The sequence below is a fragment of the Balaenoptera acutorostrata genome, chromosome 7, assembly GCF_949987535.1.
Source record: "Balaenoptera acutorostrata chromosome 7, mBalAcu1.1, whole genome shotgun sequence".
Lineage (NCBI taxonomy): Eukaryota > Metazoa > Chordata > Mammalia > Artiodactyla > Balaenopteridae > Balaenoptera > Balaenoptera acutorostrata.
This window is the reverse complement of record NC_080070.1, coordinates 49,600,124-50,110,333: the sequence shown is the minus strand read 5'-3', so window position 1 is coordinate 50,110,333 and position 510,210 is coordinate 49,600,124. Positions and strand designations below refer to the sequence as shown.

General features: G+C 40.8%; 4 protein-coding genes, 2 non-coding genes and 1 pseudogene across 13 annotated transcripts; 3 read left to right on the top strand and 4 right to left on the bottom strand.

The window, feature by feature from the left end:
• Window positions 1–49,313: 49,313 nt before the first annotated feature.
• Window positions 49,314–49,747, top strand: LOC103015257 (AP-2 complex subunit sigma-like). Its single transcript, XM_057549651.1, has 2 exons — window positions 49,314–49,458; window positions 49,560–49,747. The coding sequence occupies exons 1-2, from the start codon at window positions 49,314–49,316 to the stop codon at window positions 49,745–49,747; spliced, it is 333 nt and encodes a 110-aa protein (XP_057405634.1).
• Window positions 49,748–60,963: 11,216 nt separating this feature from the next.
• Window positions 60,964–154,456, top strand: TAX1BP1 (Tax1 binding protein 1). 4 transcript variants are annotated; one of them, XM_057549709.1, is made up of 20 exons: window positions 60,964–61,120; window positions 68,480–68,648; window positions 80,674–80,776; window positions 86,585–86,772; window positions 90,064–90,222; window positions 105,095–105,243; window positions 105,353–105,443; window positions 112,630–112,815; window positions 119,524–119,748; window positions 120,326–120,472; window positions 120,836–120,959; window positions 122,201–122,298; window positions 125,445–125,570; window positions 128,191–128,262; window positions 140,801–140,984; window positions 141,342–141,490; window positions 151,846–151,928; window positions 152,552–152,707; window positions 153,968–154,136; window positions 154,232–154,456. In XM_057549709.1, exons 2-19 carry the CDS (start codon window positions 68,487–68,489, stop codon window positions 154,095–154,097), a joined length of 2,532 nt encoding a protein of 843 aa, XP_057405692.1. In that variant the 5' UTR covers window positions 60,964–61,120; window positions 68,480–68,486; the 3' UTR covers window positions 154,098–154,136; window positions 154,232–154,456. The 4 variants fall into 4 exon arrangements, with proteins under 4 accessions (XP_057405692.1, XP_057405691.1, XP_057405690.1 ...); XM_057549708.1 differs by having other exon boundaries at window positions 154,213–154,456; XM_057549707.1 differs by having other exon boundaries at window positions 153,968–154,456.
• LOC103008323 (endoribonuclease YbeY-like) lies at window positions 94,380–94,892 on the bottom strand. 3 transcript variants are annotated; one of them, XM_028161685.2, is made up of 2 exons: window positions 94,683–94,892; window positions 94,380–94,553 (listed from the first exon to the last, which is right to left on the bottom strand). In XM_028161685.2, the coding sequence occupies exons 1-2, from the start codon at window positions 94,890–94,892 to the stop codon at window positions 94,398–94,400; spliced, it is 366 nt and encodes a 121-aa protein (XP_028017486.2). In that variant the 3' UTR covers window positions 94,380–94,397. The 3 variants fall into 3 exon arrangements, with proteins under 3 accessions (XP_028017486.2, XP_028017488.2, XP_028017487.2); XM_028161687.2 differs by having other exon boundaries at window positions 94,380–94,554; window positions 94,819–94,892; XM_028161686.2 differs by having other exon boundaries at window positions 94,380–94,685; window positions 94,821–94,892.
• On the bottom strand, window positions 154,455–497,633 carry JAZF1 (JAZF zinc finger 1). Of its 3 annotated transcripts, XM_057549713.1 has the most exons (7): window positions 497,384–497,633; window positions 310,815–310,887; window positions 206,702–206,898; window positions 162,630–162,799; window positions 156,772–156,853; window positions 155,116–155,193; window positions 154,455–154,592 (listed from the first exon to the last, which is right to left on the bottom strand). In XM_057549713.1, exons 1-6 carry the CDS (start codon window positions 497,496–497,498, stop codon window positions 155,144–155,146), a joined length of 687 nt encoding a protein of 228 aa, XP_057405696.1. In that variant the 5' UTR covers window positions 497,499–497,633; the 3' UTR covers window positions 154,455–154,592; window positions 155,116–155,143. The 3 variants fall into 3 exon arrangements, with proteins under 3 accessions (XP_057405696.1, XP_057405694.1, XP_057405693.1); XM_057549711.1 differs by having other exon boundaries at window positions 154,455–155,193; XM_057549710.1 differs by having other exon boundaries at window positions 154,455–156,853; window positions 497,384–497,631.
• Window positions 199,525–200,382, bottom strand: LOC103017151 (heterogeneous nuclear ribonucleoprotein A1-like; annotated as a pseudogene).
• Window positions 234,350–234,421, top strand: TRNAD-AUC (transfer RNA aspartic acid (anticodon AUC)). The gene has a single exon. It is a non-coding gene; the product is annotated as a tRNA-Asp (tRNA).
• Window positions 433,991–434,092, bottom strand: LOC114235467 (U6 spliceosomal RNA). Its single transcript, XR_003621633.1, has one exon. It is a non-coding gene; the product is annotated as a U6 spliceosomal RNA (small nuclear RNA).
• Window positions 497,634–510,210: the final 12,577 nt, after the last annotated feature.

The following is a 510,210-nucleotide window of genomic DNA, read 5'->3' as shown; positions in this document are numbered from 1 at the left end:
CTTTCTCCGTCTGACTTAGCATAATGCCCTCCAAAGCCATCCATGTTGCTGCAAATGACAAACTTTCGTTCTTTTATATGGCTGTGTTTTTGGTTTAATTTTAAAGAGAAAAGAGATTTGAGTATATTTAAATGCTAAGGAGGAAGTCTATAGTGAGGCTGAGTTGAAGGAGGGGAGCTGAAGCAAGACAGCTTTGGGGGTTATTACTGAATAATCCCCAGGATTCTTCCTCCTTAATTCATTTAACTTAAAAGAAAAATACTTCTCCATTTAGTTTGTACACGTAAGACCTATAGTCAGAGAGAAAGCACATAGAGAGCCTCAGTTAATAAAGCTGTGGGTTTTCTTTCCAGCAACCACACAAATTTGGAGTGATACCAAAATATAAGCATAGTTACATATAATAATTTTTAAAGTACAGATCAAGGCAGGAACACACAAACATCCAAGGTGACTATTTGGCAGCAAGAATTTTAGAGAAAGAAAGTTGCTGTAACCTTTTCTCTTATTATTGAGTCAGACTTCCTCTGTATATGGGTTAACAGTTCACTTATAGTTCGAATCAGAGGGAGAAACTAGTTAATAGGTCTTGTTATCTCATGGTTCCCCTTTTCTAGTACCAGATGATATGGAAATAACCAGTAAGTGCAACTGAAGCCCTGGATTAATTAATGACCTTCTGCTCCAAGTACTCATCCCTTAGAGAAATGAATCTTGACGTGCAGTAGCATTCTGTGTGCTCTTAAGCATGTTTCTTCTTCAGATCTCTGTATAACTTTGATCAAAGCACATATTGAGAATATATTTATCCATTGCTCCAATTTTTTTGAAAAGCACTTTGAAAAACTTTTTAAAAAACCACACCCTTTGACCCAAAGGATACAACCCTAAAAATCGATCAAAAAGAAATAATGGTAGATATAGAGAGAGGTGTTCACAGAAGTGCTATGCATAAAAGAGGAGAACAATTCAAATGTACAAAAGGAAGGACTAGATTAATGCATTCTGTTACCTATACACTGCAGAACACTGGCCCCCAATGTCTCTTCTTCCCTTCTTCCAGAATAATAGAATTTCTAGCTAAAAATATGGTTAGTCAGCATAAAAACTAAATTGCCCAGCTTCTTTTGCAGTTAAGTGTGGCAATACAACTAAGTTCTGGACATTGGGACATAAGCAGAATAGAAGCCACCTTTAGTAGGCACTTGGTATACACTTTGTCCCTTCTTCCTTCATCCCGCTAATTGAAACTTTGATGTGACGGCTGGCATGCTATCCTAGACTATGAGCACAGGCCTATGACAAGGAGTAGCAGAGCAAAGAGATAAAAGGAGTGCCCAAGTATACCCAAGTACTGCATGGAGAAGAGCTCGCATACCAGCCTGAGTTGCCCACATCCAGATTTATACAGGAGAGAGAAATGAACTACTATCTTTTTTTAAATAGAACTATAGTTTATTTATAATATTCTGTTAGTTTCACGTGTACAGCATAGTGATTCAATTTTTTTTCAGATTATATTCCATTATAGGTTATTACAAGATATTGAAAATAATTCCCTGTGCTATGCAGTATATCCTCGTTGCTTATCTATTTTATCTATAGTAGTTTGTATCTGTTAATCCCACACTCCTAATTTGTCCCTCTTTCTCTTCCTCTCCCCTTCGGTAACCATAAGTTTGTTTTCTACATCTGTGAGTCTGTTTCTATTTTGTATATAGAATCATTTGTATTATTTTTTAGATTCCACATATAAGTGATAACACAAAGCGTTTGACTAGTTTCACTAAGCATAATATTCTCTAGGTCCATCCATGTTGCTGCAACTTCTGTCTTTTTCAAAGTCACTGTTATTTTGAGATTTGGGTCGCTCACAAACAAACCTAATTCTAGCTAGAATAACATCTAGTGATAACTAGAATACATATATGAATGTTTATGAAAACATTTAAAATATTGTTTCCTAAGAATTTTTAGTAGTATAGTATAAGAAAAGTCTCATAATATAATGTTAAGTGAAAAAATCAGGACACAAAACTGTTATTGCAATATTTTATAATTTTGTATTTTATTAAATGTATACATATATGCATAGGGGAAAAAAAGTAGGATTATAGATATTTTTTCTTCTCTCTGCTTTTCTTCACCTTCTCTACCTCATTGTACACAAAACTCAATTCCAGAAAAACCAAAGGCTTATATATGGAAGGCAAAACTTTAAAGTTATTAGAAGAAAATATGAAGGAGTTCCCTGGTTGTCTAGTGGTTAGGGCTCTGTGCTTTCAGCACAGCCATAAAGAAAAAACAAGAAAATATGGAAGGATATCTTTATGACTTTGGGATAAGGAAGAATTTTTAAACAAGTCACAGAAGCACAAACAATAAAGAAAAGTATTAATATACTCAACAGCATTATAATTAAGAACATCTGTTCATCAAAAGATACCAGAAAGAAAATGAAAAAACAAGCCACTGGGAAAAGATATTTGCAACATGTAAAACCATCAAAATACATTTTTAGAAATCCCACAAGGCAACATGAAACATAAGCAACCAATAGAACAGAAAAAGGTGAAAATTATAAACAGGCATTTTATTAATAATCATGGAATGCATGTTAAATCATAATGAAGAGAGGAACAACAGGAACTTTCTTACACAGCTAGAAGGAGTGTAAATTAGTCAGTGACATTGGAAAATTATTTGATATTACTTAGTAAAGTTGCACAAACTCGGTACTTCCACTCTTAAATATTTAGTTTAGAGAAAAGCATTTATATGTTCATTAGGAGCCCTCCTAAGACCACAGCACCATTGTTCCAAATGGCAAAAAACTGGAAACAACCCAACAGAACAGGTAAATATACTGTGGTCTGGGCATAAAATGGAAAGTCATTACAGCGGTGAGATAGCTGTTCTTGTCAACATGCGTGACCCTCAAAAGCAATGTTGAGAGAGTCACAAAAGAATAAATAACTTTATAAAGAGCTCAAAACAGGCAGAACAAAAAGTGTTTCTTTTTATGAATATACACACAGGTAGTAAAACTATATGAAAGCAAAAGAATGATTAACACAGATTTCAGGGTAGAGGTTACCTCTGATTGGGAGGAAGGGGAGGCAGAGGTGACTGGGAGGAGGTACACATGGACTGGCCAAACTATTAGCAAAGTTCTATTTATTAAGATTCATGATAGGGCTTCCCTGGTGGCGCAGTGGTTGAGAATCTGCCTGCCAATGCAGGGGACACGGGTTCGAGCCCTGGTCTGGGAAGATCCCACATGCCGCGGAGCAACTAGGCCCGTGAGCCACAATTACTGAGCCTGCGCGTCTGGAGCCTGTGCTGCGCAACAAGAGAGGCCGCGATAATGAGAGTCCCGCGCACCGCGATGAAGAGTAGCCCCTGCTTGCCGCAACTAGAGAAAGCCCTCGCACAGAAACGAAGACCCAACACAGCCGTAAATTAATTAATTAATTAATTTAAAAAAAAAAAGATAAAGGCATTCTCATATTCTCTTGGTGGAATACAAACTAGTACAATCTTAAAAAAAAAAAAAAAAGGAACAACTTGAAGTTAATTTTTAAAAACTAAGCCACAAGCCCAGAGTGTGTCCCAGCAATGTAAATTTTTAACAAATTAACAGGTAGGACACATTTCACAGGGATCATTTACAGATTCTGACAAATTATTCAAAGAAATCAAAGTGTTTTGTATGTTTTTGGTCACAGGGCATAAAACTGAGCAGAACATTCTCAGTCCCGTTTGCAGCCATTTATGGCTGTGTAACTAAATTGGGGCCAACAGGATACGAGTGCAAGTGACATGTGCATTTCTAGGGGCTTTCCTTAAAGTTGTAGCCCTTTGCCCTGGACGTTTTCTTTCTCATTTCCTCAGACATGGAGGGGGCTGGTTTCCACCGTGCGGATAAAGACAAACTGCCAAGGGGATGGTGAAACGGTAAGATGGAATGAACCTGGGTCTCTACATGAAACCTGGGCCTCTGCTCTCGTGGAGCAGGACCACGAGGCCAGCCCTGGACTTCTTACCCTAGACTATTGAAGTGACTATATTCTGGAATGTCTTTATTGCAGCAGCTTAGTTTGTACCTTGACTCATAAATCCACTGTCATTCTTTACGTGTTCCTTGTAAACATCAGTAGAGAGACATGACTCTGAAAATGGAACAGTAATATATGGTATTATCTACAAGAAAACCAGATGCCTCCACAGCCTAGAAATTTCCTTTTCTCAGTGTCTAGCAGTGATCAGGCCCCGAGACACTGGGACAAGTCTAAAATGCACAAGAGACCAAAGTAGACACCTGAATGCAAATTTATTAATTTACTGGGAGAAATAAAACAGCAATAGCCCTGTAAGCATAATTAACACATTCTCTCCCCTGTGATGAAACTTCATAGAAATCCAAGTTATCAGAAGCCATTTCAGTGACTTGCCAGAAATGTTTAAAGTTCATGGAATCAACTCATTCTCTCTCTGTAGGCAGACCTATATGGAACTTAGAAGGTTGCTTCATGAGCATGAAATCAAAACAAGGAGAAACCAACAAATCAAATGTCTAGTGAATGTCCTTTCAACTTTGTGACCATAGTGACAGGGAGTACTCAAAATCAGATGCCTAAGTCTCCTATATTTACCTTCGCATTAGAAATGGTGTTGTGGACTTCCCTGGTGGCGCAGTGGTTAAGAATCCGCCTGCCAATGCAGGTGACACGGGTTCGAGCCCTGGTCTGGGAAGATCCCACATGCCACAGAGCAACTAAGCCCGTGCGCCACAACTACTGAGCCCGTGTGCCACAACTACTGATTCCCGCGCGCCTGGAGCCCATGCTCTGCAACAAGAGAAGCCACCACAATGAGAAGCCCACACACCACAACGAAGAGTAGCCCCTGCTCGCCACAACTAGAGAAAGCCCACACGCAGCAACAAAGACCCAACGCAGCCAAAAATTAATTAATTAATTAATTAATTAATTAATTAAAAAAAAAAGAAATGGTGTTGCAACTGGGACAAGGAAAAGGTCAGAGACTGTCAGTAAGGCTTCCTTTTCCCTGGAGAACAGGCACTACCAATGTTTCCCTCTGTGATCCTTCTTTTCTTATCCCAAGGGCTGGTCCAAGAGAGTGTTGCTTGTCTTTAATGAGATTTTCACCTGTTTTGGTAGAAGAGAAAAAAATATCTCCCTGGATTAGTGGACTTTCTGGGAACAATTGTGTTTGTTCTGAGAATATGGTATTTATTAATTTTTGGTGATAAACTTCTTTTCTTTTATGCCATGATGGTGGCAGCAGACTGGTGGATCTTTTTCATGCCTGTCTTTCGTAAATTGAAAAGTTGGCAGCACTTCATCAGATCCTCCTTTTTTTTTTAAACTGAGTCATAAAGCCTAAAGGCCTGGAACTACTGTTCTATCCTCCCACAGATGAACAAACACTTTTTTTGACTGACACATTCTTAAGATATGGTAATGACTTCAAACTGGTTATACTGAAATTTTCTGAGCCTTCAAGCTATCCTTCGGGTGATTCATTTTTTATTCATTTTATGGCTCTAAATTCTTAGAGGTTTTATTTTATCTCATTTACAAGTTAGCAGGGCGTATCTTTATAGCCCTCAAGTATTTAGAACATCCTATAAACTCACTTTCTAAGAGCACAAGAAGTATGTCTTATTACAATAATAACATCTACCATTTCTTGAGCATATACTATATGCCAGGCCCTGTGAATTCTTTTCTTTATATGGATTAATTTAAGTAGCCCTTTCACAACACTATGAAGTAATTATAATTATTACTTGCATTTTAAGATGAGATGATAGGGCGTAAAGAGTTTATTAATCTGTCCAACATCACATAGCTAGCAGCAAGACCTAGAACTAAAAATAGGCTTCTGATTCCAAAGTCCATTTTCATATTATGTCTCTCAAAAAATCAGGGTCCACCTTCTCATTAGGAAATTAAACCTTGGTTTCCTGTGAGATAGTAAAACTAATGAGGCCTAGTATATTTTTGAATATTTGATAATTTAAAAATATTCAGTGCTAAACCTAATTCACCCTATCCATAGAAATACATAAACAACTTGCATTTTCTAGGGAAAAAAATGAAAATACTTCTTAATAACTCCCTCTATCCTTTTTTAATCTTCTATTTGTGAACATTTTGTCCCTAAAATAACTTCTGACTACAGCTTTATCAAGAACAGTATTTCTTTTTTCTTTTTTATAAATTTATTTATTTATTTATTTATTTATTTATGGCTGCATTTGGGTCTTCATTGCTGCTCATGGGCTACTCTTTGTTGCGGTGTGTGGGCTTCTTATTGCGGTGGCTTCTCTTGTTGTGGAGCATGGGCGCTAGGCACGTGGGCTTCAGTAGTTGTGGCACACGGGCTTAGTAGCTGTGGCTCGCAGGCTCTAGAGCGCAGGCTCAATAGTTGTGGTGCATGGGCTTAGTTGCTCTGCGGCATGTGGGATCTTCCTGGACGAGGGCTCGAACCCGTGTGCCCTGTATTGGCAGGCGGATTCTTAACCACTGCGCCACCAGGAAAGTCCCAAGAACAGTATTTCTTAAGAAAGAAGTTTTTCCTTGTGCTGATACTAGTTTTTTGTTTTGTTTTGTTTCAACAGAATTCCTGGTTTTAACCTACTCTGTCATTGTGACTGGGACAAGACCAGCCCTTGTCCCTCTATTTCCTTTTCTAGGACATGGCCTTGGATTCTGTTCACGGAGGGTCCTGCCTCTGATTTGTGTGTCTTTCTGCCATGCTGAATCCTCCAAAACTTCCTTGGCCTTCCTCCACTGACCTCTCTTGAGTGTACCTTTCCTAGCAGGTGTATTTTGAGAAGTTTACATCATCTGCCAGTTTTCCACATACTGTTAGTCTCAGCTTTAGTGCTTTGGGTCTCCCAACCACATTCTGAAATGTTAGGTGTATCTAAGAGTTCCAACTTCTAACTCTTTCTTTTTTTTTTTTTTTATAATCTTCTTTTTCTTTTTTTTGAATTTTATTTTATTTATTTTTTTATACAGCAGGTTCTTATTAGTTATCTATTTTATACACATTAGTGTATATATGCCAATCCCAATCTCCCAATTCATCACACCACCACCCTCCCTCCCTGCCACTTTCCCCCCTTGGTGTCCATACGTTTGTTCTCTACATCTGTGTCTCTACCAACTTCTAACTCTTTAAGAGAGAAAATCAAACCAAAAATCATTTACATTCAAGTCTTCCTCTAGTGGGTTCAGTATATTACCTCATGTGTCAAGGGATCTCCAAAACCACCTCTAGGTTTAGGGATTCGCTAGAAGGACAGGACTAAACATACAGTCATACTCATGGCTATGATTCATTTCCGCAAAAAAGATACAAAGCAAAATAGCAAGAGTAAAAGGCACATGGGACAAAGTCCAGAGGAAACCAAGAACAAGCTTCTAAGAATCCTCTGCTGGTAGAGTCGCATAGGCCATGCTTAATTCCCCAGCATTTAACACATGTAGAATGTTATCTACCAGGGACGCTCATTAGAGACTCTGTGCCCAGAGTTTTCATTGGGAGCTGGTCACAAAGGTGCTCTCTGCCTAACATAAAATTCCAGACTCTAGAAGGTGTTCAACATAAACTACATTGTTGGGCTTCCTTGGTGGTGCAGTGGTTAAGAATCCGCCTGCCAATGCAGGGGACACGGGTTCAAGCCCTGGTCCCAGAAGATCCCACACGCCATGGAGCAACTTAGTCTGTGTGCCACAACTACTGAGCCCACATGCCACAAATACTGAAGCCCACGTGCCTAAAGCCCGTGCTCCGCAACAAAAGAAGCCACCACAATGAGAAGCCCGCGCACCGCAACAAAGAGTAGCCCCTGCTCGCCGCAACTAGAGAAAGCCTGTGCACAGCAACGAAGACCCAACGCTGCCAAAAATAAATAAATAAATAGATAAATAAATAAAAATTTTAAAAATAAACAAATAAATAACTGATGACATACAAATAAAGGAGACCTGGTAGAACAGGTCTAAGGCAAAGTCCTTGAGGGAGAGCCAAGAGCCTGAAGCTGGAGCTTCCAGACATAATTGTCAAGTCCAAAGGTCTACGCTGGACAGTGAATGAGAAGGAAAACCAGAAATGGGAAACCAAGCTGGAACCTGATTGAAGTAAAGTCCACTGAGGGTTTTGATCCGAGGTGATTGATCCCAAATGCTGCCGGTCGCCCAAGGGTACCCCTCCTGGTCCATAGCTGAATTAAATGCTTGAAGATACAGAGCCAAGGCTGGCAAGTGCTCTCCAGATACCCCCACAGCATGGCAAGGATACTTCAGGGAAGAAAGGCTGAGACTGGTCATTGAGGTGTGTGCTTGTCTTGGAAAGCCAGTGCCATGACAATTTTCTGGGCCTCACTTTAGCCATTACCCCAGCTTCTTTGGTGCCAGCCAAAGTCTAATGTCTCCTAAGTGACTGACACAGACCCAAGCAACCTTTCAGAAGTGCATCTGTGGCTGAGGCTGGCTTCTGTGGATGGGGTTCCCACGACACACAGCCAGCTGTTCTTGAAGAAAGGCCCCCTCCTCAATTCAAATCAGACTGCCGGTGTCCCATGCTCCTTGGGAAGAATGAGACTGTATTTCAGGAATTCTGTGACTGCACACAGTGACCATAGGGCACCTTTATCCACTAACCTCCTTCTCAGCCAGTATTAATGGGCCCCGAAAGGCTCATCAGAGAGTTGGATCTCCAAGGAGGATAGAGCCTTGGGAATGTCTCTCATGCCCAAATAAAAACATTTTTCCAAACCCAATTCAAGCTGTTTGAGTACTGGTTACAAATATTACTACTGTTTTCTTGCATTAATTAAGAATATGTTTACGACTCTCTGGATTAATAAACTTCTTTGCTCCCTGGATCTTGCCTCGCATGAGCTGTGGTGCTGAAATTCCTGGAATAAAATGGAGGCAGAATATTCATCTCTGGGCCATTCCTGAGAAATTCACTTGTAGATGCCTTGAATGCCGAGGGAACGTCCTCAGACATGAGAAAGAGTCATAGATTTCAGATTTTCTAGGCTCTGGACACACTTTCAATAGTCTAACCATCTCCCTGACTTTCTTCAAGAGCAGTACCATGCAAAAGAAATATGATGTGAGCCACATGCCATTGTAAATTTTCTAGGAGCCACATTTTAAAAGAGTAAAAGAAACAAGTGAAATTAATTTTAATAATAAATGTTATATAACCAATATTAAAAATCATTTCCTCATAGAATCAATATTAAAAAATATTAATGAGATATTTCCATTCTTTTTTCATGCAAAATCATTGAAATTTGGGGTCTATTTTATACTTACAGCACATCTCAATTTGTATCAGTCTCATTTTAAGTGCTCAATAGCCACACATGACAAGGACCTACTGGATAGCACAGGGATCTATACTCAATATCTTGTAATAACCTATAATGGAAAAGAATCTAAAAAAAAAAAAAGAATCACTTTACTGCATACCTGAAACTAACACAACATTGTAAATCAATGATATTTCAATAAAAATTTTTTAAAAATTAGCCACGTGTGGCCAGTGGCTACCGTATTGGACAGTGCAACTCAAGAGAAAGGCCAAGAGGTCACTCAGAATCTAGCTACTGCCAGAACAGTCAGGAGGCTGGAGATACTGTAATGTACTCTACCCCTTGGTAGGGGTAATAGAGACTGATGCTTCCAATGCCGCTGTCCCAGGAAAATGCCTGGGCAGGTGCCCGGATATATGTTCAGTACTTTCACACAGTCTAATGCCACGTGAACTTAATTACTAGGATAGAAAAGTAGCTCCTCACCTTGAAGTTCACCTTTAACCCCTAAAGACATACTTCATGTTAGTATGTTAGAATGACATACTTAGTAAGTTCAGAATGAAACCCTGAACAGCTATTGCCCTTAGAAATTAAGGGCAAGGCTTAATTCTTCCAATGGTTAATTTTAGGTTTGAATGTGCTTTGAGACCAAGAAGTCAGAAAGTTATCCCATCCCAGATCAGCCATTCAAAAACCTCTGTAGTCCTGAGAACTCAAAAGGATTGGCAAACCTCATCCAGTGCCACCAAAAAAAAATTCCTCTATCTGTCCATGCTCGGCAGAACTCTGGGAACACCCTGACAGTTAGCACTGTGAACTGGGGATAAGGAAGGCCTCCTGTGCGACTACAGCCAGTTACATGTCCCAGCAGACAAGCTTGGTTCCAGGCCTTTCTTCTCTGCCAGGATGCAAACTGATAGGGCCACTGGGGACTTTTCAAGAGAACTAATTTGACTCATTAGGGACTCTAATAGTCCCATATGCAACATAACTTCTTTCATTAATCAGACAAATGCAAAGGATACTCTCAGCCAAAAGATAAGTCAGTGATCCCCAAGGAGCTATTTTGTTTCTTTTCCTGCCCCCTAAGTCTGTTAGTCATGCAATTTAATCGTAAACCTTCCTTTTTCTCTGTGCCCATCTCAGGGTGATGGGGCTATTGGTGAAGAGAGTTTATGTACCACCTGTGTCTGTTCACACAGCACTGGACACTCAACCATGTGCCTGCAAGATGCCCCTGCATCACGCACCTGCAAAATGTGGTGGAACAGTACAGACTACCAAATACACTCCTTTTCTACAGAACCCTTGGGGGGCACCAGACTTGTAACCCCTCCATAGGCATTTCAAATACAGGTCCAAGTCTACTTCTCATCACCTCTAAACTCATGGCCAAGAATCCATGAACCAAATACCAGACTATTTCAGATTTAGGCCATCTTATTAATAGGGCAGTTATCCCTAATAGAGCAGCCTTCACACTATGGAATTTTTCTATGACTCTGTTTAACCAGTATTTAAATATCCACTACAGTTATGGGTTTCACTCATTATTCACTTCGATTACCTCTCCAGCAACCTACCTATAAGAATTCCGTGCAGTCCTGGAGAAACTTCAGGCTTTTTGAGACCTACACAATTGGACTCTGAAGTCTGAAATATGGCGAAACAATAACTGTTTTGTAGATGGTGCCCATGAAATTTTCAGCTTTACTTGCACTCTGCAGTCATTCAGGAATATCATCTTTTGCTAGGCATACTATGAGAAACAGATAAGCCAGAATGTTCAGGATTGCTGTTCCTTCCCTTGAGAATACCAATATTTACTCTAAATTGGTTTAGATCTGGAAGAAACAGAATGTCCATAGTATTTTAACTTGATTCTATTATTAGCAAGGAAATATTCTGTTGCTTATTTGTCAGGCTTTTTGTGGGTTTCTTACTGTAACTTTTACATTGTTTCTTTTCAGCCAATCATTAGTGAGGGAAAGTTAAGTCTAATGAATTCCACTTTGGAGTTTATAAATATTGTACATACATCATGATGAGCATTATTCTATATTCTCTCCAAGCCTGACATTCTTGAAGGATATAGTCCTATTCTCCCGAGGATTGTATTCTAAGTAATAGGATAATCTAACAAATGACCTATTCTATATCAAATGGGAGAGCTTCCTATAAATTACATCTTTTTTTTTTTTTTTTTTTTGGCCATGCAGCATGTGGAACTTCCCCAACCAGGGATTGAACCCATGCCCGCTGCTTGGAAGCATGGAGTCTTAACCACTGGACCAGCAGGGAAGTCCTAAATTATATCTTTTCAAAGGATATATCATGATCATTATGGCCAGGCTTTACTGCATTGCTGTAGAAGACTAATTTATTTTCCTCGACAATAATTTTATGAGTTAGAATAATTTTGGGAAGGCAATAGTAAAAAGGCTTTTGTGATAGCACTGAGGAAGATTAGGGTGGGAGTAATGGTCATTGTTGTTTTCCTGCAAGACACCCATTTCCATTTCCTTCTCTCCCCTTCCTAACAGCATCCTAATTTGGGTACCAGTACAACAATTTTCATGTACGTCAGGGGAAACCGTCACACCCAACTCCAGAGAAAAACTGTTTTGAATTAAGCATAATACTATGTCCCTTGTTATAGTTACTAGTACTGGAACCCAGGCCTAAGCTGATCTGCACATGGCATACCTCTGGCCCCAGGGACTGGTTCAGGAAGAACATAGTAAACCTGTTTGTGCTGATAAGAAATGAGAAGAGACATGCAGAAACTTCTGAGAAAGAGTTTTACTTGTTCTTGCAAGAGAATCACAGGAAAAAATACTCTTTCTTTGGACATTGAGGAGAGCATATGTGAAGGCAGCATTTTGCCATAAGAAAAGCCAGTGTGGGGCTTCCCTGGTGGCGCAGTGGTTGAGAGTCTGTCTGCCGATGCAGGGGACACGGGTTCGAGCGCTGGTCTCAGAGGATCCCACATGCCGCGGAGCAACTAGGCCCGTGAGCCACAATTACTGAGCCTGCGCGTCTGGAGCCTGTGCTCCGCAACAAGGGAGGCCGCGATAGTGAGAGGCCCGCGCACCGCGATGAAGAGTGGCCCCCACTTGCCGCAACTAGAGAAAGCCCTAGCACATAAACGAAGACCCAACACAGCCATAAATAAATAAATAAATAAATAAATAAATAAATAAAATAAATAAATAAATGAATGAAAGAAAGAAAGAAAGAAAGAAAAGCCAGTGTGAAGATGAATCCGACAAACAGTCCTAACAGGCTGAGCTAGGCTGAACATGAAGCCCACCCTTCTCCAGACTTCCATTATGTGAACCAATGAATTCCCAGTTACATGAGCCAATAAAAACTAAGTGGAGTCTGGTTTTCTGTTACTTTTGGGCAAAAGTATCCTAAGTGAAAAGGTGAGTTAGTTTTAATTTTGTTTCACTTTCCAAATGTTTTAAAGCTTAAAAACAATTTTTACAAGCAAGCATATGGTAAAATTCAAGCAGTGTAAAAAGACAAAGAAAATGTCCATCTCATTTCAGACATCATTCAACCTCTCCAGAGTCAACCACAGAATAAGTTTCACGGATGTAAATGTGTGTGTGTTCTTGTTTCTACTCAAGCAGAAGCACAATGTACACATTTTTCTAACATCTTGTTTTTTGTACTTTCTATATCTTGGAGATTATTTCAAATCATACTTATAGATTTACCTCATTCTTTGAAAAGCCTGTGTGGTATTCTATTGTATAGATGTACCACAATTCCTTTAACCAATTCTAATTTTTTGCCACTATAAATAATGATGAAATGAACATCCATAAATTTAACTATTTGAACAAAGATATGAATATAAATCTGAGGATAAATTCCTAGAGTGGAATACCTGGGTCAAAAAGTGCATACATTTTATATCTTAATAGTTATTGCCAAAATTGATAGAACCTCTTTAGAAGGGATTTTGGTAATAGCTATTAAAATATAAAGTGCATACACATTTGTATAGTCAAATATATTTTTTTCCCTTGTACTCTACCAATTGCTCAAAATTATAGTGCATTTTAGATTGATTACTATTTGGACCACAACTATTTGTTTTCTCTATTTTTCTGGAGTTTTTAATTGCCTTTATTTTCTCTTGGGAAAAGGAACATGCCTTCTTCACCATATCCAAATAACTTCCAACACCTTATTTATTCTATCTATAGCATGGAATTTATTCTTTTCGTATTACAGACATTCTTTTTGGTCCCCACTGAGTTCTTGTTCTAATTTGGAAAGACATTTCTAGGCCTTCAGTGCTAGCAGTCATTTGGGATTTCTGTTCATTGAACCCTGGGTTAGGTCTGTGTTTTCTGTACTCCAGGTCATTTTCTTTCTAATTTCCCTCGCTCCTGTTTTTTCTCAAGTACATCAAGTAACTTCCTAAGAAAAGTTTCTGAGTCCTTCAATTTCTTTACAGTGGGCCCTCCCTATCCGTGGTTTTGGCATCCACCATTATGGGGGGCCAACTGTAAGGGACTTGAGCATCTGTGGATTTGGTATCCATGGGGGTCCTGGAATGAATTCTCTGAAAACCGAGGGATGACTGTATCTTGTTCTGTTGCTTACTTGACAGTTTGACTCCAAGTTTCCAACCTCAGAAAATCTCTGAGGTTTTACTGGACAGATTCACTCCTACTGCCACTGCAGCCCCTCCTGATTGTATCTGGGTTGTGGCTTCTTTCTCTCTGTTTAATCCATCACATGATTCCATCTCTTTTCTGACTTCCATAAAATTTTAAAAATCTTTCATCTCTTGGTGATTCTCTTCCTATTCTCTTCATTCATGTAATTTTATTTCCTTTTTTTGATTTTTGTTCCTCTACTATCATTTTAATTGCATCCAGACCAAATACATGTGTACAATTTGCCATTCAAGTGGGAAACCTCTCCCTAGTCCTTCTTATTTTTCAGAGTCTCAAAATAATTTTGTTGGTTGTCATCATACATAAGAATTTACCTGTCTACTTTTTCCATGAAAAAGGAAAAAGTAGCTCATGACGAGATCTAATCTCTTATATAATTGTATAAATTTGAACTTCCAGAAATATTAGTCACTTAGCACTTCAGGATGGTTTTAAAGTAGCACCATAGATGTCATAGGAATTCACTTGTCTCTTTACCAACAAAGTAATTAAGGAAACAACTGAATGGGTATTCCTATTAAGTATTGGTAACAGCCTGAACTTTTTTGTAGCATTGATGGAGTATGACTCAGGATGGAATCGTATTGCTCTGGAACTAAGTGGGTGTGAGTGGAATGACGTGATGCATTATTTATATTTTGTAATTATTAGCAATTCATTATAAACACATAACCTATAAGCAGTAGTGTGCTAGTAAATAATAATCAACTCTTCAGGGGAAAAAAGTGTGCATATATATATGTGTTTATTGTAAATTTTTATAAAATAAAGAATATGTGGCATAAATTTACAAATAATAATAAAAGATACAATACTTTTATTGTAACTGCCACATAGCCAATGGATTCTTACACACTGCTTTTGCCAAACTTTTGTATCTGTGGCCAAAATACCATTGCAATTGAATTACGATTTGACAAATGGAGTTGCATCCCAGTCTGCTAACTCTTTTCCTGATAAATCTATTGTCATTAAATCTGACATATGTAGTCAATTTTTCACGACATTTTCGCTTAACAACGAGCTTGCAAAATTCCTAAAAATTTAATAATCAGCTCTGGCAAACTGGCACAAGCAAACTCCAGGACATCTCTAAACTCCCCTTCGGGGGATCAAAATGAGGACCCACCTATTTTTGTTATCCAAACAATACTTCTCTGATATCGTGAAAACATCCTTCTTCTCAGTAATCCCCACTCTCTAACCATTCCTCATCTCCCACCATATGAAATCCATACACCTCAGTGACTGAGAGGTTAGCCCTACTGAGGTCACCTACAGAAGAGAAAACTAGAAATTCAGCTGTTCAACCAAGGTGGCATATTAGGCTGGGGCTAGGCTGTTGCTGGTGTCACAGCCACATGGTGGCACTATTGAAACACAGGTATTGCAGCTGCCTCAGTACCCCTCCACACACCACCCCCACCTCAGCTTGCTCCCAGTTATGCAAAGCTTTACAGCGCACCAGCCTACACCTCCTCTGAAAACCTAGCATCCCTCTCCCCTTTCACACACAGCTCCTTTCATGCAGGAAATTCCATCAATGCAAACAAGCTGATGCACATTCTGCTTGTTAAAAGTTATATAACAGGATCTTCTGGTGGCATCTGTCCCAGCAAGTTCTACTTGTTGACCTCTGGTTTTTAGACCCTGTCATCCATATGTCACTGGGAGCCGCCCTGTCTCAGATTTACCCGTGATGCAGGTAAATGTTTGAATACCAGTTCAGGGCCTGGGGAAGCCCAAGCCCTTTTTATAATGTATCTGTCCTTAACTTATATTTGTGTCTTTCTGTCTTTTGCTGTCCACTGTATCTACATGGCCTGCTAGGTTTCATTCCACATTAAACCCCAATGGAAAAGCTCCATTATTTATCATCTTCCATAAGAAATTCAACAAAACTCAGCATTTTTGTGTTTGGGCGAATTGCCCCCAATTTCATGTAAATATCCCAAGGAGGGACTCTAATTGGCCCAGCTTGAGTCATGTGCCTACCACTGGGCCAGTGTATGGTCAGGAGGTTGGGATAGTATGACCGACCAGACCTGTATCACATGCCAGCTTCTATGATGGGGCCAGTATGAGTGGCAGCCCAGAACTGCATGGAATGAGGAAAGGAGAACACTCCAAAGGAAATGGAGAAATCTTACCTGAAGATGAAAGACAGAAATGCTGAAAGAACAAAAGCAACAAACATCCACTCCTGGTAGAGGTTCGGCCCTTCCTCGTGGCTAGTTTTTCCTTTTCGGGGTGTTTTAACAATTCCTAGAGAACAACAGGGAAAGGTATTCTTTGTAGGAAACAATTGTAAAATGAAAACATATTTAACACAAAGCAATGCTGAAGGATGTCCTTTGAAGCATTCCTTTGAAATATTAGCTTATCTATTATGAAGTTTAGATTTTTATATTATTGGTGTTCTCACAGTGGGGCACAAGTTTGCATGCTTTCCAACTCTCTGATGTGTGGAATTACTTTAAATTTTCACTTAATGTGACACAATAATTTGGAACCTTCAGTGGTAACATTAAGTCAGAAGATGCCTTATGCTACTTAGGCAGAGGCAAAAAAGGCAAATAATCTCACTGCTATTTACTCACCATGATTCTAGCTTTATGATTTTGTATCTTATAGGCTTTTTCATCTCTTAAATGTTCTGTATTAAAATATGATTGTATTCTGTATCAAAATATGATTGGAATGTGAGCTGTTCTGATGATAGGAAGCATTAACAAAGTAGTTCCCTTTGTCCTACTGAGTTTCTGGTATGCCTGCTGCCGTCGGAGTGTCTCACCATTGGAAGGCTATCGTGTATCTTGAATCTTTGTACCACATGTGCTCTTCCAAACAGGGTTTAGAGCAGCCAACTTCAAACTGGGTACTCATGCTCCTAGGGTATGAGAAGACTTTCCCAAAACACATGGTGATTGGATAGTTTTAATGCAACCAATTTCCTAGTTCTCAATTTCCACAGGTCCCTTTCCTGAGAGCCCCCTCCCTAGGCCTGCCAATGTCTCCTTTTACACATTCACCCTTCACCCCCCTCAGAGAAGACGGACACATCTCTCTCCCTACCTGAATCTTACCTTGCTGCATTGGTGCATTGCTCCAGGCTATAAAAATTTCGAAGGCAACTCAAAAGGGGAAAATTAGGCATGCACTGCACTTGAGGGGGCATCCTCCCATTCTCTACCTTCCCCCCCAAAAAAGCAAAGAAAGCCTCAATAAAAAGTACTAAAGTCTTATTTTATCTAGGTAACAACTCTTGGCAAGTCTCCATGCCTTCTCTATCTCCTGTCTCTGTTACGTGGAATTAGGCTTCAGAAGGATATCATCTCAACTGTTTAAATTTTAAAATGATAGACAGTAAGTCTGATTTAACTGATTGGTTTGACAATGAAGACTGGCTTCAAAAGTGTTATATTCATATATTGGACTTATTCTATAACCTGAATGAGCTAAACCTACAACTCCAAGGATTTGATAAAAAAAAAAAGTTAAAATATATGTTCAAATTACAATACACCTGAAAGTACGTTCTTTGCAATGATTTAAACTTAAGATATTATAAAACATTTCTAGATGTCAATGTAAAATGTTCAAGGGGCCTTATGTTTTTCAAAATTCTTTCAGGATTATATATGCAAAGAATTTTGAAGATCCCCATGTAAGAACCGACAAACCACCTCAAGCAAATTAAACTCTTCATTAGGGAAACACAACTATACATACAACTTACAGCTATAATTAACTATGAAAAACATCCCATTTAAAAGAAGGTTGTAAAAGAACATAACATCTTAGTAAAAATTCATACTTAACTGAACTAACATTTTTCTTCTGTTGATTTAATTACTCTTGAGTCTAATCAACTGTGGGTTTCTCCCTGTTAAATATAGAATTTGGCCTGAGGGCATACTAAAGCTTTCCATCCCGGTCTTTCAGCCTGTTTGTTTATGCTGAAGGTGGGAAGAGGTTGGTGTTTAAACTCCATTTTCCCCATATTTAAGCCAATGAAGTCTATATTTGCATCCCCACAAGACCAAAACTTTCTGATTACATTTCTTCTGGTGGTGGTTTTTCCCTCCTCCACTAAATATCAAAGAAGAAAGTAGCCATTTTTCCAGACTCTGGTGGATCCCATGACTGTTTCAACTCTACGAAAAACAAAATTACAAAAGCACTACTAACTCTTACCTTCCACCTCTGCTGCTTAGATATCTTTAGGGTCTTTTACCACGATAAGATGCAAAATTCATTACTAAGGTTTGATTCTATTAAATTACCAGACAGGTTTACTGACCCAGAGCCAAACTGGTTTTTCTGCTACCAAAATTTTCCTCCCTGTTTCTAATAACTGAAAAATCTCTAAACATATAAAGAAGTTGTAAATACTTAGAAGCACAGTTTTCTCCACAGACGTACCCTCTTACCCATTAATTAGCTGCCAACTGAGAGCAAAATTTAGCCAGGGACTGAGAGACCCCTGAGAGCAAGAGGGAAAGAGAAGAGGTGGCCACCAAGGGCAAAGGGAGCTGTTTGGAGAGTGTACCAGTGACAAACTTCCTATTGCACAAGCTTGCCTCTGGCCAGCCCAGTCCTTGAGGACAAGGTCCTCTTTAGTCACCACATTTAGCCTGGCATAACCTTGGCTTGGAGAGAAATAGTAATTTCTTGATATGCATTTGGAGAGAAATAGTAATTTCTTGATATGCATGTGGAATAGAGGGTTCATTTTAATTTCATTTTTCTGTGCTGAATTTTTATTTTCTATCTGCATTGTGGGCACAGCCCTTAAAATAACAAAGTGGCCCAACTATATCTTTGGGTAAAAAAAAAAAATCTAGCTTTCAAAAAAATACTATAGCTATAGATTTTGAGGGGTTTCTCTTACTTTCTCTTGTTTTCACAGTATTTTCAATGTTACGGTTGTTTCATCTATATTTTGCATTTATATCCTGTAAAGATTTTTTCTATCCAATGTTTGGGGAGTAAAAACTCCACCAATTTTATTTTTCAGAAAATAATCCCCAAAGGGTGATTATGTGTTCCCTGTGGTGATAGGAACATTTTCTAGTCTCATCAGCAGGCACTGCAGAGCAAGTCAGAGAACTGTGAATAATTGTTAATGATGAGAAAGCCATAAATAAGCAAAATCAAGAAGCTGTGAATTTATTATCAATAGATGATTGCAGTTGTGAACTTGTTACCAAGAAGAAAAGACTTAATTATTTATGTAATATATTTAAAAATTTTTAACAAACCATTGGTTTATAGAGTAACTCTTGGCCAGCTCAGATTAAATGAAGATTTAAGTGCAGGTAAGCACATGCACATGCACTTGAGAACAGACAGAATCTTCTTTGAACTCTCTCATACTAATAAGCACACTGAGGTCACTGAGAATTCACCAAGACTTTGTCTACCCAAAGTCCCAAACTGGTCAGTTTTGAGACAATGCCTTGCAAGTCTGTTTTGTAGGAATGACCTTAAATATTAATATCAACACAGTCTATTTTGTAATTCTTTTCCAGCCCTAAAAAAATTCCCTCAATTCCTCAGTGGGTACTGCTAGATTGAAAACTTCTGGTTTGCCTAGGCTTCTAAGGTTAAACTAATAAATATTAAATTATAAATTGTCTTACATCTTCAAGGCACAAAATCTAGTTTCCCTCTAAAGAGTAAGAAGAGGATGCATCAAAAAGCAAATTGCGGGCTTCCCTGGTGGCGCAGTGGTTGAGAATCTGCCTGCTAATGCAGGGGACACGGGTTCGAGCCCTGGTCTGGGAAGATCCCACATGCCACGGAGCAGCTGGGCCCGTGAGCCACAATTGCTGAGCCTGCGCGTCTGGAGCCTGTGCCCTGCGACGGGAGGGGCCGCGATAGAGAAAGGCCCGCGCACCGCGATGAAGAGCGGTCCCCGCACCGCGATGAAGAGTGGCCCCCGCTTGCCGCAACTGGAGAAAGCCCTCGCACGAACCGAAGACCCAACACAGCCAAAAATAAATAAATAAATAAATAAATAAATAAATAAGAAAATCCTTTAAAAAAAAAAAAAAAAAAAAAGCAAATTGCAAACCAGGGAACTGACTGAACATTGTAGTATGATACAAGATGAAATATGGAATGCGAAAGTAGAGGCAAGGAGATAACATATCGAAATACGATAATATAACGTAATACAATAACATATCGGATTTCAATAACATGTTGAAATACCATAATATAACATATTTCGTTTGGAAACACAAATTTATTTCATGAACTTCTGATCAAGACTGGCAGAGGGAATTCACTGAGAAGCAATATCCCACCCACCCAACCACCTCCTGCCTCCACAGCATTATAGACAGAATGTTGAAGAAATTACATTTAAAAGACACCTCCATGCTCCAAAATGAAATGGGTAAAATGTGTCTCCATGTATGCACGGAGAAATAAGAAAAATGATAAAGTTAAATTTATATCTTTTGATTTGTAGAGAAGTTTATGACACAGTAAGTGAAAATAGTAAGTTGTGGAGTAAGGCGTATAATAGGATTCTATTTCACGGAAAACAAGCAAACCCCAAAATTAATCACACTCTCTCTCTCTCTCTTTTTTTTTTTTTCTGTCTATGTGTGTGTGTCTGTGTGATGAACAAATCACATAGGCTTGATTCCACTATATAATTTGTGAAAAGATACATGTCAATCTTTTAACACGTTTACCTTAGATAGATGGCAGGGATAGAATGGAGATATGAAATCAGTTTTTCTTTATGTAACTTTGTTTTGTTTCAGTTGTTACAACCAGTCTGGATCACTTTTATAATTTGAAAAGTCCCAAATTAAGGACACTGTAAAAACTACATGAGGCTGAGTTCTACAAAGTTTCTAGATTTAATGGTAAATTTTATACTGGTTCAGGATTCATTTGTAAATTTTCTAAATTTTATCTACCTGTAAAAGTAATCAATATTTATTTTAGGAAGGTTGAAAAATGCAGAAAACCACACACACAATAAGAGAATAAATATCATCAACAATCGCAATTCCTAAAGAGAAACACTATGAACATTTCAGTGTAATTATTTTTGGTCTTTTATTTCTATGTGTGTTTATGTGTTTGTGCATTTTTTTTTAAGTTGCATACTGTGCATATCCCATTTTTAAAAACCTATCAAAGGTAAGTTTTCCCAATAATCAAATATTCTTCTTTAGCAGTGAGTTAGTAGCTACCCTGTATACTATAAGTGTCATTTAGGATTAGATTTGGCTATAAAAAAATAACAGTGATTTAAACACAAAAGTAGACAGATGGTATGTTGGCTCCAAGAAGTCAAGGCTGGCTACATAATTGTGGAGTCCAGTGCAAAATGAGAATGTGGGTCTTCTTGTTTAAAAAGTAGAGAGTTCTGAAACCATGCCCCACAGGGTTAACAGAAACTGGTGACTAACAGAAATTCTTGAGCTTGTCCTACAGAACAGCAGGCACGGGAACAGCTTGTTAAAAATCCCTCTGCTTGTAATCTGCTTCTCTGAACTGTTTTAATTATTTTTGACTCCTTAACTACCCTATAGATAACACTTCGCTATTGTAACGGGGGGGGGGGGGACTTAAGTTGTTTTTCAGAAACTTGGAGTCAGCTCTTATCCAGTTCAAGCCAGCTAAGACTGGTTGGCACCATCGACCCTAAAACTGGACCTGCGCAGGTGTCTGATGAATGACCTTTTGATGTCAGAGGGCCCAAAACCCCACCCTCGAATCATGCTAAATACCTCTATTTTCGAACATGTATCCCATGAAGAAGCATGTAACTTGGTTGCTTCGGATTTGAGATTTGTTCTGTTGTCTTCTGACTTGTCTGCCTTGTGAATAAACTCTTTCTCTGCTGCAAATCTTGGTGTCTCAGCATGAACTTGTTGCTCTTTGGGCAAACGTTAAAAGTACTAAAATACAGGGGGGACTTCCCTGGCAGTCCGGTGGTTAAGGCACTGCATTTCCATTGCATGGGTTTGATCCCTGGTTGGGGAACTAAGATCCTGCAAGCTGCGGGGCATGGCCAAAAAAAAAGAAGATTCTTTCCTTCTGAGATCTCTTTCTTGATTTGTTATGGTGTTTTTTATTTTCTATTTAATGTCATTCTGGGTAACAAAAAGAAAAAATTTTAAGTTATTAGTATGTGTTGTACCCTTCATGTTTATATTGAGTAATGCCAATTTAAATGCAAATATAAGGGACTTTCCTGGTGGTCCAGTGGTTAGGGCTTGGTGCTTTCACTGCCGTGGGCCCAGGTTCCATCCCTGGTCCGGGAACTAAGATCCCACAAGCTGCATGGTGTGGCCAAAAAAAAAAAAAAAACAGTAAATAGAGGAACATTTAAATTTTATGTGGAATCACTAAAATCACATTCATTCATAATTCATAGCGTGTACAAACATTTGTACCTTGTTCTTACCAGAACAACGTTGCACAAAAGGAAATCAACTGTTTTTATTTCAGTTCTTCACACACACACCTTCTACCAACACTCTACCTTCAGCTTACTGTTGAGTAAAAAAGACTGAAAGGAGAAGGATCTTTGGGTTATCTTCTCTTTTCCTTCTATGTCATCCTTTGCATGATAAGTTGTTGACTATTACAGGGAAGTAACATAACATGAGTAAGGAGTGGTATAACAGGGTTCCTTGGTTGTCGTATTTCTAGGAACGCCATTGCCTTCTCACCGAGTAGCAAGTTCTGGTTCAAACAAAAAGTGTGTCCTCTCAGGGCTGTCAGGGCCCCGGCTTAATCAGCTGTAGATGTAACGCACTTTCCTTGGACTCACTTTGAGTCTTGCTGAACTCTGGCTCATTGTGGGACCATGGGAATTCTGAGCTCATGGGGCTCATGCAAATGGGGCAACAAGGTACAGCAACCAAGCATATTGCATGTAACCCTCTTCTTACACACATGCTCCGTCATTCTATCAGTCTTCATTTACAAAGCACAAGTTCAAAGACAAAATTATTAAGAATTTCAAGATAGCCACAGTAGAAGCCACCAATGCAGAGCCCTTCTGAGCAGGGTCCTCGTGCGATAGCATAGCTTGCATGCCCATGGAGCTGCCATGCTCCACCAAGTCTGCAAGACTTCTTTTCTCTTTTTGCTCCTTCATCTTCTTTGTGGGGACTTCCATCCTCAAGGTCACTTCATGATCCAAGTTGGCTGCTGGAGTTCAACATCAGCAGAAAGGAGAAAGGGCGAAGTGCAAAAGAACCAACTCTTCCAGGCTCAATCAGTGCTTTGATGGAGCCTTTCAGAAGCCCAGCTCTGCTTCCATCTCACTAATCAAGACTTAGTCATGAGTCTACATTTAACTCTCAGGTCCAGCGGCTGGAAATGTAATCTTTTTGCTGGATGCATTGCCACCCTGAATACCTGGAATGAAATCAGGCTGTTATTAAAAAATAAAGGTTAATTGACATGGATGGGCAACTAATTGTTCCTGCCATGCCAAAAGATAACATATTTAATCAAACCTCAATTTTTATTTATGTGGGTTGTTTCTGATTTTTCACTATTACCAACATCATTTAAAAACTTTTAAATTACAATTTAAGTTTAAATTTTAAACTTACTCTAATTTTTAAAAAAGTATTCCTATGGGACTTCCCTGGCAGTTCAGTGGTTAAGACTCAGCGCTCCCAGTGCAGGCGGCCTGGGTTCGAACACTGGTCAAGGAACTAAGATCCCGCATGCCACATGGCGTGGCCAAAAAGAAAAAAAAGTATTCCTAAACAACTAACACATTTCTTTGGAAGAATTTTTCCATTTATGAAGTCAAAATAAACAATAGGTACTTAATGAAACATGTAATGATAACAACAGTAGAGTTTTTTGGTTTTTGTTTTTTACAAAAACGGGTGGGGGGCAATTAAACGTTTATACTGATATGTAGTCCTGACATAAACACTGTGTGGGTCAAGGAATAGATAGCTAAAGATAAAGATGTGTTAAATTATGTGGCTTTTATGACCCTCTGATCCTGTACAGTATTGCTAATTTGTGAGTGACTAGATGACAAAAAGCAAAAATAATATAAGTAACATCTGAAGGTTGTTGATTTTGTGAAGATCACCTACTTCTACTGGAATCAATCTACTGTCAATATCTGGATACATTGTATCATCTTGTGTTAATATTATCTGTTTCTAATATTGACTATCAAGATGCCTTCCATAATCTTGTTTTAATGTTATCAAATCTCTGATATTGAGTATCTGGATGCATTGCATCATCTTGTGTTAATATTATCTGTTTCTAATATTGAATATCAAGATGGCTTCTATAATCTTGTTTTAATGTTATCACATCTCTGATATTGAGGATCTGAATGCATTGTGTCATCTAGAATTAATATTATCTACTTGAAGCTTGCCAGAATACAACACCTAGGTGAGAACTAGCTATTGTTCATTTTCCCATTAGCATTTGCATAGCATATAATCAAGCTGTTCTTTAATTGGTGAAAACTAGTTCTTTGTTCAGTGCTAGTAACTCAAGACTAAAATAACTTGAATGTTCTTAGCTCATTTGTTTGTCACATCCTTGCCAAGCTTATCAAATTATTTCCATATGAAATGAAAAAAGGTTTTATAAGCCTCCAAAACACTTTTATTTGAAGTAAACAACTGTGAAAGAATTTACTTATTCTGTTTTTTAACCAGTTCTTAAATGACAAGAACTTGTAATTTATTAAACAGAACAATACCTGCATATTCAGATTCTAATGTGAAGTTTTTCCTGAATGAATTTGGGTACAATTAGATTTCAGAAATGGAACCATTAAAATCTGAGCAAACCATTATTTACAGAGTATAGTTCTACAAACTCTAATATTTTGTCCTTCACGTATAAATATCTCGGTACATGCACAATCTGAGTGTATAAAATTAAACTACCTGAACACCTTTAAAAAATTAGAGTAAAATGTAAAACTGTCTATAAAAAGAAATTCATTAGAGATTTCAAAATATCCGTAAGTGCTAAATAAGGTTTCCAGAAATCAGTGATTATGCCGAAACGTGTCACAAGGGGAACTGTTAACAAGTGTTACTTTGCCGATGGTAGGAGGATTGCCAACCTTTAATTGGCTTTAAAGTTGGTGTTCTATCAATGGTGTATTGTAAAAAGCAATAATGCCCACATTTATGATTTAAGCTTGAAATGGGAACTCTAGATTTGACTAAATGTGGCACTATGTACTAGTCCTTCTAATTAAAAATATTCAAATGCTTGCCTTTTAAATTTGATTAGGATGTTTATTATCATGCTCTTATTAACAGCAACAACAAAAGATGTTTGTCTACAATTTATAATGTACAATGACCAGTCAACCCCCTCTTGCATTGCTGTGCATTAAGTGTTCTGGTTTAAAGGAAATACTGAGAATAGCTCTTTTGAGGCTGCTGGGAAGATGGAATTCTACTGAATTAAACACAAATCTGGCATGGCATCATTCTTTGGATTCTGTAAGGAAAGGTGTCCTCATTAATAAAAGCAAATGAGAAATCATATTATCTTTAATAACAGAGTAAACCATGCTCTGTCCATTGGCTTCTGGATTTCTAACTGAATTCCTAAGTACCTACTGACCCTGATCCTCCAGCATTGCATGAGAACTCATGAATAAAAATATGTGAAAAAACAAATACAGAGTAAACTTCCAGGCAAACCATTAAGAGGGGAAATCTCAACAGAAAGATCACTTTCAATATGAGTGAGGCTTCAGAGAGTGGGGAAAAGATCCAGTAAGGTCTTCCTGGGGAACACTCAGTGCTTAGTATTCAGTATTTAGTATTCAGCTGATTACCCTGGCTGATTTGTCCTACTGACTTGAGTAGCTTTGTGGATTAGGGAGAGTTTACAACTTTTCTGACTCTTGCAGTCTAACAGTTCATCAGACTGCCTTTCTATACCAGCCAGATGTTTTCCACTCTCCTCTTCCTACTACTCTTTGTGACATGCCACACTCTGTATTTTTGCTCATTGGCCATTAGAAACCGGCAAGGCACATGCAGCGACCATAGCTACAAAGCCCCCGGGCAGACACTGTTGGCTGCCTTCCCAAGGTCAACCTCCTCTCCCTTGTCTTCCTGGCTGGCAGAAATATCTCCCACAGCAGAGGCAGAAAATACCAAGTACTTGCATTCTCAGCCTCTCTTGTGACCTCAATTCTGGCCTGTGATGTAAGGGGAAGTCTGCTGGGAATTTCTGGGAAAGAAGAAAAGAAAGAAAAGTTTCTTCTCTCCACCTCCCATCCCCAACTTTTTTGTTTTTAATGTGATTGTGTGAAAGTGTGATGCTTGGAGTGCAGGAGACCATCTTGTGACAATGAGGAAAAAGATCAAGAAATGGCAGAAAAGTCATCTTCGAGCTTTCTGGACTTTTGTTGTGTGACAAAAATAAGTTATTTTTAAAGCCACTTTTAACTTTTATTCATTTTTTTACTTCCATCCCAAAGCATCTTAGCTAATATTTACTCAAAATCACATATAGTTTTCCAACATAAAGAGACTGACTCTGAGAAGATTCAAGTTGCGTTTCAGACAGTATATAGCATCTACTTGGTTATTTCTCAGCCCAGTTCCTTTGATGGTACAGAAAAGCAGTCTTCAGCCAAAGGTGTTTGTGCCATTTGTCAAGATTTAGGTAAAATCTAAGTAGAAAAGTGCAATTTTTGTCCTTGATACATTTGTGAACATAAAGCAGAATGTCTGTGGACATAAAAATGTGTTTCTCAGGAAAGATATATGTATATTTTTTATCGTTGTGGATAAGGTAGTTTGTGGAATGCAAAATATGAAAAGATGAGATTCATAGTTATTAAGAACCAAAAGTAGTGATAAGAATTCAAAAAGAAAAACAAAATTGACTTCCGTATTTTGTTCATGCAATTCATTCTCATATAATCACAAAATACAAGAAATAAAAATATAAGTATTTAAACCTGGGGTTTTGAGTTCATCTCAGGAACATTAGCAAAAGGAATCTTGTGCATCTATTCTCAGCTAGAAAAACTGGCAAAAAGCCTACTGTTTCTCAAAAGCATCACAAATATTTGTTTAGGCAGGAGGATAAAATGTAGAAAGGATGTTACACATGTTTGGGGATTGACTTCAGAGTCAGATCTGTCTATCCTGAGGCCATCAGTGAATTAATTTGGAGTGACTTGACTAAATCACCTTGTCTTATAGTCTCTCTGTTCACAGCCTGTTCTTGAATATGGAGAACACTATCGACAGTACTGAATCTCTCTGTGAGCTTGGAAAATTTGAGTTAACCCCAAGCAATCTATAATCTTATATCAGTTAGACTTAGGCTCAGCTGTGGGTAACAGAGACTCAAGTATAGAGGCTTAAACATATTCATTGTTTATTATCTCTCATAAAATAAGGTACAAAATAAGGTACTAAGTGAACACATTTGCAACTAGAAGATGAGTAAGTTCTGGAGATTTAATGCACAGCATAGTGATTATAGTCAACAATACTATATGATATACTTCAAAATTGCTAAGAGCCTAGGTCTTAAATGTTCTCACCGCAAAAAAGAAATGATAATTATGTAAAGGGATAGAGGTGTTAGCTAAAGCTATGGTAGTAATTATATTGCAATACATAAATGATCAAATCAACATCCTTGTACACCTTAAACTTAACACAATGCTATGTTAGTTGTATATTAATTATTTTTTAATTTAACTTAATTTAATTTATTTATTTTAAAAAATTTATTGTTTTTTTTAAAATTTATTTTTGGCTGCGTTGGGTCTCCGTTGCTGCGCATGGGGTTTCTCTAGCTGTGGTGAGCGGGGGCTACTCTTCATTGAGGTATGTAGTCTTCTCATTGCGGTGGCTTCTCTTGTTGCAGAGCATGGGCTCTAGGCGTGCGGGCTTCAGTAGTTGTGGCACGCAGGCTCAGTAGTTGAGGCTCGTGGGCTCTAGAGCACAGGCTCAGTAGTTGTGGCACACATGCTTAGTTGCTCTGCGGCATGTGGGGTCTTCCTGGACCAGGACTTGAACCTGTGTTCCCTGCACTGGCTGGCAGATTCTTAAACGCTGTGCCAGCAGGGAAGTCCCTGTATATTAATTATCTTAAAAAGTGTAGACATGGCAGTTTAGGGCTGGTGTAATGACTTCACAAAGTCATCAGGGACTCAAGCACTGCCGTCTGCTGAAAAGTAATTTTAAAAGAGGAGATCTAGAGGTGAGGTCTACTTAGAAGGGCTTCTCAGAACCAGCAGACTTCACGCTGAAAGCAAAAGCTAATTGGTTCTCGTGGATCTCGGAATGATCTCCAATGGCCTGCTCACTAACCAGGATGGTTAAGTGGGGAAAGAATGAACTCTTAGCTGGGTATAAATGTGCCTTGCCTATTCTAGCCATGTTTAGGGCAGAGGATGCCTTCACACATAAGGTAGGGGCTATATAAATAAAGTGTTACATTGACTATGTATTTTATTCATATCACTTTTCAATATTGCGCTGGTGATTTCCTGGAATGCTTATTCATGTGCATATTAATTGCATTTCTAAAAACTTTGCAGATTTTAAAACAGTTTATTAGCAAATACAGTCCACAACCACAATTAATACTTTCCAGCTGTGAACATATCAATTCATCGTTCCTTGATACTTTTTCATCATACATCTCAGAAGTGCATTCTCAGTGTTTGGCTGGAAAAACTTGAAGAAGCTGCTAAAATAAAATTATTGAGCATGAATGTGATCTTCCTATCATAAAACATAAAATTCTATGTGAAATGATGGCCCATTTACATAGGTAAACTAAAGTTTTATGTAGGTGACTGAGAAAGAAGTGATATCTCCACATATTATTTCTCTAGTACTGAATAAGTACTTTGTGATTATATGCAGGCCTTCTGGTTATTAAGTAATAATCAATTTTCCACTAAAGACAATATACGGCTTTTATGCATTTAAGGTGTTTTTGATCACTTAAAGCTTGCTGCTTTACTTTTAGCGTTAGCATTCTAAATAGCTGAAGTAGTTTTATGAATTATCTCATAAATCTTCACAACACTCCCCCAAACTATATTGGAAATCAGTCATAATCTTTGGGGAATGTAAGGTTAATGTAACATATTTATATTTATTAATATAAGTATTCAAATGTTATGTGTAAAATAGACACATACTCTGAGTATGCTAAATTCTTAACATTTTTTCTTAGATGTATGCTAAGTAACAGAGCCAAGTAAATGAGGATAATTTAAGCAATTTTTGCCATTAGTGTCTCATGTGTGAAACTTCATGTTTATGAAGGTCTAAAGACACTGATGATTAAATTTATATTAAAAACATACACAAAACAGTACTATATTTTTCCTGTGTATATATATAAATGAATAGAAATAATCTGGAAGGATGCATGCTTAATTAATAACAATGAATACCTCTGGAGAAGTAGGGCCGGGATGGGGATGGAGATGGTTTTCTAAGAGGACTTAAGCTTTATCTGTGGTATTGAATACTTATAGCATTTATAATTTTAATAATTAAAATAGTTTTTTTAATGAAAATGTTTAATGCAATTGATTTTCCTCTTTGCCAAAGAGGACTGTTAACAGTATTTGCCAGGAGCATCACCTGGGTCCCTGTAATCCTACATCAGTGCTTGTGACCCTTGCCACCAGTACATGATTTATATAGACTATTCCCACCACAAAGGAATGGGCATTATAGAGATTTGTTCTACATTAGGCTCCCTCACACACAGATAATGACCAAGAAAAAATAACTAACACAGGTATCCCTTAAAGCTCTGTTTGCAAGTTTTGTTATGAACAATAATCTGGGTTTAAGAGTTATTTATTCAGTGCCTATTCTGTGCCCGGGATCAGAGTAGACACTGACATACAGAGATGCATGAAAGTGATCTTGACCTTAAGGAAAGGTGGAGAGAGTGGGCACACACAAATAAGAGAATGAAAATATAGTGAGAGAAAAGTGAATGGAAGTCTGAGTCTAGTGCATGGGGAACACACAGGATGGGGTAACAAATGGTGCTGAGGACTACGGTAAAGAAGGAATCAGGGAAGACTTGTAGTGATATTTAAATGGATTCTTGGAGCACGAGTAGGTGTGTGCTAGGGAAACAAGAAGAACTGGCATGACCAGGCAAAAGAACTGTTAAACTTCTGCGTCAAAAAGCACTAGTGGTCCCTGTTGATCATCCAAAACTGGGTTTGTACATACTGAGCAAGGCAGAGCACAATCATTGCAGTGTCTCAAAAGGGAGGTGATAGGTAAGGTTACGTTTTAAAAATGGAAGTATAGTTGATTTACAGTGTTTTGTTAGTTTCAGGTGTATAGAAAAGTGATTCAGTTATATATACACACTTTTTTTTTTCAGGTTCTTTTCCATTACAGTTTATTACAAGACACTGAATATAGTTTCCTGTGCTATACAGTAAATCCTTGTTGCTTATCTGTTTTATATATAGGAGTTTGTATCTGTTAACCCCATACTCCTAATTTTTCCCTCACCCCCTCCCGTTCCCCTATGGTAACCATAAGTTTGTTTGCTATGTCTGTGGAGTCTGTTTCTGTCCTGTATATAGATTCATTTGTATTATTTTTTAGATTCCACATATAAATGATATTATATAATATTTGTCTTTCTCTGACTTCACTTAGTATGATATTCTCTAGGTCCATCCATGTTGCTGTAAATGGCAATATTTCATTCTTTTTTATGGCTGAGTAGAATTCCATCATATATATTATATATACCACATCTTCTTAAACCAATTTTCTGTTGATGGGCACTTAGGTTGTTTCCATATCTTGGTTATTGTAAATTGTGCTGCTATGAACATTGGGGTGCATGTATCTTTTTTTTTATTCTTTTTTGTTGGGGTATAGTTGTTTTACAATGTTGTGTTAGCTTCTACTGTACAGCGAAGTGAAGTAGAGTTCCCTGTGCTATACAGCAGTTCATATTAGTTACCTATTTTATAGATATGTATATTAGTGTATACATGTCAATCCCAATCTCCCAATTCATCCCACTCCCCAACCCCACTCCCCGCTTTCCCCCTTGGGTGTCCATACGTTTTTTCTCTACAACTGTGTCTCTATTTCTGCCTTGCAAACCAGTTCACCTGTACCATTTTTCTAGATTCCACATATATGCGTTAATATACGATACTTTTCTCTTTCTGCCTTACTTCACTCTATATGACAGTCTCTAGGTCCATCCACGTCTCTACAAATGACTCAATTTCGTTCCTTTTCATGGCTGAGTAATATTGCATTGTATATATGTGTCACATCTTCTTTATCCATTCATCTGTCAATGGGCATTTAGGTTGCTTCCATGTCCTGACTATTGTAAATAGTGCTGCAATGAACACTGTGGTACATGGATCTTTTTGAATTAGAGATTTTGTCTTTTCTGGGTATATATCCAGGAGTGGGATTGCTGAATCATATGGTAACTTTATTTTTAGTTTTTTAAGGAACCTCCATACTGTTCTCCATAGTGGCTGCACCAATTTACATTTCCGCCAACAGTGTAGGAGGGTTCCTTTTTCTCCTTACCCTCTCCAGCATTTATTATTTGCATACTGTTTGATGATGGCCATTCTGACTGGTGTGAGGTGATATCTCATTTGTAGTTTTGATTTGGATTTCTGTAATAGTGATGTTGAGCATTTTTTCATGTGCCTGTTGGCCATCTGTATATCTTCTTTGGAGAGATGTCTATTTAGGTCTTCTCTCCATTTTTTGATTGGGAGGGAAATTTACTTAGCTAGAGGCTGCAGTTAATCGTCAGATGGTCTTAGGTGGCAGTTAAAGTGTGGTCTGGGCAGAATCTGTAAATGAGATGAGTTGTTGGAAGAGCCAGGGGTCCTATCTATAGAACACATGAGTCAGCAAAGTTAGTTGTTAGTTTATCTACGGTTTTACTTGGAATATGTGAATCAGGAGGAATTAGGGTTCAGCCAGTTTGAGCTTAGATAGTGTGTGTGATACATTATGGTTCAGTGCAGTTGATCTGTTTTGTGAGTCATGATGCATTTTTCAACTTGCATTTCTGTTTTATTTCTCAGGATCCATTTGTGCAAATGTACAAGGACATGAAAGGCCATGGCCCGATTATAAGTGTTGCATGAAGTAATTACTGAGATTGGATGTCAGCCCTAGGGCCAGGCAGTGATAAATGTTTTTCTTTTCCTCATTGCCTAGTAGGTCCCTGGGACGTTACTGGCAGCAGGACCAGCCGTGGCTTCAGTGTGTGGCGGGAGGCAGGAACAAAACTGTGAGCCTTCTGATGTCAGAGGCGGAGAAATGTGTCCAAAAAGGTTGTCAAAGCAGGGAAAGCCTGAGATGAGGATCTTGAACCAGTGTAACAAAGAACAAAGAATAAGGCTTAAGCTGAACAAGTGGGAGTCTTCGCGATGTGTTTGCATATAATACCAGAGGCCAAGAAGTTTGTTGAAAATGCACACACCAGATAAGAACTAGATGGTCCCCAAAGTCCTTTCCAAATCTGAAACTTAATGTACCAAAAAGATAAAGGTAGAAAAGGGCCAGGGAGAACATAAAGAAATGTATGGATATAAGGAAAAGGAAGCGGTCATAAAATACAGAAAATGTTTTCAAGGACAGCTTCTTACCCACTCATTGCAGCAGCCACTTGATGGGTGTTCATCAACCATCTCCATGAACACCTTTCAAAGAGGTCATATACTACTTCAGAATGTGTCCATTTGTGTGTGTGTGTGTGTGTGTGTGTGTGTGTGTGTGTGTGGACAGTTTTAATCATTGCCTGAGGTAAAACTGGATCATCTGTAGTTTCCACTTATTTTTTCTGCCTTGGGTACTAGACAGTCTGTATCTTATCTTCCACACAAAAGAGACCTGCAAATTTTTGAAGAAAAGTGATCAATTTTATCCTCTCATCAAAGTGTTCCTTATTCCTGGTTAAAATCTATTTTAAATTTTTCTTTTCATTTTTATTCTGACATGTTCTTACTATATACCTATAGGAGTAAATTATAAACATGTATATAATTTTTTACTTTTTACCATTTTGATATTGTTAGATTTTTTAACAGTTATAAACCTTTTAGTTTTGAATAGTATTATATCCATAGGAAAGTTGCAATCTCACTTACTCCACACCTAGTTTCTCCTATTGTTAATATTATTATGATACATTTCTCATAGCTAATGATCCAATATTATTAACTAAAGTCCACACTTTACTCATATTTCCTTAGTTTTTACCTAATGGACTTTGAAGGTCCATTTTTCACATGCCAGTTTTCTGGGCTTTATAATCCTGGTCAAAGTCCTTTTTAAATGCCCAGAAATAAGCATGATTCTCCACATATGATCTAGTCAGAGCAGATCTCTGGTGAAAAACTAGATAGTGAACGAAAATAAGAAAAGGAGGGTGGGGCAACCCCAAGGACAGATGTAGGGTCAACAGCCAGAAGGTTGTCTTTTTTTTTTTTGAATTTTATTTTATTTATTTTTTATACAGCAGGTTCTTATTAGTTATCTATTTTATACATATTAGTGTATATATATCAATCACAATCTCCCAATTCATCCCACCACCACAGAAGATTGTCTTTGAAAAGCTCTACACTTCCCTGGTGGTCCAGTGGTTAAAACTCCATGCTCCCAATGCAGGGGGCCTGGGTTCAGTCCCTGGTCAGGGAACTAGATCCCACATACCGCAACTAAAAGAGCCCACATGCCAAAACTAAAGATCCCGCTGGCTGCAACTAAGACCCAGCACAGCCAAATAAATAAATATTAAAAAAAAAAAATCTCTACACTTCTCATTGATTAACTCATTTAAACCTCCCAACCGCCAAGCAGGTACAGAGGCTCAGAGAGATTAACTGACCTTCCCAGGGTCACACAGAGCTAAATCTCGAATCCAGGTGTGTCAGACTCAGAAGCTCAATGCACTGCCTCCCTCTGGTATATTTTAAACAAAGTCTGCCATGTCTGCTATTCACGAACCACTCATTGTTCAGACAAGATGGCAGCATGAGGGGCATTTAACCATCCTCTGCCGGTGGATTCACTTATTTAACAAACATTTTAGTTCCTACTATGGAGGAGAAATGGCTTTATTTTGCAATAGGGACTTTGGATAGAAACGAAAGGCAGCCTGGAGCATGGGCTCCAGCTCTGATATGTGAGTGTGAAATGTAAATCTATTAGTAGTCATTCGAATTCTTTACCCTTAACTGACAGGCTTCCAAGAACACTAAATGCAATAAACTCTGCTTAATCATGTGATTGGAGTTGGCAATAAAGATGGACCATGATTAGGAAACCGATAGTACCCAGGTCCATAAATGTGTCATTTGGACTTCTGTCTAAAATGAGTAGGACATTTATCAGGGTTCAGAGGTAAACGGGTGACTCTAAACGAATCACAAGGTTGAGAACCACTGGTTTACAGACTAGGTTCTATGTGGATGAAAGACGATGTAAAAGAAAGTCCTTTTTGATCTTTTGATGTAAATTGTCCACTTCATTGTTCATGTAAGGTAACTGTGACATTATAGACATGTAGTGATGCTGTCAGCCACCATTTATTACACCCATGGTACTGTGAGCCGGCCTCTACCTTGAGTGCTTTACATACATTTCCTTATTTAACATTCAAAGACTGTTAGGGTGATGTCCTAATTACTATTCCACAAAGAGTGAACTGAAGCTTGGAAAGATTAAGCACTTGCTGTTAGCCATTTAGTACTGAGCCAAGGTTTGAGCCTGGGTCTGCCTGGATGGGGATGAGAAGGGTGCAGTTTACTTGCTCAAGCATGAGCCAGATGAGTCGGGGAAAGTGTGCTGAGTGGCTGACCTTGATCAGGTCCACCACCAGGGTTTTGGAAATGAAGATGTCCTTCAGAGAAGAGACGGATGGAAATATTCGTCTAGTCCTGGGATGTAATAATGTGTTGTGGTACTAAGGTCTTATGGTCTAGATGCCAGGCTAGAACTTTAAGAAGCCAAGCTTCACCTAAGAGTGGATTGATGAGTTTGATATGGTGTGTTCAGATTAGTAGGGCAAACTGTTAGATGCATTCAGGTATGAGGAAATAAACTTTACCTCTCTGTGAGAGTAGGAGGAATGTGAGAAAGAAAGGGGAGCAGGAAACATAAATAGAGGAGAAGAAGGAAGACAATGACGTGTGGTTTTTTGTGTGTTTTTTTTTTAGGGAAGGATTTTTATTTATTTTTGGCTGTGTTGGGTCTTCGTTTCGTGTGAGGGCTTTCTCTAGTTGTGGCAAGCGGGGGCCACTCTTCATCACGGTGCGCGGGCCTCTCACTATCGCGGCCTCTCTTGTTGTGGGGCACAGGATCCAGACGCGCAGGCTCAGTAGTTGTGGCTCACGGGCCTAGTTGCTCCGCGGCATGTGGGATCTTCCCAGACCAGGGCTCGAACCCGTGTCCCCTGCATTGGCAGGCAGATTCTCAACCACTGCACCACCAGGGAAGCCCGACATGTGGTTTTGAAACTGCCCAGCATTGTCTTCCTACACTGAATATTGGTAAAATAGCAAACATTTTCTGAGTACTTACCATACACAAGCATTTGTGTGAGCACTTCACAGCTCTACAAAATAGGTGCAATATAGATGAAAAAAGTAAATCTCAGAGAGGTGAAGTAACTCTCATGAAGTCACTCAGGTCTGTCTGATTCAAAAGCTAAGGAAGTGTACCATTTCTTAATCCATGTATGCATCACCCATGGTTCAGCCAGGATGTCTTTCGAACCCTCCTCTAAGAAGGTATGGAGACAAAGAAAGGTCTGCAGGGAAGGTTTGTGGATGATCTGAAGCGAGTTTCTCTGGCCAGGATTCTCGGAGAGCGGGGGTATGCACAACACTTGAGAGCCTGTCACTGTTTAGCTATCATGGGGTTGGAAATCTGTACTTTGTTAGCCTGACTGTACTTACGGACTTTGTGTTCTCTTTGCTTATGTCTCTTTGTCTTCAGCCAGGTTCCTTTGGAAAGTTCCAGCCTGCTTTGCTGTGCTGAGAGAGACAATGTTCTTTTGTTCGTGCTTGAGCCACAAAGCAGGAAAAAACACTTCTCTGTCAGGGGTGGAGGAAAGGATGGAATGGGATGGAGGGAAGCATGGGGATAACAGTGAACATCAAGATGAGAGAAGCCTGAAAGTGAGCCCCACGTACACACACACTCCTGGGTCCTTTGCTCCAGGACAAAAGGGAGAGCAGGGAAAGGGGGCAAATGCCTTTTTACTTACTTAGGCTGTTGTCCTCTCTTGACTGTAGCTGCTCTCTGTGAAACAGGTGTCCAGTGGAACATATATAGGGGTTCTTTGGGGGGGGGGGTTGTCTCTATCGTTGACCTCTCCACTGTTTGTTCCTTTGATCTGGGATAAACTAGCCTGATGTATGTTGAAGTCCATCAACTCCTTCTTTTCTCCCATATGACCCTACTTGATGCTGGGGTCCTCTTGCCCCAAAGGCAGCCTTCTCGAGTAGCGTACCCACAAGATAGCTCAAGCCTGCCTATCTTTTTCACTGTGCACTTGGTCAGAGAAAAATCCCACGTCCTTGCCATGCCTGTTGGGAATCTGACTAATTAAAAAAACGACTGCAGTTTAATTGATGTTGTACTGGCTAAGCCTAAAACAGTGCCTTGTCTGAGTACATTGGCTGTGCTACTTTAGCAAAGAAGCAGGTTGCTCCTCTACTGTCCCTTCGGTTCTCCTTGTCATCACTCCCCAGTGCCTTTTCCCTCTGCCCAAATGGTACAGAGGGCAGATCAGCAATTCCAGGGCATAATCATAACTTCAGCTGGAAAATGTCTCTCTTCTTCTTGCAGGCACTTCTCAAATGTATGAATCTACCTGTGGTTCTCTTAGTGTCCTCCTCACTTGTTTTGGGTGGGGGATGGGAAAGGAGGAAGCAGAAGGAAAACATGGTAGAGAGAAGGAACTCACAAACCTGATATTTCTTTTAGACTTTTTGGTTTTTGTATGCAAGCTGCTGGTGATGGGGTGATAGCTAGAGAAGCAAATCTAACTTTGTTTTTAGCAAGTTCAAGGGCAGACATCTTTTTTCAGAATTGAAGGTGGAAAGTACAAGCACCTCTTTTCCTCAGTTTTAGCACCTAATGTTGTCAGTGTTGGGGTTTTCCCAGAAATCAGAGGCAGCAGGAAAAATCTTATTGAACATTCGATTATGTGCTTTAATGCAACAACAAGGGTGCAGAACTATGCTTATTGCAATCATAGGTCAATGTGGGACTAAAATGAAATAGTGAAAGGGCTGACAGCCCAGCCCATAGTGGCTGTTAAATCAGTGACAGCCACTATAATTCTGCAACCCCAAATTTGAAACCTGTAGGGCCAATTATGTTCCAGAATTCATAAGATTTAGGGTTTTAAAATGGTAATTCTAAAATAAAATAACATAAAATGGTAATTCTATGTATTATATAGTACCCCCAGGGGGTCTGGAGCAAAACCCTCTAATCAAGTACATTAATATTTCTGCAGTAAAACATATAAATAGTCACAGTAACTGGTTTACATAAAGACTTTAAATAAATTAATGTCAGTGCAGGTGATGATTCGCCACTAAATGAGTCCAGATCAGTATAAGGTTTTGGCATCAAATGAGTTGTGAACAAATTGCCAGCTTTCAGAGTTCCTTAGATTTCAGTTTCTGACGAAAACGTTGTGGACTTGAATTAAGAATACAAGGTCTTTGCCCTGGGAACTGAAAACCAACAAACCAAGTCACTAGACTGTAGCTATCCTCACTGCTGAATCCCAACAATGCATCATTGATCCGACCCTTTACAAAATAAACTGTGCTTCATTTGACCCATTCATGTTTTACTGAGCTAGCTGAAAACAATGCCCTTTCTAAGTGCATCAATTGTTCTACCACTCTGGCAAAAGTACTTGGTGTCTAGCAGACAGGCCTCTTGGATGACTATAACAGTGCAGAGATTTATTAAACGGTGCCCCGCTAGTTAACAAGCATTCATACAACTCTGAAACATGCCTAATTATAACCAGGGAGTGTCAGGCATAAGGCTGAGTTCATTGGAAATTTTATCCGCCTTAAAGAGTATAGAGTACACCCCTTAGTTATTAGTTCCTTTAAAGTATTACATTCTGGCTACTGTCAATCGATTATACATGTCATGGACTTTGGCCAAGCTCCTTCTACTATTCAATGGCTGATTTTTTTTTTAAGTTTAAATAAAGGTAGAATAAAAACTATAAATTTAATCTAGAGTCCTCAGTTTTCTTACATTTATTCTTGGGCTTGAGATATTTACTATCAATTAATTGACTTATTTAAAATAATACACTGTAGAAAGCTTCATGTTATGCTAAAAATATTTTTAGTATTAACTTATTAGAGCAATAAGAGATATTTTTAGCACAATGTCAAAAGTGCCCTAGAGCTTTAGAATTGAGAGTATGTTCATAACTTCCACAGGTTAGCATGAAATGCAATTTTCAAGAAATACACGGGATGTTAAACGTTCAATTCAGAACAGTAGTTATCCTTGTAAGAAAGGGAATGCAATCTTTGAAGGGGTACATAGGAGCTTACACCTGTAATGATAAAATTTTATTCTTTGAACTGGATTAAGAGCAAATGGGTGTTTATTATTCTTTATACATTTAATGCCTGAAATATTTCGTGATACATTAGATATACCTGTACAGTTTGCGTTAATTCACCTAAGCTAGGGACAGAGAAGCACAAAATATACTTGTATGTCAAATATCTTGAGAATGATGAACTGTTTACTCTTCAGCCATTCTTCTGTGGATTAGCTTCTTGTGTCCTTTGATGTTTCTTGATCATTGAATGCCCTTCATGCTCAGAATTCTTTGTAGGAATTAGTTGACAGATAAAGAGGAAGGCTTGCAGACAAAGTGCCTGTGGAAAATGATTCCTTTTTTTTTTTTTTTGGCCGCGCCGTGCAACATGCAGTATCCCAGTTCCCAGACCAGGGAAGGAACCTGCACCTCCTACGTTGGAAGCACGGAGTCTTAACCACTGGACCACCAGGGAAGTCCCCCGTGATTCCATTTTGAATGTGAAGTGTGACATTTTAGTCTTAGAGGGAGATTGAAAGCACTGGAGGAACTCCTGGCCTCCTCCAAGGTCTCTGCGATCACATTCCTGCCCCCTCAGTCGTCTCTTGCATGTCTCCTCCTAGACTTACCTTTGCATGACGCAGAAGTTGGTCATTTGTCATGCTCTCTGCATTTTTGGTTCTGTGCTTCCTTTCTCATGGAAACTATTGAAAATAAGGCATCATTATTACATGGGAGAGGCCTTTCCCAGAATCCTAGTCTTTTTCCCATAAAAGTTGACATGTAAAAAAAGCCAGAGTCCACATTAGTCAGTCTTAACAAGATGTGGGAACCTAATCATGGATCTATTTGGTAGGCAGAAAAATCTTCTTGAAAGCAAATGCTAAACAAGCATTATGAAAGTGCTTATTTAGCACTATTTACACAAACTTTACTATATTTAACAATTTCTCCTATTAAAATTTTGTTCTCCTTTTAGATATCATCCCAACAGTTATATAACATTCCATTATGAATGTAGTTTGGATAAGAAAGGTCTTTGATATCAGGTACATATGTGTTATGTATAATGCTTGCAATAAGATTGTTCTTAGAATCTTGGAGAAATATGTTTATTTTCCTGAAGTAAAATATGCTAAATTTGAAATCCTCAAATAAACTCATGCTTTTCAAAATTTCTTGCTTCATAAAGAGGACATCTAGGTTTTGCTGGTGACGTTTACCTTCTGCCTGTGGGCTGGTCTTTGTGGAATGGGCAGCTTTAAGGCCTGCTGGCTCAGTAGGTGGCTCTGCTATTAACCTCCCAAAAGAGGTGTGGGGAACACCAGGAGGGGAACCAAGGAAGAGCAAGAAGTCAAAGGCTGCTAAGAGTGTCCATTAAATAGGGTAAAGGAAAGAGAACTAGGGGCATGGATCCTGTAAGTCTCTGTGATTTGGGGAATGAAGCCAGGACCCTGGTTTTCTCAGTTCCATGGACAGTGGCCAGGGTCAGTTTCACGTGAATGTGCACACCTGGCCCTGAGAAGGACCAATCTACAGCTGTAAGGAGCCCAGAGTAAATTCACTGCTATTAGAAAAGCAATCCAAAATTATGCTCTTCAAAGCATGGAGTGATTACATATCTTCCGCAAAAGGAGACTCCAGTGTTCAATTGCAGAATACCCTAATGGTCTGTTTCTAAGGGTTAAATTAGCCAGAATACGTTTGCTTGTAGGCAGTTACCTTGTTAAGAGCTGATTTCTACAGCAGAAGATTTTCTAAGATATTGCAGACCTGGTGACTTCAGCATAGTGATCTAATAATTCCTTTTTAGTGCCTCCAAACTGTATTGGGAATGATGATAACAAACCTATATAGCACCTTAGTGTTTACCAAGTGCTTTCTCCCACCCTTAAATGCAGGAGTAGAGCTCTGGACAGAGAATCAATTGGTAGAGTATAAAGGAACTCTGCACAGCAAGAATTCTGATCCGGCTTTGATGGGGACTGTAAGCTGTGTAACATGCACATTCATTCATTGGTTATCTTTGGTGTTTCTCTTACATGCCAGGTGCTGTTCAAGGCATGGAGACATTGCAATAAATGAAACAGAGTCCCTGCCCTAATGGAGCCTACATTTTTACAGAAGAAAATATGGCAGGGACTTCCCTGGTGGTCCACCAGTTAAGACTGCACGCTCCCAATGCAGGGGGCCCGGGTTCGATCCCTGGTTGGAGAACTTGATCCCACATGTCGCAGCTAAGAGCCCGCATGCCGCGACGAAGATCCTGCATGCTGCAACTAAGACCCAGTACAGCCAAATTATAAAAAGTATATATATGGCAAATACCAGTTAGTGAGAAGTACTCTGAAGAAAAACATAGGAGGATAAAGGGCTAGAAAAGTAAAGCAGGAGAAGAGGGATGCTATCTTGTGTAAAGTAGTCAGAGAAGGCACTTCCAAGGAGATGACATTTGAGCAGAGACCAGCATAAATCAAGGAAGTATGCTATGTGGCTATCTGGAAGAACAACATTCCTGGCAGAGGTAACAGCACGTGCAAAGCATATTCTGAGGCAGAAGTACATTTATCTCATTTTTTACTTTTTATTATGGAAACATTTAAACATATACAAAAGTAGATAGAATTGTATAATGAACCCCCTGTATCCATCACTCTGCTTCCATACTCCCAGCCAATTCACCAGCCTCCCTCCGCATACTGGATTATTTGAAAGCAAATCCAAGACATCAGATAAATATTCAGTATGTATTTACAAAGGTACAAATACTTTTCTTTGACTTGACACTCTATCATTATCACATAAAAATTATCAACAATTCCTTGATATCATCCGATATTCATTAGTGTTCAACTTCCCCATATTGGCTCATATATATTTTTACTAAGTGGTTTGTTAAAATCAATTTTTAAATGCGGTTATCTGGAGGGTCTGAAAAATAGCAAGGAGTATAGTGTGGCTGGAAAGAATAGAACTGAATACCATGTCTCACAGCCAGTTAAAGTAAGTGAAAGAAGGTGAGCAGAGGTTATCAGGAGAAAATGAACAGGCTGGTACTGGCCGGCAGAGATGCACAAGCTTCTGTTTGCATTTGTGGGGAGTATTGTTCTGTTTGCCCAGCCTCCAGAAGGAGCCATCTAGGAGATGAGATTGCCCCACTCCTGAGGTCCTTGAATTTTTTGCTCTCAGACACTCCTCAAAGTGGCCAGGCAGGAGAGAATACCAACATTTCTGCTCAGCACTAAACTGGGAATCTTTATACACCAGCTCTTCATTCTCACAATAACCCGGCAAGATACTAATTCTTATTTATAAAACATGAAACTGAGGCTCAGAGAGGTCAGGTGTCTGGGACGGTGTAGAGAACAGAACTGAGCACTGGCCTATGTGGCCCCAAAGCTGGTCTTCACTTCCTGATACGATGTATTATATATGCATTTGTTTATTGTTTGTTGCCCCCCCCGACCAGAATATAAGCTCCCCGGGGGCAGGGATCTTGTCTGTTTCATTCAGGCCTAGAAAAGTACCTGGCACATAGGAGAAATTAAAAATATTAATTCAATAGGTAAATGTACATGTTATATACTTGAGTCTCACAGGAAATGCTTTTGCAAGGATCATCTCTACAAATTTCAGGGTCTTCATGGCTCAGTATGAGACTTTCCACCTTCTCTCTACCTTCTTCAATTCCTTCTAGATCCACAGCTCTGGGATGGCTTGGAATGCCATCAGCGTTGGGCAAGGTGAAGAAGGCTCAGGACTGATCCCAAATGCCATACTATTTTACACTTACTAGATTGGTAAAAAGCAAGGTCTGAAAATATCAAGTGTTAGTGAGGATATGGATTAACAGGAATTCTTACATGCCACTGGTGGGAGTGTGAATTGATACAATCACTTTGAAAAAGCTTGGTACTAGCTTCTAAACTTGAACTTGCTCATACTCTGAGACTCAGCAATTCCGACCTCCACCCCTGCACTCTTAGACATTATTCGTAGAGAACTTGTAACTGTTCACCAGGTGACACATTTGCAGCAGCATTGTTCATAATGGCAAAAAAGTTAAAATAAAAACCCACTAAGCAACCCAAACATCCAAGGACTCTAGAGTGAATTCATAAGATTTGCTATCATCAAGCAACAACACAGATAAATCTTAGAAACATAGCTTTGGGTTAAAAAAAACAAATGAAGTGGCAGAAGACTAATTCAATATGATATTTTAATAAAGCACAAAACAAGGAAAATGAAACAGTACAAAGTTTAAAGATATATACATATGTGCCACAACTACCTTTTAAGCATTGGAAAAATAAACACAAAAATTGAAGATTGTGGCTACCACTGAAAAAGAGGCAGGGGAAAGAGGTAGGAGAAGAACGTATAAGTAGATGCAAAAAAACCCCAATAATGTTTAGTTCTTAAGTTTGGGTGGTGTGTTCATGGCTGCTTATTAAAATGCCTCAAATCTTAGATATAAAACTACGTGACTTCTTTTATATGTATCGGCTATCAAATAAGTGCGTAAATCAAGCCAGCCAGCCCAGGATGGAGCTGTATGTGAAGGCACTATGTCTGTCATCCACACAGACATCTGCTGGCTGCTGTCAGGAGTATACTTCGGGCATCTGGAAGCTGTTGTTTACTGCATCATTGGTGCCAAGAGGTGAGCTGAATCCCATAAGTGAGAAATGAAACACTCAAACTTGGAACTCCCAAGTACACATCTAGTAATTATGCACCAGAGAGGAGACTTCATTCAGGGAAAGAATAATTTATTTGTATCTAAACATTCCTTTACTGTTTGACAATGTGGTGATCCCACTGAGAGGTACCAGGGATTCAAATGTGTTCTTTTATAAACATTTTTCTTCATGCCCATCGTGTTGTATAAAGCTGCCAAAGATCATGCCTTAGATTCACTTGGGCTCTTCTCCACATACAGGGAGGCACACAAACTCTCAACTACATATGTGGAATTAATGTGTCTGATAACACTTGCCTCATGTGAGAAAAGTCACTGAAATCATCACTCTTTATAGCAGTTTCAGGAGTCCTGGCAGCTCTTGCAATCTATAAATGGAGTAACTTCATTAATTCTAATTAAGTGTCAGAAATGAAAATCAAAAACACACATTAAGACTTTTCCCTTGATAAGGAATGTTAACAACATGTGACCTTAGCTGTGTGACAAAGACAATACTTGTACTGTAGTCTATGGTGTCAGACTCTTGTGGAGAGTATTAAAAGTGCTCTGAAAAGGAAATTTCTTCATTATTTTTAATGATAAGTTTTAGACAAGAAAAATCTATAACTAGGCTTACTTTCTTCATAATGAAGATGAAGATTTATAAATCACCCAGAAGATATGATCAATGTAAATAAGCTGGTCATTTAGATACATTTATTTTTTGGTTTATATTGTCAATGAAAGTGTCTTTATCACATGAACCAGGTAATTGCTAAATCTTTACCTTACTTTCTTCAGACAAGACACAGTGTCAATCATTGATCTAGGCTACAAGGCAATTTTCTTACAAAATTAAAAATAGCTTTTTAGTGGGAAGCAGCAGCATAGCACAGAGAGATCAGCTCAGTGCTTTTTGATGACCTAGAGGGGTGGGATAGGGAGGATGGGAGGGAGGCTCAAGAGGGAGAGGATATGGGGACATATGTATGCATATGGCTGATTCACTTTGGTGTGCAACAGAAACTAACACTGTATTGTGAAGCAATTATACTCCAATAAAGATCTATTTAAAAAATAGTTTTTAATAAACCAATTAAAGAAAGCTGTGTGTGTATGCATAATATATACATATATATATATACACCACATATATAATATACACATACATATATATGAAAAATGTATTTTTAAACTGCCCACTATTCTTAGAATAAGTAGCAACAGGTTTATAAAAATAGCAAACTGATTTTCTAGTAAATTAATTCACATGTAATTTTTAAAAATTATGGTCATCCAAAAATGGCACATTGCATAGAACATGATATACAGGTGTTATTTTGTTGCTTAAGGATCTGGTCACTTTCCTGGGACTATTTCTTACATTGTTATTAGTATTGTCCTTTATTAACTTTTGATTTTTAGGCATCATGATAATACAATATCTGTCCATTCATTCATTCAACAAATATTTATAAAATGCCAGGCACTTTGCTATGATAATGATTAAAGAGGATCCTTTACCTCACAGAACTTTCTACTTAGTGATGGCGAAAGATGTTAATATCACAAAAAAAAAACTTACAAAATGTGGATAAAGAAAAGGTATATGGTGCTTAAAGATTATAATAGGGTAAACATACCTTATTTAGAAAGGATCTCAGAAGGCTTCCCCCAGGACGTGATGTTTGATGTGAGGAAGCCCAGATATATAAAATCAATGATTTGCATCTTATTTTCACTAGAATTCCTTTTAATGCCTGGTGTTTTGATAGAATCACTCTCAAAGATATATGATTAATTTTAATCAAATCCACAAAACTTGATTACTTTGCGACAGGTAGTATGGAAAAGAACTAAAATAATGAAAGTTCTTGCCTTCAGTGAGTTTACTGAGTAGGGAGAAAAGCACACTACAACAATATAAAACAAAACTTGATAAGCAAAATAAGTGATATACAAGCAAAACCACAGAAGAAAAACTTTCTTCTAGCTAGTAGACTCTAAAATATTTTCACTGACTGTTCGGCATATACTTTGGGCCTTGCGTTATAGGTGGGAATTTGAAGATAGACATGGGAGAGAAAGCATTTCAGTTAAATGTACAAATGGGAAAACATGAAACGTATTTTAGAAATTTTGGGTCCAGTTTGAGTTCTGTAAGAAGAAGTAGTGAGAGTTGAGGCCGGAAAGTTAGATTCGAATCAGGCTGTGACAGCTCTTGATTGCTATGCTGAGGTTTGTACAAGACTCAGAAAGTAGCAGAAGATAAATTATTGGACGAATGCAACCAGCCCTGCTCAGCTCTCCCACTTCATAATGTAGCTCTGAGCCTAGGAAATGATAAACTCTGACATCCCCTGTCTCTATCTGTTCCTTCATCTGATTAAAACAGAGACCAGCTACTTGTGTGCATTTGGAGAAACCCAAAGGACCTGCGTCTTTGAGATCAGGAACCTAGTCCTATTTATACTGTTATGTCTAGTACATCACATAAGCTTGACCTGAGATTAGTGCTTAATCACTGTTAGTTCCTGTATTTATCGTCTCAATCATTAGGTAGAAACCAATAAAAGAAAGACAAGAGCCGATATATTCCCTTATATTTTTAAAATTACATTAAAAAAATCTGAACAGACATAAATACAATGTACTGTATTGGGCATTGGATTGAAAAAAAAAACAGGTGAAAAAGGCATTCTTGGGACATTTGGGGAAATTTGGCAGTGGCCAGATACATGAGGATACTGTGGGATTATTATTCATTTTCCTAGGTGCTTGCAACTAACTTTCAAATATTCAGCAAAAAAATACATATATACACACACATACACAGATAAAGCAAATATACCAAAACATTACTAATTGTTGGATCTGGGTGAATGATATGCAAGTGTTCATTTTAGTATTCTTTTAACTTTACTATATGTTTGGAATTGTTCATAATAAAAAGTTGGGAAGGATTTAAATTACAAAGATATATTCCAGCAACACCTGAAATTAATAAAATCTTATATCAACTATATCTCAATTAAAAAAATCACACACGGGCTTCCCTGGTGGCGCAGTGGTTGAGAATCCACCTGCCAATGCAGGGAACATGGGTTCTATCCCTGGCCTGGGAAGATCCCACATGCCGCGGAGCAACTAAGCCCGCGCGCCACAACTACTGAAGCTCACGCGCCTAGAGCCCATGCTCCGCAACAAGAGAAGCCACCGCAGTGAGAAGCCCAAGCAGCACCACGAAGAGTAGCCCCCGCTGGCCGCAACTAGAGAAAGCCAGTGCACAGCAACGAAGACCCAACACAGCCAAAAATAAATAAATAAGTAAATATATTTAAAAAAAAAATCACACACACAAATACACTTCATCAGTCAGCGTTCCTAGTTTCTAGTAAAGAAACCAACTCTGGCTAATTTAGGAAAAAGGTTTTTATTAAAAAGGTAATAGGTAGCTCACAGATTTTGGGACGGCTTGAAAATCATACTACACGTCCTGTGAACTCCTCACTCTGTCCCCATCGACCTCACAGCTTGTTCTGTCACTGATGCTGCAGTGGCTGCCTTGTTTTCCTCTGGAGACAGAATATAGCTGCCATTGAACTGCTGCCTCTCCTGGGCCAGAATGGATTTTGTAAGCATCTGACTGGGGTAGTCCATGCCCTGACCACAAGGGAGTCTGAGAAAGCACGAATCTTGCATTTCAGTTTCTATAGTGGAATGCTTGGCCTGCTTCATTAGGTGGGGGATTCTCCAGAAATAGCAAGGTGGTTCAGATATTGATTGGTGAAGAACAGTAACAAAAGCCAACTGCTTCTGCAACTGATATAGAAGTCAATGTTATTAAAGGTGAAAGTTACACTCCTTCCCAGAGGAAGTCACAATTTAATATGTATGTATGTATCTGTCTATCTATCTATCTACCTATCTCTCCAGCTATCTAAAGTATTGATAACATACACAGACTTTTTTACATAAACAATAATAACATTTACTGACAATTGCCGTGTACCAGATACCACTTTTATATATGTTTATATGAATTAACTAATTTAATGCCCACAGCGACCCCAACGACCCTATGATATAGAGACTAACATTATTATTTTTATTTCCCTTTGAGGAAACTAAAGTTCCAAGGTTAAGTATATTTAAACTATCCAAGTTCCCAGACGTAGTAAGTGGTGGAGCCAGGATTATGAATCCAGATAGTTCCTACGCTCATTAAACACAGCCTCTCTGGTATCATTGTTTTATTACTTTCTTCATTCACTTATCAGTATATGATTGCCCACTTCATTCTGTTAATGGTTGAGTAATAAGGGCAATTGCAATTAATCTAATCATTCCCCTATTGATAGACATTCAGGTTGTCTGATTTTTCCCTAATTAAAACAATATTTCAATAAATGTCCTCTTAGATATTTTCTTTGTGCATATGTATCAGTATTTCCAAGAGTCCTAGAAGTGCAATTGCTGGGTCAAATTGTACAAACATCTTAAAATTTATAGATATTGCCAAATTGCCTTCTAAAAACTTTTGTACCAATTTACATCCCACCTCTCTAACAGAGTATGAGTATCTCTCTCTCTTAACTGTTTTCTACATTTGTGACAATTTAATAGTGAAAAATATTTCATTGTGATTTTAGTTTATATTTCCTTGATCATAGTAAACCTCAGCACCTTTTGTGTGTTCATTGGCTCTTTATATTTTACCCTCTATGAATTGCCCATTTACATCTTTTACCTTGTTTTCTCCATTGGATAATCTTTTTCTTGATTTGAGGGTGTGCTTATATAAAAATCCTTTGTCATATATGTTATCAATTGTTAAACTTTAAACTGAAAACTGAAGAATTTAAAAGCAATGGAAGTGTGTTACGTGTGTGTGTGAGCATGCACACATGCACACTTCTCTATGATTAAAAATCAATCTCAGGGGAATTCCCTGGCGGTCCAGTGGTTAGGATTCTGTGCTTTCACTGCTATGGGCACGGGTTCAATCCCTGGTTGGGGAACTAAGATCCCGCAAGCCGCGAGGTTCGACCAAAAAAAAAAAAATAATAATCTGGGGTGAAATCTGAATGAGGCCTGTAGTCTAGTTAAACAGTATTGTGCTAATGTCAGTTTCCTTGCTTTGATATTGTTAAATTAAATATTACCATTGGGGGAAGCGGAATGTTGAGTTTCCTAGAGCTGCTGTAATAAATCACTACAAACTAAGTGACTTAGAACAACAGACATTTACTCTCTTACCTTTCTGGAGGCTAGAATTCCAAAATCAGGATGTTACCAAGGCCATGCTCTCTCTGAATGCTCTAGAAAGGATTGCTTCCTTGCCTCTTCTGTAGCTTTTAGTGGTTTGCCAGCAATTCCTGGCATTCTTGGGCTTGTAGATACATCACTCCCATGTCTGCCTCCATTGGCACATGGTGTTCTTGTTGTGTCTGTGTCTGTGTACAACTTTCCCTCTTCTTATAAGGACATCAGTCATTGGATTAAGGCCCACCCTAATCCAGGATGCCCTCATTTTAACTTGATGTGAAAGGATGGTTTGAAGCTAGAAGCTGAGAGACTCAATGGAGATGTGTGCATTTATCAAGGTAAGAAGAGACCTGAGCTGGCACACAGGTAGGGAACGGCAAGGAAGGTATTAATGTGAGAAACATTCAGAAAGTAACATGTACAGGATTTAGTGACTGGTTGGATATCACAGAGTAAGTAAGAGAGAAAAGTTGAGAAAAACTCCCAGGTTTCTGGCTAGAGAGCCTGGATGGTTGCAATGCCATTCACTGACGCAATGTGCTGGTGATTCTCCAAGTGCCCCACCAAGCTATTCTCCACCCTTTAGCCATTGCTTTGTGCCCCGGAAAGCTGACCTTTGTGGACTGAATCACCTGGGAACTTTGACCTCTGGTGTCATGGGGTCTCTATGATCTGCTTCATCCTCTTCCAGAACCTGGTGGGCAAGACACATCTAGTCAAGTGGTACGTGCAGTTTGATGACAGTGAGAAACCAAAGTTGATAGAGGAGGTGCACGCCACCAGAGTCACTGTTGGAGATGCCAAAACACCAACTTTGTGGAGTTCTGGAACTTTAACATCATTTACTGAAACTATGCCAGTCTCTACTTCTGGATCTGGGTAGATGTCCATGACAACAACCCGGCTATCTACCACTTTGTGGAGATCTTAAACAAATATTGCGACAATGTTTGCGAATTGTCTGCTTTTACATCCAAGGTTTATTCGGTGACAGACTTGACGTTGGTGACTAGCAAGATCTGTGAGACCAGCCAGATGAAGGTGCTGAAACAGCGGCTGAGGCTGCAGCCCCTGGAGTCCATGCCTGGGGACCACCTCTGACAGCCCCTCCCTCAAGTGCCCAGGAGGAAGGCACCCAGCTGGGTCTGGGTCTCAAGAGAGGAGACCGCACCCTATTGCCTCCGGGCCCCAGATGCCCTTAGAGGCCACCTTTGTGTGTACTGAGTAACTGTGCTATCACTGTGTGATACTGTCAGTGTGTGTGTACAGACCCCCAATAAACTTGTGGTCCCTGCCTGAAAAAACAAACCCAACCTGAAATCAAATCAGGTTGGATTTGGCCACAGCTTCTATTAGGCAGCCCTTCCTCCACAGGCAGGTAACATCTCTCTCCTCTGGCCCCTTGAGGGCATAGCAGGGATAACAGCTTCTCCTGTTGCTAGAGAACCCTTATTGAATAATCTCTTAAGCCCTTCACTAAACTCTCTTCAGTGACTTCTTGAGCGTATTATCTGTTTCCTGCCAGGACCTTGATTGGTATGGAAGGTGAATAAAGGGGAAGGTGGGGTGAAGTGAGGAAAGGATGACAAATTCACTTTAAGAAACACTGAGGGGCTTCCCTGGTGGCGCAGTGGTTGAGAATCTGCCTGCCAATGCAGGGGACACGGGTTCGAGCCTTGGTCTGGGAAGATCCCACATGCCGCGGAGCAACTGGGCCCGTGAGCCACAACTACTGAGCCTGCGCGTCTGGAGCCTGTTCTCCACAACAAGAGAGGCCGCGACAGTGAGAGGCCCGCGCACCGCGATGAAGAGTGGCCCCCACTTGCCACAACTTGAGAAAGCCCACGCACAGAAACGAAGACCCAACACAGCCAAAAATTAAAAAAAAAAAAAAAAAAAGAAAGAAACACTGAGTTTAAGGGAATTCCTTTCCCTGGCGGTCCAGTGTTTAGGACTCTGTGCTTCCACTGCAGGGGGCACAGGGTCAATCCCTGGTCTGGGAACTAAGATCCTGCGTGCCACATGGCATGGCCAAAAAAATTTTTTTAATTAAAAAAATTTTTTTAAATAAATAAAAAAATAAGAACATTGAGTTTAAGGTGTTTGTGTGACATCCGAGTGTCAATGTTTATATGGAACTAATGCCAGGAGGAAAGCCTGGACTGGGGTATAGATCTGGTAGCCATTAATAAAAGTATTAGTATACTTGGCAGTTGAAAATAAGTACTAATAATAGGAAATAATTTAAAGCTCAAGGGACAGAAGGTTAGACTCAGGGAAAGATCAGTATTTAAGGAAGCAACTGCAAAATGAGAAGCCTGCAAATGCAATTGAGAAGGAGCATTCAGAGAAGGAAAAGAAAGATGAGGATGCAATCCTGTCATAGAGGAGAGGTAGGAAAAAGTTTTAAGAAGGAAGGAGTGAACAGTAATATCAAGAATATCAACCTCTTGATTGAAAAGTTCTGAGAATTGAAAATTAGGCTGGGAAATCTTAGGGTTATGGATGAGCTTACCATGGGACTGGTAGGGTTTGAGCATACTCCATGGTGTGAAGAATGAATGGTCAGTGAAGAAGCTGGGCATGCGAGGTTAATGAACACATAGAGTATAAATATTAGCTCAAAACTCAAGTCTGTAAAAAAACGTGTTTGAAACTGTGCACCTCAGATGGGGACTTGAACCCTAACTCAGATTGGGACTCAAATCCATGCAGTCAGGACTCGAACCCAGCCAAAACCCATGGTCTTCCAATTGAGATCACACACCCGGTTTTGGGACTTAGTGAAGCTCAGGTTCTTGATGTCTCATCGCAGAAAGAATTCAGTGAGAGACAAAGTGACGGGTAAGAAGTGGATTTATTTAGAGAGAAACACACTCCACAGACAGAGTGTGGGCCATCTCAGAAGGTGAGAGTGGCACCATGGTATGGAGTTGTCAGTTTTTATAAGGGTGGGTAATTTCATAGGCTAATGAGTGGGAGGAGTATTCCAGCTATTTTGGGAAGGGGCAGGGATTTCCAGGAACTGGATCACTTTTTTGATCATAAGAATCACTCTTTGAACGTTATGGTCAGACTTGGAACGGTCATGGTGCCTGTGAGTGTGTCATTTAGCTTGCTGATGTGTTACAATGGGCGTATACTGAGGCTCAAGGTCTAGTGGAAGCTGACTTGTCCGCTATCTTGGACCCATTTGGTTCTAATCAGTTTATGTCATGTCCTCTGGCTATGTCATTCTTTCAAAGGTTGTGCCCTGACTCCTTCCCTCTGTTTTCATATTGATACATTCCACCAATTCAATTTCTGTTTTGAATCCCCCAATTTCAGTTTTGTCAGGATTTTGGAAGATTACTCAGTACAAAGATAGGGGAGGGGATATTTGGAGACTCAGGAATGTTAGACAGGCTGGGTGGTTTTGTACACCTAGATATACCCTTTCACCTTTCTCCAGCCCAGAGAAACCTATTTCTAGAGTTGGGGAGGAAGATGCCCCCTGTTCTCCCTCCATCTTTATCTCCCTGCCCCTTGCTCCTCTTCAAGCCATTTTCTCTGTGGCCTAAGTTCTCTCCCCATCTGAAGGCTTGAAATTTTGAAAACAAATGGCAGAAAGATTTTCCTTCCCTATCCCTCCCCAAGGCAACGAACTTATAGATTTGATAGGAAGCAAGATCTGGGAAAGTGGCAAGCTATAGAAGGAGAAAATACCAAGAAAAAAATGGGTTAATATCTCAAATATACTATCTTGTCATATAGATTGGTCTTTAAAGAAGCTAAGTTGGGAAGGGAAGAAAAAAATAGGGTGAGAGTTGAAAGAAGATATGGGGTAAAAGAAGGTTCTCCTGGAATGACTGCAATTGTGATTTTAAAAGCACAAGGAGGGTCCCTTATCTAAAGAAATCTTCCCCATGGATGCAAGAAAATCTACCATAACATGCTCATTGCTTCATGCTCACAAGTTTTATTTTGAGAATCTCATACTTAGATTAAGTCCCTCATAGTCACAGAGATTAATTTATTAACAATCAATTTTTTTGTTTTCCCTGGACTAGACTGTTTGTTGCCTGAGGGGTGGGGGTTATTGAGCCTGGTAAGGGTACCTGAAAGGGAGGGGAAAGTATTAAAAAGGAAGGATTTAGGAAGGGGAATTTTGTCTACTATCAGCTTCTTAGAACTTGTTATATCACACAAACCAATCACAAAAGTAAATTTTCACAATTTACTAATAAAATATATTATAAATCACTTTCTAAAGATGCTCAACATTCAGTACTTCGTAATAATTTCATTTTTTCCTTTTGTCCTCATGGCAGGATCAGCATGGCCATGATCTCTTCCGGGAATAAAGTCATTTCTTTTATCCAGGAAACCCAATGCTAAATAGCAATAAATCATCATTCATTGGACTTCCCTGGTGATGCACTGGTTAAGAATCCACCTGCCAATGTAGGGGACACTGGTTCAAGCCCTGGTCTGGGAAGATCCCACATGCCTGCTGCAGAGCAACTAAGCCCGCGAGCCACAACTACTGAGCCTGCGTGCTGCAACTACTGAAGCCCGTGCACCTAGAGCCTGTGCTCTGCACCAAGAGAAGCCACTGCAATAAGAAACCTGTGCACCGCAACGAAGAGTAGCCTCCATTCGCCACAACTAGAGAAAGCCCTCACACAGCAACAAAGACCCAACACAGTCAAAAATAAATAAATAAAATAAATTTTAAAAAAATCATCATTCATTGAATTCTACAACCTAATATGTTACAGAAGAAATTCTAACCCCTGTGCATCATAATTAACATCAAGTAGCAGTCGAAAATTGCAGTATAACAAAGAGATACATGGCAATAGCCCTAGCTGGTCAGAACTAAATTAACTCACCAAGGAATTACTTAAGGAGAAGGAAAAATAATCTAGGCTGATGAAACTAAAGGAAAGGTTATAATGGTTGCATTAGTCTGGGTCCAATCAGTAGAGAGAAACCACACAGTGATTTGTGTTTTTTTGGTTTTTTGTAAAATTAATTAATTAATTAATTAATTTTTGGCTGTGTTGGGTCTTCGCCGTGGTGCGTGAGCTTCTCACTGCGGTGGCTTCCCTTGTTGCAGAGCACAGGCTCTAGGCGTGCTGGCTTCAGCAGTTGTGGCACGTGAGCTCAGTAGTTGTGGCTCGTGGGCTCAGCAGTTGTGGCTCATGGGCTCTAGAGTGCAGGGTCAGTAGTTGTGGCACACGGGCTTACTTGCTCCGGGGCATGTGGGATCTTCCTGGACCAGGGCCCGAACCTGCGTCCCCTGCATTGGCAGGCGGATTCTTAACCACTGCGTCACCAGGGATGCCTCCCACACAGTGATTTGAATAGAGAAAGTTTATTGTAAAGAATTATTATCTATAACAGGGGATTGGAGTAACTAAGCTAGTAAGGAGTGAAAAGAACTGTAAAGACTAAGAATAGCAGATATAAGGAACAGACACTACCCCCATGACTGAGATACATGCCCAATAAGAGCACCTTCAGGGCTGAAATCCAGACCTTGGAGAGGGCATGGCTATGGGTCACTGAATGAGGAAGTCCCACAGACAATCTTACAGAGAAGTCCCTGTGTTGCTGAGGTGGTGAAACCCTCTGGAACTTGCCAGAAATTTACCTTGAAATTTACCTTCTGGACATATATGTGGAACTTGCTGAAAATCTGCATTCTGCATCTTCCTGGAAATCTGGCTTTCGGAACTTGTCAGAAATCTGCCCTCTAGGGTCTGGGGAAAGTTGTTCATGAAGAAGTATTTCACTGCAGGCACTCCACCACTAAATTGCCCAGAGGGGAACGCTGAGTGCTGGCTGCTGCCAGCTTCCATGCACTGCAGGAATCAGCAAGAGAAAAAAAACCCTGCACCGCAGGAGCTGGGCACTGGGAAAGCTGAGTGGGCTGCAGTAGCAGGACACTGAGGTCGTATGCTCTGCAAGAGTCTGTTGAGTGGGTACATAGGAATGAGGAAGCAGAATCCTCTCCTCTTTTCTTCTTTTTTTGGCTGTGCCACACGGCATGTGGGATCTTAGTTCCCTGACCAGGGATTGAACCCGTGCCCCCTGCATTGGGAGCACGGAGTCTTAACCACTGGACTGCCAGGGAAGTCCCAGAATCCTTTCCTCATGTCCCTCTAGCACTTCCTACTGACAAAGCTTAAATCATTCCAGCTGGCAATGGAAAAATATTGAAAGGACTTAGTGCATGTTCACAGAGCAGGTAAAAAGGGTGAATTTAGAACTGAGAGGCAATGCATTGATAATTTACACAACAATAATCTCCAAATTCCATCCTCCCCCCTGAATTTCTAGGCCTCTCAAAAATGTTTTAATGTCATATGAAGCAGGCTGGGTATCAATCAGGTGAACAGCTGAACTCTCCAATCACGGGCAAAATTCAAATTCCTTTTCATGGATCTCTTGAGATGTAGCCAAATCATGGGATGTGACCAGATACCAGGTTAGCATTGGTGGGATGTGCATGAATATTAAGATGGATTTGCCTGTCTAGAGCACAATATGCACATTATGATATTAATGCAACTACTTTTGGTGTGATGGGGGCAGCATCCAGAATAAGTTGGGTAGGGGAAGGGTGGGAAATGATGGAGTGAAATATAAACAATTCTTTTTAGTGAGAAGTTTGGTTGTGAAGATGAAGACAAAAAGGCAGTAGTAGCTGGAGGGCAACATGAAGCTGGGGAATTAAAAACAAAATAAATGATAGAGCCTTGAGCATGTGGAAAAGACAATGGGAAAGATCCAGTGGAGATAGAGGGGTTGACTATAAGAGAGATAATGTAGACTTCCTGAGAAGGTGGGAGGGGACAGGATCTATGGAAATAAAAACACGTTTTAGACTAAAACTCTGATTCAAAGCTTATTAAAATTAAAACTTTAGAAGATTATTTTAGTAACATTTTCTTAAAATAACTTTTATTAATTTTAAGTATCATTGTTATGCAAGTGACTCAACAAATAAAGGTATGTGATGAGAAACGCAGAGGAATGGACCTTGTTGACATAAGTACTTTAAGAATTCAAAGTACTGTGCTGGCTATTCCTCTTCTCAGTAAGATAAGGAAGAAAGGTTAGAGAATATTTACATACCAGTGACCTCATTGCACAAGGAACAAAGAATACTGTTAGGAGCCAGGTGGGGCAAAGGTCTTCCTAAAGTATAAACCACTGCAGGCTCTGTTTCTTAATATCATAAATTATATAGTTTCTCTCTTTGATAGTGATAGCCGCTGTGGGGCTCCTGGGCACAAAAGCCTTTTTGTGTCCCCCATTTCTTTGATTACAGGGAATAGGCTTCATTCAGCCTCCATGACTTTCCCAGAGTTCTAACGGGCAGATTCAGGCAGTTGTTCATCAGGGGAGGGAGGGAGGGGATGCGAGACAAGGGAGAAACAGTCAAGAGAAACAATAGTGCAGCCTTGGGACAAGGTCCTGGTTCCTCATCAAGGGATACACACAACATCTTTGAGCTCTTTTGCAGAGACGGAAAACCCCACCAGGTGGGAGAAGTTAACGGTTAACGATGGTGTGCTGCCCACAAGTATGTAGACCCCAGACCAGTTGGAATCAGAAGGTTGACGACGCTGACTCCCACTTAGCTCACCACCAACCAATCAGGAGAATGTCCACAAACTGATCATGCCCTCTTTGAACCATTACTATAAAACTTCTCACTACACTCTCCAAGGTGGGACACAGTTTTGAGGGCATTAGCCAGCTGTGGCCCCCTTTGCTTGGCAAAGCAATAAAGCTATTCTTTTCTACTTCACCCAAACCTCTGTCTCTGAGATTCAATTCGGTGTCGGGGTACAGAGGCCAGATTCAGCTTCAATAGTGCAGAAAACTTCCCCAAACACTCGATTTTAACTTCAAAGTTTTTGCTTAGTATTCCCAGACAAAACCTTTAGTGATAAAGCATATGATGACCAGAGTCTGTAGACGTGTTTGTTATGGGAAATTGTACTTAATCTGCAAGATGAAAAATCAAGGGAGTTTGGGGTATTCGAAATAAGGTTAATAAAATGATGGTCCATAGACTCTGAGTTGGATAATGAAGGAAGTATTAAAAGGGAAAGCTTAATGGATTAGAGATCCTGATGAGTTTGAAAAATAGTTACAGTGGCCATATTTGTATAAGCAAGTTAGAGGAACAAGAGGTTGTCACCAGAGCAGGATACTTGATTTTGAAGGTGAAACAATTATGGGTGATGCTAAGGTCCAAGGTATGAACATGGAAATATATGGACTAGAGTGGAGGAGATTACTGGAGATGAGGGATTCAAGAAATTAAAAGGCCAGGATGTTAGCCTTTTAATTTTAATCTCATCCAAGTAGACTCTGAGGGGCTTGGAATGGAGAGGAAGACTATGTACTTGGTAATAGTCTTCAATGAATGAGGAAGAGTGACCTGGAGATCAACAGATGACAGCAACAAGAAGGGAAAAGGGGGTTTAACTGGTTGGCATGCAACTCAAAGGAGCAAAGTTTTATTCAAACATTTGGGAGAGTAATGGTAGGCAAGCTATAAGGAGCAAAGAGTACATCAACTATCTTCTAACATAGGGTAAGAGGAAATAAACCACCCTACTTTAGAGTGTTCTGAATCTTCTCTTTCTCTGTTTATCCAAAACATACCATTATTCAAATCTTGTCTTTAAAAGCACTCTTTTTTAAACAAATGTTTACATATCTATTATTTTTTAAGGAAAGAATCATTTCTAGCAATAGGAACCTTTAATACAAACTCTAAAGAAAGCCACTGTTTCAAAAGATGAGGACAACTCATTTTATATGCTTTCAAAACCTGTAATGATACTTCTATAACGTGCCTATGTGAACTTATTTTTTTCTGATTTTCAGCCCATGTTGTATCACCTAATTGTCCCATTTGTGCCCTTTTAATTATTCTCTCTACATAAGCCCTTTCTATACCTTTTCAGATCCTGTTACTCTTTCAAAGCTTAGAGTCCAGTTTCTTTAGCAAATAATAATAATTCTGTATCAAGCCTTCTTTCCACTTTACTTCTCAGAGTCCATTTCCTACAAAATCTAACACTTCACTGTCCCATCTTGTAATATCTCAACTAGATTTAAAGCAGCTTTAGGGAAGAAACTGTGGTTTATTCTTTGTTTTCCCCAGAGTACCTAGTATAAACCTAGTATAACCCAGAGCACATAGTAAATGACCAAAAAGCACTTATCAAGAAGCAGCATGGCTTGGTGGAAAATGCAGGAACTTTGGTAGTGATAAATTTGAGTTCAAGTCTGGTTTGCCCTTTTTGGGATTATGGGCAAGTTATTTAACTTTTCTGAACCCACATTCCCCTGCAAAACGAGGATAAAACCTTACAGGGTTTTGCTGTGAGGAGTGGAGACAACCTTAAGTATCTACACAGTGACTGGAAAGCACTGTGTACTCCACAGATGGGAATTATTATTGTTTGTTAACAATCCTCTCCCTACATGACTCCTTTGCCCAAGCTCTTATATCCTGACTTGAAGTCTTCTTCCATGTCTTCATCAAAACCCTACTTAACGGTCTAGGCTTACCTCCACCAAGAGAAGTGTATTGTTCACACAAGCCTATAGTGAGTTCTCCCATCTCTGAATATCTTATTTTATACTTTATTTATTTATTTATTTTAAATTTTATTTATTTATTTATTTATTTATGGCTGTGTTGGGTCTTCGTTTCTGTGTGAGGGCTTTCTCTAGTTGCGGCAAGTGGGGGCCATTCTTCATCGCGGTGCGCGGGCCTCTCACTATCGCGGCCTCTCTTGTTGCGGAGCACAGGCTCCAGACGCGCAGGCTCAGTAGTTGTGGCTCACGGGCCTAGTCGCTCCGCGGCATGTGGGGTCTTCCCAGACCAGGGCTCGAACCCATGTCCCGTGCATTGGCAGGCAGATTCTCAACCACTGCGCCACCAGGGAAGCCCTGTACTTTATTTTTATACTATATTTTATACTTTTGCCACCCACATTTTTCATGGATTTATTTATTTTCTTCCCTTTGCTGTCATAAGTTCTTCTAATAGAGGGTGTCTTTTAGATATTTTCCCAGTCAAAACATAGGTGAGGTGGTTTGTGCTAGGTTAGGACAACTGCTTCAAAACTGCTTGAAATTGTGATTGCTCCAGAAATAGCACGGGATGCTGAGGGAGTTTCTTTCCAATAGTTCTTTGATCAGGTCTACAATCCCTCATTCACTATTTCATAATCCAAAAAACTTTGAAAATCAAATGTTTTCTTAACATTTGGTGGCAAAACTTATCCTGACCTGAACTCAGTTGTCAATAAAACTTGATCTGAACCCATAAGGGCAAAGTGGCAAAACCTGATCTGAAAAACCTGCTCTGAGCTGAAGATCATACGCTCTATTTATCCTAATTAGTGGTGTCATATTCATAATTTGTCCTGAAAAAAATATCAACTTGATTATGGAGTGCTGCCCCAGACTTGTGGGATATTATGTAACATAAGTACACTTCTCTAAAATCTGAAAAATTCTGAATTCTGAAATCCTATCTGGCCCAGATCTTTCATATAAGGAATTGTGGATCCATATCCCTTATACTCCTAGTACACTGTTGTACATATAATGGGCTAATTAAAAAAATTCAATTAAATACTTAAGGGATATATATTTACCTTGCTGGGAGAAACACTGTCTAAAATTCATGGGATCATTATTAAAGGGATTAAAGCAAGTTAAAGTTCCTGAACTAATACCTTCATGGGGAAAATAAGGTCTAAAAATTCAAGAAATTACTAAAAATAACAAAATAAAAATACCTGCACAAAAAATATTTTCAAACTAATGCTTTTATTAAGCATACTGTTCTCCTGATTTCATAAACTGAAAATTGGTGGTAATTAGAAATTTATTACATGCAAATTAGTCATGTGATTAAAAAATACAAAGAGTGACACTTCTGAAAAACTGTGCTTATAAAGTTCACTGCTGTGTTTACATTTCTTTAAAAAAAAATAATTAATTAATTTTTGGCTGCATTGGGTCTTTGTTGCTTACTCAGACCAGGGCTTAAACCCGTAGCTCCTGCACTGGCAAGCAGATTTTTAACCACTGCACCATCAGGGAAGCCCTGTATTTACTTTTCCTAAGAGACAGACTACTACTAGAAGGTTGCTACCAGTAACACCAGTGATTACTGATATTATCACACCATTTTCTTCATCGGTAAAATATGGAGATTGGTACTAAATGATCTGTAAAGAGTCTTCTGAAATCTGTGATCAAATATGATATACAGAACAATACCAAGTTCAAAGATTTCAATATATAGGGAACAAATCAGTCAGCAGTTATTAAGAACCTATATTATCAAAGGCATTGTAATCTTAAAATATGTGGAACTAAATTATATTGAAGAGGATTTTGTATGTTCTGAATTTAGAAGATGCTTCAACGTTTAACTTGATCTAATTTATTATCCTTCCTTCACTGGTGATGTTGCAAATTTTATCAGGGCTTTACGGCAACACAGGAACATAGTGAATTACAACAGAACACAGTTGCTTCCGAGGAGTTAGAATTTAAACTGAATGCCTACTCTAGGAGGGTAAGATGTATAAAAAAGTGACTTTAGAAAGTATCATTGAACAGAGAATACAGGGCTAAATTCATGCACACAAAATAACAGATAACAAAAGCAGTTAACAACTCATAGAACGAGGTCAGTGCTGGAGCAAGCGGAAATAGAATCATAGAGCATTAGAACTGAAAATCTCCTAGGAGACACCGAGGTTTTACAGAGAACAAAACCTCGTAGTTAAGTAAGCACCGGACTGGACCAGGACTTGGGAAAGAGCCCAGGAGTGAGCGGTCGCCGCCCCAGCCGCGTGATCCTCCTTTGCTTCTATGGTTCTCTACTTTCTGATCCACAAAATAAATGGATTCGCTTAGATTTTTAAAGATCCAGGCAATGACATGGTACTAATGCATACACCCCAGGGCTACTCTTTCCACTTAACTGGTAAGTTACTTAACTTTCGCTCAAAGTAATAATTAAAAAGTCAAAAATGCATTATCTAAACGGACCCTGTTTGGTTGCCACAAGGTCTCTGAGCGAAAACGGCGAAGAGGAAGAAAGAGGAGGAATAGCCGAGCCGAGGGAAAAGGCCGGTTCGGATCTGTTCGGGTCCAATGGCAGGGCGTCAGGAGCTAGGGTGGTTAAAGGACCGTACGACCAACTTGGCGTTTCAGCGATTGGCCCAGACTGACGCAGCTCGGCGGCGGCGGCGGCGGCGGAAGGGGCCGGGCCGTGGACGGAAGTGACATAACGCCGGCTTTTGGCCTTGTGGGGAGGTGTAGCAGGTCGGTAGAGGGAGACGGTGTTGGCGGAAGAGGCTCGGCGGCTGATGGCGGCTCAGGCTCGGAAACCTCTCTAACATTCCCCTCTGCTCGGGAGTTCCTCACTCGGTAAGCTCCTTGCGCGGGGCGGACGCCCGCTGGAGCTCTTTGGGGGCTCGTGATACGTCTCTCTGCTCTAGCGTCTAGGGGCCTGGTCGGTCTCGGGAACGGTCTCCGTGGTGACGGTGCTGCCGAATGACGATGCTTTCCTTCCCGACGACAAACCTTTCCTCCCGGACTGAGATTGTGACGGTGGTGTGGGCAACTTCGGTTAGCAGTGGAGTTGGAAAAAGCGATGGGTGGCCGCCCCACACGGCGGGGAGGCCCTGGATAGGCTTTCGCTATTTGGGGGAGCCGTGTGGGACGTGGGCCCTTTGACGGGGGTGGGGGCGAGTGACGCGGGGGACCCCCGGAGAAGAAAGTGCTTTGCCCGAGGCTCAGCTCTAGGGTGAGTGTTTGGAGGGCGGCGTGTGTGCTGCCGGGGCAGGTAAGCTTGTGAAAACATCTAGGTCGTGTCGGTATCGGACGCTCGGGTTTGCCCGTGCGGAGTGAAGCCCAAGTGTTTTGGTTTGAGTCGCCAGTGGATTAGGAGGCGGAGACTGACTGCGAGCCGTGGGCGGAGTTAGCGGTTTGGGCCGGCTCTCCGACTTCACCTGGGCTGCAGAATTAGTGAACGCTTTCTTGTCTGTTTATAAATGGCCTTACGCCTAGTGCTCGAAGGGATCTTAAATATTCCGAGGAGAGTCACGTTTGTCTTTGCTTAGGCAATTTTTCTTGATTTCACAACCCTCCCTCCCAGCACCCCCGGAGGTCCGCAGGTTGTGGACAAGTCCCGACAGGCGCTCGTCGTTTCGGGGAATCTTTGTTAAGAGATTAGTGTGCGTATGTGTGTACTGATAAACATATATTACCTTATTGGTAATAATTTCGTTTGAGAACGCCGTGACATTTGACTTTCTACATATATATATTTTTTTGATTTGTATTTTTTATTTTTTTAACATCTTTATTGGAGTATAATGGCTTTACAATGGTGTTAGTTTCTGCTTTATAACAAAGTGAATCAGTTATACATATACATATGTCCCCATATCTCTTCCCTCTTGCGTCTCTACATATATTTTTAGGTTTCACGAGGTAGTTATGAATTGCTATTGTGTCAGGGATGGGAAAATAAATCTTGTTTTCAACTCTGCATTCCGCTAATCGTAGAATTTCTACAAGCTGCATGCAACAATTACTAATTATAGTTTTGGAGCTCAATTCCCAAAGTGTTTAAAGAGATCATTTGAGTAACATGTTAATCTAAAAAAATGGGCTGATTACCCTCAGAGTGCCATTTGGGTATGGAAAAGGGGCTGAGGCCAGGCCTTCCTTTCGTTCTTATCAAGGATAAACTTGATTTCTTGAAGGATTACTTGATTACGTTTTCTAGTCATCGCATTGTTAAATTGCACACCCCTGTTTACCATTATGGCTGCAGACATTTGTGTAGAATTAACCAGTAAATACCTTTTCCTTAACAAAATAACAGGTATTTTGGAATTAAAATTTCAACCTTTTTAATGATGTTAAATATTTATGAAGGATCGTAACTATGCTCCTTTTTTACTGTTTTGGGGGAATTGCCTCACATGTGAAGTTTATTGGATTGCATTCTTTTGGAATTTGTATGTTACTAAGTAAAATTTTGGCTATATCCACTTCTAGCCTTTTAAAGTTTATTTTGCCCCAAATAAACTCTTACAAGAAGGTAAAGATACCCTCCCCTCTAATATAATAAAAAGCCAAGATCATAGCTTTTTAGAAACCAACTTTTAAAACAATCTAAAAATTAAAGTGGTGTGAGTGACACCTGGGCAGTGTAGTGGTACTCAGCTGTAAAGCATTCTGGAGATTGGGAGGACTGTAAGAGTGAAAATTGACAGATTGGTGGATTTGCTTCTGCCTCCCGGAAAGATTGCTGATAATATTTTTCTGGTCTGTAAACCAGCTGATAGTCTTTGTTTGAGCTGAAGTATAAATAATTGGAAGCTATTAGAATATCAGACGTATTTTTTCCCTTCAGATGTTCAGTTTTCTCCAGGACTGAAGTTCGGAGATTAATTTAAAAGTTCAAATAGTTTTAACTGAATATTTTAAAAAACTTTCACTAAGTTTGTCAACCACTATGTGTAATGTGTTTCTATTGCAGAAGGTCATATATGAGTTTTTATTACTAATTTTTGTCTACTTTGGTTTTACTAACTTTTATTATGGAAATTTTCAAAATACCCAGAAGGAGAACAAACAGTTAAAGGAACCACTATTTTGCTAATCTTGGTTTATTACACTGTCAGCACATTTATTTTTTCCCCTGGAGTTTTAAAAGCAAATCATGGACAACAGGATATTTCACCTATAATTAGTTTACCGTCCGTCTTTAACTGGTAAGGACTTTGAAAAAAATACAGTCACCATGATAATATTATCACATAGAACAAAATTACTTTATTTCTTTTTGAATTCGAAGTGTTAGAATTGGCAAATTATATACAATATTTATCTAAATTTAAAAGCTTAATTTGATTCTGGACATTTAATGCACAGAAATTCTTAATATGGTCAGTTTCCCACTTTATTTGATTAAGGCTTACACGTTTTGGGCTAGTTAAATAAAATGTGTATCAGGAGCCACTGGAAAAATACTCCCACAAAAGCCAGATCTGGTTTGGGCTTGAAAAAGTTCCAAGAGGAAGAAGTAAAGATAACATTGAAATCCTCCCCCTTCACCCCCCAAATTTATTCTAGCTACTTAGTGACCACTGCATATTAGTTATTTTTTCCTTAGGTATTGATGAATCCTCAAAAATAACAAAATTGGATTGTAGACCAAAGTATACAGCATACCACATAAAAGGAACTCTAGAGATGTTAGAACTTTGGGGAATAAAGTAGGAAACATGGGAGAGGGCACTGCAGGCAGCATGTATATATATTTCAGACTTTGTTTCCCAGCCAAATCTGTCTGGTCTCTTTTTTTTTTTTTTTTACTGTTCTCATGTATTTTTGTTTTTTATTTATTAATATTTTTAATTGCTGTAACATTGGTTTATAATATTATATTAGTTTCATGTGTATAACATTATATTTCTACTTCTGTATACACTACAGCATATTTACCACCTAAATTTTAGTTTCCATCCTCCATCAAAGAGTTGGTACCCTTTACTTATATCCCCCCCTGCCCCGCCACTACTCTTGTTCTTCGTGTGTCCAGGTTTGGATTCATTCATTTATTTTGGGTTTTTTTGTCTGTTTTCTTAACTAGAAAACTTTTACTTATTCTTTGCTTGCATCTTAATGTATGCATGTTTCTAGAGGTGTACTTTAGAGAATGGGAAACAAAATTTGATATGGTAAAGCTGCTTGCACTTCCTTTTGTGGTAGGAGCTATATTTCCTCCCTCCAACTGAGGCACAGTTTGTTTTACTCAGGATGTTAGTGAAGCTACACTTCCCAAGCATTACCACAAGGTGATGCAGTGACTTTGTATATTACTTCTCCACTGGGTGGTGTGTGGGTCTGTGTGTGTGTGCGGGTCTTTGTGTGTGCCTGTGAGCATGTGTGTAGTGTATAAATCTGCCTGTGAATCATCTTGATACATTAGCATTCTCAGCTAATTTCAACATTTTTATAAGCTTGCCCATCTTTTCACTCCATTTCTTATCTGTGTGAAGAGTGAAACAGGAACTGTATGGGAATTAGATATTTTACTGTTTAAAATAGGTTGATTCATGTTGTAATTACATTCAGATTACATTTATCCATGTTAACTTTTTTATGACTAGAAGCTATATTGGAAAATTAATTAAAAGTAATAATGAGAATGGAATGACTTTTGTAAAATATTTCTATAGTTATAGTCGCATTGAAATGTTTAAAAAGGTTGGAGTGTTGGTGAGAGATTAATGAAGGTTATTAATGGGATAATTATAGATTATCATGCTATAAAGATTTATAAGCATCATGAATATATTTAAAGTCTGATGTTAGGGTTTTATATTAAAAACTTGAATTTTGGGGAGAGGGTTTAAAAATGAAATTTCATGTTAATGTGTTTATTTAAAATAATGAAAATAATACATTAAATATACTGGTAAAAATTCAGTCAGTTGAGTTAAAAGTTAAGGTCCTCTTAAGTTCTCTTTTCACACATAGCCCTCATGAGTAAAGATTGTATGATGTGTGCTTTTTGAGTCCTTTTGATGCATTTATAAGCATGTATACACATGTACATATATAAATACATATGTGTACACCTTCAAGCTATTTTATACCTTAAAAACTTTTCAGTGAAGTAAACGTCTAAGGTTGGATTATCGATTTTTAAACACTGTTGTAATTGAGGTTAAACAAAAGTTTAAACTCCACTACCTTGTTTTATAACAAATAATTACTACTTTGTTGATTTAGTTTACTTTAGGAAACAAGTTTTATGAAAAAAGTTTCATTTTTAAATGGCTTTTAATTAAAAACGTGGGAAACTCATCCTAAGCTAGCCTTGTTTTCTCCTTACTGAATATCTACCTCAGAGAAACTTACATATTCACTCTCTTCATAGAAAAACATTACTGATTCACTTGCCTCAGTTTTGGTAGTTGTATCTAAAAGAGTTTGGTTCAGTTAACTATAAGTCTGTCTCTTGGGTATTTTATAACCAATTGTGAACATTTTTTTCAAAACCAGAATCAAGGGTTTTTTTTGTTTTTTTTTGTTTTTTTAAGGAAGCCACTGACTTGAGATTATCATTAGTGACTTCATTAACATCATGACATCCCCTTGAGCCCATATTTGCTCAGACTATTCAAAGAAACAAAGTAGTAGAACTCTTCACTTATTTTAGGCAGTTTCTAGTGTTTGTGCTACCTTTTCACTTTCCTGAAGGCTTTGCGTTCCCAGCTGGAGAGTATTGACTGTTAAGTCCTTCTGTGAAGTAGGGTCGCTGGTAATAAAGCCTTTTTGTTAGTGCGGAGGTACAGGCGGTTTATTACTGAATGCATTCTCTTTACCCTTGGAATCCTGGCAAACCTCAGGTGGGGGGAGGCTGACAGACATCCAGCCTGGAATTCTACCACAGTGGCTTCCAGGTTGATGATTGACCATCTCTTTATGGGATGTCCAGTATATTGTCCAGTATATTGTGTAATACTGTAAGTACAAAGCAGTATTTTGACCATAACAGAAGCAGAGAACGCATAAGAGGAAAAGTAGACATTTTTAAAAGTGTTTATTTCAGAACTTTAAAAATTTGCCTTATTAGTATTTCAAACAGTTCAGTGAAAGAAACATTTGTAAAAGCATATTGTCTTAGATTTTCCTAGCAATAAAGACTTCTTAGTAATTGTTAAAATGTGAGTAGTTTTGGGAATTCCCTGGTGGTCCAGTGGTTAGGACTCGGCGCTTTCAATGCTGTGGCCCAGGTTCAGTCCCTGGTTGGGGAACTAAGATCCCATAAGCCATGCAGCGTGGCAAAAAAAAAAAAAAAAAAGTGAGTAGTGTTACTTCTGTGCTTGTCCTGTAGAAAATTCATAGATTTGTGAAGTAAGTTAGAATAATTTGGTTAGCAAATTCTTGTCCCAGTTTTTCCCATTGTTACAGAGATTCCTGTTTTGATGACTCAGAAGTAAGTGCCATAGTGTCAGTGTCACTGTTTCTGATGTGGTACTGTAGGATCAATGACTGTACTGAGTCTGTGACACACTGTATAGAGAGAGATTTTTTGAGTAAATCCTCAGTTGTATCCTTTTTCTCAAAAGTAGAGCACAAGATACGGAAAACATTTGGGTCTTGCAGATTTTTATAGGCCACTTTCACCATTCATCTGCTAGCTGGTGCTTGGTGTTCACTAAACCAGTGAGCATTCACTGAATCTGTAATAGATTCTCAACAGTATGTGTTTCATTTACACTATACATTTAAAAATACATACATTTATTTTTAATCAGTGAATGTATGGAAACGGTACAATAATACTGGAAGTCAAGGGAGGATGAAAGGGTAGAATTGGTATAGGTAGAGAGGAACAAATAGGCTCTGAACTATTTCAAGTAGACCAACTGAGATTTTACATCATTTGAGAGATTTGAACAAGTATGAACCAGAAGCCCAAGAAGACAGCCTAGGTCTGGGAATCTGTGAGAGTTGCTAATGGAGACTTAAATTGTTGGGTTGGGTCAAAGTCTAAGTAGTAGTTCTCTATCCTGGCTGTATACAGGATTGAGATTACTTGGGGAGGCTTGAAAAAAAATGCGTGTATATACACACACATGCATGTGTGCGCCCAGGTCCCATTTCCGGAAAGTCATTGTCTTTTCTTTTTCTTTTTTAAGACCCCTAATGATTCTGATATCTAGCCAGGGTTGAGAAAAAGCTGATCCAGGGGATCATGAATGTGGGTCAGGAATGCAGGCACAGAGAGGTTAGCATCAGTTACAGGAGCCTAGGGGAGGGATGGGATGGATCAGATTAGGGAGGAAAATGATGAAGTTCAAGGGTTCAACATAGAAACACCGCTGGCTCATTTGCTTTTGGTTGCAAACGAAACAGAGGGCTAGGCTTTGCAGGAGAGTTGAGAGTTTGTTTTTGATTTTGGTTTTTAAAATTTTTTAACTCGGGACTTCCCTGGTTGTGCAGTGGTTAAGAATTCGTCTGCCAACGCATGGGACACGGGTTCGAGCCCTGGTCCAGGCAGATCTCACATGCCGCGGAGCAACTAAGCCCGTGCACCACAACTACTGAGCCTGCGCTCTGGAGCCCGCGAGCCACAACTACTGAGCCCGCGTGCCACAACTACCGAAGCCTGCACATATAGAGCCTGTGCTCTGCAACAAGAGAAGCCACCGCAATGAGAAGCCCGCTCACTGCAGCGAAGAGTAGCCCCCACTCAACGCAACTAGAGAAGCCCGTGCGCAGCAACAAAAGACCCAACGCAGCCATAAATAAATAAATAAATAATTTTTTTAAACTCATGTAACTTTCTGAGCCATATTGTAAGTTAATTACTTCTCAGTTTGTGTTTTTATATTTAATCACATTTAAAAAAAATTATTTATTTATTTGGCTGTTCCAGGTCTTAGTTGTGGCATGTGAACTCTTAGTTGTGGCATGTGGGATCTAGTTCCCTGACCAGGGATCAAACCCAGGCCCCCTGCATTGGGAGCGTGGAGTCTTAGCCACAGGACCACCAGCATTCCCTTTCATCACATTTTTAAGAAGGAGTTCCAATATTAAATATATTATATTTACAATATAATATAAAAGTATGTCTTTTCAATAATTATGGTATGAAAATATTCATGTAATTTGCATTAAATGTTATGTATTTTCTGAAGGTATGATTTTTTTCTTAGTTGGTATCATTAAATTTGTATGATTTACTTGTTTCAGATTCACAATGACATCCTTTCAAGAAGTTCCACTGCAGACTTCCAACTTTGCCCATGTCATCTTTCAAAATGTGGCCAAGAGCTATCTTCCTAATGCACACCTAGAATGTCATTATACCTTAACTCCGTATATCCATCCCCATCCAAAAGATTGGGTTGGTATATTCAAGGTAAGAGGACTTTCTCCATATTTCTTCCATGTAGGTACTCTTTATTTTCTTCTTAAGAGGTTGACAAGTAGTTTATACTAGTCTTGTCTTAACTCTACTTTAAGGGTCATTTTTGTAAACATCAAATGTGAAACATTGTGTAAACATGAAATATTTAATAGTGCAGGGTAGTGTACAACAAATGTTATGACTTTCAGTTCAGCACACTTTCTATGATTAAAAGGTTCAACTTCACTTAAGTTCTTACAGAAATTTTTTCAAATCTTTTTTTTTTCTTCTTCCATTTTCTCCATTCCTTACCTTAAAAAAATGATCTTTTCCTTTGGGTTACTATATCATTTACTATCTTGTCATTTGTAATTAATTTTGTATAGCTCTACAACTATGTTATTATCTCTTGTATTGTCCTGCATTGTTTAAATATTCCTTATATTGTCTTATGCTTTTATAAGAGTATTCTGTTTTACACGACTAAATAGTAAATTCTTTGATGGCAAGAGTCACAGTTCTAATATTTTGCCAATCATTTTGTGTAATATATGCTTGAAAATTACATTGAATGATCATTACAGTGGTGGAAGTTTTTTGGCAATTTCAATTCCTGAGAATGTAATGGAGAACCAAAACATAAGAATGTCCTTTGAATAGTCAAAATAGTGTCATAAATGTCTAAACAGTAAAACTTACTTTTCTCCTTGGTTACTTTAGATTCTCCCTAAGAATCAATTTATTTTATTTTAGATGTGATTTATTAAAATCAAGACCATTAGGTCTCGAAATTTTGATTGTGTGGTCTGTATAAGTTAAATAGCAAAGTAGAAAGAAATAAGAGTAGCCGCTAGAATTAGGCACATTGAGAGCATTTAGAAGTGAAAGTCTGGCCTAATAGAGTGAGGAGGGCAGAAAAACTATTGGACAAAACAAAGTTTTGGCATTTAATGATATTTCAGTTCCTTTTTGAATCCCTTATCCCTTGGTGTTGCTGGATAGATGAGTCATTTACTCTTTATTTATGTAATTTTTTTTTAGGCCTGTCAGATTCCAATATGGATTCCAGTATGGATTCCAAAAGCTTCATTGTAAGCTTTTTATGAAATCAGTATCAGTTTAAATTTTATGTAAGAGATGAATAACAAGTTAAATATACTAAGAATTGGCATTTTCTGCAAGAATGAGTCAGAGAGGAAGAATAGAGCAGGGTAAGGAGATTGAGGGAAGGGAAGGACATTCCTGGCAGGAAAATGGCATAAGCAAAGGCACAGGGGTGAGAATGTTCATGAGAATGAATTAGTTTAACTAGAACATAAATGTAATCTAGGGAGGTGGAGGGAGATGAAGTTAAGCGTCAGTCTTTCCATGGAGGACCTTCAGTGTTAGGCTAAACAATTTGCAAACTTTTCCATATGGGCAGTGGGAAGTCTGCATGTGTAGGTATGGAGGCTGATGTGTGATAAATTGTATTTCAAGAAGATGAATCTTCATGGTTTTCTTTCAGACTACTTATTTATGTCTTAGGTTTTTTTTCCTCCCCATTTTTAGTTAATGGCCTATTTAAACCAAAAGCTTATGAATTTCTCTTCAAATCCAGCCAAACACCAATTCTGTCTATTTTCCTGCCTACCTACTAATGCATTTTTAATATCATAGCCCTAGTTCATGCCCTCCTTATTGATTTCTAAGATGATTGCAATAGGTCACCTGTTTTCCCTGCTTTCATTCTTCTATTCGTTCTTCAAACTGCTCTATATAAACTATAATAGAAAATGAAAATCTGAACATATCTTCCTCTTGTTTAAGTGGTTCTTCATCCTCTATGGGATAATGGCAAGACCAAATAACTTAGTGTGCCAAATAGGGCTCCTTTATACGACTTGATTTATAGCTTCCTTTTTTGTCATTGCCTGCTTATTTTTTGGCTTTGATAACGTTAAACTATTATCTCTTGTGTACTCCAAGGACCGTAACTTTTCTCTTAGCAATAATACTTACATAAATACATACATGATAAATAAGTTTGTATAGAATACCCTTTCCATCTTTTTTGCCTGGATAATACTTAAAACTTAGTGGGAAGTGTAAGCATGTACTAAAAATTTTGAAATATACAGGAAGACTCAAGGAAGAAAATAAATCATGTTTTAATACTATTTTAATGCTTACCTAGAATAAGCATTGTTAACATATTGGCATATATCTATAATTAATAATTATACACATACTTTGTGTGTAATAAAGTATACATACATGCTATTGATGCGTTGTGGAATTCATGGAAATGTTTCCAAATGTTTATCACTAAACAATGCTTAATACAGATCTCTGTATCTGTTTTTATTTTGTCATTGTATTTCATAGGATAAGTTCTTGGAAGTGGAATTGCCATGTTTATGGCATTGAATGTTTTTAAACACTTGATGTGTACTGCAAATTGATTGCTGTCCAGAATGATTTTGATAGATATGATATTGACAAGGTAGGCAGGGAGAGAGTGCCCAGGTAGTAATTTTTTTTTTTTTAAAGATTTATTTTTTTTATTGATTAATTGATTGATTGATTGCTATGTTGGGTCTTCGTTTCTGTGCTAGGGCTTTCTCCAGTTGTGGCAAGCGGGGGCCACTCTTCATCACGGTGCGCGGGCCTCTCACTGTCACGGCCTCTCTTGTTGCGGAGCACAGGCTCCAGACGCGCAGGCTCAGTAATTGTGGCTCACGGGCCCAGCCGCTCTGCGGCATGTGGGATCTTCCCAGACCAGGGCTCGAACCCGTGTCCCCTGCATTAGCAGGCAGATTCTCAACCACTGCGCCACCAGGGAAGCCCCCCAGGTAGTAATTTTAAGGGGAAGGAATGAAGGGAAAGTGTGTTGTGTGCTTGAGAAAGTGTTAAGGAATTTAATTTTCCTGGGACAGGTACCAGTTTTAGAAGATGAATGGGAAAAGTTAGTTTGGATCACGTAGATTGCTTTAGTATTTAGCTGAGGAATAATTTTTAAGCAGAGAGTAATAGAGTTTAGAGGTGAACTTTAATCTTCTAGTGCTGAATAAGATAAATTGGAATTAGAAAAGAATGGAGGCAGAGAGGATGTTTATTTATTTTTTATAAATTTATTATTTAATTTTGGCTGCGTTGGGTCTTCGTTCCTGCGCGCAGGCTTTCTCTAGTTGCGGCGAGCGGGGGCTACTCTTCGTTGCGGTGCGTGGGCTTCTCATTGTGGTGGCTTCTCGTGTTGCGGAGCACGGGCTCTAGGCGCACGGGCTTCAGTAGTTGTGGCACTTGGGCTCAGTAGTTGTGGTTCGTGGGCTCTAGAGCACAGGCTCAGTAGTTGTGGTGCACGGGCTTAGTTGTTCCGTGGCGTATGGGATCTTCCCGGACCAGGCCTCGAACCCGTGTCCCCTGCATTGGCAGGTGGATTCTTAACCACTGCGCCACCAGGGAAGTCCCAGAGAGAATGTTTAGACCATCTTCATTTTCTAGGTGAGATTAAGCCTTAGAGAAGGGAATCAGTTGTGGGTAATAATCTGTAAGAGGCATCTATAGGGTTTGTCAGCTGTTAATTTAATGAATTGGAACTGGAACTCATTTATTGAGTATACTCAGTAATGAGGAGCAAGGTGATGTGCTGAGTTGGGGAGGGCTTGAGTATGGAGAAGATATGGTCTTGCTACTGTGGAAGAATGTCACAGGGAATCAGAGTAGGTTAACCAGGAGATTTCTGAGCAGCCATTTTGTGAGTTTGTCTAGAGAGATTGAGCACCTAGAATTGAGTGAAGAATTCAAAAAGTGGGTATCATTCGGACTGGGAATTTGGGAAGAGAAGTCAGGAGGACAAAGGATACTAGGGTGGTTTTGGATGCATTATTATTGAAATGATTAATTGACCATGAAGTCCAGGTTGGGTAGGGGAATGAGTGAAGCCAGGCAAGGGATGTAGACTGTGTTGGAGATTTTCTTTTTTTAATTTTTTTAAAAATTATTTATTTATTTATTTATGGCTGTGTTGGGTCTTCGTTTCTATGCGAGGGCTTTCTCTAGTTGCAGCAAGCGAGGGCCACTCTTCATCACGGTGCGCGGGCCTCTCACTGTTGCGGCCTCTCTTGTTGCGGAGCACAGGCTCAGCAATTGTGGCTCACGGGCCTAGTCGCTCCGTGGCATGTGGGATCTTCCCAGACCAGGGCTCGAACCCGTGTCCCCTGCATTGGCAGGCAGATTCTCAACCACTGCGCCACCAGGGAAGCCCCTCTTTTTTTTTTTTTTAACATCTTTATTGGAGTATAATTGCTTTACAATGTTGTGTTAATTTCTGCTGTATAACAAAGTGAATCATCTATATGTATACATACATCCCCATATCCTCTCCCTCTTGTACCTCCCTCCCACCCTCCCTATCCCACTCCTCTAGGTGGTCACAAAGCACCGAGCTGATCTCCCTGTGCTATGCAGCTGCTTCCCACTAGCTATCTATTTTACATTTGGTAGTATATATATGTCAGTGCTACTCTCTCACTTCATCCCAGCTTACCCTTCCCCCTCCCCGTGTCCTCAAGTCCATTCTCTACGTCTGCATCTTTATTCCTGTCCTGCCCCTAGGTTCATCAGAACCACTTTTTTTTAGATTCCATATATATGTGTTAGCATACAGTATTTGTTTTTCTCTTTCTGACTTACTTCACTCTGTATGATAGACTCTAGGTCCATCCACCTCACTACAAATAACTCAATTTCATTTCTTTTTATGGCTGAGTAATATTCCATTGTATATATGTGCCACATCTTCTTTATCCATTCATCATGGAGATTTTCATTTTTTCCTTTTAGTTTTTGTCCCTCTTCTCTAGTGTTGACTAGTTTAAATTATAACTAAAACACGTAGCGTGTTTATTACTTTATACTTTACACAGGTCTTTCATGAGAGCATTATAGTTGCCATTTTACAGATGAGGAAACTAAGGTCTAGAGAGAAGTGTCTTGCTCACTCCAAATTAAACTTTGGAGCTGAGGTTTGAACCTCATGTAAATTGGCATTCAAGAATTGTTCTCTGGCAGTTTGGTTAAGTGAGAGATCTGGTTATCCAAAATTAATAACAGAGTTCCTAATAAGTTCAATATGCATTTTATGAGTGATAGAATTGAAGTAAAAAAATACAGGAAAAGATTGAGAACTATACCTGATGCCATATCTATTATTAAACCCAACATTAGTTGCAATAAAATATGTCACATTACATTTGAGTTTTATTGTTATCAATTTGATTTGGTCTTAGTTATATAAGTATTTATTTTTAATAATTTATTTACATTTATATTTATACTTAGTACAAATTGAATTACCTTATAATTAAAATAACTTAAACTAAAGGTCCATGAGTTTTTTTTTTTTCCTGAGATTTTTTTTTAACTATAAAGGAGTTTTAACAGTTCTCATGTTTCAGAGATACTTTTCTAGTGGAGGAAGTTGGGAGTGCAAAGTGATTATGTCATGTGTCCAGGGTCACATAGGCAAACCAAGCTTCCCAGTACGGTACTGTTCTCACTGAATCATTATTGACAACCAGATAAAAAACTTTAATTTCCTGGTGTGGAAAGTGAAACTGAGCAGTGATTTTGTGCTTGACTATCTTGTTTCAAGCTTTTGTTTCCCTCTTCCTTGTTTCTCCTTACCTTTTCATATTTCTCTTCATTCTGCTTGTTCTGTCTTCCTGCCCTGGTCTCCATTCCAGTCCTTTCTTATTTTCTGTTTTAAAAAAAAATTCTCCTGTTGTAAAAATAATCATAATTTTATAATACTTGGAACAAAACAGGAAATGTAAAAGATACAATTCAGATGACCAGCAGTCCCATTGCCCACTATCTAATAACAGTGGTTAGCATTGTTGATGTTTTCACTGTTTCCTTCCATCCTTCCAGTCTTTTTTTTTTTTTTAACTAAAGGAAGAACACTTTCAGTCTTTTTTTTTTTTTTAAATTTATTTATTTTTGGCTGTGTTGGGTCTTCGTTTCTGTGCGAGGGCTTTCTCTAGTTGTGGCGAGCGGGGGCCACTCTTCATCGCGGTGCGCGGGCCTCTCACTGTTGCGGCCTCTCTTGTTGCGGGGCACAGGCTCCAGACGCGCAGGCTCAGTAGTCGTGGCTCACGGGCCCAGCCGCTCCGTGGCATGTGGGATCCTCCCAGACCAGGGCTCGAACCCGTGTCCCCTGCATTGGCAGGCAGACTCTCAACCACTGCGCCACCAGGGAAGCCCCCTTTCAGTCTTTTTTAATGCTTATATTTTGAAAGTAGTTGGAATAGTAGTACATGACCTTTTTTATGTCCTGAAATTTTCACTTACGATTGTAACTGCTTTTTTTTTTTTTTAATTTGGTTGCAGTGGGTCTTAGTTGCTGCAGGCGTGCTCCTTAGTTGCGGTTCAAGGGCTTCTTAGTTGTGGCTCACCGGCTCCTTAGTTGTGGCATGCGAACTCTTAGTTGTGGCATGCGTGTGGGGTCTAGTTCCTGGACCGGGAATCGAACCCAGACCCCCTGCATTGGGAGCACAGAGTCTTAACCACTGTGCCACCAGGGAAGTCCCGTAACTGCTTTCTTACTAACATTTTATCTCATGCTGGGACATTTATACTGTTTGTGATATTTCTATCTTAGAAGCAGCATTGCATCCTCCCTGTGTATATCTAGGCATTTTTGCAGTTTTTTTCCTTTTAAAAAAGAAGGACCGGGGCTTCCCTGGTGGCGCAGTGGTTGAGAATCTGCCTGCTAATGCAGGGGACACGGGTTCGAGCCCTGGTCTGGGAAGATCCCACATGCCACGGAGCAGCTGGGCCCGTGAGCCACAATTGCTGAGCCTGCGCGTCTGGAGCCTGTGCCCCGCAACGGGAGGGGCCGCGATAGAGAAAGGCCCGCGCACCGCGATGAAGAGCGGTCCCCGCACCGTGATGAAGAGTGGCCCCCGCTTGCCGCAACTGGAGAAAGCCCTCGCACGAACCGAAGACCCAACACAGCCAAAAATAAATAAATAAATAAATAAATAAATAAATAAAAAGAAAAATCCTTTAAAAAAAAATAAAAAATAAAAAAAAGGACCTTTATTCTTTTTTTTTAAAATTAATTAATTAATTAATTAGGCTGCCTCGGGTCTTAGTTGCGGCATGTGGGATCTTCGTTGGGGCATGCGTGATCTTTCGTAGCGGCGTGTGGGCTTCTCTAGTTGTGGTGCACGGGCTTCAGAGCAAGCGGGCTCCATAGATGCGGCGCTCTGGCTTAGTTGCCCCATAGCCTGTGGCATCTTAGTTCCCTGACTAGGGACTGAACCTGCATCCCCTGCATTGGAAGACGATTCTTAACCACTGGACCATCAGGGAAGTCCCAAGGATCTTTACTCTTGTAATGATTTTTGAAAACTCAGTATATATGAAAGAAAGAAAATATAATACCCTTACCCTATCCTCACCTTCCCCAGAAATATCTGTTGTAAAGTGTGGTGTATATTCTTCTAGAATTTAAAAATTCATAGGCTCATTTTGTACTATTTTGTAGGTTTTGTATTTACCTTACAAAATCAGAAAATTTACTTTAAGTGCCTTTCCTGCTCCACGTCCTGTGTCTATCTTCCCTTTACCCCTCCCCCAAAACCACTCCCCTGCTCTCTTTTTTTTTTTTTAATTTTACTTATTTATTTATTTTTGGCTGTGTTGGGTCTTTGTTGCTGTGCACGGGCTTTCTCCATTTGCGTTGAGCGGGGGCTATTCTTCTTTGCTGTGCGTGGGCTTCTCATTGCGGTGGCTTCTCTTGTTGCAGAGCGCGGGCTCTAGGCACGTGGGCTCAGTAGTTGGAGCTCGCGGGCCACGGCATGTGGGATCTTCCCGGGCAAGGGATTGACCCCATGTCCCCTGTGTTGGCGGGCGGATTCTTAACCATCTCTCTCCCTCTCTCTCCCTCTCTCTCTCTCTCTCTCTCTCTCTCTCTGTCTGTCTGTCTCTCTCTCTCTCTCCCCCCTCTTTGTGTGTTCTCTCCACCCTGAGGTTTCTGTCTTTCTCTTGAGGTTTCTCCAGAATTTAGTAACACCTATATTTTTACTTGGTAACCTTGTTGTCCTTCTGATCTTTACATTTCCTCTCAGAATTTCCTTAATGATCAATACCAACATGTTTTTCTAAAATATTAATTCTATTGAAAGGGAACACATTTGTGTGTTTTTTTTTATGACACTACTGTTTAATTTCCTTTTTTCCTCTTACTTTGCTAATTGCATTAATAGCAAAAGAATGATGTCCAGTACTATTGTAATTCCCCAAACTAAACTATGTGAAATATCTGTTGCTTTGGTTCCTTCCTAAACATAGATACGCCCTCTTAACTGGATCCAAGTGTAGCTCCTAAAAGCAATATGTTTTGACAGTGATAGGTAACTTTAACTGACTGTCCTATTGTTCTAAGTGTTGTCATGTTCTCTCTGCCATTTTTCAATGTTTTAAAATTGCTATTACCAACTCTAAATGTAATAATTTTCTTTATACTTGCTACTAATGGCTACTAATGGCTATACTTGCTACTAAATCTGCAGTCCAGAAATCCAATCAAGTTCTAGCCAGGTAACCAGGAAAATACAGAGAAAAATTGTGTGCCTTGGACACTTTGTGGTTTGATTCTTCTAATAAAATTTGTTTACTATTCTTACCATGAGCGCCCACATAATTTCCAGATGTCCAAATTCTGTTTCTTCCACTGTGGGTCCACTCTACTGTGTGGGAGTTTAGATGTTAGACATACCCATCCTAAAGGAATCTGTACTCTCTATCTTTCCAGATTGAGAGACTTTTACATTTATTTTTTATATTTGCCTGACATGCTGCTCACAGAGTGACCTAAGAACTATTGTTCAGTTTTTCCTTCCTCAAAAGGAATTTGAAGCATAGTTCTATATTGCTGATTTTTATGCTCAGATTCGGTTGCATCTTGCCCCAATTCCTTGGATGGCTCAGTATGGGTTACCTGTGACATTTTAGAGCGTGGTCAACCACTCTCTTGAGAAGAGTTGCCCAGATTTTTGCAGTAAAGGAAAGCAAAGTATAAGTTACCATTATAGTCAACCAGTAAGGAACAGCCTGACTTACTGTGATTCAGTTAGAGAAAACACAGCAAGGACCAAACCACTCAACATATCTCTTTTCTTAAACATATTTTTCTTTTTTTAAAAAAATTTATTTATTTATTTATTTATTTATTTATTTTTGGCTGCGTTGGGTTTTTGTTGCTGCTCGCGGGCTTTCTCTGATTGTGGTGAGCGGGGGATACTCTTCGTTGAGGCGCGCAGGCTTCTCATTACAGTGGCTTGTTGCGGAGCACGGGCTCTAGGCGCATGGGCTTCAGTAGTTGTGGCATGCAGGCTTAGTAGTTGTGGCTCGTGGGCTCTAGAGCACAGGCTCAGTAGTTGTGGTGCGTGGGCTTAGTTGCTCCGCAGCACGTGAGATCTTCCTGGACCAGGGATTGAACCTGTGCCCCCTGCATTGGCAGGCGGATTCTTAACCACTGCGCCACCAGGGAAGCCCAGCATATTTTTCTTATATGGTAAAAGATCTCACTTCCCCCATTTTGTTTTTCTTCTCATGAGAGAAAGCTAGAAACAGTGCTTTCCCCCTTTACCTTACTGTTTCTGTCTTTTGTCACCTGCAGTTCTTTTAAGAATTGTATAGTCATTGACTCAGTTTTGGAAGGAAGGAAGTGGAATTTCAGAAAGTATGAGAGTATTTTATATCCTGCTAGGAGGAGAGTGAGTAGTGTCCAGGTGGTTAAGAGCTTGAACTTCAGGTTCAGATTCTGACTCTGCCATTTACTAGTTTCTTAATTTGTAAGATGAGGGTAATATTTATTCCAAAACGAACAGTGAACTGTATCTGTTACTGCTATTCCCAGTGCCACTTGAATTAGGTATCTATAATTCTGACATTAGCAGTTTTGCATGTCAGCCATCACAAATAAATGGTACACTTAGCATGTCTGTTGACCACCTGGTCCAGGTAGAGCCTGTTAACTTAGGGAGATTTTTTTTCAAGAAAGATATAGCTCTAGATAGTATTGATATTTCTTTCAAGACCACCATATGGACAGGGACAAAGAATGCAAGGTGTGACTTGTACCAGGTGTATCTTTTGGGAAAAACTTCAAATAGGGTCTTTTTCAGGAGATGATAGAAGCACTGGGGGATATGGAATGAGGGACAGAACATTTTAGAGTCAAGATCACTGTCCCTAATACGTTGTGTCCCCTTGGGTATTAATGAATGGTAACGTTTAATGAACACTAATGTGCTAGGCACTGTGCCAGGTGCCGCTAACGTGCCGTATCTCATTTAATACACATAGAAGCCTTTATCTCCATTTTAAAGAGGAGGGAACAGAAATAACTTGTCTGAAGTCATTTAGCTAGTAAGTGATCTTTTTTGGCAGTCTGACCTTACTTCCTATGCTCTTAATCACTGCAGTATACTGTGCTTGCAAAAACTACCATTTATGGAGTGCCCATCATGGGTCAGACCCTCTGCCAAGTGCTGCTTTTATGTTCATCATCTAATGTAATGCTTCTAACAATCCTGAGAGAAAAAAACTGAGCCTTAGGTCAGGGAAATCACTTACATCATGGTTTCCTCAAGCTTCTCATCTGTAAAGAGATGAATAGTGTCTTTCAAATGTTTTTGGTCATGACACACAGAAAGAAATAAAAATAATATGATTCTGTGATTTGATCCAGCAAAGTTGCATGTAGATACACAAATTTTCATGAAGCAGTACTTAGCCTTCACGCCCTCTGATGCTTTCTAATTAAAAAAATAAATGTGGGGGCTTCCCTGGTGGTGCAGTGGTTGAGAATCTGCCTGCCAATGCAGGGGACACGGGTTCGAGCCCTGGTCTGGGAAGATCCCACATGCCGCGGAGCAACTAGGCCCGTGAGCCACAACTACTGAGCCTGCGCATCTGGAGCCTGTGCTCCCAACAAGAGAGGCCGCGATGGTGAGAGGGCCGCGATGGTGAGAGGCCCGCACACCGCGATGAAGAGTGGCCCCCGCTTGCCGCAACTAGAGAAAGCCCTTGCACAGAAACGAAGACCCAACACAGCCAAAAATAAATAAAAATAAAATTAATAAAAAAAATAAATAAGTAAAATAAAAAATAAATGTGGTTATGAACCACTAAATTGATATAATGTTACCACATACTACTGGGTTGTGACTGACAGTTTGAAAACACTCCTTTAGAGACTAAAGATTACTAAGATTCTTCCAGTTTCAATATTCTGGACTCTCTAATCCTAAGTCGATCAGAATTATAGACTATATGTATAATCAAACCTTGTGGATTATGCATAATTTCTTGTAATATACTGGCAAATGGATATCTAGTACCTGTTTTAAACGTATCTAATATTCAGTATTTACCACAGTACAGTTCATCTGGAAAATAAAGACTGAGATATGTAATGTATATATTCATGTTGTAAGGTGGAAATGTTTTAGAGATTGGTGGGACATAGGTGGTCTTTTTGTATATATAAACACCTTAGGAATAAAGGTAAAAATAAATTTTTACAGAATTTACCATTGCCTGTAGGCAAGACTTAACTAAAGATGACAGACTATTGAAGTTTAATTAGTGGATTTAAGGAGGAGGGGGAAATCTAACTAAAATAAAAACACTTAAATTCGAGGCATAAAATAAATTTTAAAAACTTACGTTTAGTGAAATCAAATTTTAAGTGAAACATGTTTTTATATTTGATCATATGTGTACTAAGGTTTTCCTTGAGAAATTGGATATCAAATTGCATTTTAATACATAGTAGAAACTCTGCTGTTATAGATTTTTATAGCATTAGGTTATAGCTTAATAAAAAATTATAATAAAAATTTGACGTGATTGTTAAAATGCTCATGATTAAACATTAACGCACACTTTAACTTTAGGATGCAGTGAAAAGCAATATGCTATAAGATATCATTCATATTAAACCACTTATAATATCCATGTTTTTGTTGTTTTCCTTTAGGTTGGATGGAGTACTGCTCGTGATTATTACACGTTTTTATGGTCCCCTGTGCCTGAACATTATGTAGAAGGATCAACAGTCAATTGTGTGTTAGCATTTCAAGGTGAGAACTGAAAAGCAGAACTCGATGAAATTAGATGTTTTATTGCCATTAAAAATGTTGTACCCCATTGTAATTATCTACTTAAGCATGTCTAGTGACTAAAGTTGAATTAATTAGTATCTTTCTTTATCAAAAATCATAAGAATGTAAATATCTAGTGTAGGTCACATGATATTTTATGTAGACGAAGGTTTTTTCCTTATTGTCTTTCATTTAAGAGAAGTCTTTTGATGATCTTTTTTTTCAAATGAGAAAATAATGCTGTTACTAATACTAGATAATATAACAAATTAGAGGTGAGACAGATATTCCGTATGAAAATCACAAAAATGATTAACAGGATTTATAGAGTAGAAATTCTATAGGGAAAGTTGCCTATAAAATGGATGTGAGTAATATAAAATTCATTTTTGTCTTAGCTTAGCATTATATACAGATTTTTAAAAATTCTGTTATTTAAAGGAGGAGATATACCTGGTATTGCCCCTCCCCCCACATTCTGCCTTCACAAAGGTGATGGCTAGAGCTTCAGCATCCCTCCTGTGGCCATGAGGGGAAGGCCGAGACAAGCACATATATGTCTGTCCTGACATGTCTGAGCCACTGAATCAAGGCCAGCAGGCAACTGCCTCCAGATTGCTTGTTATATGAAAAAAATACACCCTGTTACTTTAAAACAAAGCACAAAAATTTTATTTAGAAATCTATAACAGAATTTGCTGTAGAGTGATTTTTGTAGTAAAATTGTACTGACTGTGGATTGTATTAAAGCAAATTCTTAGTCTTGTTTATACCATGGACTGTTTTTGGTCTGGGGAAGCTAATGGACTCTGTCTCAGTATAATATTTTAATATACATGAAATGCCCAGAATTGCAAAGGAAACCAATTATACTCCATTGTATGGATTAACACAGCTTATTCATCCATTCGTCTGTTAAAGAATATTTTGGTTGCTTCCAAGTTTTGGCAGTTGTGAATAAAGCTGTAAAGCTGGTATAAACATTCATGCACAGGTTTTTGTGTGGATGTAAGTTTTCAACTCATTTGGGTAAATATCAAGGAGTATGATTGCTGTATCATATGGTAGGAATATGTTTAATTTCATAAGAAACCACCAAACTCTCTTTTCCAAAGTGGCAAAGCCATTTTGCATTCCCACCAGCAATGAATGAGAGTTCTTGTTGGTCTGCATCTTTACCAGCATTTGGTGGTGTTAGTGTTTTGGATTTTGGTGGGTATGTCTTTAAAAAAACTTTTTATTATGAGGTTTGTATATGTTTGGTGTGAACATCAGTTGGGAATGTAATCACATGGAGTTTGCATATATAAAAAAAGTTTCCTTATGTACTGTGACAAGAAACACATATTCAGAGAATAAAATTTGTACTGTAATATAGACAAAGATTTAGGTCTTCATAGATGTTTTATAGATTAAGAGAGTTATATATGTAGTTTATCTTTTAATTCATAGCCTTTTTTTAGATAATCAAATTCAAGTGTGTATAGTGGAACTGATTTTATTATTAAGAAATTTGTTCTTAAAAGCTGTGGGTTTATTTCCAGTCTTTTTTTTTTTTTTTTTTTTTAAGGATTTTCTTTTTAATTAATTTATTTATTTTTGTCTGTATTGGGTCTTCGGTTCGTGCGAGGGCTTTCTCCAGTTGCGGCAAGCGGGGGCCACTCTTCATCGCGGTGCGGGGACCGCTCTTCATCGCGGTGCGCGGGCCTTTCTCCATCGCGGCCCCTCCCGTTGCGGGGCACAGGCTCCAGACGCGCAGGCTCAGCAATTGTGGCTCACGGGCCCAGCTGCTCCGTGGCATGTGGGATCTTCCCAGACCAGGGCTCGAACCCGTGTCCCCTGCATTAGCAGGCAGATTCTCAACCACTGCGCCACCAGGGAAGCCCAGTCATTTTTTTTTTAATCTACTTTTTAAATTTTTAAAATTTATTTATTTATTTTTGGCTGCGTTGGGTCTTTGTTGCTGCGTGGGCTTTCTCTAGTTGCGGGGAGTGGGGGCTACTAATCGTTGCAGTGTGCGGGCTTCTCATTGCGGTGGCTTCTCTTGTTGCGGAGCATGGGCTCTAGGTGTGCAGGCTTCAGTAGTTGCAGCATGCAGGCTCAGTAGTTGTGGCTTGCAGGCTCTAGCGCGCAGGCTCAGTAGTGGTGGCGCACGGGCTTAGTTGCTTCGTGGCATGTAGCATCTTCCCGGACCAGGGATCGAACCCGTGTCCCCTGCATTGGCAGGTGGATTCTTAACCACTGCACCACCAGGGAAGCCCTCCAGTCATTTTTTTTTTTTTTTTATAAATTTATTTATTTATTTATTTATTTATGGCTGTGTTGGGTCTTCGTTTCTGTGCGAGGGCTTTCTCCAGTTGCGGCGAGCGGGGGCCACTCTTCATCGCGGTGCGCGGGCCTCTCACTATCGTGGGCTCTCTTGTTGCGGGGCACAGGCTCCAGACGCGTAGGCTCAGTAGTTGTGGCTCACGGGCCTAGTTGCTCCGCGGCATGTGGGATCTTCCCAGACCAGGGCTCGAACCCGTGTCCCCTGCATTGGCAGGCAGATTCTTAACCACTGCGCCACTAGGGAAGCCCCCTCCAGTCATTTTTAATGTAATTAGTTTTCTTATAATAAATAAGAAACTTAACAGAATTTGTTATAGTGACTAATGAATTTGCTTATTTATGACAGCAGAAAGTTTAAAAGCAGTTAGAAAAAAAAGGAGAAAAGCATCCAGTTTATTTCTGTTCATATTGTAAAAGCATTTTCATGGGAGCTAAGTTTTACATGTTTTTGAAAAGTCATCATAATTTTTACTTTGAAATTCAGAAGTAAAATCTTCTGCCTGCCTAGAATTTGTTATATAATGAACTCAGGATAGAGTCATGAAAAACTTAGTCATAGAGAATTAGAGCCAGAAGGAATTTTAATTTAAGCATGATCCAAACAATTTTGCTCATTTTGTAGAGTAGTCATGAGAATCCTGAAATGCAGAACTCAGAACAACTAATAAAGTGTGCATAAATGTACTGTTTTCCTAAATGGACCCTTATTTGTTTACTATAATTTGATTGCTAATGTTACAGGCTATAAAATTTGACTTGGAGTTTGGTTTTTACTTTTTCATATTTTATTTTCAGTTTTACTGATCTGAGGAGAGCTATTTCTAGGTAGCTTTAAATTGCAGTTCTGAATAACTATATCTTGTATCTCAAATGGTATTTGAACCATAATTTTTAGTGAATTATTTTTGTGAGATTTAAAAAAAAAAATCAGACCTCGAATATCTAGTTTGTAGAATTTCTAATGCCATGATACCAGAGCTGATTAGTCAAACTATATTTTTCTTTTCTATTTAAACTTTAAAAGTAAGTGTAGTGGCCTTTGCAAAGTTACTCAGCCACGGATTAATAAATTTAGTAGTAGATAGTAGGAGGATGGGGTTTTTAAAAACTTCAAAAATTTATTGCTAGATGTACCTTTAATTCCTTTTTTTTTTTTTTTGGCTGTGCCTCGAGGCTTGCAGGATCTTAGTTCCTCAACCAGGGGTCGAACCTCTGCCCCCCTGCAGTGGACGCACAGAGTCCTAACCACTGGAAAGGACCGACAGGGAATTCCCTCTATTACTTTTTTAAAAAACTTTCTATTTTGAAATAATTTTAGATGTAAAGTTGCAAAAATAGTATACAGAATTATCATCTACCCTTCACCCAGCTTCCCTTAATGTTAACATGTGGCATAACCACAGTACATTTGTTTAAAAAACCAGGAATTTAACATTGGTACAACACTGTTGACTAAAGTACAAACTTTATTCAGATTTCACTAGTGTTTCCTGTAGTGTTCTTTTTTCTGTTCCTGGATCCAGTCCATAATCCCACATTGCATTTAGTTGTCATAGCATCATAGTCTTCTCCAGTCTGTGATAGCTCCTCATTCTGTCCTTGTCTTTCATAACCTTTACATTTATGAAGAGTACTGTTCAGTTTTGTTTTGTTCTGGTAGCATGTTCCTCATTTTGAGTTTTTCAGACAGTTTCTCATGGTTAGATTGAGGCTATACATTTTCAGGAAGAATACCATAGAAGTGATGATGTATTCTTTTCAGTGCGTTGTATCAGAGAGTACTTGATGTCTGATTGTCTTCTTACTAGTAATATTAGTCTTGATCACTTGGTTAAGGTGGTGTCTGCTGGGCTTCTCCACTGTAAAGTTAGTATTTTTCCCTTTGTAATTTAACAGTATTATGGGGAGCAATTTTGAGATACCTTGTTTCTCCTCAAACTTTCACCCACTAATTTTAGTATCCATCAGTGGATCTCGCCTACAATAATTATTGTTATTTTTGCCTGATGATGCTTTTCTATTCTCATTTCTTGGACATCATTAGTTGCAATTATTATGTTAGGAAGAGTCATCCTTTTCTCATTCATGCATATATATTTTCTTCTGTGGAATAAAGTCTAATGCTATCATTTTTTTGTTGCTCAAATTGTTTTAGCTTTCTTTGGCTATTGGGAGGTCTGTCAAGGGGGCTCCTGTGTTTTTTGACTCCCCCACCCCCTTCTTTTTTGACAACTTCTTTCTTATTTTTAAGCCCCACAGGATGTTTCAGGCTTATATTTTCTCTGCCCCCTCCCCTCTGTGGACAAAGTTCAGCTATTTTTTAAAGAATGAAGTCAAGTGAAGTCAATATCATGATAATGAGGCTAAAAATTTCAAGATACGAAGGAATAATAGGCATAGTGAATGCACATTTCTGGGTAGATATTAATATCCAAGATAAGGGGAATATATTCACCTTTGTATGTTCGTTTCACAATCATTGAATGCTTCATTTTTTCAGGTCATTCTGGGGGAATTCAAGAATTTTTATATTTATTAATAATCTGCCCTCAGTTTTTCTGAGGTCTGGATGTAGCCTGTAAAGCATGTGTATAATGGTAATGCAAAGTACACAGTGGAGGATTTTTTTTTTTTAATGTAAAAAATACCATGGGAGCTTTGGAGAGGATTAATTTTGAGCTAGGACTTAGAGAGGATTAATTTTGAGCTAGGATAATCCAGCAGAATTTAAAAGAGGGTAACAGTTGAGCTGAAGAGAGAAGGAACAAATATTGAACACATATTATTTGTCAGATAGTGGGCTAGATGATATAACTACATAATCCATGGTACTTCGGAACTTTGAGATAGATGGCTTCAAATTTCTTTTACAGATAAGAAATTTGGGCTCGGGAAGGTTAAGTAAATAATAATTAGTGGTAGAGCTGGAATTCCAGAATAAATCTGTGTGGTTCCAAAGCTTTTTTTTGTTCTGCATCAGTAGACCTCATCCTCTTTCTGCCCTTACACACTGCACATGTGCAGCGTATTCCTTTTGTTAATATCTCTCTTTTGCATTTAATTAATGTCATATTTGAGGGAACGTTTCTTTAAATGATGTATTCCAACCCCTGGTCCTCCTAGGCTTTTATGCTGGTTCTTCCATTGCTCTGCCTTCAGCCTCTTTCTCATTGAAAACTGCATACTTGACTCTCCCAGATGAATTGGTTTTACCCTAGTGAAGATACAGGGAAAGAATACTCTGAGAGTATAAGCTTAGACCTAAGATAAGAAAAATATGGGCATATTTAGGGAAGAAAGAGTCTAGTTTTGATAGATAATTTGTGAAAGATAGGAAAGACATATCCTGAGTGCTTAGAAACAGGGTCAGAAATGAGAGGATATGGCAAGATTTGTTAAATTCAAATAATTTTATAACAGAAAATTTAATACTTTTTTTGTTTGTTAACTTCCACTTAGGATATTACCTTCCAAATGATGATGGAGAATTTTATCAGTTCTGTTATGTTACCCATAAGGGTGAAATTCGTGGAGCAAGTACACCTTTTCAGTTTCGAGCTTCTTCTCCAGTTGAAGAGTTGCTTACTATGGAAGATGAAGGAAATTCTGACATGTTGGTGGTGACCACAAAAGCTGGCCTTCTTGAGGTTGGTACCAACAGTGAGCTGGTGATTCATAAGTTTACATTATGAACTGGATTGTTTTGTTACGAACTGTGACTTAAAAATAGTGAATGTTTTCAAAAAGACAAATCAATCATAGATAAATTACAAACAGAGCTCATGTTGGTTGGCATTTTAAGAATTTTTAGGTTATGTAGGAGTATAACCTGAAAATCAAATGCTTTTTAACTAAAATAATAAACTTAGAGTGTTGTTTTTGAAATACTTAAAAAAAATTTTCTGTCACAGTTATGTTACTGGTTTCACTGTGGCAGGGACTGTCCCTAGGCTTATCAGTATTTTGTGCATAGTGTATATGCAATAAGTAATTATTGGGAGAATTTGGACCTAAAACTTCCTGTTCCCTCACCCTAACCTTTCTTCTTTAGGGATGGCCTAATCTGTTGATTGTAGAATAGTACAGATTTGGGGGTGAAGCTGATGGGAAAGCGGTATAAAGCAGTAAGTCTAACTGTAATTGGATGTGAACTTCATTTCACTATACCACAAGCATGCCCTATCTCACGTGTGGCAGTGAATCAGTGAAGCATCCCAGTCTCGTAATTAGGTTCAGCATTTTTAGAATGATTTCTTTTCCTGTTTATCTGATCAAATGAATAAGCTGGATTAACCATAATTAAGAAACAAAAAGGTGAAAAAGCTTCTCACTGTTTTTCACTGAATATTTTCGAGTCATTGCACTTGCATCAAAAGAAATTTTCTATGTAGATGGTCTAATAATGCCATATGTCTTAATTTTTAGTACTTATTGAAGGAAAAAAATAGAACAGCATTCCTATTTCAAGATATTTCTCAATGTCTTTACCCTAAACCTAAAAAACTAGAATGTTTTATTTGAGTTTCTGTGAAAAAGATCTTCTTTAATTGGTTCAGTATACATTTTTGGTTATTTGACATTCCTATTTAGTCTATGGCAAGTCATTGCTTATTCTTTATACTCCGATGGATGTTTTTTATATGTAAATATTTTATGCCTTTGATTTTATTTATCTTCAAAAACAGACTACAGAAGAAAGACAAGAGGTTATAGATATTAGACAGTCGAACTAAGAAGGTTAGAAGGAACCAGTAACTTACTGTGAATTTTTCTGTATCTTTCCTTCCCCCTTCCAGAAATTCCTCTCTTATCTTAAATAAAGAAATGTAACTTTTATAGGGTGACTAAAACATTTTGTGGTGACAACCGCCTGATGATCAAGGTTTTTAGCCTGGTATTTGAATGTTAGTCAAAGATGCTGAAACAAGCCTAGATCTTACGAAGAATGCAGTGACTGTTTATATTGCAGTTTTTTGAATACTTGTTAGACCACCCTGATTTCAGGACCTCCAACAGAAAAACAACAGGCATTTTGGCGTCTACCTATCTTTTGTGCTCCAAGTAAATTGGGACATTGCACAATTTAGTTCTCTTCTTCCTACTCATAAAATGTATGCTGTCTCTTAGGTAAATGTCTCTGAGATAAGGTATTTATATTCTGATCAGTTTTTTGACAAGTCTTTTAAATTTCCACATTTATCAAAATCTTTAATGATTTTACTAAAAATGCACCAAATTATCACATATTATATATGTGTGAGACATTATCTAGGGCACTGTTGTCATTAAGAATAATTGAGCCACAATCCTTCAGTTTGTGAACCTTGGTTGGATCCTAGATTTTTAAAAAGTAGATATTTTGGGGGTAGTGTAGGATATTTTAACTGTGGACTACCCATTGGGTGTTACAAAATTATTGTTAATTTTCTTAGCTATGATCATGGTAGTGGTTAAATACAAGACTGTACTTATTAGGAGATGCTTGGCCTGTGCACTTAGGGGGAAGTGTCTGCAATTATGTTTCAAATGCTTTAGCAAAAAAAAAAAAAAGAAAAAGAAATAAAACTTAGGTATATAGAGGGAGATTAAATATGGCAAAATATTAATAATTATTGAATTTAGGTGATGGGTGGATGGGTGTTCATGGTAAAATTTTAACCTTTTTGTGTGCTCGAAAGATACCAGAATACAAAACTGGGGGCAGGAATTAGACTTGTGTACACTTTTATATAATTTTAATTCCTTTTAAAAATTTTTACTTAAGATTCAGTGAACTCTAAAGTATGTGTCAGTTAAATGAATCACTGGGAAAAAATGGTTCTTTTATAATGTTTCTGTTGTACTGTGTCAAGGTGTATCTTTATTTTTAAGCGGCCAGAAAGTTTAGAGCCAAAAATCATTTTTTAAAAAATAGGTAAGGTAAAAAGAAATTCAGTGAATAAGTAAACTTTTCTCTTTTGAGGGCATTTACTCCTGTCATTTTCATTTAGTCTGATGGAAGAGATAGATGGGTCATTTAAAAATTTTACAGTTCTTTAACTTTCATAAGAGCCATTTTAGAGTTTAATTAGAGTTTGATTCCGTGACCCTGGAAAAGTGACTTGGGGTGTACTGGGGGAAAACATTTTATTTTAGCTAAATGTATGATGCCTCCTTTGTGAAGTTTTCCCTCTGAGTCTCCATGCTTCTTCCCTTGTTAGAATCAGACTTCTTGCTGTAAGAGAAATATTAACCATTTTATTTACTATTTTAGGTCCCTTAATTTGGTAATTTTTAGAATACTGGAGTTTAGATTTTCCTGAACTAAGTAACTATTAGTGTTCATGTAAGAGTCAGTTATATTGTTAATATGTTACAGTCTGCATTTTTGTCCTAAAATTTGCATTTACTTATAAAGTTTCTTTTAATTTAGCTAAATAGAGGCCATTTTATACATATAGAAACTTATTCCATAGTACCTTATTTAAAGAACCAAAACTTTTCACAGTAATCCCATAGATGAAGGCCTTATGTAACACACAAGGAAGTTCTTAATAGATTCAAAAATTTCCCATAGATTTGCATTCAAGGAGAGGTACACATTTTTCTCCTTGATTATTACCCAAAATAAGAACAGCCCAGAATTAAGTCACTTATGAAACTTAATATGCCTTATTTTTAGTACTGATTTGAAAAGTGATTAGCAGGCAACTTTATAATAAAATTCATTACTTTTATACCTTCTTGTAATGTTTTTTTCTTTGCCCAACCAAAAAATGGTTTAAATTTATGATTCATGAATTTTTCTAACTGAAGACTAAAAGAGTCTGATTGATATGAAGCAGATAGTATGTAAAAGTTCTTTCTGCAAACTTCTTCACTATTTTTTTGAAATGGAAAACTGAATTAGTAATGTATTGTAGGATTATAAAAAACAATTTGAGTTTTCTCTTTTATAGTTGAAAATTGAGAAAACCATGAAAGAAAAAGAAGAACTGTTAAAGTTAATTGCTGTTCTGGAAAAAGAAACAACACAACTTCGAGAACAAGTTGGAAGAATGGAAAGAGAACTTAACCATGAGAAAGAAAGATGTGACCAACTGCAAGCAGAGCAAAAGGTTAGTTGTGTCTTATGTAACTGATTGGAGTTATAGTATATTGTCTGAAACCCACTTTTTTCAGGAACTGAACCAGTTAAAATGAGTGAAGACCACATGTTGAAAAAAGTAGCATTTAGATAGATGTTTGTATGAGAATAGGTCAGAGCCTATCACCCTTCTGTCATAGCCTCTTTTATGTTGTAAATGGTTAAAATACCTGTAGATTTTTGGTATCAGGCTTGTGACATAGTCCCCGACAACTGTTTCTAGATGCTTTACATCTAATTGTAGAATACTTGCTTGATCTTGGGGAGAGGGGTTAGAAATACAATTAGGAATGATAAACACTGAATAAAGGGAAGAATAGAATAAAGTAGTTAAAATTACTTTTCTAAAAAGTAGAATTTAGTGAAATAAGATGTAATATTAGAATTTTGAAATCCTTGATGTGAGAAATGCAATAAATTATACTAAAAACCACCTAACTAAAAATTGGCACAATTTCTTAATCTAAGAAAAAAAGAAGTATAAGTGTAAAACAGTGTGGCTTGATTAGAGATACAAATGGATTTAAGTCAGTAGCCAAAAACAATGGAAAAAAACAATCACCTGATTTATTTAATATTTTCATAAGAAAATTTGTTAGTTTTGACAAACTTGCACAGATTATGATTATACATATCACAGTCTCATATATGTTGTAACTAGTTGGATATGCTAATGTCCATTGACAGGATTGATCTATTGTTCCCTAAGGATGGGGTCTGTTCCATTTTTCTTTTGTGCAGCAAGACCTAGAACAGTTGCTTAATAATTGTTAATTGAACCATTAGTACAGTGATTCTCAGTAGGTTTTATACTCCAGTGAAGTGGTTGTATATTGCACACCTGAGCAGAGATGATATACAGATAGGGCTCAAACTGAAAAGATTTCTTTAGCCTTATTCTGTTTGTTTGAGGATTGCTTATTTGAGTTAGAGGGTAAACGTAACGTATAGCAATGTATACAGTTGTGAATCTCCTTATAAACATCTGTAAAGTCTTCTGTCCTTATTACCGTTAGCCTTTTTAGTTTAAAATACAGTTATTCCCCCAATTTTACTCTTGGGGAATACTTGCAGTCCTGCAGTAGGAGTATCCTACAGTAGGAGTAAGATACTCTATTTGGGTAAGGAACCACTTTTTTTTTTTTTTTTTTTTTTGTGACCGTGGGGCACGTGGGATCTTAGTTCCCCAACCAGGGATTGAATCAGTGCCCCCTGCAGTGGAAGCACAGAGTCTTAACCACTGGACCACCAGGGAAGTCCAAGGAACCACTTTTTAAGTTTGAACTTTTTAAGCAGGTGTACCAAATATTATATTACAAATGTTATGATAAAACCTCATTGTATGTGCCTAGCTTGACTGTTAGGACATTCAGCTAAATTTTTAATTCAATTGTTATAACTCCTTTGCTATCCTTTGTATAATTCTTACCCTTCTCTTTCTATTCTTCACGCATTTCTCTCGATGTTTGTACCTGGATTTGATAGTTTTCCAAAGTGGCCCATTACAGCATGAACTTAGCCCATGAGATCAAGAATACCCTGAAATATGGCCGTTAAGGTTAGACTCTGATCGCCTTGAAATCCAAGGGAAGAAAGGATGATTTGCGAGAGTAGGAATGGCAGAATGAGAGGCCTTCAATTGCGTGAAATACTGATGTACATTAGGCCATTTCTCTGGTTCAGTTGAGTATTAGCTGAGATTTAAACAGTCTCAGGTTCTCTGCTGTCCAGGTGACAAGGGGTTAAGCACTACAGACAAGACTAAAGATTATTCTGACAGACTTTGGTTGAGAAAGTGGTAGATTGAGGTCAAGGGATTAATGAAGCAAAATCTGTAGGAGATTGTGGCTGTGGTACCCAGAAGAGATCTTTGGAAGTTTTTATGGCAACTCATAAATCTTGATGACAGTCACTAATCTTGAAAGGCACTTCTTCCTTGCTGCTATCCTTCCATTGGAATATACTCTCTGGGAAGATGAAGTATGTGGAAGTGATTTTTAAAAATATGTTGTACTGTAGAAAATGGTGATAAAAGGACCTAGAATGGTATTGGTTACGTAATAGATGCTCACTAACTTTAAGTAGCTATTATTGTTGTATTAATTTTCATAGTGATAGACCAGAGAATCATCAAGGAAGAACTAAAATATGAAGAGTGTCATCCAAGAGGAATAGAAATTGACAGCATTTTCCCCAGATTTTAAAAGTATTGATAATATTTGTATAATGTTATATACAAACAATTATGAGTTATATTTTGGCAACTGCTTATTTCTGGGGATAAAATAACATGCTTGCCAGGAGAGATAGTTCTTCTTTGTTACTAGTCGTGGGGCTTGTAGTTTTTTATGAATTTGCTTTTTACTTCCAAAATTATAGTCTCCATCTTAATCACGGAGGCCTGCTGGGCAGTTAGAACAGCTCAGGAACTTTCAAACCTGGGTTAGTTGCGTGGCTTCTAAAATCTGTGACATTTCTTGGCATCTGTTTAAAATCTATTCCATGGTATGAATTCTAAAAAACAATCTTCATATAATAGTTCTAAAGGGCTTCTCTTTGAGGTATGAGTATATACCCTCTGAATATCTGAAGGACTATTAAGATATTTACAATTCATTTAAAATTTTATAATAGTATACTAGGAATGATCTGTAGAGAACTTCAGTTTCTTCATGGTAGAAGAAATATATTGCATTTTCATTGTTTTATAAAATATGATTAACTCATTACCCATTCAATACTTGACAAATACTAAAACAGTTAAATGTTTATAATAATTAAATGTTTATAAATAAAATCTTCCATCTTTTGTAAACATTGACTTTTCTCATTGTAAAATGCCACTAGAGGGAACACTCATTTTGTAAATTAAAAGAATTGGACAAGTTAAGATTATCAAAACCAATTGGTATAAGTGATGCGTTTAATTATATTTAACGTTGGCTCCTTGAAGGTATAAGGTAGGATTACAAAGTAGATTAAAACTGAAACCAAATAATATTTATAAATTGAGAGCTATAAATTATATATTGTATTTCCCCTAGATTATTTTAATGTGATATATATGTTCCATTATCCATGTATACTCTAAATTTAAAAAGTAACAATTTTCATTAAGGATAATTTTTACATTCATTTTTAGTTCAACTTCAAAGAAGTGTGGATTTTTCTCTCCTGTAAAAGGCTGATTAATAAGAGTAACTCATATAATACTTGATGTAAGCCAGGTGCTATTCTGAGTGTTTTTACGTCTGTTAACTCTCTTTATACTAGAAGTGTAGATTACTTAACCTGCCTACAATTGAACAGTTTATATAAGTGGTGCAGGCAGGCAGTCTGGCTCCAGCCAGTGCTCTTAATCACACTGTATACTATACCAGTGTTCTTAACGGCACACTATACCTACTGCTGCGGGCTTATCTAATTGATCTTTTTTAAAAACAGCTTTGTTGAGATGTAATTTACATACCCCCAAAGTTCATCACTTTAAAGTATAAAATTCAGTGGTTTTTATTATATTTATAGAATTGTGCAACCATTACCATAACCTAGTTTTAGAACCCCCAAAAGAAATCTTTTTTTTTTTTTCTGAGCACTTAGAACTATTTTATTTACAACATTGAAAATAACACACCTACCTGTGTCCTGAACAAAGAAATGAGTGGAAATTTCTCTAGTGTTTTTTTTTTTTTTTAATTTATTTATTTATTTTCAGCTGTGTTGGGTCTTCGTTTCTGTGTGAGGGCTTTCTCTAGTTGCGGCAAGCGGGGGCCACTCTTCATCGCGGTGCGCGGGCCTCTCACTGTCGCGGCCTCTCCCGTTGTGGAGCACAGGCTCCAGACGCGCAGGCTCAGTAGTTGTGGCTCACGGGCTTAGTTGCTCCGCGGCATGTGGGATCTTCCCAGACCAGGGCTCGAACCCGTGTCCCCTGCATTGGCAGGCAGATTCTTAACCACTGCGCCACCAGGGAAGCCCTCTAGTGTTTTAAGAGGCAGGTTCCACTCATAGAATTCAGCACCTGCTAGGGCTGGCACTTCCGCAGTCCCACAGGACAGCAGTGGCCAGCAGGGACCTCAGCGTGGGGGACCCCTGATCCTTGGGGCCCGAGGGGGTGGTCCACCTTCCATTCACACTGTGGCTCTTCGGTCAGAAGAGGCCCCTGCTCAGGGGCTGAAACCTGGTCCCTTTGTGCCTGCTCAGCTCCTCGAGAACCTGCTTCTCCTTCTGGTACCTCTTCTGCCACTCGGCCTCCGTGCTGTGTGTGAAGCCCAGCAGGTGACGGAGCCCGTGGGTGGCAGTCACAGTCAGGATGTCATAGTAATCTTCATTTTCTTTGCAGTGCTGGAAGATATACTCCACTCCCAGGAAAATGTCTCCTAAATTATAGTCATCTGGAAAATCAGGCTGGGGAATTTTGCCTGCTTTCAGGTCCTCCTGAAATGGAAAGGAAAGCACATCTGTTGGGGTATTTTTGTCTCTGTAGATTCTGTTAATCGGCTGAATCTTTCTGTTGTCGACACAGACGACCCCCAGGTCAAACCTCTGCACCCACAGAGCTCTCCGCATTACCTGCACCTTCTCGTGGAGCCGCGCCCGCCTCAGGGGCACCGCCCGCTGCAGGTTCCTCAGCACCAAGCTCATCACGGCCGGAGCCCCACCCCAAAAGAAATCTTGTACCTATTTGTCGTCACTCTTTATTTCCCACAAGTCCCAGGCAACCACTAATCTAAGTTTTCTGTCTCTATGGATTTGCATATTTTGGACATTGCATACAAATGGAATAATATGTGGCCTTTTGTGACTAGCTTCTTTCACTTATAATGTTTTCAAGCTTCATCCATTTTAGAGTATGTGTCAGCAGTTTGTTCTTTTTAATGTCACATAATATCCCATTGTATTAGTCTTTTTTTAACCCCCAACTTTACGTTTATTAGACTTACGTAAAAATTAGCAGGTTGGGGGCTTCCCTGGTGGCGCAGTGGTTGAGAATCTGCCTGCTAATGCGGAGGACACGGGTTCGAGCCCTGGTCTGGGAGGATCCCACATGCCGCGGAGCGGCTGGGCCCGTGGGCCACAATTGCTGAGCATGCGCGTCTGGAGCCTGTGCTCCGCAACAAGAGAGGCCGCGATAGTGAGAGGTCCGCGCACCGCGATGAAGAGTGGCCCCCACTTGCCGCAGCTGGAGAGAGCCCTCGCGCAGAAACGAAGACCCAACTCACCCATAAATAATAAATAAATAAATTAATTAATTAATTAAAATAAACACGTGTGTGCAAAAAAAAATTAGCAGGTTGTATGTATATTCCATGTGTTCTTGTTTTTGTTTTGGAGTGCTAGATATATATTTGAAATTAGAAGATTGAAAATTGAATGGTATTGAATCTTGTTTTCCAAGTAGAACTAAAATGCGCTGTGATCCTGTTAAGTTTTCTAGTTAGTTTAGTTTATGATTTTTTGGTGCCTAAACTATGAATTGAGTTTTTTTCATAACATAAATTATATTCTTAACTTGAATATTGGTAACTTAAGATGTACTTCAAGATATTTTAAAACCAATTTCTTTTGTGGGTACTAAGTCAATATTGCTTAAACAATATGAGGCGCGTGTTATGAACTATTGTATATATTCATATTGTTCTGGTTCTTAAGTTTCACAAACTAGGTAGGGTACCTTGAGACATCACCAGGCATTTGGGAGTTATCATAGGTCTAGGAGTGAGAGAACATGAAAGATCTCTCATTATGATGGTGGCTCTGGCTAGTGTGGACCTCTTCAACTATCTTTATATTTTTGGCTTTATTTATCCTTGCGTTGGATACCTGGTTTTGGACAGAGGTAGTTTAAGGCATTTAAACTGCTTAATGTATGGATTGCCCCGATTGCTTATATATATATATATATCTAATGTGTAGAATTGCTAAAAACCAATTTTGAAGTTAGGATACCATTGAATTTCTAATTCTTTTTTACCGGATTATTATTGAGAAGACACAAAGGCTTAATTTTAATGCATAATTTAATGTATTTAGCAATACGTTTCTTTAAAGCCAATTACTTTCATTTTGCACCTGATTTGCTAAGTAATAGTTTCAGAAATTCATAATCTTTTGTTTCTAAAATATATTTATATACTTTGAACTAGCTCATAATCTTGTATAGACTAATACAGAGGTGTAACATGAAGCATTTTTTTTAACATCTTTATTGGAGTATAATTGCTTTACAATGTTGTGTTAGTTTCTGCTGTATAACAAAGTGAATCAGCTATACGTATACATATATCCCCATATCCCCTCCCTCTTGCGTCTCCCTCCCACCCTCTCTACCCCACCCCTCTAGGTGGTCACAAAGCACTGAGCTGATCTCCCTGTGCTATGCGGCTGCTTCCCACTAGCTATCTATTTTATATTTGGTAGTGTATATATGTCAGTGCTACTCTCTCACTTCGTCCCAGCTTACCCTTCCCCCTCCCCGTGTCCTCAAGTCCATTCTCTATGTCTGCATCTTTATTCCTATCCTGCCCCTAGGTACATGAAGTATTTTTTATAGTTTGTTTCACAAGACTTGTAGCATTGAGTATTTTTCATTCAGTTTCAGGTATAATTGACAAAATTGTAGGATATTTAAAGTGTACATAATGATGATTTGAATATGTATAAAGGAAAGGATTGTGAAAGGAATCCTTGTGAAAGGATTCCTCCCATCTAATTAATTAACACATCTTCAACTACATATTTATCCTTTTTTTTTTTTTTGGTTGCACTGCGTGGCCTATGGGATGTTAGTTCCCAGACCAGGGATCGAACCCGTGGCCCCTGCAGTGGAAGCACGGAGTCCTAACCACTGGGCCGCCAGGGAATTCCCCTATTTATCCTTTGTGTGTGTGTGTGTGTGTGTGTGTGTGTGTGTGAGAGAGAGAGAGAGAGAGAGAGAAAGAAAGAACATTTAAGTTCTCTTAGCAAATTTCAATTATACAGTATAGTGTTGTTAACTGTAGTCACAATGTTATACATTAGATCCTCAGACTTTATTCATCTTATAGCTAAAACTTTGTCCCCTATTATCAACCTCCCTGCCCCCCACCCCTCAGCCCCTGGCACCCGCTTTTCTTTTTCTATGAGTTTGACTTTTTATTTAGATTCTGCATATAAGTAGATACCATGCAGTATTTGTCTGGCATATTTCACTTAGCATAATGCTCTCAAGGTCCATCCATGTTGTTGCAAATGGCAGGATTTTCTTCTTTCTCGTGACTGAATAGTATTCCATTGTATTTATATACCACAGTTTCTGTATCCATTCACTCACTGATACACATTTAGGTTGTTTCTTTATCTTGATTGTTGTGCATATGCTGCAGTGAACATGAGAGTGCAGATAAATCTCTTCCATATCCTGTTTTCATTTCCTTTGGGTACATACCCAGGAGTGGGATTGCTGAATCACATGGTATAGTTTTAGTTCCGTGTTGTTTTCTATGGTGCCTGCACCAGTTTACATTTCCACCAACAGTGCACAAGGGTTCCCTTTTCTCCACATCTTCACCAGTATTTTGTTATCCCTTGTATGTATGTATGTATGTATGTATGTATGTATGTATTTATTTATTTATTTATTTATTTATTTATTTAGGGCTGCACTGGGTCTTTGTTGCTGCTCATGGGCTTTTTCTAGTTGCAGCGAGCGGGAGCTACTCTTCTTTGCGGTGCACATGCTTCTCATTGCGGTGGCTTCTCTTGTTGAGGAGCACGGGCTTCAGTAGTCGTGGCACGCAGGCTTAGTTGCTCCATGGCACGTGGGATCTTCCCGGAGCAGGGCTCGAACCCGTGTCCCCTGCATTGGCAGGCAGATTCTTAACCACTGTGCTGCCAGGAAAGTCCTATCCCTTGTCTTTTTGATGACAGCCATTCTGATAGGTGTTAGCTGATATGCATTGTGGCTTTGATTTGCATTTCCCAGATTTTGAGCACCTTTTCATGTACCTTGAGCACCTTTTCATGTGCCTGTTGGCCATTCGTATGTTGTATTTGGAAGAAAATGTCTTTTCAGTTCCTCTGCCAATTTTTAAATTGGATTGTGGGGTTTTTATTGGGGGGGGGCAGCTGTTGAGGTTTGTGAATTCTTTAAATATAATTTTGGATATTAACCTCTTATCAGACATTTGATTTGCAAACATTTTCTCCAATTTCAGAGGTTGCTTTTTCATTTTGTTGGTGGTTTCCTTTGCTGTGCGGAACCTTTTTTAGTTTGATGTAGTCCTGCTTGTTTATTTTTGCTTTTGGTATCAAATCCAAAAATTCATTGCCAAGACCAAGGTCAAGGAGCTTATTACCCCCCTGTGTTCTCTCCTAGGAGTTGTATGGTTTCAAGTCTTAAATTTAAGTCTTTTATTCATTTGAGTTGATTTTTGTGTATGGTTTAAGATGGTGGTCCAGTTTCATTCTTTTGCATGTGGCTGTCCAGCTTTCCCAGGACGATTTGTTGAAGAGAGTACCCTTTTCCTATTGTATATTCTTGGTTCCTTTGTTGTATTGATAGATTGATTGAACACATATGCATGGGTTTATTGCTGGGTCTCTTTTCTGTTGCATTGATCTGGTATAACGTAAATCATTCAATTTTAATTAAAAAAGCAACTTAATATAAGTAAAATTATACCATCCTAAATTTTTTCTTCTTATTTAAAAACGTATGTGAAACCCAACATTAAAAATTACTTGTCTGTGGAATGTGTACATGTTCAGGAAATAATTTAGACATTTGTAGATATAATTGTAGCCTTTCTTCCCTCTCCTTTTTCTACTCCAACCAAAAAAATTTAATCCTTTGGATCTGGAATTTTCTTGTAAAGCTAGAAATTTTTTTAACCATTTATTTATATTTAATTTTTATTTTATATTGGAGTATAGTTGATTTACAGTGTTGTGTTAGTTTCAGGTGTACAGAAAAGTGATTCAGTTGTACATATATACACACACACACACACACACACACACACACACACACATTCTTTTTCAGATTCTTATCCCATATAGGTTATTACAGAATATTGAGTAGAGTTCCCTGTGGTCTTCAGTAGGTTGTTGTTGATTATCTATTTTATATATAGTAGTGTGTATATGTTAATCCTGTATATGTTAATCCCAAACTCCTAATTTATCCTTCCAACATTTCCCCTTTGGTAACCATAAGTTGTTTTTTTTTTTTTTTTAATTTTATTTATTTATTTATTTTTGACTGTGTTGGGTCTTCTTTGCTGCACGCGGGCTTTTTCTAGTTGCGGCAAGCGGGGGCTATTCTTTGTTGCGGTGCGTGGGCTTCTCCTTGCGGTGGCTTCTCTTGTTGTGGAGCACAGGTTCTAGGCGCGTGGGCTTCAGTAGTTGTGGTGCGCGGGCTCGGTAGTTGTGGCTCGCAGGCTCTAGAGCACAGGCTCAGTAGCTGTGGTGCGCGGGCTCAGTAGTTGTGGCTTGCAGGCTCTAGAGCGCAGGCTCAGTAGTTGTGGCGCACGGGCTTAGTTGCTCCACGGCATGTGGGATCTTCCCGGACCAGGGCTCGAACCCGTGTCCCCTGCATTGGCAGGCGGATTCTTAACCACTGCGCCACCTGGGATGTCTCCATACGTTTGTTTCTGAAATCTGTGAGTCTATTTCTGTTTTGTAAATAAGTTCATTTGTGTCATTTTTTTAGATTCCATATATAAGTGATATTATATAATATTTTTCTTTTTCTGACTTCACTTAGTATGATAATCTCTTAAGTCTGTCTGTGTTGCTGCAAATGTCATTATTTCATTCTTTTTTGTGGCTGAGTAATATTCCATTGTATGTATGTATGTGTGTGTATATATATATATACCACATCTTCTTTATCCATTCCTCCATTAGTGGACATTTAGGTTGCTTCCATGTCTTGGCTATTGTAAATAGTGCTGCATTGAACATTGGGGTGCATGTATCTTTTCGAATTATGGTTTTCTCTAGATATATGCCCCGGAATGGGATTGCTGGATCATATGGTAGTTCTATTTTCAGTTTTTTAAGGAACCCCCATACTGTTCTTCATAGTGGCTGTACGAGTTTACATTCCCACCAGCAGTGTAGGAGGGTTCCCTTTTCTCCACACCCTCTCCAGCATTTGTTATTTGTAGACTTTTTGATGATGGCCATTCTGACTGATGTGAGGTGATACCTCACTGTACTTTTGATTTGCATTTCTCTAATAATTAGTGATGTTGAGCATCTTTTCATGTGCTTTTTGGCCATCTGTATGTCTTCTTTGGAGAAATGTCTGTTTAGGTCTTCTGTCTTTTTTTTGGCTGTGCAGCTTGGCTTGTAGGATCTTAGTTCCCTGAACAGGGATCAAACCTGGGCCCTTGGCAGTGAAAGGATGGAATCCTAACCACTGGACCACCAGGGAATTCCCTGCCCAGTTTTTGATTTGGTTGTTTTTTTTGATACTGAGCTGCATGAGCTGTTTGTATATTTTGGAGATTAATCCCTTGTTGGTTGCATCGTTTGCAAATATTTTTTCCCATTCTATGGGTTGCCTTTTCGTGTTTTGTTTTTGTGTGTGTGTGTGTGTGTGCGTGTGCTGGGTCTTCATTGAGGTGTGCAGGCTCTTCATTGCGGTGTGCGGGCTTCTCTAGTTGTGGCGCATGGGTTTCTCTAGTCACGGTGTGCAGGCTTCTCTAGTCTCTAGTTATGGCATGCGGACTTAGTGGCCCCATGGCGTGTGGGATTTTAGTTCCCCGACCAGGGGTCGAACCCACGTCCCCTGAATTGGAAGGTGGATTCTTAACCACTGGACCACCCGGGAAGTCCTGTCTTTTCGTTTTGTTTATGGTTTCACAAAGGTAGAATTTAAGTGTATTTGCTCATAGCAAACTTTTGATAGTAGGAGTGGCTCTTATTACATTTTATTGTATTTAAACTTTGCTCTCTTGGAATATGGACAATATTCTCCATGGAAATTTTCTTTTTTTTCTTTTTTAAAAATTTATTTATTTTGGCTGAGCCGGGTCTTAGTTGTGGCATGCATCCTCTTAGTTGCAACATGCATGCGGGATCTAGTTCCCCAACCAGGGATCGAACCCAGGCCCCCTGCATTGGGAATGCGGAGTTTTACCCACTGGGCCATGAGGGAAGTCCCTTCATGGAAATGTTCTTAGTGCAATTTTTTGCCATTGTTGTTTGAATAAAAGTATAAGGTTTTCTTAAGATAAATTTGAAGTTTATTACCGAAGAGGTTATATGAATATTTGTTTAAATTCAGAGACCTAAAGTACTGCAAATTGAAATATGCTAAAAAAGTAAGTTATGGTTTCTATCAGGTTAGTTTACAAATAAAAAGTTTACAAATAAAAAACAAACAAAAACTGTAACTGAGGGACTTCCCAGGTGGCGCAGTGGTTTAGACTCGGTGCTCCCAACACAGGGGGCCTGGGTTCGATCCCTTTTCCGGGAACTAGGTCTCACATGCATGCTGCAAGTAAGAGTTCGCATGCCACAACTAAGGAGCTGGCGAGCTGCAACAAAGGAGCCCACCTGCTGCAACTAAGACCCGATGCAACCAAATAAATAAATAAATATTAAAAAAAAAAAACTAACTGAAACTTAAACAGGTTGTTTTTATGGGAGCAATGTTAATGAAACAGTTAATTCCCTAGTTATTATTGTTATTTATTTTGCCTTTTAGCACATTATTTTAATGCCATGAAGATAGTTTATTATAGTACATTGTTGTCAGTTATATTTTTGTTTGGTGTATTTCTAGGAACCAGAGAAGATATATTTATATTTTCTATAACTATCTACATAGCTTGGTATTATAGTTGATTTCAAGAAGCACAGTGTTTGAGAAAAGCCAGATTACCTCAAATGAGTAAGATTTATTTTAAAATCTATTAGCAATTTCCATAAATGACATAATCCTTTTGCCAATGATTTGCCATTTAGAGTATTCAGGTACTAATTTACTAAATTTTATTGCTGTATATGTTTGAATCCAGAATATCATCATACTTTTTTCTAGATAATTGTCTGGTTTCTTTACATATGTTCATTTGCAGTCAAAGTTAATTTTGTGTTTATTTAACATAGGAATAAATGTGTTGTTAAGATATTTTTAGTGCATGTTTAGTCACATAGATGATTCACAGTCTTTTTATCTGGTTGTTCATATTTGAGGGTTATGACTTGGGGGAGTTGGTAATAGTGGGTCATGGTGACGTGATCCTTCTATTTAGGAGGAGGGGGCGAAGTCTGCTGCATGAATCTGAAATGCCCAAATCTCTTAATCTCCTTTTGCCCCCACTTTTGTTACTGTTCTTATCTTGGTGCACAGTGTAGCTGACTTACTCATCCCTTTAAGTTTTTCTCTGTTTTAATATTAGAATTATGGTGCCCTTTTGGCATAGCTTGCAAATACTGACCAAATGAATATTTATTCCAAATTTCAAGTGTTTTTCAAAGACTGTGTTGTAGATTTTACTGTTTTAAAAATGTTATTATTATTTTTTTAAAGAAAACATGGCTCTTAGTTATTTGTATGTACACTAAGGGCTTTGATGTCATTTTCATGCTAAGGAAAACTTAGACACATTGAAGATGGTTATCCTTCACTCAGACATGAGTGCTACAGGCCTGAAGAATAATCCCCACTTTAGAATTTTCATGCCTTTTGCAGTGGGCTTGGATGCTGAGAAGCTATTGGTTGCTTTTACAGGTACCAAGAAAAGATTCCGAGACTGTCAAGTATAGTTAGAATTAATTTGTGACTCACTGTAGGGTTAACTGACTCATAGATAAAGCAGTTAGTTTATGTTTTGTGTTTAGTTGCTTATGAATCTTTTCTAGTTATTCTCCTATACCTTTTCTTTAGAATGCTATTTACCCACTATAGAACTTCATTAATTGCAGAATCAGAAACTAGTTTTTGCCTCTAGGCAATCTAATCTTTTTCCTAGGAAGAAATACCTGGATTAAATCTGTAGCCTACTCACAGTACCAAGAGAGCATTTGGTAAAAATAAAAATTAAAAAAAAAAAGTAAAAAACTATTTAGAAACCTCTCTGACCTTATAAATCAGCAAGACAAATACTGAAAATGTGTCAAATATTAAAGGATCATTGGATAGTGACAACAATTATGGCAGAGGGAGTAAATAAATATCACCTGCTTTCTCTGGTGTTGTGTAGAATTAAAATCAGAAAAGCATTTAGTTTTGCATAACAGTCTTTGGTTTATGTTGCAAATTCAGTAAGGCAAACAGTTGTTTTGAGCAAAAATAAAACCAATAGAGTGTATCTGACCTCTATTGTGGTAAGCTTCTTAATGAATTATGTTGTTCTTAGATGCAGTTTAGTAATTTTCATATTCTAGCAAGATATTTAAAGTGATATTCTACCTATAAGTAAAAAATTTGGCTGTTACTTTATGAAAATCAAAGTGGCTTAAAAATACTTTGTAACATTTGATACATTTAAATTGGCAGAATGGTGATTTTCTTTAGTTTTCATTGCTGGGTTGATGGGTGGTACTTTTTTTTTTTTTTTTGGCTGTGCCACAGGGCATGCGGGATCCTAGTTCCCTGACCAGGGATCGAACCCGTGCTCCCTGCAGTGAAAGCGCGGAGTCTTTATTTATTTATTTGTTTATTTATTTATGGCCACGTTGGGTCTTCGTTGCTGTGCTCTGGCTTTCTCTAGTTGCAGCGAGCGGGGGCTAGTCTTCATCGCAGTGTGCGGACTTCTCATTGTGGTGGCTTCTCTTCTTGCGGAGTACGGGCTCTAGAGCGCAGGCTCAGTAGTTGAGGCAGATGGGCTTAGTTGCTCCATGGCATGTGGGATCTTCCCAGACCAGGGCTCGAACCCGTGTCCTCTGCATTGGCAGGGGAATTCTTAACCACTGCGCCACAAGGGAAGGCAGAAGTGCGGAGTCTTAACCACTGGACCGCCGGGGAAGTCCCAGGTGGTACTTTCATTAGTACCATCCGGGACTTTTAAAATTTTTAAATTTTAAAATTATTTTTTTAACAAACGCAATTTGTCTTAATTTATCAGTTCTTTTGATGTATAGTTTCCCATAAGTATGTGGAAACCTCCAAATGCGGTGTTATATTTGGTTCTCATAATTTTATAAACGAGGCAGAAAAGGGCTTATTATCTCCATTTTACAAATTATAAAACAGGCTTAGGGAGAGGCTTGATCAGATTCTCATAAGTTACTTAATTGTCTTAATTGATGTGATAAAAATTTTTTAATTATCTGTTTAAAGTAGACTATTCTATTTTAAAATGAAATTCATCACATTTACTACCTCTTTCATATTCATTTCAGTGTCTTTAAATATTTTTTCTGCCCTCTTGAATCATAGTGACAGGAGCTTTAGGAACATGGCTTTAGGCATATATCTTAACTTAGTGCTTTGGTATAATTATCAGTGGCACTTAGTGATTTATGCTAGAAGAAGTTGGTGTTAACTTTGTTTAGTATCATGAAACCTGTTTTGTCATTGGGGTAACATTGGAAAGCGAGATGTAAAAAGCAAAGTGACTAATTTTTAAATTTTTTCCTCACTTCAGTTGCCTGCCCTCTGGTGGAGAAGTTAGTGAAATCAGCAGTGTGTGAAAAGTCCCGGAAAAAAGTTAATAATTGTTTAATTTAGTATTTGAAAAGTTTAATGTATGTTACCATTTCAGGTTTCATTTTTAATCTTATAAACTTTGGAGGGGACAAATGTGGGATTAAACTTTTAAGCATAAATAGATTTCTTAGAGATACACAAATTTGTATTTCTAATTATGTTTCTGTGTTTCTCAAAATATTTTGTTATTGTTTGTAAGGTTCTTTTTGAAGTCTCACAAAGTTTAAAAATGGAAAATGAAGAATTTAAGAAGAGATACAATGATGCTACATCCAAAGCCCTCCAGCTTGAGGAAGATATTGTGTCAGTCACACATAAAGCGATTGAAAAAGAAACTGAATTAGACAGGTATTCCCGATGCTTTAAAAAAGTATCTTCGTGTTTTAAAACTGTTTTTAGAAAGTTGTTTTTGACTTATGTTAAAAGTTATTGTTAACGTTATTTGACTTTAACTCAGTTTAAAGGACAAACTCAGAAAGGCACAATATGAGAGAGAACAGCTTGAATGTCAATTGAAGACAGAAAAGGATGAGAAGGAACTTTATAAGGTAATTTATTCTTTACATTTTTATTAGTTATCTTTTGCTGTGTAACATGTTACCCTAAAACTTAGTGGTCAGGAATTTGGGAGCAGCTTAGCTGAGTGGTTCTTGCTTAGGGTCTCTTGTGTAGTTGCAGTCAGGATGTTGGCAAGGGCTGCAGTCAGCTAAAGGCTCAATTAGAACTAGAGAATCTGCTGTCAAAGCGGCTCACTCACATGACTTTTGGCAGGAGGTCCTTCAGTTTCTTGGAATGTTGCCTCTTCAGTGGCTGCTTGGATGTTCTCACAATATGGCAGCCAGCTTCCCTCAGAGTGAGCTATACAAGAGAGAGCAAGGAGGAAGTCAGTGCATTTTATGACCTGGTCTCCAAGTTGTGCGCTGATGCTTCTTCTTTATCTTGTTAATTAGAAGCAAGTCACTCCAGCTGTTACACAGGAGAAGGGAATTAGGCTCCACTTCTTTAAGAGAGGAGAATCAAAGGTTTTGGGAGTATATTTTAAAGCTACCTCATTGTGTATAGTCCCTAAAAGTTAGTTTTCAGGGAATTAAATTGCTGGTGTTTTAGATACTTAGCAGGTAATGTATAATAAGTCAAAGAGTTGTAATGGTAACAAGATACCTGTTTATCAGAATTTGTGCAACTAATTATTTTCCCCTTTTAAGAATATATAAACCTTAAGGAGAGCATTAATTTACTTCAGTGATGATCATGTTTTGGAGTTTGCCTTTTGGAATAATATTTGGAGACTGTCATTTTAAAAAAGATCCTGTTGACAAATCTTCACCTTTTGAAGTTTTTCCTCCTTTCCTTTTTAAGTGACTCTGAAGTAGGGTAGTGAGCTTTAGTTGTCAATAATGTTGTGGATGCGTATTGGGACTTACTTATTTTAAGTGGCTCATAGCAGTTCCTGAAGGAAGTTCCAGATGAGGAATTTCAAGAACAGTCTGAGCTAAGTCAGTATTATTTGGATAGATTCAATCTCTTAATTAGATTAGAAAAGGACAGTACTCATTTATATATTGATAATATGGTATATATTAAAGGTAAAACATAAAACTCTGCATATATTCAGTATTTGAGAGTCTCAATTTGCACTAAGAAACTAAAATATGATTTATTGTATTACCAGTGGGTTTTTTCCTCCTTCTCTTTAAAAAATAACTATTCATTTATTTATATACATTGATAAGCTAGATACCAACATTGGGTACCCAAGTATGAAATTCCAAATCTGTTCTGAGGATCACCTCTTTTTTCTTCCATTTTTATTGAGATATAATTGACATGTAGCACTGTGTAAGTTTCTAGTGTACAGCATAATGATTTGACTTGTATACGTCATGGAATGATGACCACAGTAAGTTTAGTGAACATTCATCATCTCATATAGATATAAACTGAAAGATTTTTTTTCCTTGTAATGAGAACTCTAAGGATTTACTCTCTTAATAACTTTCATATCAATATATAACATACAGCAGTGTTAATTTTAGTTATCATGCTGTACATTACATCCCTAGTACTTACTTACCTTAGAACTGGAAGTTTTTACCTTTTGATTACTTTCATAATTCCCCCCTCCCACCCACCCTCTGCCTCACTCAGGTAACCACAAATCTGATCTCTTTTTTCACGAGTTTGTTTGTGAAGTTTAATTGACCTACACACAACTGAATTTAGTTTCTGGTGCACAGCAGAGTGATTTGATATTTCTGTACATTTCAAAATGATCACCACAGTAAGCCTAGTTACCACCTGTCACTATACAAAGGTATTACATAATTATTGACTATATTCCCCATGCTGTACACTTCATACCTGTGACTGATTTTATTTTGTAACTGGAAATTTGTACCTCTTAATCTTCCTCACCTGTTTCTCTCATCCTCCCCCCGCAATCCAGCAACCACTTGTTTGTTCTCTTCATCTATGACTCTGTTTCTTTTTTATGTTTGTTCATTTGTTTTGTTTTTTAGATTCCACATGTAAGTGAAATAATATATTTATCTTTGACTTATTTCACTTAGCATAATACCATCTAGGTCTGTCCATGTTGTTGCAGATGGCAAGGTTTTTCTTTTTTATGGCTGAGTAATAGTCCAGTGTGTGTGTGTGTGTGTGTGTGTGTGTGTGTGTGTTTATGTGTATGTATGTACACACCACGTCTCCTTTTATCCATTCATCTATTGATGGGCACGAGGCGGGATGAATTGGGAGATTGGGATTGACATATATACACTATTGACACTATGTATAAAATAGATAACTAATGAGAACCTACTGTATAGCACAGGGAACTCAGTGCTCTGTGGTGACCTAAATGAGAAGGAAATCCAAAAAAGAGGGGATAATTGTATACGTATAGCTGATTCACTTTGCTGTACAATATAAACTAACACAATATTGTAAAGCAACTATACTCTAATTTAAAAAAAAATTGATGGGCACTTAGGTTGCTTCCATATCTTGGCTATTGTAGGTAATGCTGCAACATAGGGGTGCTTATAGCTTCTCAAATTAGTGTTTTGTTTTCTTCAGAGAAATACCCAGGAATGGAATTGCTGGATCATATGGTTCTATTTTTAACTTTTTTTTTTTTTTTTAAGGTCGCACTGTGTGTCATCTTAGTTCCCCAACCAGGGATCGACCCTGTGCCCCCTGCATTGGGAGCACAGAGTCTTAACCACTGGACCATCAGGGAAGTCCCTATTTTTAAATTTTTGAGGAACCTCCATACTGTTTTCCATAGTGACTGCATCAATTTACATTCCCACTAACAGTGCAGGGGGATTCCCTTTTCTCCACATTCTTGCCAACACTTGTTATTTGTTGTCTTTTTGATAGTAGCCGTTCTGACAGGTGTGAGGTGATATCTCATTGAGGTGGTATTTGATTTCTATTTTCCTGATGATTAGTGATGTTGAACACCTTTTCTTTTGCCTGTTGATCATCTGTATGTCTTCTTTGGAGAAATGTCTGTTCAGGTTCTCTGCCCATTTTTTAATTGGGTTTGTGTTTTTGATGTTGAGTCATATGAGTTCTTTGTATATTTTAGATATTAACTCCATGTTGGTTGGATATATCACTTGCAAATATCTTCTCCCATGCAGTAGGTGCCCTTTTCATTTTGTTGACGGTTTCTTTTGCTGGGCAAAAGCTTTTTAGATTGATGTAGTCCCATTTGTTTTATTTTTGCTTTTGATTCCCTTGCCTGAGGAGACACATCCAAAAAAATATTGCTAAGACTGATGTCAAAAAGCATACTGCTTATGTTTTCTTCTAGAAGTTTTATGGTTTCAGGTTTTACATTTAAGTCTTTAATCCATTTTGAGTTTATATATGGTGTGATAAAGTAGTTCAGTTTGATGATTTTGCATGTAGCTGTCCAGTTTTCCCAATACCATTTATTATTGAAGAGGTTGTCTTTTTCCTGTTGTAATATTCTTGCCTCCTTTGTCATAGATAAATTGCTTATATAAGTGTGGGTTCATTTCTGGGCTTTCTGTTCTGTTCCATTGATCTATGTGTCTGTCTTTTTTTTTTTTTTTTTTAATTTTTGGCTGCTTTGGGTCTTCGTTGCGGTGTGCGGGCTTCTCATTGCGGTGGCTTCTCTTGTTGCGGAGCACAGGCTCTAGGTGCGTGGGCTTCAGTAGTTGTGGCACACAGGCTCTAGACCACAGGCTCAGTAGTTGTGGTGCACGGGCTCAGTTGCTTCGCAGCATGTGGGATCTTCCTGGACCAGGGATCGAACCCGTGTCCCCTGCATTGGCAGGTGGATTCTTAACCACTGTACCACCAGGGAAGTCCCGAAGTTTTTTTTTTGGGGGGGTGGGGCGGTGTGCCTTGAGGCATGCGGGATCTTATTTCCCTGACCAGGAATCAAACCCATGCTCCCTGCAGTGGAAGCTGGAGTCTTAACTACTGGACCACGAGGGAAGTCCTATGTGTCTGTTTTTGTGCAGTACCATACTGTTTTGATTACTGTAGCTTTGTAATATACAAAGTATAGTTAATGTGATATACTGCATTAAAAAATTGAAGGATAAAGATCATATGATCATCTCAGTAGATGCAGAAAAAGCTTTTGACAAAATTCAGCATTCATTTGTGATAAAACCTCAAGTGGGTATAGAGAGAACATACCTCAACATAATAAAAGCCATATATGACAAGCCCACAGCTAACATCGTAACATACTCAATGGAGAAAAGCTTGAAAGCACTTCCTCTAAGATCAGAAACAAGACAAGGATGCGCACTCTGACTACGTTTATTCCACATAGTATTGGAAGTCCTAGTCACAGCAGTCAGACAAGAAAAAGAAAGAAAAGGGATCCAAATTGGAAAGGAAGTAGTAGAACTGTCACTGTTTGCAGATGACATGATACTATATACAGAAAATCCTAAAGATGCCACCAAAAAACTACTATTCCTCAATGAGTTTGGTTAAGTTGCAAGGTACAAAATTAATATACGGAAATCTGTTGCATTTCTATATACTAACAGCAAACTCTCGGAAAGAGAAATTAAGAAAACAATCCCATTTACGATCAAAAAGAATAAAATAGGAAAAAATCTAAGGAGTTAAAAGCCCTGTAGTGGGAAAACTATGAGACATTGATGAAAGAAATTAAAGATGACACAAACAAATGGAAAGATATGCTGTGCTTATGGATTGGAAGAATATACGTTGTTAAAATGACCATACTACCCAAGGCAATCTACAGATTCAGTGCATCCCTATTAAAATATCTATGGTGTTTTTCACAGAACTAGAACAAATGATTCTAAAATCTGTATGGAAACACAACAGACCCTGAATAGCCAAAACAATCTTGAGAAGAACAAAGCTGGAGGTGTCATGCTCCCTTATTTCAAACTGTACCACAAAGCTACAGTAATTTCCTTCTTATTTTGGGGGATGGTTAATGTTTTTTTAGTCTTTAAAATTTTTTGCCTTTAAAATAAAAAAATTTGAGTCCACTGTGCACCTCATTGCAGAGCATAGATAGGAACATTTTGCATGTCATGGGTTATACCCATTCTGTTTCTTGGAACAACCATCCCCAGAGCGTGAGTGTATGTATGTGTGTGTGTCTCCCCCAGAATAGGAAGGAAAATAGTGAAGACTCACTGGTGGATGATTTTATGGTTTGATTCTAAGGAAAAGTGCCCAGGTATAATGTTTGGTTTTTGAACAAGATTTTGTGAAAAAAGGAAGTAATACAGATATCTAGAGAAAGAATTGATACAGTTGGATACAGTGTCTTTGTTTTGTTTTTGTTTGTTTTGCAAACTACTTCCAAATGCAGTTTTTTAAAGTTATAAAGGATTTTTTAACTAAATGAAGATTTTGCATCTGTAATAATTTTTTATTTAATGTTACTATGAATTTCAGTGATAATGTTTCAGTTTTGTGCCAGGAAAAGGCCTGGGCATTATTTCTCTGTGGATAATTAAGTACTTTCCATGTTGTTTCTCTGTTAGAACAGTGAGAGATAATTAGGTAAATAGAATGTCTATGTTTTCAGTCATTTTAATTCAATAATAAATAAAATGAATTCTGAAGGTATACTAGTTAGTATCGGGAAGGGTTTAAGAAGGTCCTAAGTAAACCAGGACCTCATTTACTTACTTTACTTACCTGGTTTGATGCTTGAGAGGTGTAATGATAATTAGAATGACTTATTTTGGAAAGAGGAAAACGTTTTCCTTGAAGCTGTCACCTTTCCATCCTGCCTTTCTTTTCTCTCTTCTATCCTGAGAAACAGTACTTCCAGTGTTTTGTAGAGGGTTGACAAGTACATTTTAGGGTAAATCCAGAATTTATTTTTCTTTTACTGCTCTAAATTATTTATTCCTTATATTCCTTTTTTCTTACTTTCTGCAAAGATTTTGTGTGTCTCTGTTGTACACCTGAATGACGAGTCCTTTGCATAAGACTTGGGAGGGAGGAAGGGAAAGAACGAGGTGTCTTGGGGGTTTATTCTTTTACAGTGTGCTAATATCGCCTGTTTTCTGTAAGAATTAGCAGTTGGGATCAAAGTGACTCTGAAATTTCCATTTGAATACACTCTCTCCCAACCTCCCACTGTCCTGAACAGTATTTCATTTATATGCATGTATCCCGAAAATTGGAAGTAAAACTTCCCTAGGGATATTTGTTGCGTGTTTTTTTGGCAAGGAGATTCCACTTACCAAGTGTGATAAGATCTACTATACTGTTAATCTCAGAAACACTTTCCCTTTCAAATTGTTCTCATGAGTAACCAAATAGTTTCCTTTGCCTCTCTCCTGTAACCCCTGTTGGATCATGTGACCCATCCCTGGCCTAACAGAATTTAGAGGGGTTGGTAAAAAATGCTTTCATGAGCTGATGATTATGAAAATTGGGTAGTGTTTTTAAAGTGATGCTGCAAAGGTCTTGGCTGCTGATGCCTTTAGATTATCTGGAGTTATATTCTATCCTTGTGAACAGGAATTAGTCTTCAGCATTCCATACATTTAAAGAGTAAAGTGCAAGAAGTATGTTAATTCATTTCTCCTTGATGCTCTTAACCAAAGCAAGATACTCTTTATAGTGGAAACCAGATACTTGTACTCTTTATAATTTCAGTTATGGAATTTGATTTGTATATATGCTATGAACAACAGCAGCCAAAGTTCCTGGAAAAATCAATATAGTTGGGTTAATTAATCAACAAATATATTTTTAGGCACACAGGAAGTAAATGACATAGTATTTTTTCATAAGCAAAAAATTGAATTGCTTAAGATGTTCTTGAATGTATTCCTTTAGTTTTCCAGAATCTGGTCATGCCTTTATATATGAATATGCCTGTAACATAATGTTTCCGCAAAAGAACAACTAAGTTCATTTGTAATTTTAAAGAGAACTAACTTAAAATCATCAAAGGAAAAGACTTCAGAGATCAGGTAGTGTTAGACCTTAGAATTAATCTCTTTGGAAAACTAACACAACAACAACAAAACTCAGAAAAGCTGTGTTCTGCTCCCACGTACTTGGCTAGTCATTTGGCAGAATTTGGGTCTCCTGACTTCTCGTCTAGTGAGTCTTCCCTTCTCTTGGATCATATTTGGGTTAGAGATAAATAGTAATATTTTAAATTTTGAGTAACTTAGGTTATAGAGTTAGAAAGAATATTCTTGACATTTTCAAGCACTGTTTCAGGTACATTTGAAGAATACAGAAATAGAAAATACCAAGCTTGTGTCAGAGGTCCAGACTTTAAAGAATTTAGATGGGAACAAAGAAAACATGATTACTCATTTCAAAGAAGAGATTAGCAGACTGCAGTTCTGTTTGGCTGAAAAGGAGAATCTACAAAGGGCTTTCTTGCTTACAACCTCAACTAAGGTAAGTAGTTTTGCAATAATGTATTTGAAGATTGTAAAATATTATCTCTATTAAACGTATACAGTATGGTCGTTTTTATTTTTAATCTTTCCTCCCCCAGCTTCTTTTTTGGAAAAAGTTCAAACTTATAGAAGAGTTGAAAGAACAGAAAAATGAATACATATATATCCTTAAATATTTTGCTATCTTTATCTCCCCCATTTATATGCCTTCTCCTCCCCACCCCAGCCATTTGAAAGTCAGTTGCAGGCATTATGACATTTCACTCTACATACTTTAGCATGTCTCTCTTATTAACAAGTACATTCTTCTGTATAACCGTAATACCATTATGACATCTAAGGAATTTTATATTGATATGATAATATTCATGCTCGTATATAGTTTTAGTCCACATTCAAATTGTCCCACATGTATTTTTGCTTTTGCTTTCTTTTTTTTTTTTATAAATTTATTTATTTTATTTATTTATTTTTGGCTGTATTGGGTCTCCGTTGCTGCGTGTGGGCTTTCTCTAGTTGCAGCGAGAGGGGGCTACTCTTCGTTGTGGTGCGCAGGCTTATTGCGGTGGCTTCTCTCGTTGTGGAGCACGGGCTCTAGGCACACGAGCTTCAGTAGTTGTGGCACGCGGGCTCAGTAGTTGTGGCTTGTGGGCTCTAGAGCGCAGTCTCAGTAGTTGTGGCGCACGGGCTTAGTTGCTCTGCGGCATGTGGGATCTTCCCAGACCAGGGCTTGAACCCGTGTCCCCTGCATTGGCAGGCGGATTCTTAACCACTGCGCCACCAGGGAAGCCCTGTATAACCTTTAAAATTGCTTGATCCCTGGTAGTCAGAGATCACACATTAATGATTATTGTTGTGTTCTTGGTCTGCTTTGATCTAGAACAGTGTCCCTATACCATTTGTCTTTTATGACATTGATATTTTTTAAGAATTCAGGCTTGTCTGAGAGTATATTCCATAATCTAGATTTGTCTGTTTCCTCATGACTAGATTCAGGTCAAAGATTTTTGGCAAGAAAAGGTGTAGAGGATGTTTTGTATATTCTGGTGCAATCACATCAAAAGTCATGTAATATCAATTCCATTCTTGCTGATATTATTAGGTTTAATCATGTGTTTAAAGTTATGTCTGGTTGTCTCTCCATATATTGGTGCCTTTCTCTCTTTGTGATTATTGAGTAATCTGTGGGGTAATACTTCGAGATCATGTGAACATCCTACTCCCCAATACTCTTTGACCCAGTGTTTTTTATCCCTTGATGATCCTTACCTGCCTCAGTTATTAAATTAATGATTGCAAAATGGTGATTTTAAAAATTCTGTCATACCTTTTATGTTTATTAGTAGGTATTCTTTTATTATAATGAGGTGGTTCCCTGTTGCCTTCTCCCCTTTTTTTATATCACTATAGACTCTGATTCTTTTTTGTTCAGTATATTGTACATCAGCGGTCCCCAACCTTTTTGGCACCAGGGACCGGTTTCATGGAAGACAGTTTTTCCTCCGCGGGGTGGGGGTGGGATGGTTTTGGGCTGATTCAAGCACATTACATTTTTTTTTTTTTTTTTTTTTTTTATAAATTTATTTATTTTATTTATTTATTTTTGGCTGTGTTGGGTCTTCGTTGCTGTGTGCGGGCTTTCTCTAGTTGCGGCGAGCGGGGGCTACTCTTCATTGCGGTGCGCAGGCTTCTCATTGCGGTGGCTTCTCTTATTGTGGAGCACGGGCTCTAGGCGCATGGGCTTCAGTAGTTGTGGCACTTGGGCTCAGTAGTTGTGGCTCACAGGCTCTAGAGCGCAGGCTCAGTAGTTGTGGCGCACGAGCTTAGTTGCTCTGCGGCATGTGGGATCTTCCCGGACCAGGGCTCAAACCCGTGTCCCCTGCATTGGCAGGCGGATTCTTAACCACTGCGCCACCAGGGAAGCCCAAGCACATTACATTTGTTGTGCACTTTATTTCTATTATTATTACACTGTAATATATAATGAAATAATTATACAGCTCACCATAATGCAGAATCAGTGGGAGCCCTGAGCTTGTTTTCTTGCAGCTAGATGGTCCCATCTGGGGGTGATGGGAGACAGTGACACCTGAAGTGTGTTGCTTATGTCCAGTCTACTCTGTAAGATGCAGCTTCATTGTCACTTGCCATGCACTGATAGGGTTTTGATATGAGTCTGCAAGCAGTTGATTTATTGTGGTGTCTGTGCAGTCAAACCTCTCTGCTAATGATAATCTGTATTTGCAGCCACTCCCCAGAGCTACCATCAGCGCCTCAGCTCCACCTCAGATCATCAGGCATTAGATTCTCATAAGGAGCACGCAACCTAGATCCCTCACATGCGCAGTTCACAGTAGGGTTTGCACTCCTATGAGAAGCTAATGCTGCTGCTGATCTGACAGGCGGCAGAGCTCAGGTGGTAATGCGAGCGATGGGGAGTGACTGTAAATACAGATGAAGCTTCGCTCGCTTGCCTGCCGCTCACCTCCTGCTGTGTGGCCCGGTTCCTGACAGGCCTTGGACTGCTAATGGTCTGTGGCCGGGAGTTGGGGACCCCTGTTATACATCATCATTATTCTTTTTCATACTCAAATTGTCCTATATTTAGCTAGGGGGGAACCTTCTCAAACCTGCTCTTGTGTCTTTCTGATATGTCCCCCTAATGCTTTGAATACTTCCTTGTTTTGTGGTAGAACTGTGTATTACAGTTTTAGGTTCTGCCCCAGATCTGGTATTACCCATTTCTCCAAAGAGTCTGATTTTTTTTTATTAGAGAAGGGTATTTTGAAGCCAAGAACTGGATCCTTTTGCTACTTTGCACTTTCAATAGACAGACATTTTAAGTCTTAAATTTATGTTGATATCTCCAGTTCAAATTCAGTATCTCCTAGGGTTCTTCCTTATCTTCCTCCATTACATATTTATGTATCTCTTCTCCCAGTGTGAGAACCCTTGTCTCCAAAACATTATATCTATTCATGTTTTCTAATCAGCTATACATACCAGTAGTTTCAGAATTATTATATCAATGCCACTTCCAACAGTATGTCTACTAAATAAGATCTTTTCCAGCTCTTTTATCTTAGAATATATTTCACTAAGGATGTACAGAGTACCATGTTCAAAGGTTACTTGAATTAATTTTTTTAACATTTATGTTATGAATTTGTAATACAGTTCAGTTTTTTTTGTTTTCTCCTAACATTTTCCTTTAATTTTATTTTTTGAATATGTAAAATAGTTGTATCATTCACAAGTCAAAATGAAACAAAAAAATATACTCTTCGCTAAAAAACTCCTTTCTTACCTGTACCCATAGGTAAACATTTTCATTAGTTTTCAGTTTTTTCTTCTTATGTTTGTTTTTGCAAAAATAAGCTTGGTGTATGTGTGTGCACGCACACACCCTTCTCTATCCCCTTCTTTCTTAAAAGTGCCATGCTATTTATACTCCTTTTCACTTTGCTTTTTTTCCGTTGAACAATATAGACTGAAAATCATTCCCTAGCAGTTCATAGAGATCTTCCTAATTTTTAAGAAAATGGCTGTGTAATACTACATTGTTTAGATTTACCTTGATTTATTCATTAACTTTTATGGATGGAGTATTATTTGGTTTTTAGTAGTTTGCTAATAAATACACTCAGGTACAGTTAATGTAACACTTAAAACATCAGATGTGCATGATATTTAGAATTAATGATTAAGACCCAAGTTACTTTTCAGGGTATTGAATATAGCAGATGCAAATGGGAAGGTGAAAAGCGTGTTTGATTATTTATTTGTTATTTAATAAGATGCTACTTATTAAGCAAGACTTCTGTGAGGAAAGCATAGGTATAGAAATACCTGGAGAAAGTGACACCTGGTTGTTAAAACTTTTTAAAAAATTATAAAAGCAATACAAAAATCATGGTTATAAAAAAATTCGAGTAGTATGTGAGGGTACAAGGTAAAAGTGACCCATATCATTTCCCAGATATATTATTATAGAATTTTAAATTTTACTAGACATCTGTGAATGTACATACAATATTTATATTTTAACAAATATGAGAATATAGTGTTACAAAAACTTTTAAAAAATTTATGGAACGTCTAGACATCTTGCAGTATGAGTACACATACAGGTCTTCCTCATTCATTAGAACAGCTTTGTAGGGAGTTCCCTGGTGATCCAGTAGTTAAGACTCCACGCTTCCACTGCTGGGGTCCTGGGTTCGATCCCTGGAACTAAGATCCTGCAAGCCGTGAGGCCAAAAAAAAAACAACAGCTGTGTAGTATCTCTCCTTTTATTTAACAGCTGTGTAGTGTGCAATTGTTTTTAGTTTTAGTGTACAACCCTTAGGTATTATAAGCATGATGGCAGTAAACATTCTTGTACAGATATCTAAGCATGTGTATAAATCTGTAGAATAAATTCCTCAAAGTGCAATTGCCAGGTTGAATGTTTAAATTTTCAGTTATTTTCAAATTGCCTTTCAAAAAAATTAATGTATCAACAGGGTATGACATATTACTGCTGCTAGTAATGGTTGCATAGACTTTCATTGTGTGGAGGATATATCATAGTTTATTTATAATAAATTCCCATTTAGACATTTGATTTTTAATAATTTTTCATAATCTTAATATTTTACTGGATCCCTGCAAAACTAACCCTGCAAAACTAAACTCATGTCCGTACTCTTTAATCAGAAACTCATGAAAATAAAATTGATAGATCAAAAGCCATGTGCTTTTAAAAGGTGTTGATGATTGTTTCAAAAATCTGATAAGAATGGTTACCACTTATAGATTATATGAGCCCACATGTTTGTAAATGTGCCAGTTTTCCTAAACCATCCAAATATTAGAGCATTACTTTTTTTCAGTCTTTGTTAGCTTGAAAGAGGATGAATGGTATTTGTTTTACCTTCTTTATTTGAATATCTTAGTTGAATATTTTTTCTATGTATAATAGCCGTTCGTTTTAAAGAAATTTCATGTTCATGCCTTTCTCCATATTTTTCCTTTTTCGGGTTTTTTTTTCTTTTTTGGTTTAAAATTATTCCATTTATTATTGATTAGAACATCTATTTATATGAGAGTATTACACATTTTTGGAATATATTACAAATAATTTTCTTCTAGTTCTCTTTTTTGCTTTTTTCCCTTCTGACATATAGAAGCTGATAACATTTATATATTAGCTCTATTAATGTTATACTTAGAAAGATTTTCTTCACCCCAGCATTACATAAATAATCATTTACATTTCTTTCTAAGGAGCTAACAATTTAAAAACCGCGAATGGGTTGCACTTTTTGAGTTTACACTATTTCTAATACAGAGATAAAAATCCGAATGTTGAATAAACTAGATTTATTGAGCTCATAATGTCTGTTTAATATTAGGAAATAATTTTATCATGGCAATTTTTATTTTATTTTATTTTTTATAAATTTATTTATTTATTTATTTGGCTTTGTTGGGTCTTTGTTGCTGTGCGTGGGCTTTCTCTAGTTGCAGCGAGCGAGGGCTACTCTTCGTTGCGGTGTGCAGGCTTCTTCTTGGGGTGGCTTCTCTTGTTGCGGAGCACGGGCTCCAGGCACGCAGGCTCAGTAGTTGTGGCGCACGGGCTTAGTTGCTCTGCGGCATGTGGGATCTTCCCAGATCAGGGCTTGAACCCGTGTCCCCTGCGATGGCAGGCAGATTCTTAACCACTGCGCCACCAGGGAAGCCCTATCATGGCCATTTTAACTTTTTAAAGATACTTCTAGGTTTGGTAAGAGGTGCTAATTATTTTTCATTTTCCCAGGGCCTCATCTTTGCTATTTGCATATCAATATTTTTCTTTTAGAACTAAAAAGTGTGCTATGTTTTCATAGTAATATGTAATGGTATATTAATATTATATTGGATATGTTTTAGGTTAGATCATAGGAAACATTTTTTTTTTTTTTTTTTAATTTTTTTAAATTTTTTTTTTTATAGCTACTTTATTTATTTATTTCTTTATTTTTGGCTGTGTTGGGTCTTCGGTTCGTGCGAGGGCTTTCTCCAGTTACGGCAAGTGGGGGCCACTCTTCATCGCGGTGCAGGGACCGCTCTTCATCGCGGTGCGCGGGCCTCTCACCATCGCGGCCCCTCCCGTTGCGGGGCACAGGCTCCAGACGCGCAGGCTCAGTAGTTGTGGCTCACGGGCCCAGCCGCTCCGCGGCATGTGGGATCTTCCCAGACCAGGGCTCGAACCCGTGTTCCCTGCATTAGCAGGCAGATTCTCAACCACTGCGCCACCAGGGAAGCCCAGGAAACATTTTTTTAACCAACATTTTTGGAGTTACAAAGAAGTTTTTGTAATTATTTTTATTGCTTATCATAAAAAATGAGGGTCAGTAGTTCTAGCTGGAGAGATTCTGGGGGACAGAAGCTTCCATTCGAGTCCCTATTTAGCTAAGCATTGGTTATGTTGCCTGACTTCCTGTACTTCAGTTTTGTCACGTATAAAGTGATAGTAGTGACGCATAGGGTTGTTATATGGGGGTCTCTAAAACAAAGTCACATCTTAAATTTTTTATAGACATACATACTTTAAGTCATGAATAGAAAAGCAATATTTAATTTAAAATTTTAGATCTGTTGAAATAGGAATAAATATTGTTTCTGCTTCTGTTTTTTACTTGAATGGTTTAATTACAAATATATTTATCTGCCTTTCTTCAGGAAGATACAGTTTTCTTCAAGGAGCAACTTCGTAAAGCAGAGGAACAGGTTCAGGCAACTCGGCAAGAAGTTGTCTTTCTGGCTAAAGAACTTAGCGATGCTGTAAATGTGCGGGATAAGACGATGGCAGATCTGCACACTGCACGCTTGGAAAATGAGAGAGTGAAAAAGCAGTTAGCTGATGCAGTGGCAGAGCTCAAACTAAGTGCTGTGAGAAAAGACCAGGTAAAGCGGGTTAATTTTGAATTTCCATTTTAGTCAAAAACTGACGATAAGCTTATGAAAGAGAATGAGTTATGTTAAAATAATTGAGGTCACATTCCTGGTCACAGAACTTTAAATTGCCATTCATTTTGTTTAGTCATTGTAACTTCTTGGGTTGAACTTAATGCAGGCTTTAAGAAAAACTTCTGTAAGCAAATTCCTAATCGTTAGTAAAAACTGCTCTATTATTGTTAATTAAACTTTCTGGTATGAGGTATATATTGCTTTGTTTAGAATTTCTTATTTACTAGCTGCATAAAATGGTACTATGGTTATTTAACAGGGTATGCTTGCTTCTCAGGAGATAGAATATTCTTTTCAAGTGTTTTGTTTGTTTGTTTTTTAATGAACCTTAGTCCTAGGAATATAAAGCTGGATTTGTTAGGAGACCTAATGTGACTCTGTAGCCAAAACTGCAAAACAAATAAAAATTAAGGGCCAGAAAGAAAAAAGTGAAAAGAAAGTTGGATTTGCTACTACATTATGAGATATGAGATTTTTATGTTTCTCTTAGAGGAAGAGTTTATTTCTCTCTTAGGAAAAGACTGATACACTGGAACAGGAACTGAGAAGAGAAGTTGAAGATCTGAAACTTCGTCTTCAGATGGCAGCAGATCATTATAAAGAAAAATTCAAGGAATGCCAGAGGCTCCAAAAACAAATAAACAAACTTTCAGACCAATCAGTAAGAATAATTGAATTCATCACAGTAAAATAATTCCTTTATCAATATTTTTGTTTACAAATCAAATTTATAATGTTATACCCTTTGAATATAATTTCTCTGTGCTTCATTTCACATTACTGGCCTAATATTGTAGTGATAATTTTTTTTTAAATCTGGAATTTTTATTTGTTGGAGAAATAAAATGTTCTGTTTTGTAACATTTAGGTCAGTTAGTAAAGTGATGTGTGTAACTTTAGTCTTTGTTGGCCTTTAAGACAGCAGCAGCTTTGTGGACTTTTCAGGATTTATTTATATGATACATGGTTGCTGAAGGAGGGAAATGTAACTCATTTAACCATTGATTGTTAACATTTTGAATAGGCTAATAACAATAGTGTCTTCACAAAGAAAATTGGGAGTCAGCAGAAAGTGAATGATGCCTCAGTAAACACAGACCCAGCTACTACTGCCTCTACTCTTGATGTAAAGCCACCACCTTCTACAGGTAAAAATCTTTTAGACTTTTTGTATGAAGTGTCCTGCCTTGAAAAGTATTTATACTTATTTATACTGCCTGTTCCATGTGTCAGAATTTTAGGGAGGTTTTAAAAAAATCCTTCTAAGTGAGGGATTGAGGCAAAGGGAAAGTAAAGGTCTAAAAGTCAGTCATGCATGTGGTGAATATACAGAATGTGAGTGTGAACTAGTATTTATCTTCGTGAGCATGGTTAATCAAATGAGCTGGTGTTTGTAAGTGCAAATGCTTATAGTATTTGATCTATAGGAAGAGAGCCAAGAATTGAATTTTTAATTAATATTCTACTAACACTGTGGAATTCTGAACCATTTATGGCACTAATTGTACAATTCTGTGGGGAAAAACTTAAAAATCCCTTTAATTCTATTCATATTTCTCTCTTTCTTGCCTTTTTTTTGTTTTTGTTTTGTTTTGGCTGCTTTGGATCATTAGGGTACTTTCCTCATTAATGTACCTGTTGATGGATAAGTTAAATATTTTATGAGTTTATTAACTTACAGAACAGATTAGAGAGACATAGTGAATACATGAACAACATGAAAATTTAAAGTAACTCTAGGTTTTCACTTGTCCTAATGTCTTTTTTTCACCATTTGTTAAAGATTTGACAATAACAAAAATAAATACTAGAGCATGAAAGTATATTTAATTGTGTAGTGTCTGGGGCAATTGGTGTTTTAGACTTTTTAAATGTATTGTAAGTTTCCTATACTATTAAATATTTAGATTCAACTGCTGTAGAACAGGATCCTGCCTTCCATTTCTATATATCCTGTGTAGTACCAAGAAAGGTGTTATATTGACTTAATAAAGACTTATTGAATAGTAGTGAAGGACTAGAAAAATGATTTAATATGTTTTCTCAAAGAGTATGGCTTTCCTATATATCTTATCTATTAAGTATGTAGAGAACAATTTCTGTGCCATTTTAGAACTATTTTTAGCTAGTTAAAAAAATTATGATTTTTTAAATTTGAATGAAAAAATTAAAATTAAAAAATATTAAAAAAATTCTCATCTAATGTTTATATTGTCCTTCTCTGTTTATTTAGTATATGAATAGATGTTTTCAAATAGATGTTTCTCTCCTTTAGTATTCCATTTATTATATTTCACAGTATAGTGACCCTCAAGTTATTCTGACCAGGAAGATAATACAAGGATCAAAATAATTTTTAATAATCTTTTAATTTTCTGCCTTGTTATAGCTGAGGTAGATTTTGACAATCTAACTAAGGGACAAGTCTCTGAAATGACCAAAGAAATTGCTGCAGAAAAGTATAATAAATGTAAACAACTCTTGCAGGTAAGCTAGCTCTCTTGTAAGAGAAAGATTTATCAAATGTAGTGGCTTAGCTTATCCTTATTGTTTTGATTGATGGGTATCCCAGGGTTTCTTTTTTATACCCATATACTGATATTTAGTTTCACTTTTGAGATGATAAGTGGGGGTTGTTCTGTGTACCTGTTCATGTAGGCATGTGTGTAAAATCACGATCCTTGGGAATTCCCTGGTGGTCCACTGTTAGGATTCGGCACTTTCACTGCCGTGGGCCAGGGTTCGATCCCTGGTCGGGGAACTAAGATCCCACAAGCTGCACAGCATGGGCAAAAAAAAAAAAAAACAAAAAACCATGATCCTAAAACTATTGTTTTCTGTTCCCCTGATGTCCTTCTCTTGATAATGGGCAAGTGATTAATTGAGGTTGGGGTTGGATATTGTCTGTCTTCTTCTGATAAGGATACATGAAAAATGTTTGAACTGCATAAAAAAGAAGTATTCTTTTTTACACTTACTGTAATAATAGCAAAGACTTTCACCACATCCTAAAGTGACTATATATGTAAAGTGGAAAAAAAGGAATGGTACCCAAATGAGTGGTTGCCTTTACGGTATTATTTTGATTATATTAAACTATTATTCAGACATATAAGTTTTGCAACTTCCTAGTAGTATTCACTCCTGGGGTAGTTAAAGGACAAAGGGAAAATGCTTCTCATTTGTACCTGATTTGGGGAAGAGAGGAAAAGATGTTTTGTGTATGTTTTTCATTCGTTCAATTAAATATTTTTTGTGTGTTTGTTTCTCTGTTCATGTGGAGAGGAGAGGGATAATTTTTAGAGCCATGTAAGGAAATTCATATATTATTATAGTAATTAACTTAAAATATTTTATGTTACTGTCTTTTTTAAAAATATAATATCTTTATTGGTGTCAGTGTTTTTTCTTTCTTTTTTTTGATAAATTTATTCATTTATTTATCTTGGCTGCATTGGGTCTTCATTGCTGTGTGCAGGCTTTCTCTAGTTGTGGCGAGCAGGGGCTACTCTTCGTTGTAGGTTGCGGAGCATGGGCTCTAGGCGCGCACCCTAGAGCACAGGCTTAGTAGTTGTGGCTCACGGGCTTAGTTGCTCCGCGGCATGTGGGATCTTCCCGGCCCAGGGCTCGAACCCGTGTCCCCTGCATTGGCAGGTGGATTCTTAACCACTGCACCATTTCTATAAATGGAATCATATGGTATGTTCTTCTTTTCCTGTCCCCTTTCAGCACAGTTATTTTGAGATTTGTTTATATTGTTGCTTATTATTGGTAGTTTATTCCTTTTTTTGTTTGTTTTTTTTAATAAATTTTATTTATTAAAAAAAATTTTAACATCTTTATTGGAGTATAATTGCTTTACAATGGTGTGTTAGTTTCTGCTTTATAACAAAGTGAATCAGTTATACGTATATCCCCATATCTCTTCCCTCTTGCGTCTCCCTCCCTCCCACCCTCCATATCCCACCCCTCTAGGTGGTCACAAAGCACCGAGCTGATCTCCCTGTGCTATGCGGCTGCTTCCCACTAGCTATCTGTTTTACATTTGGTAGTGTATATATGTCCATGCCACTCTCTCACTTCGTCCCAGCTTACCCTTCCCCCTCCCCATGTCCTCAAGTCCATTCTCTAGTAGGTCTGCGTCTTTATTCCTGTCTTGCCCCTAGGTTCTTCATGACTTTTTTTTTTTAGATTCCATGTATATGTGTTAGCATACGGTATTTGTTTTTCTCTTTCTGACTTCTCATAGTTTATTCCTTTTTATTGTGAGTTCATCTTCTGCCATTTTAAAAATTGGTTCATCTTATTATTGAGTTGTAAGTGTTCTTTATTCCAGATACAAGTCCTTTGTCAGATATGTGGGGTAAATATTTTCTCCCAGTCTGTGGCTTGCCTTTTTATTTCCTTAATGGTGTTTTTAGAAAAAGTTTTAGTTTTGCTGAAGTACAGATTATCAATTTATTGTTTATGTGTTCTTTGTATGTTCTAAGAAAATATTTACTACTCCAACTTGTAATGATTTTCTCTTGTTTTCCAGAAGTTTTGTAGTCTTAGGTTCTTTTAGGCCTGTTAACCATTTTTAAGTTTATTTTTGTGTATGGTGTGAGGTGTGGTGTGTATAGTAAGGATATTTAATTGATCCAGCATTATTTGTTGAAAGGACTTTTCTCCATTGAATTGCTCAAAGCATATAGCATATATATTTTCTTTTCTTTCTTTTTTTTAATTAAAAAAAATTTTTTTATTGGTCTTGTTGCATGGCTTGTGGGATCTTACTTCCCTGACCAGGGATCAAACCTGTGCCCCCTGCAGTGGAAGCGCGGAGCCCTAACCACTGGACCGCTGGGGAAGTTCCTCGTCATGCTTTAAAACTCCATTCTTTTAACATTCTGGGTTGTAGAGAAGAGCAATGTATAAGAAATCCATCTAAAGATTGTCTTGATCAGGAAATCCCAGAGTTTTAATTATTAATATATGGAAACAACAGCATTATAAATATGTGATTTTTATTATGTCCTTTGCAAAAGTAATGTGTGCTTATTGTGAAATCTTATGATGTTACAGAAATAAAGAATAAAGGTGGTAAAAAGTACCATTATGATCCTGATCCCCAGATATAAGGGCTATTAATATTTTGGTTTATGGAATTCCCTGGTAGTTCAGTGGTTAGGACTTCGAGCTTTCACTGCCGAGGGCCTGGGTTCATTCCCTGGTCAGGGAACTAAGATCCCACTAGCTGTGTGATGTGGCCAAAAAAAATAAATAAATTTGGTTTATTTTTTCTACATATACTACATAGACATCATATAAAATTGTGTTAAACAACTTTTAAAGCAGAAATGGGATTATACTATATATTCTGTTTTTGCAACTTGATATTTTCAATTAATGTATCTTGCCATTTTTCCTTGTCAATTTTTAGATCACTTTGTTCTTTTTCAATAAATATATTCTGTTCCATTGTATGGATATAAAATGATTTGTCCAATCTTCCACTGACAGACATTTTGGTTATTTCAATTTTTATACCTTTACAACAGTGTTATAATAAACATTCAGCACAAGTATGTTTGTATAGGTATTAGCTGTATATGGATTTAAAATCTTTTGGTAATTATACTAATTTCATTTAGGATGAGAAAACAAAATGCAATAAATATGCTGATGAACTTGCAAAAATGGAGCTGAAATGGAAAGAACAAGTGAAAATTGCTGAAAATGTGAAACTAGAACTAGCTGAAGTAGAAGAGAATTACAAAGTAAGTTTACTATTCGTATAACTTGAGGCATAGTACCTGATACTTTTGAAAATGTGCTATCTATAATTTGGTCAATCTAACGTAAAGTTTCAACATGGGTAATTGGGATAGTATTTTCGTGTATAGATAAAAATGTACTATGTATTTAGTTATGTTGAATACAGTTCATTAACTATGAACTGAGAAAATAGATACCCATATGCATTGCCATTGTGGCTTTCATTTTGCGGATTCAGATGGCTATTGAAATTATATCTTTAAATCATGCTTAGTTTTTAAGATGAAAGTGATCATTTAATATTCCTTTTTCACTTAATTGTGAATGTGTTTGTAAAATTATTCTAGGGCCTTGGTGTTTTTTTTGGGGAGTGTAATAAGATAGGATCAGTAATTTAAAAAATTTATGTAAAGGTTTTAAAATTTATCACCAAAATGTGTTACTTGTGATCCTAAATGAGATACTGCAGAGTAAGCAATACAGTCTTAATTAATGAAGATTATTTTTGCCAGTTTAACACTAGGCAACAAACAAGCCTGAATGGTAAATGATATTTGTAAAAATGTTGGAGAAAAAAATTAGTAGGCTATCTAGCTAATTAATAAGTGGAAAGACATTTTCCCTCTAAGTAATAAAATGTAATCTTAAGTATTTTAAGGTATGTGCATGTGTGTGTAATTGGCATTTTTGTGTGTGTGTGACTAAAGGCCTGGAAGTTCTAAATGATTTAAATTTGCTCTGTCATAGCTAATTGTACCTATAATCTAATTTTAAAATATAACATTCTTAAAGGCACCAAGAATTACTTTGTTTGGGTTGGTACAGGCTAAGGTAATATAACTGCTTGATCCTTTTTTACTTTCATCTGCTGTCAGAATGAAATTTTGAAACTTATTTCATGAGGTTGTTGTTCCTGGGATCACTGTGAATATTGTTTTTATTGCCTGGGAACTTCTGTTATTATTAAAAAGTATGAATACTGAATTTATATGAAAGTTTATTTTTGCAGATTGATTAGGAAAAATGATTTAGTACATATTTATTGAAGCCTATTAAATATAAAGCACTATGTTAGCTATTATGTGGGTGATCATATAAGTAAGGCACAATGCTATGCTTAAGGAGTTTATAATCTAGTAAGGAGTGCTAGAAGTGTAATCTTGATATTCAAAACTCTTTCACATTCACAACCTAGGTAATCATCTTTCAAACCCATGGGAAGCTAAATAGTATTTTTATTTCATTAATGATAAAAATTAACATCGAGATTAAACAACATATTTAAGGTTGTACAACTGGTAACGGTGCTTGGCTTTTTGTTTAGTGCCTTTCCCCTTATTTTGTGCTGCTTAGACACAAACACCATGAGACAAGGCAAAATGTGATGAAGTTCTACATAAGCTGTAAGTCTAAGTACTTTAGGGCTGTTTCCAATGGAATATTTAGGAGTTAGATATTACAGAGAAACTAGACCTGTGAAAAGACCAAACAGGAGGGGAGGATAAACAGAGCTGGGAAAAAAAGAAACATCTTTCTAAACAGATGGAAAAGCATTACAGGTTTGGAGGTCAGAAGTAGAGAGCATAATATGGGAGCTGTGACAGTCTTGAGTAATAGGACTTTTAATATCTGTGATGGAGTAGATAGATGTGAAAGATAGGTTGAAACCAGATTTGGGGGGAGTTAAACTGGAATGTGGGTGCTATTTGCTGTTAAGAATTTTCTAGGAGAAAAGGGACCCAACCAGAGTGGGTCTTTATGAAAATAATTTGGTAGCACTGAGAGGATTTACAGGTGGGAAGGGTTTTTGAAGGTAAGAAAATTAGGTACAAATATTCTTAGAATGAATTGATAAAGGCCATCTCCTTGGATACCTTCCCCAATCACCTACCATTGAATCTATCAAGGAAAGCCTTAGGGAAAAACCATTGAAGAATAGTTTTATTTGTATACATACTGCTTATGCTGTAATAGGCAAATAATGGATAGTTGTTGAATAAATGAAAGACTTGGAGACTGAAAATATTGAGGAGTAGAGGAAGAGGAGAAGGAGTGTTTAATATAGTTTCCTAGCTTCAATCACAGTGGGCTCTGAGATTAATAATATCAGTTAACAAAAGTAGAAAAGTAGGTTTGGGACATTTTACCCTTACAGTGCAGAAGGACAACAGTGAAAACATGTTTACCCATCAATTAAAAAGGCAGATTTGGATCTTGGGAAAGAGAGTGTGGCACATGAGTTAATATTTGTGATTTATTCATATGAGCATGATTGTTGAAGGCATAGAAGAAAGGGAGTTTACAGAGAATGTAGAGAGAAGAAGCCAAAGAAGAAACCTTGGAGAATACCTATGTTTGTAATGGTGAAGAAGCAGACTTTTAAAAAAGAGCATGAGAGGATGACAGTGTTGGTGCAGTTTCACATAAACCAGGGGAGAAGCTTTAAGAGTGAGGGAAGTTAGTCAATAATGACAAGTAATTCAGAGATGTCAAAGAATAAGAACAAGGAAAATACATGGATATGGTAATAGGAATTATTTGATAGAATGGTATAAACTAACTGTTGAAGGGTAAGGAGAGAGTAGATGATGAAAAATAATGATAATTTCTTTCTCTCTTCAGCTTCAATTGGCAGAGAAGGACAAAGAGATAAATGGTCTAACTTCATATTTGGAAAACCTCTCCAGGGAGAAGGTATTGAACAGTGTACTTAAAAAAAAGTTTCATGTGACACTGAATGATAATACAGCTTTATGAAGGGACACACATTTTACAGTTATGTGAGGGTGATTTTTTTAAAAAAGTTAAATGACTAAATAAAAGACAAACAGGTGTTAAGACACTTAGGTGGAAAATGTTTTTAGTTAAATAATATTTAAAAATATTTTGTTAGAAAAATGCTCAAGTGTTGAAAGTTAGTTTGATTTTTGTTACATAGTTTGTATTTAACAAACAATTTTACAGTGTTCAAATTTAAGAGAACAGTAAACAAATTTAAAATTATACCTAATGTATTTATCTGGTTTTCTTTTGTAATAGGAAACATTTTAGAAGTTGTTTAATGATTTGTAGCGTAACCTAACATTCAGAGCATACATTTATAATATAAAATATGCTGTAGTGCAACATTTCTCACAGTATGGTCTGTGGTCCTTTGGGGGTCCCCATCCCCTTTCAGAGGTCTACAAAGATAAAACAGTTTTCGTAATATTACAGTATTTGCTTTTTTCCCTACTCTGTTACATTTGCACTGTTGGTATAAAAGCAGTGGTGGGAAAACTGCTGGTGTATTAATACTGAATCAAGGCAGTGGCACCAAACTGCACTAGTAGTTACTGTATTCATCCTAACCATGTGTTCACAGTTTAAAAAAAAAAAAAAGAAAACAGTTTCACTTAAGATGACGAAACAGTAAAATATTAATTTTATTGAAGCTTGACCCTGAGGGGTGTTTTTAATATTCTGTGTGATGAAATGGGAAGTACTCGGAAAACACTTTTGCCTAATGAAGTAAAGTGGCATTAAATACCTTTAAAGGTAAAGCACTGTTTGATTGAGTTCTAAGCTGAACTAGCCTCTTTTTATATGGCATATCATTTCTATTTTTAAGAATGACTAATAGACAAAATTTGGTTATTCAGACTGGGGTATTTGGCAGATATTTTCTTGAAAAGAAGGGAAGTGAGCCTGTTACTTTAAGGAAAACCAGTTGATAGTATTTGTTGCCAATGATAAAATTCAAGCTTTTAAGAAAAAATTGGAATTTTGTAAACCTAGGAGTCACCTTGTTAGCCATAAATTCAGGTAGGGTCTAAAGCGGCTTGTTATGAATGACAAAAGACCCTCCTATCATTCAGGAAATTCCAGAAGTTTTAGGAGATCTGTGCCAGGAACTGGGGACAAGACCAAAAATGTTTTTTATGTCACAGTGTGTATTTATGTATGTATGTACAGTCATCCCTTGGTATCCTCAGGGTTGGTTCCAGGACCCGTCCAAGGATGCCAAAATGGGAGGATGCGAAAGTCCCTTATATAAAATGGTGTAGTACCATCGGCCCTGAGTGTCCCTGGGTTCTGCGTTGGCTGGCTCTGCATTGGCGGATATGGAGGGCCAACTGTATTTTTAATTTACATTTGGGTGTCTGTGTTCATCTGTGTGTCTATCTAATCTAATCTTAATACATATCATCTTATCTTCCTACTTGGTAGTCATCAATATGAGCTCTTTTTAGTCAATGGATTAAGAATTTTTTTGATGTTCACATAGTCTGAGATTTGGTCAGTGGGAATACCTTCAAGCTGGTTCCTGATCTGCCTCAATATCAAAAGGATATTGGTCTTTTGAGCACTTAATTTTTTTTCTAGCACTGCAAGGTATTCTCATACCTTTATTCCCTCATCTTTGTAATTGGCCATTTTTTTACAATGAAGAAGCTCTGGTCCTTATTTCTCCAAGGAGTTCTGGTTGCTTATTAGTGGGAAATGGTATTTAGAACCCAAAATACAGGCCCTAGGTGTGCTCATTGCTTGTAGATCCTTTCAGTGTCTGAGCTGGGAAAGGTGTGTATTTTAGATATCATGAGTTCTAGTCCAATTCCGCACTGGTTCTTCCTTGCTTTCCTTTCCTTTTTTTTTTTTTTTTTAAGAGGCATTTTTTAATAGACGTTATTACAGTAATTTTATCTAACTACAGAAAGAGATTATCAGGATAAGGATGTTGGTGTGTGTGTGTTTGTTTTTGGTCGTGCCACGTGGCTTGCAGGATCTTAGTTCCCTGACCAGGGATCAAACCCCAGCAGTGGAAGCGTGGAGCCCTAACCACTGGACCACCAGGGAATTTCCCCTTGCCTTCATTAATTCCTATTTGTACACTTTTTCCACAGTGAGAATCCTGTGCCCAATAGTGTCAATACATTGAATCTACTTGCTAATTCCAATATCCCACACCTTCAGAACTGCTAGAGCCATATCACTAAAAGAAGGAAACCTATTAAGAATAGAATTGAATTCAAGATTGTTTGCAAGTCCTTCCCCCCCACCCCCCACCCCAGGTTGTCAGTATATCGCATTCAAATGTTACTTGTGTTTGTTCTGTCTCCCTCGCCCCCTTCAGTGTATGGTAACACAAAATGACAAGTGGGTTAAAAAGATCCCTGCAAATAAACAGTTAAATTAAAGCTAATTAAAACAATAGGAGCACAAATGAAGAGTAAGAAAATGATTTTTTATTTCCAGTATGAGTTTTCCTCAAGTGTATTTCAAAGTTAAAACAATGATGACCTAATCAGATTTGACAAGAAGTTGACAAAATATATATTCCAAATGCTTAAGACAACTTTTTGAAATATGGATGTACCTTAACCATTTTTGGTAAGAAACCTGGCTCTAAGTGTATTTTGTGCTTGGAGTTAATAGCTAATGCTAGAGAGAAGCAATCAAGATACTTTATTTTTATATATTTTACATTTATAAAAAATATATATTTCATATATAAAATTTATATATAATTTATATGTAAAATTATATATATAGAATGTTTTATATAGTTATTTTGAAGTTTCATATATAACAGTGAAAGATAGTGCTAAATGATTATAACCATTTGTACATTTTGTTGTGTTACAAATGGCTGAAATCACAAACAGAAAACAATATGGTGACTGTATTAATTATGCTGCACAGCAAATTACCTGAAAATGTAGTGGCTTAAAACAGTATTTGTTATCTCACAGTTTCTATGAGTCAGGAATCCAGGTGTGGCTTAGCTGGGTCCTCTTTAGACATCTTGCAAGACTGCAGTCAGTGTGTCAGATGGGGCTCAGTCATCTCACGGGTATAGATCTACTTCTGAGCTCACTACTTGTTGTCAGGATTCAGTTCCATGCAGATAGTTGGGTGAGGGCCATAATTTCTTCTCTGCCATCTTCCATGAGGTCACTCTCCTCCTCTATGTTTTTTTTTTTTTAATATTTATTTGGCTGCATCAGGTCTTAGTTGCGGCGTGTGGGATCTTCGTCACAGCATGCGGAATCTTTTGTTGAGGCATGCGGGCTTAGTTGCCCTGTGGCATGTGGGATCTTAGTTCCCTGACCGGGGATCGAACCCACGTCCCCTGCATTGGAAGGTGGATTCTTAACCACTGGACCACCAGGGAAGTCCGTCCTCCTCTATGTTTGACTGAAGTAAAAGGTTATTCAAACCACAGGCAGGGTAACCTTTAAAAATGTAAAGCTGATCCTTTCTTGCTTGAAGCTCCTTAACGGGCCTCCCATGCATTAGTGCATTTAGGATAAATGCCAAAATTCTTTTTTGGCTGCACCGTGTGGCTTGTGGGATCTTCGTGCCCCAACCAGAGATTGAACCTGTGCCCTTGGCAGTGAAAGCAACAGTGAAAGCGCGGAGTCCTAACCACTGGACCACCAAGGAATTCCTGCCAAAATTCAACGTAGCATGTAATATTTTATATGACTGGCCTCTCTCTCTAGTCCCATTTTAAGCCACAGTTTCTTGTTTGACTCTCCTCTATTGTAGAATTTCTCTCAGTAGTGTTCTCAATCTTGACCTTGAATCAGAACCACCTGTATTATTTGTTTGTTTTTTAGGTAATTATCAAATTTATTTAAATATTTTGCCTTTTTGTAATATTAAAGATTAAATGGCGATATACAACATGTATTTGGGGAAATATGACCAAATACAACATTATAAGTAATGATAAGAGTACAGTCATGACTTATTACAAGCTAAACAAAAGTTAGCAGAGCTTGTGCCTTTGCAGGGAAAGGTCAACATACAATCATATATATAGAATGCCACAGACTAGATTATCTTGAAAATTGCCCTTTTTCACATTACATTCATATAATTTCATTTAATATAGTTTGTTAGGGTACCACATTTTTTTTTTAAATTAATTTTTATTGGAGTATGGTTGCTTTACAATGTATTTGTTAAAATACAGATTTCTGGCTTCCATTCCCAGAGTTTCTGATTTGTAGGTCTGGGGTGGGGCTTGAGATTTGCACATTTGACAAGTTCCTGACGCTACTGGTCTGGGGACCACACTTTGAGAACTGTTGTAGTCACTCGGGCCTTACAACTCATGAATTGCTTTCTTGTTTCAGGGCCCTTGTTCATGTACTTTGCTAGGAATATTCTTGCCTACAATTCTTTGTTAACTTTTTTTTTTTTTAAAGAAGAATTTTTTTTGGCTGCGCCACGCGGCATGCAAAATCTTAGTTCCCCAACCAGGGATCAGACCTGTGCCCCCTGCAGTGGAAGCACGGCGTCTTAACCACTGGACCTCCAGGGTAGTCCCAGAATAATTTAAACATATGTAAGAAGAGAATAATGTAACGAACTCAGTTGTACTTCTCATCGAGCAATCAACAGATGTTACTTTGTGGCATCTTATTTTAATTTTCTTTTAAGTATTTTTTTTTTTGAATTTGTTACAGTATTGCTTCTGTTTTTATGTTTTGGTTTTTTTTTTTTTTTTGGCCATGAGGCATGTGGGAATTTAGCTCCCTGACCAGGGATCGAACCCACACCCCATGCATTGGAAGGCAAAGTCTTAATCCCTGGACCGCCAGGGAAGTCCCAGTGCCATCTTATTTTGTCTGTTCAACCGTAATTCCCTTCTCTCTTCCCCCAGTGGTATTTTTTCAAGTATATCCCATAATTCCTATTATTTTCCTCTGAATATTTAACTATTCCTACCACTCTTGACTTATTCTTTAAGTCTCAGATTAAATCTCTCTTTTTCAGAGAGGACTTCTTTGACCTCTCAGTCTAAATTAGGTACCTTTATTAAACTTAAACCTGGGAGCTGTAGTTTTATTTTATAGCACTTACCATAATTTGTAGTTAATATTTCTGTGCTTATTTCTGTAACAACTCCCTTTGCTTAATTATAAGTTCCATGAAGAACAGAGATCATGTTTATTTTATTCACCACTGTATTTGCAGCCTCTAGTACAGTGCCTGATATTTGAAGTTAAATATTTGTTGAATGACTAAACAAGTTAATGGGGCAAACATAATTTATAGCATTTGCTTATAAAAATATTTGGTAAAAGAAATGTAGTGGGATCAGCAGTTTTGTTGTCACTTAATACCCTGCCCGGCAGGAATACAATAGAAGTAGGCCAGTTTGCTTTCTACTTCCTGTCTTCTTGAGTTACTCTTGATTTCCCTGCTACTGACACTATAGTTTTATATTACTTCTAAAGACTGTATTTATAAGAATTTCTGTTTGCTATTTCAGCAGCTTGCTTCATGTTTGTCTTCTCCCCCAGTGTTTCTCAGTACCCTCACTCCTGCCACAATCCTCTGCAGAGTTAGGATTACGTCCTTTTTGTTCAGCACCGAAACCTAGATCCAGACAGTGCCTGGAATGAACCAAGTGATCATTAAGCATTAGTTGAGTGAGCAAATGACAAAATGGATGTATCACCATCTAACAGAATGTGTGTTTTACTTATTTTGTTTCTTGTCCATCTGCCCTGCTCTAGATACAGACTTCATGTGGGCAGGAATTGTTGTGTGTTTTGGTTATTCCTAAATCTCTAGTGCCTGGAGAGCAGTGCCTGCTGCATATTAGATACTCAATAAGTATTGAACATATATGTGGATAAAAACTCATTATAGTGTTTTTAAGTAACTAACTCCCTAGTATTATAAAAAAATATATTTTAAAAATAACTTTTAATAGTATGAAGTAATTTAGGATTAAAAACCCTACCAATTTAAATTTATTTAGAAACTTAATATACCTTAAAGTATCTTATTTTTTCATGTCATTCCAAATCCACTATTTAGAATTATTTATCATTTTCATACTATTTCAGATATTCTGTATAAGCCCCTTACTAGAAATATGAAAAGGGAAGAGTAAAGAAAATAATAAAGCAAAAGCACAATGGCAAATAATGATAAAAATGATGGTGGGAAGTACTTTATTAACTATTACCAGAGAAAAAATTAAAATAAAAAATTTTTTAAAGTAAAACTTTCAAAATGTTGTTTAACATCAGGTACCTGACTAGCGATTTTTCTGAATCATCATTTCATATTTCCAGATGATGTGCTTCCTTTTTAAGAATAGAAGAGTAATATTTGTATATATTTATAAATGATTAATGGAAGGTATCTTGAATATATCTGTGATTTTTGTGGGTGACAAAATTAAAGGTACTGCAACTGTTGCTATGTTTTTTTTTGCCTACATCCATAATTGAAGAAAATGCTAAATTTCAGTTAGAAGTTAGTGAAAAGATATAAATTTTTTTTTTTTTTTTCATCTGAGTTCATGGATCTCCTGAATTCTAAACATGGATCCTTTTGTGGGGTGCGGGGGGAAGCATGCATTGTGAATACAAATTTAAGAATCTTCTCTGAGTCAAGAGTTCAGTCTTCTAATTTGCCAAACAACCTAATCATAACTATTTTGTCCATGTTCCTGTGTTCTGTTTACCCTGCCTCAGTTTCCCCCATGAGGAATCAAAGCTGCTTATTCCTCCTTTTCTTACCCTTATACTATTTGCAGAGGATTTATTTTATCTTTGATGGTAGAGGAGTGGAGTATGAACCTAGAGGAAACTATTTATTAGGTTGGAATTCTCGATGAAGTTCCTTGGCTCTGTCAGCGCATGCATAAATGTTTTGATGAAACCCTTGACTCCATTTAAGTAGTTTATTGTTTGCTTACAGAAGAACTTAACCATACTCCTTTAAATTGATTTGCTTACACTTTTGTAGAAGTATTTTATCATCTCTTAACTCTTTTGCTGCTTGCATGCCCTTTTTTCGCTTTTCTTGAATCATCTTTGAAATATTTTAAAAATTTACTCTCTCCCTTTTTCTCTCTTCACATTTCCACTTAAACATCTTGAATTACTATAGTGGTATGTCAGGGGTTTTTGAGTCTTGGAGGTGAGGGGACATCCATTGAGGGCCTGCTGTGTTCTAAACACTCCCCTCATTTCTCAGTAGTCCTCTGAGGCCTGAAGAAGATAAGTTCCTCAGGGTTATTTGTGCTGGAGCTGATGAGCAAATTCTGGTCTGACTCCAATCCACCATGTCATGCTGCGCCCCTGATTATTTGTTTCTACTTTCAGCTGTGCCCAGTATAGTTTTGCTAGATTAACCTTGCTAAGGACCATTTCACTGTGTTATTATTGTTCAAGAACTGTTAGGCCCATTGTAGTAAACTGTATGACGCATCTGGCACATTTGCCCTTCAACCTGTTGTTTTTAGCTGCATTTCTTCTACTCTTAACATGCATCCTGTGTTCTAAGTAAATCATTCACTTACCAATCCTGCAATATGTTATATTTCATATGCCTTCTGTACTCTTTTCACGTGCTTAGGAAGAACTTTTAATTCCCATTTCTCTTTTCAAACCTAAATTTACTTGCATTTTTCATGTTTACCAGTTTTGCTCTCAGTGATAATGACTTATTCCATTTGAAGGCCACTTACTCTATTTTAAGGTCATTTTATAGGTAAAAATTTGTTAACATAGAGTCTCATCTCTACTCCCAAGGGATGACAATCAGCAAAACCAGCTGAATTTTACTTTACAGATGAAAATTTTCATTCTTATATCCTTTGTTAATATGTTTGGTTGAATTTTTTAATTTTTAATTTTTATTTTTAAAGTTTTTTGTTTTTTTGTTTTTTGGATGTGGACCATTTTTAAAGTATTTATCGAATTTGTTACAGTATTGCTCTGTTTTATGTTTTGTTTTTTTGGCTGTGGGGCATGTGGGATCTTAGCTCCCCGACCAGGGAGATTGAACCTGGACCCCACCGGCATTGGAAGGCGAAGTCTTAAGCACTGGACTGCCAGGGAAGTCCCTGGTGCAATTTACATATGATAAAATTCTCTCATTTTAAGTGCAATTTGATGAATTTTGTCAAATACATATAGTTCTCTACCATTACATTCAAACTATAGAATGTTTCATTGCTGCACATAATTCCCTCACGCTCATATGTAGTCTGTTCCTCCAGCTACCCCCAGCCCCAGACAACCACTGTTCTACTTTCTGTTACTCTATAGTTTTACTTTTTCTAGCATTTCACATAAATGTGGTCATACAGAATTTATTCACTAGTTGATAGACGTTAATCCTTTTACCAGCTGATGGGCATTCAAATTATTTCTCATGTTTTGCTGTTATGAGTAATGCTGCTATGAACATTCTCTTACAAATTTTTTTGTGGACATGTGTTTTCATTTTTCTTGAGTAGATACCTAGGAAGGGAATTGCTGGCTTATATGGTATGTAAGTGTATGTTTTTAAGAAACACCCAGATTGTTTTCCAAAGAGGCTGTACACTTTGCATTCCCACCAGCAGTGTATGAGCATTCCAGTCACTGGCCCTTGGTATTGTCAGTTTTTAATTCTAGTCATTCTAGTGAGTGTGTAGGGTTACCTCATTGTGGTTTTAGTTTTAATTTCTCTGACGACTAGTGTTTTTTTAATTATTATTATTATTATTATTATTTTTTTTTTAGTCGTAGGGCATGGTTATTTATTTATTTATTTTTGGCTGTGTTGGGTCTTCGTCTCTATGTGAGGGCTTTCTTTAACTGCGGCAAGCGGGCGCCACTCTTCATCGCGGTGCACAGGCCTCTCACTATGGCGGCCTCTCTTGCTGCGGAGCACAGGCTCCAGACGCGCAGGCTCAGTAGTTGTGGCGCACGGGCTTCGTTGCTCCGTGGCATGTGGGATATTCCCAGACCAGGGCTCGAACCCGTGTCCCCTGCATTGGCAGGCAGATTCTCAACCACTGCACCACCAGGGAAGCCCTTTAATTATTATTTTTTAATGTTAAACTTTAAAAAAAATTTTTTTAATTGAAGTATAGTTGATTTACAATATTGTGTTAGTTTCAGGTGTACAGCATAGTGATTTAGTATTTATGCAGATTATATTCCATTATAGGTTATTACAAGATAATGGGTATAATTCCCTATGCTACACAGTAAATCCTTGTTGCTTATCTATTTTATATATAGTAGTTTTTATCTGTAATCTCATACCCCTAATTTGTCCCTCCCCCCTCCCCCCTCCCCTTTGGTAACCACAAGTTTGTTTTCTATATTTGTGAGTCTGTTTCTTTTTTGTATATACAGCCATTCATATTATTTCTTAGATTCCGCATATTAGTGATACGATACATACAGTATTTGTCTTTGACTTATTGAATCAAGTGCACACGCGCATGCACACACACACACATACACACACACACCCATACCCATCTTCTTAATCCAGTTGTCTGTTGATGGGCACTTGGGTTACTTCCATGCATATCTTTGCTATTTTAAATAGTGCTGCTATGAACATTAGGGTGTATGTATCTTTTAAGATTAGTGTTTTTGTTTTTTTCCGGATAGTCCCCGATGACTGACTGGTGATGCTCAACATCTTTTCATGTGCCTACAGGCCATTCATATATATTCTTCTGTGAAGTGTCTGTTCAGATCTTTTACCTGATTTTTTATTGGGTTATCTTTTTTGGATTTAAGAGTTTAAACAAATATATTCCAAATACAATTGCTATGTTATGTATTTTGGAAATATTTTCTCCCAATTTGTGGTTCACCTTTTCATTTTTAAAAATACTGTCTTTTGAAGAGCAAAAGCTTCTAATTCTGAAGTAGTCCAGTTTAGCAATGTTTTTCTTAATGGTTCATGCTATATGTGTCCTATCTGAAATTTTTGCCTAACCCAGGGTTACAGAGATTTTCTCCTATTTTTTAATCCGGTATATTTTATAGTTTCAGCCTTATGTTTAGATTTATGATCTACTTAAAATTAATTTTTGTGTAAGGAATGATATGTAGTCAAAATTTGTTTATTTGTATGCAGATATCCAGTTTTTTAGCATCATATATTTAAAAGAACATTTTTCCTCCATTGTATTACTTCTGCATCTTTGTTGAAAATTAATTGACAAGAGTATGGGTATATTTTTGGAATCTCTTTTCTGTTTTATTGATTTATATTAGGGGTCAGCATACTAAGGCCTACATCCAAATTTGGCTTCTGGCCTGTTTTTGTAAATAAGGATTTATTAAAGCGCATTGCCATGCCCATTCATTTTTAGGTATTGTCTATGGCTGCAATAGCAGAGAGAGATTTGAGTAGTTGTGACAGAGACTGTGTCTTACAAAGCTGAAAATATCTACCATCAGGCCCTTTATGGAAAAGTTTGCCTACCCCCAATCTGTTTATCCTTAGGCTAAAACTGTACTCAGTTGATTATTATAGCTTTATAATAAGTCTGGAAATCAGATTGTGTAAGTCTTGAAGTTTGTTCTGCTTTTTAAAAATGGGCTAGTCCAGGACCTTTGTGTTTCCATGTACATTTTAGAATCAGTTTGTCAGTTTATACAAAAGCCTGCTGGAATTTTGATTGGGATCACATTGAATCTGTAGATCAATTTGGGGGGAATTAATAGCATAAAAATAAGTTTTCCAGTCCATGAATGTGGTATATTTCTCCATTTGCTGAGGCTCTCTTTAATTTCTCTCAGTAATGTTTGTGGCTTTTAGTTCATAGGCCTTGCACATCTTTTGCTAAATTTATTCCTCAGTATTTAATTTTTAATCTATGAATGTTACTATAAATAGAATTTTAAAAAATTTCATTTTTCAGTTGTGTGTTGCTGATATATAGCAGTACAGTTGGTTTTATATATTGACCTTATATACTGCAGCCTTGCTAAATTAACTCATTCTCCTAGTTCTAGTGTATTCATTAGGATTTTCCACTTCTATGATCATATCATCTGTGAGTAAAGATGGTTTTACTTCTTCCCTTCCAGTCTGTCTGCCTTAATCTTAATCTTGCCTTAATCTTAACACTGTTTAGAACCTCCAGTATAGGGACTTCCCTGATGGTCCAGACTCTGCGCTCCCCAATGCACAGGGCCTGGCTTTGATCCCTGGTCAGGAAACTAAATCCTGCATGCAGCAACTAAAAGATCCTGCACACCGCATTGAAGATCCCGAGTGCTGCAACTAAGACCCGGTGCAGCCAAATAAATAAATAAATATTAAAAAAAAAAAGAAACTCCAGTATAATGTTGAATAGAAGTGGTTAGAACAGACATTTTTGCCTTAATATTTGATCTTAGGTAGAACCATTTAATTTTTCACCATTAAGATTCACTGTAGGTTTTTGTAGATGTCTTTTTTTTTTTTTTAAATCATGGATGCCTGTTGAATTTTATAAAATGTTTCTTCTTGCAGTTGTTGAAATGATTGTATGCTTTTTTCCTTTAGTCTATGAACATGTGATGAATTACATTGATTTTTGGATGTTAAACTAAATTTGCATTCTTGTGATAAAACCCACTTGGTCATGATTTTTTTTTTAAATAAATTTATTTATTTTTGGCTGTGTTGGGTTTTCGTTGCTGCGTGTGGGCTTTCTCTAGTTGCAGCGAGCGGGGGCTACTCTTTGTTGTGGTGCGAGGGCTTCTCATTGTGGTGGCCTCTCTTGTTGTGGAGCACGGGCTCTAGAGCTCAGCCTCAGTAGTTGTGGCGCACGGGCTTAGTTGCTTCGCCGCATGTGGGATCTTCCCAGACCAGGGATCGAACTCATGTCCCCTGCATTGGCAGGCAGATTCTTAACCACTGCTCCACCAGGGAAGTCCCAATGTATTCTTTTCTAATACTGAATTTGATCTCTTAATTAAGGATTTTTACATCAGTATTCGTGAGGGTCTGCAGTTGAGGTCTGCCGTTTTCCTGTGATGTCACTGGTTTGGGTATCAGGATAATACTGGTCTTGTAAAGTAAGCTGAGACAGTGTTTTTTCCTCTAGTTTTTGAAAGAGTTTATACAAGATTAGTATTTTTTTTAATGTTCAATAGAGTTTACTAGGGAAGCAGTCTGAGTTGTTTTTTGTCTTGTGATTTTTACTAATAGCTAAATTGTAAGAGATTCGTAATTTCCTCTCAATTAGCAATAAAAAGGGTACTTTATTGGCACAAATAAATTTGAAAATATATTGGGCTTTATCCTGCTTTCTGATTTTGTTAGATGTGGAAGGGACATTTATGAGAAGTTGAGAACCAGCCTTTCCAACTGTATACTTTAAATATAATAGGGAAATCATTTTATTGTTATATTTTGGCTAAATATTTAATGCTCTTCTTGTTAAAAAAATATTTGGTTGCTTATTCACCTTTGTTTTTGTTAATTTTAGGAACTTAAAAGGAGTATAGAAAATCAAGCAGAAAGGAAATTGGAGGGTCAGAATTCCCAGAGTCCTCAGCAGATCTCACAGTGTTTCAACACCAGCTCAGAGCAAAATGGTCATGTTCCTGCAGTGCCAAATACACAACCAGTTCTGCAGTTTGGTAATCCTTATGCAACACAGGAAACAAGAGGTTATTACAATATTTTTGGTTGGGGTTAGCTGAATGTGGAGTTTTTTTTGTTTGTTTGTATCTTCCTGGGATTAGAGAACTGTTGGTATGATCAACTCTAACAGAAATCTTGTTTTATAATAAGCAGTTTTAATGTTTAACACTAACTGGCTTCATCTAGAAGCAGTACACCATGAATGAGGAGTCTATTTGCTTATTGCACATAGTTCTTATTTTTAAAGATCATTTGGGTTAAAAAAAAGACATTTTTTTGGATACACTAAAGTGGTTCTTTATATTCTGTTCATCATAGCTATACACAGAGATTCTAATTTTAGTACCAGCTTTTACCCTACCCTTCCAAAATTTTTATTTCAGATGGAGCAGATGGTGCTTTTTACCCAGATGAAATCCAAAGGCCACCTGTGAGAGTACCCTCTTGGGGACTGGAAGATAATGTTGTCTGCAGCCAGCCTGCTCGAAACCTAAGTCGACCTGATGGTTTAGAAGACCCTGAGGATAGTAAAGTAAATTGAATTTCTATTTTCTGAGCCTGTCCCTTTTATTTTTTGTCCTGTGTAGAGAGTTATGTGTGTGTGGAAAGAGAGAATGTATATGCTTGTGTGTACACATGATTGCTTACTTGATTTTTTGAAAAATCTGCTTGTATTTAAATTTGAAAAATCAACCATTAATATGCTTCAGACTTAACTTTAGGATTTATGGAGAGAATGACCTTAGAATATTGTAGTTATAAGATAGTTTAATCTTAAACATTTTTTTTAGATTGAGCTATAATTGACATATAACATATGTTTCAGGTGTGGAACATAATGATTCGGTATTTGTGTATATTGTGAAATGATCATCATAACAAGTCTAGTTAACATCCATCATCATACAGCTATAATTTTTTTTTCTTGTGATGAGAACTTTTAAGATCTACTCTGTTAGCAACTTTCAAATATACAATACAGTATTAACTGTAGTCACAGATAGTTTAATCTTAATTATCACAGTTATTTACTATATTCTTTTGATTGTAGATGTACTAGGTTGCAAGAAGCAAAGTGTTAATGACAGTGTTATGCTTTGGTGTGCATCTTTTCAGTTTTGCATTTATATCCCACTTTACAAAGTGGACTCTTCGTTATCTTTAGCAAGAAAAAGAAGTGTGTGTATCAGTTTTCTTTTTCAGAGAAATACTCTTGTAGACATCATTAGTATTTAATCTCTCAGCAGTACAGTACTGTTGATAATTGAATCAGTTTATGTGGCATGGCATTCTTTTTATTTCATTTAAGAGATTTCTTCACCATTTAATAGATCCTTTTCCTCATAGCAGCTCTTTTCGGATTTTCTGTGCATTAAGATATGTTTAAAAGAAATGCTTTATCGTGCTCTTTGCAAGTACAGCGGTATCATGACCTGTCTCTCATTTAATCTAGTTTGCTGCATTTAATTGCTATTAACCTTTGCAGAAACTGATCAGTGTTCAGACAGGCATGATTTTAGCCCTAGTGCTCAACACCCATAATGGAGAAAAATGTATTTCTCTCTTCTGCCTTTTGGCCTCCTATATCCATTACTGGGAATAATTAGGAAAACTGTCAGAACTTTGGTAGCCTATATGAAGTCTAGAGTATCATCTTACTGCTTTTTCACACCTTTACTTCACATTTTGCATATTTAATCTGATCATTCTTGGCACAGATGTTACATGTGACAAGCTCTTCTCTTCTGTAGTCATCTGCTTCAGTTTAATTAGCAGAATGTTCTTTCTGATCTGTGTGCTTTGCCCTCCTGCAAACCCATGAGAAGCAGTGTTAGAGTCTTGTGCTCATTTGCTGACATGCTTAGATTTGGTAATGAGATGGAAGGGGTCTTAATAGGCACACCTTGGGTAATTGTATTTTGCTATCAGAAGATTTTTCACATTAGACAGAAACTAATTTTTATGTACATTCAGACCATATTTTTTAAAAAAAATTCTTGTCATTACAGCAACAAAAATCACTTGCAAATGAAGTGTTTTAGTTAAAGTATGAAAAGCAGCTCTGAGTTGACCTGTCCCTTTTCTCTGGTTCTTTGCCCTGGAAGTATTTAACAGCCCGGGACCCAGTGCCTTTCAGTTGGGGTTGAAGCGGCTGCACTTCCAGCCCCCTCCAGTCATACCTGCCATATCTCCTCCCTTCTGCACCAAAAACTTTCTGTCAGATCAAAAAAGGCTTTTATGACTCACTCCCCTTCACCTCATAGTTTTAATTATGATGATAGTGATGGCAATAGACATTTCTGTAGTTTTATTGGACAGCTAATGCTTAACACTTTAAATATATTAACTCTTCATAGCTGTCCTATGAGGTAGAAACTGTTACTATATTGGAGGAAACAGAGACAGACTACCTGGCTTGCTTCAAGTCATACAGCTGGTAAGCGTACAGCCTCATCAGTTTGGCTATGGAAGTTGTGGTTTTACCACCTATCAACCTACCAAACGACTAAACCAGAGGTTCCCAGACTTTCTCAGTTAATGGCACCTTTAGCATCTCAGTAGCCTCCTGCACAGTTTTGGGAACCATGGTCTAAACTCTTGCTACACAAAAATATCATTTTTGGACTAACACTATTGGTATCTCCTGGGAGCTTGTTAGAAATAAGGAATCTCTGGCTCCACTCCAGACCTACAGAGAATCAGACTGCATTTAACAAAGTCTTTCGGTGATCATGTGCTTAATAAAGTTTGAGTTGCACTGGTCTAAACTTCCTAAAGCCCATCAGGCAAGGTTGGATTACTTTCTCTTCCTTTAACACATATCCCACTTTCCAGTTGTTTTTATGCCTTTGTATAGTGTTTCCCTTCCACCTGACTAGCTTTACTTCTTTCCTTTCTCCTCTATCTCTGAAAGACTGAGGTTCACACATTCTGTTAATGTGTAGTTTGCAGCTTTCCACATGAATCCTTCACTATGAACCCCCCAATTGAAGACTGACAATTTTTGTATTTACATTTTTTTCTGATGAGTTTTTTAGTTTTTATTCTCAGAAGGATCTGTGGTTTTCAAAGGGGCTATGATTCCAAAATTGTTGGGAATCACTGCTTGAAAGAATCAAGTCCTGTTTCCCATTGTCATGACACATGGAATTTTTGCCTTTCTTAAATTTTGCCATTTTTCATATGTTGTCTTATTTTTAAAATTTTACTTTGAATATAACCAATATGTTTTCTGTTTACAAAAGTAGTATATAATTACAGTCAATTCACTTTTATCAAGACTGCCAAGACTTTTTTTTTAAAATTTATTTTTGGCTGTGTTGGGTCTTTGTTGCTGCGCGTGGGCTTTCTCTGGTTGCGGTGAGCGGGGGCTACTCTTCGTTGCAGTGCGCGGGCTTCTCATTGCGGTGGCTTCTCTAGTTGCAGAGCACGGGCTCTAGGCGCACGGGCTTCAGTAGTTGTGGCATGCGGGCTCTAGAGCGCAGGCTCAGTAGTTGTGGCGCAAGGGCTTAGTTGCTCCGCGGCATGTGGGATCTTCCTGGACCAGGGATCAAATCCGTGTCCCCTGCATTGGCAGGCCAATTCATTCATTCATTCATTCATTCATTCATTTATGGCTGGCTGGCTGGCTGGCTGGCTGGCTGGCTGGCTGGCTGGCTGTGTTGGGTCTTCGTTTCTGTGCTAGGGCTTTCTCTAGTTGTGGCAAGTGGGGGCCACTCTTAATCGCGGTGCGCGGGCCTCTCACTATCGTGGCCTCTCTTGTTGCGGAGCACAGGCTCCAGACGCGCAGGCTCAGCAATTGTGGCTTACGGGCCTAGTTGCTCCGCGGCATGTGGGATCTTCCCAGACCAGGGCTCGAACCCGTGTCCCCTGCATTGGCAGGCAGATTCTCAATCACTGCGCCACCAGGGAAGCCCCTGGCAGGCCAATTCTTAACCACTGCACCACCAGGGAAGTCCCCCAAGACATTTCAAAGGGGAAAGAATAATCATTTCAACAAATGATGCTGGGACATTTGGATATCCATATGCAAAAAAAATGTAATTGGACTTCTACCTCATACCATATACAAAAATTAACTCAAATTGAACCTAAATATAAGAGCTAAAGTATAAAATTCAAAAGAAAACATAGAGGTAGGTCTTTGTGATGTTAGACAATGGTTTCTTAGATATGACACCAAAAGCACAAGCAACAAAGGAAAAAATAGATAAATTAGACTTCATCAAAAGGATTACATGAGGGGCTTCCCTGGTGGCGCAGTGGTTTAGAATACTCCTGCCAACGCAGGGGACGTGGGTTCAAGCCCTAGTCCTGGAAGATCCTGCATGCCACAGAGCAACTAAGCCTGTGCACCACAACTACTGAGCCTGTGCTCTAGAGCCCGCAAGCCACAACTACTGAAGCCTGCGGGCCTAGAGCCCGTGCTCCGCAACAAGAGAAGCCACCGCAGTGAGAAGCCCACGCACTGCAATGAGGAGTAGCCCCCGCTCACCGCAACTAGAGAAAGCCTGCGCACAGCAACGAAGACCCAGCGCAGCCAAAAATAAATAAAATAAATTAAAAAAAAAGATTACATGAATTCTATATGTTCTATTTTTAGTTTTTTTAATACACACTTATTTCCAGCTGATTATGTATCTCTGGTTGGCATCTCTTTTTTTTTTTCTTTCTTTTTTAAATATTTATTTATTTAGGCTGCGCCTGGTCTTCGTCGCGGCACGCGGGATCTTTGTTGCGACATGCGGACTCTTAGTTGCGGCATGCATGTGGGAACTAGCTCCCTGACCAGAGACCGAACCCAGGCCCCCTGCATTGGGAGTGTGGAGTCTTACCCACTGGACCACCAGGGAAGTCCCTGGTTGGCATCTCTTAATGCTGAATTTTACCTTCTCTATACCATATAGTACAATGCCTTTCATATACAGTAGGGTCTATTTAAATATTTGTGACTAACGATTTTAGCTAAAGAAATGCTTTTAATTATTTTTATTTTCTGCCTACTAATGTTCAGATCATCTTAGAAAAGTAATTTTTGGTAACAGCTTTATTGAGATATAATTCACATACCATACAATTACCATTTAAAGTATACAATTCAGTGGTTTTTAGTATATTCAGAGAATTGTGCAGCTATCACCACATTCAATTTTAGGACATTTTCCTCACCACAAAAAGAAGCCCTGTACCCTTTAGCAGTTACTTTGTCTCTGTAGAGCTGCTTATTCTGGACATTTATGTGAGTCAAATCTTCTAACATGAGGTCTTTTGTGACTGGCTTCTTTCACTTAGCATAATGTTTTCAAGATCCATCCATGTTTTAGCATGCATACATATTTAGCATGAAAAATGTACTGCATTCCTTTGTATTAAATGCTGAATAGTGTGTTGTATGGATATACCACATTTTGTTTATCAATTCCTCTGTTGATTAACAGTTGGCTCTTGTGAATAGTGCTGCTGTGAACTTATGTACAAGTTTTTGTTTGAATACCTTTTTCAGTTTGGTTATATACCTAGGAGTTGAATTGCTGGGTCATAGGGTAACTCTGTGTTTAACCTTTTGAAGAATTGCCTGATTCCTTTTCCATTGGCAGTGTGTAAGTGTAAGAGTTCCAGTTTATCTACATCATCTTTACCCACACTTGTTGTCTGTTGTTTTGATGATAGCCCATCCTAGTAGATGAGAAGTGGCATATCATCATGATTTTGATTTGCATTTCCCTGATGGCTAATAATATTGAGCATCTTTAATGTGCTGGTTGACCATTTGTATATGTTCTTTAGGAAAATGTCTATTCAAGTCCTTTGGCCATTTTTATATAGGATTATTTGTCCCTTGCCAGATAAATGATTTGCAAATATTTCTCCCATCTGTGGATTGTCTTTATATTCTTTTGGTGGTATCCTTTGCAGCACAAAAGTTTTAAATTTTGATGAAGTCAAATTTACGTATCCTTTTTTTGCTTGTACTCTTGTTGTCGTATCTCAGAAACCATTGCTTTATCTAAGGTAGCTCTAGCTTCTAATTTAGGTCTTTGGTTTGTTTTAAGTTTTGGATATGGAGAAAAGTAACTTTTTTTGGTATTCTTTTCCATTATGGTTTATTACAGGACATTGAATATAGTTCCCTGTGCTGTACAATAGGTCCTTGTTGTTTATCCATTCTATATGTAATAGTTTGCATCTGCTAATCCCAAACTCCCAATCCACCCCCCTCCCCCCAGCCCCCCTCAGCAACGACAAGTCTGCTCTCTGTGAGTTTGTTTCTGTTTCGTAGATAAGTTCATTTGTGTCATTATTTTAGATTCCACATGTAAGTGATATCATATGGTATTTGTCTTTCTCTTTCTGACTTACTTCGCTTAGTGTGATAATCTCTAGGTCCATGTAGCTGCAAATGGCATTATTTCACTCTTTTTATGGCTGAGTAATATTCCATTGTATACATATATACCACATCTTCTTTATCCATTCATCTGTCGATGGACATTTAGGTTGTTTCCATGTCTTGGCTCTTGTAAATAGTGCTGCATGAACATAGGGCTGCATGTATCTGAGAAAAGTGACATTTGAAAATAGAGATCTTACAAAATTATTTGCTTTCCTATTTTTAAAATACCTTTAAATTTTATGGAGTTATAATTCAGTGATATTCCTTCATTGACATATTACTAGAAATGGATGTTTGGCTGAGCTTAAACAGTAACATCTCATAAAAAGAGAATGTTGACTAATATTACTTAATAATACAGTTATAAGGATAAACGTTAATTCTTTAGTTGTATATAAAAGTTACCCAGAGTCATTGGTACTCTGTTCTTAATGTGTTGATTTTGGCCTTAGCAAATGTTTCTTATAGGATGTTCTTAAACTAAAGTAGTAATTATTAACTTAGTAAAAGTTCTATTAAGTGGTGGATCTTTCTTCATTGATATTCATTACTAGCTCCTTAATGATACCTAAATATTTCAATTAATAATTCCTGGCAAAGGTGGAACCATAACACAGTTTCAGAAATTCTGATTGTCTGAATCCTAATGATTTAGATGGTGTAACTCAATCATTAGCTCCTGAGTGTGTATTGCTAGTTTGATCACAATTGCATATTTTATTGTGGTTGAATACACATAAAATTTACCATCTTAACTATTTTTTAGTACATGCTTCTATAGCAGTAAGTACAGATGACCCTAAATGCGAGGGTTAGGGGTGCCAACTCTCCATGCAGTTGAAAATCTGAGTATAACTTACAGTTGGTCCTCTACATCTGTGGTTTCTCCCATTTCCACAGATCTGCATTCGAGGATCCAACCAACCTCATTTCATGTAGTATTGTAGTATATACTATTGAAAAAAATCCCACATAAAAGCAGATCTATGCAGTTCAAATCCTCATTGTTCAGTGGTCAACTGTATATTCACGTTGTTGTGCAGCAAGTCTTCAGAACTCTTTTCATCTTGCAAAACAGAAACTCTATACCCGTTAAACAACAACTCCATTCCTCCCTCCCTCTGGCCCCTGGCAACTGCCATTCTACTTTGTCTCTCTGAATTTGACTATTCTGGATACCTCATATAAGTACAATAGAATCATATAGTATTCATCTTTTTGTGATGGGCTTATTTCACTTAATATATGTCTGTCCTCAAGATTCATTCATGTTGTAAGATGTCAGAATTTTCTTCCTTTTTAAGGCTAAGTAATATTTCATTGTATGTGTATACCACATTTTGTTTTTCCATGCATCCATTGATAGACATTTGAGTTGTTTCCACCTTTTGGCTATTGTGAATAATGCTGCTATGACCATAGGTGTACCAGTATATCTGTTTGAGTTCCTGCTTTCAGTTCTTTTGGATATATACCCAGAAATGGAATTGTTGTATCGTATGGTAATTGTATTTTTATGATCATGATTGCATTTTGAATTTACTATGATTAAACGTATTTTGTTGTCTGAGAGATTAACCAATTTTAATACTATTTCAGATGTTCAAACTGGTTATATACTTTGATTAAAAACAAGAATATTTTTTAGAGACTAGATTTTGGGTTGAGCATCTCATGAGAAGTTTTGGGTTTCAAATAGAGCTTCAGTTTACCGTAGCATGTCTCCTTTGCTTAAAAACCAGTTTGCAAATAGAAAGAGTATTGTGCTCATGGGTCTAAAGGTACATGAACAATGTAGAGTGTTTAGACCTTTGTAGAGATTAAAATGCTATTGAAAATGTTTTCTTAAGAAAAATTTAATTATTTGGAATTGTTCATAAATACATTTCAGTGTGGTATTCCCAGTAATATTTGCTTACAAGATTATTTCAGCAGTTTAGCTAAAATACTAGGTACTTATACTTTAAAACTTGCTATTCAAAATTCTTTTGAGTTGACAACTTTCAGTGCTAAAACTTGATTATTTTAGTAGTTTGGGGTGGAAATCTTGCTAAAATAGAATACTAATAACCTTGATGACTGAAGTTTATTAATTAAAAACTCAATATTGAATGATATCCTCACATTCTTTTAAGGTGTATAGTAAAGCTGTATGATCCAGTGTTGAAATCCTATTTGATGTTTTGGGTTCTTGTCTGCTTTCCTCTCTTTTTTCACCAGTAGCCATTTTTTGTTGCTGGCCGTGAGCCTGCCTTAACAGCCTCACTTCCCGGGCTAATTTGTTATATGTAAACTAGTATGGTTTGGAAACTAATTAGCCGAGCTTGATGAGTAAAATGGAATAACTGTATTTGTGAGTGAAAATTTGGTCATTTTGCATGACAAGATCACCAAAGACTTTATTATATGAATTGGTTACTCAGATTTTATTACATACTTCCTGGTTTTAAACTATTCTCCCAGTAGGTGATTTCTTATTTCATGAGGACTTATGTCTCACTATTACATCTAGAATTCTACTCTTCAGTCCCTCTCCCCTTTTATTCTGGTAGAAGATACAGAATAATAGTTACCCTTACCAAATTATATATGGCTTAGAAAGTATAAATTGCTTTTTTTGCCCCCTCATCCACATATTTTATAAGCAGGGTTAACATGTCTGATAGGTGGTCTGAACCTAGCACCTTAGCTAGTTCCAAACTCTATTGTTAGCTGCTTCACGGAAGCAGTGAATTGGTGTGAGCCGCAGCTGTTGTAAAACACAGGGAAAGGTGGTTGTGAGAGTTTTGGTTCCATTATATTTTTCACCCCTAGAAAGTTGTACAATATTATAAATATGTCTCATCAAGAATTTTGAAAAGTAGAATATGAAGACCTTTCGTTTTATTATTCTCATTTTCTTCAATAGCATTTCAAAAATTTTTAAAACATTTATATATTTTTATGTCATTTAGATATGAGAAAATTTTGTTCATTATTTTATATGTAGTTGTTTAAGCAGATTCATTTTCAGATATTGTTGCTGGAAGGCCTAAGTATGGCAGCCGGAGTAACGTGGCACAGAATCATAATTTGCCTGTTATACATATGTAAGCTTAGCAGATTCAGCTACTAAATCATCTTCCCTCTTTGTACCTGCAGATTTAAAAACTGTCTGGATTTTAGTTACTTAAAGACTTTTAATTTTTGAAGTATATGAAGTACTTGCCCAATATTCCCCAACTTCTCAATGCCCTATTAGGTTATTGATCCTGTTTTTCTTTTGCCCAGTTATATCCTAAGGGAATCATATGTAAACAAAAGTGTTTTCTCATGTGATGCACATGGGAAAAATAAAAGTCTCTCACCTCCTTTTTTGAGCTTTTAGGGGGGGATAATTGTCAGGATAATAGCTAAGTTACCCTGCCTTCCCTTAACTATTCCCTCCCCCCCTTCAAAAGAAAAAAAAAGAATTCAATTTATCTTTTGTTTGGTCACTTCAAATTTCAAGTCACATACACTTTTTTGGAACCTCTTCCTATGACAGACCTGACTTAGCCTATTAATAGTTCTGGGGCAATCATGACTACCCAGCAACATAAGGACTTTCATCAGTGCCTCTTCTACCTGTTGTGTGCTGTTAGGTCATGGCATGAAAGCAGCTAACAAACTGCTCAGGGAAAGAAAGCAAGTGGGCACTTCAGATGAATGTGGCTGCTTTGGATGTGAAGTGACAGTTGTGTTTGGATATTGATGTAGCAGCAATGTGCACATCTATAAAAAGTGACTAGAGGGATGCAGGCATGGGAATTCAAACCAGCATCTTCTTTCTGATTCCGACTCAGATTTACAGGGTTTTAGGAGTCTTCCTTGATAATGTTAATCAGATATTTAAATTTGAATCTGATTGTTTTACATCAGGGTTTTTGAGGCCTGTAGTTTGGTGCATTGCTTCGCTTTAACATGGTTTTCCAGTTGGATTCGCTTGTGTATTTGCCCCAAAACATACACACACACACACTGTTAGTTTTCCTTTATTTATAATTTCTACGTATTGTGCATTGGATATATATTATCACAGAAGATCCTGCCTATCTTACAGACGAATAGTCATTAAATGAGAATAACAGGAAAAATAATGCAGTCTTAAGATTTTTATGAAAGTGGTCACCCAGTGTATGGAATGATAAAAGGTTGGTAAAGTTACCTACATATCGGTCAAAAAAGTCTATTGATCTCTGCTTCACTCACACACACAGGTGTAGTATACTCTCCATTCCACTGAATACTGCTTTTTATTTCAAGGTAAGACTTAGTCCATAGTGAAATACTCTCTAAAAAAAAAAAAAAGTTACTTTCAAACATGTTTACATGAAAATCTAATTTAATGATAATAGAAGTAAATTTTTAAAAGTGTAATCTTATTTCCTTTATACGGTGCTTGATTGAGTTAATTGAGGAACTTCTATTTGGTTTCACTTTTCTCAAAAGTTGCACAATTATTTTTTGCCTAGGAAGACGAGAACGTGCCCCCTGCTCCTGATCCTCCAAGTCAGCATTTACGTGGGCACGGAACAGGCTTTTGCTTTGATGCCAGGTAATTTTGCTCTTTCCTGTGTAGAATTGGGATTACCTGTGGCTCTCAACGTATGGTCCTTGAAAATTTGTTAGAAATGCATATGGTCCAGGGCCTTAACTCAGATCTTGTTGAACCCCAAATCCTTGCTGTAGGGCCCAGCAGTGTGTGTCTCAGCATGCCTCCAGGTGGTTCTGATGCGCGCCGTACCTTGAGGACCAGTGCTGTAAACACCTTTAGTTGTTAAACTGAATGAACACTGTTGGGAAGCTACAAGTTGTATGAATCTTTATAGTTTTACAAAAGGCATATTTTGTTAGTTAAAAATTGAAGAATTCTTGTCACTGAGCCTCATTTCACATAATGTGATTGTAGTTTTTGGATTTTGATGAGAAAAAGATTTTCTTTGTCAATCTAATTGTAAAACTAAAATTAGAGGCTTTATAAATGGTTTACACAATTGTCAATAGCAAGCTTTTAGGAGCAGAAAAAGAGGTTCTTGGTGTAACTGAAGACTTTCAAGGTAAGTGTTAGTATGAATATCAGCTTAACTAGATAAATGTAACCTCGCTGTATCTGAAGACTACTGCTGTTAAAAATCTGTTTATTAGAAATACGTAATTCTTTCGTTTTATTTCCTCAAGCTTTGATGTTCAGAAGAAATGTCCACTCTGTGAATTAATGTTCCCTCCCAACTATGATCAGAGCAAATTTGAAGAACATGTTGAAAGTCACTGGAAGGTGTGCCCAATGTGCAGCGAGCAGTTCCCTCCTGACTATGACCAGCAGGGGTTTGAAAGGCATGTACAGACCCATTTTGATCAGAATGTTTTAAATTTTGACTAGTTAATTTTTATTAGGAGTTAATAATACAGTTTAGCAGTTGGAAAAAAAATCACCTCAGACCACTAAGGAGACCACAAGGTGTCACTTTCATGCACCCTCTACTGCACTTTTCTGACCAAGAGCTACTTTGAGTTTGGTGTTACTAGTGTCAGGGTCAGTCCTTGGCTTACCACTTATCAATAAATATAATTTTAACCTCTGTTAATCTTACCTGCTTAAGAAGTTCTTGTGTGTTTGTATCTTTATTTATTCCCCATTTTGCAAAATTATATGAATGAAGGAAACGGATTATTTTAATGTTACCACACTGAAAAAATAGGTATGTATAGTGTGTTATTTAGCAGAATATTTACACATCTCTGTTGACTTTGTTGAAATACAAAGAATTTATCGTAAGTCTTGCAGTTATTCTTTTGAATACAGAAACTTCATAATTTAGCCCATGAAATGTTTTTTTTTTAACCCTCTTTAGAAAGAGAGCTGCATGTAGAATGAGATCACATGCTTCCAAGATAGCAAATATCCTTTTTATATTTGAAATCTTTGCTTTAGGAATTAATAGAAAGCATATTTTGCTAATTTTATGACTAAAAAATTTTAGAATACCTGAATGATTATTTTTAAGCCATCTTAAAGTTGTATTTCTATCTGATGGGGAAATGGAACAAGATATGTCAGCGTAATTGTTTCAGTATTAAATGATCTACTAAACAGTGATGGTTGTGGCATAAAATCACAGAAAATGTATGTCTTTTTGCACATTTTCCTGATAAGAGTATAACTTTGAAAAAATGTTCTCAGTAAGTGATTAAATATGTAATGCATAAACCCAAATCAAACTATCATGTTCGTTATGACTCTGCTGTATATAGTGTATTCATTAACATTAAAGTAGACACATTTTTAGAAGTGTATAATTTCATTGTCAGATTTATTTGTGATTTTCATTAAGTCTAGCATCTTGAATGTCTTTTTGGTCTGGGTCATTAAAAAAATTTTCTGAACTACAGTCCTTTCCTCTTTTAGAATATGAATGTTAAGGATTTAAAGTACTGACTTTTTGATTTTGCTGTTTTTGTGGTTATATCAAAATATTTAAGCTTGTCTTAAGCAAACTAGCTATCTAAGATGTTAACTTAATATTCAGTGTAGTGGCATTTTGGGGTACTATATGTGAACCGCATATACAACATCTCACTTGCATTTGTTTCTAGGAGAAGAATTCATGTATCATCATTGGAATCCTTTAAAAGGTTTGAGCCTAGGGCAAAACAGTATTGGCCAGTCAGATATCAGGACATGGCAGACCTGGGATGCAACAATAATGAAGACTCCATGTTTTAAGCTTCTGGATAGGTTATAGGCTAAGCAGAATATATCCAGGTAAAATAGTTCAATGATATGAACATTTTTGTTGCATCAGTTAATAATTATGGACCATGCTAACCTAAAAGTAAAGTATCCTTTGAATATTACAGTGCTACTACCAGTGAAATGAAATTGTTCATCATACTGACCTAGGCAAAACATTGATGAAATCTACATGTGTCTGTCAGCTGAATTCTGCACCCCCCCCCCCCACCACCGCCCAAAAAAGGCAGCCTTAGAACAAGGTACTGAATGGATATATTCATTTCTGTGGCGAACTTGATACTGGTCTTTATAATGGATGCTAATGAAAATAAAGAGCCATGTTTATTTTGGGTCAGAGGCAGTTTATTTTAAATGTGATTTCATTTACATTTATAAGCAGCTTTTCTTGACAGCAATTTTGTTTCATTAAGTTGCCTTCAGTTCTAAAACAAACCTCTGTTGCTTTCAAACTTAATGTGCTCTGTCCTGAACAAAACATATGAAAATATAATTTAAAGCACAGTTTTCACAGACACAGTACAATACATTCACTATACACGGTATAACAAAATATTCCCATCCTTACCTGTTTAGTAATACTGTCACAATGAATAAGTAAATAGAAACTGGCAATTTTTATAGTTGAAAGAAATTGAACATGCACAATGACTATTTTATGACTGTTTAGCTGTTGAACTACTGATCCAGCCTACAGTTTCTTGCACTAGAAGGAGCGAAGCTAAATAATAACTGCTGGCCTAAAATAATTTTTGGTCAATTCTAGGTAGATATGAAATAGCCAAGTAGGGCCTTCTTATGCACCAACTAGTAGTGGCTTCTCATGTCTGTATCACCCTTTAAAACATAAAGGATAACACTGTATATTCAGGACCAAGACTACTCTTCAGAGATCTGAGGACATTTTTAGCGGGCAGTGTCTTTATAAATATCTTTTAAATCCCTCATTATGAGGGATTCACAATTTAAGAGTGTATTAATAGAAGCTTACCCATCTGGCTAACAGAATTGTCTTCCTTTCAAAACGTCTGAAAAATTGAGGAGGAACACCTGCTTTCCATCTGTAAGACTTTCAACAAATGGAAACACGGGAAGAAAGTTATTTTACAAGCATTTCGAGTTTGATTTTCATCAGTTTTGTGGGCAGTTAGCCATCTCAAAGCAATTTTTATTGCATAATTAGGCAATTGGTAAACTCATGTTTAAGGAATAGCACTTGGGAGAAATGAACACTCAAGGCATGATGGTACTGTTGGTAAGAAAAACTTTAGGAATGGTCCAGACGTAGGTTATGCTCTAATGGGTCACGCATTAGTCACTCTTTGACCACCTGCTGCAAGAAGCACTTAACTGTCAATAAGGCTCAATTTCATATTTCAGCAAAATGTCTTACAAAGCTAAACAGACATTTCCAGTGGGAATACAGACATCTACGATGTGATGGAAAAAGTGCCTTTAAAAAAAGTCTAAAAACAATGAGCATGAGGAGGCGACAGGGGTCTTAACAAAATGTTCCTGTTTGAAACGTGCTTGGAATTTTAATTCTTATTTGCAACCCACAGGTTTGTTAGGGCAGTGGTTGCAAGAATTGGCAACACATAAAACATTAAATCTGTTGGCAATAGAGAACTACAAAGTGCTTTAAAACTTCACCTAAAGATGAAGGTAGAACTAAATTTCACACACACAAAATTTGCACTTAAGTATTTCAAAGTGTTTCCTAACAGATTTCAGGGGAAAGTATTTCACTAAACTGGTATCTTGGTCCACAGATATCAATAGGCATAAATTGAATCCCTTGCACCTAGCAGGCACTCAAATGAATGTGTTAATGAGTGAACTGAATAGACTTTTTGTACAAAAATGCCATTTGTAACACTAAAATGATTGTTAAGTCAGATGGCAAGATTTTCAGCTTTTTAAAGGTCAAAAGGATTTGCAAGATAATATAAAACACAGAAAGCACACCTTTTATGTATGTTATTTAAATATGAAAATATTTTTAGCATATTATGTTAAACATTCTTTCTTATTTATATTTCCGTTACCTAAAGTCTTTCTAGTCACAGGTACTAACTAACTCCATTATGTAAGGCATGGTAACCAGTTTGACAGTGAAGGTATTATTTTGGTTTTGAACACAATGAGTTGATGTGTTGAAAAACTTCAACCAATCACATTATAATCTTGGGGGAAAAACCCTCAGTGCCAGCCCCTCCTCCCCCACAACTGATATCACTGCAACACAGCTAAACAATACGCAACATGCCCTCAATTTCTGTCTTGTTTTGGGGGAAATGTGCTGAAAAACCTAGAGCTTTTTTTGTTTAGCACCTTATATCAAAGTAATGAAAATGGGTATGATGATTACATGTGCAAATGTACAAAATCATTAACTCTACAAAGATACATCATTCCAAAATTACAGAAAAAATTTAAAGCATGCATTTATTCTTTAAAGGGTTGCTGAATGCTTCCCCTGAAAAAAGGTGGCTGTTTTCAAAATCAGCAACTGCTGGTGAGGATTTCTTGGCACAGTTACGACCAGCATGTTACTGCTGCATCTTCCTGATAATGTCGGCCGACACCGGGGGATGGAAATTGATTGTGTGGTGCCGCAGGCCCTGAGCTGTTTTGTAACTCTTACCGCAACGACACTTGAATGGTTTGCGGACACGAATCTGTGTTCTGTGGCCATTCTTAGCATGGTACTTTATGCCATTCACATTCTGTGGAGAGGACAAAAATATCACCTATTAGACGGAGTCACACAGTGTCAGATGGGGGGGAAACCTCAGTGCGGGTCTGACTGCAACCGGACAGCTCCTGGATGGCAGCTGTATACAGAACAGGCTTTTTCGCGAACTCGCAGTCGTGTGTTAATCGTGGGCAGTGCAGACTGGGTCATGCACACAGCTCAGCCAAGGCAATTTCAAATACACCTCAGTTACTCTGAAAGTACCTACTTTCGACTTTTACATAAAATACGTATTTAAGACCCAGACTGTATAAAGAGGCACAGCTCCCTCTGAATCTTGTTTCCACTCTGAAGAATGTTAATGATGAACAATTACATACAAATATCCTCAAGATGGCACCGAAAAAATCTAAAGAAAGAAAACACAGGTTAGGGTAATGAAGTTCAAGACGTGTATAAATTCTTCATTTGGAAACTCAGCTTATGTCTTGCTCCCAGCCAATCATGATAATCCCTACCTTACATAGGGATTTTTTGTCCATTTTCTACTCTGCATTAAGCCAGTATCTCTGCCCAAATCCTGCCCCAGCACAGTTGTGTGTGTTAAATAAGCACCTATGGGCAGACAAGGCCCTACTTTTATTTATGTACTATTCCAAACATACAGTGAACTTTAAAAAATGTTAGGTTATTAAAGTCTCAGCAACAGAAAAGTTCCAAACTTCAAATTGGCCTACAAATCCTAAATGATAACATGAAATACCAAAATGCTTTCTGGATTTCTATTAATTGGTTTTGCTAGCTCACTTGCATATTCTATTTAAAACGTCATGCCTAGAATCACTCTACAGATTCAACCAAGTTAGTTTTGCTTATCCCAATTACATGGTGAGTAAACAGGCTCAGGACATTGAGTAAACTGATGGGAGATTTAAGTAAGAATAAATGGCAGAAGTGATACTAGAGCATAGGTCTTAATTTCCAAGTCAGCTACTGTCAGATTGAGGAGTAAGGGAAAAGAGAAGATAGGAAGTTGTTGAGTACAGATCACCAGAAGAGTGGACTGTGTTCTAAAGTATTATCTGAATCTAGGCCCACTGAGGCCAGTCCTGTGCCCAACGAAAGGTGTCCGACATAGGTGTCTTCTACTTCATAGGATGCCCTTATCGAGTCCCAAAGAATAAGAACTGCAGCTGTTTCATGAGCATCTAGCACAGTGCCTGGCACATAGTAGATGCTCCACTAGTATCTGTGAATGAATGAATTTGTTAGAACATGCCTCATTCTGGAAGAAATTGAGAGTTGCCATGAAACAAAATATGTTCAGTGGTTATTACTATTTATATTTCCCTATTGGAGATTCACAGTGCACATTAATACTTTTCAAAAGTCCTATGGAAGAGAATCCTCTTTACTTTGTTGAACCCAGGGGTGACAAATAGCAACCAGTTGTCTATGCTTTGAGTCTGAAGGCTGTCCAGTGAGTTGAACCACAAGGACAGACACGACTTCTTCCCTGAACGTCCAGCTGTTGGCCTTCTGCGCCTTCAGCCCTTGTCATTCCTGCATTAATCCCTGCATGCAGGGTGAGGAAGCACTTCACTGGTCTTCTAGAGGCATGTTGGGGAGTAGGAGATTGCTGCGGTGGGATGTGGGGAGGGCAGTGACGGTGCAGAATCCAACCCATTAAGAGAGATGGGTAGATACGCCCTGCCAGCCCCTTGCTGCTCCAGCCATCCCACCAGGGGCCCGGGCACGTGGGTAAAGAAGCCAACCTGTGTATCTAGCCCCAGCTGGCACCCTACTGCGGTGGCATGAGAGACCCAGGTGAGAGCCACCTAGCTGGAGCCAGGCAACAAAGATAAGCATTGTTTTAAGCTATGGGAGGGAGGGAGACAGGGAGGGAATAACTTTTATGATCATTAGAAAAAGACTGTCAACTTTCTAATAGTAACACTATGGTGGGAAGTCTCCTGACTCACAAATGCTTAATAATTTGCACCTGCCTGCTTAATAATATCCCATTTATTAGCTCAATAGATATTCACTGAGTACCTCATAGGGTTCCTTCCTGTGGATGAAGGGTTACTAGAACATTTCATGTCCTCGCTTTCACAGGGAACTTGTTGCAAGACGGATCATTATAAATCCAGCTACCCCTGTGCCCCAGTGCCACTCACACCTTGTCAGAAAAGAGAGGAAACCAAAAATAATAAACATTTGAACAACAAACAAAAAGGCATATAGCAACTCCAACAGGACCAGGTCTTAGATATTCCATCCAGGCCCAAGTTTTTGTTTTTTTGTTTTTAAATAATTAGGTGAGGGAAGGTTTGAAACCAGAAATTGCCAAGGCCACCAGAAGCCACTCCAACATGAAACCAGATCTGGAGTTCAGCAGGGGAAGGACACGCCCAGGGTTGAGGTGATTCCAACAGGTTCCGTGGTCAGTTCCCAGCTGGAATGTCAACACTGTGTTGTGCGTGGCTGTGGCACTGACACACGTGTCAGCTTTATTACTCTGGAAAAATTAGGAAGCCAGTTGCACATGTGGAAACACGTCGCATTTCCAGCGTTGGCCAAAGAGCCTACAATAAACTACCTTACCATCTCTTTCTCTTTGTTGCTGTGATTTAAAATGTCCACAAGTGTCATGGGACACCTTATCACAAATGTTAGTGCAAGCTCTAATCAGATGTAAGATTTCCCCCATCTGTTCATTCACAGATAGCAATGGGAACTTCACTTTCTAAGACTTGAGGAGCTTAAAAAGCTTCACTGAAACTCCTAATTGCAGAGATCCTGAAATGAGTTTGGTCTTTCAAAAATATTAACAAAAATAAATAATGTCAGGCAACTTGAAAATGAAATGCTTATTAAATCCTCTGGTCTCTGAAAGGGGGAAAGGGAATTAAGCTCCAATAGGGCAAGGAAGGTCACTACAGTGAGAACTTTTCGTCATGCTGAGAACTTGATAACTACTGTCTTATTCAGTACTCAGGTTTTAAATAAAACTGACATTCAGGACTTTCCTGGTGGGACAGTGGTTAAGAATCCACCTGCCAATACAGGGGACACGGGTTCGAGCCCTGGTCCGGGAAGATCCCACGTGCCGCAGAGCAACTAAGCCCGTGCGCCACAACTACTGAGCCTGCACTCTAGAGCCCGCGAGCCACAACTACTGAGTCCACGTGCCACAACTACTGAAGCCTGCGCACGTAGAGCCCATGCTCCGCAACAAGAGAAGCCACCGCAATGAGAAGCCCGCACACCACAATGAAGAGTAGCCCCCGCTCACTGCAACTAGAGAAAGGCTGCACGCAGCAACGAAGACCCAACGCAGCCAAAAATAAATAAATAAATAGATTAATTAATTAATTTAAAAAAGAAAGAAAATGAGAGGTCCTGAAGGAGAGCGGAGGGGAAGGGGGGCATTCTAGGCAGAAGAATTAACACGGGAAACAACTCGGAGACCTAGCTGTACGGCTGGGCCCTGCTCCCTTGCCCTACTCTGTATGAAGTCTGGGGAGTTAGATGCTCATCTTCTCCCAGTTCTGCAAATGCCAATGAAATGGTGAGAAGAGCTGATCCTCAGTCAGTGCCCAAGAGACTCATGGGTGAGAGACTCCCTGCCGACGGGGGCAGGGAATGAGACACATGTGAAGTCAGCCCTGGGAATGAACAAGATGGCAGCAGTTGTGGATTCTGCCCGACTCCACAGCACACCAAGCTCATTACGCCCTCCACTCACCAACACCCACTCCAACAATCACGCAGTAAATAAGATGAAATAATTATACCGGAGAACACCTGGTACACCCTGCGGCCAGTAACTTCCCAGCAGAAAGAGTTAGACTAAAACTTTAGGGAATATGACCACACTCATCTCAAGCACTTGGTTAGGAGAAGCAGTTATGCATTTGTTCCTGTCTCATGCACCATTACGTGGCACTCTGGCCCAGAAAAGGAAACTCACACTTCCCTCATGGAAATCAGGACCACTAATTGCCACCCATGTCATTCGCCAGTTAGTGGTACTGAAGCAGGCAGCCTCCGCAGCCCAAGGTTCATGCAATCTTCTTTTGGCCTCAGATGGAGAAACAACACTCCGCAAAGGCCCCACCAACCTAGACGCAGACAAACTGCAGGAGAGGAAATTGCTGGATACTCGAGAAAAATAGAAGCCAAAGGATAATGACAAGAAAATAAAAATGACCAAGGGAAAAGGATGTAAAAAAGGAATGAAAGAGAGGTGGGAAAGAGAGAAGGCCTCATCATAAAGGGTGTAGCTTATAACCCCCACCAGCTTTTTGGGGTTTTTTTGGTCAGCTGCAGTCTGGGTCATTACTTTGCTCCCTCTTTTAACATCGCTGATGTGCGAGACATCCTTTAGACAGTGTTTGGACCCTTGAGAGAAGGCAGCAAGACGGCAGAGCACAGAGGACCAGCTCTCATGAAGCATGGAGAGAAGGCGCATCTGGAGGCAGGCAGGGTACAAGGACAGCACCCCTGTCCAGCTTTCTCCACTTTGAAAGAAAGAAAGAAGGGAAAAATCTCTTTCTGCAAGCAGAGCTATCCTCCGGACAAACTAGCTTGTCGAACAATCCCCTGGGCTCCTGAGATGACAATTTTGCTGCTTTCTCACCCCTGCGCCCACTTCCACGCCACCTTGATACAGAGGGATGTACACGTGCACCTGGGACACCAGACAGCGCGTCAGGACACCCTGATGGGACTTCACATCTCCATCCTGGGGTTTTCATTGTAGTTTAAACAAAGCGCATCTGTGCTTCCCATGATAAAAATTTAACAGTATATAGACTAGGTGAAATCTTGGGCCACTTACCTGTGATACATTTGGGTTTCATGCTTTTATATTAGAAGCAGGTATAAAAAGTATTGAAATAGATTTTTTTAGTGTTCAGAGACATACTGAAGAAGGAGCGATACGGGAAGTACTTATGCTGCCACACATTTTTCAAGCCTTTCTTTAAAAACACAGTCAATCTGCTGGGGAAAGTAGCATCTCATCAAATGCACCAGGTATGTTTTTGATTTTTACATTTCTATCTCACAGTTGGATTTTAAAGAGCTGCTAACACCTCATGGGAAAGTTTGCAAGTTTGTTTTTCCACATGCCCCCTGGACCCACACTTGAGTGCTGTGGGTGTTCTCACTGTTCTGTCCCTTTGAGTCTTCTTAGTAGAGAATTTAGCGCCCCCAGCTGCCCTGACACCCAGAGGCAGGCCCGAGAGACACAGGCTCTGCGCCGCCTACAGAGAGTTCATCGAAGCTAAAGCGGGCAGGTTTGGTGAGAAAAAATACCAAAGCCCCTTTTCTCCTGAACTCCTTTCAAGCAAGGGCTTCCTCAGCTGGAAGTAAATACCCTACAGCGTTTCCCAAAAGGGCTCTGTGAACCGTCTGCGGGCTTTTAAGACTTCAAAGTGGTCTTCTGTGAACCACCTGCAGAGCCAACCACTGCGGGTGTTCGGCAAATAAACAGGTGACATTTGATATTCTGACCAATCTGACATGAATCTGAAGAGTATCAAAGACATGATTCTCCCACCAAAAAACTCTCTTTGGACGTACCGCTCCCACACAGGTCAGTGAAGGGGAAAACACACCCAACGGCCAGAAACCAGGGACAGCACTGACCCGAGGGCAGCCCGGGCCCAGGCCTGGCTTTCCGAGGGGACCACACACCCAACCAGCGCAGAAGAGGGAAGCACCTCTCTCAGACTCTGCTGACATTGGACTTACCGTTCTCCATCCAGTTATGCCGAGCGAGGTGGTACTTCTCTTACCTTGTATCTCTTCTTACATCCAGGAACCGGGCAGGCAAAAGGCTTCTCCTCCCCTCCGTTCATGCACATGGAGCTGAGGATGGCCTCGGAGCTGATGGCGCTCTCCGTGGTCCAGGACTCGTCGCTGTCCGACTCCTCGTAGTCCACCTCCTCCTCGTCGTACTCACTACCTGTGGGGCCAGAGGAGAAGCGCAAGGGCTGTTGGGAGCGTGCCCGCCTACTGACCCGGGAGAGGGCACCCAGGCACCCAGGGGCTGCAAGTGTATCTAGTCCCCGGGACAGTCCTTGGGGGAGCGTATCTGCCTTCCCACCGCAGGGACCAGGGAGAGGGCTTCCCAGCGACTCATGGCGAGGAATTAGCTCTGCAAGAACTTGGACTCAATATTCTGCGGCCAAGGTGATTGACTGCAAAGGTGCTGGGAAGGCTAAAACCAAAAATAACCAACTACGACAGACACACCCCTGCCCCAACACACACACACACACACACACACACACACACACACACACACGATATGCCTGACATTACAATGGACAGAATTCTGTCCCCTTAGTTTTATGCTTTATTGGCATGGTAAATACAAAAATCTGTAGGAGAGGGTTACATTTTACACTTACTAGGTGTTTACACTTCGGTGGGAATTAATTTCATATCTTTTTCTTTATAAGCTGAGCTGGGAAGACCATGAAGAAATTTAGAACTAAAAGGGTGTGGTTACCCCAAGCTAGGGAGCAGGGGGACAGAAATGCCCAGCGCTCTCTGAGGGCATAATGTCATCATCATCATCAGAACGCAGGTCCAGCTCGAGGAAGACCAAACGATTCCCTACCGCACCTGTCCTCAGGGAATGGCACCTGCCTTTCAGCTACACAAACCCTCCCTGGGAGGGAGGGCTGAGCCATCGCAGCAGACAGCTCAGACAGACGAGGGGATTCCCTTGCATCCTGGTTAAGAGCTCCGCTCAGAACTGAATTAAAAATCTGCTCTGCTGACTTCTGCCCAGGACGGCAGGGATGGAGAACCACCTCAACAAGCAGCCCCTCTTTGCTCTTTTTTTAACGAGGTCCACAGCCGTTTATTTGGAGCTTTTGCACAATATAACCCTGAAGGACATAATTCTACAGATCATAAACAGTGTAAAATAATATGTTGACAAGTCCTAATGCATTTACAAGCCCCATGGAATAAATAGGAATTATAGCACAACATCAATAAGAATTATATGGTAGCAATTACAGTTGTGAAATTCATCCCCCAGGTGTGAGGCGAAATTGCACCCGGGGCCCGGCTGGGTGCTCCATGGGCTCGCCCTGCTACGTCAATTATCTCAACACCAGATACTGGCACTTTTATTGGGTTTCCTTTTAATAGGCATTAATAAGATTGTTTGAAGAGCCAGTTGAGCCAGGAACAAGGACGCCAGCATCTGAGGCGAACACTTAAAAGGATCCAGGCAGGAAGGAAGGGACCTCAAGGTGAATGAGTGCCTCGTATGGTTCAGGCACACTGGCTGCATCAGCTCATTTAATCCTCTGGTGACCCTGTGAGGTGGGGTGTCACTTTCGTACACGTGGGGAGATGAGCCCTGCGGGGCTCAAGAGCTGACGCGTTCTCAATTAGCTAGTGAGGGGGTCACCTTTTCCCACGTTGCCTCCCGGCCTCCAGTGCCGGCAGCGCTCTGGGGGTGGGGTGTGTCCCTCTCAACCTCCATGTCGCTGGGCCTCCACCATCCCCCCGCTCAGAATTCAAAGCAGCCTGCTTTGAAGCCTGTTTAGAAACTCAGGCGGTACGGAAAAAACAATTTGACAAAAATGAGGCTCTGGAATTCAGTGTGGGTTTCAGTAAGCCCCGCTGCGCTTGGCTGGAGCCCCCAGAGACAAGAGACCCAGCTGGGAAGTGCTCGTAGGACACAGCACGGGGGTACTGCTCTGCCGCATCCCTGAGTCGGTCCATGAGCAAATCTCGAAACCTGTTTCTAAGGGCACTGTTTAGGACGTTTTACTCTTAAACAAATGCCACATGCTGGTGTCCTTTAAATTGCTTGTTAGAAAACTATAAATACTATTTCTCGAAGCTCTTCCACCAGGACTTGAGAAAGTGAGAATGACTAATTTACCCATCTAATTGAGCTAATTTGTTAACCTGAATACCAAGAATCGCACAACATTTACAACTGGGGGCAGGGCGAAAGCCTCAGGCCAACCAAAGGCTTAATGAAGCCCAGCAGAAGATAAAACTTCAAAACTCTTCGGGATCAAAAGGGGCCAGGCCTGGGGGGCTAATGCTGAGGACACACTCGCCTGGAAGCCATGCCGCATCCAGTCCCAAGTGGGGCAGGTAGGAGGACCACATGATCTACTGCCGATGTCAGGAAGCCCTTGCGAGTGAAAGCCAGCACGGGGACAACAGGCTTACAAAATGGGGCCACACACACACACATCCTCGTCGTCGGCACACCACAAGGTCCTTTGGGTGCTTTGTGAAACTATCTCCCCTGGATGGGGATCGAGAAGGATCTCTTTCTACTTAGTTCTGTCCTATAACAAAGCCGAGCAAGGCCCAACCCTGGGTTCATGCCTTGGCTAGACATTGTCAGCTGAGTGACCAACCTACTTGGCCTCTACTTTCTCTTCTGTGAAATGGGGGGAAAAAATCTCTTCCTTACAGTTTAATTTAAGGATTAGAATTAACATCTATAAAGCACCTGGCACAGGAGGACCTGCACATAGTAAGTGCTCAAAAAAACAGAAGACAGTATAATTCCATTTTTGTAATAATACTATTTATAACATTACATGTAAAATAATACTATTTTTAGAAAGGCCTGTTGTGAAACCAAACAAAAAATAAGGTAATTCTGATAGGTTTGGGCATCTCCACCAGAAAAAATACAAGAGGGATTCCATAACAAGAGAGGCGCTGTGCTGGCTGAGGACTGTTCGTGCAGATGCATCTACAGGGGCCAAGCTGGGAGCCCAGGCTGGGAGCCCGAGTGAGCCCTGGTGCTGCCACCGACAAACTGTGTGACCCCAGGCAAGTGATGTTACCTCTCTGAGTTTTAGAGTCCTCGTCTGTAAAATGGGCTGATAATACTACTACCTCTTAAGGTTGTTGTGAGGAGCAACTGAGTTCCTGTTTTTAAAAGTATTTAGAACAATGATACACGGTAAGCATTAAAGAAGCATTTGGTAAATAAAGAGGCAAAAGGTCACATGAGCAGTTTATTTCATCCACTGTTCCCTCGCTTTCTCTTGAGGGTACTCACTTTTTAAAAACAGGAGTGGGGGGCGTCTACCGTTGTTTGTGTTCCTGTACCCCAAGTGCTACCCTGTCATCAAACAGGAGAAATGTCGCCGGCTGTGAGGCGGGCCCTGCAGCCAGAGGGCATCCTGCAGGTACGGGGGTTGCTATTGTCCCAGAAAGCCACACGAGCTCAGACACTGGCATCCACTTGGTGCTCATGTCTGGAAAACTTGCCAGCAGGGCCTGCAGTGTCCTGAAGAAAACATCCGAGGCCCCGACACCTACTGCTCTTAGTCTCATTTCACACATCTTTGAACCCTAGGAAATGCTAACCTGAAATGAGTTATGGCTTTAGTTCAGAAACATGTGGGCCAACCCTCTCTGCTTTGTTTTATTCATGTCCTCATGCCTTTCGAAGGAGAAAAGTCAACCCCAACCTCGTTCATTTTCAATCTCTGCTTCACCTGCCATCTCAAAACTAACTTCTGAACCAAGGGATCTGCAGCGCTTGCCAGCCCTCTGCTAGAGAATTCCGCCCCCTGCCCCCCATTTAGGGAAAGCAGGATGGAGCAAGGCTGACTCTCCCAGCAGGGGTCTCCCAGCTTTTTGATCCTCTCCTACATCCCGGTCAATAAGAAACTGTGGGCACTGCCCCCCCGAGGGGGAGCGTGTGATTATAAATGACATGCATGTACTAACATATCATTATATAAAACAGATATGCAAATAAAAGGATGAGGATGAAATAGTTTAATAAATATATATATTAATAGGAGAACTATTTTCCTTAGTAAGTGTAAAGATTTCATATCTCCTTCCTCCACCTCATAGATTGTCTTGTGCACCCACTTTGGAGCCCACTGCCCTGCAGACCAGCTGGAGGGGTCAAACGGGCCCCATCACAGCCAGCTTTGAGGCTATGAGATACGATGAGCCTTTGGATTGTTCCAGGGGAGAGGTATGGGGTGTTAAGGAATGGATACACTCATTCATTCACCCTGATCCTGAGTTAATGGGTGACCTCTGAGGCCCCGTGTGAGCCCCACCCTGTCAGCCCATCAGAGCGGGTGCTGGGCTCCAGCCACCAGACAGAGGGAGGACGCGGAATCAATTCAAGCTTCTAGTTCTGAGCGCCCATCACCCAGAATCCACAAAATGTTAATTGCCACATCAGTTTCTGAAGAAAAAAATTATAAAAAGTATTTCCTCTGTGTAAAAGAGGAAAAAGGCCCCCAAACACCCTACCTGTAGTTGTAAGTAACTGGGGAAGGGAGGCGGGAGGAAAGCATGGGAGTCACAAGAAGAATTTATCCCCCTGGGGCCCAGAACAGGTGTCTGGGGACAGCCTGGCAGGTGTCCTCCTAGCAAGCAGGGTTGGGGAACACTGAGTCGGTGAGTCAGAATTTTGCAACTAGAAGGAGAGGTGCTCCGCGGTCTAGCCGGGCGGGCTCCCTTTCTCCAGGGCTACTGGCTGGGGATTCTAGCAGGGAAAGACGACGCTGTGGTGAGTACCGGTTCATCTTCATCTCGCCCCTCTTCTCTCCACCTCCCACCCTTCCCTTCCTGCAAGTCAACCCTAAGCCCTGGCAACTGAAAGGGACAAGCGCTCAAACACGAAACAGAAAACTTGCTGTAGGCCAACGCCTCCTCCCCACATTGACCGTCTTGAAGAGTCCAGAGGAGAGCATTCTCACAACTAAAGAGAAAGCCTGAAGGCCTTAATTAAGAGAAGCAGATGAAAACCCCATGGACGTGGCTTCTTTAGAGCGACGGTGGCGGGTTCTGTGGCTTCTAGAAGTGCCACGCTTTCCTCTGGGTTGTGGCACCTGGGGAGGCTGTCAGCACAGGGACACAAACGGTAAAGACATTGCCCTTGTATTTTAAAACAAAGACTGACTGACTGGGTCAGATTTCTAACTTGGATGAACTTGTTCTCTTAGAAGAGAGAATACCTTCAAAGATCTGCATCTCAAGGACACAAAGGACAGAGGGCTGGCATGCTGGATGAATTTCCAGTAGGGATTTACAATGGGGATTCAGCCAAGCAATTATTTTGTTAGGATGGTTGCTGTTTTTGCTGATGCTCTGGTTACAAAGTCCCATAGCTTTGAGGTTCTGCCCAACCTTAGTTCTCCCGTAAGCCCTGTTATTTTTACTGCACTAATGGGCACAATATGAAGATTTGAGGAATGCACAAAGGCATGATAGCCAAAATGCCTGTTTTTTTTTTTAATCTGGCCTTTTGCTTTAAATCATTTGCTACTTAAATTCTGGCACTTAATTCTCCATCTAACCTGACCTGTGCCTACTTGGATTTTTTTTTTTTTCTGGCTGCGTTGGGTCTTTGTTGTTGCACGCGAGCTTTCTCTAGTTGTGGTGCACGGGCTTCTCATTGCAGTGGCTTCTCTTGTTGTGGAGCACGGGCTCAGTAGTTGTGGCTCGCGGGCTTGGTTGCTCCACAGCATGTGGGATCTTCCCAGACCAGGGCTCGAACCCGTGTTCCCTGAATTGGCAGGCGGATTCTTAACCACTGCGCCACCAGGGAAGTCCCAACTTGCATTTTTTTAAAAAATAAAAATTGTAGCTGCCTAAGAGCGAGCAAATTTTGCTTTACACATGCATTTCTGGAAGCAGAAGGGGTTGGTAGATCCCTCTGCCATTTAGGTGGTGGTGGTGGGGTGGCTCCTGTGAGCCTGGCATGGGGAGAGGCGTTTTCCATGGAACCTGAGGTTCAGGAGGTGAGGAACGTGCCCAAGGTCATCCAGCTAGATACAGGCAGACTGGACTGGTACTTGGGCCTTCAGTTTCAAAGTTTGTGCTTCTTTGATTTATTTTCAAACGGAATATCCCTGATCGAGGGAGATAAAGATTTGACACACAGAGCAAAGCCCTGGAGGTGCTGGGGAGGAGGGAGTCCCAGCCACATGTGGGGTGGGCGTGTGAGTGTGTGGGAAGCACAGGGCTAGCCTCGTACAGTCAGGGGTGGGCCCTGCCCTCCTGGATGGCGGCCGTCCAGTGTTCCAAAGAAAAGCTTCATGAGTTGATTTTTTTCAGGCTCTTCTTAGTCTTAGTCACTAAGCAATTTAAAAATGACTTTCACCAAGGTTAGAGTTTCTACAAGAAAATGTCACTTCACCTTGCATGGTCACAGGTAGGAATTGGCAGGCACTAATTTTTCTCAGGTTGAATTTTCCACTGTCATCCTCCACAGCTGCACAGTCCCCATCGTGGGGGCCTGAGGCAGGCAGGACAGTGGCTAAGGGAAGTGCCTTTGGGTGGGCCCAAGAGCTCAGGCCAGCATTTCAGTGTGGGAAATGAGCAAACCTAGTAGGTAGGATTTCATAGGGCAGGACTATGAAAGGTTCTACAGGACTGCCGAAAGATTCCTCCCGGTTGTCAGCCAAGGAAGTAAAAATCAGAGCTGGTTTCATGAATCACATGAAAAGACAAGGGGGTCCAGAGTCCGTGTACACACGTACATCCACATCCACCCACGTGGACGAGCCCACTTCATGGCCCAGGAGCCAGCTGAGTGTCTCCATCAAGCTCACCCTCACTTGCCACAAGGGCCATTTCAAACCTTGTTCAGCCCCTCCAGCTTCTACCCACCGCCTCTGTCCTCTGCTCACCTCTTTACTCTGTGAAGATGGCCCTGACCTATTTTAGTGACTATAGGGTTCTCGTTCTTTGTATTCATAAACAAAGTGACACACAGATGGATAAAAATAAGTCAACCTTTTCCAGAAACACAATATGCCACATTTTTCTTTCCACACAGATCATTAATATTCATGCAAAAGTGATAACTGCAGTGACAGCAAATTCAAACTCTCCTGGGGTGTCAAACTCTGGCAAGGACATTAGCAAAGAGCTGCCTTTCTGCCTTACGGACTTATCACTATAAATTAGCTTTAATTGGTACTGACCCACTTTATACGAGCTGAAGCAACAACAATCTAAATGAACTGGCAATGTGTGATTACGACGGAAGACACACTATTGCCTCCGGGGACCATCACCAAGTCTCAAAACTTCTTGACCTCCTAGCTCTTGGCCTTTGCTCATTCCTAGAATGTCATTCTCCCCTGTCCCCTCCGTAACTGTAGAACTGGTCCTGGTTCTCCAAGTCAGAAGTAATGCCTCCCTCACAGGACTAAACACTTTCTAATGTATTAGGAGGCTCTTGGTCATTACCTTTGGTAATGACCACAGTGCCCAGGGCAGTGCTTGTACTTAAGGAGCCAACAGACATGTGTTTGTTGAATGAATGAATGAGGGAATACACTTCACAGACTCTAGTGGTAGAAAGGGAGCCAAGATTACACAGTCTCCACTCTCGGCCTCCTATGGTCTTAAACAAAGAAAAGTAAATTAGATGATCTCAGTTGCCTGCTTAAAACCCTCCAACGGCTTCCCACAGCAAGGAGTAGCCCCACGCCCTGTGGTGACCTTACTCCATATCACAGTTGCTTAGATCTTTACTATCTGGAGGACTTTTTTTTTTTTTAATAAGAAAACTTAACAACTACTTATGCAGTTGACCCTTGAACAACATGGGTTTGAACTTCATGGGTCCACTTATATGCAGACTTTTTTTCAATAGTAAATACTTAGTACTACACGATCCTTGGCTAGTTGAATCCATGGATATGGAGGAACTGTGGATATGAAGGGCCAACTAAATTATACTCAGATTTTTGACTGCGTGGAGGGTTAGCGCCTCTAACACCATCCCCGCGCACACACATACCGGTTTTCAACAGTCAATTGTATTTGGTTTAGTGCTAAATTTTTACACCTATAAACCTATCTAACAAACATTTCTAAATGTTCAGATGCTATTAAATAAAAACATTATCTAAAAATAGACTGCACGTACACATTTAAGTGTCGGTTACAAACTTAGATTCTACATATTTCAACAAAATGATGCCAATTTACCATTTAAGTAGATAAGCTTAATATCTTAAAAACAGACAAATCATACAAATGATCACAGTGACCACAAAACCTACATTTAACCTATTACACAAGTTGGCCTTACAGATTTATTTCTTCATTATTTCCATCCTTAGGGTTGGCCTTCTTGGGGTACAAGAATCTGGTGACTAAAAGAAACAGGAGCTGATGTTGGCCAGTGGAAGATAGGGGTTCCAAGTTATTGACCAACTGACCCTTGGTGAGGACAATCAGGGCAAGATGATGCAAGAGTGAGTCTGCATTTCCTGGGCTGGATGCCTAGGTCTTCTTTACTCAAGGTTTGCTTGTTCCACAACAGGACTTTTGAAGCCCCTGTCTTTCTTGCCACTTGATGTCTTCAGTATAATTCCCAGGCCTGTTGGAGAACTCACCTCCCAGGGGACCAGGGATTCCCTGCCGGCCGCACGGCTCCTTCCCCCATCTGGCAAGCCACTCCCACTCAGGACCTCTTCCCACTTGTTTGGGACCAGGGTGTTAGCTGGTCTTTCCCACTCTTGCCCCAGTTGCTACTTTTCCTGTAACTATAAGGCTTACTCAGAATTCCCTGCCAATCTGCTAACGGAGGTGGGGAAAAAGAACACCTATATTTTATAGACAGGCATCTGTTTCAACACAACCCCTACCTATGCCGACGCTCCCAGTTTTGCTGTAGCAAAATTTACAGAAATATAAATGCACACTATTATTTTCACTCTCCTTGTATTATAGCTACTTTGGGGCATATTTTATATTAATTTCCCCATGTTAAGTATCATTTTGGACTCATTGATTTTCACCGATTCAATTAATTAATTACTATTAATGGTAATTAATAGTATGATTGATTAATCATACTAACTTGGCCCGCAGAAGCCCCCTTTGGCCATGCCTCACGGCATGTGGGATCCTAGTTCCCTGACCAGGGATCGAACCCGTGCCCCCTGCAGTGGAAGCGTGGAGTTTTAACCACTGGACCACCAGGGAAGTCCCTCCATTATCATTTTTTAATGAAAAATTTCTTCTCTTTAATCAAAGCCATCATTGTACACTGTAAAAAAGATAGATCTATGAGGCTATAATGAAAAAGAGGAGCCCTCTGTCCGGCCCGTTCCCCCTCTCCACTCCCCCATGGCAACCAGTTATAAGTCTTTTACCTGGATTTACTCCCCATTGCTAAATAGCATGCCTCTATTGCTATTTTCTGATGTTCAGTTTTGGGTATCTATTGACCTCCCTACGCAAGATAAGAATTCTGATCTTTCACGTATTTCCCCACCCTCCTTCCATCCTCCCCCTCCTCCTAGCAGAATTTCATTATAATATTTGATTTCATTATCATTCAATGCTTGCATTCTTATGACACCAGGCCATGTAGCGAACTAGGATCACACTTTTGTCGCCCTTGCAGTTAATAAACAGCACAGCCATAGGCCGTCTGGCTGTTGTCATCTTTCTCACCTGCATCCTTCTCCTCTCCTCAGCATCGTCATCGTCATCAGGACAGCTGACACTTACCTGGGGCTCACCACGTGCCGGGCACAGTTCTAAGCGCTGTGCGTCTATTAACTCATTTAAACCTCACAACGGCCCTATGAGGTTGGTACCTAGTACGTACGGTATCTTCATTTTACATAAAATGGGGGCTCAGAGAGGCAGAGTGCCTTGTCTGAGGTCACAAAGCTCTTCCATGGCAGAGCAAGGGTTCTAATCTGGCCGTCTGGCTCTAGAGCTTGCCTTCCTAACTGGTCCATGGTCCTGCTAACTTGAATTCATCCCCAGCTCCGGAAGTGTAACTCTCTCAGTACGTTCAAACCCGTCAGGTGTCTGGCTTTATCCCCCTTTACTTCTCGCGCCCCCTCTCCCCCCACTCCTTCCGTGCTCTTTCTCCTGTTGCCACCCGCCTCCCAGGCCTGCTGTACAGCTGTCACCCTGCATCCACCCCCTTCCTCACCACCACCAGGACCTCCCTTTGCCTCTCCCGATGGAGGGGGGATCCCTTTTTCATGGATTCCATGTCTTTCCCTTTCTTTGTTTACTTCTTGCTTGGGTCACGGGAGGTAAAATGTCGACTCCTTGGCCTGTCTGAAAATGTTTCTTCTACCCTCACACTTGACGGTAGCCTCTGAGGTTCATACCCGTCTTCTCTCGGGGTTCTGAAGGCACTGCTCCAGTGTTTCCCATCTCCTCTGGGTGCTGCTGAGAGTCCCCTGCCACACCTGCTTCTCAGAATATGTCCCCCTCTCAGGAGACTCGGGAGCTTTCCTCCTTGTCCTCACATTCAGAGGTATCTGTCGCTCCAACTCTTTTTAAAAAATATAGAACAGCTTTATGGAGATAAAATCCACCTACGACACAACTCACCCATTTTAACTGTACAACTCAGTGGGTTTTGCTATATTCACAGAGCAGTGCAGTCACTACCACAATCAAATTTGGAACATGAGGAAGACCACACCCCTGTGTGGCTCTGATTCCCGGGGCTTTCTGGGATTCTCCGGCGAGAATCTGCTCGCTTCTGGCTCACCCCGCTGGCCTCGGCTCCACCTGTCCCCTGCCTGCTCGGTCAGCCGCTCCTGTCCGTCTGCTTCCACCGGCCACCCCTTTGGTTGCTGCTGCCTCATCTTTGTCTTTATCTTGGTGGGTTAAGACTTTTAAACCTCACTTCCTGTCATCTTAGGTGCATGTGTGTGTTCAGACTGCCACCTTTAAATGGAGGTTCCCTGGTTGCTTTGAAAACATCCTTCTTTCTGGCAACAACACAAGTTCCAGGCCCGTCTTGGACTTCTCCTGCCCCAAGATATTCTCCTTTTCTTCCAACAGAGGACAGCACAGAGACCCAACGCCAGGTGCTGGCCCTGGGCAGGGGCCACTGTTGCTGAGCCGCCAGAGGGATGGAGCTGTAAAGACAACTCCTTATGGCCATGGGTTCACAACTGACATTTCCAATTTAACTCTAACCTTAACAAATCCATTCAAATGTTACTCAAAATAAAGGCTGAAACAGATTTTCTCTGCAATGGGGCTACTGCCCGAGCCTGTCATCTTCCTTCCTTCTCTTTCCTGATGCTTGTTTGCCTTCTGTCCACCGCGCTGGGAGCCGGTCAATGACAACACTCTCCATACTCTGAATTAGAGGCCGGGTGTCTACAAAACGTTGAGCTTGTCACCCTGCAGGGCCTTTTCCTGCGCTTCCCTCTCCATGGACGCTCTTCTCCCAGCTTTTCTGGTTGGTTCCTCCTCAGCAGATCCAGGTCTCAGCTGCTCCAAGAGGCTGGCCCGCTGGCCTGCCCCACCCACCCACCTACTGAAGTAGCCCATCCACCTCCGGGCACAGCCTCCTCCCCAGGTGGGTACCTTCCTCACAGCACATCTAATGTCCTAAGTGATCTTGTTTTCGTCGTTATCTTTCCTCCCCACTGGAATGGAAGCTCCACATCACTGAATTCCTGGTGGCCTGGAGAGTACCTGGCACACAAGAGTCACTCAGTGTGTATTTGTTGAACAGACCAATGAAAGGCAAGGATGACACAGGCCTCCTGACACCCAGGTCACTGCTTTCCAACCACGTGACATCGTTACCTGCGGACAGTGCAAGTGATGAAGGCATAGTGGAGATGCACACACAGTCATATTCCTGACATCCAGGGTCTGCCACTTCATGGCAGATGAGATGCAGAAGTCCAGTCCCCAGTGACCTTCCTCTGGGTTGATTTTCTTTGACACGGAAGTGAGACCCATGAGTTGATGGCATGGTCACAGGCAGCCACGCTCCTGCTGGTACACTCACAGCGAGAGGCGCGCTGGAGGGGTGTGGAGGCTGCCACCCCCAAACCAGCCAGGTCTGCAGCCGGAGCGGGCCCTCCGCCAGCACAGCGCAGCCCGCTGCCACCTGGCCACCGTGAGGTGACCGTTGTCACCGACGGCCTATGCTGTGCTCCGAGGCTGCGACTCTCCTCCTGGCACCTTCCTCTGTCAGGGAAGCGGGGAAGACGTCGCTCTCACTCCACGGCTCGTGATTTAATTGGAGGTCAAGATCAAGGCTGTGGAAATCAACGTCTTCTAAAAACTGGGTGTTCAGGTTTTAAACCAATTCCACAGAGCAAGGGTAAGAAATCCTGTATTCGAATATGGCACATTTGCAGAAGAAGATGAAAAGAAAAAACCAGCCTCTTTCTCATCCATGCTTTCTTATTATGCCTCAATCCTTTTCTTCTTTCTCCTTGAGACTTCAAAGAATCCCTCTGTACTTCTCTCTCCTCATTTTGGAGTCAACCCCGCAGCTTGTTCCTAACTCTGAGTTTTGGTACCTAATTTCCCAGCTCTCCATCTTGGTGAGAGGAGAAAGAAACTGCCCCCAAAGCACAAGAAAATAGCATCTCCTTTATTGTTCCCACGTCTTGGCTACCTTTCAGGGAAACAATGAGCGATGAGAAACAACAACGTCCCTGCAGTACCGCGAGGAGCTCAGTGACGTCGCTACCCCACCTCTCCTCCCTCCTCATCAGCTCCGCTATTTTACCTTGGGAGGAGATCAAAATGGCTCCTTTCCCCTGAGCCTTCCAGCTGCTGCTCAAGCTTCATGGAGACTTAACATAAAAGGTTTCCTGTGGCAACAGGCACCTCTTAAGACCTACTTCCAATGCAGAAGTGTTTTCAAATCGCGACTCATAAGTGGATCGTGAAATCATTTTTGTGGGGCACAATCAGCATTAAAAAAAACAAAAGGACAGAATGGAACAGAAAGTATCAGAGTGTGAGATGTGTTTGTAAGACTCGTTTCAGGTATGTGTCTCAGTGTAAAAATCATTCTGACCACAGGTCACAGGAAGAAAGCATAAAGCCATGTTTACCCACCAGCATCTCATTTACAGAACTTCTTTCTAAAAGAACCAACATTTCATCCAGAGGAAACAAATCAAACAATTTTAGCCGACATTTAAATAGGGTATAGAACAGGCTGAAATAGAAGAGAAAGGTCGTTTTTGGCGCCTGTCAATAAGGCACCGTGTCAGCTAGCAGGAACCTACAATGTAACGGGGAGGCTAGCAGGAACCTACAATGTAACGGGGAGGCTAGCAGGAACCTACAATGTAACGGGGAGGCTAGCAGGAACCTACAATGTAACAGGGAGGCTAGCAGGAACCTACAATGTAACGGGGAGGCTAGCAGGAACCTACAATGTAACGGGGAGGCTAGCAGGAACCTACAATGTAACGGGGAGGCTAGCAGGAACCTACAATGTAACGGGGAGGCTAGCAGGAACCTACAATGTAACGGGGAGGCAGGCTGTCAGCACGCAGACCTCAGGGGCACCAGGAGGGCACACACAGCGTCTCACGGTGAAAGTGACAGGCACGTATAATGGAGAGAAAGTATGAAGACAGTTCTTCACTGATTCAGGTGTCCTTCTGGACCATGACACTTCACATTTTTTTGGAATATTCTCCAGGGAAGCCAATCTTTGTTTGTGGAGTGGGTGAATCTGCTTCTAAGAAATGGCCCCAAGTCATTCAGGGCCCTTCTGCTGAATTAAAAAGTTCCTGCAGGGTGCCCTGGACTCTATTACCAGCTGTCATCAGGTTGCTGAATAGAATAGGTTCTCAGAGTTTCGAATCTTGCAGCTGAGCTAAGGAGCTAAGGAGGGCTGGCCAGCAAGCAGGTGCCTGTGAGGGGTGAGTGGCTGGACCCAGAGAATCACACCTGCCCGGCACTGGGAAGGAGCTGCAGGGGAGCCGGGAAGGGGGAGGTCTGGGTGTGTCCAAGGGCGGCTGGCAGACTTGTCTTGCCCGTCACCCTCACGTGTCTCCTGGGAGATTGCCATCAGAGGGTGGGTTCCTCAGGCTGGGCTGTTCTAACTCCCGGCAGACCCCAGCACCCAGCATGGCTCAGCCAGTCTTTTTGGGATGAAGGGACTCCACGGCAGAGGCCCTGTGCACCGGAAGGATGGAATCACATGACACAACGCACACAGGTATCTGTATGTAACATACATATTTTGTGCTTCGTAATTACGCTTATTTAATACACACTACAATTTGTATATGATAAAATGAGAGGAACAATGATGACGCCATCAGGGGTCACAATCCGTGAGATGCACGCACACAACAGCACCATCTCCCATTAAACCCGATTAGCACAACTACAGAAACCAGCTGAACCCTGGCCAGAGGCTGTGTGTAAGGCAGGCAATTCAGGGACTTGGGAGCAGGTGCCTGTATTAGGATTCTGGCTCTGCTGTTACCACCTGGTGCCCTTAGACCTGTTATTTCACCTCTTTACACCTCCACTTCCTCATCTGTAAAATGGAAAAACATTAGCGCTAACTTCATGGGGCTGCTGTGAAGATTGTATGATTTGATATGTATAAAGTGGTTAGATTAATTTCTGGCACATAGTTCTGTACTATATTAACTCTGGATAGTATTATTATTTTAATCAGTAATTTTAAATTGTCTAGACTTGAAAGAGATGGCCAGGTATGGACAAAGCCAGCGAGAAATCATCTGGTTAGAGTCATCTGTCTAAAATGCATGGACAAAAATGCCTAAGATGTAGTTTGCATTTCTAATACAATGGATGAGGATACTGATTTCTAATGCTGTCAGAAATAAACAGACTGCCCATTCAGGGTTAAAAGCCTGAACTTAGTTTTCATTAATTCACCCATAATACTGGAGACCTGGGGTTGAAAGAGACAAGCAGTCTCTCTGCCTTCAAGGTGTGCAGTGGGACAAGGGCCCCCCCACAGCTCACCACACCGTGGGTTCCTCCAGTGGGGAAGTGCCCTGCTCTCAATAATGTGAATTCTGGAAGCGATGGGAGCAGAGGACTGTCTTTTGAAACAAGCACAGCCTTCTCTGCGATGCAGAGGCGCTTGCCAGGGCTGGGTATTGGAATGGTGTTTTCCTTTCTAACTATAAATTTAATGTGCTATATGGACAGACAGGATGGACATTTTTATGCCAAGAGGAAGCTCAAAGGGGAGGGCTGGGAAGAGGAGGAGGATGGATATCCAGAAAAATGATGCAATAATCAAGGTAAGAAGTAACTAGGATCCGCCAGCTAAAACCAGTTTCCAAGGCAACAGAGTCATCATCTCTTTCCACACCCAGCTGAGGACCTGAAAATGCGCCACCACAGAAAATACGTTGCTTCTCTGGGGAATAATGTCATGAGAGTCACTGTAAGTTCACAGAAATCTCGACGATCTCCCATAAAAGCTTTGTTTCACACTTCATCCCATGTGGAAACTTTAGCCAGGGCCACATGAAAAACGAGTTTTATGAGAGTACTTCTGATTTTTAAGAAGGCTATTTGGCTTCTTAACAGGGCAGCTTCCTGAAAGCCCCGGGAATGTCATTTTTACATATTGCACATAGCAGGCTGCCTTCATAATCATCAGGGCCGCGTTTAAATCTGGTGAAATGTTACTTGAGTGACAAACCTCGACCAAAGCAATTGGGAGAAACTGCAGGGGCAAGAATTTCCTGGTCACAGAGATTGTCTCAAGCATGATCTAAAAATGAGTCTGACTTTTTGCATCCAGGCACAAGGGTAATGGCTCGAGTGAGACGGGGAGAACGTGGCTTTTCCTGCTCATGGTCCTTTTCATTCCCTACATGATTATTACCAAGCTTCTCCCGGGCCCTGGTGTAGCGGCAGGCCTTGAAGTCCAAGGTCTTAGTGTGACCATCCAGTGACCTTGGCAATGCTTTCGCCTGTATTTCTATTTCTTTGGCAATATCTCACGTGGCCACGAGCCCACGCTTTGGGGCCCAACAGCCTGGATTCCAATGCCACCTCCTTCACTGAATCGCTCAGTAACCTCGGGCAACTCAACTTTCTCTTTGCCAAAGAACCCACATCAGAGAATTCAGTGAGTCAATATCTGTGTAAGTGCTTAAACCAGTACCTGCCACATGGCACTCTCTGTTGTTAGTATTTTCATTGGCTGAGCAGACACACAAGATTTCACAAATTAAAGAGCCAACCAGGATGATGGATGTTGCTCAGTGGCTTTTTTAAAATCCAGGGTCAGTGTCAGAACCCCAGGAGCAGCAGAGGTCCACAACGTTGCCCGATTTCCCGCGGCCATGGCTGGTTCCTGCCCCTGTGGTCCTCAGGCACGATGTTTCACGTGGGGCTGGTTCCCGTTCCCACGCCTCTCCCTCCTGGCTTGCTCTGGCCTGTGTTTTGGCCACCTGGCCACTGCCTCCAGATTTACCTGCCCCACGTGCTGTTCTTGGTCAGCCTCCCTGGATTTTCTCACCTTGGACAAGAATGTGGGGTGGCTTGCTGTGGCCTGGCAGCCGGCTCCTTCAGCTACCCTGCCCTAGCCCATCCTGGCGGATGTTCTGTGACAAAGACGTCCTCGGAAGACTGGCTTCCTTTCAGCTGGTCAGAGTTGACTTGAGAAGTGGCTTTGAGCTTTCCCTGTTGCTGTGACTTTCATATGCATCAGCTCTGGCCACGAGAGGTTGCCTAGTGATAGGAGCATGGTTCCCGGACTCAGATGCCAAAATTCAAATCCTGTTTGTGAGATCCTAGGGAACGTACCCATCTCCTTCAAGTCCCGGTTACCCCACCTGAACAATGAGACCTGCAACAGGATCTCCCTGACAGCCGCGGTGCAGACTGAGCCGGAACACGGAAAAGGCTTTTTACGGCGCCCAGCAGAGAAAAGCTCATCACAGACCTGGTCACACGATAGCACGTCTTCTTCCCTCCTTGTCCAAAAGAGAGGTGGTGGGCTCTCTTCCTCTCCTCCATCCTTGCCCCTCTTCAGGCCACTTCAGGGTTCCCGGGACACAGGCACTGTCAGATGGAAATCCGACATGTGCACGCTGCTTCCTCTCACTGTGTTTACAGTAAGTATGTCATGCCTAACAGAACGATGCCATATAAATGCCACACAGCGATAAACAAGATGTTTTCCCACGGCTTAGTAACAAGACCAAGGGTTTATCATTAGATATCTATTGAAGGCTGAAAACAGGAACAGTCCTGGCCTAATAAACCACACCTCTTGGTCTCCAGACAGGCTGCAACAGAAATAACAAAAGACCCACCCACTCAGCCCAAACGCTCACATGGAAATGTGATGGATGATCTATTTACAGATCGGACTCCAGAATCATCAGGTGCGTGAATTCTGTTCTGCCTGCACTGTCTGTGGCCAGTCTGGATGGGAATTTTTATTATAATGGATGAGGACGGACCAGAGATTTCTGAGACGTTAGACAGCTGTGTCTTGAAGGCACCAACCCGAAGACGCAAACACTGTGGCATCAACCTGCTTCTTCCCCTCCCCCCTTCCTCCCCCGTGTTTCCAAGACAGATTATCAAACTTCAGCAGGGGCTTCTATGTGGGTCGCCTCCTTGTGTGGTAATTCCACAGAGGGGGTGGGTGCTGAGGGGCTGCTTCTGGCCTCTTTTCCAGAATGATCCGGGACAGGGCAGGCCAGGAAGACACCCCACCCGCCATTTCCAACATGTGGGAGGAAGAAGGCCTTGTCCATAAAAAACAAAAAATAGAAACCCAGTGACATAAGATACCATCTCACTGTCCTTTTGCCATTTCCTTCATGTTTATAGTTAGGAAATGGTATTTCTATACCAAGATCTGAGACTCTATGCAAAGTGAAGGAAGAATTTATTTTGAATTTCTGCATCTCATATTCCTAGGCCTTCCATGAGCTGGTCCCAGCTCTCTAGCCTCATGTAAAAAGACCCCCTGTTAGCTCCTCTCCTCAGGGACGTACAGGAGGTATTTTCACTGCTCTGACTTCGCACCTCCCTCAGCTCCTGCCCTTCTACCTTTGCTCTGGTTTCTACCTGCCTCTTTCATGTATGTCTTCCAGGTCTATTTTAAGTTCCAAGAGAGCCTGGACTCAGTTTTGTGCTTCTCTCCTACACCTACAAGTCCTGAGCGCACCGTCGGTACTTACCTCCCGACTGATTTTAAAACACCCAAGCTTGACCTTTGTAAGTTGTCATTACTGGGTCATAAAGTGATAACGTTTCAAGGCTGGAAAGGACCTCAGGTCTTTTGTGCCGAACTCCCCTGTTACAGGGGACAACACTGAGGCCTGGGGAGGTGACCTGTCCCTGGTCACATACTCAGCAAAGGTCCAGCCAGGGGCAGATGTCTGATACCCAGGTCCCGGACACCTCCTCCCGAACCTGATGTCCTGTCAGTGGCTTCCCCGGGTCAAATAAATGGGAAACCCAGCATTCGCAAGCCAGAGGACAGAGACCGCCCTCATTTCACAGAGATTGCGCAGTACACTGTCTAAAACTTGTTCGCCCAGTGGACACCCAGGGGTTCGCCCAGTGGACACCCACAGTCCTCCAAGGTTGTGTTTACCCACACCAGCTGCCTGTTTACTTTTCAGAATGTGAGGCTGAAAGAGTAAGTTCTGGAAACCCATGGTTATCTTTTTCTGGAAACTACAGGTAGTTAGCAATGCTTCCTAGGTAGTTTTGACTGAGTCCACGTAGCCCCCAGCCATGATCTGTACACACAGATGCAGCGTCACGAGTATTTAAGGAGTAGGAGGTCAAAACACTTCTCTCCAACTGTCACTCTAATGTCAAGGTAGAAGTTTGGTCCTGAAGGGAAGATGAAGGTGAGAATTTTCAATTCTAAGTTCTCACGCCACTGGACAACTTTACTGCCCCATCCTCCTCCCTCCATTATGGTCTGGAGTTTGATTTGTGGCCAGCACTAAATCTAGATGGTCCATTTTTCAAATCCATCCTGGCACACAGGCATGAAGGTGGACCTTGCAGAGGCAGTCAGTCCCGCGTGCCAAGGGGGTGACGTCTGTAAATGTGATTAATACAACCCTTAGTCAACCTATTTTTCAGCTCAGGTCTACTAACTACTTCTTCGTTTGCATTGGTTTTGTTCTGTAGGGAGAATGTTACTTTTTATCCAAAGGCAAACCAACGACCCTTTGCAAGTCCCATAAGCCATATGTCATCTACAGATTTCCTAATGGGATAATCCATGTGTCACAGACTATAAAGGAAGCATTTTCCAGTGGCCTAAATGAGGATTAATGAACTGATATTCAGTGAACCTTTGGGGAGACACAAGAAAACCTCTGGAATGGGCAACGTCATCAGAGTCCAAGCAACCTGCACAGTCTGTATTTATAAATGGCCCTTTCAGACGACTTCAGAGGCATAATCTTTAAGTTTTGGCATCCAAGAGAAACGCATGGCTATCTTTCTCTAAAAGGTGAAAGTGGGGAATTCCCCAGCGGCCCAGTGGTTAGGACTCTGCGCTTCCACTGCTGGGGGCCTGGGTTCGATCTCCGGTCGAGGAACTAAGATCCTGCAAACCTTGTGCAGGCCCCGCCCCCGCCATAAATAAAATAGAATAAAAGGTGAAAGTTTAGAAAGCTAAGCCAAATGTAAATGATATGATGGTGCCAATCTTTTGGGGGTGGGTTCCAGAAGGAGAAGCGTGTGAAGCTGCGGTTCTGCCTCCGACCATCAAACAGGAACTCGTCAGGCATGTGCTCTGTTCAGCGGGATGAGCTTCAGAAAATGCAGCCAAAATACACCTAGGGCCCGAAAGCGAATCGCTGTCATGTCCCTGCACTGGGTGCTGCTGAGGCTTTCTAGCCAGAGTGCCCGTGGTCTCTGGAAGTCATTCTGCATTCTCACATAAATGCTCCCCTCCCCACAAACTCTGTTCGCCGGAGAAAAACGCCTTTCAATAATGAACAGCTGTCTGTTCCACAGAGCACAGGAAAAACACGACAAACCAAGTCACACAGCCTTGGCTGTAAATATATTCTTACACGAGATTTCTACAGCTCCATATAAAGAAAGAAAACACAAGCTCTTAACCATTGCAGAACTACAGTAACAACAATAAAAAATGCACTGGGTTTCCTGCAATTAAGCTGCAATGTTTTACAGTGCAATTTTATTTATACCTGAAAGAGAGTAAATAAATAAATATATAAAAGGTGGAACAGACCCCGCCCGCCCAAGGCTTAATCTGCAAATTAACTTTGCAGTAATAAAACCCGTGCCAGCTGGACTCTTTCCCCTGGTCCTCTGTGGCACAGGCAGTCAAAGCAGGTATATGGCTGAGAAAAAAACAAAGTAGGGCACTTTCCACCCTCTGCCAGGGATGTTAATTGAACTTTGGCTCACGTTTAAAGATTTCTCTCTTCATGTCCAAGAAAGAATCAAAAACAGTTGAGCTGGGGGAAAATGAACATCTGTTACTGACTTACACTCAGAACCACAATGAAAAACATTCATAATTAAAGCGATTTTGTGTCCCTGCTAGTTAGAACTGTAATCTTGGGTTAAAAATATAAATGTGGAGGCTCCTCATTGTCTTTGGGGCTTTCTTCTTATGGCTGCTTGTAAAAAAGGTAGTTTATGCTGGGCTGAATTTTTTTTCCGTTGGAATAACAATATCAGGAAACAGATTTGCGTAGAAAGATAGGGGATGACAACACAAAGCACCTACACAATTGCGCCCCGTTTTATGAAGCTATGAAACAGTAGTCAAGAAGTGTTTTATATTTGGGAGTTAAATACACTTTACAGCTGTGTAAAAAACCAGAGCCATTTTGGGCCGAACATAAACATTCCAACGTCTGCGAGGTTTACTTCTGTTGAGCAAGTGGGCAGGTTTCTATCAACTGGGAGGGATTCGTGGGTAACGCAGAACAGCGCTGAAAAGCCTTCCACATTAAGTCATTTCCCATCCAACACGCAGAAACTTCATCAAGAAAACCAAATCTATTTCCATACCTTCACCCTATGGAAATAACCTTCTCCCTGATTGACCAGCCCCCAGTGTCTTTGCCCTCCAAGTCATCTTCCTTCTACTGCCTAATTAACATTCCCCCAAAGAGCCTCAGTCCATAATACTTATTTGATCGCATTAGTTTCCTCTCTTATTAAAAATGGTTCCCCACTGCCAAGTCTATTAAACACAAAATTCCTTAACCTAGCATTTAAGGTTCTTACACCCAGGTGTATGCTCCGTGAATCCAATACACCAATCAAATCGGTGTGTAAACCATCACTGGTCCCCAAACCACCTCTGTGCTACCTGGCTAGGTTTTGGGGGCTTGGAATACACAATCCCTACCCTCTCACCCTTACTTGCACTCATTCTTTTTTTTTTTTTTTTTTAATATTTATTTGGCTGTGTCGAGTCTTAGTTGCAGCACGCGGGCTCTAGAGTACACGGGCTCAGTAGTTAACGCAGAGCGCAGAGGCTCAGTAGTTAACGCGCGTGGGCTTACTTGCCCTGTGGCGTGTGGGATCTTAGTTCCCTGACCAGGGATCGAACCCACGTCCCCTGCATTGGAAGGCGGATTCTTAACCACTGGACCACCAGGGTAGTCCCATACACCCATCCTTAAAAGCCTCTCTCCAATGCTACTCTCCCCAGGTAATGAAATACTAATTGAACTGTTGCCAAGTTAAAGTGACTTCTCCTTCCTTTGACCATTATAAACTTAATTTAAGGCTCTCAGGTTCAGGGCCTGATAGGAGCTTTATTTGCATACTTGTCTTCCCTTGCAAGTAGATTCTCATCTCCTTGAGGACAGTGATTCCTTTTTACTCACCTCTCCATCCCCTGCAGACCTCAGAACTGGGTCTTCCAGCACAGTCATTAGACCCAGCTCCCTGGTTGTCTATTTTCTAGAGTTGGTATAACATTTTTTGACTCTTGTCTGATACGCTGCTAAGGTATATGCAGATGCTCTGGGGTAAGTATCACATGGACTAAAAATCAATCATACTTGCTTCCATCAACATAATGTGTAATTTGGTCAAACAGATTTGCCAGGCATGGGATCTAACTGGAATGGTCATCTCAGTCCCTTTTCTCGGCCAGGGCGAGAGGGAATGAATTAACATTGTTTTGGAAGAATCTTAAAACACAGTGTAAATGAGCTTATCTAAAGTTCAGCATCACTTTGCCTGCTAAAGGTCTAAGGCCGCCACTGCCTGAGGAGGTTAGCCCCATCTTGGAGTGCGTCCGTGGGCTCGAGCCAGTTCTGGCCCTGCTCGCACACCAGGGAATCAGTTCAGGAGAGGAGATGAGGCTGGGGAAACCCCAGGGAGAGAGGCGGAGAGGGGAGAAAACTATTATACCCTTAGCAGAACGGGAGGCTTTTTCTGAGGCTTTGGAAACTAAGTCTGGACAGTTTTCTCTCAAAGTGGTATTGGTCCAGCACACCTTTCCCTTCCCTCGCCACCCCCTCAGGAACGAAAACCAGAAGTGCTGAGGGAGCTGCGCTGTTATTCCTGGCCCCCGTGCGCACGGGAAGTGCCCTAAATCTCTCAAGAAAGCCCAGGCTTGTGGGATTTCCAGAACCAACCCACCGATTTATGAGGATCACATCATTCAGACAGATACCTGAGTCTTAGGTCCTTAGGAAAAACATGAATATACGGGAACATTCCTGTCACTTAGGGAAATGCTAATCTTTCAAGGTTCCCCGCTTATTAGGATGTGCCTGACGCTGAGGGAAAAACATCAGAGCAGCACAGCCTGAATCAGGCCAGTCAGCAAACCTCTACTTTAGTTCCAGAATGACTTATCTGGGCAAGTTGCTCGTAGTTCACTGGGCAAGGAGAGATGGGAGAGGTGGTGTGGCGTGACACTGGTTTTGCATCTGGGCAGGAATATTGCTCAAATGGCCTTCAGGTCATCAAGACTGGCCTTGGCAAATATGAAAATAGAGCAGTGGTTCTCAAACAAAGTCCCTGAACTGATAGTGGGCTGGCAGTGCTAAAGTTACCTGGGAGCTGCTGAAACCTCGCAATTCCTTGTTCTCCTCCTGGAATTTGACTCACAAAATCTAGGACGGGTCCTGGAATCCATACTTTTAAGATGCTCCCAGATCAGTGGGTAAGTTAGGGAACTCCTGAAATACAGTACATCATGACAGAGGTGGCTGATGATTTAAGATCATGTCTTGATTCTAGAAGGATTCTTGACTGTGTACCACCCTGGAAAACCTGCTCCCGTCCCCGCCCCCCGTGCTCAGGAACGGCCCCACCATCCACTCAGCTGTGCAGCAAAGAACCCAGGAGTCATTCCTCTCTTTCCTCCTCCAGCAACTCATCCAGCTCCTCCAGGCTCTACTTCCAGAATATCCCGAGTCCATCCATGTGCCTCCACTAGCCTAGTCCCATCCCTGCCATCTCTCCTGGTACTGCTGCAATAGATAACCACCCCCAACATTCATTCATCTGTCAGAATAATCTTTTAAAAATGTAAAGCCAACCTTGACATTCTCCTGTTTAAAACCCTCCAAAGGCTTCACGTTACACTTACAAAACTGGGCAAACTTTTGTTGTCTGGGCATTTTTCTCCCTCCCGACCCATTTGAACCAGCCAGCCTCGTACACCCTCTTCTTTTTCTTCATCTGACTAAGATGTGTTCATTCTAAAACTCAGTTTGGATATCACCGCCTCCAAAAAGTCTCCTGTGACTCCCCACCCCAAGGCCGTGCACACACCAAGCTTGTCTCTACCAGGGAACCTAGCATCCTGTGTGGATTTCATCGTCTGTCTCCCCCTGCTAGTCTCTGGGCTACTTGAGGACAGGGGTGATGTCTTTCATCTCTGTGCATACGTTTGGCATGTAGTAGGCACTCAAATGTTTGTTCTGTGTATGGACAATAATACCTCCAAGTGACAGCTGAAAAATAATCATTCTAGGAGCGCAGGAGGTACTGAGCACTTCTGAAGGGCACACAAACGAATTGGTCATACCTCACATTTTCAGGAGTCAGAGAGGACAGCCAGCAGGAGTGCGCTTTGGAGAAAGGCAGACCTAGGTTAAAATCCAGGCATCCAAACTTACTGTGTGCCCTCGGGCAAGTTAGTTAACATCTCTGAACTTCTGGTTTCCATTCATATATAAAGTGGGGATATGAATCACGTGCTCAGCAAAGCACCCAACGCATTCTAGGCGTCCTGACACAGGTGACTAACATTGTCATTCTTATTACTCCAGGCAGGCAAACCACAGGCTAACTCTAATGCCCCTCACCAAGCTGGGGTAGGGACCAGAGGGGCTCTCTGCTTCCATAAATATTTTTTTCCATAAATCATACCTCTTGATTTGCTTTCCTCCTTAGGTAATCTCTGTTTTCACATTGTTTCTGAAAAGCCAACTGCACTGGACTCAACAGAGTTCAGTTACCTGATTTCACGGCTACTCTTAGGAGAGAATTTGAGGGGGCTCAGGACACACCCTGCCCTTTCTGCCCCCTTCCCTCCAAATTGCACGTTTCCATTTTCCAGTCTCATCCTCGTTATTGCTGTAACAGCTGTCAATACTTTGCTAAGTACCAAAAGTGGTAAGAGCCCTGGATTTGAAGTCTGAATCCTTTTCGTCTTTCTCTGGGTAAGTTATGCCAGCCTAGTTTCTTCAAATGTCAAGTATTAAAAGTGCTTTTATCTCACTAATAATAATTAGCTTTGGCAAACAAGAAAGTAAAAGGCACAGTTGGATCGTTCTCAAAAATCAATTGCACAAATAAAATCAAGGAGAGTATCCCGGGTTTAAGATGCAAGGCATGGGTGAGGCTGTGTATAAATCCCAACACAGCAGAGATGGTGAGGGGTGTCTTCCCAGGGATGATGGAGGCGGCGGGCGACTTTCCCTCCCTCTTCCTGGAGAGAGGTCTGCGCGCTGGTGTGTAGGGCAGGTTTCCACAATGAGCGCTCTATACTGAAAAATCCCCTAAGACTAGAGGTAGGCTTTTCTATTACTGCTCTGTAGCTTGGAAATCCCAGCTAGTGATGACTTTATGGGTTTGTATGGTCTAGACAAGAGGTTTACTCTTTGGCGAAATTGCTCCGAGGGGGAGGCCCCTGTGAAAATTCCCATCCAACTAATTACCATTCAGAGGGCAGGCTACCGGGAGGGCGCTAGGCTCTGGCAGAGGCTGCGGTTGGAAAGCCATACTCCCAGCTTTATCACTGGCTACGTTTATTTTCCTTCCTGTCAAAACAAGGACAGGAAAGGGGAACAAGAGTGCTAGTCAGAAAGATCAACTCAGGGTAGTAGGGGAGAACAAAAAATGAAGGCTGCCCAGAGCTCCGACTGAGAGGGCTGGGCCTTCACCAAGGATAGGGAGATACCGACCATCTGTCTGCTTCATATTTTCTACATCAATTATTTCAGCTTTCTCAGCAACTTTAGATCTTTAGAAGTGACCATGTAAAGATACAATGGTCTGAACTAGGTATGGGGTAAAATGCTTCCAAAAATATCAGTGTCACAGTGCTAAAACCCAGAGGAACTCACAACTATTTTCACCTCAGGTTTTACGGGACCCATAGAGGTAGGAGGCAGTATCTGTTCCTTCAATATTTGGAAGAAATCATTTTCACCTACCCCAGGACAGAGCCGAGAGAAAACACCTGTCTTGAAATCTCTGAGTTCTGGTGAGCTGACTCTTTGGGAGGGAAAAAATGGCCTTCTGTGAAGGGAAATGAAGCCTGCACTCCCCGAGGTTCACATCCAAACACAAAACATCTCTGGTGGGAGATCACGTCCAGAAGCCCTTCCCGGCCACACCTGCCCCACACAGGAGCCTTCTTTGCCATTGGCACCCGTCTGCTCTCATATTATCTTGCACTAATATCAGACACAGTTTTCTCACTGGTATCTTTGTTGTGACACAGTTTCTTCTCTTTTCCCTTGAGTCCCTCAGGGTGTAGACTGTATCTTTCCCCACCTTTACTTTATTCAGATGTATCTAATGATGGTCTTCATGCTGAGTGCTCAGTTACTGCCTAAGATGGGTAACTGATCAAAGAGAAATCTCTACCAAAAAAAAAAAAAAAAAGGGCACACCGAAACACGAACATTTTTCTTCCTCTTTGTGGTTAAGCTCTAGTGAAGGACCCTGTGCTCCTTCTGGGAATGGGGAATCCGGGAACATTCCGGGATCTGCAGGCCCAGAAGAAATTGTATGGCTACGGTTTGATGAGGTCTCGTGAATGAAGAACTACGATTACAGCACAACTGATGATGAGGATACACTCAGTATTTTGCCTTGGCTGGAGTGACTGAGAGGAATAAGCACTAGAATGGAAATCAGGCAGGTTGGGTCTTGATACTGTTTTGACCGAATTGGGCCACATGACCTTGGGCTTGACACTACACTTGTATGAAAGGGTGAGTCTAGGTCACTGGCTTTCAAATTTTCTGACCATGATCTGGTAAAAAGTAAACATTTTATATCACCACTCAGAAAATAACACACACACACACACACAAAACTACAAGTTTCCTCAGATAATATTTATCCTTACTAAGTGTGAAACACCATATTTTCTATTTCTTTCTTTCCTTATTTTAAAAAATGCTGGTCATAACTTACAAATTACAATAGCTAAGGTGATCTTGACACATATTTCTGGTTCTAAAATTCCACAGTGTAAAGATCTCATGCTATTTTATGGCATGTTGTTTTTCCTCTGTTGCTTCATCAGGAGGAGTTTGGGGCAGTAACACACCTCCGAAATTCAGGGGTGTTAAGGAATGACAACTTAGGTAATGAAGCCACTGTACCACCCGCCACTCCCCCAGGAATCCACTCCCACCGGGTGGAGGAGGGGAGGGAGCTGCTCTCTGACTGTCACTTTAAAGAGCGCAGGAAGTGGAACGGACCCCCTTCCATCCAAGTCACAGAATCTCTGCCCTTTCTCGGCAACAAGTACTAAAATGGTTTGAGGCCGCCCCAGTCTTAAGACATTTATTTTTACCAATTCGTCTTTGTCAGTCTCCTATTCTTTTGACTATTCTAAGGGCATCTGTACTGAACACAAAAGACCATGGAGATGAACATGTCACAGCAATACTGCTGCTCTGTCACTGAATAAATTGAGGCCATTCAGACTACCTCACAGACATGCACTGTGAGTTTTTTTTTAATATTGAAGTATAGTTGATTTATAATGTTGCATTAATTTCTGCTGTACAGTAAAGTGACTCAGTTATACATATTCTTTTTCATATTCTTTTCCATTATGGTTTAATCACAGGATATTGAATATAGTTTCCTGTGCTATACAGTGGGACCTTGTTGTTTATCTGAGTTGGTTTTTCTCATAATCATATTTTTACACTGGCCTTGATCGCCTTGGGCCAAGCCAGAGAGTAAGGCAAATCTTTGGGAACCTGATTTGCCCTACCTGTGTTGACCAGACCTCCACCATCTCTTTCCTGAGAGATTTGAAGGGACTACGTTCAACCAGCCTCAAGGGCATGGTTCAGGGCTCGAGGATGGAGCCAAGTGAACTGGCCCACATGGGAATCAAACCCAGGACCTCAGATTTAGTCACCCCAGGCTCCGGTCCCTTGAGCCAACTTTAAGTCCTGGAGCTCCTTTGGGCGAGGGACGATGACTTACTACCAGCCTGCAAAGAACCGGCATTCAGAACTGATTCTGTTTAGTATCTTGCTCTGTCAATGAGAAGAGTCAACAACAACTATTAACCAGGCACCTAAGTAACAATATGGTTTATTAGGTTAATAAATTCAGGCCACTCAGAGCACTTTCTAGACAAGAACCTGATATCACTCTGAAGGAGCCACAAATTGCCGTCTTCTGGAAGATGACAAAAGAGGCAAAATGTTCCGAGAAAATATCCATTCACTTTTCATCCCTGTCATCTTTCCAAAATATACTATTATATAATAGAAAATACAGACAAAGTGAACAGAAATTCTAGGAGGCTGTGAGATGCTATTTTTAAAGAGGCACAGCTACCATGAAAATGAACCTACTTTCCAATACAGCATAATTCATTTTCCAGTTTGCCATTCTTGCTTGACAGAATTAAAATGACAATGTTCATTCAGTATGCCACATTTATAGCTTTTGCTAAAGGGCTCCTACGTGGCAAAGGACAAGCTTTCTGGTCTTGGCAAACCTTCCTCTTTTGATGATGCCAGAAAATAGATCTTTATTGTGAGCCAAAAAAAAAAAAAAAGATAGAAAAAAAAATCTTCTTTGGAATATATATTACTTATTCATTTAGGAAACACAGACCTATAGATTATTTACAAATGTGTTAACTGGATTTTACTAAACTTTCAATTTGTTATTTACTTGCCAAGTACTAAGTATTAGTTACCAATAGTATGTTTCTGTAATGCATGTTTATTATATAGTTATTCCAGAAACTCTGATTAAAATGTTTTATTAATTCCAATTTTTATACTTGTAGTTACTTCATAATTTTAATTTTGTGGTTTTAGTTTCCAAAAAGGTCTTATTTATCTCCCAGCGAAAAAAACCCCTCCAGGCTGAGGTGTGTTGTCTACAGGTGGTGGTAGGAACCCACCTAGCCTGTCACAAGCATCTCCAGGCAGGCGCCCTCCGGCACCTCACTCACAAGTGAGCTGTAACATTTTAATTATATGCTTATAAAAGTTAATCATTTGTCAAGTTTTGTTAGTCTTACGAAAATAATTTTCCTTTAGGTACAGCATAGCATATTCTAAATTATATACACATATATTACTGAAACCAAGTGGCTCTAATTAAACATTTTTTTCAAAGACTGTTTCCTTTTAATGGCAGTGAAATACTGTTGGTAGCATCAACATGCTCTGCCAAAATGAACTTCACCAAGGTGAATTTTAGGGAGACTGTCAACACAATAATGGCCTAGAACTTTATGCAAAGTTCTTACATTAGAAAGTGGTCATTTAAGGGTGTCACTTGGGGGCCTGTTCAAGATACAGGACCATGATCGTGTTTCAAAGACATCATCCTGAATTGAATGCCTGGCACTGGTCCTGGTAATTTTTAGAGCCTTGTAGTTCAGCCTGGGTAACACCGTACATTTCTTTTCTTTTCTTTTTTTTTCAAATTTTGAATTTTATTTAATTTATTTTTTATACAGTAGGTTCTTATTAGTTATCTGTTTTATACATATTAGTGTATATATGTCAATCAAAATCTCCCAGCACACCATACATTTCTGCCTGGCAGACAGAAACTGGAAGAGGACAGCCAATAGAAAAGCATGTCGAGGTTCTTTCCACCCCTGAGTTTAAGATTCTATACAACTGTTTTCTTTCTTTTTTTAACATTTTAAAAATTTATTTAAAAAAAATTTTTGGCCGTGCCCTGCGGCTTGCGGGATCTTAGTTCCCTGACCAGATATCAAACCCAGGCCCTCTTCAGTGAAAGCGCAGAGTTCTAACCACTGGACACTGGGGAGTTCCCTATGCAACTGTTTCAAGTCAAACGTTGTGACGAGGATGTTCACTAGGATCCAGTTATATAGCACATAGAGAGCTCGAGATAGCTCACGTGGAAAGTACCATTTTCACTATTTGCTATAAGACAAATCTGCTTTACATGTATTTTTTCTTGTTACTTGAAAATTACGGTAATTTTGAAAAATATATCTATTTGAAAACTAAAAATCCTCCCAGACCCAGGCTGCAAAGAGATGTCTTAGCTGGTAGGCAATGACGGGTGCCGTCTAGCTATTTTATGCAAAATTATTTTGACAAGAGGAAAAGCAGTTTCCCTGAGAGTGACTTGTTCTTGGACGTGTAAGCATCTGGAACATCTTGGCTACCTTTTTTGCCTTTAGAAAAAAAAAAGTAATAGGTAGAAAACACAGCACATCATGGCATGATTAGATTTCAAATTCCTGTATACTGGTCTCCCAACCAACTTTAGACTCTCAGGGGTGATTTTCTATGTGTGTTTCCATACCAAAGAGAGCCTGAATTGGCTAGACTAAAAAAAAATTCAGTCCAGTGGAGTATGAAACACATCTCTGATAAGATCAAGCCAACTTGTTGCTGTTTTAATGAATATAAATTATCACCAGCATCCCGTTTTCCGAGGAGGAACTATGTAAGTTTGGTGGCAAGGGGCTTGAGTGCATGGCCAGCTTCCTTTCCTTTTCAGGTACCAGAAAGGTTCCAGCAGCCTGTTTCTCCCTTCTTGTCAGATACCACTTCCCTTTTAGTGCCTTTCCAAGGAGTATGAACAAAGCCCGGGGACAGAAGCAGGGAGTTTCTGTACCTGGATTGTCTTTTTGGCAAGAACAAATTAGCTTAAAGCATTCTCATTTTCCGGCAGATTCTGTCTGTAATGCTGTGCAGCTGCGTGCGCCTGGGGATCCTTTTATTGTTAAAAGTAGACCCACATGGAAAAGACATTAAAATAAGTTTGCTGCTATGATACCCACGAAGATGAAAGGGCTTCTCTGATTTTAATATGCTGAGTTTTAGACGGGAAGGAAAATGAAAAGCGTTCTTTGGAAACACACACATTTGGCTGGGCTACGAATTCATCAGGTGTTAAATCCCCATCACCTTCGCAGGAGAGGTGCAGGGCAGCGCTGAGCGTCTGCTTGTTTGTGTTTTCAGTGGAATCCGCACCGTTTTCCATGCTTACAATGTGTGGCTCTCCTTAGCACTCATATTTCGGTTCTGGTACTTGCTTCCAGAGGAAAATTAGTGAAAGTGTGTACTGATGGGAGCTGGCATACGAATGAGCTCTGGACCCTAGCTTAAAGAGACTGCATTCTTTTGGGGGGTAGGGAGTGTACCCTTTAAAATAACTTTATCTTGTGATATTTCTTGATATTTTTTGGCCAGTACAGAGACCCCTGCTGGGACAAAGAAAAACCAATAACGATCCAAGGCCAAAACCATGCCATGAACTATGTTTCTAGCACCAGGTGAAACATGACATAAAGACCGTCAAGATTTCTTGTGGGAATTCTTAACAGTGGACATATTTTTATTGAGTTTGATTAAACAATAACACAGTTAAGAGATGAAATTCAGGTTTATAACTAAATGTAAATGGTTAAGCATGGTATTGCTAAAATGGTAGGACTCAAAAATATTTTCATTAGAAGATAAATTATTGATGCCTTTTTGTTACTGCAAATATTAAATCTGAAGATAAGCTGTTATTAAGTGGCTGCGCATTATAGAAACGGGGTTTATCTAGAGTTTCAGAGGATGTGCTTGATGCGGGCTGAAACTGAGCAGCTTTAGTTTTCTTTCCTGTAAAATTCTCACTATCTCATGGAAAGCAAAATATTTTGGATATTGAAAGACCCAGATGCTATAATTTTCTATCGGAAACACTGATTCTGTGTCTTGAGACCCAGAGTCTGGCAACTAGTTCTTCTTCATTTAATAAGTGTAGCAATTGTTTTATTTGACCATGCTATCGTTTCTGCAGAGTTCGAAAGCTGAGAATAAGGATTCTGCTGTCTTTCTTCAACAGAGGGGAAATTCCAGAGATTTTCTTCTCCAACTACTGCGTGTATTTACTTCCTTTGTTCTTAAATGGCTTGTTTACAGCAGAGGAAATGCTCTTTGCTCTTTCAAGGAGTGAGTGGAAGTTGTGGGCTCCTGTTCCTCATTTCTGCCTGGGCCAACAATTTTTTTTTTTTTTAACTGAGGTAAATCCAATGCACAGATCTTAAGTGTCTAATTCAGTTAGTTTGATAAATGTCTACCTTTGTGTAACCAACATCTCAATCAAGATATGGACTATATCCATCAGTCCAGAAAGTTCTCTTGGGTACAACCCTTCCCCGCATTCCCCGAGCCCACTGCTATTCAGATCTCCATCATTACGGATCAGCTACCTCTACTTGAATTTCATATGTACTCTTTGGTGTCTGGTTCCTTTCACTCAGTGTAATGTTTTTTGTTTTTTTTTTTAAATAAATTTATTTATTTTTGGCTGCATTGGGTCTTCGTTGCTGCTCACGGGCTTTCTCTAGATGCAGCGAGCGGAGGCCACTCCTCGCTGCGGTGCACGAGCTTGTCATTGCGGTGGCTTCTCTTGTTGCAGAGCACAGGCTCTAGGCATGCGGACTTCAGCAGTTGTGGCTCGCGGGCTCTAGAGTGCAGGCTCAGTAGTTGTGGCGCACGGGCTTAGTTGCTCCACGGCATGTGGGATCTTCCTGGACCAGGGCTCGAACCTGTGTCCCCTGCATTGGCAGGTGGATTCTTAGCCACTGTGCGACCAGGGAGGTACCCAGTATAATGTTTTTGAGACTCATCCATGGTGTGTTTTTTTTTTTTTTTTTTGGTGTAACTGTACTTCGTTCTTTTTTTTTTTTTTTTAATCACTAAATAGTATTCCATTGTATGGACAGATCACAATTTGTTTATACATGTACCTGGAGATGGCCTAGTTAACAGTCTGGGCTATTGCAAATAAAGCTGCCCTGTATATCCTTGCACCTGTCTTTTGTGGACGTATGCTTCCATTCCTCTTGGGTAAATACCTAGAGTGGTACTGCTCAGCCAACATCACTTTGGTTTTGAAGCCTGAAGCCCTGGAGAACCTATATGACCTCTGTAGGGCTCTCCCTCCTTGGCTGGGTAGAGGAACAGTGACATCTGATGCCCTCTCCTCTCAGAGCAGCTTTGAGGATGTTTTCCGCCCTTCACAGGAAAGAGGGCAAGGAGTTTCCTGGACACTGTACTCAAAACTCACCTGGTCCTGAAGACCTTGAGATGCACTTTACATGGCTCTAAGACCTGGACATATCTTATCAGTGAGATGTTCAGTGGGGCATCTGACAGAGACGGTGGGACAAAGGGGTGCCCCCCCCCCAGATAGTGATGGCGGTTGGGCCTATGTGGGCGCATCCTCAACAAGGGAGGGGAGAGAGCTCGTTGATAAGTGTATCTCTTAGAAACATCCAATATTCCATTTTCTTCATGCTTTGAAGTTCCACAATTAAAAGGGTTATTATTGCTACCTTTACTAAAACAACAAGACAAACCATAAAAATCTGTAAACCTGCTAACGCTTTTACTTCTACCAGCTCTGGTCATAAAATGGTTATCTTAAATGCTCCTGTATTTCTGATAACAAATAGTGTCATTTTTGTTCTCAGATATGACACCCCTTCCCCTGGAAAATATGCCCATGCCCAAAGCACATCATTAGCAAATGCCACCAGTAATGCACATTCCTGGAATCAACCTTCTCTGAGGTTAGTACAGACAAAAAATAAACATGCACAAGTGGTCCTGGCCAGGGCTGGTGAAATACTGTCTAAAAGGGCAGGATTCAGTTAAGAGCACGAAATGTTTTCTTTGTTTTGAACGTGCTGTAAAGCTACTTCAAGAAGCCCTGACAGCCTGACATGTCGGCCATTTCCACCACGACCCGGTGGTCCCCGAACGCACTGGGTGCCTTGGAGGCAGAGTAGGGCTTTCAGAGCTAATGTCCTTTCTAAATTGGAGGTTTAAGTAGAGACAGTGTTAACACAAGCAGTTGTTTCCGTCCCTATCTTTATCACATTAATCCTCATGGGGAGGTAGGCATTGTCTCCAATGTATACATGAGGAGGCCGAGCTTACAAAGGCTTAAGGCCATCTGTCTCTCAAGCTGCAGAACCAAGATTTGAATCCAGATCCCTCTGATGCCAAAAGCTCTCACCACTTTACCTCTATGTTCCCAGGGTTTTAGAAGATGGCCCAGAAAACTCCAGGTTTACAGAATACCTTTTGTCAGCATATCTGGGTCTGCTTACGAATTCCCTAAGCTGACATACCATAATGATCATGCTCTAAAATTGTGTGCCCCGGGCTTCCCTGGTGGCGCAGTGGTTGAGAATCTGCCTGCTAATGCAGGAAACACAGGTTCGAGCCCTGGTCTGGGAAGATCCCACATGCCGCGGAGCAACTAGGCCCGTGAGCCACAACTACTGAGCCTGCGTGTCTGGAGCCTATGCTCCGCAACAAGAGAGGCCACAATAGTGAGAGGCCCGCGCACCGCGATGAAGAGTGGCCCCCACTTGCCACAACTGGAGAAAGCCATAGCACAAAAACGAAGATCCAACATAGCAATCAATCAGTCAATAAAGAAATCTTAAAAAAAAAAAAAAAAAAAAAAAAAAAAAGTTGCTTATAAAATTGTGTGCCCCAAATCACCTTCCCACTGATCTCACCTTATTCCAACTGCTTTGGAATTCACATTGCCTCACAATTTCTAAGACATTTTGTGGATGTGAATATATAGATTATAACTGCACTAAAACAGTATGGAAAGAATGACTCTATGTGTACCTCTATCTTGTCTAGCTAATCATCCATGCTAGTAATTTAGCCCACCTGTGTGTATATGTCATGTTCATTAAGTGTCTGCTCTACATGTGTATAACCTGCTTCTACTAAGAGATGTTAAGTTCTAATCCATAAGGGCTATGCCTTCTGCTTTTTGGTACTCCCAATACCTGGAACAGTGACTGTAACAAAATAGATGCTCCGTAAATTATGTGAAATGAGAAGATACCCCATCCTGGTGCTGTGGAAAACAGGGTCACTCACTTGGGGACTGCTGAACTTGGGCCAGTTTTCACTTAGATGAGCCTCAATTTCTTTTGTCTTTAAAGTGGGGTTAATAAATGGTGATGTGAATGTTTTTGTGCGCTATAAAGATATAATCTATTATAATTACAGATCAGCATCGATTTGATTGCTTTCTTCAAGTCAAGAAAATGTTTTGTTTGGGAAGGTCTCTTATGAGTGATGTAGTTGAGGAAAAATAATTGAAGTACTATCTCGTCGTTGCCATCCTTACTCTAACCGACGCTTTGAGTAGTAAGAGATTAAAAATAAGCAGCCGCATAATGCAGTGGGGAAGGAAGCAAATTAGCTACAAGACTGGGCCGTAACACTCAGGAAGCAGGATAAAATTTTTACAAGTCAATCAATGAAGAAGATGAAAGGCCAGTGATTAGAACAAAGCAGTATATAAACAAACAAGCAAACAAGTCACAGGCCAGGAAAGGGTGTGTTAGTGACCCTGAATATACGCAAGCCAGAGAGTACAGCAACATGAAGTCATTCTCCAGCTAAAGACGGCACGTTTATGTGAAAAGGGAAATATAAATCAAGGCCATTTTCTCAATGGGAAGAGTTTAGAGAATGTTTTTTAGGCACTGCCCAGATATTTAACTCTTTAGGGCAGAATCTGTTAGAAATACCAAACCCTGGCCTCAGGACTTTATAATATTTCAGCCTGACTGACAAAATTCAGTCAGGCTGAAATATTTCGCTTTTCTTCTTTTCCGCCATTAAATAGGATGGGATTTCTCTCTCTGAGGTTTTTCCTTCTGTTTCATTCTCTTCTTTTGGGTGGGTGGGTGGAATTATGTTAGTTTAGACCTTACCTTAGTTATCTTTTCCTCTCAGATTTTCTGCCTTTAGTAAGGCTGTTTAGGTGTATTTCGTTTTCTAAAAATAAAGGGATTGGGGGAGAGTTCACCTCAACTCCACTCAGACAGAGTTTCTAAATGTCAAGCTAAATTTTGTCAGTTCTATCAGTCATTTCCATCCTGAGGGTAAAATTAATACTTTACTTTTTAAAATGATTTGCTGTTTATTAGTAACTCCGCAGAACTGCAAAATGTTATAATCTGAGCAACCTATTGCCAAAACTATAAAGGAATGTTAAAGGTCTACTATCAGGCCAGATAGTAGGAGACACAGGAATATGAAATGAAACAACACAATGCAGAAACTTAAATTACGCATTAATAGATATAATCTGTGACTTCATGGTCGTTATAGGCCGCCTAAACAAGAAAACAAAAAAATTGGTTTAATTTCCTTTGGTACCTTTCTCTGGTTTAATACTTGAATTTTTCCCAAGTGGGCCAAAAAATATATGCAAATATTTTCCAGGAGAGACTGTGCAGTGCTATTATAACCAGAAATCCAGCCAACTCTTTCCACGGCTGCTCCACTAAGACATAAGCAAGCATTCGTTCAGTCCCATTGGACTCATGTCTGGAAGCTAAGCAAGTAGATTACAGTAACTTTTCTCCAAGCAAAGTGGAATACAGGTTAACCCAGGCAAGAAAACACACAGCTATGACAAGATGGGTCCCATTTAAAAGCAGTGGTTTCCCAACTCTGGCTGCAGGTTGGAATTACCTAGAGAGAGGTTTTAAAAACCCCCAATGCCCAACCCACCAACCGGATCAGGGTCTCTAGAGTGGAGCCCATGGACAATTTCAGGATGAGCTGTTAAAAACTGTTTTGCAAGCCTGAATATTTAACAGCTGGCTCCCTGGAGTCAGCTCCAACTCACCCTTAAAGAAAACCCTGACTAAACTAAACCGCTAAGTTCTTCAGTTCTGACCTGCTATTTGAACGATGGAGTGTGGGGTAAAAGTGAGGGTTACTGTGAATGAAGGTGAACCACAGTTCCAGTATCTTAATGTATTTTTGTATTTTAGGTTTAGAAGTAGTAACAGGGGCAGCTAAATGGCTGAAGGTCTAATGAGGTGGGGTTTTTTTTTGTTTTTGTTTTTTAAAGACACATTTATTCAGCGTCATGATCAGACTATTACATTTAGCAATCAACAGCATGGGTGCCAAAAACAAAAAAACAAAAAACACCTACATTAAAACCCTTTGTTGGAATGCTTTACTTTCCACAGAACAAAAACTAAAAGAACCTGTTATACAATTGGTCACAAATACAGTCCTCGAGTTTTTTGCCCATACACATGAGTATTGTCTAAAACATGTCTTCTTTGTAGCAGCTAGGCCCTGCCACCACTGTGCTTGGCCGAGTTCACAAATCTGTTGTACCCTGTAGCTTCCCTGTCAATTCTCCGCCTCTCCTCTCCTGCTGAGCTTTGTTTCCTGGCAGTAATTAAAACCTCCTGCCGCTGCCATAGCTCCTGCTGCTGCTGGAACCACCATAGCCACCTTGGTTTCGGGGTTTGGCAAAGTATTGGCCTCTACCACCATAGGGGCCAGAACGTCTGCCTCCAAAGTTTCCTCCTTTCACGGGTCCAAAATTTGCAGATTGATTGTTGTAATTGCCAAAATCATTGTAGCTTCCACCACCTCCAAAATTGCTTCCATCATTACCAAATCCATTATAGCCATCCCCACTGCCACCATATCCACCACCACCGCGGCTGCCACCAAAGCCACCTCGACCACTGAAGTTTCCTCCATGACCAAAGCTGTCATTCCCACCAAAACCACCTCCACGACCACCACCAAAGTTTCCAGAACCACTTCGACCTCTTTGGCTGGATGAAGCACCAGCCATCTCTCGCTTAGATAGGGCTTTCCTTACTTCACAGTTGTGGCCATTCACAGTGTGGTATTTCTGAATGACAATCTTGTCTACGGAGTCACGGTCATCAAAGGTTACGAAAGCAAAGCCTCTCTCTGTCCTACTGCCTCAGTCAGTCATGATTTCAATCACTTCAATTTTCCCGTACTGTTCAAAATAATCTCTCAGGTGATGTTCTTCAGTGTCTTCTTTAATGCCACCAACAAAAATCTTTTTCACAGTTAAGTGGGCACCAGGTCTTTGAGAATCTTCTCTTGAGAAGGCCCTCTTTGGTTCCACAACTCTTCCATCCACCTTGTGTGGCCTTGCCTCCATGGCTGCATCCACCTCCTCCACAGTGGCATACGTGACAAGCCCGAAGCCTCTGGAGCACTTGGTGTTTGGTTCCCTCATTACCACACAATCTGTGAGCGTCCCCACTGCTCAAAGTGGCTCCTCAGACTCCCATCGGTTGTTTCAAAGCTCAAACCTCCGATGAAGAGCTTCCGCAGCTGTTCGGGCTCTTTGGGAGACTCTGACTTAGATATGATGGCAGTGGAGGGGGGAGACGTCAACAATGCTTACCGTGCGTCCACGGGCAGAAAGGAGTAATCTACCGAACGTATCTCTAATGAGGTTTTTAAAAAGGTGTTAATATAATAATGATTAATGTGGAAAGAAAGTATGAGTACACTGGAAAGACCTCATTTTTGGAAGTGACAGACACGGGACTCTGTGCAAATTAACCTTATTAAGCCTCTATTTCTTTAATCTGTACATGGGAATTAATAATGCTGTCTCAGTGGGGTTGGTGTTAGGATTAAATAATCATACATAGTAAAAAATCTAAGTTGCCTTTCCTGGTCAGTAGTTATACTCTAGATTATTATTACTTTTAAAGGAGAATGGTATGAATTGTTTTAACACTTTATTTTCAGGGAATTTAATCACGTTTATCTTTATTTTATATATATATATATTTTAATTGAGGTACAGTTGATTTACAACGTTGTGATAGTTTCAGGTGTATAGCAAACTGATTCAGTCATATAGATAGATTTTTTTTCAGATTCTTTTCCCGTATAGGCTATTACAAAACATTGAGTATAGTTCCCTGTGCTATACAGTTAGGTCCTTGTTGACTATTTTGTACATAGTAATCACACTTATCTCTAATTCTTTTTTTTTTTTTAAAGATTTTTTTGATGTGGACCATTTTTAAAGTCTTTATTGAATTTGTTACAATATTGCTTCTGTTTTATGTTTTGCTTTTTTGGCCCCAAGGCATATGGGATCTTAGCTCCCTGACCAGGGATCGAACCTGCACCCCCTGCATTGGAAGGTGAGGTCTTAACCACTGGACGGCCAGGGAAGTCCCCTATCTTTAATTCTTTATCTCTGTGATTTAAACCAGGGTGGGCAAACTATGGCCTACGGACCAAATCTGTAAATAAGGTTCCACAAAAACTTTTAGTTTTATGGAACACACCATGTCCATTTGTTTGCATAGTTCTATAGCTGCTTTCCTGCTACAGCAGCAGAGTTGAGTAGCTGAAACAGAGGCCCCATCGCCTGCAGAGCCTGAAGTATTTACTATCGGGTCCTTCATAGAAAAGATTCTTGACCCACAATTTAAACCATTCTAAGCTTTCCTTAAGTGAATACTTTTAAAAAGTACATTAAAAAAGAACACAAAACAAATGAGGATAGGAAATGAAAAAAATGAGAAAAGAAGATTCCCCTAGGGTTTAGAAATTGCAAAATAAATCTTAGTTCCAGAATCCTTAAGAAATACTTGAAACTCTAGGATGACACTGAGATCTAATTCTGTCTAGTCAAGACAGTGTATATATATTTTTATATATCTTTATTGGAATATAATTTTAAAAATTTTTTTAAATTTATTTTTGGCTGCGTTGGGTCTTCCATTGCTGCATGCGGGCTTTCTCTAGTTGCGGCGAGCGGGGGCTACTCTTCATTGCTGTGCGCGGGTCTCTCATTGTGGTGGCTTCTCTTGTTGCAGAGCACAGGCTCTAGGCACGTGGGCTTCAGTAGTTGTGGTGCGTGAGCTCAGTAGTTGTGGTGCATGGGCTTAGTTGCTCTGCAACATGTGGGATCTTCCCAGACCAGGGATCAATCCTGTGTCCCCTGCACTGGCAGGCAGATTCTTAACCACTGCGCCACCAGGAAGTCCTTATTGGAGTATAATTGCTTTACAGTGTTGTGCTAGTTTCTGCTGTACAACAAAGTGAAACAGCTATATGTATACATATATCCCCATATACCCTCCCTCTTGAGTCTCCCTCCCACCCTCCCTATCCCACCCCTCTAGATCGTCACAAAGCATCAAGCTGATCTCCCTGTGCTATGCGGCAGCTTCCCACTAGCCATCTATTTTACATTTGGTAGTGTATATATGTCAATGCTACTCTCTCACCTCATCCCAGCTTCCCCTTCCCGCCCTGTGTCCTCAAGTCTGTTCTCTACGTCTGCGTCTTTATTCCTGCCCTGCCACTAGGTTCATCAGTACCGTTTTTTCAGATTCCATATATGTGCATTAGCATACAGTATTTGTTTTTCTCTTTCTGACTTACTTCACTCTGTATGACAGACTCTAGGTCCATCCACCTCATTACAAATAACTCAATTTCGTTCCTTTTTATGGCTGAGTAATATTCCATCGTATATATGTGCCACATCTTCTTTATCCATTCACCTGTTGATGGACATTTAGGTTGCTTCCATGTCCCGGCTACTGTAAATAGTGTTGCAATGAACATTGTGGTACATGTATCTTTTTGAATTATGGTTTTCTCAGGGTATATGCCCAGTAGTAGAATTGCTGGGTCATATGGCAGTTCTATCCTTAGTTTTTTAAGGAACCTCCATACTGTTCTCCATAGTAGCTGTATCAATTTATATTCCTACCAACAGTGCAGGAGGGTTCCTTTTTCTCCACACCCTCTCCAGCATTTATTGTTTCTAAATTTTTTGATGATGGCCATTCTGACCAGTGTGAGGTAATACCTCATTGTGGTTTTGATTTGCATTTCTCTAATGATTAGTGACGTTGAGCATCTTTTCATGTGTTTGTTGGCAATCTGTATGTCTACTCTGGAGAAATGTCTATTTAGGTCTTCTGCCCATTTTTGGATTGGGTTGTTTGTTTTTTTGATATTGAGCTGCATGAGCTGCTTGTATATTTTGGAGATTATCCTTTGTCAGTTGCTTCATTTGCAAATATTTTCTCCCATTCTGAGGGTTGTCTTTTCATCCTTTTTATGGTTTCCTTTGCTGTGCAAAAGCTTTTAAGTTTCATTAGGTCCCACTTGTTTATTTTTGTTTTTATTTCCATTTCTCTAGGAGGTGGGTCAAAAAGGATCTTTCTGTGATTTATGTCATAGAGTGTTCTGCCTATCTTTTCCTCTAAGAGTTTTATAGTGTCTGGCCTTACATTTAGGTCTTTAAACCATTCTGAGTTTATTTCTGTGTATGGTGTTAGGGAGTGTTCTAATTTCATTCTTTTACATGTAGCTGTCCAGTTTTCCCAGCACCACTTATTGAAGAGGCTGTCTTTTCTCCATTGTATATTCTTGCCTCCTTTGTCAAAGGGAGGTGACCATAGGTGCATGGGTGACCATAGGTGCATGGGTTTATCTCCGGACTTTCCGGACTTTCTATCCTGTTCCACTGATCTATATTTCTGTTTTTGTGCCAGTACCATACTAAGACAGTATATTTTAAAGAATCCTTTATAAATGAAATTTTCTGCAAGATGACTATTACTTCTGCACCAGGAACGCATCCTGAATATGAAACTTGGAAGAGTGAATTTAGGAGGTAGAAACATGTAAAATTACTTATAACCTGGCAATGAAAGTGACTGAAACCACATTAGTCAGGCAAAATAAGCTGATCTCTCCAACTACAGGTAAAATAACATTTCAAACATTGAAAAATGTACACAGTCAAAATGGTACAGGGTAGGGGTTTAAGAAACCATTTCCCCTGCTAATTTTTGATGTTTACATGGAATGTTCTTCAAGCAGCAAATAACTTACCAATGATGTTGACAGACTGAAAATGATACGTCTTTACCACAACATATATTAATTCTCTCAGTGGGAAATTGCTAAAATAGACAAGGTGTCAGAAAGATTTCTTTACGTCTGAAGGAAAGGAAATGATTCTATTTCTTCCAAACATTCTTACATGAAAAATAATAAACTCTCACTTTTAAAATGTCTTTATTTTCATGGGGTTCTAAAGCTCCGATTATTAATTGGGGAGGTCACGGTTATCTGGTGCTGGCTATGAGTCAATCCATATTAAGTCAGGTATAAAACACAGCCAGGTATAAAACTGCCCCCATAATTCACATTATATATGAATAAATATTCATAGAAATATTCAGAAAAGAGAATTGAAGAATTACACTACACTATCATGGCATTCCTTAGATCTACACAGTAAATGTTACACAGAGATGCTGGAAAGTAAATCTTCATGAAATAAAATGTAAGAGAAACAGGGTTGTCTATCTAAAGAAAGGGACAAATGCCCAACACAAATGAACCCAATTCATCCTCTACAGAATGACCTCCAATTCTGTTCCTGAAGCAACTAGTTAAAGACTCTGGACCACAGAGACGAACATTTACTGAGTGTTCAAGGCATGCACATCTATCCCGTTTAACTCTCACACAGAAACCTAAATAATGGGTATCATCAGTGATTTGTAAAGGGCGAAGTTCGGTAGGAACTCAGTCTGTCTGCCTTGCACACCTATCCTGTCTTCAAAATGTCCAATCCTGGGCTTCCCTGGTGGCGCAGTGGTTGAGAATCTGCCTGCTAGTGCAGGGGACACGGGTTCGAGCCCTGGTCTGGGAAGATCCCACATGCTGAGGAACAACTAGGCCTGTGAGCCACAACTACTGAGCCTGCGCGTCTGGAGCCTGTGCTCCGCAACAAGAGAGGCCGCGACAGTGAGAGGCCCGCGCACCGCGATGAAGAGTGGCCCCCACTCGCCACAACTAGAGAAAGCCCTCGCACAGAAACGAAGACCCAACACAGCCAAAAATAAATAAATAAATAAAATTTTAAAAAATGTCCAATCCTGATGGAACACAGGGTATCTGCCAACCATGAGCCCCCAGACATGCCCCTAGAAAAAGAGGTCCTCTAATCAAAGCGACTAAATTTGGAAAGCTTTCTAAACCCTCCTCTTGGAGAATAACAATGTATATATTAAAGCCCTGTACTGAAGAAACCAGTTTACCTTTGTCTAACCCAACATTTCCCCAAACTTATTAGGGAATCCCTTTTCCCAATTACTATTTTGTGAAAGTTATATTCTGAAACACCCTCTGAGAAATATGACTGTGGTCACCTCCCTTGATGGGAGATGGATAAAAGAGAAATACATAAACTGTAAGACAAAAATAAACATTTTCACCCATGGTCAAGGGGCAATGCTACTGAAGTGATGGTGTGATTCTAAGCGGCTTCTTCTTGCTCTTAGGATGACACCCTAAGTGCCCTGGTCCCTGCAGACCTCCTTGGCCTCATCTAACAAACACCCCACCACTTGGCCGACCTTCAGTACCTGGGACCTGCCAGGCTCCCCATCATGGAGCCTTTGAAAAACGCTGTCTGCTTGGCTGAATGTGCCTTCTTTCCCTCTTTACCTACCAACCTTTCAGGGAAGTCTTTCCTGACCCTGTCAAGCCCTTCTCTGTATGCTCTCCTATCACTGAGTTCTTCCATATAGTCAGTTTATGGTTACAATGTTATATTTTTGCTGTATTTATTTGATGAATGCCTGTCTATACCCCTATGGGAGTGAGGGGAAATATATTCCCTGTGCTCAGATGCAAAAAAGAAAAGAAGGAGACCTTTCCAGCCTCTTTCTACCATCTTCTATCACTGCTGACTTAATGGATCCCTTACTTGGGAGAAGGTTCTGCGCATGTTCAGCTCAGGGCCTGGGCGCACTCTGGTCTGCTCCCAGGCAGGCAAGCTTAGAAGGAATGTTTGGGAATAAGTTCAACTCAGGGAAGACAGTTGTTACAGATGCTAGCTAGCTCTATTCTGCAGTTTAGCCTTATGCAGTAATAAAGTCAATTTTAATCTTCACCTCCAAGTCTTGTTTTATTTTTCAAATTGCTTCCATTTGGGAGGGGAAGGCAAGAAAGAGTGTTCTTGTTGGCCCCCTAAAATGCCAGCATCTTCCACTAGGCCTTAGTCCATCAGGAAGAACAGGGAGGGGTCTCCTTTGGCTCACTACTATAGCTCAGGCCTGGCACATGGGAGGCACTCTAATTTTTTAAAATTAATCATTCTATCATGGAAAATTTCTTAAATAAGCAAAAATAGGGAGAATGGTATGATGAACCCCTATGTATACATCGTCCAGCTTCAATAATAATCAACACATGGCAATAAACAACATATAATCGATCTTGTTTGATCTACTTCTCAACTTGACCGAAGCAAATCCAAGACACTGCATCACTTCATACATAACAAATGGTAAAGGCTTGAAAACATATCTATAAAACCATTATCACATGCATATTATAAATGATAATTTATAAATATTTCTTCCATAATAAATAGATGAATGAATCAGCAAACGCTATAGGGACCAGTAAAGGGTCAAAGAAGAGGTGGGTCTGAATCATGATCTGTCCCCGGCCCCCAGCACACCACACACACACACACACCCACCACGGGCCAAGCCACTCACCGGTCGGAGTGCTGCTGCGGAATGAAGAGGAGGGGGTGATGGGTGGGGTCACGGGGGGAGTAAGGCTTCCGCTGCTGTGGCGAGGCGGCGTGGACACATTCCCTCGAGACACGGAGCTGGACAAGGTCAGCGAGAGCTTCGGCTGAATCTTCTTCTTTAGGGACTCCTGCTCTCGGCGGGCAGCGTCTGTCATGAATCTGCAGCAACAGTGGAAGGGACCATTTATGAGTAACCAGGACCATATACAGAGCAGGATTATGACCGTTAACTCAAGTCTCGACAGGTGCTCCACGCTGGGAAAGGGGCTCATTCACAGGTCTGTCCCAATTTCAAAAAATCACAACCATTGCCCTTTTCCTACATGATGAAATTATCTCCTAGCTCCTTGTTTTAAAGTTCCTCAAAGTCAGGATCCTTTCTTCCCTGGGCAAACCCTCTGTGCAGGAAATGGATCCACATAGACTCCATACTCACTACAGTGCCTTCAGTTACAAGCCTGCCTCTCTGGGAAGGTCCTCTCCACCCTCAGAAAGTACACCTGCTCTCAAAGTTCCCCAACCACCCTCAGCTACAGAGGACTTCCTTCATCTGTAGGTTGGTAGTATTTATTGTTTGTGCCACTGAACATATATGGCTTCATGAAAACTTTGATTCTTTTTTGTACTCTGGATTCTCATATCATTATTTGGGTTTTTAACACTTTCTTGGCTGACTGAAGGTCTTGTCTCCCCAGCCATTAGCTGAAAAGAAAGGACCCGAGTCCCTATAATCGTTGCTAGCACGCTGCCAGGCCCATCTTAGCAAACATTTATCAAGTCAGTGAACAAACCTGCCCAAGCAGATTCAATAAGAGGGTACGAGCACTGTACCAGGAGGAAGATCACGGAGAAAGATCATTTATGTTGTGATCTTATTACTCATAAAGGGAAAGGTGACTTTTCTTGATAGTTTCACTTCGGAAACTTCAAAGTTATTCTTTCAACACTTCTCTTATGTTAGTTATATTCAAACTTTGTTCTTTTCTCACTGTTTAATCTAGCATTTCATAAATTCATGTAATAAGAGATTCAAAACAATCTATGAAGTGGTATCTCCTACCTAAAGAGCAAATGTCAACTGCATTTTTGAAAATTGCGATGAAAAGCCTAGTGAATAGAGTATATGAAAATGTTTAGGTGAAAAAAACATACACTTGTGCCCACTGCCTAAGCGAAGAACCAGACCATAACCATACCTCTCAACTCCCCTCGGTACCCCACCCTCTCACCAATTGTGTTTTGACTATTTTAATACAATTCATCGCAAACTAATTCCATTGCACTTAAACATGGTATTTTACCCAACCCATTTCACATTCTGCCTACAAAATTCCTTCATATTTGTCTTCATTACACTGCGGCATTTTGTAAGTCAACAGATAGTTCTCATGCCTGGTAAAAAGCTTTGAGTTGCTCAAACACCCAATGAAAAAATGTTACAATAGAGTTACAGTGTCTTAAAATGTCTACTTTTACACTTGGAACATGGATGGCACATTTCTTGAAGGGCTTTTGCAATATAATCTATATGCATAAACTGGATTTTATATGTTGAACCAAACTGTAATAAAGCTACAAGTTTTGCCTTGAGCTCTTAGGTTTTGTGCTGCAAGATGGTGATGATTTAAAAAGAAGAAAGGAATGACAATGTAAAACAGAATTGTTTGCACCCGGCAGCCACGTACTCATTTATTTTCAGATGTAAAGTTGGTTCTATTGCTCTTAAAACTTCTTTTTTCCCTCCTCATAAACCTCTACTCAAAATCTGGACTATAGAGAAAAGCAGGAACTGGTGCTTTCGTTTATTATTCTAAGTACAACTGCTAACTGGCATAGTGCTGAGCTTCTTCAACTGGGGCATGCAGTGCACCAGGGAGTGGGTGAGACCACAGGCTAAACATATTGCTTCTTCCAGGAAGACCAAGTGTTCTCAGTGTAGGTCATTCAAGTTAGTTTTTAATTTTTTTTTCAATTTATTTAATTTATTTATTTATTTTTGGCTGTGTTGGGTCTTTGTTGCTGCGTGCGGGCTTTCTCTAGTTGCAGTGAGCGGGGGCTACTCTTCGTTGTGGTGCGTGAGCTTGTCACTGCGGTGGCTTCTCTTGTTGCGGAGCACGGGTTTCAGTAGTTGTGGCTCGCACGCTCAGTAGTTGCGGTGCACGGGCTTAGTTGCTCTGTGGCATGTGGGATCTTCCCGGACGAGGGCTTGAACCCGTGTCCCCTGCGTTGGCAGGCGGATTCTTAACCACTGCACCACCAGGGAAGCCCTAAGTTGGTTTTTTAAATAGTAAAATAAACACAGATATGCTCTGGAGTAGAATGAGAAATTTACATCTTGCATCTTAGTTAACAGCATGGGACTTGGAGTCAGGCAGGCCAGGGTTCAAATGCTGGCTGTGTGACTTACTATGTGACTCGAGGCAAGTTGATGAACCTCTCTAAGCCTCAGCTTTATTCTCTGAAAAATGGGACTAATAATTGTAGATAAAGGATTAACATACCTCTTTTCCCTTTCTATAAGAGACTTTGATCTTTGGTTAACTCTGGTAACCTGCCAAGATGGTAAGTCAAATACGCTACTGGGCAACGCTGCTTATATTAAGACTGACCCCCAACTGGTAAATGACATCTGGACTGGGAGGAACTAGAAACCATCTATCCACACCTGTTAGGAACCCAGAGCTTTGGGCTTCCTGAGCGCGGTGATCTTGCCGCTGAACATGCCCCTTGCAGAGAACTGGAGAGCGTGCCCAGGGAGTGTCATAAGAGCTTTGATTCCAGGGCAGCTCCCACCTTTGCCCGAGGGGCATCTTCTATCTGCATCTGGATAGACTGCCATGTGTACCAGTAAGAACTTCACAGAAGGTGTGATGCGGCCCTGCTGGCAGGCTGTGGCTCTGTCTTTTATCTCTCTGAAAAGACCCAGCGCCCATGGCGGCCTCTGGTCATCTTGGGAGTCTGAATATTCATGGTGGAGGAAGGTCACCTGCTGGTGGACAAGGCAATAATAGTGCTGACTTCAGAGGACTGTTGTGAAGATTAAACGAGGCAGCAGTGCCTGTCATGTAGGAAGTGGCTGTTATTATTATAGAAAGCTTCATAAATGTGGTCTTATCTGTATATTCCATCTACCTTACTCCAAGTTTCTTGAGGACGCACTGCATGTCTATGGCTCTGAAAGCACCTGGTTCATGCCTCATGTACAGTAGGATGGGATGTGGAATAGCTGACCAGGAATCAGCCCAGAGAGTGCATAGAGAGTGTCAGAAAGAAACTCTTGCCAGAGAGAGAGAGCGAGCTAGCAAGCTTTGCAGTGTCTTCTCTTACTCTGGTTAAAAAGTATAAAAGTATCACAGCTCACAGTTTTTATTGTAAAATAAATACTCTCCTACAGCTCAGAGATAAAAACAACTATAAACAACCACGACAATGTGCACACACATATCCCTCACCTTCACCCCCTTATGGATTTGGTTGGCTATGGACAGCCATCTATTTTTGGCTTGTATCTGCTAAGTGCTTTCTAGAAGCGAGAACGAGGCACCATGTTAAAAGCATTAAACATGAAACTCATAAAACACTTCTGCCAACCCTTCTCTCCCTCCACTCTCCCTCCTTCTCCCTTGGATTGGTGGTTATGAACTTGCAGCTATACCCATAAATCAAGACAAGCTTGCCATACCAAGATACACAGCTGCAGAATTTATTCCTGGTGACAAAACACACACACGCATGGGCATAAAAACGCCTTTGGAGCGCTGGATAAAATTCACCAGTTTCTCCCTTGGCAGTGTTGCACTGTTCCTCTTTCACTTACCACCCATGACTTTACTTATTTTTTTGAGACTTATTTAAACCTTACAGTTTTCAAGCAATGTTCCATCAATACAGTTGTTTGTCAAAAGATGGGTGGATTCCTAATGGCAAAGAATCACCTGGGGAGACAAGTTTATAAAGAACCTGATGAGGCAGAATAAATAAAGGCTGTGACTGCAGCCAAGAACCGGACTTGAGTAAGTTGGCTCTGAGCATTTTCCACCTTCAAGGGCAGCTGCACTTTGACATATCCTTGAAGGACCAGAGCCCAGATCTTTCCTTCATCAGGATTAGAAATGTTTCCCCTGTATTCCCAGATGAGAGGGAGTTCAGGCTTGGGAAGCCACACCACTCTGTGGTCTGATGAGTTTTTCTCAATGGATTTTGACATGACTGGTGATCTTCTCTGAAGTCCTCAGTAATCGCAGCCAACATGGGGTTTTAGAGCAGGGAGGAACCTGGATGAGACAGATCACCTAGTCCAACCCCCTCATTTTTCACAGTAACTGGCAAATGAGGTGAAGGGGGCTGTTCAAGGTCACTTTGCTGGCTGGTGGCAGAGATGGCATCTGAGAAGTCAGCCTTGGGACCGTATCGAACGCTCCTGCTCCGCCAGGCTGCCACTGGCACAGCAAAGAACCCTGAGCTTTCTTGTGTTTGCTGGAGAGTCACGGTTAAGTTGAAAGGGGTTAAGGAGCTGAAGCTTAGGGCCTGAGGAAATGCAGAGGGAACCCCTCGGGGGTTTACATGTTGGAAGTGGGGCAACTGGAAGAGCAGGAGCCTTCATCCTCCCAGGGTCTGCCGAGTTCTGCTGTGTGGGGTCCCTTGGCTCCTGGGGGCCCTGGATTTGTAGCCTCACTGGGCTGTGATGCAGGGAAGGCTTGCTGTGCCCTCGTCCCTGAATTCTTTCTGCTTTGCAATGGCAACTGCTCTGAGTACTCGTGTGCTGGTGCGGGCTTACGCTGGCTTGTGAGAGCTGATCATTAAATTTTTAGGGATTTAGGCCAGTTGTTAAACATACCCATTATTAAAAATTAAATTATGTGATTGGGAGTTTGGGATTGACATGTACACACTGCTATATTTAAAATAGATAACAATCGTATGATATCCCTTATATGCGGAATCTAAAAAGAAATGATACAAATGAACTTACTTACAAAACAGAAACAGACTCACAGACTTAGAGAATGAACTTATGGTTACGGGGTGCGGGGGGGGAAGGGATAGTTAGGGAGTTTGGGATCCACATGTACACACTGTTATATTTAAAATGGATAACCAACAAGGACCTACTGCATAGCACAGGGAACTCTGCTCAATGCTATGTGGCAGCCTGGATGGAAGGTGAGTTTGGGGGAGAATGGATACATGTATATGTATGGCTGAGTCACTCTGTTGCGCACCTGAAACTATCACAATATTGTTAATTGGCTATACTCTGATGTAAAATAAAAAGTTAAAAAAATAAAATAAAATAACCAACAAGGACCTACTGTATAGCACAGGGAACTCTGCTCAATACTTTGTAATAATCTAAATGGAAAAAGAACTTGAAAAAGGATACATGTATATGTAAAACTGAATCACTCTGCTGTACACCTGAAACTAACACATCGTTAATCAACTAAATTCCAATATAAAATAAAAATTAAAAAATAAATTAAAAATAAATTATGTGAACTTAAAATTAAAACAAGCATATTAAAAATAAAGGTAACAACACACAAGGTTTATCAGTTCTTATCATTTTCTTTCATTTTACTATTATCTATGCTATTTAGGTTATTTACATTAATAATGTCATATCTGTTTGGTAGAACTACTATATGATGTTGTATGCTACTGCACATTTCTTCCCAACTCTGTTCAGCAATGTAATGTTGGTTGCTTGAAATTGGCCATGATGGGAGTATTTAAACCATGGAAATTGGCAAATATTACAAATCAGGGCTTTCTCCCCACCCCAAGAGTCAGCCGTTAAACATTTACCAGTATACCTGTAGTTATTATTATTATTTTTTTAATATGGAAAAAGAGCATTTGAACCAGCCTCCTTGCCTATTCACTAAAGGAGCTAATTGTGGGGAGGGATGAAGGATGGATAAGGAAGCCTTCTTTTCCTTTTTAAAAGTATAAAAGTAAGACTTCTCATTAAAGAACACTTACAGAAAAATTTTTATGGATTTGTGACTTGTGCTTAAAAACATTTTAAAAAATTCAGTAATACACACACAATTGAGGGTACATATTTACAAGCACAGTTTAAAGAAGAATAAAATGACAATCCACGTACTCACCACTCAGCTTATGAAAAACTTTTTTACCAGAACCTTTGAAGTTTGCAGATACAACTATGGTTGATTTTTCAGGGTATTTTCCTTCTAGTATTGCTTTTCTACACATAGAGTGAACTGGATATTTCTTAAAGAAAAAAATAGTCACTTGAGGGTTCATTCACTGTTGACTAACACCCTGCAAATCTGTGGTCAGGCAAAGTCATGTTTTCATTTTGAAACTGAAACTGCCATAAGATTAATTTTAACTTTCCTACAAATCAGAAATGCCCAAGTTACTTTAATTTAATATGGTCATTTGCAGTAATATTTGTTATTGCTTGGGGAAGTACATATTCCTTAAGTAAATTTTCAAGACTCCATTATAAATCTTTTAAATCCTTAGACCACAGTTCATTCAGTCTGACATATTAAACGTGGAAACATGACTATAACACCGCAGGGGGAAAATGTCAAATTGCTGGTCCATGGAGACCAGTTTCAACCACAAGCTCAGGAAATTTACAGAGTTGGCTGGAGCCCGGGCCGAGCCCGCCCTGCACCTCACTCTTGGGCCAAACACCTGAGCCCAAGTGTCCTGCTGGGGCAAAACCACTTGGCTTCCGCCCGCTCTGGAGAACCCAGTGATGGAAGTGACCACTAGAAACTCGAGCCTCTCTCAGAAAAACCTGCAAGAATCCAAACTCTGAGATGCATGGCGTGGTTTGGTTGTTATTATAAGACTCTGAAGAGGCCGTATAGTCCAGAGGCCGGAGCTGTGTGTCAGGAGGCTCGTTTTGGGGAGAAGAAGCGGGTGGCCTCTGGAAGTCCCAATGCTCCCCCCAACCCCCGGTCTGGCCCTGGTTTTTCTACTTGTTAAAACTGAGGAGTTTTGGTTTTATGGGTATAAGAAATATATCACCCCTATGTTCCTTCCCAGCTCCAACAGTCAATGATTCCCACAGGCCGTGTTTCCCAAACTTTTTTTGACCTCAATCCATTATAAGAAAGCCTGTACACACATATGTATAATTAGGTCTGCAATCTGCAATTTTGAAATCTCTAGAGCTCTGAAAATTGGAAAGTTTCTTATGTTTGACAGCAAAACTCACGGGGGGACCAACCCTGCCGTGAACTACTTAAAGGCTATTTACACACTTTATTTATTGTATTTAGTGTGAATATTTATATGCTTCACTGCACAAACATCAGTGTGTTTGATTACAGGGGGCTGCCCTGGACCCTGTACGGAGAGTTATGTAATAGGCAGTATTTGCACCATATTGTCTTTCTGAAATTAGAACTATGACTTGTGAAACATATCTGGGCGCAAAGACAAAGAATTTTTATGTAAACATCTGAAACAAAAATTTCTTGAAACAATCCTTACTACCTGCGATATACTCTGATATTTTTCTATTCTATTTGATTTTAACAAACTATCCTGGTCATGACCACCACACTAATTTCTTGACCTACTAATAGGTCATGGCCTGCAGTTTGAAAATATCAGTGTAGCAGTTAAGAGGTGGGCTTTGTAGGCAGACTGTTTAGATGCTAATTTCTCCTCTATATTCTCCAGCTGTGTGACCTTGGGCACGTTACCTAACCTCTCTGTGCCTCAGTTTTCTTACCTATAAATGGTGAAAATAAGGGCTATCTTACAGAGTTGTGAAGATGAAGTGAATTAATACATGTAAAGCACTTGGAATAGGGCCTGGCACTGGGTGTTTGACAAATGTCATGTGAACGACTCTTGTTCTGGAAATCCTAACTCACAAACCTTTCATTCTGACGCTTAACGTCAGCAGTTTGGTTACTTCTGAGCTGCACTACTGAGTATTAGAATAAGTATTGCCATCATGAGTTCTGCTGATTCTGAAAGCAACAAGCCACCGTCACTGATTCTGCAGGCATTGATTGATTAAATTACTGCTTCAATCATAGGCAAATTTGAAAAAGGTAGCTACAGTAGCTGGAATACAAACAGATGGTTCCTCTCCTTAGGGACAACGTGCTGGGAGGTGGAGCATCTATAAAACCACACACCTCCTCTTCTTTACTTCTCTGCCTTGATTTCTTGAGAAGAACCCAATTGTAGAAGACTTTTCTAGCAGGACAGGCAACAGGAGCACAGCTACTTGATGGAAAGATGTTTTTCTATGCAGTTATAGGCTGCCCTCTACTTGGGAGATTCATAAAGTCGCACAAGGCTCAGCTGTGGTCCACAACCAGACCTCTGTACAAAGTACCACATCCAACTGCTTCATTTGAAGCTCAAAAGCTTTGATCTGCCTTTTCAATGGCCCTTTGGGCATTGCCATGTTTTGGTGAAAACCAGTTTGTAAAACCAAGAAAGCTTTTGAGGAAAGCTGCTAGGAGCTGGCAGATAGACCACAGTTCTAAACACTCTCAAATCTGCTAACTCATCGCTCCGGACAGTGGGATCTCTGACCTGACAAGGACAACAATCGATCTTTCCAGTGGAGAGTATCTTAGGGATTTTCCTTTTCTCCAACTACTACGATGCGCTATCCAGGACAAGGATGGACAGAAAGCCAGTAAGGAAGCAGAGTGATCCGTAAGACATTCGAATAGAGGCTATGGGAATAACGGCACATTTCAGCATGTGATCATGTGTGGTCCACATGTCAGAGGATCTGGCTGTTCTAGGTCTCAAAGTAATGATGGCTTTCAGAACACACATCTGCTAATAAATTCATGGGGCGGCCACTCTCATTTTAGCAACTTAAAGCCACAGTGAGGTTGAGGGGTGTTTGGTTAGAACAGCTGGCCAGTGAAACATGACCCGCTGGCAGCAAGTGGAGTGACTGCTTGTCTGCGCCCCTTCATTAAGAGAAGGGCCTTTCCTGGTGATCAGGGAACTTAATAAATGTTCTTCTTTTCAAAGACAAAAGACAATTTGGATTCCCAAGTAACATTAATTTAAGAAAGTTTCTAGTAATGTTTTGAACAATCATATGTTTCATTTCTCATCCCAGAGCTATTTTTGCCTTCACAATCTGAGGCCTATGGGGTGGATTTTGAAGCTTCATAAAATTTTTCACAGTGTCACCAAAACTCAGAGCCTCTTTTAATACACTGCTGTTAAAAATTTAATGCAAAATAATAAAACTAAAAGAAGCACCAGGAAAAAACCCACACCATCTGATCAGATCAGTTTGGCACTTAACTTGTGAGGGGTTTGTGTGTTTGTGTGTGTGAGATTTTCATCTGATATTCACATGGGTTGTGGGCATAATTTGTGAAGCACCACCAATGAATTAGATTTTGTTCTTGGGTACCAAACCAAAACCAACAGATTTATTGCATTAAGTGAGACACCTTTTTTCTTCCTCCCTTTTCTTTACTAAGTTTACATGTGATACATACAGGAGGATATAGTTCCTGGACTTTGAGGAGTAGTTCCAGTCTAATTTGCACAAAATAAATTAACACCAGGGCAAGCCAATTTCATATCAGACATTGTAGCTAGTTTATTAAGAGTTCACCTTATTTTTGGGGACAGGGAGAGGAGAAAAGAGAAGGACATAAGAAAAAAGAGAAGAGGTGATCTTCCTCTTAACTACTCTCTTGACAACTATATTTTCTTTCTTTTTTTGTTTTTTTTAAGGGCAGCTATAGTATAGCTTGAGTATTCTAAAACGTTAAAAAATATTTATTTAGGGACCTCCCTGGTGGCGCAGTGGTTAAGAATCTGCCTGCCAATGCAGGGGACACGGGTCGAGCCCTGGTCCAGGAAGATCCCACATGCTGTGGAACAACTAAGCCCGTGCGCCACAACTACTGAGCCCGCGCGCCTAGAGCCCATGCTCCGCAACAAGAGAAGCCACCACAATGAGAAGCCCGCACACTGCAATGAAGAGTAGCCCCTGCTCACCGCAACTAGAGAAAGCCCGCGTGCAGCAACGACCCAACCCAGCCAAAAATAAGTAAATAAATAAATAAATTTATTTAATAACTAACACTCGGTTGCCCATTTCTATTGCCAAGTGGTATACCTTATCTAACTACCATCTACCATCACCAGCCTCTCATTAAGAAGAAAAAGCCACTGTAACATAAAATATAGGAAGGACATAATCCTGGAATAAAATAATCCTTTCATGAGAAAGACTGTCCTTTATTCTGAGATTATGATAACAATAGAACAAGAGAAGAATAAATGTACTTAAACTTTTTTGAGATGCAGAGAAGCTACAATATAAAATTTAATTTTATTATTTTGTAATCACATCATATGTACATTGTAATATACTGTTTATAATAATATGTTGCTTATAATTATTCTCTAGATACAAGTTATTAAAAATATCCAACTTTATTTTCTATCATGGCCATTGCTCAAAATTCAGTTTCAAGGAATGTTGACTAAAATGGAACTATTAAATTTAGGAGGAATCATTTGCAATATGCTGCAAACTGAAAGAAGCCAAATACATGAGCACCCAAACCCGGGGGCGTCTCCTTTCCCAGAGCTTGGAGAAAGAACACACAGAGGGGTGGTGGGTGCTGCATGCCCCTGCTCCTGGGCCCCATACACCCTAGGCAACTTGGAGGCTGCAGACCAACAGAAACACCCTTACGAACAGCATCATTCAAAGACTAGTAGCTGTCTGTGAAGAGTACTTAAGAATTACTTTTTTTTTAAAACCGATAATCTCTTTCCCGGAATTTTAGCACTCAAATGAAATTCATGCATGGCGGCTAAATAACTGCAGTAATGAACAAAATCCCATCTCTGAATACGATTACTTTGTATATTCCCAATAAATACTGGATATTTTCTCACAACGAAGGAATAATACAGTTAATCTACCTTAATGGCATCTCTGGTTCAGGTTCCAGCAATCGCTACTTAAAGCCACAGGTCAGCGTAAATTATCAGTGAAGCAATTAATTTTGATTTACTTTAGCCCGAATAGAGTAAACCGTGGTCTCTTTCATCGTCAATGCCAAGAATAAAAACCACTTCTGAAAACGAAGCCCACAAATCTCTAGTTTGACGGCCAACTGGAATATCCCTCTGTTGGCAACTCTCTATCATCCTTTCCATTCCTTTTCTACTTTCATCGAATTGGAAATAACTATGGCTATTTCTTCCACATGGTTTTCATTGCTAATTTGACATCCGTGTAAAAACCAATGAACAAAACAAAGAAGCTGTATTTTATGAGGTTTTGTGGTACAAAACTACAAATAGCTTTTGAGTTTCCTTGTTTTGCCTCCTCTGGAAGTAAATTAAATGAGTTATTTGAGGTTTCCATGTAAACTGCTAATGAGATGATGCATAACTCTCCTCATAAGCTGGGAAAAGTTTAAAAACTAAAGAAAAAAAAAAATTGGATTTTGGTCTCCGGAGTTTTAGTTCCAGTATCATTAACAGCTGTGAACACAGCTTGGTTGAAAGTCGAGCTTCTGGGGGCAAACTCCTGATTTAGGTATTCAAGCTTAGGCAAATTATTTACCCTCTCTCGTCTTGGGATCCTCATTTATAAACCAGAGGTAACCCTAACACCTACCTCATGGGGGTTATTGTCAAGATCTCGCTGGATAAAAGCATGAAAAACACTTGGCTCAGCATACTACTGCACATATGTCAGAAGGCTGCTCAGAGTCTTGGTATTTCCATGGGTGTTGGCCCTATGCCCCTGACTCTCACCCAGGAATTATGTTAAAAATGTAACAGCCATCTGACTGGATAATTCTTATGTAAGAGGTCATTTGTGCGGGGAACCTATGCAGTCCAGTCTACCTAAGATGGACTTAGACAGAAATCTAAGTCTGGGGTCAAACGTCTCTGTTTCCAAAGAAAAGCACTTCTCTGATGCTGCCATGACCAATCCACTTAGGTCGGCTCTTCTGACCAAGTGGGCTGGGTGACAGTCAACATTTAGTTAAGACAAGTGACTTGGAGTGAATCTAGAGCCAGGGGATGGGGTGAACTGGAGGACTCTGGTTACGGAAACTTTGGGTTGAGAAAGAGGAGAGGAAGCATGTGAGATGGAAGAGGACTCTCAATGTCAGAGGAGATCTCACACAGGCAGGGCTTGTTTATGCCAGGGAGGGCACGCACAGGGTCTCCAGTGCCACTTACAATCCACTCAGCCCATGAGAGCCATTGCAGCTCCATCCCAGCCCTTTTCCCTGTGCTGCTTATGGATTCAGCCTTAGAATCTTCCTTTTCACCAGCTCTAGGTTGCCACTATCCACTGATTAAGGTGACACGTAAGTTGAAAGTTTGTGCCATCTCTGACTTACACATTTCCCCCAATATCCACTGATATTTTCACTAATATTTCAACTAATATCCCACCCGAGGCATATTCTAACTCAGTTGGTACATGCATTATCCATCCTCAGAGAAGCAGGGAGCAACGATGGCAGACAATACACTTAATAGCTGAGAGAGAAAGTTGGCTTTGTCCAAGATGAGAACTGTCCCCAAGCGAGGCAAGGATATTCAGCACACATTCAGATAACTGCATGCATTCATGAATACAATTACAGGGCCAACTCCTCATTCAAATTTATTTTTGTGTATATGTGACTCACTTATATACAGAGTAGCAGTCAGAAGAGCATTGTTTGGGAACAGGGTGGAGACAGCAGAATTTTCTTCTTAAATGGATTAATCCACTTAGGCAGTGAAACTATTCTGGGGGGCAAAGTCAGCTCTACACATGGGTTGTGCCTTTACAAAGTATATGCCTGTGGGCATCACAAGCTTACAGACCTCAAGTTTCATGGGCCTCGAAAGCTGATTATTTTTCCAAGTGATTTTTCTTTCCTTTTGTTGCAAGAGTTCAGTTAAGCTGCTTCTGGACTAAAGTGTTTGGTGTTCCCTGTTTTCCAGGAGGTTTGCACCTGATAAATGCATTTAGGTATTGGATTCTTCAGATAAGTACACACACATTTGAGGACTGAATAATCATTTTTTTAAAAATCAAAGGGATATGAACGTCCAAGTCTCTTCTTCCTGCTTGACTTAACCCAAGGAGTTTGTGAATGCTAAAGATATTTGACAAGCTATAAACTGTGAGTAAATGCTGGGGGTGAAGAGGATGAGGGGGTTGAGGATGGTGATTATTTAAATTTTTTATTAGAGATAATTTCAAAAACACACAAAACTAGAGAGGTTAGTGTGATGAACTGCCATGTTACCAACATTTTGCATCTTGGTTAAACTTTCTCCCCTCTTCCCTTTTTAGGCCATGATTATTATCCTTCACATATTTCTTATCATCCTGTGTTCATCTGATCACTTGAAAAATATATAGGGATAAAATAAATAGCAGAAGAATAAGGGAGAAGGCAAGAGAGAAGAGAGAAAAAAAAAATGTCAACATAGTCCCTGGGAAATACCTAATGAAGATTCAAAATTGAGTAAGATGGTTAGTGGCATAACTGCAGGGTCTCCCTCTGACATAGACACAGCTAAACTATAATGTCTGCAAAATTTGAGCACTATGATACAGAGTATATACTGTTGAATGACACTCCAAAGGTTTATTAATATGGAAGGTCTGAGCCAATGGCTCCCAACTCTCAGCTATGGGGGACCCATTATGGTGTTGAATGGTGCACTGCTTTGAATATCATAATGGTACTGCTGGGGTCCTTTAAATTTGGGGGGAAAAGGGAACAATACAAAATTACTAGTCAGTACTGCTTCAAAATTAATTTGTATTTTACAAGATCCCCTAATCACCTTTCCCCCATATGTTCCATCCCAAACAGGGACTTTACAGGTTATTTTGAAAAAAAAAAAAAATTCAGGGTATGTGTGTGGGTAGTGTTTAAAATTTTCAAGAATGTCGCTGTATTTAACTGCTAATGAAGTGTTTCTTGGAGGGGCTTCCAGACCTTCAGTGGATTTACAATGAGCAGTCTTTATTTGCATGCCAAAAGCGTGCACTAATCCTCAGCATCAGCTGGTTCCCAGAAATACATGTGCCCCCCAAATCCTGTTTATCCTGCTGGTTTATTTAGCAAAGCTTTTCTTCACAGAGAGCACAGGCCTCCATTTCAGGCTGACCAACCTGCTTATTCCAAATCCCTAATTAATGTAATTAAAGCTTTAATGGACTGCAGCCAGGATATAAACCACACAACCCCCCTTTTAAACTTGTTGTTTGATGAGTGTGCAGGACTGGTCCACGGCAGAGGGCTTCCTGTGTGAGGACTGAGGCCCTGCTCTCCCAGAAGGCCCTGGACACCTCTCACCCAATGCCCAGGCCATTTCTGATGCCCAGGGAGTCAGTCGTTCGTCAGGTTCATGCTCACAAACCGAACTGCCCCCCACCCCTCTGGTGTTCACCGAAGCAAACGGGTTCTCTCTAAACATTCCTATACATGCTAGTCTCTTGGGGATTTTTCTACTGCCATTATGCCCTGGGAAACAAGGCTAATGTCCTAACTAAAATACTGAATACTTCCCAGCAACCTAGGAGAATCTTGTTACATCCTGCAGAGCCCTCTTGTATTAACCCGCCTGCAGAGAATCGCTCAGAACCTTTCCAATAACCAAACCCCAAAGGTCTACAGCTTAAACCCAGAGTGCCTTCAGGTGTTCCTACAAAGTGCAAACTGAGCCATAATGGCTCTGGTGAGTTCACATCATCTAAGCTTCAGATGGATATCTGGAATTTAATACTGGAGAAGGGAAAAGGATTTACAATTTAAAAAAAGCCTTTTCAGTATGTACTAAGCTAGATGTCTTCTATTACCTTACTGAATCCTCACAACCACCTCGTCAGGGGTTATTATCGGTCCCATTTTACAGATGACAAAATTGAATCTCAGAGACATCAGGTAGTTTGCCCAAGGACCCACTAAATGCTAATAAAATGCTGCGGGAAAGATATAAGCAAAAACGCTCAAGATCTGTGATGCCCAATCCAACAGCCATTAGCCTATGAGGCTACTGTGCACTTGAAATGTAGCTAGTGTGACTGAGGAACTGAATTTTTGATTTTATTTAATTTTAATTAATTTAAACCTAAACAGCCACATGTGGCTAGTGGCAACCATATTGGATAGCATGGAAATGGAATGTTTCCATCATCACAGAAAGTTCTGTTGGACGGTGCTGTTATAGCTGATAAAAGTTCAGTTCTGGATATGCTGGGTTTGAAATGGTGGTGCGACATCCAAGGGGGATAAACAAACAGGTAAGCAACCTAGACTTGGGAGTCATCCACCCAGAGAGGAAAGCAGGAGGGCACGCAGGGAGGGAGAGCAGGGACAAGGGTTGAGAAGAGAAACTGGGGGTGTCGGTGGAGAATGCCTACATTTTAGCCAGCAGGAGGAAGAGGAGCCCCCAAAATCACTGAAAAATGGAGTTCTTATACTTTTTTCAGGCTTAATAATTTATTTCTCCTCTTACACTTTTAGATAAGCATTTGGGGAACAAATATTTTGCTTAAGATTGAAGATCTACCTTTTATAATAAAAAAAAAGTACATGTATTTACTGTTTACATGACTGTTTGGTGCAAAGATATCTTCCCTTTGAAAGGTATGATATTTATGCCCTCCAGCTCAGAGCCAGGTACACTATGTGCAGAAAAATGTTAGCCCAAGACACAGCATCCCATGGCTTTGATGCAACGTGCAGGAAGTGGTTCAAATTCAATTGCAAACTGTCCACAAACTCCCTTAATAATGAGATCCCAACAACTTGTTGAAATAAAAGCTCTGATGCAGCTCCCTGCTGCGAAGGGTACTTCACGATGATTTTCACTTAAACCTCCCCTTTCAGTTGCCTGGGGGAAGTCTTCATGAATTTATCTGATCCTGTATTTCTTACTGTGTAATCAAAGTTATCCAGAGAAAAAGTCTAATTCTTTTCCTCGTTGGGAATGAAAAGTTCGCTCACAATGCCTTTACAGTAAGGAGTTTCACTTTGGTAAGATCTGAGACCAAACTCTCTTTTCCTTTGGTGAGAAAGATCTTGGGCCAGTCTACCCCATCCTCTTTATCCTAGTGTCTGGAGCACCCACTGACTTCAAAAGGTAATTTCCTACCCACCCCTGTAGATGGAGGTGGGTGATGCACAGAGGGAGGAAGGAGAGGGGGCAATGAGAAAGGTACGAGCAAGGCGATAAAGGAGCCTGCTAAGGTTAAGGTTAAAATTAAAACACAAACCTTGAAATTTAGAGTTCTGAAAAGCCCATTAAAAGATTTCCAACTTATGGGTTTCCCTGGTGGCACAGAGGTTGAGAATCTGCCTGCCAATGCAGGGGACACGGGTTCGAGCCCTGGTCTGGGAAGGTCCCACATGCCGCGGAGCAACTGGGCCCGTGAGCCACAACTACTGAGCCTGTGCGTCTGGAGCCTGTGCTCCGCAATAAGAGAGGCCGCGATAGTGGGGGGCCCACGCGCCACGATGAAGAGTGGCCCCCGCTTACCGCAACTAGAGAAAGCCCTCGCACAGAAACGAAGACCCAACACAGCCAAAAAATAAATAAATAAATTAAAAAAAAAAGAAAAGATAGAAAACAAATATAGATGACAAAAAAAAAATTTCCAACTTTTTCCTCTATATAATTACAATGGGGCTTTGGTGACTACTCACTGCGCCAAGTGGCCCTAAAGCGCACAACGCAAAATTGGGGAGAGAGGAATTCTGGGGATTAAAATGCAAGAAGCATGCAAACAGAATGCCAGGGTTGCCTATTAAAATGGGGAAAAGACTGGAGGATGCCAAAATGAAGCTCCCATTCTCCCCACCCTTGCTTCTGATTGTCCTAGGTAGTGTTTGCAACCACAGTGCTGAATTTACATACAGCCGACTTCTGCCTCATTTATGCAATTAACCACAATTTCTCTGTGTGTGTGCATCACTCCCTGGGAGAACATGAAGAATCTGCAAGGAGATGTTATCTCTTTCAGGATAACTGGGAGCCATTTAGTGGGTAATTCACTGAATGGAACCCCAGTGCCTTTGAAAGAGTTGATTCATCTCCTGAGGGGCCTTGAGAATGTGCCTCATCAGGCCTAATGGAACCAAAGGGACGTCATTACAGAAGAGCTTGTATTATTTTCCTTTTTTTTGTAACCAAATTGACTTTTTCTGATCTTTTTAATTTTAATTTTCTTAACAGTGCATTGTTAAGAAAAAACAAAAACCAGAATAAGGCCACACCTTTCGGGCAAGTAGGACTGGGAAGAGAATGTTCTTTTCTAAGGCCTGGCTTCTCTCGCTCTCCGCCTGTGGGTGGAGGAGGGACGTGGACAGGGAGACCCCGTCATGAACAGTGCTGGGTGGGCCAGGCCTGGGCAACCTCCAAGGGGCCTTCAGGATGCTAGACGGTGGGCACGTTTACTGCTCTAAAGATGGAAACCACTTGTCCCCTTTCAGGCTGCATCAGAGCTCAGCTCAAACCCTTCCTTCCCCTTCATCTCCTGCCCTGATTGAAATTTCCAGAGGAAGAAATTCCAGCCCACCCATGGGAGCCCTTCCAGATGCCCCATTCCTCTTATATGCAAGCAAATAGATACTCTGGCCACTTAAATTCTGACCTGCCCTCATTTTACTATAACTGAAGCCTAATTTCTCTCATTCATTCTTGGTGAGGTTCTGACTCAGCAAGGGCTGTGGTGCAGAGAGACCACGGTGGGAACTGCAGACAAGACCCGCATCCAGCTCTACCGCATGCTAATCACATGCCTGTGATCAAATTTTTAAGCTCTCTGGGTTTTGGTTCTCTTATCTGTAAAATGGGGGTATGATTTACTCATTGCTTTCTTTCTGCCAGCTCTGGAAGAATGCAAGGTGGCTCTCCGGGATCCATGAAAGTACAATAAAATAGAATGACTGATAAGAAGGGCAGAAGAAGTAGGACAAACACGAGGCTGGGGACATAGCAGAGAGGCAGGGATGGGGCTAAAACAAATGCGGCTGAGACTGTCCGCTGACGTAGTTGCCATGTGGGTTGAATATTTCTGAAAATCCTTGTAAGTTGGAAAATTGTGAACGAATGTAGGGAATTGCTCCCAACATTTTCAGCAGCTGCTGAGCCCAGGACTATGTGTGCTGTAATTCTACTTAACAAGTATGTATGCAGGTACAAGGGTTGAGGGAGACGTGGAGAGGAGGAAGCCAGCAGCCTGGTGGGGGGACCTAGGGGACAGCCCCAGTGACTCTCCAGCAGAACGTGGGGAGCACGTCAGGAGCAGGATGAGGCTTCAAGCAGAGGCCGTGTAAGGTTGGGCCAGGGTCCTGGGTATTGAGAACTGTGTGCAGGCACCCTCAGCGTCTGCTATGTCTGTATGAATTCTGTGCCCCCTCTGTTTCCAGACTGCATTTCCGACTTTCACGTGTTAATAAGCATGACTGCCAGGAAAGCAGCACTCACATCTCTTACAAAAAAATGGAAAATCCTGCTCACCAGCTAAGGGTAAGAGGGGCATGTGGCCAACACTGACCTCGCCATTCTTACTCCGTCTCCCATATAGAGGTGCCACTGATCAAAAACGACTGGATGATACTAACTTTCATTTTCACACAGGGTTCTCTGAGCATCTTTAATACCTGTTCAACCTTGACTCCATCTCATGTTCAACATCCCCATAGAAAAGGGGCCTCTGGATTTCCCAAGACATGCACAGGGCTCACCTTCCTTTTAGAATCTCCCCATCCCAACCCCTGGTGTGCTAATGAAAACTATTTTATTTGTGGCAGTAACCAGAGTGCCATTTACTTTAAAAATTTTAGCTGGTGAAGAAATGGGCCGTAGCTCTTAAAAGCAAGGATTACACTAGCCTCGGTAACCAATGAGATGGGCAACCACCAGCCATTTTAGCTACAAACTTCTGTTAAGAGTTTACTATCAGGATGATCCCTTCGAGCAGGCCCTATTAAAAAAAATAATCACCATCTGCTCGACTCCCTTCTTTTTTATTAAACTGGTCATTAATTACTGGTAACAACTAATTTCATCTGGATTTTATTGAGTAATTATAAAATAAACAGGGGAGGATATCAAGCTTCCTGCCTTGCTGAGGGCAGGAATTCTTTATAATGCTATGTTTCAAAAGGGGGCTGTAATAAACCACCAAGTTCCATTTAATATGGTAATTACAATTCTCAAAATTCATCCTTCCTGTGGTTAACAAGTGCCTTCTTTCAGGTTAGCTCAGCCTGACTTCAGCTTGGGTCATTAAATAGCAAACTAGTTTTCACCCACTGGTAACAACAGATCTTTCATGGCTTACTGCCTAATTAATTGAGGTGCATAATTTGATCGCTATAACTTTTAAAAAATTTCATATTCCAGGTATCACATAGCAGTACGCTATTATTGTAGCGTAATTTAAAGTGGACTGAGTTTTAGGGTTTTGACTAGAATAGGTTCATTATCCTGGATAAGGTAAAGTGCAAAGTTTTACCAATGTTTTTCAACTACAACATTTAGGTTAAAACATTTGCAACAAGTCATTAATTTAATAACGTGCTCATCCAAAACAAATCATAACTCATTTCTTTTTACTGCAAAAGTAATTGAGTAATGAATAATGAAAATCACCCCACTGAAAAGGGCAGTAAATATGTTGACTTTATTATTAATACTCAATTTTGGTTAATAAGGCAGCTATTAAATTTCAAACATGATGGACTTGATTTATTGACTTATTCAAGATAACAGTGAAATATTATCTAGTAAATACCAGGGTTCTTGCAAGAGAAGATCTGATCATGAAATAAATGAATTCAACTGAAATTTCAGCTCACATTTTTAACTATTCAACCTCAAACCTCTTACCCCTGTATCTCACATGTTCCTTAAAAGAGTTTTAATTGTGTGTGTGCAGGTGCACACACGCATGTGTGTGAGAGAGGTGGGGAAGGGCCCTAAGACAGCTTTCCATAGTACTCTGCACCCTGGTGAACTGGAATTCTCTGGTGAGTCAGTACTGGTTTGGTCACTCTTAGACTACCCAAAAGGAGTTCATAATAAAATACCAAGAAGATATTAGTTACACCTAAAAGGTGGTCTGTAGCCTAAGACTCAAACACAACATTTCAGTGACGGTTCAGGAGAAAGACACATGCACCCGAATGTTCATTGCAGCACTATTTACAATAGCCAGGTCATGGAAGCAACCTAAATGCCCATCAACAGACGAGTGGATAAAGAAGATGTGGTACATATATACAATGGAATATTACTCAGCCATAAAAAGGAATGAAATTGAGTCATTTGTTGAGAAGTGGATGGATCTACAGACTGTCATACAGAGTGAAGTAAGTCAGAAAGAGAAAAACAAATATCGTATATTAATGCATGTATGTGGAACCTAGAAAAATGGTACAGATGAGCCAGTTTGCAGGGCAGAAGTTGAGACACAGATGTAGAGAATGGACATATGGACACCAAGGGGGGGAAAACTGTGGTGGGGTGGGGATGGTGGTGTGCTGAATTGGGCGATTGGGATTGACATGTATACACTGATGTGTATAAAATTGATGCCTAATAAGAACCTGCAGTATAAAAAAACAAACAAAACAACTAATACTAAACTTTCATTGGGTTATTTGTATGGAAATATGTTAATATAAATGTTTCAGACATTACATGAAATTTCTCAAAATCTTATATTTGTATTTGTATGGAAATATGTTAATATAAATGTTTCAGACATTATATGAAATTTCTAAAAATCTTATATTTGTATTTGTATGGAAATATGTATGGAAATATGTTAATATAAATGTTTCAGACATTATATGAAATTTCTAAAAATCTTATATTTGTATTTGTATGGAAATATGTATGGAAATATGTTAATATAAATGTTTCAGACATTACATGAAATTTCTAAAAACCTTATATGTTCTGGTATAATGTTACAAGTAATAATCCTAGTTATTACTTTAAAATGTATATCTCAGAAATAACTAATTTTCTTGTCAACTGCATTATTATGAACTTTCATCAAATCTTTAACAGTGGTCATTTTTAAGTCTTTTGTCATTTACAGACAGTTCTGGGTGTACTCTGATGCTTTTGCAAATATGTTCCTATAAAAGGCTTTCATCTTCAAGAAATTCATGGAAAAGACTCGGACAAGTACAGGTTTCTGGTAACTGACTGTACTGCTGAACTGAATGAATAAGCATTTTCAGAACTCTAATGAAAAACTGATGAACTCATAAAAGTGCTAACAAAAGATCAAGATGAAAAAAAATTAGTTACATGGGACTGAGTGAACTGATGAGGATGAGTATAAGTTTTGTGACTTTGTCTGAATTAAAAAAAAAAAAAATCCAACAAGGACTCAGAGGCAAAGAATATACAAATCAATTTTCACTGCAAAGTAAAGGAGCTGTTACAGTGGAGGATTACTGGACTGAATGTCAATATTCTGACATAGTATGAGTGTGTTTCATGTTTGGTAATTGCAATCATTGTTGCTTTTGTTGTGGTCATCCATGTACAATGCTTGGTGTCAGTCTATTTATCTCTTGTAAAAATAAAATACAGTGTGTGTGTGTGGAAAAAAAAAAAAGAGAAAAAAAACTCATTAAATGTAAAGGGCACTAGTTGAATGTGTTTTTTAAACTCCTGTAAATAGAATTACAGTTGATTCTTCAGTTATTCACAGCAGTTATGTTCTATAAAGTTGCTGCAAACACTGAACTAGTGAAAATGGAGCCACTGTGTCGCAAGTACTGATTCTAAGTTTACAAAGAAATTTTAGTGAGTAGGCGAATTCGCAAATACGGAATCTGCAAATGATGAGGACTGACTGTACCTTATACCACAAACTTATACTATGCATTCACCCATGTATTACATTTGCTTATCTGCTGTAATTCTCTTCACTTATAGGACAACCTCAGCCCTATTTTAAGCCTTTTAAGCAATGGCATGGCCCAGAACATACATACTTTATTTAGCAAAGCCTGAAAAATTTCTGGGAATCACTAACTTTCAGAAGAATTGGAATAGTAGTTAAAGTTTCAAGTCATATATATTTTGAGGAAATTTCATGTTCTTGTCAAACATTTTCTTATTTATCTGCATATTTCAGAGAAGGGCTTCATTTCACACTGAGACATTAAGTAACATCCTGGTTTGTCTAGCTCTAACTCAACAGTGATTCTTTTTTTTTTTTAATTAATTAATTTATTTATCTATTTTTGGCTGTGTTGGGTCTTCGTTGCTGTGTGTGGGCTTTCCCTAGTTGCGGCGAGCGGGGGCTACTCTTCGTTGTAGTGCGCGGGCTTCTCATTGCAGTGGCTTCTCTTGTTGTGGATCATGGGCTCTAGGCGGGCGGGCTTCAGTAGTTGTGGCACACGGGCTCAGTAGTTGTGGCTCTAGAGTGCAGGCTCAGTAGTTGTGGCGCACGGGCTTAGTTGCTCCACAGCATGTGGGACCTACCTGGACCAGGGCTCGAACCCATGTCCCCTGCATTGGCAGGTGGATTCTTAACCACTGCACCACCAGGGAAGCCCCCTCTCAAATCAATAGAATTAGAAATGAAAAAGGAGAAGTAACCACTGACACTGCAGAAATACAAACGATCATGAGAGATTACTACAAGCAACTCTATGCCAATAAAATGGACAACCTGGAAGAAATGGACAAATTCTTAGAAATGCACAACCTGCCGAGACTGAACTAGGAAGAAATAGAAAATATGAACAGACCAATCACAAGCACTGAAATTGAAACTGTGATTAAAAATCTTCCAACAAACAAAAGCCCAGGACCAGATGGCTTCACAGGCGAATTCTATCAAACATTTAGAGAAGAGCTAACACCTATCCTTCTCAAACTCTTCCAACATATTGGAGAGGGAGGAACACTCCCCAACTCATTCTACGAGGCCACCATCACCCTGATACCAAAACCAGACAAAGATGTCATAAAGAAAGAAAACTACAGGCCAATATCACTGATGAACATAGATGCAAAAATTCTCAACAAAATACTAGCAAACAGCATCCAACAGCACATTAAAAGGATCATACACCATGATCAAGTGGGGTTTATTCCAGGAATGCAAGGATTCTTCAATATACGCAAATCAATCAACGTGATACACCATATTAACAAATTGAAGGAGAAAAACCATATTATCATCTCAATAGATGCAGAGAAAGCTTTCGACAAAATTCAACACCCATTTATGATAAAAGCCCTGCAGAAAGTAGGCATAGAGGGAACTTTCCTCAACATAATAAAGGCCATATATGACAAACCCACAGCCAACATCGTCCTCAATGGTGAAAAACTGAAACCATTTCACTAAGATCAGGAACAAGACAAGGTTGTCCACTCTCACCACTATTAGTCAACATAGTTTTGGAAGTTTTAGCCACAGCAATCAGAGAAGAAAAAGAAATAAAAGGAATCCAAATCGGAAAAGAAGAAGTAAAGCTGTCACTGTTTGCAGATGACATGATAGTATACATAGAGAATCCTAAAGATGCTACCAGAAAACTACTAGAGCTAATCAATGAATTTGGTAAAGTAGCAGGATACAAAATTAATGCACAGAAATCTCTTGCATTCCTATACACTAATGATGAAAAATCTAAAAGTGAAATTAAGGAAACACTCCCATTTACCATTGCAACAAAAAGAATAAAATATCTAGGAATAAACCTACCTAAGGAGACAAAAGACCTGTATGCAGAAAATTATAAGACACTGATGAAAGAAATTAAAGATGATACAAATAGATGGAGAGATATACCATGTTCTTGGATTGAAAGAATCAACATTGTGAAAATGACTCTACTACCCAAAGCAATCTACAGATTCAATGCAATCCCTATCAAACTACCACTGGCATTTTTCACAGAACTAGAACAAAAAATTTCACAATTTGTATGGAAACACAAAAGACCCCGAATAGCCAAAGCAATCTTGAGAACGAAAAATGGAGCTGGAGGAATCAGGCTCCCTGACTTCATACTATACTACAAAGCTACAGTAATCAAGACAGTATGGTACTGGCACAAAAACAGAAATATAGATCAATGGAACAGGATAGAAAGCCCAGAGATAAACCCACGCACACATGGTCACCTTATCTTTGATAAAGGAGGCAAGCATATACAGTGGAGAAAAGACAGCCTCTTCAATAAGTGGTGCTGGGAAAACTGGACAGGTACATGTAAAAGTATGAAATTAGAACACTCCCTGACACCATACACAAAAATAAACTCAAAATAGATTAAAGACCTAAATGTAAGGCCAGACACTATCAAACTCTTAGAGGAAAACATAGGCAGAACACTCTATGACACATAAATCACAGCAAGATCCTTTTTGACCCACCTCCTAGAGTAATGGAAATAAAAACAAATATAAACAAATGGGACCTAATGAAACTTAAAAGCTTTTGCACAGCAAATGAAACCATAAACAAGACCAAAAGACAACCCTCAGAATGGGAGAAAATATTTGCAAATGAAGCAACTGACAAAGGATTAATCTCCAAGATTTACAAGCAGCTCATGCAGCTCAATAACAAAAAACCAAACAACCCAATCCAAAAATGGGCAGAAGACCTAAACAGACATTTCTCCAAAGAAGATATACAGATTGCCAACAAACACATGAAAGAATGCTCAACATCATTAATCATTAGAGAAATGTAAATCACAACTACAATGAGATATCATCTCACACCGGTCAGAATGGCCATCATCAAAAAATCTAGAAACAATAAATGCTGGAGAGGGTGTGGAGAAAAAGGAACACTCTTGCACTGTTGGTGGGAATGTAAATTGATACAGCCACTATGGAGAACAGTATGGAGGTTCCTTAAAAAACTAAAAATGGAACTACCATATGACCCAGCAATCCCACTACTGGGCATATACTGTGAGAAAAGAGTCATGTACCAAAATGTTCATTGTAGCTCTATTTACAATAGCCAGGACATGGAAGCAACCTAAGTGTCCATCATCGGATGAATGGATAAAGAAGATGTGGCACATATATACAATGGAATATTACTCAGCCATAAAAAGAAACGAAATTGAGTTATTTGTAGTGAGGTGGCTGGACCTAGAGTCTGTCATACAGAGTAAAGTAAGTCAGAAAGAGAAAAACAAATACAGTATGCTAACACATATATATGGAATCTTAAAAAAAAAAAAAAGGTCATGAAGAACATAGTGGTAAGATGGGAATAAAGACACAGACCTCCTAGAGAATGGACTTGAGGATATGGGGAGGGGGAAGGGTAAGCTGTGACAAAGTGAGAGAGTGGCATGCACATATATACACTACCAAATGTAAAATAGATAGCTAGTGGGAAGCAGCCGCATAGCACAGGGAGGTCAGCTTGGTGCTTTGTGACCACCTAGAGGGGTGGGATAGGGTGGGTGAGAGGGAGGGAGATGCAAGAGGGAAGAGATATGGGAACATATGTATATGTGTAACTGATTCACTTTGTTATAAAGCAGAAACTAACACACCATTGTAAAGCAATTATACTCCAATAAAGATGTTAAAAAAAAAAACTATATGCAAAAAAAAAAAAGTCCTTCAGGATTCATCTGCCCCTCGGCACATGTAGAGATCTACCTGCAAAGGGGCCAATTTGTGCGCTAGTGACCGTGTCGTTGTTCTAGGTTTCACAGTTGACTTGGCTGACATATTCTCAGGCCTGTTCTAAGTAGGGCCTGGCTATGCAGCAGTGTGAGCAGAAACCGATCCATTGATTCTCTGGAATTGAGATAGTGGGGCTCGGACAACAAATTTGAGCTTGTTAGATAACCTTTTTTGAATCTGGAGCTATCCCTAACACTGAGCTGACTGTGTAGAACAAAAGAGGAAAACTTTGACATATAGCTGGAGAATCAATGAGCTAATACGGCTGCCTGAACAGCCAAAGGTGGTCTTAGACTAGAACAAACTAGCAGGGGGCAGAGATTCAGGTCTCCCTGATCCCCAAAGAAGAAGGTACCTCCTGAGAGCTGTGGCAAAGCAGGGAGAGCACTGCTGGGGAATATAGTGGAACTTTTGTTCCATAGCTGGGATGCTTTTTTGCTGCAAGTCACCTCACGGATATAGAATTTATTACCTATAAAAATGTTGGCTAAAGGGTGGTTCCAGGCTGTTAGTTAATTCAGTAGCACCCAGGACTCAGGTTCCTTCTCTCTTTTTGTTTGATTATCCCTGGCATGTTGTCCATCTCCTGGTTGCCAGAAGGTTGCAGCAGCTCTTTTTATCACATCTTTTCCTGGAGACACAGTCTTTGTTTTTTTTTAAGTTGAATGAATGATTCTTTAAATTCTATAGTGCTTTACAGTTTTCAAAAGTTTCACACACATGGTTTCATATAACCCCATAATAACCCTTTTTCCCTCCTACCTCTATATTGCCCCTCCCCACTTTTCTCTCCCCACTAGTAACCTCTAGTTTGTTCTCTATATCTGTGAGTCTGCTTCTTTTGTTTTATTCACTAGTTCGTTGTATTTTTCGATTCTACATATAAGTGATACACAGTATTTGTCTTACTCTGTCTGACTTAGAGACACAGTCTTTTAAAAAGACAATGAGGACTTTTTCTTCACCCTCCCATCCAGCTTACTTCCCCTCATGTTTCATTGGCTAGACCTGCATCACGATATTAACTTGTGTCAATCAGTGGGAAGGAGAATGAATTGCCACCATTAACTTGGACCGAAGTTTCTGATTCAGGTCTTGGGTGGAACCTTAGAATTTGCATTTCTAACGAGTTCCCAGGTAGTGCTAATGTTGCTGATGTGAGAACCTCTGAGGTTAGACTGTTTAAGATTTACCACCTGAATAAATTTAGGGCCCCTCCAGCAAATGAGAAGGGGAGGGATAGTGTTGGGTGGAAACCAGCAATGGCAGCTACACATGCTCTTTATAGGACATAGGGTTTCTGTGGAAACACTGGTCAGGGTACTTGCAAGTGGGGAGACTGAGGAAGGCTAGCAACTTGTATCCCTAGTTTCCTAGACGGAAGCTGAAACCAAGCAAACTAAAAATCCTCAGAAAGTAAATTAGAGATGCTTGCATAAGAAAGAGTTTTATTTCCGGGGTACGCCAAGTGTTGTATGCTTTCTAACGATTTTACAGAAAGATGTGGCAGTCAGTGACGCTGTTCCCTAAGTACCTCCGGCTCACCCATGTCTGGGCACATGATACAGCATGGCCATACGACTTGATTTGGCCAGTGAAATATGGCATGGAAATGACAGTTCACAGCGACCCCTCCTCTTGCTGTAGTAATTACAGAACGTAGGTCAAGGTAAAGCCTTTATCAGACTAGGTTCCCGAGTGCCTGAAATTAGCAGAGCTTTCTTAATGAGCCACGTTGGACATGTACAGTGAGCAAAAAATAAATTTGTTGTGTCATTGACATTTGGGGATTATTTGTTAAAGCAGTATAGTGAAACCCATCCTGATAAAGTATATAAAAATTTTATACTGCATTTAAATAATTATTATTATTTTTAGCTCGAACACCCCTTCTTAAAAAACCCTAACAAGGAATTCCCTGGTGGTCCAGTGGTTAGGACTCGGCGCTATCACTGCAGTGACCCGGGTTCAATCCCTGGTCAGGGAACTAAGATCCCGTAAGCCGAGTCACTGCCAACAAACAAACAAAACACCCTAATGATCCTTCAACACTTGGCTCAAGTTACATTTTCATCATGACTCCAGCCAACATTTCTCTCACGTGGATGCCAATTTCAACTATAAGAAAATCACAAGGTTCAGTACTTGGCTATTTTATAATTACCCATGTATATTAATATCACTTCACTGATTAGACTGCAGACTTTGAGAGCAGAGATCATGTCACAGACATCTTTATATCGTTTTGAGCAAAGGAGGGAAATTAGCAGCTTACAGATAGAATCTAGCTGAAGAATGGAGCTGTCCATACTTTACAGTATTTGAACTTTTCCATTTATTATTTGCATGCAATCAGGTGGTTATTAAGCACTTTTTGCCTGCTCATATTGGAGTTACATTGGAAATTTAAGAGCAGAGTTGCAAGCAACCACATGGCTGCTTCATTACATGGCTGCACTTTTTACCACCTATGGAAATTTCCATTTTCTCTGAGCTATTTGACTATATACTCGCCTGTTCACAATATCTTCCCAGAATGAACTAAGAAACAGAAAACAGTGGTGATAACTTAAGGAGAGAAATCAGCTAGTGGGGCTTAAAATAAAATTTGGTGAGCTCAAATGTGGGAAGTGACACTGATCATTGAAAAGGAATGCTAAAGCATGTTTCAAGTTTCATTAATATCACTAATCTGAATTTGGGACTCTGCAAAGTCACCTGGGCCCAGCCCTCTGTCTTCAGATTTTTGCTTTCAAGCATGCAAAGTATTATAGTTCTTAAAAGCAGATGTTAAAAGGCTGACTGCGGATTACCTGCTTAGTAAATGATGGAGGTGGTATTGAAAGACAGATCCTTTAAATACTCAGCATAGGTGGCAGACTAGCCCATCAGGATGGGAAATAAAATTAACACTTTGAAGAATTATAACTTTTGAACTCTCAGGAGAGAGAAATATTTTGGACCTGGCCCCAAGTTGTGAATAGGAGCTAAAATGGGGAAATTTGGGGGAGATAAACCAATAAGGAATAGAAGTCATAAGTCAGTCATGCTCAAACTTGCCATGAAAGTTTTAAAAATCTATCATTTAATTTTTCAAAGGTAAATGGATTTAATAGGTTTAGGGTGACACCTAATAATTTGCATTTCTAACAAGTTCCCAGATGATACTGCTGTTATTGGTTTGAGAACCACTGAGCTTAGACTATTCGAAATGCAAGCATGCCAACGCCTTAATGCTCTGTAGCAGCATATTTTTTGGTCAAAATGTAACTACCAGTGCTAGTCAGAACAGAGCAAGCATGAGGATACATTCTGTGATAACATGGCAACAACACAAAACAATCGCTTTATAATTACTAAAGTAATACCAAATTTGCGGGAAAGCATACGATAGGTTTGGGTGAAGTCTTAGAAAAGAGGAATGACTTAAGGTTACAAAAGGAAGGAGTGGGCTCAGTTTGGTCCTGTTTGACTATGAGGACTATGGACGCCACAAAGCTAAGGAAGATTCAGGACTCCAGGAGTCTAATTTCACCTAAGCCTCTTATTAAATAATTAAAAGCAACTCATCAATTCAAGAAATACAAGTTGGAAGTAGGCTTTCGCTCTAAATATCATTAATGACAACGCATAATTCACTCCCTATTTCCAATAGTTGAGTTAACTCTGAGTGGAAGTGGTATAATTGCTGGCACCTTAGAATCCTCCTTGAATGCCACCCTTAAAATCCAAGCAAATGGATGCCTCACAGGAGTGAATGCCTAAAGGGAAGCACCTTTGGTGCTTGAGGAAGGAAAAGTCCTTGGCTCTGACCTAAGACTAGTCCACAGTATTGCAAATGATATCCAAGAGTAAAGGCGTTCTGGTCGTATTTTCATGCACCGAGCCCTTAGCTTTTTCAAAACTTCAGCCTCATTTGGCAACTGATGCCTCTTGGGGAACAAAATTACTTACATCATTAAAATTTCATCAAGTAATAATTTTATTATAGTTGCTAACAGAAATAACTGTAGTGAATAAGTACAGTGTGATCGATTTGTTCTTGATATCTCAAGAGTCATTATTTAGCTCTGATATAAAGTCAGGACAGTATTCATTTGAATTGCAAACTGCATATCACCTACTCAGGTGGGCGTGTTTTAATGTACTTTAGGGTTAGCACAGTACATAACTGAACTATATAGCAGCTCTGCTTCAAAAATGAGGTCTCTCAGAACAGCCAAGTCTAAATGATGATGTGTCACATGGCATGTCAGATACTTTCCTGCTCTCCTCTGCCTCCCTTCCCGACACCAGGAAAAAAAAAAACAAAACTGTTCTAACGTAATATAAAATGAAATTCTCTTTTAAGGTGGGGAAAAAAGGAGGGGGCATGTGAATAAATATGAAGGTGCCCGCTCCCCCCTTCGAAGTCCGCAGGAAGTCCCTGCAGCCCTGTTGGACCTGCCTCAGTAGCACAGGACAAACGTTCCATTAGATTAATTAATGCCCACCTCCCCATCTCATTCTTCTACCAGCAAGAGAATAAGATAGAGTCTTTTAAGATAGATTACTATAATATAATGATTGAAGGGAAAATATAGGGTGTAACACAGAGAGGTCTAAATACCTCTAAGTGGAAAAAAGCATAAATTACTGCTTTAATTAATTTCCTAATGTAAAAACAGAGCTGCAGTAATGTTGTCAAGTCTTACCAGGCTGCTTTAAATTTGTGACATGAAATCATGGCACTTAAGTCTTAATGCACAAAAATATATTTTATTTACTTTTTATGGAATATCAGCATTTAAAGCTTTCTATTTATGTGTGTAAACGCTTTATAAATTACTTGAAATACTGAAAAACAATCTATTAATCAGCAGTTACAATATACCCAGTTTCGGTTTCAATAATGAAATGTCTTTTTGGCAGACTCCTACTGCTATGTGAACTAGCTCTAGGCTCTTAAAGTAATGAGTCCGGACAGAGTCATCCGATCTCAGGCTTTGTACAAAACTCAAGGAAAAGCACTTTGCCCACAATTCCTAGTCTGTTTACCAGACTGACTGCTGGAGCATTATAAAGTCTCTGGGCTTCCCCTTCCCCCTTCCAGCAAGTACCTTTTTTTTTTTTTTTTGCTTTTTTCCAAGCATGAGCTACGAAAACATGGTATTATAGAGCCCTCTGCAGGCCAGAAGGTTTGTAGGCGCTTAACCAGCAAGACTTTTCTTAGAGTGGCAGTAAAGGGGGAACCGTCCAAACTGCACACAATGGATCTCACTGGAAAGATGTTTGTCATAAGGGCGGGCTGACACTGACTCTTCCAAAAGAACACTTTGTCAACCCACTTAAGGCATGTTGCCTGGATGGAAAAATTTCTGTACGCCCCTGGGAACACGATAATGCACTGCATAGTGTTAGGGACAGTATCATCGTCTTCATAATTCTTATGATTACCCATGAAGAATACGGGGTTCTGAATAGTTCACTTGAAAAATGCAATTTCTAGCACATCTGGCTTTTTGAGGCCAGGAAGAAGAAACCAGGAGTTAGTTATGCAGACAAACACCATGATTTCTTCAGCCAAGTTTTCATTTTAATGAATGAAGTGTATGCCTAGCAAATCTCAGTGAATTTCTCAAGTGTTTTAGGAAACTTAGTGTAAATTTTTACAGGGCATTTTATATTGTGTTTTAAACTTTTTGGATGGAGCAGATATAAATCACTATTGAAAGAAATCCACATGTAAAAGATAAATATGAGGAAGTGTGCCGAAGACAGAACAAAATAAAACAAGCTCTTGTTTTCATTGAGACGATACTTTCGAACCACATTTTACGTGGGTTATAAAATATTTTTCAAGTCAGCAAAATAACCAACAACTTTTAATAGGAGATTTTTTTTATAATATTTTCAAGTCAGCAAAAGTACTGACAACTTTTAATAGTGGTTTTTTCTTTTTCCCACAATGGTCAAGAGAATATTAATTTAAAAGAGGAAGCATTTGACCAAAATATTTTCTTTTACTGCATTTAATCTGTGCCAGTTAACTCGTATACTTCCTGGAGCACCCAGAGATACACGCTTCTAACAACTTTCAAAGGGGCTGGGGCTGTCTCCTCAAAGCTCCTCTCCCTGGTAGCAAAACGTGGCAGCCAGGATAAGTGGAATGAATGGGGAGTGATGTGATGATGAAAAGAACCTGATATTCTGCATGTTAAAATGTCCTTCCTTCCTCAGGACTTGTAATCGGTTAATAGGATCTTTCTGAAAGACCCGTAGGGAGTTACGAGGAGGCAGTGGTCTGGGGCAAGGGGCAAGGACCACGGCTGCAGTTGTTTGCAGCAAATCTCTAGATGATTCTCAGCGGTTCCCAGGGGATTCTGACGACAGTCTAACTAAGCCACCGTGCATTCTCTGGTCGTCAGACTATCTGACTGTTGCTGTTCCCAGGAATACACACTTTTCGGTATTGGAGGTTTTTCTTGTCTCCTCTACTCAGCGGTATAGACAAGCCCAGCAAAGGGTAATGTCAGCAAAGGTTTTGGTTCCAGTAAAACGACTCTTCCAAACGCAAACCCCAAATTAAAAAGTTGGAGTTTCCAGCTTTGTTGAGTTCCGAAACAAGTGCTCTCAGCAGGAACTGTCAACAGCCCGAGCTAAAAACAGGGCAGCTGCCGGCTCCTATGCAACCATCTCCACACTCCCCCATCCCAACCTCACAGAGCTGAATGTTAGACACGACTTTACCAGGCCTGGAATCCGGCTGCCAGGCTCAGCCTCCCTCCCTGGGCTTATCTCCCACCGGGAGGCGGTGGCTGGCTTGATGGAACTGCACGCTTCTCAGCAGATGTTGGGCTGCCAGCAATGGGAGCGCGACCCGGCCTGGCGCCACCGACATTTACAGTCATGCCTCCCGCCCCTGCTTCCCGGCGGCCCCCCGCCCCGTCCCCCCAGTGCCGGCCTGTGTGCAGACTGGGCCCACTAGGAGAGGACAGGTGATGAGGATTAAGCCGAGCATATTTGCATATCCTCAGGGCAGGGAAGGAAATTAACACCACAGTGACATGATTTAGTGGCTGAACTTAAACTGGACAAAGCCCTAGACCACTTTTGGAACACCAGGAGACTGAGCGAAGGAGATGGAAAACGCAGCACATCTGGCAGGGATGGGCTAGTCCAGGGTTAATGGAAGAAACAGAAAGAACTGAATCAGTTTTGGGTCCAAAGTGTTGCTTACAATTCACCCACAAGTTACAAGCGGGCTTTATTCTTGGCCACAAGAAATGATTCCTTCACCTCCTTCTCGTTGGATGCGGGTGGAGAGGAGGGACTGTTCCCGGTCATTATCGCTATCTGTCCAGGTAGCTATTTTATAGCTTTGAGAGGCCCTCAATCACACTCTTCACCATTTGCCTGCAGCCAAATTCAGAAACGGTCTGACAATTTGGTATTTCAGAAACTGAACACTTTATGGAATTTTTTTCACTATAATAGGAGCATAGAGACATATTAAAAATCTCTCACGAAAGTTAAGTAAAAGAGAAAAGAATGAATTAGCACCCATGAAGTATATTTTCATCGTTCTAAGCCTTTTTCCTTTGGGAAGACCAGGAAGAGAGGTGATTTTTTGAAATGATTATTTAGACAACTGTGTCATCTGATAATGGAAGCAGGGAGGAAGGCAGCTAATGTTATTTCACTTTGCTGTCATATGAAGGTATCTAGAAAAATGGATGCCGCTAAAAGTTTCTTCTCATTTTCGCGAAGCCAATACAGTGCTAGGTGCATTCTCTGGGCAAATCTGCAAAAGCTGCTTTACCTTGTTTTTTGCTAAGACAGCAGTGAGTTCAGCTCTAAGTAAGCAAAAATCTAGAACTGCTTAGGACACAAACATCACACCACCCACCATGAGCACAGAACTTGACCAACACAGGATGTCTAACTATAAAGTAATCAGACTAATTTTAAGACAAATGCCAGAGCACATATAAAAAGATAACGCTCTCATCTTTAAAGCCGCCACCCGAGGAGGCCATATGTATATGTACCACTGTGCTGTCATTTCGCTATGCAAAAATATTTTAGACTTCCTCTTGAAGACAACCTTGGAAAATGCCTGGAATCCTGTGGAATATCACTGAGGGTGGTAACTCTGTATCACGGAGGGGCCAGAGGCCACTTGTAATCAAGTTTGGAGAATAAGGTGGGTGATCTGGCCCCTAAGACCTCAAGAGTGAAACGCACACAGCAGAACTCCCCCAAATAAGGCCATGGCCTTTAAAGGAGCAGCTGCAAACATGTGTTGAGCCATGGGAGAATCACTGAAATACACCTGCCAACACCTCCCAGTGTAATGCTTTTAAAGGATAACACTCATTTGGATGTATACATTCTGGTATGTGTGTGTCAGAGGGCAAGCAAAACGCCCACCAGAGGCATCCTTAAAAATCATCGTGGCCTCTCCTATATCTATGAACTTCTACTGAGGTCTCTGAGAGGCAGATCATCTTTCTTCTGGGGCAGACACTTGAGTATCTTTATAACTTAATGTGTGTGTGTGTGTGTGTGTGTGTATAAACATAACTTTAGCTATGAGGAAGTGTGTACTAGAAACTTCAGAAACCTTACCACAGCCAGTCTGGACAAGCTCCTCAGCTATAGGGAGCAGAACGCTGGGGAGGACGTGAACCCCTCTGCATGCGCCGTAAGAGTCCCAAAGGGGAGTGATGTCACCATTAGGGCAGGAAGAGTATGGAGAGATGAACCAGGCTCAAGATGGAGAGGAGGGCTGGTCTGGGTACAGCACGTGACTGTGTTGGAAGCACCTCTGTACCCAGCTTTCTGAGTGCAGCGCTTGGTTTTGGGGAAAACGACGGCTAAGAGCAGGATGATAGAACAGGGCTGTGGCTGGCGTCCACGTGGGGCTCTGCCTTGGTGTGGGCCACGCCTAGGCCTGCAAGCTCACCCTAACATCGGAAGACTCGTCCTTGGACAACTTGCGTATGTTAAGAAGAAAACCTGACTTTCTGCTAATAGAATATGTGGTGCTCACCCAACTCATTAGAAAAATTGAGAGATGTCACCGTATCAGCACTCCAGCCTCACTATTTTGTCGTCTTCTCTCATTTATAACCTCGTACATGTTAGGCATTCCATAAATATTTGTCTCTACAGACCAAGGTTTCATGATCCTCACAATAATGTCAGTGATGTAAACAGGAAAAGTGTTATAAGACCCATTTTATAGACAAGGAAACTGAGGCAGAGAATGGCTAAGAGGTAGTGTTTTTGGATAAGGAGTTCAAGAATCCCTCCAGGCTGGTGCTCTTCCCAGTCCATTCTGTGCTGGGGACAGGAGATTCAGCAGAGTCCAGGCTTGGTGGCAGGGGGTAACAGAGAAGTAGGTTTTCTGGAAGGGGGTTTTCATTTTGTAATGGACACACTTTTCCCTTTAATCTTCATAGTATTGCCAGGGTCAAAGACTTGGGTGGATTTTTCTGTGAACTGCTTCAGCTGATCCCCAAGGTCTCCTAGAAGTTGAGGGAAGCGGGGGAAAAGGGAATAACTTGGAGTCTGACTCCCTCCTTGCCCTCCAATACTCAAAAGTATAGGGGTCCATGCTGGGTGGCAAAGGTTGCACCAGAAGATCCAGAGGCTGCTCCATCTCCTTGTTCAGAGTTTCCTAAGGTTCCCAGAGGCAGCAGCTGCATCTTTCTTCCTCTCAGTTGAGAATTCCTTGTGGAGTCCCCACCTCAATGCTCTCTGTTGACATTCTATTTATAGTATTTACTATAGAAATGAATGATGACGTTCTCGCTATTAAGAGGGTGCTTTAGGGCTTCCCTGGTGGCGCAGTGGTTGAGAATCTGCCTGCCAATGCAGGGGACACGGGTTCGAGCCCTGGTCTGGGAAGATCCCACATGCCGCGGAGCAACTAGGCCCGTGAGCCACAATTACTGAGCTTGCGCGTCTGGAGCCTGTGCTCCGCAACAAGAGAGGCCGCGATAGTGAGAGGCCCGCGCGCCGCGATGAAGAGTGGCCCCCGCTTGCCGCAACTAGAGAAAGCCCTCGCACAGAAACGAAGACCCAACACAGCCAAAAATAAATAAATAAATAAAAATTAATTAAAAAAAAATAGGATGAAATCTAGGCAAACCTCCCAGATGTGCACTAATTGGAGCAAAACCTTTAAAAAAAAAAAAAAAAAAAAAAGGGTGCTTTAGAGGCACGTTAAATGGAGCATGGGCTCCAGAACCATTCTGCTGTGTTTGAATCCCAGCTTGATCATCTCCTCTTTGTGTGACTATAGGCAAATTTCTTAACATCTCTGTGCCATTTGTAAAATGGGGGTAACAGTACCTTCCTTACAGGACTGTTGTAAGCATGAAATGATATAACAGATGTAAAGTGCTTAGAACAATGGCTGGCATACGCATACACATATATAAGTGCTCAAATGTATTACAGTATTTCTATGATCATAGAACCACATATTGCCTTCCACAGGTAGTGAAATGTCAATGCCTTTTTCCTTTCTCTCTTTTTTTTCCAACTACAGGTTTCCCCCACTGTGTGAAAGTAGTGTTCCTATGAACGTAAGCCAACATGGCATAAATCGAAGCAGCGAGGACCAAAAGGCACATCTTGCAAACGAATGCACAAAATAAATCGAGATAAAGCACAGATGCTCATAGACACTGTTCAAGGATATAGCGGCCTGATGCTGAGAGGCTGAGTGTAGTTCCCAGGGAAGGAGCTTGGGGGTGCTGCTCTCACTGCTTGGGGTGTGTGCTGCCTCTGTGAACAGTTGGCTGTGAAACACTCACTGAACCCTATTTTTGCTTCCCTCCCCCCTTTTCGTAAAAGTGAAAAAAATCCTCTTCAGATCTCTTTTGGTTAGTGAACACAGGTACTAATGTAGGTCTTTAATAAAAGCGAAGTGGTGTAAAGCAAACTCTCAAAAAGTGGGGGACACCTGTAAATCATAAGCCCAATGAGGGCAGGGACCATGGTGTCTTACAGAGAGTCATCAATCCCTATTTCTGTCGGAATAACTCTCTCAGAATAGTATCTGCATTTTAAAAAAGAACTATGGAGAAAAGTTACAAAAAGGGCATAATTCATAATGCCAGCCTTTGGAAACACTCTTTGGGTAAGGGTCCTCAGCACCTTTTAAGTCACTCCAAATGTTAATTAGTATTCTACAAGAAGGTCAGAACCAGTTCTGAAAGTAAGAGTTTCTTCCCCAGAATCAATTTTTAGGGACCCTACAACAAAAATGTCTCACATTACATGTAATTGATAAAATGAAATAATAATTGCATCTGCGAGTCTCACACTCAACATGAGGTCATATAACTTTGTGTCAACATTATCAAAATAGTTCATTTTTATTTATTTAATCATATATTTACTGAAAACACAGACCTGTACCAAATTGTGTCAAATGGTATATGTGATTGCTATACTTAAAATGTACAGATTATTTTGAACAGAGGGATTTATCTTCTTCTCATAGCTTTTGGAAGTCTGGACCTATCTGGTTTTAGTTAGGCAACAGTCTTTGGCCAGCATTTTCTGGTACATTTGAAACTGTTGAACAACGAAAAGTAAAAACACATAATTGCCAGCACAGCTTAAGCCTAATGCAGATATAAACACAGTTAAGAGCACTTTATTTAGGTTCTGCTTTATTATTCTTAACTTTCATAGTAATTTTGAATCACAATGCATTAACAAATTTTTATTAGGTTTCCTAATGGAAAGCCAGTTGCAGGCAAGGACTTTTATGACTCCCACTAAAGAACGTCGCAGTTCATTTTCGATTTACCTTTTAACACAGAAGAAAACAGAATTGGTAAAAGCTTGCTTTTGTGAAGTTCTAATTTAGTATGCTCTAAAGTACACTAATTCTTTCCTTTGCTCTTTGCTAGCGCCCTCCCTAGTATAGCACAACTACTTTCTTAACCATCTTTGAGCCGCAGCCTTTCCACAGGGCACGTGGCAGTTAGCAACAGGAGGGCGGGGACAGGGCTGACCTGAAGGCCCTAAATCCAAGAATAGGCGAGGGTGGGGGGAGTTCAAGATTTGATTTCAACTGTCAGCTCAGTTTTCTTGCAACCGAAAGTATTCTGAGCAACTTCTCCCTCTGGACTCTTCTTCAAAGCTTACAAATAAAGCAGTCTTCCAGAAGCTGACTCCTTTAAAGGACCTGCTACATTCTGTTTTATAATTTATTTAGTGCTTCAAATACTTCTCTGTGACTTAGGGTCAGGTGGCTCCAGCGGGCCAGCCAGGCACTGCCCGGTGGTCTGTGGGATGACCAGCATATTGTGTGCTTCGGCCAGCAGGGGGCGGGAGCAGAAGTGGCAGCCACCCCGAAAACTCCAGTGGCCCAAGGGCCAGGGAGTGTCTCTGAAGCCACGTGGCGGAGATCCAGGCTCGCAGCAGGAAGTGAGGGTCATTCTGGAATCTTCAGTGAAAACACTCACTACAGGGGGCACTACAGAAGAACCGCTTTGACTAAATAGGACATTAACCACAAAGAAGTTCCTTAGCTTGCCAGTTTCAAACCCTGGCTTATTGACTTTAAGCAGAAGTTTACAGGCAGAGAGTACAGTGTCCAAGAGAGAGTTTAGGCGTGGGCCGTGTGACCTTGGGCAAATGATTTAACCTCTTGCGTCTCAGTCTCTCAAAATGAGGTTTATAATACCTGCACACCAGTGGGACACGGTAAGGATTAAATGAGATCTCGCGTGCCAAGCTGTCAGCAAAGTGCACAGTCAAACCAAATAGTCAAAAAATAAATGGCAGTATTATTACTGTTCCAAAGAAAGCATAATAGTAACTTTTTTTTTTTTTTTGGCCACACCGAGTGGCTTGTGGGATCTTAGTTCCCTGGCCAGGGATTGAACCTGGGCTCTCCTGGCCCTCGGCAGTGAAAGCGTGATGTCCTAACTACTGGACTGCCAGGGAATTCCCCATAATAGTAATTTTTTAAAATTCATACAATATATATGAAAGAAAGCCTGAAAAGATATACATTAAAATATCAACAGTGGTTATCTCAGGGTGGTGAGATTATAGAAAATTTGCCTTCTATGTGCTTTTTTCCGTATTTTTTGCATTTTCCATAATAAACATGTATTACTTTTTGATCAGTACAAAGTTAATACAATTCTAAAATGTATCTTATATGAAAATAATAAAGAAATGACTACAAGGAAGAACAACATGAGGAAATGTTATTGTAAGCCTGACATTTGTTCTCCTGGGCAGCCTCTGGAACATTCCAGCCTTGTCCTCCGTTTCTCCCAAGAACACATCTCAGTGGTCACACTGACGTTAGTGGAATAAGGCACTCTCGCAGTGATACAAAAATGTCAATACAACATATGTATGTTCACTTTTTGATAATTCTATTGGGTTTGAAATATATTTAAGGAAAAAGAAAAGGTCAAACTTTTCTTCATGAAAAAAGAAATGATTCAGTCTTTTTCTTCAGATGCGTTCGTAAGAATTCAATATTGTAGACAGTTGCTCTATCACCAAGAAAAGGTTCATAAACTCTCTGTCCTATATTTATTTTTTTAAGAAAATGTTTATATCTTACCACTTAATACAAAAAGTCCATCTAACTTTCTCCTATAAATTGAAAACAAATTAAAAAAAAACAAAACAGGGAAATGTGAAGTGTTGAGGAAAGTATACGCTAAATACGAACAGAGTCATAACCAGGGCAGTGGCCTGACATCCAACACCAGATCCTCAAATACACATGAAGAGTAATCTGAAGTCTATCACTTTGTTCTCGGAAAAACAAAGCCGGTGTTAACTATCACATCTTTACAGAATGTGAAACCAGACCTAAGGGGATTAAATAACTTTGTCTACTGTTCCTTGGGTAGGTTGTGGCAAAGGAGAATTTCTCAGTGCAGCACTAAATCTTTGTCTTCTGGACGGCCATCTACAATGAGCTTACTTATAGGACATGGGTCTGCAAACTTTTTCTATAAAGGGCAAGACAGTAAATGTTTTAGGCTTTGTGGGCCAAATGGTCTCTGTTGTAAGTACTTAACTCTGCTGTGATGGTGTAAGACCAGCCATAGAGGATTTGTAAATGAGTGGTCGTGGCTGTGTTCCAATAAAACTTTATTTACAAAAACAGGGGGCGGGCCAGATATGGCTTACAAGCTTTAAGTTTGCTTGTCTCTGGTGTAGAGGAAAAAAAACTATTAAATTATAAAGTCATTCTTTAAAATGCATAGTCTAAAAAAAGAAAAACACATGACTACCATACTATGAGAGTAAACTCTGCTTGTGGGGCAAGAACAGATTTGGGATACTCCTGTACCACGTATGTATGTTTGCACATGATGGTGAAAATCAGGTTTGGGTGACTTGCCTGGATGTGCTTGGGAAGAATTCTCCCTGAGTCATCACAGGCTGAGTCCTGAGTAGAAACTCATCTGATGCACAAAAAGTATGGGCTCTGGTGACTTTCTAAGAAGCGGGTAAGGGAGTGATAAGTCTAGGGAAAAGGGGGCAAGGACAGAGAAAAGATACCTGGGTATGAAGAGTGAGAAAGGAAGCAAAAGAGAAACCCAAGGTTTGGAAGGACATTTGGAGTTGGAGGGGACCAGACAGTTAGTTACCTGAGGCATTTTCCCCAATTGTTCTCAAGTCCCATCCTGGATAAAATGATGCACAGGTTGTGTCAGCCCATGGATAATTAGAATGCTATTTGTAGTAGCATAATCTTGGATTGATGGCCAGTCACAGTTAAGGAAAACACTGGTATTTTTTTTCTCTTTTTTTTTGCTGCGCTGCACAGCTTGTGGGATCTTAGTTCCCCGACCAGGGATTGAACCCACGCCCTCAGCAGTGAAAGCATGGAGTCCTAACCACTGGTCCACCAAAGACTTCCCAAAAAACACTGGTATTTGATAGGCCACATAATAACGTACTTTAAGGTGGTTATTGCTATGTAAAATCACAGATACCATCATCTGTAACACAGGTGCAGGTGGGAGAGAGGGCGTGGGTTATGTTCTTATTCATCTTCGAATGCAGCCTGAAACGCTAAATGAAACTCATGATTCCCAACATGAAATACAGACTTAAAAAAAAAAAGAACTTTAAAAATGAAGGTTTTAGTCACACATGGTTTATCCCAAACCATTTTAATGGGTATCCATTTACTGCAAACTCATCTTTTCTTTAAATAGCTACAGCTAGAGCTAAATCAAGACCAAAGATGAAAAACGAAGTCTTTCAAGATGTGAAAATGAAGATAGTAATGATATATTTAACAAGTCTCCTCACCCACTCTCCTGCAAAACTAAAAGCTGAGTGATTTTAGAACCATTTCACTGTGGTTCTGTTAGGCTACAAGATTCTTTTCTTCTAGCTTTGTAGTTTACATATGAACCGACATTACAAATTTTTTATTCTTCATGCTGATGGTGTTTTGGATATTCTGGATAAATATGAACAGGCTGAGCCAGTGACGTGCAAACCTGATCTGTAAGATCTGGTAACGACAGCTGTCACTCACCAGGCATCTCACCACACAGGCCCTTCTACGAATGTTACCAAGACGGACATACTCCACAACCCTGTGATGGGGGTATTATTATTTCTATTCTCAAATAATGGAAAGTGGGCTCAGAGATGTCAAGATGCCCACAGTGACCCAGGTCCTATATAATGATCTGGGATTCAAACCTGGGCCTGTTTCTGACTCTAAAACCCATGAAGCCACACTTCCTCCTACTATAAATGGGATCAATTCTAAAGTGACTGAGTACCAACCAAAGAAAGAGAAATGCCATATCTTTCGGCAGAATGATTTTTTCTAAGTCCATAATACTATACTCTTCACAGATAGAAACCTTTAAAAACCTCCCACACCCATTCTGGTGTAAGAATAAATGAACACTGCGGGGCCTTTGGAATCTTCGGAAGAAATGCCTTTATCCACTCATCACCGGGGGATGATTAGAAATCTTCCCTGTATTGTCTCATTCTTCACAGCTCAGATGACTTCTCTGGGGAGAGTCTTTTATTATTTTTTTTAATGCTTAGATTTATATCTTTGTTTACTCCTTTTCTCTTGTTTCCTCTTGCTTCCTAGTTTGGACTCTTCAGAATCTCTCTCCTTGTTCTTTTCCTTACTTTTCCTAGAGTTTATTTTACAATTCCCCACAAACATTTCCATTTACTTCCCTCTCTAATTAAAATCTCTTTAGACCATCAGCAACATTCAACATAAACTACTTATACTCAAGTCCCCATTTACTCATTAATATGGTTTTCTTCATTGGTTTATCACACATCATAAATTTCTGGCTACGTTATGGTTAGATGAGCTTTTGTGGGCTAACCTGGGACCCTGGTCACCGTGTATAACATTGTTTCTATGGAAAGTGCATTATTTTCTAAGCAATTGATTTCTAAATGAACATCTGGAATCCAACCCATTTGTAAATCAGGAGCTACCGCTACACTGGAGGTACATAAAATAGAAGGCGGTATTTTTGACTGTGTTAGCCTTCTATGGTTATGCTATTCAAAGCCTTCTCACACAGCCACGTTCCCATGTGCTAATGAAGAGCTCCTCCCAGTCCTGACCATGGGGAATGGCCAGCAAGAGGATTCACAGGCACAGAAAAAATCCAAGGCATCGTATGGGCCAAGACAAACCCACACTTCCATTTTAACTTGGTGAAACACAAAAGCAGAGACCAAATTATCACCTTTTAAAAAAGACCATCTCCATCCCTCAAAACCCCACCTTCCTTCCCTCACATCACACCTTAATTTTGACTAAGTGGTGGCAACTGTCTGCTCTAATTCCCAAGAAGACCCTGAGTCTGAAAAAGAATATACAATGAAAATTACGTAAGCTCCTAAGTAATATACTAAAAGAAAAGGCATCACAATCTTTTCTTGGTGCTTGTTTTTGGCTATAGCTTCTGCTCCAGGAGCTCAGTAGAATTCAATTCCACAAACACTGAGTACTTACTTGGGGCCAGCTCTGTGGTAATTGCAGGTTAGACAGTAAAACAAATTTGAGTCTCTCACCTCAAGGAGTTTACAGTCCAATGGATGAGAAAAATACATACAAACAGAATATAATTCAAGGCATATATAAATAGAGCAAGGCTATTAAATGCTCCCTTCAAACACTTCCATTTTTGAAATTTCATTGTTTGTTTTTAGTAAACATACTCAAATTCTCACTCATGTGATTTGTCTTTTACACACGGCTCAAAATCTTCCTGGTAACAGTAGGCCAAAGAAGATCAAATACTTTTTATACTGTCTTGGAAGCAGTGGTTGAGGGTATAATAAAGATAACATTAAATCCATAGTCTAAGTAGACAAGCGATGCAGCATAATAATTTTGAATTTCGTCAGAGAAGGCGAAAATAAGAAACAATCATTAGCTGACTGATAACTACTAAACAGATGTTTTTCCAAAATGACACTTCAAGCACTAAGAAGGTAAGAACCGACTGAAATTCAAACTCCAGAAAACCAGCAGAGCTGCTTCTGCAGTAGGAAATAATCTACAGTCAAATCTCTGCCGGATCCTCCGTTGGGACTCTCCAGCTTATAAAAAAAAACCCAAAAAACCATGAATATTATGATGTTTCGTGTTTAGGAAAAGGTACAAAGGAAAACAAGTAGTCTGGCTGCAGATTTTCCTCCCTAGATTTAGAAGTTTTTCTCCCTGAATCACATTTCCAATAATAGAGTCATTCTAGCAAGCTGTATTTAACTAAATATTCTTTATGACTTGGGTGCTTGCGGATATACTGTATTTTTCCACACTTGTGGACAAGATGTTGGCTTCGTTTTACAACCAACATCTTGTCCACATCAGGGGAGCTTTCTCACACAGACACGCATACCATGTGGGCTACCTGCTGAGTTCTGGCACGCTTGGCAGATTGCAGAACATAATGGGAAGGCAGTTGAAGTGGAAAAAAACCTTCCTGGGAATTTTTTTAAGTGGTTAAAAAAAAAGGTATACCGTTTCCTAATGTCCCACACTGTGAGTTGGCACAGGGAAGATAATCCAGGAAATGAGATGTAAAAATTGTACACAGGTTCTTTAACAGAAGAGGCATTTTGCAAACAGCCAATATGAAGAATGCATTTCTCTTTAGGAAGTCAACCACTTGAAAGTTTTACTTTTTAATTAGCCACATGGAAGTTGAAAGAGCTGGAAACAGTCATTGATTCCACATGGAGATCTTAACCAGTTGCGTTCCCCGTTCTCAGAAGCCAGCATGCTCATTTGACAGTCAGGGCATTCAAAGTAACCATGTTGGAGAAGTATATTCACTGGGCAATGTTTTTAAGAATTTCAGATAGATAAGGAATATCAGGTTAATGTCATCTAAGTGCAATATTTTAGTCTTCTACTTTGGTGTAATGTTTTCTTCAAGTAAATTATGTGGCATACCAAAGTAGAAAGTAAATCCTCTTATTTTCAAAGCCAAAAAGAAAGAAAAAAGAAGAAATGCAATAGCACCACCTAAAGGGCATTTAACTGCAATAAAAACTAAACAAAGTTTGGATAAGCAGTAAGGACTTTTTATTTTGCTTGAAGGTACAATGTATAAGATTGCTATGATAAATGCAGTTTGACAGATGGTACATTGTGGGGTAATCTCTGGAGAAGTTATATTCTGGCTCTACATCCCATCTGAAAAACTGGACAAAACCAATGCAATCCACAGAAAAGATCATTTTGTAAAATTTAAAACTTGGTTGAATTAATTCAAGTGGATGATACAACTAAATATAAGAGCTAAAATTATAAAACTCTTAGAAGAAAACAGGAGGAAATCCGCCTGACCTTGGGTTAGGCAATGATTCCTTACATATGACACAAAAGCACACGTGACAAAAGGAAAAATAGATAAGTTGACTTCATTAAAGCTAAAAACTTTTGTGTTGCAAACAGCGCCATCAAAAGAGTGAAAAGACAACCCACAGAATGGGAGAAAACATCTGCAAATCGTATATCTGATAAAGGACTTGTATCTAGAATACATGAAGAACTCTCACAGCTCAACGATAAAAAGATAAATAACTCAATTTTCAAAATGGGCAAAGGATGTGAATAGACATTTCTCCAAAGAAGATATACAAATGGCCAATAAGCATTTGAAAAAATGCCCAACATCATTTGTCATTAGGGAGCTGCGAATCAAAACTGCAATGAGATTCCAGTTCACACCCACTAGAATGGCCATAACCAGACAGACAAATAATAAGTGTCGCTGAGGATGTAGAGAAATTGGAATCTTCATACATTACTGGTGGGAATGTAAAATGGTGGAGCTGCTTTGGAAAACAGTTTGGAAGATCCTCAAAATGCCACTGTACCTCAACTGATGAATGGATAAACGAAGTATGGTATATATCCATACACTGGAACATTATCCTTTTCCAAAGTATGGTATATATCCACACACTGGAACATTATTTGGCAATAAAAACAAAGTACTGATACATGCTATAACATGGGTAAACCTTGAAAACATCATGCTAAGTGAAAGCAGCCAGACACAAAAGGCTACATAATATGACTCCATTTATATGCAATTCCCAGAATACATAAATCTAGAGACAGAAAATAGATTAGAGGTTGCCTTGGGCTGGGAAAGTGGGTGAATGGAGTAAAAATGAATGTGTATGTGGTTTCTTTTAAGGGTGATGAAAATATTATAAAATTAGATGTGGTCACGGTCACAATCCTCTGAATAAATTAAAACCACTGATATAATTTACAGAGGTGAAATATATGGTATGTGAATTATATCTCAATGAAGCCGTTAAAAAGATTCGGAGTTTTCAGGCTTCCCTGGTGGCGCAGTGGTTAAGAATCTGCCTGCCAATGCAAGGGACACGGGTTCGAGCCCTGGCCCGGGAAGATCCCACATGCCACGGAGCAACTGAGCCCTTGCACCACAACTACTGAGCCTGAGCTCCAGAGCCCGTGAGCCACAACTGCTGAGCCCACGTGCCACAACTACTGAAGCCTGTGCGCCTAGAGCTCGTGCTCCGCAACAAGAGAAGCCATGACAATGAGAAGCCCGCGCACCACAATGGGGAGTGGCCCCCGCTCGCCACAACTAGAGAAAGCCCACGAGCAGCAACAAAGACCCAACACAGCCAAAAATAAATAAATAAATAAATAAATAAAGATTCGGAGTTTTCAACTGCCACTCAACCGGCAAAATGGAAGGTATTATTTATATAAAAAAGTAAAATCCCCATGGCCTTTGTGATCCTGTATTTTCCAAGCCCCTGCTACCACATTACAGGGGAGGACACAATTACCAGTTGGTGCGATCCCACTGCTGTCAGCAGCAGAAGTGGGGCTAGAACCTGGGCTGCCCGACTCCCCGTAGGCCTGGGACGAGGGTGAGGCACAACGTTTAAGGAGGTGCCACTCTCAGTGCCTCGCCTGTCTGGCCCAGCCCTGGGTTCCATGCACACTCCTTTCACATCACCTCCCTGGGAAATTCAAAATGAAAACATCTGTACATAGAAACACTATTGTTCAAGCTTCAACCCTCATTAGTCATTTGTTTTTCCTACAAAAGTCATTAAAGAAAAATACAAGTTTTTTCTTTCCTTTTACTTTAGGGGAAAGAGAGATGACCCAAAAAGAACAAGAGGTTAGGCAGAGCTTGGAAGGAAAACCAAGTGAGAAAAAACACAGGCTTGCCAAGAGGACATGTTTTCTTGGATGACGCAAACAAAGAGTACAGCCTGTTTCAACTACTTCCTTTAGCATGGTCTCTGCAACACGTCTCCACAGCTGCCAGCTCAGCCCATAATCTGCCAACCTCTTACTCATGTCTGTACCAACATGCTTCATTTCCATTGGTTGAATTTCTTTGTGAGTGCAGTGAAGAAAGCGTTCCATTATGGAGAATATGGCTTATCAGTGCACGTGGTCTAACTGCTACAGTGAAAATGTGGAGTTACTGCTACTCAACAATCCCTTATTTTTTATTTGCACATTTAGGCATTCTCTCTAAAGCCAGCTCAGGACACACCCTTTGGTTTATATCCAATGCACAAACTCAGGTATGAAGTATTCCTGAAAGAGTGTGTAGGCTTGCAGCTTTATTTTGCCCACTTGTTTATTTCTACCTCGATTCTGGTCACAGATGATGGTAGGAAAGACGACAGTGCTCTCCCACATCTACCCTGATTGCCTATCCTGCCTGTCCATGGCATAAAATGGCTCATAAGGCCAGCCTTTCTATTTACATGTTCTGATTTATTTGCTGTTGTCAAAGATTCCCTGTTTATTATCCCCTCCAGAATGAACTGCAAACTTCAGCTAAACATACTTTCATACCACTTCCTGCTTTAATCACAGCACCTACTTGAAATCACGGACATGCTTGGTAACTCCAAGTAACAAGGATCCCATTACACAGCAAGTTAAATAGATGCCCGGCTTCACTGTTCCAACGTTTAGTTTTGCTTCATTTGTTTCCCCAGATGAGCATTTCACTCATTCCTAAGTCTTCACATGGGGCTTTGCCAACACTGCTAGGGTGTCTCTGTGCACTTAAACTGCTTGGTATCAACTAGAGTTCTTGAAGCCTTGCCAACTGGACTTTCTGGGTATACCACTTAGAGAGCAAATAGATTTGGGCATTAGGAAGAAAGCTCTTGTATACCCAAGTCATTTATTCCACACAGAAGCAGTTAAGCTTAATGGTTAACAAGGACTCCAGAAGAGTAACTCACGGACAAGGTTTGATACTCCACTTCACCACTTACTGGCTCTGTGCACATTGCTTATCCTACATCTGCCAAGTATCCTTAACTAAAAAACAGGGACCAATATAACACCCATCCTGTCAGGCTGTTATGAGGTTTAAATGAGGTGCATAGTAGTTACTCTGTAAAAGGCAGTGGCTATTTTTTGGTTGTTGAACTTCTGCCTTTAGGATGCTTCCATCATGTACTATTACTCTGGTTTGCTCAGAGGTAACCAAAACAGGATCCTTCTCTTTCAAGAGCATATGGGCTAACTGGAAAATAAATTACTGACCTGAAAACCCTTCAAAAATCACTAGGCTTACTGCTTACAAATAAGAAAAAAGTTAAGCAATAAGTGCTCTCGTTTTTATGGATATATAACAATAGAATCTATATGCCATGAAAAAGGTTTATATCCCATTAGGAAATCTCATATACCTCACTGCATAGGAGTGTTCATTAAAACTTGTTCTTTATCTCTTTATTTCTTTGGAATTCAAAGGCAACATATCTTGACATAAAGATCCAAACATTACAGAATTATCTATAATGTAAAGAGGAAAAGTTCTTACAGTCCCATCCCAACCACTGTCAGTTGCAAGGGAATACTCCAGATTGCATTTTTCTGTGTGTTTTCTTTACCAACTTTAAAAATATATATAAAAGATTGTAGCACTTTGCAAATTGCTCCCCCCGCCCCTTTTTAAACTCAGCAATACATCTTGGACATCTTTTAGGTCAGTACATGTGGATGTACCTCATGGTTTTAAACAGGATGGATACACTCAATTTATTGAACCAATCTCAAACTGAAGAGCATTTTGGTTATTTTCAGGTTTTTTTCCATCACAAACAACACTTTCACTGCCAAATTCTTAGCAGGTTCACAGCCTGACCTAGTCTCTGGATATTTAAGAAAGCTTTTCCAAGTTTCATCATTATCCTCTGGAATGGCCACATGCATCCTCAAGTGAATGTTGCTATTTTATGTCTTTTTCTCTTTAGGAAGTTTAGGTTATACTGTGCATAGGAACATGGCTTGTTTGTCCTAACTTTTCAACATTAACTCTTCCCTAAAATAAAAACAAAAACAAAAACCCAAAGCGTCTGTGTTTATGTTAAAATCCTCTGAAAACGCGTTTCTCTGTCCTGGCCCTTTCATCTGGTTCAGTAGCTCTTTCCTCTGCAGCAATTTTCATGGAGGTCCAGCACATACTAACCTCAGCTTCACCCCTCACTGGTGCTACAGCCTTGGGTAAGTTACTTATGATCTCTGGGCCTCAGATACCTCATCTCTGAAATGGGGATTATACAGAAATTAGGATTAAACGAATTAATATAACGCAGAGTGCTCTGAGCAGTGCCTAGCAATAAGTGTTCAATCAATAGTAGCCATTATTATTAATAGTTGTGTGGTTGCTTTTAATGATTCTTTTTTAAAGACCTGAAAATACCGATTTCTGCCCCTTTGTGGGGAGCATTTCTCACTCTTGTTTTTGTAACGGGATTCTGCCTCTTTCGCCTCCATCACTGTTTAGCTGGAACCCAGATGCTTGGGCCTTGTCCCTCAAACGCCCCTAGTAATTCACAGCCAGGTAGCAGCTGGCCATGCAATGCGGCTGGAGGAGCACAGAGCAGACCTTTCCACTCCAAAATACACTAATGAAATGCGACACTTAGAGATTCATGACCTGGGGCCTCAGCAGCTATTTGGTTATCAGGAATTCACTGCTTAAAATACTAAGATTCCTGGGAGGAAGAATACCCTTTAGTTATCAGTTTTCTGCTTAGCCAAGACGAGCTGACAGGGAGCTAAGCCAAAATAGGTGGAAGTAATAGCTCCGGGGATGGGGAAGGGCTGAGAACCGGGCTGAGGAACAGCCTAGAAGGGGGGAAAGCTTCACCTACTTTCCAGGGTGCAGCTCCCAGGTCTTGCATTAGCTCCAGCACGCTGAGAGCACCAAGCGAGGCTTAGAGGGCCCCTGGACCCAGAGAGCAGGGGATGAACTGTGCATCCCTGGAGTAGACGGCCCTGTGTCCTGTCCTGCCAGCCAGGTAACCACAGCCTTGGGCTTATTTCCTCCTCCCTCTTAAGGCAATTTCAGCCCTGAGCAGCTTCAGGCAAGAAATAAAGGTGGCCTTTTAAAGTGGGATGATCCTGCGTGTAAGGCCACAGGCTAAATGCCACCAGCCACCCTGATGTGTTTTTTTTACATTTGGCACTCACCAGAGCTGCCTGGGTTTACAGTTACTTACTCATTGGCCGGGCTCCCAACTTCATGAGAAACTCTGAGGATTCAGATCTGTTTTCACCCCGGGGTTCCCATCACAAGGTCTACACACTATGTTTATTAAGATGAGTAAGTTGGAACTGGGGGCTCTGTTTTCCTATATGCTCCCAATTAACCCCTGCACTTTCTAGCTAAGGTTGAAAGCCTGTTATGTGGCCCCCATGGCCAATGAGGAGGGTTCTGAGGACTAGGACTAAGGCTGATGGGGGGGGTCCAACTGCAGGTGTGGGCAGGACCCCCAGTGCGACAGCACCCAGCAGCTCCCAGTCTCCTGGGAAGAAGAAAGGCTGCTTCCTGACCACCTGTCGTCCTGTGCTCTCACCTGCTCGAAGCACCGGTCCTGAGAGTGTTGTGCCTGCCCTCTTCGTGCTGTTCGAAATGAACCCTGAACACAAGGTCCGCTTGAGAGTTTATATTTGGTAAGTTCCTTGGAAAGGCTGGGAATAAGGCAACACCTTTCTGCTGCGGCTACCAAACGCCCTCACGCCTTCCACAGGGCTCGCTTCCCCTCACTCCCCTCAGGGTCAGCCTCCCCCTTGCCGCTCCTGACCTCTGGACATGGAAAATACCCTCCACCTGGTCCCCTCACTCTCTTATGAGCCCTTTCTGTGACCTGGACCCACCCCAGAGTCCCCTGCCTCAGTCTAATTCACTGTATTTCTACAACTTGCATTTCCAATACACAGCACACCCATCCCCAGCAGCCCTGTATTAGGTGTCTACCTACATCCTTCTGCAGAGAACGACCGCAAGCACAGCTAGGCTCTTAACCTAAGCTCTTTGATGACGGCGGTGATTTGGCTGAAATCCCTCAAGTCTGACGGCAGCACTGAGATGCCAACGATGGTCCAGGGCGGCCACTGGCCGCTGGCCCTCGGATGGGGGATGGGCTCTGGCAGAGGCTGCCTGGGTCTTGAGTCTTCAGGAGAGTTTTGCACCAATGCAGCAGCCCTTGAAATTAATTTTCTATTAAAATTTAAGCCTCTCAGTCTGATAAACAAACTGCACATTTGCTGTGGATTCTGTATCTGACCTTTTACACTGGTTTTGTCAACAAAATTTACTGTATTCATAAATACTAATGTTCTCATTTGGTTCCCTATCTTTAGTATACTGTAAATTATCAGCAAGTACATAAATGTCTTGGCCTGGTAATATAGTGGCCTGAAATGACTTCCTTTTTCCTTTAAAGATGTTGCATGTTTTAATGGTAGGTGTTTCTAATTAACTTGCAGTGCCATAAAATGCCCATGTATGAATCAAAGACAAGCGAGTTGCATTAAATTAAAAGCGCAGTATCTGACTAATGCTAACAAATTAGGCATGCCTTCAAGATGCTCGATTTCTCTGTTTGGAGTTGTCATCTTATTAATGCAGGGATATCAAGGCTCCTAGAGCACCCGTGCCAAATGAGCCTTTCAAAATTAATATTTTTGGCAATCAATTAGGAACACAATTTCAAGCTTTAAAAAGACTCCCGCTCAGGCATCTCAGCAGAGCACCCCCTTTCTTCTTCCTTCATAAATGAGCTCGATTTGGGGATCTGATCTTTTTGCCAATATAAGTCCAAATGAGCACTGTAAATACTGAAATCAAATGTTACTACTTGGCCTAATTTTCTTTCAGGCTGCAGTTAATCTTTATTCAGCCTTAATGAGTATTTATTGTGTGACCCTGACAGCTTGCTACTGCTGTGGTAAATTATCTGACTCAAGTCCGATTAAAAATGCAACCCTGAGTGCTAATTATCTCAACAGACCTGCTTAATAACAGCATTTCTTGTCAATTATGGAATCGCAGCATGGGTGTCAATAGGAACAAATGCCCAGGCCTACCTTAGACGCTGACTTCCCGTAATGCCCTTTTACTTGCCATATGTAAATCAGAGGGCTTCTGTACCTGTGGTGACCTTTTATTAGCAAACTGTCAAAATGATACAACTAGCCATAGCAAAACCCCTACTACCATACAATTAGGGGTTACAGCTTAGGACAACAGGAGGTCCATCAGACATAGCTAATTATGATGCATCTTACCTATGGCCTGTCCAGCAGGAAGAATTAGCTGTTTTTTAAATTTATGCGAGCTTAAGCATGGCCCACAGGAGGGAAGCTACTGGAAAGTCGGGGCTGGGGAGGTGGAGGCACAGAATTGCCCAACTGTTTTCTACAGTTTTTCAGGGTGTCTGGAATCAGGTCTGAGTTCAATCTCAGCTCTGTCACTTACTTGCTGTGACGTGGCATAAATCACTTCAACTGAAAAATGGATCCAACACCGTCCACCTCATTGACTGTGGGCTGGGGTAAGGATTAAGAGGTAACATTATAGAAACACTTAGCATGGTCCTATCACATAGCGGGTAATGAATATCTGTTTACTGTCTCCTGTTTGTTTTTCTTCCCGTGACCAAGATAACAGATAATAACAATAGCTACAAGTAACATTTATGAAGCTCTCCCTATGTGCCCTGCACAATGTCTTAACATGTACCTGTCATTTAGTCTTCCTCCTTCACCACAGTCAGAATTTAGAAGAATAATGGGGATGCAACATACAGTGTGGGGAATACAGGCAAGAACATTGTGGTAACTTTGTATGATGATAGACTTATGGGGTGATCATTTCACAATGTATACAATGTCATTATCCTGTACATGTGAAACTAATATAATATTGTACGTGAAAGATATGTCAATTACAAAAGAATAGCTGTGGCTACCCCCCTATAGATCATTTAGTACAGCCCCCTATTTACAGGGAAAAATGCCTTAAACTATTCAAAACCAAAGATGAGCGTCTCCCAAAGATTATCTGAGGCAAACACTTTGCAACCTACCCTGGTAATAGTAAAAGGAGCAGCACCGATTGAACTCAGCATTTATTCCGGGCCAGTCCCTGTGGTGAGTGCTCTACTTTGTTTAATTCACACAATATGCCTCTTATCAGCTCCCCTTTGGGGACTGGGAAATCGGGTAAGAGAGGTGAGGTGACTTGCCCAACATCCCATAACTGGCAGGTTTCAGAGTCCAGGCCTGAGTCGAGAGCCAAAGGCCCCACCTCCCCAAACTGGAGGAACCTGGCTGTATTTTATGTATCTCAGCAAAGGCTTTTAGTAGAAAGGATGGGAGAGGCTGACACCAGCCCTAGGATGTTACACTACACCGTTATGCGGCACTTTCATTATAAGGAACAATAAATAATATGTGCCTTTTTGGCTCTCTGCAGTGATAAGCCACAAAGGAGCAGGGCAGGGACCACGTCTGATACACACGTTCAGTCTTTTCGGGGGGGCAGGGGCGCTGGGGAGGGAAGTGAGAGGAGTTGCTGTTTTATCACATGACCTCAAGCATTTGCAGCCTTAGCCGGTAATCCTGGGGGCACCAACCTCCTCCCTCCTGGCTTTTATGACTCCAGAGAGGCTCACTTTTTCAAGTAGAAATGCCATCACTGTTCAATTCGGCCACATCGCCGCCTTCTTACCTGCCTTCCCTTCCCAGGCTGACCTGACAGGAACCCAGAGCCGTGCAGGGAGCTCCGAGCACAACCTGAAGCAACCTCCTTAAAACTGGCTCTGAATCTTCCCAGATTAGAAGGTACCGCCTAGGCGAACCCCTATTAAAATACAGATGTTCACGTTCCCTACATCTGGACGATGTGGTCTATGTGGGAAGGACAGAGAATCCACCCTGTTCTGTGAGGGGCCAGATGACGTCTCCCCCGTGGCCACACCCAGGCTGGCTGGCAGGAAGGATTCGGGGCTGTGGGAAACAACGCTGGGAAAGGAAAGCAGTGTCAGGCCTCACTGCGCCAGAGGCTGCGCGGCCGGATGGCTAATGAGGCCCAGATGAGGGTCTCTGGGTGACAGATCTGGGGAGATGCAAGAAAGGAATGCGATCATTTCCTTCTGATATGTGTTCCCTCTTGCCCAGCGCCTCGGGCCTACTTCATTACTTCCTTCACATACGATCTCAAGTGTTTCATAAACATTGTGTTGGCTAATTTTCTTTCCATGGTGCTCCAGTCAGCCATCCCCTGTCCTGAGCATTCGCGGGTTCCCCATAAAGTAAGCACACCTGCGTTTTCTTTGATGAGTGCAGCTCATTGTCATTTGGGGTGACATACAAAGCTCCTCCTCTAGGGTATTAGCTGAGGCTTACCGTGTTCCACAGAGAAACATGGTGACCCCGTCTGCCACTTCCCGAAGCCTCTCATTGTCTTGTAAAGTCCAGGTAAACCCGGTTTCGGTTGGGAATAAAACCTCCCTGGGCTTAAGTCTGTCTCCTGATTGTCACATTTCCTTTGATTCCTAAGACATCATGCAATGTTAATGTGGAAATTACTTTGTACCCCTTCCCTCCTCGGTGTGTCCGTAAACATCCATTCAAATTCCACATAAGGTTTTGCAGGAACTATGGAAACACATCCTCTACAACGGGGGTCCCTAACCCCCGGGCCGCGGACTGCTACAGGGCCGCGGCTGTTAAGAACTGGAGAGCAAGAGGTGAGTGGTGGGCGAGCGAGCGAAGCTTCATCTGTCGCTCCTCATTGCTCTCTGTCGCTCGCATTACCGCCTGAACCATCCCTCCTACCCCGGCCCCAGTCCATGGAAAAATCGTCTTCCATGAAACTGGTCCCTGGTGCCAAAAAGGCTGGGGACCGCTGCTCGACAGACAAGTTTACCACAAAAGTTATTGCCCCACTGGGCAGAGCCCTATGCTCTGGTACCGTTTACTGCCCTCTGAACACTCCAAAGAGAACTAAATCTTGTCAAACACATTAGTAATAAGGAATGTAAGACATGCGCCCAGTGTGCTCTTGGAGTCCTACTTGTATCCTCTGCATTCCAAATTGTCCTACGCATGAGTCCAGTTCAACACAAAGTGTGGCCCAAAGGCAGAGTCCACAGTGCGTGAGGTTTTAACGGGCCTCTCCCTGCCTGCAGGCCAATCCCTTAATCTTCTGGGTATCCAGCCATTTGCCATTTGGCTTGGATATGCCTGTCGACACATTTCTACTGAAAAATCAAGTAATGTGACAAACAAACTGTGACTTAAGTGGTGGACTCTGTTTTGTATGTGGATGCCAGATTTGAGCTATTATCAATTTTTCCTTTTTATAATGATGACCACATCTTAAAAATTAATTATGCCTGTTATTTATTTCACAGTCCTGGTCTCAGGCCAACAGTATAGTTCCTTGAATTTGCCTGAAACATACGGACTCAGGATTTCATTTATGGTTTTTGGTAAAGTCACGTTCTTCCCCAAATCGTGCACACGAGAATCTTGGGTGGGGTGCTGTCATTTGCCCGAAGCTGTTTCCATTAGCAACGACATTTATAAAAACACATGTCAGCAGTTAGCACCCCTGCAGAGTGAGTACAGCCAGCCCCAGGGAGCTTCATTTCTATTTTGGGGTCTCACTGCCCTTTCAAGGGGCAGAAAAAGATTTTGGAGCATTTGGCTCCACAGGAAACCTCTTGCCTAGTTTCTGTTTCTCCGAACCACACCCTTTTGGGAACCTATCGATAACCAGCTATGAGGAGACTATTATTTCATTTTGGATTTCAAGAGATAATCTGCGACACCTCCCCCTTTTTGCATTATCACCTTAAAACTATCACAAGACCTACAAGAAAACAGTCCTTCCATCTCAGATCTTTGAGGGATGTGTTTGAGAATCCACTTTGGTACTTCTGGGGCACTGAGTTTCAGAAAAAAAAAAAGCCTTTAGAAAAATCTTTCAGAGCCAGAGCTTAAACACACAGCTGTTGGGCGCAGTGTTTTAAGACAAAGTAAAACAAGAAGATATTATTTCAAACAGAATTGAGTATGTGGGTATTGGCTTGATACAAAATTATGACAGTACTAGTACATAAAATACTCGGTGAAGCCCAGTGGATGAGCCACACCTAGCACTAGCTTTCTGGATTGTGACGAGCTCTCCTGATTATCCCCACTGAGCTTCCGTGCAGCATCTCCCAACTTCTCGCCTTGAGGGAGACCAGCAGGGCCCTGTGCACCTCCTCTCTCAGCCCCAGGGCTCGTGGTCCCTGTAAGTCAGACCGTTTCAGCAATTCCTCCTCCCCCTCTCTGAAATTACCATCACTTCCCCGACTAGGTCAGGTTACTCCTGTTAGTTTTTTTATGGTTATTTTATTCCCCCCAGAACAACAGAGCTCAGGGGTCTGGTTTATCGCGGGACCCTTGCTAGGGGCCTTCAGGATCAGCGGCACCAGCATGGCCTGGACCCGTGTCAGAAACGGAGACTCTCGGACTCCACTCCAGACCTACGTGGTTTGTATGTAGGTTAGTTTGAGAAGCACTGGTCTGGAACTGATAGACGTTTCTGGAAGTTGCTAATTTCTCAGAATTCATCAGTGATCTCGGAACCTGAGGCAGTCCTCAGAATATCAGCAACCCCCCCCACCCCCCCACTTTCCAAAACCTCACAGGCGGAGTGCTTATTCTATTTGGGCAACCAGGAGCCACGTCTAAACCTGAAGTAAAATTAGTTATTTCGTCTAGAAGGGAAATTAAGTTTTCTAGTTCCCACACACACCCAATAGGGATCAATAATTTTGAAGAATTAACCTAAAGAAGATCTATCTAATATGCAACTACGAAGGCACTTTGGGACCTTGCAGGGACTCCTCTTCAGCACCAGCTGACAGAAACCAGGGACGCAGCTGCCTCTGTTTTACTTGAAGTTCTACCGGAAGAAAGAGGTGAAGAGTCTCCATGGATCCCCCAGTAACCAACTAAGTCTCCTTGAGAATGTGGACTTCTCAATGCTTCCGAAAGCCAACTAGGAAGATGGGAATACAGATGCCTGGGCTGCATTTTATTCCTCTAGAGCAGAATCTCTTGAGGTTGGAGCCAGGGATTTGTGCTTTTAAGATCTCCCTAGGTGACTGTGAGGAAGGGATAGGAGCCATTGTTCTAGGCCACTGAGTGGCTCCAAAGGTGGCTTGAATGCTGTTGCTATTTAACCTCCATCACAAACAAACACAGATTTAGACGAGGTAGAATTGTGAATCCAAAGGCAAAGAAGGGTTTTGCTGACTAAGTGTCAGTCTTTGAGGTTGTACTATATGCTTCGTAAGGTATGTTGGTCTATTTATTACGCCAATAAGTGCGGAGAGAATATCCCTTTAATTCATAAATATGTGCTGCCAACAAGTGCCACTGTCCTAAGGTGGGTGGGGTGGGAAGAATTCAGAATGTGCTGGGTAGCCATGCTATCTATGCCTGCTGCATTTAATCAGAAATGGTTCTGTATTTTTTGCTTTCAGGAAAATTTGGTTAAAGTCTAGATCATTTGAGAGTGGCATCCCAAAACTGTTTGTTTTCCCTCTCTGAGGTGAAAAGAAATACCTTATGTCTGTTACATGTGCCATGTTACCTAATAAAGCAAGTGATATTATGTATTTTGATTATCTTCAGAGAGCCTACATTTTTCTTGCTTTCTAGTAAGGTAGATTATTTCATCACTATGCCCAAGGATGCGCATAATGTCATATGTTTGCAAAAATATGCTTTCAAAATGCTTCCAAGATTAAAATAACTGTCTTGGGTTATTTTGCTCTCTGTTGACAGTTCAATTTCATTTCATCACTGGACATACTCTTTCTGTAATGGATTTATAACTGCTACATCATAGTAACCATCCATAAAGGACGACATAATAGGAACAATTAGTTTCCTAAGAATCTACCACTCACAGTAAGTGTTTTCTGTTTTTGGTATTTGTGGCTCGCAAGAGCTTCTGCTCCTTTCAAATTAATCTGTTTTAATACAGCATTAATTTCCTGACATTTCACATAACTTAGTCAAGTCCACACTTTGATCCCTTTGATCTGGGATGATCTGTAAAGCCAAACAAAAAACTATAAAATTCTAAATGTAGCAAATTTACTCTTTTTTCTCTCCACTCTTTCTATTTGGTTATTTACTTCGCTAGTTGACATATGGTAATAAATTGCTATCACCATCCACTCCTCACTGTGGATCAAAGCCTTGGAATGCTTGATGAAAATTTATTAGGCCTCTGCCCACTGATTCCCACCTGGCCGCTCACAGTACCCGCCGCCAGCGCTACCTTGGGCTGGAGACGGAGACTCTGATGACTAACAGCTGGGCATCTCAGCCAGCCAACCCTGCCTCCATCCTCTAGGGCTGGCCTCCCCTTGCCTTCCTAGTTCTCTTTCCTCATCTTACCTAAGTCAACCTGCAGCAGAGGCTGCCAGGAATGCTGGGGGAGAAGGGGGCAGGTGTGGCTTGCAGAAGCCTCCCTGCCAGTGACAGTGACCCGTGCCACTCTGCGGGTGGGTAACGGGCAGCTCATCGATGTAGTGTAGACTGAAGGGATCCGGGGAGGCTGGGCAAAGAGAGAAACGCTCTGAGGGGCTTTACAGGGAGATTTATAAGACCCAGGGGTGTTTACACCTGCGCTCAGTTTTGAGCATTTTACTTACTGCTTCTTGCCTCTATGCTTCAGTTTATCACCACAAAGATGGTCAAATAAAAACTACATGCTGGTATTTGGTAAAATTTATATAGAAGGCAGCTGTTTTATTTTTTCCCTTCACATAAGTCTCATCTAGTCAAACAAATCTGTCAATAAATATTCCAGTCTTTAAGGTACAAATAAAGCTTTTTTTTTTCTACATTAATTTTTCCCACGACACCACATGCCTATGGAAAAAGAACGCAAGTAGAAACTTTAGTAAGCGTCTCTAATGACTTCTACAGTGATAACTTAGCATTTGTATACCCCTGTATTGTCAAGGGGTTAGAATAATCCCAAATGTCCCATATTCTGAAGATTGGCCTCAGACACGTCAGAGCATTTATGGCCAAGGAACACAGCGATGGTCTGTATATGCTGATGAGCTACAAGGGCTTGCAGATAGATTCCTTTAACTTTCAAAATATGGAGGAATCTAGCTCAGTCTTATTTATCAGTTCTCACAACAGTAATATTAACCAAGCTAGAGTCCTTCCTGCAAGCTATATCCCATCTTTTTGGTGATTAAAAAAAGTAAAGAGACTCCTGTATTTAAAATACCATACTTGAAGGTAATGGTTGAGTTTGGGAGCTCTGTTTTTGAAGCTTTCTCATCTAAACCCACACCATAATTGTGTCAGTGTTCAACCCCAGGCCAGCAATGAGAAAACTTGGCAATTAACGTCATTAACTATTACCTGCCCTTAGAAGACACCCATTTTCGGAATAGCTGGGAGGTTATGACATATGCTAAAATATGCATCCACAAATTCACAAGTCTACATAAGAGGCTGAGTTCAGTGGCCCTGTTGTCAGCTGCATAATATCCCATAAAAGCTCCATGCTTTTATCCCATGTAACCTCCATCAGTTACATCCTTTGCATCCTTATCTGGATTGTTACTCTGTGCTTTTTTTCCCCCGCCCAGAACCCTCCAATTTGCAGTCACATAAATTCTTCAGAAAATATTGTTCTATATCAGGATTCTGAGAGGCCAGAGACAGTTGAGAAGGGAAGGGGTTTTGAAACAAGGCAATTCTCAACAGAAACATCCTGGGGGATCCTGATCCTTGACTGCCATGATTCTTTCGGTAGTTGTGCCCGCCTGCCATTGCGGGGTTTTTTCCCCCTTTTCCTCTTTGATAGCTGAGACCCACATGCTGCTGGCTTTTCAGAATGCATGCTAGTCCCAAGATCGAAATTACACACGGGGAAATGCTGCCATGCTCATGATGGGATGCTTAGCTTTGCCATGTGGGTCTTGACCCATAAAATGGGCTCTTGTGGTCATTTAACATTCTGCCTCCTAGCCAATGCCAGTCTTGAGGAAGCTCCACCTCACGGCTCTGCCAGCTTCGTAGAATGTATGTCCGGAGCCTCAAGTTTCCCCTTCACATTCAGGCAAAACTATTGCCCCACTACCTCCTCATTCCAACTTAGAAACTTCCCAGGTTTCCTGACTACAGGATCCCCTCCTATTTACTGGTCACTCGGTGTCCAACCTACACTAGAGAGATTTCCTGCTCTCTGTGACACTTTTGACACAGCCTCACCCCCCTACCCCGACCCCTCTTTGTTAGACACAGGCGTCCATTTTAGGTTCACAGACATCTGTTAACGTTCTCAAGGCTCCAGCCTTCATAGTACCATCAGGAGCACAGGAAATGAGATTATGTATACCAAAAGGTTTTATAATCTGTAAAGTACTACAGAAGAGGTTCCTTGGCTGAGCCAGATCTCACAATGTAAGACTTTTTTTTTTTTTTTTGGCAGAGTTGTTGAGTCTATCCAGTTTGAAGTCACAGTAGGACACCCAGCTGCCACCCTAGACAGTTGACAGTGAATCATCTGCAGGCCTACATATGCGAAGCTGCCTCATTTTTAAGATGGTCCAGTGTCCTTAGGCATGTTTGGAGCCATCGCCTTGGAACTCCATCCCTCCCAAGAAGGGCTGGGATTGTCCAATGACCTCATCTAGTGGGATGAAAATACATCTATGGAAGACTATCCACGAATGGCCACTATTTTTTTTGAATTTTATTTTATTTATTTTTTATACAGCAGGTTCTTATTAGTTATCTATTTTATACATATTAGTGTATATATGTCAACCCCAATCTTCCAATTCATTACACCATCACTACCACTCCTGCCACTTTCCCCCCTTGGTGTCCATACGTTTGTTCTCTACATCTGTGACTCAACTTCTGCCCTGCAAACCAGTTCATCTGTACCATTTTTCTACATTCCACATATATGCATTAATATATGATATTTGTTTTTCTCTTTCTGACTTACTTCACTCTGTATGACAGTTTCTAGATCCATCCATGTCTCTACAAATGACACAATTCTGTTCCTTTTTATGGCTGAGTAATATTCCATTGCATATATGTACCACATCTTCCTTATCCATTCATCTGTCGATGGGCATTTAGGTTGCTTCCATGACCTGGTTATTGTAAATAGTGCTGCAATGAATATTGGGGTGCAGGTGTCTTATTGAATTATGGTTTTCTCTGGGTATATGCCCAGTAGTGGGATTGCTGGGTCATATGGTAATTCTATTTTTAGTTTTTTAAGGAACCTCCATACTGTTCTCCATAGTGGCTGTATCAATTTACATTCCCACCAACAGGGCAAGAGGGTTCCCTTTTCTCCACACCCTCTCCAGTATTTGTTGTTTGTAGATTTTCTAATCATGCCCAGATTTTCTAACCAGTCTGAGGTGATACCTCATTGTACTTTTGATTTGCATTTCTCTAATAATTAGTGATGTTGAGCAGCTTTGCATGTGCTTCTTGGCCATCTGTATGTCTTTTTTTGAGAAATATCTATTTAGGTCTTCTGCCCATTTTTTGATTGGGTTGTTTGTTTTTTTTAATATTGAGCTGCATGAGCTGTTTATATATTTTGGAGATTAATCCTTGGTCCATTGATTTGTTTGCAAATATTTTCTCCCATTCTGAGGGTTGTCTTTTTGTTTTGTTTGTAGTTTCCTTTGCTGTGCAAAAGCTTTTAAGATTCATTAGGTCCCATTTGTTTATTTTTGTGTTTATTTCCATTACTCTAGGAGGTGGATCAAAAAAAAATCTTGATGGGATTTATGTCAAAGAGTGTTCTTCCTATGTTTTCCTCTAAGAGTTTTATAGTGTTCAGTCTTACATTTAGGTCTTTAATCCATTTTGAGTTTATTTTTGTGTATGGTGTTAGGGAGTGTTCTAATTTCATTCTTTTACATGTAGCTGTCCAGTTTTCCCAGCACTACTTATTGAACAGACTGTCTTTTCTCCATTGTACATCCTTGCCTCCTTTGTCATAGATTAGTTGACCATAGAGGTGTGGGTTTATCTCTGGGCTTTCTATCCTGCCCCACTGATCTATATTTCTGTTTTTGTGCCAGTACCATATTTTCTTGATTATTGTAGCTTTGTAGTATAGTCCGAAGTCAGGGAGTCTGATTCCTCCAGCTCCGTTTTTTTCCCTCAAGACTGCTTTGGCTATTCGGGGTCTTTTGTGTCTCCATACAAATTTTAAGATTTTTTGTTCTAGTTCTGTAAAAAATGCCACTGGTAATTTGAGAGAGATTGCATTGAATCTGTAGATTGCTTTGGGTAGTACAGTCACTTTCACAATATTGATTCTTCCAATCCAAGAACATGGTATATCTCTCCATCTGTTTGTGTCATCTTTGATTTCTTTCATCAGTGTCTTATAGTTTTCTGAGTACAGGTCTTTTACCTCCTTAGGTAGGTTTATTTCTAGGTATTTTATTCTTTTTGTTGCAATGGTGAATGGGATTGTTTCCTTAATTTCCCTTTCTGATCTTTCATTGTTAGTGTATGGGAATGCAACAGATTTCTGTGCATTAATTTTGTATCCTGCAAATTTACCCATTTCATTGATTAGCTCTAGTAGTTTTCTGGTGGCATCTTTAGGATTCTCTATGTACAGTATCATGTCATCTGCAAACAGTGACAGTTTTACTTCTTCTTTTCCAATTTGTATTCCTTTTATTTCTTTTTGTTCTCTGATTGTTGTGGCTAGGATTTCCAAAACTATGTTGAATAATAGTGGTGAGAGTGGACATCCTTGTCTTGTTCCTGATCTTAGAGGAAATGTTTTCTGTTTTTCACCATTGAGAATGATGTTTGCTGTGGGTTTGTCGTATATGGTCTTTATGATGTTGAAGTAGGTTCCCTCTATGCCCACTTTCTGGAGAGTTTTTATCATAAATGGGTGCTGAATTTTCTCAAAAGCTTTTCCTGCATCTATTGAGATTATCATACAGTTTTTGTTCTTCAGTTTGTTAATATGGTATATCACATTGATTGATTTGCATATATTGAAGAATCCTTGCCTCTCTGGGATAAATCCTACTTGATCATGGTGTATGATCCTTTTAATATGCTGTTGGATTCTGTTTGCTAGTATTTTGCTGAGGATTTTTGCATCTATATTCATCAGTGATATTGGTCTATAATTTTCTTCTTTTTGTAGTATCTCTGGTTTTGGAGCTAGGGTGATGGTGGCCTCGTAGAATGAGTTTGGGAGTGTTCCTTCCTCTGCAATTTTTTGGAAGAGTTTGAGAAGGATGGGTGTTAGCTCTTCTCTAAATGTTTGATAGAATTCACCTGTGAAGCCATCTGGTCCTGGGCTTTTGTTTGTTGGAAGATTTTTAATCACAGTTTCAATTTCATTACTTGTGATTGGTCTGTTCATATTTTCTATTTCTTCCTGGTTCAGTATTGGAAGGTTATACCTTTCTAAGAATTTGTCCATTTCTTCCAGGTTGTCCATTTTATTGGCATAGAGTTGCCTGTAGTAGTCTCAGGATGCTTTGTATTTCTGTGGTGTCCACTGTAACTTCTGCTTTTTCATTTCTAATTTTATTGGAGTCCTCTCCTTCTTTTTCTTGATGAGTTTGGCTAAAGGTTTATCAATTTTGTTTATCTTCTCAAAGAACCAGCTTTTAGTTTTATTGATCTTTGCTACTGTTTTCTTTGTTTCTATTTCATTGATTTCTGCTCTGATCTTTATGATTCCTTTCCTTCTATTTACTTTGGGTTTTGTCTGTCCTTCTTTCTCTAGTTCCTTTAGGTGGAAGGTTAGATTGAGATTTTTCTTGTTTCTTGAGGTAGGATTTTATTGCTATAAACTTCCCTCTTAGAACTGCTTTTGCTACATCCCATAGGTTTTGGATCGTCGTATTTTCATTGTCATTTGTCTCTAGGTATTTTTTGATTTCCCCTTTGATTTCTTCAGTGATCTCTTGGTTATTTAGTAATGTATTGTTTAGCCTCCAAGTGTCTGTGTTTTTTACATTTTTTTCCCTGTAACTGACTTCTAATCTCATAGCATTGTGGTTGGAAAAGATGCTTGATATGATTTCAGTTTTCTTAAATTTACCGAGGCTTGATTTGTGACCCAAGATGTGATCTATCCTGGAGAATGTTCCATGTGCACTTGAGAAGAAAGTGTAATCTGCTTTTTTTGGATGTAATGTCCTATAAATATCAATTAAGTCCATCTTGTTTCATGTATCATTTAAAGCTTGTATTTCCTTATTTATTTTCATTTTGGATGATCTGTCCATTGGTGAAAGTGGGGTGTTAAAGTCCCCTACTATGATTGTGTTACTGTCGATTTCCCCTTTATGGTTGTTAGCATTTGCCTTATGTACTGAGGTGCTCCTATGTTGGGTGCATAAATATTTACAATTGTTATATCTTCTTCTTGGATTGATCCCTTGATCATTATGTAGTGTCCTTCTTTGTCTCTTGTAATAGTCTTTATTTTCAAGTCTATTTTGTCTCATATGAGAATTGCTACTCCAGCTTTCTTTTGATTTCCATTTGCATGGAATATCTTTTTACATCCCCTCACTTTTAGTCTGTATGTGTCCCTAGATCTGAAGTGGGTCTCTTGTAGACAGCATATATATGGGTCTTGTTGTTGTATCCATTCAGCAAGCCTGTGTCTTTTGGTTGGAGCATTTAATCCATTCACATTTAAAGTAATTATAGATATGTATGTTCCTATTACCATTTTCTTAATTGTTACGGGTTTGTTTTTGTAGGTCCTTTTCTTCTCTTGTTTCCCACTTAGAGAAGTTCCTTTAGCATTTGTTGTAGAGCTGGTTTGGTGGTGGTGAATTCTCTTAGTTTTTGCTTGTCTGTAAAGCTTTTGATTTCTCCGTCGAATCTGAAGGAGATCTTTGCCGGGTAGAGTAATCTTGGTTGTAGGTTCTTCCCTTTCATCACTTTAAATATATTGTGTCACTGCCTTCTGGCTTGTAGAGTTTCTGCTGAGAAATCAGCTGTTAACCTTATGGGAGTTCCCTTCTTTGTTATTTGTTGATTTTCCCTTGTTGCTTTCAATAATTTTTCTGTCTTTAATTTTTGTCAATTTGATTACTATGTGTCTCGGTGTGTTTCTCCTTGGGTTTATCATGCCTGGGACTCTCTATGCTTCCTGGACTTGGGTGGCTATTTCCTTTCCCATGTTAGGGAAGTTTTCAACTATAATCTCTTCAAATATTTTCTCAGGTCCTTCCTCTCTCTCTTCTCCTTCTGGGACCCCTGTAACGTGAATGTTGGTGCATTTACTGTTGTCCCAGAGTCTCTTAGGCTGTCTTCATTTCCTTTTCATTCTTTTTTCTTTATTCTGTTCTGCAGCAGTGAATTCCACCATTCTGTCTTCCAGATCACTTATCCATTCTTCTGCCTCCATTATTCTGCTATTGATTCCTTCTAGTGTATTTTTCATTTGAGTTATTGTATTGCTCATCTCTGTTTGTTTGTTCTTTAATTCTTCTAGGTCTTTGTTAAATATTTCTTCCATCTTCTCGATCTTTGCCTCCATTCTTTTTCCGAGGTCCTAGATCATCTTCACTATCATTATTCTCAATTCTTTTTCTGGAAGGTTGCCTATCTCTACTTCATTTAGTTGTCTTTCTGGGGTTTTATCTTGTTCCTTCATCTGGTACATAGTCCTCTGCCTTTTCATTTTGTCTGTCTTTCTGTGAATGTGGTTTCTGTTCCAAAGACTGCATAATTGTAGTTGTTCTTGCTTCTGCTGTCTGCCCTCTGAATGGCCACTACTGTGCTCGTGGGAACTTTACATCTAGGTAGGCATATATTTTATTTAAAAATGGGCTTTTTATAATAATGGCCTCAATAATCATCAACCTACAGTAATTGAAAACTATAGATCAAACATTGGGCTGGTATTTATGAAGTCATTCTAACTTTGAACCAAACTTAGTTAACAAAACTTAAATTCTATATTGTCCTACTGAGTACTGACTATGTGCTATGAGCTAGATATTTCATTTAATCCAATCCTTGGCCTGCAAGGTGCTGCACAGAACTACACCCCAGTAGTCACCATATCCATAGATTAATTATCCCAAGGCCAATCATAGGACAGAAAATAACTGTGAAATCAATTCAATAAGATTCTATTAAAAATGCACTGATGGCACAAACAATCTGAATTTCAATTATAAAAAAGACACATCCCTTGTATTCAACATGATTTATCTTTTCTCTTCTAATTTTCTGCAAATACAAAATGAGGCTACTACATTTTCTTTTTAAAATGGTATTTAAATAAATGTTTGTATGTGTTCTATAACCTTGTCCATTCTTTTATGATAATAAACCACCTAAACCAGACTAACTACTCCCATTTACCCATCTGACTCAGGAAGCTTGGCTCAGTGCCTGGCACACAGTAAGGGCTCAATAAAGAGTTATAATTCTTTTTTATTTATTTATTATTTATTTATTTATTATGTTTGGCTGCCTTGGGTCTTCATTGTTGCGCGTGGACTTTCTCTAGTTGCGGCGAGTGGGGGCTACTCTTCATTGTGGTGCGCGGGCTTCTCATTGCGGTGGCTTCTCTAGTTGCGGAGCATGGGCTCTAGGCGCTCGGGCTTCAGTAGTTGTGGCTCACGGGCTCTAGAGAGCAGGTGCAGTAGTTGTGGCGCACAGGCTTAGTTGCTCCTCGGCATGTGGGATCTTCCCACAACAGGGCTCAAACCCGCATCCCTTGCATTGGCAGGCGGATTCTTAACCACTGCACCACCAGGGAAGCCTGACAGTTATAATTACTAAGCATACCTTCCCTATTGAAATACTCTCTTTCATTTTAATCTGGGCATGATAACTTCCCTGGAAGAATACTATTCTAGCTCACCCTCTGATGTCTTATAATGGTCCTTACCCTGTGTTCCTGCATTCCTTAGCTCAGCTAAGCCCAAAGAATAATACTATTACCCTATATAAAATATCAAGGTCTCTGACCATTTGGAAAGTGCAATTTTTACCAGGTTCCAAAGCATCTGGTTTATATACAAATGAAAATAAAAGCACGCATTTGAGATGTTAACGCGTAAGCTGTATGCTTACTTTTCTGATTCTGGTTGTCTTTCCTGGGGAACCATGCTTGCTTTGTCTCTGCAAGAATCTAAATGTGCCCATTCTTGCATAACGAATTAATTCATTCTCCAAGTATTCCAAATTCTGATATTCAGGATTCTCAATAAATACTTGTGGAATGAAAAACTGGTTAATGACAAGGCAAGTGGGGTGGGTGTTCAAAGCAACTACACTGCCAGCAGTTCAATTCAACATAACAATGAGTTTGGGGTTCAGTTCCTGGGCTGTAAATATGAGTAAGAAACAGCCTCTGCCTTCAAAGAGCCCATAGTCTAGTAAGGAAGGCAGGTATACACATAGGCGGGTAAACATAACCACTGTGCGCAAGGTGGAAGCAGCCCTTAGCACAGAGGAATCATTATCTATAAGGGTGGGAAGGGTCAGGGAAGCATTTTGGGAGAAGGTGGGTTTTGAGGGATCAACTGGAGTTTATCAGATAGAAAGGGGGATTAGGGCATTGATCCTGGCACCCAGTGAAATGGTTCCTATGCTTTACCTGTGTCACCAGTCCAGATGGGGGTCCCTTCCCACTTTTCGTAAGAGGCTTTGCCAACTCAGACACAACCATGAGCACAAAATTACATTCTAATCTACTGATTCTCTGTTACATTCTTTCGTGGCTCTCATAAGTGAAACCAACAGCTGAAATACAGATCTGGCTAAAAGAAATCAAATCCCTTTAGGCCTTCCCAAAGTGGCTGAGCTTTAGCTGGGAGCGGAGCTGTCTCTCTGGACTATGAATCACTGAGGAAAAGGAACTAAAGCGAACTGTAAGCAGCCACAGGGCTGGGAGAGCTACATGACAAGCATGTTCCCTTTTTATTAAAATCAGATGGTGTCAACTTTAGTCCGTTTTCTTCTCTTTATAAGCACGGACGGAGAAGTGCATTTAAAACATGTTTAAAACATGTTCAGGAAAAAACACATTAAGATATTTTTTATTCTTCTAAGAGTATAAGCATGGTAGGGATTTGAAGGCACCTGCTATCAATATTCAATGTAAGTCTTACCTATTTGATCCCTTAAATGTTACCAAATGGAACCACATCCTGATCAACAGAGAGCTTCATACTATTAAACAAAATCATCTTTAGCACAGAGAGAAAAAAAAAAAGCACAGTTTTCTTTCTGTGGCTCCAAAGGCAGTAGCATGGGATATTAGTTACAGTATTAGCAAAATCCTGAGCTTACTCTATTTTAAAAGCATGGAACAAATATTTGATGATGCCTCAAGTCCTACCAAACTCAAGTTTTTCCAGCTGGCGAACCACAGTCTGAAAAGTTAAGTCATACGAGGCCATATAGCCCCATGTACTAAAAATATTACCCGCCAACATTTTTCAAGCCCCTCTAATCCCACGTGTAGGTGGGTAAATTTTAAGCTTGAACAACATTTTCAGGTGTGGGCTTTGTGTTAACTTCAGCCAAGAGGTAAAAGCTGTCCGAACCCAGTTCTGGCATTCATGTGGAAGGTAACATTTGAGATTAAAATTTATGTGTATAAAAAGGATTTACAAACTTAATGGTGAACCTAAAATGTGCTGTTTTAGTCACCAAGGCAAATGACAAATCCAGCCCTTTGACACTGCACTTAGCTGAAGTGCCTGCAGTTTACTGCAAGCTCAGCTTTGAGGTGGGGAGAGGGAGGGAGAGGCTTCAAAAGGCTCCACGGTTTGGCTGGTGTGCCTGACCTCAGAACTGACCTACCCAGAAGGGTTCGGATCCCAGGAATCTTTAAACAGGGCTCCAATTAGGTGACATGCACACATCCACGGTTGGTTAGGGGAATGGGGAGGATTAAAAAAGATGAATCTTTAACTTGAACAACTAGAAAACAAATAGACTGAAATTGATGGGGTTTGTTTTGTTTTGGCCGCACTGCATGGCATGTGGGATCTTAGTTCCCTCACCGGGGATCGAACCCGAGCCCCCCTGCATTGGAAGCATGGAGTCTTAACCACTGGACCTCCAGGGAAGTCCCTGAAATTGCTGTTTAGACCTCATTACAGATCAGACCAAAAATCTGTTCAAACAAAACTAAACCCCACAAAACCATACCCATTTAAGTTATGGGCTGAGTTTGTGAGAAGTTAATGAAATGAACACTGCTCCACAACGACCTGGGGAAAACACGGACTGTGAGATTTCTCACTGGAGATTTCATCAGTGAAGCTACAGCAACAGTATGAACACCGCCCCAGCGTGGTGAGTAAGACAGTACGCCCTGGTGCTCGCCGCTGTGACTGGTGGCTCTCGGGACCTCCAACTCCTGCCTTGCCCTGGTGTCCCACCAGGCCCCTCGGGGCAGTGTGCGTGCTCACCCCTCAGCCGGCCTCTCCCAGGCAAAGATGAGGCTTTAAATTACTAACTGCCGACATCCCAGAGGCTTCTGACAAACATCCTTTGTCCCTCTCTGTTAGGAGTCCACCTCAGGGGCCAACCCATTACAGCTCCTATCGGCAAACATGTGGGTTTGTGGGTGCCATTGTGTTTTCCCTGCTTCCCATCGCCGACTTTCCTCCCCAGCTACTCTGCCCAGCCTGGCTGGGGGTGGGTGAGGTCCCAGTGATTATATGCAGTGTTGACGAAGATGGCCCTGAAGAAGCTCAGTGCCTGCAGCCCCCTGCAGAGGGATGCTGGATAGGGGATGGGGCATGGTGGGCAGTGAGTGTGACCCCTGAGTCCGGGAACGCTTATTTAGAATGGTGGCTTTTGTGGGACCTCCTTGTCCTCCTGCGATATCAATCCTGTCCTCCACCCCCCCCAGAGAAGAAGTCCAGCCTTGTACGCCAGCAATCTTTCACTGCTGTGACTCGTCAGCTCACATATGAAGGCCAAATTCACTCAAAGAAAGGCGGCTTCGGGTGCCGACCTGCCACGTATAAAAGCGACCAACGCGTGGAAATCAAATGCATGAACTCGAGGCCCATGGTTGGAGGACCCGGCAGGCTCGGCCCCAATCTGTGAATGAGACCTCTCTCTCAGTACCACCCTTGACTTTCCGGGCTCACACAGGACTCTCTTAATTGACTTCTTCTAAATTCATGACAATTAAGGAGGTTGGCCAATAAATTCCTGTGGTTTGGCCTACATATACTTCTTAAAATATATGTTAGTCTTTTACATATGCAACGTCAGTCTCTGCCAGATTTGTGAAGTAATAGAAAAGAGCGGTAATAAGTGAAACACATCCTTTGTAGCTCATATGAAAATCAAGCCAACATGCATTCCCTGAATTCAATGTGTTTTTAGAAAAAGAGGTGTAATTTACATCATTTCATTTATAATGGTGCTAAGTTAATGCTCTCGGCTGCTTTTGACAGAGACCTTTCCAATGGGACTGGGATGGTTTGTTTCCCTGAAACACCTTCAGTACTCAAGGACTTTTAATTAGCTTTCTAGAGAGTGTTTTCCTGATGGACATTGCCTCCCCAAAGCCCTGTAAGTTTCCTGGCTTCCAAAAAAACAACAAGAAGTTGACTCAGATTCTTTGAGTTACAGGCTTTCTGTGGGGACAAGAACAAACTGTTGTTTTGTGAAATTGGGTGCAGCCAATTTTGGGTTGCAATTTTGCGACGGGCTTCTTTCTCTACTCTCTCCCCCACCCCCAGTTCCTGCTCAGTGACTTGACTGCATTTTTTATTTTACAAATGATTGTGAGGGTGTCACTAAAAGGCATGTTTTTACACAAAAATATCAGCTTGGAGTGGTTTTAATATGTGAGGCCACAATTAGGCATGACCTTGACTTAAAGGGTCACTTCCTAAAGGGTTCTACAGTCAAATAAGTGGGGGAACCCCTAGGCTAAACAGGGTTAATCAGATATCTTCAATGAAAATAAAATTCTCAGAGGCTTTTAATTTCTCTTGTGAACCTTTCAAACTTGCATCATGAGTAGGTAACTAGGACATACACCATTTTCCACACTTGCTTGGCCATAAGATACTTCTTCTGGAGAGCATCTCATGGGATGAGTGCTGTGAAGAACTCACTTTGGGACATGCTCGCCTCATTTATGGAACTAATAGAGCACTGGAGAAACGAGCAGAGGAACTTGTGTTCTGATTGGGTGGGTTGGGGGGGGGTGAGTCGGTGTAGTGTGGATGGAGTAATGGGAGGACCAAGAAAGGCCTTGAGTAGGGTGCAGCAGATCTTAAAGGCACTGCATAAGGATCAGAACCTTTATCCAGATCTGAGAGCTGCAGTGAAGTCCAGCGTAGAAGGTGATATATGGGCTAACATGGTCCCTATATCCAGATCTACTCATTACCCTTGGTGTTCCCATGAGAGCACATGACCAGCGACTCATATAAAACAAGGGGTCTTCTGACTCAATTACTTCTCTCACTGATTCTGTCATGTGTCCCAAGACCCCTACTGAGATCAAGATCTTTGGGGTTATGATTCAGGCATTCAAAACATATTTTAACATGGGAATGCTATCAGGGAGGGTAATGTATTAGGCTGTGATTGTGCCCTTGAACCTTATGAGTAGCTCATTATTATTCCCTAATGCCCCCTCTACTTGGAATTGACGTTTATTCTATCCCATTCTCCACCCCCAACGCAGACTCTCAAAGCTACTGAGGAGAAAGTTTTTTTTCTCCTCACAAAAATGCCAGGGACCGCTCTCTGGAGGAGAAGGCCCTTTGTGTAAGGGCTATTGGGCACAAGTCCAGAGGACCCCAGGAAAGTCACACAAAGGAGGATGGGGTGAAAATGCAGTCTCAGCAAACTTCAACCACCTCACCATTTTGCCTAAGGCCAGGCCTGGCTGCCACGGACACCTGTCTCCACGACAGAGGACCAGTGTGAAGAGAACATCTGCAAACTGTAAGTTCAGTCTCTTGGGGGCCTGGGGACCCGAGGGGCAGTAGATTTTTGGAGTGCTACCACTGAAGTAAGAGTCTGTTTATCTGAGATCCCACAGAGTCAAGGCTGTACATGAACAATGGCAAATCTTGCTTTTGAGTTTTAACAGAATAATTAAGTGTGGTAACTCATAAAGCCTTTTGGTGATGGAAAGTGTGTGCTGCTGATTCAGTTCTGTTCTGCCCTGAGTCTGAATTTTCCCCTCCCTGTCCCTCTAGGTACAAAGGCTTGTCTGCATCTGACATACGAATCTCTGAATCTCCTGGGTAAGTGAACTGTATTTAAATCCTCAAAGCACTCCTCCTGTGACCTTCAGGAACAAGGGTTAGAACCTGAATCAGTTGGCCATATTTATTCCTGAAATTTCTAGCTTCTGTATCCTAGATACTAGACCTCACCTGGCACTTCAGAAGTAGTTTTCAGTGCTTACTTATTTTATTTACAAAATAAACCTATTTTGTGCTTTTTATTTTCTAGGGAATGGTGACACAAGGAATGATGCTCAAGGTGGTCTCTGAGGAAGCGACATCTTAGGCTGGTTTACCTTACAGGTATGCTTCTGCAGGATTTCAAGTCATGCCGCTGGTACAAAGTGTTGTAAACTTCCAGAACATCAGATATAGTTGTATAAAAAAATGGATGAATAAAAACTGACTCAAAAATAACTCCAAATGGGGTGCTTCAGGTTATGTGGGGTATTGTATTTCTTCCCTAGCCCAGCTCTATTGTTGTAATGTCCTACCATCTAGAAGATCCTCGTATTTTAAGACACTGCCTTACAAATGCCCTGGCTCTATACCCAGATTACTGCAATTATACGGTAAGATTAATGAATTCACAGGCAGTTTCTAAGGATTTAATGGCTTCTTAATAGAATAGGGTGCACACACAGCTAGACTACTATGACAAATCATAAAAGCTTCTTAATATGAAACCTCAATTAGTTAATTAAAATTTGCTAATTGAAAATTCTAAGAATAGCATGTAAAATAATCCAGACCTCCAGATGCAGCAATAAAACACCTATCTAACATACCTGCCAGACAAGTTCTACATATCTGTGCAGTAGGAGACCTTGGTCAGCGAAATAAGAAATGAGGGAGTAGGTCATCACACACACAGAAACCTTGAGAGTGGCCTAATGTATCAGGAATGAGAATTGGAAATTATTATTATTTATCACACAGAGCAGGTGCAAGGAATGGGGGTCACCTTTATTAATCTACTCCTACATACCTACTCCTCTTATTCCTTTATAGATTCATTGCTCTGCAATGGCATACAGGCATATTTAAGAAACAATGCATGGGTTTTGCCAGTTTTGTATATCTTCACATCTTCTCCTGTTCTGAAAGGATGCATTTGATATTCAGGATAGCTCGACAAGAAAAGGCTTAAGATACATATCATTAAGGTGGTTGATGCTTAGTTTCTATTAAAGAGCAGTTCAAATGTTGTAAGGGAAGGAATGCCTTCTAAAGCAAGTAGGTAGAAACCATTTCTTTGAAATGCCACACGACCAGCTCCAAATCAAGGGGAAAGCAGGAAGAGTGACAACAGAGCTGTCGGACGCGACCACCATCAGCGGGTCAGCGCAGTGTGCGTGCTGCTGGGCACGCGGGGCAGGTGCGCCATCAAGCAAGCTAGGTTCCACAGCTCATCCGAAGCCTCGCTGGCGCTCTACGAAACGGCTCCAGTCGAACCGGAAGCCCAGTCCAGGTTCTCTGGTTCCCTCCTGTTATGAGCCTGAGGGTCCAATACTGTGTGACTCATTATTCACCATAACTTTCGAGTAATGTCAAATGTTTTCGCTTTGAACTGAGTCTTGGAATTTGATTTTTCGGTCCAGCCTGCACCAGACCCACCCTGCTGTGTCCAAGTCAGGTCCCCTCACAAAGAATTTTGGGAGAGGAGAAGAGGGAATGGACGATGATGGGGTGGGTTGCGGGGAGGGACAATCAGGCAAAGAACTGGGACGCGACCTGCTACTAGAAATCAGTGTAGCACTAATAGTAACAGTGATCGTAAAAGCAGTAACAGGAAAAGTACAGGAGTGGTGATTAGCAACAGTAGTAGTGGTGGCAGAATAGTGATGGCAGTAGTAATATAAATAATACCAGCAAATATTTGGGGAGATGCCTACTGAGTGTTCAGAACTATGCAGACTTTTTATTAACTTTTCTTTATTAGCCTCACTATACAGATGAGAACATTGTGGCCCTGAGGTTAGGTAATCTAACCTAACTGCCATACAAACTAAACAGTAGACTTAAGATTTTAATTAGGATGTTCCTGATACTTTCTAGTCATACTCAGGGTCTTCTGGACAAATCTCAGGAAATACCTCTGAGCCATTTATTCTTCCATTCCTTTTACGTGGAATGTCATTCTCTTTCCTCTCTAGCTTGCCAACTCCTATTTATACTGCAAAGTCCAACTTAGTTTCTCCCTCCCCCATGAAGCTTCTCCGACTACTTCAATTCCTCTGAAGTCATAGCACTGACATCTGAGCTACTAACTTGGCACAATATGCCCTGTGACATACTTTGCATTTTATCTAAGTTTCCATGTATGTCATCTTACCTGAGTGTACAGACCACATTTCTATTTCTCTTTGTCTCTCCTAAAGTACAATACCTAACACTTGTAGGCATATATTATCTTTATTTCACAGATGATAAGGCCAGATGACACCAATCAGCACTGCAATGTAAGGACGGTCCACAGTGGAGCTGGAACGAAATACTGTAACCTCATCATCTACTTTACTCAGCTAAAAATGCATTTAAATTCCCCCAATTCTTCTCTTCGGAAAAGGTATACATCTGTGAGCAACTTTCTAACAGAAAAAAAAAAAGCAAATTTCAAAACCTAAATTCCTAGTTCATTAGACTCATTGTGTTTATTTAACTAAACAGCCTTTCCACTGGAAATTTTTATATAGTTAACAATTCAGGCATCTCTTTTAAACCACATGACTGAAAGTACCCCAAAAGTCCAGTAGTGAGAATTTCTTTGGGGAGAGAGAACCTCTGGGTTCTACGTGCTAATTTTTAACCTGCATGTCTCTCCTTTCCCAGGGGGGGCTCTGCACTTATCTTGCCTATGAAATTTCTGTAGGTTACATTCATTTGGGGATAACCCATGATGAACAGCATGAAGACTGAGAAGAGGCCTGGTGTAGAAACGTGACGACTGGTGGGCTCTAACAGTTTCGGGGGGGCTTTGCTGCTGTTGCAGGTGGGCTCCTTTGTGTTCTGCAGCACACAAAGAAGTCACGCCGTGGCTTGAGGTGCACGTCAGCCTTCCTGTGCACATGTTCTGGGCGGCAGAGAGAGCTGAGGCTGCTGTGGTTGTCCTGACAGGTGCAGGTTGACATATCTGCAGAGTGGGAATCTGAGAAACCTGGTAAAAAGTAAAGCTGCAGAAGGGTGAACTCTGGAGGGAGAAAGCTCGGCTTCCAAGAGTGACCCAGGAGGCTGTGTCAGCACCTCTCCAGCTCAAACTGTTCCCTCTACTCATGACCTGGCAAAAGAGTCTGCTGGGAGATGAGAACTGGTGGAAGGTAAGCAGAAAAGGAAGAAACCACAAGGGATGAGTCCCTGGGAGACCCTGAAGGCAGGAAGAATAGACGACAGGCACAGTTAAGAACAAGAGGAGTCACAAAGAAGCATGACAGGCCAAAGACAGTAGGAGAAAAATTAGGCTGTTACGAAGCGAGCATGAGAGAGAAGGCAGTGGAGCAGCCAACCGTGTAAATAAAATCTCTTCATCAGAATGGAAACCTGGCATTGGAGGACTTACAATTTAAACTTTCTTCTATGAGAAGCTTAGAGGACGGTACCAGCTATCAATTATATAGTTGTTACTACTGATACATGCCAGGCACTGTTCTAGATGCTTCCATGTATTACCTTATTTAGTATTTACAACAGCCTACAGGGTAGCTATTATTGCCCCTATTTTACAATGAGAAAAGTAAGGCACAGAGAGGTTAAGTAACTGGCCCAAGGCTGCACAGCGTATTACAGGGAGAGATGAAATTTGAACCCAAGTAGTCTGTCCCCAGAGGCTGTGTTCTTAGTCATTCAGCTGTACCGTCTCCCACAGACCCATGACAGGCAATTATAATATCGATGATTTGTATGTGTGATACAACTGGCTGAGGCAGGACTCTCAATTCTGACTGCTGCCCGAGGCTGGTGTGTGTGGGTGAGCGGCATAGGAGGTGACCTGGCCCCAGTGACTGCCCTGTACCACGTCATTAGTGAGAGAAACTGTTTACAGTTCGTCACCAAACACATGTTCAGGAATGCTGGTAATGACATTAAACAGTTTATCTTTCAGGAAGATATTCCCCCCAAAGAAAGCTGACTGTGAGATCTAGTGATGGCAGGAAAGATGGGTTTTGCCTGATTATAGAAGAAATCACTTTTGGATAAATTAAAGATTGGAATGCTGACTTTGATCAGCTCTATGATATGGTCTTGTCCATTAGACATTTTATATAAAACAAGGAAATGTGATCATTAAATCAGTCTCAGTAGGAGCTTGAGCCAGTGGAATGCTGTACTTTAATTGTAAGGCAGTATGATGGTATTTAAGAATCTAAGGATTCAGGATGCTCTCAGGATCTTTCCATCATGGGTATCAAAGATCTACTGTAATCACCCAGAGGCAGAATGCTGTGCTGGTTCGGTGTTTTGGAACCTGAAAGACCCAAGTTCAAATCTCAGCTCCACTACTGGTGAGTAACCTCCTTTTAGCTTCAGTTTCATTTATAAAATGAAGATGGCATCTCAGCCATAATAACAGAGTATTTAAATAATAATCGTAAACGTTCCTGCTTTCTGCATATCAACTTTTGGTGGATATGAATTCCTGACAGTCCTCCATGTGCAAAAACATGGTTTACCACAAAATGGACTGTCTCACTTAACTTGAGAATTTACCAGATACAAGACGAGTGGCATAGGAAAGAAAATACGTGGTGGTAAGAAGTATCAAATAATTTTTCTTGAAAATTTTCTGATTGTGAATGTGCTTAATTTTGTTGACCCTATTTAGAAAAGGGTAAGAGTGTTCATGGTGATATTTAGAAAATTCTTATGAGGCCCATAGCCTTACATGTTAAGAATCCAACTGGCTCTAATGACTGGGTGATTCACAGCCTTGCCCAAACCAGAGAGTCAAGACTTGCTTTTCTAAAAACAGAAGGCTTTCATGCTAATCCTGAAATCTCCAAGCGACAAGGGAAACCAAAGGGATCAGAACCGGTGGATACAAGTTATATTTGGAATCCCATACTGCATGCAGAACTAACAAATCCATAGAAGAAAGGCAGCAGGCTTTGCCAGGCCATAAATTAATTACCTTTAATGGCCAGGCTTAGAGTAAAAGCAAATAGACATGCAAGCACTTCCCTATCTGCTGCCTTCATTGTGGTATTTAGCACTACAGTTAAAATCACTTTTAATCAGCCAGAAAGGCAGTTGTTTTTAAAACAGTAACATGCTGAAGAGAGAATTTCCCCTGATATTGTAGGGAATTTGAACTTTGGCCTGGTTGTGGAATAATCCTACATATGCCTGTCTGGAATAAACTGCAAATCTTTTCTGCCTCCTTTAAATCAATAGGCTAAAGTTCCTCAGAGGTGAGCATAAAAGATTCTCCCCGCCATCTTTTCTTTTAAAATATCACTGTATAGCGTTAGCATTTACCTCTTTAACTTAATAAACCAAGCAAACTGAAGCACAGTGAAGCTTTCAGAACTAGGGAATTCAAATTCCAAAGTATATCGTGCTTTGAAGTGGAATTCTTTGGGGTTGATTTTCTGTAAATCAAGGTGAACACAGATAGTAAGACTGCAAATTTTCTGGGGAATATATTGTCATATACCCTAGGTACAGTTTGGCATACGGCATTCTGCAAACTTAGTTTCTATTGGTTAAGTCAATGAGAATTTTAGGAGTACAAAAATAATCACCTTCCTCCCTATCACAGCTAAATTTCAGTTAACTCCAAATTTGAAATGGTGTAGCTTTGTGGCTGTGTTTCTACCTGTTAAGAGGATCAGAGCTCATTTTTGTTTTCTTTTTGTTTTTGTTGCTGTTTTTAAATTTTTTATTGGAGTATAGTTGCTTTATAATGTTGTGGTAGTTTCTATTGTACAGCAAAGTGAATCAGCTGTACGTATACATACATCCCCTCTTTTTTGAATTTCCTTCCCATTTAGGTCACCACAGAGCACTGAGTAGAGCTCCCTGTGCTATACCATAGGTTCTCATCAGTTATATATTTTACACACAGTATCAATAGTGTATATATGTCAATCCCAATCTCCCAATTCATCCCTCCCCCCACCCCTTGGTATCCATACATTTGTTCTTTACGTCTGTGTCTCTATTTCTGCTTTGTAAATAAGATCGTCTATACCAATTTTTTCAGATTCCACATATATGCCTTAATATATGATATTTGTTTTGCTCTTTCTGACTTACTCCACTCTGTATGACAGTTTCTAGGTCCATCAACGTCTCTACAAATGACCCAATTTCATTCCTTTTTATGGCTAAGTAATATTCCATTGTATATATGTACCACATCTTTTTTATCCATTCCTCTGTTGATGGACATTTAGGTTGTTTCCATGTCCTGGCTATTGTAAACAGTGCTGCAATGAACATTGGGGTGCATGTATCTTTTTGAATTATGGTTTTCTCTGGGTATATGCCCAGTAGTGGGATTGTTGGGTCACATGGTAGTTCCATTTTTAGTTTTTTAAGGAACCTCCATACTGTTCTCCATAGTGGCTGTATCAATTTACATTCCCACCAACAGTGCAAGAGGGTTCCCTTTTCTCCACATCCTCTCCAGCATTTATTGTTTGTAGATTTTTTGATGATGGCCATTCTGACTGGTATGTGGTGATAGGTCATTGTACTTGTGATTTGCATTTCTCTAATAATTAGTGATGTTGACTACACTACCCAAAGCAATCTACAGATTCAATGCAATCCCTATCAAATTACCAATGGCATTTTTCAAAGAACTAGAACAAAAAATTTTACAATATGTATGGAAACACAAAAGACCTCAAATAGCAAAAGCAATCTTGAGAAAGAAAACGGAGCTGGGGGAATCAGACTCCCTGACTTCAGAGTATATTATAGGGCTACAGTAATCAAGACAGTATGGTACTGGCACAAAAACAGATATATAGATCAATGGAACAGGATAGAAAGTCCAGAGATAAACCCATGCACCTATGGTCACTTAATCTATGACAAAGGAAGCCAGAATATACAATGGAGCAAAGACAGCATCTTCAATAAGTGGTGCTGAGAAAACTGGACAGCTACATGTAAAAGAATGAAATTAGAACACTCCCTAACACCATACACAAAAATAAACTCAAAATGGATTAAAGACCTAAATGTAAGGCTAGGCACTATAAAACTCCTAGAGGAAAACATAGGAAGAACACTCTATGACATAAATTGCAGCAAGATCTTTTTTGACCCACCTCCTAGAGTAATGAGAATAAAAACAAAAATAAACAAATGGGACCTAATGAAACTTAAAAGCTTTTGCACAGCAAAGGAAACCATAAACAAGATGAAAAGACAACCCTCAGAATGGGAGAAAATATTTGCAAATGAAACCACTGACAAAGGATTAAACAGCTCATGCAGCTCAATATCAAAAAAACAAACAGCCCAATCCAAAAATGGGCAGAAGACCTAAATAGACATTTCTCCAAAGAGCTCATTTTTGGAGGATAAGACTCTTGCTCTCTATTTCATTTCAAATTCTGAATTGCCTGTCGCTGGTTCCCTGTGGTAACTCCTCTTAAGTTAAAATGGTGGCATGCAGGCGGCTGTCGATCCTGGGATCTTGCACATGTTTGGAGTGTATCATAAGTAACAGTACAAGTAATAGCAAATAGACTGGTGTTTGGAAATGACTCCATTTTTAACAAGCTGAGGTAGGCGTAAGGTTAGCCTCATGTGAGCAGTATTTTCTCTAACATTTTTTAAGTGGAGAGTGATGCTTACACAGGAACCGGTTACTCATGAACACAAAAAATAGTGATGCCAAGTGTGAACTGCTCTAGGGCTTCACCTAGAGCCTCCTCCCCAAAATGTTTTAGGATGTAGTAGAAATCGAAGTTTTCCCTTGGGAATGTGTAATGACGATAATCATCCAATGTGCACACTGGGGCAGAAGAAGTTGGAGACTCAATGGCAAAGAGCATCCACTTCTGAGAAAAGGTCCTATGGAAATCATCTTAAAGGGAAAAACTACTAGCACAGTGAAAGATGTTTGCTTTGGCATAATCTATAATAATGAGAGCTCGTAAGTGGCCATCATGACAAAATGGATAGCATGTTTCTGTGAATTCTATGTTATGAAATATTATGTGGTCATTAAAAAAAGTCACTTTGAAGATGTGGCAACATGGAAAAATGCTCATGAAATGACACAGTTAAATGTGTCTTGATTCTAAGCGTTCATAAATGCCTATAAAATTAGAATGGGACTCAAAAGATGTAAAGGAACGCACAAAGTATTGTGTTAGAAGGGTAGAATATAAATGATGCAACTCTCGTCCACCATCTTCAAAGCTTACTCTAGGATTTCCTTAATAATTGAGAAATCCAGGCTTTCTTTAGTGGTCTACACAGCATATTAATTTTTTTTTTTTTTTAAAGGACCTAAGCAGGAGATGACTAAGGAAACCAAAGGAAAAAGGAACCAACCTATTCTGGTGATCATGAATCCTACCTACATGGCTGGTTGGATCACCTTCAGATGCCAATGATGGTTAACTCAGGAGTCTGTTAGTCCTTAAAATATTGGCTAAAATGCTTAAGCTAATCTCAAGAAAATTCATTAAAAAAAAAAAAAAAAGGAGAGAGAGAGACTTTACCAGTATATCTTGTGGTCTGGAATTTATTGTGGTATCTGTGACTGTAAGTGTGTATGTTCGCATGTGTTTCTTTTTTCTAACATTATCAGCATGAGAACGACTAGAAAGACACTGTAGATTTTTCAGAAGAAGTCAAGACAGCTGTGACAGCTACAGGGTTTCATTTACAGGCACTGACACTGCACATTTCAGTACATATCAGACTCAAAGGTTAAAATATGTACATACTGCTCTTCAGCACGAAATCCAAGCAAAGATCATAACTCTTGACAGTACCAAAATGCTGCATTTCTTATTTCTTCAAGTTGCTGTACACCCAAGATAACTGCTCCATGATTTTGTTTTATAACACAAATAAGCAAACAAAAAGTTAGACATCTAATAAAAATGCATCCATTCTTTATGCAAAGTCTACGATAAAGGAGAACTTGGTGACAGCATTCAAGGAAGGTCTGAACATGTTTATTTTCTTGCACAGCACAGATACATATATTTTCCTTATAGCTAATATTAACACACATAAATGCCTATCACTCAAGTCTTCTGACATCTCAAAACTACTGCTTGAGATGAATAAGGGCCATGAATCAAAACATCCTTAAATTTCCTCAAATTTGACTACACGAAGAAGACTGGCAAACGTGTCTCTGTTTAAAAAATGTTATATTTCTATGTGACACATCTTTCTAGACTACCTGTGAGTATATTTGGTAGAAGGCTGATTAACCCTTCTTAGTCTTTACTCCTGACAAGAAAGCAAAGGTTGTTGTATTTTATAAATCTTGAGCACATTAGATTTTGGTAAGTCTAAAGACTAATGAAAAACGAAAGAGGAAAACAAAGCCAAAAATCATAAATCCTTCCTGACCAGAAGGATTCCTCCCTTATCCCTAAAAGAAACTCATTCCCTCACATCTTGTTTGAATTTAACTTCTGAAGTTTGTCTTGTTCCATCTCTAGAACAAGTCAGGCGGCAGGGTATAAAGATATGACTACATGAATAAAAACACATGACCAGTGCGGCCACTGCACATACAAAAACAAGATGGGACAGAAAAATACGAACTGTCAAGTGACATGTCGCTTGGACACAAATGTTTCTGCAGTTTGTCGTGAATGTTCAATTGGAAAGCTACTGGAAGGATCTGAATTCTCCTTCCCCTGCAATTGCAAAACATGGAAATGTAATCAGGAAAAGCTAATGCTTTATGAGCAGCATGCTGGCATCACTTCTCAGTTCTAGAAGATTTGCTAAAAGAAAAAGTATTCAACACATTAACACTATACAGTACACTCAGGAACTCTACAGGGAAGGGTAAGACTCCCGCTAACACAACGCCAGGCTCTTCCGAGAAGGTACCTTGTAAAGATGCTGGGTTTGAGTTAAACTTGGGAAGAGAGTGATTTTGTTTTTCAATCCCCACCCACTCTTTCTTACACCAGCCTTACATAATTTATAGTATTCTTATTGCAAATATAATAATGAAACCTCACTTTGTGCAGACTGAAGTGGCGATGAGGGAATTGAGGTGGTTTGGCAATGGATGATGGAGGTGGAGAGTGAGATGCAAAATTCTATTCCTGTCACAAGTGAGAAAAACACAAGTCAAGGCTGACCCTGGACACAGTTACGTTCATGGGTGGGGGGGCGGGGGTGGTCAGGAGGAGGGAGGAAAGACTCCTGGAAGGCAAGGGCACCAATGACATATGGAATGTGGCCAGACCTGTAATGAGATGAAGTCCATAAAATGCATTATACCTTCTCTGAGCCTCTGTAAATACAGAGGAGAAGCAGGATAACAGTCTGCCACAATCGTTACTGGTGGCCAAATCTCGCTGGTGGGAAAGGCAGGTTTATTTTCACGCTTTTATATGAGTGAAAGCTTTTGAATAAACAAAATTCTTCGGAAACTCTCAAGGGATGATCCTGACTGTCTGACCTTTCCGTGGTACCCTGCTTGGAAAGTCCTTTCCAGTTCTTTCTTAATTCCTTTCGGGGTCTGGGATTCTGATCCGGTAACTTGCAAAGAAGCAGTGCAAGCAGCAAAGATGAGGTAGCGGCTTAAACTTCCAGCTGCTTAAGTTCAGACAAGAGAAGAAAACAAGCTGGGACACCCAGGTTAACTGCAAGATGGTATGGACTTCATAGATCTAAGGAACTGGGCTAGTCAGGGTCTACGTCAATTCCAAACCAAGAGATTTGAAAAGGCCCAATTACTATTTCTTATTTAGCTTCTCATCTTAGACTTCTGCTCATTTCGGGAGGATGGGAAGAAAGTGGGGAGCTGGAGGGAGGGCCTGTTGAAAAGAGAGAGGACAAGAAACCCGGCAGCACACTTACCTCCTTTCCACCCTCTTACATCTGGTTCTCTACTCTTCTAGAACCTTTGTGATTTTCACAGACTGATCACAAATGGTGAGAAGGAAGGGGCAAATCTAAACACAGGATGATCTTTATTCCTCAGGAGTCACACGAATGTTCATCTAGTCATTCAGTTTCAAACAAGGGACTCTATAATGTATATGAATGATTTGATCATTGTTCTATGGGGTCCGGGGGTATAAATCTTGGCTTCAAGCTGGATCTCATATTCAGTACCCTTTTGGAAGGGATTCCAGAAGACAACCTGGAAATTCTACACTTCTTTCATGTGTTGAAGGGATCTAGCCCTCTTCTGACTGTGCCATGGTCCTGTTAACACGAAAAACTGGGATCCATCACACTAGTCAGTCATAAATACCATATGCCATGTCTTCCTTAATATTAACTTGGCAAAAGTTTTTTACAATGATAATCCTTAATGTCAGCAAGGAAATAGTGAAATATTCTTGTTCACTACTGGTAAGAATCAAAATGACTACAGCCTTTATGGAAATACTTTGATACTCTGTATCAGTGTTAAAGTGTTCACAGTCTTGAATCCCAGTTCTAGAAACAGGTCAGAGGGAATCATGGCATTATTCATAACTCTGAAAAATATAAAACAGTCCAATGGCCAGCACAGGAAATGGATGAATAAGTTCTAGGTATTAGTGCTGCCAAATGATTATTTCAAAAAATATTTAGAGACCAAAAAATGCTCTAAATGTAGTTAAGGAAGTGAGAAAAGCAGATGAAGGAATTCCCTGTATGGTATGATTCTGGAAAAATATGCACAAGAGAAACAACTAGAAGAAAATATCCAGAAATATTAACCGTGATTAACTCTGGGTGGAGACATTTAAGGTTTTTCATTATCTTCTTTATTTTACTAAGTTTCCACCATGATGAGATAGTGCTTTGTAAAGAGAAAAAAACATTATCTTAATAAGATGCTGAATCAAATAGGTGAAAATTATAACAATGTTTATATAAATATGTTTTTAGGTGGTTAAGTTTTTCAAGCTGGCAAAGAGTCAAAAGAATCCTAATTCCCACTGAGGATAAGGAAGGACAGAACAGATTCTTAGACATTCTACACTGGAACCCATTTCTAGAGGATACTTCAGTGAAATTTATCTAAATTTCAGCTGTACACATCTTCAGACTCAGCAATTCCCCTGATGGATGTTCATCCTAAGGGAATAACTGGACTAGTGTGCAAAAGATGTAAATTCTGGTTGTTCATTGCTGTATTGTTTTTATATTAATGACAAAAAAAAAGAAAAAAAAAGAAGGAAAACTACCTAAATGTTCATCAAGAAAGGGCTGGTTTAAATAAATTTATAGTAAACTTATACATAGGCTAATACATACCCATTTTAATGAAAATATATAGCTGTGTTTATTAATATATAAATAGTTCCACAATGAAATTTGTTTAAAAAGGGAGGATTATAAAAATGGAGTATACGGCCTCCCTGGTGGTGCAGTGGTTAAGAATCCGCCTGCCAATGCAGGGGACACGGGTTCGATCCCTGGCCTGGGAAGATCCCACGTGCCGCAGAGCAACTAAGCCCGTGCGCCACAACTACTGAGCCTGCATGCCTAGAGCCTGTGCTCTGCAACAAGAGAAGCCACAACAATGAGAAGCCTGCGCACCCCAAGAAGAGTAGCCTCTGCTTGCCTCAACTAGAGAAAGCCCATGTGCAGCAATGAAGACCCAACACAGCCAAAAAAAAAAAAAAAAAAAAAGGGAGTATAGAGTATGTTCCATTTATATATTATATTTTCTCTCTCTCTTTATATATATATGTGTATATACACACACACACACACACATTTCATTGTGGATATTTTCATACATTAATAAATGTGTATATATAAAACATTAACATATATATAGAGAGAGAGAGAGAGAGAGAATAGAACACACAAAATCCTGGAAGGACATGGGCCAAAATGTTAAGAGGAGTATTTCCTGTGCATGGTGGTGGAAATATATTTTCATTTCTCTTTTATATCGTTCATTGGTATGTGAATCATTAATAATGAGAATGAACTGACTAAAACATTAAGATTTCAAAATGGTTTAAAGAACCCTGCAACAAAAACTTGTAAACCCACCTCCAGCTTAAGAAATAAAATGCTACCAACACAGGTGAAGCCCTTTCCCTACTCTTTCCTGTGGTCCTCTCGCCCCTAGAGATAACGGTGATCCTGGCTTTTATAGTTCTCTATGCCATGCACTTCTTTACACTTTTATTATGTACATCCGTATACTTAGGCACATTGCGTTTACTCTTAGAAAAAAAAAAGCTGTTCTCATTTTTTAAAAGAAATACCTTACATAGTTTCAGTCTTTGGGCAGTGGGTCAAAGCCACTAGCAGAGCAAGGTGCATACAGGGGCTCTGGGGGAGCAGTGGAGTAGACACTACAGGTTCAGCCGCATCCTGTCTGGCCACATCCCTCCCAGAGGCATGGGCAGGAACGGCTCAGGCACACCTGTGGGGTTCTATGCTTGGGCACAGGAGGAGAAAGTAGAATACAGTGGCACTCCACAGTTTTCTGACTGTCTGCCCTTTCTTACAGTGGTAAAGGCAGGATTCAACAGACCCACACTTTTATTCGTAAAAAGGTGGACTAATGTCTTCTTACCAGCCATATTTGTCGATTCACATTGCCAGGGTTTTTAAAAACTACTTATTATTGCATAGCAATCTAGAAAAATGTAAGTGACAAAGCAAAATTTTATACAGAGTTTATCACAATTTTTAAACATATGTGTGGATAAACACTTGGAGGGAAAGATAAAAGCATCTAATTTGTTGATGAAATCTGAGTGCTTCTTTCTTTCCATTTTTAATTCCTATTCTTATTTTAGCATTTTTATATACCAAAAATAAAGAGGTATGATGGACCAAAAATATATTGCTCTAAATACCACTAGACAACCACCAGAATGACTGAAACTGAAATGGCTGATAGTACAGTGTTGGTCAAGAGGCAAAACTACTGAAGTCTCATTCCTCGCCTGTAGGAGAGTGCAGTGGTTCAACCGCTGGCAAAAACTATTTGGCTGTTTCTAATACACACTACACCATGCCTCAGTAATTCCACTTCTGGAAATACACCAAAGAGAGATGAATGCTATATCCACAAAAAGACTGGAACGAGAACGTTCACATACTCTCTACTTGTAATAGTCAAAGATCATCATTGGGAGAATGGATATGACAAGCAAAAACAAAACATGTGCTAATACATGCAATAGCATGGATGAATCTCAAAAACACATGGTGAGCCAAAGAAACAAAATACAATTAAATGGAAGCCCACATGAAATTCCTGATTAATTTGCTTTGCCATAAACAGTATTATTCTCTACATAACAGAATGAGTCTCATAATTCACAGTTCATGTAATAAACTTATTAACAGATAGGAAGAGATGACAGCCATGGGCAAAGCTCTTGTTATTTCGAAGATGGGGAAAAAAAGGCTTATCAGGTAGAATTCTAGAGCCAAGACCTGTCTTTTGTATTGAACATCTTTTAGGGGCTACAAGGATGTTGGGTGACATAAGGGAGAAATTGAAGGGTTTACAATAGCTTTTTAAGTTTAAATTAAGATTTCTTTGACTTTGATATTATACACAAATATGTGCCTGCCCCTTTAAAACTCTAGAAAATAAGATGTTGATGCCTTAGTCCTAGAGAAATCTATGCCAAAGACCATAAAAAATTTTTTAAAGGGTAAATGAGCTAAGAGCATAATGTGCCTTTATTAATTAAAAGCATTCCAGCTTTGAGTTTTCAAAAATAGGGCTGACGTCTACCAAAGATGAATGTGATACAGAAACCAGCTTTCCATCATACTTGTTTGGCCCAAGAGAATTGTACATCACTGACTGTGGCTGGTGCTGAACACAATGATAAAATGGGCAATAAAAGAAAGAGGAATGTTTGTATGGTCACAATGAAGAACAAGTCTAAGCAAATTCCCAGCTTATTTGCTCCAAATGAATCTGCCCCAATAATGAAAATGAAAAAATAAATCAAGTGTGCACCAACAACTGATTCTATTTTTCCTGGAAGACTAAAGTACAGAGGAATCTGCAGTTCACACACACTGCCAAAGAACACTGTGCATTCTTTCTCTGGTTGTAGGGACGGTGACACCAATTATCCTTTCTGGCTAACCTTAGTTTGGGCAAAAGGCAAACTTGGGCAGTATCTGATATAAAGAGAAGGGCATGCAATTTGCCTTGGTGAGACTGCTTTTCGAGAGAACCAAGTATTGACAGTTGCTAAACTCTGAACTTGAAATGAAAAATTGAGTTGGCTAAGCCAGGCACAGTCAAGAAAAGATGTATACAGACACTGCTGAGAAGGCAGAGACAACTCCAAAAGCCAGATGCAATTTCTGGTCTTGGCATGCTGAATCGTATCTCATTAGAGGAGAGAGGGAGTTGGCAAGAACTGATGGTACACTGGCCCCACCATCTGTAAATTACATGGGCCTATGTTGTCACCTAAATCTGCAGGGAAATTTCGGTGATCGCGAAAGGTGGAAGCCCCAGGAAGGCTTCTCTGCAAATCCTTCTGCTTGTCGAACATCACGTTTATGGCCTGAGCAATGGTGCAGAGTGAATTGACTGTCAAGGAAAATGCACTAACTGGCATCAAGCAAGGGAGAAAAGCCCCTGGGAAAGAACTGACAGGAGTGCAATGACCAGAGACTAAATTACCACCTGCTTAGGGTGGAATGAAAAATCCTCCCTGCTTGTTGTTTGGGTTTTATCAGCAACTGTAGACAATGACATAAAATACAAGCTAGCACTTAAATTATTCAAGTCTGGTAATTGCACATGGTTTGCATGTCCGATTGAAGAACTATATGTGGGTAAATTCTGAGTTGCAGGTTTTTAGGTGCCATGTGTATGAGGCAAGACAACAGATTGGAGATTAGGAGACATGGGACTTCTCCTGGACATGCCTGGATTCCATGTGGTTTTGAGAGAAATTATCTGACATCTTTTTACCTTGGTATCCAGGTAATCCTGAAGGATGATAAGAATACAGGACAAAAAGATCCGGGAGTTCAAATCCGGAGTCTGTCATCTACTAGCTGTGTGAACGTGGGTAAGTCACTGAATTTCTCTGATCCTTGTAAAAAATAAGGTCAGAGAAATTTTTATAATAGAATCATGGCTCAGTGGAGAAAAATGTATGATTCCATAAGAAATCAGAATACTTGGAATTATTTGTGGAAGTTCCTTGTTTAAAAAAAATGGTTTATTATATACATTTTAATTTTTATTATTTGTTTGTGCCATGACTTACCCCACAGGGCAGTATGATGATGAGTAAAATATGTGAAGTTTTTACGGAAAGCAAGGTAATAGTATGGGGAGGCACCATGACGTACAAGAAAAAGCAATGACTTTGGAATTGCATCAATTTGGGTCTGTGTTCACCTCTGAAAGTTACTTAGTAATGGTGACACCTACCTGAGGTGTTCTTAACCTGGGGTATGTAGACCTAAAGGGACCGTGGATAGAACTCAGGACACCTGTGAACTTGAATTAAAAAAATTACACCTTTCACTAACCTCTAACTGAAATGTAGCATTTCTTTCAATTATGAATATAGGCAACTAATCATATTATTTTCGCAGTGTCTATGACTTCGCACCCAGAGATGTCACAGATATTTTGATACCACAGTATAATTGTAACAGATATCTCAAAATATTGTTTATATTCATACTAATTTGAAATTATGGAAACTATTCACCCAGCACCTAAGCTTTCTTATTTAAGGCCTTAAGAAGCACATATCAAAAATTCATAATTTTAATATTTTGACAATTGCATTGGAATATAATTGGTTTTCTTTGTAATATTATATATTTTAGCTTATGAACTTAAAAATATTATTTTGGGAAATACATAGGCTTCTCCAGCTCACCAGAGGGGTCCAAGGCACTAAAAAGTCCCACAACCTCCCTGGGAATTCATTTTATTAGGGGTAAAAGGGAGAGCAGAGCTGTGAGGCAGAGTCATTGTGAGATTACGGATGACACAGTGAAGTGCATTGCCCTGTGCCCTGCACGCAGTAGGTGCTCAACTAACAGAAGCTAAGCTGTGTTGAAAATGATGAGACAAAGGAAGTAATTTCCTGTATTACACATTCCATTCTTCCTTAACATGACAATTTCAATAAAATTTAGCTTTGGTCTTTTAAGGACATAAGGCTAATGCTTTCTCATGAATTGACTGTCTTCTCTTATTCGGGCCGGATGGTCTTGTGTGGTGTTGGGGGGCACGGCCGTGTGGCTCTCCCCTCTAAGTCTGCATTGCTATTGCTGGAAACAACCTATGCACGGACCAGAGCTGAGAGTCTACACTGTGAGGATGGTGAGGTCTTTCTGGGGCCACGGGGCTGACCCAGCTGCTCTACTGTGAGCCAACAGGCAGGGTCTTGGCCATGGTAGCGGAAATGAGAACAAGTTATTTAGAAACTGGGAACACGAAACTATTTTAAAGCTTGCCAGTGAAGGGGCCTTCAGAGGCAAGACTAGTCTTTAGGCTCAACATAATGAACCTCAATGTGAGAAAATTAAGTAATGTTTCAACTTGAGTCCCAAATCAACAGTCTCAGCAATATGAGAGCATCCAGCAAAGGGGAGTGCGCGAGAGCAACCGAGGGAAGATTCATGGCCTTCTTAATTAACTCCGAGGTGCTACACATAAGGGGAAAACGATAAATCAAGTAGATTACTGCCAGCGATCTGAATTTCTAAATGAAATAAGAGAGGTGTAGCACCTTGAGTCATTTTCTAAATGTGTATGGTGGCAGGCGGAGGGGCATCTCCAAGGTCGTCCCTTATGTTAAAATTTGCCACCGCGCACAATAGTCCTTTGATTGCATCTCATACCATAGGCAAAGTACTTGCCATATAGTCAGGTGTGAAGAGGCAAGAAACAGAAAGATGAATAAAACACGTAATGGGAGGGCAACACAAGACATACGTATAAAAGTACGATTGTTAGTCACACGCTTATTCAGGACATATTCACTGACCACCTATGATGTAACAGGCCCTGTTCCAGAAGCTGAGGACACAGTGATGACCAAGACAAAGTCCCTGCCCCCAGGGAGCACCCATTCTCCAGCGGGAGCCAGGTACCAAACAACAAAGCAATTAATTAAACTGTGATTTGAGGTGGTCGTAAGTGACATAAAGAACAAGAAAGCAGAGTAAGGCCGACAGGGAACTATTTCAGCTGGTGGTCAGAGAAGGCCTGCTGTGCAGGTGACATCTGACCAGATACCTGAAGGAGGGGAGGGAGGGAACTGCGTGAAGCTCTGATGGGAGGGAGAGCATCCCAGCAGAGGGACCAGTGAGGACAAGGGCTGGGAGCAGGATGATCTCACCAAGCAGGAGATGTGCTGGTGAGGGGTGAGGCTGAGAGGTGGCGAGCGCCCCATCACAGAGGCCTTGTTAGCCATGGTGAGGAGTTTCATTTTGACTCCACATGAGACAGGAAGACATTGGCGGGAGAGGGAGGTGATGTGACTTAGGGTCTACTAATGTAGAAACAAGCAAAGAATATCAGCATGCAGAATAAACAGGGGTTAATCCATGTGGCAGCACTGTTATTAGTGACAAAAACACAAACACATGCAAACAAATCTGGCAACAACCTGAATGTCCACCAATCAGTAGTGAAAGAGCTGAACTATTATACATCTGTTTCTTAGAGTTTTATGTAGGTATTAAAAGAATGAGTTAGAGCTAGCTCTAACTTTGACCCGAAAGAAGTTAAATGGAAATCAAAAAGAGAAGTATGCAATTTATATACACACACACACACACACACATATGCACATACATATATATATTTCAGGCTCCCATTTTTTATAAAAACAAATGTCACCAACAACCAAACCCCTACAATACATGTCTGCACCTGAGTACAAATGTAGATGGATACCCACTATGATGTTGATTGCTCTGGGCTAGGAGGCTTGGTGGGGAGTTGGGGAGAGAGGAGATAAGCTACTGATCTTAAATACATCTGTACACAAATCTAAAGTTCATGAGTCAATGGTCACAGCAAAGTGTGTAAATGCTATGATTTTGGAAAAGGAACTTAAAGATTTCAACAATTCATTCTGGGATTGTGGGGAACCTTCATAAAATAGGTAGCATTAAAAGTTGATCTTGAAGAGCAGAATTGTCACAGCCAGGAAAGAGTGAAGAAAAGAGGAAGAACATGGCAAGCTGAGGGCAAAGCATGGAAGGTTTTGGTACCTGGCGCTGATGGACTGATACTTTTGACCAATCTTCTGATGGCAGCTGGCACTCAGTGTGGAGGCAGGCAGAGAGGTTCATGAGTTCTTGAGACAATCCGAAATAGGGAGTTAGAGTTTCAAGGAAGGACAGTAGCAGGGGAAGTGTTCAAAAGGTGATGAGGGGGCTTCCCTGGTGGCGCAGTGGTTAAGAATCCGCCTGCTGGGCTTCCCTGGTGGCGCAGTGGTTAAGAATCTGCCTGCCAATGCAGGGGACACGGGTTCGAGCCCTGGTCTGGGAAGATCCCACATGCCACGGAGCAACTAAGCCCGTGAGCCACAACTACTGAGCCTGCGCGTCTGGAGCTTGTGCTCCGCAACGGGAGAGGCTGCGACAGTAAGAGGCCCGCGCACCGCGATGAAGAGTGGCCCCCGCTCTCCGCAACTGGAGAAAGCCCTCGCACAGAAACGAAGACCCAACAGAGCCAAAAATAAATAAATTAATTAATTAATAAAAAAAAAAAAAGCAAGTTCTTTAAAAAAAAAGAAAAAAAAAAAAAAAAGAATCCGCCTGCCAATGCAGGGGACACGGGTTCGAGCCCTGGTCCAGGAAGATCCCACATGCCGCGGAGCAACTAAGCCCGTGCGCCACAACTACTGAGCCTGCGCTCTAGAGCCTGTGAGCCACAACTACTGAAGCCCGTGTGCCACAACTACTGAAGCCCACGCACCTAGAGCCCATGCTCCACAACAAGGGAAGCCACCGCAATGAGAAGCCCGTGCACTGCAACGAAGAGTAGCCCCGCTCACCGCAACTAGAGAAAGCCCGTGTGCAGCAACGAAGACCCAATGCAGCCAAAAATAAATAAATAAAATAAATAAATTTATTTTTTAAAAAAAGGTGATGAGGATGCAGATGTTACAGGTTTGGTGCCTGGTTATTTGGAAATGGGAGTGAGAGAAAGTGGTGGGTAGAAAATAATTAACTCCAAGTTTCCTAGGCTAGTGAATGGGTAGGTAACATGAAACAACATTATGAATCCAAAAAGAAGAAGCCACTTTGGAGGGGGATGTGAAACAATGAGCCCAGCACTGGATAAGTTGAGCCTGTACTGAACATTCATGTACCAACTGGCAGTTAGAAATGAGAATTGGAGGAATCCTGGCATTAGGGGTTGGGAGTCCTCTCCACAGAGGTGAGAGCTAAACTCAAAGAATGGAGTGAATACAGACAGAAAAGCAAAATTCTAGGGACAAAACTTAGGGAGAAGCCTCTATTTGTGTGGCCAAGAGGTAGGAGAAAAATCAGGACAGGATGGGTTTGTGGGTGCAAGGGAGGAAAGGGTTTCAGAAACAGACAGTGGCTAAGGGCATCAAATTTGGTAAGCCAAGGAGGGGGAGGTCTCAGGGAAGATGCCATAGTTAACCATGAAGAGAAAACAGAAATGGACAGGGCATTCTTAGGATAGACCAGACCTTAGGATATATGAAGTGTGACTAAATGAAGTCAGACAATAGGGGGTTTAAGGCCACATAGACGAGAGATGGATGTGGAGTACGGACCTTGGCGCCAGCTTTGAACAAGGGAGAGAGAGAATGAACAGAACATGGATGAAAAATCCAGATGAGATTGGAGACGGAAAAGAGAGAAGTTGAGACGGGATGCAGAAATGGTCTCCATCTTCTCCAGACAGGAACTGAGAACATCTGCTGATGAGGGGACTGGGAATTCCTTTAGGAACATTAATACAATGGGAAACACCTGAAACTGACTGTGGTAAGTTTAGCAAGGTTTTAACTTGGGATGAAAGGATTATGGGACAGTCTTGAGGGTCCAGCTGAGGTTGGAATGGTTGTGTTTGTGGTGGAACACACTGTGCTGCAAGGCACTTTTCTGTAGCGGCTCTCAGCAGCTAGCCTGCGAAGCGGGGCGCATCATGTCGGGTTGACCTGAGGCTGAGGCTGGAGATAATGAGTGGGCAAGGGCCCTGGGATGAGGGATTAATCTAAATTGGTAAATTCAAAGCTAATACCCAGCAACCAGCCCGAATGTGGACGTAAGCAAGGAAGGAAGGGCTGAGATCCTAGAGGTCTCTAGGTAAATGTGGTGCCAGGAAGAGGGCACAAGAGGGAGGCGGTACTGGAGACTCTGATCCACAGGGCAATGTCACAGCTGGAGATACTGAAAATATAGCAGCTCTTGCTTAGGACAAAGTCCAAGAAATGGGTTTCTACAAAGGGGAAAAAAAAGGGAAATCTAAGACTATTTCTAAATGGTTTCAATATCACTGAATCTCTTTCGACCAGTAAGTTTGAAGATTTTGAAAATATGTAATGCAGCTTTGAAATGGACTTAAAGATGCATAAAAAGAACAATTACAAATACTTATGGGTAGACATAAGAAAGACTAAAAAATGGCCCAGTATGATTTGAGTTGTATAAGCAGCCTGTTTTAACATGCTGATTGCCCTAACTGTAGCTGACAAGTACGTTATACAGGGAGGCCCAGTACCTAAGAAGCGAATCATATCACCCAGCTCTGCCAAGACTCACCTCTCCTACCATGTGTTTTATGCCAGCAGCACAAGCTAATTCTGTTGGACTAAGCCAAAATGTCACATAAGGGCTCTTTCTAGCTTCCCAATGTCTCCTGAGAGTACATGGGTCTTGCAGTACACAATGAGCAAGCCAAATCAGGTTAGAGATATTACAAGGAAAATCTGGCAGGTAGCCATTTCGGCTTTGTTTCAACTGATGTCCATAAAAACATAGGCTAAGAAAATGGTAGCACAATGTCTGGTGTTTGAGATCTGACAGCATGCAACATGTTTATGGCATGCATTAGGCCACAAACTTCAGTCTGGGGCCGGGGCACACAGCAGAACCTCAGATCTGGTGGACAGAGGGAAATAGGAAAGCATGTCTTGTACTGTAATAAATATGATTGCTCTCAGAAGACCACAACAGGTGGTTTCATGAAAAAAAAAAAAAATCCACTGCTTTCAGACTGAAAAAACACAAAGGCTTCAGGCTTGTTTGTATAAAATAAATAGAAGGGCAGTACACACTTGGCCAATTACAGCCTTTTTATGAGGCCATGACTGACTATAATGTGGCAAAAATAAGTCCAACTGAAATAGCAAGAGTGAGGGTTTGGGGGAATTAGGTGAGGTTTTGGAGTGGGAATGAAAGTAAGAAAGAAGAAGAAAGCTTTCATTACGTAGTTCAGATTCTGGTAGGAGAATTTTTTTAAAAAAAGCATCCAGACTAATTTTATTTTCATTCAAAACAAACTCTTATTTAGTATATTTTTCCTTTACGTTCTTGAACACATTTATAATGACTGCTTTTAAGTCTCTGTTTCCTAAATCTAACACCTGAGCCATCTCAGGGAGGGTGCCTATTGACTGCTTTTTTTTTTTTTTTTCACGCCAGAGAGTAAGACTTTCCTAAGCCTTTCATGTCTAGTAATTTTTTATTGTGTATTAGACATTGTGTATCTGATTAATTTCTGTGAAGACTATTGATTTTTGTTCTAGCAGGCAGCTCAGTTTCAGGCTGATCATGTTGAACTTGTGTAGGCCTACATTTATGGTTTATTAAGGCCGATCTGTGGAAAGCCCAAAGTGTTTCCCAAGACCTTCTAACTTGTCAGGACTCACCTCCAAACTGTCTCCTCTGAAAAACTTATGGAGTCTTCGTTTTAGGAGCTGTTAGGGTATCTCTAGAGCAGGCCACACTCTAGAACAAAGTCCTTATCTCTAATTTGAGTCTTTCTGGTACCTCAGTTGGAAGATTAGGGTATTAACAGGTTGTTGTTTCCACGCTGGCTGGGCTAGAATGCAATGCCTACCAGTACTGCTTGACCTCTGGTCTTGCTGTTCCATTCTTACCCCTGTAGCTGCTGCTCTTTGATGAGACTCACAGTCTTACCCTGAACATGTCCACCCTCAGCCATGGACTCATGAAGGACCTTCATACAGACCTTTGTGGTCCCTTTCTGCACAGATCTCTTATCTCCAGTCTCCCTGTGCTACAGATTCCAGCAGCTTTAGTTGCCCTAACTCTGACCCCTCTCTCTTTGGGTTCTAGCTCACTCGACTGCAGTAAGGAAATTGTCCTGTCAGTGAGCCAGATGACCACAGGGCTCACCTCCTAAGTTTCCTTTCTCTCAGGGATCATCTGGTACTGCCTACTGTCCAGAGCTTGAAAACCACTGTCTCATCCATCTGTCCAGTTGTTTATGGTGGGGGAATTAGCAATGGCCACTGTTTAGCATACTTTATGCTACATTCCATGTGAATACTGAATAAAAGTTGTACCCGATCAGCTCGGTGCTTTGTGACCACCTAGAGGGGTGGGATAGGGAGGGTGGGAGGGAGGGAGATGCAAGAGGGAAGAGATATGGGAACATATGTATATGTATAACTGATTCACTTTGTTTTAAAGCAGAAACTAACACACCATTGTAAAGCAATTATACTTCAATAAAGATGTTAAAAAAAAGTTGTACCCCACTCCATGTTTATCACATAGCCCTCTCAGTGCACATGGGAAGTAGGGGCTCCTGGTGTCTCAGAGAAGTGTCCCTAGAATCAATGATTTATTCACTCTCTCACTCACTCATATGAAAATTCATACTCACTCATTTACTCATTCAATAAACATTTATTGAGAGTCTACTATGTGCCAGATACTGTTCTGGGGGCTGGGGACACAGTCGTGGGAGACAGAAAGTATCCCTGCCCTCGTGGAGCTTATTTCCTGGAGGAACTGTTCTGGCCTGGCTCCAAAGCAATGCTTCCTCTGCAGTTGTTCCTCTAATTACTGACTTGATAGAGAAAAGGGAGACTTAGCATGAGCAGAATATAAAGAATAATAAAAGACCTATTACTTATACAACACTTCCTATGTCCCAGGCACTGACTGCTATATGCGCTTTGTCCACACTGATTTAATACCCACTGTTAGGAAGGTATTATTATTATCATTAGAGTTGAGGAAACAGAGGCTGAGACTTGCCGACTTGCTCACATAGCTCACGCATAGCAGAGACAGCACTTAAACCTAAGCAGTCTGACACCTGCTCGCATGCTTTTCACCACTGCATTGCTCTATTCCTTAGAGAGAGAAGAGAATGACATTGGAGATGGGTGGGAAGAAACAGGGATCATTTCTAAACAAAAAAGTTTTGTTTATTTATTGTTTTTTAAATTTTATTTATTTATTTTTTTATACAGCAGGTTCTTATTACTTATTTTATACATATTAGTGTATATATGTCAATCCCAATCTCCCAATTCACCTCCCCCCCCACTGCTTTCCCCCCTTGGTGTCCATACATTTGTTCTCTACATCTGTGCCTCTATTTCTGCCTTGCAAACTGGTTCATCTGTAACATTTTACTACATTCCACATATATGTGTTAATATACGATATTTGTTTTTCCCTTCCTGACTTACTTCACTCTGTATGACAGTCTCTAGATCCATCCATGTCTCTACAAATGACCCAATTTCGTTCCTTTTTATGGCTGAGTAATATTCCATTGTATATATGTACCACATCTTCTTTATCCATTTGTCTGTTGATGGGCATTTAGGTTGCTTCCATGACCTGGCCATTGTAAACAGTGCGGCAATGAACACTGGGGTGCATGTGTCTTTTTGAATTATGGTTTTCTCTGGGTATATGCCCAGCAGTGGGATTGCTGGGTCATATGGTAATTCTATTTTTAGTTTTTTAAGGAACCTCCATACTGTTCTCCATAGTGGCTGTATCAATTTACATTCCCACCAATAGTGCAAGAGGGTTCCCTTTTCTCCACACCCTCTCCAGCATTTGTTGTTTGTAGATTTTCTGATGATCCCCATTCTAACTGGTGTGAGGTGATACCTCACTGAAGTTTTGATTTGCATTTCTCTAATAATTAGTGATGCTGAGCAGCTTTTCATATGCCTCTTGGCCATCTGTATGTCTAAAAAGCTTTATTTTTAATAGAAGCCACCTAGGTGTCTGGGCAGGTTGAGAGAAGCAAATGGATCACTATTCAAACAGGCACAGAGTAGAAGTTGATGGAGTTGGCACATAAGGGCAGAATTTTGTCCTTGTTCTTCCCAGTTGAACATGAGGGAAATGGTAGTGTTCTGCATTTTGAATCAGAAAAAGACTAGCAGGCTGTCCTGAATAAAAGGCTTCATGGTTCCTTGGGGAAGCTGAGGATGTAAGTGGAAGTGATTGAATTCTAGCAACCCCCAACTAGCAGAACTAGTCCCATCAGATGCTTCAAGAAAAAGTGCTCTGGGATCAGGTACTTATGAAGATTATACTATCTCTCTTGGAGACTTAAAATGCATATCAGGGCTTCCCTGGTGGCACAGGGGTTGAGAATCTGCCTGCCAATGCAGGGGACACGGGTTCGAGCCCTGGTCTGGGAAGATCCCACATGCCGGGGAGCAACTAAGCCCGTGAGCCACGACTACTGAGTCTGCACGTCTGGAGCCTGTGCTCCGCAACAAGAGAAGCCGCGATAGTGAGAGGCCCACGCACCGCGATGAAGAGTGGCCCCCGCTCGCCGCAACTAGAGAAAGCCCTCGCACAGAAACGAAGACCCAACACAGCCAAAAATAAATAAATAAATAAATAAAAATTTTTCTAAAATGCATATCAGCATAGGAGAAGATCTGACTAAATCCTGTGGTAAAGAAACCCATGCTATTTAACACCGGATTTCCTCAAATCAATTGACCACAAAACTGTTTTGGGAATAAATGAGGTGTGTGTGTGTGTGTGTGTGTGTGTGTGTGTGTGTGTGTGTGTGTGTGTGTGTGTGTGTGTGTGTGTGTGTGTGTGTGTGTGTGTGTGTGTGTCACAGAGGGAGAGAGGGAGAGAGGGAGAGAGGGAGAGGAGAGCTGGCAAACACCCATTGGAATTACTGTTCTAGGGACTAGAATTTGCTGTTTAATAGCAAACACTAAGCTAAACAAAAATTCATTTTTAGAGGAGGTCATACCTAACTACTATTATGCCAAGTGGTGCAGGGAGTCTTAACAAAGAGAATTCTAGTAGAGCTGTAGTTTAGGAATGAGAGATTATTACATGTTTATTAGGTAGTAAATGACAAGAATTGAGTGCAAGAAGGTACCCATTTGTGCCTACTCATGATATTCCTTTATAGTTTACACCAAAATTATTTACACACTTAAAAAATTAAAAGTGAATTTGGAAAATTCAATTATTTTAATACAAACATATTTTGTAGAGAAAATAGTGTAATTAACAGCTATAGCCATGTCTGTTATCATGTCTTTAAGTTATCCCAATTACCCATTTCTGGGGAGTCACAAGTTATTAATAAGCTATCTTGTCACCTCGAGGCAGCTACCTGAACTATATAACAATAACTTGAAGGAAATACCCAGATGCAACCCAGCGCTTCTCATCAACCTTTCTAAGGAGATGCCTGACTTCACCTCGCAGCTCACCTATCACCTGCCTACTGGTGAGAGGTGGTGGTGGACAGTTTCCTGTGCCTTCACAGGGCTCTGCCCTTTCTTCTTTCCTCCCAATCTGAGATGCTAAGGCATCCTTCCCCACTCTAGCTGAAGCCTGCTATGCTAGGTTGTGCCCTGCACGCTCAAGCCAGTTTCCTTGCAGCAATACATCACTCAGGAGCTCCTGGTCACCTTTCTCATAGCATTTTTTAGCTTTTGCTGTCTCCTACTGTTCAATTTTATTAGGTTGTTACCCTCCAATTATCTACAGCACGGGAATTACTCTCATCTTTATGTCTTTCTGCATCCCCTCTGCCCAGCTGTCCTACCCGATTTTTTCATCATTAGTTTTCCACATTCTCCTCTTACTTTTCTAAGCTAGTACTTTACTCTCTGATATCCCAACAAGGCAGCCTGTAGAGTGATTAGAAACACAGGTTCTGGAGCCTGACTGTGCAGGTCTGAACCCAATACTCCACTTCCTACCAGCCGGGGACCTAGGGCAAGTCACTTAACTTCTCTGAGTCTCAACTTCTGAACCTGTAAAATGAAGATCATCACAGTACTTCCTTTATGTGGTCACTGTGAAGATTAAATGAAATAAGTAATGTGAAAAATGCTTAGCATAGAGCTCAAGACATAAAGAGTTATGTTTGCTCTTTCTAGTATTATTCTATATTGTCTCCTATATCTGAAATCTAGCTTTTCTTCTTGCCCTTTATACCTTTTTGCCAGGTGTATAAATATTATACAAACTAAGCAATTAAATTTCCTATTACATGAACTTGTCATTGTTTCTAACGTCACAAAATTAACAGAACTTCCTATCCTTAAAATCCATATCTATCTTTTTTCCCCCGGAACAACTCCTTCAACCCTCACTAATTCATTCAATCTCCCTCTTTCTCATTAAACTATTTTTATTTTAAAATTTGCTCAGGTGTTGTAACAGATGCACTTTTAAAGGAATTAAAGGTTGTTCAACACATTATGTTCAAGAGAGTAAAGCAATTTAAAATAGGTATAAACAAAGGCTCTCCGATTTCCACTCAGTCCTTTTTTTTTTTTTAATCCAAAAAGCTAGCTCCATTTTAAGAACCCTAACTCTGCAATTTCGGTCAGTGTTATTGCCAAAGAAAGTTTCAACTCAATTCTGAGGTGCCCAAAAGAACATCAGAGTTGCATAAACAGATATATGAGCAGAAAAATATTAATTCTTTTCCTGTTTCACAGCCCAGCAAAGTTAAGATTTTATTTCCCCCTGAGGTTTAAGGGGAAAAAAAACTTACTTGTTCAACTTTTTTTTTTTGAATAGTACTCTTTCCTGCAGTATTCAGGATATTGCCATCAAGCTGACTTTCCTTCTCATTACCTAACCTTTATTACTCTCTTCTTGCATCTTTACTGGCTTGATGTGAATTTCAATATGTTTCCCTTCTGGATCAAAGGCCCTTAAGACTCCTTTTTATCCCAATTTTTTTTCTTTTCTGTTTTAATTGAAGTATAGTTGATTTACAAAGTTGTGTTAGTTTCAGGTGTACAGCAAAGTGATTCAGTTATACATATATATATGTTCTTTTTCAGATTCTTTTCCATTATAGGTTATTACAAGATATTGAATATAGTTCCCTATGCTATACAGTAGGACCTTGTTGTTTATCTATTATATTTTATATATAATAGTGTGTATATGTTAATCCCAAACTCCTAATTTATCCCTTCCCCCTCTTTCCCCTTTGGTAACCATAAGTTTGTTTTCTATGTCTGTGAGTCTATTTCTGTTTTATAAATAAGTTCACTTGTATCATTTTTTAAAGAAGCTACATATAAGCGATATTATATGATATGTCTTTTTCTGTCTGACTTATTTCACTTAATATGATAATCTCTAGGTTCATCCATGTTGCTGGCATTATTTTATTTTTTACGGCTAATATTGTGAGTAGTAATTGAGGGACATTTAGGTTGCTTCCATGTCTTGGCTATTATAAATAGTGCTGCTCTGAGCACTGGGGTGCATGTATCTTTTTGAATTAGAGTTTGAATTAGAGTTTTCTCCAGATATATGCCCAGGAGTGGGATTGCTGGATCATGTGGTAACCCTATTTTTAGTTTTTAGGGAACCTCCACACTGTTCTCCATAGTGGCTGTACCAATTTACATTCCCACCAACAGGGTAGGATGGTTCCCTTTTCTCCACACCCTCTCCAGCATTTATTATTTATAGACTTTTCGATGATGGCCACTCTGACCGGTGTGAGGTGATACCTCATTGTAGTTTTGATTTGCATTTCTCTAATAATTAGCGATACTGAGCATCTTTTCATGTGCCTGTTAGCCATCTGTATGTCTTCTTTGGAGAAATGTTTATTTAGATCTTCTGCCCATTTTTTGATTGTGTTGTTTGGTTTTTTGCTATTAAACTGTATGAACTGTTTGTATATTTTGGAAATTAATCCCTTGTTGGTCGCATCGTTTGCAAATATTTTCTCCCATTCCATAGGTTGTCTTTTCATTTTGTTTGTGGTTTCCTTTGCTGTGCAAAAGCTTTTAAGTTTAATTGGGTCCCATTTGTTTATTTTTGTTTTTATTTCTATTACTCTAGGAGACGGGTCCAAAAAAATATTGCTGCAATTTATGTCAAAGAGTGTTCTGCCTATGTTTTCCTCTAGGAGTTTTAGTGTATCCAGTCCCCTTAAGGCTCCTTTTAGCAATTTTTCCCCTATGGCCAGACTTGGCTTCCTCCTTGCAGCTCTCCATTGCTCAGCTCTCTTTTCCATCTACCAGGTGTTTATTTATCACCTACACACCAATATCTAGAGTGTCTACCATGTGTTCAGTCCTGTTACGTATGCGGCACTGTCCACAGAGGGATCCCGAGTGAGAAGGGTTGTCAGTAACCTGGGCAACCTTCCATACACAGTCCTTCTCTTGACTTAAAGATCACGAATAAACATCTCAATCCCCTACATACGTCTGCTTCTCTACTAGCTAGGACATGATATGGCGAATTCTTTATTGTCTCAGACCTCTAAATACAATGACATGTCCAGTTCAAGACACATCTTCTCCAGATCTAACTTCCAGCTTATAGCAAATAAAGGATACAGAGGAACCTGCCAAATGGCCTCTTGGAGAAAGCCTAAAGGAAACCCAGAAGGCGGCAGTATTCTGTGGGACGCTGGCCCATCTCTTCAACAAGTCACTGTGCCAGATTAAAAGAAACTTGAGGGGCAAAACATCCAGGTGCAATATGATGTTCTGGACTGGACGCTGGGTTAGACAAACAGCAATAATGGCCTTATTTAGATCACCTGGGGAAACCTGCATATGATAAGGGTATTAGATTAGACGCAAATGTACTGAAAAAGTAGAGATCAGTGACAAAACTGAGCAGGTTGCAAAAGAGTATGTACAGCTTTTGGTTAAAAATTATATTGTGTTTTGTATGTATGTATGTATGTATGTATTTATTAATTAATTATTGAAGTACAGTTGCTGTTATATAGTATTTTTTAAAAGTGACCTGAAAAATGTGTGTTAAGGTGTTACCAGTAGTGATATCTGGGTGGCGGGAATGTGATATTTTAATTAAAAAAAAATTTTCTTTTGATTATATTTTCTAATTTTCTACAATATACGGCTATAATAATAAAAGGTTATTTTTTTAAATGCTCCTTTTCTCCCAGAAGACTCATCTCAGAAAGTCCACACCCACTGATTATACCCTGACTCTCTAGGGTTGAAGCACATCCTACTGCACAGTTTATACTAAACTATCATACTTGATTCAAGTTCTCTGGTGGGTTTTTTGTCTGTGGCCCTCGGCCCTATTCTTCAACTTCACTAGAGTCCCAAATCACACCTGGCAGAATATTTCTTTCTTTAGTGAGTGTAACACCTGTGTAATTAGTAGATCCCTGTTGCCAACATGGCTGACAATACACACAGGAAGAATGAATGTAAAAATCTCACAGACTCTCATTAGAATGAGGCTTAGTAATACACACGTTCGTATATACATAGGTAACATATTTTACCAAAAATACAATAGCCACACTATTAAAAAGTCCTACTCAATACCATAATTGATCTATAAGACTATTTATCCTATTCCTCAATGTTACTAGGCTAATTCACATACATCTCTTTCACATAATTCTAATGTATACTTAAAGACTTTTCAAAACCTGTGCTAAACTCGGGAAACAACACAGGTTTTGTGAGAAATCCAGATAAGCACATACATCTTTATTTGTATTTGATGTGATTTTGAAGGTGTTCTACTTAAAACAGCCCCAAAATTATGGTTAATGAAAAACTGTAGATATTTTATCTCGCTTCCAGGAAAGGCTGATAAGTAGGAAACCCAAAGAAGATATGCAAATAGATGTTTATATTAATGAATCCTTTAAAAAACATGCTTCATAAAAGAACTTGAAGCTGAGCACAGTGACTCCAATTCAAAACCTTCTCTAGACAAGATTTAAGTAAATTTTCTGAAAAGGCATGAAAATGAAACAGTACAGATAATTCATTCCCAGCTTTCCACCTCAGATCCTGAACCTCAGCTCTGGTACCAAGAAACCATAAACACTCTTCGCCTTATATAAAAAGGGGACAGTCAATAGAAATTCAAGCACTGAATTACGAGCCGAGAATTTTTCATTCCCATTAAAAACTAGTTTCGCTTTTCCTTTGCCTTTTTCTCTTGGGGGGGCGGGTGTTTTCCTAACATCAGTTGATTTCAGGTTCTCTTCAAAAATCCCTGTCTCCTTAATTATTTAAGTTGGATGAAACAACAAGTCCTCTTTTAGACCTGATATATTAAGTTCTAAACTGTTCTCTAAGGTCGTGCTCAGACGTTCAGTTCCAGGAAAAACTCGCGTGGCTCAACACAGATGGGAGAATGAGAATTCTCTGAGAATTCTCACAGTTGAGAATGTTTTTACTAAAAGGTGAACTGCTACTAAGTAACTCTGATATTCAATTATTTCAGTTTGTTATATCCTGATATATTCTGATATTCCAACAATGTTCTGAATTCATAAAGCACCTCTTCACCCCAGGGTTTAAAAGTTTCACTCAAACATAAATCCATTAATCTCCAAACTGCCCTATGAAGGCAAAAGAGTATATTCTAACTCTGCACGCAAACTACTTCCAGAATGAGCTTATAAATCAGTCATGTTTCGGCCATATGAACAGAGAACTACAACCTGCCTCTCCCCATCAGAGAAACAAGAAAATTCCATATAGAAGTTGATTTTAAATAATCTCCTGCAAATAACTGAAGACTGAAAACATTTTTCCTACCCCGTTAAAAAGATACATTTAAAAAATAAACATGTGGCAGATACGAGGTTGCTATAAATTCTGAAAATGGCTTACCTATTAATGTAACTGAGGGCAACATAGGTTGGCTGCTGTAATTCTTGTTTTTCTAAAACACGTGGATCCGTATCTGAAATAAAAACACAATTATGATTTTTCAGCTTTCACATCAGAATATATGTGGCTACCTAACCTAAAGTAACAGAGGCTAAATGGAGAAAAAGATTAACTTAGTAGAGCGCTTTTTAATGAAAACTCAGTCAGCAAAGCACAATCATTTGTTCATTCATCCATAAATAACAAGATATTGCATTACTTTTCAAGAGAATTCCAAACATCAACAGTGATAAAATGTCCATCTGTCACACAAACTCTTGCACAATCCCCCTCATAAATATTGGTTTTCACTGCTTAAAGTTACAATGTTGGCATGGTTTTTGGTGGTTAATCGGCCTAAGAAAGAAAGGCTCTGTTATAATTATGCTCACTTCAATGCTGGAACAAATTAGTTGCCATTGGAAAGCTCCATCAATCTGAAAATCTACTGAGTATTGTTCTTATTCACTGCATACTTTTCTGGGTTCGGATTCACATTCTAGAGGGCAACTCTTCTCCTTCTTAACTGTATAATAAGTTTATTATAACTTTTCTAGACTCTCAATCAGAAATTCTCATGCTGGTTCAGAATCCACAAACACCACATTCATCAGAGGGTTTTTTTTCCCCCTTGAAGAGAGAGAATTCAACACCAGAGCAAACTTCCCTAACAGTGCTTCTCCAACACAGCACCAGAAATGCACTTTTAACAACTAGAAATATATTCACACTTCTCATGTAGAGAAATGATTGTGCTAAGTATATGCAAAAACAATGTTTCTATAGTAAGACTACAAAGAAACGTGAACACATTTTTGTTTTCTTAGAAAAAGGTTCAGACATTTCACACAGATTTCATTACAACCTCGTTTAAAACCATCTCATTATTAGAACTCTTCCAGCTGCACTTGGCAATAACACCTTCTTTGATGTAATGACAGATATCGTTTCAAGCACCTTGGTACAGGAAGTGTTTACTGCCCATGGTTCTTGTAAGATACACATGCTAACTCCAAAGTGCGTTAACAGGTGATGGGGGTAGGGGGTGCAGACACAGTGGCATAGAGCACAGGTGGCAAAAATGACAGCATCAAAATCAATTTACAATGCTTTCCACTCCCAGACTAAAACTGGACAGTAGTGGCGATTTTTTTATTGGTGTTATAGTTAAGAATCTCATGTTCACTTTATTATTTTTCCTATGCCAAGAATTTCAGGGACACACTATTCAGAAATCCTGCTTCCTGGGTCGTTGCCATCGCAAGCCATGAAAGCCAAATTCTGAAACAAGACACAAAGGTTCTCTGAATGACTCCATCAAGTTGGGTCTCGAGGTTTCGGCAGCGCAAGTGAGGACAGATCAGTAACTCAGCATTTCCTCTGCCTCCTATGATGATTACATATGCACCTGAGGCTGTTTGTATTGATAGATCCCTGGCCTACAGCAACACTGTTTTCTTTGTTCCACCATCTTCCATAACCTAGGCTAGATTTATGCTCACATACCCTCAAATTATGAGTGGTGAAATGGACTTCCAGAAGCTTCCAAATGCCTTTCCGTAACAACAACAACACCACCACCATCTGGAAGCACCTCAGGCAGGATTCTTCTGTTTTTCTAGAATGCAGACCCCGGTAACCGACAAGAAAGTAGAACTTCCAGACATGTCCACCAGGCCTGAGACATCTCTTTCAGATTAAATGTTTCCTTGGGCAACCTTCAGGACATCCATGAAAGCTTCGTGTTCTTAAAACGAAATTAGGTACTTGGTGCCCACAAATCAGGAGAAGCCTGCACAAGTGCTACCAGAGGAAAAGCATCAGGGGCTGGTCGCGAATAGACATCAGCTCCGTCACCCACTTCCTGGCTGACTGGCGTGCAATGATCGTGACTCACCATTTTATGGATTTAATTACACTGTGGAGCACTTCGCATTCAGTAAAAGTATAATGGCCGTCTTCGTTATTTCTCCCTCCCTGACCAAAAAGTAACTGTCGGATGCTAAAAACTCTCTACAGGAGAGGACTGGAGCGACAAGGGCCTCGGGTGTTCACAGCAGGACGATGACGTCCTCCTCGTGAAGACGGAACGTCATTAGCAGAATGAACTGGAGAGAGTAACACGGTCCGTTGGAAATTACTGACTACAACAGGAAGAACTTCTTTAAACCACATGCTACACCATCGAGACAGTTTTTGCACAAGTCGCTACAATAAGAAATGTGATATGAAGTGCAGTGGCCATAGTGCACAATCTCCCAGATATTTCTCTGGCTTGTTTATGGCACTGATCAAAAGGTGAACCTGGAACGTTGGCTACCGCTGCCCAGAGATAAAATCCACCTCAGTAAATGGTCTGTGGGATAGAAACGTTTGAATTTTTCATGGCCACACGATGTTCCTTAAACTGGCAACTGGCAAGAAAGTAAAGCATCCCATACTGTGGCTACCTACAGCCCCATACAGCAACGCTCTACCACTCTTATATCACAAAGAAGGCACAGGAAGATGAACCCAAAATTTCTCAGCAGGGCAGGGAACAGCCAAAAAAAACCCACTAAGAGTTGACTGTTTTCTGTCTCACATCACCCCTTGCACACTCACAGATTTCAAGCTGACTGAAGATAAAGGAATTCAAATATGAAAATGTATTTTAAGATATCCAAGGGAAAAAAACCTATCAACTTCAAAGTTTCTAAAACATAGCACCCTCCACAGTAGACAGCAATGTGCTTCTACCATTCCTAGTTCAGGGTAATAGCTTGAACGCACAGTTCTACAGTAAGGACGAGACACAAAGTGGAAGCTTGCTATAGCTCATCTGGTCCTACTGCCCTATGGTTTTATAGAGTCAATTAAACGGCAAAAGGCTCAGTGTCGCAGCACCAGCTCCCACGACTTCTCAAGCAGTTAAGAGAAAAGCCAGGCAAACGGCAGAAATAAGGAAAGGACAGTCTTCAGACCCTTCTGGATAGGAACTAGAGTTAAACATGACGAAAGGAGGGCAAACAGCACACCTTGTTCAATCAGGGAGGCCTGTGTCCATCAGCTCTGCTGTCGCTGGTGTTGGGAACCAACATCTACCAAGTGCCTGGATTTGGAACCTATGTTGAGTCTTTTGTAGCGCTATCTTCAAGTTTCCAGGAAAACGCTATCAAGGTTGTTAGCTGGGTTAACAGAAGCTAACTGAGGAGCTCATGGGCTTTGGCTGTGCTTCAGCTAGTCTACATTGCTGGGATTTATATGCCTGGATTTATTTCCAATTTAAGAATGTCAGAAACCAGTCATACTACCTCTCAACAAGACTAATGAGGCCTCTATCAGCAAGGAGCTATTTGCAGGCTGGGAGGCAGCAGTGAGGGGGAGACAGGATATCACGCCGCCCCTGCCCAAGAAGGCCTTCTTCAAATTCTATATTCTCCAATTGCTGGGCTCTTTGCTCCCTGTGGAGGGCAACAGTGGGAGGCCTGAGATGACGTGAGTGGGAAGGCAGCCCCGGAAGATCCTGGAGAGGCAAAGGCCCACCCAGCCAGATGAGGGATACTGAAGGTCTGGGATGGAAACACCACTTTTCTGTGGACTCACTTGGTAATAATTAATGGGCACAGTCTGTTCTCAGTCTTCCCCCCAACAGCTGAACTCACAAAACCACAGAGTTTTAGTTTATTCAGCAGAGCCCTCCACAACATCCCTGGTTGAGCGCGTGCATCCCTCCTCCTTTCTCTGCATTACCTCATCCCCAGCACTGTCCCCACACTTGTGTCACCATAGAGGCAGACGCTGGGCACATCCTTTCCCCTTCCCACATTTCTCAGAGATGAACCATCTCAATTTCTTTCCACTCTCCAGCACTCAGCTCAGGGGCAGGCATGTAGGAGATGCATCATCATTATTAAATGGATACACTAATTTTATGATGAGAAAATGGAAGATTTTGGGTCAAACATGGCAGATTGATCAAAGGCGTTTTTTTTCCTTCACCATCCAAGGCCCCACTAAAGGAAGAAATAAAGGAATTAAAACCTCTCCAGGGATAGGAAGAAAAGGGGAGACATCAGCAGACAAGTGGTTTGGACCAGTGTTTTGGAAGATGGAAAAGTCATACAGGAGTGACAAGTGACTCAGAGAGTAGAGGAAGCTATAGTCTCAAGCGCCTGCAGCGGGGGAGATGCATGGGCCAGGAGGGGAACCCAATGGGTTCCCCTCCTGGCCCATGCTTCTAGCCCCGAGAGGCCCTGGACTTGGAGGTGCCAGGTGTTGCAAAAGGCAAGGAAGGGAAGGTTCAGGGCTGAAAACAGGAGAATTGTTTAAAAGGTTGATTATCTAGAGACACTGAACCAGGAAACCAAGCACAGCAGAGATAGAGGGGGAGTGGGGAGAACACAGGGCTGAAAACAAGGGGATTAAAGTGGAAATATACCTACTTCACTGGTCCCAAGAACACTGACAGCCAGGCGGGAGGATTCCTCTCTGATTAACTAAGTGGGCGCAGAGAAGAGATCGCCAGATGCCGACATCTGGCAATTCCTTGATTAAGTGATTTCCCTGCAGATAAGTCTATGGTCAATGAGCTCCATCCATGCCTCTGTCCAGAGCCTCCCATCAGGTTTTTTGTTTTTAGTCATTTTTTTTTTCTTATTTTTTTTTAATAATTTTTATTTATTTATTTTTATTTATTTATGGCTGTGTTGGGTCTTCGTTTCTGTGCGAGGGCTTTCTCTAGTTTTGGCAAGCGGGGGCCACTCTTCATCACGGTGTGCGGGCCTCTCACTATCACGGCCTCACTTGTTGCGGAGCACAGGCTCCAGATGCACAGGCTCAGTAATTGTGGCTCACGGGCCCAGTTGCTCCGTGGCATGTGGGATCTTCCCAGACCAGGGCTCGAACCCGTGTCCCCTGCATTGGCAGGCGGATTCTCAACCAGTGCGCCACCAGGGAAGCCCTCCCATCAGGTTTTTATTGCCTCAGTGTCTTAAATAGGAGCCAAGAACAGTCAAGGAGTGATCATTAGACATTTGAGGGAAAGTCTTGAACGTGAATGGAAGATATACCAAAACAAATAAATGGTGGGAGACAGGAGCAAAGGAGCAGACAAATTGAGGCTTGGCAAGTTAAGTGACATGCCTATTTACACAAACCCAGTTAACAGCAGGGCTAGGACCAGAAGCCCTGCGTCCTGAGTCCCATTAGGCCAGCATTTTGACCATTTAATGCTCATCCTCTGAAGTCAACTCATTGCTACCAACCAGTTGCAACACTGGCCTCCATACAATCTTTATAGCTTTCTTAAAAGCCCAGCAAAGTTCTGTTGCAACTTTCACTCCACTTTTAGGACAGAATTTTGATGAACCGACAATTTACAAAGACCAACTTTTAATTCACAGCTAGTTTACTTCAGCTGCTGAAATACATATTTCTTGCCGGCAATGGTCCTTTCAAAAATAAAAATAAAAAACCCTACAATTGCACATAACTGGCCTTTGAATGGATCAACTTTTCCTTCGTTTATAGACACGTCATTTGAAACTTCTCCCAAGCCATAATTTCCATTACAGGGCAGTCAGTGCAAATTACAGTGAGATTCTTGCCTTTCCAAATTCAATGTGAAATCCAGATGCAGTTAAGTGTTGCTGTAAACTTTATGAGTTAAATATCTAAAAGTCGGGGACACTGTGCAATACAATAACGCCATCTATTAAAAAAAGCATTTATGTTCCCATTTGCAGCCTGAGTTTTCCTCCACAAGTGAATGAATAAACGTTATTCAACCAAGAACCATTTGGACAATGCTCTAGGAGGCTCATTTATAAACAAACACAGCATACTGCAGCCTTTTTAGTTTCTGGCATGACCAGAGGGTTAAAGTTATTAGAAATACACAGTTCTGACCAGGATGCTTTCTAACTCTTCACCAACCCATCAAACTCCTAGGATCATTGATGACTGCTTGAGAGTGGTAGCTATTTTTCCCCAAGTGTAAGGTGTGTAGCCTTATATGTAGGACACTCTAGGTCTGCACTCTTCAGCCAAATTCTCTACCTTGTTACCTGGGACAAGAGAGACTGCCAGAGTCCATCGTGGCTGCCAGGTATGCTTGTGCAGTGCACAACCTGTACATCTGTATATAGCGACCCTGAAGACTGGGGTGCTGGGGTTACACAACAATAAAATTCTTCCAAACAGGAATAAGGCCAAAACTTAGTCCCATTTGATCTTACAGGCATGTGTGCATGTACATGGACGTGTTTGCTTTCCCCAGAAATGAACCTGATGATGGATCCAAGTAGCATGTGATACAAAAGACCATAAAGGAGCTTCTATGTCACCGCTGCCCATGGGAAGAGCCTAAAAGCACGTATCTGGAAGAAAAGAGAGCTGCTGGTGGTTGAAGGTAAGTGACAAAAGAGAAGGCAGGGAAAATGAGGTTCTTGAAGTCCTCTCTGCAAGGCTGGAAGGGCAATGGCTGTTCATGAAAAGAGACCTTCAACTCCTTCTGCCTAAAATTGTTCGCCCAAGGAAATTCTGCCCATCTTCCAAGGCGCTGGCCTATGCACTACCTCTACCATGCGTTATGCTACACACATTTGCCAATCTGTCTTAACACTCCACCAAAATGGAAGCTCCTTAAGGGACCAGATCTTAGAAGCCACAAACCCTAAGTCCAATGCTTCGTAAATAACCAGTGAACATATGCTGAACAAATAAATGAATGCCCTGGGCATGCATAACACAAAAGACATAAAGATAAGCATTCAGCTCAGACTATTCAACTAGGAGAGTCAGACGGACAGGAGAGGAAAACAGACCCAAGTGTAAGTGACTGCCAGTACAGAGAGATACTTATAAGAAAAATATATACCAGTAAGCACAGATGTGCAAAAGGATAGAAAATGATGCAAAATTCAGAATAATGAGAGAGAGGGGCAGAAAGGGCTAATCTGGGAAGGATTTACTGACGAATAGGAACTGAGTTGGGTTTTGAAGGAAGGGACTTAGGCATAGGCAGTGGTTCATAGGTGAGGTTAGGGATCTGAAAATGGCATGAAGTTTGAAGCAGAAAGCACAGGTGAGAAGTGTGTGGGTACCATGGAAACGTGGGCTGCAGAGCCGATATTCATTAGTTATAAAATATTTATAGAGATACTTTAAAACAGTTGCTCTGAACTGTGGGCGATTTTGCCCTCCACCCCCAGCCCATCAGGATGTTTGCCAATATCTAGAGACAACTGGGGTGAGGATGCTACTGGCATCTAGTGGGTAGAGGCCGGGGATGCAGCTGCACATCCTACAGTGCACACACAGGACAGCACCCCCCAGCCCCCACAAAAGAAATACTTGGCCGAAGATGCCAATGATGCAGATGTTGAGAAACCCTGTGTTAGAGCTCTATGAATATTATGAGGATGGAGCTATTGCTTCTAGATGATAATCTCTGTTATTTTCCGTGGTCTAAATCAAACGGCTGGTTAGGAGGCTACAGAAGATACAAGACGTTGTTTGGACTTACAAGAGCTCAGACTTTCTTCATGGAGACAAAGATACTGAGTTCATTTCAAGAAAGACATACTGCACTCTTGTCATGCACTAGTTGCAAAAGGGAAATTCTAAGTCAGTAGATTTACAACTGAGCAAGAAAGACAACACAATTCACAGTTAACAATAATCCAAGACAGACTGATCTGTGCCAACCTAGAGGACTACACTAGCTGCTGTAGAAACAAAACAGGATTCTCTGGGCGAATCAGAGAAACTTCTTGAAAGGGAATTTTACATGAGCCTTGAACTAAATCTCTAGTCAGAAAAGGTGAGAAAATGGTGAATCAGAATAGAAAACGGTCTGAGCATTAGCAGCAACAAGCAGAGACAGGGGCAAGAAAGCCAGTGTGGCTGGAACTCTGCACGAAGAGTCTCACAGTGCAGGTCATGCCCACGTCCTGGAAGGCTTGAAATGTTCTCCAAGAGTTTGGACTTTATTCCGTGAACAATGGAGAGCCTCAGAAGGAATAAACTGTTACGGTCCATGTTTCAGCAAAATAACTGGTGGTGGTGTGGAGAATGGGGGGAAAAAGCTGGAATAAAGAAATATAAGATTTGGTGAAAGTAGAAATGGAACTACACAGTTCTTCTTGTGTTACAGATCTGAGGGCCTCATTACCAAAAGTAAGGAAGAAACTAGAAAGTGAAAAGGGTTTGACAGGCAAGAAAAGGAGGTCTGCTTCTGATGTGTGGTAAGACATTTTGCAGAACCAAGAAGACTTAAACGAAGAAGAGATAAAGGACTCAGGACACAGATAGGGACTGCGGCACTGTAGATTCCCACCATAATGCCACGTTCCAGCAGGCACTGGAACCAGACCATGTCCCTCAAAACGAAACGACGATACAGCAAAAACCTGACCACTCTGAGTCAATACTTGGTTATCATGTAACTCAGCCAATTCAATAGGAAGTACTGACTGAGGACTTAGTAGGCCTAATAAAATCCCAGCAGGGATAAAGAAAAGCCAGAGGTTGTACTGCATTTGAAACCAAGGAATTGGCAAATTTCACAAGGGAGTGAATATAAAAGATTGGGACAAAAAGAGAACTGAGTCAAAATGTACCCCGAGTCCAGTGTTTTAACTGATTTGGTACCCAAGACTCTAAGTCTCACTACTGTAATCACCCTCCCATTGGAATCCCTGCTCCTACTTCTTGGTGATGCTAAGGATTATAATGCAACTCCACACCAGTCAAACTGCCTCTGTTCAATACTAGCTGTATAACTTCTTTAAGTCTTAGGTTTTTTTTCATCTGTAAAATTTTGATAAGGATAGTACTTTTGCGTGAGCGCTGAAATGAGGATTAAATAAGCAATGTGTTAGGTGTAGCTACTTGTCGGTTCTTTAGCCCGTAGAATGTTTTGAAATCAGACTCTGTACTGTTGTGGATTATCTCCATTTTATAGTCAGTGGCATAATGATGCATACATGATCTAAGAACTCATCATTCACATAATGTAGTGAGATTGCTGGCTACCATCCGGTAGTCATTTTCCCCTTCTTCCTCCATAATGCTTAGGAATATGGATGTCTGGTATAAAGACTACATTTCCCAGCATTCCTTGAGCCAGGTGTAGCCCTGTGACTAAGGCCTGGCCAATAGGATGTAAGGCTTCTGGGAAGCGTCTTTAAAGTCATGTGCCTTTCCTTGTGGTTATTTTTCCCGCCTGCATCTACTTTGGATATGATATAATCTACAGAAGTCATACATGGCTGAGCAACACAATAGGAGCCTGAATCCCTGATCCCATGAAGACCCACACCTCTCTGAGACTGACCACCTCCAGACTTCTTGAAAGTGAAAGAAATAAACTCTTCCACTTAAGGCACGTGCTATGTAGGGTTTTCCAGTTACATGAAACCAAACCAGATCTTAACAGAAACATGAGACAACTGGAATGCTGGTTTATTTTGTTGGACTCAAAAGTTCTAATCTGATGTCTTGCTTTGTTTTTTTAGATTCTTAAAAAATTCTCTTTAACAATTTAATATGCCAGCTCATGGAAAGAAAATAAGAGTAAAATCACACCCACATCACCACACCATCTGTGGATCACTCTTAACCTGGGATAATTAACGAATGGGAGAAAGAGGAGGAGGAAACCATCATGTCAAATTATGGCTCCTTTGGTGGCTTTAGGACTTTCTCTAGAATTGGTTATTAACGGGCAATAATGAAGCAAATCGCACATGCATATTACTTCTGAGTTATGAACAATGCAACCAGCAGTAACCTTTGAAGCTGTCAGGATCTTTTCAGGCAAGCAATTAAAGTGAAAAATGAAAGTGTGCACAACTTCCATCACCCAGTACTACATGTAATAACACCACCTACAACACTGACATAAGAGTGGGACTCAGTCTGAATATTTATTAATGCAGATCTGTTCCCATTTGTTCCTCTTTTTTTTTTCCCTGTAACCCATTCCACCCCCACCTGCCAAATTTTTTTTTTCTTCTTTAAAGGGCAGCTCTGACACCATGGATTGCATTCACCTGAAACCTCCATGCAGTGTGACATCCCTCCTGTCTTCACCTAAAGAAATTTCCTTTGCTATCCCTTGACCAAAATATAAATTTAGGGCAAGCCTGGATTCTAGAAAAGAAAAAGTTGATAAGGAAGTAAGCCCCATTTAGGACAACACAAAATCAAGATTAAAATAATTAACATACAGGAGGCCAGATATATGTCAAGCACTGTATGCTAGGCACTGAAGGCCCCTCACCCATCCTCCAAAGGTCCCAGTTCTCAAGTAGTCCAGACTCTGGAGGATCTGACTTACAGTGATCTGCAATAAAAATGATCTGGTGTAAAAAATATCTGATTTTCTGCCAAAGTGTAGATATCACTCCCTGCTTGCATATGTTTTGTGATTTAAGTACTTGGAAGGACTTAAAGAAATGGCAGGAATAGACACAGAGGTAAGCCACTTGGAACAGGTCTTTCCAAGCAGAGAAGAAACCCCTGTTCTGAGTTCGAAGACGTGAGGCCTATGGGTCCTATAAGCAAGTTTGTCTCATTTGGTTTCAGTCATTTCTATGCCGCCAAATACCTAGAGACCGGTGCTTCTCAACCAGAACTGCTCACTAGTATCGCCTGGGTAGCTGTAAAAAATTCTGAGGCCTAAGACCCATCTCCAAAGATTCTAACATGCAACCAGAAGAGGGATGAAGATCTGGTTCGGAAAGTCATTAAACCAGTTTGCATTTTTCCCCAAGCTAAAAAGACAACTGTAAAACCGGAAATGATTTATTGAAAGTAATTTAAAAGCTTTATAAATAAATCCAACATCCAGTAAAACCTCTGAATTCAGACTTCACTTGAGGCTCAGGTCTTCACCACCCCCATCCCCCCGTTCCAGCTTTTTGCTTTCTATAGAGAAAGTGCTAAGCTTAATGATTATGTAGACTATTAGTGTCTTCATGTATCTTTAAAAGCAAATCACAAACAACCAAATACCAGCGGCCCTTGAATTGTGCGCAATTTTCATCCACTCAATAAGGGTGCTCTGACAAAGACCTCTTACTGGGACACTCTCCCCTCCGCCAACCTTTTCCTTTTGGTCACCGATTTTCTTCACAGTATGTCCCTAAAATGGTAAGACTGCATCCCTCGAAGTCTTCCATGGGTCAGAATTTTCTGTCATTCAGATTGGCCCCAACCAGTGTGGTTTTCCTTGCTGTCATTATTCACCTCACTTAGAAATCAGGTCATAACCAAGCATATTCATTTTGCATTTTGGAAGCCAGTTAAGGATTTGGCAAAAGGAATCACCCTCATTACTTCTCGCCTCCCAGGGAGGCAGAATCATTGCTTTAAAAAGAAAAGAAAGAAGAAATAGCTGAACATCTGGAAGTGGAGTGACCTGACTGTTCTGCCTACAAGCCATCAAACACAAGGGCACAAATCAGTTACAGTTTGCTGGGGTGGAGGGCTGATATGCAACGCTCTGCCTGGTGGGCTCAGGGATGCCTCATGGCATCTCCGTGCCCAGATAGCAGCCAGGAACAGGGTGTGCAGGCTCATGGGCCACAAAGGTTATGCAGTTTTCGGGGATTTATTCCTCCCCGTTCTGTGTGGGTTGTGCACTCATTCTACTTGCTAATGAGGAGGGTCACATGCTGGGCTGCCCTCAGATCAATCTCGCTGATGGTGTGAATTTGGGCGTCTGGGAAGGCCCTGGCACCTGGCAGACGGCTCCTGGCATTCTTGGCTTCTATGGAAGAACTTCTGGGAAGCAACTCTAGACTTTCCGGGTTTTTTTTTCTTTCTCTCCAAGGCTTTAATTTCTTTAGACAGGCAATATAATATGCATGGGCACAGTCTGCTACTTAACTCTGTGACTTGAGCAAGTTTCTCAGCCCAAGTCTCAGTTTTCTGATATAAAAGACAGTGATTCACAGTTCCTACACATTATAAGGTTATTATGAGGATTAAAAGAGACAAGCCATACAGAGCGTAGTGGCTGATACATGAAATACTTAATAAACCATACCTGTTATTATTACTGTAGGTAGTCAGGTCTGAAAGCATTTACTGTTTACGTTGTCAGACCACATTTGTGAACAACCAACTGTTCTTAAGTAGCAATGATAACTGACAACAAAAATAGAATTAGCATGACTAAGTGCCGACTATGAGTCCATGCAGAATACGCTGCTTTCTCCAGTGCAATCCTCATGAAAACCCTGCAGGGGAGGTACCTCCCCCATCCCTTTCTCAAAGGAAAATGTAAGGCTCAGAAAAGGTCCAGATCACACAGCTCGGAGATAAGACCTCAGATCTAGGTGTGACCTCCAAGTGCAGCTATTTGACCCTGACCACCACCTAGTTCTACCACACTATTCAATAGCAATGTTCTCAAACTAAATGGCCAACTGGCCTGTTCTTGATTTTTTTCTCACTAAAACACTGCTTCATGGATAAAGCACTGGAATGCTTTGGAAGCACTGGGACAAAAAACATGGACAAATTCTGATGAAAACCAGAACCTGGGACACAGGCTTAAACAGTTATTTATCTGCATCTCCTAGTCAATTTCTCCTCTGGGTGACTGATCTAGAAGAACACCAGATCTGGATCCAGAAGATATGGATTCTAGTCCTCGTTCTAACTAGTTCCAACTTATAGCTTTAAGCAAGTTAGTTTCCTTACCTATGAAATGACCATAATGATACAGCACACCACCCCACAAGCCTGACATGAGAATCACCTTTGAACTGAGCGATTCCAGTATAAACTCTAAGGCCCCACCTCCAGCTGCCAACCTAAGGTGGCCTTGGAGTTATTACCCCTCCAACAGGAGCAGCCCAATGCAGCCACATTAGCTACTTGTTAGTCTCCTGAACAAATACTGTGTGGGGAAGAGAAAGATTAAACTATACACTGAAATAGTGACCTGAGTTACTTGTATAGAGAGCCTAGACTTCATCTTCCTTCATCCCTGAAGCTTAGAGAGCACATGCATATGCACTGGTGTTACTTTTCTCCCACAAGAGTAAGGACCTTCATCAGAAAGCTCTCCAATTCCTCTTCCAAAGAGTCATGTGTCTTGCCAGTGGAGACAGAAAACTTTTTGGCTAGTTTTCAGCTGAGTTTATTAAGCCATTCTGACTAACTAAAAACAGTGTGATCAATTAACTTGCTTTATAGCTGAAAGGAAAGCCTTTCAATTTATAAACCAAAACACACTGAAGTGATTTTATCACACATTCAAACCAAATGCAAAACTCCCCATAATGCTTGAGTAAAACAGGCATTATCAAAGTAAGCACAAGACATCGGATTCCTCAGAGAGGTTCAGGAGACTTTGGGGATTTGGTAAACATTACTATCAGCTGAGTTTCAGAAAATGGAAGACAGAGAGGCTGATGGATTTTCTCAGCTTACTGGAGATGAGGCTTAATACTCTAGACATGGATTCAATACCATGAAGATATTAAAAAAGGAATGGCTTTAAAAAGGAATGCAGAGATAACATATACTTTTTAAATAGATATGTTCTTTGCTGACCAGACATAGCCAGGCTGCCTGTCGTTCTCTTTCCCCTTCAATCCACCTCCACACTCTAGGACCTAGCTCAGTGTGTTCCCAACATTTCCACGGTATGATACGTATTTTAAATTGTAACCAGTACACTTCCCCCACAGAAATACACAGCGGGTTCACAGAACATTACTCAACTTCACTGTATGCAATGCACATATTATTTCATTTTTTAAAATGTTGGGCTAGCCCATTTAATTGATTTTATGACCCATTAATGAGTCCCAAAATGGTGATTTTTTAAAAATGTGAATCTTGCTAAATTACAAATCAATAATATCATGCATTAATAAGCCCACCCCACACAGGACTACTGTTTATATGATAAAAGACTTAGGTAAAATACAGAAGATCCTTTACAATTTGGCTCCAAACTCATCTTCCTCAGTTCTTTTCATGCAACTCCTAACTTCATCTCCTCCTCTGCACATACCTCGTTCACATGCCATAGCTTCTGTTCTGATGACCCTGTCTGCCTCTTCAGGTCCACTGCCTGCCCTTCCCTGCCCTGTTCTGTGCCTCGAGCTAGTTTACCCAGACTCTCTGGCCAAGTTTAGCCAATGGGAAGCACCAGTAGGAAATCAGAGGGGAGAGAGAGAGAAAGAGGTATTCTGCTGATAAGCCTTTGTAACACAGGCTGTTTCCCCAACTTGGAACACCTGCTCCCCACTTCCCGTAGCCATGCTCAGATTCATGCTCTAAAGTCCACTACAAGGGGTACCTCACCTCCAAAGCACTCCAGGAACCTACTTCGTAGAATTCACCCTAGTACACACCTCTATTAAAAGGATGAATTACGCTTTCAAGTGTTTATGTCCCAGCAGACTCAGCTTCTCCAAAGCCAGCACCCGGTTTCTCTTTGTCCCCCGCACTTAGCGCGGAGGCTGGCACGTAACTGTGATCACTGAAAGGGTCAATAAATGAGTGAAAGGTAAGAGGATCCTTAATTATCAAAATGACATCACAAGCATATGCCAGGAGGTAGTATTTTCTAACAATGGTGGCTATAGAGCTACCTCATCAAAATTCCCACTCTGCGGTGACCTAGTCTATCTTTTCTAAATGTAACTGCTGGGAGTCAGCTCCAGACAACTGCTGCTTACCACCGCGTGGTAACCCGGCTATCTCTGGCGGTGACTGACTAGCTCCCCAACGATCCCGCATCACCTGGCAGCCTGTTGTCTGCTTATTATGCTAATTACATTTTACTTGAAAGATATAATTATTGCTGCAACTCAAGGAAATAATTAATGGCCAATTTCAGTGGGCAAAAATATTCATCAATCAAGTCAACAGACAAGAGAGCTGCAGACTTTAAGAAAGGTCCTTAGAGAAGAGAAAAAAAGACAATCACCTAGAGATTTCTCCGTTCCATAAATATAGGTTAAATCTATTCAATTACAGTCTCTTGAAAGTTTACATTTCAGATTTACTCCAATGACTCCTAGTGAAGTCTCGGTTTAAACTTTTGGGTCCTAAAATGCATTGCTCAACAGAATTATTTCATCACCGTATTGCATGAAAAGGTGGAGGTGATAAGGCGGAGACAGCATTCATTTCATACTGAGTCTCTTGAAAATGTTGATTCACTCAAGGGTTTCTCAACACAACAAACATCAGCCTCTGTTTTCTTACATGAAAGGCAGGGAGGAAGGTGTCCTAATGAGAACACTATTCGGTTTGCCAGATGTTTACACCATCTTTGTCCCATATAAACACTTGGCCTTTTAAACCCGAGGGTGAGAGGATGTTTTAAGTTCTTCTAACACCTCGGTAATCAGGGCCCAGAGAAATATTTGCCAATGGAAAACAACACAGTGATCCAGAGATCAGATCAAACCTACGCTTACTATTGAAAGGTACTTCAATCCCCAAGAGCATTGATATGTCCCTCATATAAATGATACACAATCCCTCACCGGCCTGTTCCCCACAGCCCTGCTCTTCAATTCCCTTCTATAATATCCTCAGATTTACGTTGACTGTATATTTACTAGACGTGTCCCTCCCATTACATTATAAGGGGCTTAAGGGACCAGAAGGCAGCATACAATAATTGACAGTCGAGTTTATTTTTTACACCAAAAAATATTTCCAAGTTTTCATTTAATTTTAAATGCTAACAACCATATTCTAGCCTCCACATGCTCAAAAAGCTGCTTAACAGTCCAGAAAGAAAAAAAAAACTTTTGTTTTAAATAATGTTCACCATCCACATCTTAATAGTCTGGACACGGAAGCATTTTTCATTCAGAGTAATGATCTCCAGGAGTAAGAATAATATAATTATAACTGAACTACTTGGTCAGCTAAATCACAACCAGAAATGCACTGGTATGTATTTCATTCACTGTGTCAAAAAAATCTTCATTCTGGACCATCAACATCGCACTAAATTTTGATCTGTCATTGAAAACAGGTTGCTTCTATTTCGGGCTTACAGCATGGTAACAGGGGACAGCAGCTGGCAAAGACAGCTAATATTTCATATTAAATCTCCCCACCTGACCTTCTGAATCAAAAGTGGAGAGACTCATGAATAAGGAATTATTTATTATATAAATATCTCCTTTACTTCTTAAAAAAAAAAATCTCTGAAAGCACGGAAAGATCGATCAAAATCCTTGGGAAGAAATTTTGTTGTTGATGTGATGGACGCTGAAGACCCGTGAAGGGTGTGGGTTACACTCCTGAGCCGCCTCTCTAGCAACAGCTAGGAGCAGGCTGGGAGCTCTAGGTGTCTAAGCAGCCCGGAAGACAAAGCCTGCACAGGCGTTTCCATTGAAGGCATACAGAAGAAAGGGCAGGCTGTCCACTCTGGGTGTGGCCCCGATTGCCCTTTGCCGCCGCCATTGAGAGTTAAGGCGCACACAGGGAGCATGAATTACATGAAGTGTAGGAGAAAGCAACTCTCCTGAGATCCTCCTCTACTACTTGTTCTGAAATCACACATGGATCCATATTTAAACCATGTTGTTACCTTCTTTTAAATAAAACTTGGAGAAAAGCTTTGCAGATACGTCCCCTTCTTCACTATCCCCACCGCAGCCTGGGTAAAGTAACCCTCCCGTCTGCTCCCAGGGCACCCTCCACTCACCCGCAACTTCACACCACATTGCTCTGGAACTGCCCGGCGTTCTCTCCCATCAGGCCAGTGTCTCTCACTGGAGGGCTTTATAAACTAGTTTACACCTGGGTGATTCCAATTTAATTGATCTGGGATGAAAGATCCACTAAGTGAAGTCACCTGGATTTTGAAAAGCTCTTCAGGTGATTCTGATATGCCTCCAGGGCTGAGAACCCTGGATTCCAGCTGATTCCAGCTCCCCGAGGACACCCACTGTGGCTGGCTCACCCTTGATTCCCCCACCCCTGGCACCCAGCCCCACCCTGGCACCCAGCACAGTGCCTGCTCACTGAATATTAATTGAATGAATAAAAAATGCTGTTCAATGACTGGAGAAGTGGGGGTAAAGATAGGAGGGGCGTCAGCATGGGTTACACACTGACAGTGCTTTTCAAATTGTATGTGCATTCGAATCAGCTGGAGGGCCTGTTACAGCTCAAGCCTGTTGGGCCCCACCCCTGAGAAGATGCAATTCTAACAAGTTCCCAGGTGATGCAAATGCTTCCAGAACCACTGCACTAAAAACGACCGAAGCTGCCTAGTAATCTTAGGTTAGGTGACACATAGGAACATGTGACAGCTGCAGGCATCTCTTTGTGGCCAAGGGCTGTAATACTGTGGGGAACATCACAGCAAGGGATTGCTGGCCACAGACCAGGGCCAAGGACACCACCCCTCTGGTCTCCCAACTCCATCAGGAACCTTTAATTTTCACAGCTTAAGTATCTGAATCATCTATCACATGCTCATACCCATGCAGGATTAAGGTGTGGCCAGCAAGAACAATAGACAGCATCAACATGTAAGTAAAAATGACAGAACACTTTCCTAGAAATAGGCCCAAGATCAAGTTTTCCCAGAGCACCAGTGGCAGACTTAGGACAGAAAACAAACCCATGGCTGCTTGTTAAATCAACTCAAGCACTAGATTCTACAGCTGTAAAAATACAGTGGTTTAAAATGCAAGCTTCTAATAGCCACCCAAACAGACGCTGTACTAGAATTTCTTAGGAAAAAAATGCACGCTTTCTTCAACTGCTCTCAGTTAAGTGATTTCTTCCTTAAGAGACAAAGGTAAGGAATAAGGAAAATGCCCAGTGCATCAGGTTTTCCCACGCGTGTACTGGTTACTGGTTCCCAGAAACAGGAAGGAGGAATTCTTGTCAACCCTTCCCACTGCCCTGCAATCACAGGAGCCATTGAACAGCGGCACAAATGGAATCGTGACAGTGGCCTGGGCAGGGCTATTCTCTCCGTAGCTAGTTATCAGTCCTCTGGATTCTGGCCAGCGCTGATAAATCCGGGTGTCAGAAAACTGAATACTTTGGGGCTGTAAAACAGTTAATCTGTGAGGAGTTTCTGGAGCAGAAGTAAACAGGAAATTGTGGCTTCTGAAAAAGACCTCTGTTATTAGGAAGAGAGGGGCATGAAGATGGAGGACTCAACTACTCGATAATTATACAGCCTTACATTTACATACAGCCAGAGTGACATAATGGCTCTAGGAAATGACATAATGGCCAAATGTAATGTGGTATCTTACATGGGATTCTGGAACAGAAAAAAGGACATTAGGTAAAAACTAAGGAAATCTGAATAATCTGAATAAAGTATGAACTTTAGTTACTTATCAGTTTGGTTCACAATTGTGACAAGTATACTATGCTAATGTGAGATGTTCGTAAGAGGGAAAACTGGGTGTGGGAATATATAACTGTACTGTCTGTAATATTCCTGTAAATCTCAAACTGTTCTAAAATAAGAGGTTGTTTAGAAAAATTAGGACACTGATACTCTGAGACATCTGTTAAAGCAAAGTGGTAGATACACTGGTGGGTGTCTGTTGCATCATTTTCTGTATGCTTGAAATATTTGTGAAATATTTCATAATTTGAAACTATGAAAACTATACACATACACACACATCTCCACCCCCAGATCCCCCAAAAGACTGGTGTTTGTTTCCATAAGGATGCCATGCTGAAAGCAGGCCTGAAACACACCCTCAATCCACGAGTTGCCATGGATCCTTTTTGTCTGAGCCTCCTTGGACTGTTAGCTCTGTTACCATGGAGGGGACACCCTCCCCCATCTCAGGACTGTTGCTGGAGGAAAACTGTGAAGGACGTGAACTTGGTCCCACCTCCTCCCCAGGCTCCAGCCTCCTCCAGGCTTCCAGTGGTTCTGGAAGCATTTGCATCACCTGGGAACTTGTTAGAATTGCATCTTCTCCTCTCCCTTCTCATCCACTAGAGGCCTTCCACGTTTCATCACACTTACATTCCCAAGGGGCCTTAAACCCAGCTAGACCCCTTCACGTGTTAGCTGCAAGTGGCCTTAGGATGTGACTCTTCCAAAGAGAAGAAGCATTTTAACGATGACAAAAAAAAGAGACTCTGAGCCCACAGGAGGGAACTGAAAGGTGGAATTTCAAGGCACGGGGACAGACAGAGGGCCACCTGTGCCTTCACAGCAAGCCACATGGGTGCTGCCTACGTCCCTTCTTGGCTTCAGACTGGACTGCATTCGGGCAGAGCTAACACCCATTCCCCTTGCTCCCGGGGCCTCTCTAACTCAGCGATGATTCCCGAAATCACAGAGATTAACATACTGATTTCTTACATCATCCAACCTCCAAAGGAGTTAAAAACAGGTGGTGAACCCGCTGGAATGGGAGTGCAGGAAAAGAGGGGCTAAGAGGCCTAGACGACCCATAAACTGGAAGCTAATCCCTGCAGTAGTGGGGCGTTCACGGCTGCCCACGCGTTCCTGAGGAGGGCTATTTTCACTCGGCTGTTTGAACGCCAGTACCAAGAGCAATGTGTGTGGTGGCCAGCCTTCTCCCGACACCTCCTCCTTGGGTCTTGCCCAGGCCACGTGAGTAAGGATGGCGGGGGGGGGGGGGGGGGTGGCAGCAAGGGGACATCATTTGGGCATTGAAGAAGTAAAACTGAGAGCTCACTGGTTTGATTTCGACACCAACAGCGTGTACCTAGTTGGTTCCTCCTTGTCCTTATCTGTGCTATTATCTCGTTCCCGCCACCTCTCGGTGGAGTCAAATCCAACCCATCCCCGAAGGGCCCATGAAAGTCCTAAACGCAGCCTGGGGGTTCTCTGCTTGCTTTTACCTCATTCATTCTTTCACTCCACAAATATCGACTGAACACCTACTATGTGCCAGGTACTACTCCAGGCACTAGAAATACAGCAGTGAACAAAAAAGAGAAAAATCCCTTCTGCTGTGGACTTTACATTCTAGAAAGGAAAAGGGACAATAAGGAAATAAGCGAATATATACTACTACGTATACGATATCAGGAAGGAAACGGGAAGAACAGGGGCAGGGAGGCTGGTCCCTTCACGAGCACACGTAGCACATACCATTATTCAAGCTGGTGGATGTTTCTGTGCTGCCTCTTCAGCCAGATACCCTACATTCAAGAAGGACCGGGGCTGTTTTTGACTTCTTTAAACACAGAACTGTACACCCAAGGATATTATTAATAGCACCCCATTTCACTCTCCAAACTGTTACAGATTCAAAGAAAAATGATATGGTCATCCTCTCCAGACCCATTATTGTAAAAAGTATCATTCACTGTTATATGAAACCTGATATTCTCTGGGCCGATCACGCCCCACTCAAACCAAACACTTACAGCAGGAGCCGGATACAACATATTCTATAATATCAAGTTAAGCCTGTCCTCCAGCACCATAATTATTAAACAGTTCTACTGTATTCCGTTGTTGTTTTTTTTTTAAGACAAGAAAAAAAGAAAATTCTATCAACTTGTCCCCATGATATATTCTGTGTTTCACAGCTGCCGCATGGGGAAGACTTTTTCATGGATCAAATCTAAAATTTTCTTGGCTCAGCTGGAGTCAGTCCTCACCCGATATGGACAAACAGGGTCAGTCACTGCTCTCTGTACTGAGATACTGACAGCCCTGTTCTAGAGGAAGTCTGCCAACATCATCTCCGAGGAGCTCCAGGTTACATAACCCCTGTTTCTCTAACCTCTCATCCCAGGTCTTATTTTTCAAATGTCCAGTCATTCTTGTGGTTCCTCCGTTCATCCTGGCCAAGTTCTTTACACTGACACAGTACTTCTAAAGTTGTAAGCCAGAAGCGTTCTGCTATTTCCACTACCAAAGCTTTCCAGAAACTTCAATTCTGTTCTCCTCCACATCTAAGCCATGGGCTGGGAAACTGGAAACAGCCCTGCCATACCAGGCCATGCCTCCTGGCTTGCTTTGACCTGTCCTCCTTGGACCAGACCACTGAAAGAGAGGATGAAGTGTAATCTTACCGTGTCTGGGTTACAAAGGCATGCATAGGTGGCAACCTCTGGTGGCGTGGATTAGCCACCCCTTCTCATATTCCATCTTAGAGCCACAGAAAGTCAAGGTAGAGGCCACCTTAGTAACATCTTTTCATTGAGCAGATTTATTTCAGGCTGATATAATAAAGAGCCCATAGGAGGGCTAGAACTAGTGCTGGGACCAGAGCCCTGCCCTCTGCTTTGCTCTCCATCGTTCCAAGGAAATGCCACTGCTCTCTGATTGTTTTCCACTGACCTGTGTGTCCATGTCTTTTTCCGTCCCTCTCCTTAACTTTGTTTTGCTTCTTGAGGGCAGAGAATATATTTAATAGGTCTTGGTATTCTTCACAACACGGTATCTTCCATGTAGCCAGGACTCAACAGATATTTGCTGACTAGTATGTAGATGGATTATTCAGGTTACTCCTCATTTATTTTATGATGCAGACAGTCAACAAGAGTAACAGTACCAAACTATGAATGGAGTATAACGTTGAAAAATAATGAATTACTATGTTGTACAACTGAAACATATAATATGGTAAATCAACTATACTTCAATAAAAAAAATCTTTTTTAAGTAATGTTACCAGGCTTTGGGTAGGCACAGGCTCTGGGGACAAACAGACCCAGGTCCAAATCTAGGCTCTGGCACTCGTTTACTAATTAACTAACCCTGGGAAGGATATATCATCTTTCTTCATCAGAAAAATGGCCATAACATACCTCCCTCCCTATGAAGGCTGCAGGAGCACACCAGGGCCTCCACACATTTGTGTTCTTCCCTGAGCCCTATTTTCCCCTCTTTTGCTTGCTTTTGCACAGTTAATACAAGCTCCTACTTTTTTCTCTGGAGGTTAAGCTTTGGCCAAAAACTAAAAAGAGACTAAGAAAGGAAAAAAAACCCTAACAGTACTATGACTAGAGATACTATTTTCCCCCCATCCTCAACTACTTAAAAACCCTCTTTAGAATGAGGGAAAACTGTGCTGTTACTTATATCCTCTTGCAAATTTTTTAAAGTGCTGAGATAACACCAAAATGGCGGGATTCCTGAGGCTATTTGTGCATAAGTAGGAGATAGGAAAGTATCTACATTTGGAGAGAGAACTAAGAAAAGCCTCCTGATGAGGTGTGAACCAATGGAAAACTGCACAGGGAAAACGAATTGGAAAGGCAGCCTGGGGACTGACACCACAGCCCGAGGAAACAGGTGAGGCGAGCCAACCCCCTGGACCATGTCTTCCTCTTCTGACTTATAAACTGAAGGCCGCAGTTTTCATTCTGACACCCAGGACTGATACCACACTGACATCTTGTGGCTACAAGTATCATGACACATAGGTGGCCCCAAAGCAAAACGGACCTGCATACTAATATCACCACGATCTGTCATTCTGCAGCATTTAAAGAACTTCAACTGTTTTCTCAACCACAGACTCACTGTTTTCATACCATGGAAACAGAAGTGAGGGCAGGAAGCGGCTGCCGTATCAAGGAACATGTATACTGGCCAGCAGCTTAACTGTGACACTGGCATTTGTACTCCAATTGTGTCGGTGATAATACCTCTGATAAATGTCACCGTTTTCAAGCACTGGCAACTCCTGGGTGAGCATTTCTTCTTACCTGGCACCTGAGACTCCAGGTAGGAGACTTACTGAAATGTATTGATTATTTAAAAGTGAAATGAAACTGGCATTCAAATACCAATCATACCTCCCTCTCTTAAGTCTGACAGAGGAAGGGAGGAAGCAGAAAAAGAACCTGGTTCTCTGGAATTTCAAAATTAAATTTTTCTTCCCAAGCACACCCAGGAGCTACCTGGTGAAGGATGGAGGCCAGAAATCCTCCATCTTGCAGAACCGCAGGTTGGATGGAGTGTCTACTGCATCCAAAGCACTTGGGGGCACTGGTGCACCCCAGAGAGCTCAGGGGCCCGGGCACCATACAGCATGGGAGAAGCGGAGAAAGGCCGCCAAGGGCCATGGGAGCTCTGCTGCGGGGGACACAGGAGAGGCTTCCCTGGAGGCCGCCTTCGCCTTGCAGGACAAGCGCTGACGGCACACAAAGATGGGCAGAAAGGCACTGACAGCAGTGCTTAAGGTCATGGGCCCGGGAATCAGACAGAACAGGACTGAATTCCTAGGCCCGTCACTTCCCAAGTGTACATCTGAGCACGTTATCCGAGCTCTCAAACCCTCATTTTCTTCATCTGGAAAGCAGGGATAATCCCTTTCATATCGTAGTTGTGAAGGATCAATGAAATCACGGGTAAAAGTGATGATTCAGTGCATATTAAGGACACACAAATGCTAACGATCATTGTTAACAGCTGGAGGCTGCAGCGGGTGCAGCGATGGGCAGGAAAGGCCACTGTCACCTGTTGACACGGGAAGTGTGTGAGTATGGTGGGCATATGATGGACAAGGACATGAGTGGCAGGTGTAGGGTGGGAAAACAGAGGTCACTGAGCACCAAGCTGAGGCACCGTGACCAGTTCTTGCTTCTGTGCTCCCAAAGTGTCCCTGAATGTTTATCACTTAGTTTTTTCTTCTCTTTATATCCTCCCTCTCTAGAGGTCGTTTGGCTTCTTGGTGGCATGGGCCACACACCACAAGGCCCCCAGCAGAGGGCTGCATGCACGGCAGGCGCTCCATAAGCACTTGGCTTGGCCCCTTACTGGGCTGGGCCACTTCTGGCAAACGGATTAACCTCTCTCAGTCGCAGGTTCCTCATCAATAAAACATGAATAGCAATCCCTGTCTCCTTTGGTTGCTGTGAAGGGGAAATAAGATGATGCAAGTGGCATGTGACACAAGACAGACTCAATAAAGCGTGACTGCTATCAGAGCCACACCAGCGAGCAGTTACTTTCTATGAAATCCAGTCTCGGAGACCTAGGGACATGCTTTGGATGAATCAGGGAGGACTGTGCAATACTGCCACGAAGATATTTTTAAGGGATTTGTTAAGAAACTTGGGTTATTATCCTAATCTCTCAGCATTACGTAACTTCTCAGTTTTTAGGCACAGCTCCAAATACACACCACGGCAGCACTGCCCTTAACTGCTTTTCCAGACAAAATATTTTCAAATTTCCATCAAAAGAATGCGGTCGGCACAACCTTATCCTAATCATCCTAACAAATGGGTAAATTGTGCTACAGTAAGATGGTTTAACCCTGACATCTACTTCTACCTGCCAACAAGGGGTGGCCACAGGTTCTAACACTAAATAGGGCAGAAAAATCTTCTTTAAGAAATAATAACATTTGTGGGGTTTTGTTCATAATAAAAAATGATGATTGTAGAAAACGTGGAAAAATCTAGAAAATTACAGAAAATTAAAGTTACCATCAACTATTTCTTTTTAACATCTTTATTGGAGTATAATTGCTTTACAATGGTTGTGTTAGTTTCTGCTGTATAACAAAGTGAATCAGCTATACATATATATATATATCCCCATATCCCCTCTCTCTTGCGTCTCCCTCCCACCTTCCCTATCCCACCCCTCTAGGTGGACACAAAGCACCCAGCTGATCTGTCTGTGCTATGAGGCTGCTTCCCACTAGCTAGCTATTTTACATTTGGTAGTGTATATAAGTCCATGCCACTCTCTCACTTCGTCCCAGCTTACCCTTCCCCCTCCCCGTGTCCTCAAGTCCATTCTCTACGTCTGTGTCTTTATTCCTGTCCTGCCCCTAGGTTCTTCAGAACCAGTTTTTTTTTAGATTCCATATATATGTGTTAGCATACGGTATTTTTCTCTTCCTGACTTTCTTCACTCTGTGTGACAGACTCTAGGTCCATCCACCTCACTACAAATACCTCCATTTCGTTTCTTTTTATGGCTGAGTAATATTCCATTGTATATATGTGCCACATCTTCTTTATCCATTCGTCTGTCGATAGACACTTAGGTTGCTTCCATGTCCTGGCTATTGTAAATAGAGCTGCAATGAACATTGTGGTACACGACTCTTTTTGAATTACGGTTTTCTCAGGGTATATGCCCAGTAGTGGGATTGCTGGGTCGTACAGTAGTTCCACTTTTAGTTTTTTAAGGAACCTCCATACTGTTCTCCATAGTGGCTGTATCAATTTACATTCCCACCAACAGTGCGAGAGGGTTCCCTTTTCTCCACACCCTCTCCAGCATTTGCTTTTTGTAGATTTTTTGATGATGGCCATTCTGACTGCCCACCATCAACTACTGAAACATAGTTCAGCTTGTGCTTTTGCTGTATTTCCTTTTAGTCCTCTTTGCATAGTTTTTTAAAATTTGAAGTCAGTCTTATCTTTTCACTTATTATAACCTAAACGTTTTGTTTAATATTTCACTTTTCATAAAAAAATTGCTGAGTACTCATTTAGTACATAAAGCTGCCCATGACACTAAGAGGTATTGAAAAACATGGGCGATGAAGTCCGTGTTCTCCAGGAGCCTGCACTTTAGCTAAGGATACATGACAACACACTGGAAGAATAACTAATGGTATACAGTAACGATGACAGGAAGGGGTAGCACAAACCACGATGTAAGGTCAAATCTAGACAAGATTGCCATGGCCTAGAATGGTCTTGAGGGGGTTTCATGAGAAAGACATGAGTCAGACTGTAAAGCACTATAAGTCTACAGATAATTTTGAATTGCTAATGACTCTACTTACTTCCTCTCCCCTTCCCAACATACACAGCAATTGATTCACGAGGTCATTCCTATTGCTATGCCCTCACTATTACGGACAAAACCGAACTCCTGCAAAAGCTGTTTCTCAAAATATCATAAAAGAGCCTAAAAGCAATTCAAAGCAATTTTTAAATTGTGTTTCTCTTCATGAGAAAAACCAGAGCTTTGCGTGAAAATCAAGACATTATCTCGTAGAAGTAAATTCTGGAATTCCAGATTCCTGGTGTCTAAACAATACCCAGTGCAAGGTATCATGTATACAACATTAGCAGGAATAAAACAGGTTAGGTAGACACTATTCCACATGTGACCATGAAGCTTGGATCCACTCATCAACCAAACTTAATTCCTGAGGAGAGACTTTCCTGAGCAGCATGTCTTCACCCACCCACTCGTTCATTTATAAAACACTGATAAGTATTTTCGAGTGTCTGTTAATGAGCCGGGCTAGACACTGGAGGTGAAGGGGACCAGAAGGACAGTGTTCCTGCTGTCATGGAGCTGACAGTTTCGTGAGAGAGGGGCTGACAAGCAGACAGACAATTACAAGCCAATGTGACAAATGCTCTGGACAGATGCTGGGCTAAGGACAGCACTGGAAGGAGCTCTAGATTAACCTAGGCGTGGAGAATCAGGAAAGGCTTCTCAGAAGAGATGGGATTTATGTTGAAGGAAGAATAGCAGATAGCCAGGTGAGGCAGCAAAAGAGGTGTCTGGGAAGGGAGAACAGCTCATTAGAAGTTCTAGAGGAGAGAAAAACATGGTGACACCATGGAAAAGAGGCGTTCAGAAAGGCCAGGTCAGAGTGGAAAAGGGAGGATTTTGGTGAGATGGAGGCTGGAGGGGAAGCTATATGTAGGTCTATGTGCATGTACATGAATACATGTGTATATATATGTGTGTGTGCATGCATGCGTATGCACACACACACACATATGCTCATCTAGACCTCAAAACAATCCTATCATTTTTATTCTCATTTTACAGTTGAGGATACTGAGGCACAAGAGAACACTAGCTGGTGATAAACAATAAGTAGCCAACAGATACCGCATAGGGAGGCGCACAATGAATTCTGTGTCACTGGAAAAGTACTGCTGGTGCAGTGGAGAGAGTACTCTGGGGGCTCCAGAGAGGCCTGTTAGGAAGTGGTGATGAACTCTTTACCAGACTTCCAAGAGAGATTAAATGGCTCACTTTCTCTCACCTGACATTCAAGGTCCTGAGTCTGCAACTTGAGGGATCATATGGTAGATAAAACAGAATCTTTGTCCTTAAGGAATTTATCATCTACAAGGGCAACACCGTACTGGGGCACCCGAAGCACTCTGTAGCCCTTGGCAGAGATTCCATAGTCCAGCTACTTCCTAAAGAGCCATGTCCAACTGAATCATAGGTTGGGGTTCCTCCTTATAAGATGGCCAAGCCTCTGTAGGAAGACAAAGCCTACACCACAGAGAAAGTGACTATAGCTACAGCCCAGTGTGTGACAACCTCGGGACAATGACAGGGTCGTCCCCTCACACCTTCCCATAACCCTGCCGTCCTGACCCGGTCTCCCGCCAACAGTGTCCACTCAGTGTGCTGACTGCCCAGGGCTATTCTTTGTCACCTCACTGCTGAAGAAACTCCACTTACGAGTGATAGTTTTCTCTGAAGACATGTTGTTCCCATTCTTAACATCACTCCAGTCAACCCCTTATTCCCTTTCCCTGGAAGTTCTGAGTAAGGAAGAGAAAGGAAACTAAAGTTTCAGTGTATCTAACAGGCTCCGTACAGCAACATAACGTCTAAATCCTGACAACCACCAGCCTGAGAAAAAGATACGGTTGTCCTCATAAAGCAGATGACAAAACAGGAAAAGGGAAATCGCCCTGCTTGAGCTCACACACATGGCTAATCAGGACACAAGCAGGATTCAAACCCCATTCTGACTCCAAGCCCAGCCTCATTCTACTATATCATTTAATTATGCAGAAATAAAAACAGGTCATTCGAAAATATACTACTTTTCTCAAGTTGGAGGATACTGTGTTTGTTAGAGAAGTCTGGTCAAGGGCCCAATCCGGGGTTTAAGATTCTACTTCGATCTCATACCCTCAACTCCTAAACCTTCATTTCTGGTTTGGTGGTGTATTTAGTTTTGTCAGTACAGCTCTCACAGCACCAGATGTTGGACTGATGTGAAGTGGATAGACTTCTGTCCGGGTATGGGAAAGCCTAAATTCTAGACCAGTCTTCCATAGTGGCTGCAGCTTCGTGAGAGATGGGCTGGGGCTGGCGTTACTCTGGCCACATGCACGTTGTTATTGTTCGGAGCTTTGGCAGTGAACTTCACCATGGCTCTGGCAAGACGGGGCAGGTTATGTGTCAGTGAGTGTCTCACAAGTAGGGTGATCATATAATTTACTGTCCAAACCACCGGGACACCTCTGAGAGTGGAAGGGGACACTATTAATAATTAAACCAGGATAAATGGAGAATCCAGTTTGGGCTAGGGCAAAGCAGAACTAATGCTCCCCCTGGTCAGAAGGAGCTCTTTTAGCCTCTAGTGTAAGGCCTAGATTATAGCAAGTCTAGAGGCCTGCCTGGGTCTGGTCCCCAGGCTTACAACCTCATCTTGTTGCCAACAGCAACAGTGGCTTCTAAAGATGAAGCTCCAAGGAAAAAAGAACTGCAAAAAGCATTCTTCTCTAAAGCCCAGAGCTAGCTTAAACCACCGGCCCTAAGTCTTGGAGGCAGGCTGTTTCCTTACTACATCTAGGCCTGGGGCCAACACAATATCCTCCCCCAGAGAGGGATACGAAAATAAGAGAAAGGGAGTGTAGCACAGACACAGAACTTTTAACGTTTCAGGCACCAAAGCAGCAGTCCTGGGCACTTGTGGCCCAATAAGAGCCTGATCTAGAACCCATATCAGCACCTTTTCCCCTCAAGCCCGAGGTTCCTCCTAAAGACTGGAAAGCCTCTAACATATGCACAAGATGTATATTGAATAATGCATCCCCCTAGAACGTACAGGTGATGAGAAATCCTCGGTGTAGGGGAATCCTGTCGACAGCATCCATGTCATTAGTGTAACGATATAAAGCACCAATGCAAATACTATTTTCTCCAAGTGTACAAATGTAAATGGCTTTTATAATTTGTATATTTATAAAAAGAATAATTACCATGGAGACCGACCAGCGTTTACAGACCCAGCACCCTACCCCTGACACAGTCCTCTATACCTAGTAGTCACTTACTAAAGGTTCTCTCAACTGAATAGAACCAAATCAAGTATTTTTCAAATTAATAGCATGGGAAATGGAACAAGGGGCTCCTCAATGCTGAGTGGTTAGAAAGAGATGTCCACAGAGCGGCTGCAGTCGAAGAAGTCACATGTACCTCTTACCTCAGTTTTCCACTGCATCAGGTCAGAACTGATTTGATTTGCTGCCCCAAGTGGGCTTCACACCTTCCCCCCTATTCACCAGTGTGTCTTTTTCCACTACTCGTGTTTAAAAACAGACTCTTAGATTTATGGGCATTTAGGGCTGGGGAAAGTCTCCAAGCCCCAGGCTCACCACAGACTCAGGCCCCTAAATGGAAACAGCTGAGCAGGCTTGTCAGGGGGTGATGGCCTGTGTCCTGTTCCTGGAGAAACAGCCTGAGTGGACAGGCCTCCTGACTTATCCCCGTGCCAGTCTCAGGGGCTGCTGCCACAGGGGCTCACTTGGGGGGTAGAATTGCTTCCATAGTGAAGAAGGAGATCATCCTTCTTGGTGTCGGGCGTTAGGAAAAAGTGGTTCCAAAATGCTGGTCCCTGGACTGTTTCTGATCTCTGATGAGAGATGAAACAATGATGAGGACAGTTCTTGCTTACAGCTTATACTCTCTTCAGGTTATAAAAACATCCCATCTCTTGTGAAATGATGTTGACAGTAGATGTTATTTATTTATTTATTTTTCGGGTAAATCTTCAATTGGCAAAATAAAAAGCATCAGTGTATTGATGAAGTTTTTTGGTAAAATTTTACTTGCCCATGAAAGGCAGAAGTCTAGGAAACATCGCCCAAGACTCCATGCCAGGGCTTCTGAAGAGCAGAGAAATGGCCACGGGGGTGGTGAGAGTGGGGAGAAGACTCTTGTCTCAGAACTTCAGTCTGTTCAGTGCAATATAGACCTAAGTTAATACAAGAAGCAGAAGGGGACCTCTCTGGTGGCACAGTGGTTAAGAATCCGCTTGCCAATGCAGGGGACATGGGTTCGAGCCCTGGTCCAGGAAGATCCCCCATGCCGCGGAGCAGCTAAGCCCGTGCGCCACAACTACTGAGCCTGCGCTCTAGAGCCCGCGGGCCTAGAGTCCGTGCTCCGCAACAAGAGAAGCCACCACAATGAGAAGTCCGCGCGCCGCAACAAAGAGTAGCCCCCGCTCGCCACAACTAGAGAAAGTCCACGTGCAGCAACGAAGACCCAACGCAGCCAAAAATAAATAAATTAAATAAATAAATAAATAAAAAGCAGAAGGCAACACAGATGTCCTCAGACCTACTGCACAACAGGCTCCGTGCTTACCCGATCTCAGATCATACTCATAACTGCTCTGCAAAACAGATAACGACATTTCCCATTTTACACCTAAGGACACAAAGGAAGGGGCGGTGGTGTAAATGACTCATCCAAGGTAACACCAAGTACTTGGTGGAAGGCTGGGATTCAGTCCCGAAGCCTGCTTTCTTTCCCTGCAGTATGGGGTGGGAAGAAGGGAGGCTCCAGGCCTTTACTGAACAAGCACAACAAAGCTTCCAAGTTAATCGCTGAGTTGTAGAGGGAGCCTGTTTCTATATTGAAACCCAGGTGATCACAAAGAGGGTACAATGGAATTTTGTTTACTCTCTGTATTTGTTAATCAGTTTATTTGAACATTTCATCGTTGGAAATGACCTTCATCAAAAGAGGCCCAAGTTCAATATGAAAGAACCACCTAACCTCAGATGTTACACTGCAAAGTAGTATTATTCAGCCAAATCTAAATTACCCAAGTAGTCGCCATCCTCCTTCTCTTTACCTTTGGGTATTTTACTGCTTGTTGCCATCTCTAAAAAAGGTTAGGAAAGGCTAAAATAACTGTTCTTTAGAGCTATCAGAGTGTAAGTGGAAGGATTTTGAAAAATATGAGGACCAAAGAGTTCATTTGAGTATTATTGGTAGATGTACAAGTTAACCATTATTGCTACTTTCCAAAATGGCACAAACCACACTATGGCTCTAATCTTAAGGACACACAGCATTTAGTATTAGTACATTAATATTAGGGTATATAACCGTCACAAATAATGGTAGGATTGGGCACCTCATTTGGAATGTCTCCTTTGTCATAACAACTCTATTGAGTGTTGGGAATAATATTAGGCAATCAACAAATCATTCATTCAGCAAACATGTACTAAGTGTCTATTAAATGTCAGCCATTGTTCAGGGTGACAGTGACACAGAAGTGAATTAAAAATATGGACAAAAACCCCTGTCCTTATGGACTTTTCATTCTAGTTGGGAGTAGACTGATGATACACAGTAAAAACTTTAGTTCTTAAAATTATAATGGAAAATTTTAATCAAAAAGTATTTTCACTTTTGGACAGTTTTCATGGTACATAGAAACCCATATGAATTGCTCAGATTTATTTCTTCATACTAAGAGAAAAAATTATTTTGCAAAAGATTTTAAACAATATATCTAACTTGAAGTAAAATCATGCAGATATCTATTGTTAATATCCATGTTCTTGAAATATCTTTCTCGAGTTTTTTTTCACTTCTAGGGATTGGGGTGATTCAAGGGACTGTGCTGAATTCTTTTTAGAGGATTTTCCCCAGGAGGAAAATGGTTCCCAACACAGGACTCACCCTTGCAACGTCCTGCCAAGTCAAAGTTACTTCCTATAAAACCAACAATCATTTTTGTATGCTGGACCATTAAATAACGTGGCAACATTTTATTTAGAAAACTTTGGCAGAAGCTGATGAACTATCTTAAGAATGAAGGCAAAGAGTGAGGATGAGGCAATGTAATCAAGAGTGAGTATCTTATGTATCACACTTCTTTTTGGGGGAGGAATTGCTAACAGATGAAAAGCAAGTCATTTAAAAATCCCCTCTTCAATAATCAGCTATCAAATACATGCAACAGAACATACTGGAACATATGGTTACCACAAAGGCAACTGCTAACTTTCATTATCCCAAACAGATGCACGGTAGATAAAAGTGGCTGTAGAACATTGCAAGACCTAAGTAAAGAATGAAAGGCTACAGTGGGGAAATCTACGAAATGCCATGGAAATAAGTTACTATATAAAATGAGAACCATTTAAAAAATTTGAGGCAACTAAGATATAAAAATTTTTTTCGACTTGTGTTCAGATCTTTTCTTATGTTTTACAAGCTAATTATTAAAAAGCTTTAAAAAAAAGAAGTCAATATTAACTTTTGTTATTTTCATTTGAAGTAATCAGAACCAAGTTTGCTGGCAAGATGAAGAATTATACATTCACCTGGGTAATGACTGCAGTTCATTTCTAAGTGGAAAGCAAATCACAGGAATAAGGTGGAAGGTTCAGGCCAAGTAATACTCAGACATATTCCCTGAAAGTCGGGCGTCTGCAGTCAAACACAGCCTTCCTGGCCAAAGCCCAAATCTCAGGTTCTACTTAGTTTAAAGCACCCTGACTTTCAAGACTTAAAAAACAGCAAGAGTGGGGCTTCCCTGGTGGCGCAGTGGTTGAGAATCTGCCTGCCAATGCAGGGGACACGGGTTCGAGCCCTGGTCTGGGAAGATCCCACATGCCGCGGAGCAACAGGCCTGTGAGCCACAGCTACTGAGCCTGCGGGTCTGGAGCCTGTGCTCCGCAACAAGAGAGGCCGTGATAGTGAGAGGCCCGCGCACCGCGATGAAGAGTGGCCCCCGCTCGCCGCAACTAGAGAAAGCCCTCGCACAGAAATGAAGACCCAACACAGCCAAAAATAAATAAATAAGAAAAAAAAAAAACTTAAAAAAAAAAAAAAAACAGCAAGAGTGAATAATACAGGTTGACTACATAATATCAGGGTATAAAAGCGTGTGAGCTGATGAGATTCAGAGAACACGAACAAGGACCCTGAAGGTTTTGCATCTCTAGATTTAGATCTGAGCAAACGAGAAGGAGCAAGAGAGCCCTTTAAGCAGTTGGCACAGGGTGGAGAATGTTTTTAAAGAATTGAAAAGGAGAGTTCAGTTTAAATATACAGATATAGAATGCAGCCTCGGCCCTGACTGTAGTGCAGTCGAAATTTTATAGGCTTGTGGAAGGCAGGCATGGAATACAAACAAATCAATGTGGACAGGAGTAAGAGATAAACAGTTTTAAATGTCGTGTACAACTAAGATGTTTCTGCAGTCGTTTCACTGCCAAAAGGGGAGACTTGGAAAATTTCAACCTGGCTATTCCAATTATAGGGCTTTATGAAACCACACAAGCTACAGCAGTGCCCTTCTGAGAAAAGCAATGATGCTTTGTGCAGGTAAATCTCCAAGGTGAGTGTGACTTGTGGCGGACAATGCTGTATAAGCAAGGGCTGTTAATCCTTTCAAGTTTTGGCTTTCCTTCTTTTTGGAAGGGAGAGGGAAAATCTTGTCTATTTCACATTATCTATTTGTCAGATTGAGACTTGCGCCATTAAAAAAAAAAAGAAATACATGAGTTACTATGAACCTTTCTACTATTTATGATGTGAAGTACAGGTCGTCAGTTACCATCTTGACTTTAAAATAGTTTTTATTTATCTTTGTGTTGGTTTAAAACTTAAACTTTAAATAATGTCTCTCTTTTGGTTTAGGGGGAGAGGATAATAAAAGTTTTGATTTCTATTTTGGTCCTGACCAAAAGGATTTCATAAACATTTACTAAGAAGATTGCCAAGTTTGAACTAAACTGCTCCCATGATGAAGATACAAACCTTCTTATGATATATTCACATGAATATGTTAATCACTTTCATTCTTGTGTTATGATTCATACCAAGAAAGGCACAATTATCATTAAAAGTAGTCAGAATTCACAGGCACCTCCTCAGTTACCCAAGGTACCTCCTCTTGGCAAAGTTTGGTTGCTCTCCGTGAAGTGTATTTACATTGAGTAAGTCCATAAACATTTCCTAAAATCCCTCCAATGGGTAAGGTGTGGAGCCTTCTAGAGCTATAAAGACACCCATCCCAGGTCCACCTTCCCTTTGCATCCTTTCTCTATTGATGGCATCTTCATTCATTAGATCCTGAAAAAGAGACCACACTTTCTGAAGAAGGGTCTTCAGAAGACAATGGGCAAGAGGGGTCCGGGAGGATCTTTGTGATGGCCATTGCTGCCTGTGTGTCCACACAGTGAAAGTTCATAGAAAGCAAACACTGGCATGCAGGGCAGGATGGATGTTGAACAGATGCTGGAGAGAAGAAAGACAAGGCATTTTGTGGGAAGACTCCCACTCCCAATTCCCCACCCCTCAGCCCCAGATTGCTTCTGAGGATGGGAAATACAGAGCAGGACGAAGTTAGTGACCCAGCAAGACCATACCCAGGTTACAAGCACCATTCTGTAGAGCCCACCATTTGTAAGTATATGTTTGTGTATGTATAATTTTTTCACTTACAAACTGGGCTTCTTCTCTCTGATAAAGATCCCCTGGGGGGAGGCAGGTGTCTAAGCTTTCTCACCAGGGGGACTTGCAGTGAGAAAGAATGAAGATTTCTTCCTCCATGTGGGAGGTTCTGCTCTTCCAAGAACACTCTGGAGTGTCTCATATGCAGAAGCGAAGCCTGGGGGCTGGTTCTCTAATCTTTACAACAAATCTACAGTAAGCTCTGGGTACGGCCTCTGCAAGAGTATCCTGGGTATGTAAAACCAAAATACGTAAAACAAATCATTCACAACATGATTTTCTCTTTCTTCCCCGTTTACCTTCTCTTTTCCCTCTTGCACATGGGCACTGTGAATTCTCTAAAGAAAATCAATAAACAGTCCCCACATTTCGGATAAAAGCCAGAGAAAGGAATTATGTATTCTTTGAGAGAACTAGATAAGAACTAAATAAATAGGCCTGCAATTTGAAAATTAAAAATAAACTTATTGGGCATTCTTTGTAAGAGCCACGAAGAATAAATACATCTTATAAGTTTGGGAATTAAAGAGAAAGGAAAGCTGAAGCTCAGCTGTGCTTTGCTGAAGGCCTTCTCTGCGCTGGCGTGTTTGTAAACAGCATATGTCATGTTGCTAGTGTGAGCGACAGCTTGAGAGAGTCAAACCCACTACCTCATTCACTGGATCAGGTTGCCTCTTCTATTTATGATAAGTGAAACCTTATCTTCACTTTAACAAGAATCTGTCCAATATGTTTAAAATATGAGTCAGGGTTCTTCCCTGAAGAAACAGAACTGCCTCTGTGCTTCACGCATTTCAAGCTAGGTCTAAAAGCCAACACAAGGAGATGGAAGATTTTAAAAACTTGGGTTTGGATAATTCTGATCAAGGAGAGACCAGGCAAGTCTCATTACCAGGTAAGGAGGTTAACATCATCACAAAGGGCCTAGTGACTATCTGCACTCTAAACATACATTCTACTGTCTCCCTTTGTGTCTCTGTCCTCCCGCCCCATGCCCAGCACTTCTCCTCAGCTCCCCACACAATGCTAAGCATCCTAAGACATGTCTTTTGGTCCTTGATTCCGCCATCTCTATTTTCTAAAGATGCTACTATAGAACCTTACCAGTTGCATTTAGCCCAGGACCTACCTGAGTGTGGATTATATTATAATCGCTTAAGCACACTAGATGGCGAGCTCCTAGCTCACCTTTTTCATCTTTATCCCTAGAACAAAGGAAAGTGCTTGGTACTTAGTTGATAAAACGCTGACCGAAGAGATAATGAGGAGACTGCTGGACACTGGCACTGAACTTCTATTATGGGATCAAAAGTTCACAAAAATGAAAACATTTCCAAAGAGGTGGAGAGGAAGACTGTGCATCTGGAGGCTGGTGTGTGGCGTGGGACGGAGACGCGAGACTGGCCAAGCGGTAGAGGACAGTGGAACAGGGCCGGGGGTGGCAGCGGATGCTGGGGCAGAGGAGGAACAGACAGTGGCTCTGATCCAGGACACAGCCCGGGACTCAGAACCGGCTGGGCCTCGGCGATGCTGCGGCTGTACACGTAAGCCCCTACAGCCACTCACAAAGTTATTTAGGGAGCAGAACCCCTGGAAAAGAGAGGATACCCTACAAATGAGCACTGGGGGCCTGGAACGCTGAGACCTGAGGGAATTACTGCAATGTGACCACAGGGCACCCCCAAGCCCCAGCTGATGAAGTCAAGAACACACCAGCCACACGATTAATACTGTCCTAAGGGTTTGACAGAATTCTTTCAAATGCCATACTGTAATAATTTACCATTTCCAACACAACACTGTAATTCAACTATACTTCAATAAAAAATAACTTAAAAAAATAATTTACTATTTCCTTCCTGATTTTGAAATAGCCCTGAACTTATAATTATGGACCTCTTCAAGGACTTTTAATTCTTTTTAAAACCAGCTAGTCTTGATGCATAAAGAATATCAATCTCTCTCCCCAAAAAAGGATTCTCTTTCACTTCACATCAAACACAATAAACATTTAAAAAACCATACGAAGTTTATATACATCCTTTTTAAATGACTGATTCAATGACCTTGAGAAATTGTAATTCTGTTCTTACTAAAAAGTTTCTAAAGCCAGGCCCACCCCCAGAGCCATGCTGATGAGTTCTCATTGGGTTAAGGTGGGTTTTTGCTCCCTTCAGCCAAGACCTAGAAGACATTGCCCACCGGGGTCCCATTGCCTTTAAAACAAACAGCAGTGGGGAAGAACATTTGAAACACATCCTTTCAGTTTCTTTTGTGACCAAATAAGTCTGTCTCACTACTTGTTATTTTGAGTATTAGTAGCAGCCTCTGAGGGTGGTCAGTTACAACTGAAAATCAAATTTGAAACAAGATAACTAACATATACACAGTGATTTACAGTTTATATAACGTAGCATTTAATATTCACAAAATCCTTGTATGGAAGATATTCTCATTATACTAATGCTGCCTCATTCCAAAGAGGATTTACAAAAGAGACAGACTTCTTGTCTTTAATTCACAGATGAAAAAAATAAAGGCTAAACTCTCAAAGTGACTGGCCTGGGCTCACATACCCAGGTGTGTGGCCAAGCTGGAATCTGAACCCAGGTCATCTGAATTCATATGCCATGAACTTTCTAGGACAATACGCAAATGACTCCTTAACAGAAACACGGGGCTGGATGAAATATCAAAAGAGAAATCCTGCTTCCCCTATTCACTCAGAAAGGAATTTGTTATTGAATAAAAGGTAAACATGCCATGGCCTCTGCAAACAAAGTGTGATTTTTTTTACTAGCCTGTGTATTAATGAAATATCATCACAACCAGTAAGAGGGAGGAACTTGCAACACGAAGCAGAGGACATGAAAGCTTGAACAATTACTGTCCTCACATTGCAATATTATATATGTAAATAAAAAAGAGGCCCAATTTATCTGTTGAACAGTTGAGAAAGATCAGGATGGCATTAATCTCAAGTAAAGTAAAGAAGCAAGAAAAAAACCCAAGGGATTAAGAAGCACATCATCGAAAATAAATTTTTCAGAATATATTTTCTGAGAGAATAAACTCTGAAAAGCAAATGAGCTACTCTATTAAGGCACAGAGCTCCTCTTCCTCATTGTTGATTTTGTTTTTGTTTTATTTTGGGGACAGAGGGGCCAGGAAGAATAAGCTGGAGGGTAAGGTTTAGAGAGAAAAGTTATGACATACTTAGAGACTGTTAGCCTGTGCTTATTAGAGCGTACACAGGATGACAAAATGTAAACCAGAAAACACATAATCCGATACATTTTCCTTCTGGGTTTTCAAAACCCACCAAAGCTTTCAACTATTGTCCTGGCCAATTCTCAGTTTCGACTCTCAAGTAACAGCAACTGAAATTCTTGAGAACAGACCACAGGCATGTATGACAATAAACACATTCAAATAAAGAAAGAAGAAAAAATTAAAAGTAGTTGTCAAACATAACATCTTTGAGTGAAGGTGTACTGTATTTGCAACGATTCAGCAAGAAGACCATCTTTTCTTCGATGTAACATATAAAGTCAAATCAAGTCCCCCTAGCCTCTTTATAAGTAAATGTATGTGAGATGATCGCTAAGGACCCTTGCAACTTTTCTCAGTAAGTTACAATCGTTTCTTTGTCTTGATGCATTAGTGTGTAAAAACCATGGGGGAAAACAAAAGCAAATCAAATCTTCGCCAAACCAGTCATTTTAACATGTCACTGTTTGCAATAATTACGATTCTATTATATACTAAAGTCACCTGGGAAAGCAGGCCAGCCTGGAATGAACTACAGGTTAGAGTCTATTTGATAAGTATTTATTAACAAACTAGACATAGTAACAAACTAAAACATACCTAACCTTCTGTAGAAGGTTTTTAGGGACATTCATACTGTTCAAGACTATTAGTAAAATAAAGTTCTCTTTCTTGCTCGTTCCTGATCTGGTGTCATTGTCATCTGGCTTATCTTTTGGGAACAAGCAGGATGCAAACCTAAGTGGTAGATGAATGAAACCCCACTCTGCAGGCAGCTCTGGACTCAGAGCACACCTTGACAAAGGCCCCACAGCTTAGAGGAGGCAGGACCATCTCTGGAGGGCACTGGGGCTTCCTCCTGGTGAGGACATTATTTTGGGGTCTGCCCAAACAGGAGAAGGAAGGAAAACCGCCTTCCTGACATGGGCCAGTGGCTTTTACCTCCCTTTATTAGACGCCTAGAGATTCCTAACTCTGCCTTGGTACTCTGGGGCAGGGAATGTCAGGGGTAAGGTTATGCTCCTGGAGAGGACAGGGCAGTATAGTTGGGGACTGAGTGAAGCATCTGGAAAGAATATACACAGTTATATGGAAGACAGCAAACATACTAGCAACTCTCACAGCAAACCATCTGCATCTGAAGAACAAACTCTTCAGGTACAGAAGGAGCCAACAGACATACAGGGGCTTCCTTTCTACTCTCCGGTGGGCACAGTGCAGTGGCCCAGGTTACTTTAGGAAGATTCTGGATCTGTGTGACAAGAGCGGGCAGCTGAGCAAATCCTTAGGGGGTGCAGAGAGAATCAATCTGGTGAGAGTTGATTTGGGTCCATGCAGACCTTGCTTAACCTCTGACTACCTCTGGCTGAAAACAACAGTGACTATAAAGACAAAGCAGCAAGGTGAGATGTACTCGAAAGCAATGAAAATGATGTTTTCTTGCAAGCGTCCTCTGCAAGAGGATACAGAGGCTGAGGAATTTAAAGAAAACATCCAAGAGATCTGCTCAGTCGGAACAAAATCAGTTTGTTTTATTTTTCAGTTTTCCGGGAAGAAACAATTAAGCCAATTTTGATTTCATTCTCCAGCAGCTCTTTAATGACTGATCTGTGTGGCAGTAGAAGAGCAGAGCAGGCCACGTTCTGACCTTGGCTGAGTTTTATGATTCATATAAAACATCCTGAAAATGACTCACAGAAAGAGAGGGGACACAGTGAGATGAAGTGGAGAAGGGGTCATGAGATCGGAGTTCATATTCCCAAATTCAGTAACTAGTTATGTGGCTTTGGAGGGATCACTTAAATTCCCAGAGTCCCTGTTTCCTCATCTGAAAGAAAGGGAAAACATCAAAATAAACCCTCTTTCTAAATTCTGATCCACAGGATCATAGAGCATCCAGATGTAAGTGGGATGGAGAGGTTACTGCAAGAAAAACGGGGGCATAAGGTTAGGTTCATATTTTTATATTATTTTGCCTATAAATGCAGTATTTCCAGTAGGAATTTGAAGACAAATGATCTATGTTTTTATGGTTTTCTATGAAAGGTGTACCTGAGGCAGGGTTCTTCCTGGAGGGCACCCCACATAGGGATAGGGGTCCTCAGGAGGCACTTCTTGCCAAACGAAGACAAGGGGTGAGCCTGCCGACCAGTGTGGCATTCCCGTCATGACGGGCTCCGTTTTCTGATTTGTGCACTTTCTAGGGGTGTCCAAACCTTTGTATAAATGTGCAACATCTTGCTAGAGTTTTTATTTGCGAATAAAAGATGCATTAATTGTTAAAAATATTCAACTCTTACTCAACTTAATTCAACTCTTATGAGTCAGCTCTAAACCATCCAGGACACCTCCAGCAATGCAGAATCTTCTGCTAGGTAGTTCACTCCATTTTTGCATAGCACTAGTGATCACAGATGTCTCCTGACAACATGCCTTCAGTAACTTCTTCACTCACTCTTCTCTCTTCTAGTCACACGTACATCTAAATTGCTTTACCAAAAACAGACAGATTTTGGAATTTTCACTTGCAAGGTCCTAATGTCACCATTTTAGTTAAGAAAAAAAGCTTTCTTTTCTTCCAGTGGAAATAGCTTGAAACTCAGTTGATAATTCTTACAACTGGTCCTAAACAAAGGTGGGGGAAAAAAAAACAATCTGAACTGGTAACAGCAGGCCAACACCAGACAAAGAGCAGGGAGAAAGGGAATTTTCCATGCAAAGGAGATTGTACACGTGTATAATTCAAGGCCACAATCACTTTCCACCCCCAAGTTTGTGTGTTGTATGCTTTCTTTCAACTGAATTACTTTAATATTGTTTGTGTCCATGATTCATTTACCTAGCCAAAAATAGGCTCACCAATGAGTTTTGCAGCTGTCCTTTTAAACACCAGATCAACAGGCCTAATTTAAGAACACTGGCTACACAATGCCTAGCAAATAACTTCTTAATGTGCTTCTATTAACATTACTAATAGATATTCTCTCATTTTTCAGGGTCTTTATGGTTCTAACACTACAAATCTATGCAGATTTGAATTTGTTAAGCAAATGATTCATATAATTTAATTTGCATAACTGGAGTAGATAAAAGAAGGAAAAGAGGAAAAGATAAAAACTCTACTACTGCATTTGCTATTTTCTTTCAATCCTTTATAAACAATGGAGATAATCTTTTTTTTTCAACAAAAGAGTTTAACATCTGCCTTTTATAATACTGTTATTTCTTGTGAACACTCTGTGCTTGAAATGCTTGTTCCCCAGAATTACTTGCAAATATCAAATAACTATAATTTCAAAAAAAGAGACATGTGCACACCTCCTAACTCCAGTAAATACATGATTAACTGAAAGCTGGAACCGACCAAACAGAATTCCAGATTACATGGAACTTGTCCTTCCCACATGACTTTTACAAGAAAGTAGGAAACTACCAAAAAATAGGTATTTATTTAAAGCAAAGGACTTCCTGAACATATTTACAGGTCAGTATATATCTAGCCTGTCTATATTTGGTACACTTAAAGATTATACAAGAAGAACAAATGTTTACAATGAACACTTATCTCTACCTCAAATCCTTCTGTGGAACAAAGTAGAATATAAGTAGAGAGTATCTTTTATCTCTGTACAGTTATCTCTGTAACTCTACTGCTTGGCACCATGATTACAATTCCATACTGAAATATTTGTGTTAACAAATTAATAAACAGTGGTGAATCAGAGGCAAAAGACATTAAATGTTTAAAGATTCGTGACTGTGCAGTACATGGAATCACAGTACAGTACAGTGTAGTAAGATCACAGAATCTTAAGGTTTAAGGAGACTTTGTAGAGCTATCTAGCCCTTCTCAGTGCAGGAACAGTCTCATGTTTAAAAAAGATAGTGTAGTATCAAGTACTCTACTGGACACACACAGACAATCATCTCATGACCTCACAATATTCTTACGAGATAGACATATTAATCATTAATCTTGCAAACAAGGAAACGAAGATTCAGAAAGTGAAGAAGGGAAGATGAGGAAGAAGAAAAAGAAAGAAATGTCACAAGTTGTTGCCAATTCTTTCCTATGGTCTAAGATCCAAGGATAAACAAGAAATAAAGCAGACAAGATGAAAAGGTGTCTCTCCCTTCCCCTGTGTCCAATGCACACCCCAACATTCTGTAATTAATTTAGTGAGATATATGTAATAAGCCAAGCCAGTCCCTGGAACACACCATACACAAAAATGTTAGCTTCCTGTCTTCTCCATATGTTACAGCATTGCTGTGACAAAGATATTTAGGATCTGTTCCCAACTTCGAAAGTTCGGGAATTATCACATAACTAGAGTTCGGAGGAATGCTAAAACCCATTCCCCTAAGAATACCCAGTACAATTGTGTTTTTCATTTTAACTTGAAATTCAATAAGTATGTTTCTTTTTTCCCCCCAAGGAGATAAATAACTGGAATGACTGAATACAGCACAAAATACAGGCATGGGAAAAGGGTGGCAGTTTTAACTTTGAAATTCACCATGCTTGTCAGTTAAAGTCAGACTTAAAGCATTAATTTATTCTGAAACATTAATTAACTGGAGCATTTTTGCATTTAATTTTCTCTGGCATTTTAGAGTCTATTCCAAGCCCTGTGGAAATGGCAGGTCTGATGTTATTAAAGTTAGCCTTTCAGAAAGTCCTCGAACTGAAGACTCTAACACATTAAAAAATGCTGAGAGTCCAGATAATGCAAATCTAAAGTATTATTAAAGGGTATTCTTTACACATGAAAAAAAAATCCTTAATTTTATTAAAAATAAGTTCAACTGTTAAGAAGGCTTCCATTTTTTTTTTTAATTTTATTTTTTTATTTTTTATTTTATTTTTGGCTGTGTTGGGTCTTCATTGCTGTGCGCGGGCTTTCTCTAGTTGCGGTGAGCGGGGGCTACTCTTTGTTGCGGTGCGCAGGCTTCTCATTGCGGTGGCTTCTCTTATAGTGGAGCATGGGCTCTAGGGTGCGCGGGCTTCAGTAGTTGTGGCTCGCGGGCTCTAGAGCGCAGGCTCAGTAGTTGTGGCGCACGGGCTTAGTTGCTCCGCGGCATGTGGGATCTTCCCGGACCAGGGCTCGAACCCGTGTCCCCTGCGTTGGCAGGCGGATTCGTAACCACTGCGCCACCAGGGAAGGCCAAGGCTTCCATTTTATATACTATTTGGGCTCTTCAAACTCATCCTAAGAAACATCTAAAGCCCAATTCATTCCTTTCTTTCTTTCATTCATTCATTCATTCATTCATTCATTCATTCAGATATCTATTGCACGCCAAGACCATGCCAGGCAGGTACTGTTCTGAGCAGGGCAAGCAGGATCCTGTTCTTGTGCAGCTTACAGTCTAGATGGGAAAGTGACAAACAAACAGACCAGAAAATATCTACAAGTGATGAGAACAATAAAGAAAACAAAAGGATAATATGATCAAGAGTGACTGGGAGAAGTCATTTATGTCAAGTCTTAAATGATGAGAAGTGGGCCACACAAAGATCTGGGGATAAACATCTCAGAGAGAGGGATTGGACACTGTCGCTGGGAAAAGGTGAGAGTGAACACGGCAGGTTTGAAGGCAGGAAGGTCACAGTGACTGAGCCACAAGGCAGGGGATGGTGTCACCTACTGAGACAGGGACACCTGGGCAAGGAACAGGAGAGAGAGAGAGAGAGTGTGTGTGTGTGTGTGTGTGAGACTGTGTGTGTGTCTGTGTCTCTGTGTGTGTGTGTGTGTGTGTGTGTGTCTGCAGGGGTGGTGGGGTTCAAGAGCTCTATTTTGACATGTGGAGTTTTTGATGCCCATCTAAAAAAGTGGTTCAAATAAAAAAATAAATTATAGCCATTACATGATCACCCAGCATCCAGGGAGGAATTTGGAATGGATGGTGCTGACTACGGCCACATTGGGTAGAAAACCTTAGTTCTCTAGCCAGCTTTATTCCATTCCATGAGTCACTTTAGATACTCAATTTAATCAAGCAATGTTTAATTTCACATGGCCCAAATTCAATTAGTAAGCAAATCATAAAACATCTATTAAGGAAAGACAGTCCTTTTGGAAACCACACAGATTATTTCTATTTTACAGCTATTGTGTGCTTTCAAACACACAAATTCTTTCACAGAATGCAAACCAACAGATGCCTTAAACATATGGGGCAAATTTTTAAAAAATTGAAATGTATGCAAAAGAAGCGGTGCAACAGATATTAGAGGCAAAAGACTTTTAGTTGTGGCTCTCAACACAAAGAACTGTTGTTTGGCTAGCGAACGTCTGTGTGTGTGACCATGTTTGTGTATATGTTTGCCCGGAGGAGAGGGGATGCTGGCTGACAGGAAGGAAGGAGAGCTCACCTCCTCTCCAAGTCACTGTCCCAAATGATTACACTTCCTTACTTGGGATTCTTTGAGCTCGAATTTAGATGGATTTGATATAAATTATTTTTTTTTTAAAGGTGACACAGACGTGGGAAAAATGAAACTAGACGTCTTACTCAAGTGTAAAATTATGAGGCAGCACAGAATTCCATGACTGCATCTACTTCCCAAGCCTCAGTCTCCAGAAGCCAAGGAAATATCATTGTATCTTGTGTTTCTTCACTTTCCAAGACATTTTTGTGTCTGACCTTCATCAGCCTGAGGGCAAGCAAGACCTACATACTTCAGATTATTTGAATTTATAGATTATGATTATAATACACACAAGGGCCAAGAGTTCTGAATCTGAGCGTCCTTGCCAATATTTAGGAAAGGGCTGCCTTCCTCTTTATTCACATCTTGAGGGGAGAGAATTCCTCTGTAATTAGCTGTCTGGCAGTAGATAGGGCCTAAAAACTCGTCTTGAGAACCTCAGAAACAGTATTTCTCATACCTACAAATGCTACTAATTACCATGTTTTCTGAGAAACTGTCAAGGAATAACATCAACAACTGTTAGAGTTTGAACGAACAGCCCCTCTCTCATCCAATAGGAGAGAAAGCTTCTCTAACCGGGTGCCAGAATCTAGAGCATCTTGTGAAGTGCTGCCTTCAAACCTGTTCACTAATCCAGTCTAAGATGATGGGGTGCCCACATGAAAATAAAGCCCTGGGTGCCTGAAAGAGACAGTCCTCATGGGGGAGCAGAGAAGTAAAACAATTACAACCATGAGAAAGAACGTGTTGAAGTCTCACAGGATGGGTTTTGAAGGACGAATAGGAGTTGGTCAGGTTAAGAGGGTTGGGAGACAAAGATGACATTTCAAAGAAGGAGCCAACTGTGTGAGGATAAGGAGGCAAGACGGAGTGTGATGTCTGGGGAACAAGCAGACCCACTGGATTACAGCACAGGGCGGGGGGAGGGGAGAGGAGAGGATAAGGCTGTGGAAGAGGCTGATGCCAGCGCCACACAGAAGGGCCCTAGAGGTCCTGCTAGAGCGTGACGACCACCCCGAACGAAATGAAGATGCACTGAAGAATTCTGAGTTCAGGGTGTGTGTGGGGGGGAGTGGGGCTCGTGACATGATTAACTTTGCATTTTAGAAACAGCACTGGCAGCCGCTGGAGAATGGGTTGGGGTAAGGCTGGGGGCTCGGGGGTGCACCATGATCAAGGAACAAATATAACAGAAAACCAAAATAACAGCAAGCCTTTCACCTGCCACTTGGTAGGAAGGGGCTTTGGTTTACACTGTCTTCCTGCTTGTTTCATGTGTGTTATAACATTCTACTGTTAAGGGTGTGTATTTTCTTTGTCTACCTACCTGGCAGAGGCCTCTGGGGTGCTATAATCCTACAAAAATATAAAATGGATGGGAAAATGCTGCAAAACGTCTGAGTATTACTAGGAAGTATACTGGACTATTGAATGAGGGTTCACATTCAGGAGGGGGAGCTAAGTTGGTAATGAAGGCAATGAACAGTAAATCTAGGAAACCAACACTCCGGCTAGCAGCCAGATGGTTGCCCATTAATGGCCGACCATTAGCCCTCTTTACCCCAAAAGATGTACTTTTTGCATGCAAGAATCCCAAGTATTTTAAGTTTGTGTCTCCCCATGTGACCTACAGCCTTGACTTTCAGCTCAAGTGCCACCGCCAAGCCAGAGGTTGACCTGTCCTCCTTAAGCCCCGCACATCCCACCTCCACCACGTCAACTACAACTGTATCTCCTTGCGAATCTTTGTCTATGAATGGGGGCTGCTTTATATTCATCTTCGCTCTCAAGGCCTGGCACATAACTCAGTGTTTGTTTTAAGAAACATTGTCAGTTAAAGGTTGCTCTAAAAATATTGCACCGCCACTGTGAAAAAGAGCCTGGCAGGTCCTCAAGAAGTTACCCATAGAATTGCCATATGACTGGCAATTCCATTACTAGGTATATACCCAAGAGAATCGAAAACAGGTATTCAAACAAAAACTTGTACACAAATGTTCAAAGCAGCATTATCCATAACAGCCAACAAGTAGAAACAACCCAGATGTCCACTGACTGATGAATAAACAAAATGTGATTTATTTACACAATGGAGCATTACTCAGCCATAAAAAGGAATGAAGTACTGATACATGCTACAATGTGAACGAACCTGAAGAACATTATGTTAAGTGAAAGGAGCCTGTCACAAAAGGCCAGATATTATATAATTCAACTTATATGAAATATGCAGAATAAGCAGATCCATAGAGACGGAAAGCTGATGAGTGGTTTCCAGGGGGCGGGGTGGCAGGGAGGGAGGAATAGTGAATGGTTGCTTAGCGGGGATGGGGTTCCTTTTGGAGTGATGAAAATGTGCTGGAATTAGACAGTGGGGACAGTTGTACAACACTGTGAATGCACTAAAAACCACTGATTTGTACACTTTAAAGCGGTTAAATGGTGAATTTTATGTTATGCGAAAAAAACACATCTTTGTGAATCTAATCTCATTGAAGACCCAAGTAAGCGAACCTTCTTAGCCTGTGTAAGTGTCCATCTGTCCTTCCTTTCTCCCTTTTTCCTCCATTCCCAGCTTTCTAGGAACCTGGGACAAAGTCAAGCAAACCCTTCAGTCCTCAATTTCATCTGCAAAACGGGAGCTGCTCTAAGATGATGGACTTCTAACCTTTTCTGCTCTAACATTTGACGGATAATTTATTGGGATGATGTAAATCCTATGCATGGACACCCTCTAGCAGAGAATGGGCACTGGGGTGAAAGTTCCCCTTCCTCCAAAGTGCTTGCATCGCGCCAGCTGATGAGGTGATTTGCCAAAGAATTTTAAGAGTCTGCCTACGTTCTCTGAAAGTTCAGCAAGGTAGCAAGAGTTACAAAGAAAGCTAATAACCTATTCTTCTAAGGGAAAAAAAAAAACCCTCACAAAATGCATTTTTCTTTGTTTTTTAATTAAAACTGACCTTTCAGAATCTATGGCTGGAGGCAGCTATAGTAATGAAAAGTGATGTTCTTTGCTGGTGATACTAGGAGTGTGGCAGTACGGTGAAAAAGGTTAGAATCATCAAAGAATCCAGGGGTCTCTACACACCACCTACTTGCTGGGGTGTGGAGTGGGCGAGGAAGATACAGATCGAGACATTACAATCATACTTGACAAAAGACTGATGCAACCTTATTTGAAACTCGGAGTGAGGGGTATTCTTGGGAACTTAGTCTCAGCTTTTCCTTTAATGCTTCCAATAATCAGAAAAACAAGTAGTTTTTTAAAAATTGTCTAAAAGAGATGAAATTTTGACTGCAGGGGTCACCAGCCTCTTAAACTCTGAATGAGGTGGGACCAGTGCCTGGTCTAAGGGGTAGGAAGGAAGGAAGGAGAAAGGCTGGGAGGAGGAAGGTGAGAATTAGGGAGATCTAAAAGAAATGCATCTGCTTTGCTTCTTCAGAGAGGTGGGGGGCGGGTAGGAGGTGAGGGCAGGGATCGGAGAGGCAGAGGTATGGTTACAGAAAAGCTGCTGAATGGCTAAGTGCTTCACTCACGGCCTATTTTCCATAAAATCCAAAATGTTTTCTTCTGCACTATCTCGACTGCCTCCTTTCTTCCTCAGGCAAGTCAACCCACATTGAATAACAAAAGAAGGGGAAAAGCTGCCCGGAAAAGAAAAACCTTCAAGGGACACTTGAAGAAAAGCTCTGCTGAATTGAGATTAAATGATTTCTCTACTACTATTCCTGTATTCTTAATTGAAAATGAAGGTGAAGCTATTTTGATATGTTTATTAGCCATTTGTATTTCTCGTGTGATTTTTCATATCATCTCTACACTTTTCTATTCCATTGTCTTCCCTTGGTGGTTTGTAGGAGCTTTCTATAAATTGTGAATATTAACCCTTTATCTGTTACATAGTTTCATGTGTTTTCTCCCAGTTGGCTATTCATACTTTAATTCTGTTTATAGTTTCTTTCACCATAATTTCATAAAACTGAATTTGTTAGGCATTTTAAGACTTCAGGGCCGCCTGTCATGCTTTTAAAGGCTTCCTCCACAACTATAAATATATATTGCTTTATTTTCTTCTAGGATTTTATAGATTTGAAATATAGTATGTGGCATGAAATAGGGATCTAGATGTGTATTTTCCCAAGGAGACTGCCAGTTGACTTAATACTATATATTAAATAGCCTATCCTTTCCTACTGATATGAAAGTTTTATCTTTATCATATACTAAAGTCTCATGTACACATGGACCTATTTAAAGATTTTCCATAACATGTTTTAAAATCTAGTAGGGCAAATTCCCAACAATTATTTCTTTTTAAATACATTTGGGGGCCGTTTTTGCTTATTTATTCTTTTGTATGAACTTTAGAAGCCATTTGTCAAGCATTAAAAATAAATTGTTAGGATTTTATTGGAATTGCATATGTGTTACATTAATTTGGAGAAAATTTATAATACTGAGTTCCTGGCCAAAAGTGGGATGTATCTCCGTTTATCAACATCTCTTCATCGCTTCAGTAAAGTTTTATTGTTTGTCTCATATACAATCTTTGTTAATTTTACATTCATATTTTTATAGATTGTGATGTAATTGTGAGAGGTATCCTTTTTCCCATCATGCTGTATATGTGGTTAATGCTATTATATGGGGAAATACTCATTTTTCTTGATTCATAATCTAATGATGAATCAATCTTACTGAAACTTTTTCACTTTTAACTGATTGCTTCTGATATTATAGAGAGAGATGATCATATGCATTTTATCCTATTAGTGAATTACACTGGTTTCCTAATATTGGACTATCCTTGCCTTCCTAGACTAAGCTTACAACATGGTGGTGTACTATTATTTCGGTATTTTTCTGTACTTGGATTGCGCCTATATTGATAAGCGAGATGGTTCCACATTTCCTTGGTCACATTCTTGTCTGGTTTAGGTAACACAACAACTTAAGCTGGTCTGTAGGAGAAACTTGTTTGCTTCCTGTCTTTACGCTTTGGAGGCATACAAATTGCCAAGACCAAAATCTGTACCTGGTATTTAGGAGGGAGGAGATAGGCTACTTTTCAAAAACAATTAGATGATTGGTTAGGATGGAAATGGAAGGATGAATGGTTGGATGGATGGAAGATGGAAGAGTAATTTTCTTCTGTGGTTATTTTCTATTCACATATTCCTTCCTATCAATTTTGACAACTTATAATTGTTTAAAATTTTGAATTTGTTAGTAAAAAGATAGGTGCGTAGAAAATACTTGTAAACCTTTGGTTATATCTCCTCCCTCTTTTCCCCAATTAAGCTTGCCAGAAATGTTCCTATTTTATCAATGCTTTCAAAGAAATGGTTTTTCAATTTTATTTATCAAGTCTGTTAGGTTTTTTCTTCAATCGTATTGTATACGATTTCTGAATTTGTAGTTATTGCTCATGTTATTTGACTTTTGGAATAATTTTATTGTTCTTTTCTCAAATATTAATTTGAATACTTAGTTTACTTATTTTCAGCAATTCTAAGTTTTTAAAAATTGTCTTTAAGACTATAATTTGTACTTTGAGGACTGCTTTGGCCACAGTATATGGGTTTCTGTATGGAGTGTTCTCATATCCAGTTAATTTAGAAACAGTCTGCTAAATAGACTTATATTCTTATAAGACTATTCTTCTTCTTATAAGAATAGTCTTATGATTTTATTCTTTCACTCAGAGTTTAAAAAATGTTCACACAACAAAACTGTACACGAATGTTCACAGCATGATTATGATTATTCATAACAGCCAAAAGATGGAAATAACCCACATGGCTATTGACAGATGACTGGGGAAAAAAATGGCATAATCAAACAATAGAATATTGCTGAGCTATATAAAAAGGAATCAGGGGCTTCCCCGGTGGCACAGTGGTTAAGAATCTGCCTGCCAATGCAGGGGACACGGGTTCAAGCCTTGGTCCAGGAAGAGCTCATATGCTGCGGAGCAACTAAGCCCGTGTGCCACAACTACTGAGCCTGCGCTCTAGAGCCTGCGAGCCACAACTACTGAGCCCGTGTGCCACAACTACTGAAGCCCGTGCTCCGCAACAAAAGAAGCCACCACAATGAGAAGCCTGCGCACCACAACGAAGAGTAGCCCCCGCTCACCACAACTAGAGAAAAGCCCGTGCACAGCAATGAAGACCCAACACAGCCAAAAATAAATAAAAATTAAAAAAAAAATTTTTTAGTAAAAAAAAAAGGAATCAAGTAGATTCCTGTTGCAATATGTATGAACCCTGAAAACAAGCTAAGGGAAAGAAACCAGATACAAAAGGACACGTATTCTAATCTTCCATATTCCATGTGTATGGAAACAAAAGGACACGTATTCTAATCTTCCATATTCCATGTGTATGAAACGTCTAGACTTGGCAAATACAGAAAGAAAGGAAGTAGGATAGTGGTTACCAAGGGCTGAGGAGAGAGATGAAGGAGAAGTGATTACCAATGGGCATGGGGTTTCTTCGGAGGTGATGCAAATGTCCTGAAATTAGACAGCGTTTATGGTTGCATAATTCTGTGAATATACTAAAAACCACTGAACTGTACACTTTAAAAGGGTGAATTTTATGGTATGTGAATTGTATCTCAAACAACAAATACAACAGTTATGAAGAAGAGTATTTTCAAATGTCCACGTTGTTAGATTGGGGGAAGGCTGACATCTGACATCTAGTATTACTGTATCTTGTTTGAAGAACCTCGACTACGTATGGGGCCTAACTTTTGAAATGTACAGAGATTTTCTTTGTGACTTGGTCCGTACAAGATTTTTGTGTCACACGAGCACTTGAAAAGAGTATATATTCTCTTTTTGTTGAGTATTAATACTCCCATTAAATCAAGCATTACTAATATTTTCTATATGTTTTCTTTTGTTATTAATTATCTGGACAATTTCTGAGAGGGACATTATGACTGTGTTTTTTTAAAAAAACTACTGTTATATTTTAAATGAATAAAATTTACTTACTATAAATAATGTCTCTAATCTAGTAAAATTCTACATTTTCTCCTACAAATTGGCTTCTGAATACTAATTTTTCCAGCTCCTTTTGCATATTCTTCATCTGTTGTACTTATAATCAATGACTCTCTCCAACAAGCTCCCCCCCCCAATCCCCATCCAATCTACAGTGCTGAAAAAACATCCTGGGATTCATATGTAAACACTCACAAAGGTCAGTGCCACAAAAGAGTGTTGTAAATGACTCATTCCCTCAATATTTAAAGCCTGCAAATAAGAACAATTAAAATCAACTAGTAACCCAGAGTAAAACAAAAATCACAAGGAAAGAAATCACACCTAAAATCGATCTAGATGGGCATTAGAAAACCTACCATGTGATTTAGTGACAGAAACTAAACACTCTAGAGTGGCCCAGTGTAAAAGAAAAAACTACTGTCATTTTTTTTCTGTTTAGGAGCTGATGCACTGAATCTTTGAAATGGCAGGTTCACTCCAAGGGCAGGACTCATGTGACTTTAAAGGGAAAAAAAAATTAACCTTGTGCACATCTCCTATATTCAAGATCATTAATGAAAAGCCAAAATGTTTAATTTGCTCTGATGTTTCTGCTCTCTGTCATTTTTGTATAGTTAACAGGATCATAATTCAACTAAGTCACACATTGTAAATAACTGGGCTACATTATTCTCTCCTCCTTGGTAATTAGACCACCTTTTGTTACAAAGAATCCTAGAAACCATTTAACCATGAGTGGCTGTAAACTGTTCGTATTAAAAACTGGGTGCTCCCCCTCCTAAGTTGAATTGCACCAAGGAAACGACATACCCTTTTCGTCCCTACTTCATTTTCATTTTATTTGAGTCTGGAATAAATTTGATAATTTGATAATTGAAACACAGGCATAAAAATCTACTCTAAAAACGTGTGGGAGAAAGCAATCCCAACTGACATTGTCACCTTCCATCAGTACATCAGGGAACGTGAATGCTGCATCCAGATGTGTAATCTACTCTCCAAGCCCTCACCTATAAGTGGTTTCTTCAGCCTCGTCTGAAAATGATGAAGCCATTTGGCACAGCACGAATTGTGGAAGTATTTAAAAATTAAGAGACAAACAAACAAAAAATCCTCTCCATCTTTCCAGTTTCACAAGGAGAGCAAAGCAACATGCAGCTTTGTGTTACTTAAGATCATATGAAATGCTGATCAGTCAGGATGTTAAAATCAAACCTGCAAAAATCACAAAGACTCCCAGTTTTAGAATAAAGGACACTCAGAAGAGGAGAAATCATTTTCACCCAAAGAAACAGGGACACGTATGAAGACTATTTTCTTTGTATTGCAGTAAAAAATACATAACGTTAAATTTATCATCTTAACCATTTTTAAGCGTACAGTTCAGCAGGGTTAGATACATTCACATTGTTGTGCAACAGACCTCTAGAACATTTTCATTTTGCAAAATCGAAACTCAGTATCCATTCAGCTCTAATCCCTTCTCTCCCCTCCCCCCAGCCCCTGGCAATCAACTTCCTACTTTCTGATTCTATGATTTTGATTACTTTAAATTAGATGAGTGGAAACATACAATATCTGTCCCTTTGTGACTGGCTTATTTCACTTAGCATAATGTCAGTCAAGGTTTATCCATGTTGTAACATATGTCAGAATTTCCTTCCTTTTTAAGGCTGAATACTATTCCATTGTATTTAAACGCTACATTTTCTTCATGCATTAATCCGTTGGACACTGGGTTGCTTCTACTTCTTGGCTACTTCCACTTCTTGGCTATTGCTGCAGTGAACATGGGTGTGAAAATTCTTGTCAAAACCCTACTTTCAAGTATTTGGGTACATACCCAGAAGTGGAATTGCTGGAGCATATGATAATTCTTTGTTTTGTTTTGTTTTGTTTGAGGCGCTGCCGTACTATTTTCCATAATGATGGCACCATTTTACATTCCCACCAACAATGCACGAGGGTTTCAATTTTTCCACGTCCTCACCAACATTTGTTATTTTCTCTTTTTTGGTTACTGGCCATCCTAATGGGTGTGAGGTGACATCTCATTGTGTTTTGAATTGCATTTCTCTTATGACTAGTGATGCTGAGCATCTTTTCATATGCTTTTCATATGCTTGTTGGCCAGACATCTTTCTTTGGAAAAATGTCTGTTCAGGTCCTCTGCCCATGTTTTAATCCAGTTGTTTTCCGTTGTTGTTGAGTTGTAGAAGTTCCTTACATTTTCTGGATATTAACCCTCTTATCAGATACATAATTTGCATTTTCTTCCATTCCGTAGGTTGCTTTTTCACTCTCTTGACTATTTCCTTTGATGTACAGAAGTTTTTAAATTTGATGTAGTCCCAGTTGTCTATTTTTGTTTCTGTTGTCTGTACTTTTGGTTTTATATCCAAAAAATTGTCGCCAAATCCAATGTCCTGAAGCTTTTCTCCTATATTTTCTTCTATGCGTTTTATGTGCTTAATTCATTTGAGTTATTTTTTTTAAATAAATTTATTTATTTTTGGCTGCGTTGGGTCTTCATTGCTGCACGCGGGCTTTCTCTAGGTGTGGAGAGTGGGGGCTACTCTTCGTTGCGGTGCGCGGGCTTCTCATTGCGGTCGCTTCTCTTGCTGTGGAGCACGAGCTCTAGGCACACGGGCTCAGTAGTTGTGGCTCACGGGCTCTAGAGCGCAGGCTCAGTAGTTGTGGCACACGGGCTCAGTTGCTCCGCGGCATGTGGGATCTTCCTGGAACAGGGCTTGAACCTGTGTCCCCTGCATTGGCAGGTGGATTCTTAACCACTGAGCCACCAGGGAAGCCCACATTTGAGTTATTTTTAAAGGTAGACTAGAAACTGCAAAAATTATCTGTCCTGATATCAGAACACATTCCTGAGAGAATCAATTCACTGCAACTGACATTCATTACACTTTCAACTCTAGGTTTCTAAATTAAATGGATTGATTTGGGTAAGATTACGACAATTACAATTAGGAAGAATCTTTTCATGGGTACATTCAGGAGATAAGTGAAGAAGAGTAATCTGTTCAGCTAGCTAGCAAAAGAAAACAGTACATAAAACAGTATTTTCCTATCTCCTATTAATGGGAAAAGTATCCCAAAGATCCAAAACATGCTGTGATCCTATATGAGATATTTCAACAGATAAAACTTTGAAATGAAACAGCTTTTTTTTAACATTCATCACACCACCAACGGAGTTTTCAGCAAAGGAGTGGAAAGAACTGGAGTGGGCTGAGAAGACCTGGGCTGAATCCATTCAGACCCGGGAAGATGCTGGAGAGCTTTTTGGAACCCTGCCATGCTCACCTTTCCCACCGCAACCCTCATCCACAGCAGCTCTGAATTAATCTTTTTTATCTGTTGAATTCAGCAAAAATAAAGAGGAAAAAGGAAAACCACTAATCTTTAAGCTCCTCCCAGGATTAAAATTTAATTAGGGTAGGAATCAATGTAATTCTTTGTCTGTTTTTTCTGACTTTCCATCCCATGCCTTCCCAAATATACATTGCCTAAGTCCATTTTGAAAAGTAAACTTTTGTGCCATGAACCAATTAGGGAACACAAAAGCTTCAAATTCTATTTGCCACAGAGTATATATTCCTGCATATACTTAAATATACAAAACACTACTTTGATGCTCAATCAATACCTTTTATCTAGAAAGCATTTCCTATTTGCCTTGGTGTAAAACAACACAATAGTTACAGAAGTTGAATAAATAGAACTTAAAGAATCCACCCTTCTATATTTGACCAATCCTGGTGGTCTGTCACAACAACTGATACACACATATTTAACTAATATATGGCAATGCAGTTATCAGCGATGGAATAAAAATGGGTCCCCTCCTGTGTATGAAGAGAACACCGTACAATTACTTTGAGAGGGAGATAGCAAACTGCACTGACCTGGGGCCCCCTGCTCCCTGGTCACACCCGAGACCCAGTGACCCCCCTCCCCCTTGTGCACTGGCTGACAGGATCTCTATTTGTGGTTTGTTTAGGTATGTTCTGGCCACACTAAAGCTACTTGTAAATATTTCTACTGTTTCCGTTTAGGAAACCCAGGGCTTGGTATAAAATGTGATTCTCTCGTGTTTGGGGCCATTAGGGTAGACGTGCTTTGTGTAGCCCACTTGAAAAGTGAGCTCAGGAAGAGGTGCAGACTCTGGGAGACACAGTCTGCCTTCCTTCCTGCTGTCTGGTTAATGTAGCAACTGGCCGCTCAGGGAGGAAGGGGAGGGAGATGGACTGGAGAGCTGACAAGGCAGCTGCCGCTAGGTGGGATTTACCCATGGACTCGCCCAACGTCCTCCCCTGAAAGGGGCCAGAGCGAGCAGTGCCCGCCCTGCACTTTGAGTTCAAAGTCCCCACTACAGGCACTGGTAATGTTCTCTACCTCAGTCCAGATGGTGTTCACACGAGGACATATGTAATATATATTTGCAAAAATAAGCTGAGTACATTTAGGATTTCTGTATTTTATGTCAATAAAACTTTGAAATACTAAGTTTTAAAAGTTCCTAATAAAGGCTTAGTAAATAACAGGGGGATGGCTTCAGTTCATTCCCTTTCGGGTTTTTTCATCACTAAACTTTTGCAATGACCTGGGCTCTCCAACTTCCAGTCTCTCTCCCTTCCAATTTCCTTTATGCATCACAAACATGAAAACTTCCTAAAATCCAGATCTAGCCAAATCACACCCCAGGTTAAATATCCCCGATGGCTCACCACAGCTTATCACTGTCTATAAACTCCCCGGCCCAGCACTCACGGCCCTCACCCAGGCTAACACATCTCTCGGCCGTTGTCCCTGAGCCCATCCCGTACAGATTTCCCACCCCACACTTTGGTGCACGTTATTCCTTCTCTCGGACCTCCTCCCTCTCTGAATTTCCATCTCAGACTGTCAAAACCCTCCCCATCTCTTCCCAGATTCCTCCAAATGGATAATGTAATAGTAACAGCAACAAATATTTATTATGAGTTTGTTAATTAATAATGTTTTAATGCAATTTATCACATAGAACATAAGCTCCACAAAGGCAGGGCTCATTGTTTTATTCACTGATATACCCCATGGGCTTAGAACAGTGCCTGACCCACTGTAGGTGCACAATTATTTGCTGATTTGATAATAACTTTCATGAATGAGAGCCTGTTTCCCACACACTGTGCTTCACACATACCATTTCTATTCCTCAAAATACCCTTAGGGTATGTCTAACATAAGCCCCACAGTCTGGATGAAGAAATTAAAGCTCAGAGGTGTTAGTAACTTGTCCAAGACATCCAGTTCAGGAGTCAGGATTCCATGGCCTCTGCCTTTGAATTCTCAGAAAACAATGTACCACTACTGTGATGCGGATGTTCTGATACTGCAGTTATGTAAAAGTCTGCTCTCTCCTTCTGGTTTCCATTCTTTATTAGCAGAGAGAGAGTGTTAACCATCACAGTTTCCTCTGAAGCACCCAGCTCAGAGCTTCACGAAGTAAGGGCTCCATAAATATCCAGTGAGATACTGAAGGGCAGATGATAAAGGGGTAGAGAGAGTATGACTTAGAGTCTCTTAAAAAGAAAAACCTGAAGTGTGCAATAACACCTAAATGAGCACTAATTAGGAAAAGGAAGCAGTTCACACCATGTGCACGTGACAGCAGAGAACAGCTCTGTGTTGGATGGGGCTCCTGGGAGTGTGAGTCTTTAACATATAAAAATTAACTGCAAGGCTCAAAGGGCACCAATATGTTGAAGGCAGCTTCATTTCTTGTACTATTTTGGAAAAAAGTAAAAAGGATCTTTTTAGGCTGGACTGAATGTATTATGTGAATGTGAGTATGAAGTTTCACAGAAGAAGAAATCATTCCAAACATTTTACTCCATAAGAATCCTGTCCACCATATCACAAGTGCTATACTAGTGGATTAAACTAAAAGCAAACACAGCTTATGAAATCAGGAGAGTTCCCCAGCTGTATCCTCAGATGAGGCTCACATTACTATTTGGCAATAATAAGCAGAGTGGCTGAGCACTACCCTTCTCTTTGTCTTTCTTATTCTAACAATGCCTAGTGCACACTCACCCTCTGCTCCTGAAACCCTTTCCCACGTCTGTAGCCCCTTATCTCCACGGCTCCATAAATCACTTACACTGACACTTTGGAAAACACTCATCTCTAATTTGGAGACTACCTATATCATCCTTTATTAATAAATGCCTATAAAATTTTTTGTGCCTTGAAGGGATAGGATTTTGAACTGCTATTCTAGAACATGCTAAAATGTTAAGTCACTAAATTTGTTCTGGAACACTTGAAAAAAAATCACATTAATTTGGCCATTTTTCTCAATTTTTCAACAATACAAAGCAAGACTAAAGCTGGTTCCTAGTGAACCATCGTGTTGTGACCCTCGTCATTGAAGTACTTCAAGTCCAGTGGTTACCATACACTAAAGAGGGGTTTGCCAATGGTGGGGATAGGTTGAATTTTACTGGTAAAATTTCTAATATTTAGTAAAAAAAAATTTGCTAAATAAATGAACTGGTAGTATAGGAAGATTTCATTCTCATTATTGTAAAAATACATGTGAAAACAATGTTTTCATCACTTTAACCTACGTGTCTGCCTCCATGAGGTTTATAGACATTTTAGACTCTACCTTTAGACCTTGTACATACTAAAGGGAGACGACACACATGAACCGAACGAACGCTAACAGTGATAACAGCTAAACTTTACTGAGCATTTACTACTGTGCCAAATATTGGGTTGGCCAGAAACTTTGTTCGTGTTTTCCTGTTACACATTATGGAAAAACCCGAACAACCTTTTTGGCCAACCCAATACTATCAAAGCACTCCTCAGCCAGCCTATGCAGTAAAAACACCTGGGCCTGGTGTTTTCTCTATTAAAAGACTTTGAGTCCTGTGGTTAATGGTTATAGGCTATCCAGGTTTTTTGTAGTTTCCTGAGTCAGTTTTAGTAAGTTAGGGGTTTATACATTTCATCTAAGACTTTAAATGTACTGGCCTTAAATTTGTTCAAAACATTCTTTTATTAGATTTCAATCTCTGCCCTGACTGCAGATATGCAGTTTTTCCTTTACTAATAGTGTTTATTTGGAGGTTTTTTTTGTTTTCCTTGATGAATCTTGGGAGAGGATTGCGAACTCTATTAATCTTTTCAAAGAACAAACATTTGGCTTTCTTGATCCTGTCTAGCGTAAAATATTTTAAACTTCCCTTTAATTCTTGCATTTATTTCACTACTTCCTTCCTTCTATTTTCTGTGGTTCTTTTTCTAACTTAGGTTGGATGCCTATCAGTTAGGGAAGCACAACGACCAAAATAGGAAAGAAGGAATACATTACAGGAATCTCATTAATTTTCAGTCTTTCTTCCATTCTAAAATAAGCATGTAAGACTATATATACATTTCCTTTCTCTCTGACTACTTAACATCTTCTCTTGGTCACGGTGTTCTGCAGTTTTACTATGTCCTACCTAGGTATGGATCTCTTTAAAAAATTTAATCTTATTTGGGATTTGCTGGGTGTCCTGAATCCGTGGATTAGTATCTTTCACCATTTCTGGAAAATTCACTATTCTCCTTGTCTCTTAGCCTTTGTTCTATATTTTCCATCTTTTTGTCCCATAGTACTATATTCTGAACACTTTACACAATCTTATCTTCCAATTTATTCTCTCTTCAATTCTGTCTAATCAGTCATTAAACTGCTTTTTGAGCTTTTAATTTCAATTACTATATTTTTCACCTATAAAAATTATATTTGCCTCTTTCTCAAATTTTTTTTGTCATTTTAAGTCTTGCTCCTTAGACATACTTTCAATCTCTTCTTCCATTTTTCAAACACAGAAAACATCCATATTTTGTATATTGCATTTGATAAATTCACTACCTAAAGTCTCTGCAGGTTGATTCTGCTGACTCTTGTTTCATGATGACTAGTTTTCTTGTATTTTGAGATTTTTGAATGGGAGCTAATTTATTTTAGAAACTTCCTGTGAGGATTATTTATGGTCAAATTAAGGCGAGTTTCTCCACAAAGAATCTGGACTGCTTCTGCTCAATGCTGGGAGGGACTACCAACCAAGTACCACTTTAATTCTTAGTCGACATTGTTTCTGACCATCCAGCTCCTGTAAATTCTAGCCATAAATCCATGAGCTACTTTGAAGCTACATATTTTCTGAGGAGATTTATTTTTTGCTTTTCCTCATAGTTCTAAAGTTCAAGTCAGAAAATTTTCCTTGGAGGAATCTGTTTTTTTCCCCTAGCTTACCGTTACCAAGAGAAATGTAGCTTAGGGGTTCCAGTTCCATGGTGGGAGAAGCCTTTGCTACTCATACTACCCAACTTGGGTGGGTCCAGGTTTTTGCCTTCCGTGGCCCTGGAGGTTATAAAAATCTACGAGCAAGGGTAAGGTGAAAGTTGGCCTGTGGTGCTCGGCTTCTCTCTCTGGATTTCCAAATTTCACTAGGTATTTAACATCTGAGCGTATCTTCCTGTCCTGTCAGATTGGCAGTGCATTGAGAAAGAATCCATTCCATTGATCCTGTGGGCAGGATGGTATATAGGGGTTCAGAATGAGACCTCTGAAACCACACTGCCTAGGTTCAAATTCCTGAACAGTACTTACTAACTAGGTAGTCTTGGGAAGTTGTTTAAACTCTCTGCCTCAGTATTCCTACCTGTAAAATGGGAATAAGAATAGTACTTGCCTCATATGTAGGTTTTTATGAGGATTAAATGAGTTAACACATGTAAAGCACTAAGAACATGCCTGGCCATAGCCAGAACTCCAAAAAAAGTTTGTGTTATCATTACTGTTAAAAGGTGGTACCATGATGAGACCTTACAATGCAGATGCTGACTTTCTGCTCCATAATATTACTCCCTTGTATTACCATTTTGTAAATCAAACTCTGCAAAAATGTAATTTTACATTAACATTTCTACCAATGTATTCATTTTTATGAAGCTTCTATTTAAGAAAGTATACAATACACATAAATATATGGATAACAATGAATAGCAGAAACACTTTACTGAACACTTCTTTTTATCCACTATTGTCATTTAGGACCAAAGAAGAACACAATAAAATTAGAAGACATAAATTGTAAAAAAAAACCCCAAAGAGTAATTTTAATGATGTCGAACGGAGGGAATCAGCTGTTGCCATCAAGTGTAAAGATGAGCAACCATGTGGCATGGTGATGGGAGAATGAACTGGGGTTTGTTAAATATGATTATCCTTTGCTCTTACTAAGCCTTATGAGATACAGATACACAAATAAGAGGCATAAGAGTTTTCAGGCCCAGTGTAGCCACATTTAGAAAGCTAAAAAGCCAATATATTACAAATAATGTCTTTAATCTTTTAGTAATCAGAGACATGGGTTTTGTAAAACAAGTATTGATTTCTTGATGTGCTCATTTAAAAAATAAAGTGCCAAAATCAATCTCACTATCATGAACTCAATTTTTAATTGAGTACTGAGTTTACATTGCCAGCACTGATGGATTCTTCAGTTACGAAGTACAGAGTGAGCCCTCAAAGGGTGGTCCAGTGGCTGAGACTCCACGCTCCCAATGCAGGGGGCCCGGGTTCGATCCCTGTTCAGGGGATCCCTAGATCCCACATGCCGCAACAAAGAGTTTGCATACCGCATACCACAACTAAAGATCCCACGTGCCACAACTAAGACCCAGTGTGACCAAATAAATATTTTAAAAAAAAAAGGGAAATCAGCTCCTTTGATTTATCACTTTTCTTAACAACAACAAAACAGAACATCTTTGGCTCAGTTGGAATTTGGGGCTGTGCCAGGTACCAGTTTATTGTAGCTCAACTCCCAATTCACCCTTTAACAGCTGCTGTGTGATAATGAACTTGACTCTTAGGCATTTCCTTACAGTGAGGCCAACGTTAGGCTTTGTCAGTAGAAGGTGCTGCAGGGACACTGCAGTGGTTCCAGCACACTGTGTTTTTGCATCGTCCGGTCCCTCAGTGTTGCATGCATACCGGAACATCTGTGATGCTCTGCTCCAGCCAGGAGATCAGAGCACACAGTCCTTCAGTGACCGCACAGCAGTGTCCCGGGCCTAGTAACCACCTCCCAAAGCCCTCCTGAACAGACCCTGTGTGCTGCAGTCCTTACACCCACCAGCCCCAGCTTGCCTGTGCCAAGAGCACTGTTTACTGCCAGTCCAGCAACTGTGGGCCAGTGGTGGCCTAGACAACCTGGCAAGCTTCCTGCATCCCAGCGGGCTGCATCCACACCCTTTCCAATGAGATCTGAACCCTAGCCTGGGGGAAGAGCCCCCTTCCAAGTCTGCCCTTCTTTGGGTACTCTTCTTCAGCTCTAGAGGACCATTTAGAGTTCTCTTTACATCCCTATGGTTACTTTCCTATCTTAGTTTATTCATTCTTTATTTTAAACTTCCCCTATTTGAATGACTATGTGGTTTCCATCACCTGGTTTGACCCAGACTGATACAGTGGTTGATTCCGCATTTCTGAATTCATATAGCCATGTACTCTTACCTCATCATACACCCCTCACTCTAGTGATTCAAAAAATGGTCTTTTAATAATGTACATCTCAGCTGAAATATTGGCCAACCATGCTCCTTGCATGTTTTGAAAATCCTTGAATGATGCCAGGGAATATCTTCCAAGCTTATTTTATTCTTTTCTTATATCATATAAAAGAATTCCAAGCTCAGCACCTCACCTACCCAGGGATTTAAAGTCGAATTAATTACTTACTTCACCCTCTTTTCACACCCTATTTTTTCTTCCGTTCACAAAGAGGGGACAGTCTTTTGTTCATAATTTCAAAATAACAAGTAGAAGATTTCATCATGCCTTATTCTAAAGCATTTTATTTTGACAGGCATTTGCAGATTCTAATTATTTACTTACAGGGTAACAACTTGCAGCTAAGATACTCAAAGTGCATTTAAAAATATGGATGGGGCTTCCCTGGTGGTGCAGTGGTTGAGAATCTGCCTGCCAATGCAGGGGACACGGGTTCGAGCCCTGGTCTGGGAAGATCCCACATGCCGCGGAGCAACTGGGCCCATGAGCCACAACTACTGAGCCTGCGCGTCTGGAGCCTGTGCTCCGCAATAACAGAGGCCGCGATAGTGAGAGGCTCGCGCACTGCGATGAAGAGTGGCCCCCGCTTGCCACAACTAGAGAAAGCCCTCGCACAGAAACGAAGACCTAACACAGCCATAAAAAATATATATATATATATGGATGGTTTGTCCACCTATTCAATGTTCTTTGAGGACCCAGTACTAGTCCAATCCTAGATTAGCTACTACGGCATAAAAAGATAAGTGAAGCACCCTCCCTTCTCTTCACTAGAATAGGACCAGAACCAGGTGAAAAAAGAAGGAAAAAGAAGAGAGACTTAGTAGCAAAAGATAAAGAATCAAATATCTTCAAGAATAAAAATTTAAAAGTTTCATACCACATCCATTTGGCCTTGAGTTCTTAAATGAAGAAGCTGAATTAAATTTAAAAATAAAACTACGTACAACTGAGCAGTTCCTATATAAAAGTAGGGGGGAATTTTCAATACTTCCCTATATGCCTTAGTAATGGAAACAAGCAAATATCTGTTTAGGACATTCAACTCACCAGCATGCAAATAACTTGACATTCTACAACTGTATTTTCAGTATCATTTGAGACTCCCTGAGTAAATAGTTTCCAATCTATATGCGTCTCTCTGACATGTGAGGGAGGCCTCAAGAAATGCCACCATCTGAAAGTTATCACAATGGAATTTCAAATGTAATGAGCTGCATCTCATGTCTGCGTAGAGAGCTTCAACAGGACTGCAAGAAATGTTCTATTCCTTCCCCCCCAAAATAATTCTAAAAGGTCACACCAGTCTAATGGTGATAGGAAACTGCCAAGAATTTTTTTAAAATTAGGCATCTTATAAATTATAATTTTTTAAAAATAGAAATGACTGAGGCAGGCAAAATCTATATGCATCAAGAATAAACAAAGATAGAGAATTAACATCCTCTCAATGACCAGAAAAATCTGACCATATACTCACTTATTTCCATTTTTTAAAATTTTAAGTAAGTTAATTTCCCACAAAAATGTAAATATATTTCAACCCTCAGCATTTTCTACTTTAATTAGCCATCAGGAAACCAACATAAAATTTAAAAGAAGGAAACTATGTAAAAATATAAGCAAATGCTTTTTCTATTCTTATCCCACCATGTGAGCATAAAGCAACATTTCTGGAAATTGATTATTAACTAGAAAGGAATGAAAGGAGGCTGCCTGCTCATTACCACTCAGCAAAGAACTAGTTTTTAAAAACTAAAGCAAGGCATTCCAAAAAGTGGTTGCAAAAGAAATTCTGTAAAGTTTCAAACTAACCTAATGACAGTTGAGAAAACAAACTGTCACCAGCACTCAAGTCCTTCAGCAGAGCACCCCATACTTTGTTTGCCAAACAAAATATCACGAATGTGGGGAAAAGCGGGAAGAGATCTTATCATTTAACTCAGGCTCCTTTAACAGATTATGAAATCAAAGACCAGATAAGTTTGTTTTTCTTTAAAAACTACTCTGTGACTAGCCTTATGAACAGGTGGGATAAATAGGGTGTGATTTTAGAGGCACGAGGAGATCACCCTGCCTTTGCAATTTCTTGACCAGCCTAGAGGGTATCTGGAATAGTGCCATTGGACTTATTCTACTGGACTGTGCATTATATCTAAGACTGAAAGTGGGAAGGGCATTTATAGATGATTAGTCCAAACTCATTCAAGGTGCATATCTGAATTACACATAGGTAAAGATCTCTTACGGAAATGACTGGGTCTCCATAACCCCAGAGCCTGGCAGATGGTAATAATGCAAATTAATTGTAGTGTTGGTGAAAATGGCCAAAGAATCAGATGACTCAGATAAGTGCTGATATGGAATCCTTTGGGAATAAGACTCGAAAGAAGTAAGTTTTTAATAAGAGGAGGGGGAAGAAGAAGAAGGGGGGGAGGACGAGGGGGAGGGGAGAGGAGGAGGAGGGTAAATGTCACTATCCTATCTCAACATGTGTAAGTCAATGCAAGATGACTTATGAATTTTGCAACTATTTTGAAAAATTACCAAAGACGTTTTAATTCTTAAAATCTTGTTAGCTAGGTTAGTAAAGTCACAGCAGTTTAATGTGATAGCTAGGGGGAAAAATCACCAAACTCTCTCATGACTTTGTTTTCTTCTCTTAGGAAGTTGTAAGTTATATAGGTCCTATATTTGTCCTTCTTTTTAAATGGGGACAAAGCAGAGAAAATAAAACTATGACATGTTTTATTTTTGTGTTAGCTATTCAGCCTGGGGCTATTTTTCTTTCTTTTCCTTTCCCAAACAATGTACCTTTTAGATCTGACACCAAAGACAGAAGGGGGAAAGAAAAAAAGGAACGCTGAGCTCCATCAAGCAAATTTTTACTTCTGACAAAAACACTGGACCAGATGGATTGCAGAGACTTGCCAAGAGCACAGTTAAATGTTCGCAGGAGGACTGCTAACATAAGCATGGAACTTGCTAGTTCTTCTATCTCTGTTTTTGTTTTATTCCAACAACCAATGGCTAAGAAATGCCAAGGAAATGACCCCCAGGCAGATTCAGTCTTTTGCTTTACACATTACCTAAGTGTTAACACCTTAGATGCACTGGTCTCTAAGACAATTACAGAAATAAATCTCCCAGGCGGCAGAAGTTCTCCAGAGGTATTTCAAAAATTGTTAGATACTTTCAAAAAGAACACCGCAAAGGCTCTGACACAGTCTGGGTCAGGGCTGGGAGGAGAGCATCAACAACAAATGATGGGAAACAGCAGCCCCCGTAACGATGCTCCGCTAAAGTACTGTACGATCCCCTTGCAGAACAGAGCTACCTGTGCCCTTCAGCTATTAGGACATGACGACAACACTCCCCAGAGGACTGCTGCTCTTGCTGATTTTGTTCTTGTTGTTTTAAGACTCTAATTGGGAAAATCAGTTTGTGATTCTATTTTATGACCTGAAGAGATGAATGGCCTTTTTAAGAAAGGTTTTCCAAAAAAACCCCACAAAATCCATCCAAAGATGGCCCCCACTCATCCAGAGCCAAGAGTAGCTGCAAGTACCTCCGGAATCTTGGCCCAGGGCCAGACCCCATTCTAGCCGGATGCTCCCACCAGCCAGTTAACTCCTTTGCACCTGCCTCACTCTTGAACATGAGGCTCTCTGCCATCCACCTCAGCTATGAAACCACCTGGATGACAACCAAAGAGGGCAATGCTGGAATCTGTGTCCACTTCAGCAATCTAGGCAGAGCTTTATCATTTCTTAGGCCCACAGCAGATGGAGGTAGGAAAGGCTGGGTTCAAACAAAACTGGATTGGGAGAAATATAATCCTCACTGAAAATGTTTCCCTGCCACTTCAGTGTTGTTTGGGGGGAGGTGTCCAGGGGATGATGACCTGGGCACCCACGGGGCTGAATTCTGCTGGCACTGGTTGTTTAAACAAGTGGACTAATGCTCCCTCAGTTGGCAAATGCTGCTGTGCCCATATCCCCAAAGGAATCCCTTGCAGCTCCTCCTTTCCCTGGGGCCACCTCAGGCCTCCCCCAAAATCCAGCAACTAAAGAGGACATCAATACCAAGGCTCCAGCCAGCGTCTCATCAGGGGCTGCCCATTCCATGCCAAGGTGTTAGGTAATCTGATGACTGCCCCTGGGAAACTTTGGGGCACAGGTGATGGAGATTGGGTTGGGCAAACCTTCTCTTGTTTTCTGCTCCGTCTAATAAAATGAAAAAAATAAAATGAGGAGGATGGGCTTTGGCCACTTAGAAAAATATAATGAATTGGAACCAAGTATGGGAATCAGCTTTAATTAGTAAAATCTCAGTGTTAGAAAAGGTTGGAAGGGGGCCTTCCGCAGGTGCTCTATCCAATCTCCGAGCTTTACAGATGAGTTAAGAGACTTACAGTGACCTGCTGGTCAACGCTTTGGCCTCAGTCTCTCCCCTGGCTCACTCTGCTTCTCCTGAGTTGTTTTTTGTTTGTTTGTTTGTTTTAAGACAAACTGTTTGTGTTACATTCAAGTGTACCAGAGACTGGGCTAGGAGGTGAACAATATGAGATGTTTTTCCATTAAAATACAAGAAGGATCTCTAATCAGCATGCAGTTGATCAGTGAACACCTAGAAGTTCCTGACCTCTGCAAAATGAATTGGTTCCTTTAAGTTAAACATTCCCCTTGTCATATTAATTACACTACTCATCTAATTAATAAAATCATCCCTAAACTGCATAAAGACAAACTTCCCCACAGACCTTGCCAATGATCTCTGTGCCCAACTGTTGCAATGCCATTAATAAGATTTGACTCTACTGAAAAATTATAATTTTAACCAGGGCCACAGGAAAATCTCATGAGCCAGATAAATATAGAAAATATAGAGGTTAAATTTCAGGTTTCAAGATACCTCTCCAAACACACAACATAGAATAGAAAAATAACCTTGGAAATGTCATTTAAAAAAAAAAAAAGGAAGAGGAGAGAAAAAGAAAACATGAGTCATTGATAAACAATCTGTTGACAACTTTGTATAAAACTGTACTAAGTATTTTGGGGTATTAACGATTGCCCATTATTTCCCCTTGGAATTGCAGAAAAGCTGGCTCTGATAGCAAAGACAGATGGCCCAGCCCCTTAACTGAGTCATCCCTGGTTATGGTTTCAAAACACTGCCTGGCATCATGGCAGCTGCACTGAATGAATGTCATACAAAATGTGATCAAGGCTTCCACTGGGAAAGTCCCATGGGATTCACTCCACTTCTAAGATGTTCCCAAGGGCTCCAGAAATCAGGTCCTCTGAACTGTCCTCAGTTCACAGATTCTCAGAGCAGGGGGGTCTTACACATCATCCACCTGCCTATTATACAAGACAGAGGGGGAGTGGAGCCCCAGTGACTTAACTAGGGTCACAGTTCGTGGCAGAGCAGGGAACAGCACCCGAGTATTTGCACTCCTGGCTCAGTGCCCTTCCGTCTTTATATCACTGCCTAATCTTTCCAGTTTTCGTGAAAACTGAAATTTCTCACGACTCAGTTGTTTTCACAAGGAGACTCATGCTTCATGACTGTGTTTCTTTTTAATCTAGAGACCTAAGTAGCGGACATAAATGAGATATTTGTGTCCCATGGATTTTTCCTTGTTTTAAGGTGACATGAAAAATGGCAGATCCTACACTTTCCACTTCACCAAAGATGGCCTTAGGGACATGTGTCTCAGCCTCCCCAGATATCTCATTCCCTGCCTGCTAACTAGTGTGAAGGAACAAAGGCAAGGCGAGCTGAGTCATTGAGCAAGCCATGCACCTCAAGTGAGATGTGCTGGAGGAGAGGCCTGGTTTCCTGGGTCTGTGCCACATTCAAAATACCCGCAAAGCTTCTCACCACGCCCAAGTTGGAATCACGGAGGAAATAAAACTATGCCTCCGTGTCTCCTATCAGACTTGGGGCTTATGGAGACTGTGAACAGTTCTGCCCACCTTGCAGATGACCCAACAGCCTTTGATGACGCCACCAGGGAGGGGGCCAAGATCTAGGGCATCTGGATCACGTCTAAACTCAAACCCATCAGGGGAACCAAAGCTCTTACGATTAAGTTCTAACTTAAATCCCTGGGGTCTTTTCCTAGTCACTGTTTTCATCTTTCGTACAAACGGGGGAAATGAACTTATTTTCAACCCAGCTGGTTCACTAATGTGCAGAGGTCCGCAGAGCTAGATTCAGGCACCTCTTCCTCTCGGAGATGCCGGGGTGCGGCGGGATGCTCGGCTCACAGCACTCCAAGTGCTGAGAGTGGAGGGGTTTGCTCACGACCTCACCCCATCCCCAAAGAAGCCCCGCCGGGCCAGCGTGTTGGCATACCTACTCTTGAGGTCTGCGGGCCCAGAATAAAGCCAGAACCCAGGCTGCTCACCTCAGGGCGCCCCTGCACCACCTTCCCCTGATGCCTCTCCCTCCCTGCGCGCGGGGAAGTGCACTTTGGGGAAGAGGTGGAGAGCAGAGTCCTGGCAGCCATCCCGGGAAAGGGGAGCTTTTCCGCTGCTCTGTCCTTGACTTCTCCTCACCCTCCAACAGCTGTGAACCCTTTCCTTCGTTTATTTTCCAGCAATTAAAACTACAGCTTGATATCATTATTGTAATCCCTCCAAATTGCATTTAGGGGGATTTTTCGTTATTAAAGACTTCGTGTATCCATCCTGAAGAGAGAGAACAGTCTAGAGGCACCGCAGACCCTCAGCAGAGTCACCTGATTGGTTTTCATGCCTGAAAAAGCCAAACCCTTGGAAATCAGAAGTTGAAAACATACACGTGGCCACATTTTTCCTCTCCTTTGCTTCCATGCCCACTTGGAAAAGAAGAAGAAAAACTGGAGATATTTGCAAAGGTTTTATGAAATATGAGCTTTGGCTAAGCAAATGTTTTTGAAAATATCTGGACCATCCAAATAGAACAGATGTTTTTACAAAATTTTCCACCGTCCAGTGGCTGTAGTGCTATGTGATTCTGCCCAATGTTCAGCCCCCAGGCAGGCTGTCAGTGGCCTGTCAGTGGTCAGAAGAAAGGGCCCCAAGTCATACAGCCCCTCTGATCCTTTAGAACAAATTCTTTTCTTTCCCCTAACCCATTATTTTTCCCTACATGCTAAAAGGAGTCTCTGGCATTTGAACAGCATGGAGGTCCAGAAGCAGAGTGTGAAGGCAGCAGGAAGGTACCAAATTCCCTCCATAACGTTCATCAGCAAAGCCTAAAATTTCACAAGTACAAGACTTATTTCTTACTACGTCCTGAAGCATGAAGGTCATCTAAAATCGCCTGTTAAAACGTGAGCTCCTGGAGGGCACAGACTTGTTTTTATTCATCTTTGACCAGCATTTAGCATACTGCACACACACAGCAGACACTCAATAAATCCGATTGACTGGAATTAAAGCTACAAATACCTTTGTGGGAATAGGGCCATGACCAGCAGGCATCTTAACTAGAACTGGTTGCCAGGTAAAAGCAAGATGAACAGAGTATTCCTCCAGGGTGAATGCAGCTGCCTAATAGGGAATGGGGTTGGTTTTCCCACCATATGAAAAGCCAGCCTCCCCGTATGTAGGGAAGCATCCGAAACGTCAGCAGGTAATGCGATGTGATACAAAAGGCTCCACACTAGATGCAGCCCGGAAGTGGCGCACGGGAAAGGTCTGGCACCAAAAGAGACCCTGCGGGTCTTATAGGGTCCAGGAAAGCCCCCCAAAATGTTCAGAGAAGAGTTCAGATCACAGCATATTTCTTTGCAGCTTTTATCCACTGGCATGAAGATGTACCACCTTTAGCTGAGACACCTCCGTCAATCACGACATCAGGAAGGTGTTACAACTTAATTGCTAAATTCAGATTCTTCTGAAAAATCCTGCCTCCACTGTCCTCAACAACATCTTTAGTCCTCCTCCCAAACAAATGTTTACAATGAAATTTTCACTTCTTTTCTTTCTCACGGGGCCATTTGGAAAGGTTTTGATTTTTCAATAAATATATTAATACATAAGTGTTACTACTTTCTGTAAAAGTATTTTTAACCCAACTCCTAACCTGCCAGTATTTCTGCTGAACCTTCCACTTACCATTTGCCACCCACATACAGACCCACAGATGGACCTTCCACCCGGTGACAGCACTTACAGCTGATTAAAGGGTTTGGAGGTGATGACAAAAATATGCTTGGTTTACAAAAGCAGGCAACATGGAAGGGCACATCTGTGACCAGAAGAAGCACAGATTTGCAGAGGAAGCTGCTTTTGATTTGCATTCTGACTGCCCGGGTTCAGAAAGAGGGTGGCCGGTCCAGATGCTTACATGGCACAGTGTCCTGGGCGGTCCCATACTTAATACCTTCCTGGTCTTTCTTATTCCAAAACTATGGAACAAAACTACTACTAATGAAAAGGAGCTGATTTTGACTTTTTTTTTCTTATCAGAAGATGGAAAATGCGAAAGAAGAAACTAGTGATCCTGTAGGTTTAACATAACCATCTGAAATCTATGAGAAAACTCAATATTTGCATTAAGCATGTCTTCCATTCTAAAATATGCCAAAATGAAGAACTTCCAAGAAGATGCATGAAGGAAATACAGACTGCTTGTATAAACTGGATTCCACTACAAATAGGATGGATATACTTCAAACACAGTCTGCACCTTAACCCTGCATGTTATAACTGCCCTGGAGCACTAGGCCAGCTCTTTCATTTCAGTGAGAAAGTGTGATAATGTTGTCAGCCCAGGGTGCAAAACTGACTTGAAACAAACTGCTATAATCAACTTCCCCCAGACCAACTGAACTGTATGCATGGTAGTATGTAATAAATAATTAATGCAATTAAAGAAATGGTGTGCGTGCACTATAGAATTTAATCTGTTCAAGCTGAAGAATAAAGTTCATTTAAAATAATGGTTACCATATTTACTTACAGATATGACTACATACAACTCCACGCTTAAATAGCAAAAAAACAACTCCTCCAGTCAGGTCTTCAATGTAAATTGGCATTGCTTCACCTTTGAAAGAAATATCCCCAGACATACAAATTCTTGTATAAAACTTAAAAAAAAAAAAAAAGCCTAGAAATAATTGCAGAAATTAGAAAAGAAAAAAGAAAATATATATAAATCACCCATAATTCGGCTCCCTTCCACCCCTCAAAAAACCTAGAACTAACATTTTAGAAGTAAAGCTATAAACACTTATAGTGGCTGGTTCAAAAAGTTGGGGTGGGGTTAGAGCATCAGGGGAGGATGAACTTATCATTTAAATTTTTTATCATGTGCATGTAACACGATTTTAATTTTAAAAAACTAGTTTATACACATGTACATACCTTCCAGACTTTTCTCTGGGTACATATTGAGATTACATTGTGTGAATGGCAGAAAAGAATTATATTTAGGAAAAACAGAAAGACAACCTCTCTCACCTTGTTCCCCTCTCCTTCCCAACCACGGTGGCGGGGGAAGAAACTAGCTCTGCCCTCTACCCGGGCTATATGACTTTTATAGTTAGCACTATCTGTAGGTGTGTGCAGGGAGGAAAACGTGACCCACAATCTTTCTTTCACATGAAATACAAGACTACTGTTTTCTAGATTTCACCCATTTGAATCTCCTAAGTTTTTTTTTTTTTTAATCTCTTAAGTTTTTAAACGAGCAACCAGTGCCTAGAAAGTTACACACGCAGAGCTTGCACTGCCAGAGCCTGGCTGGAGACCCGCTCTCCGACTTCCCACCCACCCCAACCAAGGCTGCTCTCAGAAGGGCTATTTCACATCTGCCGTTGCACTGCCCCGTTGCAGGATCAGTCCTCAGACCTGCCCCCCAGGGTGGTGACTTTAGGCTGCCCACCACCCCCCAACACAGGAATGCTCAGTTTGCAAATCAAGTCATGACCACATTCTCCCCACCAGACTCTTTGAGCCTGAACCTTTGCATCTTGCTGTACTTTTCATTTTTAAACCAAAGCAGTTTTTCTCTTAATGGTTTGGCCTAAAATGGTCTCCCCTCCACCACCCATAATTTTACCAGGTGCACTTAAAACCACCAAGGTGTACTCCCCTTTGAGGAATACCGAGTCCTCACCCCTTGTCACGTTGAAGCTACCTGTTTATGTCCCTGACTTCGCGTCTGCATCCTTCTCCCTGCCTGGGGCGATGCTGGCTGCCACCTCAGGAGGGATAACCACTCTTTTGTGGTCGGTTTCAAAGTAACTAACCTTCCATGCCCGAAGCCCCTGGATTTGTGAATTCTTTGCTGCAGAGGGAGAGCAGGTTCAAAGAAAACCTCATGACTACGTGGTCAAATGGGTTGATAAGAAGTAAAATATAATAAAATAATCATAACTGGAAAGAAATCATATATGAAAAAGGAACCCAAATGCCACATAAACACAATCATTTAAGTTAAAATAGATGCTGAAAAAGAATAGTTTTCTTTAGTTAAAAAATCAGAGGTGAGGCTTTCCCTGTCCAATTTATTCTATCACTTTCTTATGCTTTATAAAGATACAGCTAAGTAACAGCATTATAAAGGAGTCACTGCAAAATTTCAAAGCGCCTCACATTTACCTATGCAGTGCTGTTTTTTCAGGGTCTGGGAGAGAATGTTGAAATTATTTGGCCCCAATACATTACTTTGCCCCAGATAAGTTAACAAGTCAGTGTCATAATGTCAGAAGAAGGACCATTAAACATTCATTCAGGTCACCGAATGAGGTGCACTTGTGGCTAAATATAGTAAACTTTTCTCCAATTTTTAAATTGTGGTAAAATACATATAACATAAAATTTACCATATTAACCATTATAAGTGTACAGTTCAGTGATATTAAATATATTGATAATGTTGTGCAACCATCACCACCATCTGTCTCCAGAACTCTTTTCATCTTGTAAACCAAAACTCTACAGCCATTAAACAATAACTCCCTTCCACCTCCTCACCCCTCCATCCCACCATGCCCCCCACCCCTGCCCAGCCCCTGGCAACCCCCAGTCTACTTTCTGTCTCTGAGTAATTGTTTCTTTTATAGGAATAATTCCAAAGTTTGAGTCATGGAGTAGAGTTGAAACCTGAAATGGGATTTTAATATTATGCACAACACCTTAAAAGGCCAACAGGAAAGGAATATCCCACATGAAGCAGAAATCCAAGGTAAAGAATATCTGAGAAACAAAGAAATTTGTAGGGCTTAAAAAATAGAAATACATATATGTGTATGTATCTACACACAGAGAGAAATTTCCAGTCTATGGGATAAGCTTCATATTTTTATGGAATAAAAAAGATACATGGCTTATTAAATAATAAATATGGTAGAAGAAAGCTGAGTAAGCTACTATTCAGTAATCTGGAGTTTATAAAAGAATACTTTCATAATTATTGTGATCTTTACATTTTGCGTAACATTTCTTACTAATGAGAACATCCCCCACCCTCCCCACTGTGTGAAATTATTTATTTTTCAATTGAAGTTGAATTGACATTACTATACACAGCCTCATTTTGGGACAAAGCCTACCCCACTCACTAGAGGATCTACTGTGAATCCCACAGGCCCAAAATGAGACTTTCTGAGGCCTGGTCGAATCGTTCATAAGAAATGTCATTAACAGTAATAACAACTACTCCTGATTTATGTCCTCATTTTCTGGAAAGAAATCCAGGATGAAAGGATAACATGAGCCTGAAAATAAAATCTGCTTTTAAAGTAATCTACTCAGACACCAAGCAGGGTGGAGAGAGGGGGTTAAGGGCATAGTCTTTGGAGCCAAGCGGATCTGGGTTTAAATCCTGATACCTCACTTCGAACCTGTGACCTGGCAAATCACTGAATCTCTCCGCACCTGTGTGTCCCCAGGTATCAGTGAGTATCTGTGGAGTCAGGCTGTTGGAAGGATTATCTGAAATGACAAAGGGAAAGCTCTCACTCGGCAGAAAACTTCTCTCATTACTATACCCCAGCATCTCCGGTAGTAACAGAAGCGAGACTTCCTACTTCTGCTCCACAGAAGCCATTAATTTACTTACAATAAGCCATTGGCCTGATAGTGAGCTGACCTACTCCAAGAATATAAAAAATTATTGGTTAAATAAATGAGAAAATTAAAAATACATATATGTGTAGAGAAGGTAAAACCTACTCCCATCCCCACTTTCCCTTATTTTTTACCTTTAACGATTTCATGTGTGTTATTCCAAACCTCTTCTATGCACTTATAAGTGTATATTGTAGTTGGTTGGTTCCCCCCCGCCAAAACAGGTTCATACTGTACATAACTGTTCTGCAGACTTGCTTTACTCAACAATACAGAGTAAAAAATAACCCTTTTTAATGGTTTCCTAGAGTGAATATACTTTATTTAAGCATTCCCCATATTAATGGATATTTCAGTGAATACATTTTTTTTTTTGCTAGTAAAAAAAAAAAGTTGAGCTAAGTGGTCTTGCTAAGTACTTGATTGATTTGAAACAATCTGACACTAGCTATCTTGATCGTAGTGACATCAGATCATAAATAAGGTCAAAATAACATAACAAGAGAGATGAGAAGGAAAGAGAACTTCCATTGGCATTTGGAGCATTTTTTCACTTAGACTCAAAACGTATCCATTGTGGAGGCATGCCTTCTCCCCATTCTCAGGGCAGAGACAAAGCTCACATGCTTAGAAGTATGTGTTTAGGATTCTAGACTTGGTTTCACTAAAATGGCCTTGATTGGATGGGGTCCCTCCGCAGTATTAAAACTGCTCTAATTGCATTCTTCAAGCCAGCTGAAGGCTGACAGCTTCCGCTCCCGGCTCATTATCAGGGCACTTCAAGGGGCTCCATTATGAGCAGAGCACCTGGTCCAAATTTATTTCAACGGCCCAGGGCAAAATGGGAAGGTGCTTAATGTTCAACCACAATGGTGACATTTTTACGAGATATCCAAGGTTCAGAAACAAATAAATGAAAGGTTTGAAAGGAGCACGAACAGAAACTGTGACAATAAAAATTCAACATTAATATATCAATTTAAAACCATATACCACCCATACACTTGGGGTAAGGCCAAAGGTTCAGTGCAGGCTAAACAGAAAGAAAAAGGAGGATAAAAAAGCCAGTACCCAACTCCTCCCCTGACAGCCTTCACTAAAAGGACAGATCAAATGTTTAATTTCAGGATAACAGAATGAGAGGCAGATACTGAATGCTAGTTAGGATAAGAGAAAATTCAGCCAGAATTCGGAGTGTTAGTTTTAAATGGACTATGTCCATACCTTTTCTCTGGTTTGCTTACACCATTGCTGTCTTTCTGACTTTTAAAAGTTCTCTTTTGGAAATGAGTAAGTTAAAGATGCCTTACACACGTTTCCATGAGAAAACATTGGGAAAATATGTATTTAGAGCTTTTTAATAAATGTATAATAGGAAAAATTTCCCAGGTAGATCATAGCAGGTCCAAAGTAAACATTACAACCCATTGCATAAATCTACATCTAGAAACTTCTTGTCAAGTGGGATTTTGCTCTCTGTGGCTGAGTATTTGCAGAGGACTTAGTATGCAGACAACAACCAATTTTAAAGCCCAAAACCCAGCTGCAGAGCATTAGTGAGCTCTACCCTCCACCAAGAATCTGTTTAAAGAAACGTTTAAAATAAATATTTGTATTCTTTTACTAAACACAACAATGACACTCACGTTGGAATCTAAGAAAACGATGAATGAAAAATTATCACACAGGAACTTTACAATGGGAATGCTGACTAAACTGGAGCTATACGGATTTACTAAATGTTTAGTCTCTTAAGAGAAAAAGAGGAGGCTAATTAATCAACTGCACTTGGAAATTTTTTTCAACTATTAGTTGCTTTCAGTATTGTAATTTTATCTTTCCCAAGCATTTTCCTTATTAAGCCGACCATACAGATGTGCAAACATTAATTGCCCAGACCATAAGGGCTTTAATTATTTTACTGATTTAAAAAGGCAATTAGGCAGCACCTATTTTTCACATATTGATTGTACCTACTCCGGTTTTCAATCTGAATTCATGAATCATTGGGCAACTGGTATAACCACAGGCTGCTACTTTAGCCTTTTATTCTGTTTTTTCTAACAGACGAATAAAAGCACTTAGAATTAATTACCTGATAGACTCACCCTAACTAAGAAAAAAACAAAAAAAAAGCTTGGCAAAATCCCTTTAGAATAAATTCTGTATGTAAGTCACCCAGCAAAGAGACCACTTGTGTGACAGCTGGCAGGCCCTCTAGTGCTAGGTCTTGGAATTTGGGAACTTGATCTGGGTGTTCAATAGTAGGGTTTTTGGTCCAGTTCTGAGTCAGCCTTGCTTGTGCCTTTACTGTGTTCTGCAGTCTCCTTTGAAACTACTTAAAGGGGTGGAGCTCTGGGAGTCCACAGGGAATTTCCAAGTTCACCATGGAAACTGAAGTAGTCATTTGGATTCTGTACATCCAGGTCCGGTTTCTCCTTCACTTCAACCTCTCTCATTATCCTCCCCTTCTCCTATATATATAAGACCCACTATATAAGATAGATCAAAATAACAGACTGCAGTGATGGCTGTTCATGGTGGTACTTATGAGGCAAACATCCCCAGCCTTTCCCACCTTTCTGGAACAGAAGGACACGGAGGGGTCTGGAACACTTTCACAAGATGCCATATCGCATGAAAAAATTTGAGAACCGTTGGTATAGAACAGATGGTTTTCTAGCTTTTGTACATCGTCCCAGCTCTGCTTTAGGAGGCCACTGGAATGATGATAATGCACCATTTATGGGCAGGGCGATGCGGTGGAAAGAGACCTAGATTCGGGTAAGAAGACCTGGCTGGATCCAAGCACTGGATGGCACTGAATAGCTGTGCAACTGTATGCAAGTCATCTTTAAGCCTTTTTAGCTTCTCCATCTATAAAATGGTAATAATTATGCCTGTTTTACCTATAACAGAGAACCACTGAGTCCATCACACATGCACATGAAAACACCCTGTAAATTGGAAACAAGCATTACAAACGACAAACATTTCTATAGAAGCCATGTCCTTCATTCAATCACCTGTGCTGCCCTCTTGTGGTGAGCAGGCTGCAATGCTACTCAAAAGGCCAAGTTATTTTGTGAATTGCAGATTCTATTACTACCAGATTATTTTTATGCAACTAACCCTTGATTGTTAGGCTAGTGGAGAGAGGGACACTTGACATGGAATATACAATGAAAAGGATCTACTTGGGTTGTTTTTTTTTTTTTATCTTGATGACACAGCAGAACCTGAAGAAAGGAAGTTTAAGGAAAGAATCCTAAATTTTTGAACAGTGACTCCAGACACTATACTCCTACTCATTTTTCTGTACCACTAGACAAGGATAAAAATTTTTTTGGAAAGTGTAAAATAAAGTACTAGACGAAAAGAGAACTTGTCTCAGGAGATCAGCTGAGGAATGGTGGGAAGTCTTGCCCTCCATCCTACTCTGCACATAGATATTCAAGCCAGTGGAATTACTGACGAATTGTAGGAACAAAAAGCCATCGATAGATCTGCCTCTAGAACTAGGACAACAGACCTTTAGAACTGCTAGGGACCTGAGATATTATGTTGTTCCACTTCCTTTCTTTACAGTTAAGAAATCTAAGATGCAGATAATTGAAAAGACCTAACTGGGGCTGAATCGCATCAGAGCACACACCGTCACACCCAGCAGCCTCCTGCTTCCAATCTTATCATGTCTCAACTCACCGCTCAAAATACAACTTCATCCCCATTTCTCTGTGACACTGGTATACAGCAATGAGAAATACTGAAAACTACTGAAAAACTAAAGGGAACAAAATAAAATATTGATATTATCATTATGAGAAATCATGGAAGTAGCAAGTCTCAAAAAAAAAAAACTTGACAGTTTATCCCTGGGTTAGCAAATATTAAAATAATACCAACAACAGTTAGTTCACAAGCAAATCAACAAAGGCTTGTTGGTGGACTGAGTAAGCACTCAAGAATTTGGCTCCTCTCTCAAATGTTTAATTAAGAAATATTTAATTATACTCACTATGCAGCCGGCTCTGTTTTAAATGCTTTCTTTGCTCCTTATAACCTCATCACGATACCCAGCGTGCTGTTAACAACCTTTATTGACTACGTCAGTTTACAAACCACAGTGAGCACCATGGATCAGACAAGTGATCTATTAATGAGGGGGGGTTATCAAGGTTCCTTAGAAGAAACTGAGTAAGTTGGTAAATCCGGGGGAAGGGCAAGAAAACCCAGTGAAAAACAGCACGGGGAGAAGCGGCTGGCAGAGCTAGAGCATGCTTTGCATTCTTTTGCCCTCAGGGCAGCAGAGAACACAGTTGGAATGTGACCAAGTCATGTTAAGGTTTTGGGGACTGACTAAGCTGCGTGTTCCCACTCCTCAGTAGGCCTGGAACAGAGTGCTCCCCCCTTATGATAATAACATTACGATGAGAGAAAACACATGCAGACAAATGGCACCTTGGAAGACAGAGCAAGCCTGTTCAGCTCCAACTTGGAGAAAGGTCTCGAGAGGAGTGTGGGAGGGGTCTATACCCACAGAGAATGAGCATGGGGGGAAGAGTCAAGAGCCTCCAGGTATCAGTTCGCAAGGTTTGGTCATAATCAGTGCCAATAAGGCAAGTAACTGCCACATCCACTAGCTTGTTCTACCCATTCCCTCTGGCTTAGAGTGGTTGGTCTCAGGGACTTGAAAGGGACCTGGGTCTGACAGAAGGCAGCATCCATGCTCCCGGGTGAACGAGCCGGGCCCGGAGCACTTGCCGCAGCCTCTGCTTCTACCCCTGGGCCTTGGCCCGGAGCCTGATGCTACCTACAGAGGGATGTTGGACAAGAGCTGAGGCAACAATGACAAGCAGGAACTTAGTGAAATGTAAAGGCCAACAAGTGTGAGGTGCTCAAAACCTCATGAAGAATGACTCGATATGCCTTTATTTTTTGTGTTTCTATCTTCCCAAATAGGAAAAAAAAACTTAACACAGACTGAACTTCTATTTTTATATATTCACATATTATGACATTCTCTAACAAAATTCTGCACTCTTATACTCTCTTGATAAGATCAATAAAGTAAAGCTCGATTAATCTACACATCTGACTGATGACAGTTTAATAAGTGTTTATTGAAGAAGTCAATGACAAGGTAATATTAAGGGGCTAGATAAATTGATCTCAAAAGTTACTTTCAACCTAAAAACGGTACGTTTTGAGATAGCAAATGTGCTTATTATTGAAAAGTCCCTATGCTAGTTTAGAATAGAGTATGTTTGATCATTATGAGAAAGTATAAAACTTTCCTTAGACAGGTGTCCTCTGACAAAAGGAAGTGAGAGATTTGATGGGATTTTTCAGAAAAAAATCGTGCCAGAGGATCACTTCCTTGGAGACCAAGGGCATGTGTCTCCCCGTGGGAGGGAGACAGATGTCACGCTCCTCTGCAGTCCCCAACTGCACCGGCCAGCCTCCCTCATGGAAACCATCTTCTTGGCTTCATTTGTCTTAGCCCATTCAGGCTGCTCCAACAAAACACCACAAACTGGGTGACTTGACTTATGAACAACAGAAATTTGTTTCTCATCATTCTTCAAGCTGGGAAGTCTAAGATCAAAGTGTCAGCACATTTGGTGTCTGGTGAGAACCCACTTCCTGGTTCACAGATGGCCCTCACATGTGGAAGGGGCAAGGGAGCTCTGTGGGCCCCCTTTTATAAGGGCACTAATCTTACTCATGAGGGCTCCAACCTCGTGACCTAATCACCTCCTAAATAATACCATCCTCTTGGGGGTTAAGATTTCAACATATGAATTTGGGGGACATAAGCATTCAGGCCATAGCATCACTGCTCTCCCACTTCTGGCCGTTCCTTTTGCTCTTATGCAGGCTCCCTTTGTCTAACTTTGGAGTGTCCTTGTCCTAGAACATCTTCCTGTGTGCTCTTCTCACTCCACATGTTCCTTCCTCCCCCATGGCCTTAGTTATTAATATCTGTACAGTAATGGCTCTCAAATCTCCTTCTCTGGCTTCACCTGCCCATCAGATGTGTACACTTGGTGACTCCCCAGGTTCCAGCATGTTCAAGATCAGAAGCATCACTTGCTCCTTCCTCTGCACCTGGTCACCGTCCTCTGATCCTCTCCTGGGTGAAAGGCACCTCTGTTCACCCAGCCGCCCATCAAGACCCCTCCCTGAGGCCTTACCCCTCACCTCTCCCAAATCACAGGGGATCCCCAGCATCCATTCTGGCTCCCAGACATGGCAACTATGCCTGGAACTTTGGCTCCGGTGCCCCCAAATCTACTCCCTGCTCCACAAGGCAGCCAGGGCCAGCTTCTTAAACGCTAACGTGATCACCTCATCCCAGCTCAAAACCCTCCAATGCCTTCCATGGCCCTGAAGAAAATCAAAACTCCTTAAACTCTGTTCAAAGGCCCCCCAGTCCTGACCATTGCCCAGGGCTCCAGACTCTCCCGACTTAAATACTTTTCTCCCCTACTTTGCATCTGCTGCACTCCCAGGTTAAAATGCTTTCCCTTACCCGTTTGTCTCACCCTACCCGCAACGATCCCTTCCACCTGAGGCCATTCCCTCCTTCAGCTTTTCAGCTTCTGGGGAGTTTTGCCTGAACCCTTAAATCTAGATCTGGTAACCTGTCCAGGTGCTCCCTTTGGGTCTCTTCATGCCCCTCAGGTTAACCCTTAGGTCTAGTCTACAATTTCCTGTTTACTTTCTAGTACCCCCCCCATTTGTTTGTAAATTGTTGAAGGCTATAAATTCTTAAAGGCTGTTTTGTTCAAATTGTGCCCCTAGAACCTAGCACAAGGCATATCACATGATAGGTGCCCAATAAGTGTTTACTGATGAATTAATGAATAATTATTACTACTTCACTCATGAGTACTCGAGCTCTGAGTTGTTAATACAAAGTGGGAACACCATGGGTTTTAGAATAAGACAGGCCTGGGTTCCCATCCAGTTCCACAGATCACAAGCTCTGTGATCTTAGAACATGTAAGGAAGCCTTCTAAAGCTCAGTACCCAAAGCTGCGGGGGCAGAATAAACCAACTTCACAGACTTGTTGCGAGGATTAAAATACATAGGATATAAAGTACCAATGTACCTTGTATTATTTTCAAAATTCAGTGCTACAAAGTTGTTTATTGCAGTACTAATTAACGCTATTGCTACCTTAAACTTTAGGCCATCCGGGATGTTTCTGAAGTTCTTTATGTGAGCAGTTATTCAAAGAAATAAGCCTTGCTCACTGGCCCAGCACCTTCATTCAGGGCCCTGCATTATTACTCAAGCAAACTGGTCAGTCCAATGCCTGTCAACCTAAGAATTATAGGTACTGCTTCTACAATTTACATTTTATGGTAACAAGTGTAACAGTATAAAGAAAATAGTTTGTTCTTTCCCAGGATGGTTGAAGGAGGGCAGAGAACAATTGTGAGTGTATTTTGATAAACATTTCAGTACAAAGAGTACTGAAATATACGCCAGTCTTGTAACCATCATACTGCAACCCTTCCTGCCTGCTGAAGATTCTGGAAGAGCTCCCCTACTTTTTTTTCCTTTTAATGGTTTGTTACTACTGCCTTTAAGGGAATATCCTATTTTTCAATGCAAGCAAAGTAGGGCGAGATGGCTGGAGAAAGGGAGGGAGCGAAGGAGGATGAGGAGATGGGAGAAAAGGAGGAAGAAAACTTAAAACTTGCCCACCATTGTGGATTTAACAGAATCTTGCTTTACTGATTTTACGGCACAACTAAGCCTCCCCATCCCTTCAAAAGGCAAAAACTGTAAAAAACAAAAACAAAACAAAAAAAACTCCAAAAACACAAACACAAAACCCTTTTGGTCAGACTAACTAGTGGCTTTGGAACCAATTACAAAGCACTGTGAGATGACTTTTTAAATTCAAACTCTTAAGCTATCCAACAAGTCAAGTAAATTGTGGCAGCTTCAATACCCACTTCAAAGGTCTGGGTTCTGACCACAGCCTCCCATCCAACCCCCCACAAATTCCAACAGAGTTAATCCTGGCTTCCTGGCCTTTGCGCTCACAAACTAGAAGTACTGCAGACCAAAAACCGTAAGAGTTCCTTTAGTCCTTTCCAGACATGACATAAGAAATCCCCAAATCCTGAGGGTGACCCCATCTCCCGACTCCCACGATGTTGCATAAGCATCATCCTGCAAGGTTCATGCCTCACGAGGTGGAAAAGAGCTGGCCTCTCACTTCAGAACAAGAGAAAATCTATGATCTAATTCAGAAAGGATGTTTGTCCTCTTACCCACGGGGGCCCACTTCATATTATACTTTCCAAGCCTTGCATATTTCAAGCTTTGTCCTAGAATTCTTATGGATTTTGACCTAAAACATGAATTGATGTAGCTAACTGGCATAAAATCCCAAAGACATTAATACTCAATGATTTTTAAAACGTCTTCTGATATGTATCATAACCACATTTAAAATGTTCCCTTCTGGTTTAAAATAAATGATCCAACACCTAAGTATAGATTATTTCCTAAGGAAAAAAAACTGCACAAAATGAGCAATAAGAAACCCTCTTTATTATTTAAATATGTTCTCTTTAAAGTATATACGACAAACTTTTTAGAAGCAGCTTAGGCCTTCATAAAACTACAAATAGGTAAATGGAACACTTAAATCTATACCTTTAAATATCTTCATCCCCCAAGACTAAGACCTCATATTCACAGTACCATCCCGAGTGACTTTTTATGGCCAAGTTATAAACCCCTCCAAATACAGGGTTTACAATGTAAGTGTTGACATCGTGTTAACTGTTGCTCTGCAAACGGGGCCCAGGAATCAAGGCACACTACATTTATGAGGCAGGTAAAAGTCTGTACCCATTCATCACAGAGCCATAGTGACAGACCCTAAGTTTGAGGTCCAGCCTCATGGGTCCAGCCAAATTAATGTACCCCATTTCTCACATCATTGAGACCAAGAAAAAAATTTGCAGGCATTTTAATAATTGTAAGGCTTTGACATTTTTTCAGAAATCAGGGAAACAGCCTTGCTAAAGCATTTCATTTATTTACACCTGCTATGGCCCATTTTTGCACATCTGCAAGCTACTAGAGAAAATTTTTCTTTCCCATAGATAATTCATGAGAATGACATGCATTTGCACAAACACAGCCTTTAATGGAGGTCCATTACAGTCATGAATTCCACGTAGCCACTCACCCAACCTACACTGAGGCCACACCACATTGTGATTAATTACCAAAGGAATATTCCACTCCTAAATTATAATTCAACATTCCTATATAAAACAATCTAAAATGTCAGCACTCTGCTTTTATGACATCATGCCATCCCAATAATACTGTTTTACAAGTAAATTCCTATTATATATTAATGAGGGCTGTTGGTGGCTGAACATCTTGCCTCCCTAGTAATGACTTGGTTGAAGGCAATTAGGGAAGCCAGGTGCAGCTGAGTTGGGTACTCATAAAAGTTTTTAAATTTTACTATTTCCGTTTGATTTTGAGGGAGTGCATTCCAACCTTTCCAAATTAAAGAGGAAGCTATGTCCATATTTTCAGTTGTTGTGTGTTCTGACCATTACTGATAACCCCCTTTAATATTTGTTAGCTCCTTAGAAGCCAATGATCTGAGAAGTTCAAGTTTCACCCTGAACATCAATATTTCACAGCCTGTCAGTGGCTACACACACACACACGCACACACACACGCACACACACACACACACACACACAGTCCCCAGGGTAACAGAGCAGCACCTTCATTTAAGACTTTCTGGGGCAGCACTGAGTAGTAAAATTGATGCATGAAAGAAAGAACTTTACTCACTTTGTTAATATGTTTTTGTTGTAATTAGCTTGGGTCAGTGGAGGAGACATCAAATTAAAGTTTTATGTCATAATAGGAGCAATGATTTTCCCATTACAAGAAAATCAATTTCCTTCTACAAACTACAAACACTACATAAAAGAATTAATAAGTGTAAAGACTTAACACATCTGAAGCAAGAGAAAAGGTTACCTCTGATGATGACAAATATCCTCAAAAGTAGAATTTGTTAAGAGTTAACAACTTATTCACAGTAGTATTAGAAGGGCAATGTACTCTGGGAAATTTTCCTACAAGAATGATGTGCAGAAAACACAGATTCCTTTATTTAACCTATTTTGTTTTTCTTCTCTTTATAACTCACACTAGTCAGTTTGATTTAACTCATTTTTTAAAAATAGTTGAATGTTATAAACAATCAGTTTTATGATATCAAATGACTGATTTAAAGAGTTTTGTGTTTTGTTTTGTTTTTCAACAAGTTATATGGATATTCTATATATTAGCGATCAAATAGACAAAAGTACGTACCAACTGCTAATCCAAGGACCAATATCATTTCGAAAAGCTACCTAAATCCTGTTACTGACAGTGAGTCAGGATCTCATTTTGACTTCAAGACCACACTAGCCAGAACCATCCTAGGAAGTAAACCTGGAGGGGTGACTTGGTCCAAAGCCCCTTTGCAAAGTGAAAAATCATATGCCATTTAATTTCAGAGGGTAAAAAGAATATGATCACATCTGAACGAGAATAGTTTTCAAAGTGATCCCTAATTTTTTTCTCGGCTGTTTGGGGATTTTCCCTTTCGTTTGCTTTTATTTCTTTAAGGAAAACCTACATCTACCAGAACAGTACTACTTCAGAAAATAACATGGTTCAGAAATGCACCATTAGTTTGCATGAAAAACTCATCTCCCCATTTTCTGAGGAAAAAGTCACAAAAAATGAAGACCCTCCGCATACAGTTAACCATCACTTGCTTCTTAGAGAAAATTTTATTGAGGACTTGTCTACTTAGAACATTAAGCTTCAGAACGTAACCACTGTACATATGGTTTTTCAAACTTACCGAGAGAAAAGGCCATGTGTTTATATGAAATGAGGAGTATGAAAATCTAATCTTGTCTTTGTCATGTTTCCTTTTCTTTTCCTTGACAAATGACTGTTCTCCTATGAAGAACTGTTTAAAAATGCCAGTTTTAAAAGGGAAAAAATGATCACCATCAGTATACTCATATATTCTTTCTCCTCCCCGATTTGTTCCTAATGGAAATGAAGGAGGTAAGGAGAGGGGTTTGACAAAGGGTCTTTATTTCTTCCCAAGCAATTACCCAGACAAGCCCGTTTCCCAGTGGATATCTCCCTGCCAACTTCTGAACTACATCCAGAGCCCCTCATGCAGATTAGACGCCCGATGTTGACAGATAGAGACTTGAAAACTGGCGGGGGGTGGGGGGTGGGGGGGAGGTCTGAAGACAGGCTCCTTCATAGAGCTTAATGGCTATGTAGGGTTAATATCCACTTGGCTACAACTTGCTGGGAAAGGGGCAGTAAAACAGGAGCATGGCAGCTAAGAGCACCTCCGCCTGAAATGGTGCTCCAAAAATTTCATCACCTTTTACAGTCTAATTCTTCATTTTTCTACAAATCTCTCTTCCATATTGTTAAATCTTTTTGTTGTTGTTGACTTGGAGTCATTTTCTTGTTAGGAGCTAGTTTCCCAACAGGCTTCCAGTGTCTTATAAAGAAATTCAGCAATTCATTATAAATGTTGTTGGTGGCTCGCTTCTTGCCATCAAGGTACAACTAGGTTGCAGGTATTTAGACCTGGAGGCTCCATGGTGGAACACGTTTTTCAATTTCCTAATTACACAAGAAAACCTCAGTAAGTTCCCATTTTATAGGAGTGCTGCCTACCGTGAAGATCAAAGTCAGAGGAGAGTGTGATGAAGTCTGGCCAGATTTGTTCAGTGTCTCCTCTTCCTTCTGCTTCCAAACCCTGCCCTACCATCCCCCAAAAGGAAGGGGGCCTGTCTCCATTTCTGGGGAGCAGTCCTCTGATCCTCCTCTGCTGGAATACTGTTATTTTCACCTGCCAAACCATCATTATTCCACTAAATCACTATTTGCATTTTGTTGCCTCATGCATTTCTTTTTTTAGTGGAGATGGGTGTTTATGTGAGTTTATATAATCCTTCTAAGGATAAATTCATTCTTAAACTACTAAAGGACTTGATTTCCATGTTAATTCCTTTTTCCTAGGTCATTTGAAATTATCATCTCTGAGGTAGGAAACTGCAAATTATTAACACTGCATATACTCATCATATTGTCAACCACCATCGACTTTCAACAAGAAGGAAAATGCTCTCCATGCCACGGTCCCCATTTGCATACTCCCTGTCATCAGATTACATTCCAGTGAGCAACAGAGGGGAAAAAATACGGAGACTAAAGCAGTAATAGTATTGGATATCTAGGGAAACAAAATAAATTTAAGCAGTTACAACCTCTTCCTTACATATATACTAATGACAGTTTGTCAAAACTACGCTTCTATAACTAAAAAAAATGAAGAAGAGATCTCATTTTCAGAAGAGAAACAAGAAATTCAATGATGGAATTATACTACTCAGACTGAAAATGTCAGGTTAAATTTGGGTCCCCAAGAATATAACCCTAAGCACCCCCAAATCCATCATGGTGCCAATGTCCATCAAGAGTAGGGCTCCAGAGTCAGCCAGGGCTCTGACCCCAACATCCACTGTGGATACTGGGCTATTACTTAACCCCGCTAAACCAAAGTTTCCTCAACTGTCAGTTTAATGATTGAACCCTCCTCATTGGGCCATAGTGAGGATTAAATCAGACCTTGCCTATGTAGCGTTTACAGTGCCTGGCACTTATGAACTCAATGCATGTTAACTGTCATCATCATCTTCATCATGACGAACAACACACCTCTCTGCTGATCAAAGATGCATATGTCCAGTAAGAATGCAATTTGAATATCGGGTTTCTTCCAATTTCTTCTACAACTGTGTTTAACTTGCCCATTCTTTATATCTTATTTGTTAGAACTTTAAACATTACCAAATCAAGGCATAAGAATCTACAGTTAACTTTTAATATAAATTTTAGGCCAATATATGTGCCAATGGGAGAGATTATTTTAGGGATACAATGCTAAAACATTTTCTATTCCATCTAGACAAAGAGTTAATAGCTAACTCACTCTATTTGAATCCTCTCATCTGAGCATCTCAATACCCTCTGAAACAGGTATTATTACTCCCATTTCATAGAGAAGAATGAGACAACCTACAAGGCCACAAGGCTAATAATTGAAGGAGCCCAGAATGAAGGTAAGTTATCTGACTTTTAACCATGCCTCCTCATCCCCTTGTCTTCCTCTTTTCCTATTCAAATCATTCTTTTTTTCCTATCCCATGGAATTTTTTTTTAAATGGTAGGTTTCTGCTTTTAAGATTTATTTATTTATTTTTATTGATTGATTGATTAGTTGTTATGTTGGGTCTTCGTTTCTGTGCTAGGGCTTTCTCTAGTTGCGGCAAGTGGGGGCCACTCTTCATCGCCGTGCGTGGGCCTCTCACTATCGTGGCCTCTCCCGTTGCGGAGCACAGGCTCTAGACGCGCAGGCTCAGTAGTTGCGGCTCACGGGCCTAGTTGCTCCGTGGCATGTGGGATCTTCCCAGACCAGGGCTCGAATCCGTGTCCCCTGCATTAGCAGGCAGACTCCCAACCACTGCGCCACCAGGGAAGCCCTATCCCATGGATTTTTTTGTTTTAGATATTTTATTTAAAAATCAATTAGAATTATCATTTTTCTAATTCTATCAGATGAAATAGCATTATTATTTTTATATACTTTTGAGAGCTGTACTTTATCACCCTGAACTTCAATTTTTCAATGTCTCAAATAGAAGTCCACATTTTCTCGAATATTTAATGTTTCCCTCTAATGGTCATATTATTTTTCACAATTATTAAAAACTGCAGTTGTTAAACTAGGTATATATGAGGCATTTTCCCTTACTCCCAATATGCTACCATAACAATTTTCACCACTAAGAACATTCTTAAAATAGTTTAGATGTTTAAATTTAGGTATTATTCCCATTAAATCCACTTTTAGACAAAAGAGAAAAAGGTTTTAATTTCTTATATGCTCTTAAAGTCAACTTAATATTAACTTGAAAAAAATGAATCCTGAATGAAGATCTCTCTGTAAATTTAAATACATAATAAGATCAAAGGGGAATTCATTTAATATAAAATTTGTTCATTACTTTTGGGTTTTAAAATTCAGAAATATACTTCAACAGCCATATCTCCATCAGAATAGTGAGTGTGTGTGTGGCTCAACCAAGAAAATATTCTTCTACTTTAAATTACATATAAGGGTCCTTAAATCCCACTTGATGGAAATCAAAGGACTCAGCTTTTATCTTAGCATGCCCATAGGTCAAAACCTTGTAAAATCAATTTAGCAGTAACACTTCATACAGTTCAAGTGTTCTTACTGTGAGAAAAAATTTTGTGCTGGAATGGCTTAATTACACAAGTATACATAGCAACATTCAACCTCCGGTTAAAAGAGGTTAAGATTTTGGGAACCTCTTCGATATTTTGTCCTCTCCTTGGAGGCATATTTGGAGTGTTATATATGACCCCATGTATATAAATAAACATTGTGTTCACATATATATAAAGGGCACCCACAGGATAGGAGTTAATATTTAAACTATCAACTTTAATTAGTTTCAAACTACTTTTTAAAATCTGGCAGCAATAATCTAATTTTAACATCCCATTTTAGGGAAAATAAAGCAGAGAGTCACATCAACCATTGCCAAAGTAGAAAAAGAAGGCAATAAAGAGATCTCATTTTCAGAAATGACACCTCCTTAATTTTGGCTTTCACTTAGTTAAAATACAGAGCTGGACTCATCTTTGCTCTTATACCATGTGTTCAGAAAGTGCTAAAAAAATTATAAGTGGGGGCACTGTTTAAACTACTTCATAGATCTGCTTCTAGAAATTTCTATCTAGAAATTTCCATCCATAGGCAAATAATCAATGTTAGTTCATATCATTTTAATCCCTTTATTAAAACATGTCCCTTGAATATTTTCTACGCAGTGTTCTAGTTCTAGTTACTATGTGTATTTGAAGTACATCAAAGGTCACATCTTTTTAAAAACATTCTTCAATTGTGATGTTTCGATATGTGACTTAGCACACCCATCTTCCACCATTAGTTAGAATCAGTGAATTTGGTGTTGCAAACAAAAAAGTGCTGACTGAATGACTTCGAACTAAATTCTCTGAGAAACCAGAGTCTTGATCTATTACCACTTAGATATCTTCTCAATTTTTAAACACTTCTCCTGGTATGTATGACTGTTTCACAGGGCTAAAATCCATCCAGGTCTACCAGGCCGTGAACTCACTGGGCTGTTTTGCTGGTAAGGTGCCAAGTCAGGAGGACACAGCCCATCACAGAGCCCAGAGCACACCCCAGCTGACAGGTGCTGCTCCCTTCAAGTGCTGTAGCGCCCCCCTGTGGCAATGCCCACAAACAAGCCAATAACACGGATGCCTTTTAGGATGTGTCACTGACAACAGAGTAAGGGGTGGGTTGACAGCAGAAGCAGAGGAGCAAAGAATGAATTCAGCACTCAGTAAAAATTGCTTCTTCCCTTTCACTCTCCCACACCTCCACTCACAAATATTTAGCAAGTGCCATGAGCACATGAGAAACATGGAAACACCTGTGAGACAGACCATGGTTCTGGCCCTCATGGAACTTATATTCTTGTACAGTGAAAGCAAGAGACAGACAATAACCATGTAAACACAGAAATAAGGTCATGTCGGGTGGGACATGACCCACCCCCTTCTCAGAGGTGGGAAGAAGTGTAAATGTCCAAAATGTGGTAGACTATGAAACAGGGTAATACACAAATATCAGTAATGTAATCCTTTGAAATAGAAGTCAAAGTTCTGTTTGTGGCAACACACATTTGTATTTTTTTAATCAAGAAGTAATCTAAAAACAAAAAACTGTCTGTCAACCCAATACCCATCCTTTCTTTTTTCCATTAACACATATCCCTAATGTTCACCCCGAATAAAGGCTACATTGGTTGGCCTCAAGTTCCACTCCACAGCTGGCAAGTGGTGGGGCAGAAACTGAAGAACCAGCTCACCCAACATTAGAGGTCATGACCTTTCCAGGCCCCATCTCTCAGGGCTGCCTTGCTCTGCCAGTCATCTAAAAGCCAACAGTAAGCAGCTTGAAAGCCCTGAAGAGGCTCGGACTGGCCTGGGCTTCTGTCTTAGAAACATAAGCTAATGTGTTTGTGACCCTACACACATTAGTAAGCTTTGTTTCTAGATTACCGTCTGCTGAAAAGCAGCCACCTGTCTTATAGGAATGCCACCAGGGAAGAATGAACCATTAGGCACAGAGCACTTGGAAATTTCTAGAAGAAGGAAATAGGGACAAATAGACCCAAAGCCTGCTCCACCCAAACTTTCTTCATTTTTCTGTTCCTGGTCTTTAACGATGCCCTCTTTTCCTCCACTGCTCTGGGCTTTCCCACCAAAGCACCTTAGTAAGGCAGAAGAGAATAAATACCCAGAAATATATCTGAAGTCCCATCCAGAGAGAAGCCCTGCACAGAAAATCTGGCACCCCAGAGAGGCGCACAGTCCTTATTCTGTGGTTTGGCTAAGCCCTGACATCCACGTGCTCCCAAGAGTTTGGCATCCCCCCCCCCCTTTGAGAAGCTCCCCACAGCATCAAGGCCAAACTACTCTGGCTAACTTTCAAGGCTTCACCAAATTTACCCCATCTATCCTCACAATTCTTCATTTTCGTCCAAGTCCATCTCTTCATGCTCCGTCAAACGCACCAGTCATTTCATGCACTCACTCGTTCTTGTAGACCTCCTAGGCCAGACCACACCTCAAGCCTCTGCTAAGCTTCAGCCTACCTGGCCTCCAGCAAAGCCTCTGCTACCTTCCAACAGGCAATGATGGTTCCCTTCTCTGAACCTTGGATCTTCATAGATACTAAGATGGTGTCTTAGTTCCCACTGCCATAACAAAATATCATAGACTGGGTGCCCTAAGCAGCAGACATTTATATTCTCACAGTTCTGGAGGCTACAAGTCCCAGATCAAGGTGTCAGCCAGTTCGGATTGTGGTGAGAGCCCTCTTCCTGGCTTGCAGACAGCCACCTTCTCCTGCATCCTCACATGGCAGAGAGAGCTCTGACATCTCTTCCTTCTTTAAGGGCACCAGCCCTAGTGGATTGGGTCCCCACCCTTATGGCCTCATTCAACCTTAACACCTCCTTACAAGCCCTATCTCCAAATACAGTCACATGGGGGGTTAGGGCATCAACATATGAGTTTGGGGTGGGGGCACAAACATTCAGTCCATAACAGAGGGAGTATGGTGTGAGATGTAAGACACAAAAAGGGAGAGGGGTCAGCAGAACTTGTAGAGACACTGCTTTAGAGAGAGAAGTGAGAAGGAAGGGACTGTGTCTGGTTTCGATGGAGAAAACAGGAGTAAGGGTAATGACAGAGCCATGGGGTTTTGTGATGAGGAAAAACTTATGTGTACAAGGCAACCCTGTTATGAGCACAACAGTATATAACAAAAGGCCATCCTTGGTGTTACTCTCTGAAGGTTGCTGACGCTTGACTGGACCACATAAATTTGAAAAGGACCCTTACTACCTTTTCATAAAAACAACGGAAATCCCTCATAGACATGATATTGAAAACCATTAGTAACTGAGCTGAGGAAAAACACCTCTCATCAAATTAAATATTATGTCTTTAAAGGGCATTAATGAAAAGATTTATAGAAGGACTGTATCTTTCACACAGTCATGCATATTGGTTGATGGAGAAATCAGGAAAAAATTCAATTTATAAAAGTGCAGCCCTGTTCTGGACATTTTATTTTCTTACTAGAAGACAGTCAACAAAGGATTTTCAAAACTTTCTTATTGTCAATTAATTTAAAAAAAAAAAAATCCTCAAATCGGGGCTTCCCTGGTGGCGCAGTGGTTAAGAATCTGCCTGCCAATGCAGGGGACACGGTTTGATCCCTGGCCCGGGAAGATCCCACATGCCGCGGAGCAACTAAGCCCATGCGTCACAACTACTGAGCCCACGTGCCTAGAGCCCGTGCTCCGCAGCAAGAGAAGCCACCACAATGAGAAGCCCGCGCACAGCAACAAAGAGTAGCTCCCGCTCGCTGCAACTAGAGAAAGCCCACGCGCAGCAACGAAGACCCAACACAGCCAGAAAAAAAAAAAATCTCAAATCACATCTCTCAAATACACTGAGAACATTCCAGCTCTCCTGTTTGGAAACCCAGCGGTGGAAAGCCGACTGCCAACAAAACACTGACTTACACTGCCCTCTGCTGGTTCACTGGCCACATGTCAAGTTCCTTAGTTTACAAAGTTGCCAAAAGTCTAGTATTGTGAACCAGCAAATTCAAGCCTAATTACTAAAAACAGGTTGTGGAAAATATTACTAAGTGGCTTAAATACCATCTGCACCACATCAGGCACACATTCCTAATGGAAAGGGCACATGTGTGGGAAGAGGTGGTGCCAGATCACATTTGCTAACCTAATAGAAAGGGTTTTTAAACTCTCTTTAAAATATGCTTTAAATTCACAATAACGACTTTAAATTGCCCCCTTTCACACCTAACCCTTGCCATGCCAACCAACTTTTCAGAAAACAAACACATATAGTAAAAAAAAAAAAAAAAATCTTGGTTCTACTACCGCATTTCAGCCTCTGGTTAAATCAGCTTAGCAATAAAAAACTGCATATTACTGCCGTTAACAAAATTCATTTTCTAAGCATAGACTTTTTAAAAAAATTTAGAAGCTGCTAATTTGCCAGAATGTTGCTGGAAAATATGCCATTTGTTTCAACATGCACACATCAGCTTCCATTAAAATGATTACAGCATCATTTGAAAGTCTAAAAGCATTTATTAGGTGTCTCCAATTCCACAGAGCGTTTTACTAAGCCCTGTAGAAATGAGTTAAGCCAAACCCTCACCTCCGAGCTTGTTTCCTTAAACAGATGAAGTAACACACAACTGACACAATGGAACAAACAGCACAGGTGTATTAACTTAGGTGATGTACCTGTATTTTGTTCTGGCAAAAAATGGGAGTGTACTATGAGCTGGATGTTTATAAAGAGCAGAGTAGGAGGAAATTGCAGTTGTCTAAAATTCGAATAAGGATGCCTTTGGAAGGAGGTGGGATTCCAGGTAGCTAAATGAAGGGAGGAGGCTTGGGAAGCCCAGAACAAAGGAGGCAGCCACAGGCTGGGACGTCTCCCTGCACAGATGAGTGGGACAATGACAAGAAAGCAGTAAATCTTCGAAATGCCACGACTCCCAAAGCCCACACAGCAACCTTCCTTACCGAAGTCCAGGGCACCATGTGCGTCTGCACAGGCATGATGGGCTCCGGGCTGCCAGTCTGCCACTGGCTCAGACGCATTCAGAGAGTTCCAGATGCAGGTGCAAAGTCAGCTCCACATCACTGGCCTGCCATAGTCACTGGCCTGCTTTCCAGGCCATCTTTGAGAGCGTACACCTTCCTTCACGTAGATGGGCAATACCCGAAGTGCTCCCACAGCTCTTTGGTACATTTATTCATTTTAATCAACGAACACCTAACCATAGCCCAAGCCTCATTACAAATATTAACACATTAAATTCTCATAACCATTCCATAATATAGGCACTATTATTAAATTCCCAATTTAACATATGAGGAAACTGAGGCACACAGAAGTCAGCACTTTTCTCAAGTTCACACAACTAGTAAGTGGCAGAGACGGGAATCAAGCCGAGGCATTCTGATTCCGAGTTTGTGCTCTTAACTGCTATGCTGTGTCGGAAAACATAACGCATGTTACAATCTCCAAGTAGAAAAAAGAACACTGTATAGTCAGGATAGGATAAGTTTTGCTGAGGAAACAACCAACCTCCAAATCCACAAGGTTTATTTCTTGCTCACACTACTTGCCCATTGAGAGTTGTCAGTCAGCACGCAACAGGGACAAGGGGGCCCCAGGGAACCTCACATCAGCAACGACATGCTCTTGCCCAGATGTGCCACGTCACTCATTTCCTACTTGGAACTCACTGGCTGGAATCAATCATAGGGACCAGCCAATCGGATTCACCAATCACATAACTCATCCCCAGCCAAGGGTCTGGGAAGTGTGCCCTTACTCTGTGCCCGGAAGGAGGCAGAAGTGGAAATATTGGGCAAACCACCAGGAAAGACTACCACAAAACAATACAGTGACAACTGCAATAGTAATGTCACACTTTTGGTAAGCAAAGATGACATCACTGGCCCACTCACATACGTCATGTTGTTCTTCCACTTGCAGTAATGGATTTGCAGGCATCTAATCAAGCAGCACTGGTTCATTCATGCATTCACTCATCCAAAGCACTTAGTAAGTAGCCGCTTTCAAACTGGTTGGGGAAGCCCACATTTCCACATGCGCAAAACTTGATAAAAGTGGCAAATGAATATACAAGGATACTAACTGGACACAACTGACGCACTCAGGTGGGAAAAAAATCAGCAATCTGAGAAGTGATATGCATTTTGAAGGAAATAAATCTTTATGTGCCTTTATGATGGAAGCCCAGAAACACGGACAGACTGAGCAGGTGGAGGGAGGCCGGTTGCCTGCAGCAGGGGATGTGTTCTGGACAGAGTGCTGCTCAGAAATGGTGCTCTGTAGCTGGGGAAGCAAGAAGCCGACCCGTGAGAGCTCCTTGGTTTTCAGTAGAGTGACATCAGTGAGACGTGAACACGTGCTGCCTGAAAATGAAACTTTCTCAAGATAATTTTGTCAATTCCCAAAAATAGGTTGGGCACTTGAATGGGAAATAAAATCACATTGTCTTAGAATGATAATTTTTTTCCTCTGCTTCCTTCTGAAAGGTGAATGTGAAATCTGAATTAACTAGAAAACATACTGGGAAAGCACACACACTGGACAGTTCAGATTTGGGGAAATGTTTATATTTGAGCAGTACTCAAAAACAGGTTTCTGGACATTGAAGTCCCTAAGCTATTTTATAAATTGAAAAAATTTTAGAACCTAAAAAATATAAACCAAACTTCTAGTCCAGGCACTGCATTTTATAGGAAGAATCTGAAACACAAAGAGGCTCAAGGCCACACAACTCATTTGGATCCACGAGGGGATGTGCACACTGCTTCCCCACCCAGTCATCAGCTCTGTCCTGCTTCCACAATTACACAACTAATCCTAAAGAAAAATATGTGTAGTGCCAAATGGTGGCAGTAGTGTAAACGTTAATAACCATATGACCCAATGAATTCAAAAGTGTTGACAAACCTAGATTTTACATATGAGTGGGGATGGTGACTGAAAACACAAGTTTTCTATTGTGTCATTTAACAAGGGCAAGGCAGTGTTTTTCAAATTCTGGGTCAATCCAGTTAGCGGATCACACCAGGATTTCTTTTTTCTTTTTCAATGAAGCAAAATACATATCTAACTTGGGCTGTATTTTCATTTGCCCAGTATAAAGACAGATTAATTTTTCTTATTCTTGCCTTTGCCCAAGATGCATAGGCCATGAACAACTTTTTTTTTTTTTTTTTTTACTGTTTAAGTAAAACCTGGTTTTAAGGGTATACGAGTTGTGAAAGGATTCGGTTAATGAGAGGCTGGTAAGAAGTACACGTGGTGTTGCCCCTGCTGACTTCCCTCGTTGGTGACCACCCTCCCACACCCCACTCCGAGGCTGGAGAGAGAGGCAGGGACAGAGCAATAGGGCTCTGATGTTCTGAGTTTGGAATCCCATCCTGGAGGAGATGGGAGACCAGTGGCTCAATGGGATACCACCTGGAATGGGCCTGGGATGACGCTTTTGAGAGAAGACCAAGGTCAAGGCAAGCCAGTGAGTCATAGCTCACCCCACAGAAGGTCCCAAGGCAGGGAGGAAACATGGGGGGAGGATGGAGATGAGAACCAAAGAGGAACAGCTGGTTCCAAGCTCTAGTCGGGAGTTACGGTGGGGACGGAAGATCTTAAAAAAAAAAACAACAAAAAAACAAAAACCATGACATGATACCAGCAAAGGGGAAGGAATGGTGACCTATGTAAACAAGAAGCTGCCCTAAAGGAGCAAAATTCAGGGGTACACACACAGACACTTCTATCCCTATATATACTTCTTCTCCAAGTAGGTACCAGGTCCCCTACCTGAAACATTTCCTCCGTAGTATGGGACACTCCACCCTTTAGATTCTGAATAGGGGAAGGCAGGCAAGGTTCCTTAGAGGAGTATTTAAGAATCTCCAGGAAAGGTGGGCCAGTAGTTCTATTTATTTATTTTTTGAATTTTTGAATTTTATTTTATTTTTTTATAGAGCAGGTTCTTATTAGTTATCTATTTTATACATATTAGTGTATACATGTCAATCCCAATCTCCCAATTCATCCCACCACCACTCCTCCAACCCCCCCACCGCCTTCCCCCTTTGGTGTTCGTACGTTTATTCTCTACATCTGTGTCTCAATTTCTGCCCTGCAAACCAGTTCATCTGTACCATTTTTCTAGGTTCCACATATATGCGTTAATATACAATATTTGTTTTGCTCTTTCTGACTTACTTCACTCTGTATGACAGTCTCTAGATTCATCCATGTCTCTACAAATGACCCAATTTAGTTCCTTTTTATGGCTGAGTAATATTCCATTGTATATATATATACCACTTTTTCTTTATCCATTTGTCTGTTGATGGGCATTTAGGTTGCTTCCATGACCTGGCCATTGTAAACAGTGCTGCAATGATCACTGGGGTGCAAGTGCCTTTTTGAATTATGGTTTTCCTTGGTATATGCCCAGTAGTGGGATTGCTGGGTCATATGGTAATTCTATTTTTAGTTTTTTAAGGAACCTCCATACTATCTCCATAGTGGATGGATCAATTTACATTCCCACCAACAGTGCAAGAGGGTTCCCTTTTCTCCACACCCTCTCCAGCATTTGTTGTTTGTAGATTTTCTGATGATGCCCATTCTAACTGGTGTGAGGTGACGCCTCATTGTAGTTTTGATTTGCATTTCTCTAATAATTAGTGATGTTGAGCAGCTTTTCATGTGCTTCTTGGCCATCTGTATGTTCTCTTTGGAGAAATGTCTACTTAGGTCTTATGCCCATTTTTGGATTGGGTTGTTTGTTTTTTTAATATTGAGCTGCATGAGCTGTTTATATATTTTGGAGATTAATTCTTTGTCCGTTGATTCATTTGCAAATATTTTCTCCCATTCTGAGGGTTGTCTTTTCATCTTGTTTGTAGTTTCCTTTGCTTTGCAAAAGCTTTTAAGTTTCATTAGGTCCCATTTGGTTATTTTTGTTTTTATTTCCATTACTCTAGGAGGTGGATCAAAAAAGATCTTGCTGGGATTTATGTCAAAGAGTGTTCTTCCTATGTTTTCCTCTAAGAGTTTTATAGTGTCTGGTCTTACATTTAGGTCTCTAATCCATTTTGAGTTTATTTTTGTGTATGGTGTTAGGGAGTGTTCTAATTTCATTCTTTTACATGTAGCTGTCCAGTTTTCTCGGCACCACTTATTGAAGAGACTATCTTTTCTCCATTGTATATCCTTGCCTCCTTTGTCATAGATTAGTTGACCATAGGTGCGTGGGTTTATCTCTGGACTTTCTATCTTGTTCCATTGATCTATATTTCTGTTTTTACGCCAGTACAATATTGTCTTGATTACTGTAACTTTGTAGTATAGTCTGAAGTCAGGGAGTCTGATTTCTCCAGCTCCATTTTTTCCCTCAAGACTGCGTTGGTTATTCAGGATCTTTTGTGTCTCCATACAAATTTTAAGATTTTTTGTTCTAGTTCTGTAAAAAATGCCACTGGTAATTTGATAGGGATTGCACTGAATCAGTAGATTGCTTTGGGTAGTACAGTCATTTTCACAATATTGATTCTTCCAATCCAAGAACATGGTATATCTCCTCATTTGTATCATGTTTAATTTCTTTCATCAGTGTCTTATAGTTTTCTGCATACATGTCTTTTGTCTCCTTAGGTAGGTTTATTCCTAGGTATTTTATTCTTTTTTTTTTTTAATTATTTTTCTCCCTTTTTTTTTAAATTTTTATTTATTTGTTTACTTATTTATGGCTGTGTTGGGTCTTCGTTTCTGTGTGAGGGCTTTCTCTAGTTGCGGCAAGTGGGGGTCACTCTTCATCGCAGTGCGCGGGCCTCTCACTATTGCGGCCTCTCTTGTTGTGGAGCACAGGCTCCAGATGCGCAGGCTCAGTAATTGTGGCTCACGGGCCTAGTTGCTCCGTGGCATGTGGGGTCTTCCCAGACCAGGGCTCGAACCCATGTCCTCTGCATTGGCAGGCAGACTCTCAACCGCTGTGCCACCAGCGAAGCCCCCGGTATTTTACTCTTTTTGTTGCAATGGTAAATGGGAGTGTTTCCTTAATTTCTCTTTCAGATTTTTCATCATTAGTGTATAGGAATGCAAGATATTTCTGTGCATAAATATTGTATCCTGCAAATTTACCAAATTCATTGATTAGCTCTAGTAGTTTTCTGGTGGCATCTTTAGGATTCTCTATGTATAGTATCATGTCATCTGCAAAGAGTGACAGCTTTACTTTTTCTTTTCCAATTTGTATTCCTTTTATTTCTTTTTCTTCTATTATTGCCGTGGTTAGGACTACAAAACTATGTTGACTAATAGTGGTGAGAGTGGACATCCTTGTCTTGTTCCTGATCTTAGAGGAAATGCTTTCAGTTTTTCACCATTGAGAATGATGTTTGCTGTGGGTTTGTCATATATGGCCTCCATTATGTTGAGGTAGGTTCCCTCTATGCCCACTTTCTGGAGAGTTTTTATCATAAATGGGTGTTGAATTTTGTTGAAAGCTTTTTCTGCATCTATTGAGATGATCATATGGTTTTTATTCTTCAATTTGTTAATATGGTGTATTACATTGATTTGCATATACTGAAGAATGCTGGCAACCCTGGGATAAATCCCGCTTGATCATAGTGTATGATTCTTTTATAGTGTTGTTGGATTCTGTTTGCTAGTGTTTTGCTGAGGATTTTTGCATCTATATTCATCAGTGATATTGGTCTGTAATTTTCTTTTTTTGTAGTATCTCTGTCTGGTTTTGGTATCAGGGTGATGGTGGCCTCGTAGAATGAGTTTGGGAGTGTTCCTTCCTCTGCAATTTTTTGGAAGAGTTTGAGAAGGACGGGTGTTAGCTCTTCTCTAAATGTTTGATAGAATTCACCTGTGAAGCCATTTGGTCCTAGACTTTTGTTTGCTGGAAGATTTTTAATCACAGTTTCAATTTCATTACTTGTGATTGGTCTGTTCATATTTTCTATTTCTTCCTGGTTCAGTATTGGAAGGCTATACCTCTCTAAGAATTTGTCCATTTCTTCCAGGTTGTCCATTTTATTGGCATAGAGTTGCTTGTAGTAGTCTCTTAGGATACTTTGTATTTCTGTGGTGTCTGTTGTAACTTCTCCTTTTTCATTTCTAATTTTATTGAGTCCTCTCCCTCTTTTTCTTTATGAGTCTGGCTAATGGTTTATCAACTTTGTTTATTTTCTCAAAGAACCAGCTTTTAGTTTTATTGATCTTTGCTATTGTTTTCTTTGTTTCTATTTCATTTATTTCTGCTCTGAGCTTTATGATTTCTTCCCTTCTGCTAACTTTGGGTTTTGTTTCTTCTTCTTTCTCTAGTTCCTTTAGGTGTAAGGTTTCATTGTTTATTTGAGATTTTTCTTGTTTCTTGAGGTAGGCTTGTATTGCTATAAACTTCCCTCTTAGAACTGCTTTTGCTGCATCCCATAGGTTTTGAGTCATCGTGTTTTCATTGTCCTTTGTTTCTAGGTATTGTTTGATTTCCTCTTTGATTTCTTCAGTGATCTCTTGGTTATTTAGTAATGTATTGTTTAGCCTCCATGTGTCTGTGTTTTTTACGTTTTTTGCCCTGTAATTGATTTCTAATCTCATAGCGCTGTGGTCAGAAAAGATGCTTGGTATGATTTCAATTTTCTTAAATTTACTGAGGCTTGATTTGTGACCTAAGATGTGATCTATCCTGGAGAATGTTCCATGCGCATTTGAGAAGAAAGTGTAATCTGCTGTTTCTGGATGGAATGTCCTATAAATATCAATTAAATCTATCTGATCTATTGTCTCATTTAAAGCTTGTGTTTCCTTATTAATTTTCTGTGTAAGTGTAAGTGAGGTGTTAAAGTCCCCCACTATTATTGTGTTACTGTCGATTTCCTCTTTTATAGCTGTTAGCAGTTGCCTTATGTATTGAGGTGCTCCTATGTTGGGTGCATATATATTTATAATTGTTATATCTTCTTCTTGGATTGATCCCTTGATCATTATGTAGTGTCCTTCCTTGTCTCTTGTAACATTCTTTATTTTAAAGTCTATTTTATCTGATATGAGTATAGCTACTCCAGCTTTCTTTTGATTTCCATTTGCATGGAATATCTTTTTCCATCCCCTCACTTTCAGTCTGTATGTGTCCTTAGGTCTGAAGCGGGTCTCTTGTAGACAGCATATATATGGGTCTTGTTTTTGTATCCATTCAGCAAGCCTGTGTCTTTTGGTTGGAGCATTTAATCCATTCACATTTAAGGTAATTATTGATATGTATGTTCCTATTATCATTTTCTTAATTGTTTTGGGTTTATTTTTGTAGGTCGTTTTCTTCTCCTGTGTTTCCCACTTAGAGAAGTTCCTTTAGCATTTGTTGTAAAGCTGGTTTGGTGGTGCTGAATTCTCTTAGCTTTTGCTTGTCTGTAAAGCTTTCGATTTCGCCATCAAATCTGAATGAGATCCTTGCTGGGTAGAGTAATCTTGGTTGTAGGTTCTTCACTTTCATCACTTTAAATATGTCATGCCACTCCCTTCTGGCTTGTAGATTTTCTGCTGAGAAATCAGCTGTTAACCTTATGGGAGTTCCCTTGTATGTAATTTGTCGATTTTCCCTTGTTGCTTTCAATAATTTTTCTTTATTTTTAATATTTGCCAATTTGATTACTATGTGTCTCGGCGTGTTTCTCCTTGGGTTTATCCTGTATGGGACTCTCTGCGCTTCCTGGACTTGGGTGGCTATTTCCTTTCTCATGTTAGGAAAGTTTTCAACTATAATCTCTTCAAATATTTTCTCAGGTCCTTCCCCTCTCTCTTCTCCTTCTGGGACCCCTATAATGTGAATGTTGTTGCGTTTAATGTTGTCCCAGAGGTCTCTTAGGCTGTCTTCATTTCCTTTCATTCTTTTTTCTTTATTCTGTTCCACAGCAGTGAATTCCACCATGCTGTCTTCCAGGTCCCTTATCCATTCCTCTGCCTCAGTTATTCTGCTATTGATTCCTTCTAGTGTAGTCTTCATTTCAGTTATTGTATTGGTCATCTCTGTTTGTTTGTTCTTTAATTCTTCTAGGTCTTTGTTAAACACTTCTTGCATCTTCTCGATCTCTGTCTCCATTCTTTTTCCGAGGTCCTGGATCATCTTCACTATCATTATTCTGAATTCTTTTTCTGGAAGGTTTCCTATCTCCACTTCATTGAGTTGTTTTTCTGGGGTTTTATCCTGTTCCTTCATTTGGTACATGGCCCTCTGCCTTTTCATCTTGTCTATCTTTCTGTGAATGTGATTTTTGTTCCATAGGCTGCAGGATTGTAGTTCTTCTTGCTTCTGCTGTCTGCCCTCTGGTGGATGAGGCTATCTAAGAGGCTTGTGCAAGTTTCCTGATGGGAGCGACTGGTGGTGGGTAGACCTGGGTGTTGCTCTGGTGGGCAGAACCCAGTAAAACTTTAATCTGCTTGTCTGCTTATGGGTGGGGCTGGGTTCCCTCGCCGTTGGTTGTTTGGCCTGAGGTGACCCAACACTGGAGCCTACCCGGGCTCTTTGGTGGGGCTAATGGTGGACTCTGGGAGGGCTCACGCCAAGGAGTACCTCCCAGAACTTCTGCTGCCAGTGTCCTTGTCCCCACGGTGAGCCACAGCCACCCCCTGCCTCTGCAGGAAACCCTCCAACACTAGCAGGTAGGTCTGGTTCAGTCTCCCCCAGGGTCACTGCTCCTTCCCCTGGGTCCCGATGCGCACACTACTTTGTGTGTGCCCTCCAAGAGTGGAGTCTCTGTTTCCCCCAGTCCTGTCGAAGTCCTACAATCGAATCCCGCTAGCCTTCAAAGTCTGATTCTCTAGGAATTGCTCCTCCCGTTGCCGGACCCCCAGGTTGGGAAGCCTGACATGGGGCTCAGAACTTTCACTCCAGTGGGTGGACTTCTGTGGTACAAGTGTTCTCCAGTTTGTGAGTCACCCACTCAGCAGTTAAGGGATATGATTTTATTGTGATTGTGCCCTCCTACCGTCTCATTGTGGCTTCTCCTTTGTCTTTGGATGTGGGGTATCTTTTTTGGTGAGTTCCAGTGTCTTCCTGTTGATGATTGTTCAGCAGTTAGTTATGATTCCAGTGCTCTCACAAGACGGAGTGAGAGCACGTCCTTCTACTCCGCCATCTTGAACCAATCTCTGGGCCAGTAGTTTTAAAAAGCATTTTCGATAAATCTGGATTTTTCTGTTTGTTATGATTTGTATAATATAAATTATAGAAAATAAAGTTCAACAGTATCTTATCGGCTGGTGAGAACCTCAGGGTTTCAAAGGGTTGACACATCAATCACTCTACTTTAGTATAAACCTGCTCCATCAGGCTGCCTTCCTCGTAGTGACACTGTCCACATCCCCCCACCACTCCTTCCCATTTCTCAACAGTAGGTATTAGCAATCCCTTCCACTCTCAAAAATCTGACCTCTCCACCTCTCTCCTCATTTTCAGCAGAGGACTGACCTTGCCTCCAAACACCATAAAGAATAAGCCACTAGATGGCAATCCCTTAGCTCGTCGCCCCCGCACCTGCAATGCTCCAGCATCTATACCCTGCCTTCCTCCTTCCCTCCCATGGGGTTCTTTACATTCCCATCCCCTTTCACCTCCTCAGGGGCCTCACTCACCCATCAGCGTCTTTTCCCATAAGCATTTAAACTGCCTACTTGTCTGTCTTTAAACAAACAAAGCAAAACCTCCCAATCTCTCTACTTTCCAGCCCTGATTCTGTCTCCACAGCTGTCTCTATAGCTGCCTCCCACCCCTCACCTCCCAGCCCTTCCCAGACCCACAGCACTTTTGACTTCATTCTCCCCGGTCCACTGAACTGGCTCTAGCTGAAGTCACCAAATGGCCTCATGTTTACTAGATCCAATGGACCCCCTCAATCTTCCTAAACCTCTTGACAAAGTGCAGTACACGAGAGCCTGTCAACTAAACCTCACTTCCCTTCAGCTCCCCTGTACATACTCTCTGCCGCTTGTCCTCAGTCTCCTTTGGGGTTCTCTTCTTCCCAGTTTTCAAATGTTGGCTTTATTCTCTTCTGCCAAAATCTATACTTGAATCCTACTGGAAAGGCACTCATCAAGCATGTCCAGAACCCATCTCTCATCATCACCAGTCACAAGACTGCCCCCACAGCATGCATCTCCCACTTCAGTCAGGGCCACCACCAGCTGCCTGGATGCCCAAACCAGAATTCTACCAGGCACCACCTTGGCTCATCAGCAACCCTCAAGTCAAGATCGTCAAGTGCTAACCATTCTACCATCTAAATATGTCTTGAATCTAATCACTTACGCCTGGTGGTCAAGAACAGCCTGCCTGAGTTCAAATCCTAGCCCTGCCATTTACAACTCTGTGACTGGGCAAGTCCTGGCCTTCAGTTTCCTCACCTATCCAAAAGAAATGTCAGTAGTATATACAAACTATCTTTGGAGGATTAAATGAGTTAATATCAATGAGGCACTCAGAGCAGTGGCTGGCACAGTAAGCACTGAGTCGGGTAGATGGTCCCCTTGTGGTTATCATGCTCATCATTCATCACTACCTGATCCAGGCCCTCATCACCTCTTGCCTGGACAACTCAAACCTCCTTCTAATTGGCCTCCCTGGCTCCAATTTGCCTCCCTCTAGTCTAGCCTCCACAGCATGGCCAAAGTGACCTTTCTGAAATGCAAACCTAATCACGTCTCTCCCCTGCTTCCAGCTGTTTCCAGTCCCTTCTCCTTACCAAGGCTTGCAGGCTCCTGCCCTCCCTCCCCTCCTCACACCTGACCTTGCACTCCAGCCATAATGAGGTCCTTTAAGTTCCTCTAGTGCACCATGCTTTCTCCACTGTCCCTGTGTTCTCTCCTCACTCCTGCTCCCTCCTTCAGGTCCCAGCTGAAATGTCCCTTTCCCCAGCAAGCTCTCCCTGACTCTCCAAGTCTGCATTAAACGCCCCCAATAGGTACCAAAGAGAATGCTGTACCTTGCAGTTATTCAGCCATTGCAACTGCCTCTCAACCCATCTCTAGCCCCAAGAAAACAGAAGCTCTCTGAGCGCAGGGACCAGGTTTGTCTCCTTCATTTTTATGTATTCAGCACCTAGCCAAGTGCCTGCCTCAGAAAAGGTGCTCAGTAACTACCAAATGACATTAGTAAATAACTCCTACTCAACCACAGCCTCCCTAATAAGAATGTAAATTCTGGTTTGTCATGGAACGGGGTTCAGTTTTTATTTCAGGGTCCCCTTTAACTAAAGCATACCTAGATTGTAGTTCCATTGAACACAGGGATGCCTCTCAGTATGTCTCACTGGGGATAAGGGAATGTTAGGATTCTCCAATCGGCATTTGATGGCAGCAGATGATTAAAAATAATGGTGATGGGCTTCCCTGGTGGCGCAGGGGTTGAGAATCTGCCTGCCAATGCAGGACACACGGGTTCGAGCCCTGGTCTGGGAAGATCCCACATGCCGCGGAGCAACTAGGCCCGTGAGCCACAAATACTGAGCCTGCGCGTCTGGAGCCTGTGCTCCACAACGAGAGGCCGCGATAGTGAGAGGCCCGCGCACCGCGATGAAGAGTGGCCCCCGCTTGCCACAACTGGAGAAAGCCCTCGCACAGAAACGAAGACCCAACACAGCCATAAATAAATAAATAAATTAAAAAAAAAAAAGGACAAAATATTAAAAAAAAAAAAATAATGGTGAAAATGGCAACAGCTAACACTTACTGTACACTTGCAACGTGTCAGGCACTGCACTGAGTAAACCACACACCGTAGTCATCTCACCATCAGGAAACTCTGAGGACAGCACTTATCCCCACCATACCTGTAAGATCCCGAAAGGCAAGTCCACTAATCATGCCCAAATACCTCTTCTGAAACTGTTCACAAAACAGAGCTAACTGTTCTTAATTAAATGTCTTCTCTCTCTCTCTCAGACATGGTAGGCAGCCATGAGCTACTCTAACTTTTCCTAATAAGCAGCAGAGAAAAGTTAGGACCAGGACTGAGGGCTGCCAGCCCCTCATTCCTGACTTTCTGTTATTTCTGACAACTTGGCCAACATGACTTAGAATACTGCAGCAATTATTTGCATTAATGGAACTGAAACTGGTCTCTTCAAAGAGTATAGTGTACTTTGTCCAAATGTCCAGTATCCTTTCTCTTATCCTATACTCAGCCAACACAGCCCCATCCCCAAATTTCAATGCTAAAGGGGTTGGGACTTTATTCTTTCTAACTTGTATTCAGACTGACTGAAAAAAATTCTATGAAGTTTTCACTGTCTATTCACAACTTCCAGTAAGGCTAAAAAGCACTTTTTACAGCTAATAAATTCCAGTTTAGAAAGGTTAAGTCTACCAAGCTTTGGAACCGCACCAAAATGGAGAGAGGGGGAGTGTATAACATGGATCAGTTTGTTAGTGTATTCTCAAAAGCTACTCAGTGACAAAACCAGAACGGATGAACAAGAAGAGGGTCTTCACTTTCCTACAAAGAGATGTGGCCTTTTCATCTCTAAGATTTTGGTGCTTAGAGCTACACTTGGCTGGCCTCAGTACCGGGAACAGCCAAGAGAAGTTTCTGTGCTCGCTGAGGGAGGAGAGGCACACTAACATCCTGTTCTTTTTAATAGTTCTGATGATATATATCCAAGTACTTAAAGTCAAAGTTTTGAAAGATGCTTGCTTTATTCTGTTGATTAGTCTGAAGCCCAATGTTGGAAGGAAGAGAAATGAACAGTATGTTCCATACTCCATACAATTTACTAAAAGGGAGAAAGAGACAAGTTTGAAGAGAGGAAGAGGGGAGAAACCCATTGGCTTTAGTAAATGAGTCATAGTTCTGTTCATAAATCACGTTCAGAACAAACTATAAACCAGGATTTATAAAAAAAACACATAAGAGCATTTTTATAAACCACAGTCCTTACATGAACTCTGGGCTTTAGATGAGCATCTCTGGGCTTGCCTAAAACTTCTGTAAAGTAAACCACTACCAATTCACATGAAAAATGGTTTCTTTCTGAAACTATTGATTGTTCGGGTAGAACTTATGTATTCATAACTAACAAGATAAAATTCTTCGTGGAATGAGGAGCTTTCCAGCTTATGAACAGGGATGGGTACTTTCAGAGGTATGGACATCAGGACTCAGACAGCATCCGAATGCTAAGGATGACCCTGCAAGTTTAATTTACTGTCCTGTTTTTTTAGAGACAGCATGTAAAGGCTCCATAAGCAGCATTACTGGTTTCCTAGGAAAGAGCTCAGTTGAACTTAACCCACCACAGAAGTGCCTTTATTTTCTGATCACTCTACATGCAAAGCTAAGGGAGGATGAGGACGGAAAAGAAAACAGAATCACAAGAGCACCACCAGTAGGCACTGCTTTTAAAATCTCGTGCCAATATTCTGAACAGCAAAGTCTGCCTGGAAGAGCAGAATAACGAGAACAGCTGGACCAATTCGGTGGAAAGTGATTGCAGGACCACCAAGAAGTAGTTTTGGGGCATTTGTGTGGAAACACTGTGTTCTGTGTTGGGCTAAAAACCTTAAGCATCACTTATCTACTTTTGGATGAAGATAAGGCTTTTACTTAATCTAACATTGAGCTGGTGGTAGTAGTTACAGATTATGTAATCTGAGCACCTACAAGGAGAATAATACTGAAGTGATTTGTATGGAAGTTTGCATTTTCAGTACTGCTTTGAAGCATGATGCTTAGTGACTTAATGAAGTAAGCAGTCAATTCCAACAGCTTTACAGGTAACAACAGGGGCGTCTTAATAAGGAGTTCCCTTTTTATTCTCACTATGCCACATTAATTTTGCAAATATAACCACTATTATTTCAAACGCAATTCATCTGATATGTCTGCCATTCCAGCTTGTCAACATTTTAACTATTGCTGTGTGCTACATATAAGTACATCTCTATCACAGACACCCAGTTATATGCTATATACTATACATTACTTATTTACACTACTACACGTTATATAGTATGTTTATTCCACCCTGAGAATATCTAACAAAACTAAGATGCACAGAAGGTTTGAAAAAGGAATCACAAAAGGAACTGACAGTTAACGTTTAAGCCCACTCAAAGTGTGTGCCTGGTGTATTTGAGAATCTGTACCAAAAAAAAAAAAAAAAAAAAATCTAACTAATGGGTTGAAATGTCACTTTTTTTTAAGCCTGAAGGGATTAATATGACTAGGGATCCTTTTAGGTATAGAACTTTTTGTTTTTAACAGAGGAGACCTCGAGGAGTAAAACCCTAATTTTCTACATGAATCACAGATGAATAGAGGCACCTCATCAAACATGTCTCAGTGACTGGGGTGGGAAGAGAGCCCAGCACATGCTCTCATCCACCATCCTGCCTGCTCAGCTCCCCCACGAAGGCAATGGGGAGGGAGAAGCTAATGGGACAGTGAGTACTGGGTCAAATATGAAAGTACAGTGAGAGATATGAGACGGAAAGTGGAGAATGCTCTGGGCCCTGGCTGGAGCTGGACTGACTGGGTCCAAATCCATCCCAGCTCCAACCCTGGCTGCATTGTAACCATGAGCAGATGTCCCTGTCTTCATCTCTTGGGGTCTCAACTACGAACATGGAGATAATAACAGTACCTACCTCATAGGATTGTTGGGAGAATTAAATGACATACTACAAATAAAATGCTTGGCAACAATGCCCAGCACATGGTAGGGCTCAATGAATATAAACTTTTCCCATTATTATCACTCTTATTTCTTGGTTAATTCCCATAGGTGATCCCTAGATTACTTCTTATCACCATGACCTTGACAAACTATACTATAGATAGATATCCAGGCACTGTTTTTTTGTTTTTTTTTTTAAGATATAAAACAATATGGGGCTTCCCTCCCTGGTGGCTCAGTGGTTAAGAATCCGCCTGCCAATGCAGGGGACACGGGTTCGAGCCCTGGTCCAGGAAGATCCCACATGCCACGGAGAAACTAAGCCCGTGTGCCACAACTACTGAGCCTGCGCTCTAGAGCCCGCAAGCCACAACTACTGAGCCCGTGTGCCACAACTATTGAAGCCCACGCGCCTAGAGCCCGTGCTCCGCAACAAGAGAAGCCACTACAATGAGAAGCCCGTGCACCGCTATGAAGAGTAGCCCCCTCTCGCCACAACTAGAGAAAACCCATGCACAGCAACGAAGACCCAATGCAGCCAAAAATAAATAAAATAAATAAATTTATTTAAAAAAACAACAACAACAATATGGAGGGCTTCCCTGGTGGCACAGTGATTAAGAATCCGCCTGCCAATGCAGGGGACATGGGTTCGAGCCCTGGTCCGGGAAGACCCCACATGCCACGGAGCAATTAAGCCTGTGTGACACAACTACTGAGCCCGCGTTCTAGAGCCCGCGAGCCACAACTACTGAGCCCACGTGCCACAACTACTAAAGCCCGAGCGCCTAGACCCCGTGCCCCCCAACAAGAGAAGCCACCGCAATGAGAAGTCTGCGCACCGCGACGAAGAGTAGCCCCTGCTCGCTGCAACTAGAGAAAGCCCGCATGCAGCAACGAAGACCCAACATAGCCAAAAATAAATAAATAAATAATAAATTAATTAATTTAAAAAACCAAAACAATATGGACACCATGATGGACACTCACTGCTATTGGTACAAAAGGTTATTAAAAAGGTTATATAACTATTATATATTTAGTACAGAATCATCTTTTGAAAAGAATATGTATGTCCATATATATGTATGGCTGGAAAAAAGACTAGGACATATACTATCAATCTGTGAGCATGGTCATCTCTGAGTGGTACAATTATTATTAATGATTTTAACTTTGTCCCCTTTTGCTCATCCATTTTTCTAATTTTCTACAATGAACACACATTCCATATTTATACAAAAGATATGAGAGACCAAAATTCTCATACAAACTAAAAAACAAAAGCACGGGAGACTGCTGCTGAAATTGTGAAAATGTGCAGACATGTGCAATACCACCTCCAATGCAAGAAGCATGTGATGACATAAAAGGGCACACAAAGGTCAGGTATGGCCAGAGGACGCTCCTGGCAGAAAGAAAGTGAACTTGGCTTTGAGCCCTCATCCAGCTATTTCCCAGCCATGGACCCTGGTGAGTCATTTATCATGGCCTCAGTTTATGACCAATTGATGGAATCAGTTTTGACCTACTGCAACAGGACAGAGATAACCACCCCCTCTGCCCTGAGAACTTAGATCTGGCTTCCAGCCCGTGTCCATCCTAGCTCTCCTCCTGGCTCCGCCTCTGTCTCCTTTGCTGCTCATCGTCCCAGTGCCCAGGATTCAACCCTTGACCTCTGCTCCACTCTGACCACTCTCAGCCAGTCTATGGCTTCAATTCCACTGATAACCCAACTGTTCCTAAGTATCCATCTTCAGTTCTGACCTCTTCCTTGAATTCCAGGCTCGAATGTCAAACACTGCCCACTGGAGATAATTTTTTGGAGGTCTGGCAGGCATCTCAAACTCAACATGGCCCAAACTGAGAGTGCGATCTCCCTCCAGCCCTCAAGACCTGCTCTTCCTCTTCACAGTTGATGACAACCAAATCCTTCTCGTTGCTCAGGCCAAAAGCTCTGTAGTCACTCTGGGCTTCTTTCTTTCCCTCATGCCCTAAATGCAAGTCTACAGACCCTACCTCTAAAATACACCCAGAACCCTACCACTTCACACCACACCTTCAAAGCTACCACCCTGGTCCAGGACCACCCTCTTCGTCTGGGATTATTATTATTGCAGGAGCCCCCTAACCAGTCTCCCTGCTCCCACCCACGCCCCCTGCAGTATCTTCTGAGCACAGCAGCCAGACTGATACTATTAAAGTGTCGATCCATCACGTCACTCTTCGGCTTGAACCCCCCAAAGGTTCTGCATCTCCCAGAGATAAAATACCAAACTCTTTGTGCTGGCCTACAGGTGCACACCCTCATCTCCCACTACCCTTATCTTCACTCCCGCCAGCCCCATTGGCCTCCCTGTGGTTCCTCAAACAAATCAAGCAGGTTGCCACCACAGGGCCACTGGACTAGCTGTTCCTTCTCCCTGAAATACTGTTCTCCCAGATAGCTAGCTTCTTACCTCCTCCAGGTCCATGTCTCTCACTGGGGTGATACCCCTGCCACCCCTTTTAATATTATGATGACTCCCACACCCCAGTAACACACCCCCTGTCCCCTTTCCTTGTCTTCCTTTTCTTCATAGAAGTTTCACTACCCAACATAACTTGTACTTCACTCGCTTCATTTATTTATGGTCTGTCTCCCCACAGCTAATATATAAGTTCCACAAAAGCAGAAATTTTTTATTGTTTTGCTCCTGACCTAGTACCTAGAACAGAGCCTGGCACATAACAGGCACTGAATAAATATTTATTGAATAAATAAATAGGATTAAAAGGTACCTGTCCTTACCTCTCTCAGAGTTACATAAGGAACACATGAACATCAGGAATGTGAAAAGCAACTACTGAATAATTTGACACTTAGATCAATATGTGGATGGTGTTATTATTATCATTTCTGTTATATTGAAGATATGTCCCAAATCTTGCCAGATATGGCCTGAATTAGTCATGCTTGAAACTTGAACTACGATTCCCCACCTCCCTTTTAACTTATCTGTTTCAGTACAAAGGTGGTGATAGGAAATTCCCACAATGCTAGGATTCTGTAAAGGATTAGGTTCATAGATCCACTCAATGTCTAACCCTACAAATGATTATCTTAATCACAAGTTGGGATTTTTGTCTTCCATTGGAGAAGAATATGGAAAGACAGAAGAAGAGATTAAAAGATTAAGTGTGATCACTTAAGAGTCCAGAGAGTGCCTGATTTCCCTTTCTTGTGTATCAGAACCCTGATGACACAGCCATGTCTCACCCAGGGTAGATTTCTGTGCAAACTCTCAATGGACAGAAGCTTGGGTTCTGTTCAATGATCTCCATCTGGAAACTAAGAGTATACAAAATACTCTATTAACACCAGGAAATACAGAAAACAGCATGTTTCATGATGATACACCCAGAATTACTTTAGGAGGCACCAAACAGAAATGACACGGAGTTAGAACACTCTTCTCAACGCAGATGCCACACAGTCAAGTAGAAAACTCAGTTGAAGACAGATTTACTAACCTATATTCTATCTTGGCTGGAATGATTGTTTAAAGCTCCTCTTTATGAGTTCCAAAAAAACCATAGCCCTTTAGAGGCCAATAATAGTAGCTTTTACTTGCAAAACTAACATTTACTCACTGCAGCTAAACTGCAAAGCATTGTGAATCCTGGAGAGCAAGGTAATTAATCTAATTTAGCTGAACACATAAGGGTTTTCAAGTGGATAAAACTGCATCGTGGGACACCTGAGCCCAGCAGCAGTGCCTGCTCCATTCAGGGAGCAGGCAGAGGTGAGAGTAAGCCAGTCCTACAGAGCTCAGCCTTGAGTTTTCCAAGACGATTCCCTTCATCAGACCCTCCAGCCCCTTTAGAAAAAAGCAACTTATAAAATTATATCCTATTAAAGACCCTAACATCAAAGTCAGAAAACTGACCGATTTAAGACTTAATCAGCTTAATTGTGAGATTCTGCTTGTCAGCAACACACCAAGCCTGTCTTGTTCCTTTCACATCATGACATGGAGGCTTCATTACTCAAGAAGCGGGAGGAAGGAGAGAATCAATCACAAAGAATTACACAAGTTGCTACAGAGAAGGCTTTCAGTTTTCACTTTATGTGAGTGACTCACTCCGTGAGAATACTGCAACTCATCCTCATCAAACTCGGCTTCTTTTTCCTTCATTAAAAACAAAACAAATGGGACTTCCCTGGTGACACAGTGGTTAAGACTCCACACTCCCAAGGCAGGGGGCCCGAGTTCGATCCCTGGTCAGGGAACTAGGTCCCACGTGCATGCTGCACCTAAGAGTTCACATGCCACAACTAAGGAGCCCGCCTGCCACAACTAAGACCTGACCCAACCAAATAAATAAACAAAATATTAAAAAAACAAAACAAACAACAACAAAATAACCCAAATTATTTTGTATCTGGACTCTCTTCCAGAAGTAACAATGCAGTCCCAAGAAGGATCAGCTGGAAGGGGGAACTGTTTTAAGGATGACACACAGGCTCGCTCATGATTCATTCTGCTAGGACCCAATCCAAGCACACTCGGAGGTTTTCAGCAGGTATCAAGAATAATCTTGCCTATGGATGGTGTCTTACATCTTACACTTTACTTCGGCGTACAATATGCTTTACATAATCTAGCAAAACTAGAGAAAAATAAATGAATCCATATCAGGGACTTCCCTGGTGGCACAGTGGTTAAGAATCCACCTGCCAATGCAGGGGACACGGGTTCAAGCCCTGGTCCGGGAAGATCCCACATGCCGCAGAGCAACTAAGCCCATGCGCCAACTACTGAGCCTGCACTCTAGAGCCTGTGAGCCATAACTACTGAGCCCACGTGCTACAACTACTGAAGCCTGTGTGCCTAGAGCCCATGCTCTGCAATGAGAGAGGCCAAGGCAATGAGAAGCCCGCGCACTAAAACGAAGAGTAGCCCCCGCTCGCTGCAACCAGAGAAAGCCCGCGCGCAGCGACGAAGACCCAACACGGCCATAAATAAATAAATAAATATCTTAAAAAAAAAAAATGAATCCATATCAGACCCAAGGATTACAAATACAGAAATTCCCTAGTATTGCTGATGTGACATTTTTTTCTTTCAAAGAGCAATGATTTTTTTTTTTTTCACTTGCTCTTGACTCCATACTGGGTTTGATATTTTTATCACATACAAGTGAGGAAATCTGGAGTTAATGTTCCAATAGGCACTCCTTCCATCAGCTTCTCACAGAGCCTTGCACCTGGCTTGGTGCGCATCAATGCTCCCATTACGACATGTCGTCATTTCAATAAATAGAACTCAAGTGTTACAAGATAACCCCAGGTTCTGGGGAGACATGAGATCTGACACATGTGAGTACCTCATTATACATCCAGGCCTTCTGCCAAGCAGAAGGAACAGAGGGGTCACCTTCTAACATAAATGTTACAGGTCTCTCTTGCTCTAAGGATCAAGTCCAGTATATTTATTTCATTTACCACATGGGTCATTTTCCCTCCACTGTAAAGGAGAATCAGTGAATAAAAGCTATGTTAGTACAGCATGATGCTTGAGAATTTTAAACAAATCAGTGAGGCAAATCACTTATGGTTTTCATACCAAGCATACCTCCGACAGGCTCCATATAAATATTCCTTTCAGCTTAGAACACCATACATAATACCACTTTGAAATACTGTACTCCATATGACCAAGAGACAAAATTCCACTGCCTTAGGAAATACAGGCTCACATGTTTACACTTTCATCTTCCATGCAGGCCCCATGGTCTAAGGGGATAACACAGGCCTGGGATTGGAGAAACCTGTGGGGTTACAGGACTTCCTCAGTTGCTTACAGGTTTCAAGTTTGGGAAAGTTATTTAAATTATATACCAGTTGCTTTATCTCAGAAAGAGGGAACAAAGATGACTACCAATTTCTAACTGCAGCAGAAGCAGCTAAACTTTAAGCCATTCCAAATGACTCAACCTACAAACATCAAATTAATCTGTCACCTGAATCTCCCAGTCTTACAGGTGTGCCTTATAATTTGTCCCTCAAGTACCAACCAACCCACACACCTTCCACAAGAGTAGGTTTCCAGCTCTTACTGAGTGAAGTGTCTTGAGGCATTTCTCATCATGTGCAGTGTTCTACAACCAGTCCCTTGAAGCACTTCTATATATTCAAAAACCACATCCATACTAGGCAAAGGTTAAACCACAGAGTAGCTGAGCTAAGTCGCCTGCAGAAAACGGAAGCAGGAGTCATGCTCGTCTCTGTGCCAGGTGACCTAGAGTAAAAAAAAGGGCTTTGGAGGGCAGAGAATCTTCTGACACCTGTAGTCACTGTGCTCTGCACACCACAGTGATGAAACCTCAGCTGGGGATGTGTTTCATGATATACAGCATGAAAGAGCCAGGAACATAGGATCTAATGTTTCAATTGTCCTCATAAACCAAAAATTACACTGCATCTGTGAAAGCCAGAGACCACGACCACCCACAGCAGACCAGCAGAGACCAGACAAGATACAAGATTAAGTAAAATGTCATTAAGGTACACAAACAAAGGAGGAATAAAGGACATAGTGACTCCACAGGTTACAATATTATCAGAACAAAATGCCATTCTATAGTGGTTCAAAGGAAAGAATACACGGAGTCACTGTTACCATCACTGGACACACACACGCATCTAACTTAGTTTACTGTCAAAGAATGCATACAAAGCTCCACTTTCCAGATCCTAAAATAGAACTAAAACAATTTCATAGGGATAATTTATTAAACTAGCAGTGACCTTCAAATTAAAACATAGGAGACGTAAGACTAAAGGCTTTTACATCACATCTTACCAGGCACATCCCACTTTCCTGCGTTAGACAAACACATACTCTTGGCGGGGGGTGGGGGGGGGAGGGCGGTGTTAAACCATGCCCTCCCCAGACTGCAGAGGTTCACTTGGGTGGGACGCAATGACTCTCTTCTTCAGAGGACAGGCTTTTTCAAGGCAGAGTGATAGTTAACCTGAGCTCACTTCTGCCACTGGTTATCTACATCATTTCTACTGCATCCATTTATCAATTCAACAAACATTTATTCAACACCTGCTCTGTGCCAGGTCCTGTGCTCTCAGCATCGCTTCTTCCTAGCAGACAGAGGTGTACCCAGGCCCAATTAATTTCTTGGCTGGATTAACTTTCCAAACTCTCTTCGTGTTTACCTTTCCAGCAATGCCAAATTCATTCAGTGCCTAAGGTCACCAGCATCCTAGTTTCGTGATGCTCCTTTAATTAACATTTTGGTGGCAAGAGAGCCCATTCCCTTGGTTTCCAAGCTCATCTCTCTAGATAATCCAACCAGCTCATGTTCTGTCTTCCCTCTTCCCTGCCAGTTCTATCCGTTCCTCTAATATTAACTTACTCAGTACCTCGTTGATCTAATAATCCCATGATGAGGTGCCTTGATCTATAAGGGCTCATCCCTTTCCTTATTCAGGCAACTCTGATATCCTACTTTCCCTACATAATTCATCTGAAAATAATCTAATCTCTGTCTGTATCAATCACCTCCTCATGAAAAAGTGTCAATAATAATAGCACTGACCACTTCGTAAAACACTTCCAATTACACCATCTCAATTAAGCCTCACCAACACTGTGAAATAGCCAGTACTTCACTCATTTTACACATGAGGAAACCAAATAATGAAGAGAGCAGCAACCAAGTCCAATGAGACAGGAATTTGAGGCCTGGAATCTTAAAATGGCCTAAGGGAATTTAAAAGAGTAGGATTCAGCAAGGAGTTGTCAGGAAAGAGCCTGGAATGAAGCTGCAAAGGTTAAATTACAAAGTATACGAGGTATTTTTTAAGGAACACTTGCACATCACACATGTTAATCAGTAAAAAAGGAAAACATCCATTTGGCTGTTCAAGAGTTAGAATTTTAAAAGAAGCATGATCAAGAGGGGAAAAAAATTGACTACAAAGAATGATAAAGCTTAAAAAAAAAAAGAGAGAGCAAGGATTCCAGGATTCTCAGACAAAGAAAGTGGAGGTCTGTCAACAATATGAGAGAAGAACCTATTTTTCTGCCCCAATGTCCCAAAAGATTAAGATCTGGTGGGTGACGTGCCCACATGCTGACCACAGAGGTGGCCAAACTTTCAGTTACCTGAACTCACTCACGCTCATACCCACAAGCCTTGCTTGGCAGGACTGTTCGATTCCACCCAAAAGTTTTCTCCTTGTGAGGAGCACAGTAGAAAACACAATCGGTAAGAACATTTTCTAAAAAGTAGAGTGGGATAATTTCCTGTGACCCACTCAACAAGATGGACCAATGCTCTGATTTTCTTGCCTACAGCTTCCCAAAGGCCCTACTGCAATGGACAGCTACATCTGGTTGAAGAAAGTAGGGAACTGATAGTCAATCTCAGCCTAGTTTGTATTTGATAACAACCTGTGTATCAAAGTATTCATAGATAAAGGGATATTCTGTTGTTTTTCTATTTAGCTAAAAAATGCCATGCTTTTACTATCTGACTACTGGAGATACTTCCCTTTAGTGTTTTGCTGTGTCAGGATTTTGTTTTGTTTTGTTTGTTTGTTTCTTCATTTGTTCATTTCATTCATTCGTTCATTCATCAAGCTTTTCATTGAAGTAGAATGTGCAATACAGGATTATCATACATGCAGTACAGGTTTTGTGATAAAATTTAAAACTAGGCCTTTATAAAATACCATTCCTTCCTACCAGGTGACAGCTATATACCTTTGAATAAGTCACAATACTTCTTTGAAGAGGTTGCTCATTAGTAAACGAGGGATAATAGAATCTACCGATTCCATGTTAAAAGTGGTTTTCTGAAAGCCAAAACCAAATGATCAATCTGAAAGTACGTTGTAAGTATTACAGCATGGATATCTATGGATCAGGAAACCTAGTAGAAAAAGTGTAGTCACCTTCAAGAAACGTCCTAGGAATGTGTGTGTGCATGGCATGTCACGTGCCTGTGCGTGTTTTTATCAGCAGCCATAGTGGGAATGGCTTTGTGTCCTCCAAGCAGCATTATCATTACCCATGTGCAACTATATCTCTGCAAGCATCCGAGTTCAAGGTAGAAACAGAACTTGGAGACAGTGTCTAGATACCTGACCCCAAACAGTATGATATTATGTTGCTGCCATACCAACATCTATTTCTAGCATTCCGACTCTAGACCTCTTTTTTCACTCTGCTCTTGTTCCAACAGCTTCAATGGTGGAGAAGATACCTGAAATGTCCCAAGCTGTGATTTTGTGATCAGGGAGTATCATCATCTCCACCCTGCCGGTGACCAAAAGCTGTCTGAGAGTCACTTAAAACAACTACCGCTAGGAAAGAACTTTCAAAAGGAAACCCTAGTGGCTTCCAAATTGGCAACTTGAAGGAACCAAAAGTTAGTGAAAAAGTCACATAACAACTAAGGGCAATTTTATCAGCCTCGTTCAATGAAGCAAAACTTGGACAAAAAAACCTCATTATTCAAACCAGATGCTGATTTTGTAACATTTACTTCAATGGTGAACTGTTTCAATTTTCTCTTATTTTGAATATGTAATATAAAGCAGGCAAATCACTACATTAATAAAGGCACACCTGAAATTTATAAAGTCAGTTTGAAAAAGAACTGAATGTAGGAAACCCGTTTTCAAAAGTTTATTGCCAGGAGCATTTTTTTCTTTTTTAATCATGTGACAAAAGAAGTGCAATAATGGGTTTAAGACAAGATCAATTATGGGCAGCAATGAAATTACCCTTTAATGATGATTAGCCCCAAATCTTGATTACTGTCAGCTCCAATTATCTGGTCACAAGGCACACAAAGTGCTGTGTTCCTCCATCTCAAACAAGAATGAAGGATGGGCCTTCAAGGTGAGGAGTCACATAAGACAAGGAGGCAGGGGAGGCTGACCACACAGACCCCAAGTGCCTAAGAGAAAGCAAAATGTTTATAAGAATGTTTACTAAGCACCAAAGTTACTTTTTAAAAAAGCCTGATAATCTCCCTCTTTAAAATGATGATTCTCTCTCTCTTGTCCAAAGAATGAGGAGGAAACAGATCTCAACTCCAGAATAAAAGTGAGCATCTCTGGTGACAGATGCAGCTGGGTGGGTCCTGGGAGAATGTGCGAGAAGACCATGGGGAGCCCAGAAAGAAGACTATTGCCTTGGGACATAATCCCAAAGGGAAATGGGAACACTCCTTGGATTCAGGGCTATTCAGAGGTGGCAGAGCCCAGCTGTGCAGTTTCCAGGGTCTCAGAGTTGGGCACAGTGAAATGCTACCCTACAAACAATGCAGCCTAACCACCAGGGGACACTTCCGCTGTTTTCTGGAGACAGAACTAGAGCATTTTAGAGATGGGAAAGATCAACACCTTCATTTTACAAACGAGGAGACTCAGGACCAAGGAGGTAGAATGAATGGGACTAACTAACGGTAAAGCCAGTTCTCCAAGCAGGCATCCTGACCCCTAACCCCCTGCCCCCGCTCAGATGACCGTGAGGCTCTGAAGAGCAGTTTCTAAGGATTGCCACTGTCCAGCAGTCACTGCAGCCCGTCACAGTTAGGAAAGGTCACACTCCTCTTCTGCCTTGGGTGTGCTCACGTGGCGATTCAACACCAGACAGGTGCAAAAGAAAATCGACATTCTCATTGGAGCTATAAATACTATTTATCAAAACCTAGCATGGTCCAGGAGCCATATTAGCACCAGTGTTCATTCTCCTTGCAATGCTCACAACCCAGGAGGTGTTTATAACCTCATGTTACTGAAAAATGAGGCTTAGAGAGGTGACGTAACTTGTTTATGCTCACACCACTAGGTAAGTGGCAATCCTGGCTTCAGACCAGTTTTTCTAGCCCCCCTGGAAACACTGTGCTTCCTACTACACCACCAGCCCTCCAAGTTTTGCAAAAGAAAGCGTTCCCCATCCAACTGATTATGACAGCGGCACAAGAAGCTTTGTCTAGTGAAAATATCTGAATTGTAATATAAGAAACAAATGGATCCTGAACAATGGTAAGAAAGCTTCTAAAATCTGGGTTAAACATGAGTCTTCTGGTGACTTAACTAAGGAGAGAAGTTTCCTGCAAAATTCCAAGTTTTTCCTTCCTAAAATCTTTGTTCCACCAATCCTGGATATTCTGTTTATTACTCTTATTTTCTCTTTCAAGCAAAAGCTTAAGACCCCACAAGCAGATGAGGACAACGGGAATTTTAAAAAGCAGATAAGATGGTCACCAAAGTAAGATCGACAGGGCCATGGAATAATGGAGAAATTCATTATTATTCTAACTCATAGCCTTCTTGTGGCCAGCCAGCCTCCACCCGTGCTTTCACCTTCTGCCAACCACCTGCCACCCTCACCTTCTGCAAACACAGGCACTTGGCCAGCCTGGAGATTTCTGTTCTCTGACTGAACAAACACCTCTCACCTTCCAGTCTGAACACAACCCTGAAACCACAACTCATGGTGGGTTTGGTGCTACTGACATCTTTGCAGTTTGTAGTCTTCTGCCTATAAGAAGGCTGACCTGTTTAAAGCTAGAACATTCCAAAGAGGTCTATTCTTTTTTTTTTTTTTTTTTATTGAAGTATAGTTGATTTACAATGTTGTGTTAGTTTCAGGTGTACAGCAAAGTGATTCAGTTATACATATGTATATATCTATTCTTTTTCAGATTTTTTTCCATTATAGGTTATTACAAGATACTGAATATAGTTCCCTGTGCTATATAGTAAGTCCTTGTTATTTACCCTTTTTTTTTTTAATTTTTATTTATTTATATTTATTTTTGGCTGTGTTGGGTCTTCGTTTCTGTGCGAGGGCTTTCTCTAGTTGCGGCAAGTGGGGGCCACTCTTCATCGCGGTGCGCGGGCCTCTCACTGTCGTGGCCTCTCTTGTTGCGGAGCACAAGCTCCAGACGCGCAGGCTCAGTAATTGTGGCTCACGGGCCTAGTTGCTCTGCGGCATGTGGGATCTTCCCAGACCAGGGCTCGAACCCGTGTCCCCTGCATTGGCAGGCAGATTCTCAACCGCTGCGCCACCAGGGAAGCCCTACCCATTTTATATACAGTAGTGTGTATATGTTAATCCCAACCTCCTAATTTATCCTTTCCCCCCGCTTCCCCCTTTGGTAACAGTAAGTTTGTTTGCTATGCAAAGAGGTTTATCTCTAACCAAGAGAAGACCTGCAGGGTTTGAGCCTGCTTTCCTCAATACACAGGCCAGGCAGGTAAATGGGTGTGCTCTCAACAAAACACAACCAACCTCATTTTCCTAGTGACTTTTTGGAGTTTATTTACTGGCAGTTTCAGGTTCTGGAAACACAAAAACAATTGGTTCTGCCCTCCAGGAGCTCACAGTCTGGTGAGGGTGACAATACCCTTGAAAAGATGAACGGTGGTATCAGGTGATGAGCGTGAGAACACGCAGGTATACCAAATACTATAAAGAAATAGGACGAAAGAACCAGGGAAGCATCATCAAAGAAGGGGCCACATGAATTGGGTTTATAAGACAAGTAGGAGTTTTCAAGGCCAAGAAATGGAGGTTCAGGACCATTGCAAGCAGGGACTGTACATTCAAAGGCTCATATTTACGAAGAGGCCTGCAGCCTGGGGAGTGAAGAGAAGCAGTGTTTATTCACGAGGGAGGTAGGGAACGGGTAAAGGAAGCATCTCAGACTATTACAAAGGGTCTCTATAGGCTTGTAAGAGTCAGCGAAGGTTTTAAAGCATGATTAGCTTTTTTTTTTTAAAGAAAGTAATTCTGGCAGACATGGCCAAGTGTGGACAGGACTCTAAATCAGTACTGTACAAAAAAAACAAAATGCGAGCCACAGAGCCAAGCCACATATGTAATTTTAAATTTTCTAGGAGCCACACTTAAGGTAAGAAAAAACAAGGGAAATTAATTTAATAATATATTTTAACCCCCTTAATCCAAACTGTTATCATTCACTATTATCTGTCAATATTTTGAAAATTATTAATGTGATAGTGAGATGGTTTACATTCTTCTTTTCTCATGCTAAGTCTTTAAATCTGGCACACTTACAGGTCATCTCAATTTGGAAGAGCCGCATTTCAAGCGCTCAAAAGCCAGATGTGGTGAGTGGTTACCATACTAGACAGCACAGCTCCAGATAAATCACATACAAGACCCACTTAGCAGGCTGTAGCCAAGAGTCCAAACAAGAGATGATAAATGTCTGGGGAGCTATTTCCAGCCCTTGGACATATGCTAAACTGCCACTGAAATGCAATTTTACAAACACGTAACTTATTTTTTGTTTTGAGTAGATAATAATTCACATGGTTCACAAATAAAAATAATACAGCAAACAGTGCTACCCTCACCCTTTTTCTGTCCACCCCCCACCCTCTCATTAAAGAGAACCATTTTATTAAGTTTCTTTTTTCTGTTTGCTTATCTTTTCAGTATTTCTTCATGCAGATATGAATGTAGACTCATACTGTGTCCCCTTTCTACACCAAAGGTAGCACACTACCTACTCTGTTCTACACCTTGCTTTTTTCATTTTAATAATATATCTTGGAGATCTTTCCATATCACTGCATGAAGAGTTTCCATGTTCTCTTTAAATGCTACACAATATTCAATTGTATGGATGATTCACAGTTTATTTCACTGGTCTCCTACTAATGGATATTTGAATTGTTTCCAGTCTTTTCTATTATAAACAATGGACTAATGAAAAACCTCGTACATACGTCACTTTATATGTATTCAGGGGTACCTGCAGGGAAAAAGTACCAGAGCCAGATTGCTGGGTCAAAGGGTAACTGCATTTGTAATCTTGACACAGCTAAATTGGCCTGCATAAGGGTTGTGCAATTTTGTACTCTCAGGAGAAGTACGGTGCACATCTGGTCAACAATGTACGATTATCACATTTCAGAGTTTTTGCCAATCCAATGAAGTAAAAAGTGCTACTTAGTTTAAATTTGCATTTCTCTTACTATGTCTGAGTCTGAAGATCTTTTATTTGGTTTAGAGACAATCTATATTTCTTGTTCTGTGAATCATATGTTTGTGTCCTTTGCCTATTTTTCTACTGGTTTGCCAGTCATTTTCTTATTCATTTGTAGGAGCTCTTTATATGGAGAGATTAGCCCTTTGTCCACTGTAAATTTCTTCCCTCAACTATTTGTCTTTTGAATTTACTTATTGTGTTTTTTACCAGGTAAAATTTTTTAATCTGAATTTAGTCTAATTTATCAATCTTTTTCTTTTCTGGTTTCTGAATTTTGAGTCATAGTTTAAAAGGCTTAACTTTTAACTTCAAAGTTAAAAGGAATTTACACGTTTCTTCCAGTCCTTTCATTTTAAGCAGATATGAATATATATTCATATTTTGAAATCCTTGTTAAAAATATCATTTTTGACTTTTTCCAAATGAAGTAGACCACACCATTTTATGAATGCCTTCCTGATGTCTCCCTCCTTTCTTTTCATAATTCTTTTGAATATCACACTGATCATCATATAAATTGAACTGGTCAAGATGGAATTTATTTGAACGGTATGAGATACAGAAATAACTTCATCTTTCTCCAGATAGCTACCCATTTGGTCCAAGACCATATACTAAAAATTTCATCACTACCCCACTGGAACCATAATTTTAAAATACTTTTCTATTTTTATAGACAGCAACCTGGATTTTTATAAACTCATGGTTCTTATTCTCTAGTCTAGACATTACAGAGGTAAATACAAGTTATGATCTTCACTTATTTACAGGAACTGCCAAGTTTTGTAAAAACTGCATTCATACAGCAGTATCTTTACTCCCGCGTCATCCTCAATAGCTTTTCAGCAGACGCTTGACCTGAAGAGATATACAGACACAAACTGCCGCTGAGAAATTTACAATTGCGAGGCTGCCAAATTGTTTTTTGCGAGTCATTTGTTTAAAAGGCAAGCAGCACACCACAAGTTAAGTTTGGCAAAACTCTCATCAGTGACAAAATTCTGGTTTATCCAAGTTCATTTTAGGTAATCACCAGTGTGATATTCAAAAGATTTATGAAAAACAAAGAAAGGAGGGAGAAAAGAGAGGGCGGTTCAGAAGATATCTGGTCCACCTGTGTTGGAAAAGTGAAAACTGATTTTTTTTTTTTGAGTTTTCATAAAGATACATAAATGCTTCATGAATTTGTGTGTCACCCTTGCACAGAGCATGCTAACCTCCTCTGTATCATTCCATTTTAGTATGTGTGCTGCCGAAATGAGCGTGGAAAATATTCTTTAACAAGGATTTTAAATTCCCAATTAATTCTATTCAGAAGTTTCTAGTAAACCAGAACTTTTAAAGTAAAAATGAGAAAGGTATAGTATTCTATAGGTATTCTATGTCCTTTTGTTCCAATATTAATTCACATCTTCTATATTAGCATCTGTCAAGTTGTATTCAATAAATGCATACTGTATATTGTCATTTGAGGTTGTGAAATTAGTCATTATAGCTCAGTTTCTAAGAGAGATTTAGACACACACACAGAGTTTTGAGCAGCATACCCTTCAAAAATAGAAAGGAGATCAGTTCCTATAGAGGATGCTCATGTATTTGACACAAATTATAGAGTTTCACATAGGGGATAATAGTACCAGAAAAATAACAATGGCAACAGAATGCTCCGACATAAGTAATAGAGGAAATGCTGGGGAAGTGGGCCAGGAGAATCCTGAGAAGTCAAAACTCCCCAGACAGAACAGAGCATAGCTTCCAAGATGTCTGTGATGTTTCTAAAAGAAAGAGTCGGGGTCTTCCAAGGTGGTGCAGTGGTTAAGAATCTGCCTGCCCAATGCAGGGGACATGGGTTCAAGCCCTGGTCCGGGAAGATCCCACATGCCATGGAGCAACTAAGCCCATGCGCCACGACTACTGAGCCTGCACTCTAGACCCCACGAGCCACAACTACTGAGCCCACGCGCCACATCTACTGAAGCCCTCGTGCTCTAGAGCCCGTGCTCCGCAACAAGAGATGCCATGGCAATGAGAAGCCCGCGCACCGCAACGAAGAGAAGCCCCCGCTCGCTGCAACTAGAGAAAGCTCACGCGCAGCAACGAAGACCCAATGCAACCAAAAATAATAAATTAATTAAAATAATTTAAAAAAGAAAGAAAGAAAGAAAGAAAGAGTCGGGGTAGAAGCCACCAGTCCTGTGAACAGAGGCCGTGGCTGTGCTCCTCCCGGGATGGCCTCCCTGTCTCCCCATCTTCCCCCCCGCTCACCCCGCGTCCCCTGAGCCACTGCTTCTCCAGTCAACGACTCACAAACCTGATCTCCAGCCCTGAGACAACGCTCTTGAATTGCAACCTTTTTTTCAACTTGCGAGCACCTCATGGAGGCAATTCACCCCCACATGCTACCTAAGTGCCCTCCCCTCCAGCTAAACCCTACCTTGCTCCCCTCTATGTCATCTTCCTCTTCACCTAGACGCCTTCACACCTTCCATCTTAGGCATCTTCTGACTCTCTTCACACCCCACAACAGCCACTCCCCCATCCTGCTTTCTTTGTGATGTCCCCCATCCTGCTCTCCCCTCTTGTTTCCAATGCCCCTCATATTTCAGACCCTCCTCATGACCCTGTGCTTACTTCCTAATCTCCTAACTGGTTTCCTCACTCCCCCATTTACAATCAGTTCTTTCCTAAATGGTACTTTCTCCAAAACCTCCAATGTTCCCCATTTACTTACCTGACAGTCTGAAGTCATGTCACTGATCATTTCATTCATTTAATTAATATTTGCTGAGTACCCACTAGGTGCCAGGCACTATTCTAGGCATTTGGGACACAGCAATGAACAAGACAATAAATTCCTGCTTAATTTTGTCTTAGCCTGTTTTTTCCCTGCCCTTCACCTCACCAGTCCCCTAGATAACTGTAAACACTATCTATAAATAAATCTATACCAGAAGTTATATTCTGGTATATTTATATATTCAATGATGCCTAACAAGCCTCTACTAAGTGTTGGATCCAAGAGTGAGCAAGACAGATGTCTTTTCCATTTGTCCCACCCTGGCCTTCCCTTACCTTCCTGCTCTGAATGCCTTCTCCTTTCCTCGTCCTCTAAACCCTGCCCATCCTGAAATACACAGTCCAAACCCTCCAAACTCTGTAAAGACTCTCCTGGGCACTCCGGCCCGTGGCAGGGGCCATCAGCTCCTTTCTGTCTTATGACATCGTTTACCTTGTGAAAGTGCTTAAAGTTTTTATGCTGCTTTGTTTTGTTTTATTCTCCATTAGTTTAATGAAACTTCCTAACTGGAGTAGAGGTCTCTCAGGACCAGATGCATCTTTCCTAGTAGAATTCCACAATCGCAGAACATAACAGCCAAGGAAACCCTCTGACTCCAGTTCATCAAACCCATCTTGCTTCTTGAGGAACCTTAGGCAGAGAGAGGTTAAGTCACAGTATCAAGTGCTAAAAAATAAAGTGAATAAATATGAATGGCAGATTAGCAGGCATACTGCCCTTTGTCCCACAGGGTGGAAGAAGATGTCTGAACTGCTAGTTGCATGCAGTTCTTTTCCCCTGCAATCCATGCATGTGTTCCCAAGTTGTCTGACAATTTTCCAACAGCCACTGCTGAGCTGAGGCCCAACTAACCCAGAAAAGCCACCCCAACTGATGGATTTGCCCAGTTCTACATTGTTGTCCTCTTTCCAGTTCCCCACTGCCTGCAGACTGCTTGAGACCTCAATGATGCTAAACAACTAAACTCTAAGGCATAATTTTCCAGATGCCAGACCGCTCGCCCCTCACTGCCCCTGTGAAATCCGGGGCTTCCCTTATCTTGCTGTATCAATGCTGTATTCTCTGCTCTGGCCAGGGAGCTGCCCCTACAGGAAGCCAGAAAGCACTCTGAAGGAGGTGGCTGGTACCAGCAGGAGCACCCAGGCAGAGGTAACATGGAACTGCAATTGAAAGTATCTACCAGTTCAAAATAAGAATAACCCTGTGAGAAGTATTCTTTGGACCAGGCTGGTAGAGTCCAGAAGTCATCTATAAAGCCATGAGATGTAGCATGATGTGCAAATGCCAGGATTTTTATCATGAGCTCCATGTCTATTTCCCTGTATTCATGTTGATCTGCTCCCCACTCTTCACACGAAACCCAAGGGGGAGGATGTGTGATGTTTTCATCCCACTCCTTGTGCCTACTGAAATGGCAATGGGCGCTCAGTAATGTTTCCTGAATCTCCTCAAAGTCAAAGACCAGTTATTCTTTGCTTGAGCTGAAAACAAGTCAAATTTAACAGAAGCACAGTCATGCACATGTGGCCAATGTAGATAAGGGCGTCTCCTGTTTGTACATTTCTCTGTGGGGCCCAGAAGAACTGATAGTCTTAATTGGCCACAGATTATAAAGTCCACATTCATCAAAGTAGACTGGAGGTAATTGCCCTTCAGATGTTATTTTAGGCAGCTGTTCCATTATTCACAAGTAAATCTGTGCCCTCAATTTACAATAATTCTTCGATGTCGTGGTCTTTTGGTATAGCTGAATCCCAAGACCTTGGAAACTATCAGTAGCTCTCTCTCAAGCCACCTTTGAGGACTGCTTGGTGGCAATATTCACAAGGGAAGAAAAATCTTGGTTTTCAAGATCAAAGAATACTCCTTACATTTATGAAAACCTTTGAAATACAGACTTCCTACCTAACAGCAGCTAGCAAGTGGCCTTGTTTATGTCTATTTAAGTAAATGAATTATTAAAAGCAGAAAAAAACATTCTAAGCTCCAATTTTATTTTTTTTTTTTTATTTTTTTATTTTTTTTTTAAATATTTATTTATTTATTTATTTATTTATTTGGTTGCGCTGGGTCTTAGTCGCGGCAGGCGGGCTCCTTAGTTGCAGCATGAGAACTCTTAGTTGCGGCATGCATGTGGGATCTGGCTCCCCGACCAGGGATCGAACCCAGGCCCCCTGCATTGGGAGTGTGGAGTCTTAACCACTGCGCCACCAGGGAAGTCCCTCTAAGCTCCAATTTTAAATCTTCTTTTATCTGATTTTAGTTTCTTTGGGGGAAAGAAACAAAGATTCATGCCTGAGCCAAAACCAAATGACATACGAGTTCTTCCGTCAGAGATATAGCTGTCAGTCTCTTCTGATGTGCTCCCAACGTTGTGTTCCAGCTTCTCCTCCCATACCTCCCTGCAGACAGACCTCTTCCAAGCAGTCTGGACTCCCACCATGTCTGGAACATGCTCTGCAGCTCAGCTTCTGTGATTATCTGAATCTCGCTCCCCAGAACTGGGCCACGGTGACCTAGGTCAGCCTTACAGTAACTGCTGACCCAGCTCTTTCTAGTCTCTCCTGCCTGGAGCTGGGATTGGTTTAGGCAACGAGGGTGAGGCTGGGCCAGTGAGCAGGATTTAAGGGGCCCTCCCAGAACTGCAGAGGAGGAGGAGACACACGCTGGGGGGCCACTGAGATCAGTGCAGCCTGTCTTCTGTTAGTCCACCAGACCTGAACAGATGGATCAATAATGCATCACTGCTTCTAAGGTCAGGTCCACCCTGGAGCACCACCCACCAATGCCACCCACTCAGTAACACAGCACCCATTCGTTTGTTCATTTATTCATTCTTTCATTCATTCATTCTCTATTTAAATGAGCCTCTGCATCAGTGTAGGCAGATACATCTCAATATGGCAAATCTAGTAAACTAGTTAGCTTGAACCCACTCAAGTATGAACTTCCACTAACTGGAACAATGGGATTCCTTCATATAAGGACACTTGAGCCATAATAAACATACCAAGTTATGATATTCTATCTAAAAATGCCTCTCTCCTTTCTCTACCAGAAGAAATCAGTTATATTTATACTTAAAAATACAGATGTCACTTCTCTAGAAGTCTTTTCCAACTCCCCCGGTCTTCCTAGAAGGCTTTCTAGCTGTATCTCAAACTACACCCTCCTTTACACTCTCCTCTAGCTACACTGCCCTTTTCTCAGTTCCTGCCTTTCATGTTAAGCTGCTTTCTGCCTCAGGGCCTTTGCACATGCAGTCTGCACTCCTGAAATGTTCCTGCCCACATTCCAACTCATGACCACCCCCAGCACCACAGCCCCTACTGCTCACCCCTTCATCGAAGAAGCCTCACCACCCCTCAGATCTTAGTTGAACCAAAAGGCCATCCCTGATCCTCACCATTATTCACCCTTTTAGCATCACCTGCCTTTCCTCCCCCATGGTTATCAGAGCTACACTGTTAAAATTGTGATATTATTTGATTAAAGTCTATTTCCCCACTAGACTGTCAGCTCTGTTAAGAGCAGGGACCATGACTACTTTTATTTATCATTATAACCACAGGGACTAGCACAGTGCCACACAGTAGGCACTCAGTAGCTGAATGAATGAATGACCTTCTATAGTATTTGTGTCACTAAATTCCAATTGCCCAATAGTGTATTGGCCCCAAAGCCTGGCCTCCGCCCACTACCTCAAAGCCAAACACTTTCCCACAAGTCATTTAAAAAGGGAAATGGGGGGCTTCCCTGGTGGCGCAGTGGTTGAGAATCTGCCTGCCAATGCAGGGGACACGGGTTCGAGCCCTGGTCTGGGAGGATCCCACATGCCGCGGAGCAACTGGGCCCGTGAGCCACAACTACTGAGACTGCGCGTCTGGAGCCTGTGCTCTGCAACAAGAGAGGCCGTGATAGTGAGAGGCCCGCGCACCGCGATGGAGAGTAGCCCCCACTTGCAGCAACTAGAGAAAGCCCTCGCACAGAAACTAAGACCCAACACAGCCAAAAATAAATAAATAAATAAATAAATAAATAAATAAATAAATAAATCCCATTTTTAAAAAAAGGGAAACGGACATTTGTCCCTACCGTCTACACCTTGTATATCCACATCTAGTAACAATGAAGGATAAATATAAGGATCTTATGAGCCTGGAGTTGATGATCCTCATGTATTACTAAGGTCAGAAAGAAGTGGTCTTAGAATATATCCAAAAAGATCAAAATAAGAACTAAAAATAAAGGGGCAGGGTAGTATTACTGAGCATTTCTGATCAACCCTGACCTAACCAGAAAAGTCATAACCAAAGAACCCAATCTCCTGACTCCTTTTCAGTTGGTTTCAGTTGTTCTGACCATTGAGTAGGACCCAAGCCGAGTGGAGACAGCAGTGTGCCGTGTGCAGCTTCTCGGTCAGTGCCCCTTAGTGGCTGAACTGTCCCCCCACCCCAAATCCACATGTTGAAGCCCTGACCCTTAGGACCGCAGAACTTGACAGTATTTGGAGATGGGGCCTTTAAGATGTGAATAAATGAAAATGGGGCCCTTAGGGTGGGCTCCAATCCAACGTGACTGGTGTCCTCATCTCAGAAGAGACTAGGACGCAGACACACAGAGGGAAGATACAGGGAGAAGACGGCCACCTGTGAGCCTGGGAGAGAGGCCTCAGAGGAAGCCAGCACTGCTGGCACCTTGAGCCTGGACTTCTGGCCTCCAAGCTGTGGGAAAATAAATGTCTGTTGTTTACGCCTCCCAGTCTGTGGTGCTTTGTGATGGCAGCCCTAGCAAACTAATGCAGTGCCCAAGCAGCTCTTGCGGAAAAGGGAAAGAGTATCTGCCAAGTACCCACTGCCGGGCCCTGCTCGTTACAATCCTAGGTGTCATCTTTTCCCCAGGGCCGTCCTTTCTTCTTTATCTGACAAATGAGGACACTGAGGCACAGAGCCACAGAGGGGGCTGAGCCGGAATTTGACTCCAGGGCTGCTTCCAAATTCCATGTCCTCTTTTGTACTATACCTTCAGATCTTAAAGACCAAACTGGAGTATAAAATGTGAAAGCAGATTCTAACTTGCTTTATTTTGCCCTTAGAAAATGGGCAAGATCACCATTTGAGCTTAGTTGAAGAACCAGATGCATTTGTATGCCTCACCCAAATAAAGTGATTGAAATACTGTGAAACAGATATGAATAGAAACAAATTTTGCTTTTTAATGAGCATTCTGACCAGATCAATACTACAAAATGCTAAACTGCAAAATGTCATTACAATTTCAATGCAACTGCCCAGGTGATTGGTTCAAAGAGGCACTTATGGTAGCTTAGACTGTATTTTCTCTTCATAAGAGCAGGAGTCTATTATGTAAAATAAAGTCATGAAAATTTTAATTGCACCACATAAAGGACAGAACCTGGTCTAGCCCACAAACCATGGCAAACATGAGAAACAAAACGCAGATGAATGCTTAATCAGCTGTCTGTCACTTTCTGAATAGTGTCTGAATAGTGACTAATATTCTAATTATTAGTCACCACACTGAGAAGGTGCAATTATGGAACAGGGAAGATTGCTTTAATTATTTTTGTTGTTAGCCCACAATCTGTGAGGCCTTTGCAGAAATATGATTTTAGTCCCCATAAGCTATAGAGGAAAAAATGATTAACAGTTAAAATTCACTTCCCTCCCAACCGAAGCATTAAAAAAAAAAAGGTTTGAAGTTGTATTGACAGATATGACTAACAACTGTAATCACAGAAATAAATTTAGTAAAATGATAATTTATCTGTCACAATTTACCAAGGGAGAAAAAGTGCAGCACAAGCAGCTAAATTGTGAAGTGAAATGAAAGCAAAGATAGAACCCAGTTTTTAATGAAATGCAGAACATTATTAATTGGTTTCCTAGCAACAGCCAGGCTAAAATTACTTAACATGTCTGCTCAATCATATGCAAATATGAGTGTTATCGCTTAAATGTTGATTTTAGTTGGTCTTTTCAGATGCAAATCCAATGTGTAAAATGAATGTAAATGTTGACAATGCTGATACAAAAAAAATCCCCTGATTAACATCCTTCTGGTGTTCAAAGCACCAGAGTTGAGGATCTTCCCTTTGGAAGGATTGCAAGCTGCCTGGGCTGTCATCTTCCTTAACCTGTCCTCCCTGTCTCCCCTCACCCCAATGCAAGTATTAGAGATAACTAACAAAATAGTATTGCTGGGCCTTGCTGAATTGCACTACAATTATTTCTCATTAAATGATGGATGGATGATGCTTTCAGCTTAGAGTTCAATCAGATGATGCAAGGGGCTTACCAACCCAAGACCAAGGTTGATCTCAAGTTTGATTTTGCAGACAGAACCAAACCTTTCGATGACTCCATCAGAGCCCACGCAGACAAATTCCCTTCAAAACTGCCGAATAAGCCACTCTTCTTCTACTCTGCCCGGCCTCATCTGGCAGCTCCAGAGCAGCTGGAGAACAACCATGTTCCACAGGCAAAAGAGGCACCAAGAAGGGCTGGAAAGCGTGTAGCCCCCCCACAATCACCATCGGCCTCCAAAACCACCCTAATAACACCCACTCCAAGGAAAAGCAATGTGCTTGCTAGGCTTTCACTTACTCATGCAACAAACATTTATTGCATAATTACCACTTGTCAGGAAATGATCTAGGTGCCGGAGAGACAGCAGTGAATAAGAAAAAAAGTCCCTATCTTCAACTATCTTAGTGCAGGAGAGAGACAAATAAATCAAGAAACACATACACAATAAAATTTCAGGTAGTGATAAAAAAAAAAAATAGGAAGAGAAAAAGTAGCCTAAGGAGGAGAGGAGGATGGGTAGGGTTGGGTGGACCACAGCAGATGAGGTCTCTCACAGGGTGTCTTTTGCGCAGATATAAAAAAAGAAACAAAGAAGCCAAGCACAGGTGGTGGGGGCATTAAGTATGATGAGGAACAGGATGGGAGGGGGCGTTGATATGAGCAGTGCTGGTTTGAGCCAAGTTCCCCCACCACCTGCCAATAAGACTGCACCCCTAAGCCCCTGCCTCATGGTATTTCAGGGACACTACTGTCTCTAGGGCCACCTAGGACTATACTTCAGGACTAAAAGATAGAGCCTAAGTCTGACATATGTGGAGGAAAAAGGGGAGAGTCAGTCCCACTGAACCCTAAAAGTTCTTTCCTTTCTGGATCAAGGCTCAGTCCCCTCCTGACCTCCGAGAGTCTTCTGAGCCAACTGGAAAGTACATTCTTGGACCGATCTCCCCTAGAGGAGGTGGGGTGAGCATTTCTGGCCAAAGCCCCCTGCCTGAAGCCTCCAAGGGATGGGGATTAGACAAACAGTTTGTTCCAGACACCCAGGCAAGGCTCTGGGATATTTCAGGCGGTGGTCAGCAGCTCGGGACATATATTCCAAGAAGTTCTGAAGCTTGCTTATGAAGAGAAGTGACAAAGATTCTATGGACAGCTCCATACCAGGCCAAGGATCCCCAGACTAACCTTATGAGTGCTGGGCCAAGGAAAAATGGACAGATTCTTCTTCCAAATATCATACTCTAGCCTTGCAAGCCATGCCTTAAGTCTCTGAAGGCTTCAGAAGTTACTATTAAACACAAATGCCCTTAAGAGAGACACATGAAACCTTAGGTGTAGCCCACCTAGGGCTGCGGTGGGGCTGGGGTTTAGCTTGGGGCATACAGATGCCGGTGATGGGACGTAATCTATCTGGTTGGCCTAGAATGAATGGTGACAATGGCACGGTCTGCAGAGCAGCTGTCATACCTGTCTGGGTGATACAAACATTTCACTAGGCTTGACTTAATTCATGCTAACCCACTCAATTAAATAGAGGATAACCCTCTATTTGCAGCATCTCATCACAGTTCAAGGAGGCTATATTGCATTTTGAGTTAAAAATCAAACAGGTTGTACATGTGACCATAGTCTTGGTCCTGGAGATGTTTCGTTTAGGCCAGTGGTTCTCAAAGCAGCATCAGCAGTACCTGATGAGCTTATTAGAAATGCATCCTCACAAGCCCAGTCCCCACATTTACTGAATTAGAAATCTGGCAGTGGGCCCAGAAATCTGTGTTTTAACAAGCCCTCCAGGTGATTCTATGCATGCTAAATTTGAGGGCCTTCCGAGGCCAATTCAGCAAGATGGTGTACCTCTGAGTTTATACTTAGCACTAACTTGCTGCAAATTATTTCAATCAACTCGAAACCAAGGATAGTTGCTCTGTACGTTCGGCACAACGGCACGTATTCAAAACAAACACACTAATCGTGTGAATTCCTGACACAGTAACTTTTTCCAAAGAATGCACCACTCAGAACACAAGATGCTGATGTACTGATTTCTTCAGATAACCAATTGTTCCGACGAGGAGAGAAATGGAAAGAAGCAAAGTTAGTTATTCTTTCGGAAACCTGAGTTTGGTGTTGCCTTCTGAGAGAACTTTGAGAACCAGAGAGTTCTCTGATCTAAGGCTACCCCCTCCTGCTGGACCCGTTCCAGCACTGTCAAGGCTCCCTCCTGAACAACAGGAGCTCCCCAGGGTGGATACAGGGTCCTAGGAGGACTCACTGCAAATACCCTAAAACCCTTGCCAAATGGATGACTCCCTCTAATTTTTATATTTTAGAGAGAACATTCAATCTTCAGTGTCCCTGACAATAAAATGGATGTTATACAGGCATACATTCATTAAAAACTTTGAAGATGAAAAAAGAATCTAGAAGATGCCCTAATCACTGTAAGGTAAATATACATGAGGAAACCTGCAATCAGAAGGGTGCATCTCAGACTGAATTGTGCATCAGAATCACCTGTGATGCCTGATAATAATGCAGACTTCTGGGCCCCATTACCAAACATTCTGAGTCACGTGACTTGGGGGCCAGCATTTTGCCTTTTATATAAGCATGCCCAGGTGATTTTGATGCAGGGATCTGTATTTAAATTACCAACATGATCACTTCTCCAATTTTCAAGGGATATTAACAAGGGGTTTTTTTACATAGGAAAATAAAACAATCCTATAAGCAAAAGAACTACAAGTTTCTTTTTCTCTACATGTGTGCTGAAGTTGGAGAACTTTAGTTGAGAGAAAGTTAAGAGAAAGTCTGTACGTATCTTACATTAAAGTAACTTTTTAGTAAATAATTTTTTCCTGATTACCAAAGTTATACATGTTCATTGTAGAAAAAAAAATAGCAAAAGGGAGAAAGTAAAAATACCCATAATCTCACAATCTGAGATAACTTGGTACATTATATTCTTCAGATGACTTGCAGGCTCTTTACACACGCACGCACACACGCACACACACACACACGCACACACTTAAAAAAAAATAGTGGGATCCAAGGATATGTAGTTGTTGTAGTATATGTTTTTTACATCTAACAATATTGTCTATATCTTTTTACCAGTCCTTGGTTCTTCTAGATATAAAAGACAGACTGTCTAAACATCAACTCTCTGTTGCTAAGATTTTTTTTTTTGAAATCAAGGAATTAATCTTCTATTCATGTGGCCAGTACATAAATACAAATATTTGTGTCATCTGTACAAGTATGCTAAGAATCTCATTATTGCTTTTATTAAGTGATTTAGCATTGATACAGTTTATTAGCAATTTTTATTAGTTCATTAGTTCATTTTAATGAATGTGTGCCCAATACTTGAAGGCCTCTAGACATATATACAATATATTAATACAACAAGTATTCACTTTAATGAAACTTATTAGACCAAGGTTTTTCTCATTAAATTCAAAAGGAGCCAAAAGCCTCTAATGGAACAAAATTTAGACAAAAAACTTTTTAAACATGCCCCTAGAGTCTATAAACTTTAATTCTATTCAACCAGGAAGCGGTCAAAACGTAAATGCATTTCACAGAAGACACTCATCATAACTTGAAAGGTAAATTCTTTCATGTTTTATAAACGGGGCAGAAAGAATGTGAGTTTATGCGACGAGGCCACATTCACACTCCCCTGCTCCCTGGTATCAAAGAGCTTGCAAGGGCTTCAACACTTGACAGTCATGGGAACTTAAGTAAGCCGCTTCAGGCTTCTACGCTTCAGTTTCCCCACGTGGAAAATGAGGATGCTAATAAAGAATATCTGTGTTACTGATTTCCCAAGGGTTTTCTGAGGGCCAGGTGAGATGATACACGTGAAGTTCTAAAGTACTACCCCAATGTGATCCTGAGCCTAGCTGGTATCTAGCTCTCTGAAATGGGGCTGACTCACCATTTCTTAGTCTACTGCCCTCCCACCATAACCCGAAATCTCTTGAACACAACAGATTGGACAGAATACAAACTGTCTGCTTGATGGGCCAAAGAATGAGGAATAATTCAACCTTTCAATATTTGGCCCGAGAACTGCTTTACACCTGAATCAGACCCAAGGATCCCTTACTGTGATCATGACAAGTCAAAGTGATGTATTCTGGGAAGTTCTTCATGAATAACAGTTCTCTGGGAGCGACAGACATGGTCCCACAGCAGGCTTATCATCCCCACTACCTGGGGAGCTTTTAAGAAACAAAGATTCCCAGACCCCACATCAGAGATTTTGGTAAGCTTTTAAGGTAACCACATAGGAAATTTTCAGATGCCCTGACCTATCACGGTAGTTTCTAAGCTGAATTATTCTTGACATTAAAAATTGTTCATTAGATTCCGTAAGACTCGGAACCCTAAGAACAATATGACTGAAGGGCATGTTAGTGATCTGTATATTCACAAAGACAGAAGGTCCTCAAAACTGCTCTCCAGTCACTTCAACAAAAACATCTACATAAATGACTACCTGCATATGCACAATGAACTTTCCCCTTAGTACCCAAGAGTAGGGAAATAACAAAAGATTGCCACTTCCCTTCCAAAACATTTTTTATTTCACCACAACCTTCTCTGCTTACATAAATAATACCACAATATGCACTAGATGATTATAAATGGTTTAAAATATCCTCAAAATCATAATTATCATCTCTTTTTCCTTCTCTTTTTCCTATAAACAACAAGCAAAAAGGACAGACATTTGGCCCCTACAACCTGTTCTTTGCACATATTGACAAAGCTCTGGACACAACATTCTTTTATTCATTCAACAAATGACCAAAATAAGCATTTCTCAGCACCAACCACAAATCCGCAGAGCATATCCTACAATTTGCATAAGGGTTCTGTTACCATTCTTTTAGAGAGTCAAATGTTGCCTGATTTTTCTAAACTCTGGGTTGGAAAACTGGGCTGTCACTTTGCCATGGGCATTCTGTCTCCGAAGTTCCCTCTACTGTGGGGAAAAGCAAGAGCACAGTTTTCAAAATACAATACTGTTAGATATGATTCTTGAAATCCGATGGAATAAAAAAATGTCAACATACAAACCTTCAAATTTATTGTACTAAGCAATCTCACCTGGAACGTATGGGTCAGAGACTGACTACATAAAATACTGATTAAAAAAAAAAACTCTTTGATCCTACTGCCCCCATGATCAGATGTTGCTTGGCTAAAACATTTCTTAGTTGGAATCCCAGCGAGAATATCATTATATGTAATTTTCCTACTATAACTGATGAGATGGAATGTAATAAGTGCTCATTTGGAAAAAGATGTGAGTTATTGGTCACTTGGTTACCATTAGAGAATACTAATTAGGGTAAACAGTATGTGGCAGCCTTGGCCTGAAAGACAGATAGCAGTGAATTCATTAGGGAGAAGGATCAGCAAGGCTCAGTTAATTTATAATATTGACCACAACATGAAATCAAGTTGTGTTCCAAAACCAGAACTCATTAAGAGTGCGGGACGGCGGGTGGTTAAAGGGAGCAAAGACTGTTTTGCCTACAAGCTTGAAGACTTCTGGGAACAAATTATCAGGATACTCATAGCTTAGGGGAAACCAGGACTGCCCATAAAGATTTCAAAGGAGTGAATTTCAAGGACGAGGCAGGATTCTTAAGGGTGGTAAGAGAGGATTAGGTAGAAGTTATAAAGCGAAATTACTGCAAAGGCAATTCGAGCCACACATAAGGAAGCAATTTCCAGCCATAATTTTAATTAGGAACCCAGAATGATCTGCGTAACGACGGCCCTTCATCATTACCATTATTCAGAATTACCCTGCATCCACATGCATAAACATAGAGTGAAAATGAAACATAGATGTGGAAGAAAGGTCAACCATAATCAAATTTTTCTTATCCTCCAACTGCAGGTGAAATTCTCCAAATAAAATACCTGAATACAATTAGCTCTCAATTTATAATCAATTTACGATTGATCAACCCAGAGAGCCACCACTCTATCTCACTCTCACCCCCAACCCGTCTCTGACCTTTCACACTACTCCCAAATATGGAACTGCCTGCTGCAAAAGAATCTTTATGGATATACATGGAACTCTTGAGAGAATCTGTGAGCAGAGGAAAGGGAGAAGCCATACAAAGCAGACACTTCTAACCACAGAGGCAAACTCCAAGCAAGCAAGGCTGGGTCTCTCCTGTCCAAAAAAGGTCATCCTCCAAGCTTCTCAAATGGTTTGCTCATCTTTATTTTACCATCTTATTCATTAGAATAGAAGATTCATTTTGCTTAACCAACACTCTTTTAAAAATGCAAATAATTTTATAAGCAGACCAGACCCTATTGGTTATTCACGCCATGAATCAGATTTGCTTTCCAACCACCAGCTATAATCGGCTGCCTTGAAGATATGAGAGTTTTGATTGAGAATGGTTAAAAGGGTAAGAAAGGTAAAATTAAGTTTAGAAAATGAAGTGCTATAGGGATAGAAGGGAAGGGGTACCACAACGGGGAAATCAAATTAAAGACTCATAATGCCTGCTGCCTAGATAAAGGGATACAGATAGAGATGATGACAGACAATATGCAAATTGTATTTACTATTAAAAATCTGCCAGGAGCACCCAGGAAAGGAAATAGAATTTTTTTTTCCTCTTTTTGTTACCTAGCAGCAACTTGCTCTCAGGACCCAGAATTCAACCTAGTATGAATAGTACTGGAGTATGGCTTCAGCTTAAGATAAATGGCCTTTTGTGCACTACCCTTGACACCTATCTGCTGTAACAACTCCATACTGTGGCCTCCTAGGACCCCACCTTCCCATTCAACCTCACTCACAATGTTCCAGCCACACCAGACTTCCTTCTGTTCATCGAACAGGCTGACTTGTTCCAGCCTCAGGGCCTTTGCACTTGCTGCTCCCTCTATCAAGAACAGTCTTCTTCCAGAGACCAGACATCACTCTGGTCTCAGAATAAATTTTGCCTCTTCAGATGGGCCTTCCCTGACCCTAACCAATGTTGTCCCACCTACCACCCACAAAACTCAAATGTAACTGTCCATTTTTATTGGTACCACTGCCTATTTTATTTCCTTCCTAGCAGCTTGGGCCTATCAAAAATGTTGTTCATTTATTTGTTTACTTGTGGATCACCTGTCTTCCTCACTAAAAGCCAAGTTTTCAGGAAAGCAGGAGTGTAATCTCTTGCTCACTCACTGTCCTCTAATCTGTACACTGTGCACTGGCATGCAGTGAGCACTCCAGGAATACTGGTTGTCCCAAAAAGAACTTTTAACAAACTTATGAGACATGACCTCTTTTCTTTAGAGATTTCACCATTATAAAAAGCATCGAGGGCATATGCAATGACAATCTCTAACTAAACATTTATGGTTTTAACATCCAGAGTTGGGTCTCTACTGTTGTTTTAAATTTACCAGTATTTGTCTTTTACTAAAGAAACAGAACACGACCCTGGTTCCTGAGGAGCACCAATCAGACCCCAGTCTACAAGTGATTTTTTTATATACCCACATGAGGTCATTTTAGTTAGTTTCAAAACAGGATCCTATAGTGACAATACAAGCTTCAGGGTAGGGGACTTCCCAGGGATATGAGAACAGAGGATTGAAAAGTGTGTGTGTGTGTGTGTGTGTGTGTGTGTATGTTTATAACTCCTGCAGTATATTGTCCAATCCTTTTTTATGCTATCATTTATCATAGTCTATTTTGTATTATAGTTATATATCTGTATGATCTCTTCTGGACTCTAAGCACCTTGAGGGATGGGATTCATATCTGATTCCTCCTACCTCTCAAATGCTGAGCATTGTGCTTTGTATACTATAGGTGCTCAGTAAACACCAAACAGATGCATGGATGATATTCCATTATTACTCAAAATGAAGCAAACTATGCGATACCTTGTCTGCAAAGTAGCCATTTTCCTAAGTGATAACTGAATAAGTGGGGGAACTGATATTCTCCTTATACAGTAACATCGTCAATTACTATTGAAAGACACAGACTCTTTGAAACACAAACCTGCACTACACTGCATACACACAGAGACACGGGTTTGAGTGAACATTAAACATGGGAAGTTCTAGTCCCAATGTTTCTGTTCCCGCAAACTAAAAACCCCTTTCTCCTCAACAGGCTCTATGCCTAACAACAGAATCGTGTTGCTACTACAAGCGTGAACTGAAAGGCAGACATGAGACAGAGCTTTCACCATGTGGCACAAAATATATGGTTTAAGATGTAGGGGTTGCTGCATGTTACAAGTTTTACAATTGTCCTTATGTCAGCTAATTGCTTATAAGAGCAAACAGCATCCTGCCACGTGCTCAGGACCACATGTTCTGTGGCTGTTTTAATAAGAACTGGCTTGGATTTATAGCAAAATAACTTGAAACTCTGAGCCAAAATCTTATCTGATAAACGCCCCCCCGACACATGGACATCTGGGGACGACATTTTGAGGCACTGCTCTGAGAGAACACGGAGATGTTTTCAAGGGCAAAAGAGAGCTTCAAAAGAAGCAATTACTTTTCAAGTCCGATCAATAGCATAGAGCATGAACTGTAAAATGCCTCTTAAAAAACTCATTTCAGGCTGAGGTGAAGTGACATTTACAGCAACACTAAGAAAAAAACACTTATAAACAAGCTGGTGGTATTCTGGCTAAGTAGGTGGTACCAACATAAAATTCTCTGTTTGTAGCTACGTATCTAGGTAGAAGGAGGTTATCAACAGATTCATCTCTAGTCCTCTTCCTGTATTAACGTCTTGTGCTATTGTACTGGCTCTCTTATTTTAAGCAGCTTTATGTAATGAAGTTTCTGCAAGCTGCTGAGATTGGCAGCTGGACAAATACTCTTTTCCATGTTCTGTTTTACCTCAGGCAAAAAAAATTCATTCTTCTGAAATGTATGGAGAGCACTGCCAATCTACAATGCTGCTATGGAAGCTACAAACACAACAACAATCATAGTAGCAGGTATGGATCATTAAAAGTTCACTATGTGCCAGGTCCTGTGCTGAACAGTTTGCATTTATGATCTCACGTAACCCTTACAACTCCATGAAGAAGACAGACTCTTCTTAGTTACAGATGAAGGAACTGGATCATGGAGAGTATAAGGTGCTTGTCTGAGGCAGTCCAGCTAAAAATAAATGGTAGAACTGGTCAAACCCAGTCTTCCTAACTCTAAACCCAAACCCTTATCCACCACACTGAACTTTTTCTTGCTCTTGTGATCTCTTGAATGGAAAGTCAGCCCTCCTTGAGAAGGGGGAAGAAAAAGGAAATTACCTGGACACATACAAGAATATGGCCTATGCTCCTCCAGCAAGGATGAGTCTAGAAACCGTCATGTGTTTAGAATCGACATAGAAACAACACTTCAGTTGAGGTGGGTCTAGGCTGGAATGCCTTAAGCAGGGAGTTGAATGTGTACTATGATTGGACAGTTCAAATCCACTGATGTTTAGCGAGTAACTGCCATACACCGGCCCCTTCAATCTCCAGAATTTCAGAGGTCATAGAGTCCTTGCCTTCACGGATTTGCAGTCTAGTTGGGGAGAGAGACCAATAGGAGTAGCAATTAAAATACTGCACAATAGGGGCTTCCCTGGTGGCGTGGTGGTTAAGAATCCGCCTGCCAGTGCAGGGGACAAGGGTTCGAGCCCTGGTCTGGGAAGATCCTACATGCCGTGGAGCAATAAAGCCCGTGCACCACAACTACTGAGCCTGCGCTCTACAGCCCTCGAGCCACAACTACTGAAGCCCGCGTGCCTAGAGCCTGCCTGTGCTCTGCAACAAGAGAAGCCACGGCAATGAGAAGTCAGCGCACTGCAACAAAGAGTAGCCCGCGCTTGCCGCAACTGGAAAAAGCCCACATGCAGCAATGAAGACCCAACGCAGCCAAAACTAAATAAATAAAATAAATAAATTAAAAATAAAAATAAAATACTGCATGGTAAGACCCAATACTGACATAAGTACCACTTGCTCAGGCACAGGGCTATGTTGGGTGAGGAGGACAGAGAGACTGCCAGGAGGGCTTCCCAAGGGCACTGGATCTTGAGATGAGCCATGAAGGAGCCGGCAGAGTGAGGGGAGCAGGCAAGCTGAGGGTAGGAGGGCAAGATGGGCCGTCCACACCAGACTTCTGCAGGAGATGAGGCTGGAGGCCAGAAAATAACAATGACTAATGCTGCATGCTTACTCTGTGCCAGGCCCTGTGCAAAAGCACTCTGCTGCCCAACAACCCACTGAGCTAGCCACCCTGATGCCATCTTAGGGCTGAGGCTGAGGCAGAGAGGAAGGCAGTGACCGGCATGAAGTTGCTCAGCAACGTGGTGGGGCTGTTCAGGTCATCCCATCCCAAAGCCCATAGCAACCTCTGTGCTGCTTGGCCTCAGGGGCTCAGCAAGCTCCTGAGGGCAAGAAGGGGTTTACACAACAAAGTGGCATGATAGAAAACCACCTCCCAGCTATAGGAAAAGTAAAGGGGAAGGGGTGGACTCGGGGCATGAGGCTGATCGACTGTTAAGATGCAGCGTTTTCTCTGCAGCCACACTCTTCCACCTCACTAACGGCTCCTCTGTTCTGCTCCAAGTCACCCTTCACAAGGCTGTGGCATTCCAAAACATGAGGGTGAAATCTACTTGGGACAGGTGATCCGCAGCAAACCAGAAATACCTTTCCCCACCACTCCTCCCGGCTCATCAATAGCATTTATCACCAGTATCAGAAGTGCTTCCTTGCAAGTCCTTTTCGCCCTGTGAATGGTGAGCTCTTGGATGAATTACACATACAGTAATTCATCTTTGCATATCCCCAGGATGTGGATTGGATGGCAATGCTTTCTGAATGGCGCCCCTGCCTCTCCACCAATGACCTTTCTGAGCAGTCATCACGAGTGGTGTATGCAGTGGAGCCGGGAACTCAGATGGCCAGCTTTGATCCTTTAGACCATCTGGCCTATGGAGTGACTTGGTGATAAGCAAGAGAATATTATGTCATTACCTTGGGAATGAAGAGCAACTGAGGACTTGCAGGGATACTGTTACTCATGTTAACTAATGTTTATCGGTACTTAGAACACACTGGGCATTCTTCCAAGAACGTTACAGGTACGAATTTATTTAATTGTCACGACAACCCTATAGGGTAGATGTACTTATTACCCATGTTCCTGATGGGGAGACTGAAGCACAGGCAGGTTATACACCTTGCCCAAGGTCACACAGTAGGTAACTGGTAGAACCAGAATTCAAGTCCAGGTTACCTCACTCAGAGCCCACAGCCTTCATTACCCTCCTCGCCTCTTAGGAGAAAAACTAAAGAGGCGAGATCCACATTCCGGGACCACAGCTACTATGTGCTACAAAGCAAGTTGATGTAACCTCTCTGCAGGGCTCAGGTGTTTATTACAAGAGGGAGTAAAAAGTAGATAAAACAGTATATGTTTTCAAAATCCTGATGCTGGTAGAAGTCACAACAGAAATAGGAACCAAAAGCTACTCTCATTTCTGAGAACAGACCCAGCCAAGTAAGAGAGACACAGAGAACAAGTTAGTAATGGCCTAAATATAAAGGCATAGCTTCAAATCCAACCTACTATTAATTAATTTATGTATTGCCACTAGGGAGGAGGCAGCTAGTATTCAGTTAGATTAAATTATGGAGAAGCTTCAGCATTGCTGTGACTATTTCAACAGTAATTATTAAGTTGCTGTGCCCTCCCTCCCTAATAAAACCCTTTATTCTCATTCTCAGAATGCTTCGCTATTCACCTGTCGCTACCTCCTTTTGACAGGCATGACAAGCTTTTCAGATTAGACTGAAGACATTTTTCAAAGAGAACAAGGAAATCTGATTTGTAGATCCTAACAGGCCTCTGATCCAAACTTGTGTTCTGAAGAATATTTGCCTCCAGTTTTCTCTGGGTCTCACTGCTGCGCTGAGTACGCACTGGCCGAGACCGACAGGCCCTGAAGAAACTGTGGACATTGGGAAGAGGGAAAGGGGCACTGAATTAGGAGTCCAGAGACCTGGGCTCACTCCCAGACTTACCACTTAGGAGATGTGTGAATATACCTTCAGTTTCCCTATCTATAAAATAGAGGCCCCCAGCTAACTACCCCCCCGGGCTTGGCAGGAGGCTCAAATGAGATAATATATACAAAAGCTGTCTGGAAACTGCAAACCACACAAATGTGAATTGATTAGATAACTAGTTAACTGATTAGTTAATTAACTAATTAGTTGGCTAATTAGTTAATTGATTGATTCATGAATTAGCTGATTAATTGGGTCATGGTAGACCTAAAGTGGAAGGGCTGAGTTACTACCCTGTGGCCCACTCTGATGACCTCTTGCCCCACTACTCCTGCTTCAGATCAGAGACAAACTTCCCCACTACCTCTAGTGAGCCCTATCCTGGTTCGGATCCTGCCACAAAACACTGCTTTCGTGTGTTCCCATCAGTGCCTGAGGGCTGAGTTACTACCCTGCGGCCCACTCTGATGACCTCTTGCCCCACTACTCCTGCTTCAGATCAGAGACAAACTTCCCCACTGCCTCTAGTGAGCCCTATCCTGGTTCGGATCCTGCCACAAAACACTGCTTTCGTGTGTTCCCATCAGTGCCTGAGGACCTGAGGGGTCATCAGCCTGCCCCTGAAATGGCCAAACCTTTCAAGGAAAAGACCAAAGGAAACTCTTAGCAAGAGCCCATTCACTCCCTCCCCTCTGCACCAGCCAGAGGTGCATTTGCTTTTCCAGTTGTCTGGCACTCAGTAATTCATTCATTCAATGTACAGTATTTACTGCGGGTGCGCTATGCAACCAGGCCCTGGATGAGGAAGGATGAGAAAGACATCCTGCCCTCAAGGAGCAGGAGGCACAGCCCTGTGGACCAACACGTAAAGTGGTCGGGAAGGTCCGCTGAGAGCACACTGGGGGTGAGGAGATAGAGGTCGCGGTTCTTTCAGGAAAGAAGAGGTAGGGAGGAAGACCAGGATAGGCTGAAGAGCTCCCGTAAAGGCTGAATGAAGTTACTACAAGTCCCAGGTGCCCAGAAGACAGGCAAAGTGACTGAGGTGCCAAAATGGAGGAGCACTAACAGAGACAAGAATACTCGTTATGGTATGTTTACCGTGGTCTGGAAAACATATGCCTGCCCAGCCCTCACCCAACCCCCACTGAGATTCTGATTCAGTAGGTCTGGGGCAGGAGAGAACATGTATGCCCTTAGAAGGTTCTAGAGGGGATTTTAGTATCTGGTCCACAGCGTTTTCTGTTGGTGCTTCCAACATTTTTCACATGATGGCAGAACACAGTAAATTTGATAATATTTCAACACACTGAATTAATGTAGGGGTGATTTGGCAACACTTATGTGGGGACTGGTGAAAAAAATCAATTTTCTTTCTTTGTATTACATTATTATAAGAAAAACAAAATGCTAGGAAAAACACTGCACAATGGATTTTTATAAATATTCCAAATGTAACCTTTTGGAATCACTGAATTTAAGAAGTTTACAAAGGGAGCCACACAAATGATGTTCAAATGTAATTTGAACTGTTATAACTTTTCGAATGGTTGTAGGAAATATTACATTTTAGCACAGTCAGAAATTTACAGCCATGAATATGTGGTGGCACATGTTAAACCCATTCATGGCTTAGTTTTAGGAAGCTCTCAGTTATGTTCTATTATCCCAGTTTTCAATTCAGGACAGAACAAAAAATTCACAGGCTCAAAAGATGCAGCCCACAGCCTGTATCCTGTTCCAGTGAAATCCTAAGCCAAATGCTAAACAGAAAGCCCATCTAGACACAACTCAGAGACATGTGACTTCTAGAAAGTTTAAGTTAACAAACAAACCGAACACACGGCTCCTGTGTAGAAAGCTGAAAACCAGAAGAGAAGGTTTAAGAAAAGGATTTTTTAAAGGCTCAGTTTTCTGAGCTCCAGAAGTGAAGCCAAAGAGCTTGCCGTATGTTCTTTAGGTACACAGTGATAGAATGCCAGAAAATTCCTGTAAGGTGTTGGTAAGAGGCCAACACTCCTCAAACCAGGCCAGTTCCCTCCATAAAAAGGCTGTATTTAGAGTAATGTCAAGTGAATGCCAACAAGACTCTCAATTCAACTTTTATGTTCTTATATTATCTACAGTCCTGAGATCAAACTAGACATTTTCAATAAAGCATGCCTTAAGAACTGGAAGACTTCATTATTATCAGGCATAGACTAAACTAATAACAATTCTTTTTTAAAGTCCTGGTTTTGGTATAAATGTCCATATAAAGTAAGTTCAGCTGTTACTATGAACTTACCCTCAGAAAGATAACATAAGTTTCTGATGTTGGGTGCTTGAGAGATACTTTAAATATTTATAGTTCTCTTAATCTGTGGCTTTCAGACTTCTGACCACAGCCTACAGTAAGAAATAATTTTTAGTATTTCAACCACATGGAAAACTGAAAAAAAAGTTTCACAAATATTCTTTTCTAATTTTTTTCATTTTAAAAATAATACTTAAAAATTCATGCTGGTCAAGACAAATTGATTTACAACCTATTTCTGGATTTACAGTTGGAAAAACCACCACAGTCAGAAGAATACTAGTTAGCTAAATTATAGTGTATCTGCAGAGTGCAATACTATGCAGCCATTTAAACAACGAGGCAGTTCTACTACTGATATGGAATGATTTCCCAGTTAGATTATTAAGTGAAAGAAAATTAATTTTCAAATGTTAGGGTTAGCTTCCTAATGATGCTCAAACATTTTCTCCCTCTTCTTTGTCAGCAGGACATAAAAAAAAAAATCACAAAAAAAGAATGTCTCAGATGTTACTGCCCATAAAAATTATCTGGGGAGCTTGGTGAAATTCCTGGGCCTCATCTCCAGAGATGCTGATGTAGTAGGTTTAGAGTGAAGCCCCCAAACCTGTATTTCTCATATGTACCACCCCCTCTAACACACATACACACACACACACACACACACACGAACAATAATTCCTACACAGGTGCTTTGAGGACCACACTTTGAGAACCGCTTGTGAAGTCTCTGTGACAGGTACTAGACCACAACTATAGGCCGGAGGCTTCGCAGTCTCTCAGAGTCAGGTGAGCAGCAGCATATTTCCTGAGGCTCACAGAGAGCTTGCCACTCAGGGAGCACCAATTTCCCAGGGTCAGAAATCAGTTCTAAGGGCAGTGGAAGATGCCCTTAGACTGCACATGTACTTCCCAAATACTCAGGGCCTTTCTACTGTGGGCATCTTTCCTTTTGTCCCCTCCCCCAGCCCGTTTTTAGCTCCTAGCACAGAGTAAGAGGCCAAGTAGAGAAGAAAGCCCTGGTGTTGAAATGACAACATTTTCATTTCTGTATCTGCCCCTCCAAGCCAGGGTTATGTCTCAGCAGGCCACCGAGGGCCCTGCTAGCTCATCTGGCCCTGTGTGGGACCTCTAAAGAAGTGCCTCTTCTTTTGGGTGGGAAGATAACTGCACAGGATGCAGAGTGTGGCCAGCAGAGAGCAGGCTGGATTTCAGCACCTCCACCTGCTCCCAGGCAACCATATCAGACGCGATCCACCGTATAGGTCAACCCTGGCCTAGGGCTCATCCCGTGTTCCAGGGAGAAAAATCACCGGCACTGCATTGGAGCCAGGAGAGCTTTCAGTCTCAATCCTGCCTCCGTTGAGCTACGTGACTGGGACAGTCACTGGGTCCCTCTGGTCTTCAATCTCCTTGGAGATCAAGTGAAGTGTTTTACTTAACCCGAGGGCTAAACTGCTGGCTATAGCCTTGTCTTCCATAACTCCACACCTCCTTCTCCATCCCCAGCTCGACTGAGACACTTCTCCTGCCAGAAGCCTCCAGGCTTTGCTCTGTGACGCATCCGGCCTTTGTTGCGTTGTGTTCCCTGCTTGGAGAGCCCCTCCTCGCACATGTATGTTGCCAACTTGTCCGTGTCCTTCAAGTTCCAGTTCAAGGCTCTCTGTTCCTCTGGTTAAGTCTTCCCTGACGCCCTCAGGGACCACTACATCTTGAACACACACACCTTCCTTACAGCAGTGTCTCACTGACTTGTAATTCTTGGCCAATGTGTCTGTCTCCCCATTACAGGTATAGGTGCCACATCCTTTGAGAAGGGTGTTCCACTGACCACCCAGTACAGGTGTATAACATGCTCGATACTTACTGAAAGAATTAATGAATAGAAAGACTATTCTTCTACCCTCTAGCAATTACTGAAGTGTCCTTCTACATCAAGGAGAAGGGACATTACCCATGTCCAGTCTTCGGAACTACAAACAGATGGATCTTTTAAGTATAAGAGAAAATGATACTACCCGTTAAAGGAGTCTATGGTGTATTCTCATCAATGCAGCCAGAGTGGCTCTTTAAAAACAAAAGCCAGGTCTTATTTATTATTTTATTATGTGTCTTTCCTACTAAAATGTAAGCGCCACAAGGGAAGCGTCAGTTTAATTCACTGCTGAATCCCTAGCACCTAAAGCAGTGCCTGGAGCCTAGCAGGTGCTCTGTTTAAAAAAAAAAAAAAAGTTGAATGAAGAAATGAATGAATGACTGTGCTAACAAATGAACCTGTGCAGATTAAGTTGCTGGGTAGGGGGATTAAGAGAAGAGAACAAACTTCGATATTTTGCACTGTTAGGCATGTTTACTAACTGCTTTATAATCACTAATTAGCTTTAGTAAACCACAACCCCTCAGATGCAGGCAGTACTATCCTCCCAATTTTAAGATAAGGGAATTCAAACCCAAGGTCACACAGCAAATCAGCTTCAGGCTCCATGCTTAGCCCCTAGCTGGTAATAACAATAAGATTAAAGACACTGCCGATGTGTAAGAGGTTGAAATATTAGAGGAAATAAAAGAGTTGAAGGCATGGGACCAGAAAAGCTTTGTACATATTCTCAGAACACTGCATCAAAAGAAAAACAGACTGTTCTGTCTGGAATGGTAAGTTCTCGGTATGTGTACACTACATTATTCAGTCATCAATTTCCACAGCCTGGAGAGGCAGACATTTGCAGGGAACAATGGGAGCTGCAGTGCTGCTCCAGAGTCTCGGGCCCAGCCTGCCAATCAACAGCGAACCACTCTGTCACCGAGAAACTGGGGCTCGCTCACCACCAGGCCCTGCACAGGCGCTTTACAGAGAGGATACAGGGCAAAGAGAGAGGAGAATAAAACACCAACTTAAAAAAAAAAAAGGAAAGAGTTAAATCAAATAAACAATAGGCTGACATCACAAATAAATATACATAATCACAGTATAATCACCGAGCAACAAATATGCTCATTTATATTACAAATGAGACTCTAAATTGTAATCCCCAAAATGAATGAAAATAGACAGATGGAAAAGAGTCCAAATCTTTCGATTTCAGGTTTTTTCAATCAAAATTTAAGTTGCTGGAAAACTGTCCTTGGTTTCCCAGCATTATTACTCATGGTCCAAGAAGGGAGAGTAAAATGTAAATTTTGATGAAACTTAGAAATTAATTTTGGTTGGTCTTTTTCAATTTACTTTTAATTCGTTTAAAACGAGATCTCCTCTCTTCTGTTTTAAAAATTATTTTCCACTAAAAAATAAAAACATCCATTCAATACTGTGAGAAGGAAAAAGGTCACAGTGAGTTTGCACTGCCAAACGGGGAATGAAGCAACCAAGAGCACTAGGAAAAAAGAGAGCCCCCGTCCTTGATCCCCTGTAAGCCAGATCCACATTTCCATCAAGTGGAAGGCCCAAGGAAAAGGTACCTAAAATGTCCAGGGCACTGAAAGGTCTCCAAGACAAGGCTCAAGTGCACAATCTCTGCTTCTCCAGGGCCTGAGGGTATGATACCATGAGGTCATGTCTCCCAAAACACTGGAAGCAATATGAAAACACATTTGAGCACATACTGAAATGGAGACAAGGAAAATCCAAAGCTGAGGATGAATTATACCCTGACCCTGCAGCTTAATCAACCACACGTTTAAACTCCACCCTGAGTAATGTCAGAGGAGGCACTTTTAAACATTTAGGATGATAGCTTATTGTGGGCATCCAACAAACCATAACAATACTGAAAATGGTTTGGCAATAATTCATCCTCAAAGGAACATGAAAAGCGATTTGAAGCTCTCTCCATATTAACTTCTTTTTAACAGCTTTACAGAGTAAAATTCATCTATTTTTAAGTGTACACTTTGATGAGTTTTGGCAAATGTATATAGTTGTGTAACCACCACACAATAAAAAAAAGTGTTTGCATCACCCCCAAAAAGTTCCCTGGTGCCTCTTTGTAGGCAAGCCCCTTCCTCAATCTCAGGCCCCAGGCAACCTGATCTGGTTTCTGCCACTGTAGTTTGCCTTTTCTAGAATTTCATATGAATAAAATCACATAGTATGTAGCCTTCTGTGTCTGGCTCCTTTCAGTTAGCATGAAGGTTTGGAGATTCATGCATGTTGCTGCGTGGACTGCGAGTCTGCTCCTTTTCATTGCTGCACAGTATTCCATTTTTTCCCATCACTTTTCTATCCTCCCTAGAAGCCCTAAGGTAAGCCCTGTGCTAATACCCCAGAAGCTATTTCTTGACTTTCCTTGATTTTGTCCCTCAAAGAAATGTCCACATGACTTTGGTCACTTGGCTAGTTACAAAAACAACTGTCAGGAAGGCCACTCTGGGCAAGCCAACAAGAATTTAAGCACAGAGTTGGAAATGACTAGAGTTGGAAATGACTAATTTTCTTAAATACTTAAGAAAAGAATGAGATGAGAAGCCAACCAATATCCTGACGAAATCTCTTGACCATAAAAGAGGAGACCAGCACCACGTTTGCGAATACCATTTCCCCATTGATTGATCAGTATGTTATGTTACAAAAAACAGTGATACACCTGACCAGCTGCCACCTGTCCACTGTGAGGGGCACACGAGCTACCCCACCGCCCTTGAAGATTCACGATCTTCAGGTGTTTCACGTGAGTGAATTTTCAGATAACTCAAATTTATCTTACTAAGTGCCTTTAAGTACTAATTAAGTACTAAAAAGTACTAATTCCACGTCTTATTAAACAGAGTCTACTGAACATAATAAAACATTTATTTGATAAGGCAGAATCATCATCATCATAAACAGTCTGACTGCTGTGCTAAGCTCTTAAACAGAGACATTCTCGGGGGTTACCAAGTTTGGCAGACTTGTATCTCCCTATTCCAAATAGCCCAAGACTATTACCATGTTTAAATAGAAGCTTCCATCTTCCTATAATTTTAACTAGCACTCTTGATACTGTTGCTACGTCCTTGCTGCTGAACTATTACTATTTTCCTTTTAAAAAATTAATCATAAAATAGTTCCAGGATACAGAGAAGTGTAGAGGATAAGTAGCCAAGTACTCACCTTCCAAGACTTAAGAACTGTTCATAATTGATATATTTGTTTTAGATCATTTTCCCCCTACTAGTAAAAAAAAAAAAAAAAAAAAAAAGCTTTTTCCACATCATAAAAGTAGTTTAGGCACTTTCCAGGGCGTTTGGAAAATAGAGAAAAGAAGTCACTCATAATCTACCATTTTAACAACCAATATTCACATTTTGGTAAATTTCCTTCTTTTCTTTTTTCCTGTGCAGCTGGGTTTCCCAAATATTTGTGGCATCTGGCAAGTCACTTTCATGACAACACTTTCTCAAACATGTTTCTTTAGGTTCATAACCATCATTTTTTTAGAGGCTGCATAGTAGAGCAAGTAAACGTTCCAGTTATTGAACCAATTCTATGTCATCATTACTCATTTGGGATATTTCCCACTCTTTGCTATTGTGCACAGACTTCAGGGAACACCTTTATAGACATAGTCTAATCTCCTGACTTTTAATCTACTCAGAAAGCATACCTGAATATTATCCGGCTTGAGACTGACTCCTTGGGATCATCAGAGCAAGGTCTAAGAAACGGTTTCACTCATTAATTCATCCATCCATCTAACCATTCATTCAAAAACAACACTTCCAAGTTCTCGCTTGATGTTAGAGGTCTTTAGTAAAATAAGTTAAAAAAAAGTAAAATATGGTCCCTGCCCTCCATAAGCTCACAAACTAGCAGTGGAGACAAGCTCACTGCACTTGAAACAATCAGAGAGCAACAAAGGAGCAGTCAGGGATTCACTGCTAAGCCGTGCTGCCCTGATGGTACGTGCAACTCAGCGAGTGGGGAAGGAAAGCCCCCCCGTGCCTAATACAGCCAGACGCGGGCAGGCGAGGGGTCTTAGGACAGGTAAGGTTGTCCCATCTACCTATACTGGCTTTCTCTACTATACTGCTCTGACACTAACAAAGAGATGGTCCAAATCTCTTCTCCCAATCCAAAATCAAGCACAGCAAAATGATAACTTTTTCTTTTCTGGCATTAAGCACTGTCACTGTCATTTCTGGTGAAGGAATCTAGACCCTTCTTGTGATAGCAGGGAGTGTTCACATACAGGCTGGGCTGTGTTGCCCATAAAGAGCCTCCTCTCCTCGGACAGCTCCAGCTCAGATTTTCACAATCGGAACCAGACAACCATATCCTCTTTCTCGTTCTGTCAACAAATGCATGACAAGCTTCTTTTTTCCCTTAATGCCTATCAGACTGGAAAGAGTGCCAAAGAGATATGTCGCCAGGGTCAGGAAAGATGTCCACGGAGAAAGGAAGGGCAACAGTCTGTCTATTTCTTTTCCTGTGAAGATCAAACATGAACAGGCCGGCTCCAAGGTCCCCACCCCTCCCTCAGTCTCTGACATATGGGGTCTTGGCTCTATGGGCTATAGCAGGTCCTCTCTCACTGGTGAATTTCTCAGTTGTCAGAATTGGGGGAAGCATCTAGCTAGTAAGAGTGTGGAAATAAAGAAGCAATGTTAGCCCTTACCCTTGGGTTCAAATATTGATACATTCCCACACAAGCAACCCATTTTTCTTCAATTTGAATCTGTGGGGAAAGAAAAGTTCACTATCTTTAAACCTGGGATTTGTTTAAAACAAATGTATCTCCGGAAACATGTGATACAATGAGCTAAATAATTACTAGATAATCTGCTTGTTCTTAACAGTCATCTTGTTTTCTTCACATTGTCCATTTTCTCATTCTACACTCTTTCCCACATTTTCCTCCTCTGATGACATAAACTCATTGTTTGTAAAAGTGTTACAACGTTGATTGGAAAGGCACCTTTGGACCGCAACCTCGGCAGTGCCGTCAGAGTAAACAGCACCCACATGGCCACGAGAGGCTGTGCTGGAGGGGCCGTGCCTTTCTCTGTGCCCTTGCCCAGAGCCCCGTTCCCAGGACTCTTCAGGAAAGGTCCTCTGAACAGGACTCTGCTTCCTCAGGGAGCATCTAGACTCTTCGGGGAAGGCAGCCAGAGAATCAAGTAAGCAGAACGAGTGTTACACGAGGGGGAAATGATCCTTCTAGGTGGAGAGGCAGGTCTGGAAAGCTCGGAGGGCTCTGCTTGAGGAGCCCAGACAGAATTTCCATCCTGTCAAAGGGTGGGGATGAGCATCCCAGGAAGAGCAAGTGAGGTGAGCAAAGATATGCAGGGAACAGCCAGGGAAACGCCAAAAATCTGACACAGCTGGCCTGCAAAAGAGCTGCTCACAGGCTGGGATTTCACAAAGCAGGGCTTTAAAGACAAGTGATGGGCCAAGGACGCCTATGTACCATTATCAGCTTCATTTCATAAAAGAAACAACCGCCTAGCGTACACTCACCAAAGGGCATCATATCAGCATAAAGGACACAAATGAAACACTCAGCTTAAAGAAACGCTCACACTGTGGCTCTGTATTTTTTTCTCATTTTGCTGCAGACCAGTGGACACGATGTCCTGAGCTGGTCCAGGTCTGCATGTTTGAGCAGGATTACTACAGAGCTCAGGACGGGGCTTTCCTTCTCCTAAGAGGCAAAGCAGCTTGTCAAGGTTCACAGTGGTGAGGGATTAGGAAGCACTCAGGTGGGATCTGAAGGCAGGCCGGCTTGGCCGCCAAGTGCACATGCTTCCCGTGGCCACCAGCCGCCTGCAGTGGCCTGACAGCTGAAAGAGCGGCCCTTGACGTCCAAAATTCCACCAGCCGTTTCGGTGCCTCTAGACTGAACGTGAAGTTCACTCAGGAACTATTTTAAATTACAGTGCATGGAGTCAATCTAAGGAGCCATTAAAAATTTCATGTATAAAGAATCTGTACTAGAAGTAAAAATGCTTAAGTTATAAGGTTAATGGAAAAATGCATGATATAAATTATATATAATAATTAATGAATCACATAAACAAAGAGAGACTGAAATGCATCCAAATGTTAATAGCACTGGCTCTGGGAAGGGGGGATTATGAATGTTCCTTATGTTCTTCTATGTCTTCTAAATTTTCTATAATTTATATACGTATTTTTCTGTATCTTCTTCATTTTCTACAATCCATTTAAAACCAGAGGATAAAATATTTTTATTTTCAGACCCTTGAGGGTCAAAACTAAATGTTTTTTTAAATCCTGCATTTTCAAATTGTTATAGATGGCCACAATTCAAAAAAAGGTTTGCAAAAATACTCATTACTAGTAAAAAAAAAAAAAAAACCCAATTGTGGCTCATATTGGCATATACTTATTAATTACTTTTCTTTCTGCTTTAGGATACCTATCACATTATCATTTTACTTATAGATTTTCTAAAACAAATCAGCAGGCTCACGTCTTCATGTGGTTTCAGTCTGATGTGATGAAGTAGGAGCTTCCATTTGACTTAATTATTTCATCATGAAGAGGTGAAATCCAGCCAGATCTGTTGATTAATCAGATCATCTCTTATACTTAAAAAAAAAAAAAAAGGCTACAGGTCAGCTAACGATAGACAGGTTCAAAAGGACATGAATTAGGTTTGGTGGATTCATGACACGGTTGCCAAACCTTCTCTATGTAAGATTTTCCCATATTTGACCATATCACTACAATGATTTCACTAAGATTCATACAAATATCTAAAAGTCCTATATTTAGTATGAAGTCCTAACAGTATGAACCCCCAAAATGGCTTGCTTTATTACTCATGAAACCTTGAGTCTAGCTCCTGGAATAAGTAAGCTGGTCCTCCAACCCACGGATACCTCATCCACCAGTTACCCCACTATCCTAACCACCTGTTAGCACATCGTTTTCTCTCTCAAGCTTTACCGTATTTCTTCTAATTCTACTTAAATGTTTACCCTCTGCAAGATATATTAGTTTATTCTATCTCCCATTGACTCAGAGAGAGGGGTAAAAATCAAAGGCCACATAAGTAAAAAATAAATCTTGGTTTAGTCTTCCTTTGTAAAAGGGAAAGGCAAAAATATAAAATTCTACTCAGGACATATAATAAGAGTAAATGTGGTGAATTAATGAAGAATAATGGATGGAAGAGCAGGGAGGGGAGAAAGAATTACAGATAGAAGAAGAAGAGGAAGGCAGGAGTGTGAAAAGGGGAGACGGTGAGAAAAATGACAGAGTAAGAAAGCACAAAAAAGATGCAGAGATAAACAAGTACAGATATACAAAGATTATCTGAATAAAAAAGGTGTTTAGAAGTACGACTACATGTTTTTAAAAATCTGTAGGGGCTTCCATGGTGGCGCAGTGGTTGGGAGTCTGCCTGCCAATGCAGGGGACACGGGTTCGAGCCCTGGTCTGGGAAGATCCCACATGCCGCGGAGCGACTGGGCCCGTGAGCCACAATAACAGAGCCTGCGCGTCTGGAGCTTGTGCTCTGCAACAAGAGAGGCCGCGATAATGAGAGGTCCACGCACCGCGATGAAGAGTGGCCCCCGCTCGCCGCAACTGGAGAAAGCCCTCGCACAGAGACAAAGACCCAACACAGCCATAAATAAATAAATTAATTAATTAAAAAAAAAATCTGTAAATCTGTGTTGTTCCTAGTTTCTAGGCAGAATTTTTAAAATTTATAAATCATAAATGGTTTGTTGAGCTCTTTGGCTAATTTCCAACTTCCAAAGGCCAATTTCCCATTTATGACAATTTTTCTTTTGATCCAGAAGTAAAGATGGAGCAAAATGCTTGGGTACAAAACAGCTTGGGATTGTCTCCAATCAAACTATACAGCCCCCAGCCCAACCCAACAAAAGAGAAGGAAAACCAAGCCAATGTGAAAGCCCTAGCTCACTTCTCCTACACCTCCCTCTACGGTGTGTGCCCCGTCCCGTGCAGCACCAGTCCCTGGGAGCCAAATGCTGCTGCCTGCTCTTCCCACACCCCATGCCTCTGCACACAGAGTCACCTGTGTGGGAATGTCTGCCCTTCTCTGCCTTCCGACTCCTCCTCCTAGATCCTGCTTAAAGGCCACCCTTACCTTTGCCCTTTTCCCACTCCTCATCCAGCCCCTCACTCACCTCCACTGCAGCCCCATGAGCAGTGCGGGGCCACCAAGAACCCCCAAGGAGCCCCAGATATGCTCACCTATGATCACACAGTTCCCAGCACAGTATCAACCAAGGAGTGGGCTCCTAGAAAATGTTTTGCTGAAATAAAATTAACTGCATAGCAGCACCTGGCTTTTTGCAAACAAACCTAGACTAAGAGCATCAGTTTTACACTAAAATAATGGTAACAATGTTTTTTTAAAAATCTCTTTTCCTAAAGTCTGCATTCAGATCATGATTTAAAAAAAAAAAAAAAGACTTTAACTTTTCTATTGGGGAAATTTTCATTATTAATACCCAGATTGCAGCTTTTCCAATTATAATAAAAAAGGTAAGGACCAAAAAAAAGAGGGTTTGGTCAGTTCTAGATAAAGATACCAGGAAATTCTGAGGCAAACCTGGCCCACTATAATCTCTGTTCTCCCCACCCCCCATCTTCACTAGTCACCCTTCACAGCAATCTCCCCATCTTCACTCTCTGCAGCCACACTGAACAAATCTATTCCCTCTTCCTTGACAGACCTCCTCAAATCTGGAACTACGTTCTCCTCACCAAGCTAAGCGTTACCAGTCTCTCATCTCTTCCTCATTCAAGGCTTCCAGAGCCTACATTTCTTCTTCTTGATTTTTAAAAATCATTTTTAAAAATTATACTTAATTTATAATGTTGTGTTAGTTTCAGGTGTACAGAAAGGTGATTCATATACATATATATATATATAAAATTTTTCAGATTCTTTTCCATTATAGGTTATTACTAGATATTGAATATAGTTCCCTGTGCTATACAGCAGGTCCTTGTTGTTTATCTATTTTATATATAGTAGTGTGTATATGTTAACCCAAACTCCTAATTTATCTCTCTCTGCCCCACTTATCCTCTTTGGTAATCATAAGTTTGTTTCCCTTTTTTTTAATTTATTTATTTATTTATTTATTTATTTATTTATTTATTTATTTATTTATTTATTTATTTATGGCTGCGTTGGGTCTTCGTTGCTGTGCACGGGCTTTCTCTAGCTGCGGCGAGCAGGGGCTACTCTTCATTGTGGTGCGTAGGCTTCTCATTGCGGTGGCTTCTCTTGTTGCAGAGCACGGGCTCTAGGCGCACGGGCTTCAGCAGTTGTGGCACACGGGCTTCAGTAGTTGTGACTCATGGGTTCTAGAGCGCAGGCTCAGTAGTTGTGGCACTTGGGCTTAGTTGCTCTGCGGCATGTGGGATCTTCCCGGACCAGGGCTCGAACCCACGTCCCCCGCACTGGCAGGCAGATTCTTAACCACTGCACCACCGGGGAAGCCCATACATTTGTTTTCTATGTCTGTGAGTCTATTTCTATTTTGTAAATAAGTTCATTTATACTATTTTTTAGATTCCACATATAAGTGATATCATATAATTGTCTTTTTCTGTCTGACTTTACTTCACTTAGTATGATAACCTCTAGGTCCATCCATGTTGCTGCAAATGGTATTATTTCATTCTTTTTATGACTAATATTCCACTGTGTATATATATGGGGTTGGCCAAAAGATTGTTCGGGTTTTTCTGTTTTTAAAAAAAAAAAAAACCTGAATGATCTTTTTGGCCAACCCCAAATATATACACCACATCTTCTTCATCCATTCATCTGTCGAGAGCCTTCACTTCTTGACAGTCCTTCTTTGGAGACCTATTTCATTCAACGTGACAACCAGAACGGATGCGATCTAGCAATGACCACGGTGGGGCTACCACTCACCGCAGCAGGGATGTGATACCTCATTAAGGAAGCTTTGGGAGGCCTGCAACAACGTGGGCTCATACTGAGTTTGTGAGGAGCCAAAAGCCCAGAACGTTTTTACACACCATATCACCTCTCCTGCCTCCCAAATGCCTTCCCCATATCTCCTCCTAGAACAATTTTTATGAGAATCTAAAAGAAGTCCCCATCAAAACTTCACTATGGAAAATCCAGGGAGAATGCTGAGAAATGCTGAGACTTCTCAGTGCCTTTCAAAGTTGGATGAAGGCAGTATATAAGTGCAGCCCCTAACACAAGCTTCCCAAGGTTTTCGGAACTACTCTCTTGCTTGACTTCTCTCTAGCCATGACGATATCTGGCCATATATGGGAGAATCTGCAAAGCACATTTGAGCTTTTGTTACAGTCCCACAATCAGAGCTATCTAATAATAGAATGGACCAGAATTGATCTGAAAAGAATTGATGTGCCCTTAATCATTACAATGGTCAAGCACAGCAGCGGGCCATTTGTCAGGATTCCTATAGAAGAAATCTTGGGTGGGGGTGCTGGGCAAGTTTGAGACTTCTAATGATCCTTCCAGTGCTGAAGAGTTGATAATTATACAACCCTTTCAAGATCCCTGGGCAAAATTAATCTCATTTTCAAAACTCTGGTGCCCGGGAGTGAGTGCAGGACTCAAACATTCACTCAACAATCAACCAACTAACCAAATCACATTCATTACCTATCTCCTGGATGCCTGCCCTTGTCTGTACAGCTGAAAAATGAATCCCATTCACATTCCCTATCTAACTGCATCCTGTATTATTCTGCTTGTACCTTATTAATCTGAGCAACTTTAGGATGTTGATGACAATTAATATTAAGCCATTATTTATGATTCCTTATTCCTATCATTTATTAATTATGATACACAATTTCTCAGTTTCAAAATTTCTATAGCATCAATGACTACAAATACATTCCATTTTTTACTAAGGTGAAGCCTACATACTGAAATAAAAAATGGGGTTCTACGATGGAAAAGAATGGCCTTTTCCCCTCAAAGAAAATTACATTCAAAATAGATAAAACATACTAGGGAGAGCAAGAGCCAAAACATTTTTAAAAAGTAAAAGATTAGCAGCAGATACAGTAATCCACTTGCAACTGCTATCTGCCCTTGTTCAGTAAAACTAAAAATAAAATTGGCCTGTGGTTTACTAAATTTGGTTGCAAGTGCTTTTCCCACCAAACCACTCTGCAATCACATCAATCACTAATAAAAATGATTGGGAGGGGGATGGAAGAGAGGCTGTAGTTAAAATATACTGTATATTTTCTGGAACAGATGATGAAACAGAAGGTTTCACTTCTTGTTGCAACTATTTTAGGAGCTTCTCATCTTACTCAACTTCAGGTCCATTAAAGGGACTGGGCACTTGGGCCGAATATGAGGAGAACTCATTTTAAGAGAAGATTAAAACCCACCCCAGTAATAAACTGTCTTCAGTTACTGTACACATCAGTCAAAGCAAGTAATTCACTCTGGGTTTAACTCATCCTGCAGGACTCTGGAATAATGCATCCGTCTTCTGATAGAGGCACAAATCCATTAATTACCAAAATGTGCTGCCACATACGGTCGTCATCCTTCCCCTATAAAGTGCGTTTTAGTTTTGAGGCAAGAGGAGGAATTCAGATGGGAAATGAGTAATCTGGGAACCTCTTACAGCTCTCTGGCCCTTAGAAAGTAATCCTTTCTTCCCCTTTCAGAGTCAGTCAGCAAAGGTATTGAATGCAGAAAGCAGGGCCTGGCAGCCCAGGGCCATGCAACAAGTAGAACCTCTACCCAGATTCTGAATTCTCACACTAAGAAATGACACACGCAAAGGAGACCAAGAGAAACCACCACGGCCAGGCTATGATTGATTGCTCAGAATGTGTGTGTGTGCATGTGTGTTTGTGTGTGTAACCACAGAAGTACAAACACAAGCACCACTTTTACAGGTTGTGCTGCATGGCCGTCAAAAGGATGGTCTGTAGAACCCAAATACCTGGCTTCAAATTCTCATCCTCCCCCTTACTAGGGTAGAAGACCTCGTGCACGTCAACCTTGTAATGGCTCAGCTTTCGATCCGTAAAGTGATCATAAGGGTACCTACCTCCTAAGGTGGCTGTGAGGTTATACAGGCTAATACAGGTAATGTCCCAAGTACAGTACTGAGTAAATACAGACAGATATACCCTTGGCAGACACAGTATTCATTCAACCCAAACTGCCACACGCTCCAGCAGATTGGTGTTTTGTGGCTGCCAAGAGCTATGCCACAATATACTTAAATACCAAATAACCTAAATCATTCAGCTGGAGCCATGGCTCCTTAACCAAGTTCTTACTTGTGAAAGGTCCTGTTTACTTTGGATGGGCATCAAGCATCTGTTTTCCTTAGAATCTGAAAGTCACTGGGTCAAGGCTGTCAAGGCCCCTTTTCACGCAGGAATCAGTCAAGGACTGAGAACGCTCTGTGTGGTGGTGGTGGTGGTGGTGCTGGTCACCTGGCCAATTTCATGGGGAGTCACTCTGTGGCTTTGGCAGAGTCTGCCACTGTCTGCTGGAATAAACCCGGAGCCAAAATATGATTTGTCTATTTTGACTTCTGTACATTTTCTGAGTACAGGAGACTATTGATAAGGAATCTAGGTAAGAGGAGAAAATGTTTGTTGATTCCCCTGAAAGCACAAAATGCTCATTCAGTGAAGGGGGGGGCATTCATTCATTATAATTAAGGATTAAGGCTACATCTTCTATAGTAGTGGTTCCCAAATATGCATCAGAATTGCCTGGGAGCTTGTTAAAACATAAATTGCTTGGTCCTACCCCCAAAGTTTCCAGTTTAGTAGGTCTGGGGCAAGAGGACCAGGTGCTGAGAATGTGCATTTCTAATACAGTCCCTGTAGATATTGATGTCGCTGCTCTGGGAACCACACTCTGAGAACCACTGTTCTATAACAGGAGTATCTCCCTAGCTGTTAAGAAAGTTAAGTTCAGACCCTAAGACATAGCACACCACGAAGCAAAGAAGGAAGTAATCATTCTCATTAGAAATTTGTTGGATGAGTGAATACATGAGTGAACAAGTCCTCCATCAATACCACATTTCCCATACTACTGGACACTACATACAAATCAAGATGGCCTTCAACATCCAACCAACCACGATGGATTTTTAAAACAGAAAAAAGACTATATAGCACACACACGCACCCCTGTGATGGTCTGCTAAATGTACCCAACATCTAAACTCTCCTTCTTCCTTTTAACAATAGAAGTTCCAGGGCTTCCCTGGTGGCGCAGTGGTTAAGAATCCACCTGCCAATGCAGGGGACACGGGTTCGAGCCTGCTCTGGGAAGATCCCACATGCCACGGAGCAACTAAGCCCGTGCGCCACAACTACTGAGCCTGCGCTCTAGAGCCCGCGAGCCACAACTACTGAGCCCAAGTACCACAACTACTGAAGCCCATGCACCTAGAGCCCGTGCTCCGCAACAAGAGAAGCCACTGCAATGAGAAGCCCGCGCACCGCATCGAAGAGTAGCCCCCGCTCTCCGCAACTAGAGAAAGCCCGCGCACAGCAACAAAGACCCAACTCAGCCAAAAATAAATAAATAGATAAACAGATAAATAAATAAAATTGTAAAGTTTAAAAAAAAAAAAAAGTTCCAGAGTTTTAGCTGGACAAAGGCTTGCCCAGTTGCAAACTTTATTTCTCCACCTCCCCGCGGCTGTATGTGCTGAATAACAAGTCCCTCTTCCCATAGGCTGAAGAATAGACACAGTGAGAGAAGGCCAGCTTCAACCATGAAATCTAGGACCACACTCTAAAGCAGAGATTGGCAAACTTCTGTAGAGGGCCAGACAGTAAGTGTTTTGGCGTTGTGGCTCAGATGATCTGTGTCGCAACTATTCAACTCTGCCACTGTAGGACAAAAGCAGCCACAAACAATATGAAAATAAATGAGCGTGGCTGTGTTCCAATAAAACTTTATTTACAGGCACAAAATTTGCGTTGCATATAATTTTCACATTAGAAAACATTTTTCCCAACCATTTAAAAACTTAAAAACCATTCTTAGTATGTGGGCCATAGAAAAATGGGGGACAGGCCAAATTTGGTGCATGGGCTGTAATCTGCCAACCGTGCCCTAGAGAATGATGAAGCAACAAGAGAGAAGGAAGATGTCCTGAGAGAGCCTCATGGAGCAGAGGCACTACCTACCCCGAACCACAGTCTATTTCTGTTAACAACAGAGAAAGAAGCTTCTAGCTTCTTTGAGCAATTACATTTCAGGGTCGCTGTTAAACAAGCTTAGTGTGCACCTATAGACCATGCATCTACATGTACAAAATCACATTTCGGTATGATAGTCTGAGATATCAGGACTACTCGAAATGAACAAAAATTAAAGGAATGGAAGAGTCCTTTGTAAAAAATCCCTGATGTAAGCTTAAACTCCATGTTTCCTCATAACCTTCTACAGTGGCAAAACTAACAGGAGTAAACGTCTATCTTGGTGGCTGCAGCAGCGATTGCCCGACCTCTACTCTCCCCTTATTTCTTCATAATAGAACCCTGGATGATTTACTCCACAGAAGAATTATACTTCTCAGCCTCCCCAAGCTCAGCTGCGAGCAGGGACCGTGGGCCTAAAAGGAGAAAGGAGACCATACTGAGCGCACACGTGCGTGCACACACACATACACACACTTCCTGATGCTCCCTGGGACTCTCCCCAAACCATAGCTCATGAGGGACCAAGAGGAGGTAAATAGGCTCCTCCCTCCCATTAAGACAGCGGTAGCCAACCTAATATAAGCAGTAGCTGTTGGGTAGGCTTCCCAGAAAGCCTTTTTGGCCGTCCTGGAAGCCTGGAAATCAGGAGCATTAACTAGAGCTCTTGGGACCATGAGGTAAAGAAGAAGAAAATGGCCAAGATTTCAATTGCCATGGACCTGGCATCTGGGCCACTGAAGAAGAACAACAAGCTAATCTAGAATTCTTTAGTGCTCAGATGTCTGTTACTAGCAGCCGATGTGATTCTAACTCACATAGGCCCCAAATTAGATCCTATTTGCACAAAGGAGCAAAGATAATACCCACAACCGCAGAGTGCACAGCTCAGAGACAGAACTCTCAGATATGAGAGCACAATACACAGGGTCAAGAGGTTGTCTTCTAGAATGATTCTGCGAAAGCCAATTTTGCCCAAGGGTCCTGTCACCATCGGTTTACCCTGACCCTATGACACCTCCTGACTGGTCCCCGGACTTGCAGTCCTATCACTGACTGCAGCTGAGAATTCAGTCTGACATGGACGCAGACTGGGCTTAGTGACGTCGAAAACTTGAATGGATGTCAAGGAACCTAGCTCCTCATTTTGTCTCATCCGCTAATGGTTTTTGGTCCTGGACCAGCCTTCCCTGGCTGAGAGACAGTCAGCTGGTCAGAACATCCCTATGTACCAGCCACTGCTCTGGGCCCTGGGAAACAACAGTGCACTTGGCTGTGAGTCCGCACCCTTAAGGAGCTCACATACTGGTAAGGGGAGACAAGGAAAAAGCAAATACATAAATAACATAATTCCACTAGAGGTAAGTCCTACGAGAAAACAGAACTGGGTAATGTGATAGAATGAGGAGGGCGTGCAGGCTGCTCTACTAGCTGAGGTGGAGAGAAAGCCTCTGAGCAGATGAAACTTGAATGATAAGTAGACAGTCATGGGAAAGTCTAGAGAAGTAACTGCAGGTGGGATGGAGGGGAACTCTGTACTGTCATCACAAGTTTTCTGTAAATCTAAAACTGCTTTAAAAATCATAATGCATTTTTAAAAAATCTAAAGAGAAACCCAGGCAGAAGGAACAAAAGCAAAGGGCTTGAGGCACGAAGGGTATTGGTGTGTTGAAGGGAGGGGACGGTGAGTGTGGCTGCAGCGTGGTGAGTGCAGAGGAGAGAAGGACAGGGGTGGGAGGGGGTGAGACTTATAAGCATCATAAGGCGTTTGGGTTTTCTCTTGTTGGAACGGGGAGGCTGGTAAGCAAGGGGGCTTGATATGATTGACATTTTTAAAGGATCACTCTTGCTGCTGCAGAGGACAAGCTTTAGGGGGTGGAGGAAACGACACGGAGGCAGGGGGACCAGTTAGGAGTCTGCAGCATTGGATCATGGTGGCCTGGGAGTCTCCGTTGTCAGGCTCCTCCCGGTTGCAATAAGAATCAGTTACACTTAATGAATTTCATCCTTCCTAGTATATATACAGCCTATTATATTGTATATTGCATAAAAACGGGGAGTCTATATTCTTAGACTTCACTTCTAGTGCCTAAACAATTAAAAAATTTTTTTATCTAAAGCCCTGATAACTTCTCGTATATAAAAACATCATTAGGAAATAAAGTGCTCTGAATTAAAAAGCTCTTTTAGCTTAGATTGTGATCTTTTAAAAGCAGCTACTTCAGTTTTGCAAAAAGGAGAACTTAACAGAACAATGGGGTGATACTGCCCCCAAGGTGGTGAAACTGGATCTGGGGTGGGGCTGGGGAATCTCACTCTCTATATATAAAGCGCAGATATACATACAGTACAGAAACAAATATACAGTATACCTGCAGTATTAAAACTTCATGGGTGAAGGGAATAGGAGACAATGTCTGAAATAGTTCTGGGGAGGGGCTTCATGAAAAAAGGGCTGAGAAACACTGATTCATATAAACACCCTACCTAAAGCAAAATACAGACCAAACCCCCAACGTCACTCTCTATCCCCTCATCCTGCTTTCCTTCCCAGCACTTACCACTGCCTAACATGACATTCGCTGTGTTGTGGTGGTGGTTTATCTGGGTCCCCCCAAAAGAATGTAGGGTCCAAGAGAGCAGAGGCTCTGTTCATGGCTATGTCCCCAGCACTTAGAACAGTGCAGGCACATGGTAGGTGAGGCTGAGTGTGAAAGCAGGCTGTTGGATTAGATGTTCCCAAAGGTTCCTTCTGCTGTAAGGCTCTAGGATTCTAAGATGCCTCTAATAGCATTGTTAGCCACAAAGTATCATTTTTGATCCATCCCAGGAGGCCATTCCTTGCATACCAAAATCATCTCATAAGAATTTGGCCCCCTTTATGAACTCCCCCTGCCCAGGACCAGCTGTGTTTTAGAAAGTCTTTGGTGTATTTATCAAAGCAGCTCCTTGGTCAGAAATGTCAATGTAACAGAACCTCATGCTGCATCAGGTGATGATGAACAGATTACAGGATTTCTGAAATTATCAGCAAGACACGGACCTTTATGACTCGCATTCAGCTTCTACTTGTCAAGAGGGAGGTCATGAATTGTTTGGGAGTCTCTTCTTGGAGAAGAAAAGTTCTTGAGCTATCTGTATACCACAATAGGCATAGAACCAAAGCATTTTTTGACCTGGGAGAAACCTCAGAAATCATCCATTCCTGCAGCAGAACGCAACTCTGGCTCTCAAAGTCCAAGTTCAAGTTTAAATTCTGGTTACTTTCTAGTGAGCGAAAATGGGCAGGTTCTTTAACCACCCTTTGGCTCAGCTTCCTCATCTGTAAATTGGGAATAACACGTGCATGCCATAGGTGAATTAATTCATGTAAAGCACTCGGAGCAACAATAATGCCTAGTACCCTGTAGCATTCAACAAATATTAGCCATTCTCACTATAATCAACTTTTTGGTTTTCACTTCTGTTAAACTTAAAAAAAATCCTTTAAAGATAAGTTTACCCAAAAGCCCTGTATGTAGGGGAGAAAAACCACTAGGGAGTTCTATAGAAATCCTAGAGCCCCAAGAAGCATTCCTAGAAAACCAGAGATAAAGCTCAATGCGCATACTTTACTCCCCAATAAATGGAGACTCAAGGTTGAAGTAACTGGCCAAAGTCACACTAGGAACCCCATCTCAACCACTGACCCTCTTGTGCCCTGTGCTACCAGGTGCCTCCTCATTATGAAGAAAGGACAGAATGTGTGTGCCAATGGAACTGCACCGCTCTCGTAGGAAGGAGGGGTCACAGGTGACGTGCAGAAACCAGAGTGCACGGAGCTGAGCACTTGACCTTCATAGACAATTATGGACATTCACCATATCCTCCAGTGCAAAGCAGGAAGCCTCTCTATGGAATCCCTAACAGAGGGCTGTACAGCCTCTACAGCCTCTGCCCGAATATTTCCAGAGAATCCTCTGCTTTTCCTGACAGCCTTTGCTACTGACTAGCTCCAGAAGCCAGAATTAGAAGCAGGATAGAGCTGTCCTTTATTCCTGAGGACTCTCACCATTCCCAGGGCAGTAAGGTGAAGGCTTTGGAGTCAAACTTGACAAGGTTACTTACCCTCCTTCAGGTTCAGTGTCTTGACCTATAAAATGCAGATAATAACAGAATCTCCCTCACGGCCTTTCTGAGAGGGTCAAAAGAGATAACACTTTCAATTGTTTAAGCACATCATTGGAGCTCAATAAATTGTAAATCCTATCAATTTTTATTATAGCTACCCATTCATTAAAGCACTGGACTATATGTCAGCTATTCAACGGAAATGCAAAATTCTCAAAAGCAGACTTACTTGTTGGTCCAGGGCAGGAACTTGATAGCTGTTCACTCAAATTAGGCCCTCCTTTCCTCCACAGTAATAGAATTGTAGTTAGGCCCTGCTGGGGGCTATATATGCCAGCACCTCTGTAGCTGCATGGAGCAATGCAATTAAGTTCTCACCAATGAAACAGAGTAGAATGATAGGTCACCCTTGGAGGCCTGGGCCATAACACATTGTATGTGCCCAGCTCCACACTCTTTTCCTTTCCTCCAACATAAACACAAAGGGTCATTCTCAGGGAAGGACCCTAGGGAACCCAACCTGCACCATGTAGAAGGGGAGTAGATGCTGGGAGAGCAGAGCAATAAGATGAAAGGAACTGAAGTCCTGAAGGACTGCATGGAACTGAGGAGCCTGCCGGTCTACCCTGGATCCTTATGTGAAAGAGAAACTTCTTGGACATTTAATCTATGTAATGTTGGGCCTGTTTGTTATAATATCTGAAGCTTTTATCCTGAGTGACCCCACAATGGGAGCAACGACTTAGCTGAAAATTTACAATACTTTTTTTTTTTCTTTAACATCTTTATTGGAGTATAATTGCTTTACAATGCTGTGTTAGTTTCTGCTGTACAACAAAGTGAATCAGCTATACGTATACATATATCTCCATATCTCCCCCTTTCTTGCGTCTCCCTCCCACCCTCCCTATCCCACCCATCTAGGTGGTCACAAAGCACCAAGCTGATCTCCCTGTGCTATGCGGCTGCTTCCCACTAGCTATCTATTTTACATTTGGTAGTGTGTATATGTCCATGCCACTCTCTCACTTCACCCATCTTACACTTCCACCTTCCCGTGTCCTCAAGTCCATTCTCTATGTCTGTGTCTTTATTCCTGTCCTGCCCCTATGTTCATCAGAACCATTTTTTTTTTAGATTCCATATATATGTGTTAGCATATGATATTCGTTTTTCTCCTTCTGACTTACTTCACTCTGTATGACAGATTCTAGGTCCATCCACCTCACTATAAATAACTCAATTTCGTTTCTTTTTATGGCTGAGTAATATTCCATTGTATATACGTGCCACATCTTCTTCATCCATTCATCTGTCGATGGACACTTAGGTTGCTTCCATGTCCTGGCTATTGTAAATAGAGCTGCAATGAACATTTTGGTACATGACTCTTTTTGAATTATGGTTTTCTCAGGGTATATGCCCAGTAGTGGGATTACTGGGTCATATGGTAGTTCTATTTTTAGTTTTTTAAGGAACCTCCATACTGTTCTCCATAGTGGCTATATCAATTTACATTCCCACCAACAGTGCAAGAGGGTTCCCTTTTTTCCACACCCTCTCCAGCATTTTTTGATGATGGCCATTCTGACTGGTGTGAGGTGATACCTCACTGTGGTTTTGATTTGCATTTCTCTAATGATTAGTGATGGTGAGCATCCTTTCATGTGTTTGTTAGCAATCTGTGTATCTTCTTTGGAGAAATGTCTATTTAGGTCTTCTGCCCATTTTTGGATTGGGTTGCTTGTTTTTTTGATATTGAGCTGCATGAGCTGCTTGTACAATACTTTTGAACAGGCTGATGGTAAGATCACAGACACCATCTGAGAGGCAACTCAAAGGACAGGAGTTAGAAGAATACTAGAACAAAATTTCTTTAAATGCCCTTTAAGTCTTGTAAACACACAATGAAAATTAGTATCTGTACTCTTATCAACTCTTCTGATGTATCAATAACATAAAGCAGCCAGGGCTTCCTTGAGTTTGTAGAATGTGTCTGATTAAAGGCAAAGCATGGAACTAACTCAAAACCTTTAAATTCCTATGGCTTCAAAAGTCTTTATTTCAAGGCAAAATGTGAAAGGGAAAAAAGAATGACTAAATCTGTTTTTAGGAACAATCTAATCTGGTCCTTGGAGCTGAAGGCTTCATGGCAGAAGATACGTCTGGATACAATTCAGTGGATATCAGTTTAAGTTTCTACATCATAAACTTAGTGCTGCTGCAGAATGGGGACCCGAGATGAAACAGCGCCACAAACCATGCCTTTTGGAGGCTCACGATTTAGTGAGGAGAAACAGAAATAACAATAATGGAATGAAATAACAATAATGGAATGCTGTCTGTAGTACCTGTCACAGCAGATAATAATAAAAGCATTATCTGCTCAAATTTATTAAATGTTTAACATGTTCCAGACCCTGTGCTAGGACTTGCCACTTACTTAACCTTCACAACAGCCCTATATGGTAGATAGCACATTTCTCACTTTGCAAATGAGAAAATTATACATTAGTAAGTTGCCCAAAATCACAGAGCAGCCCAACCAGAACCTGAGGTGTCCAATACCAGTGACCACTCCCTCCGCCAGAAGGTGTGATGCACAGTGGGAGAATGGGGAAAGTAGGTTCCCTACTGGCAGGTCAGCCCTTTTCCATCCTCTGTGATGCTGGCTCAGAACTGAAGGAAGAAGGGGCACAAGATCCACCCCACAAAGCAGTCCCAAAGCTTGTCTAAAGCTCTGTGTGCTAGGAAAGGGCATCACAGGGAGTGTTCTCAACCTTCTAAGCCTTGCCAAACAGCTTAGGAACTAAGAAGACAAGCACAGAACACTGGGCCACCCAATCAAAGCCTTTGGATTCATAAGTTAACTTCAGAATAGAAAAGGGGTCATTCCTAACTGGAGAAGTAGATTCCCCTGTTCTTTGTGGCTAAGTAGAAATCATTTAACTGCTTTTAAGTCTTAATTTCCCCATGTGAAATGTTTATTCATTCCTCACTGGGGACTCCCAAGGTGTGCCTCCCATGATCTCTGGGAGCAACTTCATGTTTATACAGTATTATGATCATTTTAGAGAAAATTTATATCTCTGTACTAACTTGCAAATGCTTTTGGATTTTTTCTATTTCTGATAAAAGATATCTGTGAGGGCTTCCCTGGTGGTGCAGTGGTTGAGAATCTGCCTGCCAGGGCAGGGAACACGGGTTTGAGCCCTGGTCTGGGAGGATCCCGCGTGCCGCGGAGCGGCTGGGCCCGTGAGCCACAGTTGCTGAGCCTGTGCGTCTGGAGCCTGTGCTCCGCAACAAGAGAGGCCGCGATGGTGAGAGGCCCGCGCACCGCAATGAAGAGTGGCCTCCGCTCGCCGCAGCTAGAGAAAGCCCTCACACAGAAACGAAGACCCAACTCAGCCATAAATAAAATAAAATAAAATAAAATAAAAGATATCTGTGATAATGGATCGCTGTTCACTCACATCTCCCCTTCTTCCCCTTGGGGAGGAATATATTTCCTTGCCCTATCATCTCTGTGCCTGGCCAAGTGACTTGATTTGACCAAAGGAATGTTATAGACATGACATGAATAGAGGCCTTTAAATGAGCTTCCCTGGTTTGGGGTGGCACTCGCACTCCAGTGGCCACCATGAAAAAAGCATGCCCCTCGTAGCTGTTGCCCCTTCAGCCTGGTCCCCAGAATGTACACATCAGCTGACTTGTGCCTGACCTGAGTAGAACAGTTGACTGGCAGCCTGAAGCTGAGCCAAACAGCTGAATCCCAGCTTCTACCAACCAGTCACCCTGTAGACCAGAGAGCATGAGAATAAGTGCTCAGTAGCTTAGCGTTAGAAGCTACTGAGTTTTGGGATAGTTTGTTATGCTGCATTATTGTGGCAGTAGCTGATTAATGCTTCATCATTTTATATTCATTGGAAAGGCTAAATTACAGGTACAAATACATGTATTTCTGAGTATCTCACACTCTTTCATTTTTCCCTTAAAATGTATTAACTGCACAGGCATCCTGTCACCCAAAACACACCATATCTCAATTACTTGAACAAAGATACGGGCACATTAGAATATAGAGAACAGGTTCACGTACTCTCAATAAAAACAAAAGCTCACTTTGACAGTGAAATGTTTATACTAACTTTTCCCCATAAGATGCAGAAGAAAAACCAGTATCTATTTTTCATGGAAGAGCTACATAAAATACTACCTTTCAGAACAAAAAAAAGGAACTGATGGCGAAATAGTATCTTCAGGCTCATGGTCTACATAATCTCCCTCAGTAATTTTTCTGTCCTTCCATCAGTATGTTTTAAGTTACTGCTGTCAAGACCATTCTCTCCTCTCTTCACCCCACAACCCCCCTTTCTGCCAACGTTCATATCCACTAAAATCTATACAAGATTTCACAAAGCTCCTGAAGAAAAATTTTAAGAAATCCATAGGTCCCCAGAGTTTGAAAACTATACCAAACATTATTTTTTTATGCATCATGATTATTGATAATCCTTATTTTCACTCCCACTCCAAAATAAAACAGCAAACACTAAATGAATTATATTAGTCAAAAATCTTTATCTCAACATGGATTGCAAAATATAAATAGAGCTTTTAGGTTTAAACAAAAAGCAAACTAGATTTGAAGAGATCTAGAGGCCAATTAGGGTTTCCCAATCTCTACAGGGCTTTGACGTGGAAATGGAGTCCTTGAGCTATTTGGATGATACAAAAAGCATAGTGAAAACTATAACCATAATAAAGCTACACAACATTCCACATCATCTTTTGGGGCTGGAGTTATTTTAACTCCTTCAGGTGACACTGGCTGACACATGTCGACACGCGGAGGTCCCTGACAACTGCTCTTATCCCACCCTCCACCCCCTCTTCCTTTTTCTCTCTGCTCCCACCACTCCAGCCTCCCTGCTGTTCCTCAAGCACACCAGACACTCCTGCTCTGGACCTTTGTCCTTGCTGGTCCCTCTGCCTGAAACATTCTTCCCCCAGATACCTGAATGGCTCATTCATCCCCTACTTCATTCAGGTCCCTTCCGAGATGCCTCCCTCTACCTTATCTCAAATAGGCCTCTTAGCCTCTCTCTCCTGACTCACTCTGTTTTTCTCCACAGCGTTATGACTGTTTGAAATTATCTTATGTATTTGTGTTTTGTCTGCTTCTCCTGTGAGCACGGACTTTAATTGCGTTGTTCACTACAGTGCCTGCATAGTTAGTACTCATAAATATTGATCAAATATATAAATAGAGAGTTTTAGATGTTGCTGCATGAAAATGCAGAAAAACAAAGCATTTAATTACTTACCAAGTCAGGTTGTTTGTTGGACAAAAATCTGTCAAGACTTAGAATCCATGGGGAGGGAGAAGGAAAATAACTAAAGGGACCCTCAGTAATAAAAGAGCTGGAAACCATTTTTAAATTCAATTATTGATAAGTCTCATAAGCCTGGACCAGCTGCTTAACTGTATCGGATCCCTGCATACTCTTTAAAGGGGAAAACCAGTGGCAACATATTCTATAGGACTGAAAAGGATTTCAGTCATTGTCAGATACCATTTAGGAATAAAGTATTTTAAATATCCTCTGCAATCAGTAAAAAACTCAACTACTGCCACTCAAGCCTCTAAAACAAGACCTATCCTGGGACTTTCCTGAGAAGCTTCCAGCATTTGAGTATGTGACATTTCAAGAACTATTATTAAAGAGATGCACAGCCACTCAATGAGAACATGGCATTTTGTTAAGAGTCCTACAGTCATGTTCTTGGATTTCTTCATAAAAGCCCTACAAATCCTTTCGAATGATTCACAATAAACCATCACAAACAATTCATACAAAACCATCTCCTGTTTTTCCACTGCTTAGTTGGTACAACATGAAAAAACTGTTTTCTGTTTATATAGTTTAATAAACCTCTCTAGACCCCTAAAATGCCTTTTCTCCCAAATAGAAAATTATATTTATCAAATATGGAAGTCATTTTTCTAATCACATGATCTAACGTCTCAAAAACTTAGATCTAGACAAACAATACTAAATTAAGGCTGGTATATTTTGAAACAGCAAGAATTTGTGTGTGGAATGTTTTAACAGCTCAAGGATTCCGACGACCACTCAGTACGACTTATTCAAACACAAACCAAAACTCTACCAGGGAAATCGAATCTCACCAAAGATCTCAAAGTAAAAATGCTTAACAAAGAACAGAAATGTATAAGGTTATTTGGATTCACCTTCTTCTATTGTATTATGAAAACAAAGAGGATAGAAGAATCTGAGGAATGTGGCATTGGGAACACCATCGCAGATGCAAGAATACGGCACAATTCTATCAGTATTAACATTTAAGGGGTGTTTTCTGGTTGCCAGGCCCCTCAAATGCATGTTTTTATTTAATCCTCATAACAGCACTCTGAGATAAATACTGACTTTGCTCATCTCACAGAAGCTGAGGTCTAGAGAAATTAAATAATTTGGCCAAGGTCACACAGGCAGTGGGACTGGAGGCAGCCCCACTGACCACCCTACAGAAACGCCCCCACACAGCTTCCTCCAGAGGCAATGAAGGGAACTCACTGGAGAGTTTTCTTCTCTTCAGAATTCTCCAGTTCCAACAGCTAACACACCACATGTGTGTGGTATCTCACTACACCTTGAGATACGTACTATTACTCCCATTTTAGAGATGAAGAAAATGAGGCACAGAGAGATTATATCACTTGACAGAAGGAGCAAAGCCAGGATTCCAAGTGAGGCCAGCCGGCTCCAGGAACCCCAAGCTGAACTGCTGTTCCAGGGCTGTGCTCTCCACCCATCCTGGCCAAGCTCTCTTGCCTGCTCATGACTTTAAATCACCATGGATTCTTCATCTATGGAATTAGCTAATCAGACTAGATCAACTCTAAGTTTCCTTCCAGTTTTCTAGTGGTACGATATTCAATCCATCTGCAAAAGGTTTTTTTTTTTTTCTTTGCCATGATGAAAACACCTAGGATAGAGTTTTTGAGTGGTCCTTTTTTTCCCCAAAGGAGGGAAATACCACTGAGGATGATCCTAATACACTTTCAAAACTAAGCCTCATTTTTTAGAATTTGGTATAAAAGAAAAATGATAAGCCACTAAGTTTTCATATTAAAAAAACAGTCAACCATTTCACAAAGAGAAATGGGGAAAAAATATATGTTCTTTCCATTACACTTTATGTAGTCTGCATAGCTTCCCTGCTGGAAATAATGGTCTTCAAAGTTTACTCTGCATCTCAGCATTCACATGTACTCCATTATAAACACAGGTCCATCCTTACCATCTCTCATTAAATACAGTGATTAGGTACAATGCAGTAGTTTTCTCGCACAATGTTATAAAACCCATCTGTATTAGTTGCAAACATTTAAAGAGAGATTTCACATAAAAATCTTAATTCCTAGCTTCTAAAAGTAGCAGTAATAATAATAATTATAATAACACAACCTGCGGACAAAGGGCCTGTACTCCAACGTGGGAGCACTGAGCTGCAGGTCAGTGAAGCAAGGGCTCTCTGGTTTGCCAGAGTTCCCTCTACTCCAAATTACATTGAACTTGGTCCGTTCACTCATACATTGTGTCCTGAGGATATCTGGGTTTGAGACGCTTAGGCCACAAGCTCCCCAGTTTGAGCACTTCTGCTCTAACTACATACCTGAGTTAGTATCAGGTCTTCATACTCGCCTATATTAAATGCTTGCCTCCAGTAAAACTAAAAATTACATCTATTAGAATGGAAACCCAAAAAGGTTACAGCTCTTTAAAAGTTTGATTCCTTTTTAACACTCCCTAACCCTCACAATGTTAATTATTTCATTAGTGTAAGCCACTGGGTTCCCAACCTTGGCAACATAATAGATTCAACTTTGAAGTGTTAAAAACACAGATGCTCAGACCCAGACCACCTCTGGTCAAGCACATCAGAAGGTCTGGGGGTGGAGCCCGGGCATCCTTATTTTTTCCAGGTTCATCCAAGTGACTCTGTTCTTGTTGAACACTACTGATGTAAACTCTACTGCTATACAGGGTGTGACTTATAAATCAATAAGACTGATTCCCACAGATAAGAAACATTCTCATTACTTTCCAACATATATGACACATAGACACTTAAGATGCTATCGTCTTTCCAGGTTTTGACAAAATATCATTTCTTTATTCTAACATCTGAAATGAAAAGCACATATAACTTAACATCTCTTGATCAAATTTTTTGGTCTGATGTTTGCATATTTTTTTTTGAATTTTTTTTTTTTTAATTATTAGCACCTTTAATTATTATTTATTTATTTATTTATTTTTTTGGCTGTGTTGGGTCTTCATTTCTGTGCGAGGGCTTCCTCTAGCTGCGGCAAGCGGGGGCCACTCCTCATCGCGGTGCGCGGGCCTCTCACTATCGTGGCCTCTTGTTGCGGAGCACAGGCTCCAGACGCGCAGGCTCAGTAATTGTGGCTCACGGGCCTAGTTGCTCCGCGGCATGTGGGATCTTCCCATACCAGGGCTCGAACCTGTGCCGCCTGCATTAGCAGGCAGGTTCTCAACTACTGCGCCACCAGGGAAGCCCTGCATATTTTTACAGCAAACATTTTGGTGTGGGCCCCTGAAAGTGCTGAAGTGAAGCCAACATACAAACGGGAGTTTCCAGACCAAGCAGAACACAAACGCATTAACTTAAATCACACACTGTCAACCAGTGGGTTGAGTTGGTGCCAAACTCCAGACGTCTAGTGTCAGAAGTATTCTATCAAAAGATCTACTCGATAAAGATCTAATATCTAAACTATCTATAAATTACCTGGGGCCTGTGTGACACCTGCTGGGAGTCCTGAAGAGGAGTTTTAGCCCACATTTATCAGACACACCAGCCTGTCAGATACCCCAACAAGAGATTAGCTCCACAAGGACAGAGGCCTAGAAAAGTTCACCTGGAATTTTAGAGGTGAAAGCTTTCCGTAATATGTATTTAGCTTGAATTTACAAAAAAGCTTCAAAACCCCATCACCTTTATTTGATGTTTGATACCTAAGGAAGCATGGGCATAACTTACACTTATTTATGCTTATTACCATGCTATTCAGTTTACTTAACAGTAAGCTATATAAATATGCCTCTATAGATTCCCCTGCTTTTGCCATTTCTTATATAATTATGCCACATATTGAGAATCAGGCAGCTAAATTAGCATTCGAGAGACTTTAACTGAATGATTTAGTTAAGAAAAGGGGGGCTTCAATTTTTAAGCCCAGATGTGCTCCTGCACCGGCTGTTCGAGGTTTGATGATACAGAAATGTGACCTAAAGTGTGTCACCAGTGCCACCAGGGAAATGTCCATCAGGGAGGGCTCTAAACACATGCCAAGAGGTCAGGGCTCCTAATTCAATGTCTATATAGCTGGGTCCAGTTAGGTATCATTGGTCCAAACAGATTTTTAAAATAATGCACATGAACATAATGACATTATTTTAATTTTGAAAATTTAAAGTAAAAGAGAAGTTTGTAAGTGTTTATAGTGTTAGGTAGTATGTTTGAAAAGAGTCTTCCACCCCCAGATAAATAAGTATCGGTAAAGGAAGGAAAACCAGTCAGCATCTTTAGACAATTCAGTAATTATAACCATTTTAGAATTGCCAAATTATTGTTTTCATCACTGTTACTGTGATGCTGGGACGCTCGTGGACTCTCCTGACCTACATAAACGTTTTCTTAGAAGCCTTGAAACATCTGTTCCCTTTGGAAATCCAGCCATTCTGTGTGTAAGACACTTAGGTATACAACAGCCTTCTATTAAAATGCAAACATCTCATAAAAAGTCAGTTTATAAAGAGCAAGTGCTAAGGTATATGGGGACACCTGAGAGCAAAGCCTGTCCCTCACTCCCCTGAGCATTTTACTGGCTGTGTACTTCATGCTGGGTGATTTGGTCTAGGTCTTGGTCTGTTTCTTATGTCAAATAGGACTCATATTGAATTCTTAAGCAATGCGTATAAAGCAGATAACCAGTGCATCACTAGTGGACACTTAATGATAGTAGTTATTGTTACTATTTTATATAAATAAGATTGTCAGAACTGTCCAAGTGGAATCAGGATTCAAAATCCAATTCTGTCTAGCTTCACAGCCCCAGCTTCTCCCCACTGCAGCCCCTGGCCTCCCTTACCCCAAACAACCCTGGCAAAGATGTGGAAGGGATGCAAGATACTTTTTTGTCCTAGCATTGTTTAAGCCCTAGAATGTTCTAGACAACAAAATACTGTAGATCAGGCAAAAAATGATTCAACTAAGCTTCGTAATATTCTCAACCTGGAAAAAGATTCACCAAGTTCAATTCCCAAGTGTAAAAATAAAGAAGTGGATTTCCTTTCCAAATCTCCCTTTAAAAAAAAAAAAAAAAAAAGTCTTCTTCAAATTTCCTTAATATAAACTACCCTAGACTAATTACATAACTAGTGTTTGTATGTGTGCCATTAACATATATACATAAACAAATAAATATGTAAGTCCTCACGTATGTACACCTCTAGAGATGATTAGCTTCAAAAATGTTTTTCACTGCCCAAAGTTCCCTTTGTAACTTATTCTTTCCACAACCCAAGACGTTTCTTGATTTTTATTTTCATTTCATTTCTGAAAACACTTGAGGAAGACGCTAGGAGGATGGCAAGGCCCAGTCCTACAGAAAGGGGCCAAGTTTCTGGGGGAGGCAAAGCACATAGGTGGTTACCATAAAGTACAGTGCACACAATTCTGGCAGAGACATGAGCCAACGCTACAGCACAAAGGAGGAAGGACCAGTTATAATGATGCTATTTACTGAGGGAAATGTTTGTTTTTTAACCTTACCAAAATAAACAAGCATTCTAGTCATATTTCACCAGATACGGTATTTAACTAATATGGTAGCATATTTAACTCCAAATTAGAAGGTGGTACTTCTAGGATGGAAATGTCTAATTCATAGCTTGCTGTGAGAGTGAATTAGATACTGTATGAAAATTGTTTAGAACTGTATCTGGCACATAGTAATGACTCTCTAATTAGTACCAAGAAATGGACCCAAGTTTTACAGGGCCTGCAGCTTCAGACCCTGTTTATGAAAAAAACTGCAACATTATAAATACAAAATGCTTAGAAAAGTGATTATTTAGATTTTAAAAAATCACAGCAAAATACAAAGTTTTAAAGCTGACATTACCAAAACACCACAAAATCAAAATTCAGAAAAAGAACCCAGTATGTGAATTAATTTATCACCTGAAACACTGCTGTAAATATTTCTTTGGGGCTGCACACTCTGATTACTTCTCATATGACAATGATTCATATTAATATCATTTTCTATACGGCACAAAGATAAATTGGTCTTTCCTCAAGCATGGGTGATCAAAATTTATTTTTAATTATTGATTATTCAGAAAAGTTACTTTTAGCCTTATAGCTCTTTATGATGCCATATACATTTTTAGGATTGTTGTCAAATCTGTAAACACTTACTAATTTTCTTTCACACGTGAGCCACAAGAATTCAGGGCATTCCAAGTTTTCTTGTGCATTGACTAACTTTAAATATTTTTTGTACTGATGACACTCAGTAATCAGTTTGTTGTGTTTTTGTTGTCACTGATATGTGTTTACGTATGTGTGTATCTACACATTTACACACTCACGTCAAACAAGAAACTTAAACACAGAATTCCCATTAAAAAACATGGCGGGGGCTTCCCTGGTGGCGCAGTGGTTGAGAATCTGCCTGCTAATGCAGGGGACACGGGTTCGAGCCCTGGTCTGGGAAGATCCCACATGCCACGGAGCAGCTGGGCCCGTGAGCCACAATTGCTGAGCCTGCGCGTCTGGAGCCTGTGCCCCGCGACGGGAGGGGCCGCGATAGAGAAAAGGCCCGCGCACCGCGATGAAGAGCGGTCCCCGCGCCGCGATGAAGAGTGGCCCCCGCTTGCCGCAGCTGGAGAAAGCCCTCGCACGAACCGAAGACCCAACACAGCCAAAAAATAAATAAATAAATAAAATAAATAAAAAAAATAAAAAAAATAAAAAAAAAAAAAGAGTTCACTCTTTAAAAAAAAAAAAAAAAAAAACATGGCGCATTTATAAATGTATATTTGCATTACTGAGTATATTCCTAACAGAAAGAACTTCCACGTCAAAGACACTTAGATGAGAACTGAATCTTCTACTTACAATTTTATACATCTAATACGTAGAAGAATTTTCCAGACTAGCTTCTGGCTCCATACCATATTCAAACCATATTCCCACCAGCAGAAGTCATAGTACAGATTCATGCTGCAATATTAACCCATCCCTGCCCCTTTGTGTACAGACTCTAGGTGAGCTGGCACATTGGCACATCCCCAGGTGGATGACATTCCTGGGAAGTGATTCCTACCCTAGGATGGCTAGGAATAACTTAACTAGACACAGAGACGACTGTGAACTGAATAAATACATCCCACTCAACCCAAACTAAAAGTGTCCCCAATTCTACTGCCCCTTACCTATATCTCAGAAACACTCTCAACTCCGATGTCACTGAATCCAAGGAGAAATGTTACAGAAGGGAAGTCAGAGTGGAAAAGGATAATGTTACCCGACTGCTGTTAAAACCTTACACCCTACAAATTTTACAAGTTATGATGTCATCCATGAATGCATGGCTGTGTACACTGGTGGGCTCCTCTAGGGCCTTGGAAAGGGCTGGGTGAGCCCAAGCAATATATTCAGAAATGGTAAAACATATACTGTACAAGTGAGGGGTCCTGGGGCTTGCAATTCATTAGCTTCACAATAAATCTGCCTCTGTGGTCCCCATTATTCTTCATCATTTATCTCAGTCTGTACCTGCCTGGTCTCTCCAAATAAATTTCAATCCCTTGGAAACAGGAAGTACAGTCCTAAGTACTGTAGATAGAAAATACTCAAAAATGTTTCTGGTAGTCCTCACTATCCACAGTGATCTAGAGAGAGAGAGAAATGTATATATTATATACCCACCTATAAATACACGTATGTATATATGTATACATATATCTGTGTGGTATATATACACATACATGTATAAATACACACATATACATATACCATTTATGTATGCATTATATATGTATTTGTATTATATATTTTATATATATAAAATTTATCTATACATTATGTATATACATTAATTCTATATATGTATAATACCAAAGAAAGAGTGAGTCTTTTCAAATTAACAGCATGGTATCCAGATCTTGTCCCTTCAAGGAGGTCTATCTCAGAAGAAAGGCACTATTAGAGCCTGGCAGACAAAGAACAGGGCTTCCTTTAGGAGGCCAGTGGGTGAGCCAGGCCATCAGGAGACTATCAATGCTCTCTAGTGCTGGACAGAGAGTCTGTAGTTAGTGACCCAAAAGAGGCACTTTGACGTCTGCCAAAGTGGAGAAAGAGTTATTGGGAAGGCTTCATCCTTAAAGAGAATATCCATTAATCTGCTCTGTGCTTGCAGCTGGACTTTAAAAAAAATAGGTGAAAACTACTGCATGATTACAGTGCTTAGTGCAAGAGGAAAATATAATTTTCTTTCAACTGATTTAGCATGTTAAATGAAAGCCTTTTTTTAAAGAAACATATAATAAGTTTCTGACATTTGCAGTTTCCGATTTTCAAATTCTAAATAAAACAACATCTGCTATTCAACACTTCAGCCAGGTCAGTATGGAACAAATCTATTACCTCGTCATGAAACAAAATGTATTATCTGCAATCCAGCAAGTACTGATATTTCTTCAGTAGTACCCAGGCCATGTCTGCACTGTTAAGATCTGAGGGCAGGGGTAAGGATGGGGTGGGGAGGGAAACCTAAGGACATGCGGGGTATGATTCTTGTCCTAAAAGCAAAAGCTGGAAAAAAAGGGAGGATTTTTAAGGGCTTCAATAGCATTGTGCCCTGTCTCTCAGACCTCAGTCTAAAACTCAAGGCCTTTGGCTTCCAGACAGTCCTAGGAAAGCCCGTCTCATCAAGTATCACCAGCCTGCTCCAGTCTGGAAGCTTCTTCCTTGTCATCAACAGAAGAATCGGGTTTTCTGAAAACAGCTGTCAGTTTGCACTTCTAGAATTGTCAAGGTGGGAGATGTCACCAAAATAACTGCACTCTAAAGGAAACTAGTTTCCAAAGAATACGAAGGCTTCTGTCAAGTTAGTCGGCTGTAGGCAGAGTTTTTCTGACTGTGCGTTTCAGTCATACATCAGAAAACATGGACAGGAGAAAACAATCAAAAACTTGTGAAACTTATGAGACAGGATGTTCACTGGCAATGTTTTATAAAGGGTGATTTGACTGCTTTCAGGTGACAAGTGGGCAAATGGAAAAGCCACTGAAGACGGTGTTTTGGAGGAAGTTTTACATTTAGGGGTCCCCCACTGGGTGGTGTGTGCACACATGTGTGTGCGCCCACTCATGCACACACACGCACTTAAAATCTCCCCGGCTCTCTACCTGGGACCTTCTAGTGAACCATGGGAGGGAGTAACAGGGCATCTTGCCACCAAGCCACAGGGTACAGGCAAAGAGCAGGGCGGGCAGGGACAAGCCTTTAATTCATCCATTTATTCATTCAGTCATTCCTTCTCTCCACAGGAAATGCCCTCGTGGGAATGTGCCCACAGGCCCAAGGCACAGTGCCTCTTTCTAGTCTTGGGTTTTTTTCAACTAAATGCAGGCCACAAGGAAAGGCCATGTTGGAAGCCGCTGGCCTTGACACCACTTCCTAGTCCACAGCGGCAAAGGCCTTTGCCAGCGTCTAAAGTACCTCTGGCCACATGGAAGAGAACGTGGCCAGAGGCTGCAACCCCAGCGCTGGACTGTGGGTGTCCCATTTCTGACTCTCCGTCTTTCCTGGGACAGGCCTGGTGATTTTATATAGTTGTAGGTGGACACCACCCACATTCTATTAACCTCTAATGTAGACCTTCATAGGATTCCAACATACTTACTTAGCAAACACACAAAATGGCAAGAAACTGGATGACGTACATAACTTACTACTACTGAAGTAAATGAGTACTTTACACATATTAGCTCACTTAACCCTCATCAGCCACTCCACAGGGTAGGAGCTGTTATGATCCTCATCATACAGAAGATGAAACTGAAGCTCAGTGTGGTTAAGTCATTTGTCCTTAGTCAAATGGCTGACAAGTGGCAGAGATGCATATTCCAAACCAAGCAAACGGGGTTCACCATGGGGCCTCCAAGATGATCCTCATCTCAAGGGGTCAGAGTTACTTCCTGAAGGAGGAAGCAGACCGGTTGGGTGTGGAAGGGGAGCAGGGCCAGGGCTGTATAGCTCTTCAGCTGTTTGGCAATGTGGCACAAGCCCAGCTCTGCATACCCATCTGAAATTCAAATTCCAGCTCACACTTACCAGTCACGGAAACTTAGGCAAGTTAAGTAACCTTTCTGTGCCTCAGTTTGCTCACCTATAAAGTGGGGATAATAAGGGCCTACTACATACCATACACCCATCTATTTAGTATACAGTAGCGCAGCTTTAAGATAATGCAAATTTTTACCAAACTGTCCTTGAAGCCAAATTCTACATTATTGATAGTAACTACCTTATTTTTCTTTCCGGAGACTTTGACCTTTATTAATTAGATGGTTTACAAATCTATCCTACGAAATGAAGCAGCATGGATTTATTACCCGGATTTTAGAGATGAGGAGACTCACAACAAGAAACCTGCTGATATTCAGGGTCAAGACCCAACCAAGTCATAGCTACTGCAAGCCACCATCAGGCAACAATACTCCACCTCCTTATGCGGCCCCGACAGGAAAGTCTTAGTCAAGAATAGCAAAACTGGGCTTCCCTGGTGGCGCAGTGGTTGAGAATCTGCCTGCTAATGCAGGGGACACGGGTTCGAGCCCTGGTCTGGGAGGATCCCACATGCCGCAGAGCGGCTGGGCCCGTGAGCCACAATTACTGAGCCTGCGCGTCTGGAGCCTGTGCTCCGCAACAAGAGAGGCCGTGACAGTGAGAGGCCCGCGCACCGTGATGAAGAGTGGCCCCCGCTTGCCACAACTAGAGAAAGCCCTAGCACAGAAACGAAGACCCAACATAGCAATCAATCAATCAATCAATTAATCAATAAAAAAATAAATCTAAAAAAAAAAAAAAAATCCAACGCTCAAAAAAAAAAAAAAAAAAAAAAAAGAATAGCAAAACTGAGGCTCCCAACATCTGGGGAAAGTTCTAAATGACCTGCTCGTTCAGTACCATCACAAGAATAACTGAATCTGGTCAAATCTGTCTTTCAGTTTAAGAGGTGCAAGTTGCATTCCTGTTCCCTCTGCCTGTACCTTAATGTTCCCTGTTTGTCCTCATGGCTAACTCCCTCACTTCTGTCAAGGTTTTGGCTCACCTATCAGCTTCTCAGTGAGGCCTGTACTGACCGACCAATTGGAAATTCCAACACTTCATCTCCCAATCCACCTTAGCCTGCTCTAATCGGTCTCTTCCATACCACTAACCACCTTCCAACATACTATATAATTTACATCTTATGCTGACTATTTATTGTCTATCTCCCACCACTAGAACATAACCTCCCCAAAGGCTGGGATCTTTGTTCACCAAAATATACCAAGTGCCTAGAACTGTGCCTGGTACAAAATAGGTGCTCGATATCTATTAATATGTAAATAAAAATCAAAATGCTTTTGATTCTTACAAATGTACCAAATAATCAAATCTAGTAAGAATGATTAAACAGTTGTCTTTCTGAGACCAAAAGCCAAAAGACTTCACAGCACTGGGATGCACAGACGGAGCAGACATCTCATGAGTCTGTGACACGACCTTCAGTGCTAAATTTAGTGCTCTCGGTGTTTCTATGATTCCTAGTTACCAGTTCAACTCCACCTACCTAGGATGTGTATGTCAAGAGTGTTTCTACAAACTCAAGTATTTACTCACAATAGGAAGCAAACAAATCCTGATCAGCTTTCCCCATCTCCAGGAAACAGAGCCAGGCTATGAATGAATTGATAGTGAAGCTGATGGAGAAACACTTCACAGCTGCAGGGCTGTGGGATTTCTAGGCAACTTAAGTTGTGGTGGGAGGGTTTTAGTTGGGGTACTCAGCTTGTACACGGAGACAGGTGCTCCAGGACTAAACCAGCAATGAAATGCAAGGAAGAAAATGGGACCTCAGGTGCAGCACTCCTCCAACAGAAAGGAAAAGAGGCAAAACAGAGGATGGTGCAAATCACACTTCCTTTGGCTCTACATCCCCAAATCCTTGTTCCTAATGGGTATGGATAATTGGTTAACAAGAGCTGAGTGTACACGTATAACAGCTACTCTCAAATTAATGCACTTAATTAATCTGAACTAAACAATACAGTTATAATGAAAACTATGGGCTTTGTACACTAAAGGCCTTGAAAAATCTGTCAAGCAAGAAATATGCCATATTCCCATCCGTAAACCTTCATTTCATTACTGCTTAAGGATTTTGACTAGTGGTTAAATGGTAATAACTCAGAAAGGTCAAGATGGACCTGTTACCTGAGCACATCTCTAGTACTCCTATAATTGCTAAATAACAAACTCCTTGAAAAAATTAAAGATAATATTAACATATATCTTAGTAGTCTTCATGCATCTTTTTAATGTGGCCACTTGATGAAAAAGACTCAGAATTGGTAAATCAATCATTAAAAACAACAATCTCTCTCCAAAAATTTATAGACTGACCCACAAACAATAAATTCCACTTAACAATACATGTAGTGTAGAACGTTCACCAAATGCTTTATCTGGTATATTTTCACTCATGTCCCTTCATCGGAAGTGTATTTACATGACACTGCCTACTAAGCAGGTTGTTTTTATTCTTCTTGAGGTCAATTCTTATTTCTTTCTGCATATGGGGCTGTCTTTGAAAGTAAGGGGCCTCTCCTCAGTTAAGGTACAGAATAGTTTCACTTGGTCTCTTCAGCCAGGGAATTTTAAGTGTTTGTTCATCTTAACATTTACTTTCCATGAAGTTTTCTGGTGTCCAACTAATTCCAAAGTATAGTAATTGTTAGCCACGCCCCCAAATTCACCTAAGTCATAGCTACTGTTATAAACTTAAATGTTCAATATTTTCACTAAGAGAAAAACACTAGCCCTTTGGGGATGACCATCACTTAAAAGTTTTAGAAAATTTATGGACCACTTAACCCTCTTAAAAATGTTTGCACGGGGCTTCCCTGGTGGCGCAGTGGTTGAGAATCTGCCTGCCGATGCAGGGGACACGGGTTCGAGCCCTGGTCTGGGAAGATCCCACATGCCACAGAGCAGCTGGGCCCGTGAGCCGTAATTACTGAGCCTGCGCGTCTGGAGCCTGTGCGCCGCAACAAGAGAGGCCGCGAGAGTGAGAGGCCCGCGCACCGCGATGAAGAGTGGCCCCCGCTTGCCACAACTAGAGGAAGCCCTCGCACAGAAACTAAGACCCAACACAGCCATAAATAAATAAATAAAATTAATTAATTTAAAAAAAAATGTTTGCACGATACTAAAGACAATTTCTACAAACTTAAAGAACTTGTGATTCACCAATAGTTAGTTTTAAATTATCTGATTACAGACTTAAACCCTCAAGAAGGATAACTATCTTTAACACATTTTAATAAATATAATTTATATTTTCTTTTAACCAGCTAGTCCAAGTGGGCAGGCAATGTGGGGAAATTATTACTCACATTAATTATAGTTTATCCTAAAATAACTGTGAGTGAATGGGATATGCAATGACAGCCTTCCCTAGGTCAGGAAATGTTATTTATATATTTATATAATACATATTTATTTTATTTATATTTATTATGTTTTTATTATTGAAAGTAAGAGAAACAACTTGAACTGACAAAATTTCCATTGGAGCTTTGCATTACTGGAGTTTTAGTATTATTTTAAACTACCCATCATGAAAAATCTGATTTATCCTTTAAGCACCTTCAGTTATTACTATTCAATCATGATGATGAATCAGCAAATAATGTTACTCCATTAAACTGCTTCTAAGACTACCAAAACCTCCCGAGCTCTTCTGTCACACCTTTATCAGAGGAGATGGCAGAAGTTATTAAACGGATGTTTTAAAACTTTGTAAGTTTCAAAACCTGGACAATTACTCATCCAGATTATGTTTTGAAAGATGGTTTGTAGGCATTTTCAATGAGTATTTCCCATTCTGGATGTCCCATCATATACCCATTCTAAACTAGCATTCAACGTTTATTAAGCACTCACTGTGTGCAAAGAGAAAGCATTATACTAAGAGAAGGAGCGTAAGGCTCGGCCTCATTTTATTCGTGCATAAATACACAGCAGCCGTGATTTATTCTCTCAACTTTGTAGAAACGTGAGCTGCATCCACATGGCAGAATCCATAGCATGCATTGGGAAATGACTTTCTGGGGGCAATTCACAGGTTCTCTGGATTAGGCAGCCCCGTTGGGGCATCACGCGGGCCCTTCACCTTCCAGCCCACACAGGACAACTCGTGGGCTCCGGCCACACCTTCCGCAGGTGGCTGGATCGCCCGAACCACACGAACCCGACCCATCTCTCCTCGCAGGGGCTCCGGATACGAGCGTGGAAACGTGTGCAAGGGCTTCTGCTAATTAAAGGACTTGTTGAAAGGCCCGGGGGTCTTGGGCAGGAAGAGAAAGCAGCCGCCCCGCGGGGTGCCCCCTCCCCCGCGGCCACCAAGTCCCCGGCGCCCGGGGCGCTGCGCAGGCCACCGCTGCGGATACCCGGCGCAGCCGGCGCACCTCGGGCCTAGCACCATTTGAAAGGCAAATCTCAGAGCCGGAGCGCATTTAAATGCCCTGCCCCGGGTCCTGGGGGATGGCTCTCCAGCGGACGCAGCCGCAGGGGCCTCCGGGGCGGCGCGGCCCTGGGCGCTGGGCGCGGCCCGCGGGCGCACCCGGGACCTCAGCCTGCAGCGCCCCAGCAACCGCGCCAGGCCGGGGCAGAAGCGGGCGCCCTCAGGCCAGCGAGCCCTGCCGCCGCCGGGGGAAAGAGCAAGCGCCGCGTCCTCCGGCCGCGGCTCCGGCCCCCTCCCGACGCACCACACCTAGCAACCAGCGCTGACAGGACGCAGTGGCGGCGGTGCCGGGAGGAGGAAGCGGAATGGCTGCCGCGGTGGAGCCACCCCCGCCCCCCCGCTCCCACCTCCCAGCGGCTGCAGCCGCCGCCGAGCCCTGACAGCTCGAGCCCGGGCGGAAGCGGCGGGCGGCTTGCAGCGCCCGCCCCCAGCCGCCCCCAGCCGCTCCGACCACCCGGGCCAACTAACTCCGCGCTCCTGCCCAGAGCCGGCCGGCCGCCCCGCCGGCCCCGCCGCGCCCTCCGCCCCGCGCCGCATCTCCCCGCCGCCGGGTCCCTCCCCCCGCCGCCCCCTCCACCGCGCAGCCCCACTCCCACCACTTCGCCGCGGGTGCGCACGCCCCTCGGAATCCCCCAGCCCGCCAGCGGCACCTCGGGGCGCCCGCCCCTCCCCCTCCCTCTCCCCCAGCCCCACCCTGCCCCCATCCCCACCGCACCTCGCGCCTCCGCATCCCGCCACCCCCATGCCCCGGGCTCCCACACACCCTCCCCGCCCCGCCGCCGCCTTCCTCCCTCCTGACCACCCCTGGCCATTCTGGGGTTCTCGCCTGGGCAGGAGTTTCCGCGCGCCGGGCACCCCCGCCCACCCCCGGGCCATTTACCGATGTGGTTGTCTTCGATGTGCTCGATGAGGTCGGCCAGGGTGGGGAAGTGGAGTCCGCAGCCCCCGAATCGGCAGGTATTAGAGAAGAAGGAGGCGGCGGCGATGCCTGTCATGGTGCTACATCGAGAGCCCCCCTGGTGTCGGCTCAGCCAGCGCCGGGCGGGCGGAGGGAGGGAGGGAGGCAGGGTGGGGTGAGGAGAGGAGGGGCTGGGGGAGGGGGAGAGAGGCGGGGTGAGGGGAGCGCAGAGGACCGGACGGAGGGAGAGGGGGCGAGAGCGATGGAAGGATTGCGAGGAGAGACCGGGAGGCAGAGGGGAGGCGGCGGCGGCGGCGTCGGGAGCGGCGGGAGCGGCGGGAGCGGCGGGGGGAGCGGCGGGGGGAGCGGCGGGGGGAGGGTGGGGGTGGGAGTGAGGCCGCCGCAGCTGGGAGGAGGGACCAGGGCGCGCGGCAACAGCTGTGCGGCCCCAACCTCCGCCCCTGGACCGAGGCCTCACCTGGGAGCGCCTGCCACCAACTTTATCTCACTCGGCCTGCCCTTCACAGTTGGTAATACATGAAATCTGTTTGGAGCCTCCTTGGTTATGTGTATTACATTCCTGGTATATATACATCTATTAATCACACTTACCTCCCTGCAGTGAGAACTCAGGGAGTTACCCAGGCCCCTCTCAGGGACATTTGTTTGCACCTGGCCACCTGTCTAGGTTTGACACTGACATTCACAGGGGACCCAGGAAAGGTAATTGTGTGCACCTTACTCTTCAAACCTTCTTTAAAAAAAAAAAAAAAGCCCATTTCCTCTGGAGGTTTGTACTAATTGATTTTAATGAAGTTTCCCTCTAGGCCAGAAGAAAATCTTAGCTTTATTTAAATTTCAAAATAGAGTGCTTGATTGTCAAGTGCATTTGCCTGTGTTTTACATGTGTACCACGTTTGTAATACTCCCTGCCCCTTTTGGGAAAATGAAAACTAATTTCATTTCCCCAAATTATAATACCCCACTGCCCCATCTCAGATCTGGGGATTAACCCATCTGTCTCCCTGGGAGCAAAACTATCACAGCAGAAAGGACAGTGCATTGGTGAAGGCTAGAAGGAGTAGAAACAGGGTCAAGGGACATACTTTCTCTTCATTTAAAAGAGAGATCCTTCCAATCAATCTAGATTACACCATCCTGTGAGCATTTAAACCATAATGTTGACCAGTTAAGCATTTAGGCTGAATCAGGTAGCTTCTCTGAAACCAACATTTTGCTAAGAATCAATTACCTCCTTGTCCCCAACCCCACCCCCAATTTCACTGATATTTTACCTTTAAAGCTTGTTCTCCAATAGCACTTTTACAGTTGCCTACATATTATCAGCAGTTTATGATCCAACAGTGCATTTTTTCATTATGCAAGTATACTGAATTTAGCATTTTTCTTTAGGACAAATTTCACTTACCCTCTGGTGCAGATACATAGAGAAATAGTATGCCCCTCTCCATAAACTATATTCATCCCTAGTGTTATTTCTAGTAGGAGTCTTAATTCTTTTCATAGAGGAAAGGCACCACAAAAAGTTTTACAATCTGACAGTCACAGTAATTGGGGGTGATGAGTGCCCTCACCCATGGCATTTCCTCTTTTCGAGCCCATCTCTTCTGTCTGCCAGCTCACAAGGTAACAACTTGTGCTGAGATGAGAGTTGGGTTGGGTGAGGCTGGGGTAGTGGTGTGGTTGAAGTTTAGTTTGGTGCCAAGAATGATTTCCTGGGCCCACTTGGGGGTGGAGACAGGGCCCGGGTGGGCCTGATAACGAGCCAGGGACCCAGTTGGCGGGAGACTGGAGCCAGGGCCAGACAAGGGTCTAAAGAACAGGAGTAAGAATTCTAGCTCTTGAATTAGAATTTTGGCAGCTGTGCAGTGCATTCAGCTGCCTAGTCTGGGAAGGCCTTCAGCTAAGAGCAGGCAGAATACACACCACACCGAGTAACAGGACAGGGAAATGCAATGCAAAAGCTTCAGCCAAAATGACGCCAAAACAGCTTCCCCCTAGAGATGAGTGTTAGGGACCCCCACCATGAGGCAGCGTCGAGGAAGCGAGGAGGCACGGAGAGAGAAGTAGCAACTTTGTCCTCTGGAGGAGAAACTGTCCGTGTGGAATTATTAACTCCAGAGAGAGTGCAAAGAGGAACAGATGTAGTTCAGGCAAGAGAGCTCAGAGATGGAAAGTGCCAGAAATGTGCAGATGAAAGATGAAGGAAGTAAAGGGACTGGGTTTCACTAATGTTTACGTCTCCACTACCTGCTATGAGTTTCAGTATTCCTAAAATAAAACCTTCACAGGCCACATTTAATAAATAGAATTTTTAAAATGAAACAAGCCAAAATAACCTATAAAATGAATCAAAATTTTGATTTTTAAGATTAAAATTTTTTTCTTTATCTTTGGGCAATTATTAATATTTTGAAAGGACTCAATTTATTTTGCATAAAATAACCCACTCTAATTCTTCATCTGTGAACTGAAACTCTGCTTATATGACATACTGCTCATCCTATTTTTTAAAAATCTGCACACTCTAGGCATCTCTGGCCTTTGTATTAGATACATAATCATGGTCTTTTAGATCTGGAAGATACTCTGGCCAGCAGACCCACGGGCTTTATAGATATGGTACACTGAGGCCAGAGGCATGGAGTGAGTTCTTTCCAGGTACACACAGCCAAGTTTCCTCTCTGTATTCTTAGTGTATTCAGTAAGGCATCAACAGACATTAGAAGGACAAAGATACAGTAACCACCGGCAAACTTTTAAAAAATTGCTTTACAATGGCATGCTTACCATTATGTACTTAAAAATGTTTGTTTCAAGGGTGTCCCTTTATATAAAGTCAACATGAAGCTATAAAAATCTATAGAACAAACACTTCAACTTATTATGTCCCAGAGAAAGTGATGGCTGATATATCTCTATACTTAAAAAAAAATTTGTCCCCCTGATTTTGGTAGTAAAAATATTTCAAATGAAAGGGACAGTGAGAGAACTGAGGAGGCAGAAGGAGATGACGGTGGCTGTGGACTGGAAGTGCTCTCTGGGTTTAAGACCCCTTTCCTGGGAACCATTTGCCTCCCCCCAGATCACTGTCCTCCCAATGTGTAGGCCCACACAAAATGCAGGCGTACAGTGACCCCAGAGCTTGGTGCTTACCATTACAAATGCTTTGGGATCTAGTAGCAATCTCCAAAATCCAGCATGGCTATTGCCCACAAAACGGGGCAGCTGCCAGGAAAGTGTGAATCCATTGGTCTAAGGGAGCCAATCGAAGCCACCAAAGGACTCTGCTTCTTGTCTGGCCTCCACATACAGGATTCAGTTAACTTAGGTATACACTGATCATCGAAAGTGGGCACTTCCTGTGCCCTGCATGGACATCTGTTAGCACTACAAGAGGATGTCTATGAACACTGGATTCTGTTAACTCTCCATACTGCCTTCAACTCTTTCTCAGGTTTTCTGGATCATTCTTCCAGGTCCCTCTTAAGGTACTTTTCAGGTTTACTGGATGTAAACAGGCCCTTAAGGGCTTGAGGCACTCCTTTTACTGCCACCACTACGTAGACTGAGTAGATCGTGGACACAGGTAGGTCTTCTTCAACTCATGCCAGTCTGGCCACTTACAAGAATATATGACACTGCCCAGCTCTTGAAGACTCAGGCTGCCAGTTATGCCAACAGCAACCTTTGCTTCAACAGGATGTTTTCTTGAGGTTCCCACCTTCTTCCAAGGAGGACAGTGTCTATTCCAGATTTTCCTGTTCAATATGTATGCAACCAGGTCTTCAAGGTCTTTGTACTGCTTTTATTCCAGCTCAGAAATGAATCAGCTTTATCTGCTCTTTGGTGATTAATTCTCATTTTGGCCCCCAGTCTCATTCTGCCTAGAATTAAGCATTGGCCTTAGAATGAGTAACGGGGGTTCTCTAGTCAGACGACACCAGTGACAAGTCCTCATGGGTGTTACCCTAAGGGGTGTTACCTTAAGTTCTCTACCCTCATGCTTCTGCCTTACTGACTATATACGTAGTTATGGCATTACATTTCTAGTTTTTTGTAAGATTTCTCCAGAATAAAGTAGTAAAATACCCAGCCATTGACTGCCGTTCTAACCGAGTTCCTGGGTTTACTCCCCTGCTGCAATCTGCCACATGCACCCAAATAATACCTCCAAACCCAACTCTGATGGGATTTGGCCAGCCCAGTCTGAGGTTTAAATAAGGTCATGAGAGCAGCCAACCAATCACTGTTTTATTCGTTTCCTGACATCTTGATTGAACATCTATGCCAGGTTCCTGTTGTACAACTCCTGAAGGTATATTTATAGAGGAACTGCCTGGACAGTGGCCTCAGGATTTGTAAACTCTGGAGCCTGATCCACTGTGCAACACATGAGGGACACAATTTGAATATGACCAGTACAGCCTCTCCTCATGAGGGAACGCCAAATGCTTTGCAAGTCCTCCTGCATCAGTTCCTAGAGCCCGCCTGGGGTGGCTCAGTGGACTCCACATACTGTCCTCTTGGCTGCTCTGGTGTCTGCCATTTCCCTCCTTTCCAACTCTGGCTCACTCAGGTGATAAATCTTGTTGCTCTTGACTGTACTGATGCCACTAAAGCACTAATGCTTGCACAAGACTGCACAGCCTTTTTGCCCAGAGATGTGTCTTTAGGCACTGGTGATGCTCACCCAGCAATGCCCAGTGTTGAAGATTCTCTATCCCTTCAAAGGCTTCTAGCACCTTTTTTGTCCTAGCCTTTTGAGGTTTCATCAGCTCCCACAAGCACAGTCCTTTCCCTCTAGGACTCAGACAAGCATCAGTGGAAACTGGACGAGAGGATCAAGTTGGGAATACTGCTCCATGATCTCCCCTCCCCTGCTGGAATCCCTCAGCGCCAACCTGCACCATCAGAATAAGCTTTCTATTCAATGACCTTCAATAATTGGATCGCTGCAGAAACCTCCCAGCCTTACCTCCTGCAGTTTCCTCAGCTATACTGACAGTTCAAGACGGATCAAATTATTTTAGTTTTCAAGATGCATTCACTGTACCTGCACAGGCCACCTTGCCTTTGCATGTGTTGTATAGCCTGCCTGAAATATTCTTTCCTCTTCCCCTCTCCCCCACACCAAACACACTTCAGCAGCTCATCCTGTCACCTCCTCCAGAAAGCCTTCCCTGCATCCTGTCTCCTCTTCCTTCACTGCTGAGCTACATGCTTATCATCTGTGCTCCAGCCAAGCTCCCTCTGCATTAATTTTGACTGTTGGCTTACTGGTCTTCCTTCTCCTCTAGACCAGTAGTTCCCAAACCTTTTAAATCAAGAACCCCATCAATAAAAAAATTTAAACCTTGATCACATGAACATTCATGTTTTTATTTACAAATTATATATAGACACTACTACTCAAATATAGTATGTATGTTATAAAGTAAGAGATGCTTTTAGAAGGTGACCTTTTAAGAAACAGAAATTGGGGGGGCTTCCCTGGTGGCGCAGTGGTTGAGAATCTGCCTGCCAATGCAGGGGACACGAGTTCGAGCCCTGGTCTGGGAGGATCCCACATGCCGCGGAGCAACTAGGCCCATGAGCCACAATTGCTGAGCCTGCGCGTCTGGAGCCTGTGCTCCGCAACAAGAGAGGCCCGCACACCGCGATGAAGAGTGGCCCCCGCTTGCCGCCAACTAGAGAAAGCCCTCGCACAGAAACGAAGACCCAACACAGCCATAAATTAATTAATTAATTAATTAATTTAAAAAAATTAAAATAAAAAACAGAAATGGAAGGTCTAATATCTTCATCCCACACCCCGGAGTATTGTTTGGCCCCCATCCTGGGGTAAACGCATTCCACCTTGGAGGTGACTGATCCTAGTCTCCGTGAAAAAGGAGACTATCTCTCACTGTGCCTGCACATAGGGCTCAATAAAAGTTGTATGGGGGGTATAGCTCAGTACTGTGATAGAGCAGGGCACTAAGATTTCAGTTTTCAATGCTGAAGTAATTTCTAACAATTTGTTACTGTTCTTCTCTTATGTAGCATCAATGAAAGATAGTCTTCAATCATCTCTCAGCTTGAAGAGATTACAACAGTTATACCTTCCCATGATCATGGCTCAACCTCTGGCGAGACCTCTTTTCAGGTCTAGCACAGTGTCACTGCCCTGTGCCCCTAACAGGCACTTTTGAAATGCTTGTCTCATTGGTTTTGATAGCACTGGTTTCCTAGGCTCTGCTAATGCAGACAAAGCTGTTCAGTTGGACAGAGATAAGCTGGGAAGCACTGAGCCATGACATGAGATCTGACACTAGCTCTCCTTTTATTTCACTGAGTAGGACCCCTTTCCCTTTCACAGATGTTCAAGTTCATTACGATGATTATTTTACATAACAATTACCACCATTCACTGAGTGCCTACTGTTGGGTCAGGCACTGTTGGACTAGATGTCTTAACACAGATCTGTTTTTAAACGCTATGAGATAGTTAAATACATTATGCCCAGATCATGGATGAGAAAAAACAAGACCCAGGGAAATGAGGTAACTTACTAAGGTCCATAAAGCTAATAAGGGCTGGAACTAGGATTTGAACTCAGGTCTGTCTGACTCCAGAGTCCTGGCTCTTAACATAATATTCCTCCTTGAATTTGGGTGTTCTAGAACATCTTCCTTCTCTCCCCTTGAATCTGGGGGGAGAAGTTGGGCTCTTTTCCACAGGCAGGATCCGGCTCACGTACATCACAAACACTAAGATTGAGGGGAAAAGTGTCTTACTTTACCAAATGCACTTAGGATTGGGTCCTGAGGGTCAGGATGGGGTACTGATGATGGAGAGGGCTTGGGGCCTCCAACAGGTATTGAGAATCTTGGCTTGTCTTTTCCCTTTCCTTATCCTTAGGAAGGTCCTTTCATTGCTGTTGCCAAGCTCATTTACTGGTCTTAAATACCTGATTTTAAAATTGAACTTTATAGAGAAGTGAGACTTTGAAAAGATACCCTTGTTTTGTTCTTCAGCCAGTTCCTGACTTACCCACTCATTGTGTACTTCCTACTGTTGATTTTGGGGTGGGGCGGGGAACACAGGCATCACCTATCATGTGGAAAGGTGACTCTTTTTGCTTTTGTCATGCTCTTTGTCTTTGTCTCCAGTCTGTAATGACTCTAATTATGTTGCTTTTCAGCCAATTGTTTGGCGTAATCATATTTTCTGTTACAGTCTTAGTTCCTGGAGCCATAGAACAGCCAGCCAGCTGAATGCCATCTCAGAGGCTCTGCAACTCAATCCCTTTTCTTCCAGAGCTAGACGTATGTGCCTTTCACAAAACCAACCCAGATTCCAGTAACTTCTCCAGGAAGGACTTTCATCTTGATTTTATGACTAAATTTACCTTTCTATAATTTTCATCTCATTATGCTTTTTCCCAACATAAATTATTCTCTCTTCTCTTGTAGTGCCTCATATATTGAATGACTTTTGTAATCTCAGAGTTCTCAAACTCAGATGCCCTAAGGGTCAGGAAGGTGAAGCAATCAGAGAAGAGGGTGGTGTGGAGTGCACATGTGCGTATTGTGTGAATGGTGGGGACCAGTGCTGAACTGGAGAGCACTCCTCTCTTAAAACAGTGGAAGGCAAACAAGTTCCATCTGCGGGCCACATTTAGCCCATGAGCCCAAGAGTTTACAACTTCTGTTTTTCCTTCCAAGCCACAGTATAAAATTAGATGACTTTTATTGTGATAACAGCCCAAGAGTATCTGGATTAATTCTTTCTAAGTTTCTCATCACCATGAAGTTAGATGCAATGTAATTCTTGGTGCAAATAATTCAAAAAGGACCCTTTGAGCCTTAAACAGATCTCCAAGAGTTGCCCAGTAATGGTCATAGCAGAGGAAAGAAATAGTTGGTAAGGGCTTCTTCCAGACTCTAACACTTCTTGGTTCTCAAATTCTTTCCATATTTCCCAATGCAGATCAGAGTCTTAAGAAAATTAATTTTCTGCTGGAGAGGGTGTGGATAAAAGGGAACCCACTACACTGTTGGTGGGAATGTAACTTGGTGCAGCCACTATGGAAAACAGTATGGAGGTTCCTTAAAAAACTAAAAATAGAGTTACCGTATGATCCAGCGATCCCACTCCTGGGCATATATCCGGAGAAAACTCTAATTCAAAAAGATAAATGCACCTCAGTGTTCATTGCAGCACTATTTACAATAGCCAAGACATGGAAGCAACCTAAATGTCCATCGACAGATGAGTGGATAAAGAAGATGTGGTATATATTTACACTGGAATATTACTCAGCCATAAAAAAGAATTAAATAATCCTATTTGTAGCAACATGGATGGACCTAGAGATTAGCATACTAAGTGAAGTAAGTCAGAGAAAGACAAATACCATATGATATCACTTATATGTGGAATCTAAAATATAACATAAATGAACTTATTTACAAACCAGAAACAGACTCACAGACATAGGTAACAAACTTGTGGTTACCAAAGGCAGAAGGCGGGGAGAGAGATAAATTAGTAGTTTGGGATTAGCAGATACAAACTACTGTATATAAAATAGATTAACAACAAGGTCCTACTGTATAGCACAGGGAACTATATTCAATATCTTATAATAAACTGAAATGGAAAAGAATCTGAAAAAGCATATATATATATATATATATATCTGAATCACTTTGCTGTACACCAGAAACTAACACAACATTGTAAATCAACTATACTTCAATTAAAAAAAAATTAATTTTCAACAACTGAATATGTGAGTACTCCAAATTTATCTAAAATGAATGCTGTATATAATGTTTTATACTGCTTGGCCGGTGTCCAGGTATACTTTAAAATAGTTAATTAAACCCTTCAGTTAGTAGGTTTGGCCTTCCCAATCTTTGAGTGCTCCCACTCCTGGGTCTATAGTTCAAGATCACATTGCTTTGAAGGCATTAGTTCTCTTAAAAAAATGTATAAAGTAATCTACACATTTTAGATTACAGTTAATCTTTGGTGTCAGAGCCAACTCATGACTCTAATTTCTTTCTCTTTTCTCCTTCTTCTGCCATCCCCTTTCTCACCCCCCCTTCCCAATCCTATAAATCTCTCACATTCCCCACCTTGTCCCCTCACCCCCCCACCCCAGGATTCCTTTTCAAGATTGATTCTTGAATAGGGCCTAGGCATGAAAAGTAGTTGGTACTGTATTTGAGAAAGCTGTACCAGAGAAGAGAATTTGAGAAAGAAACACAAGGAAAAGGTAATTGGGAAAGAAAACCAAAAAAGGGCAAAAGCAAAGATTGAGAAGATCTTTTCTGTCTTCTCTATCATGTACACCAAAGTCCTGCAGCAGAAGACTCCTCCTTTCAGACAACTCCTACTCAGCCTCACACAATCAAATTTACATCTTTCTTATCTTTCTTACTCTGTACCCTGGTCTAAAAGACTAATCAGAAGAAAGTTCCCCCCAAAAGTTTAACATCAAAAAGACCTAGATTCCAATGCCAGCTCCATCACTTACAAGCCATTGACCATGGCTAAGTCAATCATTCAATCTCTCTGAGATTTCCTTATCTACAAGCTGGATATAACAGTACAGATCCTACCCAGCTCCCAGGGATGAAATGAGGCGCTGCATGTGAAAACACACTAGAAACTGTAAAATGCTAATCAAAGATGAAGCCTTATTATTATTATTATTATTATTATTATTATTATTATTATTATCTTGCATCCAGTGCTGTAGATGCTATGGCATGTGGGCATCTCTTCTCACCAAATGTCCTTGGAATTTCTGGCTAAGGAGGTGGGTGTTACAGTCTGGTATAGCAGAGAGGCAGAACTTTATGTTTTAGAAGGGCAGTTGACACTAAAAAGGGCCAACCTTTTTAGTTATGTAAACATAGTAAGAGCAAGCACCCATTATTCTCAGAGAAGGTGCAGCAGGAGTCATTTTTTTTGCTTGTTTTGTTTGCTTAGCTAGGGCTTGGGGCTTCAACTCTGCAGGCAGGTGGGGTCTTGCTACCAAAATGACTGGTTCAGGAGATGGACCCAGAAGGTTCCAAGAGTTGTGCTCAGAGCTTTTATTTGGTGATTATCTGGATAAAGGCCTGCTCTCTCCTCATTTGAACAAAGAGGCATGTTACCCATTTGACGCTAGCAGACATCTTATGACCGTGAGGGACTTCTACCTGAAGATAAAACCAACCTGGCAGAACACAGAGTTAAGAGATTTCAGAGAAACTGAACGGGAGCTCTGAGAGAATTGTGCCTGAAGCCCATATTGGTCTTTGCAGTTATATGAGACAATGACTCACCCTTATTGTCTAAGCCAGTTTGTGTTGGGCTTTATAGTACTAGATACTGATGGAGAAGTCATCCTAAATGGTACAAAGTTGGAAGGTTTCTGGAGAAGGGGTGGGAATGTCACATAGGGTTCAAGGAGCTTACTGAGAGGAAGCTACTCAAGTTTCCTAATCTTGCCTGCATACGTTCCCCGTCATGAGCATGCGTCTGATGTGCTGAGCCGGGCTGCCTAAGATCAGCTGATGGCTGGGAAACTGCTGGAGGGGGTGTCAACAACAAGGCCTGCGTTCTCATAGGGGAAAGAAGGCTGGGGTGGGTCCTAACATGCGGAGATGGAAAAAGCTGTGTCAGTAGGTTGATGGTTGGGAGTATGATCCATGAATATGCCTATGCTCAGTTTTAGTAGATGCTGCCAAACCATTTTCCAAAGTGTATTTACCAACTTACATACCCACCATCAATGAGAGTTCCCAGAGCCTTTTACTTTGACTTTGCCCACAGGCTAATAAATGAGGTGTTCTGGGTTTACCAGAGCACAGCAGTTGACAAACAGCAAATTAAAAGGTTGCTGCTAGAATAAGACACACCCAAAACAAAAAAGTATACACCTCCACACAAAGGCATAGAACTCAAGTAGCATAGTAATTTGGAGTGATGATTTAGAGGTAAATACATTTTAATTATCTTAAGTTATAAAAAAATGCAAGTATAACACAAGTGCCTGATTACCTGCTGGTTCTAAACTGTTCTCCATGAACCAGGGATATGTCAGCACACTGTCAAAACTTCCCTTCCTTGTACTTAGTGGTGGAGTTGGGGAGGGAGTATGCAGTGTGTGTGTGTCTGTGTGTGTGTGTCTGTGCGTGGCAGATGGTGAACAGGTGGTAAATGGTAAGAAAGATTGTTTCCTACACAAGAAGCAGACAGTCAAAAATGTTCCATTACATTAAGTTATTCAATATATGTTGAAACAGGCAGTAAGACATCATATGATCTCCAGTAATAACTTCGAATTTTTTTTTTTAAATTGTTGCTTAAAAGAGTGTTGCAGGTGGCGCAGTGGTTGAGAATCTGCCTGCCAATGCAGGGGACACAGGTTCGAGCCCTGGCCTGGGAAGATCCCACGTGCCGTGGAGCAGCTGGGCCCGTGAGCCACAATTACTGAGCCTGCACGTCTGGAGCCTGTGCTCTGCAACAAGAGAGGCCGCGATGGTGAGAGGCCCGCGCACCGCAATGAAGAGTGGCCTCCGCTCGCCGCAGCTAGAGAAAGCCCTCGCACAGAAACGAAGACCCAACACAGCCATAAATAAATAAATAAATAAAATAAAATAAAAATTAAAAAAAAAAAAAAGAGTGTTGCAGTTATCTAAAAAATTCATTACCTTCAGCTTAGTTAACCCGTGGCAACGGCTTATTAAGCATGAAGGATTTACTTGAAAATGGTGGAGAAAACTGACATAAATTTAATTGACGTATATCCTCATTTAAATATGTATTTACTAAAAAGAAGCAAACGTTCAAACCAACAAAACTGTAGGCTCATTCCAGTAGCACCTGATTTATGCCTATGTTACCTTTCATGCATTCCATTGTCGGAGTAAGGGGTGACAACCCCATGAATTGATTTCCTTGTTCCCTATTGCAATGTCCTATTGTGTCAACTTGTCATATATGCTAGATTAATGGTATTATTATCAGTCAGTACTATCTGCCAGCCTTTGGGAGCTAATGAACAGACCTCAGGAAATTCTGGCTTCTTCCATGGCCTCGTTCTTGCCACCTTATTTTTGGTTATTTTCAGCAGCTCCCAGTTTCATCCATTCATAGACATCTCATGATAGAGAATTCTAGGTGCCTAACCAATATCCATCCTCTCCTTGCTCCTTAGTAACAGATTTTGTCAAGGGAAGCAATGTGTTCAGATTAAACCCAACATTCCCCAGCCTCCCCTGCAGACAGGGGTAGACATATGACCAAGTTCTGGCCACCGAGATGTAAGTGAAAGTTGTTGGATGGGGATTCTGGGAAGGCTTCTTAAAAACCATATGGAATCAACTGCTAAGCACCATTTTCACTTGGCACTTCTTCCTTTCCACTTCCAAGAAGAACATGATGTGACAGCTGGAGTTCTAGCGGCTATCTCATGAATGTAAGGATAAGGGCTACACTCTAGGATGATGTCCTACAACTGCCACAGTAGCCCTTGGTGCCTACTTCTGGAATACTCAATTTGTGAGAAAAATGAATTCTTGTCTTATTTAAACACTGCTTCTCATGATTCTATTGCTCATAGTCAAATGCAACTCTGGTATTCAAAATATTCAGTGTAATTCTCCATTTGATTTGTTCAACATTTTACAGTTGTCTTTGATCAGAAGCCGTACAACAGAGATGTATACAACTCATTCAGGCTTCTGGCCTGGATCATGAAAAATTAAGCTTTAAAGGCTCCGCCATGCTGAATTGTCCACTG

Excerpts from the sequence above, each read along its gene's own strand:
- JAZF1 (XM_057549710.1), bottom strand. The coding sequence starts at position 497,498 with ATGACAGGCATCGCCGCCGCCTCCTTCTTCTCTAATACCTGCCGATTC. Across the intron at positions 310,888-497,383 it reads CATCGAAGACAACCACATCG|ATACGGATCCACGTGTTTTA; the intron begins GTAAATGGCCCG and ends TTTTTATTTCAG. Across the intron at positions 162,800-206,701 it reads CCGCAGCAGCACTCCGACCG|GTAGTGAGTACGACGAGGAG; the intron begins GTGAGTGGCTTG and ends CTGGCCCCACAG.
- LOC103015257 (XM_057549651.1), top strand. The coding sequence starts at position 49,314 with ATGATCTGCTTCATCCTCTTCCAGAACCTGGTGGGCAAGACACATCTA. Across the intron at positions 49,459-49,559 it reads TGGAGATGCCAAAACACCAA|ACTTTGTGGAGATCTTAAAC; the intron begins CTTTGTGGAGTT and ends CGGCTATCTACC.
- LOC103008323 (XM_028161685.2), bottom strand. The coding sequence starts at position 94,892 with ATGAGCTTGGTGCTGAGGAACCTGCAGCGGGCGGTGCCCCTGAGGCGG. Across the intron at positions 94,554-94,682 it reads TTTCCTTTCCATTTCAGGAG|GTGACTGCCACCCACGGGCT; the intron begins GACCTGAAAGCA and ends GACATCCTGACT.
- TAX1BP1 (XM_057549709.1), top strand. The coding sequence starts at position 68,487 with ATGACATCCTTTCAAGAAGTTCCACTGCAGACTTCCAACTTTGCCCAT. Across the intron at positions 86,773-90,063 it reads CAAAAGCTGGCCTTCTTGAG|TTGAAAATTGAGAAAACCAT; the intron begins GTTGGTACCAAC and ends TCTCTTTTATAG. Across the intron at positions 140,985-141,341 it reads TGCAACACAGGAAACAAGAG|ATGGAGCAGATGGTGCTTTT; the intron begins GTTATTACAATA and ends TTTTTATTTCAG.